General features: G+C 40.2%; 5 protein-coding genes and 1 long non-coding RNA gene across 13 annotated transcripts; 4 read left to right on the top strand and 2 right to left on the bottom strand.

Annotated features, from left to right (window-relative positions):
* The first annotated feature begins 93,073 nt into the window (after positions 1 to 93,073).
* Positions 93,074 to 404,001, top strand: Frmd4b (FERM domain containing 4B). 5 transcript variants are annotated; one of them, XM_074044207.1, is made up of 24 exons: positions 93,074 to 93,475; positions 179,971 to 180,098; positions 282,123 to 282,188; positions 283,987 to 284,081; positions 290,024 to 290,116; positions 305,224 to 305,308; positions 343,718 to 343,774; positions 344,592 to 344,614; positions 361,457 to 361,540; positions 362,978 to 363,043; positions 364,746 to 364,803; positions 366,209 to 366,295; positions 380,314 to 380,390; positions 381,671 to 381,809; positions 382,721 to 382,862; positions 383,749 to 383,882; positions 383,974 to 384,093; positions 385,356 to 385,584; positions 388,642 to 388,698; positions 389,979 to 390,126; positions 393,360 to 393,479; positions 394,285 to 395,096; positions 398,270 to 398,402; positions 402,300 to 404,001. In XM_074044207.1, the coding sequence occupies exons 3-24, from the start codon at positions 282,123 to 282,125 to the stop codon at positions 402,418 to 402,420; spliced, it is 2,946 nt and encodes a 981-aa protein (XP_073900308.1). In that variant the 5' UTR covers positions 93,074 to 93,475; positions 179,971 to 180,098; the 3' UTR covers positions 402,421 to 404,001. The 5 variants fall into 5 exon arrangements, with proteins under 5 accessions (XP_073900308.1, XP_020026909.2, XP_020026911.2 ...); XM_020171320.2 differs by lacking the exons at positions 93,074 to 93,475; positions 179,971 to 180,098 and adding an exon at positions 231,006 to 231,330; XM_020171322.2 differs by lacking the exons at positions 93,074 to 93,475; positions 179,971 to 180,098 and adding an exon at positions 257,646 to 257,871.
* Positions 243,903 to 255,419, bottom strand: LOC141411527 (uncharacterized). The gene is made up of 3 exons (XR_012436347.1): positions 255,050 to 255,419; positions 246,051 to 246,216; positions 243,903 to 244,604 (listed from the first exon to the last, which is right to left on the bottom strand). It is a non-coding gene; the product is annotated as an uncharacterized lncRNA (long non-coding RNA).
* A 37,369-nt stretch (positions 404,002 to 441,370) lies between the features above and the next one.
* Positions 441,371 to 457,174, top strand: Lmod3 (leiomodin 3). Of its 3 annotated transcripts, none has more exons than XM_020171317.2 (4): positions 441,371 to 441,520; positions 441,997 to 442,308; positions 444,630 to 446,027; positions 455,043 to 457,174. In XM_020171317.2, the coding sequence occupies exons 2-4, from the start codon at positions 442,015 to 442,017 to the stop codon at positions 455,067 to 455,069; spliced, it is 1,719 nt and encodes a 572-aa protein (XP_020026906.2). In that variant the 5' UTR covers positions 441,371 to 441,520; positions 441,997 to 442,014; the 3' UTR covers positions 455,070 to 457,174. The 3 variants fall into 3 exon arrangements, with proteins under 3 accessions (XP_020026906.2, XP_020026905.2, XP_073900306.1); XM_020171316.2 differs by having other exon boundaries at positions 441,375 to 441,520; positions 441,960 to 442,308; XM_074044205.1 differs by lacking the exon at positions 441,371 to 441,520 and having other exon boundaries at positions 441,756 to 442,308.
* Positions 457,175 to 458,406: 1,232 nt separating this feature from the next.
* Arl6ip5 (ARF like GTPase 6 interacting protein 5) lies at positions 458,407 to 479,442 on the bottom strand. The gene is made up of 3 exons (XM_020171315.2): positions 479,047 to 479,442; positions 461,327 to 461,544; positions 458,407 to 459,253 (listed from the first exon to the last, which is right to left on the bottom strand). The coding sequence occupies exons 1-3, from the start codon at positions 479,220 to 479,222 to the stop codon at positions 459,081 to 459,083; spliced, it is 567 nt and encodes a 188-aa protein (XP_020026904.1). The 5' UTR covers positions 479,223 to 479,442; the 3' UTR covers positions 458,407 to 459,080.
* Positions 479,443 to 486,174: 6,732 nt separating this feature from the next.
* Uba3 (ubiquitin like modifier activating enzyme 3) lies at positions 486,175 to 508,453 on the top strand. 2 transcript variants are annotated; one of them, XM_020171313.2, is made up of 18 exons: positions 486,175 to 486,281; positions 486,468 to 486,509; positions 488,257 to 488,377; positions 489,684 to 489,764; positions 492,128 to 492,210; positions 494,059 to 494,139; positions 498,840 to 498,883; positions 499,521 to 499,585; positions 499,867 to 500,022; positions 501,583 to 501,685; positions 501,824 to 501,937; positions 505,380 to 505,433; positions 505,873 to 505,909; positions 505,991 to 506,072; positions 506,419 to 506,519; positions 506,632 to 506,695; positions 506,790 to 506,844; positions 507,129 to 508,453. In XM_020171313.2, exons 1-18 carry the CDS (start codon positions 486,262 to 486,264, stop codon positions 507,215 to 507,217), a joined length of 1,392 nt encoding a protein of 463 aa, XP_020026902.1. In that variant the 5' UTR covers positions 486,175 to 486,261; the 3' UTR covers positions 507,218 to 508,453. The 2 variants fall into 2 exon arrangements, with proteins under 2 accessions (XP_020026902.1, XP_020026903.1); XM_020171314.2 differs by lacking the exon at positions 486,468 to 486,509 and having other exon boundaries at positions 486,215 to 486,281.
* A 2,496-nt stretch (positions 508,454 to 510,949) lies between these two features.
* Positions 510,950 to 542,290, top strand: Tmf1 (TATA element modulatory factor 1). Its single transcript, XM_020171311.2, has 17 exons — positions 510,950 to 511,751; positions 513,865 to 515,069; positions 517,175 to 517,278; positions 518,353 to 518,479; positions 519,743 to 519,848; positions 522,788 to 522,930; positions 523,546 to 523,712; positions 523,992 to 524,148; positions 527,949 to 528,041; positions 529,053 to 529,209; positions 532,362 to 532,554; positions 533,347 to 533,416; positions 533,640 to 533,732; positions 534,813 to 534,914; positions 535,269 to 535,421; positions 537,353 to 537,478; positions 538,485 to 542,290. The coding sequence occupies exons 1-17, from the start codon at positions 511,610 to 511,612 to the stop codon at positions 538,626 to 538,628; spliced, it is 3,282 nt and encodes a 1,093-aa protein (XP_020026900.1). The 5' UTR covers positions 510,950 to 511,609; the 3' UTR covers positions 538,629 to 542,290.
* Positions 542,291 to 544,052: the final 1,762 nt, after the last annotated feature.

The raw sequence follows: 544,052 nt of genomic DNA, 5'->3' as shown, positions 1-544,052 counted from the left end.
CTGTGTTCTGACTTCTGAAACACATATTGAACAAACCCTAAAGCTCTATGTAAAACTTGTGGGAGGGAAGGTAATTCTATCATAACCAGTTTAAAACCCTACCTTGGAAAATTTCTAAGTAAAAGAGGCATTCTTCACAAACATCACAGAATTATCTTAAGCCACAGTGTGAAAAAGAAAGCTGGTTGTATCAGTCAACGTGGGAGAGACATTTTCATCAGTATGTATATAATCGGTTTCATATTTCTAAGGAATTACTTTGAGAATATCTGATCAGTTTCAACAGAAATAAACCTGATATGCCCAAGAGGACAAATAAAACAAAGGCTAACTGATTTTGTCAATTAAGAGGTTCTTTGATAGAAAAGAGTTTGAAAATATTTAGTATTTTAAATACTAACATATATTTACTGTAGATATAAAAATCTATTGTAAAATTAGCACAATGTTAGTAAATCCCTACGAAATGCATTTTTCCTGAAATGTTGATCTAAAGGTCATTCTTTTTTTCATGAAGTTTTCTCTCATCTCACTGGAACCCAGAACCTTCTGGTACAGTTGTGTAGACTGAGTACTGTACATCTTCAGGGGAGCCATGATTCATATAGTAAATGGTCTCAAATGTAAACGCCTCCCCCCGCCCCAAGAGATTCACTGAGCTCAGTCTACACAGTCGTACAAAATGACCATGACATTGGTCATTATTCTTGCCTTTCAAGGCCTTTAATACTTGTTAAGCATGTCTTACCTGCGTGCCTGTGCGTGCGTGCGTGCACACGTGTGTGCGGGTGGGTTCTCATGAACCCTTCCTTCACCTTTCCTTTCCATGACAACTTCCCAGAGGACTCTGCCCAAAGTAGTAACTTACCCCCACATCCCACGTCTTATAGCTTTACTGCCCAATCTGCCATAAATAATTACCTTCTATTTGTACATCATTTTAAATCTATGTGGGTGGTGATCCCAGCTTAGACCAGTGCTGTGATTTGGGTGTGTCTGGCCCAAGTTTGGTCCTAACAGAAACCTGTTGACACGAGGACTGAGAAACCCGCCAGAAATGTTACCTTAAGTGGAAGAAGAATAAGTTACAGAGTTCTCAAGGGGAAGTTTTGGCCTTGCTTTGAAATGAACTGTCCATATCACAGTCACTTTTTCTTCCTACGAAATGAAGAATTTGGATCTGATTATTTGAGGTTATTTTATAGCTCTGATAAGTTTTTAAAAATACTTTTTATAATGTAAAATAACATATGCTTATTAATATATTCTGAAAACACAAAAATGTAACAAATACATATTCAAGGAAGCCTATCACCCAGAGACAGTCACTGATAACATTTTGGCACATCGGAATCCAGACTATTCTATTTGTATGTATATACTTTTGGATGTCATGGTATAAATGGAATAATCACAAATGCATCACACTATGCACAGGTAGTTGTGTTTAAACAAAAACATTTTGTTTATTTTTCCTAATTAATACATACATACATACATATATATATATGTAGATATTCCACATAATAACTTGTACCTGCTTTGTTGCATTTCCTTGTGTAGGTGGTCCTTAATTTAATTCAATTCCAATTGATGAACTTTACATTTTTTAATATTGTAAATAACAAATGAGACAGGCATCATTATGTATAACATGTGAACATGTCATTATATATTTAGTATAAAAATTGTGTTTAATATAGAATATTATGATAATATATAGTATATTGTATATAGTGAAATGTATTTTTTTATCAGTGAAAAATTTTGAGACCTTACATGGCTGTATAATGTGTAACTATAACACCTATTATTTACTTCTGCTCTTAAGTTCTTCTTTACTAGGACCAGGAGGTAGGATTGCTGCATCCATACCCCTACATTCTCTGCTCTCCTGGACTTTCAACAAATGTCTTCTGAGGATGAAAGGCCACAATAGTGGGCTTTCCAAGGAGCAGTGCTGTCCCATTGTGAACCTGACCTCCAAATCACTTTGGAGAATTCAGAAGCATTGTGTTGAGTATCAAGTTTGTAACATGGAAATCTATGAAAGATAAATTTCTAAAAGAAAAAAAAGCAAACAAAAATTTAAAATAAAGGATAACTAGTGATTTTATTTAAATGTATCCGTTTTATAGAATTAGTGATCTTCCTGTGTGCTGAAGAGAGAAGTAAACTGTCCTTAGAATCCAATCTTAAACTTGAATCCCAGGTCTATCTCACACTGTGGAAAAAGTTCTGTGCGTGAACTCCAATCTCCTATTTTGTTGAAAAAAAGACATAAAAATGCCTCATTTTCAGGATAGGTGAAAGGGTCAGAGAAGGTTGTCCATTTATGCATCTATAACAAAACACCACAAACTGGATAAGGCATAAAGAACTGAAATGTAGTTCTTATAGTTCTGGAAGCTGGGAAGTCCAAGTTCAATGCATGACATTGGTGTCTGGTGAGAGCTACTCTCTGCTTCTCAGATGGCACCTGGAGGTGCGTCCTCACATGGCAGGAGGCAGAAAGGCAGAAAAGAAGTACTTTCTCTGAAGTCTCTCATATATGCACTAATTCACTCATGAGGACTTAATCATTTCCCCTGGGGGCCCCACCTCTTACTACCAATGCAATGAGAATTAAGTTAACACAAATTTTGGAGAACAGCACATTCAAACCATAGCAGAGGCAACCATCAATAGTTATTTAACAAGTGATCTTGCTCTTATCACGGCAGTTCTTCTAATGTTTCATGTCATGCCAACTTCTAAGGTAGAATTAGAATCCAAAGCCCAACAACATTCTAGGGAAAGCCAGAGTGGCACAATTCTTGTCTTTTACTGTATAAGGTCAAAATGCTTAACTGAACTTAGGCAGAGGCTCCCTTACTCCTTACAAATGACTCACCCCACTCCTTAGGCCTCCAAAACAAGCTGTTATCAGCACGTAAAGAAAGATTGCAAAAGGCCAGACCTCAGCCTTTAGATCAACTTGGATTTACTGAGCTCTCTACAAACCTTTCATCTCTAAGCATACTTCTTTCCTTTGGGGTTCTCCATTCCCCAAATACATACACACACACACATGCACGCACGCACGCACACACACACAAACCATCCTTCTACCAAGCAAAAAGGAAAATCAAAAGGTATTTTCTCCTATGTTTATAGGAGAAAAATAATTTCACACAAGTCTTAAGAAAGGGAAGACCTTGTACGATGGAACCCCACAGCAATCTGTATCCTTCAAGCAACTAACTTTAAAACTGCTTTTTGAAAACTTCACCTGAACGTCTTCTGGAAATGAACATTTCCCCTAGGGATGCTTTGGATGACATTTAGCAAAACATGGGCCTTAGAGTCAACCAGATCTGGACTTAAATATTGCACCAGTAGTGTGTGGGACTTACATAAGTTACTTCATCTCTCAGCCTCAGTTTCCTCACATACAAAATAAGACTAAGAAGGCTGACCTTCAGGAAAACATTGAGACACTTTAAGTGAGAGTTCCCGTGTCTGCATTTCCCACGCAGTGTTCTGCAGGCACAAAGCACTCACTCCATCACAGCTTTCCTTATTCATTATTTCCTTATTTTTGTCCTCTTTACTTTTAGAAGGACCCTTAAAAAACCGTCCAGTGGCATTTTTGGTCTTTTAGAGTGGCCTGGGAATCCCCAGGTGACATTGGTATTAACTATGAGGCTTTAGGGTCACAAACTGGATTTAAGTGCTGCTTCTGACAATTATGAGCCAAGTGGCATGGACAAAGTCACTTCAGTTCTGGGAGTTGTGATTTCTTTAATCATACTGTGTATGCTGAAGGTCAGTGATGCTCAATGCAGCACCTAGTATATTAAGGGTGCAATAAAGAGTCGTGACGATGATGATATTGAGGAAAGGAATGTGACAGGAAAGATGTTTGCATAAAACAGTAGAATTCTATTTTGGGTTATTTCTAGCATGTTCTCTGCGGATAATAAAGGCTTTGAAGGCAGGGAGAATGACTATTTGCCTTCCATTTTATTCATTGCACTTAGCAACAACCTTATAGTAGATACCCAATAAATTTGTTGAATGAATGGATAATTAAATGAATGTTTTGGTGATAGAAAGGAAATTTGCTCACATGTTCACAACTCTGGTTGTGGAGTCAGACAAAAATGGTTTTCCATCTTGAGTCAACCATCTACTATGTGTACCTGGCTAAGGGACTTGATTTTTCTCTGTCTCAGATTCACTATCTGTAAAATGGGAATAATAATAATACCCGTGTTGGGAGTGGACCAAGTTTGTGCCCGAAGAATGACAAGTTCAGACTCAACAGTGAGGAGACATAAAGCAACAGGACTTTATTAAGAAAAAAAAGGGTAAAGACACCACATGGGAGAGGCTGGAGGACAGCAGTCCAGACCACAGCAGGTAGGCTGGCTAAGGGTTATTTATGCTACTTTTGGTGAACTTGAGGGGTTGAAACATCACAGATCTTTCTGACAGGTGAAAGGTTGAAAGGGTCTCCTTGACAGGTGGATTTGAAAGAATCTCTTACATGAGTTTGGGCACGAAAATCTGGAGCTAAGGGCATTGTTTCAAGTCAATTCCCTCCTCCCCCTTCTTTATCCTGCATCTGTTTCTTAGAGATGTGTATGTGATGCCATTCCCACCCTCTTCATCTTCTGTCTGGCCTTTTATCTGTGCTGTTGCTGGCCCTCGCCCTAGCTGTCTATATCCCAAGCTGACTCCTATCAATAATAGAATCTACCCTAGAGGGATGTGAGCCCAAATGGCATATTTATAAAGACTTTAGCACTGTGCCTGACATATAGTTTGTACTCAATAAAAGTTAGTTACTGTCTGGAAAAGAGGGCACTGCACAGGAAGCCACCATTTGACATGAACTAAGGGGAAAAATGCTGATAAAATTTACTCACAGGAACTCATGCCAAGTCTTCCTGAACTCCCAAAATACTCTCCCAAGTTGGGAGCACACAAATGTTTACAAAGCCTATCCAGCTTCTATCTCCTATCAAGATGGCAAAAATAAACGTGAGTGCCATTTCCTTCCTAAAGTGCCTATCACCCTGCTCAGTACTTCTCTCAAGGCCCCATGACAACATTACAAGCAGTGGCAGGTCTTTGGAGTCATCATTTCTAGTAAGGACGAGCATTTTCAATCTGCTGCATTTGCATTCATTTAGATAATGATAATGATACCACAAGATCCTTTCCACCCCACTCTGCCATCCATTCACAAAGCTGCCTGGAGGTGCTTTTAGAGTCCACAATGACAGATTAATTCTATCATTACAGAGCTGTAGGAGTCCCGGGGCATGAGATACACATATTAACTTTTGCCAGTGACACTGCACAAACAACCAGATTAGGGAAGCAAATGGCAAATAACTCACCAGTTGAAAATGTAAAGGAAATTTATGAAGACAGAAACAAAGGCAGAAAAATCCACAATAAGTAACAGTATAGTTTAGCTTCTAATTTCTTTTTTTTTTTTCATATTTATAATATTTATTTTGGCTTCCAAGCCTTATAAAAAGCTCAAATAAGTACCTCTGCCTACTTCTAACTCTCTCTCTCTTGTGTTATAGGTCTCTCTCTTTTCTTCTCTCTCTCTCTGCCTCCATCTCTGTCCCTCCCTCTTTACCTCCCTCTCTCCCTCTTTTCCTCTTTCCTTCCCTCTCCCCCTTTCTCAGACTGTATCTGCTATGCATTCATTTAGCCATTTGTTTCTTCATCTATCCTTTTCAGTATACCTTTCATTTTTCTTTGTCTCTGATTTCACAAACCTGTGCATTAGCCTAGTTGTAAATTCCCAAAGCCTCAAAGAACTAGAGGGGATTCTTAAATCTTTTTAACTTGCATGTTATTTGTACATAAGGATAAAAGGCAAAGCATAAGAGGTACTCAGAGAGAAAGATAAGGCAATACCAACTGATGTCTCTCTAATGCAAAACTTACTGAGCTTTTTTTTCTTTCCTTTCTTTTTTAACTAGGATATATTAGTTGTACAGAATGGTCTCATCATGATATTTCCAAACATACCATATACACGTACTAAATCCATCTCCTCTATCATTCCTCCTTATTCCTTCTTCCCCTTCTTAAAACAATTTCAACAGGTTTCCTTCAAAACATACTGTTTTTAAAAGGCATTACAGAAATGCTATTTATTATTAGTCCATTTTAAAGGCATCAGTTATTCTAATGCCTTTATTCAAAAAGATATACTACAAAGATTATTAATAGTGAGAATAAAATTATTTTTGTTTTTTGTCTTGTTAGCTTCTAATTTCAAATAACAAGTTATCCACAAACTCAGGTCACTTCCCCTGGTACTCTGAATATCATAAGACATTGTTTGGGGAATGACTCAACAGGAAGACAGAAGAATCTACCTCACTTGTCACCACCCACATCCCCCCTGTTGCTTGATAATTTCACATCCTGAGTTAAACTACTCAGGCCCAACTCCTTCCAAGCACGGACACTTCTGCATCATCTACCCACAGGACTGCAGACTTCATTCTTCAGACTCTTATATACTCTTACTCCTTTCAAAAGCCCCCAATCTCTTTGTTTTTGTCTTTTGTTTGTGTCATGCAGCAGCGAAAAAGTAGGGTTTAGCCTTAGCCTTTGGGAAGACTGAATGATATAAAAAATTTGTAGGCATGTTATTACATCATGAATTCCTTTGAGAAATGGGGGATGCCAGGACCAGCTACCCATATCAATGAATGCCCAAATATCCACACACAGGTTTACTCCTAAGTTCATGTCCATTGTAGAGAAAATTCACTGAAGTCTTGTTTATCTCTGGATTCCTGATTCCTGGTCAGAGAAACTTAAATGAATCCATTGCTAAAATTGGGTCTCTGATTGCCATGCATTCTGTTACTCATTCTACAATCACAGAACTACAGTGTCCAAGCATCATCCTAAGTATTGAAATTACAAAGGTAAATAAGGTATTACCTCAGCATTGGGGGCATTTGAATGATTAAAGGTGCTGTTTTATTCATAATCGCCTCAATAGATATATAAAAGTTTACTGGGGATATGTAAGGGACGATGTGGCTAAATCTGACTCAGGAAGTCAGGGATGGCATAACAGAGGAAGTGGTATTTGAGTATGGCATTCACGATGTATAAATCTATGGGTGGGGGGCTTGTGGGAGAAATAGCAGCACTTCTGACAGAGAGAACAGCAAGTTGCAAAAGCTTGGAATTGTGAAAAAGCCTGGCATGAGAAATACAGTCATCTCTCAGTATTCAAGATGATTGGTTCCAGGACCCTTCTGGGATATTAAAATCTTAACGGTATATCGTCTGCAGATAGCCCGTCTACATCCTTCCGTACACTTTACATCATCTCTGGGTTACTTAAAATACCTAATACAATGCAAATGTTACATAAATAGTTGTTCTATTGTATTATTTAGGGAATAATGAGAAGAAAAATATCTGTAAGTGTTCAGTACAGACAGGAGATCTTTAAAACAATATTTATGATCCAAGGTTGGTTGAATCTGTGATGCAGAAACCAAATATACAGAGGGCTGACTGTACCCAGAGTTTGTTGTGACTAGAACACCAAGTATAAAAGAGAGGAGAACATAAAGTTTTTAAGTCAGGCTGCCATAAAGTTTGGACATCATCTTGTGGGTGATAGGGCACTTCTGAAGGTTTTTTAGCATGGAAGAGTAACAAAAATCAGATTTTTGCTTTTACAAATATGTTAAGATTCTCTGCAGGAAAAACAAACCCAAGCCATCCTGATGACAATGAAACTATCATCACACCAGCCTTTTCCATTGTTACTGACACACACACATAAATGCACACACACAAACGTGCAGTAAATTAAATCAGTTTTCAGACTACCCAAAAAGCCCAATGGGAAAGGAAGTATATTTTTAGAGTGATTCCCTGGTGGGGATGGACACACAGTATTAACAAATGATGATGTGAGCTTCACAAATTAAAAACCAAAAAAAGAAAAACAGCTGCTACCTTGAACTATTTGTGGATAATATTTAATGCTGGCAGAGAGCACTTTGTGGATACGAGGGCCATCACTAAAAAGTTTTGAAAGTAATTCTTCATAATTACACTGCAGTTTCAACTTAAAATGGTGGTGATGATGGTGGTGGAGAGGCAGTGGAAGGAGGGAAGATGTTGCCTAAAGCAAAAAGTGGGTATAGCCAAAATCACCTGTGGCAATTCTTAAATTAATCACAAAGTACAGTCCACATATGCAGCATAGGTATGCCTTATGTATAAGTGTAATGTATATACAGTGGGGTTTCTGAAAGGGTGCACATTGAGATGAATTTTGTGAAGTCCATTATTTTGCAATATGTTTTGAATTGCAAAAGTGAAATACATGTATATTGTGAACACTACCATAACATTTCAAATAGTAAAACTCACAAATAAGTATATTTTGAAAACCTAAATTAGAAGAGTTTCCAGGTTGTCCTTACTCTAATATAGCTGTTCTTTGTCCTAATATGTTGCCTTGAGTAGGAAAACAGCCAGCACCAACAGCTTAAGAAATGCCCTAAATCTCACATGGCTCGTACTCCACAGCCTGCTCTGTGCATCATACTCTAATGTGTACTTGATGCAACTTACTCTAGTGTTAGTCATTATTATGAGGACCACAGGTGATTGCAGGTCTTTACTTTCCCTCAAAACACTTTGGCTTTCATTCCAAATTTGGGTAAATTCATTAAAAAAGGGTGCATTGTATTTGAATTTCATTTGTCACATTGCTGAAAGTGATTGATGATCAGAGCTTAATCAAATGATTTTCAAAATGCCAGGGAGAGTAACTAGGAAACTGTACAGTTAATGCCAGGGTCCCAGATAACACTAGGTTCTCATGGATGTCTCCATTTAACTGCCCTTGCAGTCACAGAGAGGTCACTCTCTCTAGCCACTCCTTTCCTAAGCCTTCCAGCTGCGGAAGCTGACAGGTGGCTGAGGTCTACCCACTACCCAGTGGGGGCTGCCAGATCTCTGCTGATGAGCTGTGGGGGAGGCCCCTGCTGCCAGGCCTGACCATGGACAGGTCACTCCAACATCCAGGAGGAAAATCTGTTTCTAAAACTTCAGAGGTTGACTTCAAAGGCTTGTTTTTTATGTACTCTTGGGTTCATCAGTGATCAGAAACTGACTTCAAAAGATCATAATGAAGAGGCTTTACCTCTTACTATAATTGCTACTATGGCAAATGGCAGAGGAGAACACAACACTAAGAGGTCTGTCACCCCCAGGAAGACTGAAAACTACATCATCTTCTTGCCCTCAAATCTTTTTCTCCTCCTCCTTCCTTGGGCAGGCTTTTTTTTTCTTCCACACACACTCACACCCAAGCAGTCAAAACTCACTCACTGTCTTGGATTTGGACACACCTGGACTCTAATCTCAGCTGGATCTTGAACAAGTTATTTACAATTCCACCTCCTAGGGTTGTTCTGGGGAATAAACAAGAAAATATATACAATATGCTCAACACATTGCCTGTCACAAGGGAAACAATAAATAACATTGTATATTTTTTCTATTACTATTTTTTATTGTACTTAGACATTGCCTTATATTCTGCTATTTTTAATTACAATATATGCCACAAACATTTTCTCATACAGAGAATATTCTTCCAGCCAGGCATGATGATACATGTCTATAATGCCAGCACTCACCCAGGAGGCTGAGATAGAAAGATCACAAGCTTAAGGCCAGCCTGGGCCTCATAGCAATTTTAAGGACAGCCTGAGCTGCAAAGGAAGAACCTTTCCCAAATAATGAAGGCCCAGAGATATAGCTCATTGGTAGGGGGCTTGCCTAGCACGTGCAAAGCCCTGGGTTCTATTCCCAGCACTGCTTCTCCCCCAACTTATACATACATATATATATATTCTCTTAAAATATATGGTTGAATGTTAACAAAGAACTTCATTTTATAGATAAATGTTAATAATATGATTTGAAGCCTCTGTCATCCTATTTCTTTTTCTTAGTAAACAAGAAGAAATATTACTCAGGTTGTTATATGCTTAGCTATATGGACCTAATATAAGGATTTGTTTTCATTAATTTCAATTAGAGAAGCAAGTTACTTTTTGCTAGATTACTTTTCCCTATCTATTAGTACAGACTCACTACAAAAGATACGTTTTTCGGCATTCTCAAAATGTTTTAATATCTGTCTCTCTGTTTTCTACTGAGTACCACAGACTGGGTAATTTATAAATGGATGTTTATTTGACTACTGGTTCAGAAGACTGGGAAATCCAAAAGCATGACTGGTGAGGCCTCTAGAGCTATGTCATCCCATGAAAGAAGGAAGAAGGGCAACAGAGAGGACCAAACTCACTTTTATAACAACTCCACACTCATGCTAGCTAAACCACTCCAACGACAACATTAATCCATTCATGACCACTCACTACCTGTCGGGCCCTGAACAACACATGAACATTGGAGGACACGAACAAACCACAGCAACAATATCCTACTTGTTAAACAAAACCTTTGCTAGCCAGCTGTGAGAGCTCACACCTGCAAACCTAGCTACTTGGGAAGTGGAAATAGGGAGGATCATAATTTGAGGCCAGCCCAGGCAAAAAGTTCTGGAGATTCCATCTCAGCCAATGGCTGAGTGTGGTGTGTGTGTCTATCATCCCAGCTATGCAGGGAAGCACAAATAGGAGAATGGTGGTCCAGGCTGGCTGGGCATAAATCAAGACCCTATCTGAAAAATACCTAAAGCAAAAAGGGCTGGAGGTGTGGCTCAAAGAGTAGAGTGCCTGCCTAGCAAGTGTGAGGCCCTGAATTTAACACCCAGAACTGCCCCCCCCCACAAAAAAAAAACTTTTACTAAATTCTTTTACTTCTGCAGTGGTACTGCCACAGAGCTCTCAGCTTTGCATTAAAGAGCGGGCACAGCTTTGTCCAGTTGAAAGAGAATTTCAACTGGATGACGAAATGATAATCAGAGCTCACAGAGGGCAGGGTGTCAGGGAGAGTGACTGGAAATTGTGCACAGTTAATGCTGGGGTATTAGATAACACGAGGGCCTCATGAATGTCTTCGTTTAACTGAAACTAATCTGCTTAACAATGACAGTGATATCAATGATAGCAGATATGATTACAGACTCATTACCTACCAAGCACCGTTTTATGCATGTACGTACATTCATTTATTTATATTTCGGAAGAGCTGAGATGACCGTATTTATTCACATTTAACAGATAAGGAAAGGAGATACTGTTTCCTCATGTATGACAAAGAGAAGTTACTGTCGCCTCGTGACCATCAAGGGACATAGTGGAAGTGACATGTGCTGACAGCATAAGTGCCATAGAACTTGGGGTAGTACAAATGTCTCTGGTACGCATTACATGAGGATTACAGCTTTGCTTGAAGATGAGAACACAGACATGTCTTTGCAACCACAGGGACAAAGTTTCAGCTTATGCTCAAGTCTGACTCCCAAGTCCTAGGGGTTTTCTGCTTTGTTTTGTTTTTGTTTTTGTTTTTGATCCCACACACTCTGTCAAGTTTCATAGATTTTTGTCCTTCCCAAGTCTTTGTCTAACCAACTGGAAGAATTCTGCTTCATTTTAGCAAACAATTAAAAAAAAGAGAGTTTTGCAGAGAGAAATATTTTTCTGAATAGGATTTTCAAAATGCCACATGATCTTTATAAAGTGCTTAATAAAACAACTAAATATAAAGAAGAAAATAAAAATTGCTTCCCTGTAACCCAGAGAGGCACTGATGGATTTGGTGACTAACCTGTCTTTTCAACAGTTATAGATGCCAAAATACACCCCTAGCTTGCCTGGCATTCTAAAGTTTTGTAGCATGTTTTTCCCTCAACAATATTACTTTATTAATATTTATCTTAACTAATAAATCAAAGTACAAATTAATTTGCATCATTATATTTCATATCTGGATATTACAGCTAAGCACAATTTATTTAATCAATTCCCTGTTAATGAATGTTGTGCTGTTTTTCTTTTTTTAGTTGAGTATTATACAAAATTTGGTAAGCTTTGACACAACCCTGGTGTAGTCATCTGATTGCCTCCTTAGGGTAAACTCTAATAAGTGGAATTGCTAAATTAAAGAATGTACATGTTTTACATATTGATTTATAACTAGGTTCTTAAGGCCTGGATAATTGATCTTTCCAACAAGAGTATGGGAGTTTCCGGTACTTCCTGCATTCTGGTGGACTGCTGAGAGTTAATAAAGCCGTGAAGCAATTTTCCTAGGTAACCAAGGTCAGAGAGCACAGCCCAGACCCCTGAGGACTTCTCTCTTTGTCCTGTGTTCTCCCAGTTCATTTCTCCCAAGGGAATAAGAGTTTGCATTTGGATGAACTTAATAACCTGACTTAAAGTACTGTTCCTAGTTCTTGCAGAGGCTCAAACTGGGGCCTCAGATAATATAACCAATGCATCCTACTGCAAGCCAGGAACTATATCCTTGCTGACTGATGACACCTTAAAAAAAATCTTCCCATGTTGCCGCTGTGACATGACTTATGTATTTGCATTGTAATCTTTGTTTCTAGAAGACAAAGTTACGCTCAGACTGTTTACTGTGACATCTGGGACAGAAAGACATTCTCCATGGAGCTCTTTAAAAATCTGGGTGTTCAAATTGTGTTTTGTAGTGGCTGTTCTGTGCTGGAGGGGAAGAGCAGTAAGGTCTCTCTGCCACAGCTTGTATAAAGCACACTGTTGGCAAATCTCCCAGAGGTAAAGCACTCAGGAAGCAATGAGCTACAAAGGTTGTTCCCAAGAGAGCACCCTCTACTGAAGGGGTCAAGAAATCTCATGTTACACACGTGTACTCAGGTACTCCATGAAATTAGGCATTATCAGAAGTCCACTGAACTTCTGATTCACAAACATCCCCTCCAGTGTCTGGTACAAGAAATTGCTCAGGACTTCAGAACAGGCCTGCACTCCAGACAGCATGTGCCCTACAGGTGGTGAGGCCTGTCTGGTTAGCCTATTTGAAGACACCAACCTATGTACTATCACGCCAAATGTCCAACCATTATTCCAAAAGACATCCAGCTAGCATGCTAGCTCCACATAGGTGGAGAACATGTTTAAGAATCTACTAAGAGCCAAGCACTAGTGGCTTATGCCTATGGGAGACTGCAATCAGGAGGGTTGAGGTTTGAGGGAAATAGCTCTCAAGACCCCATCTCTAGAATAATCAGAGCAAAATGGACTACATGTGTGGCTCAAGTGGTAGTGTGCCTGCTTTGCAAGTGGAAAGCCCTGAGTGCAAACCCCAGTTCCACCAAAAAAAAAAAAAAAAAAAAGAATCCACTATGATAGGGGGACTTGAGGCACGGGTTAAGAGGTAGAACACCTGCCAAGCATGAAGGCCTGAGTTCCGGCAAAATAAAAACATAAAAATAATAAAATAAAGAATCCACTATGATGGGAAACATTGCTTTCTTAAAAAAGAAAAGATTATTTTCTTCCTGTTTTCCATAATTCTGAATATTAGATTATTTTTTCTCTGGGATCAGAAAGTACCTAAGTATATGATTGTGGGTGGAAAAATAGGGGACAGAAATTGGGTACTGGCAGTTTTTCCATTTTCATTTGTGTGTGAATCTGTAATATGAATGTGAGGAGGCAAAGCATTATTGCAAGTCAAAGTGTTCTGGTGAGCAGGTTTCAGCAGCTCAGCTTGTAACAATTGTAAATAAACCTGGTAAACTGTTCTGCACAATGCCAACATTTAGATTTCCTTAAATCCAAATCTTCTATTGACAGAAACTAGTGTTTGTAGCATTTTTATCCTACAGTAAATCCCATCCATTTTCTATCCTGTATGTGTGTGTCTGTGTGTCTGTGTGTGTCTGTGTGTATGTGTGTGTTGCTGGGTATCAAACCCAGGGCCTTGTTAGGTATTCCCTATACTTTTCTAACTGGGTTGTCCCATATGCAAGTACATGGTTTTTTGTTTGTTTGTTTTGCTTTTGGTGGTACTGGGATTTGAACTCAGCCTCCTCGGGTTTGCTAGGCAGGTGCCTACCACTTAAGCAGCAGCTCCAGTTCTTTTTGCTCTGGGTATTTTTGAGATAGGGTCTCGCTTTTTTCCCAGGTCAACCTGGGAAGAAACCTCTTAATTTATGCTTCCTGCCCAGTGGGATGACAGGCATGTGCTACCACATGCAGCTATAGGTTGAGATAAGGTCTCCTGAACTACTTGCCTGAGCTGGCTTCAAACCTTGATCCTCTTGATCTCACCCTCTCAAGTACTTAGGATTATAGGCATGAGCCACCAGCACCCAGCCAAGTACATATTTTTAATGTTGTCTGCCTTTATACTGTTCCTAATAGTTTGCTATTAAAATATGTTAAATTATACATTTTTTAAATATGGGTTTTCATGTGTACAGATAAGCTGTATTGCCCTATTATAAAAAGAGAAGAAACACTACATCTTATATCTTAGTGATATCTTAAATTTTAGAATAAATCAACTATTGCTGGGAGGTCTTCCTTGCTTTATTAATTCACAATCACTGAAATTTTCAATGATCCCGCAGTCTGGGACGCCACATAGCACAGTACTAGAGACATACAGGTAAAAAACATTTTTTATTTGACACACACTGTCTCATTGCATTTTCATTACATCTACCCTTTTGGTGTCTAGGTGTGAGTAGAATATCAATGGCATTTTTAATGTTAAAAAAGCTAAAGAGCAGAAAAATTTTCATCTCCAAATCATGTGTTTTCCTAAGTGATGAATTCAGTGGTTTGACATCCCATAACAAACTAGTAAATTTTGACGTTGAAAAATTTCTATAATATTTTATCAGAAATACAAGTGTAACATATGGATGGTTTATACATTTTCACTTCTGGCGATGTTTTGGGTGGTAGATATTATCCTTCCTTGGAATTCCATCAGGATAAACACAATAGGCTTCTATAAAATTGCAAATGATGACCACACAGTGAGTGAAAAGAATAAAGGTGAATAAAATGCGAATTCTGGGAATATTGGGAAGCAATAAGCAAACTGACTCTCACAATTTTACTGGAGAAATGTACTTTTCCTTCCACTACCAATTCCAATACTTCTGAGTTCACAGACAGCCACAGAAAATGTTTACAGAAAAGAGTGAACACATCCTTTCCCTGCTTCCTCCCAGGTGACACTGCAATGGAAACTAATGACACTCTGCATTTGCAGAGCACTTTACAATTTTTAAAGTGCATTCAACTTATCTTTTTTGGCCTCACATGGGGAGGGGGCGCTTAGGAAGTTATTAATAGTTCAGTTTTGTCAAAGAAGAAAAATTAGGTTCAGAAATACTTACCCAAGGTAATATGATTGAGATAATGCCTGCTACATACTAAGCCTTCGATCGATGGTTTATTATCATTATTGCTATTACCCATGACCTTAACAAAACCAAAACCAACGATTGGCTACAAAATATTCCTAATCTTTTCTGCACGCATCCTTTCAATGACAGTGTTGTTTAGTATCGCTCAGAAAGATACTGAAAATCAATAGGACTTGCTAGTACATCAGTTATCCTGATTTGTAAGTGATGGCCAAGGCTTGGTATAAATGAGACAGGATGGGATTATTGTCCCATGATAAGCCATAGTCCCAATGAAGCTTAATTTTATGTATCAACTTGACTGTACCGTAGGGTACCCAAATATTTCATGAATCATTATTCTGGAGTTCCAGCAAAATGGCTGACTAGAGGCACCAGACATACTTCTCTCCCACAAAGAAATATCAAAGACAGAAAACAGTTGCTATTTAGTTAAAATATTGGAGAAGAGGGTTGGAGTGCAAATGAAATGGAGAAATTGGAACATGAAGACTCCAGCTGGCCTGTGAAGGGAATGAAAACCTTTCAATAACTGCCCCATTGCTTCAGTTTCAATTCAAGAAAGCCCTCTCATGATGGGGAAAGGATAAATGGGAGGTCCCAACAGCTCTACTGACACCGTGGATACCTGAAGCTTTTGCAGCTGGAGAGTTCCACAGCCTTTATTGGCCCCAAGTCCACAGGGATTAGACACCATTGCACTGGTACAGGGAGGGAGGACACAGTTCGCACTGTACCTTCCCCCACCAGGCTGCTCTACACAGTGTCATTTTGAGACCAAATCTAACTGTGCCTCACTCCAACTGCTGTGCACAATACACCCTTGTGAGCTACTAAGAGGGTCTACCTCTTTGCCACTCAAAGAGACTGACAGTGACACACCACAAGGGCTCACTGTCTCTGCTGCTGTAGAAGCTGTGCTGCACCATCTGGGCACTGGAATGATCTGACCCTGTGCAGCTCCCATTGGCTGATACTGGTACCCAGCACCACAACTTGCAGAGATAGATGGGCCCCCTGCTCCCACTGCCACAAGGACCATACACAAAATCTTCAAGTGCAGCAAAAGAGCTATATGAAGACTACAGCAGCAGACAGGAATCAAAATCAATGTAGCATACCAAACCAACATCCTAAGACATATCTTCAGGAGAAAGTCTCTTACTACAGAAGGTGCCCCATATAATTTGGAAAGATTCACTAATACCAGTGTACAGATTTGAGAAGTCTGAAAAGGCTGGGGAGCACATCACCTCCAAAAGAATACAGTAACTCCCAAGCAACAAATCCTAAAGAACAGGAAATTGATAATACACCTGAAAAAGAATTCAACAGAATGATTTTAAGGAAATTCATTCAGGTATAAGAAAATACAGATAGACATTTCAATGAAATTAAGAAAATCATTCATGATACAAGTAAGGAATTCAATAAAGAGAGAGCGATTGATTTTTGGCAGTACTGGGGTTTGAATGCAGGCCTTCACATGTTCTACTGCTTGTGCCATGCCTCTATCCCTTTTTGCTATGGTTATTTGAAGATAAGATCTTGCTTTTTGCCCAGGCCAGCCTGGACCATGGTCCTCCTATTTTAAGCTTCCCACCATCACTGGGATGACAGGTACACATCTTCATGCTCAGCATTTTTTCATTGAGATGCAGTCTCACAAACTGTTTTGCACAGGCTGTCCTGGAATTGCAATTTTCCCAATGTCAGCCTCCCATGGAGTTTGGGATGACCAGTGCATACCACTGTGCCCAGCTATTGCTTGAGATGAGGTCTTACTTTTTGCCTGGGTTTGCCTCAAACCTCTCCTGATTTTGGTCTCTCAAGAAGCTAGGTTTGCAGACCTGAGCCATTGATGGCTAGCTGAGATAGAAATATTTTTAAAAGCCAAACAGAAGTCTTAGAGTTGAAGAACTCAATAAATCAAATTCACAAATACAGTCGAGAGCCTCAACAACAGATTAGATGAAGCAGAAGAAAAATTCTGAACTTGAAGACAGGTATTTTGAAGCAGCTCAGTCAGATTTGAAAAAGAAGGAAAAGGGAAGAAGGGGAAGAAGAAGAAGGAGAAGAATAAACAGGAGGAGGAAGAAGAAGAAGAAAAGAAAAATTCTTTTAATGGGGTAAGCCTCCAAGACTTATGGGACATTGCTAAATGACCAACTATTTGAATTATGGGTATTCCCAAAGAAGAAGAGAAAAGACACAGGCAATGTACTTGGGAAAATAATAGTTGAAAACTTTTTAAATCTTAGAAGAGATAAAGATATCCAGGTCCAGGATGCTCAAATACATTTTTCATAAAATGTTCCTCTCCATGGCTTATTATAATCAAACTGTCTAAAGTTCAAAACAAAGAGAATTCTAAAAACAGCAAGAGAAAAGTACCAAGTCATATTTAAGGAAACTTCCATAAAGATAACAACAGATTTCCCAGTAGAAATCTTGCAGGCCAGAAGGGAACTGATGGATACATTCAAAGTTCAGAAAGAAAAATGCTGCCAACCAAGAATTCTTTTCCCAGTAGAGCTATCCTTCAGACATGAAGGAGTAATACTTTCCAAGACAAGTAAAAAGTAGGGGAGTTCATCACCAGCAGAGCAGCCTTGCAAATAATCTTAAGGGAATCCTACATCTGGAAGCAAAAGAAAGATAACCATCATCATGACAACTTGAGAAAGGACACATCTACAGATATACAAAAGAGAAAAAGAATCAAATTATCAATATACAGAAAGCCACTAAACCACAAAGATAAATAAATAAGAAGGAAGAAAGGATATACAAAACAATGGAGGAAAATAAACAAAATGACACATGCCTTTACTTATCAACAATAACTTTTAATATAAACAGATTAAATTTTTCAGTTAAGATTTAGACTGGCTCAAGAATGGTTATGGGGTAAATTCAAGTATGATATATTTGATATCTTCTAAGAACTTTTGTAAGTGCCACAATATACCCCCACCAAGCAGAACAATTAAAAAAAAGGTTTAGACTCACTGAATAGTTTTAAGACAAACAAATAAGACCCAATAATATTAGCGATGAACCAATTGGGGTTGTAATACACTTGTGTATGGAAGCAATGCTAGGAATCTCTCTGTATAGCTACCTTTATCTCAACTAGAAAAAACACTTTATCTTTCTTAAAAGAAAAAAAAAAAGACCCAATAATATGCTGCCTATAAGAAACTCATTTCACTGATGAAGATGCAAACTGAAACTAAAGGGATAGAAAAAGATATTCTGCACAAAAGAAAACCAAAAGCAACAAGAAGTAGATATACTTGTATGAAATAAAATAGACTTTAAGTAAAATACTATAAAAGTAAACAAAGAAGGTCATTATATGTTGATTAAAGCAGCAAGTCAACAAGAGGATAAAACCATTATAAATATATACACAACCAGTGCTGGGTACCTGATTTTCCAAAGCAAACATTATTAGGTCTAACAGGCGAGACAGGCTCTATTACAATGACAGTTGTAAATTTCAACACCCTACTTTCATCACTGGATTGATCATACAGACAAAAATAAATAATTAAACAAAGATATATCAGAGTTAAACTACACTATGGGCCAAATGGACTCAATAGACATCTACATATAATTTCACCCAACACCTGCAGAATATAGCATTTAGAACATTCTCCAGGGTAGATCATGTTAGTACATAGGTCTCAAAATTTTCAAAATAACCAAAATCCTATCATGTATCTTCCCTGATCACGAAGGAATATAACTAGAAATCAACAAGAAGAACTTCAGGAATTGTACAAATGCATGGAAACTAAACAATATACACTTGAAGGAACAATGGGTCATCAGAGAAATCCAAAGAAATTTAAAATTTTCTCCAAACAAATGAAAACAAAAATACAATCTGCCAAAACCTATGAGATATGGCAAAAGCTATAGCAAGAGGGAAGTTTATAACAATATGAACCTACATTTAAAAAGGATAGACAAAGTTTTCAAATAAACAACCTGATGATACAACTCAAGCAACTAGAAAAGAAAGAATAAATCAAACCCAAAAAATAGTAGAAGGAAAGAAGTAACAAAGGTCAGAGTGAAGCAGGCTAAAATGGGAAAAGTTCAGGACTCTTAGAACATATATGACTTGATATTGTAAATCATGACTATTTGTAACTTTCCCGTAACATTTAATAAACCCCATTACCTCCCTTACTTCATCCATGTGTCCTGCCTGGATGCTTCCATGTGGGACACAAAGAATTTTGGAATCTTGTGATCAGAGACTACACGAGCCTACAAGAGGAGAAATAAGTGAAACAGACACAAAAAAATACAAAAGATTAACAAAATCAACAGTTGATTTTTTTAGAATGACAAACAAAATTGTAAGAATTTTAGCTCAACTCAATCAAGAGAAAAAAGAGAAGGCCCAAATAAATAATACAAAAGATGAAAAAGGAGACATTACAACTGATACCACAGAAATACAAAGGTTAATAATTAATTATGTTAACCTATATGGAAACAAATTGAATAAATTTCTGGACATATACAATCAACCAAAATTGAACCATGAAGACACAGGAAACCTAAATTGACCAACGAGTAACTAGATTGAATGAGTATTAAAAAAAATCTCCCAAACAAAGAAAAGTCCAGGACTAGATGGTCTCACAACTGAATTCTGCCCAACTTTCAAAACATTTGAGTTGGTGAACTGAGTAAAGTAGATTGTCTACCCCACTGTGAGTAGGCTTCATCCAGTGCATTCAAGGCCTGAGTAAGACAAAAGACCTGAATAAGACAAAAAAAATAAGAGTAGGGAGAATTCACTCTTGCTGCCTATGTCTCTTCAAGGTCTTCTGCCTTCAGACTTGGACTCAGATTAGAGTTTACACTTTTTTTTCTGTCACTTCTCAGGCCTCCCTGCTTGGACTGGAAATACACCATCCTCTCGTGGGTCTCTTAGCTTGCCAGCCTCAGTATACATACTTATGTGAGTTGATTCCTAATAGTAACCTTTGTCTCTTTCTCTCTAAATATAAACACATGCACCCATGGGCACATGCATGCCAGCATACATACACAAACACACACCCACAAACCCTATTGGCTCTGTTTCTCTGGAGAACTCTGACTAATACAATCACAATTTAATTCATGCTGTTTTAAAGGAAAGAGAGTGGATTATGGTCTCCCTTGAGTGCTATGCAAGAATTAAGATAAAAATATTTAATGGTTTAAAATACCTTTGCTTGAAATGTACACTATGGATCTGGTGCTAGGGTTTCTGCATGAAACCCATAGCTGGTATCTGGGTACACAACACCACTTCAACCATCACTGTCAAGGCCACCATGAGAAGACTGAAAGAAGGGAAAACCAATAGAAGTACCACCATTTGAGACATCTCTAGCTATATCAAATGGGTTTGTTTATGTAACCAGAGTAACTATACATATGTACATACATTAAATATATCCTATAGTGTCAGAGCATTTCCCATGGCTTTAAGTTGCACATTTATTTTTGAAAAGTAATACTATAGTAGTTTCATTTCATTCTATTGTACATTTATTTCCAAAAATTTTAATAGTAATATGTAGAAATTTGGAAGTAACATGTTGAAAATAGGAGATAACATTTTCCCACTTTTTCACAGGCTTATGAATTTCAAAGAGGATATTTAGAAAAGTGCTTTGAAAAGCCAAAATTGAACCCTAAAAATAGATGCTAGGTAATTAATACCTTTAAGAGGTGCTAATTACCCAATAATAGGTAATGATAATAATTATCCTTATAATGGTTAAAATGATGATAATAGATATCAGTGAAGTACCTGTATCAAACAATATATGTTTAAGTGTTATCTTACATACTTCATATACAATTCTTTGAAATAAAATTAGGATCCTATCTTTGCAAATGAGAAGGTCAAAGTTCAGAGAACTGTTAGAACTTGTTAAGCAAAATCACTGCTTTTCCCCCAAAATTTATTATTAATTTTCAAACATTCACAAAAGTAGAAAAAAGTATCCAAACAAATACTCATTTACTCATTGCATAGACTTAATTTCTAACATCCTTGTCATAATTTCGCTTACTTTCTTCTCCTTCCCCCCTCCTTTCTTTCCTTTCTAGCTGGATTCTCAAAGTGAACTATAGCAGACACAAGTTATTCACAAACACTTTAGCCTGTGGGGACTTCCTAAGAATAAGCACATTCTCCTGCACAAATGCAATACCCTTGCCAAACCTAAGATGACTAGCAATAATGTCCAACTGTTATCTAATACCCAGTTTACATGAATATAAATTCCCTGAATTCTTCCCCCAATGTCTTTTATGACAATGTGTTCCAAATACAAATCAAAGCACATACTTCACATTGGGTCATTACATCTTTTTATTCTAGGTCCATTTCTTCTACCACTTTTAAAAAAATTATACTGATTCTTTGAAGAGGCTGAGTAGTTTTGTTGAAGGTCCTATATTCTGTATTTATGAGATTATTTTACTGTAGTTTCTTTCCAGTGGAGCAAATTTTGCTGTTAAATGTGAAATTCTTAACTAAAAAAGCGCAGACTAAATTAAAAAAAAAAATAGCAAAGCAACCCAGATTCTTAATTCTATTGTTAACTATGATGATGGAAAAGTTATTAAGGGTTCAAAATGGAAAGTTGAAGACATCTCACACTTAGAATCCCTTTGGTGTAAAAAGCTTACATCTGATGCTTTCAGATTTGGCTACAATTTTATTCACATGCACAAATTCTGGGAAAATTTAAGCACTTGTTTTTTGGGAGAAATGTAGCCAAAGACACTTAAAAATCCTATGTCTTCTCTTAGATTGGGCAAATCTGACTAGATAACAGAACGTTTTCTCTGCTATGTAGACGAAATTCAGGGAAACTTTGGAGTTTATCCCTACTCAAAAAGTCTCATAAGCATCCATGATGTGTTCTCCACTACTAATCTACTAATTTTCCTTTTTTACAAAACTAAGTTTCTATCCGTACTTTTTTCTATTAACAACATTTAATTAACATCCATATTAGAGCTTTACTGAATCTAGAAATCTCATGAAACAATATAAGACCTAACACCAACTCATGCTGTAAATATTGCAAAACTAAATAACTGCATCAAAGTCTGAGACTAAGGAAGCATTACACAATGATAAGAAAGCCCAGAAAGTTGATATTTTGTAAGACTCAAGCCATATGGTAGCTGCTGAATAGTGCATACTTGGAAAACAGTAAGATTCATACTTTTTTATCCACTCAGTGTTTTTTTTTTATTGCTTCAATTGCACAAAACATCCAGACGTTGTGCAAGATACATTATAAGTAAGCCAGAGTCTATATCCTTGAGAAATTTGTCATCTGGTAGGGGAGAAAGTCACATAACAAAATAGTGTGCATGGGAGCACAGATGGGGGACACTTAAGCCAGCCCATCAGGTACAGAAAGCTTCACGGGCAAGAGGACGTTTGCTCTAGGTCTTGAGCTTACACAAAGACAAGAACTCAGAGAGGTAGAAGAAAGAAGTCTCAGGGTAACGTCCAGGACCTGAGACAAGCTTGAAGACTGAGTACCTGACACACATTTCCCACCTGTGAGACTAAGATGCATCTGATGATAAGATAAGCAGGATCTTGACCAGAAGAGTGAGGGTTGTTCATGGTGGCAACTACAAATGGTAGAAGGGGAAAGACAGACAGACAGACACACACACGCACACACACACACAGAGGGAGAGAAAAAGAGAAAGAGAGAGAGAGCGAGATCTTTCATTTAAGATATGTCTTAAATACAAAATTCCAAGACACAAGAAGACAGGGCACTAGCAGCAGCCAATGAGATCAACATTTGGGAGAATTCTTTCCATGAAAATTAAAATAATGAAGAAAAATGTAAACTAAACTAACTCTGTTTACTATTCTCGAATGAAATAGCATCCAAAAACAGGCAAGAATGGAACAATGAAAGGAGGATTTGAAAAATGAGAAATCTTGCATACAAGTAACATAATCACTGAAACAAAAATAACCTCAGGGACTCAACCTCAATGACAACACTTGTACACTGACAGATAAATGGAAGATTTCACAGAAAATGCTGTCTAGACACATCAAGAGACAGATGCCACTGACAGAGAAGTTGATACCTAGAGATTAGATGGACAAGGTCCATTGTATAGCTAATAAAAATTTCAAAAGAAGAAAACAAAGAACATGAAGAAGAAGCACTATTTTAAAAGATAGTGGCTGAGAATTTTCACAACTGAGTCCTCCAAGTAAAAGCAGACTATGAGAAAAAGTAAACAAATACAAATAAATCCATACCAGCAGCACCACCAAAATACATTAGTAAAACTAGAGTACAGCAATAAAGTGAAAAAATCTTAAAAGTGGCAAAAAGAACAGGTAGATTTTTTTAGGAAGGAATTCTAATCAGGATGAGTAGTTTATTGTCAACAGCAGATGTCAGAAGCCCATGGGGGAAGCAAGGTACTTCAAAGACACTTTCTCCCAAGTTCTATATGAAATCTTTCTATTGAGAATAAGTTTCCTTACCAAAAGACTTACTAAAGAAAGACATTAAATCCAGAGAAAATAGTGAGCTACATAAAACTGGGAAAACACAGAAATTGTACAAAGATGCTGGTAAATTTAGTGAAGTATTGACTTTAAAAGCCATTTTTTTCCTATTAAAATGGATAAATCAGAAAGAATGAGGTGTCCCTATGTGTTGCAGGGAGACAGAGATGCTAGATAACTTTCTGGTTTCTTGGAAATTTTATATCTTGATTTATATGTGTAAAATTATAAGTAATCACTAAAAAAAAAGAAATATTTTCTATAGCTTGCCAGCTAACACAGGGTTAAAAAGATAGAATAAAGAAATGCGTATCATGAACCCAGGTGGGAAGGAAAAGTTGTGATAGAAAATAGATGGTGACTTCAGATTTGTGGACAATGTCCTACTTCTTGACAGGTGTTAGTTACAAAGATAGCCACTTCCTAACTCCAGGTGAAGTTGTACATTTAAGCGGTGTGCATAATTTTTGGAGTGTATGCTACATTTCATTTTTAAAGTTTTTAAAAGTAAGATATATTTCAAAAAAAGAAGGCATAGAATAAAAAAATAAAGAAGAAAAGAAAACATCTCCCCCTGTATGGGAGAAAGTATTTCTTACCTCTTCCTTCTGGTGGCCACTGGCATTCTTAGACTTGTGGCCACATCAACTCATCTCTGCCTCCATGGTCATGTTGCCTTCTTTTCTTGTGCATAATTTCTCTATCTTTCTCTCTTGTAAGGACACTGATGAGCCCTGCTGGACAATCCAAGATAATCTTTTCATCTTTAGATCTGTAAAGTTTGTTTTTCAAATAAGGTAACATTTCCAGGTTCCAGGGATCAGGATGTACATATTTTGGAGGGCACTATTTTTTCACTCTACCATAGCGACTAAAATTTATCTTGGATTCAGCACTAAAAGTCTTGCATTTCAGGAAAAGCCTCCTTCAATTCCAAACAAACTTGGATTTGTTTGCTTCTTCCTTAAACTTCTCTGCTAGAAACAACAGAAGGGTGACCAGCCATCTCAGTTGACCCATACTGGCTGAGTTTCAGGATTAGAAAGTTCTCTACCCTGACAGCATCTCAATTCCAGGCCAACAGTCTTTCTGTCAGTTTTAAAGCACCAGCCTGGGAAGAGCTGTCTTCTTCAAACTCTTTACCAGAGCAAAAAATACTACCAAATATCTAGAAGGCAGCCCTGGGGCAAAAGAGCAACTAATCAAGTAGATTGCAATAGTCAAACATGAAAGCAAGGTTAATTTTCCAAGAAAGACAAAGGCAAAAGATTTAGCAAGTCGATTTTTAATGAATGGTAATGGGCTTGAAATGCCCCTAAGATGAAAGTGGGCTGGGGCAAGTTTATTGCTTTGCTTCTCCATGTGTAGGTACCTGCCCACCAGGACCAGAATCACCAGTACTTATTAGAAATGCTGGTTCCTGGGCCTCATAGACTTCATGACTCAGAATCTCTGGAACTGAGGTCCAGAAATCTGAATTTTAAACAATCATTATGAATATATTTCAAGCACATCTGTATGGAATGAACCTATATGCCTTGTGGCATCATCACCTTTGTATAATCCTCTCCCCTTGAGTTTGGGAAGAACCAGTGGTTTGCTTCCATCAATAGAATAGGGCAGAGGGGACAGACAGGACATCACCACCATGACTACACCACACTATAAACAACTGCTTTAGTAGACAGAAGGAAGGGACTCTCCAGGGAGGGACCACATGAGAGGCTTCATAGTAAGGAACCATGTGTGGTCTCTAGGTAGATGCATGGTAAGTACCATATGGGGTGGCTGTGAGTTATTATAACTTATTTTTGTTATAATCTGTTAATTCATGTTGACTCTCCAAGGTAGTGCTTTTCCCTCACATGGTACCTACTATAGAGCCAGAATAGAAAAGTTTATCTTGGTTATCTAGTCATTTACTCATTTTTCGTAGAAAATAAAAACTTCTGACACTTTTACACTTATATGTCAAAGAACACTTTGTGCAAAGATTTGTTATGAATCTATGCCTAATATTTACAAATATACATAAAATATACATAAACTACATGATGGAATAATTGAAAATGGGGATAAAAGGAAGAAAAAACAAGGAAATGTCACAAGGTGACAACCCTATCTAAGTCAGTTTTCTGGGTTTGTTTTAGGGCATAGAGTTCCATCAGAAATACAAATTTATTTGCATGATTTTTTTTAAATGCTTGACTTAACTATTCCAAAAGTGTCAGGAAACATTTTTTAAAGAACCCTGTATCTCAGGCAGCCTTTAACACATAGATACTTGAATTGTTATTGAAAGAATGAATGCAGCAGTGAAACCAAGAGAAAGGATGTCATCATGAACAGACACGTTTTTAAGCATAGCATGAAAGATTGAGACCACATTTCCTGCCTACCAATCAATAAAACAAATTTAGGTTAATAGCATAAAATATGCTTAATAGTGGGACCATCCCATTACTGAGTGCAAATGAATCTACCTGAGTGATATGCACAAGGAGGACCAACTTCACAAAGCAGCAGCCTCCCAAACATAAATACACACAGATGTGTTTCATTACGTCATTATTTCTGAGGGTTTTCCCACCATTGGCCTCCTGGAGAAAGATTGTCAGCAACAGCAGGTAACCAGGTGTCTGCTGTTCTGACTGCAAAGTCAGTTTTAGGATATCTGGAAGAAAAAAACCTTCCCTGAAAACTACCTAGGGCCATGACTCTCAGCCAGATCATCACCCCGCAACTGTGTGTCAAAGAACATGCACAGATCCTCTGTGAATCTGTGCCCAATATCAAGAATTTATATCACGCGCTGTTGTGGTAATTGAAATTGACCTGTGTGGATCACAAGACCCTGTGACCTATTGACCTCAAGACCAGACAAAAGAAGTCAGCAGATACCAGAGCCAGCTGATATTTGTCCCTGTTTTTAAGTTCATGTTCAGTGACTTCATAAAATCAGCCTTGCTGGGATATTTATGCTTTGGATGTCAGCAAGTATGATAAATAAGGGTTTCGTTTTTCTCCCAAAGAGCTGATGTACCAGGACTGTCCCAGATGTCACCCAAAACACAGCCTAGGCTGAGTAAAGCCTGAGTAAGAAAGGTGTTTCTTGAAGATGTGAGGGCACAAAGTCCTCTTTTACAGGACTGATGACAGTTCTCTGTAAACTACAGAACAGTGCAGGCACACCAAGGTGAGTTGTGTGCTGATTGGACACCCCTCTATAAGACGAGGTTGTTCATGGGGCTGACAGTGTTATAATTGCTCCTGACATGTTTAGTGCCATTTTGAATCTTCTAATTCCCTTTAAGGAAGCTGCCAAAATTTTTATGCCAGCAGAGTCTCATAGCTACACTGGACTAGGGAAAGAAGAGAGAGAGAGAATGGTTTAAAAACAAAGAACAGTTCACTAAATGGGTGTGCGTGCCACAATAACACGCCTGAAGTGTCAGACACCAATCTGTGTCCCTCGATTCATTTCACTTCTCTCGTAGCCCTCAGAAAATGAGAAAAAAATCTTGTCCTGAGGTGTGATTCTGGTGTGTTGAATCAAACAACATGGCCCGTCATTGCAAGCCAACTACTTCAGCTGGTGTCAACCACAGAACCAGCCATCTGTTCCAGAGCTGGAAGAAAAACTGACTTGGCCCTAATGATGGGTAGAAAAACACAGTGCCTTATGGCTAATGTAACAGAGTTTTCAAGGGGATTTTGATGTTACCCAATTTTTCTTAATCCCTCTGTAAGATGTAATTCATCGTAGCAGAACCCAGACCCAGAAAGGTCTGCTTTCAAATGAATTGTTGACTGCTGGCCTAGAACACAGCTGTTGTATTTCTGGGTGAATTCAGATGACTCAGGTCCCCCACTGAATGGGCTAGTATTCTTTCAGCATATTCTTGTGAACGTTGAGGAATCCGTAGAAGTGTGTTGGAATGGAAGGCAATCCCACTACCTCCAGAGGCGAGCAGAAGGAATGATCCTCTCAGATAATCAACACTGAAGTGGTTACGGAGCTGGGTACTGCCTGGATCATCACCAAAACACCAGCCTTTCATTATGTAGCTGTCAATGGAAATGTCAAAACACCTTTTCTGACGCAGCAAGGGCAATTTCTTTTAATTTGGCTCCCTGATTGCTTTCCACACAAAGATGCCATAGGCTGACATTATCCTGACAGCATTCTACACGTCTTATACACGAATTACGCTGGTCTAAATAGAACTTCAAAATATAGTCATCCAATAGCCACATGCACAAGATAGGAGACAAAAAAGTGCCTTTTGGATCTAGGGAATAGTGGATAGCAGGACTTGGACAATTATTTATGTTCTAGTTTTATTTGCCTTTCACATCTTCTATCTTTTCTGCTTGGTTGGCACAATTTAACAGAGAGCAACTGAGCAAAATCATGTGTCCGAAATGGCCCTTCACCACCTATCAATTACAACATTGATTTTAATGACTCCTCAGAGTGTGGACAACTGGGTATAAATTTTAGTTACAGAGCTCCCTGACTGATTAACACTTTTAAGCCACTAGAGGCTTTGGGAGGGAAAACAGCAACCTGAAAACTTCAATTTAAAAGTCCAAATCCCCAGCTAATACATGGTCTTTGTAAGGCAGAGTTACCCTGCCTGGCTCATGGCTGTAGATTTGCCTGAGCTTGTTGGAGAATAGTCATTCAGTACAAAGGAATCTCTTGGCCTCACCCAGTGACAGGATCCCCTCTCTCTAAGAGGGGAAAAAACAGGGTTAAGAGATCATCTGAACACCCCTGACAGAGCTAAGAGAATGCCACCACCTCTGTTCCAGTCCTCTTTAAAGACTAGAGCACTAACCAGTGGGGAGTGGAACAAAAGTAACCTCAGTATAAACAAGATTTGCTGATTAATTCCATTTATAAATAGCAATAAGAACATCTAATATTTATTGCAGTGGCTTTCAAGCTTTTTGAGCATGATTCATAATGAGAAATACATTTGGCATTGTAACTCAGGATGTACAAAAGTAAATATGATTACATATGAAACAAATCTAAGCTTCATGAAATAATACTCTGATACTTTCTGGTCTGTTTTCAAAGTGTGGGCTCATCAACCAAGTTCATCACTCACTGATGAATTATGACCCACGGTCTCAAAAACACTGACTTGGATTGCACATGTGATATGCAGGGTAGTGACGACCAAGGTAGTGGCACCATGGTTGAAAGTGCTCTGGAGTCAAACTGTCAATATTTAAGTCCTGACTCCTGTACATTTTGCTTACCTAAAAAGTAGAATTAATAATACCTGAGGGGATTTTTGTGAGGAATATTGATACACACTTGTTCCTCAGTATCCATAGGAAATTACGTCTAGGATCCCCACTGGATGCCAAGATCTGCTATTACTCAAGCCTCTTATATGTTGGTGTAGTACTTGTATGGGACCAGGGCACATCATCGCATGTATTTTAAATCATCTCTAAACTTCATATAATAACATTTAATGCAATGTAAATGCTATGTAAATAGTTACTATACTGCACTGTTCACAAAATAACGATAAGAAAAAGTCCGCACATGTTCAATACAGACTTTTTATGATTTTATTAGCATATAATAGTCATATAGGGGGATACATTGGGATATTTACATATGTGTTTAAAATATATCTTAGCTGGATTTATCCCCTCCATCATTCTCCCTCTTTCTCCCTCCCCACCTTCTTAGAACAATTGCAACAGGTTTCATTCTTCTGTTTTCATATATGAATACAAAACACATCCACCATATACACCTTCATTCCCCCTTTCTTTGAGCCCTCCCCACCCTCACTGGTACCCACTCCCAAAAAAAGATTAATTTGTTTCCTCTTGCCCTTTATTCTTAAAAATTAAGTGCATATTGATAGACTTCACCTTGGTACTTCAGGTCTATATATATCATGCTTTTATAAAACCTCCTTCCCTCCATTACTTACTCATTGTCTATCACCATGCTCCCCTCATATTCAACAGCTTGCAGTACATTATATTCATATGTAGATGGATTGTTTCAATATTTTTCATTCTCTAACATTTTCTTTCTCTCTTCCACCTCCCATAGACCCCTCAAACAGACTCACTAATACAATTTTGTTCTCTCTGTCACTATATATATATATATATATATATATATATATACACACAGACACATATATATATATATATATGATCATATATGTTTCTATATATACATTTAACTTATAGGTCCAGCTTCCACATATGAGAGAAAACATGTGACCTTTGATTTTTTGCGCTTGGCTTACTTTGCTTAACATGAAGTTCTCCAGTTCCATTCATTTACCTGTAAACAACATAATTTAATTCTTCTTTATGGCTGAATAAAATGCCATTGTGTATATATACCACATTTTCTTAATCATTTCATCAGATGTGAGGCATCTGGGCTGCTTCCAAAGCTGAGCTATTGTAAAAAGTGCTGCAATAAACATGGCTGTGCAACTGGCTCTATCATATCCTATAGTACATTCTTTCAGATATATACCTAGGAGTGGTATCGCTGGATCGTAAGGTAGGTCTATTTTTAGTTTTTTGAGGAACATCCATACTGCTTTCCATAGTGGTTGCACTACATTACATTCCCACCAACGGTGTAGAAGTGTTCATTTTCCCCTACATCCTCGCCAGTATTTGTTGTTGTTTGTGATAGTGATGATAGCCATTCTGATTGGAGTGAGGTGGAATCTCAATGTCATTTTGGTTTGCATTTCTTCCCATGGCCAAGGATGTTGGACATTTCTTCATATGTTTATTAGCCATTTGGACTTCTCTTGAGAATTGTCTGTTCAGTTCATTGCCCATTTATTCAGTGGGTTGTTGATTCATTGAGGGTTGAGTTTTTGAGCTCCCTGTATGCTGTGGTTATTAATCCCTTGTCAGATGTATAGCTGTCACAGATTTTTTTCCCATTCTGTAGGCTCTCTTCAGTCTGGTGACTGTTTCCTTTGCTGTGCAGAAGCTTTTTAATTTCAAGCAGTACCATTTGCCAATACTTTCTCTTAACTGCTGAGCTGTTGGAATTCCATTCATAAAGTTATGATTGCCTATGCCTATGTGGTCCAGTGTGTTCCCCATTTTTTCCTGGATTAATTTCACTGTTTCAGATCTTACATTAAGATCTATAATCTATTTTGAATTAATACTAGTACAAGGTGAGAGAATGGGATCAGTCTTCTGCAGGTACAAATCAAGTATTTTCAGCACCATTTGTTGAAGAGACTGTCTTTTCTCCAGTGCATACTTTGAGCACCTTTGTCAAAAATCAGATGGCTGTAATTGTGTGGGTTGGTGTTAGGGTCTTCTATTCTATTCCATTGATCTTCATATCTGTTTTTATGCCAGTACCATGCTGTTTTTATTTCTATGGCTCTGTAGTCTAATTTGAAGTCCAGTATTGTGATACCTCCAGTGTCAAAACAAACTTTTGAAAACATTTCACATCTGCAGCTGGTTGAATCCATGGACACAGAACCCATGGACACAGAAGTGTGACTATAATACATGTAAGCTTCTAGAGAAATTGCCAGCAGGTGGTAAGGAGTCCCTAAATGTTAGCCCTTTCATCAGTTATCCATGGCCACAATAGTGCTATATAAATCACTTCAAAACTCTAAGGCAAATATCAATAAACACTTATTTACCACATGTGTCTGTGGGATTCCCATGAGTGTTGGCTGATCAGCTCTGCTCATCTTCCAGCAGATTAGCCAGGCACCGGCTTCTCATGATGGTAGAAGACAAGAAGACCCAGAACAAGTCTTAGCATCTGGTTAGCATCAGGTCTGCTAACATCCCATTAGCCAAAGCAATGGCAAGTCAGAGTCGGAGGTCAGTACAGAGTTAAATGAATACAGAGAGGTATGTCAGGTCATTTTGTCACAGACCAGAGCTATGATAATAATCCTGGAGCTTCTCGCCCTGCTAGATGCTTTGCATAAATCAAGCTAAATCTTGACAATGACCCAGTACTGTGATAATAAGAATTCTTGATTGCAAATGACAGAGGGCCACATAATTTCTAGCAAAAAAAAATTGTTTCATGCAAAAGGCTTGTTTTACGTGTCTGAATTATGTCATAGAGACCCTAAAGTGATTTTTGATGGTCTGTCTCTCTTCATCTCTTTACTTTGTTGTCCTCGGTATGTTGGATCCATTCTAGAGAAAACTTTTCCCTTGAAGCCCTTGTAACAATTCCAGGCTTAAATCATCCTCACAGCTTGCAATTATGTGACCCATCATTCTGGTGTACTTAATGTTGAGAGGTTTCCAAGGATGTGGGATGTTCAGTGCTAAAAACAAGAAAACACCAGGCAACTGTGAACAAGTTGGTCATTCCACTTGTGACACAAGAAGAGAAAGAAGAACATTTTCCCAGACTTTAACTGGTCTGACCTGGATCATATGTCTATTACCTAACTAATGACAATGTCCAGGAAGGCAAAGCCTCTGGCTAAGATCAGGTCAGTTTCCAACCCATAGTGGGGTTTATTCTTCCTGAATCCATGAAAAGTGGGCAAAATAGATGCCCATAGGAAATTATCCTGGACATAAAAGTGATACAAATCACTAAATTTTTTATAGATGAAGAAATAAAATCTCTGAGAACTAAAATGATTTGCCAAGTCAACATATAACAAAATAGCCAAGAGCCTAAGTTTGAACCATAATCTTTCTGACTTTAAAATCTGTATGCTTCTATTGCCCAGGGCCACTCGCCTGGGCAATAATAACAAATTTTCTGAAAGCCAATACAGCACATAAAACCCAAAGCTATATTTATTAAAATTTGAGAAATTATAAATTCTCTGCTTTTCAATTCACTGAGAGGCAACATAGAAATAAAGGCCACTGTAGGAAATTTCTCTGGACGAATATAAAATATAATCAACTAATTTTGCAAATTAACAATTCTTCTTGCTCAAACGTGAGCAACTGATTTGACTACTTAATGTGCTTTAGAATGTTTTCCTATTTGTGCAAGGGACCAGGAAAATGTTACCCTGTTTGCTCACTTCCAGACCCACAGAAAGAGACCAAGAGGGATTGCCATTGGATATGTTTGAACTATCCTAATGTTCCCATTGGTTCCTGAGATATTTTGGAAACTGCTCCCTTTCTTCCTGTTTCTCAGAGTAGCCACTGACCACATTCATGCACAATCAATCTCCTTGAGTCATTTGATTATTTGGACCCTATCCTATTTGGGAAGCACAAAGTTCTGTTGCACAGACTAAGAAGAGACCTGGATTCTTGAAAACAAATGGATACCTCCAGTGTCTTCACCTTAAATGACTCCTTCTGCTCTTTGGAGAGATAGGCAGCAGGCAGAGCTGACAACTGTATGTGACATGTGCTCCACAGAGACTGGTGAGCCTGTAGAAATACCACATGGCCCATCCCCAAAATGCTGTGTTTTGCCAGAGTAAAAATAGTCTCAGCAATGTGGGAAAACTGGAAGAAAAGAATGAATGGTCTTTATTTCTTCTCTGGGTTCTAAAAACATGCAATGACTTACAAACAGTAGCTGGAGTCAGTGCCCAAAAGACAGATCAGTCCTGAACTGGATAGAAGGAGGAGGTCATTGCTCTTTATAGTCTCAGTTACACACAGAACAAGTCACCCCACCAGACACAAATGTGAGAGACAAACAGCTATTGCTGAGTGCTTAGCTGCATAAAAGAGCAGAGAATGGCAAGAGAGGAAAAATCACTATCATGGATAGCTTGTTAAAAATAATAAGAGTAGACTGCTTAACCATTCCACTTCAGTGTTTTACCCTAAATTGGTAGAAAAATCAACTAATCTTTAGTTATTTAAGGCACTTTAAAAAACAACAAAGAGCTGGCAAACCAACAAAATGTCCTTAATGTGGAAGCTCTATGAAATGAAACAGATCCAGCTCTATGAAATGAAATAAATCCAAGAGGCAGGAGGGAAAAGTCTGTTCAGGAGCCACGTAATGTCAAGCACATAACATCTAGAGCTTAACTGAACCTCTCAACAACCCTGTAAGGTGAGCGGTATATTGCGGTTTTACACACGAGGAGCTAGGCTTATGTGCGTTAAGACTCCTATGTAAGAGCATACGCCTAGTAAATGGGGAACTAGTCTTTGAGTCCGCATCTACCTGACTGCAAAGCCATGATCTGATCTGTCCTCTCACCATGCAGTCTCCCAGACACAAAAGCCATTGGGGAAATTTTAATGGAAAACACAGCTACAGAGGTAAGGTGTTTTGTTATTCCAGTGGGTTGTTATCTTTCCTACTGCTTATTTATATACCTGTCTTTGTGATAGGTAAACAGTGGCACACAGATAAACACAGCTGGCTCAATTGAGAACATTCCAGAAACATTGTATTGTGTTTGTTCAGTATTTTGCAATGAGTTTCTGCAAGAGGTGAGATAACATGCCACAGAACAACCATAATGAGGGAGGTAAAGACTTCGTCATGACCTGTGTCACCTGGATTGACTGGGGAACAAGTATTCTCTTACTACATAATTAGGCTGACCAGTCAAAATTGTAACTGTCAGATATGGGTTACTGTGTTTTATTTTGCCACATAAATGAATGAGGATCCAAAATATTAATTACAGCACGGAAGCCACCTGCCTGCCACATACGGCACAAGTGGTGTGAAGACTACCACGGGTATTTCTTCTGTGTGTAATGTGCAGCCATGAGACCTGTCAAAACAGAGGCAGAGATGCTGTCAATGACTAAGAGCTAATATTAATCCATCTAGCTACATGTCTGCTCCACAGCAGACAAGTAAACAGAAGTTATATTCTCATTAGAGTAAGCAGCAAAAGATAATTTGTTACTACAAAGGCAGTTGACTATGTACATACAATTTCCTTCAGAGCCTGGGCCAAAAATGTGTGATGTCTCAGAATAGAAAGCTATCGTGGGGACTAAAATGTTGCTTGTGGCTTAGCCGATGCCATACTGTCAATTCTATTGGGACAACTTCATTGCTCAGCAGTAACATTGTGTAACACAACCTTCAAAATGTGCCCAAGATCAGGGTTCTCCCCTTTTTATTTTTTTGTTGGTACTGGGATTTGAACTCAGGGTCTCAGGCTTGCTAGATTAGCATCTACCACTTGAGCCACTCCACCAGTGTCCAGGACTCTCCTTTTTATAGAAAGTCTTAGTCTTTTCAATCTGACTATATGGTGTCAGGGTACATGAAACAAATTTTTACAAATTTTGGCTTATACGAGACCTGGCATAGTACATAGCTAAGGTAGACTTCTAATACGTGTTTGTTGAATGAAAGAATGAGTTATTTGTGACCATTTGGTGTGAGTTTATAAAGTTAGTTCAACAGTACTACATATTTCTGTTTGTGTTATCAAATTATTTTTGTTTGGTTCTCTTTGTGTGACTCATAAAATCCTTGTACCTCTTCTAATGCTGCTCATACACCTATAAAAGTGTCTGGTTTTTCAGCTGGATCCTGAAGGCAGAAGCCATCTAAATTATGATTGGAACACTTTGTCTTCCCTCCTCTGTGTCTAGGCAGACATCTCCAATCAACACAGAGTCGTTTTGGGCATCAAGACTCTCCTCAGTTCTGCAATCCTGGCAGCTATTACCAAATGGCTGGATTTCACCCAAAAGATGAACCTATTTATTCATCCTCTTCAAGCTAGAATTTCCTTTCAAAATAGATACGTTAAGATTAGCTTAATGCACAAATGAAATTAATTGGTGAATTAGGATTCTCTACACAAAATGTAATTCTATTAGTAGTACAGTTCTGTCACAATACAGATCTTTTTTTAGCTTTACCTTTTCTCCTATATGAACATAGTAAGGTTAGAAGAAGTCCACTTTGTGCAGTCTCCTACTTTAGCCTGCCTCCAAGTGGCCTCCAAGTGCCTTTGTCCCTGCTCCTTGTGAGTTGGGCAGTTCATGTGACATGATAAATAAAAATACTGTTATACCTCAACTCCTCCTACTTCCAAATGTGAAGTCTATTCTGATTCAATCAGGAGATAATGAATGGCACAAGAATAATGTTAGGATTTTGGAGCTGGAAGAGGCCATAAGATGACCTAGTTCAATAATTCCTCATCACCCTGGCATCATGAACCTTTGTAAGTAGCAACATATAATCCATGCCAGGCCAGTGAGAACCTCCAAAGGGCCTGCTGAGCTAGTTCACTGAAAAGATGCCCTGTCTTCCTCCGGGATTGCAAACTGTATCATGTGAACCTGGAACCACTGGGAGGCACCTCCCTTGGCTTCAGAGAAAATGTCATTTGCAGAATGAATCCAATAGATATACAAAATCAAAGCTGAGGGGTAAAGCATCAGAGCCTGCCATCAACATATGGATCAATTATTTGGATGATATTGGGACACAGGTTCTTCAGGATCTTCTAAATATTGGACATTTCATTAACAACAAATCACACATACACAATATTACAGTGAGTCTCATAAGAAAAAACCTCAATGCCAAGCTCATGGTATCCAACTGACAACAATGCTTATAAACATTTCCAACACTATAATTTTCTCCGCTAGCTTGAGTTTTATCATTAATGATAAATAATGCCAATCATTTTCCTTATAGTCACAGCTTCACTTCATTAATTTCCAGGATGTCTGACAAATGTCCATGTCTGAATCACCACGGCTTGTTCATAGCTTTTTTCATACGGATTGTGTTCCATGAAAAAAAGCAGTTAGTTTAGCTCACTTTAACTCACAATACTTTCTCTCAAGAAAACTATAAGATTTCAAAAGGTAGCAAAAATGTGTACTTTCCATTTGGCCATCCAGAATAGTGAAAGTTAAATTATTAATTTAATAACATTAATAATTTTATGCATCTAGGGTATGCTTTAGTGAAACTGGTATTTATTACTTTTTTATTGCTATCTGTATCTGGGAATGCCTGGCTATGAAGAATAAAATAACCACTAGGACAGGTTATGCCACTCCCTTGAATCACACCAAGGTTTTGCCAGACTTTCAAAAAAGAAAATGAAAGGAAATGATAGGAAATGATAAAAGGACACCTGGTTTAAATTTGATAGATATTAAACTATTTCTTCACATCCCAAAACAGTCTTCTGCAACCTAACTGCAGTGACTGGCCCAAAGAGCAGTCTTGGGAGATGTTCTCATGTTCACAAACCTTCCTTCTCCATCAAAGCAACTTGAATTTTCTTGTAGGTGAAGTTATCATTTCCTCTGCAAGACTGAACTAGAGAATACCATGGAGGGCATTTATTTTCCTATGCACAGAAATATGAAGACCTTAACATAGAGTCTGGAGGACTGTCGCAGTCCAATCAACATGCACTCTGGCTTGCTCTGGTATTCAGGAGACTGGCTTGGTGGTCTCTCTGACTTTGCTTGTTGCTGAGTGGGCTGTGAGATCAGAGCCACAGGTGTCCATTAATGCTGGAAGGAAGGGTCAAACGTGTTGCCAACCAACTTGCTACTTCTGGTTCCTCTTTCTGCTGAAAGAGGAAAGGCCTATAACAGACATCCTTGAAGTTATGTAAGCCGATGATACTCAGGAGAAAAATCCCAAGAAAATCTCTTCTTCTCCTTGTACAAATATATCCAGGTATTTAGGCCACCAGTAAGTCATGATAATTGAGCTATGGAAATAAATATATTGCATTTCTTGTGTCATTAAGTAGATTCAATTAGTGGTATGCAGGAAAAAGTTTTGCAACAAGTTCTCCAAATAAAAATTTAAAAATATGTGTTGCCTAAAGATTTCTGAGTGTAAATACTCTCATGATGTCAATTTTCAACTGCCAACCCAAAACAGAGTGAGGAAGAGAATTGCACCATTGGATTTCATGAGCTAGGGCAGGCAGACTCTGGCACACAGTGCATGCAGTCATTCCTTCTACCAGGTATTTAGTGTACGCCTGCTCTGTGCCACGAATTACACGAGGTTTTAGGGATACAATGGTGGGCAAAATGGAAATGTTCTCACTCTCACATCTCTTTTAGATTTGTAATCTAGTGAGGAAGCAGAGAGTAGGAGCCCTGTCTTGGGCTTGGGAAATAATTTTTCTGAGTATGATTGAAGTGTGCTCCAATGTAGGCTGCTGGTTTCAAGTCAGAGGGAAAAGTAACTTCTGATGCATAGGTCTCTATGTCCCTTCTTTCTTGGTAACTAATACCTGTATCCAATCCCTTTGAAATACCTAGGGTGGCTTCTGATGTACTAAGAAAATGGCTTTGAATTGAAATCACTGAGAGTTTAGTTTGGATTTCTCCCATCTTTATATAGTGGGGCTCAGAAGCTAAATAGATTTGAATTCCAATGTAGTAAGTGTTCTAAGCCAACATGAATTTATATTTGTACCAACAGATAGCTCTTGAAATTTCCAATCTTGGGCACTTGAAAATGTGCAATTGGTAAATATGTGTTGAATTAATATAATGCTTTAATCTCAATTCTTACTCTATCTTCTTTCCCACTAAAAACCTACACTCCATTGTCACAAAATGACCTCAAACTCCTTGTTTCATGCCAATAAATTTCTACAAGCTGTTGCACATGATTAGAATGTGTTTTTTTTTTCTCTCTCTCTCTCTCTTTCTTTTCCTCTTTCTCTTTCATCTGATGGAGCTATTTTCATTCTTCCATATTCAATTTGAGTATTATCTCCTTTATAAAACCACCCCTCACCCTAGGATTGGGTGAGCTGTAGTTTACTTCTCTATATTGTGAGTGGTTTTATAATGGGTTGTTAAAAGCAAAAATTCTATAAACAAACTTACCGCTGTTTACTAATGAAAAATTTATATAACATAAAGCTTACCTTGAAGCTTACCACTTCAAGGTGTTAATTCAGTGTATCCACTACATTCACAATGTACAACCATCACCTCTCTCTAGTTCCAAAGAATGCCGTAAAAGGAAACCCTGTATCCACTAAGCAGCACTGTAGTTTGGATCTTAATATTCCCCAAAGGACCACGTACTAAAGATTTGGTCCTCAGCTTAGCACTAAGAGATGGTGGAAACATGAAGAGGTGAGGTGTAGTGACAGGTCTTGAGGTCATTGGGATTTCGCTCCATATGGGAATTTTAGGATCCTAGCTCTTCCTCTTTCTCTTTTTCACTGCCATGAGGTAAGCAGTTTTGCTCTACCGTGTGCTTCTGTCATGATGTGTGCCTCATCACAAGCCCAAAAACAATGAAGTCAACCAATCTTGGGTAGAAACCTCCAAATCTCTGAGCCAAAATAAACCTTTCCTCTATAGAAGTTGATCAGTCAGTTTTAGTGACCCAAAGCAGACTAACACAGAATGTCACTTTCTCACCTCATTCTCAGGCAACCGTTGAACGGCTTTTGGTCTCTATGAATTAACCTCTTCTGGATATTTCACATAAATGGAGTTATATCCACATGTGACTGTCTTTGGTGTGTGGCTTCTTTCACTTGTTGTGTTTTTAAGGGTCACCAAGGGACATGTGTCCATGTCTTGTTTTATGGCTGATACTACATTTCGTTTGTGGAGTCATCAACTGAGAGACATTTGGGTGGTTTACACTGTTAGTTAATGTGAATAGCGCTGTTAGGATCCTACATGTACAAGTACTGTTCAAAAGCTATTTTCAATTCTTTTGGGTGTATACATGGGAATGGAATTGCTGGAATTGTGATTCTATGTTTAACTTTCTTTTGGGCAGTACTGGGGTTTAAACTCAGGGCTTCCCTCATGCTTGCTCAGCAGGCATTCTACAACTTGAGCCACTCTGCCATCCTTATTTTGTATAGGGTATTTTTGAGATGGAAATAGGATCACAGGTGTGAGCCACTGCCTCGATGTTTAACTTTTTGTGGAAAGTTTAAACTGTTTTCCTTCATGGTTGCACCGTTTTACATTCTCATCAGCAAAATAAGAGTCCTAATTTCTAAAAGCAAAGTTCTAATTTCTAAAAATGCCCACTTTTGAATCTGGGCTCTGCTGCTTTGTAATTGTGCATCCTTGAACAAGTTTTTCTCTGTGCTCAATTTCCATGGTAAATAAAGAAGACCTGCCTGGTAAGTGCAAGACCCTGGGAGAGAAGGAGGAAGGAAGCCAAATAGAGTGACACTGTTTAGGTTTTTTGAGAATTAAATATGTTAATATATGTAAAATACTTAAGTACTTTGCATTTAAGTGTAAAACTAGGTCCATCAGAATAACTAAATATTAGCTAATTTAGTTATTCACTGCTGTTGTGACACATATATTTCTACATGAAAATCCAAAAGCTATCTGTCTTTAATATTTTTATCTCCATTTCTTAGCACAATATTTGGCAAAAACAAAAAAAAAACCCAGTAAGTGTTTTGAGGGAGAATTAAATGGACAATAAGAGTTTAGAATGTCTCAAAAATAAATGGGAGAACAATATAAGCCATATTAAATATTAAGACATGTAGCAACAATTGTTTAAACTATGGAGTACTCACATAATAGACACATAGTTCAATGAAACAAGTAGCTCAGCCATAACAGACCCTACAATATAGACATCTTGGTTTATGATGAGCATAGAAAAATCAAGGAAGAACACAGGTTCATGAAAAAGGTTTTGCAAAATTGTCAACACGCAATTTGCAATATACATTGAAGAATGTTCATACTTGACACAAATAACCAAAGTAAATTCATTAATGTGAAGTTTTATATAAAAAATAAGTTATGAAAAGAAAAATTAAGGAAATATTTCAGTATCTTAGCCAGTGTCGATTTAAGCATGAAATAAATCTCAAAGGCAGAGAACAACAAATTCAACTATTGTATCAAAGAGGCACCTGCACATCCATGTTTATTGCGGCACTATTCACAATAGCCAAGTTATGGAAACAGCCAAGATGCCCCAGCACTGACGAATGGATTAAGAAAATGTGGTATCTATACACAATGGAATTTTATGCAGCCATGAAGAAGAACGAAATGTTATCATTCGCTGGTAAATGGATGGAATTGGAGAACATCATTCTGAGTGAGGTTAGCCTGGCTCAAAAGACCAAAAATCGTATGTTCTCCCTCATATGTGGACATTAGATCAAGGGCAAACACAACAAGGGGATTGGACTATGAGCACATGATAAAAGCGAGAGCACACAAGGGAGGGGTGAGGATAGGTAAGACACCTAAAAAACTAGCTAGCATTTGTTGCCCTTAATGCAGAGAAACTAAAGCAGATACCTTAAAGCAACTGAGGCCAATAGGAAAAGGGGACCAGGAACTAGAGAAAAGGTGAGATCAAAAAGAATTAACCTAGAAGGTAACACCCACGCACAGGAAATCAATGTGAGTCAATGCCCTGTATAGCTATCCTTATCTCAACCAGCAAAACCCCTTGTTCCTTCCTATTATTGCTGATACTCTCTCTACAACAAAATTAGAGATAAGGGCAAAATAGTTTCTGCTGGGTATTGAGGGGTGGGAGCGGGAGGGGGTGGAGTGGGTGGTAAGGGAGGGGGTGGGGGCAGGGGGGAGAAATGAACCAAGCCTTGTATGCACATATGAATAATAAAAGAAAAATGAAAAAAAAAAAAAGGTTCTGCTCTTCAAGATATGAATAAAATAAAAGGCAAGCAAACAGAGAAAAAACACGCTTGCCACAAATATGGCAAAATGTTTGTATCCTTAGCTACAAAGAACTCATACATCAATAAGGAAAAAAGACATGACAGTAATTGAAAAATAGAAAAAATATTTGAACAGTAATTTCTAAGACAAAAGGAAATGAAAACAAAAACAAACACTTCATAAAAATGAAAAAGTCTCAAGTTTGCAGAGTAGAAGAAATACAATTCAAAACAAAACCATTTTACCTATCAAACTAATAGGTTTTAGAAACTGACATTTCTAGTGATGCTGTGGTTACACTTTCAAACATTGCTGATGACTGTGCAGAGTGTTACGAATTTTCTGAAAATTCTAGAACCTCTTTTACTGGACTCATACAGTATATTGTCTTTCATGGCTGGCTTCTTTTGTTCTGTGTTGTCATGTATATCAGTCCTCCTTTATTTACCAAAATATTGGCAATTGTTGACACTGTATGAATATGCTACAAATTGTTAATCTGAGTGAGAATATTTTATGAATGGTGCTGTGTTCTTCATATTTCATCACATATGGGTACGTAATGTTTGGTTGTTCTGTGCATAGTGGGCTAACAGTGACTCAAGTAACAAAAGCCTGCCCTACCTAAACTTTTATCTAATTGGTTCATCTACTGATGATCTTTGACAGAATCATTTGTGGGATTACAAAGTGGCAATTTTGAAAAATTCTGTAATTCTTTCCACATTTTTAACCAGCATTTCCCTATAAATAGCTTTCACATGCTAAGTCTATTTAGTTACCCTGAAATAAAACATATAGAAAATAGGATAAGTCTTTAAATTTTTCCTTAAATTGACAATTTTCAGAACAAGGAATTTTTTTTGTACAATAAAATTTTATTTCATAAGTAATTCTATCTGAAAAGTATCTTTCTACATTAGCTTTATTAGACTGTATGAGCTTCCTACTTCTTTTTTTTTTTCTTTTTTTTGAGGTACTCGGTTTGAACTCAGCTTCATGCTTGCTAGGCAGGCGCTTTATCACTTGAGCTGCTCTGCCAACCCTTTTTTTGTATTGGGTATTTATTTTTTATTTTTTATTTTACTTATTATTCATATGTGCATAATGCTTGGGTCATTTCTCCCCCCTGCCCCCACCCCCTCCCTTACCACCCACTCCTCCCCCTCCCTCTGTCCCCCACCCCCTCGATACCTGGCAAAATCTATTTTGCCCTTATCTCTAATTTTGTTGAAGAGAGAGTATAAGCAATAATAGGAAGGAACAAGGGTTTTTGCTACTTGAGATAAGGATAGCTATACAGCGAGTTGACTCACATTGATTTCCTGTGCATGTGTGTTACCTTCTAGGTTAATTCTTTTTGATCTAACCTTTTCTCTAGTTCCTGGTCCCCTTCTCCTATTGGCCTCAGTTGCTTTTAAGGTATCTGCTTTAGTTTCTCTGCATTGAGGGCAACAAATGCTAGCTAATTTTTTAGGTGTTTTACCTATCCTCATATCTCCCTAGAACAAGGAATTGATGCCCCAGTTACTTTCATTAGATTTTGAGGCATGTCCTAATCAAAAAGAAAAAATGTTTAAGTCTAATGTCCAGTGAGCAAAGCAGTGCAATGATAGTTATCTCTGCTTTGTGGAAATAAAGTTTTTACATAAACTCTACAATATTTCCCAATTTTCTCCCAAGCGAATGCAATGTTTGCAAAACTGATGCAAAAAATTACCATAAGTTTGCTGATCCAACTAATAGATTGCTCAGTATAATAGTTATTTTTGGCTGTCTATAGTACGTATTATAAAGGGCAGGTACGAGCTATTAGGGAGATGGCAGAGTTTCAACTGGGCCAACTCTTGTGAGTCTCTCAGACCTAACACAGTTTCTCTCGTTCGGCTCTCATCTTTTAAGTGAAACAGAATGTGCCAGACTATAAATAAAACTGTTGGCAAGAAGAAACTGTTAGTGGTTGCTACCATAAAATCCTAAAATAAACTTGAAAAGAAAAATGCATCAGGTAAAAGGTCTCACACTCTTTTTTTTACTTGTAGATAAATAATTATACTTAAAGACATCATATCCACTCTGATGTCTCTATAAGTTTGTAACTCATGTTGATAGTCAGGTACTGTGATGTGTCAAAATAATGCTACTCACTGGTGTACTTTTTTATGGGTTCAAAGGTTACCAACCAAATGAACATCACTTTATAGGAAACTCAGCTGGGAATGTTTTTGGAAGGAAAATATGGCCTCCCTTGATCCAGAAACCCAGGTCTTCCCTAGAGGCATAGCTTATTGCTAGAAGTTGAACACGTACTGTTTTTATCTTCATCACTTTGTTGTCTTGATCTCAGCTGCCCATACAGAACATCTGAACTTCCATTTCCCCCTGCCAGGTTACTTGTCTTTTTTTAGGGCAGCTTTTCTTTGCCTTTAGAGCCATTCTCTTTGGCCATTTTGGCACTATGAGACTACAAATGCCTCAAAGCATAAAATGATGTTTATTGAGATTGACATCTCTGGGAGTCAGGCTTGCATGTGGGTTGTATTGAGTCAGAAATATACTCGTGACTGTCATCCCCACAATTATATGGTCAGGGGCATTTCATGCTGTTCACCAATGAAAGGATCCCAAGGCTGAGTACCGTGAAGGAATTTCTCAAATTAGAGGAAAAAGGTATCTATATTTCTGCATAGTTATAATCTGCTTGACTCTACATACAATTGTGACCTATATATGGTTTCTTCCAACATCTATCTATGCCTTCTACCATCAAAATCATCCACATTTTCTTTAGGGACATCAATATTCCATATTTCCATATTTGCAGTCTGGGTAGGAGTGACTTTACCCTTAGGTTTGGGGAAGGACTCCAGTTGCCTTTGGATAAGGGTATTTGTCTCTTAGTCAGCAGTGATTGATTTAGGAGTAGACATGTGAATTAAACACATGGACCCAGATCCTGGGAGAAGAAACTGCCCCCTTCTTCCACGAAAGGCACTAGAAAGAAAAATCTTCCATTATCCAAAGTGCATGTTACGAGGATGGTAGCTCAGGAACTCAGCAGCTATTGGAGGGTGAGTGAGCCAAAGCCAACACTCAACGAAGGGCCAAAACATAGAGCTACATCTCTCCCGGTCTGCAGACTCTGGATCAAATGGTATCTGGAGCTAAAACTCCCATAGTCTCCTTTAGAAAAGTGAGCCATCTCTTCAGCTAAATTGGGTTGGGTTTGCTGTTTACAATGCAAAGAATCATAGCTGATCTACTGCCTATGATTTCCCTCACCATAGCTGCTGGGGTCAGCACTGTTGTACCCATTTTATAGCTGATGACAACTCTCAGATAGAGAATCCCAGCTGTGGTACAGCTGAGAGGTGGATTTGAGTTGTTGAAAGCCCATATTACTGACCTGTGTGCCAGCATTCTTCACAAGAACCTCTGAGGGGAAAATCCCATAACTCTGGGAATCTAAAAGGTCAAAACTCTTCTCAGTGTAAATACTGAAGCATTATTTACCTCTTCTGCTCTCATTCTCTTATGGACTACAATGGAGTTTTCATGAATGACAGTGATGATATTTCTTGTCTGTCTAATGGAATATGTGCTAGTGATTGCTAGAGTTTTCTAAGGCAAACACTTTAGAGTTCTGAATATTAGAATGGCAAGGGTTCCTAAGACCCAAAGGTTTGAGAACCACTGCTTAAAGCTATAAGGTATAATTAAAAACCCTCACAGTACTAACAAGTAACTTTTATAAATATTTTACATAAATCATCTATCATCTCATTACCATGTCATGAATGAGAATGAGTGTTCTATAAGGTTCTAGTGAGAATTCATTCTTTTACTTTTTGTTAAATTATATATTTTTACTGTGTAATTTCAGAAATTTTGAATTTTAGAAATTAGCCTTTTCTGAACTTCTCTTCAGACTTTAAATTTTGAACTACTCTCATGGCTGAAATAAAAATTTCCCAAATGAGTACATTTAGTCTGGTTATAGGCTGTAAAATGTGCATTTTCTATACAGAATTTTAAAATGATAGTAAAAACAACCAAAGGCTGTCTTTATTACCACCATTCTCTAACAATTCTAAAACAATGTTAATGATAAAATATTTCTCTCGCCACTAATTCAAAATAAAGAATACTTGGATCTGAATTTGCATCTAAGAGTTTGAAATGATATCAAAAGTCTTGAATTGAGTCCTAGCACGATCCTCTGACTGGGATCAGAAATCACTTTCTTCTTCCCTTAGGCACCTTACAACCATGGACACAATAGTCCACCTGTGACTATCTTCTTTGTCTCTCTTTTACCAGATCTATGTCGATAGACATAGGGTTGGTGACTTCAGGACACTCTTGATATTCTGACTCTTATAACCAAAAATCCAGTGGGAACACCAGACCACAGACATTCAAGATTGAAATCAGTGTCAAGTTTTCAGATATAAACTACAGAGCCCTTTAGCAGATTGCCTTCCTCCATTCTCAATTTCGTGCCATGCCCTCTTCTCCACAACTCAATACAGAGAAGGTGCATGGGCCTCCTCTTGGTTTCCCGTGGGTGGTGTTCCTCTACCACTTGCCTCTACCCATACTCTTTTTTAGTTCCAATTGCTCTTCCCTCACCTGCCTGGCTATCCCTTCTCATCTTCCAGTCCTCCACTTCAATATGGCTTCCTCAAAGGCCCACCCCCAGCAATCCACTTGAAATACAGTCCTGTTATGCTCTTTCACCATCCTCTTGGCTTTTATGGCACTTGACACATTGGTGCATTTGCTTAGATTTTTGTCTAAGGCTCTCCCGTTGGACTATAGACCTGTGATGTTTGTCTCTCTGTTCATTCTATTTCTTATCCTCCCAGTGCTTTGCTTGGCACATTGTAGATGCTTACATTTCATGAATAAATGATTAAATGAGTAAATGAATTTTCCTTCCTCCAAGAGGACAAAACTCCTCCCAAAATGCTAAGAGGAAAAATCATCATTATTTTCAAGACTTAGATTACTATTGGATCTCTGAAAAACTCACAGAAACTAGCAATATGACCCAATTCAGACAAAGAACAATTGAGTAAAAAGAAATAAGCCTTATCTCTGGCTCTTATGGCAAGGTACACATGAGTTTGTAGTGTAGACTGCATGTATAAATAGTTAGGAAAGAGGAAAACTAATAATTAATGAATGTGGTAAAGGGTGGGTTACATCTTGGAGAGAGGGAACCTTCTGGGTGGCTGGAAATGCTTATATCATAGTGACATGAGTGTGTATACATATTTAAATATTCAGTCTGGTGTACATTTAGAAGCTGGGATCTGGTGGCACACACTTGTCCTCTCAGCTACTCAAGCAGTAGAAGCAGGAGAATTGTGAGTTCAAGGACAGCCCCTACAAAATGGTAGTGAGACCCTTTCTCAAAAACAAAAGGGACTCAAGTGTTAAAAAAAAAATGTATGAGGCCCTGGGTTCAATCCTCTGTACTGTAAAGAAAAGAAAAAAAAAACTTTACACTTAGAATTTGCTCATACTGAAGTATATATGCTATAACTCAATTAAAAAAAAAAACTTCCTTTTGCTTTATTGAGAAAAGATTTAACCAAGGCTACAGAATGGCTTGTGTGATAGAGTGCCTCCTTAGCAAGCATGAGGCTGTAAGTTCAAATCCCAGTACTGCCAAAACCAAAAAAAGATTTGATCAAAAAAGTTACAAGGCAAAACTGATGTAGCTTTCAAAAAATACCAGGAAGCAAATTGCTTAATGACACTTCAACTGAAAACCATGTCATTTGTTGCCTTCCTGGTATGAGGGTTTCCATGTACTCCATCATATAATCTCTTTCTCTCTCTCTCTCTCTCTCTCTCTCTCTCTCTCTCTCTCTATATATATATATATATATATATATATATAGATAGATATAGATAGATAGATAGATAGATAGATAGATAGATATCTATATATATATAACTTTTTAGGAAATAAAGCATTAAACCTGTATATAGTGACCAAGGAGAGTTCTGCTTTCAGAGAAATAATTTAGTGATCACTCTTGAAATCATTTTCTTTTCTTTGTCAGAGAGCAAGAATGGATGTTCTAACTCTGAGCTTGTATTGTTTCCAAAAGAAAGAGACACTGCCATCATCATTGTTTCCAAAGGAGCTGCCTCTGATAGACAGGTGGCTCATAAATTGATCTTTTTACATGGTAATTATATTGCACTTAATTTTTCTCAGGACCAAAGTGATAAATAGAAAACAGGTCATTGTATCATGACAATAAATTATTATTATTTATGCACATTAAAGATGAGAGAGTGGCTTGCCTTCATAAATTACCTTTTCTTCATGATTCATTGAATACCTCCTGACCCGTGAAGAATGAGTTCCTTCTTCTCCTACAAAGAGTTGGGGAAATGAAGACAAAGCAAGAGTAGGAGGAGCTTAGAGAAAAATTATTGAATTAAGAATTTACAATTTTTACATAGCAGGTTTATGAAGAATGTCCCTTGGTGTCTACACTAAATCAGTGCTGTGTAATTTGAAAAATAGCAGCTTGGTACCTCTTTATTCCCCTTGAATAAATGCCCGTATTGTAACAATGTCACTGAGTACTTTTTTGAGACTGCTTGTTAAATACAAAAGAGCCACCTTTAGGAAACTCATATGTCAATAGCATGTGCAACTCAGTCATTTCTACATAAAAAATGGACCAGAAAAAGTCCATTTTTCCTGCCACAAGCCCAGTTTATTCTCCTGACTTTAAAATAAGCATTTAAGAATGGTACTTCTATTAAAAGCATGAAAGGTGCAAATGAAACTGGACTCTAATTTTGTGAAGCACAGCATTCAACAATAGAAAAGGACATTCTGTAATTAAGAATAGCCTGAGCTTATTCTATGATTTCATGGGGAGAAGAAAGAAATGTTGAACCTTTTTCTTAAAATATGTACCTGTAAATTGGTTAAAATGTGAAACAAACACTCCACTAGAGAATCAGAAATCTGGAAGATAAGCATTTGTAGCAGGGAAATGAGTCACACTATTAAAAAATAATCTCATCACATTTATAGTGTCAATAAATTCTCAGTGTCATGGTCATTTCTAATTTATAGAAGAGCTGCTGTATAACAGGCAAGGCAAAAATGAGGTTTCCTGCACTTCAGAAGCACTGTCGGATCCATTATAGACTGAATTTTATTTTTTTCTTTAACAAAGGGAAAACAATAAACATGGTGAAATTGAGACCCTGTTTAATTAAAAAAAAGATCATTTTTCTGCTTTCATACAATAGGATCTCTATCTTTCAGACTCCACTAACTTGACATTCATCTTCACTGGGGGAAGCGCTCAATTACAGTTTTCCCGTAATGTTTCTGATTTAGGACAGCATCTGATTAGTAGCCCCCAATTCACTCTCACCACTTCCCATTAAAATGCACATGAAGGCATGATACAGAGTCAAAAATTAGAGCACTAGCCTAAACTAAGGCTCTCGTCAGTCTAAAACCTGTATGTTGCAGGAGTTTCTACTTACAGCAATGGCATTTAACAGGAAGCAGAAGACCCTTTATCTGTCAGACCCCTCTGAAATACCACATAAATTTACCAGCAAGCTTCTGAAGCTCCACAGGTGTTTCCTCTTGGAGCTATCATATCGATTGCACTCTCCTTTCACCCTCAGTCCCTTTCTAGCTCAGCAAGATTTAACAAGAGACCACAGCTCCCAGATGTCAAATGGACAGGAAACTGAGGGGAATGACAAGAAATGACACAGGAAATGCCGCTGGTACTAACTGGGAATTGTAGTTTTTCTGATATTTTATGAAATACTAGGTAGTCACAATAGGAAAAGATCACATCAGTCCAAAAGAACTGCACCGACGAATTCATGCAAGACACTGAGAATGAAGCTACATACATAAACTCATCTTCTAAGGTTACATCTGTCCTTTCTCAAGTCTGCTTTGTGCACAAAAACAGCCTCCTTTAAGATACTCACATCATGTGCAACCATGAAGACAAAATATGGAGTCATTGGCAGCTGTTACACACCAATGATTATCAATAAAGTCAGAAGAAGGAAAACAATAGCAAAACCACAACAAGAATCTCTGAAGAACTACAACAGACAAAGGGGAAAATATTGCCCTTCAGATTCAGAAGAACTAGCTCCTGAAAATAATTTCAAAGGTTGGGGGAGGTAGAAATAGAAGACTATTGGTTGTATTATTTGAATGCAGGAAGATAGAACTTCCATGTGGCCAGAGAAGTCTGTCACATGGAAATCAAAATGAAATGAAATTAAGATGGAATTCAATGAACATGAGAGTGGTGGCTTTAGGAGGGAAAATAGGAAAATCAAGATTGGAATGCAAGAATTAAAATCTTCCTATACAATAAAAAAGAGACAATATTCACTGTTGAAAATTAAATCACTGATGTGGAAGATGGAGGTAAGATGTACTTTCAGTCACAGAGGTAAAGGACAAAGACAGCAAACAATCCAGTGGGTCTGAAATAGAGGTTTTATGTAGTCATTCATAGATAGTCCTGAAGAAAGAGCCAAAATATTTGAGCAGAAGCAACACTGGAAAAGATAATGGAGTAAAACTTCTATAGTTGAGACAAAACAAACGCTGTGAAACCCTGCATGTCCAACTCTGAAAGGATCATCACTGTTCCAGTTACTCAGTAAAAAGCTTAATGATCCTGGAAGACTTTAAGAGTTACAGAAATAAATATATAAATCCAAAAAAAAAAAAAAACAGCCTGGTAGGAGGGTGGAAGGGATTGATAGCCAAGAAAGGTTAAGTACAAAGTAGCAAAAACTGAATTCTGCATCTGAGTTCTGTCCAGTAGAGCAGTAAGCATACATGTCTCAACATCTGTGGGGAAAGGACTGTGATGCAAAACTGGTACCCAAAGAAAAATGTACATCCTTTCTTACCATTCCTTCAAACCATCTTTGTGATGCTAGGAATACTTACGTGAAATGCATTTCAGAGAATTTTTGTTTAACCTTCCCCAGAAGGAAAAAGATGGGGGATGGGGGTTGGAGACTTTCTCCTTTTTGAAGAGAATGGACCCTATTTTATTAACCATTCCCAAGGCCCATTTAGTGTACAAGTGGGAGAAGATGCTTCTTACTTTTGCATTATACAACCCCCAAAGCTTGATTTTTGCTGCAATGACCTAAAGCTTGGCGTACTTCTACTCTGAACTCAGGCCATTGACCTAGTCTCAGCCAATCAACTGCTTCCTCTTTGACTTTTGACTTGGGAGCCAGTAATGTGATAGTTCATATTGATTCTGATGAGAGCAAAATGGAATCCAAGAAGTTGTGGAGCTAGGCCAGTTTGAACATTAGCAGTGGTACAACAGCAGGCTAATCAAATCGATCCTCTGGTCTAATTTTGATTGTGGTTCAGGCCACACCGTTTCCTGGCTTTCTGAGTCAATTTCCTAAATCTGAGATGCCTAATTAATTCAGTGACCTACCTATCTCTCCAATTAATGTCCTTGGCATTCCAGATCTGGCTTCTCTTGCTTACAGCTAAGAGAACTATCAATAGACACAGGACTTCATCAAGCTGAGCTGAGCTAGTGCAGGTACCATGCTGCACTCTAATATTAAGCCAACCTTGCATTCATGGTGGTAAATTCCACTTAATCATGGTATGTAATTATTTTTATATGTTGCTTAGTAATTTTCATATTCAATACATTGCTATAAATTATAGTCACCACACTGTACATTGCACAAAACTTTCTGAACATATTCTTCCTGTCCAACTGAAATTTTGTATTCTTTAATCAACATCTCCCAAATTACAGACTCTGCCTTACTCCCATCCTCTGATAACCATCATTTTACTCTCTGCTTTTATGAGTTTGACTTATTCATATTCCACATATAGGTGAAGTCATGTGATACTCATGTTTGTTTGCCTGGCTTATTTCACTTAACATGATGTTCTCTATGTTCACCCATGTCATCACAAATGACAGGATTTCCTTCTTTTAAAGGTTAAATAGTATTTCCTTTTGCATGTATGCCACATTTTCTTTATTCATTCATCTATTGATGGACACCTGGGTTGATTCTGAGTCTTGGCTCTTATGACTAATGCTTCAATGACCATGGAGTGCCAATGTCTCTTTGGTACACTGAGTTCATTTCTTTGTACATATACCTAGAAGTGGAACTGCTGGGTCATATGCTAGCTATATTTTTTTGGTTATTCCTTCTATCTTTTTTCTGTATATCCTTTTTATTGAATCAGTCCTATTGCTCTATCTTCAAGTTCACTGACAATTTTCTTCTGCCATTTCAGTTCAACCGTTGAATCAATCTTAATCCAATTAGTATGCTTTTTCTTTTTCTTTTGTTCTTTTTCATCTTCTTTATCTTTTTGAGATGGGGTCTCACCATGTAGCCCAGGCTGGTCTGGAACTCACTGTGTAGCCCTGGCTGATCTCAAATTCACAACCATCCTGCTTCAGCCTCCCAGGTGCTGGCATTACAGTTGAGTACCACCACACTCAGATTTAATTATTACATTTTTTCAATTTTAGAATGTTTATTTCATTTTTTAAAACAGACCATATTTCTTTAATCTTATTCCCTACTTGTTGAATCTTGTCATCAGGGTTTTTTTGTTGTCATTGTTCTTCCTTAAATGTGATTTCGTTCATATTTGTAATAGGTTATTTGAAGTCTTGTCTGTCAAATCTAACATCTGAACTAATACAAATGTAATTTCAATTGATTTTATTTTTTGTTGTTGTTATTGTTCTTTACTATGGCTCACCCTCTCCTGTATTTCCAACTTTTACTGTTTGTTTTTTTATGAAAACTGCATAATTTAAATGATATATTGTGGCAATGCTGGCTTCTGTTTTTTCTCATTGGTTTTTGTGTTGCTAGTTTTGTTTAGTTGTTGCTGTCTTGAGTAATTTACCAGTACTTAATTGCAGAATCAGAAACTGTGCATCGCCGATGCCTCTGCCCAGCTTTTCTTTATGTTTATTGTTTTGTCTGTGTTTGAACAGCCCACAGTCAGCAGTGATTGGTGAGTGCTTGTGCTCAAACGCTTCGAGCCACCACCCTTCACTAGTGGATCAGTGTTTGGCTTAAGAAAAGCACTCAAATTTTAGGCTGTTTTCAAACTGCCCTAGTATTTGCTTTCCAGAAAGATCTCTCAGTTCTCCATTGTGTGCTGGACAGCCGGGGATTTGTGGGATGCTTATAAAGCTTTCGTTGGCTAACTCATTTCTCAATTAAGTTCTTGAAAATCTTTCAGTCTGCTATTCAAATAAAACAGGACCACAACCACAGGCTTTGATTGTATACAGGCTTTTTTCCCCCCTCACCACCAGGCACAGATTTCCACTCTGCTGAACATCAACTGAACCTCCTCCTGCAACAGAGCTACCAGTTTCATAGTCTGTCCTATGTGATGACTCAAATCATTGTGCTGACCAACTTAGAGTAGGGTGTGGGGGCAGCCACAGAGAGTCATAGACCCCTGCTGTTCCTGCCTAAAGTTGAGAATTTTATCATGTATAGATAATTCTCAATTTGTGGTTTGCTTTGGATTGATTTGTAGAATCTGAAAGAATTGCTCTTGACAATTTTGTTCAGTTTCCTAGGCATTTTGTGGAAAGGGGAATTATCAACCTCCATAGTCCTTTTCAGTCAGAATCCATGCCATATCTGTGTCCATTATATTTTTTGGTTTTTGCTTCTAGGTTCCTCAAATCCTGGCACTGTCAGAACAAGACCCAGGATACCAATGACTTTTTCTATTATAGATACTTACTTGAAAACATGTTATTATTTCTTTTTTCCCTAGTGATTAATTTTATAACTCGTCTGAGAGCTGCAATTTGTCAATTCTTTCAGTCTGTACTTCCCTGTTTCCCCTGCACAAATAAATGTCCCAACCAGGAAAGACTAATGGAACATTTATAGATACTTTTTCAGGAAGGTCTATGAGAAAGAATTTTCTTTAAGTTACATACCTTTTCTTTAGTCATGTACCATTCAACAAATACATATATGTACATATCCATAATAAACCATGGTTTGTTATTTTTTAGCTTTATTTAGGTAAAATTAACAAAATTGTGCATATTCAAGGTGTATAACATGATGTTTTGATATACGCTGTGAAATGATTGCCATAATAAAACTAAGTTACATATCCATCACCTCACACGATTCCTTTTTTGTGGTGAGAATGCTTAAGATCTACTCAGCAAATTCAAGGGCAAAATGCATTCCTATTAAATATAGTCACCATGCTGTACATCATATCTCCAGAACCTACTCATCTCATACCTGTGTAAGTTTGTACCTTTGGCCAATATCTCTCTATTTCCCCCACTCTTGGTAACCATTGGTTATTCCTAAACTCATCAAATTCCTGCTTTGCTTGGGCAGCATTCTGCCTTCACCTTTTCTCCAGTTAGGTCTCAGCTCTATACTGTCCTCCTTAAGATTCTCTCTACCCATTACCACACATGCCCCAGATCCAAATTCTTCCTTCCCTTTATTATGTATTATAGCTTCCTTTTCCCTTGGGAAAACTGCCCTCAAACCTTAAACCATAAAGCTTGCAACTAATTTAGTCAAATCATACTCTAAACAATGCCAGATCTCTATAGAGATTTTGTTACCATAAGTTGAGATAAAAAATGTCTTCACCTTTAAGCACATTTTATAATCACAGTCTACCACCTTACATTTGGCAGTCAATCCACCTTTTTGCTTTGTTAGAAGCTTGAGTCTGTCCTACCTGAGCCCCTCATCTCCTGTCTGTGATGGACACCTTTCCCTTATGCTTACCTTTGGTCCCATAGAAGGCAGTGTGCATCTTACATCAACATTTAGAGCCAGTACTTATGTTCCAGTTAAAGTTCTTCCTATTGCATTTAATCTCCTGTGGTTTTGGCTAGTTTAGATAAAGGTATATTTATCCAAAAGAATTAAAGAAAAAGACTTTGGCACAGTGGTGCGCTTCTTTCCTTTGAGTTGATAACACAAAATCACAAAGCCAGACTCTGCCAATTCTAGATCTCTGCTCAAGTTTCAAATTGTCAAGAGAAATCATCTGATTGGCTACAAGAAGTTCAAGGCCCTCCCTCCATAGACCGATCACTGTGGTGCAGGGGTTGGAGAGCTCCTCACTGAAAGGAAGGGTGGGGAAGGTGCGAGATAGGTAAGTGTGCCACGGCAATGAGGCTGACACCTCTTCCTTTCTGGCTAACATTCCATTGTCTCCCTTCCTCTGTAATTGATGCTTTCCTCGTGTCTTCAGACAAGCACAGATATCCACCAATTTCTTTCCTCGTGTCTTCAGACAAGCACAGATATCCACCAATTTCTTCTTTCCTCGTGTCTTCAGACAAGCACAGATATCCACCAATTTCTTCTTTCCTCGTGTCTTCAGACAAGCACAGATATCCACCAATTTCTTTCCTCGTGTCTTCAGACAAGCACAGATATCCACCAATTTATTTCTTCTTTCCTCGTGTCTTCAGACAAGCACAGATATCCACCAATTTCTTCTTTCCTCGTGTCTTCAGACAAGCACAGATATCCACCAATTTGAAAGATAATTCTTTGAACTTTGTAATCTTCTCCTCTTACTTTTTTCTTCTTTCTGTCAAAATGGTCTAGTAAACCTCTACTCAGGTTCCCAGACAGCTAACGTATTCCTTAAAGAGAACAAGCAGATGTTACTCATTTTCTCTGCTATGTCCAGCTCTACCTTTACCACAATGCCTCTTTTTGCACCTGCTTCCTCTCTACTTCCCCATACCCAAATCTTCTAAAAGGCGATTTGGTTTCAACAAAACACATTATTGAATATACTAAATGTGTGCTTGAATTTATTGATCTTGTAGCTTGAATTTAATTTCTTTATTTGCTTTTGTTTTATAGCTACCTAAGAACAATGAAGAATTTAAACAGGCCTTTTATGTTTGTTCATTTTTAAATAGCATTATGATAAAAATAATACAAATCAATCTTGGAAGTCTAAGCAAACACCCTTCTTTAAATGAGATCTAATTTTTTAGAAATACAGGTCTATGACGTCCATTTATTACTTAATCACGGATTTCCTGTTAGAGTGTTTAACCTCACTTAGTGATGTTTGCCAGAAAGTGATATAATTTCTTCAAAGGCAGGGACAATGACATGCGTATTTCTTTATGTGTTTACCTCAAATAGCTAGTAGTGTCTCAAAACTTTGAAGTATGATATATTTGATACATTGTTAGAACCTTTGTAAATGCCACAATGTACCCCCGCCCAGCCCAACACTAGAGGAAAAAACTTTACATTATTGAGCAAGCACTTGGAAGCTTTATGTCTGAAAAGTTGTTGTGAAATTCTTTTATATGTAACTATTTTGTTGAGTAATGAATTTTGTTAGGTGCCAGTAGTAATTCGAAGTATTTTAGACAGAGTATCTCAACTAATCTTCAAAATAAGCTTATAGAGTGTGATATAATTAATAGATCCATTTACAAATGAGAAAACTGAGGCTCAGAGAGCTTAAATAAATTGTCCAACATCATATACCCAGTAAACCCTCAAGCTGTGATTCCACAGAAAAAAATATTATTAGAGAACTAAAGCCAAGACGCTTCTAGTATAATTTGCATAATTAAAACCCTCTTTGTTTTGTAGCATATCTGTATTTAATTCAATCTTCATTCTGTAAAAACACTGATAGCTATATTTATTTTGTTTGCTACACACTTGCCAAAATAATATAAAGTTACTTAGTATTTATTTAATCATGAGTAGCAGTTCCCTTTGATTTTGTACTTCTGTCTGTACCATTATTACCAGCACTGAGAAATTTAAACTCATTGGCGGTAATTTAGTAGACTAATTTTTTAAAATGTAACTTTGCACTTGATAAGAGGATATATTAATATTCCAAGATGTGTTTCGTAATGTAGGAAATGCCATACCAACACATCATTAAGAACACATTTCTGCCCCTGACTTTCCATCCAGAACAAAGAAATCTGTGTTGTGGTGGTTGCTGGACACAGAGAATCAATGTTGGTGGTGTTTTGACCAGTGAGTAGCTATATAGAACTCACCAAGAACAAAATCTTCTCAGAAATTGAATGGGCATGTCTCAGCTCAACATCTGCCTCATAATTGCTGCATTTATTAATTTGAAGACAATTATACATTATAAAAAATAATCCCAGGACCTTTACCCTTAATGACTTCATCTCACTTATAGATTAACTAATCGGGGAAGAGACAGCTTTTGACTATAGGGTGTTAGCAAGGAGTTTGGTCATGGCTAGGTTTTCCCATCTCTATGGATATAGTCAAACATGTGCTCAAAACCACTGTGTCCCAGCAACTATGTCACCCTAGCTAAGTTTTGAAGAAAAAGTGTAAGTGTTAAAGTAGGCCTCATTCTAAAGAATAAATACTAAAAAAGAATAGATCACAGAAAAAGATTTTTAGGTCACAGGAAAAGATTCAAAAGTTTCTAGTTGCTGGAGACCCCACTGCATCCAGTCTGGATAGCACCATTTATCACTCTTTGAAAACCAGTGTAAAGGATGCTGCTTTCTGTGCCATTCTCCTGCCTGCTACCCTGTCATCCTTCCTTATCCTTAGGTTCCAGTTTAAGTGTAACTCTTCAGAGAAACCATCCTCAGCTAAGTCAACACAGACTTAATTCTTAAAGCATTCCTACTTTATCTCCTCTGTTTCGAAATTAGCCATTTTTTCTGTTTTCATGAAATTATACATACATAAAATATGAAAGTAAGTATACATGTATATATAAAACACATTTAGTATGCTTGAAACTAATATAAACCAAAGAAAGATCTTTTATTTTTGGAAACTGCTAAGATGGCTCACGGAAGTTAAAGTTAGCTGCTAAAACAAACATGAAGCTCTCAAAGACCTGACAAGGCAAGGGTTTGCATCTCACTCATTTCACAGACCACCTGGTATACTTACTTTCATATTTTATGTATGTATAAATTCTGTGTTGATCCTTCTAATCAATCTAGACTGATCAGCATCGGATTTATAGGACAGTAAAACTGTAGCCTGTATCCAACTTTGGTGGATTTCATCTTGACTTCAACTCTCTCAGTGTAGACGGTAGGAATCTTTTCTGTTCTGGGTGCATTCCCTCTCATACCTCCTCCCAAACAGAACCTGTGAAACATGGTCTCAGCTTGCAAACCACGCCCTTCACTCTGTGTGTGTGTGTGTGTGTGTGTGTGTGTGTGTGTGCACATCTGTCTGTCTCTGTGTGTGAGAGCTCTGTGTGTAAGTGTATATGTCTTTGTGTCTCTGTGTGTGTCCATGTATGTGTGCCTGTGTGTGTGTCTGTGTGTGAATGTGTGTCTGTGTGTGATTCTATGTTTATGTCTGTGTGTGCCTGTGTGTGTGACTGTGTGTCTATGTATAATATGGCTTTGTGTGTGACTGTGTGTCTATGTATAATATGGATCTGTGTGTGACTGTGTATATGCCTGGTTCCTGTGGGAGGTGACCCCAGGAGGCAGCAGGAGTGAGACAGAAGGGCAGGTGAACGAGGCATGGCCTGCCGCCCGCGGGTGGGGTTGCCCTCCGCTGCTGCCGGTGAGACTAGGAGACCAGCTCTTCCCAGGAGTCTATGAGCTGCTTCTCTGCACCGCGTCTGCCGGGGAACAAAGGGGCACCCACTCCTCCCATGACGCCCATCGCTCATTGTGTCTCCTGCACTTTGGGATTTGCTTCTTAATGGTCTGGAGGCAAAGCTGTCTGGTTGCACAGATGTTAATTACTCACGACTTCTCTTAATTAGTTGTGTGAGTTATTCATTCTGGAAGCATGACAGAAGCCTCAGCTGGTGTGGTCCCTGGAGACATCACCCAGAGGGCTTTTCTGGAGCTGGGTGTGTGATCCCTTCCCAGCGTCTCGCTTCCTTCTTGAACCTGAACATTTCAGTTTTCAGGCTCCCAGAGGCCACTCCCCACGGGACCGTTACAGTTAAATGCCTAGGATGTAGATAATTTTTAAGGCTCCTTTGCCCATGCAAGCTCAAAGCTGCAGTGTGACTGCCCTGTGAAAGTATCCAGCTGGAAATCAAGCCGTTGTGCAGGACCTGGAAGGCTTCCGCCCTGCTCTGACCATTCATTTTCCTTTGACTTGTAATTTCCCCTGTTCTGGTGATGTGCACATTTCCCTGTGTAGTATATTAAGCACATCGACTGCCTTCAAGATCATCTAAATAATTAAAGCTTTATTGTAGAGGTTAGTGCATTAAACACAAATCTGCTTATTCATTTCATTCTTCTACAGACTCAAAACTGGGGGAGAGGAGCCCCACCCAACTCATATGCAATACCTGCTGTTATATTAATACTCATATTGATGAATGTGATTGTATAGGTGGTCATTTGAAAACCTTTGCTGGAAGTCACTGCTGATCTAGCCATCTGGGAACTTTACTCTTTTTTCCTTGAAGAGAATAACTGGTAGCCAAAAAGCTTCCTTCACACTGAAGACCAGCTCCAGGCAGAATAAATGAAGCTCTCCAGGTAATAAAACATATGCATGAGAAAAATGATGTCCGCTAGCTATATAATAGGAGAGGAGACAGTCTAATGTTCCTGTTCAAGAATTTCAGACCCACACAAGAGGCCACGAATAGCCAAAGCAATACTCAGTCAAAAGAACAATGCTGGAGGTATCACAATACCTGACTTCAAACTATATTACAAAGCAATAACAATAAAAACAGCATGGTACTGGCACAAAAACAGACATGAAGACCAGTGGAACAGAATAGAGGACCCAGATATGAAGCCACACAACTATAACCAACTTGTCTTTGACAAAGGAACTAAAAATATACAATGGAGAAAAAGCAGCCTCTTCAACAAAAACTGCTGGGAAAACTGGTTAGCAGTCTGCAAAAAACTGAAACTAGATCCACATATATCACCCTATACCAATATTAACTCAAAATGGATCAAGGACCTTAATATCAGACCCCAGACTCTAAAGTTGATACAGGAAAGAGTAGGAACTACTCTGGAGTTAGTAGGTATACGTAAGAACTTTCTCAACGAAACCCCAGCAGCTCAGCAACTAAGAGATAGCATAGATAAATGGGACCTCATAAGACTAAAAAGCTTCTGTTCATCAAAAGAAATGGTCTCTAAACTGAAGAGAACACCCACAGAGTGGGAGAAAATATTTGCCAGCTACACATCAGACAAAGGACTGATAACCAGAATATATAAGGAACTTAAGAAACTAAATTCTCCCAAAACTAATGAACAAATAGAGAAATGGGCAAGTGAACTAAACAGAACTTTCTCAAAAGAAAAAATTCAAATGGCCAAAAAACACATGAAAAAATGCTCACCATCTCTAGCAATAAAGGAAACGCAAATTAAAACCACACTAAGATTCCACCTCACCCCGGTTAGAATAGCCATCATTAGCAACACCACCAACAACAGGTGTTGGCGAGGATGCGGGGAAAAAGGAACCCTCTTACACTGTTGGTGGGAATGTAAACTAGTACAACCACTCTGGAAAAAAATTTGGAGTCTACTTAAAAAGCTAGACATTGATCTACCATTTGATCCAGCAATACCACTCTTGGGGATATACCCAAAAGACTGTGACACAGGTTACTCCAGAGGCACCTGCACACCCATGTTTATCGCGGCACTATTCACAATAGCCAAGTTATGGAAACAGCCAAGATGCCCCACCACTGACGAATGGATTAAGAAAATGTGGTGTCTATACACAATGGAATTTTATGCTGCCATGAAGAAGAACGAAATTTTATCATTCGCTGGTAAATAGATGGAATTGGAGAACATCATTCTGAGTGAGGTTAGCCTGGCCCAAAAGACCAAAAATCCTATGTTCTCCCTCATATGCGGACATTAGATCAAGGACAAACACAACAAGGGGATTGGACTTTGGGCACAAGATAAAAATGAGAGCACACAGGGAGGTGTGAGAATAGGTAAGACACCTAAAAAATTAGTTAGCATTTGTTGCCCTCAACGCAGAAAAACTAAAGCAGATACCTTAAAAGCAACTGAGGCCAACAGGAGAAGGGGACCAGGAACTAGAGAAAAGGTGAGATCAAGAAGAATTAACCTAGAAGGTAACACACACGCACAGGAAATTAATGTGAGTCAACTCCCTGTATAGCTGTCCTTATCTCAACTAGCAAAAACCCTTGTTCCTTGCTATTATTGCTTATACTCTCTCTTCAACAAAATTAGAGATAAGGGCAAAATAGTTTCTGCCGGGTATCGAGGGGGTGGGGGGAAGAAGAATGGGGTGGGGTGGATGGTAAGGGAGGGGGTGGGGGCAGGGGGGAGAAATGACCCAAGCATTGTATGCACATATGAATAATAAAAAAAATTTTTTAAATAAATAAATCATTAGGAATGCAGTCATTAAAAAAAAAAAAAAGAATTTCAGGGTCTGAATTCTTTTTATGAGTCTGGTGTGAGCACTTGTCAGGTAGGGGGAAAAGGAGACTATGATGTCTTCTAATAGCAATTTAAACTCCACTTTACAAAATATACTGAATAGGTAGGGAGAATGAGGGAATTGTGTGTGTATACGTGTGTGTATGTGTATATACATACACATACACACACATTGCCATAGAAAGATATCCATGATAAGACAAAAAATAAGCAAGGACAATTGGCACCATATAATCCCATTTGTGTGAAATTAAATTGTTGAAAACTTTATATGGAATGTACATGCATTTATAAATAAAAGGGTGACATTCCGAGCTATTTTGACATTTCTTCTGGGAAAGCAATTAATTTAGAGGAAGGGACAGAAACTTTTATTTGTTATATTACATCAAGATGTAAAACTGAAATTTGAGATGAATTAATTTTCTTAAATTAGCTGAAGAATTGTTATTTCTTTCTCAGTTGAGCCAGAGTCCTCAAATAGTTTTCAGGAAAGAAAGGAGTTATGTAGAAAAGTGACTTGGGTTTCATAATTTTGAAAAAGTCTTAGGCTTAGTAAGACTGAGTGTATAACCCTAAGTCCATAAATAAGAAGCAGTGCAGGCAGAATTTGAGTCTAGCTCTCTTTGGTTCCAAACCTCATGATGTCTTCCTTTTCAATTATTTCATTGCTTTTGATATATAGGGAATCTTCCTGAGAGAGGTAGAACAAATAAATAGGATTTTTGTAAAAAAAAAAAAAATCCTAACAAAAAGAACCCAATCAAGCAAACCTTCCTTCAAGTCTATAGTTAAACACTTTGATAACCAAATAGCTTGAGTGGGGCACAGTGGTTCAAGCCTGTAATCCAAGCTACTAGGAGGTGAAGATCAGAAAGATCACAGTTCAAGGCCAGCCTAGGCAAAAAGTTCTCAAAGCCCATTTCAACCAATGGCATGTGGCATGGTCCTGTCATCCTAGCTACTCAGAGAAGCACAAACAGGACTATGGTCCAGGCTGACCCGTACGTAAAGTAAGATCCTATCTAAAACATAACAAACTAAGAAAGGGCTGGCAGAGTGGCTCAAGTGGTAGAGTACCTGCCTGGAAAATTCAAGGTCCTGAGTTCAAACATCACTACCACAAAAAAATGTACAGTTGACTATGATATAGAACCAAGACAGTAGCCACTAGCCACATGTGCTCATTTAAATTTAAGTTAAATTAAAAATTCAGTTCCTCCATCTCACTAACACACTTCAAGTGCCTGACAGCCACAGATGGCTAGTGGCTAAGGCGTTGCATTTATGTCATTGCAGGAAGTGCTTTGGGATAGAACCACACAGAGAATTGTAATTGGCACAACAGAGCAAGGACTGTGTGCAATGAGAAAGGCACTGCTATGAGTGAGACTCCAGTTTCCAGTGGCAACACCACCCCTTTGTGACATGCAACAGATCTTTGAGCTTGTTCAGGACTTGTTTTCACACCTGTCAAATAAGAGCATGGTAATTGTAATGAAGTAAGACCCCCCCAGGCAGCCCCCAAACACTACTCCCATAATTAGCACCTGCTGCCACTTGTACTGGGTCAATTCCTAGATCACAGGGTGATGTAGTGATGAGGAAGGGGAGAGGGACTGGGTTTCCATGTACAGATGAACCCTGGAGGACTGTAATCTGTTAGGACCCCTTTCTCTTAAGGCAGCTACCTTCTTGTCCCATTCCCCAGCAGAGCTGAATTCAATTATTTCAACTTTGCATGATGGAATTTCCAGTCATGGTTCAGTATAGACCAGGCTTACTGCTGAGCAGACCTAATCCAAAAATCCGAATTCATAGTCCAAAACTTTTTTTTTTTGGTGGTACTGGTGTTTGAACTCAGAACCTCAGGCTTGCTCGGCAGACACTCTACCAGTGTCTGCTCCCAGCCCTTCATTGTTTTATTTTTCCAGATAGGTCTCATGTTTTTGCCCAGGGCAGTCCTCAGACCATAATTCACCCACCTATGCCTTCCACACAGCTGGGATTACAGACACACCGCCATGCCCAGTTTATTTGTTGAGGTGGAACATTGATGAGCTTTTGCTTGGGCTGGCCTTGAACCATGATCCTCTGGATTTCTGCCCCCCAAAAGCTGGGATTTCAGGCATGACCCACGGCACCCCGCCCAAAATCCAAAATATTTTGTGCACAGATGTGATGTTGCAGGTGGAAGATTCCAAACCATGAAACTTTGTTTCGTGCAAAAAATTATTAAAAATATTGTATACAATTACCTTCAGACATTTATCTCAGGTATACATGAAATATGGATAAATTTTGTCTTTAGAACCGAATAACCATCCCAGCATATTTTATTAGGTATACACAAATATTCCAAAAAAAAAAAAACCAACCCCTCAAATCTCTGAAACATCTCTGGTCTTAAGCATTTTGGATAAGAGCTCTTCAACACGTGCTATAATGAGATCGTGCAGTTATCTTGGTGCACAGTGACTTCTGGTTCACCCCTTTTGTCAAAGCTAGGGGTATGCGGTTTCTGCTTCTGCTTCTTCTTGCTAATTCACCTGGTACTCTGTGCTAGGTAAAGGCCTTCTCTGCCACATCCACTCATTCTAGCCCTAGAGCTCCCATTTCCTTTTCTTCATTGACTACCAGTTAGCGAGAAGGTTTCCAGATAAAAATAAGAGCCAATTCTACCCTACTACTCACCCTGAACCCATTTACTTCTCACCCCCTACACTGCCACCTAAAGCCACTATCACCTCTCCCTGGGTCAACTACCAGATTCCCTCATTATTACTAAGTTAAATGAAGGCCTTAACAAGTGTTTATATCTATAAAAGAGCCATGCTCTTACCCTTTTTTTAAAAAATTATCTCTTAACACTGCATTCCAGCCACTTGGTTGAATCCACGCCCCATAGCAAATGTTCTTTCACTCAGCTGCCAAAATGGTTCTTATGAAATGAACAAAGCACAGAGTGCCTCTCTGGCTTCCAGACCTTCCTATAGCTTCCTGTTCCCCTTAAAATAAAATCAAAAGTCACTATGCAGGTCCAGAGGCATTACAGGATTTGGGTGCTGACTATTATAGACTGTTTCCTATTAGCCTCTTTAATCAGACTGGGGAAAATCTGTGCTTCAGTGGAAAACTATGCATGACCTAGACCTTAGAAGACAGCCCTCTGGGATCTCCTTCTGGTTCTATAGAAGCTGTTTCATAATAACTGTAATTTGGCTCTCAACGTGTAAATATGTCCTGTCCTATAGAAGTTCAGTGGACTTCCCTTCCTACCTATGGAGAAAGCTAGCTTTTCCTCCACTGATTTCCGTATTTATCTATTCCACATAAATTCATGCTTCATGACTTCTCTTTCCCTCCCAGGTTCTCTCATTGAATGATAAACTAAATAAAACTCTTAAAAAGTGCTTATTTTATACCTGTATAAAAGCCCTGCTTTTTGTTGTTATTGCTGTTGGAGTTCCTGGGGTTTGAACTGTGGGCCTCACACTTTCTAGGCAGATTATCATTTGAGCCAGTCTGCCAACCCTCTTTTATGTTGGTTGCTTTTGAGATAGGTTCCTCACTTTATGCCAGAACTGGCCTTGGCCGCCATTCTCCTATTTGTGCTTCCCCTCATAGATGGAATGACAGGTGCATGCCACCATGCCTGAGATGGGGGTCTCACAAAATTTTAGCTTAGACTGGCCTCTAACCAAGATCCTCCCCCAGTAGCTAGGATTACAGGTTTAAGCCTCCCTGCTTTTGGGGTTGTTTTTAAAATTATCTTTTAACAATAATGCCAGTCACTTAGTTCTCCTTCCCCCCACCAAATATTCTGGTTTCCACCATGGAATTTCTAAGAACATTGTTGCATGTGTATGAAATTCCCTGGTTGAAGAGCTTCCCACAGCTGACTTCTTTTTATTCAGTTCATCCCAAATGCCACCTCTTAGAAACCTTCCCTGCCCACCCCTCCTTCAACCTCTAGCATCTCTCTTTTGTTAGCATCACAGCACTCACTCATCTCAAGTTTTTCTCCTTCATGTAGTTTTCAATTATTTCTTGAACAATTGGTTCCCTTCTTTCTCTACACCAAGACAGTAAGTTCATGAAAGGTGGGACTCTATGTTGTCTTCATTATTGTCATTTGCCAATATCTGGCACATAGAAGACACTCAATAAACAAGTTTGTTTGAAAGAATGGATGAATGACAATGAGTAGGAGCCTTAACTTTGTTCAAAATTATTTGATCTTTCCAGACTCTTATTTGTGTGTTTATTTATTTATTTATTGGAGGTATACTGGGATTTGAACTCAGCCTCATGCTTGCTAGCTGGCACTTTCCAGCCAGAGAAAACAGCACCAGCAAATCCATGGACACAGGAGAACACTCGACACATGGGTGGAACTGAAAGAATGTGACATGAGACCAACAAGGGACTCTGGGCAGAGACAACAAGGGAAGGAAAGTCTGAGAAGAGTGGGTACTCAGCGAGAGGGAGCAAAGTTAGAGTTGGAAGGGAGGGGCCATTTAGGATGTATCTTTTTGTCCAAAGTGTGTTTCAGAACCTTCTCCTCCTACCCAGGTTAGGCAATTACTTCCCACTCTCCCAGTTTCTTTTGGTCTAAAGTCCCCACCTACTCTGTCATTTGTCAGAGTCATTTGTCATTTGCTCTTCCTGGTAGTCTTGCCAGGAACATAGCCACTTTCATGGACTCTTTCCTAGAAAGGCATGTTGCTTGGTATTTACCAGCACAGGCGGGCAATGTTTTAGTCTCCCTGACTCTCAGTCTCTTTATATGAAAGATGATGCTAACTGCATTAACTCTAGGGTTTTTACGAGGATCCAAATGAGATAATGCATTTGAATTTAACCAGTGAGTAGCGTACAGTAAACGCTCAATAAATAAGGATTGTTGTTTATCTTAGCTTGATTCTTCAAGGCTTTGCTCAGGTTTCAGCTGCTCTTGGACCCCCTTACTTGGAGGTTTCCATTAGATATCATGGAAGTAAGACTTCTAAACTTGACATTTCAGAGTTGTTGTGATCTGGAGTGGATAACTCCTATTCTACCTTCCTAGAAGACAGTGATGAAGGTAGCTGGACATTCCTCTCTCTCCATGAGGTCTCTGTAGGACAGTAGGCCCGTCACTGTCATCCTTGGTAATTATCCAAAGCCCTTCTATTCCTAAGCCTAATCTCTGAGTTCACAGGTGTTTGAGAACTAAGACAGTGTTACTGTGGGAAGTCTTTGTGTTGTAGCACAGAAAGGAGTTTATTTTTATGTTAGTTCAATAGGAAACATTTGTGAAGATGAAAGAACATTGACAGGTGAGGTAGGAGAGGTTTGAGGAAATACAGAGGAGTTTAGCATGTTGGAAAACAGCCAGTTGGGTGGGTGAAACTGACATCAATGTTCATTTCAAAGTAAAGGATAGAACTTAATATGTTGTAAAGCCCATCTTTTGCTCTCCAACAAGGATATTGAATAGGAATGGTTGTGTTTCTGGAAAGGGAAGCATATGGTCACTGGTTTCTGGTTTCCACTCAGAAAAAAACCCGATGGCCACAACAAATATATGTGAACATTTTGTCTGCTAACTATGCACAAAGGCTGCTATTTTTGATTTTTTCTTTAATGCTTATGATTCTCAAATCAAATGTAAATGCTACAATACTGCAGTTTGACTCACAAATGCTCCAACCCAAGTGAACTTTATCTTGTTCATGCCATCATTTTTCTGTCTTTGAAGAGGTTTTGCAAAAAAAATAAAATAAAATAGTAAAATACTTATCTGAGTTTCATTCACTGGTAAGATATGGTTACATCCAAATACTAACAAGCTGTGTTGGATGAGGTATCTCTGTTCCCATAGATAAGTAGAATAAATGAAGTAATATGTTTACATGCATGTTGATATTTTTATAATGGGGGGGTGCAGGGAGAGGTGGAGCTTTCTTGCTGGTTTTCTTCCAGAAGCAGAGGGAAGGGAGGATAGGAGATGCCATTGAACCTGCCCTGACCACCTTCTGTGGTTAGAGATATAAATTGTACACACTTGGGACTGATAATGCCAAAAAGGACAGAAGGTCACCACCTCAGTGGCTTCCTTTCTCTCCCTGAGTCAGCATGGCCCTGAATTTCATTTCTTGGAAAGGATCCTGCACTAATTGCAGTGGAGTTCTGGTTCTGGTGGTGGCCCTGGGATAAATCACAAACTTTCTCTCCCTCAGTTTTCTCCTCTGAAAAAACAAAGGGAGGATTGAAATGGCCTCATTTATTGGGCCCTAATTCTAATTTTATGCACCAATTTTTGCTTGCTTAAGTCTAAAAAGAAATAAATTTGACTAGCATTTGAGCCAGAATTACATTGTCACATTCTTTTACTTCACATTTCATGAATATTTCCAACAACTGAGCGATGATGATGCAACTCAGGATATAGCCATCTAATGTGCTATTAAATAATAATTAAAACTAACACTTATAAAAAGCTTGGGGACCCTAGAAGAATGTGAAATAGGGAAAAAATCTTGAAACTAATTCTGTTCTGCATGAACAGAATTGAAACATGGGGAAAATATCAGAAAAAAATATCAATGTCCACATTTTATCAGTGGTTGCCCTCTGGGCTTAAAATTATGACTGAATTTTTTTTCTGTTGATTTTTTTCTATGCTATTCTATATAGCAAATATTCCTCTTTATGTGCTGTCCATTTCCTATGAGGAGCATGTTCTATTTTCTCATCAGAATTGTGTGCTTTTAACACTTTTTCCCTAGCCATGGGTAATGGATTTCAGTGTCTGAAGTCTACAGCTCCCTGTGACAAATTGCAGAAATCTGAAATATAGCCAGCTGGGTTGGAGATATAGCCTGTGGTCACTGGACAGAGCAAAGCACTCTCAACTCAATAGCTATTGAATCGCTGGCCTTGGTATTATTAGAGCCGTGTACCACCAGAAGTAACTAGCCATTCATAAATGACTTTCAAACTATTGAAATGGAAAGACCTCTCTCAGCTAGAAGTAGGCCCTTGACCTTGTAGGTGGCTAAGAAGGGAACATGGGTATCTCAAAGAACTTATTTATGACTACTAATGAAGAATAGATGGTGCCTTAATTAAGTGCCAGTTGGCATTTATTAAATGTGTGTTTGGAGCCAAGCCCTGTGCTAATCACTGAGGATATAGGGTGAATAGAATCTAGCTTTGCTAACTAAGGAACTCATAGGCTGGTGCATAGAAAAAGACAGTCATCCTACCATGTAGGGCAAAGGATGATGGGAAGAAACACAGGCTATGGGAGCTCAGAAGGCAACTCCTGCATGACCAAGAGATGCAGGAGAGCATGCAGATTCTTCCAAGAGGAAAAGTCCTTGAGCTGAGCAGCAAGAAATGAGTAGGAATTGTTTTGCTAGAGGAGTTAGGGAAAAAGGAAATACACAAGCAGAGGAAGCAAAACAAGCCAAGGTGCAAAGCAGGAACAACATGGAATATCACCCTGCAAGCCATGCACTTTGCTGTTGCATAAAGCAGGGGCTAGAGAGAGGTAAGAAATGAGAATAGAGAGGGGTCAGGCCATGCAGGAACACATGTAACCTAGCTAGTTGAATACATGTACAACTAGGGCCTGCAGACCAAATCTGGCCCCCATTGCTTTTTGTAAATGAGTGAAACATAGTTTTATCATTTTAAATAGCTATCTTTTAAATGTTTATATAAGAAACTACATAATATCTTCATTTTTGGTTCTTGACTAACAAATACTAAAATAGTTACAATTTGGCACATTAAGAAAGAGATTTGTCCACCCTGGACTAAAAAAATGCCTTGAAGGTGATTGGAGCTATAGAGGGACATGAACTTAGGCGTGATCTTGGGACACACGACTGTATCCAGGGAGACAGCTAGGGGAGCTGCTGAGGTAAGAGAAAAGTATCTGCATTAAGGTGATGGTAGAGAGAAAGGAAATGGAATTCTGGGGATGATCCTGAGTTTGGTTTTAGATATGTACCCTAGGAATGTGTGAGGATATGCGTGTGAAGAAGTCCACCAGCTATTGTACCTGGAAATCGGAAGCGCTCTGAAGTGTGGCCAGGTTGATCCCCAATCTTAAGAGGTATCAGCCTCCTTTTAGAGAGGGAGGGTAAAAGAAGGAAGTTAAAAAGGTGAATATGGTTGATATACACTCAATACAAGAATGAAAACAGAATTTTTAAACCTGTTGAAATCACCATAAGACAGGAACTATGATAGAAAGAAGAAAAATAGAGATGAACCAATTCGGGCTATAATGCATATATACATGGAAGTGCCACAAGGAAACTCTGCTGTAGCTATCTTAAACAAGCAAAAATGTCATTTTTTTTTTTTGTAAAATCAGAGAACAGGAGGGCAGAACAGATCTTGCCTGGCACAGGGTGGGGGGAGTGTTACCAGTGGGAAGGGGCAGGAAGTGGGGAAAGTGTGTGGGAAGGTGAATACAGTGCAAATACAGTGTACACATGTATGTAAGTGGAAAAATGATACCTGTTAAAACTATTCCAGGAAGGATGGAGGGGAGATAAAGGAGAATGATGGAGGAGTGAATTAAAGTACAACATATTCGACACATTGTAAGAACTTTTGTAAATGTACAATGTACCCCCACCCAGCCCAACAATAAAGGAAAAAAGAGGCATCAGCCTCTTAACATGGGGACTGGAAATATGCAAATGGATGGATTTTGTGGGAGAGGTGAGGAAGGAAGAAGGCTAAGGGTAGAATCTTGGGGACCACAATATTTAAAGTGCTAGAAACTGGCAAGGAAATCACAAAGAAGACAGGAAATGTACGGGCAGAGAAGTAGGAGAACCAGGCATATTTTAAATAATTTCAAGATAAAAAGGTGGACCAACAAATATTTCCAAAGCAACAAAGATTCCAAAGAGTTAAGGACTGAACAAATATCCCTTGGATTTGACAGTTGTTATGATTTTGCAAAGTTACAGAATTTTCCATGAAGTCTTTGAGAAAAGATTGGATAAATTGTTCCTCTAAAAGTTCTGTCTAGGTTCTTGAAGTTACTTGTTATTCTTGAGGTTTACAGCTGTAGGATTTATTCATTGCCATTTGTAAGAAATGTTCAAAGACTACCATAAAGGGTACTATAGCAATCTAGATTAGTAAAAGAATCAACAGCTCAAATCACTATATTGAGATTAATGCTAAAATTATTGTTCTAATAAATACAAAAGACATCTCATACAAAGATAATATGATTTTCCTGAAGCACAATTTTTGAAAAAAAAATACTACTTTAAAATAAAAGAATCAGACAGTTTCTAAGGTAACTAAGAACCTATGTGCTACCAACAGTAAATTCCTTGAGAAGAACAAGGAAACACCAAAATTAAGAAATGCAATAACGATTAGACTGGAAAAAATTGTTAGACTAGGGCAATCATTGGCGGTTTTATTTGCCATTACAGTAGCTGCCTGATATTGAAGCACCCAGAGGAAAAATGGAGTTGAGAAAGAAAGAGGCACTTTTCTGATGTGTTATTTATGTCATCATATTCAGACATGCTAAGAACAAGTCCTGAATATTTCAACAGCAATAGCCAAAGAAATTTCCCCTTTTCCAGAAAGCTGGTTTGATTTCAAGATTCTTTCATTTGTAATCAAAATAGTCCAGTTTGACAGAGTAAGGTAGGGATGTTTAGGAACGGAATGTAATCCACTCTAAGCGAATCCAAAATTAAAACTCATGTGTACTCCAAAATATGGTCATTCACTTAGTCATGGGTTATTTGGCTTAAAGAGGGGAAAATTAGTTTGCTCAAATAAAAAGAAATTTGTTGTATTAAGTCAAGAGTTACGTGCAGAGCTGTGGTATGGCTCAAGTGGTAAAGCACCTGTCCAGCAAGAGCAAGGCCCTGAGTTCAAGCCCCAAACACACACACACACACACCAAGGAATTGTGTACAGAACCCCAGGGCAGGAATGAAGGCAGCACAATGGAGAATAAGTGGTCTCTGGAAAGTCAGCAAGTCCAAAGAGCTAGTTCTCTGCTTGTTTCTCTTTCAGGGTCCACAGGATCTCTCTATTGTCCCATGAATACCTGTTCCATTATCAGTTTACCTGTCCCCTAAGAAACTGTGATTCCATCCATTACTGACATGGAGTCCTGTATTAGTCCAATGCTTGTGTTAGCTTTCTATTGCTGTAACAAAGTACCTGAGTAAATCAACTTAAAAGAAGAAAGATTCATTTTGATCCTTGGTTTCAAAGGTTTAGGTCCATTGTCAACTAGATACCTTGCTTTGGAGCCTGTGGCAAGGCAGAAGGGTATGGCAGATGAAAGCTGCTCACATCACCACAGCAAGGAGAGACAAAGAGAGAGAGGAAAAGGGAGCAAGGACAAGATATATTCTCCAAAGGCATGCCCCCAGAGACCCACATCCTCAAAGAGACCCCACTTCTTAAAAGCCCTCTTAGTTAGGAACCCATCAATGGATTAACCCATTAATGAGGTTAGTATGCTCATGAGCCAGTCACCTCTCAATAACTCATTAGGCTGGTGACACAGCCTTCAATGCATGAGTTTCTGAAGGACATTTCAGATTCACACCATGGAAATACTTGGAGACAAAACTGACCCAGTCTTTTCAACTGTTAATTCTAAATATATGGCAGGAAAAGGTAGAGAGTAAGAAAGAGAGAGACAGACAGAGAAAGCCAATTTGATTGGCCCAACCTAGAACAGGTGTCCACTCTTATCCAATCAGCTATGGCCACAGAACTGTGGTCCCAACTCTGTTGCTCATTCATCCAGCCAAGAAGTTTTTGTCCCCTAAATTTCTGGATCAAAACGTGACAAAGAAAGAAGGAAGCATAACACTGTATAAAACGCCAGGATTTTTCTCTCTAGTCTAGGCAGAACGATCTGAGTGGTTTTTTGTGGTTCAGTTTCCTTCTCAGAGCCCCAGGACTCAACTCCACCATGCTTATTTATGCTCTCTGTGTGAACAGCATGAGGGAATGAGATCATATGCCTGAGGCACTCTTTATACAAAATTAGTTAATCTTATGAATATAAGTACGTCTAAACCAAAGTTATAGTGAGTCTGCAGTTATAAAAACATAGCTTTGAAGTTGTACAGAGAGACTTCAAATCCCAACATTTCTCCCCAGGTGATGTTTGGTGCACTTTCATATCTTTTCCTCAACATAAAATGAGGAAAAATAATACATAATTTACAAGACTGATGCAGAAGTTAAATATAATGTCAAATATGAGGTACTTAGCTCAGTACCTATGGCACTCCATAAATATTAACCACAATCATTAGTTACTAATATTATTATTTTTGCAAAGGCAAAGCCATCCTTAATCTAAAAATATCTACTATATTAACACTTCAGTGGGAAAAAATCTCTAGAATCCCCTTTAAACACTGGTTCTTAACCAGTAGAAATATCTGGAAGTCTTTTTTTAAAGTACAAACACCTGCGTCCCACTGTAGAACAGCTGAATCAAAATCTTTGAGCCTGGAGCCTTGTCATTTGTATTTTTTTTAACTACACAGTAGAAGATAAAAGGAACTCATTAAATATTTGTAGAATGACTAAATGTGTGAATGAATGAACGGACAAATAAGTGAGAGACTACCACAAGGAATTCAATATTCCTGTGACAATTTGGAGCAAAAATGCTCAATTCCATATTCTGTAATTTATGTTTTAAAGGTAGATTCACAAAAACATAAATAAAATGTTTAAAGCAACAGCACAAAAACAAGGGTTAGGTTGGATGTTTCAGAGTATAGCCACTTTTTTTCTGGTAGCATTTGTGTTTTCTGTAGTTAGTCAGGTGATTGTTGAAGAGTCAAATGTCATTGCACCAGTAATGAGTGGAATGGTGTCAGACTGCCCTGTGAGATGCAAGCATTTGCTTCCAGGATGGAGATGCCTCCTCTTGTTTGCTGCTGTCTTTGCTCTGTTCTTTGTCCTTTGGATCCTCAGGCCTTCTAGCAATGGAGCTGTTGACAGACAGGAATGCCCCAACATTGGTACTGCTTGAGTGTTTCCTCCTTCTTCCTGATCAAGTGCTTGAAGTTCATTTACAATTGGCATGCCAGCCACTTCTTTTTCAAGCCCTTAATCTACCAAGTACCACAAGTCAAAATAAAGACACTTGCAAGGAAAGATTTCAAAAAGAAAGAGCTTTATATAGATGCATTGGCTCCGTTTAACCCATAAAAGGTCAGGGAGAAAAAACAGTCCTCACATAGTCACTAATCAAAAGTCTGAACTGTGAAGTAAAATGGATATGCCCTTGCTGGGTAACTCAAAACTGTAGGCTGGATGAAACTGAATATTTTAAGGCTTAGCAGCATATGAATTTCAGAAATGGAGACCCTAAGGAAATAAGCAATGAATTAAAAGGATTTTCAGATGACATATAACATCGCTATTGTAAGTTCAAAAAGAAAATTGGTTTCATTTTATTTAAAGTAGCTGAGAAGTTTGGTCTACTAGAATGAGCTAGAAAAATAAGGAGGAAAAAAGTAGTAAATTAAACCTGACTCATTAGTCACTGTTTAAAATTGCTGCATGGATGTGGCTGGGTAGCACAAGGCCCTGAGTTCAAACTCTAGTACCACCGAAAAAAATATATTGTGTGGATAAAGGATTGGAGATGTTGCTTAGTGGTAGAATGCTTGCCTAGCATACTCAAGGCCCTGAGTTCAATTCCCAGCACAGAAAAAACAGGATATAGTAAAATTATTGAATAGATGAGTGATCTATTCAAAGGTACTGAAGATACACACAAGAATGTTAGAAGACACTGGAATTAAACAAACCAGACACACCTCATGTCAGGGGGCACAGAGTCAAATGTCTCTGGGGTCTTTCAGGGAAGGGATTTCTGCATAAAGCAGAAAGGAAGGACAGGGACTCAGGCAGACTGAAATGTGCACATCCTCTTTTAAAAAGGTCCACCACTTACGAGCATCATGGAGGATGCCTGTAATACCAGCACTTGGGAGGCTGGGGCAGGAGGTTCATGAGTTTGAGGCCAAATTGATCTACATAGTGACTTCCAGGCCAGCCTGGGATACATGGTGAAACAAAACAACAAAACTACCACTTAGTTTCAGTCAATTCTTGCTTCTTAAGATATAAATGCACTGCCTTTAATATTTTCGAAAGAGGTTGGAAATCCAGACTTTTTCATGTAAAGATCTTCCAGTTTTTAACATTGACAACAAATTCAAATATTTTAAGCACACTCTGAGTCCTAACAAACAAAAACCAGCCATGTCTGTGAACTGTACTGAACCAGAGGCCACCATTTTAAAAGCTCAGGGGTAGGAGATCAAATTTGCCTGGGCTTTGAACTTTTCCAGAACTGATTTTTAATCCCAAATCTACCACAAACCATGTGTAGGGCCGGGGGAAATGAACAAATTAACCTTCTAAAACATTGATTTCCATATCTGTAAGGAGAATACCATCATTTTCCTGAACATGGGCACAGCCTGAGGGCAGCTGGGTTAACCAGGCTGGGAGGGGAAGATGGTTTGCCACCTGCACAGGTTATAATGTGCTTGCCTTCATTGTAAAATCCCATAAATCCAAGTTAAGAAATAGTCTTTAAATTGTTCCCAAAGCATAAAGGAATCTTTAACACAAGAATATATGATATCGGCTATACAGATTAAAATTTTCAATTCAAGATTTACTGTATAATCATTAAAAAAGCTACAAAATTTGTCATGGTGAAAGTAAAATCAATGAAAAGCACCCAAATGCTGGGAGTTGCCATCTCTTTAAACAAGGTTCTTAAACTTTTTTTCTCATTTCTGTCCCCTTGAGGAGCCTTCTTAGACTTTTTTCCCCTATGGACTTACTCCACACTAGCAGATACACTGTGTGTCTGTTAGGTACTCCATGTATATCTGGGCTTTATACACAGCAAGAGTAAGTCTCCCACCCACCATCCTAAGCTAATTTCCATCTCTTTGGCCATGATCTCATTGTTAGTGAGAACCTATATAAAAGGTATCCACAACTATGAATTGTGTTCCAACATTTTTGTCTCTCTTTTTGAATAAAGATAATGTATATAAATCTCATTGTGCTGTGCCTGAGAGTTGACACTCAAGAAATTATAGCTTTATTTTATTTATTTATTTACTTATTTATTTATTGGCAGTACAGAGGTCTGAACTCATGGCCTCACACTTGCTAGGCAGGTGCTCTACCACCTGAGCCATGCCCCCAGCCCTTGTTTGATTTAGTTATTTTTCAGGTAGGGTCTCGAGTTTTTGCCCAGGACTGGCCTCTGACTTCAATCCTCTTATCTATGGCCTCTCATGTAACTCTGATAATAGGTCCATGCCACCACATTCCTGGATTTCTGGTTGAGAAGGGCTCTCGCTAACCTTTTGCCCAGGCTATCTTTGAATTGTGGTCCTTCTCATCTCTGCCTCCCAACTATCTGAGATTACAGGCACGAGTAAACTCTTATAATAATAAATGTTAATAAGATACCTGAAAATTTAACGGGATAATTCTATGAAGAACGAGGTGTCCACAGCATGCTTATTTTCTGTGCTTTTTTTTCTGCTTACAGGTCTTTATGAAGGCAATTTTAGAAGAGATCAGGAATCTTCTGGCAATGTCTCTGGAGATAACACTTTCCAGAAATCCATATTCTCCAGAGAATATTAGCAGCATTGCTCTTCCTCCTTGTAATACTTGGAGTATTTGTAAAAATGTCAGGGGAAAGAGAGAAGAACCATTTCTGCTTATATTTATTTTTAGTCAGTGTCTTAGTCTGTGCAGGCTACTATAACAAAAATACCTAGACTGGGTGATTTATAAATTTATTTCTTAAGTTCTGGTTGCTGGGAAATCCAAGTTCAAAGTGCTTACAAGTCAAGTGAGGCCCTGCTTCCTGGCTCATAGATGGCACATTTTAGCTGTGTCCTTACATGGTAGAAGGGACTGTCCAACTCTCTGGAGTCCTTTTTTAGAAGGTCACTAATCACCTCTCAAAGCCCTCACCTTATCACCTTGGGAGTTAGGATTTTGACATATGAAGTTTGGGCCACGCAATCAGCAGCAAACTCTTACTGTCCTGAAGTCAATCCTTATTTGTTGGCTTACTATAATGTAAGCCCTTCCTAAAGCTTGCAAATGTATGAGAAGGTTTCTGTGCTAGGCTTCGGGCCCTTACAGTAGGTTTGATGGCCCATTCCTTCCAGGCCTGCTCCATTTTGTTGGCCCATCAGCCAGACTCCAAAGAGAAAGGAAAACCATTGTCCTTGTATTTTCACAGTGGTTTGGTGATTGCCTAATGCTTGGCAGTCTCCTCAGTGACAAAAGCTGAACTTGAACTGTGCGAGGATGTTAGGAAATCCTGCCCCAGGAGGAAATCTCTGCAGATGATGTCAGAACAATTAGCTATTAAAAGTTGCAGACTTCGCCATTATTAACGAGCTCAGGAAAACTAATTAAAAAGGGTGAGTAGATGCTGGCTGACTTGCCCAGGGGTATAACTTGCCAATGAAGTTTCTTTACCCAGAGATCTGAGGAGGTAAATGGACATTCCATCTAGTATGATGACTGACAACTTGGATCGATGACAGTATATACATGGAGAAGACACTTGAAGAGTTCTTTTTGTGGGAAGATTTCTGTTACAGCTCGCATTTTGTACTTTATTTATTTAGATCTCAACCAGACTGAAAACTCAAAGTAGTCCGACTGTATTTCATACTTACTTCATGTTCTGGCACACTGCTGCTAGTAAGGGTTTGTTATAATCACTATTATTATTATTAAACAAATAATAAGTCTTTGCCATGATCGTTAAGGGAACAACTATTAATATTCTTTCCAAAGAATGAAAGCTTTTAGACCAGATGGATTGAGTTTGAATCTTGACTTTAACACTATCTTATCACCAAGTGACCTTAATCTGGTCCCACTCTAATTGGCCTTTCTTTTCTTATCTTGGGAACCATCATGGGACCTGGCACTCTAGCTTCCAGAAAGATTAAGTTAACACAGATGAATTTTAATTGTGATGTGTTTAGCTAAGTTCTTGACACAAAAAGACCTTCAATGCTAGCTATTATGACTATAACTATTTTAATAGTTATCAATAAATTTCATCAGATGGGAGATCATCTTCGAAATCTGGGAAGGAAGAGAAAAACATACATTCAACATTTCTCTTGGAAATCCATTAGTTTATATCAACAGAGCTCAAACTTCTGAAAGGTCAAAAACCAAGAATTAACTTTGTTTCTTTTCACAGTTGGCTGTAGCTTCTCTCTTCTCCTAAAGCAGTGGAGTTCAAAGTCTAGTCAATAGTCTAGGAGACAAGCAGAAGGAGTAAATTAAGGATTGTTTTCTTGTGGTACTGGAATCGAACCCAGGTGCTCATGCATGCTAGGCAAACCCTCAACCATGGAGCTACATCCCCAGTCCCGAAGGATGTTTTTCTATTGTCCAAGCTCACATAGTTCTAGTATGTTCCACATCCATACGATGGGATTCCATTGTATTATAGTTCTTGTTCCTTTGAAAGCTAACTTTAAAGCAGGTTGTGGCCACTGCGTAGAGCTAAGGTGGCTCACAGTCATTTCAAAGAATGAAATCTTGGTAAATCAAGCGACATTGCCATGTATGGACCACCTGAGTTTTGTTTTGTTTGCTTGTTTATTTTTACTGTTTCCAATAACTTCAAATAACAATTCTTCTAGCTTTGTGAAGTCAGCAACATAATTAACTGTCTTGATCTCAAGTTCATCCCGACCGCTCTCTGCTATTTGTCTTTTTCACGTTGGTGTAAACAAGAGTGACTTAATACTCTGGCTGCACTGGCATGCTGTCGTAACATGATTTTATTACTTTATTATAGCACTATTACTTCCTCTATAGTAGAGAGCAAAATGAAATGTTCTCTGTACCCATGTCTTTATCCAAATCAGGGAATGAAATGACTACTGATTAAGCACTTAAAAAAATATTTTTATCCATTTCCCTGTATCTGTTTAATATTCAGCTGATACACACTCTTGAGCCTTTCTGGTTTTTGAAATATTGGAATATTCCTATACACATTGGCAAAAAAGTCATTGTTCCTAAATCCACTGAGTCTGCTGTTTCCCATAACTGCTCCAACCCATCTCCTGAGACCCATGACTGAGGGCTGATGACCAGTGCTAGCAAGGGCTTCTAGGACCTTGACCCTGTGCTGGGTGCCCAAGACGTCATTCTTTTGGTAAGTGGAGAGGGGCGGGTTAGGTGAACTATATCTGTCTCCTTTCTGCCTAAGACCTCCCACCTCTGGCAATATTCTACACTGATAATGAAACCCATGACACCCCCTTTCCCTCGCCCCAGCAAGAGCTACTGGTCCTTGAGATGAACCAATTGGAATTTTAATACATATATGCATGGGAACAACACAAGGAATCTGCCTGTATAGCTATCTTTACCTCAAACTAGCAAAAACACCATATTTCTCTAATTATGTTTTTTTTCTTCTACAAAATCGGAGAACAGGAGGGTGGAACAGGTTCTGCCCGGTTAGTGGGGATCGGGGGTTGGCACCAGTAGGAGGGGAAAGGTGTAGGGGACAGGGGTAGAAGGATGAACGTGGTGCAAATAATGTATACACATGTATGTAAATGTAAAAATGGTACCTATTGAAACTGTCCCACGAATTAGGGGGGGGGGATGAAAGAGCTGTGGAGGGGATGAATTCAAGTATGATATATGTGATACATTGTGGGAACCTTTGTAAATACTACAATGTATCCCCACTCAACATAACAATAACAATAATTTTAAAGAAGAGCTACTGGTCCTCATTGACATATATGCTGGGACCAGTTTCAAAAAGAAGATGTCCCCAGGAAATATTGCACTCTGGATGCAAGAGGAAAGAGCCTATGAGTGTTTTGTAAGGATTCATGATATAAACATATGCTAATACTTTGCTTCGTATTCTTTCACTATTTTCAGTTTGAAAGTGCCTTCCAAGGTATCATCCATTTTGGTCTATATGTGTAGGGGAATCTTCTTTGCCTTACTACCCAGCCCTGAACGCTAGCCATGTGTAACAGGCTCTCTTTCTTAGTCTTTACTTCTCAAACACAATGTCACCTTCTGCAGGTGCATTTCCCCCAGGCTAATGAAGTACTCTCTTGCAGCAGGCCTCCATGCCCCAGCACCATGTTGCAGTGGCCTATTTGCTGTACACACTTTGGGAACACCACTTACCTGCAGTTCATAGCACGGATTGTGGCCCATGGTGGAAACTCAATAATTATTTGTTGAATGAATGAAAAAATTGAGTGACTGTTTCACAGTTCTGAAACTGCATGTGTTACTACACTCCAAGGCTATGATGGAGGGCTGGCAGAGTGGATCAAGTGGTAGAGTGCCCGCCTAGCAAGTGTGAGGCCTTGAGTTCAAGCCCCATTACTGCCAAAAAAGAAAAGACTAAGATGCAGTAGAAGTCCCTCCAGATTCTGGCTACTACCAGTGTCTGTCTCTACTGCCAACTCCTCCTGTGTGGGACTGTCTCCAGAGGATGGGTTGTCTTCTGGAGCTAGACCTCCTTACCTCTATGGAAAGCCAAGAGTGAAAGTTTCTACCCATCACCAGGAAAGCCAATGACTGGCTGCTGTGGAAGTATAAAAATCCAGCTCTGTTGTCTCCAGGAGGGTAAATCTAAGTGTGGCTTATACCCCAGAGCTCCCCTGCAGGGTGAAGACAGCTGGGGCCAGACCTGAGATGGCTCCCTTGCCTGGTTTCATTCCCTTTCCTGTCCTACTCACCCTATTTCCTTACCAATTTTTTTCATGGGAAACCCCAATTCTTGACTCAGGATCTATTTCTGGAAGTCTGGGAGGAACCAATCTAAGAAAAAAATGGCTGGTGAGCATTTATGGATACAGTTAGACAACCATTATTGGGGAGCACTGCCAAGCAAGTTGACTTATGCTTCCTTCCCTTTGGCCCACACCTTTAGGAAAGGCACAGCTCGAAGAATATTGGGCCTTTGATGATGCCATCTGAGATAGCATTCAGTTATTTTGACATTTTTAGAATTAAAAATCTTACCACAACTGTGTGTAGCCTGTTTTTAAAGAAGAAAAGACAGTAGGAAATCAATAGCCTTTTCTCTGAAGTCCCAAAGAAGGTTCCAGCTCAGGATTTCCTTGAAGACTGTTCAGTGGAACTTTTGCAAGTTATAATTGTACAGTTTTCCCAGGTACCAAAATAGAGGAGTTATTTTGAAAGGTCAATAATGGAGTCTTGATGTTGGGAGGCTTAATTGAGAATATCATTGATTTCCCCATTAATATTTTAACCTGCTTGAAAGATAAGAAAGTAAAGGCTAATCGTGTTTTTAAAATACTCTACTAAAAACCTTCTGTCAGGCAGGTACATGTTTGATTCAGCTAAGGCTGGTGACAAAAATCATAGATTGTAATTCCTCAACCTTGACATTTTGAGCTGGGTACATTGTTTTTGTGGGACATTTTGAACCATCTCTAGCCTCCACTCACTAAGTGTCAGTGGTACACATGCAAAAGGCCAGCTGTGACAATAAAAATTATCTCCAGGCACTGTCAAATGTCTCACTGGGATAAAATTCCTTCTGGGTGAGAGCCACTGATGGTACCTAGGATGTCCCATGAAAATTGTGGCCAGATATTTGGGGTGCAGGGGTGAGATAGTAAAAATTCTTATTTCTGTTCCTTTAGGTGTAGTTGTAAAAAAATAAAAGATGCCATCTGGATCTGAGAGGTTATAAATAGAACTTTCTAGAAATTAGCCTTGGTCTACCTTGAGACCAGCACTGTATAGTTTTAGCAAGTGTCCTCCTTCACAGAAGAGGTTACCCAGTAAAGAAGAGCATTTAAAAATGTGTGTCATGATTTTTCCTGAATGATCTAAAAAGTTGCCTGGGAACTAGGTAAATCAAACTGCTGATAAAACAAATTTCTCCCTAACACAGGGAGGTCAGCTTTTCTTGACTGAGGAATAAAAGGCAAGTCACAAACATCTGTTTTGAGTCCTTGGAAACTTGAAAAGATTATATCAAAAATAAGAAGAAAATAAACAAGTTTCTCTTACCATCTGTTTCTTAACAGTCTCTCACTTCAAATTATTGCATTTAGGCAGGACAGAAAGTTTAAGTCTTTTGAGTTCCTAGAGGAAGTCAGTAAAAGAGGCCTTTGGGGATAACTTGAGAGGCAGTGAAGCTTAAACTAAATCTTGTTTTTAAATCCAATTCAAAGCATGTATTATAATGTCTTAGTGATGAGTATGTTTGAGTGACACACATTGGCTGAAAATGGTCTATGATATATCTTCCCTGATACCTTTGATAAAATCTCTCAGTTAAAAAGGTAGAATTCAAAAATGAATGAGTGGGGACTGGAGGTATGGCTCCAGCTGTAGAGCACCTGCCTAGCAAGTGCAAAGCCTTGAGTTCAAATCCCAGTACAGGAAAAAAAAAGTCAGTGGCTAGGTTGGATTCTTATTAAATAATCTGAAGGACACATGATCTTTCCTTATTTTGTTTTGATTCATTCAATGGTATAACAAATAAGGTCCTCCCCTTTAGACCCATCACAAATTAAAGAAGTTTGTCTTTTATGACAAGTGTTACAGAGCTATCAGTTCCTCACAGGGCTTCTTTAGAGTAATACATGACCATTCTCTCTATCTTTTTACCCTCATAGGTGGATGTGTACATTTGCACTCCTTCCTCATTGAACTCTATTACTCTCTCAATTGTAGGGGATTCCTAGTTGCGCTATGTATGTATATATATATATATATATATATATCTCCATATATACATCTCCATCCTCGGTCCTTATGGAGTCAACTTTCAATCTGCTTATCTCTACACTGATAACCAAATTCATAGGTATGGCATGCCTTACTTATAAGGCCACTGTGAAATTCTTGTTCCTATGATTGATTATTTTGTATATTAATACTTGATTGCTCTCTGGTGCTTGGCTTTTTGAATTTGAGGATTTGCTTCTTGATTCTATTATTCATTGTTAAATGGTTAAATATCCACTATGCTTTGCTTCTACTAAATAAGACTGATGTTTGATTTGCTTTAGTCTAATTCATTATTAACTCCATCTAGAGCTGAGTGAGCTTCCTGGTGGTCCTAATTGTTGAGTGGCTGGATAAGGTTTCATGGGCTTTCAATGTGAGGTTCTAGTCATTATTTTATAGTCTACTAAGAGGAGACAGACATTTAGCGAAGACTTAAGCAAATGGATGTCAAATTACTGATCTGTTTAGGGCAGGGTTCTTTGACCTCAACACCTTTGTAATTTTTGTCTGGATAATTCTTTATGTTGACTGGCTCTCCTGTACATTATCACATGTGTCAAGCCACTTCTGGCCTCTGCTAGGTGATGGCAGCAACCACAGCACCCTTCCTCCCCAAGTGGGACCTCAAAATGTCTGCAGATATTACCAAATGCAAAAATCTCACTCAATAAGACCCAAGAGGGTACCAAGAAGAGAGAGAGAGAGTGGTATTATGTGAGTGTATAATCAGGGGATCTGACAGATCCTAAGTCATTGGGAAAGATTTCCGTGAGGCTGTGATCTGAGCTGAGGTCCTAACGATGAGTAGGAGTTAACTAAGCCGAGAAGGGACATTTAACTAATTTATTCAATGAGTACTTAGCAAATCCCTACTATGTGCTTATTCTGTTCCAGGCACTGATGTTACAGCAATAGATAAATCAAAAAATCCAAAATTCCTTACTTGGGGAGTTTCCCTAATAGCAGGGAAGACAGTCAAAAAATAAGCAAATAAATGAGGCAAAGAATGTAGAGGGCTATTTTTTTCTAGAGGGGGTGGGAAAGTACTCTCAGAAAAGATCATTTTTCTAGTCACATATTAGAAATTAAAAACAAAACAAACAAACAACAACAAAAAAACAGACAGGCAAGAGCATGGAAAAAAAGAATTCCAAGCCCAGATAATAATGCTAGCATGTCCAAAGGTTCCCTTAGGGGAAGTCTCCTTTCTATCCACTTGGAATCCCAGCTGTAAAATTTAAGAACTAAAAGGTAGAGCAGTTTAATGCCTAAGAAGTTGCTTTAGTGGTACCCATTTCTGGTATCCATTTAGGTACAAATGGATTGGTATCCATGATATTTGATATCACTATCGACACAGCAGAAATGGGGGGTGTATTGTTAGTGCAGCAGGAATTACATTGTTTTTCAAGACAGAGCACACAGATTGAGTGGTCTAGAGACACTTTCATTGACTGTACCTGCTCTGTGGCTAAAAGAAAAAACTCTTAAAATATCATTGACTATAAATCTGGCCCCTTTCCTGAAGATGAAATTTACACAAGAGATAAACGGCCTGCGATTCCCATTAATAGAGTCTACAAGATTGCTTTATAATGAGGAAGGCAATTGGCATGATCATTTAAAAAGAAGCAATGTGGTGAATGCATCCACAGGCTGTGTTTTCTAATAAAAAGGCTGCTTTTGATGACATACAATATTTAGTACAGCACTTTCTCTGTGTTTATTTCCCCCTAAATAGTAGCAGTTTCCAAATGCTGGTTCCTTAAACCCATCACAAGAATTCAGCAAGGACTCAGGTGTCAAGGATATTGTAGAATATTAGGGTAGAATTTTCCAACCACCCTAATACATAAAGAAAGGAACTGAAGCTCAGAAATGTTGAATGGCTTGCCCAAAGTCATGAAATACTTTGTGACATTGCCAAGATGTGAACATCCTTCTCTGGATTTGGTCATGCCTCCATTTTGCACAGATGGCGCATGGGAGGAAACATCTTAGAGACTGAAGTCCATATTTCCTTTGATGTTGTTCGTTACATTAAGCCAGTGGTTATCAACTGGGTAGACTCTGTTCACCGGGGGACATTTGACAGTGTCTGGAGATATTTTTGGCTACTACAACTTATGGGTAGAGGCTATTGCATCTAGCCCGTAGACACCAGGAATGGCTCTACACTTCCCGCAATACACAAACAGTCCTCCTAACATATAATTATGCATTATCAATGTCAGTGGTGTCACACTGGAGGAATTATCCTGGCTTTGAATTACCTTCCTCACTTGGCTTTTGCTTGTTCCCGGCTCTGCTACTGACAACGTGTCCCAGCTGCTGATATACCATGCATTCTCATTACTTAACCATTGAATTTAATTGGAAACCACAATAAAAGATGGCAGCTCCTTCCAAAAGTGGTGATAAGAGACACAACTGCAGAAAGTCAATGATTACTTCCCATAGTAAGTAGGAGACATTGAAAAAGGGTAGTTCTTCACCTTTTTGGGTAACATAGGTAGCTTTAAGGAAACTCACAAGAATGATGGGCCTTCAGAAAAATGTAGTTTAGGACAGATGTTCATACACTGGATCAATGGGCCCCTGCTGTTGTAGAGGGGTCCGGAGTCCTGGACCTGGAAGAAAGGTTAGACTATTCTCTATCTTATCCTCTGGATGGTATAATAAACTACTGGTTTAAAACTGGTTGCCAGCCATGTGATGGTGGTTCTCACCTGTAATTCTTAGCTACTTGGGGAGCTGAGATGGAGAGGATCACAGTTCAAGGCCATCCTGGGCAAATAGTTTATGAGATTCTTATCTCTAGAATAAACCAAGGCAAAACGACCTGAAGGTGTGACTCAAGCAGTAGAGCAATTGCTTTGCAAGCTCAAAGCCCCAAGTTCAAACCTCAGTCTAACCTTCCTCTTCTTTTCAGGAAGGTTAACTCCCCAATTAAATGTTTTAAAATAAAATAGTCCAGATGTTAGGAATGACCCAGTAGCCACCTACCGAAATGAACAAACACAGAGTGGTTAAAGGAAATGAAGTAGGTCCATACCCATCAAAGCTGTTATTAAATGTAACACACAGGTTATATGGCACCTTAGGTATGGTATGATACCAAATACGTAGATTTAAAAACAGACGATAGTACTACTCATGGATACATGTGTTTATATAGAAGTTTTGAAGGAGTCATATAAATTCATGATCCTTGTTTTTTGGAGAGTTGGAAATAGATCGGGAATAGGAGACAAAGGTAACCTCAATCTTTCTGTACTGTTGTGTTTTGTTTGATTAAAAGCAAAGGACAATAGGCAACCCTAAATCATGGCTGGGTGGGCATCTACTATCATACACTTTGAACTATTAAGGTCCTTTTTTCTAAAAAAGGAGAAATAAAAACAAACTCATGTATATAGTGCAGGTTTTCAGTTACTGAAATGTCTAGAAAAATTATTTGTGCTCCCTCTCCAAAGTGTAATGGGTCCTTACAAGTTTACTGTGTGTTTTGTTTGCTTTGGCAAAACAAGAAAACTGCCCTGAAACACTTTGTATGCATGGTTTAGTTTTTATAGTTGCTGGTTCATGAGTGTATTTTTCTTTTTCTGTCTACCTAGTTCTTATTCATGGTGGAACAGTCAACATGGTTCCTCGTAAATATTTTAACTTTTCTCTAAAATTGGCCTGCTTTAGTAATGGAGAGGATGGGTAGGGAAGTAGAGAAGCAGAGAATTTTCTTAGTACATGAGTAGAAGTAGAATTAGACTGGCCTTATAAATTTTAGAACCAATTTAGATTAAGTGATCATGTGATTGAAAGTCATTTATTGTAAATTATGTGCTCCAAAGCCAGTGAATAGTGTCATTATTTTTTTTAAACAATGTACAATGTTTGAAATCAGGTAATTGGGAACATCACTTAAATCTTAGCAAGAAAATAGAAGCAGATGTTTGTGTTGGAAAAGCCCTAGGCTAGAAACCAAGTGGCAAAGATTCAATTTTCCTTATTTTGTGTGATCGGGCAGGTCACCTTCACTCTCTGAGCCTCAGTTTCCTTATCTGTAAAAGGAAGACACTGGAATTGACCAGCTACTCCCAACTGGGGTTCTTTGAATCATATTGGCCTGCTTTTGTTTGGCTAAGTTTTTAAAAATGGTTTCAAGTCAGTGGCTAACATTTAATAATCAAGAGATTTTAATAAAACCATACATTTCTGGCTTCTTTTGAGGAGTAAATCTGGAGTACTCGTCTCAACACTGGGTTGTTACTGAGTAACAGGGGCCATACTTTCTACTTTGTCACAGTCTCCACTATTTCCTGTTGTCATACCACTGACCCACTGCACTCATTTGTGCTCATGCCTGGCCCCTCTAAGCATTTGAGTTTGTAACCCTTACACCCAGAGTCTCTAAAAACCATCCAGGCTTGATCATTTCTTGATGCTAAGAGGAAAAGGTGTGGTAGCAAGTCAACAGAGTACCAGCAGTAAAATAGACCTAAGGAATAATTAAAAAAAAAAAAAAGCCACCAACACACTGGAAGAACACATATCTAGAGTTGCAAGGAAAACTACGTTGACCTAATAGAACTTTCATTTCACTGTTCATTCATTTTTAAAGGGAATCATGATATTTTGATGAAATGGTCCTAGAAATATAAAAAAGGTCAAGTTATTAGAGGGTGATATGTTTGTTGAAAATTAGCACAACTAGAATAGCATTAAAACTTTTCTCTAGACCTGTAAGTCTTTAATGATTAAGCTACCTTTTCATGCTCTTTCATTTACAACAACATGGATGCCCTGGAGGACATGACATAAGTGAAGTCATCCATCCAGGCACAGGACACATGCCACATAATCTCAGTGAGGTGCAGAATCTGAAGAAGTTGAGGTACAGCATTCACCTAGCATGTCCAAGGCCCTAGATTTCATCCCTAGCTTGCAAAAAAAAAAAAAAAAGTGAAGAAGTTGATCTCATAGAATAGAAAGTATAAGAGTAGTTACCAGAGTCTGGGGTGTTGAGGGAAGAGGTTGGTCGTTAGGCACTAAATTAGAGTTCTCTAGGAGGAATAAGTTCTCATTTTCTGTTGCACAAGAGGTTAAATGCTTTAAACAGTTATGTATTGCACATAGCCAGGAGAGAGGCTCTTGAATGTTCTCACCACAAAGAAATAAGAAATGTTTGAGGTGACAGACATGCTAACTACCTGGTTTGATCACTACACCATTGTATATGTATTTAAACATCGCTTTGTGCCCCTGAATATGTACAATTATTTGTCAGTTAAAATGATATTTAAAACCATTTCCTTTTAGGAATAATGGAATAGCATCGAACTCTACAGCCTGAATTTTGGGTCTTTCCTCCAAATACACTGAGGCAACTCTGTGCACAAATCCACAAATTTATGTTAAAATCTCCAAGTTTTAACCACCAGCAAGTTAAAAAACCCCATACAAGCCAGAATGCAGGCTCATTTGCAACCTCTTCAATGAAAAGATGTCCTTCCCGATATGGTTACCAAATTACTCCTTCTAACCAGTTGGGACCTTTGTGATTAGGTAATATGGCTGCAGAATAATTAGAAAACATTGGCTTTATTTCTCGTGGCATGTCCTTACCCTTTGGAAGGAAAGATGATAGTCCGTGACTAGTCTGATTGAAGATTTCACTGGACTCCAGCACTCAGACAGGGGCTGTAATACGGCACTGGCCTCTCTCCAAGGCATTTTAGCCAGTTAAGTGCCAAAGAACATTATTAAAAAAGCATTTTCACATGTAAGATGGGCTTAACAATGAGTCCTCAAAAGACAGTTATGTATGCATTATTGTGAGGCTCACACTCAATTATAATACTTCCATAGTGTGGAAGGAAGTGAAATAGACTCATGGCACAAGTTCATGTTCACAGCTAATTATATAAAATTGTTAATATTTGATCTTTAATTCACAGAAAGATGACCTCCTATGATTCAGCCTACTATCAGCCCTTGTTTAAATGTCATTATTTAAAGCTTTCTTATTCTAACTTCAAGGCTTATACTTAGTGCACTTAAAGCCCTTATTTTATGTGTATTGACATCGTGTGACATATTCAAAGATTGGTGATACTTTCGAGCTACATTTGAGTACAAAACCCAACAGCCTTGGTTAAGTTACTGAAAGGAAAGGGTTAGATTTCATCTCCCTGTGTGTGAAAAGGCCCTGGGCTAAGTGGAAAGGTGAGGCCTCAGCATCACAAACACTCCAAGGGAGGAATGAACTAACAGGTCACCCCTTTGACAGTTATGTTAAGTGTTTTGGGGGTGCACAGTGTGTCTAGAGTTCACATAGAAATGTGTGATGCCATGGTGCTCTTTGGAAGGAACAAAATAACCTGGAGTATGTCAGTGGATGGCCGCTAGTCTCATTGCAGTTCGTAGTTATGTAAAGAGTAACCTGGAAAGAAAACACGGTGACTGAGCTTGAACAACAGGGCAGCTTCAAGAACAGTTTTCGATATGTCAAATATTATTGAGAACCAAGAAATCAGTAAAAGCTACCCAAGTTGTTAAGCTCATAGAAGTGCCAAAAAGACCGGTCTCTGGCCTAGTAGGAGGCACTCCATTCCCTGAGTAAAGACAGACCTAGGATCAAACTATGGCACTTGACTTACTAACTGTATGATTTTGAGCAAGTCATGTCACCACCCTGGGTCTGATCCTTCATGTGTAGGAGGGAGAGGACAAGGGTAATTATTTCCTAGGGTTGCTATTACCAATATTATTATTATTATTTTTATTACTGCAGTAGTGGGGATTGAACTCAGGGCTTCCAGCATGCTCTACCACTTGACCCACACCCCTAACCCCTAGGTTTCCTAATTAAATGAGACCACATATGTAAACTGCTTAGTGAACCTGAGTACAATTATTCTTACTACAAATGAATGAACATTTGCCCACCCATAAGTCTTTAGCTACAAAATATGCAAGCAGTATGTATGCTTTTATCCCAAATTTAAGTAATCAGCAGGAAATCTTTGGAAAGTGCAAACTCACTGAAATGAAGAGAACCATAGCGCCACAGGGATGGTATGACTTTCCTTTAACCTTGGTTTTAAAATTACACATAAAACAAACAAAATAAACAAGAAAAATCAAAGAGGCCTAATTGGAGTAGATGAATACATTATAGTACATCAATACAGTAGATGATGGAAATAGATAAATGTGTGTATTTGTATATACATTTTAAAAAGTCTGCAGTATATATGTTAAAAGTGCTTATTTAGGGCAGTAAACTTGTGGATACATATTCATCTCTATCTTCTGAATTTTTTATATTGTACAAAACATCTCCAATGAGCATGTATTTACCTTTAGCACAAATAATTAAATACATAAAAACTGTTTTAGGCCAGGTATAGTGGCCCATGTCTGCAATTCCAGCTCCTCAGGAGGTGGAGCAGGTAGATCCTAGACTCAGACAGGCCTGGGCAAAAGGGTGAGACCCTATCTGAAAAACAAAGTAAGATCAAAAAGATTGGGAAGAGTGGTGCAAGTGTGATGCCCTGAGTTTAATCCCCAGTACTGCCAAAACAAGTAAGCAACTTTTAATTTGGAAAATAAAATGTTTATATGTTCTTAATTAACATGATAGTTGAATTTTGTGTTCACATACCCAGATACCTTATACTATGCAAAATTGAGATAAGTGCTGTCCAGGGATTTTCTTTTTTTTTTTTTTTTAATTTTATTTTATTCTTATGTGCATACAATGTTTGGGTCATTTCTCCCTCCTTCCCCCCGCCCCCTTGTCCAGGGATTTTCTAACATAATCTTGCATCAGAAACATTCTTTTGTGTGTACAGAGAAGTTGGGGAGGGCTCTGAGAGCTTTCACCCGGCAATTCTATATTTCAGGACAGAATTGTTTTCTTTTGATGCCATTGCTGTCTTTTTTTTCATACATATTTATCTCATATCAACTAAATGATGAGCTTCTGAAGGGTGAGGCTGATTAGTTTTATCTCATTTCTTGCAGTATTTTTGCATGTTGCCCAGCTTGGAGTTAGGCATTTATGAGTCATACAAAAAGGAACTAGAGGACAAACAGCCCGAGTTACTTTTCTCTCTGGGTATGGGTCCTCTAGGCAAGCCTATTACAGAGAATGCAAATGGAAAGTCCAGGAGTGGACTTCAGATAGTTCCCATGGATGGCAGCATTTCAGCGATTCTCAACCTTGACCTTATGTTAACTCAACTTATGGCACTTTAAAAATAAAATCTTGATGCCACAAGCCCCATCCAGAAATTCTAGTATAAATATTGGAGTGTTTTTAAATCTTCCCTAAAAGCCTAGTATGTTTCCAGAGTTGATTATTTGGTACTAGGGTAAAAAATAAAGGAAAATACCTTGTGAGTTTTCTTGTGTGGTGGTTTTAATTTCAGTTTTTGGTGTTCCATAATTATTTGTTTATCAAAAGATTGAAGTTGGAAAGAAAGCCATCTCTATCTTTCAATAATAATACCCAGTGTTTATTAAGAACCTGCCATAAGCCAAGCATTATTCCAAAGGCTTTCTGTGTTGGAACTAATTCAGTTTTTACAACAACCTGCAGGGTAAGTATTACTGTCACCCCTGTTTAAAAGCAGAAGCAAAGAAGGTCTCGACAGGCTGAGTAATTGGAAAGCTGGGCTTCAAATTTAGGACAGTCCAGGATTCCCCATTTATTTTACTTATTGTTTGTTTGGCAGTACTGGGGTTTGAACTTAGGGCGTTGTGCTTGCTAGGCAGGCACTCTTAACCACTTGCACCATACCTCCAACCCCTTTCTGCTTTTACTTATGTTTTGCATAGGATCTCTTGTTTTTGCTCAGGCCAGCTTCCGCTCTCCTATCTATGCCTCCCACCTGGCTGTGACCACAGGTGCATGTCACCATACCCAGCTTGTTTGTTGAGATGGGGCCTTGCTAACCTTTTGCTTGGGTTGCCTTTGGACCTCAATCCTCTGCCTCCTGAGTAACTGGAATTATAGGCAGGAGCCCGCATTTTCCAGCCCTAAAAATCCAGTAAATATCACATTTTAAAGAAAATTCTCCTGTACTATTCTGACTGACCCAGATCAAAGATCCAACTGACTGACCCAGATCAAAGATCCAACTTACTGATATCTCTTACCTTGAATTTTTCATGCTATACTCTGTATCTAGATTTGGGTTTTTTTTTTTTCCCCAGACATATACTAAACACTGCTTGGATGCATAGCCTTGTGCTAAAGCACCTGCATTGCTTCATTTTCCTTACACTCTTTGTACTGTTCTCTTGGGACTGTGTTACATGGACTTGTTTTCTCTCCAAAGAAAGTGTGTGCATTCGTGAGGGCCAAGCAAGGCATTACTGTTTGCACTGCTCCCTTCCCTGGAGTTTTATGCCATTGTACAAATTAACTATCATGCTGCCAGACCTGGTTTTAAAGATAGGCACTCTTCTTTCCAGCCATGTACTCTCAGGCAGTTCAACTGTCCTATCTGAGGCCCATGATCCTCCTTGGGAAAACTGGATCCATTAACTCAACTCACACTGAATGAGCCATGGCTAGGTGCCAGATGCTGAAAAGGGCAAATGTAGACCCTGGCTGCATGGGGCTTCCTTTTCTGCCAGGAGAGATAAATGAAATGACACCAAGTCAAGTGAGTACATACCTCAGGCCTGCTCAGGTGGCTGGGGGGAGGGGATGTAATTAGCACTCAACAAGTGTTAGCTGTTCACTCAATAGTTCCTGTTTAATTGAGAGCAAACAATCCATTCAACACCAGAAGAAAATTAAACCTCACAGCAAACACATATAATAATATACATCATGTCACCTCAAGCCTTCAGCGCCTCAGATCTTGCTTTCTACCTGCTTGTTAAGTGAGTAACAGTTATAACAGAACCAGCAAAATCAAAGTACACCCTCCCCCCAACCTTTTTTGTAGGCAGGTGGTCAGTTAAAAAAAAAAAGGAAAACGTGGGAAGTGGAGGAGGAGAAGAAGGAAGAAGAGAAAGAAGAAGAAGGAAGAGGAGGAAGAAGGGAGAGGGGAAGAAAAAAGAGGAAGAGCCCAAACCAGAATTACAGAAAGGTCTCTTTAAAATATTGGCATTGGATAAACAACTAAATGTTCAACAAAATGCAAAGCTATATATTTGTGTAGTCACAAGATAATTACTCTGTTTTTAATAATGGATTTAGTTTGGAATATGAATTAATTCAGAGTGTGTGAAGAGTGAGATCTGGGAAAGGATACAGGCATTTAAAGTGCTTTGGGACATGCTTCCACCCAGCCCTGTCGCTGTACCTCTGGCGCTCTTCTTGTCAACTGATTTAGAGGGAATTTTTAAACACTTGGAAGGAGATGCTCCATGCATGGTCCTTCTGCCCTTCTTTCACTCATTGACTACATCACGCTCGGCGTCAGATGAAATTGGAATCTGTTGCTTATCAGCTATTTTAACTTAACGCCTCTGAGCCTGCGACTTTCATTTAAAGAAAGCACAATACAATGGTTCACAATTAGAATGAAGAAATAGATACCTGGTATGGGATGGATGGGATAGTCTCAGTCTCTCTCTCTCTCTCTCTCTCTCTCTCTCTCTCTCTCTCTCTCTCAGATGATTTGCGGGAATCTCTGATCAAGTCCAGCCCCACTGGGGTCCCTGGGGACACTGCTCCTCCCTCAGCCTCGGGTGTCTCACTCCCTTTATTCTGTGGTCTTGGGAGGCGGAATCCAGTTCCTCCTGGGGAGGCGCGAGCCTGCGACCCCCTTTTTCTCCTAGTCCCGGGCTGGCAGCGGCCCCTGGGCGCAGCGCCTTTCTCTGCGGGGGAAGCGGAGCCCAGCCGTGGACGCGCGCCGCGGGGGCCTAGGGCGCCCCCTCCCTCCTTCGCTCCCCTCCCTTCCCCCTCCCCTCCTCCCCGCCCGGTACAATGACTGGGCCGGAACAGCGCATCAGCAGAGTCTCATTGGCAGCGGCCGCCCCAGCCCCCGGAGAGGCGGCGGGAGGGGGCAGCTGGGGAGAAAGGAGCGGAGAGCCGGGGCTGACAGCGACAGAAGGCTGGCCGGACACCGAAGGACCGAAGGACGCGAGGAGCGCGGCCCGGGGCACCGCTGGAAGTGCGGATCCCAGAGAGGACGCGCGGCGAGCGCAGCCCCGGGCCAGGGGATGCTGCGGGCGCTGGCCGCCCAGCGATCCGGGGAGTCGGGCAGCGAGGCTCACGTGCTGAGCCCGAGCCGGGGCAGGGAGGACGAGGAAGAGGAGGAGAAGCAGGAGGAGGACGAAGGCAGCCACCCGGGAAAGCGCAGCGCAGAACGGAGTTGCAGGACCCGCGCAGAGCCAGGTCCCTCGGTCCCGCGCGGTGCGCAGCCCAGACAATAAAGTAGCCGCCGACAGCCCCGCGCGCGGAGGGAGGAGGCTGCAGAGCAGGTAGGTGGGCCACTGCCCCGAGTCCCCGGAGCGCACAGCCCGGCTGCGGCCACCAAATGCGGCCACAGCAGGAGCACCCGGCGCGCCCCCGGGCGTCGCGCGCAGGTTTGGAGACCCCCAGCAGAGGTGCGGTTCCCCCAGCTCCAGCCAGCGGGAAGCCCCGCCCCGAGGCTCCAGGGGCTGGCTGCAGCCTCGGCTAGAGTCCCCCGGGCACTTGGCACGGCGCTTTGGTCGCTCTGGTGGTATGGAGACGGGAAGTTTGGTGGTTTCGAGGCGTTGGCGCTGGTGGTGTCTGCAAACGCGCCGCCTGGGACCATGTGCTTTGGTTGCCGCGCGTTCGTGGGAGGTAGGGAGAGGAACTGATGAATCCCAGATCCGCGGCCCAGAGACACTTTCCTAAGGCAGAGGAAAAAAAAGAAAAAAAAAAGGTGGTGGGGTGGGAGATCCCTTGCGTTAGCAGGTTTGACCTGGCTGCCCTTTTAAAATAGGCAAGTCAGGTCCTAGCCACTCCTGGGTGGGAGAGGTTGTGTGCCTGGGGACCGCTCCCTCTCTAACGTTCCGGAGATTTCACTTTTCATTTTCATCTGGGGAGGGGAAAATAAAGGTGACAATTAGCTCCTATTTTGAGAAGTGCCATTTCGTGGGGACGAGAGGACAAACTCTTTTCTTTGGATGTCCTGTGATGTAAAGATACTGCTGAAGAGCGCTAGCTCTTGTTCACAAAAGGGAGAGAGCATGGCTTAAATCTTCCCCGGGCCTGAGGAATCAGCCGCAAGAGGAGGTCTCTCTTCTCTCCTTTGTGTGGCCGCTTCCCTCCAGATGTGAGAGGGTTGGGCTGTGCGCTTCTGGGTGGGGTAAAAATCATCCCGAACATTCTTGTGATCTGCCAGGACTTGTAAACATACCAGAGCCAACTCCTCTGAACTTTTGCGGGACTGACTTGATCTGTTTGGTACCGAGACTGGTTGTGTCTGGAAGGTAGCCCCGTGGGGAAGAAGACTGTCCGTCTGTAGTGCTGACGGCAGCTGTCTCTCAGGAAAACTGGTTGATCCTTCAGGATGAACTCGTGTTTGCCCCAGAAACTTACCAGGCAATTGGGTGGATGCGTTTAAGATTATGGGGTGATCCTGTCCGAACGGGGATGGATCTGTGGAGTTTCCAAATGAAGTGTCTGCAGGGGAAGAAAAACACCTTGGCCTTAGGTAACCTCCTCGAGCTGCGCTTTCATCTGTGGTACACATGAATGTGCATAGAGAACTTACTGTGCGTCAGACATCCTGGTAGACACTTTGGGGGCATCATTAATAAACCAAGCCCTAGAGGGAGGTTCAGGAACTTGCCATAAGTGTCACTAGAAATCCGTGGTTTATATAGGGTCTAATTTCAGATGCCAGCATCTTCACCAGGGCAGCGCCTCTAAAAGGGACATCAGTGATGTGGTGCTATTGTGACGAAATGAAACAGCACTAACTACCTGGTATGTTTTGCATATTTTTAAAAATAATTTTGTGTTTAAGAGAGACTGGAATCAGACATGGCAAGCAATCTATATATTTTTGTCTCTAAACTAAATGTCACAAAATAGGTAGGAGGTGTATTGATGATGGTTTTTCTTTTCTGTATGTCTGAAATTTTTCTAATAAACAATAACGCACACAAGGCTTTGGAATAGTGCACACGTTTCCTAGAGGAGGCAAGAAGGACTCAGGCACTTCTAGGCATTTATTGAACAGGAAAGGTTTGTCATTTCTTTGTGACATTTTGTACATATTAAATACTTTATTTGCTTAAAGCTGTGCAGGTGGGGTTTGTTTGAACAATACAATGAAAGAAGAATGAAGAGATCTACCGAAAACATTATCCTAATAAGATTTGATGTTCATCATGCCTGGGACAGTACTCAGAAGATAACTCTCCTGGGCATGCAAATGCTTGTCTTCACCTTCACTCTTGTTTTCAAATTCATGTTTCCATCTTAGCAGCAGAAAAGCTAATGGGTTTCTCCAGCAGGCAGCTACTTGAGCCAGCAATCTAGAAAAGCATGGGAGGAGTTAACTTCCCGGCCACTCCAGCCTGTGAAAAGAGCTGAAGTGTTCTTAGTCATGTTCACTATCCCATCCCTGTTCCCAGCAAGCCCCAGAACCCCACTTCTCCACTCCATGCCACAGATTTAATGAAAGCTCTGAGAGGACAGAAAGAAAGTTTTGTCTAAATGACAATACAAATATGGTACATGGAATGGTTAAAAATACCCGGACTGTCTTACCCAGCCCGCAATAATTTTCTAGAATTTCAGTTATCTTATACACATAAATAAGGGCTTGGGGCTTTCTGTGGAAATGACTTTTTCTCTCTTTCTGTCTATCTCTTTCTTTTCCTCCCTCCCTCTCTGTCTCTCCACCCCTCCCCCTGTAGATCTGCCTCCGATCTTATCGTAAAGGTACTATTTTTACAGCAGTAGTTCACTGATAGGACTAACTTCAGCCTGTAGATAAATAGTGTAACTTAGGTTATCAACAGGACTTATGTGTGTTCTGTGTGTGTGTTTTTATTTTGCTTTAGAAAGGAGATATCTTTTTTTGTAATGATTTTATTTCTCGGTCATTAAGATTTTTTCTTCTCTTCTGGTTAACATAGGTCCTGGATATCAGAGAGAAGTGGTAGGAAAGCATTTTTCTATTGCTAGGTGTTTGATAAAAACCATCTAGGTAATTTAGGGGCCAAATCTATTTTCCTTAATAACCTGATTTATAGACATTATTGGGTCATTTTTTTTAATCTCATTCTTCCTGGAGAAATCAATTTTTAACCTAATCTCATAGTGTAGTGTTTTTTCAAAATGAAGGTCAGGAAATCCATTTAGTGGGTCACAAATCAATATTAAAAGAATATATAACAAGTCAGAAGATATTGTCATATGTTGGTACAAGCTCTGTACCGTATAGCAATTCTGACTGTATAGCAATTGCTATTTTCTATGATTCCAGGTTCAAGTCCAACAAAAATGAGTAAACTTCCTGCTGTTATTTGGATATGGTTTGAGCATGTCCCCTAGGCTTCCTATCTCCAGTGTGATGGTGTTGAAAGGTGGTGGGACCTTAAGAGAAATGGTCTAGAGTAAGGTGATTAGGTCCTAGGGGCATCACCCTTAGAAGGGATTAAGTAGTGTATAGGATCCTGGTTAGTTCCAGAGAGAGTAAGTTGTTATAAAAAGAGTAAGCCTGGTCCCTGAATCTCTCTAACTTCCTGTCTTGTCGTGTGATCTCTTCCGTATGAGCCACCATCATTGTTATGCCATCACAAAGTGGCTCTAACCAGAGGCCAAGCAGATTGAGTCACCTAATATTGGACATTCAGTCTCCCAAACTGATAATTAGAACTAAATACAGCTCTTTTATTTTTTAAGTATTCTGCCTTAGGTATTTTACTATAGCAACAGAAAATGGTCTAAGACACTCCCCTTCCCCAGTCATTGAATAAAAATTCTCCAAAGAGGGAGAGGGAGTAGCCTGATTTGCTTGACTGGAGGAAAACTGTACTAAGTGGCTTCTGCAGAGGTCAAGGGCTACGGTTCTGGAATAACCACCCAAACCATGTGGACTGAAGACCCCACAGGACGGGACTGTCCCATGAATACAGTTGCTGGGGAAAAGGGGAAAAGCATGCTGAGCAAGTCAGGAATAAACCTTCACTAGAGTGTGCAAGCGCCTCATGAAGACAGTGGGCTCCTGCTCGCTTTGATGTCCCGAACAATGAAAAAGGAGCTGAGTTGTATTCAGACAAATAGTTTATCATTATGATTTCTCGTGTGTGTGAAGAAAACCTTAGCTGTCACTTTTAACAGTCAATATCAAGACTTATGAGATCAAAATGCCAATCAAGTCAAACTGATAGTAGCTGCTTTACTTACCAGTGTTACTGAGGGGAAGAAAGACAGATGTATTGATTAATATCCCTCCCAACAGACTCCAAACATCTGCATTTATGTGCAGATCTTGGAAGGCATTTATTTAAATCAATTCATTGTTCTGGTGTAATAAAAGTAGTCACTTAAGTAGTTTCCTAGGGCAAATTAGTTGAAAAATACACCTGTGAAGGCCAAGGTGAATAAGCACTGTATTCTGCAGGTTTCAGCTATGAGGTGTTTATTTGGGTCTATGTTATTTTACCCTGGGGGCTGGGCCATTTTTGATTGTCCTCTGTCATTTCATGTACAATTAGTCAGTGGGACAGGAGTCCTAATTATATGTGGCTGTGATGATAATACTCAGTCACAGCACAGGTCCCCAAGAAGTGGGGTGATCAGTCTGACTGGTCAGGGTCAATCCTGGTTAATGTCTGAACCTCTAGTTTGGATGATAAATTATATGGTCACCCCACCTATCAAGGCTATTTTAGGGAGCAGTAATTAAGGATCTATTTAATAGGTAAAGAATTCCTTTCATCAAGAAAACCTAAATGATAATGTCGAAGGATGCATGTTTATGTGGCAAAAGTATCAACATATCGAAAGTAACCACAAAATGGTCAGGAGAGTATGGGGCTCTGGACCAGAGGTGATTCTTTCCCCAAGGGACATTTGTTAATGTCCAGAGAAATTGTTGGCTGTCACTGCTTGGGGAAGGATGTGTCTGGAATCTCCTGGGGCGAGGACAGGTGGCTGCAGAATGTCCTTCAGTGCACAGGACAGCCCCAGGCCAGAGAGCTATCCAGCCCCAAATGTCTACAATACTGAGAAGAAGAAGGCCTGAGAGGGCACCGGTCATTTGAAGGACAGGGAGGGAGAGTTTCAGGAGCTTCCAGGGCAACAAAGCAGTGCTACAAGGGTATTCGCTTTGAGCTGTATGTTTATATTCTGCTTGTCTTCTTTATTCATGCTATGCTTAACCATTTTAAAAATACAGATGTGCTCACTGTAACTAAAGAACCAAACTCCTGATGCCTGGGACAGTATTGTGGCGTTATAAAGGCTCAATAAATAACAGAACTTTTAGCACCAGTAGCAGCTCCTGGGCATCAAGTGACTCTGTGATCTCTGTGAGGTACCCTCATTCAACTCCACTTACATTCCTTAAGGTGGAGGCTTTTACTGCCTATAGTAGTCTATTTTCTGTTGCTATAACAAAATCCCCCAGGCTGGATCCTGTGTGAAGAAAAGAAGTTTATTTATCTCACTGTTCTGAAGATTCAAGAGCATGACACAGGCTCTGATGAGGGCCTCAATGCAGATGGCATTGTGGTAGCAGTACACAAGAGAGGGAGAGATTACACAGCCAAGGAGACTGACTGAGGTGGCCATTGCCCCAGATCACATAGTGTTTGTTGAGCTGGGAAAGTCCATGTGTAGAATACCATTCTATGGAGAGGCAAGAGGCGAGATAGATCCTTGTTAGGGACACTGGTTTTAGTTTCACATGACCTTATAGTACCACATGACCTATTCTCAACTCCAGCTATGCCACTTACTAAATGTGTGTTTTGAGCAAGTGACTTAAACTCAACTTCAGCCTCCATGAAGTGGGGGACAAGAGTTCCTACTTTATCAAGTTACTGTAAAGATTAAATAACAAAATGTAAATTGTTTCACACAGAGCTTGTTGCATCTGAAGTCTATAAATGCTAGCTGTTATTATCTGGGCTTCATAGAGACTGGGGAAAGAATCCTAGTTCTATTATTTGTTGAACACCAACTGTGTGCTGGATTGTAATGCAAGCGCTTTTCAGTTGTCATTATCTTACAAGTCCTGTAATGTCTATAATGTCCATTTATTTTTTATTGCTCTGTGTTACAGCTGAGGGAAACTGAGACTTAATGAAATGAATAGGTAATAGAGCCTTAATTTCAACCCTATGTCATTCTGATTCTGGAGCCTCCATTCTCATTTGTCATGTCACATTGTTTGACTTGGAAGGGAGCTAGGGCTGGTGATCAAACCCTAAAATGAGCTCCCAAAACGGATGTGACTTGGCAAGTTAGTAAGGAACAGTGCAGGACATGCCTCCCACTCTGTTTTGAGGACAAATGTGTCCATCCAGAAGGCAACTGCGCTGGTGTGAGGGGAAACAGATTAGGAACACAGGATCAGGGATCGAGGAAAGACTTTGTAATCCAGCTCCAAAATGTCTACAGCTGACTGTACAAAGTGGGATCGGTTCTCTTGAGTTAATTTTAGGTTATAAAGAAACATTTGAATGAGTATTTATTTTAATGTATACCAGAAAATAATTTCACTTAGACCTTCAAACCTTATAAAAGATAATATTCCTTTCTGGCTTGTTGAGAAGACGAGAGACTGGATTATTAATAGACGGGGTATCAGTTTATAGGATGAGACTAAGAAAGAAATAGTGTCAATATAAAGTCAGTCCAGGTGCTGGTGGCTCACACTTGGTGGCTGAGATTGGGAGGGTGGGTGTTGAAGTCCAGCCTAGGCAAAAAGTTCTTGAGACCCCATCTCAACCAACATCTGGGGGATGGGGAGGTGCTACATGAGATCCGAAGGATTACAGTCCCAGGCTAGCCTGGGCAAAAAAGTTAGTGAGACCCCCATCTCAGCAGGAAAAAGCTGGGCAATGGTGGCACATGCCTGTCACCCCAAGTGGGAAGCATAAAATAGAAGGATTGTGATCTAGGCAGGCCTGGACAAGAAGGGAGGACTCTATCTCCCAAATAACCAGAGCAAAGAGGGCTGGAGGCGTGGCTCGAATGGTAGAGTGTCTGCCTAGCAAGTCCTGGGCCCTGAGTTCAAACCCTAGTACTGTCAAAAAAGTATTAAGTAAAACATGGTCTCGATGGTTTTGAAAATATCAAAACCTGTGAAGGGAAGGAATGACCAAAGTCTGGATATACAGGAGGAGAGGAGTATTTTTCTTCACTCTGTGCACATGTATCACCTGAGGATCAGATCCTGACTCAGTAGATCGAGGGGGAAAGCCCGAGATTGCATTTCTAACAAGCTCTAGGTGATGCCAGACAGACTGGGGCCATGCTATTTGTGGCCAGGGATCAAAGGACCTGGGAGATTCTTGGACATGTGCTGGGTGGTGCTGAAGATACAAAGACATGTCAGGCACTTCACTGTCTCCCAGAAGTTTAATCTTCTTTGGAACAAGAAGATGTTATGAAACTGCTAGGTGAACTTCCCCATCCATCCACCAAGCGAGGAAGGGCCATCTTCCTGGGGATGCTGCCCTGGCATGGGAGGAGGAGGGGATGGATGGATGGCATGAGTAGGAGAAAGGACACAGAGATAGAGAAGACTGAAAAAAAAAAAAAAACCTTCAGTGGTCAAAGTGAAGATTCAGCAACCATCTGATCAACATGGGGAATCTGTGTGGAACACCAGATCAGAACAACACCCCTCTTCAAAGAACGAGCCCCATTGTCTGGGGATGACAGCCAGCATTTATTCAGCCCCTGTGAGACCATAAGTGCCAGGAGCTTGCCAAGTGCTTCCCACACACTATTCCATTCATCTGCACAAAGACCCGCAGTAACCCCTACTTCATAGTGGTGGAAACCCAGGCACGGGAGGTTCCTGACTTGTTCACACTCACACAGGTAGTGAGTGACAGACCTGGGGCTCAAACTCAGAGTGCAGTTTCTGAGTTTCCAGTACCAGCCTCAAGAGAGCTTGGCTTTCTCTCCAGAGACCATGGTGTACAGGAGATTCTAAGGACCTACTTTGCTTGAAGTTAGCATGTTGCTTCTACGACAGATCCTAAGCAAACCTGCAAACTTCTTAAGTAGTTTGTCCTTCATCATTTTTTATTTAAAAAAAAAACTATATTCCTTTCTGTTATGCTACAGAAACTATTACATTTCAGCATTGTGACCTAGGTGGGAAGTAAGTACAAAATTGCCTTCCAAATCATCACTAAATGTTTTGTTGCAATGAGACCCTTGGCTTTGGAAATCACCATGTAGCCCAGACAGATAGTTATTGGAAATAATTATGCCTCTGTCACAGCGTGGGGCCTGTCACAGCCCCTCCTGATTCAAAAGGTCTTTCTGGAAATACCAGCATCCATCTTCCAGCTGGTGCTTATAACGGCCGACAGCATCGGTGGGGGAGCCAGCAATGGATGAGGCCCAGGATTGTTTTCGGGCCTCCCTTGTTGCACCTGACTGAGCCCAGCCCATCAATTCAGTCATTGCAAGAGAGCAGAAGGGGCCATATGTGACCTGAATGCTAGGCTTCCACAGGCGCAAAGCCTGCACAGCTAGCTCTGGCCGGCTTCATGCCAGTTGAATGCTGGAGCAGAGTTCTGCCAGGTGAAGAGCTAGGGAGAAGGGGTGGCCTAGGGGGTGTAGCTCAGAGGTTGAGCACTTGCCTAGCATGTACAAGGCCCTGGGTTCAATTCTTAGCAACATACACACACACAATTCCTAGGAGAATCATGATTTCCCATCCTTCTTTGGCTGCAGACTGACAGGAGGCATGTCAATTAGTTCTCTTGATTTGTCAAATGGGAGGTGACTTAGATACTTGACCTCTAAATCTTGGAACCAGCAATGAGCACCCTGCACTTTATCTGCAGCAGGGTACTTTCCTAACTTTAACCTTTTTCCAGATCCCAGATAAAATGCACTAGAAAGGATTTCCTTAACAGTAGTATATCAGTGGAAAGTTTCACTGAAATTATTTGCTGTGCAGTAAAAATGGCATTTGGGATAACTTGTGGCATCAAATAACCTATAAGTATTTAGCTAAAGCTCAAGACAGGAGCATGTGACTTCTTTACATGAGGCCATCACCGATGACTTGATTGCATCCATTTAAATGTGCAAACTGAAAAGCGAGATCCTGATAAACTAATGAAAACCATGTGGCCCTAGACTGGGAACACAGATCCCTGTCCCAATGGAGCTGTAAGGCTTAAATTGAGGACATATCATGGTATTTGCTCCAAGGGTGTAAAATTAATTGAATTTGTATTTAGAAGAAGAGAAAAAGAAGGTGCTGTTTTATCTACCTTCACAGTCCCAGTCTAGCTGTTCTTTCATTGCCTAAAAAAAATGGGACATCAAGTTTACTGCAGGTCAAAAGTTTGATTCAAACAAGCAAAGAGTGAGCGAACATTTTGCAGTGATTCAGCTGCTTTGGACAGTTGAATCATCAGTGTTTCTCATTGCACTTGGTAGCATTGAGCTTAGTCACACTTGGAAAAGCATTCTGAAAACTACCGTTGCTCCTTTTTTAGCTCTCAGAGAAAGAGAAAAGCTGCGAAAATAATGATGATAAAGGATATTTAAAAACCAACAGCTTGTGAGCAAGTGTTCCTGCTAGTCAATGGATGCTTTCACTATGCAATGAGATTGAAATAGCTGTCTTCCTGCAGAACGGACGATGCAAACTTTTCCCCACCCTACATGATTTCATTTCTGTTAAAGAATAAGCAATGAGTTTCACTTAATTGATTTTCCCAAATGATTAAAACTTACCTCTTCAGGCCTACCTTTTTTTTTTTTCTTTTTGCAACTGTCTTTTATGAAAACATGGCAGATGCTTGTTTTTTTAAATTGGAATATATTAATGCGGCTACATTTTTCCTATCATTTTTCATGATAAATATCACATTTTGTTTCTTGCCATAATCCTGCTGTTCTTTGACAGCTGAGTTGTGCGGGGTTGAGGGCCTCTTTGTAAGTAATCACAGATTTGGATTCTTGGCCAAATCTGGGGCCATTATTTCCAGTAACAGAGTAGCTATCGAATTCCAGGCAACATGCCGAGAAGTTCATATGCCTTAGGATCTTGCCTAATTGGCCCAAGAATCCAGAAATTAGCACTTTTATTTCAACTATTTTACAGGTGAGAAAGGTGAGGTTGAAGACATTTGTACCAAGTGCTGGAGCTGGGATTTGAACGCAGGTCTGTCTAACTGCGGGGTACTTCTGCCTCCTCTTATTCTGGCTGTTTTCTCTGCCCCTCTCTGAATATTTCTGTTTCTCCATTCACTTTAAAAACTTTTGCCCTGGTGAGGGCCCAAGATTAAATCTATCTCTTTTTCACAGTAATCTGGTGTCTTTGTCTGTAAGTAGAACTCTGAGGGCATTTTTGCTGATTCCTGGATTCCCAGACATCTGCACAGTTGCAATTTCTGGAAGTCTAGCCTGTGACTTCCTTACTCTATATGCTAAGACTTTGGGAGGGATTATAGGTTCGTCTACATTGTGATGAAGCAGCATATTCAAGAAACCTTCAATCAGGAATTCTTGGCAAATCTGTAATGCATAAGTTGGCAGATCTTTTCTGCAAAGGGCCATATCCTAAATATATTAGACTTTGCAAGGCTATATGGCCAATGTTTCAGCCTTCGTGTGGCAAGAGAACCACAGATAATATAGAAAATAATGACTGTGGCTTTACTCTGATAAACCTTTATTTACCAAAATCAAGATGTTGGTAGGAGTTATAGTCCATGGGGCTGAATTTTGCCTATTCCTGTCTAGTAGAAAGAAGAACCAATCAGGGTATTTTAAAAGTCTGAATAGGTAAGTTATTGAGAGGCAGTGTCTCTAAAGGATTCAGAAGACGGACTGTCTGTGTTTGTCTCCTAGTTCCACCACTAATCACTCTAAGTTAGTGGTTTAACCCCTTTGTAATTAGTTTTCCATCTTTAAGACTAGGAAAACAATAGGCTGGATCTCAATGGGTTGCTTTGACAATAAACAGAATTACAGGTATGTTCTACTTAATGACTGGGATGCAAATTGAGAAATGGGTCATTAGGTAGATTTGTCCTGCAAACATCACAGAGTGCACTTACACAAACCTAAATGGTGCAGGTCAGTCACTCAGTGGCTTGATGCAATCCAGAGATGCAGTGAACACGAATGAAACGAATGAGGCTGCCGTGAACAAACATGGCAGACTATTTCATAGTAAACTTTTTTCAATAAGTACAAGTGTTACCACCCAGCTGGGTGGGGTCCTTTTGCTCTACTCAGAAATTACAAGTAAGTGAGGTGTAGTTCTCGTGTTAGCAGACCTGGGCTCTTGAATGTCAGAAGTTTATGGGCTGTGCTGATAGACTCAGAGGCTTATTCGTAGCTCCAGGTCCTGAGAGGTTCATAGTTTCAGGCCCTAGAGACCAGAAAGTGAGGGCTCTAAGTTCAGGTTGCAGGCTTCCTTCTCTGGGCTTTGATTATAGGGGTCCACCTTTGGATCTGAGCATCAGCTAGTGCCATACTCCCAAGCCCTGCTCTCACAGTGGCATGTCACAGCTTTTGAGCCTTGGGCATCAGGACCCTTCATCCTAGTGTTACATCTCTTGGACTCTGGGTGTTGGGACCCTCAGCTCTCAGGCTTGGCATCCCTGGATGTCCTCCAGCGAGGGGCCCTCGGTCACTTGTCTTCACCTCTTCACAGTCTTGGCTGTGTTGCCACCATCCTTTCTCAGCTTTGCCATTTCTTGCCCAGTGTCTCTGCCCCTGGCTGCTCTCTGCCCTCTTATGGTTACAGTTGCTGCCACTGTGGCCATGTTACTTAAGATACATAGCCTGTGGGCTCAGGCATAGCACAGGAGGTTCGTTACACCAGGACCCTCACAAACGCCTGGGAGTAATGCGTTGCATCATGACGTCACATCATTGGTGACACTAGTCAATAGGAAACTTTCAGCTCAGCCATAATCCACGCTCACACCGGATACGTGGCTGTCACTGACTGAAGCGTCATTTTGTGTTGCTTGTCTACAAAGCAGGTATGCTTCATTTTCTTGTTCTTCACCTCATTTCACTTTACAAAGGCTGCGAGGTTTTTTTGCACATTGAATGTTTATGGCCACCCCGCTTCCAGCAAGACCAGGGGCAACCTTTTTCCAAAAGGGTGTTCTCATCGTGTGGAGTCTCTGCCACATTCTGGTAATTCTTGCAATATTCCAAACCTTATCAATATTAATATGTCTGTGTTGGTGATCTGTGGTCAGTGATCTTTTAGATTACTATTGTAAGTATGTCAGGGTGCCACAAACCGGGCCAGTGTGGCTCAGTGAATTTGCTCCATGAGGTCTGTGTTCTGACTGTTCTACCTGTGGTACCTCCTCTCCTCCTCTCTCTCCCTTTTCTTGGGCCTCCCTATTCTCTGACCTTTAAATTGGGCCAATTATTAACCCTTCTGTGGCCTCTAAAATGTTCCCTTACTTTAAATCAGACACTAGAAATGGTTAAGCTTAATGAAAAAGGTATGTGAAAAACTGAGAGTGCTCCAAAGCTGGGTGTTTTGCACCGAACAGCTAACTGAGTTGTAAAAGCAAAGGGAAAGTTCTGAGGGAAAACTCCAGGGATGATAAGAAAGCAATAGGCTGTTGGCTATTGCTGATATGAAGAAAGTTGGCGAGGTCTGATGGAAGATCAAACCAGCTACCACATTTCTTTAAGCCAAAGCCTAATCCAGGGCAAGACCCTAACTGTCTTTAGTTTCCTCAGAAGGCACACAGAGAGAGAGAGAGAGAGAGAGAGGTGAATAATAAGTGCTGATGGAGAAGCTGTCGCAAGTTATCTGGAAGACCAATAGAGCTAAGGTCTCACCAAACAACAGATCTTCTATTGGAAGAACCATCTAGCAATTTCATAGAGAGGCGACATCAATGCCTGGCTTCAAAGGACAGGCAGACTCTCTTGTTAGTGGCTAATGTGGTTGATGCCATTGTTTGTTTACCATCTGTTTACAAAATGGTGGAGTGAAGATTTTAAGCCCACTGTTGAGACCTATTGCTCAGAAAGAAAGAGTCTTCTCAAAATAATACTGCTTATTATTGACGTTGCACCTGGTCACCCAGGAGCTCTGACAGAGATGTACAATAAGATTAATGCTGGTTTCATGTCTGCTACCACAACATCCATTCTGCAGCCCGTGGATCAGGAAGTAATTTCAACTTTCAAGTCTTATTATTTAAGAAATACATTTCCTAAGGCTCTAGCTGGTGATTCCTCTGATGGACCTGGGCAGAGTCAATTGAAAACCTTGTGGAAAGAAGCCACCATTGCCAATGCTATTAAGGACATTCATGATTCGTGGGAGAAAGTCAAAATGTCAATATGAACAGGAGTTTGGAAGAAGTTGGTTGCTACCTTTGTAGATGACTTTGAGGGTTCAAGACTTCAGGGGAGGAAGTAACGACAGATGGAATGAAAGTAGCAAGAGAGTGAGAATTGGAAGAGGGGCCTGTGACAGTATTGTTGCTATCTCATGATGAAGTTTTAATGGGCCCCCCCATTAAAGGTGAGTGAAGAAAGTGGTTTCTTGAGATGGAGATATTCCTGATGAAAATATTGTGTATATTGAAATGACAGCAGAAGACTTAAAATATTACCTAAATTGAGTTGATAAAACAGCGGCAGGATTTGAGGTGACTGACTCAATTTTAGAAGAAGGTCTACCATGGGTACACAGTATTGTATGCTACAGGGAAAGCTTCCTGAAAGGAAGAGTCCACAGATGCATCAAACTTCATTGATGCTTTTAAGAAATTCTCACAACCACCAGAGGCTTCAGCAACCGCCGTCCTCAGCAGTCAGCAGCCATCCACATTGAGGCCAGACCCTCCACCAGCAAAATAACTGTGACTTTTTAAATGCTCATGTGATTGTTGGCATGGTATAGCAATAAAGTATTTGTGAAATGAGATGCATATGTTTCTTTTCAGGCATCATGTTATTGCATGCTTAATTTTGTTTGGAAACAGTGTCTCACTAGGTAGCCCATACTGACCTTGAACTCATGATCCTCTGCCTCAGCCTCCTGAGGGCTAGGATTACAGGCATGACACACCATGCCCAGCAATATAACTGTTATGTGCTGTGATAATGACTTGATTGCAGTGGTCTACAAGAAAACTAGTGTGTCCAAGGTATACCTGTGTTGGTAAAGCCCTTAGTAGGTTGCCCAGTATAATACAAGTGCTAACTTTGTGTGAACTTAAGCATGGCAATGAATTCAGTCTCTAGCGTGACAAAGTATTGTAGGGCTGGCGTGTAGCTCAGATAGAGTGCTTGCTTAGCATGCATGAGGGCCTGGATTACATCCCCAGCACCACAAAATAAGTGAATAAGCATTGTGATGTTTTGACAGGAAAAAAGAAAAACTTCCTTTGCTCTGACTGAAGCAGAGTGATGATTTTCTCAGTGGTGCTAAGAAAATTACCAGACTTTTTGGAGCCTAATTTTCTTTGCCACAAAGCAGAGCCAATTATACCCACCTTGCAGGACTGCAAAGCAGTAAGTGAAACAATCCCTCCAGTGCTCCTAGCACTGCCCCTAGAATGTAACAGGTGCTCAACAAGAGTTAGCTTCCTTCTTTCCCGTCTCCACTTCACAATGAGGAAATTGAGGCTCCAGAATGCTTGCTGACCAGCACAAGGTGATTACAGGTTTTAGTGAGAATTCTTGAGCTCAAACACAAATAACTTTCCTTTCACATTGTGCTCTGCACACAACACGTGTGGTTCCTGATTTTCAGAGTCCCACATTCAGGTGTCATTTACACCCTGAGCTATTTACACCTTCAGTCCTAGGCATGGCTGTTGCTCTTCTCCACTCAGCTGTGACACACAGTTCTAATTTGAGGGTAACAACTTTCACAAGCTCATCTCTGATTAAGACACATTGTCACTAAAAATAGATGAATCTGCAGTAGAAGGATGATGACAGGTAACCCAGGGTACAATGAATGTACATTTATTTTACCTATGCACACAGGTGAGGAGCCCTTTTCCGTTCACCTTTGAAGGGATGCGCAGACCCTTCCACAGTGGAATACAAACCTGCCAAGTGCCTGCAAGTTCTTGGTGAAAGAATATGGACCCTGAAAGAAAGAGGTACCCAATGTCTCCATATCCACTCTCAAGGAACACTGCTGTTTCCTGAAGCCAGGCCAAGTCTGTCCAGCAGCAATGCAGAGGCACAGACAGACACAAAGGAAAATCAACAGCATTCTGTTAATATTTTTGCAGTTAGGAATCTAGAAAGAAGCAACATGTGTATGCATTGTGTATATGCACACAGACACACAGACACACAGATACACAGACACACACACACACACACTGTTATTATCATACAGCCAGTATTGCTTGAGTTTGATAATTTTTTAAAGAAACTTAAAACCCAGAACCTTTTGCTGGACTCCTAATTCATTCAAATAGTTTAAAAACAGTGTAGGGACCAGTCAAGCGTGTATACAGGTGGAATTCAGCCTGTGAGTAACCAATACGCTTCTGCTAATCTGCTTTAACTCCCTTATTGTATAGTTGAGGAAACCAAGGTTCAGAGGACAGAGGCTGGCCTGAGGACACAAGGCAAGTGAACCTGTCTGGGATCTGCCAAGCCCTGGAGCTTCCCAACCCTCTGGGCTGCCTGCACTAGAACCTCTCTCCCTGACTCTACATCCTTCCATCACTCCAGAGCCACTGTGTTTTTCATGGGGTCAGCCAGCCAGCCTGTTTCTCACCCCACCCTCTCATTGGGGGGTGGATTTTATAGCTTTTTTCACAGTGCTTTCTCACTGGAGTTTGTCCAAAAGCAGATCATGAGAGTCATGATAAGTTGTGTATTTGGGAAGTGCAAGAAACACCCCAGCAAAGTGAGAAATGAGATAAGGAATAGAAGGTAGCTCTCCAAAAAGAATGCTACTTACTACAGATTGATCTGGGTGGGTAACTCTGGGTACCAGCATTGAGCATGTGCCTTGGGATTTTCCCATCTGAGGGGGGATCTGGGGTAATTATACATCAAATCTGGTGAGTCATTTATGGAAGGAGACTTCTGGGAAGTGGATCATTAGTTCCTAAGTGCCTACCTTGTATCCTATGCTTGGCAAAATAAGACTTTGGCAGCATAGGAGAGTCCTCTGCAGGGAACAGCAAGTGCTGGCAGCTGAAAGCAGCCAGCGTGCCCTGCAATGGTGAGGAGAGGGAGTGTGAGAGGCACATCAACACACCTACTGTGATGGTTATAAGAATTAGAGGCGATGTGGAAAGTGGCAGTCTTTGGCCACCATTTGCACAAGGTCTCCTATGATTACACAAATAATTAACAGTGGGAAGACTTTTGAGGGCTTAGCCTGGGCCTTTGGGAACCCTTGCTAAACTCAGAATTGTTTCCAGGGACCGAAATAGAGGCCTAACTGAGGCCACTCTTCCTGGTTTGATCATGAACTTCTGGTAAAGGCCTGCCCAGGCCTCCACTTGTTTCTTGTGGTACTTTTCAACAGTGACTCCGTCTATCTGAGGACTATGAAGACACCTACCATCTTGGGTCTGGGTCCAGAAAGAGGAGCCAAAGTGGGTGTTTATGCACAGATGCAGACACTTTTTCCCCTTGTTTCACAATCCAAACCTACCCACCCTGAGAACTCCAAGGAAGGAGAGTTTGAAAATAAAACTCTGAGCCTCCCTCCTTGGCCAAGAGCTGGAAGGGTAAATGTAGCATGAGTGGTAGAATTAGCAAGAACTTTTGTTTTTTATAACAGGGTAACAGCTCTCTTTCTTTCCAGCTCTGTGGCTTCTTGTTCGTCATTCCTGAGCAGTCTTGGGTCTCCCCCTCTCCATCATTGGAGTTCTCCATTACGTGTGGCCTTGGTAAGGCCATGCTTGCCTCTCCTTCTGAACCAAGGAGACTGGATTGTTCCTCTCTTCACACTAAGCTGGCTGGGAGTATGGCAGAGAATTTTTGTTCCCCAATTCCATTCGACTCCTCCTTTGAGGAGCAACACCCATCCTTTAGATTTTATCTGGACCTGTGGCTCCTGAGGTAGAGCCTATATTTCCCAGCTTTCCTGTGTTTGCTGTGGCCCTGTCACCAAACTCTGCCAAAAGGAATGTGAGAACAAGTGATGTCGTCTGCAATCTCTGAGCTTTCCCATTATGGACCTTTCACTTGTTCTTTCCTCCTTCCATGGAACTAGAACAAGGAAGTGGTGGTGAGGTATATTCAACCGCAAGGATGAAGGCAATAATCCAGAGATGGCAGAGCACCAAGATGGAAGGGCTGTTGGTCTTCTAACTTCATGTCAAATGGAACTAAACCACTTGGACTTGAAACAGAACTAATCTAAATCATTCTTACTGATCTCTGACAAAACTGAGAACCTATGTTCTCACTGATGTAAGGCAACACCAGACCTAGCCTCAGTTGTTAAATGATCGTTGGGTTGGGGGTCAAGAAGATCTGAGTTTAATTCTGGCTCTGCCAGTTACTAACTGGGAGATTGTGAATGACTAACTCTATTACCACATTTAATACTCCCAACTGGGCCTTCTTAACTGACTGTTGGGGTAAAAGCCCCACACAGTGCTTGGCACAGAGTCAACAGTCAATGAGAGTTGGTTGCTGATGTTATTTGTATCCTTATTAATTATTGATCATGCTGAGTTATTGCTGATGAAATCAGTAGCATTAGTATAACCTTCTATCTGCTGGCCCTGATGTCTAGAATTAGTTTTGCTAAATCCTGGAAGGGTTGGGTCACCAATGGTAAATAAGCAGTGTCAGGAACCGTGGTCCTGCAGACATTCACTCACAATGACCATCGGTGTTTACTCACCTTCAGGTAAAGGAAACAGTCCAATTTAGTTGAGGCAAAGGTCATGTCTGATGACTCAGTAGACAGTCTTCTTGGGGAAGTGCCTCTTAATCCCTCCCAGAGGCACACCCTGGGGAGAGTTACGAAGGTGGCACATGTGGTAGGGAATCAAGTGGTCAGGGGGAGGGTAGACTATCTTCATTGTCAGCACTTTTCCTGGCTAACCTGGGAAGCCATGTCTTCAGTGTTTGTGACTGTTTGAGGAATGGAGATGGTTGTATGCTTTCATTTTATTTGAGATGGCAGTATGCTTTGGTAAAAAGCTACATTTCACATCCTCTTATACTATTTAAACTTGTCTTTGTGGCCAAGTTTTGGCCAGTGAGGTGTCAGCAGGACTTCCACAAAGAGTTTTAGTTGGGAGCTGACTCTGATGAGAGGCCTTTCCATCTTCCTTCTTCTGCTGCCTAGAACATAGATATGATAGTTGGAGCTTTAACAACTATTTTGTGGCTTTGAATTCAGAGTCATGGGACCAAGACAGCAAAGTAGAACATAAAGAGACCCTACTTTCTGCTGGAAATGGCTGTACAAATAGTGTACAGCCTGAATGGTGCCCTAAGCTCCTCTCCACCTTCAGTCACAAAGAGGCAAGGGCAGTTGAAGCCAAGGGTGGCCTTGGAGACCATGGTTGAGTGTGCATATTTTATTTCAAGTAAGTGGGATGTCAGTGGAGTATTGGAAGCAGAGAAGTGCCAGGATCTGATTCACACCTTTAAGAAAAGGTCAAAAACGTGGGTTGTTCACAAGGTGGGGACATGTTGAATAAAAGCAACAGGTTAGCTAGGAAGCTCTCATAATTCTTCAGGCAAGTGATGACAGTGTTTTAAAATAGCAAAACCATGCCAGAGAAAGCCATTTAAGAAAAGAGAGCTATAGGCTGAGTTGAGAAGGCAGGACTTCTGGATCCAGAGAGACTAATATAAAGAGGCTGCCAAGAGGCTCACTGAATCACCAAGCCAAATGATGGTCTCCTCAAAGCTGGGAGTCAAAAAGTGTCCCTCAGACCCCAGGAGTGGGTATGCATCTGCTGTGTGTGGGGGTAGAACAGCCCTGACGCACAGGGGACCATAGGCCACCATCTTCTATTTGCCTTGCCTGGATTTTCCTTTTCCTCTTTGGCTGGTTTCCCTGGTATTTCTAGAATCAGAACCCATCATTTAGAAAACAAAGTCATGAAAGCCTGCAAGGTCACCCTCTGTCACCCTTCATGCTTCGGGGAGCTTGTTGGTGTTTTGGCTGCTGCTGTAGAATGTCCCTCAAGATCACATGTCGCTATGCGTTAAAGAGTTGGTCCCAGCATGGTGCTGTGGTCCCAATGTGCCACCACTGCGAGGTGGTAGAACCCTTAGATGTGCTCATTCTTCAGGAGAGGAGTAGCTTCACAGGGAGAGGAAGTGGGCCTTCCTACAGAACCAGCAGCAACTCCATTAAGCTACAGTCAGAGACACTTACATATTGGATCCAGACAGGACTGCAAGTGCTGATTCCCAAGGTATGCCAATTCTCTCTTGACCAAGGTCTTTTGCACAGTTTGTGCTTCTGCCTTTCCCAACCATACACACACCCTCACTCTGCTTGGCTCTTTTCTCTCATTTGTGAAGACACATGTATCACTTTGCCTGATGGCTTGCCTGGACTTAGGGATAGGTGGTCTCAATTAGAGCTTTTTGATTCTGAGCACCACATACCCACTGGAAGAGGTTTGAGTGCTTCTCAGAAAATAATGTATAGACTGCTTCTATCAGGACTTCTGGCTGCCTTTTAGGTGTACCTAGCTCTGCACTGTGCCCCATACTTAATCAGCCAGGCTCTATGGTTGGAGTCTGGCATCAGCACAGAGCACGATGCACATGTGGTGTTTGTGTGTGTGTGTGTGTGTGTGTGTGTGTGTGTGTGAGTGTGTGTAATCACAGCTCTAGGAGACTTTCTCAGTACAATCCATCCAGACCTTAGAGGAACCAACCTTATCCTATGCTGCCCTAGGTCCGTAAAGCTTGGTCTCTTATTTCCTTGCTGTCTCCATAGCTTGCCTTCTTTTGCTTTCCCAGGATTCCTCAGTCCTAAACTCCCCAGCTCCCTACAGCTCACTAAGGTCTTCAAAATCTTCTTTCTAAACACTGTGGGTTGGTTTAACATGGACGGCCCCAAACCAGCTGTGATCTAGGGGGTGGGAGAGTAGGTGACACCAGGTGTCTCTGCGAGGACTGTGGACTGATCTTTAAGAAAAAGAAGAGTGGAAATCACATATTGCCATTTCCAGTGCCAGCTCCTATCAGGCTTTGACTTTGCTATGTTCACCATTGACTATGTACTGTGTAGAGAGCAGTGTACTTCTCAGGATCCACCATCCAGCTTTAGACTCCCAGAGCTTGCCAGAGTGCTTGTCACCAAGAGGGGACCCAATAAATGATTGATCATATTTATCAAATGGATAGGAACCCACCATTCCATTATTTTTAAAAAGTCTTATTTCGATTTTATTTAGGCCTAATGTACATATAATGAAACATTTTCTTCATCTCAAATCGTCACTTGCAAAGGGCCACTTCTTTTTTTTTTTTTTTTTTTTTTTTGCTTAAGAGTAGGGAAGTCCAGAGCTCAAATTCCAGAATGGTTCTGTCCCAGCAACATCCTGATCTCCCCCACACAGGTTAGAAATGCAGATTCTCAGCTCCTCTCCTTAACTACAGAACCAGGACCAGAAGTCTGCATTTTATCACCCTCAATTGATGCTGGTACATTAAAGAACCAAATCATTGCCTTAGGCCACTGGGATTCTTAAACTTGGACAGCTGGAGTGGAGCTGGATGGATGAGGGAGGCAACTTATGTGGATAGGTTGTAGGCAGGCCTTAGCTTAGGAGGATACTTGATGGGTAGACAGTTTTCTTCTCCGTTGGAAGGATTCAGATTACATCTGTGATCCTAATGCTACTTATTTTCCCCTATTAACCTTCATGATGATCATTACAAAAATATTTGCATGACTGTGGTCTTTTTTTGCAAGGGTTCTGGGCTGAACAAATGAGTAGGACCTTAGCTGGATAAGGCACCACAGAGGAGAGTGGAATGAAGGGAGTATATTTGCACACCACATGTTACTGGAAAAGTGAGAAATACACACGTGTGAATCTAGCCTTGGGAATGATTTCAGCTTATACAGAGTTGGTTAGTCAATAGATTTTGAGAGGAGATATAGAAGTATGTGAATATTTTCCAGATAAATATGGCCAAAACAAATGGGTGTTAAGAAAGTTATTTTTAACAGCTAAAAGATGCAGCTAAAAGATTACAGTCTGTCCTTCCATCACTGCTCCATCCATGGGTCATCTAGCTCCTGGGAGCAGGGTAACTCTGTAAGACTCAAGACCAACTCTTGCCTAGAGCCCAGATTTTATAAAGTGAAATGCTAACTGGTAGAAAACTAATAAGCTCCAAATGAGTCTTGTCTGATAGAGATTGTGTTCATTTTCCTATTGCTGCTGTAACAAATTGACCACATATATCATGGCTTAAGAGAACACAGATTTATGATTTTATATTCTGGAGGTCAGCAGTCCCAAATGGGTTTCCCTAGGCTAAAATCAGAGTTACATTCCATCTAAAGGTTCTAGGGGAAAATCTGTGCCTTGTGTTTTCCAACTTCTAGAAGCAGACTAGAGTCCTTGGCTCCAGGCTGTGTTGTCTTCCTTCAAAATCAAGGATCCCTGTATGATTCTGAACCACTTGCCTTTTTCTTTGTCTTAGTAGGACCTTTAGTATTACATGGGACCAGCTGAATAATCCATGGTAATTCCCCATCTCACAACGCCCCCTTTTCTCTGTGAGGTAACGTATCGACAGGGATTAGGATGTGGACATGTTTAGGGGTCATTATTGTGCTCACCATAAAGATACAGATGATTCATTTGTAAGATAACCTCAGAGTTGTGGGAGAAGTGGGTGGTTTTAGTGCACGGAGCAACATTACCCAGTTTTGAGTATAACTTAACCATGTTATTTCAGCATGTTTTCCACTTAAAATATGTACACATTGTTTCTTGTGTTTATTAAATAAATAATTTGATCCCTCTTCTCTATACATTTGTATGGTAATTATGTTTTTTGAGTTTGAAAATTAAATATGACCATAACAATAGTATGTCAAAGACACAGGAGCCAAGTGGAAAATCCCAATAGCTAAAGCTGCAACAATTTAAGCAAAAAAAAATTAAGTAGTACAGGGTTATAGCCAAAATAGAAAATATCCAAGAGCACATGCTGATTAAAAACAAGAAAAGACTGGGTAAGCAAATGAATAGGGGAGAATACACAGATCTCTCATGCAAAAATTTCAAAATATTTGTAATAGATGTTGCTTTCTCAGGAAAGTGGAGCCTGACTTCTCAGTCCTTCAGAAGTCCTGGCTGTGCACAGTGGCTTCCTGCCTTCCACAGAGTACAGTATGGAGATGGAGGAGAGTAATTTTATAGTGGAGCAATCTGGCAGCACTACTTCAACCAGGCGATCAGGGTCAACATCAGTAACAATAAGCCTTGATATGATAAAAAGGTACTCGTACTCTGTGCTCTGCCTATCCAAAACTCATACCATAACAGGGACACTTTTTTTATTCCTAGTGTCTGGCAGAGTAGTTGTTGGTCTTTTGGGGGTCATAAATCCATTGGAAGATCTGGTAAAAGTTGTGCCAGTTCCAAGAAAAGTGCAAACCAGAATAAGTACATAATATCTCACCTGCAGTTGAGGGTCTTCATGGCTTTAGCAAAGCACCAAGTGTAATAGTAGACATTACATAAAATATGTCAAATGACTGACATTTTCATAATTACAGGGGCATCTATACTTTTACAGCACTTTGATATTCATTATAATCCTATTTTGGTTTGTTTGTTTATTGAGACAGGGTCTCACTGTGTAGTCCAGTTTTGCCCTTGAACTCACAGTCCTCGTGCCTCAGGATCCCCAGTGCTGGGATTTCAGGCATGCACTGCCATGCCCGACTTCATTACACCTCTGGATGCTTACGGGCTCTGTGGTTTTAGTTGCTCAGGTACTGGTAACCTCACTTGTGAGAGATTATACTAATTCATCAGATGACTGGTTAGCAAGTTAGTGATGGGACCAAGACGCCCAACTTGGTTTTTTTTTTTATTTTGTTTTGCAGTACTGGGGTTTGAACTCAGGGCCTACACCTTGAACCACTCCACCAACCCTTTTTTGTAATTGATTTTTTTTCAAGACAGGATCTCACAGGACGATTTGCCCGGGCTGGCTTCAAACCGCAATTCTCCTGATCTCTGCCTTGTGAGTAGCTAGATTACAGGCCTGCAATCCCCAACTCTTTATCAAAGCACTGTTTTTATAGAACCATAAACAACCATTGCTTTTCCCCTCCATTCTAGTAGTTTCTCTTGGGGATGATACTTAAGAAGGAGTCTAATAATAATTAATATGGTTAATAATTTTAGGGTGGTTATTATTATCTGTTACCTATTATTATAATGCCCAGTTTTATAAATGAAGTTGAAAAATTGAAGTCCCACAGCTTCCTGGATTTCCTTGGATTGTACTTATCTTACTAAAAAAAAAAAAAGAATTTCAGAGAGTAACCTGCCAAGGTCTCACAACTAAGAGATGGAGTCAGGATTCACCTCTAGCTGCCTGACTCCAGAGCCACTAAGCCTGACTCTTGTCCTGGAATTCATTAAGGCTTTGAACTTCGGGATCGGGGAAACTAGGATTCAAATCCTAGCTTTGTCATTTGAACTGCTGTGTGGTTTTGGTCAAGCTATGTACACATGCTTATTTGCAAGCAGTTACCTGGCTGGAATGTAGTGAGGATAAATTTTGATGATGATGTCAGCAGCACCTTCCTTGGGTGAACCCTTTCCATTGCTCCTAAGAGTTGGTACAAACTCCCTAGCATCCTGAAAGCCCATAACAATGGGTCTCTCTGCAGAAACCTTTCCCAACACGCTCCATCTCCCTCTGAACTCTAGCCATCTGGAAGCATTGCAGGGTCTCCATTTGGCACCTGCACTTTCTTGCTTCTAACTCTTTGCCTAGAATGCCCATACCTGCCTTCACTTGGCAAACACCCATTTTACCCTATGTCATAGTAGACAGCACTTCCAGGAAGTATTTCCTGACCATTCCCCTCTCCCACACCTGGGAGGAGAGATCCTGTCATTTGAGTCTAGAGCCCCTGTATTGCACTTATCAGACTGAATTGTCATTGTGTCCAGAATAGATTGTAAACTCAGTGGGGAAATGAGTCATGTCCCCTGCTGAATCCCAGTGCCTGGCACCATATCTCACTTGGAGTACACACACAAAAAATAAATAAGGAATGAATGAAGTTTCATTGTGCTGCGTTATCCCCTTATATTCATTTATTATTTTAACCTGTTTTTAAAGTGAAGTTTTTTAAACTTTCAATTTTACACACACACACACACACACACACTAGTGCAAATAAGACTGGGGATATCTGGAAAAAATTGGTCAAGAAGTAGTTGAGTAAGATCAGTGTCAATAACCTGGCGATGCTAGGATGTTTATTTCCTCCCGCTGTTAGTTAGCTTTTCTGGTCACTGTGACAAAAACCTGGCATAAATAATTTAAAGGAGGAAAAATTATTTTCGTTTATGGTTTCAGAGGTTTTGTTTCATTGTAGTGGGGAGGGCGTGATGGAACAGAGCTGTTCAACTCATGGAAACGAGGAATCAGAGCAACGACAGGAAGGGGCCAGAGTCATGTCCTCAGTGACCTACTTCCTCTAGCCAAGTCCCACCTCCCATGATGCCCTCACCTCCCAATAGTTTATTCAAAGTTTGAATCCATCAATAGATTATACCATTGATTAAATCAGCGCTTTCATGATTTAATTACCTCTGAAAATTCCTTCTCAGGCACACCCAGAAAAACGCTTAACTAATCTCTTAGATCTCTCTATCCAATCAAGCTGACAATCAAGATTTACCATGATACCCCCTTTTTATAGTGAAGAGCATATAACATTGAAGTTACCATCTTGACCACTTCTGAGTACAGTTCATAGCATTAAGTATATTTATATTTTTGTGCAACCAATCTCCTTGTCATCCTGCAAAACCGAAAGCCTATATCCATTAAACACCAGCACCCTATCCCATAGCCCTTGGCAACTACAATTCTACTTTCTGTGTCTATAAATTTGACTACTTTAGATACCTCATACAAAGTAGAATCCTAAAATGTGTAGCTTTTGTGTCTGTCTTATTTCATTTAAAATAATGTCCTCCGAATCATCCATTTTGTAGCCCATGACAGCATTTTTCCCTTTTCATATATTGTATGTATACCCATCTTATGACTTTTCATTTATCTGTTTATGGACATTTGAGTCATTTCTACCTCTTATCCATTGAGAACAGTGCTGCTAAGAATATGGATGTGGTAATGTCTCTGTCAATGATCGTGGTTATATACCCAGTTAGTTTCTTGTGGAACTGCCATACTGTTTTCCATAGTAGTGGCATCATTTTACAACCTTACCAGTAGCTCAGAAGGGCCTTTTATTTCTTTTTCTTGCCCAGTTGTTTTGGCCACAACTTCCAATACCATGTTGAAGAGAAGCAGCAAGAGCTGACATCCTTGTTTTGTTCCTGATGTTAGAAGAAATGCTTTTTCTTTTACCATTAAGTATGATACTAGCTGTTGGCTTTTCATATATAACATTAGTTATGTTGAGATACTTCCCTTCTATTCATACATTTTTGTAATGAAGGAATGTTGAGTCTTGTCAAGTACTTTTTTTTTTGTCCTTGCCTACCTCTGCAGTTTCTTTCTTATTTTATGTTGTAGGCAAAGTAAGTTTTCTTCTTTCTCTCTTCTTTTCTCTCGAACTGGCCGCATTCTTTCCTTTAACAGAGGGTCTTTGCACATGCCAATTTTTGTATCTGAAATGTTCTTCATTGCTTTCTACATGGACTCATAGCTCTCAGGCTCCTCCAAGAAGCCTTCCCTGACCCCTCAGACTAGGTTTTGCTTCTCTCTTATATGCCATATGGTGTAAGAACAGACTCGAAAAGGAGATCCAGTGTATAAGAGATTTATTAGGAGAAAGAGGAAGAACAAGTATATTAATCAGGGTTCTCTAGAGGAAAGAATATATATATATATATATACACATTTTTTTTCAGAGTTCAGAGACAGGATAGTCCCACAATGGTCATCTGTAGGCTGGAGAGCTAGGAAAACCAGTAACAGCTGTTCAGTCCAATAACTGGAGGCCTCAGAACTAGAGAGACCAATGATGCAGCCTCTGTCTGAGGCTGAAGGTCTGGAAGCTCCCTGTAGTCACTGATGAGAGTCTGCTTTCAAAAGCTGATGAATCTGGAGTGTGCTGTCCACGGCAATGGCAGCAAGAACCACACTTGTGTTTTTTGAAGGATGGAGTGCAGGAAGGCATGTGAGCTTCTCCTTTGGTTCTATCTGGGACCCCAGCTTACTGGATCATGACACTCAAGTTCAGGGTGGATTTACAATCCCACCCCCACACCATCCCCTGCCAAGTTAGTTTACCCACATCATTTGTCTCTAAAAATACCTCACAGCCACACCCAGAAATGTGTTTTAGACAGCTCATAATCCAATCCAGTTATCAAATTGGCAACCAAGATTAACCATCCCAGCAGGGGTGGGAGGAACAAGAAAGAGGCAGAGAGATCACAGTGTAGGTCTGGTCTTTGAGAAAGGAAAAGGGGAAGGAAGGAAGGATAGATGGGAGGAAGCTTAGATTCTGTTCAGCTCTAAGACTGATTCAGTTTTCATGGCCACCACTTGTGCCCTGAGTCTTTTGTCCATGATTGTGTGACAAGGGCTGTATTCTTCCTTCGACTTCCCCTGTAAGCTAAGCATCATGAAGGCAGGGGCTGGATGCATTGTGCATGATGACCTCAGATGTCTAGAACATTTTAAACCAAGGCAACCTGGCCAGGCGCTGGCTCACGTCTATAATCCTAGCTACGCAGGAGGCAGAGATCAGGAGGATCGTGGTTTAGAGCCAGCCCAGGCAAATAGTTTATGAGACCCTATCTCAAAAATACCCATCACAAAAAGGGCTGGCAGAGTGGCTCATGGTGAAGGCCCTGAATTCAAGCCCCAGTACCACAAAAACAAAACACAAAACAAAGGCAACCTGAACATTTAAATTTTTTTATTTTAAATTCTTTTTAAGTTTAAAAAAGATTTGGTTTAATTTTTAAGTTTTTTCTTCTACCTGGTTCAAAAAAAGATATGCCTGGTGGGGGGTAGGGAATGAAGTTCAAAAATAATAGCATCTGTAGTGATGGTTCTATAAATTCTGGGAAGATCTATCACAAACACTGTATTAGATGAAATTTAAAGGAACACATGACTGTGGCAGTTGATCTGGTCAAACTCTGGAAATATCCCAAATAAGTCTTAAATCCAAGAACTCATGTACTTATAAATCTTTATGTACTAAGATATCTTTATGAGTTTAGTAAGTATTGTATTTATAAATGGCCACACATGTAAATAAAGACTCTGTGGGTCTGAAGGGGAAAAAAAAAGGCCAGAGTTATTGGCCAGCTACACAAATGAAGATGAATCTCTCATGCAATCTGCTTTGAAGTTAGGCAAAGCGGAAATGTCAGAATATCCTTAAGTTTGAGAAAAGGGCAGGAAACTGAGCACCATGACTGACCTGTGTGGGAATGCTTGTCTTACCCTGTGTGTTGATTTCTTTGTGGAAGTCTGGGTGGTCTGGAAAGTGCTTTGCTTGCAGAGTAATGTAAGGGAGTGTAGGACCCAAGTGGCTTTGCTAGGTGTGAACCTGCCTGCTGTGGTCATCAACACCTTTTCTTTCCTTCTGCCTCTTTGAGCTCTGTCACCCTAGATGTGTAAATTTTGATCTATAATTATAAGTGCACTTAGGGAGTTGGGCTGGTTTACTGAGAGCTGAATGGGAATCCAACATGTGGAATGTGAATACAGCTTTACCCTTGATTTGAAATTCAGAAACACCTAGACTTCATTAAAGTTTCTTCCCTAAGTGGAAATGGCTTTATTGTTCTATCTGGTAATAAAAATAATAAAAGGCAATTCCATATTAAGAACAATAAAACACCAGCACATCATCCCTCTGAAGATGCTTACTATTTGATATGTCAGCTTCTGGGCTGACTATTTCTGATCTTCATTTAGCTATGGCTTCCAACACTACTATTTGATGTTATGATATTAGCATCTATCTAATTTGTAAGGATTTTTATGTATTTACAAAAATAGCTATTCTTATTATCAATTTGCTAAGTGCTTAATGGAGATTGTACAATTTAATGCCAAAACCACTTCTTTTTCTTATGGTACTGGGGTTTGAACTCAGGACCTCACACTTACTAAGCAGGTGCTTGACCACTTGAGCCACTCCACCAACCCCACACCACCTCTTAAAAGTAATCAAAATTGTTCTGCAGGAATACTAGGAAAGAAGGGAGGCCTCACAAGCTATAAATATTGGCTAACTAGAAAACTGACATTCTCACCTGGCAAGTCTCTCTGAAACGAAAAAATAGCCTTATTTTACATCATCTGATTATATTTTATGGACCATTATGGGCTGTTAGCAAATGCTTCTGGAATAAGGCCCCGGATATATCCAGTACAAACATACATGCTAGAAGAAACCTGGGACTTTGCTTTGTGAATAAATACATAGTCTGCCCTTTTGTGACCCTGGAAGAAACCACATTGTCAGGGAACCACTCCTCCCTATTTACCTGATTTGTAATTGGAGGACTTCATAAAGTGAGGGCTCCGCTGTAATTATCCTGAGCATTCCATTTTGATGGCCATGCTCATTGTCAAAGGCCAATGCCTAGCAGCATCTCTAGCATGTATAGAATGTCTTGTAGCTGCTTAGCTGCTCTCTGAATAGACTGCCACCACTTCATGCCTGGTAAATGCTTCCAGCTACATTTTCGTGTTCTTGGTCTTTCAGTGTGATATCGGTTCTATGTTTTGTGTATGAGTGTTTCCAAGGTGAGGGGTATTTTTGAGCAGCCACCTCTGCACCTTCAGGTTTAAGTGCTCCATTAGGATTCCTGAGTAACTGACCGAGGTCATTATCATGGTCAGAGCTGTACTTGAAGAGCTGCAAACTTAAATTCTACCTTGCAAGCAGCCAGCCACATGCTATCTTTAATACACACTCAAGAACATGAACTTGCACTAACACAGACATGATTTTTAGCTGTATTCCCAGCTTAACATTTAGAAAAGGAGAACTGATAGACAAATAAACCTGTAAATCAATCAAGTTGTGATGGGAAGAGTGAGTAGAGGAAGATTTAATTTTATTACCTTAAGTATTCGAAGGATGAATCCAGGGATACAAACTCAAAATGCTGGTAAGGCTCAACAGAGCAGGTAACATAAATGTATGGTCCAGGCCAAGTGGAGGCAATGGGAAGTGGTGGGGACTGGGGCAAACTGGACAATTATTCCTACCTTAACTGCTTTAAAACATTTTTTTTCTGGCTAAATGAAACACACTGAGAGTGGCACTTAGTCCAAAACTAGCTGCCACATGAAAGCTCTTATTTGCTGGAATGGAAGGTTAGGTACAACATGGGGAAACATTTTAAGGTCTCATAAATTTGATTACTTTATCCAAGTAAATCTCTTTCTTTGATTGTATATACAAACATGCCCTTTATTCTCCTTCACTGAGCTTCAGGTTTCCCTATTTACTTGTTTACTTGTTTATAATCTCTCTCCTGTAAGTTTCATGAAGACAGGAGCTGTATGTATCTTGCTCATGGTTGTAATCACCAACCCTCACCAGGGACAGGAACTTAGTCAGTCCTTATGACAATTGTTGAGTGTATGTAGCAAAGAGTAAGATATGTCTTGTCACCCTGAGGCGTGTCTTACTCATCTTGGTATTCCTAGCTCTTAGTATAACAGTAGTTATACAATGAATATTTGTTGGATGAAATTGTTGATGATCAGGGTCCATCACCAGTGGTTAGTCACAGGGAGGTGGTTTCCATTGGGTGGGGCCAATGGAAGGTCTAAAAATAGAGGGTCTAGAAATAGAAGTGGTCACTAGACTGGAGGGATGCCTGGACATGACACCCAGCTCTGCAAAGTAGTGCAGTAAGACAGAAAATTACAAGTTTTGTGGATGCTAATAAGGCATGACAAGGAATCTAAGCAAGTTTCTGGCATCAGGATGTCTATCATAGTCAAAAAGAGGAATCCAGGAAGGATCAATGCATTTGCTTCAAGTAAGCGATTGATAACAGAATTGAAGCCACAGGAACTGAAGGCTGAGTTTACACTTGTGCTGAGGAGGGCGGTGGGAAGTCGCAACAGAGAAGAAGTTATAATAAAGAAAGGATCTAGATATCAAAAATAGTTTTATATCCTCAAAATTACAGAACTGACTACAAAATGTAGATTTGGCCTCAGCTTCCAGGCAGAACAGTGTCCAGGCTGGAGCCCAGATCAGATGCTGGGCATTGGTGTTGACTAGTATTGAGCTCCCAAATTCCACCCACTATAGGGAGAAGAGTTCCACATCCTGCCTTTGTTCCAGAGTGAGTATGACTCTAGAATACTTAACTTCCAGAACAGGAACCCACCTGTGTGGGTTAATGCTAGCACATGCCTTGGAAATTATAGTAACAGGTCATTCAAACTGCCTTTAGGGAGAAAGAGGAATGTGTTGGATGGAATAAGCACACCATGCCAAGGCAGGTGCACAGTTGGCCTTAGGGCCTCTGGGCTCTCCCCCTGCTCTTTGGCTGTGCCACCCTCCATTGTCAGCTTCACTCTCATCTGTTACAGGTGAGCTTTCCCTGTGGAGAACCAGTGCTGTCTGATGGTGAAGAGTTCATCAGCTTGATCATCCCAAAGGCTATAAAATAGACACAATTAATAACATCTCCCTCTTAGATTGTTACCAGGATTAAATGAGTACGTATACGTAAAACACTTAGAGCAGTGCCTGGCAGGTGGAAAGCTGTAATTAGTAGTAGTAGTAGCAACCAGCAGCTCCAGCTCATAAGGGTAAAGGGAGTGAGTCCCCTGCCAGCTCTGTGACAGACAACATCTAGAGGAAGAATCCTTATTAGCTCAGCTTATGTCACCAGTACCATTCATGGGAGGAGTGGGATCCTGTATCAAAATGGGAAAGATTGAGGGATGGAAGCAGGGATGCTTCTATCCACCAAAATTTATTCTCTCCGTATAGAGTAGTTGCTCATATAAGTGGGACTTTTCCAGCACTCATGTCCCCTGTGTGGGGTAGAGGGCCTGCCTGGACTGCTTCTTCATGTAACGGGCAGAGTAAAAGTGACGTGCAGTCATTCTAACAAAGGCTTTTAGAAAGGGCTGCGCTTTCAACATACTCTTCCCTGGATGGAGGTAATGAGGAGGGTTCTCAATCTTTCTCACACATTGGAATTCCTTAAAAATAGTAACACAATGCATGCCAGACTTGATATTAAATGAGTAATTCTCAACCGGCACGTGATTTTGCACTCCCTCCAGAAGACATTTGGCAAAGTCTGAGGGTATTTTTGGTTTTCTAACTTGGATGAAAGAGCTACTAGTGTCTAATAAGTAGAGAACAGGGAGGCTGCTAAGCATGTCATGGTGCATAGGAAAGACCTCTCCCCCCAAAGAATTAGCTGAAGTTGAGAAAATTTGTCCTCCTGTGTGGATAGAGTCATGGGTTGAGATGCGAGAAGACTGGATAACTAAATCAGTGCATGGAGAGAACCTGGAATACCACCTTGGAGAATCATCAGAATGAAAAATAATACCTTTATTGTTTTAAACTATTTGAATCTGGGACCTGTTTGTTATAGCAGCTGGTATTACCTCAAGCAACAAGGAAAGGTACATGCTGAAGGGACTGTGATCATTTGACTTATAAAATGGACATACAAAATATTTATTGCTGTCTGCCTAGGTTGAAATTATATTTAAATTGTAAACTATTGTTTTACTTAAAACTTACCAGTAATTCACAGCACAGATTTCCCTGATTAAAACCACCACCCAAATCAGTATGCAGTGATATTATGGTGTGGAAATGGACTTTGAGCATTTGGTTTGCATCTGAGTAGGAAATATTTTGAGTCTGACCTAAATAAGTAGGTTACGTTATGTTTCAATAAAAAGTTGCTTCATGCATAGTATTTCTTTGGTTTTAGTTGGTGAATGTTAAGTTAATCTTCCCCATTATCTTACTGACTATTGTTTGTAATGAACACAAGTTGGATTTGTAAAATAAGAGCAGAAAAATTGTTACAGATGGCAGCTTTAGTAAATATTGTAAAAATGCCAAACTCTCAAATCTGTTTGACTATTTATGCAAGTTACGGGGAATGCTTTGAAATCAGTTAATATTGAAGCTCTTCAGGGATTTTGGTTTTTCCAGGAATTATAGAGAAAAGGAGTCAGCACTCTGTGTAGGGAGTTCAGGAGGTCCTGCTTCTGGCTCCAGGTGGGACCAAGGGTTAGCCTGTCAGAGCACTGAACCCTCTAGCTCTACTGATTGAGTAGCAATGGGCTGGTTACCCAAGATTTTCAAACTGACGTCAATTCTGGGACCTGCATAGAATTGAACCGAAGACACATGGCTGTTTTTTGTTGGCTTGAAGTTACAAGTCTAAAATCCAGAGCTTACTTAAGAATGAAAACAGCATAAAGAAGAACAGGAGGGGAGAAAAAGAGAGACAGAGAGAGAGAGAGAGAGGAGAAGAAGGAGGAGGAGGAGGAAAATAAAGGAGGGGTTGGGTTCTCATGACATCACTTGAGTGTGTAAGACAAGCCATACCTGAAGTTTTATGAGTTTCTCATCAACCCAAGCCAATAAAATCCCCCTTTGTGCTTAAGCTGGTATGTGTTATTTTTTCACTTGTAGCTACTTTCAACTAGTATGGGTGAGATATGTTGATTGTGTCTGATCCAAAAGTTTATATCTCTATTAGTGATAGTAGTGATGGAAACAGAAGTAGGCTGAGGTGAGAAATCTTTAGGAGGTAGGTTCAACTGAAATTTGTGAGGAACTGGTGAGAGGGAGGGAAGCGATATCAAGAATGAAACCCTGGAGGTAAGTCTCCATATCTGTCCTCTAGGTCCTCACAAATTCACCATGAAAAATAATCAAATATATGCCTGAGTATAAGCAAAATATGGACTGTATGTGTGACACACATGCTGTGGAAAGGATCAGAATATGAGAATACTTGGGCAAAAGGAGACAAACCTCATGACTGGCATTGCCCACCCTGAGGAAGGCTACTTCTCTAACCCACTCTGACCATGTGACCTGCTTCAATGAACAGGATGGGAGAAGAAATGACTTATGCTGTCTATAAGCAGAAGCTTTGTCAACTGTCACGAGGTTCTGCCATCCTTTCTCTCTCTCTCTGTCTTTCTTCCTTTCTTCCCTCCTTCCTTCCTTTCAATTTCTTTTCTTCCTTTTTCTTCTCTTCCTTCCTTTCTTTCTCCTCTCTCTCATTTTTTTTCTGCCAAGTAAAGTATCCATTGTATCCCAGGGTGAATCCCATAATGGAAAAAATATTTGGAGCAGAGCCTTAGCTGACCTACAGTGGACAAGTAATACAAATAAGAAATAAATTAATTTTGTTGTAAGCCACTGCCATTTTGCTACTGAAGCATGACCTAGCTAAGGCTGACTAATATATTTGCTATCTTTAGAATGTTTGCCAAAGTTTATAATTGAGTATAAACCTAGAGTATCTATAATATTGAGTATGATTTATAGCCTGCAAATTACCAAAAATGATTTGGGATGACTGGTTGCTTCTCAGTTTAGTGTTTAAGACCCTGTTATTTGCAGTGGTGGCCAAAAACCCGGGTTTTATTTCTGTTCTTTAATAACTAATAAGTCACTCAATGTCTGTGAATCTCAATTGTACTCCTCACAATAATATCTTTCTCATAGGTTTTTTTGTACATGAAGAGTTAAACACAGTGAAGGGCACACAGTAAAACTCTCTTGCCATTATAGTAGCACCCTGATGAGCTCTTTGGTAGTCCCAGAAAAGACACCCCTACCGAGTGAGGGTCTCAGCTAAGCCTAAATAATATTGAACCCCTTTTCCCTGACAAATGGCATTCTGGGGAGGTTCTTGAGGCATTTCTCTTAAAATTGCAACTATGCTGTTCCAGGAAACATAGCTGGTAAGAACAGTGGGGGACGTTTGACAGGAGTTAAGGGAATACACAAGGAGTGAGATAGCCCTCCAGCCCCTCCTGCCTTTGCATTCTGAAGCTCAGGAAAAAGGGAGACCTACAGAGTTGGATCTCAAGTTGCAAGCAAGAAGACACCAGAGCCTAGCTAGGTGTGGTTTCTTGTTCTTCCTTTACAAGTATCATTTGGCAAATGTATTTTGTGAAAGGGAAAAGGTTTCATTGACAGAACTTATCATTTAATGTTCTTGGGAGAGGCGGAGAAGGGATTTTTAAGATAGGAATTATTCTTAGGACAAAGTCTCTGAATAATGAAGAGTCTTTTGAATGAATTGAAGCTTTCTCTCTCTCTCTCTCTCTCTCTCTCTCTCTCTCTCTCTCTCTCTGTGTGTGTGTGTGTGTGTGTGTGTGTGTGTGTGTTATAGAAAGGATAGAATAGGAGAGTAGCTGGGCAAAAGAGGCTTTGGGCTTAGAAATATTTTCTGGGCATTATAGCTATTCCTGTAATAAAAGTCTCATTTCTTTGATGAAATACCATGCTAGGAGGTGAGGACATAGAGACTCATTCACTCAGGAAATACTCTCTGAACACCCACGATGTGCCAGCCACTGTGCTAGGCCCTGGGGATACATTAGTGTGAAATGAGACATGTCTGTTTATGCCCAGTACAAGCAGAATTGTGGCAGAAGTTGAACTTCTGAAATGTCTCATCGCCTACCCTTAAGCTGACTTCCTTGACAACGCAGTGTTTCAAGAAGATTTGAGTGTAATGTATTTGCTGCACAGTTTGTGGCCACGGTCCCCCTAGTACACAAAATCCAACCAGATGAGGACATGATTTGAATGTCCACCCCCAGGCCAGTCAACTTGTGTGTGTTCTTACTTTTTCCCCAAGTGCTCTCATGCTCTTATCAGAGCTGCTGGAGAGGCCCAGGGTGTCATGTTACAGCTTGTTCTTCAAGAAATTAGCCTTGCAACTTAAGGGAGAAAAACTTTCATGTCTTCAGCTATACTTGTGTTTACTAGCTCAGTCTGCATTAGAGAAATGGCTGAGTTAAGAGTACACTCATGTAGGTTGTATAGCTAAAACTCAGTAATAGCTAAGAGGAAACACTTAGTGTATACTTATTAGTATTTCTTATAGAGAAGAAAATTGAGGCTATAATATTAATTTGATTATAAATTTGCAGGTATTCATTATTATTCAGTTTAGATTTAGACCTAGGACTCGTTCCTTCAACAAATATTTATTCAGTGTCTACTATGCACCAGGAGTATTTCAAAATTGATAATACAATCTAATAAATTTCCTGCTCTACTTAGGAAGATAACTAAGCCAAAAACCAAATACTATTATTTCATTTAATACCATGAAGACTAGCATATGACAATGAGAGAGCAGGCCTACGGGGCACACTATAAAGGATATGTGATCAGAGAAGTCCTTTGCAAAGAGAAGATATTTGAACTGAGAACAGGATTGATGAGAAGGAAGTGGGCAGCGTTCCAGATGAGGGAATGGCAAGTGCAAAGGCCCTAAAACAGGGCAGCTTGGAAAATTTTACAACAGGAGAAAAAAGGCGGTATGGTTGGAGTTCTCTGAACCCAGAAAAGAGGATATAATTGAGGATCAAGAGATTAGAGACTCTTTTGGGTTATATCCTGTGGGGTTTGGTTTTAAACTAAATACAGTGGGAAGCCACTGGAGGGTTTTTAGGAGGAAAGTCATCTGGTAGGAGGAGAATTTAAGATCATTCTGGTGCCTGTGTGGAGAACAGCCTGGATAGGGATCTGAGTATAAGGGAAGAGGCAGTGGGAGGGAAGGAAAGTTTTGGTAGGAGTGGGGAATTCTAAGAAGTGGGTGATTTGGGGACATCTAGCAGATAAGAGCTGATGGGGTTTGCTGGTAGACTAGGTATGGAGGATAAGTGTAAAAGCAGGAGCAAGGACGGCCTCTAGGCTTCTGATAAAGTAAATCTTAAGCTCTCTGCTGTGGATTTAAGCGAGATCTCCTAATGCTCTGGCAATCTCTCTTGAAAGGCAAGTATCTAGTTGTTTGCTGATGAACTCTCATTGTTGAAGTGAAGCATGGGGGGAGAGAGAAGGAGGGGGGAGAAGAAGAGGAGAAGGAGAGGGGAGAGAGAGATAAAAAAATATTAATAGGTTGCATTTGAATTCAGCTTGCCTGCCCCAGATACCTGCTCCAAGCCTTCTGCCGAGACTGGTGACAGCTGTGGACTAACTGTGGCATTGGCTCTGCCATTCATAGAACCTGTCTTCCTGTCCAGTTCCTTAGATTTAAAGAAGATAGGGAAACTGACAGGATCAGCCCAGCTGCTTCTTCTTGGCCAGTGCTGACCTTAGCCTGCCACCCACCTCCTGGATCCGGCTTCATGACTTGGCTAAGAAAATTTTGTGTTTGCCCTGTCAGTATGTGCTGACAGATTGGGTTCCAGAAGGGGTTGTGGACTGGGGTCAAAGGCATTGGATGGTCCCCAGAGGCTCAAGGATGACAGCCTGGTCCCTTTGGCTCCCTGCCTTCTATACACAGAGCAAGCCAAGCCCCAGAAACGAGGACTGGAGGTGCCGGGTCACCACTGAGGTTTGGACGGGCAGTAGGGTGGGGTGAGTTGACCCCATGCTGCTCCAGAATTGGCTTTGAACAAGAGAATAGGGTCAGGCACATGTGTTTCTGGTGGAACTCTCATGAGGAGTTATGAAAATAGGCTTGAACTGTGCTTGGCAATGATAATCTTTTGATTGAAGACGTATGGAGGGTCTCTAGGATATATTCTCACTGAGGATGAAAAGGGAACTCTACACTGTGTGAGTCATCCTTGCTCCTTGGACCTTCCTAAATGTCTTGCTTGGACATAGAACAGACTACCAACCAGTCAGGATCCCAGCAGGACATAAGATTCACTTCTTTTTTTTTTTCTTTTATTCATGTGTGCATACAATGTTTGGATCATTTCTCCCCCCTTCCCCCCACCCCCTCCCCCCCTCCCCTCCTCACTACCAGGCAGAAACTATTTTGCCCTTATCTCTGATTTTGTTGAAGAGAGAGTATAAGCAATAGTAGGAAGAACCAAGGGTTTTTGCTAGTTGAGATAAGGATAGCTATACAGGGAGTTGACTTGCATTGCTTTCCTGTATATGTGTGTTACCTTCTAAATTAATTCTTCTCGAACTAATCTTTTCTCTAATTCCTGGTCCCCTTCTCCTATTGGCCTCTGTCGCTTTAAAGTATCTGCTTTAGTTTCTCTGCATTGAGGGCAACAAATGCTATCTAGTTTTTTGGATGTCTTACCTATCCTCATACCTGCCTTGTGTGCTCTCGCTTTATCATGTGATCAGAGTCCTGTCCCCTTATTGTGTTTGCCCTTGATCTAAAGTCCACATATGAGAGAGAACATATGAGTTTTGGTCTTTTGGGCCAGGCTAACCTCTCTCAGAATGATGTTCTCCAGTTCTATCCATTTACTTGCGAATGATAGGATTTTATTCTTCTTCATGGCTGCATAAAATGTAATTACCTTCTGATGGTTCAAATAAGAACTAATGAAGAAGCCACTTGTAAAGATGTGGATGGGGCTCAGGGAACTAACACAGAACAGAGAGCCCCCACCACCCCCAGGCCAGCACCAGGGGCAAGCTGTTAGCACCCTGAGGGCAGCAGAGGTTGTCTGAGACAAGTGATTGCTGGAACCACTGAAAGTGCATCCTTGGCAGGGCCAAAGTCACACAGGAAAGTGTTACTGCCAGAGAAGTAGCCTAGCGTGGGAGACAGCAAAGAAGGAACATTCACCCTCTCTCCTGTCAGCTCCCACAGGGAGGAGGGTGGATCAGGCAGGTAGAGGAAGAATCGCCAGCCCAGGAGGGAATGTCATTGTCACCAAGTCATGGGGTCAGCATTACTTTTACACACACACACACACACACACACACACACACCTGCACATGCTTCCTTTTCCAGAAGACCAACCTTTGATGTTTTAATATTATCCTGAAGGTGATGTTGGGAATGTTTAAGACCTATTTATATCTTTGATTATGTGTCCTATCTATGAAAATATTCAGGTGACACACAATTTGCCTGTTTATTTGCTGTCATGTTCTGCATAATGGTGTTGAGGTCAATAGCAGGCCACAAATATAAGGCGGTCCCATGAGATTATATCACCTAGTGAGCTGAGTGACTTCATAGACACTTTAGCTGTGTAAATACTCTCTCTCTGTAATTTTGCTCAATGAAGAAATCACCTGTGTCCCTGTCCTTAAGCCCTGTGTAATATATGCATTACTGTTCTAATATACTTTATTTAGGAGAGCATAATGGGACACTGGGTAACAGCATCGATTCTATTCCTTAGCCTCTCTGTAGGGCTGTTGTGAGACTTACAATACAATCTGCCTGACGTGAAGCGAGCAGGATATATGTGAAAGGCACTCCCACTCAGAAACTTTGTAAGTTTGAGATCAAAATATAGAAGTAGAGTTTGAATGTGTTTCCCCATGTGTAATGCCCACCTCCCTTGGGGTGTACCTCCCACTTTGGAGACCACCAGCTAAGGAGTTAGTATCCACTACTGTCCTTCTCCCCACCTCACTGTCCCCAGCTATAAAAGGACCACAGTGAGCAGTGTCTACCTGATAGGGTAGCTGGCAGGTTTAATGCACTGCATCCAGTAAACACTTAGCATGTACACGCACACACACACACACACACACACACACATGCACACACACATATATTTTTTGATAACTGGGAGTATATCCTACAATCTGTTGTAGACCTTGTTTTTGTTTGAGATGGGGTTTTACTATGTAGCCCAGACTGGCCTTGAACTTAAGGTCCTCCTCCCCTAGCCTCCAGAGTAGCTGGGATTCCAGTCTTGTACCACCATCCTTGAGTCTGTGGACCTCTTTTTAATGACTTAGAAATATATAAAAGGCTCAGAGATAATTTACTCACCCAACCCTATTGTTGGTCATTTATGGTTTTTCTTTTTCCATTTTAAGCAACACTGAGATGAATAATCTTTTTTAACAGCCTTATTCGAGTATAATTTACATCTCATAAAATTCACCCATTTAAAGTGTACAATTCAGTGGTTTTTAGTATACTTGGGGTTGTGCAACCATACCACAATCTAATTTTAGAACATTTTTGTGAATCCCTAAAGAAATTTGTACCTACTATAGTCGTCCCCATGTCCACCCTCCCAGACCCAGGCAACCTCCAATCCACATTCTGTCTATAGATTTGCCTATCCTGGCTATGTGTTGGGATCCCATGCCATGTGGCTTTTTGTGTCTGGTCTCTTTCATTTAACATGAATCTTTGAGGTTCATCCACATTGTGGCTGTGCCACAACCTCATTCCTTTTTATTCCTGAGCATTCCATGGTATAGATACTTCACATTTTATCCACTTATCAGTCAGGAGTAGACATTTGGGCTGTTTCCATGATGAATAATTTCATCTTGCGCACACTTTAATTAGTTCCTTTGAATGCCTTCCTAGACTTGAAAATGCTAGGTTTAAGATGACACACATAATTTCTAGGCGCTTGGGTATCAAAAGCTTCTAATCTAATCTGTCCCTGATTTGAGCTCACTAGCTGCTTCCTTTCTCATTAGAAGGATCACTGCATTCCATCCTATGAACTGCAAAATTTTTGTATTTCTGGAGATATTTGCAAGTTCTAGTCTTCTGAATCACCATCCCTGAGGACTCTGGCCTATTTGGGTGTCAGAGTTCTGATGGACAGTGACACCCCTGGAGGGAACGAGTAGCACTTAGCCATATCTTTCTTTACCATTTTCATCTAGAAGCCTCCCGTGGTCTGGCATTACTAAAAATCAGTGGTGAGTCCTAAGCGGCAGATAGTATTTTCAAATTGTCCCACTTTGTCTTTTTAAGTGGTTAATAGCTAGAAAAATTATTTCTTACATTGGTGGAATTTTGACCCAAGGCTTCACAGCACACAGGAGGCTAACTATCGCGGGGCTCATGGTCTTAGGTATTTAAAATGTGTTACAGATGAGCTGACTTTCCCCTTCTTAAGAATTTGAAGATAAGTGAAAATTTGTTTTCAGCATGCTGTGGTTTTTAATCTAACATAGCTGTTAAACTCTTGGCGGGGGACCTCCTGGGTAAAGTCTACTCATGCTTTTTTTATTATATGCAAGGATCCTGTGGGGAAGGCAGCTGGTGGATAAACACCCCGCTTGAGCCTCAGTCCATGTGAGTCCTGGATGTGTTTACAAACAGAACAGTCTCTGCAGCAACCAGCCAACGAGAGATAAGAGGAGCCTCCTTCACAGCCGCCTCTAGTTTCTCCAAAGCCTGAAAATATTTCGAGCTGGCTTATTGTGTCCCCACTCTCACCCCTCAGACTTCTTCCACTGGCCTTTCTGGTCACAAGCAACAAAGGTGACTAACAGACAGCCGGACCATTCACCGCCCCACTGCCCTTCCAAGGCTCACTAGGGTCCTGGCAGTGCTGATGGGTTTGAGCTGATCGTTACTTTGCTTCCTTTTGGGAAGAAAAACATGTTGAGAAGAAAGTCTGGTGGGGACTAATATGGGTTGCCCTTCTCTTATGTGTCAGTTACAAGATACAGGACGTACAGGAGCTGGGGATGTGACTCAGTGGTAGTGGAAGAGCACTTGCTTAGTATGTGCAAGGTTCTGCATTCATTCCCCAGCACTGAAAAAAATCCAGTTTCAGGCCATACATGAACTTCAAAGCAGATGCTATCACGCCATTTTAAGGATGAGAAAGTTGAGACACAATTGTACTAAAAGTGTAAAAAAAACTCTAATTAAAAACAGACTTCTAGGGCTGGGGACGTAGCTCAGTGACAGACTGCTTCCCTAGAGAGGTGATGCCCAGACCATGGCACAAACCACGAGGTTTGATCCCTTGCACCAATAAATAGATAAGGACTTCTAATGAATGTGCTTGTTACCTGTACATGTTTACATATATTAAATGCATCCTTAGTTTCTCTTAGGAAGTACATTAATTCCTAAGAGTAAATAAAAATAATCTTAACCACTAAATCCTTACCCCTCAATTGGAGACAGCACACACTGTGGTGGGCCAAAGCCTTTAAAATAAATGCTGCAACGTTGTACTTCAAAAGGTGTGGTTTGCAGAGAAAGTATCCCAAACCAATAGAGAGGAGTGGATTTTATGATTAAGAAATTTAGGTCAGGCACAGTTATGCACATCTGTAATCCCAGCACTTGGGATATTGAGGCAAGAGGACTGTGTGTTTGAGTCCAACCTGGGCTACAAAGCCAGACTCTGTTTTAAAAAAACAAACAAACAGAAAAGCCCAGTGCAATGTCTCACACCTATAATCTTAGCTACTTGGGAGGTAGAGATCAAGGGATCATGGTTTGAGGCCAGCAAAGGCAAAAAGTTCTGGAGACCCCAGCTCAGTCAATAAAAAGCTGGACATAGTTGTGTGCATCTGACATCACAGCTAGGCAGGAAGCATAAATAAAAGGCTCACAGTCCAAGCTGGTCCACGCATAAAAGTGATCAGAGCTTTTAAAAAGAGGTGGAGGTGTGGCTCAAGTGGTAGAGTGCCTTCCTAGCAAGCACAAGACTGACAAAAAAAATTGTGTGTATAAACTCTTGGGTTACATTCAGTTACACAGGATTTGGGTTTTTTTTTTTTGGTGGTACTGGGATTTGAATTCAGGGCCTCACACTTGCTAGGCAGGTGCTCTACCACTTGAGGCATGCTTCCATGTCCCCAGCCTGCACAGGATTCTTGAATGAAGACCTTCCTGCTGGAGACTCTAAAGGAGACCTGTGCATTCCCCCAAGATGGGGGAAGCATAAGTGCTATTTTTGTGGAACACTCATTAGCATTTTAAAGAGCTGGGGGTTTTCTCACACACTCAACCAAAGTGAACTTCATGATGGCCGTTCTTTCTTGGCTTGATTTTCTCTGAGAAGTACAAGGTTATTCAACAGAAAATATTTCTCCCTTTAACCTCTGCCTCAGAGAGACAAGTATTGATTGAAATTCTGTGCTAGTGTGTGTGTGTGTGTGTGTGTGTGTGTGTGCATTGCACTTTAGTGTTGTACTCTGTACCTTGTTCTGTACCTCCTTTTCTTAAAGTAGAGAATGCTCCATGTCAGTGCATATAAAGGTGTATCATTTGTTCAGCACCCATGTAGTGTTCTGTGGTGTCAACGTGTCCAATCCATGTGCCCAGAACTGTACTGGTGGGCAGTTAGAATGTTCCTAACTTTGTACTACTATAAACAGTGCTGTACTGGGTGACCTTGTCCACTTCTCTTGGTCACTATGATATTTCTTTTATCAGCCTTTAATTAAAACAAAGACAAGAGCTAGGGTATAATTCAGTGGTAGAGTCCTTGTCTAGAATGAAGGAGGCCCTAGGTTCGGTCCCCAGCACTGCAAAAAAAAAAGTCAAAACTAAAAGAACAGAATGATTGTATAACTCTGTGAAGTCAAGAATGGCCCAAGTTTATAGCCTTCTAATGGGCTGTTTAAGAAGATAGGAAAGTATAAAGTTTTAAAATTCATATTTCTTTTAGGAAATAAAAAAAAGTTTGAGGTTAGTCCAGTGTGGTGACACATGAATGTAATCCCAGTGATGTAATCCTTCCTGCCTCAGAGGCAGAGGCAGGAGGATGGCTTGTTTGAGGCCAACCTAGGCAAAGTTAGCAAGATCCGTATCTCAAAAACAAAATTCAAATGAAAGGGCTGGGGCATGGCTCAAGAGTTAGAGCACTTGCCTAGAGTGCACCAGGCCCTGGGTTCAATCCCCAGTACTGAAAAAAAAGGCTAGTGATTGTGTGCACGTCCCTACTTACATACTTATGGCCAGAAGCCTGTAGGAACCAGGACTTCCCACATGGGTGGCCTTGGATTCTTATTTGGAAACTTGAGGCCGACCACTTCATTCACTTTGGTTGAAAAGCAATGGTTTTGCTTCCTCACTATCTGTATTGTGTTTAATTTCTGCCAAATAGCATTTCACTGGCTCTGAGACTTTAAAAGCTGTTCTTTCTCCAGAACTTAGTTCTCTCTATGTGCGTGTGTGTGTACTGAATGTAAACAAATAATTTAATAAGGGCCACTTTCTATGTAACATAAAATGGAACCTTTCTTTTCTACTAAGATGCTAGTGTCTAGTTGGAATTCACTGATAAAAACTTCATGGAGAGACTCTTTCCATACTTTGTTGAACAGTATTGTGTGTATGTGTGTGTGTGTGTGTGTGTGTGTGTGTGTGTGTGTGTGTGTGTGTTTTACACACGTATGTTTAAAATCAATTTTATCAGTAGGGTTCAATTTCAGAGCAGGATGGGAACATTTGCCTTGATGCCAAATCATCATTGTGATATCAGGTAATGTAAGCATAATTTGCATTTCTGGTCCTCCTTTGTGGTAGGACAGAGCAATCTATTATAGTCACAATCTGTCATAAGATGCCACCAACCTGGGCCAGGCACTTTATATGTAGCATTTCATGTGATCCTCACAGAAACCTATAAAGGTGGATACCAATATCCTCATTTTACAGATAAAGAAATCGAGACAAAGAACAATGGAGTGACTCAAGAATACGTAGCTAGGATTTGAGCCCATTGTTTTAAAGCATCACCCAAATCATAGGTAGCTTTATTCTCTAGACTAAGTTTCAAATTCTTTTTAAAACTATTTATTCTATTATTATTTTTTGTAGTTCTGAGGATTGAGCTCAGGGCCTTGCTCTTGCTAGGTAAGCACTGTACCACTTGAGCCATGCTCCCAGTCCTTTTGTTTGTGGTTTGTTTCTGAGATAGGGTCTCCGCTAACTTTATTCAGGTTGACCTCAGATAGTGATCATCCTACCTTTGCCTCCCAAGTAGCTGGGATTATAGGTGTGTATCACCACACCTGCCTGAAATGTAAAGAACTGTAGAGAGCAGAGGTTTTGTCTCTGCTCTGTCTGGTCATACTAGGTGGCCTGGGGAAAATTCCTAGTGTTTGCAAGCAATCCTGCCTCTGAGCTGACATCACTCTCCAGATAGGAGATGGGGGCCAAGATCAGTGACACAAGGGACTGGGTCAAGGAAGGTTTGGCCCTTTCATTACTTTTCCTTGGACAGAAGTGATTGCCTGCAGCAATGTCAGATCATAGCACTGTGTCCTCATTTGACACCAGTAGAGAGGGCAAGTCCTTTATCATGTTTTCCTAGAGACATTCACCAGTTTTCTTGGGAAATTTTTACCAACATTAGCCATTCCAGGCCTATGTTGTAATCTGTAGACATGGTCTGTTTAGGGATGTACAGAACCCAGTGTGACAAGCTCTCCATTTCCCCTTTTTGTCAAAGGATGGAAGTGAGTCATTTTGTAAATCCTAAGCATTGGGACGTCAAGAGGAATTCCACCAAAGGCGTTCCAGAAACATGGGTCTAATCTGATTGTAGTTCTGTGGGCATCTGGTCATTTGCATTTGTCCTCTGAGGCTATAGTAACTCGTTTACTGCTGGAAAGTCTCTGAAGCCTTATATAAAGGGAAGTGACACTTCCCAAGCAGCTACTGGGTGCCAAGAATTGTTAGCTGTTCGTATCCCTTCAAAGAGGGATTGCTGGCCCCAGTTCACCGTGAGGAACAGACCCTTGGAGCTTCAGTGAGCTGCAAAGCTCGTCCAGGGCATGTGCCAAAACCAACCCTCAATGCAGGTCATGCAAGCTCTCACTCCTGCATGAGGTCGTACCCGCGCTTTGCTACCTCCCCAGCACAGCAGATGCAGAAAACAGAGATGAGAGGCAGTCTTGATTGCCAGGTTCAGCCTCCTGCCAGGGCAGGGTGTAATTGCAGGGCTAGGACTAACTTGCCTTGGCAGGACATTTAGGGACATGTGGGGGGAGGAGGAGGAGGGGAAGTGGGGGCTTAGGTGCAAGCTTCCTTCTGGAGTCTCTGATGTCCTCTTGTTTGAGCATGAGAACAGTTCCTGAATGATGGGCTTGATATTAGTGGTCTCCGAGACAGAACGCTGGTCTCTGCTGTTCATGCTGGCGACATCGTTACACATGAGCTGCTCTGCTGTATGTGACCTGTCTTCCTCTTGCTGGAGCCTTGCATATCAGTAAGTTATTGGACATGGTGTTTCTTGTCATCTGACAGGTAAATTTTGAAGGCCTTTTGATATTTTCTTATGGGCTTCCATTCACCAGTACTGTCTTAGTTTAAAAAGAAACCAAGCATCAGTTGATGACTTTGTATTCATAACTTTAGCTCTCTCTCTCTCTCACTCAATTCCCCTCTGTCTCTCTCCCTCTCCTCTCCTCTCTTCCCTTCCCCTCCCCTCTCTCACCTTCCCTCCCCTCTCCTCTCCTCTTCTTTCTTACCTTTCTTCTTGCAAAGGACAAGTTCAAGAAATAGAACAAAATTCTTTAGTTCCAAATGGAGTCAAACAGGATTCAAAGTTCTTTTGATTATCTCATTAGAAAAAAAAAGACAAAAAAAAAAAAAAAAACAAGGCAACTGATTCTCTCATTAGGCCTTTTATCCAGAAAGATGTTAGGTGAGGAAATACTCTTGTTTTTAGACAGTTTGTTGCATCATTTCTTTCCTTCCTCCCTTCCTGTCTTCCTTCATCCCCTCTCTCTGTGTTTAGTATTGAAGGGCTCCCATGCATGAAGAACGCCATAAATCCAAGGACGGGCTCCACAGTGAGCACGACTCTTCTCTTCTTTGTTTCTCTGAGTGATTCTGGTTTTGTTAGGGGGATTTGTCAGGAGGACCGCTGGCTGGAGCCACTCCATCAAAAGGAGAAACACAGCACAGCACTGCAGGGCTCCACAGCATGCATTTGAGCATTTTGGGACAGGCTTCACTTTTTGAGCATTTTGGGACAGGCTTCACTTATTTGAGCATTTTGGGACAGGTTTCACTTTGATTGTTGCTCACTAAACATCCCAGCTAGCCTTTGTCACTTGCATTTCTCCCTGTCCTCTCATTGATCTTGCTTGCGACTGTAGTTTGACTGAAACAATTTTCATGGAGCCAGAGCTAGACCTTTATTCAAGTGAAGATGAATCTATTTTCCCAAAATCGGTCTCTCGAGGGAAGGTATTCAGCATGTAAGTTATTGCGGAGAAGATTCCTTCTTGGAGTGGGCGGAGGTGAGTACGGGTAGAGTTCCGGAGAGGAATAAAACTTGTTTTTGTGTGTGTGGTCCTGGGGATGGAAGCCAGGACCTAGTCAAGCCCTCTACTACTGAGTCCACACTCCTATCTCACCCTATGATAAGGGAAGAGACAGGCAACCCTGTCTGTGTGCTCCAGTCAACCTAGAAGGCTGTCAGTCAACAACTCGTTACAGGCCTGGTGTGGTGGGGCAGCTGTGCAGAGCTTCTGCCCTCTGGGAGAGTTTGTTCTAGTGAGGAAGACAGACATTAAACAGGAAAGCAGACACACAAATACAAATGGGAGTAAGAAGTAAGCACAGAGGCTACTGTTAGGTGTGCCAGGACACAAGGACAATGAGTGGTAAGTAGTGACTAGAGGCTGCTTAAGTGAAGCAAGCCCAATTCCAAGTTATGTCTTCAACGTCGCCCTCAGTGGTGAGAAGGAGACAGCTTTTGCAATTCTAACAGAGACTCATCAATTAGCAGGTAGTGACCTGGAGCATTAATCATGCAAAGTAATGCTTGTATACTTTGAGAAGAAATTGTAACTATCAACTGTATGATGGGCCAAAATTTCAGTGTTAGCAATGGCTGCTTCTTGTGACTTTTGCAGACCGCAAGAATAAGAAATGGAGTCACATTTTCAGGGAAATTTTGGATCTTGCAAAAATAGATTCCTTTATGTTTTACTGGTCAATGGTGGGGAAATTTGAATCTTGACAATAAAATTTGGATTTGACCTACAGGGGCTTATCACAATTGAGGAATTTGGCCCTCAGGAGTAAAAGATCCAGAATGTTTTCATCATCCTCCAAAGAAACTCCATGGCCATTAGCAGTAATTTCACATCCTAGGCAACCCCTCATCTTCTTTCTGTCTCCACAGATTTGCCTTTTCTGCACACTTTATATATGTGAACTCATATGATTGATTTGTAGCCATTGTTAACCAACTCAGAATTATGTTTCTGAGCCTCTTCTGTATTGTAGCTCTATCAGGACTTTGTGTTAGTCAGTTTTGCGTTACTGTGACAAAATAACCTGGTACAAGCAACTTGAAAGGAGGAAAGGTTTATTTTTTGCCTTCCAGTTTTAGAGAATCCAGTCTACAGCTGCTTGGCCCTGTTGCCTTTGGGCCTGCAGTGAAGCCATACATCATGGTGGGGAGCACATGGTAGAAGAAGTTGCTCACTTCATGGCATCCGAGAAGCAAAGACAGAGAAAGAGGAAGGGGCTGGAATTGCAATATACCCTTATAGGATGTGCTCCCAGTGACCTACTGCTTCCAACTTGGCCCACCTCTTAGAGGTTCCACAACCTCCCAACAGGGCCCCAGGCTGGCAACCAGACCTTCAAAACCATGGCCTTTGGGGGACGTATAAGTCTAAACCATAACATACTTCTTTCCTTTTTATTGCCAAGAATAATCTATTATTCTACAATGCTACATGCACCTATAACATTTTGTTTATTTGCTTATCAGTTGATGGACATTTGAGCAGTTTTCGTTTTGGCTTTTTATGAGTAATGCTTTGTGAATATCTTTGTACCAGTCTTCGTGTGCACATGTTTTCACTCCTCTTTGCACACACCCAGGAGTAGCATTTCTGGGTCATATGGCAACTCTGTTTCATATTTTGAGGAACTACCAAATTTTTCCAAAGTGGTTACATCATTTTACATGCACACCAGCAGTGTGGAAGGTTCTAGTTTATCTCTACCTCCTCACAACACTTGTTATTGTCTGTCTTTAGTTTACTATTTCCACCCCAATGGGTGTAAAGTGGCATCTCTTCATGGTTTTGATTTGCATTTAGTGATTTAGATATTTTATTTGAAGAAATGTCTATTCAAATCACTTGCCAATTTTTAATTGGGTTGTCTTTTTATTGTTAAGTTATAAGAGTTATTTACATATTCTGGATATAAGTTCTTTCTTAGAAATATGATTTGCAAGTATTGTTCCCAATCAGTGGATTATCTTTTCAAATTCTTAATGGTATCCACTGAAGCACAAAATTTAAGAAGAAAAATTTCCTGAAGTCTGATTTGTTCTTCCTTTTTTTTATTGATTGTGCTTTTGGTGGCATATGCAAACTCTAGTGTTTTCTTCAAAGAATTTTATACATTCAACTCTTATTTAATTATTATAGTTAAGTCTAGGATACACTATTTCTTGTTGTATGGAGTGAGATAGGGGTCCAAGCTTATGATTTTTCGTGTGGCTATACAATTATGCTAGTATGATTTATTATAAAGACTGTTCTTTCTCTGTCTTAGCCCTGTGTAGAAAATAAGTTGACTAAAAGTTAGAGTTTATTTCTGGACTTTCGGGTAGTGCATTTTTAATTGGTGTCTTTCTAACACTGTAAGAAGCCTCCAAGCACTGGTTTCATAATAAAGCAGCTGGTATCTGTCATGTGAAGTCTGAATAGAAAGGCATTCATTTTCCCTGGTTGTAAAATGAAGTCTGAGTTAAAGGGTCTGGAAAGAGTCTTATAGTTAGTTACTTACAGGTCTGGAAAGAGTCTTTAGGTAATTCTCAGACTTTTAATAGGGCTGTGTCTTAACCAGCCTGGAGAAGGCAACATCTACTCTAGTGTTCTGTTCTCTTTCTTACTTTTTACTAATAAACCATAACCTGGGCTAAAGAGATGGGATTATAATCATGATACGATGGGTGCATTTGAACTAGTTTGGTACATACAATAATGTAAATAGAATTCAATGTATTTTTTTATTATATTATTGTTATACTGAGGGTACATTGTGACATTTGCAAAAGTTCTTACAAAATATTATAGTTGAATTCATCCCTTCAATGTATTTTTATTTAATCACACAAATTCAAGGGTAATGATTTCTCAATTTATCAATGTTCTTAAAGTAAGCTATAAGAAACAAAGATATCAGCTATTAATTGCCCGAGATTTCTAAATCCTTTCCCTTGGCATGTTTCTTCATGGACCATCCTAATGTAGATAACACTCCAACCTGTGTCAGCATCCCAAGACAGCCTCTGGAATGTAAGAGAGACTTACATAGTAGTAAGTCTATAATAAGATACCTGAGACAGGCTAACTTTATAAAGAAACAGGTTCATTTAGCTCACAGTTCTGGAGGTTCAAGGGCACAGTGCTGACCTTGGCTCAGTTCTGGTGAAGACTTTCTTGACTGTATCACACTATGGCAAGCATATATGTATGAAAGGAAGGTTACATCTCAAAACAGAAAGCATGCCTGTAATCCCAGCTACTCAGGAGATGGAGCTTGGGAGGAGAGCAGTTTGAGGCTAGCTTGGTCCAACAGTTAGCAAGACTTCACTCAACCATCAAGTCTGGTATGGTGGTTCATACCAGTAATCTCAGCTATGTGTAAGGTCTTAGGTAAGAGGATGGCAGCCTAAGGCTGGCCTTGGGCTAAAAACTGAGACCCTATCTGAAAAACAACTAAAGCAAAGAAAGGCTGGGAGCATGGCTCAAGTGGTAGAGTGCCTGCACAAGACTAAGTTCAAAACTCTAGTACTGCCAAAAACAACAACAATTAAACAAAACAAAACTGCAGGAAGCCAGAAGGTCTGGAACACCACTGTCTTTTCTGAGGGCATGGCCCAGTTGACCTAAGGACCTCCCACTAGGCCCCACCTCTTAAAGGTCCCACTCCCTTCCCATACTGACACCCTGTGGAGCAAGCCTCCTGTGAGCCAATGGAGAAATACACTTAACCCAGACCCAAACCAGAGCTGTCTCCTAAACTTAGGTTCCAACTGTCCTCTTGCTGGATGTTTATACTAGGACCCCAGTTAATACCAAAAGCCCTAAGCAGAAGACTTGTCTTAGACTTCTAAGAGGAAACAGTGTGTCAGTCCTCAAGATTTCCCCATTGCCAAGGGTCTCACCTCAAGCACTGGCTTCCCAGCCCTCCTTCCTCCAGCTGCTTCTCCTGAAATAGTGTAGCGGTTGCCTGCCCAGTCTTTTCACCTGCAGTCAACTTTGTCCTCCAGTGGCTGGGCCAGTTTGTTGAAAATCCCTTGAATTAAACCAGTCTCAAAACCTCCAAATCCTTACCACCCATGATATAAAACCAATTTCTCAGCTTAGCATTTAAGATATCTCTCCTTATTCTTCATGTGCTTTATATCTAACTTCCTTCTTGGATGAGTTCTCTAACCAAACTGGGCTGCTCAGTGTTTCCTCATATGTCTTCAGCCTTCCTGCCTCTAGGATTGCTTTACCTTCTCTTTCCCCCAGCAGTGTGTCTGTCACTCTCTCCTTTCTACTTATGCAAATCCCTCCTTCTTCCTAAGCCTCCGTGTAAATCCATTTATTATTGCTTACTCCAGAGTGAAGTTACAGGCTCAAGTTCCAAGCCTTGATGGCTAAGTTACATGGCAAAGCTAGCAAAGGGGTAATACAGGTGCCAAATCCAGCTTACAGATATGCTTTCTTTTGTCTAGATAGTGTTTTAAAACTCTTTTTTTAATTAGTCACTAGCACAGATTTCCAGCCAACTTGCAAGAATTTGAAGCAGACATTGGTGAAAAGTTCCATTTCACCAATGTCTGTACGTTGTTCTCACCACTGTGTGCTGCTACCATCTTAGGCCTCCCTCTTCGTTCGTACAGATTGCCACCAAGCCCTGTAGGAATGTGACGCAGTTAATCCCGTGAAATCTCCCAGCTACCATTCAGCTATTAAATTATCTTCCATTGTACTTCATACTGTGTGTTTGTCATCTGTCACCATTAAAATCAAAATGTTAACTGTGTGCCAGTGACTCACACCTGTAATCCTAGCTACTCAGGAGGCAGTGATCAGGAGGATCTCGGTTCAAAGCCAGCCCTAGGCAAATAGTTCGTGAGACCCTATCTTGAAAAAAAAATCACAAAAAAAGTGTTGGTGGAGTGGCTCAAACAGGTAAGAGTGCCTGTCTAGCAAGTATGAGGCTCTGAGTTCAAACCTTAGTTCTGCAAAAAAAGAGAGAAAGAGAGAGAGGGAGAGAGAGAGAGAAAGAATGAATGAATAAATATGAGTTTTTACTTCCCATTCCTTGCTCAAAATATCTCACCCTTTTCTAAAAAACATTTTGAGATAATACTTTTAAAAGACCTGTTCTCTAAGGAAATAGAAGGAAAGATCAAATAAAGAAAGGAGCAAAAGAACAAGAAGTATGTAATTAGTGTGGTTGTCATGAATTTTTTCATATAAAGGGAAAAGAACACTAAGTTAAATTTTATTTCTAAGAGATCCAGATCTGTAAAAGCCTCTCTAAGCACTGTTCTGGTCTCATTATTTATGTGTTGGGTATAACTTGGCTTTTATTTTTATTAGCATCTATTGTCCAAAATAATGGGTTTCATTATGACATTTTTATGCAGGTTTTTATTTTCAAATGACATTTTCTTTCAAATAAAATAATTCAGAGCTTTCAATAAGGTCATCATAATGGAAAATAAGTCTTCCATTTTATTTCTGTTGATTTTAAAAATAACCGTATGGGCCCACAGTTGGTTAGCATTTCTTCTTATTTTTAGCAGTTGGCAGTGAGATCCGTCATTCTTTTTCCACCAGCAGTTTCCAGGTTTTCTGTGTCTCCTCCTCACGAAGTTTCCCAGCGTGAAATGTAGGGAAATGTCTCCTTGTGACCCTGTCCCAACATGAGTCCGTATTTTTCAGCATTTTATCATTCATGTGAGGGGAGGCAGCTCCACAATCAATTTTAATCTTCCTATTCATCAAATAGGAAACTATGGCATATTTTCCTTCTCTCATAGGCTCCACAATATCTTCTTAGAGTAAAGATTTTAAGAGAAAGACCTCTTTGGGATTGTAGATGGTTATAATCACTGTCGTCCCAATGGAAGCACTTCATAAGGCAAAATCCTATGCCAGACCAAAGGGAAGAAACAGGCCTTCAGACTTCTTTGAAAATATGTGACTGGGCTGGCAGAGTGGCTCAAGTGGTAGGGCGCCTACCTAGCAAGCGTTGGGGCCCTGAGTTTAAGTCCCAGTAATGCAAAAAAAGCCCACAGTCTTCTAATATACATGGAGCTCTTGAAAAGGGTTTAGAATACACAGACTTTCTTCTAACCTACAAGATCTGCTTGTCATGCTTATCCTGACATGAATTGAGAACATAGGGTCTCCTTTTTGACCCAGACCTCATAAGCATACATGCTTAGCCATTAATAATCCTTGCTTCTATTCGCTGGTAAATGGATGGAATTGAAGAACATCATTCTGAGTGAGGTTAGCCTGGCCCAAAAGACCAAAAATCGTATGTTCTCCCTCATATGTGGACATTAGATCAAGGGCAAACACAACAAAGGGATTGGACTATGAGCACATGATAAAAGCGAGAGCACACAAGGGAGGGGTGAGGATAGGTAAGACACCTAAAAAACTAGCTAGCATTTGTTACCCTTAACGCAGAGAAACTAAAGCAGATACCTTAAAAGCAACTGAGGCCAATAGGAGAAGGGGACCAGGAACTAGAGAAAAGGTTAGATCAAAAAGAATTAACCTAGAAGGTAACACACATGCACAGGAAATCAATGTGAGTCAATGCCCTGTATAGCTATCCTTATCTCAAGCAGCAAAACCCCTTGTTCCTTCCTATTATTGCTTATACTCTCTCTACAACAAAATTAGAAATAAGGGCAAAATAGTTTCTGCTGGGTATCGAGGGGGTGGTGGGAAAGGGAGGGGGCGGAGTGAGTGGTAACGGAGGGGGTGGGGGCGGGGGGGGGGAGAAATGACCCAAGCATTGTATGCACATATGAATAATAAATAAATAAATAAATAAAATAATAATCCTTCCTTGTTTGCTGTATCTGGTACCACCACTCTGATTATTTTTCATTAAATTCACTTTTATAAACTAAGTATTTCAAAGGTAACTTTGCATGCCTATTATCAAATTAAGAGTAATATTCCTAGCCTAAAATTGAACATTATTGGGATACTCAAAGCAATAAAAAATATATATATATATATATATATATGTGTGTGTGTGTGTATATATATATGTGTGTATATATATATATATATATATATTTATACTCCCCAAGGCCTTGCTTTCTGTTTGTATACTAGAGGATAAGATTGGTGTTAGAGAGATGTTAAGTATATATTAGCAAAAAGCTGAGACCCTCTGAGGACTCAGTCCTTTGAGTCCCCAGGGACTCAAAGAACCAAAAAGGAATAAATTTTATCCTGGGGCACACTTATTTAGGGGCCCCCTGAGGACCACCTGAGATCATCTCAGGTAGTGGCACAAGCCTCAAACTTTGTACCTCCTGCCCCCTCTCATATATTTCAGGAAATATTGTTGAAAAATCTCATTGTTATGGTCACCAACAGGGTGACAAGTACACTTCTAGTGAAATCTCCACTGTGTGCCATGTTTATATGAAACTTACTTTTCAAAGAAAGTTGTTGCAGCAATATCCCAGGTCAGACAGCCTTATTTTTCCTCCCTCTCTCTCTCCTTTATTTTCCCCATCCTTCCCTTCTTCTTTCTCTCCCTTTCTCTCCTCCTACTCACTCATTAGTCACCTTCCCAGGACAGTACCTGTGGGAGTGTTTTGATCATTAAGTGTGGCAGCAGACACACTCCAGATGTCTCCAGGGCATGGCCCACAATTCCCAGTTTACCCAGTTCTGTGATATTCTTAGAGCAACGATGCTTGTTTAGAGTATTTTTAAATACTACGCCCCACTACCTCCCATCCTCCACTCCCTAAGAAAGCAAATTGAAGTCTAAGAACATTGAACTTGCGTATTCAAGGACAGGTCTATGAAAAAGATTTTGCATGAACAAAACAAATGAATGTATGCTGGGAGATTTCTGAAACCTAGGTGATGTGGCTTTTTCTCCAAAAGACTTTCAGCTTTCAAAAGGCCTTGTTTCATTTATTCAATTATTTGTGACTTTAACATCATTTTAGGGAGGAAGTTTGCATTGAGAAATCTGATCAGCATTTATGGGGTTTTCTGCTATGTTCTACCCATGTCTCCTTCTGTTAGGAATTTCCCAACAAAGTTCTATTCCCCTGGCTATCAGAGGAGCAGCAGCCATTTTATACATGGTACCATGTTCTCTTCTGAGTGTTGGTTTGTTCAGGAGTGAGCACCTGACTCCAACTGGACCAACTAGAATCTTTCCTCGGGATCAGATCCTTGAACTTGGGACTTTAAAGATTGAGATTTTCTCTTTCTGGGAACTGAAGTTGTGAATGGTGACATTTGGCAGTTGTCGTGGCCAGGTTTTCTTCCTACTATAGGAGCACAGTGAGCCAGGAGACTGAGAGAGACATGCAGAGACAGTTAAGAGTTTTGTTTATAGCTGGGTGTGGTGTGGTGGTCCATGTCTATAGTCCCAGTTACTTTGGAAGACTGAGGTGGGAGGATCACTTGAACCCATGAGTTCAAAATCAACATAGAAAACATAGTGAGACTCCCATACCCATCTCAAAAAGAATTGTTTTTATTATATTTGAACTTCTTGGAACCTGGCTTCCTCCCCGTCCTTCTGTGCTGGTCAGTTTTTCATCACAATAACAAAATACCTGAGATAACCAACTTATAAAGAGAAAAGTTTATTTTGGCTCACATTTTTGGAGATTCCAATCCATGATCAGTTGGCTTTGTTGCTTTGAGTCTGTGGCGAGGCAGCACATCATGGCAGGAGCATATGGCAGACCAAACTTTTTACTTTGTGGTCAGGAAACAACAGCGAGCAAGGAGGGGGCACCCCCAATGACCTAATAAGGTCTTCCCACTAGACCCCCACCTCCTAAAGGTTCTTTACCTCCCAATAATGCTCCAGTAGGGACCAAGCCTTCAACACCTGGGCCTTTGGAAGACATTCCAGGTTCAAACTATAGCCCTAACTCTTAGGTAAAATATCAGAATAGCCTCTCCAAATATCTCTTTTTATGTAGTTTTTCATGTGGGGATTTATTCATCTATAAACAAAAAACTAAAAAGCCCTTGTAGGTAAAAATTGGTCATTATACAATTGAGTCTCATTCAATAACCATGGGCCTGGAATTATTCTACAAACATCTCAGGCTCCAGTCCTCATAACAACACTATGGAATAAGGGCTGTCCTTCTCCCATTTTACAGATAAGGAAACTGAGGCAGTGAGAGGTTAAAAATTTCTCAGATTAACCAAGTTGATAAGGAGCAGAACCAGGATTTGAACCAAGGATGACCTGACTTCAAAGCTTCTTTATTTTCCTGAATTTACCTTTGTGACCTCCCAGATGATATTTCTTTGACTTTCTCTTGTTTGTCTTATATGGGTTTTGGCAGAAAGGATGAACTAAATATAACCCACATGGATTAGATTATAGGATTTATAAAGATAGGAGAAATCTTACAGATTTAAGTCCTCCAAACTCTCACTCATTTTACAGATTAAGAACTGTGTCCCTGGGAGGCAAGGACACACACCCAAGGTCACGTAGCTATTATAAGGCAGTCCTATAACTTGAACTTGCTTTTCTCTCAAACACATCCTTTTGGTCTCCACAAAGCCTTTGAACCCCTCAACTACTCGAATTGCTTTTTTTATAGTCTTTGTTATCACCCTCTCCTTGTCCTATTAAATAGTCCCTTTTCCTCACCAGGCTTTGGTGCCTCTGAAGTCATGAGTCTTGTACACTCATATTCCTTTTGTGTACTTGCCTGGGCTATCGTGGAACCACAGTCCTCCCAATCTTAGCCTTCCATGTAGCTGGGATGGCAGGAGTGCATCACTGTGTTCAACATATTCATGGAGATGTAGGGTGAGGCGGTATCTTTCAAACTTTTTGCCCAGTATAGCCTCAAACTGCATCCCTCACAATCTCCAAGTAGCTAGGATTATAGGTGTGAGCCACTGGCTCCCAGCTTGGTCTTCACTGATGCGTAGCAAATGACTTATTCCTTATCCCTGTTGGGGAATGCCCTTTATCTACTACTTTGAATCATAATGGGTGGAATCAGTGAACATCATCCCCAATTTGGAAGTCAGACCCAAATTGCTCTTGCTTCTTTAGAATAATACCTGTGAAGCCACTTAGCCAAAAATACAATTCCCCAACCAAAAGAAAGAACTCACTCTGTACTTGAAAATGCTTGTAGAGTCACAAGTTTTGATAAAGCTTTCAGTCCTTTGGTGCTCTGTACTACCAGTGTGGCAATGCCATGCCCGTTTGCCCATGGCAAGCCCCTCTGAGATGGACTCTTCCAACTGAACTGGTACTTTGAAGTAGAACTTGCAACTGGTGCTTTTCTATATAAGATCTTTTCCCAGGGAAGAGCAGCATTCAAAACAAAAGGCCAAACCAAACATTTTAGTATCTCCTGGCACACTCATCACCAGTGTGCTCTAGAAAGAACTACATTGTACATCCTGGCCAAATGCTAGCTTCCCCCATTAATGCAAATAGGATTTTCATAATGGGCTACACAATGGTGCCTTCTTGATGTAATTGCAAGAAGCCACCTTGGCTGAGCCAAGAAATCATATTTGCTACTATAAATAATAAACTTGTTTTCTCAAAAGTAGCCTCTTTGGGGAATACTAATCAGAAATATTCCCATCATCTTGGAGTCTTTAATGTGTTTTGCAGCTGGGTATCTTGGGGCAACTTTCAACAAGCCTCTGAACTAGAATTTCTGATTCTGTCCCGCAGAGAACTGTGCTGTGCTGCTATTAATCTGTGGCAATCTCCACAATGCAGCGATTTGGCTAAATTATAATTGAAACATGGTACGAGACCCTGAGGGCACCAGGGAGGAAGAGATTTTCTTTGGTGGCTTTTCATGTATCATTTAAAGCCTACTGCTGCTTTATCAAAGTCTTGCCTACACCTTAACTACATGGACTGTTTATGCTCCTGTCCTTTTTCTCTATTTGTCTCTCTCGATTTTTCCATAAATTGGATTACTCTTGTTGATAATAATCTTGCAACATAGGAGCTTGCTATGGGATTCTGGTGATTGTGGAGCAGAATATAATTAAACTGCTGTTATGCTGTTTAATTGAGGAAAAGACATTTGAAGTTAAGGGGATCAGTACACTTCAATCATTCATTTAATATACACGAGGTAGTAAACCAAGCTAACAAGGCATTACCAGTTGTTGGGACCCTTCTGGAATCTACCTTTAAAAAGAAGAAATGAGAGGTTATGTAGTTTTACCTACTTCTAGATAAATAGGTCTGCAGAGTCATTTGGGGGAATGCTTAAGAATGTTTCTTTTAAGTCTTGGTTGTGTTCTATAGTTGTTTTAATTAAAAAGGGTCATTTGAACCAAATCAAATGAACCCTTCATGTTTCTTCTATGGCTGAGACTGCAAGTCTCTCCCCTTTCCTTGCAGTAGTAAAACTGGCATATGGTATCCAGAATAATAACTACATTTCCCAGTCTCCTTGAAGGTGGTTGTTGCTGAGTCACTAAGGTCCAGCCAATGAGGCGAGAAGTATCCAATTTGTAGATATTTTTTACCCTTGAAGAGATTGGACGACTGCTATCTCCTTCTTCTCTCCAGTGTCTGGAGTGTGTATGTGCTGGTAGGAGTCAGCACAGCTGTCAGAAATGAGCAGATGGAGGCTGCATGCTAAGGATGGCTGAGGCAATCCTGCTTGCCCTGGTGATTGTAGAACTGCCTTGGCCTGCCCAGGCCCACCTGTGCAGTCCCTCCATGAGAAAGAAGTCACCTTCTCTCTGGTCTAAGCCACTGTATTTTAGTACATGCTTGTTACAGCATCCAAGTGTGATTCCTTAGGTTTTGAAACCTCTGAACACCTCATAGGTCAAAGCTGGATGCTTTCAGCAGCAAATAACAGATAGCTGGACTCATATATGTTTACAAAGAAGCAGATTTTTAACACTTAGAATAGCACATTCAGAGGTGGGCTGCCTCTGTTTGATCAGATCCTTCCCCATATCACTCTGCTTCCTTCCTTCCCTGTCTTCTGCCGTCCTTGGTATTAGCTTCACCGCCTTTTGGCAACAAACACGACTGCTGTGGTTCTGAGCATCACATCCAGAAAAGACAGCATTCACAGGGAAAAAGAGAAACCACTTTTTCTGTGCTTGCCTCGTAGAAGAACATTTTTGGGCTTTCCAAAGAGGTGATCACAGAAAAAGTGTTCTCCTAAGAAGGGAAAATCTTCCCCTTTCCCAGTAATGCCCCATTCATATTTCAGTGGTCAATATTGAGCAGCATTCCTGACTCTGTTGCTGAAAGGGGGTTTCAGTTACTCCTAGGCTGAGCAAGCCCGCCTCTGGGGTTTGAGTGGGGTTTGTATCTCTGTCTGGTTAAGAAATAAACTACCTGGTACAATAATTGATAGATGTTGGGCAGGCCCCCAACAGAGTCTGCTACACACACACACACACACACACACACACACACACACACACACACACACACAAAACCTTACAAAAGTATCTGAAAGCCTCATGAATGACAAGGTTTGCTTCAAAATAACGTAGCGAAGAGGAAGCAGGTGTGCTATGGACAAAGCCAGATGACCCATGGATAGAAAGATTTTGGTGTTCCTTATACTTTTCTCCTGCTTTTGCTTGTATTTGAAATTATAATTTTTAACCACTTTATATAGAAGTAACTCAACCAAAGCAATAGAAGAAAAAGTAGAAGGAGAAATTTCATCTGTTTCCATGTTAGCGATATCAAATAACAATCACTGAGCACTTGTTCTTTGTCGGAAACAATGAGCTCAGAATGGCTTACTTAGGCCAATAGGAAAATTTTTTGCTGGTGCGGCAGGACTTGGAGGGCAGCTCCAGCCCAGGTGAGTCTTTCCTCCACATTGGTGGTCAGGGTGACTAGGAACAGGCACTGTCCTTTGTAGCATTTGCAACAGTGCTGGGATTCCATTCTCCTAAATTAGTTTCTGTACCCATACCTAAATCACGTGGTCCTTTCACGGGTGAGTCATATTCTTTCTCTAAGCTGATAGACGGGCTCAGACATGGTGGTGGTTGTGGTTATTGTCTTTACTCCTCGTTTAAAACCTGAGACACATCTTTTTATTAACTCATTTTGTAGATTAAGACACAGACTTGCTGAGGTCAAGTGACTTGTCTACCATCACATGGCTGCCAATGGTAAAGCTGGAATTGAAGCATGGAAAGCTTGATTTTGAGGACCACTTGCTTCACTGTCTACACTGAGTGAAATGGCTCTTTTGAGCCCCAGTCTTTGCTAACTGTGGATGTCCAGAACCAATTCACAGATAGTGAGATTTCACTATTGAACAGAGTGTGGCAATGTGGTTACAAGCATGGATTTTGGAGCCAGAGGGATCTGAGTCCAAGTCATGCCATTCACCACTCATGTGCTGGTTTTCTTAACAAGTTACTGAGCGCTTAGGTTGTCTGAGCTTCATTCCAGAGAGAGGAAAAGTTGAACTCAGAGATCCAAAGTGACTTGTCAAATTGCAGAGCCAGGATGCAGCTCAACTTCTCACTGGCCTCAGAGCCCAGGCTCTTCCCATCTCACCAGTGCCTTGGAAATGTACCAGGGACTCCTAGGGAATGAGACAAAGACAAATAAATACGGCCCAGGTCCCTAGCTTCCACTTTGTTCATAGAAGCAGCCATTTTAAACATCTTTAAAGACTGGGATTTTACATAAGGTGTTATTTATTTATTTTGGCAGTACTGAGGTTTGATCTCAGGGCCTCATCCATGCTAGGCAAGTGCTCTACCTCTTGAGCCATTTTGCCAGCCCTTTTTTTGTGTGTGTGTTGGGTATTTTCAAGACAGGGTCTTGCAAACTATTTGCTCAGGCCAGCCTCAAACCACAATCCTCCTGATCTCTGCCTCCTACATCACTAGAATTATAGGCATGAGCCACTGGTACCCCCCCACACCTTTTTTTAGAGTTTTCTGTTTGTTTGTTTGTTTGTTTGTTTAACTTCATATTGTAGAAAATCCAAACACATAACAAAAGGCAAACATTGTGGTGATCATACCTGTGTCCAGCACCCATTCAACAATTAACTCATGACCACTCTCACTATATCAATACCCCCATTTTCCTTCTTATTTTGAATCAAATCTCAGTTATATCAATCATATCATAAATATTTCAGTATGCATCTCTGAAAGACATGACCTTTAAAGATATAGGAATAATTCATGTTAAACTTCAATGTTTCAAAGAATTCATGCATGTGTTTTTTTTCCTGCAGATGTTTAAATCAAAGTCTAAGTAATGCCACCTTGTTGGGATTGGTTGGTATGGCTGTAAAGTCTCTTTTAATCTAGAAGTTTTTGTTCCACCCCTTTTGTTTTTCACCTTGTGGTTTAGATGTTTACTGGTTATTTGCCCTGTACAATTTCTTACAATCTGGATTTTCCTAATTTTATCCTTTGGTGTAATTTGCTGTGTTCTTCTGTCTCTTGGATCTAGGAGTTTGATCTGACTCAGAGTCAACTTTGTTTTTTCAAGACTAACTTCTAGATGGTGTGCTATTCCTTCAGAGGCTCCACTGTGTGGGGCAGTTTCTGTACTATTGGCACAGATGGGTCCATTAATTTATAAAGAGTTGTCAGTTACTGACATTCTTATTCTGTCATTCCTTCTTCCCCTATTAGAAGGGCCACTTCTTTAAAATGTCTCTGTTTCAAACATTTGCAGATTACTGCCTACTGAGTGGTTGCTTGGCTTTTACTTAATCTTCAGTCACAGTTTCATATTTTACAGAAAGAGGAGAATGCCTTTTCCAAGTCTGATCACCTTTGATAATCATACATAGGTAACAGCTTACTTTCTGGCCTCCAGACGTTTGTGGAAGGGCACTGGTATGTCATCCACTTATACTCGGTTGCCAAGCCTGGGGATTTCAAGGTACTCTAAAGTGATTAGTAAATACCTCTGTCTTGTAACCAGAGAACCTCCTGACCAGTGTTCCCTTCCTGTTTCCAGCAAAATAGGGCAAAAACGAGGATATATTTAATTACTATGAGGCACAGTTGAATCCAAACCAATTAATTATTTATTCAAAAAGCCAGCCTTGTTCACTGCTGAAACCTTAGAATCAACAATAGCAGAATCTATTCATAGTAGTCACTCAATAAATACTTTTGAATGAGTGACTGAGTTAAATAAAGAGTACAGCAGGCATTTCCAGATGAATCAAGGTGAGACTTTATCTATTCAGAGCGCTCCCTCTTGCTTCTTGGATAGTGTTCTAGAAACCTGGCCACGGGGAATAAGTGTTCAATGGCCTCCTGCAATAGTTAGGAATTTTTCCACTGCATGGACTCTAGTAGACAGCCTTCCAAAGTCAAGGCAGTCAGACGTTTTGAAGAGAGAGCCCTTCTTGGACATGTTTCTATCCTATTAACTTTCTGCTTTCTTCATGAGTCAGTGTTTGCTTTCAGGCTTCCTCGGAATCATGGTTACTAGATTAGTTGGGGAATTTAGGTTCAGATAAATGAAAAAGTATTTTGTTCAAGAGTCTAAGCCTGGGGTGAAATGCATGTGTTTCACATCCTAGCCCTGCCTCTTTTAGGTTGTGGTCAAGTCACCACTTAATCTAAATGGAGCCTTAGCTTTCTTATTTATAAGCCAAAGATAATATTTATCCCAAAGGCTTACTATGAAGATAAATAACAGACTTGGGTCATTGTCTTAATGTCACATTTATTTTTTTTGATTTATCATTTTTCCCTTTTTATTGTCAAATTATTGTTGGGGGGTACATTGTGACATTGACAGAAGTTCTTAACTATATCATAATTGAATTCACCACCTTCATCATTGTCCTTTACCCCTCCTTTCCCCATTCCTGGAATAGTTTCAGCAGGTCTCATTTTTCTATTTTGCATACATGAGTACGTAATATTTCCACCACATTCACCTCCTAATTTACCTTTCCTTATAATCTCCCGCTCCCACGGGTACTAATCCCCCAGACAGGACCTCTTTTGCCTTCCTGCTCTCTGTGTAAGTAAAAAAACTTTGATGATGAACTTTAAATACCAATATTTTTAATTCTTTCAGCTCCCACCTTCCCTACAGAGGTTGTCTGTGTACTTCAGTGGATCAGAAGTATGAGAAAGATTCAAAACATATCAAGTAAAGGCAAGAGCTCGTATGTTAGACTATAATTCCATTTTTATCATGTTCTAGAAGAAATCAGAATGTCAGTTGCCTTGGGTGTGAGAAGAGTGGATTGACTGAGGAGGGAGTCAGGGAAACTTTCTGGGTGGATGCCCTTGTTCTAGAACTTGATCAGGTGTAGGTTACTTAGGTGTCAGCATTCATCAAAATTTACTGCCTATAAATTCCGCTCCATTACAAAATAAAAGTGTGGATACTAACACTGAATTGGGGAATACAATCCTAGGGAAATGGGAATGAGAGTGAATAAAAAACAGTGAGGCAGAGAGAGCTAAAAGGCAAATACAAGGAGGTGTGCTCTATATAGGGAAGCTGACCATTACTTTGTGACAAACTGACTGCTGGTTTCACAGGATTGTCTTTGGAAAGAGCTATATGAAATCACCTTTGTCTCTGAATAGTACTAGAGGAGAGAAGAATCAAAGTTCATGTGTCATTTCCCTCAGAAGTCTGGAGGAATCACCTACCAAGGAGCCCTCAGTCATTAAGTGGGGCAGAGGCCATGGCAGCCTGGCTGTACAACCATAGGAACTCTGAAAGCCATCACTAAGACCTTTCAGGCCAGAAAGCAAGACCTGTGCCCAGCTGGGCACCAGTGGTTCACACCTGTGATCCTAGCTACTCAGGAGGCAGAGATCAGGAATATTTCAGTATGAAGCCACTCAGGCAAATAGTTCACAAGACCCTATCTTGAAAAACTCATCACAAAAAAGGACTGGTGGAGTGGCTCAAGGTGTAGCTGTAGTTCAAACCCCAGTATTGCAAAAAAAAAAAAAAAAGACCAGTGTCAAGACCCTGAGTGGGGAGAGTGGGGAAGTCTGTGCTATGGTTAAAGGTAAGCTCTGCAAAGCCAAAATGCATACGTCAATATCCTGTCTCCACCACTCACCAATTATGCAGCTTTGGGCAAGTGACTTAACCTGTCTAAGCCTCTGTCTCCCTGTGGTTGATTGTAGCTGCCCCTGGGCCAGGCCTCCAGGTTGTCTGCAGACAGTTCTTATGCATGCACACTCACAAGGTTTTTGTGCCTCTGCTTGAATGCATTGTCTACCCCCAGGAGTGAACTCCTGACCTGAGACAGGCCAGGCAACCGAGGAAGGGTGACCAGCTCGGGAGTGACCCTCACCAGTGAGATTGGAGCTATGGGGTGGACTGCAGCTTCCTTGCATCTCTGAGTATTGAGAGGACTACTCAGAATAATATTGATTAGGCTGTAGGAGCAGCAAGTACTCACCAAGTGAAACAAACATCTGGCTTTTCCATCAAGATCATTATAAAAAGGATGTCATGTTATTTATTATGCAAGTAGGACACTTTGAGAATGTAGAGGGATACTGGTTAATTACTCAGAGACAACAGGTGAAAATTAGGGATTTTTTTTTTTTAATTAGGATGTATTATCATCCAAAGTCATGGTTTTCAGTAATACAGGGGTTCCTTATACAAAGGAAGTTCCAGCCCAAACATACAAACATCCCTCAACTCATTTCATAATTTCCTGTTTTTATGTATTCTCTTTTCTTAAAGTAGAAAAACTCACTTGTATTGTGTCACTTTAGTGCCTGAAAGAGAAAACACAAAACTTGGCTTGCCCAGTGTTATAAGTGGCTCACTTTTTACCCCTCATCTTCCTACCACATCTTTCCCTGTCTCTTTAATGCCCCTGGCTTCTGTGAAATCAGCCTGCTCACTTGACCACTGTGGAGTTCAGTCAACAGCAGACAGAAGTCAGTTTGCTGGCCAACAACATTTGACAATGAATAGCACAGCAAGCTGGCTTGTCGTCTGGCATTGTAACTGTTGTGCATGCCAGAATGTCTTCCTTTTGTCATGGCACCATCTGCACCTAAAGCCATGTGGAATTTCCAACAAATGACATTTGATGGACATGTGTGACGGAAACTTCTATAGTGAGAAGTTTACGGGGAGTGAGTGGATCCACGCATCCTAACCTAAGATCATTTATTTGTTCATTCAGCAGACATTTGTGGGTGCCTTACTCTAAGCCAAATACAAGGCCGAGCACCAAGCATGTAGACCCGGTCTTCATGGATCATATAATTTGATGAAGGGGCAAAGCAGGAAAGGAAGGAAGGAAAGAAGGAAAGAAGGAAGGAAGGAAGGTATTGAATGAATAAATAGATGAGTAGATATGGGACAGACAGTTGCCTTTGCTTTGAATTGGTAATAGACAAGCACAAAACAATAGTAACAAAAAGAAGCAATAATACCAAGTGCCCGTTACATCCCAGGTGATCTTTTACCTGTTTTGTTTGCACTGACTCGTGTAATGTCCACAACAGTCCTCGGAAGGCAGGTGCTATTTTAACCTCCATTTTACTAGTGGAGAAACTGATGTACAAATTGCTTAAATTGGCCTTCCCAGGATCACAGGACTAAGAAATGATGAAACCAGTGTTTAAAGATATAGTGAGTGGTCCATATGCATGGGTTCAGCATCCATGAATTCAGCTAACCACAGACTAAAAATATCTTTTTAAAAAATCCCATCTGTGTTAAACACGTATAGACTTTTCATTCTTGTCATTATTTCCTAAATAATACACTGTAACAACTGTTTGCATAACATTTCTGTTGTATTAACTACTATAAGCAATCTAGGGATGACTTAAGTATATGGGAGGATAAAGTCAGGTGCAGAGGCCTGTGTCTATAGTCCCAGCTACTCGGGAGGCTGAGGTAAGGGATCACTTGAGCCCAGACGTTCGAGGCCAGTCTGGGAAATACAGCAAGACTCAGTCTCAAAAAATAAGTAAAAATAAACCATATGAGAGGGTGTAGACTCCATGAAAATCCTATACTATTTTATATAAGGGACTTCAGCATCTGTAAGTTTCAGTGTCTAAGGAGTGTCATGGTAGCAATCCCATGGATTCTGAGGGACAACTGCACAGACTGTCACAAGAGTCATTAGCCACCATGTTTTATGTCCCAGTCGAGGGCCGCTGTCCTCAGAAGTCACTGTTTAAGTTCTCCTGCTGCCTCTCCCAATGCCTGGCAAATGCAAGCATTTTGTAAATATGCAGTGAATTATGAATGAGTGAATTAATTAAGATATATACACATCTACATCCATATCTTCTTTTTTTTTTCTTTTATTATTCATATGTGCATACAAGGCTTGGTTCATTTCTCCCCCCTGCCCCCACCCCCTCCCTTACCACCCACTCCACCCCCTCCCGCTCCCCCCACCTCAATACCCAGCAGAAACTATTTTGCCCTTATCTCTAATTTTGTTGTAGAGAGAGTATAAGCAATAATAGGAAGGAACAAGGGGTTTTGCTGGTTGAGATAAGGATAGCTATACAGGGCATTGACTCACATTGATTTCCTGTGCGTGGGTGTTACCTTCTAGCTTAATTCTTTTTGATCTCACCTTTTCTCTAGTTCCTGGTCCCCTTTTCTTATTGGCCTCAGTTGCTTTAAGGTATCTGCTTTAGTTTCTCTGCATTAAGGGCAACAAATGCTAGCTAGTTTTTTAGGTGTCTTACCTATCCTTACCCCTCCCTTGTGTGCTCTCGCTTTTATCATGTGCTCATAGTCCAATCCCCTTGTTGTGTTTGCCCTTGATCTAATGTCCACATATGAGGGAGAACATACGATTTTTGGTCTTTTGAGCCAGGCTAACCTCACTCAGAATGATGTTCTCCAATTCCATCCATTTACCAGCGAATGATAACATTTCGTTCTTCTTCATGGCTGCATAAAATTCCATTGTGTATAGATACCACATTTTCTTAATCCATTCGTCAGTGGTGGGGCATCTTGGCTGTTTCCATAACTTGGCTATTGTGAATAGTGCCGCAATAAACATGGGTGTGCAGGTGCCTCTGGAGTAACAGTCTTTTGGGTATATCCCCAAGAGTGGTATTGCTGGATCAAATGGTAGATCGATGTCCAGCTTTTTAAGTAGCGTCCAAATTTTTTTCCAGAGTGGTTGTACTAGTCTACATTCCCACCAACAGTGTAAGAGGGTTCCTTTTTCCCCCGCATCCTCGCCAACACCTGTTGTTGGTGGTGTTGCTGATGATGGCTATTCTAACAGGGGTGAGGTGGAATCTTAGTGTGGTTTTAATTTGCATTTCCTTTATTGCTAGAGATGGTGAGCATTTTTTCATGTGTTTTCTGGCCATTTGAATTTCTTCTTTTGAGAAAGTTCTGTTTAGTTCACTTGCCCATTTCTTTATTGGTTCATTAGTTTTGGGAGAATTTAGTTTTTTAAGTTCCCTGTATATTCTGGTTATCAGTCTTTTGTCTGATGTATAGTTGGCAAATATTTTCTCCCACTCTGTGGGTGTTCTCTTCAGTTTAGAGACCATTTCTTTTGATGAACAGAAGCTTTTTAGTTTTATGAGGTCCCATTTATCTATGCTATCTCTTAGTTGCTGTGCTGCTGGGGTTTCATTGAGAAAGTTCTTACGTATACCTACTAACTCCAGAGTATTTCCTACTCTTTCCTGTATCAACTTAAGAGTTTGGGGTCTGATATTAAGATCCTTGATCCATTTTGAGTTAACATTGGTATAGGGTGATATACATGGATCTAGTTTCAGTTTTTTGCAGACTGCTAACCAGTTTTCCTAGCAGTTTTTGTTGAAGAGGCTGCTATTTCTCCATCGTATATTTTTAGCTCCTTTGTCGAAGATAAGTTGCTCATAGTTGTGTGGCTTCATATCTGGATCCTCTATTCTGTTCCACTGGTCGTCATGTCTGTTTTTGTGCCAGTACCATGCTGTTTTTATTGTTATTGCTTTGTAATATAGTTTGAAGTCAGGTATTGTGATACCTCCTGCATTGTTCTTTTGACTGAGTATTGCCTTGGCTATTCGTGGCCTCTTGTGTTTCCATATAAATTTCACAGTAGATTTTTCAATCTCTTTAATGAATGTCAGTGGAATTTTGATGGGAATTGCATTAAACATGTAGATTACTTTGGGGAGTATCGACATTTTTACTATGTTGATTCTACCAATCCATGAGCATGGGAGATCTCTCCACTTTCTATAGTCTTCCTCAATCTCTGTCTTCAGAAGTGTATAGTTTTCCTTGTAGAGGTCTTTCACATCTTTTGTTAGGTTTACACCTAGGTATTTGATTTTGTTTGAGGCTATTGTAAATGGAATTGTTTTCATACATTCTTTTTCTGTTTGCTCATTGTTAGTGTATAGAAATGCTAATGATTTTTCTATGTTGATTTTATATCCTGCTACCTTGCTATAGCTATTGATGATGTCTAGAAGCTTCTGAGTAGAGTTTTTTGGGTCTTTAAGGTATAGGATCATGTCGTCTGCAAATAGGGATATTTTGACAGTTTCTTTACCTATTTGTATTCCTTTTATTCCTTCTTCTTGCCTAATTGCTGTGGCTAGGAATTCCAGTACTATGTTGAATAGGAGTGGAGATAGTGGGCATCCTTGTCTGGTTCCTGATTTTAGAGGGAATGGTTTTAATTTTTCTCCGTTAAGTATAATGCTGGCTGTAGGTTTGTCATATATAGCTTTTATAATGTTGAGGAACTTTCCTTCTATTCCTAGTTTTCTTAGAGCTTTTATCATGAAATGATGTTGGATCTTATCAAAGGCTTTTTCTGCATCTATTGAGATGATCAAGTGGTTTTTGTCTTTGCTTCTGTTAATGTGGTTTATTACATTTATTGATTTTTGTATGTTGAATCACCCCTGCATCCCTGGGGTGAAGCCTACCTGTTCGTGGTGAATAATCTTTTTGATGTGTTGCTGAATTCGTTTTGCCATTATTTTGTTGAGGATTTTTGCATCAATGTTCATTAAGGAGATTGGCCTATAGTTCTCCTTTTTGGAGGTATCTTTGCCTGGTTTTGGGATAAGTGTAATACTGGCTTCATAAAATGTGTTTGGCAGTTTTCCTTCCCTTTCTATTTCATGGAACAGTTTAAGGAGGGTTGGTATCAGTTCTTCTTTAAAGGTCTGATAGAATTCAGCAGAGAATCCATCAGGTCCTGGACTTTTCTTTTTGGGGAGACTCTTGATTGCTGCTTCAATTTCATTTTGTGTTATAGGTCTATTCAGGTAATTAATTTCCTCTTGGTTCAGTTTTGGATGATCATATGTATCTAGAAATCTGTCCATTTCTTTTAGATTTTCAAATTTATTTGAATATAGGTTCTCAAAGTAGTCTCTGATGATTTCCTGGACTTCCATGGTGTTTGTTGTTATCTCCCCTTTTGCATTCCTAATTCTACTAATTTGGGTTTTTTCTCTCCTCATTTTAGTCAGGTTTGCCAGGGGTCTATTGATCTTGTTTATTTTTTCAAAGAACCAACTTTTTGTTTCATTAATTCTTTGTATGGTTTTTTTGGTTTCTATTTCGTTGATTTCAGCTCTTATTTTTATTATTTCTCTCCTTCTATTTGTTTTGGGATTTGCTTGTTCTTGTTTTTCTAGGAGTTTGAGATGTATCATTAGGTCATTGATTTGGGATCTTTCAATCTTTTTAATATATGCACTCATGGCTATAAACTTTCCTCTCAAGACTGCCTTAGCTGTGTCCCATAGGTTCCGGTAGGTTGTGTTTTCATTTTCATTGACTTCTAGGAACTTTTTAATTTCCTCTTTTATTGCATCGATGATCCATTCTTCATTAAGTAATGAGTTATTTAGTTTCCAGCTGTTTGCATGTTTTTTGTCTTTACTTTTGTTGTTGAGTTCTACTTTTACTGCATTGTGGTCAGATAGTATGCATGGTATTATTTCTATTTTCTTATATTTGCTGAGGCTTGCTTTGTGCCCTAGGATATGATCTATTTTGGAGAAGGTTCCATGGGCTGCTGAGAAGAATGTATATTGTGTAGAGGTTGGATGAAATGTTCTGTAGATATCTACTAGGTCCACTTGATTTATTGCATATTTTAGATCTTGGATTTCTTTATTGAGTTTTTGTTTGGATGACCTATCTATTGATGATAATGGAGTGTTAAAGTCTCCCACAACCACTGTGTTGGCGTTTATATATGCTTTTAGGTCTTTCAGGGTATGTTTGATGAAATTGGGTGCATTGACATTGGGTGCGTACAGATTGATGATTATTATTTCCTTTTGGTCTATTTCCCCTTTTATTAGTATGGAATGTCCTTCTTTATCTCGTTTGATCAATGTAGGTTTGAAGTCTACTTTGTCAGAGATAAGTATTGCTACTCCTGCTTGTTTTCGGGGGCCATTGGCTTGGTAAATCTTCTTCCAGCCTTTCATCCATATCTTCTTAAGAATTACACCTGTAGAAACGAACTGCTCTGGGCCCTCCGTTTCACAATCAGTATTTTTTCTTTCTGTGTGTTTGAGCTGCCAGCTCTTACAGCCCCAACACTGCCACCCTCTAACATGAAAGGTGAAATGCAGTAATTAGACAGAGCTCATTAAGTCAGCTAAATGATTTTGAAGTAGGAAGCAGAGAACCATAATTTACTAAAATGTTTGAAGAATTAGTATGCAGTGAGAATGATAAAAATGTGAAGCAAAACTCTTTACAAGATTGCTGCAAGGAAAAAGGCAATCAATCATAAACATAGAACCACCAAAGATGTATTTATGGCATTTTCTTAACACAGGAAACACTGTGCAAAAGTACCCATGTTTAGGAAGAAGTCTAGCTCAGTTAAGCTGATTCAAAGTCCCAGGCAGTGTATGTGCCTTAAAGGTTTGAAAGGATCAGATTCTTCTGTGGCTACTTCAGGGGCAATTGGTTGGTGACTGCTCTTTGAACCAATTTTAAGTGACATTTTTGTGAACCTGAAGCTGTGGGGGTTTGAAACAAGTTAGAGTGGATTTCTTTGTCACCTTGTAGAGCCACACTCTGTCCAGTTAGCAAAAGTAGAAACCACTGCCAAGTGCCAGAAACTCATGGCTGTAATCCTAGCTATTCAGGAGGCAGAGATCAGGAATATCACGGTTCAAAGCCAGCCCTGGGCAAATAGTTTGTGAGACCCTATCTCACAAAACCCATCACAAAAAAAAACGGCTGGCAGAGTAGATCAAGTGGTAAGAGCACCTGCCTAGCATGTGTGAGGTCCTGAGTTCAAACCCCAGTGCCGCAAGAAAAAAAAAAAGTAGGAAAAGAGTAGAATCCACCAACTACTGTTCCTCTGATTGCAAGGATATTTCTCTAGACCATGTTTAAATCTTAATGGCAACTTTGGTCCTCTCAGTAATTAATACCCTGAACATACCCAAGCATTTGCAAAGCTTTTGGGATATTTGATGCATGTGAAATGAAAGGGAAGAATGTTTGCCCGGTATGTATTTTTTGCAACCCTCAACCCCTTCAAGTGGTTTATCAGCCCACCAAATAGCCACCTTTCTTATTCAACTGTTGTTTGTGCAAGAAATATCAAAGTGCTTCCCTACACTTTGTCTGACTCCTACTTTAGGACCCAGGTTAAGTGTTGTCTTCTCACAAAAGTCAAGGTGAATCTCAGGTGAGATAAGTTTTTCCTGTATTTTCCCATGTTTCTTGTGCACCCAGTAACTTGTACAATAGTTACTTATCATCTTGTGCTCTATGTGCAAAGCCTCTTCCTAGTTCAATGCTGCATACCCACTGTGTGGCCCAGTGTAGATATCTGATAAATAGTGGTACAGTGAATGATGTATCCTAGAAACTCATGAGCTCTGTTTGACACCATCTGTAAGAGCTTCTGGGGTTTTATGGTGTAATTCTTGTTATTGGTTTGGTATTTCTTATGAAGTTTGAGTTCCTTCAAACTAAGGGTGCAGGAAGATCATTTGGAAGGAGAGTCCCTGGCAGAGAAGAGAGGGCTGGAGAGAGTGAGCAAGGGAAGGGGAAAAGCCAAGAAGGATGACTTCTCAGAGTGCCTTCCAGGTGCTTCTCTCTGACAGGACCCTGAGGCCCAGAGGCTCAGGTATTTATCTACTGCTCTCCTATTGTTGAGGGGTGCCCCAGGATGTTACTTTTTCTTACCCATACAGTAGCAGAAAACTGAGAGACACATGGTAGAAGTCCACTTTGGCTAAGACTGAAGCTGGGGAAATGTGAGCTATCATAACAAATAACTGAGATATGCCAACTTACAGAGAGAAAAGGTCTATTTGGCTTACAGTTCTTGAAGTTTCAGTCCATGATTGGCTGCTTTGGACTTACAGCAGCACACCACCGGAGGGCATGGCAGAGCAAAGTCGTTCACCTCGTGGCCAAGAGGCAAAAGGAGGAAGAGGAAGGGGCTCGGGTACAAAGGAAATATCTTTTGAGGGTATACCCCCAATAACTGGAAGCCCTTCCACTGGGCCCCACCTCTTACAGGTTCCATTACCTCCCAATAGTGCCAAGCTGGGGACCATGCCCTTAAGATATGGGCCATTGGGGACACTCTAGATCTAAACTGAGCAGGAAGGCACAGCATGCATTGGCTACTAAGGCAAAAGACGTCTTTTCTACTCCAGGTAGAAATGGTAAGCTGTGCCTTGGAAAAAATTAAGCTGTTCTTTTGGAAGTATTATTTAATTTTTGTCTCACTGTTCAGGCTAGCCTTAAACTCAAGATCCTTCTGCCTCAGCTTCCTGAGTGCTGAGATTATGGGTATGCACCATAAGGATTGGCATAATTTTTTGAATATAAGAAAAATGCATCTATACCAGGATGAGGGCCACATAAATGCTTTAGGGGAAAAACGTGGCTTCTCTATTTGGCCAGGTGACAGTTTTAATGAAATGGCCAAAGGAACACACTCCTAGCATTCTAAGGAACTGTTCCATGCTTACAGGTCAAAGGCTTACAGAAACATTGCTGCTATTTATGTAGATTGATTGTTTCTTCTGTATTTATCTTCAATATCATCTATTTTCTCTTTATTGTTATTACAAAGGTAAATGTTTCTGGAATGATTATTCCAGGAAATTTAGAAAATACAACTAAGATTTAAAAAAAAAAAACAAACCAGAATAGTTCCCTTATATAAACACAACAATGAAAGTTTTTGTATGTTTGTCTGTTCAGTTCTTTATCTAGATGTTACAAAAATATAGCCACTTTATTCATACATTCTTAAATTTTTCATTGATTATAGACATTTTTATATTGGTAAACATGAATTAATAAATCCCTTCCTTTCTTCCTTTATTCTTTGCTTTCTTTTATAAAAATAACTTTCTCTGGTTAAAAATAGTATATACTCCTTCTAATATATATCCATGTATTTATGTATATGTATATACACATGTATAAGGTACATGCTTGCATGTGCCTGTGTATCTGTGTGAATAGATTATTCAGAAAGAATTTCTATTATCCAGAACAGCAGTTAACAAATTTTTCCTCTAAAAGGCTAAGCACTGAGTATTTTCAGCTTTGTGACCCATACAGTCTCTGATGCAGTAACTCAGCTCTGCCAATTTGATGGGAAAGCAACCACAGACCATGTGCAAAACAATAAATGTGGCTGTGTTCCAATAAAACTTTATTTTGCCAGCCCAGGGACTGTAGTTTTCTGACCCCTGCTCTAGGAAATAGCATGCTTCCAAAAATACATGTATTTTTTTCAACAACAAAAAAAATAGTATCACACTACATAAGCTGTCTTGCATATTTAAATATTTATTGGCATCTGATGTGTCAGATCTTATACCATGGTGCAGATAATGGTGAAGAAGACAGACAGGAACCCTGCTCTTAAGGAGTTTATGGCAGGAGAAGCAATTAACGTAATAAGTGCTCTGAAAGTAATGGGCAGCTGTGATGGAGAAAAATCAGTATTCCATTATAGCATAACTTTTGCAACCAATCCTCTATTTATGAGCATTTAATGTCTTTAATTGTTTCTATTACAGGCTACACTGTCATAAACATTTGTAGGACTAAATCTTTATGAAAAAAAAATCATTTTTCCTTCTGTTAAATTCCCTGAAGTAGAATAGCTGAGTCAAAAAGCATGCAACTTGTTCCAATCATTTCCTGGGCACTGACAAACTGCTTTCTAGAAAACTTATACCAACTTACACTCCCACCTAGGTTGCTCTTTTTCCTCCCTTTTACTCCCTTTGAGCAAATACTTTGAGTTTCATGAATTGACAAATTAAAATCAAAGTGTCACTCATTTAAGCCATGAAACAGAAATGGAGGAGGTAGGGGATCATTTGTGGAGGAGGTAGGGAATCATTTGTGGGAGAGAGCTCTGTTTCAGATGTTTTGTCTCTGGGGGCATCCTGTGATTCTATCCCTGTGTAATAGTTGGAAGTGAATCTCAGAAGTTCTTTGCAGTTAGCTGACACCAGTTATTAACTGCCTTTATCGTGTGCCAGAAACTATGCTAAATCCTTCGTGTGTATAATCTGAGTTAAGCCTCAAAGGAAAATGCAGCTGATGTCAAATGACTGTGATTTAAGCCTCTAAACAAAATGGAACCAAGAAGCTACAGATAGCAAGATGGTGGGGGAGCAGGACGCCAACTGTATCTTCTTGAATCTAGAATAGAAGCTGCCAGTTGGCAGTCTTGTTCCAGCACAACATTTAACATTAATTACTTAACATTATTGACATATTTAAAGACATTTAAGAATTGGAAGATGTTATCTAAAATCCATACTTAAAACCTTGGGAAGATCAAAAGATAATGGAGACCCACTCCCATTTGCTGGCAGTGGAGGGGATCAGAGAGTGGCTCCTTCCATACAGGACATACTTCTTGTGATGATGGTAAGGAACCAAGATTAGAGACCACCAGAAATTCTCCTCCTTCATTGGGATTGGGCCTGGGATTGTTGGTGATGGAGCAGGGAGTTGTGGGGAGGACGTGATTACTTGTGCAATCCACTTCCCTTCTTTATTTGCTTGCCTGAGTTTGTGGCTCTGCTGTGAACCCCTGGGCAATGGAATGGGACAACACTGAGGAGGAGGCAGACAAGTGGGTCCATTCACCACTATGGTCTGGCATAAGTCCTATTGCAGATGGGTCATTTCAATGCTTGCCTAGGGAAGGTATACCAAGCTGTGGTATGCTGGTTTCCAGGCCTCTGACCCTCCCCTGGTAAATCCATCTTTCTTAACCATCCTTTATTCATCATCTACATTTCTTTTTTACATCTGCCACTACATACTTCTTTGCCCTGGGTCTCCTACTTCATCCTGCCCTCAAAGGATCCATCCCTCATCTCCTCCTTTGCCTAGTTCATTGCTGACAAATGCCATGCCCCAGGGCCAGGCCACGAGCTTGTCTGTCCAGTGCCAGGAGACTGTGCTCAGCATTCTGACCTCTGTTTAACTCAGAACTATCTCTCTATGCTGGTGGGAAAAACTCTGACAGCTCAGTAAAAACTTGGCCACCTCAAGTCTTTACTTTGTGGTTTTTTTTTTATTTAGAGCTTTATTATGCAAATAAGAAATCTACTATTATACATATGTGCTTCCCACGTGCAAGGGACTGTGCACAGTGCCAAGTTAGAGTGCTCTAGGAAGAAAAGGACAGTCTGAGAATTTGACAGTACCATCAGAGAGCAAGAACCAAGCCCAAGAGTATAGCCCTTGCACAAGCAGGAGTACATTCAGAGTCCCTAAGGCAGACCTAACCACATGAGCAAGACAGCTCCAAGATTCTGCAGAATGAGACTCAGTGCCTGGGGAGTTGTAAAAAAACACGGAATCAGCCTTGGATTGTTGAGGCCACTTAAGCCCACCTCCTTCCTCATACTCCTGCCTGACTGTATCTTCAGCAAACTCTCCCATCTCCAAACTTCAGGAACTGTGTTGTCTAACACAGAAGCCATTAGCTCCATGTGCTACAGGGTGTGTGAAATATGGCCAGCCCAAAGTGGAATGTGATGCAATTGTAAAATATACACTAGATTTTGGAGGCTTACTACACAAAATGCAATGCAAAATAGTGCATTAGTAAAACTTACATTGGTTATATGTTAAAATGGTAATATTTTGGCTCTTAAGAGTTAAATACATTGTTAAAGTTATTCTAGGGCTGGGTGTAGTGGTGTACACCGATTATTCCAACTACTTGGGAAGCGGAGGTAGGAGGTCAAGGGCTTAGACAACATGGGCAAAAGCATGAGACCCTATGTGCAAAATAAACTAAAGTAAAAAAGGCTGGGGGAGTAGCTTAAGTGATAGAACTCTCATGTAGCAGGTAAGAGACTGAGTTCAAACCCTAATATTGCCAAAAAGAAAAGCAAAAAAGTTATTCTTCATGAGTTTTTCTTTTTTGCTTTTATTAATCTGCCTATTGGGAGTTTGCAAGCTACCCCTGTGCCTCTTATCTGTGGCTCACATTGTATTTCTCTCCAACAGTTCTGCTGTAGAACACTGACCCAGCCACGTGTAGTGGGCTTCTTCATGACTTTGCTATCTTGTTTGCTATATATTCTCAGCCTCTAACTAGGTACATGACAGGACCAATGGCTCGTTACCCTCTACTCCACCTTTTCTATTAGAGATCCAATGTGTGTTTGATAATGATTCTTTCATTCATTTGACAAATGTATGATGAACCCATACTTGGTGGCAGGCTTCCCTGGGAACTTAATAAACTTTAACTCAAAATTTGGCATCATCCCAACAGGGTAGAAATTATTAGCTTTGTCTCACAGATAAGGAAATTGAGGTAGAAAGTTTAAGTGACTTGCTCAAGGTCATTCACTAAGTAAGTAGCAGGAGACAGAATTTCAGCACTCTTGTCTGGCTCCAAATCCTATGCCTTTCTATTTAAGTGTGCAGATCTTATGGAGGACCCTTCACTCCTGCCCAGTTGCTCTCTTATTTGTATTTCAATGCTTAGTAGTCCATCTTTTCCAGTAGACTTCATGTGAGGACAGAAACTCTTTCCCTTGTGATCACTGTTGCATCTCTGGAGAGTTGCACATGCCTGGCCCTAGTAAGCAGGTAGTAATATCTCTTGATCATATGAAGAAATAAATGATGGTGCTTCCCATCCTCCACCATTATGGAGATTCATGCTGAATTCTGTTTTCCTGCAGAGGATCAGAATAAATTACAGCAAAACTCTATAACCATTTCTCAACAACTGTAATAGGATAAACATTCATTTTGTGTTTTATTCATTTAGAGCTCCATTATGCAAAGAAGAAATCCACTTATAGAAGAGTCTGGGGAAGAAATCTTTCCTTCCCTGCTTGGTTCTCTTCTGCGTATTGTGGTTTCTCAGACCAACAGGACACCACCAGCCACCTGCCTTTTGTCAAAATGGAATATGTGTTCTCCTAACAGCTGTATGCTAGCTGTTGCCAGAGCTTTGGTGCAAAGCTGGAAGTTGGGGTTTTTTTTAATTATCTTGGCATAATTTATTCATTACAGAAGTGAGCTGAGTGGACTGTAGCATGCCAGGACCACCTAATGGTTATAAGACCAGAAGCCAGCTAGCCCACCAGAGAAGAAAGGCAGCCAGGCACACAGAGAGGAATGCTGAGCAACAAGCCATAAGGAATGGTTACTCATTTCAACTTTGCCACGTACTGTCTCTGCAGTGTTGGATAAGCCATGATAGATCATTGCTGTGTACCTCAGTTTTCATATCTCTGAAGTGAGGACATTAAAATAGACCATGGAGCACAGCCAAGTGGTATGGGTACCACTTTGCTGTTGTCATCTTCTGTCACAGGCATTACTAATTGATCACCATATACTTTCCCACTGATCCAGGGCGTAGCCTCATAAACCTTATCTCAGCACTTCCTACAGCTGTCACCCATCAGTGACCATTGCTAGGTCAGCGATTCTTTCTGGAGTTTCACAAATATGCATAGCAGTGATCTGTCTTGTCTGTTTGTGTCACTGTGAGGTAGGAAGAAAAGAGATCACAGTAGCATAGCTTTTGTTCGCAAATATCTTCCCTGCTCCATCTGGAAATCACCCTCTTGGCCATGATGACATCGCTGTGAGATGACAGTAAGGTCACTGGGTCTTTCTGGTTCCTGTCATCACTGAGGTGGCAGAAACTCTGGTTAGAAGTCTTTCTGTAGCTCTGCTGGGGAGTCATAGTCAGGTCAGGGAGCAGGCTATAGCCTGGTTTCTTAGGATACAGATTTCTTGTTAGTAGTCAAAACCCTGGTAATGGCTATCCAGGTTTCTACTTATATTTAGACTTTTCTGGGCTACTTTCATTCAGTGGAAAGACCACTGGATGGCTTTTTATGGTAGATATTTCACTATCAGGTGAAAAAAGGCCACAGAACTTGTTTTCTCTCTGTCCTCTCCCCTGTCTCTCTCTTTCATTTTATGCGCTGGTAGTAGAAATAAGAGCCTCTCACATACTAGCCAAGCAGTCTACCACTGAGCTATGCCCCTAATCCTACTTTCCTTTTTTTGAATAAATAAAGCCAGGTACACTTAGATATATTTCCAGAAGGATACAAGCATGATGGTTTGTATTGGTGAGCACCACATACCAGGCACTGTGTGAAGTGGTTTGTAATTTCCATGCTAACCTATTCACACAACAACCTTAGATAAGTGTACTTATTCTCCCCACTGCTGAAAAGGGACCTGAGGTGGCAGGAGATTGTATAACTTCCATTATACAATGGAAGCTTGTCCAGCTCAGGAAGCAGGGTATGAAACAAATATATGACCCCTGCAGACGGATTCTTCCTTTCATGTCATACTGTCTCCTGCAAGCTTAAGCAAGCTTATCACAGAGGTGGAGTAAGAAGTGATTCAACAATTGTTTCTCTTTGTACTTGTCTAGTTTTGTAAAGTTTCTACACTGAACCCTATGACTAATGAAAAAAGGAGGAAAAACTATTAAAGGAAAATAATCACATGACTGAAAAATCCATAGTTGAACAGAAGACCTAGATTTAATAGGCAGCTCCTTCTCACTGGTTATCTGACTTCAGGCTGGTAATTTCATGGGGGCAGGGGGGGGCTTAGTTTTCCTTTCTATAAAATATGATTATTAGACTAAAGAATTTATAAATTGCCTTATGTGAGGAATTGCACACATTTACTTTGGTGAGTCATATCTAAATACATCATATTTTTTCCTTCTGGGAAATGATGATAACTTGAGTAAGAATTCTTTGAGTTATATGGAATAAAAATTTGTAGTGGTTCTTATTTGAGTACTCTAGAAGTAAAAATAAGCTATTTTTTATTAGAGCCATGAGTTTCTGAAAACAAATGAATTAGAACACAATCTTGGTTGGCATGGTGTGAGCCTTCCTTCATGCAGTGTGGCCTTCTGTGTACCACCCATTTCTGTCAGCACTGTCTGGATGTCTAGTTTAAATTTGGTGATTTTGTTGTGCAGAGGCCGTGGAAGTAATGTTAGAGTTAAATTACTTGGTGTCTTGTTGAGTTGGTTACGTTTATAGATCTTGAGAGGCCTGGGGGTGATAAAAATCTGAGTTATACATTGCATTAAGCAGAGTTATATAAAGCCTGTTGAATATTAATTTTGTAATGATTCACCTTACAGTTTTATGAGGTTGGATATAAAAAGATTCTGTGAATAATTGAGCCCATGGTCTATAAAACGAAGTCAAGGGAAGAGAGAGTAATTGGAAGTGAAGAGAGCAAAGTCCTTTCCTCCTTTGCAGAGCAAGCTGATTCAGTCTTGGCCCCTTCCTGCAAATTCAGCCTCCCTCCTTTCTTAGCATTGCATGAATGTATATAGTTGTCCCTTGGTATTCACAGGAGATTGTTTCCAGTACCTTCTATGGTTATGCAAATCTACACGTGCACAAATTCCTTATGTTGAAATGGCAGAGTATCTACACCTCCTTTCGTGCACTTTAAATCATCTCTGGATCACTTATAATACCTAATGTACTGCCAGGAAGCAAGAGGGGGTGGGGGTGAGGTGGGGAAGTGGGGAGAAGTGGCCCAAACAATGAATAAATGTAAAAACAAATAAGAAATACCTAATGCAATATAAATGCTAGGTAAGCAGTTGTTTGAGCAATAATAACAAGAACAAAAGAGCCTGTATATGTTCAGTATGGATGCAATTAAAAAATATTTTAGGCATGTAGCTGGTTGAATCCATGAATGAAGAAATTATATATATGCAGGCTCATAGTACTACAGTGTACAAAGACTATAAAGTAAAGAAAAAATGAAATGTTTGGATACAAGGTCTCCCTATGTAGTGCCGACTGGCCTCCAACTCATGAACCTCCTGTGTCAGCAACCGCCCAAACTACTGGGATTATAGGCATCACCACCCTTAGCTGTAATATGGATGTTTTCTACCATACTATTATCTTCATTGTTTAGCCTTTAGTGTATTTGATGTGTACAGTCTGAATATTTCATAAATCCTTTCCCAGGTTACAGTTTTCAAAATTTTCCTGACATAAAGCAAGTTCTTACACAAGAGGCAGAAAGTTACTTGTATTTCTTACCTCTCAAATTGCCCTTCACAGAAGTTATTACAAATGGGTAATAAACTAATAAAATGATTCTCAGCCTTATTAGCCATCAAGGAAATGCAGGCTCGAATTGCAGTGACATCCCATTTCATACCTGTTAAGATGACTGAAATTTAAAGACTGAGCACGCCATGTATTGGTGAGAATATGGAGCAACTGGAACTTTCACACACTGCTGTTGGAAATATAAAATGGAAAACCATTTTGGAACGTGGTTTTCAGTTTTCTGTAAAATTAAAAATCCTTATCATGAAACCTAGCAGTTTCACTAGATGGTACTTACTGCAGAGCTGTGAAAATACCTGTTCTTACAAATATTTGTACTGGAATATTCATGGCAGCTTCACTCATGATAACTCCAAATTGGAACCGATCCAAATGTCCACAGCAAGTGAATGGATACATGAATTATATTGAAGCCATACTATAGAATACTATAAAATGAAACAACAAAAAACAGTGGACTGGATGTGTAGTTCAGTGGTAGAGCACTTTCCTAGCTTATTCAGGGCTCTGGCTTTGATCTTTAGCAGAAAACAAACAAAAGCCCTCCAAACTCCTGAGGCATTGCTTTACCATGGAAAACATCGCAAATACATTACGATGACCAATAGGATAACTGTAGCTATAATAATTTATTATACATTTCAAAATATATAGGGGAGAAGAATTTAAAGTTCCCAACACATAGAAATGACAATGTGGTAGGGGATGGAGATGTTACCAGCCTGACTTAATCTTTATACCTTGTATCCATGTATTAAATGATCATACTGTGCTCTATAAATAAGTATAAATATTATTTGCCAATTACAAAAGAAGTGATTTTGTACTGAGCAAAAGGAGCCAGACACACAAAAATTCAGACTGTATGTTTCCATTCATGTGAAATTCTAGAAAAACGACATTAATATATATTGACACTGATTGCCTGGGGCAGGGATAAGAGGTGTGGGGGAAAAGACATGAAGGAACTTTTCAGGATATAGAAATGTTCTGAATCTTCATTGTAGTGGTGGGTGCAGGCATGAGTATATTTTTCAAAATCTGTTGAACTTTATGCTTAAAAGTGGGAGTATTTTATTCCATATATGTTACACTTCCATAAAGTTGATTTTTCAAATACCTTTTGCAATGACTATTCTTGGGTCATTACCATCTTTAGAAGTTGATCTTCTAAGATTTTGACTCTATATCAAGGTCCTGCTATTAACTCATTATGAGATCTTGAGTCTCATACTGACTTAAATAAAACAGGTATAATGCTACATTTGCCAGCCTCAGGGCATTACCCTTAAGAAGTGAGGAATGTATAAAAGAGATTTATGTATTACGGTACTGGGGAGAAAACTGCCTGCCACTATCCCTTGTTAGTCCACTGCACATCAGAGTGAAATTACCTTGATTTGAGACCCATTTAAAACTTCGGTTAGTTGAGTCTCTTACTTGAGCTCCAAATGAACTCTCCTGTTCTTAGAGAACAGATGTCATAGCAAATTTCCTTAGCCCTTTACAAATACTCACCTCCATCAGCCCAAATGACATATTGATCAACCCATTCAGCTCTTAAGTCCTCCACTTCCAGAAGTGACAACCTACCCATCATTCCCCCAAGTCAAGCAACACTGGAAGAGTCACCTTAGCTTGTCCATGAGGTTCAAATTTCATTTGACTGCTGTCTTCCAAGCATCTTATGTTTTCAGAAGAATGAGCTCCATGTTAGAGACTTTGACCTAGCTGTGGGTGACAGTGAAGTTATTTATACAGAAAGATGTATCTCTTCTGCAAATTAACAACTTGTTTTCCAGGCAGGAAATTGAGTTTTGATTCTGAATGGAAGAAGGAATATTGAAACATTGGGTCTGGATTTTATCTAAAACAACACCTGCATTCATTTTACAAATAGTCACTAGGTATCCACTTTGTGTGTTATCCCAGGCAATGGGGATTCAGCAGTGAATAGGACAAAGCAAGGTCTTTCTCCTTGTGGAGCTGATTTTTTATTGGAAGGTGGAAACAAGCAAGTAAGTAAACTGTGTAATTTCAAGACCACACAGAAAATAGACAGGGGACAGCAGAAATGCAGATTGATAAGATTTAGGACATAGTAGCCAGGGAAGATTTTGTGAATTGAGTTGGAATAATGAGATGGAGTGAGCCATGTAAAGATCTGGAGAAATAGTGATCCAAGCAGGGAGGCCAGCAAGTGCAAAGGCCCTGCAGTGAGAATGGGCTTGGCAAAGTGAGGTAGGAGTGGGAGGCCAATGTGGGGGGTAGAAAGAGAGAAGGGAAGATCTGCATGAACTGAGATGTGAGAGGTAGGCAGGAGCCCTGAATTTAAGTCTTAGTCTTTGTAAAAATCAGAAGTCACTGAGAGTTTTACATGAAAGAAATTATCTGATGTATCAATACGGCTACCATGTGATTTAGGGTTTGTCTCGGGGGTCATGTAAGGAAGTTTATAAGAAGGCTGCTGAAGTAGTATGTGCTATGGTGCTGACATTGAAGATAGGAAAATAGAAACATATGAAGGGATGTGTTGTAGAGGGAGGCTGCTAGGCTTTGATGGGTGGAGAGTTGAAGAAGAGACTGGATTCCTCTGAAGACTGGAATAGCAGTATTCCTAAAACCCTGTGAAAGGAATTCTGCTTGTAAAGACTCACCATTCCCCTCCCGTGATTCTCCAGACATGCTAATAAGTGGGTGCTGGAGATGTCGTGATCTTCTCAGCACAACTGTCTTCCTACAGACGTTTTCAGCAGACAGCAGTTCAGGGCAGGCTCCAACCCCTTTCGCTTGTTGTTTATTGCACGTGTGTCACTTGTCTGCCTCCTGCTGGCTACGGAGGGAAGTACTTTTAGCTTCTAGAGACTTTTTGGAAGATTGCCTATTTTTGCTAATTATGGCTAAGGAATTACTTTGTCAATAATTTTGGAGCCTGGGAGTCTAAAAAGTTACAGTGTATTATTAAATATTTAACAACTGCTTAATTTCTCCATGTGGTATGAGATTTTACCTGCAATTGGATCCGTGCGCTGTTTACTGTCTTGTTTAGAGTCACAAATCCAATTTTGCCTACTGAACCAAATTTTAAAACAGTCTGCTGGGTGAACAAGTATGGAGATTTTGTTGTTTCTAAATGTTCGTGGAGAGTCGTGCTCTCAGCACCGTAACAGAAACATTTCAGCTGGTGGAGACGGTGCTGTGTTAACCACAAACTCCTGAGAGCAAAGGAACTTTGAAATAAACATGCTATTGAGCTGTTCCACATGCTAGCCAGAACAGGACCAGGTCTTGGTACAGGTTCCATTATGACCAGCATCAGGGCTAGATACCAGTTGGAAATATGTCTGTTAAACCTAGAGTAATAGGGTTTTTGAATGACAGTGAAAACTGGGGGAAAGGAAAGTATTAATTGATTACATTGGGCCAGCCCTGGCAGTGATGATGGTAGGATCCTATGAAGCAGAAAAAGTTTTGGGATGGATGGATGAGTGGATGGATGGATGGATGGATGGACAGCCCATAAGGAGAAGTACTTGTTGCCTCAGGATTAGGTGAGGTATAAGCAGAATGCTGTGAGATTCACTGAGCAAGGTTTTAGCATACATCCAGGAACCTACAACATTGACTTGGCCTATAACTGTTAACTCATTTGTCCCCTGACCTCTCTTCTGCTCTATCTTCCAGCTCTTATAATTAAATTGAGGGCAAATCAAAAATTTTTTCTTACCAATAACAATGAGAAGTATTCTCTTTTCAGATATTTTGGCAGTTTTCTTTTTTATTATGAAAACGATAATATGAAAATTTTATGTCTTACAACTTTGGGAAGAAAAAGTGGCTATACTGATGACGATATGGTGTGGTAGGCGCTCCTGTGGCATCGTTTCCAAAGGATTTTTCAGTGTTAATTTTAACTGTACTCAGTTTTCACTTTACTTGACATTAGAAATTACTGCCCTTGTGAGATGCAGTTTTACTTTATCTCCTCTCCTTGAAGACTGAAAATGTATAGCTTCACGACCCTGAGTTGTCGTACAGCAGAGAAACCTGGCTAATATAGTTTGAACCAGGAGTGGGGCACTTTTGCTGTAAAGGGTAAGATGGTAGACATTTTTTGACCTGATAGGCCAGATAGTCTCTGTCACAACTATTCAGCTCTGCAGTTGTGGCTCCTCAATGGTCATAAACAAAATGTAAATAAATGGGGCTAATCTGTGTGCCAATAAAATTTTATTTACACAAGTTGGAAGCAAGTTGGCTTTGACCATCAGATGGTAGTTTTCTGCCCCCCCACCCCAGTTTGGACCATCATGACCCAAGTTTACTGAGTCATGACACGCCCCTTCCTTTTTTTTTTAAGCTAAAACCTGTGGTGAACCCTTAGGTCCCTGAGTTAGAGAGCTTCGACTTTTCACAAGTGGAGTTGAGGGCTGATGTTTTGTGGCAGATTGTTACTTTTCTAGTGCCTGGATTTTCATTACTTTGGTACTAGAACTAATCACTTAGTGCATGTCATTGACTGCCTTGTGCCCCACAAAATTCATACAATGAAGCCCTAATGCTTAGTATCTCACATGTAACTACATTTTTTTAAAAAAGCCTTTAAACTGGTGATTAGGCTCTTAGCACAAGTCCTAATATCATCTGACTGATGTCCTTAGAAGAAGAGGAAATGTAGACACAGAAAGAAGACATGAGGGATGATTGATGAGTATGAGGAAGGCAGCCATCTGCAAGCTAAGATGAGAAGGCCCAGAAGAAACCAACCCTGCTGACACCTTGAGCTTGAATTTCTAGTTTCCAGAACGATGAGAAAATTAATTTCTGTCGCTTGTCATCCAGTCTGCAGTATTTTGTCGTGGCAAGCCTAGCAAATACAGTGGGTGATCCAAAGTTGTCCACCCTAAGTCCTTGAATTTTTTTGACCTAATGTCATAATATCTTTTCCTGGATTTTAGGGGTGAAGTTCTATGCTCTAATTGCATTTGCATATTTGATATGTTCTACCTCACAATAGGATCATTATAGAATAGATTCCTATAGCCCTCTTAATTCATTCTTCTTCTGCTTGGTTTGCTTCTAAGTACTGTCCACTCTGTTTCTGTTTCTGGTTTTCAGATAGAGGCATATTTCCTTGGTTTATTGTATTCCTTGTTGCTGACAGTAAGGTGGTATACATGGGGTCATAGAATCAAAGAACTCACCAGCTTTATGTAACCTCAGATAAAGTATCTTATTTCCCTGACTTAATTTCCTTATCTTCATGGTGTAATAATGTCTCTGTTATTTTCAGAGTTCCTGGAAGCATTAGTAGCTATGAAAGTGCACACTTTCGTAACCATATTGTATGGTTTATGACTGGCTCAATAAATGGTAGTTATTCTAGGAGCTCAGGATGTATGGTTTATTTCTTTTTTTCTGACTTAACATAAGCTGTGTAGGTTTTGTTAAAGAAGTAAGGGATTTAAATAATTTCTTACACATGATGCTAGATATTTCTTAATATATCAATGTTCCCAGGGCTTAACCCCTCAACGAGTTTTGTCACCTGAGAGATACATGAAAGATGTGGCGTGATAGTGTGGTGAGGCAGAAAATGCACAGAGTTGTCCCAGGGCCAGTTCTGTCCTATATTACCTTTTATAAGTAACTTTTTCTCTCTGGGCCTCACTTTTCTGTTAAGTTGGGCTTAGACTATAACACACCTCTACCTGTTTCTTTCCAAGTTCACTGTTTTACCCAGAAATCATGAGGACCAAAAAAGTGAATGAGATTTCTTCATCTGATTTTAGTTCTACCTAAACCATTACTTTCTCCCTGTAACTACCCTCTGTGAATGCCAGCTCTCACTATTTAAATCTAATTTTGTTGCCACTTTTTATGTTAATTAAAAACACATAACCTAAAATTAGCCTCTGTTAGCCTTGAGAAATTCAAGGTAAACCAAATATTTTGTTTCCTAAACCATTTTAAATATTTTGTTTTCCTCTGAAAAGGATACTGAAAAATACTAAAATACTACCTGCAAGAAACTCCCAGCCTCCACCATGCTTTCCTTGTAGCTGAGCCCCTTGCATGTTGAGTTCCTGTTAGAGAAGATGGACTTGTCCTGTGGCTTCAGTAAGGAGAACATGATAAAGGTGCTGGTGAGGGAATTGTGTGAGTTCCTCCTGCACCATCTTGCACCTCATGCTTGGTCCAGTCCAGGGCTTGTAGAGGCCAGATGGGGTGGGACACTGCCACAGGGATTGTGTGTGCGACAGGTGTTCCATTCAGCCACTTAGGGGAACAACATCGCACATCTGCTGCTTCAGCCCTCCTTGTCCAGTTTTTACACTGGAAGCAGTGTGACCTTGCAGTTGCAAGGGACAAGTGTGCTTATGGACTGAAGGACAGCTTCCTAAGCAAATCATTTCATTTTCTTTTATAGGGAGAATGACAAATACATATAAATGAGATATCTATAGCACGAGCACAATATGTACACTAAATTTCATCAGTATTCATGACCTGTTTCATTCTCGGCACAACTGACATCTGTTACAAAGCAGACTCAAGGGTGCCATGCTGGTTTCAGTAATCCCGAGACACACACGAGTCTGAGGCCATGTATTCCTGAGTTCTCACCCCCACTGACAGCCTTGACTGTAGGTAACTTAAAGTGCTTCAGAGCCTTCTGCCACAGAGACAGTGGATGTCTGACACCAGCTATTCAATGACATGCGTCATCAAAGCAGCTAAATCCGTATCACATCTTTAGTTGTTAATTCTCCTCTAATTAGGTGAATTTCTAAAGCTGTGATTAAACTGTAGCCAGCCAGGGGAAAATTTGAAATAAATTGGAATTGTCATTGACTTGAGATTTATAGCCCTTCCCTCATGCCTACTGAAATGAAGGAGCTGCCCTGCTCTGTGTTCCAGGCTTTGGTGAGGAATATAGAAGAAAACATGTGGGAAAGAAAAAGATGACATCTGTGTGGAGCCCACAGAACCTGAGGATCATTACACGGAAGACAAAAGGAAGGCGAGAGAACACTCACTAGTCAAAGGTAAGTGCAGTTCTGCAAATGTCAAAGCCTTTGCTGTGTTTATGCGTGTTTGTGTGTGAGTCCACGTTGACTGGCCATGTGGGGGTGGCCATCAAAGCAATCGGGTTACCAGCAGTGAGGAAGAAAATTAGTAAATATACTTAGTCCCCTATGCTCAAATAAAAGCTAAACACTGAAAAATTGAATGATGGACTTCCATTTTGTAGAGGTTCTCTTCCTAGAACCAAACAAGCAAAAAAATAAATAAACAAGTAAACAATGTACTAACTGTACTGTGCCTTAGACCAATTTCTACAATATACAACATAATGCCAATACTTTTATGCACATTTGTTAAATTATTTTCTTTCTATTCACAATGAAACATTTAACCAGCTTATTAAGTCAGATGAGCAAAGCTAGTGGTTGATTATTTTTATACATACACGGTTTTCATCCTTGGCTTAACTATAACAAAGATTTGCTTTGTATCCTTAATATCAATGTTTGGTTTTTTTCTCTATTTTCCACTACTTTTTGGATATGATATGAAGAGAAATTAAATATTTGAATGGTTTTGAGTTGTTGTGACCATGCTGTATAAACGCAGCTGCTTGGCACGTGGGGATTGTTACCATGTGATAACTCATGTTTCTTTGTGAGCCGACCTCAAAAGTTTGTATTTGACAGGCAAAGGTCAAATACTTGGAGGGTATCGGTGGAGAACATGTCACCATGTGAGTTGGGCATAAGTAATAGTTAAGGATGGTGTTGACGTAGTCATCACAAAATGCTTCCTTGCGTGAAATCAACGGTACGCTTGAATTTTTGCTTGCTGGCCTTGCTGGGGCGCAGTGTCGAGTGGCCTCAAGGAGGAGGACTCAGGAGACTTTTGCTCTACCATTTACCACTTGTTTGTAACCAAAATGATTGAGCTTTATTTGTCTCTGTTTCCTCTTCTGTAAAAAGTGGGCAGCACTAGAAACAACCCTGTAGGGCTGTTGTGTAGATGAAGTGAGTTAATTCAGGCACTGTAGTTGGAAGAATGCCAAGCACATAAAAAGTGTGCAATAGTTACCAGCCCAATTTATCACTGATTAAAGTGAGGTGTTATTTCAGAGATGGAAAATTCGGTTGTTTGCTTTAAAGGCAAGGAAAAGCATAAAAGATGTTGGCGGTATAGACAGGTATATGGCCTTAACTCTGGCTGTATTTGCATTGTCCCCTTGGCCATCACAGGAGCTGAGGGACACCATGCAGAGATAAAAGGAAACTGCAAGGGGAAAAAAAAAGCTGCAGAGGACTCAGTGCGTTTCTAAACTCTTACTGATGATCTCTTGAATTCAAGTACTTTGGGAAGTAGTGGAGTATATAGATTTAAATTATGTGAGTTTGTCTTTAATTACAAATAAGACCATCTCAACTCTTTAGTACGTGATCTGGCCTCAGCCCTTTTCTCCCCATTCATTCCCCAGCTCCCTGTGCTCACTCTGGCCTCCCTTCAGGCTCTCGGAAGCCCACAGCTGTTATCCATTGGAGCCTTTGTGCAACTGCAGGCATAGCTGAGTTCTCTCCCTTCCTTCCCCAACTCCTCTCCCTTCCCTTTAAGTCTCTACTGGAGCCCCTCCCTGAAGTTAGCTTCTAGAACCATTGCTCCTGCTGGCCTCCTCATCACCAGCAACATGAGGGCCAGTTTGCTCACGTCCTTGCAACAAGGAGTGTTGGAAATTGTTTCATCTTTGTTCATCTATAGCAGGTGAGTTTTATTATTTAAAGTTGCCAGAAAGGAAGACACATAGATAGGAAAGAAGGACAGGAATGAACTCACTCATTAACTCATCTTCAGAACCTTGTCACTTTCCTTTATGACACTCACTACTATTGGAATTACTTTCTTTATTTACCTCTTCAGCTATCTTTCACCTGAATCCCTTGTGGTGTACAAGTTCCATAAGGTCTAGGAGAGCATTTACCCACTTCACAGCAAGATTCTGGGGTCCTGGTCTGACGATTGACATAATGGGCTCCATAACCATTTTGGAGAGTGAAAAGATGAATGAGAATGACAGGGGCCCTGCCTTCAGGGCACAAGGTTCATAACCAAAGCATTTATTAGATGGTTGCTGTGCAGTGATTGAGGTTCTAAAATAGAGGAAGGAAAGAACCAATGAGTCCCACAAAAAATTAAACTCAGGTAGGCAGGAATACTCAAAAACAACCAGCCAGCACAGGAAGAATGCGCCTGACCATAGGTATTTACTGCAGGGCTGGGCAGAGCCCCGGGGCATTTTAGGGGATTTAACCCTTGAGTGGCTGGTTTGTGGGGTGCTAGGAGTGGGGCTTGAATGTGGGGCTCAGGTCAGTTGCCAATGAATGTAGAGAACTTGTCAATATTTTAATGTCAAATCCAGCCTCCCATATGACTTCATTTCTCCTAAATATCAGCCCTGCCAATAATTCCAGGCTGGGCCCCTCTGGTGCCCTGTGTACTGGGATCCTGCTCTCTGCCCTGGATCTGGAAGGGGACTCATCTAGATGGGATCGGAGGCAGGCTCTGACAGCCTGAGCACCCTTTGCCCTCTCTGCGTACCTGCAAGTTCTCCTCATGCCTACTTTAAACAGCCAACCTCATCACCTATGAAAGTGGCAAGGAGGAAAAAAATTGTAAATATTCCTTTTTGGGAGGATGGAGACAAAAATGCTCTTAATTCAATGTTGATGAGAACACCCATGGGGTAATATTCTTGGCAGCTAACTTGGCAGTACTTACCCAAGTTCTCCAAGTATATTCCTGCAGAGCAGGTAGTACAACTTTTAGTAATTTATCTTCAGGATAAAACGATACAAATACCAAACAATGTATGCACAGGTATATTCATAATAGCACCACTTTAACAGCAGAAATATAGCAGGTGATTATACATCTGTTAGTAGGAGATTATGAAATAAATGATATTTCCATCCAACTATGAGGTCTTTAAAAGTGTTAGGATAGATCTCATAGATGATTTAAATGAAAAGGTTAAAAGCTGCCAAAATTGCGTGCATGTGAGTTCCTGTTTGTCAAAAGCACATGAACGACTGGAGTGTCTATCAGCAGATGAATAAGCCAAATGTGGTATGCTGCTGAATATTATTCAGCCATAAAAAAGCAAACAAATAAGTTGTGAGGTGTGCGGTAACATGGCTGAGCCTGGAAAGCACTATGCTCGGTGACATGAAAGGGCAAATCCTGTATGACTCTATTTGTATCAAATATCTAAAATAGGCAAATTCATAGAACTAGAACGTAGACCAGAGATTGCCAGGGGTTGGGACAAGGGTTGTGCAACATTGGAAATCATTAATATCACTTAATGATTTACCCTTAACATACACCAAAAATGGTTAAGGTGGCAGAATTGATGTCATGTGTATCTTACCATGAGTTTAATAAAATTTAAAGCAAAAGTAAATATGCAGTAAATAAAAACAGGAAAACACACACCACAGACATATACCATTAGTCTAGAAAAATCCTCTCATACTGCTGAGGGTATTTATGTCTGACTGGTGGAATTGGGGCAGAGGAGAGAAGAAAATGTCCTGTGTACTTGTGGGGTTTTCTTTTCCCTTTTAAAAAATTTGTTTCCAATTGATGATTTTTTTTAAGTCTACTTGACCTATGCTAAAACTTTGGGGTTGGTACAGTTTTCTAGTGTGTGCATGCAGACAGTCCTGGAAAAATCTGTTCATAGTTGTCCTTGTTCAGAATTAGTCCAACGGTCACTAATTGGTCCAATGGTCACTAAATTAATCCAGCAGTCACTAAGTGTCCACTGAGGTGGACACTTTTAGAGTTTAACACACAAAACAGTTTTCCCTGTAACAGATTAAACTGCAGCTATGAAGCTCGGGCTGTGTCTGATGAGGTCATCACCCTCAGCACAGCCTGCCCCCATCCTGTGCACACCTGCTCTTCCTCTTCTCTGTGAAATAGGTGAGGCCTGCTGGTTATACAAGATGAACCACGATGCCAGACACCTCAAAGTTTTATGCATGAGAAAAGATTTTTTTAAACCCTCAGAAAGTTGCAGAAAACCCCCATTTTAATGGGTCATGCATTTTTTTTTTTAGTTTGCATATAATGTGATTCCAATTGTGTGTAAGTAGAGAGGAAGGGAGTGGGACACACACTCACTCAGTGTGTCCACCTGGGTCACTCAGGAGCCGCCCTGCTGGCAAAGGGGGTTCCTTTTTCTTTACGTCCATGTATTATTGAATTGTTAAATTGTTACATTTATGTTACTATACTACTAACAGCTTCTGAAGTAGAATTGTCCTATAATAACTACACATATTTAAAGTGTGTAATTCCCAAACTTTTGACATATACATATCCATGTGTGAAACCATCACCATAATGAAGATAATGAAAATATCCATCATTCCCCAAAGTGTCCACATGACCCTTTAAGACCCCCTCCCTCCTGCCTTGCCCAGCTCCTCTCCTGCCACAAAAGATGGCTCTTATTTTTAAATTTTTCTTATTAAAAATTTGAATTTTATTTCAAAATTAGCACCAGGTAAGTGCTCTACCACTTGATCCTCATCCCAGTCCTTTTGTTGTTAGTTTGTTTTTCAGATAGGGTCTTCTGCATTTGCCAGGCTGACATTAGACCACAATCTTCCCGTCAACCTCCGCCTCCCCAGTAGCTGGGATTACAGGCGTGAACCGCCACACCTGGCTTCTAGTGCAGGATTTTTGTAAAATTATTCAAGCAATAAAAGTATTTTGTGCTGTTGATAAGTAAAAGCTCTTATCATCCTTTCAAGTTGACTGTTGAACATTTTTCTTTGATTACAATATGTAGACAGCAGATAAGCGTGCCAAAGTAAGGAACACCTTTGCAATTACCACAGATGTGTATGAACACAGGAAAGCCTACGTGTCAGATGAGGGCTGGGATTAACGTGTGCTCTTCCCATGGAAGCCAGCTTGAAAGGCAGTAAGATGTTAAATTCTCACCACTCATCACCAGAGACGTGGAAAGCTACAGCACAGGGAGGTACCACTCGGCGTCCATCAGAACGGCTGAGGATGGAGAAATGCGTTCCACACCCTGCTGGTGGGAACGTAGTGTGCAGTGTCACCTCTCCAAGAAGTAAATGTGGAATTTCCATAGGATCCAGCCATTCCTCCTCTGGGTCTGTTCCCAGGAGAACTGAAGGCAGGACAGGTATTTGTACACCAATGGTTATAGCATACTTTTTTGTTTGTTTTTTGAAATGGAGTCTAGCTTTGTAGCCCAAGCTGGCTTCAAACTCACAATCCTCCTACCACAGCCTCCCAGTGCTGGGGTTACAGCCATGAACCACCATGCCCAGCTTTGTAGCATTCTTGGTAGAGTACCAAAGGCAGAAGCAATCCATACGCCCACCGTCAGATGAGTGGATAACTAGAATGTGGGCTGTACATGCAAGGGAATATTATTCAGCCTTTAAAAAGAGTGAAGTTCTTTCACATGCTGACATGGATAAAGTGTGACCACACAGTGCCAATGAGCTACTTACAGGAGGCCGCCTAAAGTGGTAATTTTTGTTATATAAATTTACTGCAGCTGTTTAAATATTAAGAAAGGAAAAATTTCTCATATGTGTATACAATGTTTGAAAAAAAAAGGAAAAATTCCTAATTTTTTCCAAAGAAAACATGTTAATAGTTTAAAAATGTTACCTGAATACATTTTTAGTGATAGCCAAAATTGCTTAATAATTTCATGGTCTAAAACAAAAGTACAATATTTTTTAAAGAAAAAAAATCTATTGTTTTCCTTTTTTGTGTCGTTTAAAAGAAGCAACAAATTACTAGCCAACTGCCAAGGTCTCTTTTAAGCACTTCACAGGTATTAACTCATTTCAACCTTAGCAGAACTAAGAAATATTGCTATTTCCATTTCTTAGAAGAGGACATTGAGAACAGAGAGGTTTTTTACCATGCCCAAGGTCACACAGCTAGTAGGCGGCAGAGCTGGTTACCCGACAGGGGAAGAACAGTCCAGAGCCACTGTGTGTCACCACCTCCCGTCCTGAAGAAGTTTATTTTTTTATTTTTATTTTTATTATTCATATGTGCATACAAGGCTTGGGTCATTTCTCCCCACTGCCCCCACCCCCCCTCCCTTACCACCCACTCCACACCCTCCCTCCCCCCCTACTATTTTGCCCTTATCTCTAATTTTGTTGTAGAGAGAGTATAAGCAATAATAGGAAGGAACAAGGGTTTTTGCTGGTTGAGATAAGGATAGCTATACAGGGAGTTGACTCACATTGATTTCCTGTGCGTGGGTGTTACCTTCTAGGTTAATTCTTTTTGATCTAACCTTTTCTCTAGTTCCTGGTCCCCTTTTCCTATTCGCCTCAGTTGCTTTTAAGGTATCTGCTTTAGTTTCTCTGCTTTAAGGGCAACAAATGCTAGCTAATTTTTTAGGTGTCTTACCTATCCTCACCCCTCTCTTGTGTGCTCTCGCTTTTATCATGTGCTCAAAGTCCAATCCCCTTGTTGTGTTTGCCCTTGATCTAATGTCCACATAAAAGGGAGAACATACGATTTTTGGTCTTTTGGGCCAGGCTAACCTCACTCAGAATGATGTTCTCCAATTCCATCCATTTACCAGCAAATGATAACATTTCGTTTTTCTTCATGGCTGCATAAAATTCCATTGTGTATAGATACCACATTTTCTTAATCCATTCGTCAGTGGTGGGGCATCTTGGCTGTTTCCATAACTTGGCTATTGTGAATAGTGCCGCAATAAACATGGGTGTGCAGGTGCCTCTGGAGTAACCTGTGTCACATTCTTTTGGGTATATCCCCAAGAGTGGTATTGCTGGATCAAATGGTAGATCAATGTTTAGCTTTTTAAGTAGCCTCCAAATTTTTTTCCAGAGTGGTTGTACTAGTTTACATTCCCACCAACAGTGTAAGAGGGTTCCTTTTTCCCGCATCCTCACCAACACCTGTTGTTGGTAGTGTTGCTGATGATGGCTATTCTAACAGGGATGAGGTGGAAACTTAGCGTCGTTTTAATTTGCGTTTCCTTTATTGCTAGAGATGGTGAGCATTTTTTCATGTGTTTTTTGGCCATTTGAATTTCTTCTTTTGAGAAAGTTCTGTTTAGTTCACGTGCCCATTTCTTTATTGGTTCATTAGTTTTGGGAGAATTTAGTTTTTTAAGTTCCCTATATATTCTGGTTATCAGTCCTTTGTCTGATGTGTACCTGGCAACTATTTTCTCCCACTCTGTGGGTGTTCTCTTCAGTTTAGAGACCATTTCTTTTGATGAACAGAAGCTTTTTAGTTTTATGAGGTCCCATTTATCTATGCTATCTCTTAGTTGCTGTGCTGCTGGGGTTTTGTTGAGAAAGTTCTTACCTATACCTACTAACTCCAGAGTATTTCCTACTCTTTCCTGTATCAACTTTAGAGTTTGTGGTCTATATTTAGATCCTTGATCCATTTTGAGTTAACATTGGTATAGGGTGATATACATGGATCTAGTTTCAGTGTTTTGCAGACTGCTAACCAGTTTTCCCAGCAGTTTTTGTTGAAGAGGCTGCTATTTCTCTATCGTATATTTTTAGCTCCTTTGTCAAAGACAAGTTGGTTATAGTTGTGTGGCTTCATATCTGGGTCCTCTATTCTGTTCCACTGGTCTTCATGTCTGTTTTTGTGCCAGTACCATGCTGTTTTTATTGTTATTGCTTTGTAATATAGTTTGAAGTCAGGTATCGTGATACCTCCTGCATTGTTCTTTTGACTGAGTATTGCCTTGGCTATTTGTGGCCTCTTGTGTTTCCATATAAATTTAACGGTAGATTTTTCAATGTCTTTAATGAATGTCATTGGAATTTTGATGGGAACTGCATTAAACATGTAGATTACTTTTGGGAGTATCAACATTTTTACTATGTTGATCCTACCAATGCATGAGCATGGGAGATCTCTCCACTTTCTATAGTCTTCCTCAATCTCTTTCTTCAGAAGTGTATAGTTTTCCTTGTAGAGGTCTTTCACATCTTTTGTTAGGTTTACACCTAGGTATTTGATTTTTTTTGAGGCTATTGTAAATGGAATTGTTTTCATACATTCTTTTTCCGTTTGCTCATTGTTAGTGTATAGAAATGCTAATGATTTTTCTATGTTGATTTTATATCCTGCTACCTTGCTATAGCTATTGATGATGTCTAGAAGCTTCTGAGTAGAGTTTTTTGGGTCTTTAAGGTATAGGATCATGTCGTCTGCAAATAGGGATATTTTGACAGTTTCTTTACCTATTTGTATTCCTTTCATTCCTTCTTCTTGCCTAATTGCTCTGGCTAGGAATTCCAGTACTATGTTGAATAGGAGTGGAGATAGTGGGCATCCTTGTCTGGTTCCTGATTTTAGAGGGAATGGTTTCAGTTTTTCTCCATTAAGTATAATGCTGGCTGTAGGTTTGTCATATATAGCTTTTATAATGTTGAGGTACTTTCCTTCTATTCCTAGTTTTCTTAGAGCTTTTATCATGAAATGGTGTTGGATCTTATCAAAGGCTTTTTCTGCATCTGTTGAGATGATCAAGTGGTTTTTGTTTTTGCTTCTGTTAATGTGGTTTATTATGTTTATTGATTTTCATATGTTGAACCACCCCTGTATCCCTGGGATGAAGCCTACTTGGTCGTGGTGAATAATCTTTTTGATGTGTTGTTGAATTGGGTTTGCCATTATTTTGTTGAGGATTTTTGCGTCAATGTTCATTAAGGAGATTGGCCTATAGTTCTCATTTTTGGAGGTGTCTTTGCCTGGTTTGGGGATAAGTGTAATACTGGCTTCATAAAATGTGTTTGGCAGTTTTCCTTCCCTTTCTATTTCATGGAACAGTTTAAGGAGGGTTGGTATCAGTTCTTCTTTAAAGGTCTGATAGAATTCAGCAGAAAATCCATCAGGTCCTGGACTTTTCTTTTTGGGGAAACTCTTGATTGCTGCTTTAATTTCATTTTGTGTTATAGGTCTATTCAGGTGATTAATTTCCTCTTGGTTCAGTTTTGGATGGTCATATGTATCTAGAAATCTGTCCATTTCTTTAAGATTTTTGGATTTATTTGAATATAGGTTCTCAAAGTAGTCTCTGATGATTTCCTGGACTTCCATGGTGTTTGTTGTTATCTGCCCTTTTGCATTCCTAATTCTACTAATTTGGGTTTTTTCTCTCCTCATTTTAGTCAGGTTTGCCAGGGGTCTATTGATCTTGTTTATTTTTTCAAAGAACCAACTTTTTGTTTCATTAATTCTTTGTATGGTTTTTTTGGTTTCTATTTTGTTGATTTCAGCTCTTATTTTTATTATTTCTCTCCTTCTATTTGTTTTGGGATTTGCTTGTTCTTGTTTTTCTAGGAGTTTGAGATTTATCATTAGGTCATTGATTTGGGATCTTTCAGTCTTTTTAATATATGCACTCATGGCTATAAACTTTCCTCTCAGGACTGCCTTAGCTGTGTCCCATAGGTTCTGGTACATTGTGTTTTCATTTTCATTGACTTCCAGGAACTTTTTAATTTCCTCTTTTATTTCATCGATGATCCATTCTTCATTAAGTAATGAGTTATTTAGTTTCCAGCTGTTTGCATGTTTTTTGTCTTTACTTTTGTTGTTGAGTTCTACTTTTACTGCATTGTGATCAGATAGTATGCACGGTATTATTTCTATTTTCTTATATTTGCTGAGGCTTGCTTTGTGCCCTAGGATATGATCTATTTTGGAGAAGGTTCCATGGGCTGCTGAGAAGAATGTATATTGTGTAGAATTTGGATGAAATGTTCTGTAGACATCAACTAGGTCCATATGATCTATTGCATATTTTAGATCTTGGATTTCTTTATTGATTTTTTGTTTGGATGACCTATCTATTGATGATAATAGGGTGTTAAAGTCTCCCACAACCACTGTGTTGTAGTTAATACGTGCTTTTAGGTCCTTCAGGTTATGTTTGATGAAATTGGGTGCGTTGACATTGGGTGCATAAAGGTTGATAATTATTATTTCCTTTTGGTCTATTTCCCCTTTTATTAGTATGGAATGTCCTTCTTTATCTCATTTGATCAATGTAGGTTTGAAGTCTACTTTGTCAGAGATAAGTATTTCTACTCCTGCCTGTTTTGGGGGGCCATTGGCTCGGTAAATCTTCCAGCCTTTCATCCTTAGCCTATGCTTATTTCTGTCGGTGAGATGGGTCTCCTGTAAGCACCAAATTGTTGGATCTTCCTTTTTAATCCATTTCCTCAAGTGGTGCCTTTTGATGGGTGAATTAAGTCCGTTAACATTAAGCGTTAGTACTGATAGGTATGTGATGATTCCTGTCATTTAGTTGTCTTAGTTGTTTGAAGGTTTGATTGTGTGTACCTAAGTTGAGGTTACTCTCTACTGTCTTGCTTTTTCTTTTCCTGTGGTTTGGTGCTGCCTGTCTTTTCATGGTTAAGTTGGGTTTCACTTTCTGTGTGCAGAATCCCTTGAAGAATCCTTTGTAGTGGTGGCTTTGTGGTCACATATTGTTTTAGTTTCTGCTTATCATGGAAGACTTTTATTGCTCAATCTATTTTGAATGATAGTTTTGCTGGGTAGAGTATCCTGGGGTTGAAGTTATTTTCATTCAGTGCCCAGAAGATCTCACCCCATGCTCTTCTTGCTTTTAATGTTTCTGTTGAGAAGTCTGCTGTGATTTTGATGGGTTTACCTTTGTATGTTACTTGTTTTTTCTCTCTTACAGCCTTCAATATTCTTTCCTTAGTTTCTGAACTTGTTGTTTTAATGATGATGTGTCGTGGGGTAGTTCTATTTTGATCTGGTCTGTTTGGTGTCCTGGAGGCCTCTTGCATCTGTATGGGAATATCTTTCTCTAGATTTGGGAAATTTTCCGTTATTATTTTGTTGAATATATTACGCATTCCCTTCGCTTGTACCTCTTCTCCTTCTTCGATGCCCATGATTCTCAAGTTTGATCTTTTGATGGAGTCAGTGAATTCTTACATTTTCTTTTCACAGATCTTGAGTTGTTTAATTAATAGTTCTTCAATTTTTCCTTTTTTTTTAAATTTTTTTTCTTTTTCTTTTATTATTCATATGTGCATACAAGGCTTGGTTCATTTCTCCCCCCTGCCCCCACCCCCTCCCTTACCACCCACTCTGCCCCCTCCCTCTTCCCCCCACCCCCTCGATACCCGGCAGAAACTATTTTGCCCTTACTTCTAATTTTGTTATAGAGAGAATATAAGCAATAACAGGAAGGAACAAGGGTTTTTGCTGGTTGGGATAAGGATAGCCAATTTTTCCTTTAATTACCATTTCATCTTCAAGTTCTGAGATTCTGTCTTCTGTTTGTTCTATTCTGCTGGATTGGCCTTCCGTTTTGTTTTGCAGTTCTGTTTCATTCTTTTTTCTGAGGTTTTCCATATCCTGGGTGGTTTCCTCTTTAATGTTGTCTATTTTTGTCCTGAGTTCATTTATCTGTTTATTCATCGTGTTCTCTGTTTCACTTTGGTGTTTATACAGTGCTTCTACGGTTTCCTTTATTTCTTCTTTTGCTTTTTCAAATTCTCTATTTTTGTTGTCTTGGAATTTCTTGAGTGTCTCCTGTACATTTTGGTTGACTCTATCCAGTATCATCTCCATAAAATTCTCATTGAGTGCTTGTAGTATGTCTTCTTTTAAATTATTCTTGTGGGCTTCATTGGGTCCTTTGGCATAGTTTATCTTCATTTTGTTGGAGTCTGGATCTGAGTACCTGTTTTCTTCATTCCCCTCTGGTTCCTGTACTAATTTTTTGCTGTGGGGAAACTGGTTTCCCTGTTTTTTCTGTCTTCCTGTCATTGTCTTTGGTGTTGTTACTGTCCCTGTACTGTGTGCAATTAAGTATTTTCTAGCTTGTAATAATAAGGTAATATTTAGAATGGAAGGGTGAGCTGAGATGGAAAGAAGAAGTTAAAGAAATGGGAAAAACAAATACACAGACTGGAAGGAGAAAACAGAACAAGGTATCAGACAAGAGAGTTTCAAAGGTATAAACAGGGAGCTTTAGTGTACTAATCGACAGTCAGCTGAACAGACATTAGAGAGACAGAGAGAGGATTGAAAATCAAAAATAAAAAAAAAGATAAGAATAAAAATTAAAAATAAGTAAATGAAAGAAAAATCTATATATAAAAATGTATTATAATAAAATGAAAAAATAGAAAATTTTAAGAAACCAAAAAACCTCCAAGTTCAAATGCAGTGAAGTTTCAATCTTAATAATTTGGGTGTCCGTCTCAGTCTCCAATCCTGGAGATGGTGCCTCAGATGTTGTTCTGTAGTTGTCTCATCAAAGGGGACGCATGAAGTAGAACAAAACTACACACACACACACACACAAAAAACCCCACCTAGTGTCCCAAGTTCAAATGCAATACAGTTTCAGTAAGTTTTTCCGCTTGCAGGTGTAATTCGGTTGTTCTCTCATCAAAGGTAGGGAGAAAAAGAAAAAAGAGTCTGGAGACAGTTCTGAGAATGGTATCTGCAACTGTGGCTTGCCTGCCCGCTGCTGTCAGCCTGCTGTTGCTGGAGGTGTTATTTATGCAGATCTCTGGGGTGAGCTTAGCACTCACCTGGCCCCGCAGGCTTTATTTGTTCAGAGTTCTCCTGTGCAGGAGCCTCTGCTACAAGCTTTCCCATTTCCAAACACTGGGAAAGGTGACACTGCCCCCGCATTGTCAGGCCTGCATGTTTATTTACAGTTCATGTGGGAGGTGGGTCTTCCCCCCCTCTCCTGTGCAGTTTTCCTCCCACCGCCACTTTCACAAGCTTTCCTGCTCCTGATTACTGGGCAGTGCTGCTGCTCCTGCCAGCCACCATGTTTGTTTACAGCTCACGTGGGAAGTGGGTCTTCCCTCCTCTCCTGTGGAGTTTTCCTCCCTCCACCACTCTCACAAGCTTTCCCGCTCCTGGTTGCTGGGCGCGCACCCCCGCTCCCACCACAGGCTCTCCGGCCAGGCCGGCTTGTTTATTTACAGTCCTGGGAAGGATTCCCTTCCCCCAATCTTCAGTGCTCAGGGCGCCCCACCCTCTTTCCCGAGTGTGTGTATTGCTCTTATTGCTTATTACTCAGTTTCTCTTTTTTTCCTGGGTGGAGGTCAGTCTGTCCAGGGGGCTATGCTGCTCTGGCCCAGGCTTGTCTGTGGGGGTACCGTGGTACCGCGAAGCTCACCTGGTCCGCGTCTTCCCAGGCCATCTGGGCGCCGGCCACTGGCGGCCCCAGGGGCCCTCCTGGTTTCTCCGTTTAACGTGAAGTGGAGATTCTCTGCGCCGGCTGGAGATGTGGAGGAGTCAAAGTTATGCCTTTTCTTGGTGATTATGCCTGCAAAGTGTGTCTCCAGCGTCTCTCCAAGATTTCGCTATAGGAGGCTCACTTTCTGCTTCCTCCCTCTAGCTGCCATCTTGGACTCCCTGAAGAAGTTTAAACACAGGAGAGCTGGCCTTGTACAGTGTCTCACACTACTGTGACCCCAGCTACTCAGATGGCAGAGGTTGGGAAGACTGCAGTTTGAGGTCAACCTAAGCAAGAGAACTAGTGAAACCCCATCTCAACCCTAAACCAGGTATGGCGGTATACTCTGCCTGTCATCCCAGCTATACCAGGGAGGTGTAAATACCAGGATTGCTGTCCAGGCTGACACTGGGAAAACACAAGACCTAATTTGAAAAATAACTGAAGCAGAAAGGGCTGGAGACATGGCTCAAGTGGTAGAGGACCTGCCTGATGAGCATGAGGCCTCAAGTTCAAACCTCAGTACTTAAAAAAAAAAAGGAAAAAGAGAAATGTTAGGAATACAGTCACAAGCTTTTGCCCAGGACCATGATTTTCCTATCTCCACCTCTCACTTACCTTGGATTATAGGCATGCACCGCCATGCTTGGCCCCAGTTTTGACATTTCTATTGCACAGTTATAGCTGAATAGTTTGAGTGAGTTGATAAAGCAATTCATTTTTCTTCAGTACAAGCCTGTGGCCTGAGGTGTGTAAATTATTTGCTTATAGTTGGGGAAATATTCTTTCACATTTCCCCAGCTTTTTACTGAATACAGTTAGGAAGGAGAACAAAGGAACAATACTTACCAAGATGCAAATTTTCCAAGGTTTTACTGCGAAAGAGCTCTGCAAAGGAAACCTCCATGCTGAAGGGAAAAAAAATCACTCCTATTCTTTCCTTCTTTCTCAGATTCATGTCTCCAAAATGTTAGCTTAATTACAAAAAAAAAAAAACCCAAACTTCATGTCTATGTTGAAACAAATTTAAGAGATGTTGAATTAAAGGGAGGTAAAGGTTTGTTTATTGCAGAAATTCTCAGAGACTGTGAATTGCTGGAAAGGGCAATTGTGTAATACGTAATGATATACACTATGTAACGTGCCATTTTTCCCAGCGATAGTTTACTTTTCCCCAGAGTTCTTCTCCCGTAGAAAATCTCAAGGGGTTAATGCTTCCTGGTGCTAGCTAACCAGAAGTTCAGGAAATCTTTGAATTAGGAATTTTCCAAATGCACCACCAGGTGTCAGTTTCCTTTATCCTCTGGCTAAGCATTGATCAAAACTTTATTTCCCCTCAGCACCCCTGAGACAGGCTGACATTTTCGAGCAGATTTTAAAAACTTGGATGGGATGAGTGGAAGTAAACAAAAAATGAGAAGCCCTAGTAATAGTCACATTCTCAAGCCTGTGACCTGAGCTGGAGTACAGCAAACCTTCCCAGCTTTCTTGGCCAGATGGAGTACAAACTGTCAGCCCCATTTCTGCTGTCCCCCCCTCCCACCACCACCTGTCCCTCAGTAAGTGGCCTTTCTGTCACCTCAGCATCAGTGGGGGCACCTTGCTACATCCGAGGAGAGATGCCATAGACCCTCGTGTTTCCACAGCTCAGGGCTTTCTGGTTTGAATCTCCCAGGTCTGTGCTGTTCACATGAGCGCTCTGGTCCTGACTGCAGCAAGAGTGCGGTAAATGCGCTCCCTCACCTCCCACGGGCAGACATCAGTAATCAGCACAGCACCCTTCTTTGCAGAACTCAGATCTGGACCCCTGATCCTTCCTGACACAGGGCTCATGCAGGCATTCGCAGTAGATTGCTGTTAAGGTGATGGGAAAACTCATTCCTCTAAGCCACATTTGTAAATTCCTTCCGCTTCTGAGACCTTCTCTAGTGACTCTCTTAGAGGACTGGAATCTTCCTAATCTTCTACCCAGCACACACACTTTAAAAATTCTATTTCAGCCAGGTGTGGTGGTACCTACCTGTAATCCCAGCACTAGGGAGGCTGAGGGAGGAGGACCACAAATTCAAGACCAGCCTGGGCTACATAAGAAAATCTTGTCTCAAAATAAAATGAAAAAGTGTATTTCAGCCCCTGAAGAATTTGCAAGTGTCTACATTACAGTATAGACACAGCAAATCCCTGTCCACACCTTGTCCACAGCATACCCAGTTGGAAGAAGAAGGTAGTCCCATCCCAGTCTGGGCCATCTGGTGCTTAGCCTCTGATTCCTGTTCAGGTCAGATGCCATATGTCCCTCATCAATTGCCAGGCAGGTCCTTGGGCTGCCTTTGTGTGAGTGGCTCAAGCTGTTTCCTGAAGAATTTCAGCAGTCTTCGGGTATAAAAAATTGTCACTTAGGATGGTAGACTTTGAACCTATTAGCATTTGACAGGTTTGTGTCTTTCTAATACCAAAATTTGTTTTCCCATTACATAATGAGGGGGCCGTGCAGAATAGTGAGGTCATTTAAACCTTCAACTCTCGGCTCCCCCACTTACTTACCCTGGGATCTGTGGTGAGTTACTACTTAACTCTTCAGAGCTATCTGAAAATAAAGATAAAAACTGTCCCTTTCCCATCGTGGCTTATTTACAATAGCATGGGCCACTTTGTACTGGAAACACCATTGCGCGGACTGAATTTGGAATCAGGCATTTAGTTCACTTGACACTGAAATGATAGGATAATTACCAGACTTTTACAGGACGCCTCTGTTTGGTCCTGAAAGGTGGGGCAAAAGAAAGCTCCATGTGTTCTTCAATTCCAAATCCAGCAGAGATGAGATTCAGGTGGTGGGCCCCGGGGTCGATATTTTTCAAGTGTGCTTTGGAAGTGTAGTTTCCTCCCACAGCCAGTGGGGTGCACTGTGTGACCAGAATACTAAAGCCTGGCTCAGGTGACAGTGAGCTCTTGACCTCAGAGGAGTGTGAAAATAAGGAGGATGGTCAACTTTGCTTTCCTGTGATATTTCTCTCTGTCCATATTGTTAGGGCAGCAGAATTTATTAGCATTGGCCTTCTCTCTGCCAATATGCTTTGAAATGACAAAAGACGTGCTTGAAGAGGTGATGTGCAAGGCGGAGGGACAATGATGCACTGGATATTGTGAAGAGAGGATTATGGAACTATGGAGAAATTAAGTGCCAAGGAGACAGAGCCACACTGAAAACTGTGAAAGAGGATGCAGTCTTTTAAAGCGACACACGTCTTCCAAATTCCCATCTGGCCACAGGGTATAGGGAGAGAGAGATGGGATAAAAGGCCTGTGGAAACAGAGGACAAGGGGTTGGTAGAAATAAAAGGCTACTACAGTCCAAGTCCTGATTGCAGAAAGGTAAAGTTGTGATTTAGAATGTTACATTCATTCTTCAGCCTTGCCTTGTGACATTGGTGTCAGAAAGTAATGCAGCAAATTTTAAATTCATCTCTTTATTCTTTTTTTTTTAACCATCTCTTTATTCTTAAAGCTTTTATTTCAGTTAGGAATTTCTATATTGGGATTTAAGGTAGTCAGCATATGTGTGTCTTCTACAGATTATTTAGCCTCTGATAACAGAAAAATGTGTATGTCACTTGCTCAATGTTCATTTTTGATGATCTGTGAAGTCAGGGATTCTTTCTTATTTTTATTGGCCACGTGTATTTCCTTTGGAAATTCCTTGTTCTCATCCCTGCGTGTTAATACATTATTAAGGAGAAAATTTATTTGGAGGTGAGAGACTGAGAGACAAGCAGTGGGTCTCATCATACAGGTTGTGGATCCCTTATCTGAAATGCCTGGGGTTATAAGTGATCCAAATCACTTTTTGGGTTTTTTTAGACTTGGAATAGTTTTATATATGTGTGTATATATATATATATGACATATTATATATTTTTATATAATATATAATGAGATGTCTTAGAGATTAGACCCAAGTCTAAATATAAAATTCATTTATGTTTCTTTCAGATGCCTTCCTATACACATAGCTTGATGGTAATTTTACACGATAGTTTCATGATGTCACTGGGCACTGGTAGCTCACACTGTAATCCTAGCTACTCAAGAAGCAGAGATCAGGAGGATCAAAGCTAGCCCTGGGAAATAGTTTTCAAGACCCTATCTCAAAAAAACCCTTCACAAAAAAAGGGCTGTTGGAGTGGCTCAAAGTATAGGCCCTGAGTTCAAGCCCCAGTACCACGCACACAAAAAAGTTTCATGGTGTGGAATTTTCCACTTGTGGCTTCATGCTGGTGCTCAAAAAGTTAGATATTTGGTGCATTTGAATTTCTTATTTTTCAGCTTAGGAATGTCAAACTATAATTCCAAATAATTGGAGAACACAAACGCCCAGTTTCTGCCTCATGGGTATAGCCGGTGTTGTGACTGAGGGTGATTTTATTCTCAAAGACTCACTCACTCTTGGTGTCAGTCTTAACTCCCCAATGGCTCTGTGGGTTGCTAAGGGCTGCGAAGAGCTGCTTTGTCGTCTGAGCAGATCGCTGTCCGGGCAGCAGGTGGTGCTGTTGAGCAATCCCTGAGGCACTAGAGGCATGGGCACTGCACAGCTCCCACAAATGGATCTTACTCATTTCTCTATCTTTCACTCAGCAGAAATGTTGCCTTGATGAATTGCAAAAGTGTTTCTGCATGTTTGCATGTTTTGTTTCTTTGTTGCCTGGCATGATGGAGGACTTTGCCTAAATATGAGTTCTCTTAGGGCATATTCAGGAAAGCTGGCCCCCTCAGTCAGCTGACAAGCTTATGGATCACTTCTCAGGGAGTTTTAAAACTTTTAAAGTTAAGCTTAAATTCTATTGAGATACAGTTACTAGAATGCTAAACATATTTGTGATATAAAAACAAAAATGCTGGAATTGGGGTATGGCTTAAGTGGTAAAACCCAAGCGTGAGGCCCTGGATTCAAAACCCAGTACTACAAAACAGATGAACAAATAAAAGCGCATATTTGTTAATGCAGTAAAATACAAGTTCAGGCAGTGGGTCTCGTGACCATTGTAATGTCAGAAGTATAAATGATACTTTGTAGTACAGACATCACAGTAATATGATATAAAATATCTGTGCTTTCCATTGATTATCAAGTCACAGGTACTGTCGATACGTCTGTGGTTTGTTACATACATTCATAGTTAAAGGAGTGCTAAGTTTCACCTAGACATTATTTAAAAGTGTAATTTCTTCTTATAATCCAAATTCTATTCTATTCGATGATCCTTTGGGAACCCTGGTGCCCTGGCTAAAATCCCATGGTCCCTGAGCTTGGAGGGGAACCAGGGTTGGCTACAAAGGGGCATGGAGGAATTTTTCAAGGTGCCAAAACTGTTGCATCTTAATTATGGTGATGGGTACATGAGTGTATACATTTCTCAAAACTTATAGACAGAAAGCAGAGGGTGTGGCTCAAGTGGTAGAGCAACTGCCTAGCAAGTGTCAGGCCCTGAATTCAGACCCCAACACTAAAAAAAAAAAAAAAAACCTACAGAAAAGGTAAATTATATTCATGAGGCCTTAATAAAAGGAGAGAGGAATGAAGGGAGAATGAAAGGAAGGGTGAGTTGAATGTTGCTAGTTGAAACAGCACTGTAAAAAATCCCTAGTATGTTAGAGCTGAGTTTCTTGCACAGTTGTTTAGTGTTTGAAAGTTCTTGTAGCAATAGGGGTCAAATGAAAAGACTCTAAAACAAGTCTCCCTGAGTTCAATTTCTGACTCTGCTGCTTATTTACTGTGTGACCCAGAGCAAGTTACATGACATTTCTGTGCCTTATAATCTTCATCTATAAAATGAAAGTGTGCATAACTGTATTTGTTTTGGAAGACTATTTGAAGATTAAATAGCTATGTATATTTAAAGTGCTTACAATAATGCAAAAACAAATAGTGCCCAGCACATAAGAAGCAGTATAATACATACTACTCAGAAATGCCTGGGGAAGGGGCCAAGGCCGTGGTACAAGGCTCATCACTATCACAGAAAAACGGTGAAGGTCAAGAGAAGTTAGTAGCTAGCAAAAACCATGACCAAAGGCATATCAGCTTACTTGCTAATATTTTGCCCGATGCATTTGAAACATTTTGAGAATTTTGTTGGTTTTGGTTTTGGTTTTGTGTGGAGTTGGGGTGGGGGTGCTGGCTCTGGCTGAACCTCAGCTCTCAGATGTGTCAGCTCCCCAGAATCCTCTTCTACCTCCAAATCATGTCCCCTCCCCCACCACCCCACAGGATGCATTTCCAAAAGACAAAGGCCGTGCATTTGATGCAGTTGTGCAGACGAAAGTCACAGCCAAGGACGTAATAAAGGTGACAGGTCTCCTATAAAACTTAGCTTGACAAATGCAATGAATACTTAGTGTTTGATTGATGTGTGGTGCCATTTGGATGGTTCACAAAACTGTGTTGAGTATTTACAGCAGGGCAAATGCTCATCTGTCACATTTTCAGCAGTCTTTTGATCTTTTAGGCCTGAATTGTTTCACTCTTTGGAGCTCAGTTTATGAACAGGTAAATAAATTACTGATAATTGAAGAATATTTGGGGAAATAGCTTTTTATTCAGATACCAGATGACAGCCCACTTATGTAGGAAACCAGAACCAGGAAATTATGGAACTCTAATGTCATGAAATAACCCAGAAACTTCATTTAAAATACTTTCGACCTTTTTCACTAAGCCTCAAGTGCCACTTACACAGTAGAAGTAGGAAACAGATAACCTATCACAGTGAGTTGTTTTTGTTTGTTTGTTTTGTTTTGTTTTTCTGGTTTTTGTTATTTGAGGTAAGGTCTCTCTAGCTCAGGGTGGCCTCGAACTCACTCTGTATCCTGGGCTGGCCCAATACCAACTCTCTAGTGCTAGAAGTACAGGTGCGTGTCACCATGCTCAGCCATGAATTCTTAATGTCATTAAAAATATGTATAGTCAATTCTCATTATTTGAGGTATTATAGTCTATAAAACCACTACCCCCACTGAGTTAGCAAATCCTGAACCCTCGCTCCTGATGAAATACAGGTTATGGTCCTTTAGGTCTGTGGTCACAACCTTCTCATTAGCCAGTCAATACATAACCTTGGTTTTCAGTGTGTTTCTGGTTAAACACCTTCTTAAATATGCATTGTTAATTCACTGACCTTGAACTCATTTCTGAATGAGGTGGTACACATGTTTTCTCTGCAAGCACACCTTCTACTTAGGAAGTGACTTAGTATGTCCAGGCCACATTAAAGCAAATACCCTAACCCTGAGGACTTATGAACAACAGAAATTTATTTCTCACAGTTCTGGAGCTGAGAAGCCCAAGATCAAGGCACCAGCTGATTTGGTGCCTGGTCTGGCGAGCATCTACATCTATAAATGACACCCTCTACCTGGTCTTCACTCTGCAGGAAATGCAGCTTTCGGGAGCCTCTCTTATAAGGATACCAGTCACATTCATGAGGTCTCTGTCCTCGAGAGCCACAAAAGAACCTCCAGTATTGATTTGGGAGTTACAAATGAATTTCACTGAATAGGCAAATTTGTAAAATACAGAATCTGTGAATAATTAGGATTGACTCTATCAATAAATTCATCACACGTAAATGGGCCTGTGTGCTCCTTCCCTCCAGTCCTAAGCAACACTGGCTAAGTACAGAGCTTCCATTGGACAAATGCCCAGGGAATCTTATACCCGTGCCAGGACTCAGCCTCCACAGAGAATTTCCAGGGCGTTGTCAGGGGTCAGCCATCAACTTCCTGTGGGCCAGATCTGCACCTGTTTTGGTGCAGTGCTCAGCTAAGAATGGTTCTTTGATTTTTAAATGATGCTGGGGGAGGCTGGGAAGGGAGGGGGCGAGGGAGAAGGGGGGAGAAATGACCCAAACATTGTATGCATGTATAAATAAAAGGAAGAAAATAAAAATAAAAAATAAATGATGCTGGGGAAAAATCAAATAGCTGCTTGTTTGACATACGAAAATCATCTGAAATTCCAGTTTTGGTGCCCATGATAAAGTGTTATTGGAGTACAACCCTACCCATATGCTTTCCTATTGTCAGTGGTTTTTTTCATGCAGACAGTGGGGTTGGATTAGATTAAGACAAGTAGTTGCAACAAGATACCTTAGAGTCCACAGAGCTGAACATTTGTGTTTGACCTTTATAGAAAAGGTTGGTGACTGCCAGTCTAAAACATCACACTGAAGGGATTTGCATGCAATAAAAATCTGTGTGGAAGTGACAGCTCACCTGGCAAGGGATGGTGGGTAAATTCTAGGCAACATAAATTAAGGCTTCTCTACTCCCTCCTTTAATGTAAGTTTAGATTTCAAATCCTCATGAATTAAAACTAGAATATACTTTGTCCATTGAAACAGATTACAAAGTATCTGACTGTTTCTGTTAACAAATCTGTGAAAACCAATTTAGGTGCACCCAGAAAGAGCTCCTGAAAGTGGAGAGAAAACCTTGACACCACTCTGCTTGTGTTGAGGTTGTCAGTGATATTCTAGTAGCTTGATTTCATACTAACCCAGAAGGTAAAGTTTATTTCATTTTGTCTCAATTTTGAATTTTATCTTAGAGTTCATTTAGACCAGGGCTATCCAAGAGAATTTTCCAAGAAGTTGGGCATATTCCAGATATGCCTATCCAATATGGCAGCCACTAATATGTGTGGCCATCCAATGCTTGAGATGTGTGGGTGCAACTGAGGAACTGAGTTTCTTATTTTTGTTTAATTTTAACTAAATTGAAATACTCACATGTGGTTAATAGAGTACTACCCTTTGGGAGAGGACACAGACTCAAAGTTAATTTGATTTGCCCACATTTAAAGACTGGAATATTTTATAGAAAGGTCTGACTTGTGAAAAACTAGAATATTTGGAGGCAAGTGGGATGTCATGACTGGACAAGACATGTGACCTCTTGTCTTTGATGCTCCTTATTGTCATACTTAGTTGCTGTATCATTTTCATTACCTGCCTGGTATCCATTAATGTGGGTATCTGCAACCCTTCATCTCATTCAACCTCATACTTTTCATATGGGAACCTGAAGTGCAGACACATTAAGTGCCTTACTCAAAGTCATCCAGGATTTAACATTTGGACTGGAACCAGAATCCAAATCCTTGATTATACCCACTCTCCCTGGGCTTCTGACCGAAATCTCTGCTGTATGGAGGATGGGGTGGGGATGAAGGGTGACACACTGAACCTGGGTGTGTGGAGGTGGGGAGAGGTACCATGCAGTCCTGGGTGTGTCTAAGCTGTGCTTCTGAGTCTCATTCTTCCCTGCTTCCTGGTGGGTTGGACGTGGGGTGGGTGAGGTCTCTGTTTTCTTCCCCTCTGGGCTGACTCAGTGAGAGCCACAATGGGATTGAGGGCATGAGAGGGAGAGCCCTGAACTCTGTTTCCCTCTGTGACTTCCTCTGTCATTGTTTACCTCTGACATTGCCCTGTTCTCATCAGAGCATCTAATGGCCTACTGCTGGCTGCCTAACACCCTGGAATCTCTGCTTCATGTGGCTCCTTTGCTCATTAGGATTTACCTTCATTTTTCCACAAGGCTTTTGACTTTCTTCTGAAGTCCTAGTCAATGAAATGTTGGCCCAAAATAAAAGGAGGTCACTTACTTAAATCCACAAAGGAAGCTTTGAAATAGTTCTCCCAGTAGGGAAGTAAATTTATTGGACATTTTGCCATTATCATGTCCCTGTTCAGGTCATGGCTATTTCAGAAAGAGGAAGTTTAGCTCGAAGGACACATTCACATGGTTTTGAGTCCTTGCCCTGCCAGTTGCTGGGTAACCTCAGGAAAATCACTTAGCCTCCTGAGCCCAGATCTCCTCAAATGTCAAAACACCTGCTGTGTAGGGCTGTTGGTGAGGAATAAATATAATGGTGAGTGTAAGATAAATGCCATGGAACTTAGGGCATAATGACTGCTCCATAGATGGAAAGGATGTTGCATCTTTTTAGGTGTCCCTTCCCATGAATCTTACAGGCTATTGCTAGAAAGGGATTCTGCCATTTTAATTAGGCCATGCCCTTTCAGGAAAGCCTTCCCAAGATCACCTTATTTATCAACTCCAGCAGATCAACCACCTTGACCCATCTGAACCCCAGACATCCAATCTGCCAATTCCATTCTGTGTATTCTGCATAGGAGATTCCATTTGCCACTTAATTCTTAGGTTCTTGACATGAGACACCTCTTCCATCCTTTTTGCAAGTGTGAAGCTAGCACGCATATACTGCTGCCAGGTTATGAACTAGGTAATGGGCACTTGAGATTTTTGCCAGCCCAGCATCCAGGTAAGAGAATCTCAACTCTCCTTTGGGCATAGGTGGGACTGGCCCCTACCCCTGGTATCAAGGTTGAATGTGTGAGTCAGGTTTGGCCAGTCAGAGCCAATGAAGGGTAGACAAGGGACTCCTTCTGGAATTATTGGGAAAGAGACTCTCTTCAAGCTAGCTGTCAGCCTGGACTCGGAATGCCCACCTGGGTCCATTAGAAGGATCTTCCTGAGAGTGAGCTCAACAGTGAGGAAAGAATAAGAGACAGAGAGTTGGCCAGGGGAACTCTCCAATCAGAAAGCTGTCCATATTTACTTTCATTGGATTTGTTTATTGGTGCTTGCTTTGGCCTGTTTGAGTTGGACTTCTATCCCTATGACTGAAATTGTTGGCTAAAACTCTCCCTTTTCTGTTTCTAAATTTCCAACAAATGTCTCTCAATGTATTTTCCAGCTAATGTAAATTCATTTGTTGGCCCTGAAGCATTTCACTTATGCAACATACATTTTCTTCCCAGTGTGCTTGGTTTGACTCTTTTGTTGCAGTAGACACTTCATTTAGCACACTTGACCCTTCATTTGGGCACTCTGCCCTTATACATTCTCTATGTCCGATGTGTATAACAAACACTTTGCAAACTTGAGTGTATTCGTTTCCTGTCACTGCATACAAATTTCCACAAATTTAATTCTTTAAACAGCACACACACACACACACACACACACACACACACACACACACACACACATAATCTCACTGTCGCTGTGAATCCAGAATCTGGGAAGGGCTTAATTGGGGTCACTTCTCAGGGTCTTTCCAGCTTGAAATTAAGGTGTCAGCTGGTACTCTGATCTTGTCTGAGGTTTAGGGTCCTCTTCCAAGCTCAGTGGTCACTGGCAGAATCCAATTCACTATGGTCATAGGACTGAGGCCCTTTGGCTCCTGGAAAATACCTGCATTTCCTTTGTGTGTGACCCCTCACTCCCCAGCATGGCTGTTTGCTTCTTCAAAGACAGCAGGAGAGCATCTTTCTCTCCAGAGTGCTATGATGGAGTAATCGTGAAGGTGAGAGTGCCTTACCCTTGAAATATAACATGAGTTAAGTTTGGTCATGGCATCCTGTCATTTTTGCTATCTTCTCTTGGTTCATAGCTATAAGCCCCAATTGCACAAAGGGAGTGTGTGTGTTAGATGGATAACTGTATTAAGTTGAATCAGGTATCCGGTCCTAATCTCTGGATTCTAAGATATAGCAAAAATATGGCAGGTGTGCTTAAGTATGATTTTGAGATTACCCCCAAATTATCTTGGTTGGTCATATATGCCAGAGAGAGAGAGAGAGTGAGCAAGAAGAAGGAGAAGAGGAGGGGGAAGAGGAAGAGAAGCAGGGGGAAGAGGAGATATAAAGACAGAGACTGAACTTGGAGTGATGTGGCCACAAGTCAAGTAATTCCAGCAGCCAACAGAAGCGAGAAGATGCAAGGATTGGATTCTCCTCTAAAGCCTCCAGATAGATTGTGGCTCTGCTGACACCACGATTTCAGCCCAGGGAAACTGATTTGAGGCTTTTCACTTTCACAACTATGAGAAAATAAATTCCTGCCATTTTAAACCACCCATTTTGTGGTAATTTGTTATAGCAACTGTAGAAACTGAAACAGTGACCATAAATGATTTAGAATCAGGCTTGTATTTGAGGTTTTTGATCCCAAAAACAGCGTGATCAGCCAGATTTCAATAGGTTTCAAATAATATTTCTTCCAGCAAATTCTTTGGAGCACCTGCTCTGCATCTTTAAGGAGGCTTGTTTGGAAATGCACTGCTCAGAAACACCTGTAAAAGCCAATTGGCATGTCCTGATGAAAGCTAAAAGTGATCTCCCCATATAAAGGTTTTCAATTTTATTATTTTTAACTGGAAGGATAAGGTACTTTATTTACCATGGTTGTGTAGTTTTCTTTTTGTATAAGTGATTAATCCCACAGGGAAAATTAAGATGATGAATGCTACCCAGTAGTGCTTTGTCTTGTGTGTATGTGTGTGTGGTTCTGTGGATCAAACCCAGGGTTTCATCCATGCTAGACAAATGCTCTATCACTGAGCTACCCCCACAGTCAGTCCATGTACTGCTATCTTTTATTTACTTCCTGCTATTTCAAAAGCTACTTTGAGTATTTCTCCCTTCTCTAATCACGCCTTAATCCCTGACAGTGTGTCATGAAGGATGGAGATTTGATACAGACCCAAAACAGACAATATTTCCTGCTCTCAAAAAACCTCACAGCTCCATAGAAAAGACAGAAGTTAAATAGTCATATGAATAAACATGTAATTGCATACTAAGGTGAGTCTGAAGACAAAAAACATGGTTCTAGCAGGCTATTTGGCAAAAGAACCTGGCCTTAGCTGAATTGTGAAGGCTTTCTCCAAGACATGACTTTTCAGCTGAGAGCTGATGATTGAGTAGAACTCAACTTAGAGGTGGGAAAAGAGGCTGAGCAACCCATAGGAAGGCAATAGCATGTACAGAAGCCAGAGATCACGTGGTATCTGTTGGAGGACTGAGAGGGAAGTGGGGGAGTAGGGCAGGACATGACCATGACACAGAAGACTCTTGAAGTTCCAAGCACATATGGTCAAATGAAAGAATGGCCTGGAACATGGATCTGCTGGGCAATTCACCTTATCAGGTGACCTGGCTTCCCATTGTGAATGGTCGCATGGCCTCAAGAAGCTGTTACAGGGTTTTCTCAACCTCCGTTTGAATGATTCACTCATATTTTTACATGGTCACGAAATACAGACGTCAAATACTCCTTTCTTCTCACAGTGCAGTGGACAGTGCCTTAAGAGGCTTATGACTTGTGGATTGCAGCAGAAGCAGAAGTCAAGGTTAGAAACAGCTGTCCCTGGAGGAGAGTTCAGCTGCCTGAGCCCAATTCCTGGGCACACGCTGTACCTCATGCAGCATCATGACAGTGTGAAAACATAGTCCCTTGAAATGTGCCTCCCGTCAAAGCTAGCTTAATGGTACTGTTCACTTGCAGCAATAAATGGTGCCTATTGATTCAACCTGCTGGAGATCTACAATTACCATTGACTTTGCCTGACCATGCACCTTTGGGCTTTCATTGAAGGAACACCTTCTAATTAAAAGGAAGCATTATTTTCCCTGCCTGAAGGGAAAAACCATCTATTTTCTAAGATGCATGGTTCCTTGCCACAGAACACAAATTCATTAAGGGGAGAGGGACATTTTAACTGAGAACTGTGTTGCGTTCCACCCCACCTCCCAAGTCTGGTTTGTCCAGTCCATCTGTTTGATGAGCAGTCTTGTTTTACTGTGGTTGTCTTTGTGGTTAAAACACTGAAGTATCTGAGGAAATACTGCATGTCTTGTACCCGATCTTATGGGGTTTTTACATAGGCATCTCTTGCCTGTGACCACTTTTCTCCTCTGAAAGCTCACCCTATGTATAAATAAAATGCAGTCCTGAGATACTTTATAGTCTCCCTCTAGAGATGGAAGCATATGCATACCTCTCTCCCAGGACAATTTCCTCTTATTGAAAAGAAACCACGTTCAATATAATGAAAATCCCAAAAAAGCCCAGAATTGAAAAATTCCAAAAGGTTTCACATCCCCAAGACAGTGCAATAGCATTACTGTAAACAGAAGAAATGAGACACGTTGAAATTTCTCTCCATTTCTTTTCCAAGCAATTTTCACCGTTTTCTTCTTATTCTTTCATCGGTAATTCGTGGCATAGGAGATGCAGGGTTTTAATGTCTTCATTCTGCTGCTGCTCTGAATACTGCTCATCTTTTGAATGCATGGTGAATTCATCAAGATCCCTTGAGATTGATTAAGCAATCAAGTCAAACTCTCAAGCTAGGAAGGTGGGAATTTTTGCTGTTCCAGCATATTGTATTTCTGTTTCTGTCTTCAAACTACCACTAGGATTTGATGACATCTGGAGAAGCCTGGCTATGTAGTGGGGCCACAGTGATTTGTGACTGGGTGGCAGAGGATTTGAGAAGAATGAGTGAGAATGCGTGCCTGATGGCCTTCAGGCAGGACAATAAAACAAAGGGTGAGAAAGTGTGAGGTCAGGAGATGAGACTCTAACATCAGATTGCCTGGGTTAACTCTGGGCTTACCTTGAGTAACTTTCTTCACTTCTCTGGGCCTCAGTTTCCTTAACTGTAAAATGGAGATAACCAAAATAATGTCTAAGTAGATACATTAGGAATTAAATGAAATTATAATGCATGCTCACTAGTCTTCAGTAAACTTTAACAATTGCTTTTATCAATATTATTGACTAATGTCACATTGATCTAGTTGGGTGTCATTAATCCAGCCATTTAACAAATGACTTTTGTACCCAGTGTATACCAGGTACTGTGTGAGATGCAATGAACCATTTTCCTGGACCATGGAAGTTACTATAATAGAGATGGGCATAGAGTACACAGTGGGGCCAAGGAGGGTGCCATGATAACTCTGAGTCCCATCATTGATACAGCTGACCACAGAGAAGGCTTTGGTGCCTGGTGGTATGAATCTTCCCATTGAACTTGGAGAGTCTGGGAAGGATGTGAGCTGGTCCTGGGTACTCTCTCAGACCTGCTCTGATTGCCCTTAATCCAACCCAGGGGTTCAACTTCGGCATTCAACAGGAGTTAAGCCTTTCCTACAGTAAAATTCAAATGATGGAAAGGACTAACAGCAAGTTTTGAATCTCAGATAACCTGAGATTAAGCCAGCAGAAGGTGTGAATGCATGATAAGCTTACATCGCATTACATTACAGCAATTTGCGTTTTAAATGGAAACATAGCCAAATGAATTTGTCTTTGGTTTACAGAGGGAAGAACGTCGAACCATCCAATTTCTGTTATTTACTTGGGGCATCCATGTTCCACCTATATCTCTTCCCGCCCCCTCACTTCTACTTACTTTTTCTTCCCTAGGCTTACACATTAGTTTTGAAGTTATCAAAAGAATAAGAATCTGAGCTAGATGTGGTGGCTCAAGGCTATAATCCTAGCTACTCAGATGGTGGAGACTATAGGACCTCAGTTCAAGGCCAGCCTGGGCAAAAAAGTTCACGAGACCACATTTCAACCAATGGTTGGGCACAGTAGTACACACCTGTCACCCCAGCTATTCAGAGAAGCACATACAGGTGGATCACGTTCTAGGCAGGCCTGGGCATAAAAAGACTCTCTCTCAATAACCAACACAAAAAGAGCAAGTAGCATGTCTCAAGTGGTAGAACCTGCCTAGTAAGCACAAGGGCCTGAGTTCAACTCCCAGTACCCCCCCAAAACCAAAAAGAATAGGAATCTGTAAAATAAAGTTAGCCTCCTGAAAGTTGGCTAATTGTGTTTTCTAACTCCAATGGCACCTTCTTCCAACTTCCCCTTTTCTGTGGTGCTGAGTATTCTCAGTTTACCTTTCTAATAAACTGATTCAAAAGGTTGTTTGAATCTGCATTGCCATCCAGTGAGGCAGTTAGCATGGGCTGTAGGGCTAGAATGCCTGGCTTTGAAACTTGGCACATACATGTACCCAACTGAAAAACCTTGTGTGATTTTCTTCATCTCTCTCTGCCTCACCTAAAGAGTGGAAATAATCATGATACTCCCCTCGTATGGCTGGTGAGCACAGTAATAACTTAATAGATGAAAAAAATTAAAACTAACGCGATGAAAAACACTGAAAGCAGTTCTTGACACCTAGGAAGCCCTCCCTCCGTAATGTTCCCTGTTTCTGCCATCTAGAGAGAAGTGAAAAGTGCCACGTCTAGCTAGACCTGCAGGAGAGCAATGCTTCTGTTGTAATCCTGAACACTTGGTCTCTCATTTTTGCAACTCGGTTAAAAACAATGGCATTTTAAAATCACTCAGTCAGGGGTTTGTCCCAATTTGATGTAGATAACTATTCAAAAGCCTGCACTTGGGAATCTTCCACTTAAGAAATGTATGAGGAAACTCCATTTGAGGTTGGTCTGTCATTAACTGGGATTCTACTGTGAGTTATATTACAACCATGTCCCCAAATGGCTTTCCAGGATATTGTAAATTGTTCACACTTTTATTCAATGGACTTTTTTTAAGTTCCCCCTAGGAAGGAGTACAGGGTCAGCTTTGGAACTGGAGACTTTGTTCAGCAGTCAAATATTTTTTATGAAGTCACAGGACAGACGATTTCTGCTTCCTTATGCATCTGACAAAGAGATTTGCCCTGCTGAGGGATTAGGTCTGGGATGATTCATATCCTGTGGGATGAAAAATATAGTTCAGAAACCCGATGCTGTCAGCTCCTCCTTCTCTACTGTTGCTTAGACTTGTTTATAATTATCCAGGTGCCCAGTGCTTCAGACAGAGTTGAGGGTGGCCAGTTGTACTTTTCGTAAGTTGTGTCAGACTTGTAGAACTCTCAGCCAATGAGAATTTGGAGGAGCTCTATGTTGAACTTTCTATCAACAAAGAAGAAATAGAGAATTTATAGCACAGGTTGCACACTGGTGACTTACAATTTAAATAGCATGTGAATGAGTAGCCACCATAAGGAAAATTATCAGGACTGTTAATATATAAGTCTGGATAACTTGTTCCCTTGGGCTTTGTTTATAAATTGGAATTCCAGCAACACTGGGCTGTCATTGCCACGTGGCAACACTCAGAGCTGAAGGGCAGTGCCCTTGCCTCAGTCAGGAATGCTACCAGTTTGTCACAGGAGAACACAGTCCATAGGACTCATGAATTTCAACCGGATGACTCCTTAGGGTTTCAGTTCCTTTTCTATAGGCCAAATACAGATTTCCAAACATTTGCTTAGTGCTTTCCATGATAATATTGTTCCTTCATTTCCTTTTTCCATAACCTTTCAGGCTTTACTTTTTATTCCCATATACTTAGGTTGTATTTGTTAATGCTACAGAGCTCTTGCACTGCCAAATCATGCCTGAGACTCCAAAGAAAGAAATGGTATGATGAACAGCCTCCATCCACCTTGATTCATGTGTATTTTGATAATTCCACAATCTTTAAAAAAAATTATACCAAGAATTGGAATTTAAATCTGCTACAGGTCTTCTGATTTCTAGCTTTACTCTTATTGAAAGAGGATGCTGTGCCTGGTGGGTAAAACGCCAACCTGTTTTCCTTCTTGGTGGCCATTTCTAGGTCCTACATACTTCCTGTCTTCAGAGAGTTTGGCGGTCTGCCCCTAGGGGGAGCACTTTTCCAGAAATAGCTTATTCACTTCTTAAACTCACACATTTGTCCACACTCCTGTGCCCCCACACACATTCCCACTCTCTTAGGCACTCCCTGCTCACACTCACAACCCATGGACATTCATACACTGGCTTATGGGCTCACATTCAAGCTCACACAGTCACTCACTCTTCCTCATACAAATGTCAAAAGTGGCACAGGAATTACCAGAATTTTAAAGCAGGTACCTGACCTGGTTTTTGAACTTGAAGTTAGTTAGACTTAGTTGATGGCAAGTTGTTTCCAAAGCCGTGTCAGGGCAGAGCAGAATGGACAGGAGGAAGGGGTTGACTCAGAGAGGAAGGTGGGAAGTGAGCAGTGTAGCTTTTCCCGTTTGTCCTTTTGCTACACTGCCTGAGGTCAGCAAGCCAGGGTCTGTTCTGTGTTCTAGGAAGTTGCACTTGTTGTCAGGAAATGTGATCCTTTTGAGGAAAGGGTGGAGTTCTTGCTGGCATTGCAGGGGGTTCTGGGGATCTTGAAAGTAGAAGGGCCTATGTGAACAATAGAAACCCTAATTCAAATTGGGTTTAACAATAAGGAGTATGAATTTGCTCATGGAACTGAGCAATCCAAAGGGTTTCAGGTGAGGTTTGATCAAGAAGCTGACACTGTTCTCTGAATTTTCTCTACTGTAACCCCACCACACATGTAGGCATTGTGGTTAAGCTGTCTTCCTTTATAATAGCAAGAATGGCTGTAGCAGATTAATGCTCACTTCAGCACAGAAGGATACCAGAGAAGAAAGGGTACTCTTATCCCAGAATTCCAAGCAATGCACTTGAGATTCTCTCTACTAGGCTGGCTAATGTCCCTGGTCCACTGACATGCTAACTGGTTTATGCCAGTAAGGTTTCCTCTTGAAGTGGAGATAAGGGTCAACATATGACTGTGTGAGGGAGGGGGATGAATAATGTATAAACCTCTGGATTTTCCCACCAAGAAGGGAACTGGATGCCCATGGCCGCAAGGCCACCTGGTCATCCCTTTGACTTCTTAAAGAGGACTAGGCAGCAGCTCATCGTGTTCCTGGTGTTATGTTAGGACGATTGATAGCATGCTGGTACCCCTGCTCCTGAATTATCACTGCCTTTCTGTGGTAGACACAGAGATATGGGCTGTGTTTCATAATCTGCCTGCAGGTATTGGTTTCCATGGTTGTGAATTCTTGTTTGAAATTTCTCCATCAATGGATTTGCCTGTCCCACTTAAGTGAAGATCAGACATCTAGCTCCAAGGTAAATATCAAGCCAGAATTTGCCAGTGACCTCTTCCCTCTTCCTTCTGTGGCCTCTGCTTCAGGTAGAAGTGGTAAGCTGGGTAAAAGTTAGTTTCCTGCTTAGAAACCGGAGTGATCCCAGGCACCTGCACCGAAACCATGCCCCAAGAGCTTTCCCTTGAGACACTGCCAATGTATTCTTCATGAACAGCCTTAAGGAAGAGGTGTTTGCAGCTAGTAAGCCTTAACCCTCCATAAATAACTCCTCCAGGTCATAAGGAAGGTAAGGACTGGGGTGAGAGTGTGCCCCAGGTAGAGTAGAATCTGTCTTTGAACCCGAACTTCTCACTGGTGTCTTTCTGCATCAACACAACCCACACAGTGATCTTCAGGTAAAACTGGGGGTGAGCCTTCAGTCTTCTGCCTTCCCTACTTGAAATTCTCCATGCTCAAGGGCACCCCTGCACCAAGACTGACTCTGTCCTTCTGCCAAAAACCTCTGCCATATCTCCAAATGATGCTGGCTCCATCCCAGGACATCTGTCCAGCCAGTGCAATAAGCTGTGACTCTTGCAGGATTTCCTTTTTTATTTTACAGTATTTTCCATTGCAAACGTACACATCCCATGTCCTATTCCTTCACAGCCCTGCCCTCTGTTGACGGTCAGCCTCCCCAAGTGCCGGTGGTTTGCCATATTAAGTGTAATCCATGGAGACAGGTTTACTTTTCAGTGTGGGCCTCCTGGAAAGAGCATCTTGCTCAATATGGGGAAATTTCACACTAGCAAGGCACTTGGCTCTTGAAGTAGACTTAGTAGGCAGTCTTTTGGTTGCATGTGGGGGAGTCCAGGATTGCATTTCTTTTGACTGTTAGTTAAAAGGAATATTTCAGGTTCCATAACTGCAGGGTTCTATGTCACTTCAAAAGGAACTTTCCAGGTTTGCTTCTGAGTTCCTTTACAGACAGAAAATTTCTCCTGAAGTCACCTTATTTTATCCACATGTTATGTCCTGCCCGTATCTCTCATAATCTAGATTGGCATGCACCATGGCCTGTTTTTGTAAATAGAGTTTTACAAAATAGAGATGGGCACTCAGCCATGCCCATCTGTGCACTTATTGTCTCTGGCTACTTTCCCATCATCCCAACATCAGAGTTGAGTAGTTATAGCTAAGCCCATATGTCCTGCAAAGTCCAAAATATTTGCTGCCTGGCCCTTTACAGAAAAAGTGGGCTTCTCCCTGATCTAGATCAGTAGCCCCATAGCTGCTCCTCTGTGAGCTGCTAACTCCTTCCCCCCTGCCATGGGCAGGAGTAAAATCCTGATGTTTTGAAAGGAAAAGTGCCCTCTGTTCACTTGCAAGGAAAACATGCAGGTGACACTTCTGCATTCACTCCTGGCCTACGGCACACCTCTCAGAGTAGCTGTCGAATGCCTTCCCACTAAACCTTCAAATCCTTCTTCAAAGCAATGTCCAGGACACTGTTACTCAGTAACTAACCTTGGCACTCAAGTAGAGACCTTCTTTCCCTCTCTGGCCAATGGATACCTGATGATCAGAACATCCCATAAGATAAGAATCATGTTTAACACAACTCAGGCACATCCTCTGGGTCATCACGAAACCTAATTCACTGTTTCTGCTTCTTTGATTAAGCACTACATAAGGTAGCTGCTTTGGGATTTAGATCCATGTTATATGAGAAATGCCTCCCCTTAAAAAATAGACTCATTGCTATGCAAAGCTCGTATCATGAGTGATATCTAGGAACTAAGTCCCACTGAGAATATTCTATTATCCCAACTAGTGCTCACCATTATTAACTGGCCTCATAGCTGGAGTCACTGACAGTATTTACACTCTTCTTCCCTTTTATAGCCAGACACCTATTGTTAAATTCCTATCAGGTAAAAGCACATGTATGGTGTGGCTGGGGATATCTGTGTCACCACTATCCTTCATAAGCCAAGTCATACTCACCTTGTGTTCTGGTTTATGCAAATTTCAGGGAGACCCCAAAGGACACCCTTTGCAGATACTTCTCCAAAACATAACATTAATACTGATAGATAGGAACTGTCTACACACAGGCACATACTGACAGCCATGGAGACCTGCCACAAAAGCCATATTTGTTGCCACAAAGATGACTGGATGGGCTTCCTCTGAGGAGGAGGTGATAGGGAAGTTGTAAATGAGGAGGCGGCATCACTTGGCAGTTTCTGGCTCCTTTTTTCCTGCAGAAGTGAGTCTATTACTAAGGAAATGTGACAAAGCTATGTAAAGGTAGAAGAAAGATGTGCTTTCTTCCCGCCATAGTTGCTCCTTGCCTGCAGGAATTATAACTACCAACTGGGAGGAGCTGGCTGTGCAGGGAACTCTGGTTTGAACCTTGCACAGTTGGCGTCTTGACAGCCAAGTTGTAAGCTGGCGGTGTCGGCTGGAATCCAGCGTGGGGTTTTCCTAGAACCATTGTTCCTCGAACCTGGAGCTCTAGAAACTGAGCCAGTGAGTGTGTGAGTGTGCTATTGGCCATTTTCACAATATCTAGCCAGCCTTGGCAAAAGACATTGGCACCGTATGTCTTTTTGTGTTGGATTTATGAAAAAGAAATAAGAAGTGCCCTCCCAGATGACAAGGGTGAGGACCTTTCTAATAACGTTCTAAGCTTTTAGATTCATGGGATCTCAATAAAATTAATAAGGTGGTATTATTGATGTCATTGGGCAAAAAAAGGCAATGCATTCCTTTGCCTTGAAACAGATGAAAGAATTTAATGAGTCTTATACCCAAGGTGCCACATAGCCAAGTTATTGAAAATGCAAAAAGAATTATCTGAAGTCATATTAATAAAAGGGCTATTCCTATTAATATTAGTGCATGGCCTGTGACACTGTTTCACTAGGAGGGACCAGGTTAAGTGTAAGTTTCGTTTGGATGGGCTGCCAAGGAATTAAAAGGCCTTTTCTGCAGGCTAAAAATATATCACCATGCATTATTTAATTGCTCGTGTGAATGAAGGAAGGACAGGAAACATGGTATCAGAGTGAGACAGACTGTGTGAGCAAGGGTATCATGTCTTGGCAGTGGTTCCTGTCTTTGCTTGAATATCTGTTTACTTCAAAGGCAAGAACCTTTGTAGAAAACATTGATTGTTCCTGCTCCCTAGCCTCCCTTTACCCACTTTTCCTGGAAATAGGAGCTTCTTTTATTGGGGGAAATATTTCTTCCATATTACTTACCAAGTTGTCCTGCAGGAAGCTAATTATTACACTCCACACTTCTGGACCCCAGGGTGGCTCCTGCATCTAGATGAGCCAGCCACCACACACACACACACACACACACACACACATTGTCACCTGACCATGGTGCTTAGGATAATCAGTCAGCATCCTTTCCCACGACTCAACTACCAGAACTGGTAGGGAGGTGCTCTCTTTCCTTTCTGATTCTGAGTCCGTAAGGACATGCACTTGGGGGTGCTTTTAGTCATGATTTGTACTCTGTTGTGATCACACACTTCAGTGAATGTTTGAAACTCGCAAAGGATCACACTCAGGAGAGTAAATGTGCCATGTTTAAAAACGCAAAAGGAAAACATGGTATTCACAAAGCCAGCTAGACCTTCCCTGTTCCTTCATTTGCTCATATAAACCAACGAATTCCAGTTTTCTTAGATTAGTTATATTTCCGTCATTTGCAGTCAACAGGCTCTGTCAAGGATATTACAGGTTTTGTATAGCTGGCACCCCACATTTCTCAGCTCCTTTGTTCCTTGCCTGCCTCATCAAGCTTTCATGGAGAGCTTATTATGTGCCAACACTGTGATAAGTCCTGAGGATATGACTGTGACAGCCGTGGTTGTGCTTATGGTCATGGTTCTTGCCCTGTTGGTAGACACACCCAAGTATAAGACCTCTTGCATCCTCTTTCTGGTTGTGTGGAGTTTGGGGCTCTGAACCACCTGACTCACCTTTCCCCAGGCCTTCTCTGTTATTGGTGCCTTCATTTCAGACTGCTCACATGAGTTTCACTTTTTTTTTTTTCTTGACCCCAGCTTCACATAGTACCGAGCACTAAACTCACTGCTCTACCTGGATCGTTTGTCTCTGAGTACTTCAGTATCTAGCTCACTGCAGGGCTAGGCCCAACCCCTCACTCCTGTGAGCTCTTGCTAAGTCTAAGTTTTCCATCTGTAAAATACAGGTAATAATAACAATACCTACTTTATAGGTCATGGTGAAGATTAAGTGATCAATGGCTACTTCATAAAAGCAAATCATCATGTACTAGCTGAAGTTATTTCTGATGCTTCTGACACTAATAGATCTCGAATGATGGAGTTCCATTTTTTATCTTTAATATTAAAGAATATAATGTTATGAGAAGAAGCTTTTAGATCAGAAAACCTGTATATTTTTAACTTTTAATTTTTCCAGAATTTTATTATTAGGCAAAAATTGCAAGGAAAAAATACACATTTGCACTGGATTTCCTAGTTGGACTTTTTTTCAAGAAAATATTCTTAGGGGTAGACTTGCCTTTGATTCTTGTTAGAATAAACAGTGCAAAGGGAGACCTGTGTGTGTGTGTATGTGTGTGCGTACACATGCATGCATTTGCACGCATATGCATGCACCCTGGTACATATGTTTGGAATAGAGAAAGAGAATAGTCCACTGTACATCACAAAATAAGCTTAAGTTCAAATGTTCTTACACCACTTTTATTTTCAAGGTGATTGCATTAGGCACCTATTTAAGGTTTCTACACTTGCAAACCCGTCCAGCCTGTTTCTCCTCTCTGTGAAGGATTCTGTAACTGTTTGAATAATGCACAGCATTTCACAGTCTCAGGAATAAGCAGCAATGGTGGGAAGAGGATTTGCTTCTCTACTCATCTGGTGAGGAAGGGTTTCCTCTTACTGAAATTTTCCTACCATCAAACCCTTTTACTTTGTTGGCAAAGAGTTTTGCTAGCTGTTTTACCTGGCCTCCCATTTGTTTGCCATTAATTGAATTCCTTGGTTCATAGAAGTAACTGCCCAATTAAGCCAGTTTTTACATGGGGATGGTGATAATACTTCTGAGCTGTTGAGGACAGTCGAATGGGTTGGTGTTGTGATACCTCCTTTGTCAATACTGGATACATAGCTGGACCTTCCTTCCTTCCTTCCTTCCTTCCTTTCTCCCTCCTTCCCTCCCTCCCTCCCTTCTTCCTTATCTTTCTTTTTTCTTTCTATATTTTTTTGTCTCTCTTTTTTTCCCTATATTTAGCCCAGGATAGACTTGAACTCATGATTTTCCTTCTTCAGCTTTCCAAGTGCTGGGATTACAGGCTACCTACCTTATTTTCTATGGTACATCAAGAAGGAACAAATCTTTTCTGAGGAATATCTGGGTGCCTATTTGTGGCCCCTGAATCCATGCTGTTTCAAAGCACATCCATGGTCTAGGCAGGTCCTACAAATGAAGTAGGTAGTGGACATTGCATAGCCTCTGTGTTTTTAGTGTGCACACAGTGTCATCAGTATCCCATACATTCAGCCACTATCACATGCCCATGGAAGGTTCCACACATACACAGCATTGCCCCTCCCCTCTCCTGTATTCTGTGTTTGAATGATCATTACATGATCCAGAAATTTGGTCTTTTTTTCAATCACTCTTCAATTTGGATCTCATTTGTTTCTTTTCCTTTGATTAGTGCTCATCATAGGTAATATTAATAATATATTGAGGTCAGCTGAAGTACTAACTCCTGACACCAACAATCCTTACCTACCTTCATGCCATAGTATCTATATCTAGTCTGCTCAGGTAGATGCTGGGTATCCAGGAGGCCTAGAGGTGACTGGGAAATTCATGTCATACATATTAAGTTTCCATTTGATTCAGTTCACTTATGCATATATGAATTAGGTACTTACCATGTATGAAATGTTGTGTTAGGTTTTGGGACACAGTGATAAATAAAATATTTTACCCTTCACAAAGCTTTTAGTCTAATGGGAAGTGTGAAAACCCACACATTAATTAGCTTAATTAATAAGCAAATATATCATTTCACATTTCACAAGGAAATATATTATCTCAGCATATCCCGAGATAGAGCAATTCACACACAGTACTTGAAGTCTCTGGTTTTCCTTCCTGGAGATTGGCTTGTTTAAGTTGACCTTCTGTATTGACTTGATCCTCAAGCTGGCAGTGAGATGTCACCACCAGATTCAAGCCCAGGTGCCTGATTGGTAGATTTCCCCTTAGGTCTTACGGCCAAGACTAGGTCACATGCCTTTTCCTCAGCCAATCACATGACAAGGGGAATGGGATTACCTTTACCTGGCCTAGGCTCATCTTTTTGGGTAGAGTGCATGCTAGGTAGTCACCAATGAGGTCACAGAGGTTGACAGATATGAGAAGTGAGTCTCACTGCAGTGTGGTATGTGCTAAAATGTGAGATTGCAGAAGGATTGTCTATGAACAAGCTGCCATATTTCATCATTTATTGGAAAGACATGCTTTTTTAAAAACTAACTTTGAAGCTTTGCTGAAGTCAGTACAGACTATGGCGATAGGTCTCCTGTTGTCTACTACTGTATTTCTCTCATCAGGGTGTTGAGAGGTACCCCAGAAATCATAAGGAACCAGACATAAACATGGCTGTCTTCCTAAATCCACAATTCTAATCACATGTTCTAAAAACAAAAATCAGGGATATATTATGAAGAAAGATACAGAAATCTGCAGGAATGTTTAGGATAAAGTTTACTCACAAAATGACATTCTGCAGTAAAACTGCCTTGGGACATCCACCTGGCCCCCGGTGGTACACAGGCCCTCGCCTTCACGGTGTGAGTCACTTGGATGGAACAGTTGAATTGAAAAGCCTGGTCTGTGTGTATTTTCAAAGCTATAAAAAAAAATATCACTCTACTCGCCATGTAACCCAATCTTAATGATTGTTAGGTGATTTTTTTGTTTTGCACTACTGGACATTGAACCCAGAACCTTGTCCTTACAACCTCTCATAGAGAGCCACATGCCCAGATCTTTGGTTTGCCTTTTGTTTTTGATATAGGGTCTTACTAACTTTGCCTGTGCTGGTTTCCAGATCCCCCTGCCTCAGCCTCCCAAATAGCCGAGATTACAAGCATGAACCACCACACCCAACTCTGTGAACTTTTGAAAATTCTTCTCTAGCGTAAACATAATCTGATGTTGTATAGGTGTGCTTTAGCATGTAAATACATTTGCATGTTATATACCTCTATGCTGCATATCTTAAATTGTTTTTAAATTATTTATCATATCTAAAACCATATAGCAGTGTGTATGGAAAACAACATTCAAAATGGAAGTGAAAAATGCCAGTACCCATCCTCCACACTCCTATAGTTAATCACTTAATTGGTTTAAGTCTTCTATTTTAGGAATAAAAACAAGGAACAAAGCCAGAAGGCAAATAAGTTCACATCTAATCCTACTCCTAGGATAACTTAACAGAACTGACGTCTGCATGTCCCAAAGCTCTCTGGGAAGGTGCTTTGGAGAAGTAAGCCACTTAGGAGGGACAAATATGTCTCAGCTAATCCTGGCTGCTACTGTCAAACTGACTGAATCAGAACAAATTAAGATTAACATGGTTTAGTCCTAGAGATCTGGTCCACCATCTTTCTTTGCACCTTGTGTCGGTAGCTTATTAAAAATATCTCACAGCTAAGCCATCACCAATCACTTTTCTGGGTTTTCAGTCACTTTATCCCAGTGGTGATTTTCTTTACTTGTTTTCATCCAATAGTTATTCCTAATCCCACACCAGCGTCAGGTTTCTCTAGCCTTCTTCCTTGGAAGATGCTTCCAGACATAAGAAGTAGGTACCAAGCTTTGTTTTTCTTGACCTTCTAGCAATTCTAAGCAATCTCTTTAATTGCACTCAATTTTGGGGTAGGGCCACAGGTAGCTTTTACATTTTCATTTACTTGATTCACAGGTTTATTGAATATTTAGCAGGATCCAGGTGTTGTACCAATGACAATGCAATAATGACAGGCAAGCATAGTCCCTGTGCTCATGGAGCTTATGGTTTGGTGTCAAAATCAGGCGTTACACAGGCAATGTGGGTATGAGGAGAAGGAAGGTTCAAGCTGCTGAGATGGGGTGCTCCACCTGCCTTGGGGATCAAAATTAAAGCTAAGCCTTGAAAGATAGATGGAAGTTAGTTGGACGAAATCTTTGGAGGAGAGCCTGGGGCAAAAGGGTTGACACCCAAAAGAAGAGCAGTGTGGCCTTCTAAAATGAGGCGAAACAGGCAATAAACATAGACAATAAGCTTAAAAAGTTATTTGGAGAGGCAGTCATCCTTTTCATCTACTCTCGACATTTGACCTATTTCCTGATTAAACCATCATTTTCCATGCACAAGTCAACATGTCAAGGGTACAAATCAGTAGAGTGCACTAGGAGTGCCTATTGTAAGAATTCTCTCTGTTTTGAAGGACATGACAGTGAATGAAATGGAAGGGCCAGCTTCGTGTGGTTGAGCATTCTCGGGTTTCTAGGTAGATTAAAATCCTAACATGAAATCTGGACCACAAATACGCCACCACACTCTTCTGAGTTGGGGGGCATGTGGTGAATGAGTATCAATACACTGGCAATGGAGATAGCCAATTTCATTGCTGTTAAAACAACTTTCGTGGATTGGGGATTGCTAAGGTAGAAAATAACCTGACAACCATTGCACTTAGGAGTCTTCTCTTAGGATTTACTTGTTCCAAAATTTTTTTTCTTCCTTTCAATCCAGTTTTACCAGACTGCCTTACATAAGTTCTCAAGAAACGCTTGAGTTCTGATTGTTGTGTTGCTTTTTGCTGCCATTATATTGCCATTTCTTTACTCTTTTCAAATAACATTTTTTATACATACACTGAGGAATATGTTTTCGTAATCTGGTCTATGTCTGGGAGGATATTCCACGAACTAGGAGCAGTGGTACTTTGGGGAGGGGAAAAGGGCAGGACTGCCACTTGGTTACATAGTACTTTTGTGTCATTTAAATGAAAAGGAATCCTTTCTCATGAGTTATGGCTTAGCCGGCAGAGCCCTGGCTAGGTGACAGCCTCCACTCACTGCCTCAGCCACGGGCTGTGGAACAGTGCACAGCTTGAAGATTCTTACCTGGGCAGCCTTGGAAATGAGGAGCTGGAGGTCAAGGATGTGCCTGAAGTTTATATTGCATTCACAGACAAGTGTTTTGTCTGATTGTGCGTGCATTCCAAAATTGGAAACTAAAAACTAGTATGTGCTGATGGATAAAATTGGGGGTAAAGCCCCTTCACCAAAATAAATACTGTTGCCATGAGCTTTTGCATGTAAATTTTTTAAACACCTGTATCACATGTTTGGGGAATATACCTAGGATGGAATTGCTGGAGCAAATGGAATTTTTTGAGGGATCCCAGTCTCCTTTACAGTGCCTGTATCGCTTGACATTCCCACCAGCAACATAGAATGTTCCTAGTTTCTCCGAATCTTTGCCAACATTTGTTATTATCCATATTTTTATAGTATCCATTCTAGTGGGCGTGGAGTGGTAGAGTGTACATTTGATTTACATTTCCTAATGACTGATGATACTGCATCTCTTTTCATGTGCTGACAGGTTCTTGTGCTTTTCCGTCTCTTCAAAGAGGGATGTCTTTTCCAGAACTCTTTAGGAAGCTTCACTTTATATCTGATGCCCCGAGTAGCATGTCGTGCCTTCCTCTCAATCAACCATAGTTCATGGCAATGGCAGAAAAAAAATGGCCACCCACAAAATCAGATTCTCTGGGAAAGGAGGAAATGGCTGATGGATGAACACCCAACCCTTATCTGCGAAAATACATAAGCATACAAGGAATAACCCAAAATGATGTGTACACCCACCAAACTGAGAAAATAATGGTGCCTTCTTAGGGCGAGGAAGCCTACGTTAAATTTCTTTGCTGCTGACTCCTTCAGAAGTGAAATCCCTCTTTTCTTTCGCTGTTATTGACTCAAAACCAGATCATGTGGTTCCTGTCCTCTATGCTCTCAAAGACTGCCCACAGCTCCCCACATGCAGGGGCTGAAGGACTCAACTATTTTCTCCACTCTATGAACTATCCACAGACCTTGAGGCTTATTGGCGTGCTGTTTTCTTGTAGGCAAACTATTTCCTGCTTAAGAGCAGTAGGTCGCTGCCATTAGCTCTAAAGTTAATTTTAGGAAGCAAAATGCAAGAAATATTTTTTTGTCCCTCTTTTTGGGATTTGATTTTCTTTTGGTATTACTGCTAAGAGCCAAATAGTTGAAATTCCTAGCAGTAATCTTACCAAATTATTCTGTATTTTAGTGATAATGGGAAAATGGTCTGTTTTTATAACCTATTGCCCACATTTGTTTGAAGGCCAGGATACACTTGACTTTGAGAGTTTTGTTTTTTTATAACACTTTGTAAACCTTTAATATTGGTTCTTTCTGTTTTTTATTTTCCTATAACTATCTGTACCTAGATAGTGTGGCTGGTATTTGAAGAGTCAAGATTTTGCATCTAAATTTGTTTTTCTTCTACCATTTATTGTACAGGAGCAAAGAACCATTGGATTTCAAACAACTGCTCTTGTATCTCCCATAAAAAATTCTGTTAATTTTCATTGTAGATTTTGCTTTTCTTTTCACCATTGTCCTTAAGTTGGGTGAACCTGAACAGTACACTTTTTGTTACACTCAGTTCCTACAGTAATAAAATATGTCCTAAATGCATCCATACCTGCTATGGACTGAATGTTTGTGTTTCCCAGAATTCATATTTGAAGTGCTAATCCCCAATGCCGTGGTATGTGGAGGCAGAGCCTTTCGGAGGAAATTGGATTCGGGTGAGGTCATGGGTATGGGATCCTCATGATAGGACTGATGCCTTCAGGGGGTAAAGAGACTGGCGCTCTCTCTAACGTAGTGAGAATATAGCGGTCTGCAAAGCAAGAAAAGGACCCTCACAAGAAGCCACATTGGCTGACACCTTCATCTTGGACTTCCAGCTCCAAAACTATAAGAAATAAGGTTATTGTTTAAGCCATCCAGTCTCTGAGACTTATGTTATAGCAGTCCAAACTGACTAAGTCCTTAGGTCATAAATTTTAATAGGAGGCCAAAGTTAATTATGATTCACAAATACTAACAAAAATTGTCCTTTTGTCTCTCAAAGTAGGACTGAAAACTTAGTGGCTATATTATATTAAAACACCTTTATAAATGGTTTTTCCATGGATCTTTGGCAAAGTTTCTTTATTCATGAAAATAATTTTCTCTATTTGACCCTGGGAAAATATTTTGAAAATCAACTGGTGATATATAAAATGTAGCCACCTTTATTTATTTAGAAAAAGGGTGCTATATAGACCAATTTCTTTCAATTTTATTTTTGTCATTGTTGATGTGCATGTAAATTAGGTGTAAGCACAAGGTGACACCATTATGGGGGTGGGAGTCAGTCACAAGATTGATACTGTTTCTTCTTTAAGAAGGTCAGCCTTTTCTGTCCAATCTACACTGACTTCCTTAGGACCAGCACTCACTTCAAATGCCTTTCCATCTACACTAATGACTTCTAAAGTTGAACCTGGCAAGAATTTGCACTATCTGCTCAATGTATTAACAAGTGAAAATGGGTACAAAAAAAAGCCTGATACCACATCGCCCCCTTTTTTGTGCTTCTTCACACAGTAAAGATAGCATCCCTTCTGTTTCTTTTGACCAAGGAGAAATTGGTTTGATGAAATAACGATGAAGATTCTGAGAAGCATGAGGAAGTTTTGCTTTCGTTTCTTGTCCTTTGGCTTAGAGTTGTAGAATGACTTTGTCAAGTATGAGAAGCTGAATAGCTGTCTTCATGCTGCATAGTATTGAGTTTACAATGTTTTTAGCCTTTTGTGATGCCAAAAGCTGTCCCCAGTCTGAGAACAGCTGCAGAAGTGAACCAGCCCACCAGCCAGCCTCAGCCTTGAGACAGTGGCTGGTTTCCTTAACCTCCTTCCTTTCCTGTCCTGTTTGAGGCCAAAACAGGAATGCTCCAAAGGGGACACAGGAGAAAAAAACGGGAAGGAGCAGGACCACCTAGCCTTTGGTTCCAGGGGGATTGAAACAGAGTTTATTGCCTGCCAAGCCTCCTCCTAGGGTAGGAGGTAGAATAAGAGGGGCACACAGAGGCCACCCTCCCGGAGCCCTGGGGGATGTCTGCTTTGCAGCTGCACCTTCACCCACCAACCTCTTCCTCTACTTGCAGGTTAAGTCCCCATGGTGGAAACAGGTGGACTCTTCACCTTAGTCCTGGAGATATTGTCATGACCCACCTCAAGCCCTTTCTTTACAGCCCTGGAACTCTGCACCTCCCTTCCTGGCCCTGCCCCTAACATCCCCCACTCCCCTTCTCCCTAAAGTTCCATAAACATGGCATCCTTGCCACAGAACCTTAGTCCTGCCAGCTTCCTGTGCTCTGAGCTGCTATGGTATCTTCGCCTCACCTGTCACTAGGAAGGGGAGACCCTACCCAGCTGTCAGGTCTCAGCTTCCTGACCCCATCCTCCATCACGTGACTGTTACCATCCTGTAGCACTGTCTGCTCCTTTATGTTCATTGTCCCAACGTCTGACTTCCCCACTGTCCTTTAAGGCCTGAGTAGACAGAGATGGACTTGGTTTTGTCACAGTATGTTCTCAGTGCTTTGTTCCCTGCATCATGGGTAGTGTAAAACCAATACATAATTTTTAATGAACGAGAGCATGTATTTTGAGAATTGATGAAGTACTTTCTGTGTTCACCACTGAGACAACAGTCATTCATGATTCAATCAATGAACAGTGATTAATTGCCTACTATGTACCAGCCATAGACAAATATGAATAAGACCCTTCCCCAACTTCCACCAGTGGTCCTGAATAGGGCTTGCTGCCTCCCCAACCAGGCAGACGTGGGAGGGAGCTTCTGTTGCCTCCATCATGACTGGGGACAGTGCTGTCATTTAGTGGGCAGAGCACCTTCCAGTACATGTGGTTCTCCTGACAGGGGAGCCATCTCCCCTCCACTCTGTCACAGAGCTTCTGCAGAGAGCTCGCCTGTAGGCGAGGAAAGGGAACCGTAAGGGTCACAGGCCTGTGAATTGTCAGCAGTTTTTCTAGCAGTGCGTAACCCAGAGGAGGCATTAGTAATCCACTGTTGGGTTGGTGTAGGGGGATTTGTGTTTTAATCATGTCAGAGAGCTGGGCGTGGTGGTACATGCCTGTAGTCACAGCACTCAAGAAGTGGAGTCAAGAGGATCCTGCTTTCAAGGCCAGCCTGTGCTACATAGTGGGACCCTATCTGGGAGAGGGAGAGGAGGAGGAGGGGGGAGAAGGAGAAAAGCAGCGAGCAAGGAAGGAGGAGGAGGAGGAAGAGGAAAAAAATATAAAACAAAAAAGGTCTTTTCCCTAAGGGTAAATGACGAAACTAAAAAATAAGCACAAAACTGTAAATAGCTTATGATGAAAATTATTATATCTTTTTATGACAAATTATTAAGAAAAAAGAATGAGTGAGTGTAATGGGACGTGACCTTCCATTTCTTTCTCAAAAGGCTCTGAGTTCAGTTTGCTTTGTGTGGGTGAGAACTGATGTGGTGCTATGAAGTTTGCCTTTGGGGGAGAAAATACTGAGAGGGAAGACCCTTCTTACCCAAAGTACATCAGCATGAGGAAAAAGCAGGGGTGTCATGTTTAACTAGACTGGGTTTCTCAACCTCTGTCCCAGCGACATTTTGGGCAGAAGGGTCCTTTGCTGGGGGACCATTGTGTACACTGCAATATCCACACCTCTATCTGCTTAGAGGCCAGTAACACCCTCCACCCTTCAGTCGTGACAGCCAAAAATGTCTCCCGACACTGCTGAAAGGCCCAGGGTGGGGAGTGGGTGACAAGTTGCTCCTGGTTGGCAATCATCAAGTTTAGTTACCTTGGTTCTTTTTCCCCAAAGACTTGTGTGATATTTGTGGTCTATCAGAATTTAATACACTAGTTTTCATGTATATAGAGTGCAAGTGAAAAGTAGCCACAGATATCTTTTTTTTTTGCTTATTTATTTGTTTTTGGTTTTTCTTGTTACTGTTTTGTTTTGTTTTTTGAGACAAGGTCTCACTATGTAACCTAGGCTAGCCTTGAACTCAAGATCCTCCTGCCTCAGCCTCCAAAGTAGCTGAGATTCTAGGAATGTACCACTGCACTTGGCTGAGGGAGAGGGACTCTTTTTGACAGGGGAAGGGAACCATGGGAAGCTGCTATGTTACCAGTGAGCCCCTCGTTCTTTCTAGAAGCAGGGTTGGCAGTTTGTGCTGTCTTCTTGGCACTGTGCTCTCCTGCCTGCTGATTGCTCAAAGGAGAACCTACAGGAGCCTCAGGGACAATGACAATTGCTCTTTGACATCCACAGCAGAACTCCCAGGTGTGTGAGTAAGCTGTCATCTGAAGCATCTCTCTAAGCCTCGGGAGAAAGCTGTAGGAAATTACAGTGTATTGCAGTGAACTCTTAGGCTGGCATGAAAGAAAATCCTCTTCTTAAATTAAACTGAAAAGCAAGATGATTTTGAAACTGGCTTGCTTTAGCTCTTTCCACAGAAAATTTTATATCTGCTTCAAGGGGCATGTCTGTCTGGGATGGGGTTCACCCCTGGCTAGCCCACTTTAAGGAGAACACACAACTTGTCCTTCTTTTCCCACACTATACATCTGCATTCCAACTGCCAGTCCCTGGACTGGAGGAATTTGTACTTCCTTCCCTCTAAACACCCCTTGTCTTCCATCTTCAAGCTTCTGCTTGTGCAGGGGAGGAGAGCCATTTGGTAAGTAGCGACCAACTGTGCATTGGTGGGGACAAGATGTTGCCTGTCTTGCACCCAGCTTTAGCATACCCTACTTTCCTAGGTCCCCAAGAAAGGTTGGCTCTGGTGGAAAAGGTGGAGCTTCTAGAAGCATTTAGGGAACTTGAAAGAACAGCAGAACTGCTCCCCCAATTTTATCCCCAACAAACAGGAAAGCAGATCTAGATAATTGGTTGAATTTTTAAAGCATATTTTGCTTATACTGTTTTATCTGAGTTCCAAAAATGGAAACCATTCCATATATATATATATATATATATATATATATATATATGGAACTGAAATAATACTTTATTTATTTACTTTAATTTTTTATTATTAATTTATTCACATATGCGTACATTGTTTGGGTCATTTCTCCCCATGTCCCCCACCCCCATCCTCTCCCCCCGCTTCCCCCCCTTTACTTCTAGGCAGAACCTCTTCTGCCCATATCTCTAATTTTGTTGAAGAGAAGACATAAGCACAATAAGGAAGGCAAAGCATTTTTGCTAGTTGAGTTAAGGATTGGAAACCTGATGGTGATGGTGATATGGCTGGCTCTCCTAGGGTGCTTGCCTTTGCTAACAACCATGCTAAAACTTTCATACAGAGTATTTTATAGACTCTTTCCCCAAGTAGTCTCCTCATTTTATTCCTGAAGACACTCAGACTTTGCTGGTTGAAGAAACATATTCAAAGGCCAGGCGTGGTGGAGCACGGCTGTAATCTCAGCTACTCAGTAGGTAAAAGTAGAATTACAGTCTAAGATTGGCCCAAGCAAAAGCATGAGGCCCTATCTGAAAAACAAACTAAAAAGCAAAAGGACTGGGGGTGTTATTCAAGTGGTAGTGCACTTGCCTAGCAAGCACGAGCCCCCACAGTACTGCAAAGAAGAAAGAGAAGAAAAGTAGAAGAAGAGTATCAAAGGAAGAAAAAGAAAGAGAAGGAAGAGAAGAAGGAAGAAGAAGCGTATTCAAGGATGAAAAGAAAAATAGAATGAGTGCTAATGGAATACATCATATCTGTGTAGGAACAAGCAAAACAAAACACTGAAAACCATTCAAGGTAAGGGGAAGGGGTGAGGAAGAGTAGTGGAGGGGGCTTCACTGATTTGCACAATATATTTACAGATAAAATACCAAGGCAAAATCTCCACTGAACAACAAACACGCTTAAACAATGAAGGACAGGAATGTAAAACAGGTCGTGTTAAGGGGGAGGGTTCTAGTGGGAGAGGGAGGGTAAAGGAAGGTGAACATGGCTGATGTACTTTCTATACACGTATGTCTATGCAACATTGAAACCTGCTGAAGTTATTTTAAGAAAGGAGTGGAAGGGAGGGAGAATAATGGAGGACTAATCAAACCTGGGTATGATACATGCACGTATGGAAACGTCACAACCAAACTTCCTGTATAGCTATCATATCCTAACGAAAACATTCCTTGGATCCTGAGCAGCAGGGATCTGAAATCACGTGTCTCTCGGGGAGATTTAGTTCCTACCTGCCTAGCTCTCCAATTTAGTGCAACTTGGAATCCCCCAGAGTCTCCATGAAAAACTCAGGTCGTTAACCTCACCCCCCCCCCACACACACACACAGTTTCTCCTTCTGGAGTGGCTGGAGAGCTCGAAGCCCTTGCAAGCTCTCAGAGAGAGCTGCTCTACTGGTCCAGGAACCACACACTCCGGGAACCCCTATTACACCAGGGCTCATTTTCTGGAAACCTCATGACAGGTTGGACTGGACCATTGATATTCCACCTGTGCACAGGTGAGTTTCCTGCCAAGGTGTTTCTTGAGCATGTCTTCTCAGAGGAGTGTGTCAGGAGGCACAGGTAATTGACCTGTTGGAGTGTTATTCTGGTATTCCCTTGGCTGCCTGAAAGCAGCTTTCCGAGAAAGCACTGCATCATTAAAAAGATATAGGCACCACCACCATCCACGCTTCCCTACAGGCCATTGTTGAAATTCAGTAGTTTTCCATCAGTGTGATGACATTTCTTTTTCAGACTATACTCAGTTCATCTTCTCTTGATTCAGTTAAAAACTCATATATTCAGATACCATGTAAACATCCTAATGATAATCTTGAAACATACCAGCCGAATGCTAACACGAATGTGCACACAGATTTACTGCAAAGAAAAATCAGCAAATCTTGAATCAGGTCTTGTGTCCAAATAAATAATACAACAAGAATGCTTAGGCAATATTTTTTTACTTGTAAAAGAAACATCATTTAAAAGTGTTCTGATTATAGTCATTTTGAAACAATGGGCTCTTTGAGGACAGATTTTGTGTTCATCTTTTAACAGGTTGGGTTTCACCTGAATTAAGATTCTAAAGGCACATTTGACACCTGAAATAAAGCTGATTTACTTGCTGATATTCTGTTCTGAGGCTTCCTGAGCTGGTTAGGAACAATGGCTTTGGCACCTTACCTTTCTACCACTTAATAGCAAAGATAACAACCCAGGTGTGAAACCTCCAATAAAATCCAGACCATTGTCTTCAGATGGAGTCAGGAAGAGCTCCATCTGGAAGAAATTCCCTATGTTGCTTTTCCTATGAGAAGTGGTATGGAATTAATGGGACCAGTCGTACAGAATCCAAGGGAAAATAGAGACTGGTGGTATGTGGAATTTTCAGGCCCTCCCTTTTCCAAATACTTAGAGAACATCAGTTTCTGAGGGCGGGCTTAAAAAAGCATGAATTAGCTAGTGAGTTCTTGAGGGATGGACCAGCTTTTTGTTTTGTTTTGTTTTGAGTGGAGAATAAGCTACCCAATGGAGGTTTGTGATGGCAGATAAACCTAGGCATATCCAAAGACTGAATTTTCTAGAAACAATCTAAGGATCCTATTCTTGGTTTCTGTTTTCCAGCAAATAATAACTGGAAGCTGTTTGCTGATGATCAAAAACTTCTTGTTAGCCTGGCACTAGTGGCTCACGCCTATAATCTTACCTACTTGAGAGGCTGAGATATGGAGGATGGAGGTTCCAGACCAAGCAGGGAAAATAGTTCTTGAGACTCCATCTTCAAAATCCTCAGAACATAGTAGAGTGGAGGCATGGTACAAGTGGTAGAACACCTGCTTTACAAGCTTGAAGTCCTGAGTTCAAACCCCAGTCCTGCCAAGACCTTGTTTTGCTCCTGAACTGACTGCTGCCTTGGAACTGGAGGCATGAAGGTGGAGGAATTTATCCTCCAGCTGGCAGCAACAGCAGGTTGTCATTTTCTGGGGGACCCTCAAGTGAGGAGTCAAGGTAGGGTCCGGAGGCCTGTGCACCCTTTTGCTTTGCACCTGGTGTCTTCATCTCCTGGCTCCAGCAGAACCAAGGAAACATGCAGGGCTGTTCCCTTGGGAGTGAGGTCCATAGGGATGCGTGGAGGATTGTTTTTTTTTTTTTTTTCCTGTTGCATCTGTGGTATCCCCAGAGGTGTTTATTGGTGTGGACGGAGCAAGATGCCAGGCAAAGATCCTGTAGTGTACAATAAGGGGCTCCCCAAGTAGTTAAAGGAGACTGCTGGGACGTGTGTGGGGGGGGGGGTGTGTGAGTGTGTGTGTGTACAGGACGTGCACGCGAAGTGCACCGAAATGCAGCTCCTGTCTTTGCCTGCGAAGAGTTGCTGGCCTTTGCAGCGCGCCCCGCGCCCTCGGGGAGCGCCAGGGGGAGTCCTCGCTGGCCTGGGCTTCCCGGGCCCCGGGAGCACCCAGGGCTCGCCTGGCGGAGCTTAGCGCAGCTGGCTCGGGACTGGGGCTGGGGCTGGGCGGGCGGGGGTGGACACTGGGCTTCTGTGTGCCAGCCGCAGCCGTTGGCTGGCGGGCGCCCAATCCCGGGGCATGCCGCCTGAGCCTGGCCAGCACGCACGGTGATCGGCGACTTTGGTGGCAAGGCTTGGCTCCCGGCTGCCCGCAGAAGCCCGGCTTTGGGAGGGGATCGGGGCGGAAGGGGCTGCAGCTGCGGGAGCCAGGGCCCCCCCAGGCGGGGAGGGAGGGACGCGAGCGAGCGAGCGAGAGAGTGGCATGGCTTCGGTGTTCATGTGCGGTGTGGAGGACCTGCTGTTCAGCGGCAGCCGCTTCGTGTGGAACTTGACCGTGTCCACGCTGCGGAGATGGTACACGGAGAGGCTGCGGGCTTGCCACCAGGTGCTGCGGACTTGGTGCGGACTGCGGGACGTGTACCAGGTGAGCCCGGAGCGCGTGGGCCGGGGCCGCGCAGGATGTGTGGCGCTCGCACGAGGCCGGTTCCACCTGTATGATTCCATAGTCTCTCTCTCTCTCTCTCTCTCTCTCTCTCTCTCTCTCTCTCTCTCTCTCTCTCTCTCTCTCTCTCTCCCCCCTCTCTCCTCTCTCCTCTCTCCTCTCTTCCTCCCTCCCCTGTCTCTCTCCTCTCTTCTCTCTCTTCTTTCTCCTCTCTAGACAGATAGATAGACAGATAGATAGATTATATGTATGTGTGTATATTTCACACCGTCTCTCCCTCTGGCCCTCTCTGTCCCCTCCCAAGCACACACACACACACACACACACACCCCTCTTCTGCAACTCCTAGTGGGGGCTTGGCCCCTGGGTCAAATCCCTAGGTGACTGTCGTCTAGCAAAGCTTGTGAATTTTTCCAGTTGGGCAGGGGGTGGGAAGCTGGGAGCACTTGCTAGTGACTCCTAGCATTTGCAGATGTCTGTTCCTGGAGTGACAAGAAGGCTGTAGCTATGCAGCAGAGGGGCTGTAGGAATGACTTTGACATTCGGGTGATTTCTTCTTTCTCATTTCATTCGAGTGGGGGTGTCATTTCAGAAGCAAGGGTTTCACACCCGCTGACTGTCAGAGCACATCTTAGTGGATTTGCTGTCTTCCTTTTGATTTTATTTCAGTTTTCCATCAGGCAGCCCCAACTTGCAAGGCAGAGCCAGGAAAAGCTGATTCTGTGTCTGCTGGCGTTTTGGAAGGAAGGACAGCAAATGGCAAACACTTTGCAGGAGGCTGACAGGCCCGGGAAGGGAGGGTGGCTTGGCTGAGCACTGGAGGGCTTAGGTTGGGATTTACTCCCTGTCACAAAGCACAGTCTCTTTATTTCTTTGTTGAGTCCGATCCTACAGGCTTTCAAAAATGCAGCAACTTTGTCAACTAGGAGACCATTCATCCTCTCTGAATGTTTTTTTGAAACAGTAATTTATGGATTTTAAAGTCCTGTGCTTTGGCTGTTAACATCTTTGAGGTTTCTTTTTCTTCTTTTAACTGCATTGTTAAATTAGGAGGACTGTACCTGGGTTTATGGAAATGTAGTGTCACATTTTCTTTCCTGTGAAATGGAATAGTTTGGATGTAGTGCTTAGATTCTCCCCACCCACCCTAACCCCATTTCTAATATGACTGGAATTTGATGTCATTATGTTGTGTCCCATATGTGATCAAGCACTTGGTTTTGACAAGCCACCGCCTTCCATCAATCAGGCAAAATGAAAAGGCTAGCACTTAAGGTTAGACTATCAGAAGTCTGAAGAATCAAGGTCCCTTGTCATCCCTGTTATAATGTAACGTTTTAACTTGGGCTTCCATACAGTTCCTGCTTTGTATAACACATCATGCATTTTTTTAGATGAAACCCAAAAGGCGCGTTGAGAGCCAGGCAGGATGTGGTGGGGGGGGGTCGAGAGTATTAGGTAGATGTTGACATATCCCATCTGGCCACATGAGACATTTCCCATGGCTTTTAGGAGTCAGAGGTGCGGCTGTCTTTCAGGCTTTTTCTCTTTTGGGAAGTCTCTGCTCAGTTTGGTTTATAGAATAGGTACCTGTGAACTTTTGCTTTTTTTTTTTTTCTTAATGTTTGAGAAACTTTCAAAAAGAAATTCAACCAGATGGGCTCTGTGTCTTGTTCCCCAGGATTCAGGGGATTTATGGCTTAACTCTAATGCTGTTACTGACCAATTCAAAAATGAAAATCCAGAAGCCTGAGACCCTGGGAGTTCTTTATAAGTTTGATGAACATTTTTAAGCACAGCAGCAATTTGAAAGAGTAAGCTTGTAAAATATTTTTTCTCTTCTGTAAAATGGATGATGACTGAACCAATGCCCTCTCATCATAGTATAAAATCATGATGGCTTTTATGAGTACAGTCATTAGCCGAAGAAAATGATCTCTAAGTTTAAGTTCGGAGAGGTAAATTTTTTAAATATTTTCAGTCTTAGGAGAACCATAGTTAGTATTCGTTTTTTTCATCCCTGTACTGGATTTTGAGCTCTGGGCCTTGTAGTTGCCAGGCAGGTGCTTTACCACCTAAGCCATGCCCCCAGTCCTTTTTGGTTTTATTTTTCAAATAGGGTCTCACCTTATGCCAGGCTGGCCTGCAACTCCAGCCTCCCATTTACAGTTCCTACCTAGCTAGGATGACAAGCATACCCAGCTTTTTATTGGTTGAGATGGGGTCTCTTTGTTGTTGGACTGGCCTCAAACATCCCAATATCCACTTTCCGAGTGGCTAGGGGCCACTGCACCTGACAATGGTATTCTTAATTGTGCAACATACTTAATTGTTTGCAAAGAAAGTTTTTATTGTTGAGCTAATCCTCTGTCTAGAAAGACCATCTTTAAGAAGCGCTTTTCAAATACTGAGTAAGAAAGTAGTGACTTGAATTGAAGAGAACTGAAGGACAGTAAAAGGAAATGCTGTATACCGTTGTGCCCAAGTTAATTAGACAAGTGAGTGAATCCAGTCCCTTCCTCCTTGTGGCCGTGGGAATTAACCTTACTATGCATCGGTGTCACCATTCAGAAAGTGGGGATGTAATAGCACCAGTCCCAGGGGTGGATAAGAAAATGAATTGACATGTGAAATATTTAGCATGCTTCAGAAGCATTTCAGTACGTGTTATCCCAGCTTGTCAGCAAGGATGTTTTCTAGTTGTGCTGGGAACCCAATGCAAGCTAAGCTGCAGAGGAAAGACGTGACTTTGAAAGTCTAGTAGTTAGCCAGTCATGGTGATGCATGCCTATAATTCCCACAGAGAGAGGAGGATCTGAATCCAAAGTCAACCCCAGACAAAAACTGTAAACCCTATCTGGAAAATAAATAAAGCCAAAAAGGATTGTCTCAAGTAGTAGAGAGTCTGCCTACCAAGCAGTAGGACCTGAGTTCAAACCCCAGCACTGCCAGAAAAAAAAAAAACTCTAGTCATAGAATGAACTTCAAGCATGGTTTGATTAGAATAGAACGTTTATTCTGTATACTTGCTTTAGCCCTGGTCTTGTTCATTTGTTGGCTTTATCCTTTCTTTTTTGGTTTCTTTTTCTTTCCTTCTTTTTTTTTTTTTTTTGGAGGGACTAGGTTTTGAACTCAGAGCTTTGAGCTTAAAAAGCAGGCACTCTACCACTTGAGCCATACAACACCAGTCCATTTTGCTCTGGTTATTTTTAGAGATAGGGTCTTGTAACTATTTGCCCAGACTGGTCTCAAACTTCAATCCTCCCAATCTCAGCCTCTTAAGTAGCTAAGATTACAGGGTCAGCCACCAGCTCCCTGCTCTTTGCTGGTTTCTTCCTTCATGATAGCAGTACTTCTAGGATTTAGACCCACAAATCAACATATCCAAAAAGAAAGAGAATTTCTTATATTCATCAACTATCAAAAATGTCCCTCTTTATACTCTGAGAGTACAATTTATGGTCTGTGCCCACCCCAGGCACTGAATGGCACAAGCAATGGGATTCCATTTTAAGCATTCTCAATAGGAGTGATTATGGCCCAAGAAGAGCAAAATTGGGGCAAGGGGTGGCCAAAAAACAAAATGCGTCCTCCTTTATAGCGAACAGACCTATTTCTGAAACTGAATGAGGTTGGGCCCCCCCAGATCACACATATCCACCTAACAATGGGAAAGGGTGCAGTGCACGGGTATAAAATTCCTCCAGCAACATCAGAATCTCAAATCTAGTGCTCTCTAAATAGAAATCATTGTGTTTCAAGGTGAGGGCAACAGATAAATGCACAAACACCTTTGTAAGTATTTTGCCACAGTAATTTGAGTGAAAGGTGTGGGGACTCAGCATTAGAACAACTGTCTTGCTATCCCATGATTCTCCATTCTAAACCATGGAGACTATGCCAGTCAATGCTCTCTGCTTTCTGGCATGTGAACTGGAAACACAGACCACAAAGTTCCATATTTTACTGAGCCTAATTTTTTATCATCTTGTTGATAAAATTTTTAGAAGGTATCATTTTTCTTGCTTCTGGTCTGAATAGTCTTGTTTGTAAGGCAACCTGAAGCTCCGCCACTCTAGAGAGAAATCAGGGTGGGGCAGAAGATATCCATTTCATGCAATACCTGGCAGTCTCCGGGTGTTTTGTTTATTCATATACTATAAGTGAAAGAAGATCTCCCACCTATTCATAAGGTATTTGGCAGTGACAACATTGCCTGGCTAGCAAAGCTGGGGAGACATAATTTCTTTGGAATTGAACACTTCCTCCCCTTCTAGCTGCTGGAACAGCAAGTGACTTAATTTGCCAAGAAGTCATGAATAATTAAGATACTTGCAATAAGGTATTTCTGTAGTAATGTGACTGAACAAAATACAGACTGAGGCTGGACTGAGGCTGCTTTTATGAACAAAGACTTTCTTTATAAGTGAAGGCTTGAATTCGGTTCAAGTAGCAGACATGAGAACTCACCTTTAATTTAAGGTAAATTCTAAAAGCTGGTTTGTCAGCACTAGGCTTGTCCAGATATATCTTTCTAGAGCAATTAATTAGGTTTAGCAAACAAAAGAGGTGGGAAGGACGGGAGAATGGTGTTGAATTAGGATTTTGCTTTTTATTGTCACATGTTCTAACAAAGCGCTCAGTTTATTACTTGGGATTAGATTTTTCTCCTTCTCCCCGGTGCCCCAAAGGTAGAATTTCTTGCAAAGCCTGAATGGAGTCATTGCCTCCAGGAGGAGGCAACTTGAATGGAATCTGGGATATTTAAGTGACCATAAGAGACTGGGTCAGCTCCCCTGAGGCAGGCAGTTGGCGCCAAGGGTAAGGCGTACATTGCAGGTCAGGGAGAGTCTGCAGCCTCAGGTGAAACAAACTTGACCTTGAGCAAATCACTTTCTCTCTCTGAGCCTCATTTCCTTCTGGGTACAAGGAGAGAACAGTAACAGATGCATTATGGGACAGGGTGAGAAATTAATGAGATAACATACATAATGCTTGGCACCTTGTGGGCACATCAAATGCTCAATAAATGTTAGCTCCTGGTTATGCAAAGTCTGTGACATTGAGCTCAGAGCAGGTATATGATAACGTAGTGAAGGATATCGGTACTGTTTTTATAAGTGAGGCTAGTTCTCTGGAAAGTAATGTTGGTTACGAGACAAGGTGGGATTTCCCATGGCAGCGAGTGTGGGGTAGATTTTGGGTATTTGGACTATATGCCCCTCAATAGATCTATATTCTCTTATACATGAATATATCAGACATTCAGCAATAAGAGACTGGGTGTGTGAAATCAGACATTTCACACTCTGATTTCTGGGGAGATAATCTCTCTGCGATGGTCTCCAAACTGATCTAGAACCTCAGATCTCACCACATTGATTGGCAAAGACCAAGTCCCCAAATACAGTTCCCCCTGAGCATTCAGAGATCTATATGTGTTTCAAATCGTGTACGTTTTGCTTGCTCCCACCCTTCACTCTGCACCGTTGAAATCTAGCCTGTCTCTAGTTTGTGTAAATAAAGTTTTATTGGCACAGAGCCACATTCACGCATGTCTATGGCTGCTTTCACACTAACATGCAGACGCAGAATACCATAGTTGTGCCTCGGCTACTTAAGAGTTGAATAGTTGATACAAACACAAAATTTTTGATTATCCAGCCTTTTTAAAGAAAATGTTTGCCAATCCCTGGTCGAAGAAGAAGAAGAAGAAGGAGGAGGAGGAGGAGGAGGGGGAGGGGGAGGGGGAGGAGGAGGAGGAGGAGGAGGAGGAGGAGGAAGAGGAGGAAGGAGAAAGGAGAAGAAGAAAAAGAAGAAGTAGAAAAAAGCCCACAGTTCTAGCCTAGACAAGCAGAACTTGAAAGAAATGGAAGAATCTCTCATTAAAAGCCTGGTCAGTAGGAAGTTGAGAAACCAGTATTCAAGATCAGTGCTCAGCCTTCGATGAACACAAGGATTTGAATTGTAAGCCAATGCATTCACTTACTCATTCACTCACACCTGAAACAGTTTTCACCTTCTCACCATGTCCCAGTTATTGTGCCAAGGTGTTAGCAAAGCAAAGTAAAAAACAGAATTTTTCTGTGCCCTCGACTAATACATTGTCAAGTAGAGGAGACAGTTAAGGAAACCCAGCCCAAGGAAGGGACTGACATTGAAGCTAACTGTGCATGGAAAATATACACCAGACAGAAGTAAAGCAAAAGGAAACGAGAGCCAGGAAGACTTCCTGGAGGAGGTGATTCTTTTGCTGGTCTTTGAAGAAATGTAGGAGTTAAGCAGATGAAGAAAAGCAAAGGGCATGCCAGCCATAGAACAACATGACTTTCGTGAAGTTTTCTTTTTTAAGCTTGATGGATAGAGACAGAAATGAACAGGAAGTTTGATCGAGAATAACACCTGAACTTGAATGATCTTGTACGTTAGAGTATTGGTGCTTTTCTTCAGACTTTTGGAGACAGAGGAGAGGCTGATTCCGAACCATCACTAGCAATAGTGAAGCTGACAGATTTGTGAGAGGGTCACATAGTGCCGACTGGAAGGGAAAGGAAGTTTGGAGGCTGTGGCAGTGATGTTGACCCATTGGTCAGGATAGGCTCTGGCACTGACAAGTTCTTGGCCTCTAAGGGTCTTGTGTCACCTGCCCAGTGTGGAACAGCATATCTGGTTCCTTAGGAAGCTGACTGAAATGGGCACGAGCAAGCTCTATGAGGATGACTGCTGTACAAGTGAAGACAAAGAGAAGTAGGCAAAGCAGAGAGAGAAGTGGTGCCACAATTCTGGCTCTACATGAAGGCCACAACTGGCCTCACAGGTAGGTGAGAAGTAGGAGGGGCTGTCCCAAGTTGGAAGGAGAGAGCTGGGCCTCCCCTTCTTCATCTGGAGTTGGACTGCCCTTGAAGACAAGGCTGGCCTTAGAGAAGGCAGCTCTTTTTAAGACAGGGCAATTCTTAGACGGGGCTGAGAGCTGTCAGCTCACACCTTTCCCAACAGCTGAGGGAATTAGGCTGGACAACACATCACAGCATCTTCCACAAATGCCTCCTAGCAGGATCCGGACCAAAGCCGGAACTAAATCAGGACCAGCCAGAAGGAATGGAGGGTGAGGCTGCATTGACGGGAAGATGGAGAATTCAGCTGGAAGGATTGGCGCAACCCACAGAGCTGTCACCTGGCTGGATCCTACACTCTCTTGAGGAGATTGGCCCTGTGAAATCAACTCTAGTTAATAGTGAGCAACACATCACAGAGGGGAAAAGACAACTAATAAAAGAAGGAAGAGTCCACTGAGAAAAATCATCTACTTTTTCTGTTAACAGAGACTGGGATGTCACGGTGCTCAGGTACCCAGCTCAAAAAGCAAAGTCACCTTAATTTTGTAGCCCATTACTCAACATAAATACACTTCTCAAAGAACCACATCATTTAAGTCAACAAGATTAGTCTCAGGGTCTTCGAAAAGCATTTTTGAACTTTTGTTTGGCAACTTGAGAAACAATAGGTTAAGAGCAGAGTTTCCTGCTGTTTCAAATGAGTGTTTGTTTTGCTCATTCCATCTCTTCTTGGTGGCACTGCGGCATGAAATAGCGTCCTCATTCATCCCTTAGGTTTATTCTGGATGTTATATTTTGGTGTCCTGTTTGGTTATTGTGGAAAAGTTTAAATGACCCAAACGAGGAATAAGATCTGTAGTTTTAAATGTTATAAACAAAACCATATGACTTACAGAAAGGAAAGAAGGCAAAAATTAAGCCCTGATGGAAAAATTAAATTAGCACCCGAATGTAGCTACATATGCATTGTGTGTGTATGTACACAAGTAACATACTGTCATCCTTGAAATAAACTTGGCTAGCAAAAATGGTAAATTAAGTGGTCCTTCCTCCTGGTGCCCTATTCGTTATAAGTCTCTTAAATTTTGTGTTTGGGTAAAGTGTGTTGCTTAAATAGCTGTTATCCCTTTCACTGGTGGTTTTATAGAGCCTACCGTCTGAACTTGACTAATACTACTAATTATTAAGCAGTTGCTATGTGGTAGGACTTACACTTGGCACTTTGCATGAACAGTGTTAGCTTTAAGAAAAAAAAACTTTGGGGCCAGGCGTGGTGATACATACCTGTGGTCTCTGCCACTCAGGAGGTACGGATAGGAGGATGACAGTTTAAGGTGGATTCTGGCAAAAGTTGGTGAGACCCTATCTGAGAAACAAACTGAACACAAAAGGATTGGGGTGGGGCTCAAGTGATAGAGTCCTTGTAGCTTTTAGGACTTCCATCAATGTTCAAACATACAAAAGATAGCAGAGATTAAAACCATGTTCCCACCTCAGTTTTAAGGCATCTTGTTAATAGTTTGCCATGTTTGCTTCAAATACCTTTTGTAGTATAATAAATATAATAATATAAAAATAAATATAATAAAATTGTATAGAGTCAGATGAAACCTCCTTGTACCACTCCCTCTTCCTAGAAACAATCCAAACCAGGAATTTTTCATTCTTAGGTAGGTGTTTATAGTTTTGCCACATCTGTTTGTGTCTATAAATAGTACATGCTATTTGTGCATTTGGAAAATGTGTATCATTCTGTTGCATTATTATTTTTCTCAACAGGTTTTTGAGATTCATCTCTTAATTTGCTTTCCTCTGTACCCCACCATAAGAATAAACCCATCTTTCAAAGGACATTCAGGTTGTTTCCAAATTTCCAGTGTCCCAAAGAGCTCTATAGAATTTTGTGTATTTGTATCCTGTGCAAGAGTTTCTCTGTGGCATGTATTGAAAAGGAGAATTGCTAGATTTTTCTGCTTTCTTAGGTGACGTGCCTTATCTTTGTCCTCTGGCTACCAACTTGCTGCTTTATCTGTTCAGTTATCTGCTTATTCATTCACTTAAAAGATACTGGGGGACAGCCTCATGCTTAAAAATGAATTAGGTGGGCACCTTCTCTTGGGACCCCTCCCAGCTCTAGGAGTTCTACTCTTTGCTATGCTTCTATCTTAAAAACTCTCCCACTTTACTCAAAAAAAAAAAAAAAGGATTTGAGAGCTGAGAGAGCTGAAGTTTAGCTTTTGAAAGCAATATGAGTTCTCTGAAGCTCATTGTTTTCTGCTGTAATGTGAGCAATTGTAGTTCCTACCTCAGAGTTATTTTCCTGAGATTCTTATAAAAATTAAATGTATTGGTATTTGAAAACAGTGTTAGATGGATGGATTGGTGGCAGGTGCTGATGAATGGATGGATGGGTAGATGGATGGTAGGTTGGTAGACGGATGGATGGATGATAGGTGTATGGATGGGTAGATGGAGAGACGGGTGCACGCATGTTAAGTAATTATCTTCACATATGCACTGCTCTCAATTTCTTGTGCATCTGAATAACCTTTAGAGCTTCTAAAATCTGCAAGAGCCTTGACTGCCCCCCCACTCTCCCACCATCCCAGATTAAGAATTATGGTTGTGTGGCCAGAGGAAAGGGCCTCACTGGCCACTGAGTAGAGTCAAGGAGCAGGGCCTGCATGGTTTTAGGGCTGAGCTTTTGTTAGGGAGCTCTGGCATGTCAGTGCTGCTATTGTCCTGGTTTATTCTATGAAAACCAAAGGGCTGGCAACTATCTCGTTGTTTTATTTCTGGAGGTTATTAAACTTTTCTTCTTTCCAGCCCTGAACCCCACATTCTCATTCATGGCAGTTCACATTACTGCTGTCTTTCTCACGTGGGCGGCTGCCCTGTGGTGACCCTCAGGTTTGCAACTGCTAGGAGACCCAGTTATTACGAGTGCTGGCTCCACTGCCCACGGGGAGAAATTGGTTTTTTTACAGAAATTGGTTTGTCTCATTAAAACGTGATTAGGTGCTTATTATGGAAGAGAGAAAAGGCCCTTAATAAAACAGGGGAATAGAATGGGCAGTCAGCTGGGTGAAATGCAAACCTCTGACACTTGCCAGCTATGTGACCTCCAGCTAAACTGCGTCTCTCCAAGCCTGGTTGGTTGGTTGGTTGGTTGGTTAGTTGTTTTGTTTTGTTTTGTTTAACTGTACAAAAAATAATGTCTATATTTTATTTTTGGCATAAATATTAAAAATAACATTGAGCGATAGTAGTTTCTCAAATATAAAAATTTGGACCTCTTATACCGAGTTGATCCTAAACCAAAAGTTAACCATGCCAAAGTGCAAACTCTGACCAGTACTTAAGCCCAAACATCTCAATAGCTATGTGGCAACTTTCTGGACGTCTCTGTGCCTCACACGTATGAAAAGGGGACATCATAGTATCCACTCCTAGGAATGCTGAAGGGACAAAGTGAGATCTGTAAATGAAGATGTCAAGGTGCAGGGCTCATGGAAATCGTTGTAAAATCCTAGCTCTAGTCGTTTTTATTTAATGAACATTTTTCTATAGGTCTGCCAGACACAGTGCTAACACTTTGTATTTGTCGCGCTGTTTATCCTCCTAACAATGATGTGAATTATGCATGAGCAAAGCCATTTGGGAGATACAGAAATTGTTTATGGCTTTAAAGTAACTTGTCCATGAGCCCAGGTTGGAGCTCAGATGTGTGTGAATCCAGACCTCATCACTCGAGCCACTGAACGAAGTGGACCTCGTTTTCTTTTTACTTTTGTTTCTTATTTATGTTTGTACCTACCTATTTTATTTATTTGTTTATTTATTGCAGTACTGGGAAGATGGAAGCCAGGGCCACGCACATGTTAGAGAAGCACCTCTCTACCACTTATGCCACGCCCCCACCCCTTTTGTTTGTAATTTGTCTTGGAGACCCAAACTGGCCTGGAACTCTCAATCCTCCTGCCTCTGCCTTCTAAGTAGCTGGGATTACAGGTGTGTACCACACATCCAGCTTGAGCACTTTTAAAAAGCAATATTTTTACTTTGCGTGCACTCCTCCAGTATATAACACTCCTTCTTGGTATATAACAACATGACAGACCTAGGAAGACTGTCCTCCGGGAGCTCCGAGTCCACTCGGGATGATGGATTTCACTGTGTTGCCCAGACTGACCCCAAACTCCTGGGTTCAAGTCACCCTTCAGCCTCAGCCTCTTGAGTAGCTGGGACTACAGACATGAGCCATGACACTCAGTTTGGAAGATGTTGAGACCCAAAAGATGAGGGGCTCCTCTTGTGCTGATAAGGAATAGCGTTCCACATGAAAGTGATGTCAGGTACAAAGGCACTGAGGCAGGAAAAGCGCTTGAGTGTTGGAGGAGTGCAGAGCAGAGCAGAGTGGCTGAAGTGTTCAGGAAAGGTAGAGAGCACCAGAGCAGGTTTGGCAAGATAGCAGGGATGACTCACACAGCACCCTGGTGTTCTGGAGTTTGCTCCCAAAGGAGAAGCCATTGAAGGTGTTTAAGTGTTGAAATAACCTTTTCATTCATTCAACAAATACTTACCAAGAGCCTATTATACCCTACATCTGTGTAGACAGTGGAAATGCAGCAGTGAACTAAACACAAGGCCCTATCCTGGTGGAACGTCTTTCTGTAAGCTTCTCTCTCCAGTTTGGTCCTTTCTAATAAAATCCCAACCTATGTATCTTGCTGCCCCATTGCTTGACTGACCCATTGCAGCTCAAACTTGCTGTCTCTGAATTTGAACTCATCGTCTTCTCTCCACAACCTGATCCCTTCTCAGCAGATTACACCTCCATCCTGCCACCTGGCCACATGAGAACCTGGCCTTGTCCTTCCCTCTCCCTGACCACATCTAGTCCCCCAGCACAGCCTCAGCTCCACCTTTGCATTACATCCACTGCTCACTGTTTCAGCACCACCATGCAGAGCCCAGATCCCTCACTGCTTAGCCAGATCAGTGCAGTAGCCTCCTACCTGGTCTCTCTGCTGACACCATCTTCCCCTGCAGTCTGTTCTCAACCTCACCTTCAGAACCATTTGTGCCAAGTAGGTCAGGTCAGGTGTGTCCTGTTCAGAGCCCTCCAGCAACTTCCAGACTCTGAGAAAGAGCCGTGTTTAGCATCCTTGCATGGCCCTGTGTGCCTCTGTTACCAGCACCCCCTCTCTGGGCTCCTTCCAACCCCAGCCAACACACTCAACTCTGGCTTCAACTCCCAGCGCTGTCCCACTCTGTTCTCCAGTTACACGACCTCCTCACTGTCCCCCAAACCTTCCCAGCCAAGTCAAGTCCAATTTTTGCCCTTTGCCCTTGGAGTGTCCTCTGCCTGGAGCCTCCATCACCCAGAAGTACATGAGGCGGTCGCTGCCTTCCTTCCTGCAGGTGTCACCTAACCAGAGAGGAGACTCATGACCATTCTCTTAGTCTGCTGTAATTTTCTCTGTAGCCCTACCACCTGCTGACTTTATGAATATATTTGAATATATTTATTGATATGCTTATTTGTACCTCCCAGGCCACAGTGTCAGTGGGGGGGAGGGGGGAGGGCAGAGACTGCTGTGGTGTCCTCAGAATCTGACTCAATGCCTGCAACATACTGTGAGCTCAGAGGTAATTGTGGCCTCCATGGACAAATGAGTCTGCTTGCCTTGCACTGTAAGATGTGCTCTAGTCAGTCTAGGGTGGGTGGCATGGGAGGGCCAAGAGCAGTTAGGAGGTCATTTCTGATGACCAGGTGAGAGACACCAGGACTGGAAGTGGACAGTGACACCCCAGGGTACAGGAGGACACTGAGTATGTGCAGGAGGAAGAAGTGACATTAGTGGGACTCTGTTCCAAGGAAACACTTGGATTCTGAAACATGTTGGAAACTGTATCACACAGGAAGAAGGTCATGCATACTGAAATACATTTCAATATGTGTTGATTCTTTTCCATTATTGAAAATAGCCCCACGCCCACGCAAGGTGCTGGAGTGGAGAGTACCTTGGCTTAGCTTCTCCAATGATGGCTTCATGGAGGAAGCACCATGTTAGGTAGCAGTCCGGCCCCCATGGGGGACCTCACCCAGGACCCCAACTTTTGCATACACCCAACTGCAAGAACCCACCCACCCTGCTGGCCCAGGGCAGGGCACTTGGCGGGTTCTGCAGCTCTTGTGAGCTCTGAATGTCAAGTGATTGCTATTTCCTGCCCCGGTCCTGTGGTTAGGCTCAGAAGGTGCATTGTGTTTCCTGACCAGTGCTGACAGACATTGAAGACCTTCACTTTCATTTCTTGGCATTTTCTGGGCACTTGGTGGACGTCTCAAGTCTTTCATTCCCATCCTCTAATGTTCAAGAGTAGAAGGAAGGAGTCTTTATTTGATTTGCTTACATTCTTAGGAGAGAAAAAAAACAGAAACAAAAACAGAACTTCTTCTACTGGTGTTTATTAGTGTTTAATTGAAAGCTTGCTTTACACAACCCTTGGCTCACCCAAGCCTTTTAAAATTCTGCAAGCACACACGATATAAGGAGAGTCTGACCCTTGACATTACTGTGTTTAATTACCAGCCTCAAATAATGACAGATGCATACTCTCTAGAACAAAACATACTAGGTGTTTCCCAAATATTTTCTCAAGAGAAAATACATTTACTTTTGATAAATAAGCTATCACAAATTTTAACTTGCATTAAAGAATTTGCTTAGGACATAAAGAACTAACTGCCAAGGCTAGTGGAGTGGCTCAAGTGGTAAAGTGCCTGCCCAGCAACTGTGAGGCCCTGAGTTCAAACCCCAGTATTCACTGTTAGCTCGTACTTGCATACACAAGACACTTTCTTCCCGAAGATTTTATCTATTAAACTTTCTAGGTATTGATGCCAGATCTAGTTCCAGTTGAGCTCATAGGATTTTGCTGGGAAATTCTCTTTCTGGAAATGAATTTTTTAGTTACTGTGTTTTTCCTTTAATAAACTTCAGAAGCTAATTCCATTTTTAAAGGGGTTTTTTTGAGAGGTAAGTGCTAGAGTCTGAAGAAAGGTCTTCATTCATTTCCCACTTGCATCACTTCATTTTTTCCAAGCTCATACACACTATTAGGTCACAAGAAAAGCAAAAGTTTGCCACACCTTGATCTGTATAAAGTGTTTTAAGTAAATCATGCTTAGTTGTAGTTTGTCTTCCCTTTTTCTGTTCTCCTGGAATCGTGTGTGTGTGTTTTCTATCTAAATAGGCCAGGTTTAAATGTATAAATGTGTATGTAACATGCATATAGATGAAATGTGTATCAATATACGTGTATGTATGTACATATATAATTGTGTATCTGAGTTTTTCTAGAAGGGAAAACCATGAGCCAAATAAACTTTTTGCTTTCTTCCCCCCTCCTTAGTGGTACATGCCTGTAATCCCACCTACCAGAAAGTTATGGAGACCCCCCCTTTCAAAACACAAGCCAGGTGTGGTTACATACACACCTGTAATCCCAGCTGCTTGGGAGGTGAGGCTGGAGGATGACAGTCCCAAGGTCAGCCCAGGCAAAAGCCCAAGACCCTATGTGAGAAACAAACTAAAGCAAAAAGGGACTGGTGGTGTAGCTCAAGTGGTGCATGCCTAGCAAGCTGAAGCTCTGAGTTAACCACCCCTCAAAAAGTCATTTCTAGGTTTACCATATATGACTTTGAAATAGTTTACCAATAATAGGAGGTATATTCTTTAGAGACTTGCTATCCGTTTTGATAAAGTTCAGCAAAGAACTTCGCCTATTTCCATTTAACCAATGGAAAAGAGAATAGAAAACCAATGAAAACAGAAAAGCAGAGAAATGGCAGGTGCTCACCTTCTGCAGTCCTCGACCTGGTCGGCCCACTGATCTTTGAACTCAGATCCCAGGGGACTGAGTGGAGAATAGAAGCCCAAGAGCCAGTCACTCAAATGTGGTGATACCCATTCTCCTTTAGCAGACCCCGTCCAAGGGCAAGGTCACCAGCCACGGCTGCAGGGACCTGCGGGGAGAAAGCCAGAGGAAGCAGCCCAGGACACTGCACGGTGGCTGTCCTCAGCCACGGCAGCTTCGTTCATCATTCAGACAGCAAACGGCACCTGTCTGTTTCAACGCACCTTGTCATGAGGTAAACAGCCGTTCTGCTTCCTTTAAGTAATTTGCACAGCCTGTGGAGCTCAGGATACTGAAGTCAGACCATGTGGATTCCAGCCCCAAGACTCATCCCTCACTGACTGTGTGACACAGTGTGTGGCCCAGCTGCTTTGAACCTCAGTTTCCTCTTCTGCCAAGTAGCAGCATATTATTGCAAAATACTATTGTCTGGCCGGGCGTGGTGACATATGACTGTAATCCCTGCACTCAGGAGGTTGAGACAGGAGATCAAGCCAGCCTGGGCTACAGAGTGCAATCCTTACTGGGGGTGTAGCTCAGTGGTAGTGCGCTTACTTACAACGCACAGACCCTGGGTTCTGTCCCCAGTGCATATATATATAGATAGATAGATAGATAGATATAGATATATATCATATACCTGATAACCTTATATATCAGGTTAGAGACTTCTTAGAGAAATGCCTAGAACATGACAAGAGCTCAATAAGTTACAGTTTAAGAGAAAGGTACTAGCTACTAAAATAGGCATGAAAAAAATGGAAAAGCATTCTAGAAGTGTGATTTTCTCTTCTCTCATGTAGATGAAGTTACCTAAAATAGGAATGAAAGGAGCTGGCACTGGTGGCTCATGCCTATAATCCTAGCTAGCCAGGAGGCAGAGCTCAAGAGGATCATGGTTCAAAGCCAGCCCAGGCAAATAGTTCATGAGACCCTATCTCGAAAAACCCTTCACAAAAATAGGGCTGGTGGAGTGGCTCAAGGCGAAGGCCCTGAGTTCAAACCTAAGTACTGCAAAAAAATAAACAATGAGAGGAGTTTTTTTCCTTCATTTTTATTAGGATATAGTCATTGTACAGGGGGGTTCATTGTGACAATTCCAAATAGGATCACATTGTGCATTGGTTAGATCACCCCCACCATCTCCCCCCCTCCGTCCCCTCCCCACCCCACTTAAAGCAATTGCAATAGTTTCATTCTCCTAGTTCACATATGTTCAGAGAAGAGGTATTTTGAAGCAGAAAATAATTACATCACAGCTGCTCTGGTGCATTCTTCCAATGGCAAGTGAGTGTCTCTTGGACCAGGCACCACTCAGGAAGGGTTCTCATCCTGTCCTTACTTGAAATGTCGAGTGGTGATGATGAGTGACAGGCCAGTTAAGTCATGGCCCCCATGTCCCATGGAATTCTATGCAATCATCAGGAAGAATGAAGTAGAGCTTTATATAGTCCTGGCCTAGAAAATTGTCCGTGATATGTTTTTGAGTGAAAACACAAAGTACCCAGCAATATATTGGCTGTGTGTGGGGGCAGGGGATACATATATGTGCGTGCATGGTTATGTACATAGCTATAAATAAATGCAAGAACTGTGTGTGTCCACGTAGATGAGTGCATGGGGTAAGAAATACATGCACCAAATAAATAATTGTTAATGCCTGGGACGTATAAGTGGATGGGGGAGAGATTTTTACTTTTACTTTCATAATTGCTCGTGTAAAATTTTATATCAAGAGTATCTGTAATTTTTGTAATCTTGTAAAACTTTCTGTTCAAAACACTTGAGGCAGACTCTTGTGGAGACTGTTTCTGGAATGCAGTAGCCTCAGTTCACCTTGCACCTTGGACACCTCCAAGTGTTTGCCGAGTGTTTCCACTTATTAATACTCTTTACTTAGGGGTGCTGTGACTGCTTCTGGACAAAAGGTAATGTTTGGGTGCCTTTGAGCTCCATAGTTTTGGTTTTGTTTGGTTTTGTTTTTGAAACAGGGTCCCAGATAGCCTTAAACTCATAATCCTCCTTCCAAAGACTCTTGAGTGCTGGGATTACAGGTGTGCACCACCACACCTGGCTTTGAAAATCATAGTTGTTTATTATTAAAGAAACAGATATCCATAAATTTATTTGTAATAGACAGGCATGACCAAAAGAGTAAAAGTTCTTTCATGGCTGTTAACAGGGGTCTCCGTTCACCAGATATTTTCTAAACGTGTGGTGACCACATACATTATTATAATACGGGTCTTTACAGAGTTGAGCTCTGTACTTATTAGTTAATGTACTTACTACTTACCACATCTTATACACCGACTTCTCTCATTATTTTTCGTAACCTTATATGCTCAATGGTATGAATACACCATAGTTAACTTTGTCAGTCCCCTTTCAATGGATACTTAAGCTGTTTCAAATTTTTATCAAGACAGTGCTGTTTAATAACCATCCTTATGCATAAACCATTTGTGGGAGAATTTCTGTATGATAAATGCCTTAAATGGATATTGCTGGAATTTGGAAGATTTTTGGCTTTCCAGAAAGTTTGTACTAATTTATACTGAGCCAGCATCCTTCTTTTTTATACTCTCACCAGCAACTTTTGATTCATACCTGCCTACTAGCCAGACGGTGTCTTTCAGATCTGTTTTCATTTTACTTCACTTGTGGGTATTGTACAATTTCCATGACTTTCCTAAGGTCCGTGATGCTTGCAACCCTGGAACTGCTCTTGCCTGACAGCATCCGGGGAAGCAGGCTCTGTATTTCATCATGGTGGGCACTGGCTTGTGTGCCTTTTCAGAGGCAGCCTGGAGAACGAGTTTCAGTCTCTTTTACAATGTTTGTCATGCCCAGGTGATACGGACTTCCTTGCACAGCTAACACGGGCTGGTGTGAGGCGCTGGTCCACACCCAACTGTCGGGGTGATGCGTAGCTTTTCTGTCCTGCAGTAAAATCTGACTCTTTCCAGTGAGTTTAGAATAGTGGTCCTTCCTCTTTGCTGTGGGCTCCGTGCCAGTCTCCCCAGTTACTATTCAGTGGATTTCAGCAGTTGTGTTGTATCCTTTCCACCAATGCACTAAACCTCAGTCAGGTACACTGGAAAGGCATCACCCAGGCCTTTATTTATTTGCTTCTTCAAGCAAGGGAGCAGCCTCAGGGCAAGAAAACACACACCTTGGACTTTCTCTTTTTCTTCCTAATGCCTGAGGCCTTTGAGCTTATTTGGCTTCAAATTCACAATTATTAGCTTAAATATGATTCAGCCAGAGCTGAATTGTTCCGATGAGATTTCCTAGCCACCAAGACCATGGCACCATCATTTGTCTGGTTTGGGGAGGCAGCAGGACTGATCACTTGATGGGGGGGTGGACGGTGACTGAAGCTGCTGGGCTCCTCTTGCCATCGTCATGGCATAGCCAGGGTCCTGTGGGGAGGACGACTGGCCGCACATTTGTTTGCCTGTAGACTTTCATCAGGGCCAGACTACTTCAAGTCACCTGGAATTGTAGCAGAAAGTCCCCCAGAGAGGGGTTTGTCCTGGTTCCTTGCCCAGCTCTAGCTGTCAGTATCCTGTTAGTACCTGGCCTTTCTTCTAGGGTTGTCCACCATGCAAATGGTGGAAAGGCAGGTGTCAGTGAGCTGCCACCCCAGCTGCCAGGGGGCCACTCGCCCTCTATCTGTCCCTCTTTCAGCCTGGCCTGCCTCAGGTTTGCGCGCTCCTGACCCTGAGCCCGAGCTAGAAGGGGGGATGTCTGCAGTCAGTCAGCAAGGCAGCTGCTGAGGAGGGCGGGATGGGACAGTGTGTGGCCTGGTGTTGGTTGTGTCTGCTCCCTGGACACTTCTCTCATTTCCTGTTCATTTTCCTGCTGCTTCCAGAAGCCATTTTTTCCTTTGTCCACCCCCAGTTGCCTGTTTGGTTCAGAGAGCAGAAGCACCTCTCAGGTTATTTGGAGAAATCCTGGTTGGTCTCTAAGCCAGGGCTTCTCAACTGCTCCCCACCCTCCATGTCTTTGAAAACACAGAAAATGATTGCTCTTGGATAGGACCGGGGCAAATGGACAAGGTTGTTCACTGCTGGAGCTGAGCTGTCTTCAGGGCTCAAAGAACCAATAGCTCAGGTCACCTACATCCCACTGTATCCACTCAGTGGTTGTAAAGCTATGACTGAAGCCAGTTGTGATGACCTTATTCCTCTGCCAATTATGGATTTAGGGGAAACATATGGCCCACTGTAGCCAATAGGGGCAGTTCAAAAAAGACCTAGTAAAACAAAGGGTTCTTTTATTAGAGTGGAGATGTGTTGCCTGGAAAAGTGGCAACCACATTGTGACCATGAGAGAACATTAGCTTGAAGAAAACATGTTGAATAGAAAAAGAGAAGAAGCCAGGCACTTAGAGGCTCACACCTGTAATCCTACTTAGGAGGCTGAGATCAGGAGGATTGTGATTTGAGGCCAACCCAGGAAAATAGTTCAAGAGACCTCATCTCCAAAATAACCAGATCATCACAATGGACTGAAGAGGTGGCTCAAGTAGTAGAGCACCTGCTTTGCAAGTGCGAGTTCAAACCCCAGTCTCACCAAAACAAAAATGAACTCAGGAACCAGCTTGAAAAGGCTCCGACCAGCCAAGATGGAACTATTTGGACATAACAAAGACAATAACATTAATTAATTGAAACTCGTAAAATATATTAGGAATGCACATTAAAAAAAACTTTGGCCACCATTGAATTTAACAACTCACGCCAGGTGTGGTGGTACACACCTGTAATCCCAGCACTCAGAAGGCTAAGACAGGAGGATCATGTATTCTAAGCTAGCCTGAGCTACACAGCAAGACCCTGTCTCCAAAAAAAAAAAAAAAAAGCCAACTCATTATTTTGAGAACTATTAAATATAGGTAAAGAATCCAGCAACTTCTCTGCCTTTCCTGAATGGATTGTACCACTGGATGATCACCTGGAGGTGAGGGGAGCTTTCCCAGGAGGGAATATTCTAGCTGACAAGGGGTGGTAGGATAGAAGGTCAGCACAAGGTCAACCTTGATTGTGTAGGTGATGTCATCACAGACAGAAACATCCTCCTGATGAAGGACACGGGTTACAGGTGGTACCTACGAAATGGTCTCCCCAGAACAGATCTACCCAGGCCTCCGGGGACTGTAGTGGACAGAAGAACATGGGAATGATACCAGAAAATGCACTCAGCAAAACCCACAGGGTAGCTGGTAGGAGAATTTACAGGGTAGACAACCTGATCTCTGCCACAAATAAATTGCAATGAGAGAGGAGAGTGAGAGAGAGAGAGGGAGAGAGGAAGAGACAGCGCGGGGCGGGGATCTATAGATTAGCAAAAACTGAAACAGATATGCACCAATTTCAAAACGTGGGCCATTTTGGATCTTAGTTCCACCAAATTTGAAAAAAAGTGGCTGGGTGTGGTGGTACATTTCTGTAATCCCAGCTAATCAGGAGGCAGAGACAAGAGGATCACAAGTTCAAGGCCAGCCTGGGCTAATAGCAAGACCCTGTCTCAAAAATACATACATACATACATACATTACTTAAACAATTGAAAGTCTGAGCTTTAGCTATCTGAAGCTACAAAGAAACTTTGTTTTTTTTCTTTTAGGGATTGGGGTTATGTTTTTTAAGAGTCCTTATCTTTTATATTATTTATTTGTTTATTTTTGTTGTACTGGGGGTGCATGTGACATTTACAAAAGTTCTTACAATGTAGCATAGTTGAATTCACCCCCTCCATCATTTTCCTTTATCCCCCTCTTCCCCTGTTCCTGAAATAGTTTCAGCAGGTCTCATTTTTCCATTTTCATGCATGAGTACATAATATTCCCACCATATTCGCCCTCCTACACCCTTTCCTTGTGTCTGGTCTTTTATATTGAAACATTTACAAATCGACTTACTCAAAGTCTTGGGTTTGCTTCAAAACAGCACATGTAGGAGGACGGAAAGTGGGTTGAACTACAGAAGAAACCAGATTGGCGTGCAAAGGTGACTGTTGAAATGGGTGGATATGTAGGTTTCCTACACCGGTCTGTCACTTTTTGTGTGCTTGAAACTTCCCATCATAAAAAGTTTTGTTTTGTTTTTAAAGGGATGTAAAGGGAAAGAGAAAGGGAGAAACAGAACAAAATGAAAAGCCAGGTTCTGCAGAAAGACAGGAAGGAAATCTGACAGAGTGCCCGAGTGTTAACCCCTGGATGCATTTTACATTGTCCCCAACACCAAATGCAAAGACCCTGCCTAAGGACATGGTGGGCTCTGGATTCAAATCCTATTCTTTTACCCTAAATGGGAGGATTTGGGGTTCAGTGTTCTCGGAGCCTCAGTGTCTCATCTGTAAAATGGCCTTCAAAAGTGAACTTCAGAGTCTTTTTTTTTTGTCCAAACACAGGAAAGAGATTAGATTGTACAAAGTTTCTGTCCACCACCCAAGAAGCTGAGGATGGTAAAACCAATCAAAAGTTAGGGCCTCATCCTTGAAACTGACAGAAAGGCCTCTCCCCCAGGGGACGTCTCACCTCTGTTTTTCCATTTGTGGTTAAGAAAGCGAGCGAATCCACCCTGCCCAAGAAACTTCCTTCTTTTTCTGCCTGGAGGGAGCATGAGTAACGGACTTTTCCATGGGGCTGTTTTTCCTGGACACAGTGTCCCCTCCAACTGCTGAAGCAGCCATCGCCAGGAGACCTTAAGTCAACTTGGAGAGCTCCTTATCGGTCAGCCCATTTCTAGTAAGTTCTGAATTAATTTTCTGCATCTGGTGATTTTTTTTCCTTTTTAAACAGAACTTCTATTCATCCAAATAGTAGTGAGGAGCTTTCCAGTGGGTACCCTGAATGAGGCAAAAATGGCCCTGAGCTCAGCCCCCCGCTGTCCATGTAGATTTTGCTCAAAAAGATGTCAGCCCAGCATCTCACCCACACACTTGGGCCCTTTGCTTTGCAGGTTAACCCTCATCTGAAATTATCTCTAGTGTCACTTCATTTTTTATTTCTTGCCCTCCTCTGGATCTCTCTCCTGCTCATCACTGGGTCCCCACCAACAAGCACAACACCAAGGAAGTCCAGATGCATGATTTACAGAGCCCAACACAAAATGAAAGCATGGGGCTCCTTGCTCAAAAAGGTGAAGAAGTGGAATAAGAGATCAGAGAATTTAGCCAGGTATGAAGCCTTTCCGAGCCTGGGATCACACACCATCGTGATGGTGCAGCTGACAGTGAGGTGTCAGATGAAGTGATGTCTGCTCTCCTTGAGGGATGCCAGGTCCAGGCTGTAAATCGGTTGTGAGTTGGAACACAAGCTCTACACCTTTGACTTCCCAGAGGGGTCTCTAAGTGTATTTGGAACTCGCAGAATATTCAGACTGAACCAAAGTCGTTCAACTTACAGAAGGATGAGGAGGTGTGAAGGAATTATGCCATTCTTCAGTGCAAAGCTCCCTGAATTTAGGTGAAGATAAGTCAGTCTTATACTCTCCCCTCTTAGTTGCAGAGAAATGATTTGGTGCTAAGTTGAGCCATTGATTTTGGAAAACCACAATGCATTACCCCAGGTTGGGGTTTTTTATGGTGTGTCCTGCATTTGTTCGGCAGGTGAAGTGTCCTAAGATGAAAGTGATAGCTTGTGATAAACACGAAGCTTGTCGTAATGGCTTCTCCGACTCTGTGCCGTTGTAAAGTGGGACCACGCAGTCACATATTTCCCCTAAATTGGTATGCATATTTCTCTTATCTCCCTTCCAGGGGCAATGGAAGCCCCCAGAAAGTCACCAGTACCCTTGGCTAAGCTGGGTGATCACCCACTGTCACAGTGTGAATTTTAGAGTCAGTGTCATATGTGCTCATCTTTCAGGTGGACCTATTCCAGGAGGTCATTTCCTTTTCAGGGAGACTGTGATGGTTTAAATGTTTATGCCTGAGAACTTATGTGTTGGAAACATTCTCCAGTTATGTTAATAAAATGCTATTTACATATGATATGTAAATTATTACATGTTCATGGTATTTGGATGAGGCAATTAGGATTAAATCAGGTCATGAGTGTAGCACTCCCATGATGGCATTGGTGGCTTTCTAAAAAGAAGAAGAGAGACCCAGGTTGGCGTATTTGCTCTGTCTGACATGTGACGTGCTCTGTTGTGTTATGGGGCAGCAAGGAGACCCTCACAACATGTCCATGCCATTCTCTTGGACTTCCCAATCTCCAGAATCATAAGATAAATAAACCTCTATTCTTTATAAATTACCCCATCTCAGGTATTTTGTCATAGCAACAGAAAATGGACTAAGACAGATTTCTTTAAGCATGACTCCTGAAGTCCATACTCCTGGATTCCAGGTTAAGCTCTTCCCTGGGTCTGATGCTTGTCAGGGGCTGTTTGGGAGAGTAGTGGGTTCAAGATGGATAGAGTGGGCTTTGCTGCTGTTCCTGTTCTGGCCTTTGAATCCCAGTATCTAGAACCACTCCCTAGGGAATTCACTGGTCTCAGCACTCCTGCCGGACACCCTAGTATTACAGGAATGATCCTTTCCCCAGGATTGTATCCCTGGCCCCTGGGCCTCCCCCTCTTCACACCTAAAGCCTCACCAAGCTCCCTGCTCCTGTGTTTTAAGCACCCGAAGTCTTGAACCATGCGGTCAGCTGGCTGAGGATGGCTGATTACAACTGTACTTTCTAACAGATTAGAAAGGATCTCTTCATTTGGAAGGAAGGAAGGAGGGAGGGAGGGAAGGAAGGAGAGACAGAGGGAGGGAGGAGGAAAGAAGGAAGGAAGGAAGAAAGAAGAAAAGAAAGAAGAAAGGAAGAAAGGAAGAAAAAGTCAGTCAGAACTAGTTTAAGCAGAACTGGAAATTACAGACTTAACAGAAAAGCTCAGGGACCAGCTTTGGGTTTGGTGACAGCCTGTAATTCTTACCATGTCACTGGAGGCTTTCTGTCTCCAACCCTTCCTGCTAGCCCAGACTCCATCCAGCAGCTTTGTCTCAGAACAAACAAAAACAAAGATACTTCTTTCCTGATCCCGATGGCTGGGGGAGGGGTAGAGTATGTTCATTGGTCAATCTTGAATCACGTGCTCATACCCATGCTAAGTGGACATGGAGTCAGTCCTGCCGTAATCATTTGGATGGTGTCCACCTAGAAAAGCAGAGGTCTGTGATTAGGAAAAGATGAAGCAGACCCTAGACAGACAAACACCAAAACACCGACTCAGACCAGTCTCCTGGTCTTAATCTTCCTGTGACTCTCACCCCTGTGTATTTCTGCAGCCAGTGCTTGCCCTTGCCCTCCACCTAATTTGATCTGTCAGTCATGTCCTGTCCTCTCGCTTTAACTCTACCTAGTCTGGCCTATCCTATTGTCCTCATTTTGAAATTAGTTATTAAGACTCTCCAACACTAAAAAAAACTTTTCATTATAGAATAAAAATGTCCCACTCTTTCTCTCAGGAAACTGTCCAACCAAGTAAGAAAAGTTACCATGTACTGAGTTTTTTCTGCTGTATAAACATAGATAGAAAGTTCTCCCAAAAAGAAAGTAATTCCTCATTTTCCCAAGAAGATTCAAAACAAATATTTTGGGTCAAGCTGAGTACTATTTATTTATTTATTTTTTTAACGGTACTGGGCTTGCGCTAGGGGCCTTCACTTTGAGCCACTGCACCATCCCTATTTTTTGGGAAGGGTTTTTCAAGATAGGGTCTCGTGGAACTATTTGCCTGGGCTGCCTTTGAACCACAATCTTCTGATTTCTGCCTCCTGAGTAGCTGAGATTACAGGCATGAGCCACCGGTGCCTGGCTTCACAATTTTTTAAGTACAAATGAAATAACAGAGTACCTCTGATATACTAAGAAAAAGCAGATGAAATATTAGTCTAATACTTAATATTTAAGATCATTCGTTTTATAATTAATAATCTGAGAGCTATTTACTGCACCCTCTCTCTTTTTTGGTGGCATTGGGGTTTGAACTCAGGACCTCACACTTGCTGGGCAGACACTGTCACCACTTAAACCACTCCATCAGCAACTGCCGTCCCCTTTTTTGTGAGTGCATCAGGCTGGAATGGAACCCGGGGCCCTGTGCATACCGGGCTGGGCTGTACCTCTGAGCAACATCCATGCCCTCTTCTCTTTGAGGTAATTGCATTCCACCGTTTCCCAGGCATCGTGTGTTAGCACTGAAACAGAAGAGGCTTTTGCATCACTGGTGAAGCTCTCAAACACAGCATCTTCCCTTCTGCCTATGTTGCTGACCCACACACTGTTTGAACGTCCACATATGCTGCTTTACTGAGACTATATTACATGGCATTGTGTACTTCCCCCCATCCTGTGAGTATATGTGCGTGCTCTCCCCCACACAGCCCTCCACTGTGTGGCCTGCAGAGGGGCTGCAGAGCTGTGTTTATTCTAACATCCAGCCACTTGGTTGTGAGGACACGTGCATCACGTAATTGCGAAGTATGGATTAAATTCCTTGACACCTTTTGTACTGATTTCATCACATACCTCTATCTGCAAACTTGACGTTGACTGTGTCTTCCCCAAACAGTATGTCGTGGTTTAGTATAACTAAAGTCTTTGAAAGGACTTGAAGATAAAGTCACTCCTCATTTCTGAGGGATAAATTTGGGGAGAAGGAAGAAGGCACCTCACTCTATAATATTTAGACACTTGATACTTTCATGCTAGCAAATGGTTTGTGTTTGCATTCATTATCTCCTTTAATTCCTCCCATACCCTTCATGAGATAGGGATTTTTATCTCCATTTTACATAGGAGGCAACAAATTCTAGAAAAATCAAGTTTCTTTCCCAAGGACATACAGCTAAAATATACCGGCTTCTTCTTACTCTAAGACTCATGCTTTTACCCATGACACCTTCTTGCACAAAATTCCAGGAGGTTCTTTTTATCAGAACCATGATACCATGTCACAAACTTGCTCTTAACCATTCTTATAAAAACAAAAACCAAGTGAATTCAGTGTCTTTTTCTTTCTGCTTTACCTTAGAAGTATAACATGCTTGATTATTTCCTATCCATTGAGTAATTCCAATAATGAATGACTTTGTGAAATGCAAATGATGAAATAAATCCTTTCCAAGTTCACAGCCATCCTGCTGAGATGTCTTTTTTGTGGCTGGCATCTCCAACAACGATTGGTATTACTAAGGTTGCCCTATGGAATTCTGAGTTTAATTCTGAGTGAGAAAAGCTGTTGACATGAAATGTCTATGAGGAGCAAAGTTAACTTAAATATTGTTTTTATTTCCACGCATTAAATTCCCAGCCTCGTGCAGAATATGCACAGAACGAACAGCCAAAAATGAAGTTTGAAGTAGTACACAGCATATCCCATCTCTGAATAATTACTCAGTTATTCCAGCTTTATCAATGAAGTAGAGAAAACAGTAAACATTTTATCATGTGTTTTAAATGTGCAATGAAGAGAGACTTTGGGTGGCCGAAAGAAAAGGCAGGCATTTTTTAGTTGCTTTTCTTCCCCCGTTGGTCCCCTGACTCATGTTGAAAGGCTTTTGTTTCTAATCAAAGCAACAAACAGTAAGGTCATTTCCTTGAGATTCTATGGCAGCGGAAGGCGTCCGGGGGTTTTTAGGTCCCTACTTCCACCAGCTTGGAGCTAGAGAACACACGCACACCGCCTGCCTTTCCATGTGTCCTCCTGCACATTCTTTCCAGTCCCTTTAAATGAGCCGCGATCATGGTGTGGAGGTAAGAATAATTTCTCTGTCACCATCTTCCTACTATAGATGGTGTTGGGGAGCTTCTGGAACTTTCACCAGCATTTCTTACCAAAATCTTGGGCAGATTTTAAAATTCTACACTAAATGAAGTTTAGTATTATGGATTTCATTTAGGACTAAACGAAGGTTAATATTTCAGAAACCAACGTTTAAGAGAGGAAATTATTGTCACTTTTCAAAGAATTATTCTTTCTAAAACTGAGTTGGATAAGCTCCAGATAGATACCAAAGTGCAGATGGTTCTTAACGCTCATCTTCTGGAAGGTTTTCCTGTTATTGTTTTAAATGCTACCTTTGCTCTTTAAAGAGGTCTTTAAAAGGCTAGTTTGTTGATTTACTTTAGAACTTTGGTAACCTCACCATCCTCCCCCCACCTTTTTTCTATTCTTTCTTTATTCTTAATTGGTTTTTAATTTTAAAACTCCTTTACCAATGTGGAAAGGACAGCGAGCAGCAAAAAAAGAAAAATGCTGTTAGATTTTATTTGTTAATCATCTAATCAGCAAGATGGGGGGAGGAGGCGCCTTCATTTTTGTGGCTGCTTGGCAGCAAAGATGCTGGTGTTCTAGAACTCATTAGTGGCCCCTCTGAAAGGACCCTTTGATGTGTGCCCATTTTGTCTTGAGAAAGCAGAGAGATAACATTCTGTCTTCCAGTCTGGTGAAGGTTCTGTGTAATCAGAATTCAGTAGCTCAAGGTAGAGACTTAGGAAATGCCATTTTTGGGGATAGCTACCAATTAATTAATAAAACTTTTATGATTTGTCAGAGGAAGTCCTACATCCTTATTAAAGGGAAGCTTTTTGTTCTTTCCTCCCTTGTAATGTGGTTATGGTAAACTCGTTAAGTTCAGCGCCATGTATTCATTTTTCTTTGCTGATAGGTAGAGGTTGGGGATGAGGGAGGGGAGGGATCTACATACACTGCAGAAAGCAAAGGAAATTATCTCATGCAGTGGACTGCAGAACTCTTGGGGATAGAAGGAAGCCTGTGGAGGAAGTAGGTAGGATTGGGTAGAGAAAAGAAATGTCAAGAAAATAAATATGTCACAATGGAAACTGAGAAAGGACCCAGTGCTATAATACAGCACAAAACATGGCCTTAGAAATGAGTCACTTGTTTCTAAATCTGTCCTGCTAAAGGTATGTCAGGTCTGGAGGCTGGAAAGGAATAGAATCTTTTCCACAATGCAGTCCTCTCACTGGATTCTCAAGAGTGTCATTATTGTCACCCAGGGATTTAGGAACAATCCAGACCACAGAACCTCCTTAGATTAGAAGTAAGACCATCTTGGTATGCAGCTCTTTTGGGGCTCAGAAACTACAGCTCTTGTAGAAGGTCTAAGATACTCTCAGACATGGCAGTTTCCACCCCAGCTCATGCCGAGTGTCCCAACACTCAGTTTACCTGGTCCTCCAACTGCAGTATGGGGGAATGTGTTACTGCTGGTGTGGAGGACCTGCATTCAGGTTCTGTGTCTCTCTGGGGGATGGAATGTTCAGTAAGTAACTGCTGGGAGTAGGGTGAGGTACACAAAGACCATTGGTGGAATAGAATTGTTAAATGTATCTATACCGTGGCGCATATACGCTTGTAAGTCACTTTATCCAGTCTTAGCATTCTTTTCAAGGGGATTACAATCCAGAGAAGAGGAAGAATTTTCCTAAGGCTTTGTATCCCATTAGGGGCAGAGCACAGCCTAGAGTCCAGGTCTCCTGAGACTCAGTGGTGTGCACCATCCATACTTAGCTATTTCTAGGCCAGCCATTCATTCTCCCTAACTTTCACCATGTCTGAATGTCATACAGCAAGAGTGTCTTCTTATAGGGGCATCATCTCAGAAGACAAATGTAGGAACTATGTTCTGAATGCTTCCCTTAACCATTGCATACAAATGCTAGCAGAAAGCAGTGGACAGGCACACAAAAGACCCCAAGAATAAAAGCTCCCTGCCCCCGCCACCCCCATCCTAGTCATGAGTTGTGCTAAGACACTTTCTCTTTGCCTTGAGTTTGTCGTGGGAACCTGGAAATGTTATTGCGCTATCAACAGAGGCCTGCCTCAGGATCATAATTCAAGTATGAGGCTTTTATTTGTCCCTGAGATAGTGTTCTGTGAAGCTTGCTTAGTGCTGGAAAACTGCAAGATTATTTAAGTGAACTAGTTCTCTGAACTGGAAAAGTAAAGCTGAGTTATAGATAAAGTATACATTAATGTATGATGATATAATCCTGGCACAGTTAGGCAAACAGTTTCTCAGTCCAATAACAGCAGTATAAGAACAGGAGGGAACTAGACAGATTTCCCTGTTAATTTCAGATGTCTTTATTTTGCCTTTAAAGGAAGACCATGTAGATGGGGCTGCAAAAGTCTGTCCACTTCTGTTCTCCAGCATTCATGTTCTCTTTTGACTATCTTTTCTTCTTTGCTTGTGTGTTAAAACGAGTAAGTCAGCAAAGTCTATACTTGTTCTGTCAAGACTGTGTTTTTTTAAGTATCCTTTCTATTGGAATGAGTTTGAGTGAGTTCTCCAAACTACAATGGTTTGAGTGAGTTCTCCAAACTACAATGGTTTGAGTGAGTTCTCCAAAAGCTCATTTGTGGGTGTTTCTTTCCTTTTTCAGTTACCCAGTCTCAGGGTGTGCTGTTACAGCAACAGAAACACACTAAAACTAATGTTTTCCAATGGTGAGTGGGAGCAGTCCAGAAGCTGGCCTTCCATCGTGGAGATGTTTGTCCTACAGAACAGTGAGGCATAGCTGAGAAGCACAGCTGACAAGAGAGAGAGAGAGAGAACTGAATTGTGGGTGTAGCTCACACCCAGGCTGTGTGGCCTTGGGGAGCTTATTTTTCCTATCCAGGCTCAGAATCCTTGTTGACAAGTAAGAGGTTAGACAAATGCCGGGGCTCCTTTTCAGTGTAAAGTGCTTTCTCTAACTCTCCCCTTGCTACCATGATAAATTATAACTACATCTGTCTCTCTGTTTTCTTCCATCTCTCTCCCTCCCTTTTCCCCTTCTCACCTTTCTTTCTTCCTTTCCGCAGATTTTTGTTTTCACCTAGAAAAGAAATTAGGACATGGATTATCATGACTCAGATGCCTGAGGTTTAATGACAGAGCAGTATGTGGCAGGAACAAAGTCAGTCAGGCAACATTGGGAATGGAGAAACTGCTGTGACTGCTCACTGGAACCACCATGCTCTCTAGAAAGCAATCAGCATCTGTGGGTGGTGGATATAACTCCCCTACTGAAATTAGACACTGTTCCTTAGATTCCAAATACTTTACAAGTCAGCATAGGGCAGGTATGGTGGCACGTGCTGATAGCCCCAGCTACTTGGGAGGCTGAGGTAGGAAAATCACTTGAGCCCAGAAGTCCAGAGCCTGTCTGAGCAACATAGCAAGACTGTCTCCCCCCACAAAAAAGTACCCACAAAATGGGATGTTCTGCACCAGCAGAGTGTCAGGCTTGGGCTCACAAAGGTGGATGCAATGCAGAAAGAGGCTACCACTCAGTGGGCACAAATGGCCACCCTCCAGCTGTTTTCTGCAGCTCTTACAAGTTTTTCTTAGTGCATTTGTCACTTTGCTCTTGGGAAGGATAAAAGCTGCTGCCATGACATAGGTGTGTGTAGTAGAGTTTAATTAATACAAATATTTTGCGGTCAAAGGATTAAGCTGACTTTTGCAATAACCCACTATATTTGAGTTGGAAGAGTTAAATCTATCTAGGTAAAAATCAAATAACGTCCACTCAGACAAAGAGTGACACTGATGCATTCAGGAGTCTGCTGGCAATGGTTTTTATTGTGATGGGCCCTCTCCACAGGAAACAGAGAGAGAGGAAGTGCTGAGAGCGTGGTGTTAGCAACGCCTTTGTGTGTAAATCCTGCTTTGCAACTTTATTGAGAGAACCCTGTAAGCTTCTGATGGGAGTAATTAAAAGCTCCTTGTGAATGTTGTTGAGCGGGGGAGAGCTACCATCTGGCGCTAAAGATGTACCTCATCAACGGCAGTTAATATCATTTAATAATAAGACTATACATCTACGCCAAATAGAGCAAGTAAGGACAACGGTGTCATGAAAATATTCAGATACCACAGAAGATCAAGGATATGATAAGTGGGTAGTTGTTTTTGAGACATGTAATGTTCATGGTAACATAAATAAGAGCCAGCAATTCCTTTGGATTACAGGTAGATGTCCCTGCTGTGGCATCAACGGGACATCCACCAGCCCTCTGCTGTTGGGACACAAGACCACTTGACCTTGCTGACATTTGTCTGGATTCACTGAGCAGAAGTTCACAATAGGTGATGGTAGTTTGTCCTTTGCAGACTTCCGTCCTGGCTTGAGGTCAGGTATTCATGTCTTAAGGACCTGTTACTCAGCCATTTTAAGGACATGAACCTAATACAGATTTAATGAAAGTCAGAGAAAGTCTTCGTGGAAAGACGCTCACGAACACATTTTGCTTATTCTTGAGGGAGAAAGGGGTGTTGCAAACTCTTCTGACCTCATTAATCGATCTTTGAGAGGTCCCAGCCTAACAACTATCGTTTTGAGTAAACTGTGAATGTCTTCCAGAGAAGCTACTTGACTTCTGTGTGTGTGCAGCCTGTCTCAGTGCTTTTGTGCTGCTACAACACCACACCTGAAACTGGGTAATTTATAAAGAACAGGAGTCATTTCTTACAATCCTGGAGCTGGGAGGTTCAAGATCAGGGTGCTGGTGTTTGATCTGGTGAGGACCTTCTCACATGCCAGAAGGCAGGAGGGCATCCATGAAGGAGGGGCCAGACCTCGTGGTCTAGTCACCTCTTCAAGGCCCTGCCTCTTACTTCTACCACATTGGCAACACCTGGATATTGGGGGGACACATTCAAACCATAGCAGTACCCCCAGAAATGGTTTCTTAATTTTTTTTCTGGAGTGCTAGTACCTACCCCTATTTGACTGTGCTAGAAGTGTGTTCTCCAGGCATTGAACTGGGCTCTGTAGAAGTTTAGAATCTCAGAGCAAGCCCTGCCACCTCCTTTCCAGAATCTCAGGCCATGCACTTCCTTCTGTAGCTATTTTTACTGCTCCTCTGGGATTTGGAATCATTCCTTTAGCAACAACCAGGAACAGAGGAGGTGGCAAGTGCCCTCTGGGTACTTGGCCTTGTGTTGAGTTGAGAGTAATGTCACTCTAGTGGGACCTGAAAGTAATTGCTCTGTTCACCATTACAGCAGCCATCTGCTTTAGGGGATTTGTCTACAAATCTGCAGAGATCTCCAGGTAAACATTTGCATTTGTATTTGAGTTGGAATAAGAGGTTGCTAACTACACATCTGTAAGTGTCCCCTTCAAGGTGTAAGCACCATTTTTGTTTGTTTAATTTGCTTTTTTGGAGTACTGGGGATTGAACCCAGGGCCTCAAGCTTGCTAGGCAGGCTCTCTACCACTTGAACCATACCTTTATCTGGTTTTGGGTTTTGTTTTTGAAATAGAGTCTTCCTAACTTTGCCGCAGCTGGCTAAAACTCTCCATTCTCCTGCTTCTACCTCCCAAGTAGCTGAGGTTATAGGAGTGTGAGACCATGCCCAGCTAAGTATTCCTCCTTTATATACAAGTCCTAAAGTCTAACTTGCTACTTCTCTTGCTTTCTATTGCTCTTTTTTCCTTCTTTTTAAATTACTTGCTGGGCACGGTAAGTGACGCCTATAGTCCTAGCTACTTGGGAGGCTGAGATTGGAAGGATTGAGGTTGAAGGCTGGTCTGGGCAAATAGTTTGAGAGACCCCCCCCATCTCCAAAATAACCAGAGCAAAATGAACTGGAGATGTGGCTCAAGCAGTAGAGCACCTGCTTTGCAAGTGCAAAAACCTAAGTTCAAACCTCAGACCAACAAGAAAAAAAAATTACTCATCAACTTCATGATACTTTTAAATATTTTGTATGATATAAGAATACTGCGTTTCTTTCTCGATTTTTATAAAATTGATAGGCAACTGCATTTCACAGATGTTTACTGAGTAGCCTGTTTTGCAAACTGCATGCTACAATATGGGGGTACAGTGGTTAAGAAGACTGATCTAGTCCTTGGAAGCAGAATTAAAGTACATTGTTATTTTATTGCAGTTGAGAAGTGTTGCAAAAGAGACAGCTGAAAGAACAAATAATACTCTTAATGGGAGTTATGGAGCCCAAATCTTTGTGTATCAGCTCACTTAAACTTTCTAGCATGACCTGGTCTTATTTCTATCAAGCAGATCAGGAAAATCAGAAACAAAGAGATGAGGTCACTTGCCCATAGTGGTGATACTAACTGAACATCTAAGCCAGGGTTTGAACCTGGGTGGTCAGACACCAGTCATTACCCATAAGCAGTCTGCAATGGCACCTATGAGAAAATGACTTTTAACCTATGTGTTCAAGGGTAAATTGGTTAAGCCGGGCGCCTTCCCAGCCTTCATGCCTTGCAGTAGGAAGGAGATGGGACAGAGAGAAACCAGAGGAAGACGATTGTGGCCAGAGCCCAAGAGAATAAGTACAAGACGAGGGGGAAGTCAGGACCCAGCGATCCAGTACTTGGTAGGCCATGTCGGAAAAGGTGGGAGCTGTTTTCTGATAAAATGAGGTCAGCTTTGAAGCTAATGATGCCTTTGTCAAGAAGACCCTCTCAGGGACTCATATGTCTATGATAGGAAGACATTGAGTGGTGTTCTCCTGGGCTGGCTGGATTATTTCAGATCGATTTACTCTTGTGTTTGCAGAGAGCAGGGGACTGAGGATGTTTTACCTGTTAACATCTTCCTGTCCCATAGATGTCTCCTCTCCCAAGCCAAAGTGTTCCCTTTTTTGGAAGCCTGCAGAACAGTATTTCTGGTAGCTACCTGTCCTGTGGTAAATTGAGTCATCAGTGATCATAATGGCTAGTACTGAGTGCCAGGCACTGTTGCTGGATGCTACCCACATTCTGCCACGGCAGCCTCAGCTCCAGGAACAGATACCGTCATTATTCATGTGTATCAGATAAAGAAACAGATTGAAATGGATTAAGTGATTTGCCTAAGGCCCCACCTGCTCATGTCAGAGCCAGGTCTGATATGCAGGTGTGCCTGAGCCAAGGTCCCTGCTCACTCCATGCCATGGGGCCTCCCTGTACAGGACTCTTCTCAGCTTACAGACATAATGTCTCCCAATTAATGATGAACTGACTCTAAAACTTGAATTTTGCATTACATCTCATTTTCCAGGTTCTATTTTCTTGGCTAATACTTAAATCTCTCAGGGGGAAAAAAAAAAGAAGAAGAAAATGAAAGGACACTGAGTAGAACACAAGGACCTTCACCCTGACCTAAAGCCGCTTAGTAAGCATGTTACAGATTGTCCAACCCACCCACAGAATTGGTCACTTTGACACAACTAGAACTAAACAGAAAGTAAGGGACATGTATTTAGCTACAACTCCAAAGGGAGTTTGGAAGAGAAAATGAAGGGCCAAAACAGACTAGTGTTTGTATTTACTGGGTACTTAATTCTGATATGCAAGTGGATATTAATCACAAACTAAGTTCCATATATGCACTCACTTTCTTAGTTCTCACAGCAACCTGATGAAGTTGTATATATATGTATGTATACAAATGTACATATGTGTGTGTATATATATATATTTACACTTGAAGCCATTTGTTCATTGAAACAACTTTATTAAGATACAATTCGCAGATCTTAAGATTCACCCAGTCAGAGTGTACAATCTGATAGCATTTAGCACATTCACACATTTTTATCAGCATTTTTTGGATGAGGACCAGTGCAAAACCTCCCAGGTTATTTCTTTTTCTTCCTTCTCTGCCACACCCCCTCCAGTCTCATCTCACAGTAACCTGTCATCCTTTGCTAATGTCCCCCTTGCCTCTGAGCCCCCACTGGTCTTGCCCCACTCTCCTTACATGGCCCCAGTGCCATGAATGCCCAGCCCAGTGGTTTCAGATTCTAGCACACATTAGAGTGACCTGGAAGGCTTGAGAAGACACACATTCCAGGGTGTCACTTTGAGCTTCTCAAAAGCTACATTGATGATGATGCTGGCAGTCCAGGGCCCCCCTTTGGGAACCACTGATGAGTACACCATTGATTCTCTGACATGTCTCCTCTATTCTCCCTCTGGGTGACCAAGTTCTAGCTGTATTTGTTTAAACTATGCATACACACGGGTGACTTGCAAGAGGAGTGAAAATTGGTTCTTGAGAGGGAAAGAAAAATCTGAGACATTACAATAGTTTGTGGTTCCCCAAAGTTTAGTTCTACCTAAACTCCCCCATGGAAGAGGAAAGTATTAGGTCAGAAAATGCCTAGAAAGTTCCTTAGGAAGCCTTGACTCTGGGCCTTTGTACTTACTGGTCCTCTGTCCGGAATGTTCTCTCAGATCTTCCCAAAGCTGGCTCCTAATCATCGTCATTGAAGATTGTCACTTCTTCAAACAGCCCCTTCCTGACTTCTCTGTCTAAAGTAATAACTGTCCCTCTCTTATTCTTTTTCCTTGTTTTCATGGTACTGGTATGGTCTGAACTCATCCTGTGGATTGCTTTGCTGGTTTGTTGACTGTCTCCTTCACAAGTGAGTCCAAGAGAGAAGCACTGTGACTGGTGTGTCACTCTTGTATCCTCAGAGTCTATTACAAAGTCTGGAATGCTAGAAGAGCCAATTAAATATTTGTGTATACATGAGTAGATGTTAATCACACAACTGATAAAGCGGTGGAGCTGGGTGCAGGTACCCGCCAGGAGAATGGTTCACAAGTTACTTAAGTTGCAGATGACGGTGCTCCACCTGAGTCATCTAACAGGCAAAGCAAAGGAGCAAAATACGAATCTTCCTGGAAAGTTTCCTAGTCTTGGTCCTACTACTGTTTTCTCCCATGATTATCACAAGCAGGAATAAGGGGGAGGAAGCCGGAAGCCCAGTGGTTTGAGGTGAGGAGTTCCATCCCATGGATTACATACAGTAGCATCCTCCCATTTTACAAATGAGGAAACCTGGGCTCAAAAAGCTTAATTAAACACCCAAGGTCACATAGCCACAATGAAAAAGAATGTGAAACCAGCCCGTTCTTGTCTCTCTCCTCTCCTGGTTGTAGTTTCATTTTCTTTAGATCATCAGTCATATCCAACAACCAACCCATTCTAGAACATTTCCACCATCTCAGAGAGATTTGTTTGATGTGGATACAAAAAGTTTGCTCTTTTTTTTTAACTTGTGCCTGTCCTAGCTTAGGAAAGTGGGGAGGTTACTCAAAATGGTCTACATATCTCAAGATTCATAAATAAAAATAATTCCTGGCCCTTTCATCTAAGGCATGATAGTCAGTTGTCTGGCGCTCTCCTTCACCAACACAAGGGTACAGTCGTTCTCTTATCTCCATGAACCTGGTACAAAGTTAGATGCTCGCAAAATATTCACTCACGAGAAAGCAAGCAAAACAAAATGACGAATAAGGCCTGCAGAACGGATCACGTACACAATCTGATGGAAACTGGGTATTTCATAATTAGAAGAAGGAAATGATAAAACAGAGTGATATCCAGTTACAAAGGAAAAATTTAAATGCTGGTTGTTCTGGATGCTGTTTTAGTTAATAAGTTACTATTGAACTTGTAGAGTGAGAGATACATATTCATTTCCAAAGCACAACTTATATTGGCTGGAACACAAAAAGAAAGATGTTGCAATGGAACAAAATGAAAAGTTCTACAAAGATCTCTAATTCTTCACCATAATATTCATGGAAATGTGGGGACAACAGGGTCCCAGCTTATCTCTTCAATTTCCACCATCAGTCCTGGCTGCACAATGGTGACCACTTTTCTTGTTCAAACAAGTCACATAACCCTCTAGGATTCTGGAGAAGTGGCAGGAGTTAGAATAATAGTTCCCAAGCCAGAAAAACTAGGACTTTTTTTTCTCCAGGACTGTTGTAAAATTCTGTAGTTTCTTAAAATGTACATTTTTTTTCATGGACTTCAGTGTCATAAAAGTCTTGGGGTACTGGCAGGCTGAGCCATTGAGGCAGCCGGAAGCATCGTGATGGAGCATTGTAGATTCCCAGAAACTCCTGGGTTTGACTCTCCAAACCGCCCTTCCCTCCTTCCTTCCCTCCCTTCAATCCTCTCTCCCTTCCTCCCTCCTTGGTGCTGAGATTACAGCCCTGTGCCACCACACTGGATGTGTATTTAGCTTATACTTCGAATTTCTCATCATGGAAGCCTTCCTACTGTAAGAGGCACAAGATGAAGCCCAGCGTACTGCAGCTGGCTTCCACTTTAGTTTGTTTTGCTGTAACTTTGGTTTTTGGTGAATAATCTAGAAAGGGCCAGGAGAGTGGGACTACAGAAAGAAGGGGCTCTCCCTGGAGTCTTGGCTGTGTCTAGCTGTGTGACCATAGAGAAGTCACATCTTGCATACGGACCTCAGTTGGCCTCACCTATAAATTGGAAGTGTGACCTGTTGTAGAGTTCAAAAGAAGAAATAGAGTCAAAAGAGCCTTTGAATGTTAAGGAACCCAGACAGGCAAGGTGATGATGGAGCCCCTCCTTCAGACCCAATTTAAATGTGACCAAAACCACCTGCTTCTTTCAGTGGTAGAATCACTTATCAGCACTTGAACGTGGCCTTTGAATGCATCCATCCTGAAGGAGTCTGCAGCAATTGTTTAGTTTTAACTTAGCAAAAAATATATTATTAATAATGATTACCAAGGCTCACATGAAGTGAGGAAATGCATTCAAGGTAGTGCAGAACAGAGCTGGGGTTTACAGCCAAGCCTGTGCCCTTGACCTCCATGCTCCTTAAACAACATACTACACTTAAAGATATAAAAATTGCTGCTTCTTAGGAAATGCTTATAATGTATTAAGCAAAGGTATGCCTATTTTACCAGCAGTCGCTCAGAGAGGGAACATGGCTTGCCTAAACTCATCAGCTACTTTGAGACAGATCCAAGGTCAGACTTCATACCTGTCTGACTCCTGAGAGGTTGTTTCCAACCACAGCCCTGACCTGAAGGGCTGAGCATCCAGTCCTACCCTGTGTGATCCCCCTGCCTAAAGGAGGATCAAATCTCCAACTTTTGGAATTTAGGGACTTTGCATAAACTGCTGTCCAGACCACTCTTATCAGAAGCACCAATGCTTTTTTCAGCCACTGAGTCCCACCCTCTCCTTCCTTCAGAAATGCTGCTGTTAAAGAACAAGTGTAAGGAACAAAGCTGAGGCCAGGCCTCAGGGGGAAATATTTGGTTCCCTGGTTACAACCCCAAGTGTTGGGTGAGATTTCCTCTCACAAGGCGCGTCCCTTCGGAGGGAGGCAGAACGGAACTGAGAATAGAGCAGAGCAGAGCAGAAGTGGGGAGAAACTTGCCAACAGAGCAGAACAGCACGTGCTCAGTTCTGCTTGTGAAAGAAAAAGCTGGAAATATCTTCCACAGTCTTCCACGGTTTCTCCGAGGTCAGTGTGGCCTCAGTTAGCTGGGGAAAATATTCCTGAAGGATAGAAGCACAGCTGGAGGAGCCTGACGATTCAGAGGGAAGGAATCAAAGCATTGTGCTGTACTCCTTGAAAATAAAAAAAATTTTAATGCAAGCTAAAAGAGGCACTGATTGGATAAAGGGACTTGAACCATAGAAATGGGTAGAAAATTCCAAAGTGAAGCAGGAGTTGGAAATGAAGGGAAATTCATTCATTCATTCATTCAGCAAATATTTACCAGCACCCAGGGCTAGTGACTAGGAGTAATCCAGTAAATCAGATGTATCCTTGTCCTCATGGACCTTACATTTCCAGTGGCAGAAGAACCAAAATGGTAAATGACACAGCCTTGGATAGGAGAGTTGGAGTCCCAGGTCAGGAGACCCTCAGCCATGAGCTTACCCATGATGTCAGTCCATTTTTATAATGGCCTCTGTTTGCAGAGGTTTGTGTGTGGCATGCATGAGCACAACCCTGTGAGTAGGTTTTATCCTGATTTAAAAGATGTTAAAAAAAATAAGCCCTATAAAAATTAAGTAAACTGGGACTTGCATACACAGTTCCTTCTAAATCTGAGGCCTCTGATTGTCTTTAGCACATGGTCTTCAGCATCCTGAAAGACATTACAAATGTCGTAGTGTCCCCAGCTTACTCCCATTGTACTTCTCCAGTGATGTGTGGGCAGGTGTTTTACAATAGCTCTCTGGGACCAAGGCACTGACCTGTGACATTTGCCAATTATTGTAATAGAAATCCTCTCACCTCCACCAATTACTGATAGGGAAGAGATGAGCGGTAGCAGCCATTGCTCAGTTTTGTGCTGCTCACAGATTCAGCAGACATAAACACCCTCAACAGCCCAGGTAGTGGTCATGTCATAGACTGATTGGAAAGTGAAGGGTTCTGAGCTCCATTGCCTTTGTTTTTAAGGCAGTGTGTTTCATGGTAAGTTCATATATGTACTTTAATTTTTAAGATTGGTTGAGCCTCACAACCACTGTTAAAGATGGGACATTGGGTTCATGTGTGCTGCTGTGAGGCGATCCCTCTATAGCAATCTCTCTCTCTCTCAGTGGATTTGTGCTTCCTGCTGCAAGAAATTGACTGGGGGGGGGCAGGTGTTTTGTTTTTTTTAGTCCTTTTCTCATATTTCTCTCTTCTCCCTGACCTGTGGACTAGGTTTGGTTTGGTTTGGTTTTACTCTTTGAATCCCAGTTAACTTCCAAGAGTCTGAATCTCATTTGCAAAGACAAGGAAGTTTCATGACTAAAAATGAGAAGTATCCACGTTGAGAGAGTGTCTCATCTGTGACAAGTCCTGAACGTTAAGCTTAGGAATTTTCTAGGCTAGGGGTGTAGTTCAGTGGCAGAGCATTTACCTAGCATGTACAAGACCCAAGGAGTCAATCCTTACCACTTAAAAAAACAAAAAAAGAATTTTTGTACACCCCAAATGAGTTTGGCAATTTTTTTTTCACTATTTGGTGTTGCTTTTCTAACCCTGCTCCCTAAATACAACAGACATTTCTAGCAACCAATTAAAGACAGGCTAGGACTCTGGACCTAATTTAACCCATACTTATTAATTATAAACTTCCTGAGGACTTTTCTAGCCTCTATTTACGTAGAGATCACAAAGAAAAGCAGAGACTGTGAAGAGTGTGAACTAGAGATGCTGCAAATGGGTAATGAGGAATGACGGAGACTGACAATGTATGTGCACTGCAAAGTCAGTTGCAAAGTCAGATTTTCTACTTTAGATCTGTTCATTTCTAGGTTCCCTGGGCCATAAACATATGTGGTCTGTTTGCTCTGTGGCGGCATATGCTCAGAATTTCTGAATGTGTCATACAGCTATTAACCAGTGTCCAGAATGTCTCTGAATCACAACTAGTATGATTTATTTTAAAAATCTCTTCCTCCAATCAGCTCAGGTCTTTACTCTTAAGTTTTTGAAAGGCACAGAACTTCTGCTCCTTCCTATAGGCTGCTTTTCTCAGGAACAGAGAATACTGACAGCTGGCAAAGCAGAAAGTTTCCAAACCACAGGGCGTCTGCTACTTGCATAATCACTACAGCCAAAATTTCCATTTTCTCCAAGTCAACTGGAAAATTTCATCTCTGGTTAACCTGTGCTGCAGACAAAAGTGAAAATCCTCCCCAACCCACAGCCGAGGTCTGTTTTCCACAGTTATACTTTTAGGACTTTTCCTGTTGTCAGTATTTATGCTCTCCCTTTTTTTTTTTTCCCTTTGGACTCATCAATACTATACTACCATGATGTCTAAAAATACAGCCTAACAACTGGTTTTCAGAAAAGAGGATGTTTCTTTCTGGAGAGGAAAAGCAGACATACCCTGCATGGTTTTGTGAAAATAAACATTTCACAGCCTCTCCTTAGGGCTTGCCATGAGTTGCTAACTGGAAAAAGTACAGAGTATTTTACAAAGAACCTTGGTTTATACTGCAATTTCTTCTGGAAAGTTATGCACCCAGGGGTTTCTGTTTGTTTGTTTGTTTTTTGCCTTTTGTGTCATCTGGTAAGCCCCTTGTTGAGTTGGTCTCACTATCTATGGGATTTCCAGTGAGTTGTTACCAACTAATTGAAGGTTCTACTTCTTCCGTATAAAACGAAACTGTCTGTCTCATAAGGGTGGTCATGAGATCCCTGTGGATAAAGCACATGGTTTGGACAAAGCCATGTGCGTGGATTAATAATTCATTTCTTGTTGGTGAGAATAAAAGTAGACTGGCCCCAGACATGATCGGGTCACAATCAGATAAGAAACAAGAGTTTGACAGGTTGACATTTACCTTCCCAGACATCAGGCATTTAGGTCACTATAAATATTGGCTCTGAGTTAATCACTGAGAAATCAGAACAGAATTAACCCTCAGCTATTGAGTTGCTGTCTTCTCCAGGGTTTAACTGGTACCTTTATTTTCAACTTAAAGATGACAGCTTGGCCTCTTAATAAACCAGGGGAAACTTTTTTGAGGGGAAAGAAAAATATTGAATCAGATTAATCATTTGGGGTTAACAGAATCGCTCCACAGCTTACAAAACAGAACTCATGCATTAGTGTGAGGGTGAGTGAATGATAACATCAAGCACTTCGCTCGGGGCCTAACACCTGAGCTGTGCAAAGTAAATACGTTTCTTACCAGGGATATGATTATCTGTGCCGTTGGGGTAGATTTTAGGTTCAACTTGCTTTAGTAAAAGAGGAAAAAGCTAAGTGAGAGGGGCCAAAAGTATAGCTCAGTGGTATCCTGCATGCTGAAGGCCCTGGGTTCAATTCCCACCACCAAACAAAACAACAAAAAGCTGCATGAGATTCTTTATCATTCCCATTTTCCAGGGGCAGAAACAGACTGAGAGAGATACCATGATGGTCAGACTGTACTTTTAGATAACACAAACCCAAGCCTTTTGACTCTAAATCCTGGGCACATTTCATTGACAGTGAGCTGGCATCTCCTGACAGCCTTCAGCTCCAGAGGTAATAAGTTGTTTTGTTTCTTTCTTCCTTTGAAACCTGGCTTTTGTTTTCATCAGTCTTATGAGATCAGGCTATCATCTGATAAGGAACTGTCTTTTTATGAGAACACCCTCCCCAGGGAGTGTCTGCCAGAAGCTAGCGGGAATTGCTTGCCTGGTTGATGCTGGAGCCGCAGAAGTGGCCATCCACTGCCTGGCCAGATTTTGTCGTGTTCCTTCCCAACCCTCTGCCAGGCAGAAAGGAGCTGGTACTTGAATACTAATATCCAGAAAACCTGGTGAGCCCTCCATTCTCTGCTGGTAACTATTTGCAAGAGCAGTGGACCACTGAAAGTTCTCTGCATTAATATCCTCATTTCTCATGCTTCTTGTGAGATTTGAATATGCTCAGAACTCAGTTCCATGGCCAGTTTTATTTCATATCACTTACTGTTAAATGAACATGTCTTTTGTTTGTTTTGTTTGAATCAGGGACTCACTGTGTAGCTTAGGCTGGCTAGAACTTATAATTCTTCTGTCTCTCCACCTCCTAAATGCTGGGATTACAGGTGCAAAACACCATACCAAGCTGAAAATATTGCACTTGTTCAATTGTTCAAAATTTCTCTTCTCTTTACCTAAAGAGCAGGTGTTCTTAAAAGGGGTGATTCTGTCCCTCAGGAGACTTTTGGCAATAGCTGGAGATGTTTTTGGTGTCACAGTACAGGGAGACATCTGGTAGATAGTGGTCAGGAACACTCCTTAGCACTTTACACAGGACAGAATAGCACAGAGTTATCCATTCATAAGTGTTGGTTGTGGTGAGGCGGAGAACTCCAGGATGAGCTTGTCTGGAGTCTGTTATTAGTAAAGAACAGTGCTGTACTTATGAAGTGCTTTTATTAGAATATTGTTGAGTGAATGAATGAACACCTGTTGTAGAGCCTTTCCACACAGAAAGAATGACATTGTATATTAGGCAACATCTCAAGCCCTGGTTAACATGGACTCAGGCCCGGGAGGCCCATAACTGAGAATTCATATGTTCATGTTAGTGTGGCAGAGCCAGAGAAGCAGCCCAACCAATGGGGATTAATTCCATACTGAGTGACCAAAGAAAACCACTAGTAGACCCAGGCACCAATTTTAGGAGCATTTCTTCAGGGTGGGACCAAGAGATAGCCAAGGGAAGGTGATTACAAAAACTGTGTTCCTCTTCTGGTCTTGCTTCCAGATCGTGGCCTGCACCAGCCCAATGTGGGTTGGTGAGTCTAGATTAGCTTTTCCAGAAGAGAGCTATACTTCAATCAAGATGCTATGTTAGATGCCTAAGCTAGGTGGGATTTAGCACACAGGATGTTGTAGATGGGACATATTTTGTAACACACATCATGTTTTGCAGCAGATAAGAGCACAGATTCTGGACCTGGGTTTGCATCATAGTCTGCCTCTTCCTAGCTTGATGACCTTGCAGGGGAGGTCGACCAGTTACCTTTTCTGAGCCTCAGTTTTCTCACCCATAAAATGAAGCTAGAAATGGAACCCATCCCACAAGGCTGTTATGAGAATTCATTTCAATGAATTATGTAAATAAAAGAAAGAACAGGCACACAGTGGGCCACCATTGCTTTTTGTGTCATTTGTCTTAAGGTCAACAACTCATGGCTCAATTTTATCTGAATTCTCACCTTTTTTTCTCATTCCTCCTTCCTTCCACCCTCCTACCCATTTTTCTTTCTTTCTTTGTTGCTTCTGTGCTCCCCACCTGCCTTTCTCTCTCCCTGCCTCTTTTTTTTCTTCCCTACCCCCAGCAAACTCACCAGGGTGCAGGAGAACCCTGCCTTGTACAACTGATGCAATGTGAGAGTCTGCCTCACTTTACAGCAGTATGACCAGAGGTGACCTAATGTCTCTGCACTGAAGCTTTGTCATCTGTAAAATCTAAATAGCAATGCTTTCCACCTGGGGTGGGGGAGGCGGGGAGGCAGTGGGGTTGTTGTGCAGAAAGAACTGCACCTATGAAGTGCATAGTTCTCAAATGACATGAAGCGGGTCCATAAGGGAAGCTGCCATTTCAGGCACCACCTTGAGACAATGGGAGGGGAAATCACAGCTGACTCGTCTGGAGACATCTGTGTCAGTCTAGGCCATCCTCTGGACAGGAACGTGAATAGCTCATACTCAGTCACCACCCAGAGATGATAGAAAAGGGCCCTATTCATCTGGGACTGGCATCATGTGAGTGAAATATAAAACTCCATCCACTCAATAGATCCCAAAGTAAGACAGGCCTAGATCCATCCTTCTCCCTCTCTCCAGTTCCTCCAGAAGATCTCATCTGATGAGGAGTTTGACAGCTCACCTTGTTCTCTGGGTGGCGAGTTTATTTTCTTCTGCATTCATTTTTCTAGGTCATGGCTTTGGGACAGCCTTTCTTTGGATTACAGTCAGTCGATGTCAATCATTTGTGATTGTGTGTCAATGCTAACTGTGACTAGATTCTGAACAGCAAAGGCATTCCTTCACTCAGAAGATGTTTGCAGACTCTGTTCTTAACACAAAGCCTTGGGGATATAGTGGACAATAAAACCCTCAAAGCAGCATGCCATGATAGGGTGCCAAGCTCTACCTGAGATGAGGACAGGAAAGGCATTCGTGAGGTGGTGACATGATTTCATATCTGAAGGAGTTAAAAGAAGCCAGCCATGCAGCCATTTGGAGGCAGAGCATTCCAGACAGAGGAAACAGTGTTTGTAAAGCCCCAAAGTAGGAACAAGGTTTTATTTTGAGGAAGAACAGGAGGGTCGATGTGGCTGCTGTATCAGAAGCAAGGCAAGAAGTAAAGATGGAAGTAAACTTGGAGAGGTCATGTGGATTGGCAGCCTATGAGAGTGAGGAGTTGGGTTCTCCGCTATGTGGCAAGAGAAGCAACTGGATGATTCCAGAAGGAAAGAGAAGAGATTTGATTTGTGTTTGGAAGGTATCACTCCACATGGCCACGAGGGGAAGAGACCAATGTGGCGCTCTATGGGAAGTGTGGACCTGTGTAGAGAGCTGGCTTAGCACAGCCACATGGCAGGATAGCCCCAGGATGGGTCGCACCACAGAGTGCCTTGAGGAGTCACTCTTAGGAGGCAGGCCTTCTTGTGCTGTTTTTGGGAAAGGTCAAAAGGACGAGGGAGGGGCCGGAAAGCTTTCTGCTTCCTTATCAAACTTTCATATTTCTGTGTTCCCGGGAAACACTAAAGCAAAACCAAAGTCAGCTAGGGTTTGGGTCTTTTTGGATATTTGTTCTTTCCTGTTGATTTTTAATCTGATCCTGGCTGTTATAAATGGTCCCGTGCCACCCTGAAGTTGCCTTTGGGTTTCTTACTAACCTGTTGCCCCCTTGCATCTCCTAAGTCTGGTAGTGGGATTGGGGCCAGGGCCGAGTTATGGGGTGCAGACTTGAACCCCGCCATGGGCTGCCACATCTGGGTGCTGTGGGGACCAAGGTCAAGCCTTGAGCCAAGTCTCACTTCCCTGAAGATCTTCCTCATTTGACAGCTGACAAGCTGGACAAAGTCTGTCCAGCAGTCATTGGCACTGGCACTGGCACTCTGGGGACCCGCCCTGATCATCTGGGGAGCAAACAGGGCAGCCACAGACCGAGGTGGGAGTCTAATGCAGCATGTGCCATTCTGACATCCGAATACCTGGGATCAGATAGGGAGGAGGTGAGAGAAGGTGGGTCAAGTCTGGGTGGTGCACAAAATTAAGCTTTCCAAACAGATTTCTTGTTTTTCATTGATTAATTAATTTTGCAGTACTGGGGTTTGAATTTAGAGTTTCACACTTGCTAGCAAGGTGCTCTACCACTTGAACCACACCTCCAGCCCCCAAAAGATCATTTCTAAAATATGTATATTATTTTATTTCATGTGAGGCGCCACTGCTGTTAGTGGCCACAGGGCAGGGGTCAACACTGAAACTATGCCCATGGTCTTTGTACAACTCCAAAGTAATTCTGTATTTTGAGATTTAATCATGGCATGATCCCTGTTGTGGAAAATAGAAGAATAAGCATTGATGAGAGTTATGTTTTAAAATAAATTAAAAATGCCTAGCCTGGGGTTTATTTTTGTTGTTATAGTACTTTTTAATAATTTTAAATTGACCTGTTGAGAAAATGTTCATTTGAATTAGGTGATATTTATTATCTCAGTAACCTTGTATTCATGATTTATGCTCTGGCCTGGGAGATGGAGTTTCAATCCTAGGTCTGGGATTAACTAGTTGTATGGCTTTGGGTACATCTGTTCCTTAGTTTTCCGAGATCTCAAATAAGTGGTCATAAATAGAAGCCTTCTACAATTCTTTCTGTTTATAATATCTATAATTCTATTTCTAGTGAAATTATTTTTGTTCAAAAATTTTACTTTTTTTTTAATTTTAATTTTTTTTTGGTGGGACTGGGCTTTGAACTCAGGACCTCATGCTTGGTAGGCAGGTATTCCAGCACTTGAGCCATATCCCACCTGAAATGAGTTTTCATGCCCACCTTATGGTACTGTTTTCCCTTTCCCATCCACCCATGTAAGCCATTGCAAACAGGCAGCCTGGGAGGACTTTCCCACAACCTATCACTCTGGTACGTGCAGTGCCATTTGTCCCACTGTGTGGTTAAGAGCTGGGTTTAGGTCCAGTTCTCCATCTATGAATTTTGTTGTTTATAGCGCCTCTCACTTTGGTCTTACCATAAAACTGCAGCAATGAGAATACCCAAGACTGGGGAGCATCATAAGGGTGAAATATGTGAAGAGCTAAGCACAGTCCTGCATTACAGAGGGTGCCTGTGAGTGGTGTTGCTGAGTTATTATAGTGTCCAGACCGGTGCCAGACACACAGAAAGCACACAGGACCCAGCAGCCCTTCTCTTTATTTATTTCTTCTCTATCAGCTCTGGAGAATTTTTCTTCCATGTGCTTGTTAACTAGCCTGCCATTTATCCTTTTTAAAATGAGTTAGTAATATTTGTCACATTAAAGAACTTTTTTTCTTTTAAATAGGAACATGTACAGATTATACAAAATTTATCTGTCTGCCAGCTTTCAAACTGGTATTTATTAGCTGGGTAGCCTTGAGTATATTACGTATGCTCTGCCTGTAAGAGAAGCTGTAATCACTATGTACCTCAAGAGTGGTTCATCTCTCTCTAGAGTATCAGGTTGAAAGCTATTAAGGTATTTCTTGAGTCTCAGAAAGGTTAAGTAACTTCTCCAAGGTAACACAGGTAGTAAGAAATAAAATATGGTCTATGGCCATACCTCCCTGAACACACCCAATCTCATCTCATCTCGGAAGCTAAGCAAGGTTGGGCCTGATTAGTACTTGGATGGGAGAAATAAAGCAAGATGTTAAGCCAGTTAATTTGGCTTAGAACTCCTGTGCAAGTTACATCACTTCTCAAGTCTCGTGTGTCTGGTGCTTGCAACAAGGGTGCCCCCTCCGAAGGCTCACTTATGAGTTGAGCTCTATATGTTAACGAGTATTGAATGTCAAGCCCTTTGCCTGCTGCCCAGCAGGGCCTCTGTTGGTGATAGCTGTGTCTCTTCCATGGTATCACATGTACTTTCTAGGCCAGGGTTTGCTCACTCAGATGACAGGACTCCTGGGTCCTGGCAGGTCATATACTCATGGGATCCAGAGGCCACAAACTCCATCTTAAGAGGGACCTGCGCTGCCCTGCCCTCACCAAGTATTGCCACAGAGGAAATGAAGCCCAGGGTTCCAGGTCCTATTTATCACAAAGCTCTCCACCTGAATTGTTATTATGTGATATCTCCTCATTTCCAATATTATCAACTACAATATATTCATCAACATTGTTTGACCAAACAAAATATACCCACCACTTTCTACCCTCTGGTTTAAATATGTGACAAGGGTAGGCCTTTCCATTGCTAGTGACAATCAAAGAAGGCCCCTGACCTCCCAGCAGAATGATCCTCCTGAGGAGGAGAGGGTTCAGGGAATACTGAACAGGGCATGTGCCTCTGTGTGCACATCAGCTCAGCTGGTCCTGTGTGCCTCTCAGCACACCACACAGTGGGCTGTGCATTTACTGCCCTCTCCGGACGTCAGCCTCTCTTGGTTGCTGTACTGTTACCCGTGGAAGCATCTGTGTTTGTGAGTGGTCAACTTTACAACATTAATGACATCATTTAGAGAATCTGTCCTTGGAAAACTTTTACTTAGGTCTAGGTATAGAAACCTGTGGTATCTTACAAGATGCTCTTCCTTGAAAGAAGTTAAATCCAACTCAAGTAAGCTAAAGAGAGGAAGAAACATGGATTGTTCTAGGAATCCAGGTTGTCTCATGGAACTCAATGAAAAGAATTCACCCAGACCAGTAGAAAGGAAGAGGGGTGACCAGAAAGGCGTTAGGAATCCTGAAAACAACTCTTTTAAGCTTTTCCTCTCTGGCCACTTGATTTCTCCTGCCTCCTTCTAGCTACTTGTTTCCCTTACTCTTTCAGTATAATTTTCTCCACAGACAACACACAATGGCTCTCCCACAGCCACCAAGTTTTTATCCTCTCAGTCTTAATTCCATATTCCTGACACTGAAATTCTGATTGGCCCAGCTTGAGTCAGGTGTCTATTTCTGATTCAATCACCAAGACCAAAAGGAATGGATACCAAGTTGCAAAAGCATCACCACCACCACCATGTTGGTTATGAGATGGTTAGCTACATCAAAAAGGCATTTGTTAATAGTCTAGAATACAATTATGTGTTGACAAAAGGATTATTGATTAGTTGAAGGAAGCTCCAAAACAAAGTGGGAAAAAAATGGTGCTTTTTCCTGGAGCAGAGTTCAAGAAGTAAATTTATTTGGATTATGGGACATCAGAGTAGCTTGAAATATTTTGAGTTATGACATTTTCCTTAATAGATTCTTACTATGTGATCTTTTGAGCATTATTTTATCATACCTTTCTTAGGGCATGCACTTGGTGTTAGTTTTGTAGGTTGTTCTATAGGAGAAATAAAATGATTTAAACTGACACATCAGTTTGTTTATTTATTCTTATAGTATATAAAACTAAAAAAAACCAGGATGACTCTTTTCTTTTCTTTCTTTTTAAAATTTTCTTTGATAAGGATAAAACCCAGGGCCTTGAACGTGCCAGTTAAATTCTGTACCACCGAGCACCACCTCTAGTCCCCTAATTAGAATTTTGCCTTGGCTGTTTTCTTGCCCAGGTAACTTTGAATAAATTATCCTAAAACCAATGCCTTGATTTATAGGTTGGTAAAATGGTGGGGGCATTTCCCTGTCACTGATTTTTCTGGTGCTTCAATGAAATAGTGTAAATAGTTGTACAGATCAGTGCCTAGACACAAAAAAAAATTCCTTCTCTCTCCCTGTGACATCAAATGCATGCACTTGGCCTTGGCCTTGCAGAATTAAGGAACATGGCCGTGAAACACAATAGAGCTTGCAGGCTTTCCTCCTAGCACTATCTCAGCAGTTCCTATGGCCCTCATCTCAATGATACCACCAGCCAGCCAGTTCATTAAGAAATGTAAGTGCAAACAATTTTTCCCATTGAAAACCTATTGCTTTTGTCCACTGTGAGCGTCTACTTCCTGATCTGGTAAGTGGGGCTAACTGAAAGAGATAATACTCAAAAGACACCTAGAGCAATGGTAAGTGGACAGGAGTTTCTCAGCAATAGAAAAGGTTTACTTTTTCTTTTTCTGAGACAAGGGCTTACTATGTTTTCCATGCTAGTCTCAAACTCCTATGCTCAAATGATCCTCCTACCTCAGCCTTCCAAGTGGCTGGGACTCTCCCACCCTGCTTGTATTTTTAAATTGGGCTTATAACTGAGTTGTGTATAATACCTAAGGGACAAACTGTTGCCCATGCTTTTCCAACATGGAAATTTCACATCCATGGACAAAACTACCTGTGCAAGGTTCATTGTGACATTGCTCAGAGCAGCAAAACACTGGAGCAGCTGAGGAGTTTGTCACCAGGAGACTCCTCAGGTTATTATGTAGTCACATGATGGCTCGGTCGTGGAGGAGCTTCAAAAGCAATGAGGTCCAGATGCACTGACATTCAGAAGATCTTCAAGAAATGCTGAAATAAAAATGCCAGAGGCAAAACAGTGACTATAGCATTGACCACTTGAATTGAAAAAGAAATTTTATAGATAATATATATGCATATATGTATGGATGTATATATATATATATTATGCACACAGGGATACATAGATGCACACATATATATGTATCAATTCTGGATGGTCACATAAATAAAAAATGTTGACTACTTCATTTGCACACCATTATGTCTAATATATTATTAAAGGAGAATATTTAATTTGGAAATGCATTTTTAAATCTGTAAACACGTATATCTGAAAATATATATAAAAATGGTCCGTGAGGATTCTTCTCAACCAACAGGACACTATTCCCACAGATATAAATGGCTTGGAGTATGAGTTTATCAAGGGCGCATTCTTTGCATTCTGGTGGGGGCGGGGCATTGTTGTTGCTTTTGGTGGTACTGGAGTTTGAACTCAGGGCCTTTCACTTGCTAGGCAGGAGCTCTTCCTGAGCCACTCTGCCAGCCTGTGTTCTATGTTTTGTTTAAATATTTTACAAAGAATATTTTCTAGTAATACAGTTTTAAGTGATAAAATTTACATGCTATTGGAAATTTATATATCAAATTGTTCTTTCTTTTGTATCTTAACTGTTCTTAACTGAGATCACATACTAAAAGGAAGAAAATTTTTAAAACATGAAGACTTTCCATTTTAACTTTAGTTCATACACTTTTCTTCTTGTGACAGTGCATGTATTGTATTTATTAAACACAGCCATCATTAAAGGCATTTTCACCTGAAAAATCAAAGGAACAATATGGTACTTACTTCTGGAAGGAGACCTACTTTTCCTAGCATATCTTGTGTGCATTGTTTGAACTTGGCAGACCATGTATTGGCATTATTTTTTTCAATATATTGAATTACCTTTTTTTTTCTTTTCTTCTTTTACATCCAGATGAATACCCTATAATTGTCTGTTTCTGGCCAAGCCTACTAAGAAAGCCATTTCAGGCTGAGCACATACATGTCACATGAATGATAAAGTGAGTCCCATGGTGTGCTGGTCAGTCCTGGCCTTGACACTGCTCTTGCTGTCTTGTCCCCACAGATGACAGAAGGCAGGCACTGCCTGGTGCACCTCCCGGATGACAGAAGACTGGAACTGCTGGTTCAGGTAGGTGCCACCCCTGAGGAGAGACCCCTTTCTGGCTCCCTCTCAGAGCCTCAAGTTGTGCATTCAGCCTGCTTTCTTAACTGTGCCCCAAAGCCAAAGGCTCAGAAGTGAGTGAAGGGAAAAGGCAGCCTTAAAGCCAGCAAGCTTGATCTGTATGTAAGTCTTTGTAGTCTGATGATATAGATTCAAAGACACTTGATTCCAGCCTCCGCTTTGGCTTTTAGTAGCTGTGTGACCTTGGAAAAATGACTTCACTTCTCTGAATCTTTTTGGTAAATTTGGAGACCATAATACTTCCCTGGAGAGTTATTGTCAGGTTAGTATCTACCCGCTGCCTCTTTCCAGCTACAAGGCCTGGTGCAGGTTAAACACAGTTTCACCAGCTATGAACTGGGATTAAGGCTGCCTTGTCTTCCTCACAATTGTGGTTAAAATCAAGCTGGATGATATATGTAAGAGAAGTCTCTTTATAAAATACACAACACTAGATGAGTGACAGTGTTTTAGTTATTGTTACTTTACTTTCTATTTGTCCAATACCCTGGACCAACAGGCTTCAGAAATGGCAGAAGTCCCTACAGATAAGGCACACCTAAGCTAGGCTAGACTTCTCTCTTCCACCAAACCTGCAATCTTTTCCCTCTGACACTTGTCCCTTGCCCACTATGCTTAGGTTTCAGTTAGAATGAAAATAGTACAGATGACAGTAGTTTCGCCAGAGTACAACTTTTAGTCCAGAGTTCTGCCTGCTGCTTTTCTTTTCTTTCTCTTCTCTTTTCTTTTCTTTCTCTTCTCTTTTCTTTTCTCATTTCTTTCTTTTCTTTCTTCCTCCTTCCTTTCTTCCCTTTTCTTTCTTTCTTTAAATCACGTACATTTTTTCCTTTTAAGAAGCAAATATCCAACCTTCAGCTCATCTTACTGTTAGGTTCACAGTTCAAAGGAATCCATACGTGGTCTCCTTTACCTTCCCTAGTCCCTGCAAATCTAGTGTCATTCTCTGAATTTTCTGGTAAATTACAAACCATGCTTCCTCACACCAGACCCAGAGTTTCCCCAAAGCTCAAAGATTAAATAGACCCTTCTTCATACTGCTGGTGGTGCTGTGTCAGATGGGTATAGTTACTCCATCCTTAAAGTGAAATGGAAAGCACAGGATTGGGAAGGAGACAAAATAGGTCAAATCATCACCCGTCTGAACAGTGAAACATCACGCAAGGCCTTGACGCCCACCGTGGTTGGCTTATCTTAAGATGGAAATGAAAGTCCCACCTCAAGGACATATTATAAGGATTAGATGAGATAATGGATATGAATTCAGCGCAATAAATGTTAAGGGTCATTGTTGTCATCGTTGTTAGACTTATCTGTAGCCACCCCCAGCCTTGGGTCTTGAAACTCTTCAACTGGCCACCATCGATGAAAATTATTCCCATTATCTTTTATTGTTTGTAGATAACTGGGCAATGAAGTGGCTAATATGCTTTGTCTTGTTAGCTAGCACCATGGTCTATGTAAAAAAGTATTTTCCCCCAGAGTACTCACATACTAGTAAGTAATCTGTTACCTTAAAGAGAAAAAGTAAGGGAAATTGTAGATATATGAAAGTGAAAATATCTCCTATTCCTGTTCCTATTGCCTTTTATTCCCATGTTCTTAGGGGATGTCTGTAGTAGATCAGCCAATCGGCCAATGGGACACAGTAAGCAAAAGCTGCCTTAGACTGTTCAGAGCAAAAGAAGGTGGTGGCAGTGAGACAGAGGCATCCACATCACAGTTAATCAGGTTTTTATTTTGACAGCCCAAACTTTTATCAAGAGAGTTGCTGGACCTGGTAGCTTCGCATTTCAACCTGAAAGAAAAGGAGTACTTTGGGATAACATTTATAGATGACACGTAAGTTTTAATAGTTCTCGTTCCTTTACTTTTCTGCCTGAACTACCTACTTGTTGCCGTTCACATTTGACAAAAAAAGCAAAAATGTACTCTTAAGTATGTTAGTGTGTCCTGCATAGTTAAAGGTTTCTCAATACAGGGACTTTTTTTTCCTATGACTATGACAAAGGGAAAGGAATATTGACCATTTTAAGGACTCAAAATATTGTTCTGAGTGTTCTAGAAATCTGGGGTAATTAGTTTATTTCTCTTGGCTGTAGTCTGTCATTATGTCTTTGAATGTGGTAATGATTGCTACTTTAGCTCATGTGTCAATGATAGAAACACCAGTTTTTGTTCTGTCACATCTTAAAACTAAGTTGATGTTTTGGTATTGGTGGCAAGAAAGTTTAAATGCAAATTTGTGGCCCACATAAAATATATGTCATTTAACATGAAATGAACTTTTGCACTACAATTGGGTCCATTTTAAAATGTCTTTAGTTTCTCATTTTCTTCTTCTTTTACTTCCATATTTTATGCTAAGTTGTTGGATTGTGTGTGTGTGTGTGCGTCGACAATTTAAATTCTTTCTGAAATAAGGCAGGTACAATCTATTCTCAAGAATAAATTCATAGAGAATTTCAAACTATGTACATGAATGTGTTTGGAATTACTAGTTCTTTTCTGTGTATGTGTGTTGTGTCCATCTATCTCTGTCTGTTTTCTGTCAGCCTAATTTATCTACTCATATGCAGTCTGCTACTTAATCAGAGAAATCATTTCCCTTTCTGGAGAGAATTTCCAATAGGATCCTTAAATATTAAAACTCAAAGAAAATATGTTCCAGACACAAAATATATTGGCTAACCACCCAGCATTCTCCCCATAACTCTCCCAATTTAAGTGTTTCTTTAATTCTTCAGTTCAACCAGGTGGAAAGTAATTTCAAGAAAGAGTTAATTTGGTTTTAACACCTTGTGGCTTCTAATGACTTCTAGTCTGGGTGGGCCATTGGCCTAGGACCTCCAAGAAGGCTACATAAAACCCTCAAGACTTCTGCAGCTGAGCTATTAGAAGATGTAGAGCAACCTTAAAACAATTATTCTTGATTCAGGATACCTCCTCAATGGGGTTCAACAGACCAGAAATCAATACATGGGCCATCACCCATCTCACTCTCAATCATGTAAGGCTCTGTTCACTCAACAGCTGTTTGAAGGACTCTGTGGTCTGCCCTCTGCTGCATCAGATAGGAAATGCAGGTATCCATTAGCCACAAGCTCTAGCCAGAAAGCCACATCCAGTTCCTGTGAATCGGTGATTAAGCAGGCATGCGCACACACACACATGTTGAATCTGGATGTGGATGAAAGAATAGAAAACAGTATATGGCATAAAACCATGAATACATAATGGCTAAGTTATATGGTATAAACTATAATTTCTGTCTACACCATAATTTAGGAGGTCACATAGAGCTGAGGCTGAAAGCATAAATACTGGAGTAATTCATTTGTCCAACAAATATTTCCTGAATGCCTACTAAATGCCAGGTGTTATTGTAGGTCCCAGAGATTCGACTTCAAGCAACACACACAAGGTCCCTACTCTCCTGGATTTATATTAAAGTAGTGAGGTCTAGCGTAACAAGCAAATAGATAAATGGGAAATACCAGAAATAATAAGTGCACTGAAGAGCATAAACAAGCGACCATATGAAGAAAACCTAGTGGCAGGGAGGGGACGTGAAGGGGGAGAGTTTTAGACAAGGTGAGATGGGGTTGTTTCTTGGAGGTAACATGCGATGAAAAGCAACAACCAGCTCTGCAAAAGTTTGGAGAAGCAATCCTAAGAAAAGCCAGTGCCAAGGTCCTGTGGTAAAACTGAGCTTGACTTTGGCTACTTATTTTATTGTTTGGTTTTTTTCAAAAGCCAATGTGGCTAGAGCAGGGAAAGTGGTACAAGATAAAGGTTGAGAGGGAGGCTCACAGAATCTTGGGAGCTGTATGATTTTAGAGCAGTTATTTGACATCTCTGACACTCAAATTCTGTCCCCTGTACCATGGACATAGTAATAATGCCTCTGTAGTAAGGACCAGGCATCTAGAATAGGAGTGCCACCATTATTATACCACCAGCACATCAAGTAAGACATGCAGAGACCTTAGTGCAGGCACTCACCGGTAGCAGTCCTAACTATAAAAGCCTGTGCAGGAGACTAGAGCGACCTTCTTCCAGGAGGACCACTAAAATTGGGCCTGGCAGGTAGACTTTACACCCAGGGAAGAGGAGATGGCATTCCAGGCAAGAGTCATTTGAGGGCAAATGCACAGACACTCATAATGAACATGGTACATTTGCTCAATGTGAGGACAGTGTCCTCATCAAGAAGTAAAGAGTCGAGCACAGGAGGAGGAGACAGGTGAACCCTGGGAGGCACTCCAGGCCACTGTAACATGTCACACTGAGGAGGAACAGGACTTAGAACAGCAGTGTCTGAGGTTCTTCAGGCTATGAGGCTTACGGCAGGCTGGAAGGGAGTCTCCTGGGCCCATGGAGGGTTTCTGGGAAAATGCTAAGCTCTGCTGAACATCAGCCAGACGGTGTGTAAGTCAGGCACTGTGAACGCTTTCTTCAGAAGAAAGGGAGCAAGATGAATGGCTTCCTTTAAGAGTGCGGGTCACCCTCCTCCTCGTCTACCCTGGGATTTCTTTCTAAAACCACTCTGGAAGAAGAATGGCTCACTCAAGCTCTTCTCCGGGTATCTGCCTGGCCTATAGCAGTCAAAACTCACAGTCTTCCCAAGCACCCTGGCTCCAGCATGTCCCCTCGTGCTCCCCTGCAGGTGACAGCTCTGCTCGTTTTTGAGTTATGACCAGTTGGAGAAGGTGTCTTCCAGCTCTAGCTGCATTTATTTTCAGAAAAATCTATGAGTTGGCCTTTTTTGGGCGTTGAGAGGAGGAATTGGCTGTTTCCACCTTTCCGGAGAACAGGCCTGGAAAATTGCTTATGTCTAAGGGTGTCTCCTTGGAATGTCTTGGTCACAAGTCTAGTTCTTTTCTTTGTCTGGGAAGTATTTTTGGAAAGTGTCTTCTTTCAGCACATCCCTCCCCTGGCCCCCATGAAACCACTGAGTGGAATCTCTCCCAGGATGCTGGCTGAGTTGCAGCCCACATGCCACATCAGCTCTGTACCTTGGGTGAACTTCTGTAAATAGAAAGGGACATTTTGTCAATGGAACTAGCTGCTGTCTGTACTCCAGTCCCCAGAGCAAGAAGAGAAATGGCAAAATAGCCTGCAGCTACAGAATGAAAGTAGTGCTATCAGTCCAGGAAAAAGAATGGTAGGGTGAGGGGTGGAGCTCCTGAGGTTCCACCTGTGCCTTCGGAAGCTCTGTGTGCAGGGTGCGTCTAACACGCCTAGAGGGCAGTCTCGGCCCTCCTGAGGCAGTGGCCTTTCGGTTCTTCTACAATGGTTTCCCTGCCTTCCCCCATTTCGTTTCTCTCCTATATTTTGAAAGACCTTGCTGAGTAAGCCTTGTTGATGAAGAAACAGGGAACAGACTTCACAACACAACTGTGACTTCTGATGGGCCTGAGAAGATGAACCTTCCATGGATAGGATTGGTTTATAGTTGGTCAGCCTGTCTTTTAAGCTGATTAAAAACTATTCTATTTGCTGATAAAAATACTTGAAAAAAAATCAGGTTATGAGCAATAAGTAACCTTGGTGACACAGCAGTGGTAGAATTATGGGTAATTTTCATTTTTTTTTTCTTTTTTTCTTCAGGATTTCTTCCTGTTGAAGAGCTTACAAATAGACTTTTAAAATCTACTTTTTAATACATTACTTTAAGACAAATATTTTAGGTTGGGTGTGGTGACGGACATCTGTAATCCCAGCACTTGGGAGGTGAAGGCAGGAGGATCAAGAATCTGAAGCCAGCCTGGGCTATATAGTGAGATCCATCTCAAAAAACTTTTTAAAATGTGTTTTATGTTACATACACATAAATATCCATATGGAAAATGAATATCATGTGGAGGCCAGTCTCTTTTGCTTACCTCCCCACTCCAATTGTAGTTTCTTCTGTAGACATAACCAATACAAACAACTTGCTCTGTACCTCTCCAGAACTGACCCTAAAACATGTCGTCCATATTTAATGGTGTTTTGACTGTGCTTGTGTGGCCAACCTAATTGGTATTGCTGCATGTATTGTTGTACAACTTGCTTCATTCATTCTTACACAACGTCCCGTGCAAGTTCACATAAATATGCTTTATGGGTTTTAGTTGATGCTACATCTTTTCTGTAATAGAAGAATAAAGGACAATTCAAAGTTAGTTTCATTTGCCAGAGGAGAATCTTAAAGACTGGTACTGTACAACAGTTCATGTATTTTAACACATATATTTGAACAGCTCTGAAATCGGGATGTCTTTAAATCAGTGATATTGTCGAGTTGATGAAATATAGTGCAAGAATCCCTTAACCTCTTCTTTTTAACTTTTTACACAAAAGCCATAGTTCCAAGAAGTTCCCCTTCTGTTCTGTGTACCAGCTTACTGATCTGTATAATGATCCTCCAAAGAATCTACAACATTATCAGTAACCTTCTCTCGTAATGACAGAAACAAAGACATACAGTTTTCAGACACTGAGCCCAAAATTATTATAAAAGCTGACCAACACGCTAATTTTATTTTCTCCTATATTGAAAGTCCTCAGTTCAAATCCCGGCTCTGCCACTTTCCTTGCAGACTTACTGTGAAATACTGCTTTAATAGATAGAAGGTTCCAGCTTGGTTAGCAAAGAGTGGTTGCTCAATAAAGAGTAGCTCTCATTATTATTTGGGGTTTTTTTTTAACATATTTTTCTTATCTACTTGTAGTGAATGCAGCTTAGAATTATCTGCTTTTGTTTTTTAAATTATTTACTCAAGAACCAAAATAGTTTGGAAAATTTCTTCCAGTACATTATAGATTTTGTTGCATTTTGACCCACCACTCCACCATCAGCATGCTCTTAAGTTGGATTTTATGTAAGCAAGTTAAAATGGTTTCTAAAATGGACAGACTAGTCTGACAATCTTAGAAAAGTCACATAAACAACCCAAATGTTGCCAACACTTTTGACCCCTCAGAGGTCAAAATCTAGAGAGAACTGTTCATACCTGTGAGCTTGGTGAGGCTCTAGGGCAAATACTAGTATTTGTAAGTCTGTAACATGAGCCCAGAAATAACAGAGAGAGCATTTGGCCCTGGACATTTTTAAAAGCTGTAGTGAATTTCATTTCATCAAACCAGATGTTTCCGCTTCTTGACTAAAATATTTCATACTTTATAGAATTTAAAATTAATATTAAGCTGCCCAACTTTATAACCTCCCAAAGCAACCAGTATTATCAGTTCCCTCTTTGTTCTCTCAGAGATTTTTGACATATGCATACAAATATATATATGTCAATTCTTCCATTAATAAAAAATGAAATATCCTGCACTTACTATTCTGTATCTTGCTTTTCTGTTTTATATTGTATCTTGCAGATGGCTCAATGTAAGTTTGTAAACAGGCTTTCTCGCATTTTTATGACTGCACTGTATTTCTCCGTATAGTTTTACATAATTATTTTAACAATAACCTACCCACAGTATGACCACAGCAAGCAGTGGTCTCTAATCTTTATTCTACTATAAAGTAACAGTGAGAAATTTTTTTATATAGGTCATTTTTCAAGTGGGCAGATTTATCTTGATAAATTCATGGCGATGGGAATGCTTGTTCAGAGATGTAACAGAGATGTTTACAGTTCTGATAGAACTTATTGGATTGGCCTCATTATGCTTTAGCTGGTTACACTCCTGCCATTAATGTATGAGAGTAACTTTTCCCTGCAGCTTTGCCAGCACTATGTGTTATTGAACTTTCTGTTTGACCCTTTCTTTTGCTTTCACAGAGGCCAGCAGAACTGGCTGCAGTTAGATCACCGAGTTCTTGACCATGATTTGCCCAAGAAGCCAGGTCCTGCCATTTTATACTTCGCCGTCAGGTATGTAATGGATGCATCCAGAATTCCCCTCCTTTTTAGTTTTTTTTTTTTTTTTTAATGTGTGTGTATGACATTTTCTTCTTAACATTTCCAATGATCAGAAATAGATAATAAAAAGAGAAGAGACCTGTCAAAACATTATCACGTGAAAGAGATTCTTTACCGTCTTGGTCTGAGGACCACCTTACCATAGATACTGCGGTGGAGCGATTTTCTTGGAAGATAAAGGATGGTATCACCTTCCTCTGTTCCTCATCACCTCTTAGAATGACTTAAGGCTGAAAAACATGAGTGATACTTTTTAATATAAGCCTGTTTCTTATTCAATATGCTTTTAGGATTTTAGTATTTGAAATTTGGCAAACATTAGTTTTGCATTTCTTGTGATAATAATGCTTTCTATAGACTTAAAAATAATTGAGTTTTATATAATTTCATGCCTTACTTGGAATAAAAGATAAAGTGCAAACAAATGCTTACAGAAAGTATTATCTTAACAGCTCAGTGATCTGAACTCTGCTTGCATGCAGAGACGGTTGCACACAATACACAGAGTCCTTGGCTTTCTCTCTGAGCTCCGCTTGGGTGAGCTCCTTAACTATATCCTGGAGTGGGAGCATTTAACGAAGTCAGTGATTTCCCAAAGCCATCCCATCATGGGCATTTTTTAGCATTCATTTTTAACAACCTAAGACAAATAGATTGTTATGAAAAGTAACACCCATGTTCTTCTATTTAGCTTAAGATACAAAACATTACCAATTGAGCTGAAAGCCTCTTCTTATGTGGTGTCCCCCTCCCTCTGTCTAAAGCCAAATATGATTTCAAAAGAAAGATGTATTTATTTTCACAAAACTAGGTCAACCTGAAGAATGGTCCTAGGTTCTGAGATCAATTTTTGGGTGATTGATGTTATGTTGAGAGAAGCTTCATGTTTTTCTTCTTTTTCTTGCTATAATGACCTGACAAAGCAATGTTTTGTCATTTGTCATATTTGTCACTTTTACAAATATCTTTTTTTCTTTAATTCACATTACTCCATGAAATACAACAGTGTGAGGACAGTACGTCCTACCCTTTTTTGTTTGTTTGTTGTTGTTTATTTTGGTTTGAACTCAGGACTTCACATTTGCTAGGTAGGCCTTTTGAGCCATACCTCCAGCTCATGTCCTACCCTTTTTAAACCTATGTTTTTTGTATTCATTGATTGTGAGCTTCCACTCCTTATTCAGCAAGTAAAGTATTGGCCATCCCCTCTTTGGTATTTTACTTTTTATTCTGAAATCTGAGTTGGAAATTTTTTTTTCTTGCCCTAAATCCTATTTTGCTTTGGCTTGTTTGTTTAATTGTTTTTGTGGTGCTGTGGATGGAACCAGAGCTTCCCACATGCTAGGCAAGTGCTCTACCACTGATCTGCACACACACACACACCCCCCAACTCCTCAAAGGTTATATTTTTAAAACCCAGGAAGGGACTAGAGTTGTGGCTCAAGCAGTAGAGTGCCTACTTTGCAAGCACGAAGTGCTGAGTTCAAACACCAGTCAGTCCTACCAAAAATAAAAAATAAAAAAAAAAAATAACCATCTTGCTGGGCGCCATGGCTCACATCTATAATCCTAGCTGCAGGAAGATTGAGGTTCAAAGCCAGCCTGAGCAAATAGTTCGAGAGTCCCTATCTCAAAAAAAAAACCAACACAAAAAGGGGCTGGTGGAGTGGCTCAAGGTATAGGCACTGAGTTCAAACCCCAGTACAGCAAAAAAATAAATAAATAAAACCAAGGAAGGAGGTAGCATAGGGGTGATTTGTCTAGGAGCAAATCATCATTAGGAAAAAGTGCCCAGAAATCCTAAAGGCAGAGCTTCCAAGAAAGAGTGTGACATGAATGCTTGTGTCCATGGAAATGAAGAAAAAGAAAAACATTACCAAGTGAGTAAGAGGGAAAATTGCATTTGAGTAATTAAGTCAGAGAATAGCAACCTTTCAGTCTTGTTATGTAGGGAAAATGGCTCACCATAAATAAGATACACTCACTTATAAGGAATTATGGCTCTAAACATTTTAAATGAAAGAAATCACTCTCCACCAGCCTTTGCCCTTCCCCTCCCTCTCTAGTTTGCCCCATCTTAGAGGAAAATATAAATGTTGTTTAGCAACTTACTTGTTCCCTTGGATCTACAAACATCTGTTTCTTTGCTCTTATACAAGTCAGCTATCCAGTCCCCTATTAAGCACTTGAACTATTTCTGATTATTTATATTAAAATTTAAGTTCCAGGGCCAGGGATGTGCCTGTAATTCCAGCACTCAGGAGATGGAGGAAGGAGGCTCCAGAGTCTGAGGCCAGTCCAGGCTACATAGTGAGATCTTGTCCCTTTCATCTTTGTGCACATGTGTGGTGTCTGTCATGTAATGACTCAGTGAAAGCTTTGTCCTTGGAGAATCGAACAAGTCTCATTTATTTAGTAACCAGATTTGTGTACAAGTTCTTTGACAGCTGCTATCTGGTCTCTCTTGGGTCTGAAAATACCACAGGAGAAACCCTATCTTCCCTTCTCCACAGTCATTCATTCCCAAGACCTTGCTATCTTTCTAGCAGGTTCCTAGAATTCCAAAGTGACCTGCTGCTTGTTCATGAGTTCAGCACCTCCTTAGGGTGTTATCTCAAGAGCTTCTTGTAATCACTTGGCATTACTTTCCCTTAGCTACTTGCATGTTTGAAACCCTTATCAACTTTTTAATTATTCATTTAATTCCTCCTCCCAAAAGGATAGTGAGGTCATTATAGAGTTTATTATTTCAATTAAGTAGTTGTTACTCTAATTAAATTAAAGAAAGGATAAAGCAAAGCATACGCCAAAGAACCAGGTGAACTGCCCAAGGTCATAGAGTGGATTGCTGTTCTGGGAGTAGGAGGGATGGGGGGAGGGTTGTGCCTAATGAGTGGGGTTGTCACACACCCTAGAGAAGCCAGTTGCCTCTGGGGGACTCACACCTCTGACTGGGGGAAACAGAACAGTTGGAGATACTTCCATACTAGGGGCATCACCTTCCACTGCCTGTGTTGACTGAAGAAGAGAAACAAAGGTATCATTGGGTGGTTTTTGTTTGGTTATTGTAAGAGCCTCTGAGTATGCAAGGATCTGCATTGAGCTGGGGTCATCACCCCAACTTGCATCAGCACAGTAGAGCTGTGTACACTGGAACACGTCCACCTCATTTGTGGACACTGAGGTGTGCCATCACTCACTGCACAATGATAAGGGATTCCAGCAGTGGTCACACGTGGCAAGGATATGCATCACTGCTATTTGCCATGCAAACAGTTAAAAATATCCAAATGTCAACAATGAAGATAGCGTTGTAAGCTATAGCATTCTTATAGTGAGCAGTGAATAATTTTAGCAAAAGAAATTAGATGAAAAAGTGCATTGCATTTCAACTTTTCTCCAGAGAGTGGGGCAGGGCTTATCACAGTCATCATGGGAAATTTTTCAATCTATACAGTTCCTCTCCCCTTCAGTCCCAAACCCTCCAGCTCCCCACATTCCTGGCCCAGATTCTGATTCAGTGTGTCCTGATGGCGGGCTGTGTTGCTGAAACCCTCTCTCCACCCCTCCCCTTATAAATCACTACTTTAATAAGTCACTGTTATCAGAGGTTCTGTCATATATCATATATGTTGGGTAATAAGACAACTCATACCTAAAAAAAGATAGAGAACTAATATACATTTATAGAATAGACTAATACTTATACCAGGGAAAGAAGTTCAAACTATCATATTAGGGGTTTTTTTTTAGTTGGTGTGCTTTATAAATATATATAAATCTATAAAAGCTGAGGAAAATGTCTGGAAGGAAAAATCATTTCTTCCTTTTTTTTTTTTTTTTGTGATAGTGGGGGTTGAGCTCAGGGCTTCGTGCTTGTTAGGCAGTCACTCTACCACTTAAGCCACTCCACCAGCCCACTTTTGAGATAGGGTCTTACCTGGACCACAATCCTCCTGTTTTTGTTTCCAGGCATAGTTAGAATGCCACTGCACCTGGTCATTGTTTGAGAAGGGATCTTATAAATGTTTTCCCCAGGCTGTCCTCAAACCATGATCCTCCTGATCTTTGCCTTCCAAGTAGCTGGGATTATAGATTTGAGCCATTGCACCTGGCTTCTCCCTCCCTTCTTTTATTCACACCTCAGCTGGAACAGTGAACAAGGCAAATGTCTGTGTCATTACAGTCTGCAAATGAGCAAATGTATTGCTTGTGCTCCTCCAGTTTGTTCCCTCATCTGATCAATAGTCACTGAGTTGCTATCATGTGTCTGCCCCATGCTAGATGCTGGGGAGACAACAATGGCAAAAGAGCATGATGAAATCCCACCCTCAATACAGCCTGTTAAGATGAGATCTACATGAAATGATGTAAATATGTAAGGAATCCTATGTCAGGAATCCTAAGAAAAAAATACTTTAGGAGAGGAGAATACAGAGTGTTTGTTAGCAGAGTTGGGGCTGCCATTTTCAATAGAGTGGACCCAGAAGTCTTGTCCAAGAAGTTGGCATTAAGCAAAGACATGAAGGAAATGAGGTAGAGATCCGTGCAGGATTCTGGGGAGGTTTCTTCCAGGCTGAGGAACCAGCAGCTGTATATGTTGTGCTATAGGACCACGCCTGGTATGGATCAGTCTCTGGAAAGAAGATGTGTGTATATTCATCTAATTTCCATTTTAAACAGATTTACGCTGGGTGCAGTGTTGAAGACAGTATGGAACAGGCAGTGACAGACAACTGTGAGACTAGTTAGGAAGCTGCAATGGTCCAGACAAAAAAATTAGTGGAGGCCAGGTGTGGTGATTCATGCCTATAATCCCAGCACCCAGATGGCTGAGACAGGAGGATAGAATTTGAGGCCATCTCCAGCTACATAGCAACTTCCAGGCCAACCTGAACTACAAAGTGAGACCCTGTCTCAAAAAAACAACAGTCAAGACAAGCAGGCACCAGGGGCTCATGCCTGTAAACCTGCTACTTGGGAGGCTGAAATCGGGAAGATCAAGGTTCAAGGCCAACCTGGTCAGGGAGTTCATGAGATCCCATCTCCAAAATAACCAGAGCAAAACGTACTGGAGGTTTGGCTCAAGTGGCAGAACACCTGCTTTGCAAGTGTGAAGCCCTGAGTTCAAATCCCAGTCCCACCAAAAAGGAAGAGAAAGTTTCTTACATTATACGAATGTAAGAAAAAAAATTAATTGTAAAGTTTACACAAAATAAATATACCATACAGTTTGCTCTCAAGAAGTGTCCTATTGCAATGTAGCATAAAACGTGTGGCGGGCACTGGGCCAAGTATTCCATGTGTGTTGTCACATTTACTCCTGAGCCAACCACTCAGCTCCTACAATGGTAAGTCTCTGATTTCTGTCCCCACGATGCAGGAAACAGCTCTAAAACACAGGCTCCTTCTACAGCGGGAACAGAAAACGCCGAATGTGAAGCATGTTGATTCCCTTTCTAACTTAGCATACGTCCTTTGCCTTTCTCCAGCTACAAAATCCCCAAGAAATATGCTAAATATGTCTGTGACCTATGTGCAGAGAGGCACCAGAATTTATTTATGTACCTTAACTCATTTAACCAGTTCTCTATAGCTATGGGAGTGCAAACTCCCCCGGTTTTCTAGGGACTTCTCTGGGCTGGGGTTTGTTATCTCACAGCTGTAAATTATCTTGGCAAACACATGGGCCTCTTTGGTAATGCAGCCCAGATGTGAGCATTTGAAAAGCTTGATAGTGAGCCAGCAAGCAGGCATTTAAGTAGAAGTGCAGGGATTTGACCTGACCACACTGGAACTGCTCCCTTTCCCTTGGGGAAGGCGACCAGGAGCGTCTCAGGCTGGTACCACCCATTTTCATCCACAAGATGCTGCTGTCTTTCATCCTCCTCGCTCTGCTCTTCTAAATACCTCGGGTCCCCTTCTACCCCCACTTTTCTTTTTGGTCTCCCTTCTCTCTTTCTTTCCCCCAACTCTTTCCAGATCACATGGCTATGTTCCAGGACAGTGAATGTCCTCTCAGTGGTGCCCCGAAACATTGTCTGTGGTACTCAGATCTGAGACCTCTCCACCTTGGTGGAGGATTCCAGTAGGAAATAGAGGGAAGACTTCTGACTCTTTTGTTAGGGTTGCTGAAAATAAGGAGCCTTTGAAAGCTTGCTGAATGTCTTTTCATAATCCCCTGGCTGGTTAGAACATTGGAACTTTACAGTGAGTTTAACTTGGTCCAGCCATGGTGGTGCACCTCTGTTATCCTAGAACTCTGCAGTGAGGCAGGAGGATTGTGAGTTCGAGGTAGTCTGGGCTACATAGCAAGACCCTGTCTCAAAAACAAAGAAAAGAAAAAAAGAATGTGTTTAACTCAAAGAAACATCATGACTACAACTAATGGGGTCTGATCATTTCACCAGATTTTTTTTTTTTTGAAGAGACCCAAATACAGGCAATGTGTAAAGACTGTGGTGAAGGGAGACATGTGTTGATGTGGAAAGACACTCCTGACATAATTCCAGGTGACAGAAGACCACTCAGTACATGTTGCACAACAGCACTTTTGGAAAATATTTGTGCACATAGAAAAAATGTATAAAATGTTAGCAAGACTATCTGTAAGTAGAATAATTATAGAAATGGTTTTCCTTCTTTTTGCTTGTCTTTATTCCCCCCCCCCCCCCGCAATGAACATATTACTTGAGTACATTTTTTTTAATGCAAGTTTGAAGAGCAATGAAAAGGAGAAGTGATAACATGCCTGTGGCTAGACAGCATGAGTTATTTAAAAGCCATCAGAGAGTAGCTGATTTACAATAACAAAAGGACAGGGAAGTACATCCTTTCAGGGAGGAATGTGATTTAAAAGCCCAGAGAAAGAACAGATTCCTCCTACCCAGCTCCGCAGAGGCTGCTAGACAGGCTGTGTGAGTCAAGCAGAGTGCTCTGCCCTCCCACCAGTCTCCCATCTGGATTCACAATGTCCCAGAAACTGAGGCTGCCATGTTGGTTGCCTTAATGTCAACCATGACCTCATCAGTGGCCCAACCCATTTCGAACTTCTAGGTGGCTGGTAGGTGCCTCCATCTGTGATGACCCATCATCCAAACTCATGAGAGTTCAAGAAGAGATACAGGATCTTCTGAAATTCACCCCCATCCCGATTCCACTTTCTTACAGGATTCTATTTCTCACACACAGTGCTCCTTGATCAAATACCAGAAATAGTAGGAGGAAAAAAAAAAAAGAAATTGTAATACTGTGCTCACTCTCCTCTATAAACTTTCAGTCTTCTTTGAGTAGATGTGCCTAGTATTTCCACAGTTTTAAGAAACATGTCATGAATACTTGCAGGACGTGTGTGTCTGTCTGTGGGGAAGGAAGCCTCAGGGTGGCATAAAAGAATTAGCATGATGAAGGGTAAAAGCAGCAAAAGGTTAAAAGTGTGGCCTTCTGTGCAGGGTTTTTCGGTATCAGTACTGCTGACGTTTAGGACTGGGTCATTCTCGCTCTGTGGTAGAGAGCTATGCTGGAGTGTGTTGGTAACTCTCCCCCCGGTCATGACAATCCAAACAGCTTCAGCATTGCTAAATCCCCCACCCAACCAGGGAGAGCGGGGCTTTGGCATCCTTCTTGGTTCACATTCCAGTTCTGCATCTTAGCAGACTTTGGCAGCCACTCACCTGGAAAAATGGAACTGGTGGCAGTACCTATCCACTTGGGCTGCTGGAGGATCACATGTTAACATTTAATGGAGATTCTCAGTCCATGTCAGCTACTTGTGTGTTATAAATAACCGCTGTCTCAACCACATGCTTGGTGAGTGAACACCCAACATGTGCTGTCTGGCATTTGAATAAAAGGTTTGGGACTGTCTGGCATGGGCCTGACCGACTCACCTCTGCCCTGGGTAGAGGATGTCATGGTTTGTCTTCATTATTTACCATGTCCAGCTGTTCCCTCCCTATGGGACATTCCTCCCTGCCTCCCCTCCCCACTCCAAGCATCAGTGCCTGCTCTCCTCAGCAAAGACAGGAACAAGTCACTTTGAAGAGTGGCATTTGGAACTCACATGACCCTGACACTTCACCTGGCCTGGGATCACTCCCTCCCAATCCTTGCAGATCACAGCAAGGCCGTCTTGCTCCTGGGCCTCCAGCCCCTCTAGAGACAGTCTCTGTGGGGCAGGTTCGTGTGGGCTCCCCCAGATGCCCTCTTTCACTGTCGTAACCTTGTCTGGAAACCTAGAAAGGAGGAAAAGCATTCCTGGCAGGAGAGCACATAGTAGAAGCAAATAGTGTTTGTCTTGGGAATTCTCCAAGACTGCTTCCCCTCCCAGAGATGAAAGGGAATGAAAGGACTCCCATATGCACCACGTAATATGTGGGGAAAGTAAATTGCATTCCAGTCTTCAGCACACATTCAAAAGCAAGACTGTGACTCCATTACAGGGTCATTATGAGCAATAAACAGTGATCTCCCCTCTCGGAACGTACAGTGGGACCTGTTAGGAATCTCCTTAGGCACGTGGTGGCAGTGACTTCCTGAAATCACCCATGGTGGCTACATGACACTGAGCATTTTGATTTAGTCTCTACTTTGTGATCAGGCACAAACCCAGCATTGCTCAGAATGCAAAATAATTGAGCAATTCTTGCCCAGTTCACCTTTTTTGAAGACTAAAACTCAGGCATAGCAAAGGTCCTGGAAAACAAAGAAAATGTGCTCAGTTGGGGATAAGAGAAAAACAATCATAACTGGTCAGAAGAGCATTTGTTCCTCGCCTTTGTCCCATTCTGTGTTAAAAGATTCTTGGGGAGCCAGACATGGTGGTACACATCTGTAATCCCTGCACTTAAGCAGCTGAGACAGGCCAGCCTGGGCTACATAGCAAGACAACCCTGTCTCCAAACAATTGAATAATAAATTATAACAATAATACACTAATAATAATAACCATTGCCATTCAGCTGAGTGGCGTTTCTCCTGTATGTTGGCCAGAGAGGTAAGAGAGGCACTGTGAGCTGAACCCCTGGCAAAAATTCCCTAGTCAGATCCATGTTGGAGCTGGGATTCAAACCACTCCCAGCTTTGACCATGATGCATAAATGCCATGAGATAAAAATGTTGGCTGCTTAAATATAAGTGACTATTCAAAGGACTGCCCACCCAAAAATTCCAGTGTTCTCCTTTTTGGCACCCCTGTCTTGTCATCTTGCTGACAGGCCTGTCCCCTTCCAAGCCTATAGGCTGACTGTCGTGTCATTGGGGTATATATAATATTCTAGCATCACTCATGAGTGGTTATGAGTCATGAGAAAAGGGAACCCATGCTAATGGAAGAGGCAGAGAAAGTAGACTCAGAACCTCTCCAAGCAATTTCTCTTTCTGAGAAATTATCCTTCCTTAAATTGTTTGGGGTTTATCTCCAAAACGTGTGCCTATTCAAAAAGCCTGGAATCACCTGGAAGTGGTGGTGCACACCTGTAATCCCAGCTACTGGGGAGGGAGACACAGAAGAATTAAAAGTTTGAGGCCAACCTGGCCAAAGAATTAAGGAGACACTATCTCAAAAACAAAACATAGAAACAAAAGGGATTGGGGGCATGACAGAGTGCTAACATTCCCAAAGCCCTGGGTTCAATGCCCAGTACCTTAAAAAAAAAAAAAAAAAGCCTGCAAATTTAACCTTGGGCATCAACTTAACAGAAACTCAGTGAGATCCCTCATACTAAGAATGCAGAAAAGGAAATTGTGTCTTCTTCAGAAAGGGCTGAAACAAAAGGTCTTAATTTTGTGTCTGGGATTCTGGGTTTTGTTTCCAGTTTGCAGTGCTTGTTGACAGGTGTGCCTGGACAAAAACTGTCCCCAAGGACCATATGTATTTTTCATCCACTCTATAAACGTGAAGTCCATCCAGTGACTTTCTTGAGGCAGAGATGGGATGGTGCTTTCAGAGAGCTGGGAATTGGATCCTTGGCAGAAGCAGCTCCAGGGCGATCACCAGAGGATAGTAGGAAATAAGACAGGGATGTGTCTGCTGGAACTAGGGTGTAGTCAGAGGCCTGGGCTTCAGAAACAAGACAAACCTGGTACCTGGTACAGAGATGTCTGTTCAGAGTTGGATGAGTCACAAATGGATTTGATACTGGGTCACCCAGCAACCTGTATGTGGTGTCTTGGAGTCTCAAAGAGTAGCAAGAGACCTGTTCTGCCTGACATGCCCTCTGCCTGGAATGTCCTTCCTACCTTTGTCACCTGGTGAACTCATGAATTCTTTAAGACTCAGCTCAGCTGTCCCCTCTCCTTTGGTGCTTAGTCGGATGGATGAATTTCATTTTGGCATCACTCTCCCTCTTGAGGCATAAGCTGAGTTCACTGCATCCTTCTCGTGGATGCCCGTGGCATGGGGTCCATATTCCAATTCATTGTGATTGTTACCACAGGAAAGCATTGTATCAGATTGATTTATGGTGTGAACTTAGAAGTCTCATAGATCTCAGTTTGAGTCTTGGGTCTATCACTTCCTAGCTGTGTGGTCTGTCAAAGATAACTTTACATCTTTGTATCTCAGCTGTCTCATCTGTACAATGGGTTCTTGATTTACTTCCTACTGCATCTGGTTTTACTGAAGATTAAAAGATATAATGTCTATAGCACACTTTGTATTGCCCCTAGCACATAGGACTTACTCTGTCCTTTTTGTTTCTTGGTTGCCAGCAACAGAAACTGGTTTTGGCCTACATAAATTCATCTGAAAGAAACCGAATAGGGCCTCAGAAGAGACAGGAGTCAGGACTTCTGCAGGGATCCAGAGCAGACACCAGGGGACATTTTCATTAGGGCACTGCTGGCTGAACACATAAAGCCATCTTCATCGTTAGGTCATTCTAATCGTAGGACCAGGAATACAAATGCCTGGTTTAGCGTGGGTCACAGGCCCACATTGTGGAGAAGGCATTCTGGAAGGAACATGCTGTGCTGTCCCCCACACCAGCACCTGTGGTCAGCCTCTCACTCACACCCACACAGTGGTGTCTGGCTTTTACATGGGTGCCTTCTACTGAAGAGAAATGCAGCTTTACTGATTCGATCACATAATCACAGAATTTAAAAAGAAAGTTCTGGAGACAAGGGGAAAAACTGAATGAGAACTAGATTTTAAATAATATAAAGGAATTATAAACTTTGTTACTGTGAAAATGAATCGCGCTTAAGGTTTGAACACAATCTTCTGTTAGAAATACTTATTAAAATAATTGCTGGGGGCACAGCTGGAGGGGTAGAGCTCTACCTAACCAGTGCAAGGCCCTGAGTTCAAACCCAGTACTGAAAAAAAAATGCATATTGAAATAATTAAAAGTGAAGTTACCCCTGTATTATAGCAATTAATACATTACATTACAGCAGTTTATGTCTGCATCTCCTCTACAGCCAAGATCTTAGAAGGAAAGCCTGTCTTGTGTGTCTTTGTATGAGAACTGTATGATGTAGCTGAACAGCTTTCAAGCCAAGCAGATCATAGTGCAGTTGCCTACTCTGAACATCTGTATCAGACACTTTAATTTCTTCAAGTGTCTGAAAAGTGGGGATAAAACAAGTCGGAGAATTCTGACACAGTGCCTGGCTCACAGAAGGCTCTCACTAAATGGTAACTGCTGTTATAACCAGTATCATCATTATTATTTATTAGCCAGGACCCTTCTCAGTACCTGGTACCCTTTAGGTATTTGGTGTTTGATGAATGAATAATTTATAGTTCATGACATATATATATAGATATAGATATAGATATAGTCATATGTATATATGATTAGTTTAGTTGACTGGTCTGTTGACATTGACTCTTATTTATTAGTGTACTCCCAACAATTTCCAAAATGATTCTTTTCAAGTAGTGGATATTTATTAAATATTGAGGTGGGGGAAGGTAAAGGAAAATAAGCACAAAATCCTGTAGTAGAAAGCAGACCTGGAAACCAGTCATGGTGGTGCATGCCTGTAATCATAGCTACTTGGGAGCCTAAGGCAGGAGGATCACAAGTTCAAGGCCAGGAAGCAAAGTGAGACCACACATCGGAAAAAAAGAAGGGAAGAAGGATGAGAGGGAGGAGAGGAGGAGGAGAAAGAGGAGGTAAAGAAAGAGAGAGAAAAGAAAAAAGAAAGAGGGAACAAAGGAAGCAAAGAAGGAAAGAAGGAAGGAAGGAGGGAGGGAGGGAGGGAGGGAGGAAGGTTAGAAGGAAGGAAGGAAGGAAGAAAGGATGGAAGGTTGGAAAGATTTGGAGTTCTACTAATCTCACTGCGGACTCTGACAGGGCAGGGAGACCACCCCTCTGGGAGCTCCTTTCACTTCTAAGACCACTCCAAATGTATGGGTTAACCCACAATCCTTCAGCCCTAGCTTTTGTCTAGAGCTACTTCTTTTGCCTTTTGAAGCAACAGAAAACATGCTTCCATGGATGTTACCATGTACTGAAGGACACACTGGTCTTGCTTCTTGTCCTATTTATTAACATGGCTGAGGTGCTGACTATAATTAAGGGCTTGACTTCCCTGCACAAGTGCTGGCTGAGCACACAGGCGGGATTGCCTGAAGGAGGCTCTGGCTAAGAGCATTCTCCCCAGAGTTAAGGTGACTCAAATCAAGACCTAGCCCTGTCATGCAGGCAGATTCCTAAAACTGTGACTGACTGCATCTATGAAGTGGGGATGATGACAGACAGGGAGGGCCTGAGGTTGTTGTGATAGTTAAAAGCACAGAAGAACAAGACCAGTAAATGTTAGCCAGGCTCCTACTGGGGCCCTTTTTGGCTCTAACTATCACCTGCTCCTCCTACCTTCGATAGGAATAAAAAAAAAAAAAAAAAAAAAGCTGAAGCAGGAAAGTGAAAAACCCTAAACACCCACTACCCCTCAGGTGAACTGGAAGGTTCTACCAGATGCAAGAAAGCTGAGTAGAGCAGCTTGTGTCTGCACTACTGCAGCAGTCAGCCTCTGGTCCTCCTGGCTTTGGTGCTCACCATCACAGTGGCTTGGCCACTCTCTGCTTCTGTTCCATTAGCTCCTGCTGTTCTCTCTTGTCCCTCCTTCTCTGCTTCTTCCTGGTTTCTGATTAGTGCCTCTTCCTACTTCTTCCCTTTTGGCCATTCATCATCCAGTATGAGAAGCCTCTTCTGGGCAGCACCCTCTCTCCCTTCTGGGCCATCTCAACAGCTTATTGATTGGCTGACTTTGAGTCAGGTGACAATCATTGGTCTAGTAGTCCTGGTCAGGGTAGAACAAACTAAACAAATTCTCTCTTGGTGAAAGCCAGATTATAAATGGTTATCACAATGTCCAGAAAAGACACTGTTTATCTGCAATATTTGTACCACCTGGATTTCTTTTTATTCAGCAGAATCCTGTGCCCTCCTGGCTTTCAGATATAGTTCAAATGCCACCATGTCCTTTAAGCCTTTTTAACAAAATGTAGGGTTTGCTGAGCCTCAATGGTTAGAACTTACTGAATTCCTACCATGTGCTGCCCATTATACTGGGCACTTTATACGTCAGATAATCCATTGCATAAGAGCCATCCTCGGTAAGTGTCGTTATCCCATTTTGTAAACAAGGGACCTTAGACTCAGAAAGAGTAACATTTCCCATGCCACACAGTTTCAAAAAGGGGGATTTTATAGACAATTGTTAATATTTTGAGCATTTTATATTTAGTATTCAAGTTAATCCTTCCAAAATCCTATGAGTATGTACAGTCGAGACACTCATCTTAGAAAAAATACAAAGAAGCTGTGTACCTTGCCCAAAGCCTCACAGCTAGTCAATGACCTATCATTATTACTATCCATATTCTAGATTTTTCTGATCAAAAGCCTGTTTTCACCCAACTCCTCATTTCCTTCCCTGCCTTCAGACTTCTCAAAACCTAGCACTTCTCCAATCTTAGCAGTGAGATGAACCCTTGTAAGTAAAAACATAAAGGATTGATTCTCCTGGAACTTCCCGTGATGATTCAACATTGGGTGGAATTTTTCAAATGATTTTGCCATCTCAGTGATAAAATCTTTCTTAGCTTTCTCAGCTGTATTTATGTATCAAACGTTTCATTACTAAGAAAAGGAAAAAGAAAGGACGTCCAAGCACTTATCATAGGTTGTATCCTGACTCTCACTGCTTTAAGAGTAAGTTGGAGCTGTGAGCTGTCTTATAAGTTATCTTGCAGCATTATGTCTCTTCATGTATTATTCATCAAGGAGGCTGTAGAACTTAGGGAAAAGCTCTGAGCCTCGGCTTGCCCGCTCTCTAGCCATTATGCTCTGATTAAAACAAAAGTTCTTACAGACTCAGCCTCCCCTTCTCACCCTGGAGCTGTCAGAGCCCTGCTAAGAGAGACTTGCAGCTGTGGACTCACACACTGCACAAGCAAAATCCTGGAAAGAGGATAGAGGAGGGAGTCATCAAATGCCCTGATTTGCATGAGAAAAGACCAAGATGGCCTGCTACTAAGAGCTTGGCTTCCAGCCAAGGGAAACCCCAGTGAATGGAAGGAGGACAGAGAAGGAGGGAGGTCATAACTGAAACTCCCCAAGGGATGGGGGCAAGGTGGTGTAAGGCCCTAGACTCACCCTAAGTCTGAAAGCCACTGGGCCACCAGGGTGCCTCAAGGTTCAATTTTGCCCCGATTGCTCAGCAGAACCAAACTTTCAGCTCTCAGAGGGCACCTGGGCTCTCTGCTGAAGTCACTGAAAGTATTATGAGCCCCCAGAAAATAAGCAACACAAATACATTTGTGTTTGGAGTTGGACCTGTTTTGAGTGTCCATCTAACTAACCTTCCAACACACAAAAACATTCTGTGCAAAATTTTATGTGCAGAATGTACATAAAATGTACAAATAGACTTACACAAACATACAAAATGCACAGGTGGGAAAGAAGGCACCACTATTGATTATCACCCAGTTCCTCAAAAGTCTGTTTCACTTGTGGACCACACCAAAAGAAGAAATGAAATCATGCATGCTAAGAGAAGGAAATAAATCTGAAAAAGCAAACTCCTATACTGTTTTTCAGGTTTTACATCGAGAGCATATGCTTTTTAAAGGATAAGACCACTGTGGAGCTGTTTTTCCTGAATGCAAAAGCCTGTGTGCACAAGGTAAGGCAATCTTTCTTTGTGCTCATTGAATGCACTGGAATTGCAGTGAGAAATGGTCGTGCTTATGTCTTCATGTTAATGGCGCTGGGGCAGTCTGTGATCAGGAGATCCTGGTTTTTGTGCTACAATTGGAAAAATCCAAGCAGAGCACATGGATGGGGTGAGGTAGGATAGCTTTATTGAGAAAAGGAGAGTCATCCATTCTGCCAGGTGAGGAAAGGGAAGAAGAAGGGCTGGTATGTCATTTTTATACCACCTTGAACTTGGAGGTGGGGAGATATTATGTCATCACCTGGCTCCTCTCACCTATGGGCTAGGGGGAGAAGCCCTTGAGTCAAGAGGGGGAGCAGTCCCAGACTATCCCTGACCTAACCTGCCTCAAACTCCCTCTGAGGGACAAGATGCCAAAAATTCATTTTGGGGGTTGCTGAGGAAGGGAGAGGTCCATCTTCAGTAGCTGCTTTGAGCTGACAAGGGACTGTAGACCCTGCCTATTAGGAATATTGCCCCTTTCCTATCACTGTCCCTGGGGACTTGAACAGTGACATTTGATGTCTGAATCTTTGTACAGCACAATCAAGATTGTTTATGGGTGTCCTGTCCTCCTCCAGAAGTTGACAGCCCTGTCATGTTGTGATTTGGCCCCTAAAGGCTTTAATTCTGGAAGAGGTAAATCTGATTTAGAAGGCATGACCTGAACATTTAACACTGATAAGCACATCAGAAGGGGCCCTGCCAGGTGTGGCAGGAAGGACAAAGTAATTCTGAAAAGTGACAGGGAGTCTTATGGTTATTTTACCTATAGGTGTTTATACCTGTAGCTATTTTTAACCCTTGGATGGCCCTCTATTTGGACTGGAGTTAAAGGCTGACTACATTAGGGGCCAGGTGTACCGGGGGTTGATGTTTCTCCACTTAGAGAGGAAACATCAATGAGTCAGTCCTGTTCAGAAAGGAGGCTCATGGTGTCCCTAAGCAGAAGTTAGACACCATTGAAAGTGATATTGCCTTTGTTTAAATAGAAGGCTTTGGCCAAAGACATGAGTTTGCCTTTTGCCAGAAGCCTAGAAAGGCTTAAATATTAAAGTACATGTGTAAGAGCCCCCCTTTTTAAAATCTCTCAGCTTTGGTTACTATTAGAGTTCTGGCGTAATTGACTCCATCTGCATCTGGAGTAGTCCCCTCATTTGTTCAGTCCTTTTGAACTGTCTTGGGTGGCTGAACGCCACTTGTTCCCCTGAGAAGTTGGGAGACACTGACTACTCAGGGGTCATGTCCTCTTAAACTATTTCTCTGAAAAGTCATCTCTGAAGATTTTGCCAGTTTAGCAGTTCTGTTCCCTCGGGGTGGGAGTGCTCCCCTGGAAAGTCCAGAAAGTCAGATTCTATCCAACGGAAGAGGAAGAGTTGAACAGATCAGAAGTCAGTGCCAATGCAACCTTTTTGGCCAATTAAGCAAAAAAGAGATTTATAAAAGTGGTTGTTAGCCTGGGCTTAATTAATCTAATTGCTTGTCCCACAGGGGATGTACTGACACCTTCAAATTGCTGTAAAGTGTTAGTAGGTAATGTTATAAAGTTTTAGAAGGAAAATACAAAATGATTCCAATACTTAAGAATGTCTGTCCTGGTTGATAGATAAGCGCTTGTCAGAGTCATTTTTCATAGACTTGCCTGAGAATGTTTTTGAAGGATCAGAAGTGTAATGACAAAACTTAAAGTAATCATGGTTAATTATATTCTAAACCTTGACTTTTGGTCAGGTCTAAATGATAGAACTTTTAGCATTTGTCATAAAGAGCAGAAATGTCAAAGACCTTATTAGAAGGTATCTTAGCTAAAAAGATTATAGCCACTTGCATTTATATACTTTTAACTCTATAAATGATTTTATGACATTTAGATACACATATAAGGCTCTAGGAGTATTAAAACCATTTAAAGGAATTTCTCCTTAGTTTTAAAATTTAGTTTCTTTAGTGTTATTGGAAAAATACCTTAGATTTTTGTGTCTGGCATGAGACTAATTTGAGCAGGATATAAAGAACAGTAAATAATCTTAAAAGGGCTATGAAGAGAACTACTCATCTTATTTTGGTTAGCAGGATCAAAGCATCTCCCATACACTTAAGTATACAGCCAAATGAATATGTTGGCTTTCCCTATGCTGGCTGGTGGAAAGAGGGAGAGGGAAAGGGGAGGGAGAGAATCCACTCACCCCTCCACCCCTGCACGACAGTTCCTGAATGGAATTCCCTATGCTGGCTGGTGGAGTATGAGAGAGAGGAAAGGGGAGGTAGATAGTTGCCCTTTTGGAGAGAGAAAAACGAGAACTTTCTAGATTCTCAAAGTATCCTTCTTGAACCTTCTGAAAGCCTCAACACAGGTCCCTGTGACCTGTTTCCATCACATGCCTCTGGAGCAAGCGAGTGAGTGGCAGGGGACCCTGGCTTCTAAGTAAACCATTCCCCTAAGGGCCAGTCTCAGCCACCCAGCATGAGGGGTTTTGTTTTTTATGGGATGTTGATCCTGAATGTTGACCCAGTTATTAAAACATCAGAGCTATTATGACCAGTACAGAATCCAAATTGTACCAAAGTAAGCTTGGCTGATAGAAACCCATCACTTGCGGTTAGTTTTTATATCAGGCCATGGGATTGTAGTCAGCTTGAAAACTGAGAAACATGGGAGAACATGTATAATTTTTAGTAATAAGGCAATTAAGATTAATGCTTTAAATAATTAGATACAGAAACAAAGATAAGGGGTTAAGTATATTACTCTGGAGGGTGGGCTTTTGTTTGATTTTGGTAAATTTTGTATTAGCCTACAGCACCAAAAGATCTTGATAGTTATTTTGATAAAACAGAAACCCATTTTTAAGTACATATTGGTACCTTAAATTTTAACCTTAGAAAACTTTTAGGCAAATGTTAAATTAAAAACTTACAAGCTTAGAGACCTAAGTTTGTATATTGAAATAACCTTTGTAAAAACCTCAATTTAGATAACACTGTTTTAAATAAAACTTTTAGTAACCTTATACCTTAAAAGATTTAGGAAGCAAATTAAATTAAACCATCTTTTAATAACAGCACTCTATGAGAACACATTGATCAATAAACCTAATTTTAAAAGAGTTAAATGTAAATTACACTCATGGTAGAATAAAACAGATTGAGATTATTGTTTATAAAATTTTCTTTAGTTGTAAGGCAGAGAATAATTAGGCCTGATTGGGATTAGAACTTTAGATAACCTTTGAGACAGTTGTGCACATTAACTTTATAAAAGTAGCTTAAGAACCATCCTAAAGACATCTAAACACACACACACACAGGCACATATATGTTATGACCAAGGCATGCCAATGAATATAAGCATGTACAATGAGCTCAAAAAAGTAAAAATTAAGTAGCCACAATTGATAGGAAATAAAGACATGTACAGACAACACACACAATGAACGCAAAACAATTACATTAATTTAGAGTGTACTCTTAAGCCATTTCTTTGTCATTATCTCTAGAAGATTAGCCAAATTCCTAAGTAGTTCACAACAGATCTTTAACATAAATACCCTTGGCTTAATCCTTAACAGATTAATGCAGTAAAAACAACATGTATAGAAATTATAATAATCTAGAGAATTTTAACCACTAGTTAGTTACAATCTTCCTAGAGTAAAGCAAGTTAACATCACCTATTCCTAGGGAGGGCAAGATGGCTCTGGACACATGGCGGCTCCTTTATGGTGGCATTTCCTTTGACCACAAAGAGTCTCTCAAATGGAACATAAAGACATGCTACATGCAACATACAGGCTCAAAATAGCAGTGTGTTATAGGAATAAAAGAGATCTCCCCCTGGGATACAGATGCCTATGAGTTAGGCATGCTAATGAAAAGACCAAATTGAAGCAAGCTAAGGTGGGATTTAAAAGGTTTTGTTAGTGACCAGGTTACTCCTAATGTTTATAATTAGATCCTGGATTTTCTTATAAATGGGCTTTGTCATTACCTAAAAAGCCAAGAATCTAAACTCTGTAGAACCCAGCCATTTACAGATCTACAGCTTAGAAAGGACCTTAAACAAGTTTAGAATTTGACATACTACTTTGAGCTGTGGAGAACAAAATTTTGTTAATTTAAAAAAAAAATTAATTGTTAAGAATCAAATCTCTCATTAAATTGTCTATTTTAAATGTCCATATATAAAAACCCATTTTCTTTAACCTCTTGGCTGTAAGCCTAATTTTATCAGCAGAGAACAGTTAAGGTTAGAATGTTTTTAAAGGTTTGTTGTATATCACATTCTAGAATAATAATTATGATGGGCAGCATTAATTAGCATTATATTTGGTGTACAAATATGACATTGTACTAATAAATTTTCCCTTTTAATTTTGCCTTTAGAGTAAATGAATTTTAAATAAGTTACAACACTTTTTTACCATAGATATACTTTATGGGTGACCAATGTTAAATCCTTAAACGGCACTGTTTTTAATTTGGGGAAACATGCTTTAGAGAATTTAAATGCACTTAACATTTAAGGACAGCAGCAATTAACACCACAGCTACACAGATGTAGCCTGTATGTTAATTTAGATGTTACCTTTGAATGGAATTCAGAATCTCTGGCTAAGATAGGTAGACAAGTTCTTCCTACCTGGGATGAGGGATTGTGACCTCGGTGTGAGCATCTCTGAGACCCTTCTAGGCTATGGGGGTAAGGGGAGCATGGGTGAGAATTTGGATAAGATGGCTAGGATGCACAGGCATGGCAGGTTGGTGGGTAAGAGTGGGTCAGAGAAAAAAGACAGGGTTGCAGATAGGAAGAAAGAAATTTGGTTAGGCACAGAACCTTGATCATCAGCGATGTCACCACCCCCCTTTTTATTTCCTGAAACAGGGGCTGTAGTCCCAAGTCTTAGAGGCATGTAGCCCCCTTCCTGTCACCACCATTGCCATGAAGTTGGGGGGCTGCACAAGGCACAGGTGGGGGGAGCACACATGAACCCAGCAGGCTGCCTGGCCATTACCTGCTCTGTCTCGGGTCGCCAGCTTCCCTGGCCTTTTCACTGGCGGTGGAACTGCCATGCCTTTGCACTTCCCCTCTCGACCAGCTCAGGCATTGGGATCCTTATAGCTGGAGGCTGCTGGGCAGCTCCCCGAGCATGCACACGTGTGCACACCGGTGCTACAGCCCCTTTCGCATGCTGCAGCCAAGGCTGTACCTATTGCAGCACATTAGCTGCCACCACTGTTGTCCCCGAGGTCACGGTTGCTGCGCTTTACCCGCCACATGCGTCAGTGTCCTGAGAAGCAGGCCGGGGCCTGTGCCGCAAGTAGGCTTGAGGGGAGGGACTGTAGGATTGTCCCAAGGCCTGGAGGCCCTGGCATGGAGCATGGGGGTGGGGGGGAGGCCCACGCCAGCAGTGGACTGCGGGGCAGGCCTGGAGGCCTTATCTTCATTAACCCATTGTTATTTAGAAGAATATAGTTTGGTTTCCAAATATTTGGGGATTTTTAGAGCTCTTTCTGTTATTTCTAATAACTGCATTGCAACCAGAGAACACACTCGTATGAATTGAATCCGTTTACATTTACTTACTGAGGGATGCTTTACAGCCCAGACTATGCTCCAGCTTGGGAAATGGCCCATGTGCACTTCTGAAGGATGCGTGCTCTGCTGTCCTTGGGTGGAAGGTTCTGGAGATGTCAATAAGGTCCTCCAGCGATTATAGTGGTTCAAGTCCCCTCCCTTGCTGATTGTCGGCTTCTTGTGTCAGTTACTGAGAGAGGGGTTTTATAACCTCCAGTTCTTATTGCGGAGTTTTTATTTCTGTTTAAAGTTCTCTGTTTTCGCCTCATTTCAAGCTCTGATATTAAGCCATAAATATGTGGAGTCGCTATGTCTTCCATTTTATTATTATTTCAAATGATTTGTTATCCTGGTAATATTCCTTGTTCTGAAATATTTTCTTATATTAACATAGCACTTCAGGTGTTTCTTCATTAGTGTTAGATTGCTATATTTTTTTCTATCCTTTTAATTTTAACTTATTTGTGTCTATATATTTAAAGTACCTTTTTTTCTAGGTTGGTAGCATATAGTTGCCTTTTGATTTTTTTGATGCAGCTTGACAATCTCTGCCTTGTAAATGGGTGCCTACGCTATTTACATGTAATATGGTTATTGACCTGATTAGGTTTAAGTCAATTACCTTACTATTTTGTTTCTATTTGTCCCAGCTGTTGTTTTCCTTTTCACTTTTTTTTCCTAAATTTATTGATTATTTTATGATTTTGGATTTATTGAGTATTTTATGATTTCATTTTACCTCCTTTGTTAGACTATTAACTATGACTCTTTGTTTTGTTATTTCCATGGTTGCTTTAGGGTTTGTAATATACAACTTTAACTTATCAAATCTACCTCCAAGTGATGTTACAGACTTCACATGTAGGACAAGAATCTTGCAATTGTATATTTCTGTTTCTCACTTCATGCTATTTATGTCATACGTTCCACATTTGATAGACCATTACAGATATATGTATGTACATATACATACTTATCTACATATTTTTGCAATACTGAGCTCAAACCCACACCTCAGCATGTTAGACAAGCACTTTTCCAGTGAGCCATGTCCTCTGTACTTACATTTCACCTTGGAGGTTGTTACAGCGCTCGTGACTTTATGATTTCTGTGTAAACTTTCAGTTATCTTTAAAAATATTTAAGCCAGTAGTAATGGCATAGTCCTGTCATTGTAGTACCTGGGATGGGGAGCAGGAAGATCGTGAGTTTGAAGCCAACCTGGGCTAGATAGGAAGATACTGTTGACAGAGAGAGGAGAGGTTGAAATTGAGTATTCCTAAAAACATATATTTACTCATGTGGTTACCATTTATATTCATTTTCATTCTTTTGTGTAGAGCTGTATTTGTTTTAATTTTCCTTCTTTCCAAAGGACTTTTGTTGGTATTTCTTAGAGTGAGTTTGCTGTAAATCATTCTTTCAACTTGTGTCTGAAAGCGTCTCTATTTGCCTTCAATTTTGAAAGATATGTTGCAGGATACAGAATTGTGTATTAGCCATTTTTCAGTTCTTCCCAGATGTGGATTCACTATCTTCTTGCTTATTTTATTTCTGGCACAAAGTTGGCAGTCATCCTGGTCTTTGTGAGTCTCTGTGTAATGTGCCTTTTTCTCTGGCTACTTTTTACATGTTTTCTTTATCACTATTCAGAGCAATTTGCTTATGAGGTGCCTAGGTACAGCTTTCTTTGTGTTTCTTGCGGTTGTCATTTGTTCATTGCCTTGGACTTTCAGTTTTATTCTTTGCATCACATTTGGAAATTTTTCACCCAGTCTTTCTTTAAATATTTTTTCTACCCACTCATGCCTCCTTTCAAAGTCTAACCACACATCTACTAGGCCACTTAATCTATTCTACAGGTTCAATGATGCTTTTTTTTTTTCATTTTTTCTTTTATTATTCATATGTGCATACAAGGCTTGGTTCATTTCTCCCCCCTGCCCCCACCCCCTCCCTTACCACCCACTCCACCCCCTCCCGCTCCCCCCCCTCAATACCCAGCAGAAACTATTTTGCCCTTATTTCTAATTTTGTTGTAGAGAGAGTATAAGCAATAATAGGAAGGAACAAGGGGTTTTGCTGGTTGAGATAAGGATAGCTATACAGGGCATTGACTCACATTGATTTCCTGTGCGTGGGTGTTACCTTCTAGGTTAATTCTTTTTGATCTCACCTTTTCTCTAGTACCTGTTCCCCTTTTCCTATTGGCCTCAGTTGCTTTAAGGTATCTACTTTAGTTTCTCTGCGTTAAGGGCAACAAATGCTAGCTAGTTTTTTAGGTGTCTTACCTATCCTCACCCCTCTCTTGTGTGCTCTCGCTTTTATCATGTGCTCATAGTCCAGTCCCCTTGTTGTGTTTGCCCTTGATCTAATGTCCACATAAAAGGGAGAACATACGATTTTTGGTCTTTTGGGCCAGGCTAACCTCACTCAGAATGATGTTCTCCAGTTCCATCCATTTACCAGCGAATGATAACATTTCGTTCTTCTTCATGGCTGCCTAAAATTCCATTGTGTATAGATACCACATTTTCTTAATCCATTCGTCAGTGCTGGGGCATCTTGGCTGTTTCCATAACTTGGCTATTGTGAATAGTGCCGCAATAAACATGGATGTGCAGGTGCCTCTGGAGTAACAGTCTTTTGGGTATATCCCCAAGAGTGGTATTGCTGGATCAAATGGTAGATCAATGTTTAGCTTTTTAAGTAGCCTCCAAATTTTTTTCCAGAGTGGTTGTACTAGTCTACATTCCCACCAACAGTGTAAGAGGGTTCCTTTTTCCCCGCATCCTCGCCAACACCTGTTGTTGGTGGTGTTGCTGATGATGGCTATTCTAACAGGGGTGAGGTGGAATCTTAGTGTGGTTTTAATTTGCATTTCCTTTATTGCTAGAGATGGTGAGCATTTTTTCATGTGTTTTCTGGCCATTTGAATTTCTTCTTTTGAGAAAGTTCTGTTTAGTTCACGTGCCCATTTCTTTATTGGTTCCTTAGTTTTGGGAGAATTTAGTTTTTTAAGTTCCCTGTATATTCTGGTTATCAGTCCTTTGATGTATAGTTGGCAAATATTTTCTCCCACTCTGTGGGTGTTCTCTTCAGTTTAGAGACCATTTCTTTTGATGAACAGAAGCTTTTTAGTTTTATGAGGTCCCATTTATCTATGCTATCTCTTAGTTGCTGTGCTGCTGGAGTTTCATTGAGAAAGTTCTTACCTATACCTACTAACTCCAGAGTATTTCCTACTCTTTCTTGTATCAACTTAAGAGTTTGGGGTCTGATATTAAGATCCTTGATCCATTTTGAGTTAATCTTGGTATAGGGTGATATACATGGATCTAGTTTCAGTTTTTTGCAGACTGCTAACCAGTTTTCCCAGCAGTTTTTGTTGACGAGGCTGCTATTTCTCCATCGTATATTTTTAGCTCCTTTGTCAAAGATAAGTTGCTTATAGTTGTGTGGCTTCATATCTGAATCCTCTATTCTGTTCCACTGGTCTTCATGTCTGTTTTTGTGCCAGTACCATACTGTTTTTATTGTTAATGCTTTGTAATATAGTTTGAAGTCAGGTATTGTGATGCCTCCAGCATTGTTCTTTTGACTGAGTATTGCCTTGGCTATTCGTAGCCTCTTGTGTTTCCATATAAATTTCACAGTAGATTTTTCAATCTCTTTGATGAATATCATTGGAATTTTGATGGGAATTGCATTAAACATGTAGATTATTTTTGGGAGTATCGACATTTTTACTATGTTGATTCTACCAATCCATGAGCATGGGAGATCTCTCCACTTTCTATAGTCTTCCTCAATCTCTTTCTTCAGAAGTGTATAGTTTTCCTTGTAGAGGTCTTTCACATCTTTTGTTAGGTTTACACCAATGATGCTTTTTTTCTCTTTACTTGGTTGTTTTTTTGGTTGGGTGTTTTTGTTTTATTTCTTGTTTGCTTTTGGTTTTGTGTGTGTGTGTGTGTGTTATATTGTTTTCTTTCTTTTTCAATCATCTTTTACAGTCTAATTTGCATTGTTCCATTTGATATACTGGACTTTTTGTATTTAGATATTTTATTTGAATATTTTTTATACCTTACCCATGCTTTCTCAACTTTTGTACAACTTTTGAAATGTTGTTGTAATTGTTTAATATCTCTGTCTGCTTTTCAAATGTCTGTGTCAGTGGTTTAGATTGATTTTACTTTATTATGGGTTATGCTTTCCAGCCTATTTGCATGCTCAATAATATTTGATTGGATGGAAGATGTAACTAATTTTTTCTTTTGTGTGCTATATAATTTTATACTCCTTTAAATTTTCTTAATACTTGTTTAGGGATGTGGTTTAGTTACTTGGATACATTTGATTATTTTCAGATCTTATTTTTATGATTTATTAGGCTGGCCCAAAGCAGTGTTCATTCTTTTTTTTTTTTTTTCATTTCTTTTTTTTTAACATTTTAATCATTTTTGTTAGCATATGAAGCATTCTATCTACCTATACCCCATACTGAGGCAAGACATTCCTGAATACTCCACTCAATGCCTCATGAATTACAAGTTTTTCTGTCCAGCTAGTGGAACAGGCACACTCTCCAGCCCTGTGTGACAACCAGGCACTTGTCACTCCCATCCATTATTGGTTCCCAACACTGGGTAGTCGTCTTCTACCCATGAAACAATCATTACTGTGCCAAGTACTCAAAGGAAACTTTCTGAAGCTGCTTGGGGTTCTCGCTGCACAGCTCTCTTTTCTCTACTACTCTGTTCTGTAAACTCTATTCATTTTGTTCTCCTCAGTCTTTCAGCTCCACCTCCTCAACTCAGAGTCCACTGGGTTCCATTGTGTTTCCCCTTCACAGAATGGAGCCCTCTGTGACAGTAAGTGGGGGCAATCATAGGACTCGCCTTGTTCAAGGTTCACTGTTCTATATGACTGGATGTTCAGTGTTTTAAAAACTGTTGTATATATTTTGTCTGGTTTCTTCATTTTTTGTTTTCTTCAGATGAGAGTGTACATTTAGTCCTTCCATCTTGGCCTCAAGCAGAAGTATTCAAAGCAGAATTTTCAGCTTATTTGTATGAGGAAAGTAAATATCCCAGCACCAAAACCATCACTAAACCCCTTTTTTTGAGAATTGGGTTTCCCTAAGAACTCCAAGGGTTGACTGATGAGTAAGCACCAATACAGCAAATGCAGCATTTACTGAGTAAATGACAGTTGGTCATCCTCTTACCTGGAGGAATACAATTACTCCTTGTGATATTTTTCACTGTGTAGCTGGCCCAGGTCCAATAAAATAGTCTTCTTGATTGCTTGTTTGCTCTGTTGCTAATGCAAAGAAAGTTGGCAGACAAAATTTTAACTCATGATATTCCTCTTATAGCTCTGTATGCTAAACTCTGTCCAGAGGAAGTAATGAAAAGCAAGACTTTTAAATTCTATTTTGTCTTTTGAATCTCAATTGCTGTGAGCGTCTTTCTAAATAGAACTTTTACAAAACATGATCTTGTAGGATGCAATGACTGTCATTGAGATAAATTTTTAAAATTCAATTTTAGGAATTTAGATTTGGATTTTTCTGTCTATTTAATATGCAGATGTCAGGTGACAATCCAAAGAGATATCACAGAATCAGGTAAGTGATAACAGAATCAGAAGTTGTTCAGCAGTGCAACTTTTAAATAATTTCTTAGGATGTGTGGTTACTTAAAAACACTACATAAGGAATATTATCTGAACCATCACCATAGAAGTAAATAAGTTGGGGCTAGAGATGTGGTTCAAGCAGTAGAGTGCCTGCTTTGCAAGCACGAAGTCCTGAGTTCAAACCTTAGTCCTACAAAAAAAAAAAAACAGAAGGAGGAGGAGGAGGAGAAGAATAAAATAAGTTTTATGAGAACACAGCCTCAGCTGTAAAACATAGGTAGGTGAATTTATTGATTGGTAAAAAGTGAGTCACTGATGGTGGTAGCTGCTGTTATTTCTAGGCTCACTGAGAGTGAATGGGTTCCCCTCCACACTCGGCAGCAGGCTTTTCTATTACTATAAACAGGTTCAACACTTCTTCTTCCCTACCAGACAGCTTTCCCCTACTTCTCATTCTTTTCTTCCTCTGAGGACAGAAATATACAAGCAGGAGAAGAGGGCTCTTATTTGCAAAGACTGACAAAGCCACAGTGTCTTTTTATGTACTTCATTAGTAAGAAATATGACTTGTGATAAGGCTTATTACAGTTGCTGAAACTCTACATAGCTAAGTAAAAATGGATTTGTGTTCACCAAATTCAGCCTCTTCAATATGTCGTTTGAAACACTGGGTGGTTCCCAATGCTTTTGTCAGTATTGATGCCCAAAATGTGTAGAGACCCACTGGTGACCCTTAAATGTGTTGGGAAAAAAATTCTGCCTCATTTCTGAGTGTGGGTATCCAGAATAGTTGAGAAGGGAATGAAGACTTTTCACTTATTTCCCTCCACATCAAACCACTATATAACACAGCTTGACACAAGTTGGGCATTCAATGAACTGTTGTTAGCTATCTCAACAGATGAATGCATAGTATAGATGATCAATCCTTGTTTCTCAGAAAGTCAAGAAATGAACCAAACTGTATAATTTGACCAAGGGAAAGGCATATAACAGTATCATCATTTCCATTTCCTATAATAGTAAAAAAAATCGATTTTGTAGTGCTACTAAATAGCACTTAGCAGTGCTGTGGTCAATATTAATTACAGTCTTCATCAAAAGATGAGTGAGCTGGGCGCCAGTGGTTCATGCCTGTTATCCTAGCAACTTATTAGAGTGGGAGAATTATGGTTTGAGGCCAACCCCAGCAAAACACCCCATCTCTACCAACAGCTGGACACAGTGGCATGCACCTGTCATCCGAAGCTATGTGGGAAGCTGAGATCTGGAGGATTGAGTCCAGGCTGGCATGAGCCAAAAAGTTTGCAAGACCACGGATCAGCAGAAAAAAGATGGTTTCAGGGGTGTGTGTCTGTCATCCCAGCAATAGCAGGAAGCATAACATAGGGCGATTGTGGTCCAGGTCAGCCTGGATAAAAAGCAAGACCTTTTCTCCAAAATAACCAAAACAAAAAGGACTGGAGGTATGGTTCAAGATGTAGTCTCCTGCCTAGGAAGTATGAAGCTCTGAGTTTAAATCCCAGTACCACCAAAAAAAAAAAAAAAAAAGAGTGAGAATGATTCCGTAAAGTAGAAAGTTTCATGTCCAGTCTAACATTTTTTGAAAAATAAAATGGCTTTTGGATTTTTTTCCAGTCTTTCAGATGTCAGTTAAGGGTCAATTGTTACCTTATAGAAAAACACCTTTAGACTTCAGTTATAAAGCAGTGGTGTGTGAGCCAAATTCGGTTATGGCTTGGATGCCTGCTATGTGTTATTATGGTTTAAAGCTGTTTATAACTAATTAATTTCTTCTGGTGTTTTGTAATTTTTTGGGGAGGTGTGTTCTGGGGTTCGAACTCAGGGCCTCATGCTTGCTAGGCAGGCATTCAACCACTTGAGCCACTCTTCTGGTATTTTAAATCCCAACTGAAACATCAATGAAAATGAAATTTGGTCTCCAAAAAAAAAAAAAGAAACTACCTTAGTAATAGTTTTGATAAAGCCCAGGTCGATGTATGACTGTCATCCTTGACATGCTCTAATTTGCTATATGAGCAAATATATTACAAATCATAATATGTTTGGATCTTGACAGGGAAACATAATTCTAAGGAGAAGTCACAGAGCTGGGCTACCTTGAGGCTGTACTAGCTGTGTGATTTGAGGGAAGGTTCTTAGCCTCTCTGAGTCTCTGTCTCCTATTTTAGAATTAGATAGGGAGCTTAGTACTGCATTTCTCGTCATACAACCTATGATTACTTTTATCAGAATTACAACAAATGCTCATCTTTAAAGAGCAAGTTCCTGCCTTTCTACTCCTCTCTAGGCCATAGACTCAGAACTGTGGAAAATGTGAAAATCAGCCCTCGTAAACAAGTCTTCGGGAGGTTCTTCTGCACCATTAATTTGAAGAACCACCAGGCTTTTGGTATGTTAAACCTGCAGAATGTCTAATACAGGTTAAAACTCTCTTTGGGAATTATAAATCAAGGTCCTGAGACCTTTGAAAGAAACCTTTTCTGTCTCTTTCTCATTTTTACTAGCAGTTAAAATTAAAAGGAAGCCGAGCGCTGGTGGCTCACACCTGTAATCCTAATTACTCAGGAGGCAGAGATCAGGAGGATCACAGTTCAAAGCCAGCCCAGGCACTATCACAGGCTGGTGAGACCCTATCTCAAAATACCTGTCACAAAAACAGCTGCCGTTGTGGCTCGAGTGGTAGAGCACCTGCCTAGCAAGTGTGAGGCCTTGAGTTCAAACCCTAGTACTGCCCAATAAATAAATAAAATAAAATAAAATAAGGGGGGAAAGAAAAACATTTCAGATTAAGAAGGTATGAAATCCATTTCCAGCTCTGAGACCAACAGAAAGGAAAAAAATGTCCAAAAACCCTTTGTATCCATTTGCTGTGTGCTGACATTATGGCGAGTGGCACACATTTCGTTGAATTTGACCTGCACGGTAGCCCTCGAAGAAGGAAGCCTAGGATCCCGTCTTACAAATGAAAGCACTAGGACACAGAGTGGTCAAGCCATTTGCTTAATGTCACTAGTATGTAGAAGACTCCTTGGCCAGTTTTCCCCTTAGGACACCCTGGACTTGAAAAGCATCGCTCCTTTGCCTCAGCTTCCTTTTAGTCATTGCTCTTGGGAAATAAAAAGAACCTCAGTAACTTAGAACTCGGGGGCTACTGTTCCCACAGCTGACAGAGTGGGGCAAGCTGCAGCACCCATTAAGTACTGGACATGTATGATTTGCTAGACACTTCCTGTAAGTTTTCATTCGTTTCTCACTCTAACCCTATTGGGTAAGCTCTATCTTTGTTCCCATTTTACATATGGAGATACTGAGGCACACAGGTACTATAACATAGGCACTGTCACACAGCTAATGAGTTGGAGAGCCATTGTTCCTCCAATTTTGATTCCAGAGTCCACAGGTTTAGCCACTACATATCCTCCTCTTGTCCTTTCCTGCCTAATGGAGACAACACATGGCATCTGAAGTTTGTGCTCCCTCTTTGCCTTCATTCCAAATATTCTACATGCTCTTAGTCTGTGGCAGTTAATAAGGTACATCTGTACATTAGGGTCAGATGGCTTCTACGATCTGGGCTGGGGAACAAAGCTTCCTGTCATTTCACAAGTGCAGTGTTAAACCAGAGCCTACAAGAAAACAAAAGACTGCTTCTACTGTCAAGCATTCTGAGGAGAACCAGGTTCTTGTCTGAGTTGTCATTCAAGTGAGAGCCCTTGAACCTGTTTGTCTTCCCTGGTGAGAGTGCAAAGGGGCACACCTTGCCTTTGAAAACAACCTCCGGTGCCAGGTGGTGATGATGTACAAATGCCGAAACTGACTCTGAGGAGCCCTGGAAGCACTCACCAAGCAGGCTGTGGTCCACATGGAACAAACTGCTGCCTGCTAGGAAAAGTCTAACTGCATGAAACAGGCCTGCAAGGCCTGCCTGGGGGTACGGCTCTTGCAGGCCTGCTCCAGCATGTGACAATCTTTGATTGTATCTGTGACTTTAGGCCTCACTCAAAGTGTACCACCACCACCCTTTGTAAAAATCAGTGATCTGGCCAGGTGCCTGTAATCCTAGCTACTCCAGAGGCAGAGATCAGGAGGATCATGGTTCAAAGCCACCCCAGGCAAATAGTGCACAAGACCTTAATCTTGAAAAACCTATCACATTAAAAGGACTGGTGCAGTGGCTCAAGGTGTGGCCCTAAATTCAAGCCCCAGTATCCAAGGTGGGGGGGAGAAAAAAATCAATGATCTGAATACAGGTATGGCAAATTATAATAGCTTTGACCACCATTATAAAATTATCATAATGGTGAAAACAAGAAAAAGAAAATGGGGACAGGCTAGTGGGGTGCATGAGTTGTTCTGTGATAGTGACCAGGCACTGGTCCTTTCTCTGCAGACGTGGGGAGGAGGAGGAGGACGGCAGTTTGCTGTAGTTTAGATCTTGAATGTCCTCCAAAGGCCTATATGTGAAAGGCTTGGTTGACAGTGTGGTGCTGTTGGGAGGGAACAGAGACTTTAAGATGTGGGGTCTAGTGAGAGGTCCTTGGGTTCTTTGGTGAAGAGGATTGAGATCCCAGCCCCTACTCTCTCTCTCTGCTTCCTGGCCATGACATGAGTGCTTTTGCTGCCTCAGACTTCTTCCATGATGTGCTGCCTCACCACAGGCCCAACCAGTCATGGACTGGAACCTCCAAGACTGTGAGCCAAAGTAAAGCTTTTTCTTTATAATTTGATTTTCTCAGATATCTTGTGATAGTGGTGAAAAGCTGACTAACATATAGCTCTGTTCTACTGAGAGCTCACCAAGTAGCAGGCCTTAGCTTAGCAGATTTAATTCTCACAACAACAACCGATACTGTTATTTATTACTACTTTAACAAATGAGGAAACAGGTAAAAGTAAGCTAAAGAGCTCAAGGTTAAACAGGTCATTAGTGGAGTCAGCAGACAGGCAATCTGGCTCCAGAAACTGTCTTCATTCATTCGTTCATTTATTCAATTAAAACTGTTGCATTCCTATTAAGCTCCAGGACCTCAGATGAGTACTGTCTTAACACTGTCATTTTTAGCACTCATACCTTCCTATAGCCTAAAAATCCTGACTCTAGGATTGTTTTTCTAGAGGCATGTTTGTATGTAGTAAGTGTCATATTTACTTTAAAGTCAATATGTCTATGATACTTTCTGTTAGAATGAAAGAGGCATAGAATAGAATGGATAGTGGGAGATGGCTCAAATATCAATGGAAGGGGTCCACAGCAAGAGAGCTAGAGCCCACCGCTGCTTACAGACTGGCGGTAGATAGAGGAGGTGGGTGGAGAAGTCCCAGGAAGGTCACTGAGTGGGGAAATCCTCAATGGTCCTCAGATACATCTGAGATAACGGCTTAAGGGTGGGTCATCTCTAGGGTTGGTGGGGAGTTTCTAGTAAATGATTAAAGGTGGATGTTTTATTTTTCTTTAGGGCCAGGTAGAGAGTTTCCAATAAGCCACCTTCAAGAGGGAGGGGCGTCCAGCTCTCACATGGCTGCCCTTTCGTGTTCACCCTAACACTTTCTAAAACATAGTATTTCTGAAAGGGACCTTGGAGACACTGAATATGTCTGGAATTTCTTGATGTTACTTGTTACTTTTCCTGAAATAAAAATCAGTTTAGGACATTTTCCTAACTCTGAAATATGAGAAATCTCAACAAAGAATTAGGATATTATAATAAAGTACAGACACACAAACACACTGGAGTGCTGTACTTCAGATATACAGCTCAAGAATCTAGCTTGTGATCACAAGATATTATCATGTCAAAAAGTTAATATTTAAAACACCAAATGGAAAAAAAGACACCAAACTTTATACTACTTTCATGCAAATTCATTACATGCTTTGATATACTCAAACTTCAAGTTCCACGATAAGCAAAACTGTTTGATTTTGCTTAACCTGACATTTACCAAACTTATCTGTATAGTAAATTCTTTTAAGCAACTTTTATTAATGGTGACTAACCACCTTTTTGAAAATGCTATTGTAGACATAGGCCATACCATTAAGTAATAAAGCAGAAAAAGACAAGTGAAAGCCTCCTGAAAATTGCCCCCATGCAATACAGCCTCCACATAAAACGTAGGTCTATTCTGATTCTTTAAATAAAATATCTTTGGAGTCAGCTGAGAGATGTCAACCTGGGTTCCAAGCCAGCGAGGACCTCCTCTCCCAGGCTCACTTAGTAAGACAACCCAGGCCTCAGAGAATCACTGCACACCCTTTTCTTTTCTAGTAACTACTCATCTCTTTGTACTTAGAATCAGTGTGGAAATGCAAGTGAAACACACATTAGTAATCTTACTAAGAACCAGAGTTATTGCAAGACTAAGCAATTGTGTTTCGTTTTATCCTCTCTTACCCCATTTCTTGACCAGGACCTTATTAGGTGTGCCCGAGAGAGACTCAGACTATCATCCCAAAACATGCTCTCACCACACTGAAAGCGATAGGCACATTGCATAATGTCCTCAGAATCATAGTGCCATTTGCCTTTAAGTGTGTGAATCTGGAGGTATCAAAGCTCTTCTAAAAGCCCATGTGGTTTTGGAGGGCAATTTAGCCATTTTCGTTCAAATTAAGAGTCATGTTTTCACTCAGCACTCTACTGTAAGAATCTATTCCCTGGAAGGTTTTTATTGAAATAAGAAAAAGATCGCACACACGCACACACACGTAAATTCCTCACAAAAAGAAACAAATTTTTAAAAAAGAAAAAAATCTTTCATGTTTTTGTTTCCGACAGTAGGAAACTGGAAACTGCCTAAATACATTTCAGTACGAATTAAACAAATTACACATCATTCATATGGTATCGTATTGTTCAGCTACTATAAAGAGTATAACAGGGAAACATTTCTCAATTATGGTGTTAAATTTAAAACTAATCGATTTACAGAACAGTATGGTGGGGTATTTACTTCTGTATACAAAATGCATACACAGGAAAAAATAACAAAGTACATAGTTTATTACAAATTTTTATTATCTCTGAGAGTGAGATTTGAAAGAGCTTTTGCTTTTTAAATAATGCTTTTCCAATTTGTGTTGGGAGGGGTGGTGTTTGAGCTGCTGGAGATTAAACCTAGAGATCTACGCAAGCACTCTACCACTAAGCTACACCCCCAGCCTACTGTTCTAATTTTTAAACAGGACATTTGAGTTATTTCTTAATCAGAAAGAATAAATACAAAAATGATCAGGATATTCATTAAACTTACCTCTTCAAAGGTGTATTAAGAGAGTAAAAACATTTTGCTGGTTGTTTTCTCCCAAAAAAAAAAAAAATTTAGTCATCTCTATCACTAGACAAAGCTCAGTGGAAAATGGAAATTTCTGTTTGCTTTATCTAGAAAAGCAAAAGATCCACTACTAAAAGACAACTGGCACACAGTTTTATTCCTTTTTTTTTTTTTTGATGGGACTGGGGTTTGAACTCAGGTCTTAAAGCTTGCAAAGCAGGCGCTCTACTGCTTGAGTCACTCCTTCAGTTCTGTTATTCCTATCAGAATATTACAACTTGTTGGGATTTTTATCTTCTACATCCTGAGGTGGTTGCTTTGGGTCCTGCATCAGGAGATTCTCTTCAAGTTAGCTTCAGTTCACCTCGTTGTTGCCATGACTCAGTTCGGGTGCAGTACAGCAAACCCCTTCAGGAGTACTGTAGTCTCACTTAGTTTCAAGACAACCTTACATAGCTGGGCACTGATGGCTCACATCTGTAATTCTCGCTACTCAGGAGATAGAGATCAGGAGGATCCAGGTTTGAAGCCAGCCCAGGCAAATAGTTTGTGAGACCCTATCTCAAAAAAAAAAAAAAAAAAAATCACAAAAAAGGGCTGGTGGAAGACTCAAGGTGTAGGCCCTGAGTTTAACCCCAGAACCACAAAAAAAAAAAAAAAAGACAACCTTACAGCACTGACAGAGATCAATATTTGCTTGCTTGATGAGTGTTTCTGGCGTTTGGATGTCCTGTACCAATATGTGGCAGGATATTTAAACATTTTTGTACCCAATGGCTGTGGCAATGAATCGTGGGTTTTAAAAGAGGAGATTATTGTTACTTCACTAACATTTATCTAAAACAAAAAGGCAAGGATGGCTGCCTGTCTCCAGCACTGTTGAGCAAGCTGAATCTTTGTCACAGCTTATTTATCCATCCAAGGCAGTCCAAAGGATTGGACTGCTACCTAAGCCACTTCAAATGTGTGTAGTTGTGTCTCTATATCATCCTGCTTACATACTGTCCTTCTTTCTCCATCAAGATTGATGAAGTCAAGGACATTCCTAACATTAGATCATTGCCCCTCCTATGTCTCATCTTTTCTTCAGTGGGAAATGGAAGTGTGTTACATAACTGCAGCTGCCTGAGAGCTGAAAAACAGCCTAGGCTAGCAACCTTCTGAAGATGGAAAAGCTCTTATTGATACCATCTGTTTTTATTAATCTGCAATGTTAATAAAATAGACATTTCTCTCATGACTCCTTTTGAGAAAAGTTTTTTTAATTATACTAGAATCAAATTCAAAAAATAAATACTTTTTCTTCTAAAAATCAATATTACCTGAGCTAAAGTTCAGCTCAGTGGTAGAGTCCATGCTTATGCCTAAGACGCTAGGCTTGGTCCCCAGCAACAGCACACATACACACTCACGCACATATGCACACACACACTCTTACTTGTTAATTGTAGAAAAGTACAACAAATCCAAAAAAGGATCCATAATCGGACCAGAAATTGTTTTGCTATAACATATGCTTTCATGCATATTTTTTCTTGGTTGACATCAGTTTAACTTTTTGTGCATTTCAACTACTTTGGTCTCATCTTGTCCACTTTTCTCCCTAGGCCCTAGATGTTCTTGTTCTTGTGTTTTCAGAATGAGCACGGGATGCCTTCAAAAGTCTCATTTCTATGTCTTTAAATATAAAAACAGCACATTGAGGATAGGGATCAGGTTTTGTGTATGTTGGAATCTCTAGGACCTAGATGTTAGGTAAAAGGTTGTTGAATGAGTGAATAAGTGAAGGAATAAAGAATGGACAAATTAATGGCAGACTTGAGGCATTTTAGAATGTAAAATCACAATATACCCCCACCCAGAACAACAATTAAAAAAAAAAGTAAAATCAGCAAAACTGGTGCTGGGAGACAGGTATTGGAGAGGGGGCAGGGCTCAATTGTAGAGCACTTCCCTAGCATACATGAGGCTGTGGGTTCAATTCCCAGCACCAGGAAGAAAAGAAAGAAGGAAAGAAGGAAGGAAGGAAGGAAGGAAGGAAGGAAGGAAGGGGGGGAGGGAGGGAAAAGAAAGAAGGAAAAAATTAAACAAGCAAAACGTAATACCTCCACCTCCCCTTGTGTATCATTGAGCTCAGGACTCAGGCAGCCTGGGTTCAACAACTTGGCCTTGACACTGACCTGTGCTGGACAAAGGGATAACTCATGTCCCAGGCAAGATAGGGCAGGACTGTAAGAATGCATTATGCAATCTTGCATAATTTAAAACTGATGAGTTATTTCTGGAATTTTCCATTTAAGATTTTCAGACTATGACAGGTGCCAGTGGCTCACACCTGTAATCCTAGCTACTCAGGAGATAGAGATCAGGAGGATAGTAGTTTGAAGACAGCCCAGTTCATGAGACTTTATCTCCAAAAAAATCACAAAAAGGGGCTGGGGGAGTGGCTCAAGCAGTGAGAGTGCCTTCCTATCATGCATGAACCCCTGAGTTCAAACCCTAGTACCGCCAAAAAATTCAGACTGTAATTGATCATGGGTACCCAAAACCATAGAAAGTGAACTCTTAGATAAGAGGGGACTCCTGTACTACTGTTCCATATATTAAGCCCCTTTGCAGAATGTGCAAGCCCTGGCTTATCCTCTGCCACCCCCACCCTGAAGTCATACTGAAATAGCTGCTCATCCCCCAAAAACACAGCTGAGACTTGCTCCCTGCTTTCTTACATGCTGCTCTGATGAATGTCCTGCTCACTTTTCTATATTTGTTCTTCTGCTGAATACCTTCCCGCACCTTCATTTCTCTCTCACATATTTTCGCTCATCCTTCAGAACTCAGCTCTAGAGTCCTGCCCCGGAAGTAATTCTGTCCTTGCCTTGTCTACTACCACCATTTCCTACAAGGGTTCCAGTTCCTCAAACTTCCAGAACATCCTCTAAATACTTCTGACTCCTCCTACTGTGTTGACTGATGCCTTTATACTTCTATCACTCCCCCAGTTGCACTAACTTTTGTTTTGTCTTGTTGTTAATGTTTAATTGGCACGTGTTAATTGCACCTATTTATGGGGTACAGTAAGACATTTCAGTACATATATGCCATATGCATGATCAGATCAGGGTAAGTGCCTTGCCTGTCACGTCCAATATTTATCCTTTATTCTGGAAACATTCAAAGTCCTCTCTAACTGAGGATTTTCAATTAATATTCAAAGAATTGTTCTCAGCCACAGTCATCCTACTGTGGGTGTTCTTCTTATCCAACTCTACCCCTGTACCCAGAACCCATCCTTTCTCCAGGCCTAGTAATAAAATGGTACAATTGTGAAATATGCGTGATAAAAAGCCATATGAATGCAGTGTGTGTGTCCTTCTCTCTCAATCTGATAACTGAAACAGCTACTAAGCGACCAGTGACTGCAGGGGTCACTCTTCTATCTCTGCTTCTTGATTAACTTTTGAGACCAGAGTTCATCTTTATCTCCCCCTTGCCGGCATAGAGACTGACATACTTGGGAAATATTTGAAAAGTAAGCACAATAAATGCAGTTTACACTAGCAACTATATTGATCGAATTTTGCAAAATGGGCTTTTGAAAAGATCAAACCAAACTGAAAATCAATTCTGAGTGGCAATCATAAAATTAGTCATTTTCAGCTTTCAACTTTGCTTTGTTTTCACAACCTAAAATTGAGCTACTATCCCTAAATTCAATTTTCCAGAGTTGGCATTTTACTTGTAACCTTGAAATTTCATACACTGAACCTATCGGAATACAATTTCTGCGTTGCATGATTGGATTGTAAGGTGCAGGAGTCTCAACCTATCTGTCATACCCTTTGCTGATGGACTCTCTCTGTGTATCTTCCTTCAGAGACATTTAGGAGAATTGCTATGAAATCAGCTGTACAAATAGGTTAACACACTTCTCTGCTCTTAAATTCAAACAATTTTTTCTTAGAGTGCCAAGGAAATAAGTCATCAGTTTTTGATTGGCTTCAGGACACAGGGCCATTAAACATATGCACAAAACTATTTCTAGTTAATCCTGAAACCTCCTTTTAGTCAAGTCTTGTGAAATATTCTCCCACTCGGACCATTCTGCCCAGCTGCCCTGTCTGCAATTGACTTTCCTAGGCAGCAGCAAAGCAGTGATTAGGGGCAGATTAGGGGCAAGCTCCTGAATACTCAAAATGTGATTGTGTTTGGGCAGGGGGAAAAAAAATAGATGGATAATTTCGTACAGTTCCAGCTACCTGTTCATGGCACAAAGACTTTTTAAAAGCACACATTCATGCAAAGACCAGTTACTATCCATATTTACAGTACATTAAGAAGGAGGACTCACATGTGAATAAATGAATAAGAAGAAAAAAAAAAAAAAGAGGACTTAGGCCGGGTGCTGGTGGCTCACACCTCTAATCATAGTGACTCAGGAGGCAGAGATCAGAAGGATCGAAGTTCAAAGCCAGCCCTGGACAAATAGTTCTTGAGACCCTATCTCAAAGAAACCCATCACAAAAAAAGGACTGGAGGAGTGGTTCAAGCAATAAGAGTGCCTTCCTAGCAAGCATGAGCCCCTAAGTTCAAACCCCAGTACTGCCAAAAAAGAAAGAGGACTTGACCTCCACTCAATTTAACCAGACAGAGCATGAGGCATATTCCTCTGTAACCAACTCATGACTGTCAGCAGCACATTTGTGAGTCTTAACCTGGAATTATTCCCCATAGCTCAACACCAACAATTTGAGTAGTTCCCAAGAGCTAAAATATATTCATCATGTCTGCTAATCTGACTGAGTTTTAGCATTTGAGACTTGAGTGAGTTTGCAAATATGAATTTATGTGTGGGCATGCATGTGTGTGTATGTATTGTAGTCCTCAACTCATTTAAAGACTCAGAATTAATTTAAAGGATCAGTAACAGAAATTGAATTTGGCAGGCTGTAAGTTTGGTCTACAGATTGGTGAACGTACCTTCTCATATTAACTAGTCATCTGAAGACCAACATTTATCAAGTGAAGTCACTAAACTAAACATCAGAACTGGTTTGAAGACTAGCCAGTCCACGAGGAACAAAGAAATCTAATACCGTATTTTAAAGGGCTGTTGAAAGTTTTGTAATAAATATCTCACCTTTCACTGTTTCATGTGGTTTTCCCTTTATGTTTTCCTAACGTTGAAACTGTGTCTTAAACAATGAGCATTCAGATATACACAACCTTGTGTACTTGTGGGAATCAAGGTTTTCCTAATAACAGTTTATGACACAGGCAATCCTTAACCCCATCTCCTCAGGGCCTTATCTTCTGTGCTGTGCCATTTGCCTGCTCCACCTCCCTGAGCAGGGTGAAAGGAAACAGAATTGTCCCTTCTTTTCATAGATTAAAAACCCAAAGCCCAACAATGTAAAAGGACATGCTCAGAAAGCAGAAGACATGGGAATTGCCCTCCAGCTGTCACTAGCCAGGGTAAATTTACAAAGGCTGAATTATTTGTTCACTGGTATATCGCCAGCAGAAGAAGGCGCTCAAATATTTGTTGACTGCGTAGAGAAGAGTTTCTAAAAATTCAATTGGAAGGCCTGTATTTCATAGTAGTATGATATAATATGGGTTATTCTGAAACATTTAAACCCAGCACTTACATTTTGGGGACACCATCATTTCAGAAATAGGCTGTAAGAGTTGAGTTACAGCTAAATCATGGCTCAGATATAAAGTCATATAAAAATACTGTGATAAATATATGAGAGAGAAGGAGAAGAATGGTTTATTCAGCTGAAAACACAAAATCTTTAAATCTATGAATTTAAACAGCAATGGATATAGCAATGGACTATAAGGTATTTCTTACTATTTAATAAATTAAATTCCTTTGTACACCTCCTGCTTTTGAAATTACTAAATTGGCATCCTAAGAACACATTTTGTATGTGGTAACCAGTAACACTACCAACTCTTTTCTCCAGATCCATATCCATCTGTGTAGCTGTCCACCTATCATCTCTGTCAGATTGTTGGTTTATTCATTTGTTTGTTTTTTGAAAGGTCTCACTATGTATCTCAGTCTGGCCTCGGATTCACAATCCTCCTGCCTCCATCTCCCAAGTGATAGGATTACAGGCAAGGGCCATCATGCCTGGTTCTGTCATCTGTTTTTTTTTTTAACCCGTACTAGAAGGAAATGGCATTTGCCTTTCTGTATCCTTCACATGATTAACAGCCCTAAGGACAAAGTTGGAAGGGCTGACAGTCTATTGTTCAGAAAGAGAAAATTGAATCAAAGACTTCCATTTCATAATTAAGTAACCCTAAAGTGAATGCTATTTGGGGATACCTTTTCAATGTGGATTCAGTAAGAAATAAACTAAGGTATTCATGACATTTATGAATTTCATTTCATGATTTTCATGAATATGATATTCATGATTATCCTATCGAATTGGCTACAAATAGTACAATTTTAAATTTAAGCAGAACATGTGTAATACATACCTTAGAAAAGTACAGTTTACTCTTGACTAAAAATGAAGTCTGTAGACACCAACCAAGATTGTTTTTTCAGTCCTTGGAGAGACAGACTATAGCTTGGTTTGAGTCATGACACAAAGGAAGCAGTCCAGTGAGGGGTTCAGAGTGTCTAATTTTGAACCCCTGCTACACTACTAACAGTGGGGTGACTTTAAGCAGCAACCCACTTTCTTGTCCTAGGCTTGTGTATGAAGGGGAGTGAGAACCTTACCTCCTCACTATGGAGTCAGTGAATGCAAATGTATGAAAAACTCTGGGAACAGGTAATAAGCACTGAAGAAATGTTTCTTATTTCTGTTGTTAATGACAACATTTTTCCAAAATTCCCAAGAGGACACAGTTATAAAATGTCCTCATCACTTAGAAGTCCTGAAGCATTCATAACCACAATTATGACATGAAAGGAGGATACTGGTGAAAATAATTTAGTATGGTGTACACTATTTGGGAAAAAAAAGTCAATAAATGGGAGGCCCAGTAGTCCTGAAAACAAAAGTATCCTCACCTGGTCACTCATGTAAAGTATTCAGATACCGTACCTACTGTACCAGGACTTACCTTTACTCAAAGGCTTCATTTTAATGTCGTGGCCCCAACTTTCTTTCTCCTGATTCATCCTTTTCTCCCTCTAATCATCCCTGATTATCTTGTAAGCTCCTCGCACTTTTTCTTTTTTTTTTTAAATGACTAGTTTTCCATCAGAACATTCTGCTGCTACAAATTCAAATTGTTGTCGTAAATTGGTGCCGGGATGTGTTTAAGCAATTAAAATGCTGTAATTAAAGTCTGCTGTGTGTGTAATCTTCTAATATAGGGGTGAGTACAGAGCTGAGAGCTTGGCAATGAGTGTTTAATAGTGGTTATCCGTCTGCTCTGCACTTGTCTCCTGCCTGGGTATCAGATGTGGGTGCCTTGGACCCGCCATGCTTATTAGCAGAGCCTGACCTATTTAGGCTCCCCACCCTTCTTGAATCTCATAACAATTTGGTTGTAGATTGCCACGCCTCTAACTTCCAGGGCAGGCTGTAAACATTCACTCCCTTGCTTTGAAAATGTGTTGGTGAGAGTTTCCAAAGATGTTTCAGGTACTGGCAGAATGGTGGAGCCAGTCTCTGACATTTGACCTTGTGACCGTTTTCTCTTCCTGGGAATAGAGTGAAGCCTCAAGACCTTGGAATGGGGAGGAAGTAAGATGAGAATTGGGGAGCAGATGACTTGAGGGCCTGCTTGGCGGGGGGAGGAGGGGTTATTGCATCATCTGACAGGACCTTTTCATCAAAAGGTCTAGGGTTTTTTTTATGTAAGTATAGATCAATTCATTTTCAAATACTCGTTTCTTGAATGTCTCTTAGGTGCTAGGCATTTCACAGGTGCTGGATCTACAGTGGTGAGTTAAGCAAACATCTCTTACATCTGCAGCTCAGTGTTTTATGAGACTAATACTATAATTCACAACCTGTGTATCTACTATCTGACAGTCCTTATTCAAATCTCTCCGAGACCACTTTTTTTTTTCCCTTTCCCTTTCTGACCCAGGATTCAATCCAAGATCCCACGTTGTATTTCATTGTCATGACTTTCTAATCTCCTTCGTAATCAGGTACAGGGTCCAGTCTTCTGGCTTTTATTACACTGGTCTATGTGAAGGGAATGAGCCAATTGCCTTGCAAAATGTCTGTCAATTTGCAAATTCCTGGTTTGTCTAATTCTAGGGTTCTAAACGCATACCACATTGGCCATGTCTCAGATCATCTGGGAACCTGGCAAAAATAGTGGCCCACATCCTGTCCTTTGTCACCATGAGCCTAGCCTCCGTGACTTTTTTTTAGTTCTCCAGGTACTTCTGCTTCATATCAAAGTTTGAGAACCACTAGCCTAATAATGTCCTCGTTTTGGGGATTGTGTCCACTCACTGTCTCAGGAGAGGGCTTATGGTGACAGTGTGTCTGACATCCACCAGCTTTCTCTATTGTAAAACCACTTTGTCCCTTTGTAATTAACAAGTTGTCTGGAGCTGATCCTTTGAGGTTGTTTGACCACTCTCTTTCCACACAGTGTTTGGTCCAATCATCTTCGTTTCCAGTGGTGATCTTGCCTGTGAAGTAATTGTGAAAGTTGACTTTCCAATTCTGTCACCTTCAACATTTTTTGGCACTTATCTGAAACAAATAATTTCCCTTTCTTCTCCATCCCCACACTTTTTCCAGTGATCAACATCAACTCATGGATTCCTTTTTATTCACTCTCTTGTCATCTCTTCCTGTCATTCACTTTGGTACTCAAATTGCTTCTACCTTGGCCAACGGAACCCCTTTTGTATTGGATTCTGTGTCCCTTGGGCTTGTCCCCATCACTTCTGAAAACAATTTTTTTTTTGCAGTACTGGGGTTTGAACTCAGAGCCCACACCTTGAGCCACTGCACCAACCCTTTTTCATGAAGGGTTTTTTCAAGATAGGGTCTTGAGAACTATTTGCCTGGACTGGCTTCAACTGTGATCCTCTCTGATCTCTGCCTCCTGAGTAGCAGGATAACAGGTGTGAGCCACAGTGCCCAGCTACACTTCTTTATTTTATGACACAAAAGGACAAATCCAGGATCTCTTTGTACTTTTGTTGCCACACTTTTGACATCAGCCATTTTTCTTTTTGGTGAATAGTCGCTAGAAACTAAGATCTGTTTATTGGGGTTTTTTTGGTTTTTTTACAATAGTTGGAAGTGCATCCCCAAAACAAAACTCCATGCTTTCTATCTGCCTAAAAATAAAAATACATTGCACAAGCCATGCCAGGGCTGAATCTGGGCAGAGCATGGTCTGGCTGGTTTTCCCTTCTCTTTCATTCCCATATCCATATATCCATCTGTATTATTCATCCACAGCCAAGCACTAATCCAAATGGGACCAACTCTCTCCCTCCTCTCTCTCTTTCCTTCTTTTCCTGTCTTCATTATGATCAAGTTTCTGAGAAGCAGTCTGCCCAGATATGTTGGTCATATTGCTTATGTCTTTGAAACTGTGGGTACACACCCACAAAATTACTTGTACCTGTTGGCTTCCCTTGTAATGCTTTTCAAATGCCAGTAGTTCTGGGGTTTGAACTCAGGACCTTGCACTTGCTAATCCTTGGACTGTGATCCTTCTACCTATGCCTCCCACATAGCTGGGATAATAAGCATAAACTACCATGCTCATCCACTTTTCATTTTTCCAAAGCATCTTTATGTCTGTCTCCTTTCATTTTTTTTGTCCTCAAAAGTTCATGAAGTATGAAGGACAGATTTTATTATGTTCCTGTTACATATGTAGCAAGTGAAGCCAGAAGAGTGAATGACTTTTGGCATCTAATACTTCCTTATGTATAGGGTTTCCAATTTGCAGCACTAGAATTGCTGTTCAGGTACTAAGCTTATGTTCTCATAGATGGTAAAGCCTATATCCTCATAGTTCAAAAAACTGGAATATCAGAGGTGTAGCTCAAGAGGTAGAGCTCCTGCTTTGCAAGTGTGAAACCCTGAGTTTAAACCCCAATCCCACTGAAAAAAAAAAAAAAAAAAGGCAATTTCTGCAGGATCAGGCTATCTATTGCCAGATGTGAGGAAGATCACAGTCTGAGGGCAGCCCAGGCAAATAGTTCACAACAAGAACTTGTCTCAAAAAAAAAAAAAAAAAAAAACCCATCCCAAAAAAGGGCTGGTAGAGTGGTTCAAGGTGTAGGCCCTGAGTTTAAACCTCAGTACCGCAAAGAAAAAAAAAAACTGAAATATCTTATTCTGAGTTGAAAATCAAGGCAAATTATCAATCTAGTGAAACAGGAAGCATTCTTTTTTAAAAGAAAGATATAAATACCCTCTCATATTACTGGGTACCCTTCATATGTCAGGCAATATTGTAGGTCCAGAAGACTCAGTAGTGGCCCAAAAAGCTACAAATCCATGCCCTTAAAGATCTTACCAGGTAGACAGGGGTGACAGCAGGTGGGACAGCTGACAATAAAGAAAAAATACATAGGGTAGATAATGTATTAAAAGATGTAAATAGAGCCACCAAATTCAGTTGTGCAGGTTGCTCACTGCCCAGCTCTATGCCTGGTAGTTGCCATTAAGAAAGATGGAAAAAGGCTTTGGGAAGATTAGGAGTTATATTTTTTTCATAACTTTATATTGGAGTATTATATACATATAGAACTTAAACGTGCACTTGGTGATCCTTCAAAATGGGACTCATCAAAGTAGCCAACATCAATGTCAAGGTAAAAGAATATTCCTGGCATCTGATGAGCACCTTGAGTTCTAGTCCTGTCATGGACCCCTACTGTCATGACTTTTAACAGCAGTTATTAGTCTTACCTGAGTATATCCTTTACACAATGGCATCATACAGAATGTACTCTTCAATGTCTGGCTACTGGATCAACCTATGTTCCTGAGATTCACCCCTAGCATGTGTGTGGGTGCTGCTAGCTTACCCACTTCAACTGCTGAATAGCAATCCACAGTTTGAATATGCCACAGTTCTTTTACCATCGGTGGGCAGTTGGGCAGCTTGTACAAATTAACTTTTATAAATAGCCCTTCCATGAAGGTCCTTGTGCCTGTCTTTTAGCGGGCATATGCACACATCTGTTAGGTGTACACCTGGGAGCAGAATTGCTGCCAGTGTATACGGTGTATGTTAAGTTTTAGTAAATGCTGCCAAAAAGTTGGCCCAAAACTGAGCTCTAGCCCACTAGCAATTTAAGAGAGGAATGGAGTTAGTGTGTTAAGTAAAATGTCTACTTCATACAGCACAAATAGGTATGCCCTGTGGTGTACAAAGAGCTTGCCAAAATATTATTTAGAGATAATTTTACTGTGTGTCTGGAAAATGAAAATAAGTTGGCTAAGATTTATTATCATTTTTATCTTTGGTGAAGAATTAAATGTAATTTAATACACACAATTAATAATAGTTCTACATAATGATAACAAGCAAATAATAAAGAAGAGGCCTATTTGTAAATGAAAATATAAAATAGTGGACATTAATCCTAACACAGGTTTTGTGTGATCTTTATAGATTGATCACAGAAATCTGTTTGTGATCACTATTAAGCAATCTCAATAGATATGTGCTGTGGTTCCAGAGAGGAAGAAAATTATGATATCCTTCTTAAAAACTTGACAAGATAGTTTTAAAATTTCTTTGAAAATAAGTGGGAAAGAATATCAAAGATTAATATGGGAAATTAAGGCACTTATTCTATTAGATATTAAGACATAGTATAATGAACATTGATTAAATGTTATGGAACTACATAGAATTTGAACAATGTCCCAGAACAAAGTAGATCTTCAATAATAGATACGATTATAAGTGAGAATATAAGATGTGACACTGTAAGCATTAGTGCAGAGAATAACATTTAGAGTAACTGGGTGCTAGGCTTTTTATTTTGAGATACTGGAGTTTGAACTCAGGGCCTTACACCTTGCTAGACAGGTGCTCTACCCCTGGAAGGATGCCCGTAGCCCTTTTTGTTTTATGTTTCAAATAAGGTTTCCTATTTATGCCCCAGACATCCTGGACTACCATTCTCCTTTTTATACTTCCTACATAACTGGGATGATAGATAAGTGTCACAGAACCGGAACTCAAAAGCATTTTACCTGGTTGGGCCTCGAACCACAATCTTCCTGATCTCATCCTCCTGACTAGCTGTGATTATATGTATGAGCCACAACACCCAGGGGAGGCTTTTTGAGTATGCTTTGTATTGTACTTCACTTGATGATCTAAACAACTATGTAAGGTTAATATTATGACCTCCTATTTTATAGATGAGGAATTGAGTTTTAGTAAAAAGAAGTCACCTAAGGCTTAACAGGTTCTTTCAGAGGGAACAGTAGGCCCAATCTAACTTTACAGGACAGAAGAAGGATATGTCAAAGGAGATGAAATTGAAGGACATAATTTGTACCCAGTAATTAAGATAGAGGATTAATATTGGTAGATAGAGGATTAATATGGGTACATAACTCAAATCAAATGTAGGTTCTCAAATAGGTAAGTGAAACAAAGGATCAGATCCACATGTGCATAAAAGCAGATATGCATTTGCAAAAGAATTGCTCAAATTGACTGGAAATTACATTGAAATGATTTTGCAGTGTTATTTATACTTTTCTAATTAGTGGGCTAGGGGTGTAGCGTGGTGGTAGAATGCCTGCCTAGCATACATAAGGTCCTGGGTTCAATCCCAGCACACACACACATGCACACACACACACAAAATGATTGATAAGCAAAATAATTTTACTAATTTGATGTGGCTTATAAAAACACATACATTTCCTTAAGAAGAAAAGATTGGTGAGGAGCCAAGTGCTGGTTAGTCCACACCTGTAATCCTAGCTATTCAAGAGGCAGAGATCAGGAGAATTGAGGTTCGAAGCCAGCCTGGGCAAACAGTTCACAGCAAATAGTTTTCTCAAGACCCTATCTTCAAAATACCCAACACAAAAGACGGCTGGTGGAGTGGCTCAAATAATACAGCGCCTGCCTAGGAAACATGCCCTGAGTTCAAACCCCAGTACCACCAAAAAAAATTTTTTAGTGAGGATGTTTGATATCTGATCTGATCTGGGTGATCATTACTTAACTGACACATATGTCAGCTATACACTGAGATCTGCTCATTTTACTATCCTACCTCATTTTTTTCTACACTGGGGATTGAACTCAGGGTCTCACTCTTGCTAGGCAGGTGCTCTACCACTAAGAAAAAAAAAATTTTAACCCACAAATAGCCAGGCACAGTGTCTCACTTTTGTAATCCCAGCTGTTCAGGAGCTAGAGATGGGAGGATCTAGTTTGAAAGGCCACCTGGGCGAAAAAGTTAGTGAGAGACCACCTCAATAGACAAGGTTAGTCTGACTGCACATTCCTGTCATCCCAGCTATGCAGTAGACATAGGTAGGAGGATCACCATCTGAGGCCAGCCCCAGGCAAAATCACAAGACCTTATCTGAAAAATAACTAAGGCAAAAAAGGATTGGGGGTGTGGCTCAAGTGGTAGAGCACCTACCTAGCAAGCTTGAGGCCCTAAGTACAAAATCCAATACCACCACTAATGTAGTAAAATACAGTATATGGCAAAATCAGGGTTGTTTTTTAAGTAAGAAAATAAAGTTGAAACAATTACACATGGCAAGATTAAGGGTGGTATAAAACCTTTAGCATGGTTAGTAGAGAGCATTCAGCTCACAAATTTGAAGTTCAACTTCTCTTTAAAGTCAAAGCAAAGAGTTCTGACCACTTACACAACTCACAGTGGTTATTAAGGTAAAAACAAAGTAGTGCTCAGAAACAACACAGTCGACACTGATGCTACAACCAGAAACTTCTCCTGTGGTCTTCACAAAGAGCTGTCACATGATGTAATGAACAATGTCCTCAGTAACTCACCTAGCATTATTAAAATAATGACTTCTGATGGTTGTCACTTACATTATTTCTCAATATTAACTAGTGGAGCAATACTGAAACACAGTTCCAAAAAAGCTGTTACCTGGGGCATAATTTATGGTTTAATTTATGTAGGTTTTTGATGATTCCAGCTTATTCCAAGAACACAACTTAGAACCACCACAGAGCAGTGGTTCTTAAGTTAGGACAGTTTTGTCCCCAGGGACATTGAGCAATCATCTAGAAACATATTTGGTTATCACACAGGGAGGGACTGCTATTGTCCTCTTTTTTGAGGGGGATGGGGCAGCACTGGGGCTTGAACTCAGGGCCTCAAGACTGCTAGGCAGGCACTCTACCACTTGAGCCACTCCACCAGCACTGCTTTGTGATAGATTTTTTTCAAAATAGAGTCTCCTGAACTATTTGCCTGCGGCTGGCTTCCAACCATGATCCTCCTGATCCTCTGCCTCCTGAGTAGCTAGGATTCCACATGTGAGCCCCCCCCTCCCCCCAAGCCCAGCGACTATTGGCATCTTAGAAGTAGACCTGCATCCTATAATGCACAGGACAGTCCCACATAGCAAAGAATGATCTAAATCAAAATGTTTATTATTCTAAGGTTGCAAAAGCCTGATCTGGAGAGTGAATGGGTGATACATCATTGAGATCCCTCCCCTCACCCATAAATATTACTTCTGACAGGTAACTAGGCCAAAAGGAAAAACGTACTGGCTCATGCATATATCCACAGGATATGGGCAGATGTGGTAGCTATGACTTGACCTTCTAGCGAGGCATAGCAATCCCTAAAAGCAAGAAGCAACACAGGAAAGATTGTTTAAACTGCATAGGAAGAATTGCCCTACAAGATAATAGGTAGGTTTTAAGCAGTGGTGTGCTCCTCCCCTAGCCTAATAGTATAAAACTATTAGAAGTATTGTTCTTCTCTGACCTGGCAGATCCCACCCTCCACTGGGTACATGTGTCCTCAGGAAGAACTTGGGATTCTCTAGGGAGCTGTGTCCACTCATTCATTTGTGTCCTTACCACATCTGTTCATTGCACTGTTCACTGGCTTAGTGGTAAATCAAAATGAAGGCATCCCAAACACCATCCCAATTTTTAAATTTTAACCAGATTTTGAAATCTCATCTCACCCAGCAGTAAATACAATTGACTACCAATGTCTAGAAGGTTCTTTCTGTCTGTGGCCATTGATCCCCTCTGGGTCACATCTTTCTAGCTTTGTACCCAAAAATAGAGTTTTCTTCCCTTATTTGTACTTTAGAAAATTCCTGAGAATATCTTTGAACCAGCTTCCATCACTTGTCCAAAATACAATGATTGTGTTTGCAGTAGAGCCAACAGAGAAAGAAACAATTCTCCAAAAGAACTGTTGTCAGGCAAGACGGCTCTATATTAATAGGTCCATTGCTTTAAACAAACTTTTTATTTAGAGACAATTTCAAACTTGAAGAATAACTGTAAGAATAGCTTTAAAATGCCAGTACATGTCCATCACACCAAACTTCTCAGTTTTTAACATTTCATCACATCTCTACCTTCTCCCTATACATGTGCCATTTTTTCTGAACCACTGAGAATAAGTTAGAGAAATCATACCAGTTTATCCCTAAGAATCTCACTGTACATTTCCTAACATCAAGGAAATCCCTATGTAGCCATATTACTATGGTCCTATTCAGAAAATTTAACATTGAACCCATACTATTGCCTAATACACAGTCCACCTGGCTGCCCACCCCACCTCCTTCACATTCCCCCTTGACCCAGGATGACACGCTGCATTCAGGTGCTATGACCTTTCAGTCTCCTTGACTTTGGAATTTGTCACAGTGACATTTTTGAAGAATATGGGCCAGATGTTTCATAGAAAATCCCTCAGTGTGGGTTTGGCTCATGAGTAGATATTAGTGATTTATTATTGACAGGAATTCTGCACAGCAGTGTGCTAGAGACAGGTTGTACCAGCTCACGACAGCCAATTCTCACATCTTATCAGCCACAATGAGAGTAGTTTACACCTGGAAATCAATAAATGCTGGATATCACTACCCCTGATTTCCAGGTATGAAATATTTACATTTACCTGCATAGCTCATTATATAGGTGAGTGTGTCTTTCTCATACCATCAGAAAGCATTCAGCATTGATGGTGTCTGTCAGGTGAAAAATTACCATTTTTTCCTATATGATGAATAGCATTTTATGAAAAGATACATTGTGATTACATAAATATTCTGCTGTGTTTCAGATTTTCACTCAATGATTTTATTTATTGATGATTACTGCACAGGACTGGGAAAGTGGGTAGCTCAGTGGTAGAGCACTTGCCTAGCATGCATAAGGCTCTGGATTTGATCCCCAACATCATAAAAACAACAATGACAATAATTTAAAAAAGAAAAAGAGTATTGCCTAAAACTGTTAGTACTATGATAGTTGTAAATAGTAATTTTATTTTTCATTTCTTCTGTTTGTTGGTATCTACAAGTTAATTTCTAACCAACTTAATTCTGAACTAGTAATAGATCTGAAAGGAAACTCCCAACAGTTTTTCAAGTAGCTCTCAGTACTAAGTGTCTGTAGCAGGTTGTTGAATTCATTGCTATGGTGTAGATTAAGTCCATAGCGTGTGGCATCATTATAGAATGAACAGAATGAGTCTTCAGAAATAATTTTCCTGTGTTTATTGGTGACATATAGTCCCACCAACAGTGGAGGTGGCATTGTGAGTCTTTTTTTTTTACAATCTTGTATGATCCCACTTTCTACCAAAAGTATGCCTTTAGAAGATTCCTGGAGAGAGATTTGCACTGGTGTCATGGAAGGCTATCTAACTGTGGTAGAGTAGAAAGGACAGTGGACTGGAAGTCCAAGGTTACCACACACAAAGAGATCAGATGGTAAACTTCATCTCCCTGGACCTCAATGACCTTCATCTATAAAGCAATAGGGTGATATTCTCACGAAGTTCCCTTTTAGATCCTAGAACCTTCTTTTATTTGGTTCTTTTACTTGGGAATCAAAACCTAGAATTCACTTCACTAGCATGGTGTCTCCATGCACTGAACCAATAAACCAAGGACAGAAATGATGCAGTCAAGGTGGAGCCCACACCCAGTGACCTGGTGACTGGATAATAATGCAGATAAGTTAGACATAGGGTGTAGCATTGGGACCTGACACTGTTTCATATTCCCTTTGTGCATCATCTGACTCATTTCTCTGGTTCTCTTTGTTTATCCCTGACAGTCATGGAAACCCACTGAAGGATCTTATTACTATTCTCTTTGAGGAGATCCCTCTCTCAAGTGTTAGCTTGCCCAGTACTTATAAGGTTACCTCTGTTGCCATGGTTGGAAGTAAAAGAAATCCTCTGTCCTGGGCAGTCTTCAGGTTCAAAAGAACTTTTACATTTCAAGCATGAATTTCTAGAATTCTTTATAAGTCTTAATTAAATTTCACCAAATGAACTTGCTGAGAACTAGACAAATAGTGTTATTCTTGATAGATGCATTGTTTAGCAAATTCCATGAGCAAATCAAGTAAAACTAGCAATTAGGACTCAAAATATGTTACCTTGGATTTCTTGAACAGTAGTTGTTATTTGGAGGGTGAGGTAGGGGCTGAGGGTTATAAAAGAATGTGGGGGCTTTGCCAAACTGTGTATTCTCTTCCTGGAACAAGATTTTGAGAGACCCCACGCCCTCACCCTCCTCCACAAGAGCTGAGTTTGAGCTACTTGAGTGGATTCAGAAGTCCATAGGCGAGCTGGGGATTTGTGCCCCACACACTTGGAGCTATCTGAGCCTGGTACTTTCACCATTTTTAATATTTAATGACTCTTCCAAGGCAGAGAATTATTTGGCAGCTTGCTAAAGAGTATCTACTTTAGGTCATTTATCTGTCTTCCGAACTTCCATTTACTAAATTGAAAAGTTGGTGTCAAGAATATTTTTTAAATGACTCATGTAGGGTTCTGATGAGGCAAGGGGGGTCACTGAGTATCCATGGGTTTGGCAGTAATTTCTAGTTTATTTGGTTCATCTTAAATTTTTTTAATAGCCCAGAAATGCACTTTTTCCCTTCTCCAACACATTAATACAAATTTGACTTTAACTTTGTGTTTCAGTCTGTTTTCAAACTCATAGATGTTTTCAAGTTCTCCTCTTACCCAGGCTCCTGCTCTGTGAGTTTCCTTTTGTTTGAATTTAAGCAATGTAACTTTTTTAAAAGTTCACCTAATCAACACTCACCTCACCTATTGGATTAACCACTTCATCTTCTATCACCAGACTCTTGCTTGAAAGATAGAGGGCCATTGATTCTCTTTGATTTCATAATAATCTGTTTCCAGAGATTACAGGCAAGTTTTGAATTCCAAGGCGTGGGGGTCTATCAGCTTTTGAAACAAAAACACTTTGATACAGATCCTCTGCCTCAGGTTTCAGAAGGGAGTCCTATATGTTGGAGGATGGAGTTTTCATTTTGTAATAGAAGAGAAACAGGAATAATCATCACTGGTACAATAATACCATGGTGATTTGTGTTTCATTTTATGACTTTTATAAGAATTATTATTAGGTTGTGTTTTGGAGAACTCTACTCAAATCACTTGGAACCCTGAGAGACAGGCATAATCCTTTCAAAAATTCTCACTGATTATAACCACCTCTGTAAACTACCTCCTGCACATTTATTTTAAACTATGTAATTACTCCCCAGTGATTCACCTGGGATAACTAGGAAGCGATCCAGCTCAGATTCAACAGGTAGAAGGGAGGAAGAAAGTGCAGGGAAATTTGCAGGCCCATGAGTTTCAGTTCTTGCACTTTCAAGTACTAATTATGCTGCAGTTAGGCGAGGAGGGGCTTAGGCAGCATTGTTTCTGCATGTGTTAATGCTTCCAAGAGCTCCTCCAATCGAAAACAGTTTAAAAAAAAAAAATCCATCTACACCAGCTCACTGTTGTACTGTTACATGGAGCAGTAACAGCATTTACCTATGTGACCACATTTAGAGATGCAAAGATACATGTGTTATGGATAGAGAAAATTCCTTTCCATACCCATTTTTGCATCCCTACCAGGCTATGAGGGGGGAAAAACAAAGGTCTTGTAAACCAGGGACCAGAGCTTGAATTTTTCATTGGGATCTTGGAGAATGAAACAATAAAATGATAGAAAAATGATAAATTACAGTTCATCAAACTCTAATTATTTTAATCACATCAAATGTAAAGCAAAATAATTTTTTTTTGTCAGTACTGGGTTTGAACACAGGGCCTTGCTCTTGCTAAACAGGTAACAGACTTTTAGTCTTCTAAGCATTTGCTGTGACTGATTTTGAAGGCTTCCCACTTTATCTAAAATGAAACAAATGGTAATAATGTGTCATTGACGCAGAAGTGAATTTACATTTTAATAATATTTGCATTTTGTGTGTACTAAAATAACGATGCTATGACACCGAAGGGAAAAGAAATTATCTCAGGAAAACCCACAGCAAACAAATCTAAGAAAATCTGCAGAGCTTAAAAAATGAATTTCCAGAGATAAAAATTATTCATTTAGAAGTTGTATCCGTTTTTGGACTCAAAGTCATTCATGGTTTTTCCCCCAAATATTGCTTTCTAAACAAAATTCCCCACAGATAATTAAACGCATACACAAGATTTCCCCTTGTCTGTCCAGTGTGTCTCTGCACACACACACCCCTCCCCCTGCAAATGGTATGATCTGCATTTGATCGTAAACTGGAGGTGCCAAGCTGTGACAGCTTCCCCAACTTCTCGGCCATTTGGTACAATCTAGGGCAGCCCAGCTTTCAGTGATGTTTTTTTCCTTTTTCACCAACAGGGACAAATCGAAGTAGACAGCGAGACCATCTTCAAGTTAGCTGCACTCATTTTACAGGTAAGAATTCATGAAGTGCCTCTAACCAGCTCCCTCCTCTTTTGTTTCATGGTTTTTGCTAACTGCCTGCAATTCTGAAACTTTTGCATAAGTCAGGGTCTAATGGATTTTTAAGCCTATTAGTTGCTTACAATGAAAACCAGGAGCCCTTGAATTCTGTTTTGGAATAATTTGCATGAGCTATATCCTGTGATATTCTACATCTCAAAGTAAAAAAAATGTAATTTAGACTGCTCTGAGGAAAGAGTTCAGACCATACTCCTGGAAAAGAACTCTGAGTTACTTGGGCTTGGGAAGCTGCAATTGTTAGAACAGCTGTAATTTTCATTTAAATTTAGTAACTTTTTTTGTATACATTTTCTTGAGGTTGTAGAAAGAGCTCTTTAATTCTTAGAGGTATTAGTAGCTGAAAAACAAAGTCTGTTTCAATACTGGCTTAGAAAGTAAAGGGGAAACAAATAGTATATGTTGATTTATCTGTATTATGGTTTAAAAGGTCTGTATCCAGTCTCAAAAGGGTGTCACTCTTTTATCATGTGATCCTAGAAAAATAAAGAGAGAGAATTGTCTGTGCTTTTTCACGTGTATTCATTTGTCTCTTCTGTAAAAGATAAGAAATATTTGTGTTTCTTACCAATGCCACTTTCTTGTAGACAGCCACAGGGAAAGTGTTCCTTATGTAATTTTCAACATAAAACCGGGGATTTAGGAGAGGAAATTGCCAAGAGTAAATAATTCATTTAGCTCAGCATAGATACATAGTGAAAAAATAAATACATCGTGATCATCTGTCTTTTTTTTTTTTTTTTAATTTCAGGAAACCAAGGGAGATTATACCAGGTAATGATTCCTTTTTATGATATTACAATACCAACTCACCCTCTCTGAATCGTTATATGTGTTATTTTAAATAACAATGGACCCCAAGGCAGGGGACTCAGATCTCCTCCCTCTTCAAATAGACACCTATTCTTTTTGTGAATGAATCTGAAAATAAAACCCGCCTTACAGCTTCTCAGGCCAGAATGACAGAGAATTGTAAACAGAAGCCCTCCAAAGTGTATTAGTGAGGTGAGGAAATCTATTAAAACTTTGCTAGCTTGTGCTGATTAAAAAAAAAAGAAGAACAATGCTCCTGTGTCTAAAGAGTTATAACGTACACGAGGGAAGATTAAATCCATCAGCGGCTTAGTTAAGGGATTAATAGGGGGGCTTTCTTTTGCAGCTGCCCCAAGGGGCCTCACCCTTCCTACACTTGACCTAACAGTTGCGTTGTAGCTGTCCAGACACATTGGTTCTCACTGCCTAACTGGCCATCTCATCAGAGAGTGTTTCTGTTTGAATTTATCTTCTACTATTCTGTCCCTTTCGTGCACTAGTTGTAGGAGGAGAAGGTGAAATGGCTAACGGTTGGAGAGAGAGGCCGCTGGTTAGAAACAGCACATTGGCCAAAGACCCACTGAAGGCCTGGCCCCCACCACGTTAATGTTCCACTCCTGTAAACTTTAACCTGAGATTATTTACACATCACCTCATACTCTTCCCAGCCAGGTCTTTGAATAACGTGCTTCTTAATGGAATGATAAAATAATGCTTTCCAAGCTTGACAGCTTCCAGCCCCAGAATAATACTGCACTTAAGAGACACCAGACACTCCTCTTCTGCCTGTTAAGCATGGTAGAGCCGGCAGGATTTCCACTTCACACACCATAATTTTCTCACCATGCTCTCTCATGTGTGTATACACATATATTGTTTTAATTTTTTAAGTTAAGAAATGCTTTGAAGGAATCATGAGAATCAACAAACGCCAAAGGTTTTTTTTGAGTGTGTTTATTTTTTTGCGGTACTGGGGTTTGAACTCAGGGTCTACACCTTGAGCCGCTCCACCAGCCCTTTTTTGTGAAGGACTTTTTTTTTGAAATAGGGTCTCACGAGCTATTTGCCTAGGCTGGTTTGAACTGAACCAGGATCCTACTGATCTCTGTCTCCTGAGTAGCTAGGATTGTAGGGGGTGAGTCACTAGGTTTTTTTGTTGTTATTGTTGTTTTTATTGAAATAAAATGGGAATACTTATTCTATTTAATGGGAAAATGTTGACTGATTCTAGAATTCAAAATAAACCCAATTAAGATCTTTAAAAGACAAAAATAAATTGAAAGAAAATGGCAGGAGATGAAAGCTAAAGATAGATCATGAATGACCTCCAGAGCTGTCATGGCCCCACTGTCATTTGCTGGAGTTGCCACATCTCCGAGGAATATCAGATGTATGAGGAATGTCATCACATAAGGGGCGATTCTGAAGTGAGTTCTTCAGGTCTGAAAGGTCACTCTCTATTTGTGGATTGCTACCCCTCCCTTCCCTACTTTGTCAGGGTCAAGCAGGTGACAGACAGGCACCCTAAGCCTCAGTTTCCTCAGCAGTAAATGGCACCTACCCCATAGGACTGTTTTGAGAATTAAATGTCTGAACATTGCCCAGGACAGTATCTGGCATGTTAAGCACTGATTATACCCCAGCCATTATCATTAATTTAGCGTCATTACTTTCCTCATCATTATCAGAATTCTGTCTGGTCGCTTGGCTCCCTCCGAAAAGAGTATGAGACTAAGGTGGATCAGAAGAAGCTGTAATAACAGCATGTTAGGGGAAAGACCAGAAAGAGAAAGGTGAATTTCACCACCCTTCCTTAGGGACAATCTCTTGCCTGAGGCAGGAGGCTTCCAGGTACCCCCTTGAGTGATCCAGGGTTTTTAGCCCTAGGATTTCAAGCTTGGTTAGTTCACTCCAGCTGAGCCCGGTAGAGTTTTTTGTCCCTTGCCAGGCTCAGGTGGCTTATGCCTATAATCCTAACTACTCAGGAAGCAGAGATCAGGAGGATCACAGTTCGAAGTCAGCCCAGGCAAATAGTTCATAAGACCCTATCTCGAAAAAAAAACCATCACAAAAAAGGACTGGTGGAGTGGCTCAAGGTGCAGGCCCTGAGTTCAAGCCTCAGTATTGAAAAATAAGAGTTTGTGCCTGAACTTAGCTGGCTCTGAGTAGTTCCCTGGGGAATCACCAGACTGAAAAAGTGTTATACGCTGTGTCAAAATTGTCCAGCTGGTGGCTCACGCCTATAATCCTAGCTACTCAGGACACAGAAATCAAGAGGATCATGGTTTGAAGACAGCCCCAGGCAAATAGTTCAGGAGACCCTATCTCAAAAATACCCAACACAAGAAAGGGCTGGCAAAGTAGTTCAAGTGGTAGAGCAACTGCCTAGTAAGTGTCAGGCCCTAAGTTCAAAACCCCAGTACCACCAAAAAAAAGAAAAGATTTGCCCATCTACACTGAGTAGGAGAAAGAACATACAATCAGGCCTTGCACAAACCAGTAGCATCTCCTGATGAGCCATGAGCCTTTCTGAACTTCGATCAAAACAACAACTTTGCAGGCTGGTGGAGTGGCGCAAGTGGTCAAGTGGTAGAGTGCCTGCCTAGCAAGTGTGAGACCCTGAGTTCAAACCCTAGTATCACACAGAGACACACACACACCAAAAAAAAAAAAAAAAAAGCAACTTTGTAGTATGATTTTGAGGAAGTGAATGATGTGAAAAAACTATAAATTATTTCACAAGCACTAGTTACTGCTAATAAGGATGAAAGAAATAATCTAAATGCGAACGGAATTTTGGTTCCTTGCTACCCCTCCATGGGATCTCGTCCTCCCCTAAATGAAATGGATACATTTTTCCTCCAAAATTTTGTTATACAACTAATTTAATACAATCAGGTAAAATAAAATAAGATTGTTATTGTTATAGTGTTGAGACGAGAGATGTGGAAGCAGATAGCCTCATTCAGATCCCAGGATAGATGACCTCACCTCTCTGTGCCTCAGTTTGCGTATATTAAAATAGGACTTATAATAATATACAAACTCTCTAGGATTCATATTTGCAAAGTGCCTAGGACAGGTCCTGTAATCGTCCCTTTAACATCCCATCAAATTGATGGGCATGATCTCCCACTCCCCTGATATGACAAATACAAGTTGTTACCCACTTCTTGCTAATGTAAATTTTTTGTGGTGAACGTCTTTGTGCATTTGGGACTGATATTACTTATGATTATTTTCTTAAGTGAAGTTACTCAGGTGGGAACAAACAAAGGGAAATTCCTTAAATGAGACAAAGTGGTGAAATGGAATGTGTGTTTTTGATAAGGCTAAATTTAAATTATAGACAAGTCATAGCTTCATCTAATAAGCATCTACTAAAGCCTAAATGACGCCAGGACCTGCCTAGGTACCGAGGGCACAAAGACACGTACTATATACCAGCAGGGACTTTCCTTTAGGAAAGGATTCCCAACTTCTTCAGTGGCAATTCCCAATTGCACTTTGTAGTTGGTTTGCATGTTGGTGGCTGCTGCTCTTGGCTTGAGCTGCCTTAGAACTTAACTTAATCTTCTCATGGAAGTGTAAACATTATCAAAATATATCCCAGCCACCTGAGACCAGGGCTTTTTCAAACAGTGATTGAACACCTAATTCTTATGGCAGCCCTGGTTCACCCCTGGTAAATAGCCCCGCTTTCTATTGCTCTCAATGTCTCTCTCTTCTTTCTCTCTCTCTCCTTTTCTCACTGTATAGCCCAGACTGGCCTTGAATTCTTGAATTCTGCCTGAGCCTCCCCAAGTGCTAGGAGCGCTGGGATTATAGGTGCGAGGCACCCAGTTTCCCCTCTTTCTCAAATTTAGCATTTCTGAAGCTGAACTCAGTCACCAACATCCCAGCCTCCAGGCCAACCCCTTCTGCTGCCTTCCCTTGAACCAGGAACCCTATCCCTTCCCTCCCTTTTTTCCATCTGTCAGAAAGCTCCCTGCTCGCCTTCTCCTCCCTAGTCCCCATTCTTCTCTCAACCTGACTAGGACAGTATGCATGTGCATCTTGTTTGAGCTAACAACTGAGGGCATCCCATGGCATTATTTAGAACATCTTGCCTGATCCCATCCAACCCCAGCACAATAGTGATCCTCCCCATTTAGCTAAGGTCAGCCCATAGATGTTAGGCCCATGGCCCTGAGTCCCCAAGCTGTTCTGACTCCACAGAGTACTCCCACCTGCCCCTAACCTCCAGCCCCTCCTGAGACACTGATCTGATCATTGTTGTTTACTTCTGAAATCTCCTAATTTGTCACTGCACAGAGACACCTGCCCTTTCACACCCCAACCTGGCATTCAAGGGTACTTCATCCGTGTGACACATTTCCCGTGCACACTCTGTGTTCCTGATCCACTCTTTCTGTGCTCTGTTAAGCGTCATGGCTTTGCCCAAACTCTTCTTCCTAGAATGCCTTTAAAACCACAACTGTCCCCTTCTTATTTTGCTTCCCACCATGTTTCCTTCAGAGTATTTTAAGTTAACATTATCATAGCGGGTAGGAAGCCCTGCTCTCTGAAAGTTAATTAGAATAGTGGAGTGGGAACTTCCATTTTCTTTAAATAGCTGACAGTCTGAATTTCCAAGTGAGCCCTTACACTGCAGAGATAACAAGCCACTCTGGTAACACAACACTGGCAGTAGCAGAGAATTCCTGAAAGCTGACCCAGCAAGGAGGCCTGGCCTTATCACTGAGCTGCCAGCCACAAGTGGGTTTGTAAAAGCAAAGGGGCTTTGTTTTGTTTTGTTTTTAAGATCCTAAAAGCTGGAAGTTACCAAGTAAGTATGTGATTAGGGTGCTTCTGTTTATCACAAAAAAAGTGAGTGACTACAATTTTCACTTCACTGCTGACTGGGAATGACACTATGTTAATACCCACCTTCAAATGGGAAAGAAATAGTCCCAATTTACAGCTGTGCTATAAAAATGCAGCTGTTTCCCATGGGAAAAGGAACTTGTTTGGATACCCAGAGAGTAGTTAATGAAGACAGGAGGAAAAAACTCAAAGACTTGCAAGAAATCTGCCTCTTAGTTCTTATACCTTGGGAATACCTCACAGCTCTAAAATGTAATTCAATTTCCAGGGCCTTTAAAGTCCGTTATTGTAAGTAAAGTGGCAGCTCCACTGGGCGCCGGTGGCTCACACCTGTAATCCCAGCTACTCAGGAGGCAGAGATCAGGAGGATTGCGATTCAAAGCCCGCCTAGGCAAACAGTTCGAGAGACCCTATCTCGAAAAAACCCACCACAAAAAAAGGTTGGTGAAATGCCTCAAGGAGTAGGCTCTGAGTTCAAACCCCAGTAGAGGAAAAAAAAAAAAAAATGGCAGCTCAAGGCAGGCGCAGTACTGAGTATGAGTGCTTCCATCAACCAGGAAGCAATAGTGGGGAGAGGAGCTTTAGAATTCAACTACTTGGGTTCAGATCCAGGCCCAACCACTTGATGGATAACTGGGTAACTTACCCACCCTCTCTGGAACTCATTTTGTCTCAATCAACGTTACATTATTAAGAGTAGCATTGTCGTTGTAGTTATCAATATCTTTACCTCCACAGAATTATTGTACCCATTTTACAGGTAGGAAAACTGAATTTTGGAGCCCTCAAATAGCCAACTGCCTCCGTCACATAGCTGGAGAGTGGCCCCTTGGGACTTCTAACTTCATGTACTTGACCACTGCTAATACTTTCCTTATGTCTAAAAAGAAACACAAACTTGGAAGAATCATAACCTTCCTTACTTGAAAAATAAAGAAGGAAGCTGACTTGAGAGAAATTGAACATTTATGTCTCATTTCAGGCCAGGATTTTAATGAATCAAGAAAACAAAAGAACCCAGTTGGGAAGATGACTTCTCTCTAATACTTGGTTAAAATTTTGACAGAATTCACCAAGTTTTCTTCTCTAAGCTTTCCATCTGCTTAGGTGTACTATGAATTTTACAGAAGGTGACACATTGGCAGCATTTTCCTCACTTGTTTGTCCCTAAGCACCTTGGACCTTTTTTTTCCCAGCCTTGCTAGGAATCAAGACCTTACATTCCACAGCTTAAGTACTTTGCATTTCAAAATTGTTTGCATATCTGTCGCAGCAGAAATTCTAGATGCAACTAAATGCAAACAGAAACCCCAAGTGTATCACTCCTGTGCAGTGGGCAGGTCTCTTGACCTGTTTGGGTTCTCAGTTTCCCTCTCCACTAGAGTTGGACACTCATGACAGCTGGAATGGAACACAACCCACTTGTCCTTTTCCCATAAGTGAGTGGCTCAGACACTCGTATATGCAGCATTCTGTGTGAATAGAAAGTCACAGGACATGAGCTCCTCACATTCCTGAGAGTACAAGCCACCCAGGGTCACTGGCGCTAAGGCGAGCAAGTCTATATTCCCTTGCTGACAAGTGTGCTTCTGGAAACACTGAGTGGTAGTGCTGGGATGCAGTTAGCCCAGGTTTTATATGACGAGGAAGGACACGTTGAGTCATATGTGCAGGAAAAAGGGATAAAGCCTTGAGACTTCAAGTTGACTATAAATCATTTTTACTTGTCTAGTAGGACGTTTTCCAGGGTCAGGTTTCTTTGACTTTCTGTTCTTTGGCAGGAAAATACTGCCTGTGTTGATTCTTTCTCTCTCATGGACCCACTTTCTACTAACTCTGGATTTGAACGAGATATAAATTATTTATTTTTATTTATTTATTTATTTTGCAGAACTGGGGCTTGAACTCAGGGCCTACACCTTGAGCCACTCCATCAGCCTTTTTTTGTGGTGGGTTTTTTTTCAAGATGGGGTTTCAAGATCTATTTGCCCGGATGACTTTGAACTTCGATCCTCCTGATCTCTGCCCCTGAGTAGCTAGGAGCTGGTGCCCAGCTGTTTGTTTATTTATTTATTGGGGGGACTGGGGTTTGAACTCAGAGCTTTGCACTTGCAAAGCATACACTCTACCACTTGAGCCACACCACCAGTCCATTTGCTCTGGTTTTTTGTTTTGTTTTGTTTTGCTGTACTGGGGTTTGAACTCAGGGGCTACACCTCGAGCCACTACACCAGCCCTTTTTTGTGATGGATTTTTTTTGAGATAGGGTCTCATGAACTATTTGCCTAGGCTGGCTTTGAACCTCAATCCTCCCAATCTCACCCTCCCAAGTAGCTAGGATTACAGGTATAAGCGAGCAAGGCCTAAAATTTTTAAAATTTACCATCTCCACCATTTTTAAGAATACAGGTTGATAATGTTAAGTATATTCACAGTGCTGTGCAACCAACCTCCAAACCTCTTTCATTTTGCAAAATTGAAACTCCATACGCTATACCGTTAAACAGCTCTCTGCTTCTCCTTCCTCGGATCCCTGGCAAACATCATTCTACTTTGTGTCCCTATTGATTTGATAAGAAATAAAATACTTTTACTTTTTAAATTAATTAATTTATTTTTGTGGTACTGACATTTGAAATTAGAGCTTCACATTTGCTAGGCAGGCCCTCTACCCACTTGAGCCATTCCACCAGCCCCAAATATTTTTAAATATTTATACATTTTCATGTTAACCTGCCCCTCCGCCTAAATCATTCTTGTAGACTTTCTTCTACCAGGTATTAAGAGAGTTGGAGGTTCAGAAGAGAAATGATCAGAGTCTTCAGCAAGCTGGCTAATGCTTAGAAAAATCTCTCATCACATTTTCATTCTTATTCAAAATTCTTTAGACTTAAAAAAAATAACTTGACAGTTGATCCCCATCAAGCATGCAGATGGGCAGAGTAATTTTATCCACATTACAAATCTGACCATCGACAGAAATGTAAGGGCAGAGGAATTCCAGCTGAGAGGACACCACAGGTTCCAGTACTTTCCTGAGGTAGAGGGCTGGGAGAGGAAGGGTCTGACGTGAACTACATGGATTGATCAGAATGTTGGAAGAGGCGGTTTCCAGGCTAACTTCCACCAGTTACCATAGACTCTAAGAGTCTGTCAAACCAATCCTGAAAGTGCTCACAACATGAAACTTGGCAAATTGCTTCCAGCGTTCTTTTCCTCTGTGGTTTATTACAAACCTTTAGGGTTGCAAGATTTAACAAATAAAAATATAAGATGCTGAGTTAAATGTGAATTTCAGATAAATAACATATTTTTAAAAATATGAGTATGTCTAAATATTTATTCTGACAACTCAGGGAATTTGGGATTAACTCCATTCTTATTCCCAAACCTTATTACTGCAAATCACAGTTCTGGGGCTGCTTGGTTACTTTTTGATTTGTTCACAGAGTGTCCTGGTCAGTCATCCATGCACCAGCTCTGGTAGGATAGTGGACCTGTAAGCAGCTCTTTCTTTTCCTTCCTTCCTTCCTTCCTTCCTTCCTTCTTTCCTTCTATTTTTTTTCTCTTGGGATAGATCTCACTATTATCTCAGCCTCCCAAGTGCTGGTATTACAGGTATGTGCCACCACACCCAGCAGAGAGAGCTTTTTAGATCTCAGTTTCCTTATCTGCAAGTTAGAAATAGCACTTACATCTTGACTGGTATGAGGACAAGGTGAGTTCATATACGTACAATGCTGAGCACCTGTACACAGCAAGTGCCCAGGATGGTCCCCTTTGAAGCCAAAAGAATGATTTCAACTTTCCTATGAAGGAGTTACTGAGAGGTCCTAGGGAGCTAGGGATAAGAGGCAGCCTAGGAATGCATGCTCACACCTGAAGCCTTGTGAAGGGGTCTTACTGTCAAATGAAAGGGGAGCCCCGCCTTTCTAAGAAGTAGTTGGGGGGCAAGAATGGCTTATGTAATTCTTTCAGTTCTCGATTTGCACTCTGTAAATAGCTACAACCTGATTTGATCAAGAAATGTTGAAATGGGGTGGGGAGGAAATTCCAATAATGGAAAGACCTGTGGTTTGGGAGGGGAGGAGGGGCCAGGTGTGACTCCAACTGTTGGGTTTTTCCTGGCCCCTCCCTTCTTCTCTTCTCCTCCCAGAATTCTGTCCTCTTCTTTTTCCTCTTCCCACCCTGGTGCCTGAGCCCAGAGTCATCCCCAGATCAAACTTCTGATCTTTTGGACCTATTACCAGCTACTACAGGGGCTTGGTAAGTCTTCAAACACCACTGGTCCTTGTTTCCTCCATCTGTGAACTCAGATGTTGTCAGACCCAATGAATTCACCTTACTTACCTACTTGGTTCGGGCTGCTCTTTTAAAATTTTGGTCTGGAGAAGCACACAATGTGGTGAGGACAGCACATTATTTTAGCTGTTGTGAAATTAGTTCCATCTACAAGCTTCGTTTCTAAACTATTTGCAGTAATTGGGAGTGGCATTAGATGTTCAATGAACTTGAGCCCCAGGCTTTCTGCTTTTGAGTAGGATTAACTGCAAATGAAAGTGTCAGTTTACTTCCTACTCTCTCCATCCCATCCCGGGTCTTGGTAACCCTGAGCAGTAAGAGATACGTAGCTCAGATGTGAAGAGATCTTACCATGAGGGGTTTGTTTGCTTGTTTCTTACCGTGAGTCTTTGGCACCTGTAGAAAAAGTTAGGCATCAGGAATCACTTTTGTAGTTTGAGAAATCTTTTTTTGTTTTTTGGTTTTTGGGGGTTTTTTTTGTAGTTTGAGAAATCTTTAGGAAGGTATTGGGCTTCTCACTGGAAGGAGTTTGGACTCCCTGTTTGAAGATATTACTGAAAATAATGGGTGTAGTTTTGTAACTCATTTAAAAACATTGAAAAAAAATCCACTAAATTTGATGTGTTTGTTTGTGCTTCTAGAAGACAATAAACTGTAGCTTTTGTTTGGTTTGGTTTGGTTCAAGAACTACTGAGTGATAGGCCTGATGGAATGGCTCAAGTGGTAGAGCATCTGCCTAGTAAGTGTGAAGCCAGGAGTTCAAACCCTAGTACTGCCAAAAAGAAAAGAACCCAGGCACTGGTGACACATGCTTGTGATCCTAACTACTCAGGAGGCAGAGATCAGGAAGATCAAAGTTCAAAGCCAGCCTGGGCAAATAATTCATGAGACCCTATCTCGAAAAAACCCATCACCAAAAAGGGCTGGTTGAATGGCTCAAGGTGTAAGCCCTGAGTTCAAACCCCAGTACAGCAAAAAAAAAAAAAAAAAAAAAATACTGAGTGATAAGATAACATATTAAGTCTTGTTATCTGTATTCAGATCTCTTATGCACATTTTTATCTTGCATCAGTTATGTTAATTTGGTTTTCAACAAATTAAATTTTTGGTTTTCAGTGAATTAAATTTTATGTAAAATTTCATATTTTAAAAATTATCATCTTTTAAAATCTTCACCTTATCTATAAAATATGTAGCAACAGCACTTTCTGAATGTGTTCATTATTAATTTGTGACCTCATTTATTTAGGTCTTGGTCATTCTTATTCAATGCATATCAAACATGTGTGCCTTTCAAAGGAAAAAAAGGATCCTTTATGCAATCAATCAATCCAGGTTAGGTTAATCCAGTTTAAAGTAAAAGTCACCACCCAAGAACCACACTTTCTAATGGAATTAATCAGAGGCCCCAGAAGTAGGAATTCTGAAGTCTCCCGTGAAGGTGGCCTATCTTCCCCTAGCACTCCCTGTGTCTTCCTTATTTTCTGTCCCCTCTTTGTGGAACCCTGGAGTACTGAGACAAAAGGGTTAACTCGGAATGAGGTTTTCTGCTTCCTCCTGGGAGTTTAAATTCTTTAATCTCTTAAACCTCAGTTTTCACATCTGTGAATTAGGGATGTCAGTGATGATAAACATAACATGTCTATAGAGAAAGGCTTTGTCCCAGTCTCTGCCACCTCTAATAGCCGAGGAGGGTGAGCTGTTGTCCTGTACAGACACTTCTCATGGGGGATTAAATGACAGCATCGTGTTGCATCACTGTTAGGTCACCTAGAGTCTCCTGAAACTGACCTTTTCTACCATCCACCCAAAAGGTTTAGGCCAGCCTCCCGGCCTATCACTCCCATTTTCCATCTCTATGTTGAAAGTCTGTGTTTCTGTTGCAGTGGCTCTTGAACCATTAAGTGAGGATTGCTGGGCCCTGCCCTCTGCCTTTCTGGTTCAGTTGGTCTGGAGTAGAACCTGAGGTTTTTTTTCTTTTGGTGGTAGTACTGGGGCTCGAATTTATGTCTTTGCATTTGTTAGGCAGGCATCTACCACTTGAGCCATACCACCAGCCCCTTTTGCTCTGATTATTTTGGAGATAGGGTTTTGCTTTTTGTCCAGGCCAGCCTCAGCTGCAATCCTCCTCTGTTAAGTTTCCCACAAGAACTGGGATGACAGGCACACACCACCATGTCCCGTTCTTTCCCCTTGAGATGAGTCTCACAAACTTTTTTGCCCAGAGCTGTCCTCAAACCTCGATCCTTCCGATTTCAGCTTCCCATATGCCCTGGGATGACAGACACACCACTGTGCCCAGCTTTTTTCTTTTGAGATGGGATCTCAAGAACTTTTTTTTTTTTTGCCCAACTGGCCTCAAACCAAGATCCTCCTGATTTCAGCCTCCTAAATAGCTAAGACCCTCCTAATGTCAGCCTCCTAAGTAGTTAAGATTACAGAAGTGAGCCACTGGTGGCCAGTGAGCCTGCATTTCTAACAAGTTCTCACCTATCGCTGCTGGTGGTAGTCAGGGTACGAAGAGAGATGCCCCTTGACTGAGGATAGGGTAATATCTTTATAAGTAATTGTAAGTTAAAAGTAATGTATCGAATATGCCTAACCTACCAAATGTTCTAGCTTTGTTTTCTATGTTGATGACATGGCCAGCTAGGAGCTGTGACTCACGGCTACTACCCAGTGTCACAAGAGAGGCTCTGACCACATATTGCTAGCCCTGGAAAAAGTTAAAACTCAAAATTTTGGAATACGGTTTCTACTGAATGTAAATCACTTGCACACCATGCCAAGTTGGAAAATTATAAATCAGGCCATCATAAGTTGAGCCATTGTAAGTCAAGGACTGTCTATGACCTTGTATTTGGCACCTACAATACTTTTTGTTTTATTTTGTTTTTGAAACAGGATCTTGCTATGTAGCTCAGGCTGGTCTTGAACTCATGATCTGCCTGCCTCAGGCTCCTGAGTGCTGGCATTCGAAGAGTGTACCACCACATTTGGTTACTTTCAGTATCATTTTACCTAGGAATTAGCAAAGAGAAGCTCACTGTTAGAAATTCCTAATTAAGTCAAGCAGATAATAAGCTAGATGGCTAAACTTGAATGGCTTGACCACTGAAGGTCAAGTTCCATGAATTACTGAGGGGAACATTTTTTTTTTTTTTTAACATAGGGTAACTTGAAGGCAATCTGACCAGTAAAAAAAACTGCTCTAAGCAAACAGGTAGACGCTACCTTCAATTGCACATGGGTGTTGATCAATATCTGTAGGCTAGTCAATGAAATTAGTGTTTACAAATAAGAATGACGATCCTTTTAATAATTCCATGTTTAGGTGAGCCGTCTTCCTTAAACACTGGATCCAGGTCAGATGGCTTAGTAGTCTAGTTGTCACCTGTGACATCCATTTGCCAGACATTCGGTACACTTTTCTAACTGCTACGATCACTAGCCCTCTCCCATTCCTTCATTACAGTTGAACTTGGAGGGTACCACCCGTTTCTAGTACAGGTTTCAGACATCTGAGGCTGTCTAACTGTTCAAACAGGCCCTTCACTAATGCTGTTTTGCATCCACATATATGTTTTTCTGAAGTAGGGGTTTTGAATTATTTCTGTGTAGATGAAAAAAGAACTCCAGTCCCAAGGAAACTTTTGTGGGGGGGGCGGGGCGGGGAGGAGCTTTACTGGAGTTTGAACTCAGGGCCTCATGCTTGCAGGCAGGCGCCCTACCACTTGAGCCACTCCGTCAGGGTCTTGCAAAATATTTGCACAGACATATTCATGTGGTTTATTTTTAACATACTCTCTTTATGAACCTGTGCTTTGGGTTTCAGAGAAGGAAGAACTTTGGCACTGATAAGACAACTGAAGTTTAAAGGCTGCTTTTTTGTTTGGCTGCCCTAGAAACCTAGGGATGCCCCACACCAAGCTTGGATAGCAATGGTCTGGCTTTCTGCTGACAAGTGCAGTTAGCTAATTGCCCGACACTCCCTTCCACTCCAGCCTCCGAATGGCAGGTGGCTGATTGTTGCTGTGAGCAAGCTTGCAATTAGCCACAAGCAGGTGCACACATTTGCTGGGGGTGGCTTTTTCCACACAAGTGCTCCAGCACACAAGCGTGGCTTTGGTTTTGCCAACCATGTGGCCTTCTCAAAAATGAGGGTGGATGGCAGATTCCTACAGGGCTTTTGAGAGGTGAGTGAAGAAAAACTCAGCCTGTGGAAGGGGGCTGTGAACACCCAAAGGAACCATCGCCTAAAAAAACAGTTGTAGCGGCTAAATGGAGGGTCAGGGCAACTTCTGGAAAACTATGGAAATAAGAATCTGGAATGCCTGAGAGCAGCCCTCAGCCTAGAGAATCAGACAAAATGCAGGCAAGTTCATGGTGACATCTGAACCTGCTGCAATGATAGAGAAAAGCAATGGCTGGTTTGGTCACTAAGAGGTAACAAGTGATGGAGATTTATGGGCATTCCCTCCAGCTGGGACCTGAAGAAACCAGTCCTCCATTACAGTTCTGGTCAAATGCATCTTTAAAATAACATACTCATTGCCATTAGGGTCAGGAGTGTCTAGACGGAGGAGTGCATTTATTGCCAGTGAAAGGCAGAGATGTTCTGATGGAGGCCCACTCCCATCCCCAGCCACTTTCAGGCTGTCACCCTCGACTCTGAGGTTGAGCTTGGTTCATCTAAATGGTGCTGCCTGTCCAGCCAGCTGGAGGACTGCTAAGGGGGAGTCTGTGCTGAAACCAGACCTGGCTTCCCCTACAAGTTCCATGGATCTACTCAAACCAGACCTGGCTTCCCCTACAAGTTCCATGGATCTATTCAGGCTCAGACTCCAGACAAATTCCCCGGGAGAGTGAGCAGATAATCACTCAGCTACTGGCTATCTGCTCAAACGTGAAATCCTGTTTGGTCCAAACTCTGCAAATGATGGGAATCAACCCTCTGGAATAATGTGCCAGTGTTTCTAACACTCTGTGCACTCAGTCTGTGGTCAGTAAGTTCTAACCTCTTGGCTCAGCACTGAGGCACCTCCATTCTGAACAGCTGTTGGAGGGTTGGTGGAGTAGCTCAAGTGGTAGAATGCCTGCCTAGCAAGCATGAGGCCCTCAGTTCAAAAGAAAGTACCCCAGTACCGAAAGATGGAAAAAAAAAAAGAAGCCAGTATGTGTTGAGTACGGATTCAGCCCTTCGTATTTCCAATCTGCAGTTAATTGAATCCATGGATGTAGAACCTACAGCTGAGCAAGGCCAATCAATTGTTTACTTTTCTTCTCTTTCTTTTTGTTTTTCAGAGGTAGTGAGGCTTGAACTCAGGGCTATATACTTGCTAGGCAGGTGCTCTTACTGCCATGCCACAGCCCTTGTTTTGTGATGGGTATTTTCATATATGGTCTCCCAAATTATTTGCCTGGGGCTAGTTTTGAACCTCAATCCTCTGATCTCTTGCTTCCTGAGTAGAATTACAGGCATGAGCCACTGAGGCCTGTCTTGTTTACTTCTTTAAACTAGTTTAAACTCTCCCTCAAATGATCCCTACCACTTTCCTGTTTATGCAGATTTTAGTTGTTTCTTGGTGATTGATTAGTGCAAATAAGAGCTTAATAAATGAGTATCATTGTTATTTAGGATGCTAGCTCATGATTAGCTTCTGGTAATTTATTGATTTATTCAGCTAGCATTTCTAGACAAATTACACCACATCTTACAGCAGGGGTAGGTGATACAAATATCACTTTTTTTTTTTTTCTTTTGTGCCACTGGAGTTTGAACTCAGGGTCTCACGTTTGCAAGGCAGGCACTCTTACTGCTTGAGTCACTCTACCAGTGCATACATAACTGGAGTAAGTTCTAATTGTCTAGAGTGAAAATTATTCTTGAAAATTCTTGGCAATGTGACATGATGAAGAATAAGGTTTTCTTCAAAACTCGCAACACAGGCAGTATTTTTCTCCATTTGAAATGCATAGCCATTTCTCTGTTTGGACTCCAAATAGAGAATTTGCTTGTGTCTGGCAGTTACCCATGAAATGTTTGAATGCTAGAAAAATCTGTGTTGTGAGATGCTTGTGCTTTGTGGGACACAGGACCAAAACCATCTTAAAAGGCAAAAGCTTCAAGTATTCTCATCCTATCTGCTCTCAACTATAAGTTTATTGAAGAGAATGATGGATAAATTTCTCACTCACTTTCCCCCATTCCTGTCTTTCGTCTGACTGCATTTGTGTAAGTTAAAAGTAACTCCATCATATGACACTCAGTTCTACAATTTTGGCATGGGAGATATACTCATTTGTTAAATGAATAAGGACATTTGCTATAAATAGCAACTTCTCACCTACTGAGGTCTTGACTTCCAAAGAAATTAATTATAATACAAAGCCCTAAGTGCACACTAGACTGGATTCACCAGGATCCAAAGTACAACAACATACATGTGGTCGTGATGATGATTGAACAGCAAAAATTGTTGTCCTCGACAGATGTGGCAGTACGTACCAGCACTTGGGAGATGGAGGCAGAAGGATCTTGAACTCAAGACTAACCTGGGCTACAGAATAAGTTTAAGACCAGTCTGGTTATATAGAGATACTGTCTCAAAAACAAACAAACAAACCACCACCACCAAAAACCCAAAAAACACTAAAGGCTGGAGATGTAGCTCAGTTAGTAGAGTACTTACTAGCATGCCTGAAGCTCTGGGTTCAATCCTAGTACTGCCAAAAAAAAAAAAAGGCTTTGAAGGGCAGAGCATAAAATAAATTATTAAGAAAAATAAATATTAATCCTGGGAGTTGACAGTTGACCTTTAATGTGAATAAGGTGGATTGTAGTATATTTTGATTTTCCGGAAGTCCAAACCAGTTTCCCAAGATTGTCAGCATGATTAAGCCTTACTGCTCAGATTTCAAATGAATAGAGAGATTTATTCTTATATAAGAACATGAGCCAAGTGACTTTTTATTTCCTGTAGTAATTCAGAAAGCTAAATCTTTTACCTTTAGGAAGGGCCACAACCCTGGTTTTGAGATGTACCATTGACAGCTACAAATCACAGTGTCTCCAAGCTAGGTGACACTCTCATTGCCTATTCTTATGAAAAGACAGTGAGGTTATGTGTAGTCTGCTCAGTGGGTTCACTTTTTGGTCTGCAGCATGGTTAGGAAACTTGGTGATAGAACCAGAAAGCAGACCTACCCAAGGTACTGAAGGAGAAGCATTTAAACTGACAAAGAAACAGGATTGAGCAACTTCTAAAACAACATAGCAGAACGTGGTCCAAACAAAACCTATCTGGAGGCCATGTTTGGATCCCCAGTTAGATCTGAATGTAGGGCTTATTTGATCAATGAGGCTGAGTGAATGCTTTGGGAGCTAACTCATCCTGGGTCCAATGTTTGGTTCATCTTCTTTGGTATCATGATTCACATCGGGGCAAACCCTAGGGAAATGAGTATAAAAATGCATAAGTGATGAATTTCAAAACTTGTCAGTGCTTTCATTTGTAGCTGGGGGTGGAAGCAAAAGGGATGAGAATGCAGTCAAGAGTGTTCATGTCAGTGTTCTCAGCCTCTGCTCTGGGAGTCTGCAAATCATGTAATAAAACATATTGTGTTTCATTTTAGTGATGAAAATGCCAGGAAAGATTTGAAGACACTGCCTGTCTTTCCAACCAAAACCCTGCAGGAGCATCCGTCACTTGCTTACTGGTAAGTCAAGAGAACACCTGGCCTGTAGTCATGGTCTCCATTGAGTACTGTGCACTTATCAGGAAATTAAAAGCAATACAAGTAAAGAAAACAACAAACCATCCATTGCTTGTATCAGAGCAACCACAGGGAGACCCTGATTCTTTCAGTGAATGGATCAAGATCAAAGTTCACTGGAGAGCACTACACCAAGACACATCTTGAGGTCAATTGTAAAGAGCAGCTGTGTGCCCTACCTTTTTTTTTTTTTTTGCTATACTGTGGATTGAACTTCAGGCATGCTAGGCAAACACTCAGCCACTGAGCTAGCTCTCCAGCCCATGCCCTTTCCTTGAAATGTGCAAAATGTCTGTAGCATGTGCTTATAGGGTGAGCATATGATCAACCTGTGTGTGTGATGCAGCCTTAATCCAGCAGAACATTAATGTCATAAAGTACAGATCCCCTAGATCAGAGGTTTTCTTAATGACCAAAGATTTTCTCTATATCCAGGTATCAGTGTACATTTTGAGTTGTTTTACTTGTTTGTTTGATTGGTTGGTTGGTTTTGGGCAGTATTGGGGTTTGAACTAGGGCCTCATCCTTGCTAGGCAGCCACTGTACCACCTGAACCTTGATGCCCCAGCTAGTTGTTTGTATTTTAATGAATCCAGAGTACTAGTTTTCCACTCCACATTTTTTTTTGCTGGAAAATTCCTGTTTTCTTTTGAATTTTTGTATTCCCTTTAAACATAGTCTCCATGAATTCAGTCCCCACGTCATTCCTTTCCACTGAAAGTTACAAAATAAAAATTGTAAAATATTCAACTTTGATCGCTTTAATATGACAATTGGAATATATTTCTCAAATGTACAGTGAAATTGAGTCAGAGGCTTCATTGCATCCTGAGTCTAGAATCTTCTAAATAAATCATTGTTAAATGATAGTTTCTTTTTTTTTCTTTTAGAAAGGCTGATTACTAGTCATATAGAGATAGAAATATTTAGTCTTTTAGGTTACATTGAGATATGACCAGAGAAGCGGACTGTTAAAAGTACGGTGAGGCAGTGGACTGAGATCAAAGGCTGCTGAACTTCAGTTTAAGTGTCCACTTACTGGACAGTAATGAAGGGTTTTCTCCTAATACCGTGTATCCACAAGTGGTAATACAACAGTATTTCAGATTGCACACTGGCTCCAAGCAGTTTGAATACTTTTAAATCTTTCTGAGTAATTCAAGGTGAAAGTCTTTAGTATTAATGCTTGCTGACCTCCCTTTTTAACCAAAGCCAGGACGGTAGGCCTTAAAGGAACAACACTTGATCCCACTCTGTTGCCCAACCAACCTGGTGAGGGCTGTCCCTCTAAGTTTCCTGTAGCTTCTGGAGAAGCCGGAAATGGAGTCCGAATCTCAGAAAACCATATGTCACCACTCTTCTTATTGCCCCATTTTACAGTGAGGACAGAGTCATTGAGCATTATTTGAAAATCAAAGGTCTGACTCGGGGCCAAGCTGTGGTTCAGTAAGTATCTTAATTTCCTTTTTCTTAGATACAATTTTAGTTTCTATTTAAAGAAATCATTAGAAATTATTTTTGTTGAGTAGTTTTGGGGTATTGTTTTCTTCTACTTATAAATATCTTACCATGAAATAGAAAATGTCTTGGGTCATTCTATAGGTTGCTGTCACCAGCTCAGATGCCGATCAGTGTTAGGCAGGTAACAAAAAAGGGGAAATGTAGTCCAGACATAGGGCAATAGGGAGCGGACGAGGACTTCAGTGAAGTAGAGTTTTCACCCTGGGCAGGGACAAGGGAACTTAACTTCAGAGTTCAGATTCAAGATCCTCTGATACTTTGAAAGAAAAGCTGGAAATTCAATGTGGAATTCTACTTTGGGTGGAGCAGACAATGTGTCAGTGTTAGATAACCTGTTTCTTACCTGTTTGGTACCTGTTCTAGGTACCAAAACAACCCAGAATGATGTATTTCTTGGGGAAAGGAGAGTTGGTTTTGTTTTGGGTTTTCCCTTTGTTTTGAGACAGGATCTCACTGTAGAGCACAGGCTGGCCTGGAACTTACCATGTTGCCTGGGCTGGCTTTGAACTCTTAAGTTCTCCTGCTTCTGCTTCCCAATGCTGATTATAGGAGTACATCTGTATGTTTTGACTTGTAGAGTTACCACTAAATTATCAAGAACTGTTCACTTAATACATTAAGCTTCTAAAAATTTAAAAGCAGTTTTAAGTGCATTATTGCTATTGTAAGTTGAAATAAAACAAAATTGCTGGGTATAACATAGGACATATAAGGACTAGGAGTTTAGTTAGGTTACTGAGTAGATTACAAAGCATCCTTGCTTAAGTGCAGTCTTTTACCTGTCTTGATCATTGTGATATGGCCCCTAATAAGAAACTGTTCAACTTCATTGTTAAAACTGGTCTGTGAAGTCCAAGTCACTTTGTTGGAATCCTGGTTTAATTGCTGATGACCTTGGCACTTTTACTTAACCTCTTAAATTCATTTACATGTAGGACATTTACTTTAACAATTATCAAGTTATTGATTACAGTGTTCAGAGAAATTGATCATCAGAATGTCATTAAAAAGCCCACCCAAATTAAATAGGAGCCTCAGTTCCTTGGGGCAGAGGGAAATCTTACACAGTTCAGTCCATTCCAAAGCCTTAAAGGTGTACAATAAATACTTCTTGAACTAAACTAGCAAATGGTGGCATCATTCTCATATTTTTTTTGGGGGGGTGTGCCTTTTAAAGTACATATTTCTAAGAATTGTGACAAATGTTTACATATTTGCAAGCTCGATCACAATCAAAACATAGAAAAATGCTTTTTTAAATTTACTTATTGTAAATATGACCCAAAAGTTGATTACTATTGCTTGTATCATTATGCACTTACTTTAAAAATGTTTGCAGTTTAAATTTTTCCTACAGTGTCTTTCTGAGTCATAGATATCTTCAGGGGCAGAAAGTAACCTTTCCTGTGACTTTTTGAACTTGAACTTCTGTTAGAAACATTGTAACGTTTGGATGAGGTATAAACTCATTACTACCTGTAAAAGTTTATTCTATTTGTACTTGAGTGAAAGACATTCGTCACAGTTTGAGGAAAGTAGAGACACGATGTATTTCCTTAAGTCACTTTTCCCAACAGGGCCCTTTACCCGTTGTAATGAGGTTATAATGTTTGTCTATTTTCTGTAGGTATATGAAAATAGTAGAAGCTCTGCCAACTTATGGAGTCCATTATTATGCGGTGAAGGTAAATAGTTTTAACATTACAAAGCTTTCCTAATGCCCATGATACTTTCTGAGAGTTACTGAATAATACCGAGTTTCTGAAGTCACATACAGCAATATGCGAACATATGTAAACTCTGTCTAGCAATGGCAGCATTTTGCATAGGATTGAAAATCTTCGAATTTTAAACCCGGATTTTATCTTGTCATTTTTAACAGATAAAAAGCATGTTACTTTTTCAGAATATTTAATACATTCAGATGTTTTCCTAAGGCCTCTCTTGGTCTTAAGATATTGGGGTCATTATTTCTTATTTCTTTTTTTTTCTTTGTTCTGGGATCGAACCCAGGGTCTCAAGCTAATCATGTGCTAGCTAGCTATACCCCAAGCCTAGAACGTCTCCTTGGAACACCCACCTTTGCTGATCGTTGCTTTCTACTTGTTCATTTCTTTGGTGCCACTAGGTCTTCATTTGATAGTTCTATATGAGAATCATGCAGTGTGTGTGATATTTGCATAGGATTTTCACTTTGTTCATAAGCAGGAAGAAGTTGACTAAAATATATATGGTAAAATGTAACAGATAAAGCGTTAAGAAGGGAGTCTTGTTTGAAAGAGGAAAAATTTTATAATTAATCCATTCTTGAGTGACTTTTGGTGTTATGACATTGACGTCTTTATCATTGAAGATATGGGGAAATATGCATGCTTGCATGGTGAGAACACCCTTATTAAAAATACGCACCAATGTAATTTTAGTTTCTACTAATTCTGATTTGCGTGTAGGTAACGTCTAAGCATAAATTTTCCTTTACTATGTCAAGGTCCTTTCCTTTGGCAAGACTGAAAACATAAATTTATGAAAAAATATATTTGTCCTCTCCTCAAAATGATTATTCACACATCCTGGTATTGAGTTATACTGTTCTGCACAAGGGTTTTGTTTTGTTTTTTGGATGTTCCCATGTTCATTGTTAATTGTATTATAAACATTAGGATTTGGAACTACTTTTCTCATGGTTATAATTCTTTGGAAACTTCCCTCCCCTTTATATCTGGTTACTAATTGAGAGAACAAAGAGTTTTCATTCTTTTTTTTTTTTTTAATGGATAACTAACTTTGTACTGGATTCATTCCTGGTTGAATTGCTTAGATTTTATTTGTTCTGTCTAAATATTTAATCAAAGCAATAATGCTTCTTTTTGATGGTGTTAAAAGTATTGGTCTCTTTTGACTTATATAACTTATTTGAAGAAACATAAGATAACATTTTAACAAGTTAAGTTTCTAAGTAGAGTTTTGTTTACCAAGACAACTTTGCTTTGACCTGTTGATACTTGTTCAGAAAGGAAATTGGTAAATACTGCTTCACCTCTAGAAGACTTAACAATTAGGTCTTGGTTCTCATGGTTTTCCATCTTCTAGGATAAACAAGGACTTCCTTGGTGGCTTGGAATCAGCTATAAAGGAATCGGCCAGTATGATTTACAAGATAAGGTGAAGCCTCGGAAAGTAAGTGCAACCCATTTCAGGTACTTGTGAGGACCTGGAACTGTTCTAGAGCTGGCAACATCTTCTTTGTTTCAGAGTTATCTTCAGTAAACATGTCTGCTTTGGATAAAAAGAAATCAGTAATGCACTGCTTATTAAAGGATTATAGTCTATCAGATTTGAGTGTTCTAGACTTAAATATGGTACACTATTTTTCATTTAAGATTTTATTTTGAAGCTGGTTGTCTTGACTGAAGCGTAAGCATTCAGTACGTTTTTGCTTGTACATGAACTGATGAATCCACACAGATCACTGTCCAGGTGCTGTTGGCCTCCTTAGTATTACAGTGACAAGAAAGAGTGACTCATGCTGCCCTGGTTGGTTTTGCTGCCATCCCTGTGCTCTGCTGCCGTTCCTGGCAACTGCAGAAGTAAAGCAATGGCCTCTAATAAAAGACCATGGTCAGCCTACCTGCATTATGTCAGCCCGACATCACAGCCATAAATAATAATTGCTATCACGCCCATCTGTCTCTTGCTCTGTCCTTCATAAAGTAGCCCTGAATCATTCCACACCACTCTGCATCTTCTGAATGTCTTTCTAATGTCAGTCAATGCTCACAGTCTTCCTTATTATCACTTATGTCTGTCTCCCTTCTTGTCACATTTTTATGGTTGCAATGTTAACACACATAACACAAGGATGGCCTTGGGCCTTGGGCAGATCATGGCCCATTTTCCAATGTTGATCCAACTCTCTTGGGCCACACTAGTTGGCACTGAGGCGTCTTATCAGAAATTATCAATGAAAATAAGAAGGCTTCATTCAACAATCAGTATCAACCTGTACAAGGGACAAAAGAGACATGTGTGGGGCTGGGAAGTGGCTCAAGTGGTAGAGCACCTGCCTAACAAGCACAGGGCCCTGAGAGAGTGCGAGAGCACATATGAAGTCATGCAATTAGCATTTTATTTCCATATGCAAAATCAATTTATGTGAGAAATACATACTTAATTTCCAGGAGAAATATGAGTAATGTTATTTCTGCTTATATTTGACAATTTATTCTTAATACCAAATTTTCTAATTTAACAGTAGAAATGAAGGACACCCAATTTTTAAAAATATTTTTCTAGTCATTTTCATTTATAATTACCTATTTTTTAACCAACGGTAATACATATTCATCGTAAAACACCAAAAGCAAACACTAGAAATGTCTGTTAGGGCAGAAGTCTTTTTTGTTTTGTTTTATTATTCATATGTGCATACAATGTTTGGGTCATTTCTCCTCCCTTCCCCCATCCCCTCCCTAACCCTATAAGGGTTGTTTTTTGGGTTTTGTTTTGTTTTGTTTTGTGGTACTGGGGTTTGAACTCAGGGCCTCACGCTTGCTAGGCAGGTGCTCTACCGCTTGAGCGACTCTACCAGTCCCAAGGGCAGAAGTCTTTCTTCAGTCTCCCTCTGCCCTGTGGGAACCACTGTCAAGAGACTGACCCTGGTTCATTTAGACTTTACAAAGAGAGAAATCTTACAACACACTGTTCCATACCATGCTGTATTTGTCCAGTGCACTTGTAAACCAATTTCTTTTCATTATCTAGTGAAAGCTAGTGGACACACATAATTTATTTAACCAATTCTCTTTTCATGGACATTACGGTTTTTATGGGGAGGGCACAGAATGGGGGGAGGGGTTGCAGAGCATAATAAAGAATCCTAGCCAAGGCAATCCAATCCTAACTTAAGTATATCCACTTCATAGACTATTGCCTATCATGTATTTTTAAGATAGACTTCACCTATATTAATATATATATATATATAATTTTTTTTTTTTTGCTAATTTAATTCCCTCCTGAATCTTCTAGAAATAACATTCAGGAGTCTTGCTGGGCTCTTCTGAATCTTGCATATAAAATATAACTTAAATCATCTTGTAAGTAATTTCTCACCTCACATGGCTTGATAAGATTGCAATTCCCTCAGAAAGTAAATGCACCCCAAAGAAAGCAATCAGATTTTCTCCCAAAATAGCAGTGAGTCAGAATCCACACAGTAAATATTACACTAATTTCCTCTCCTAGGCTTGTGACTCACAAGCCTTTCTTTACATTCACAGCTTCATAAAAATCGGTATATACTGCTTGACACTGATCACAGTCAGGTGGCGCATTCACTCCAACCCTTGACAAAGGTCAGAAGCCACTTCCTTTTTTCCACTTGCAGAGTTTTCCTCTTTCATGTTCAAGACATGCCACTCTTTTTTTTGCTGTCTCTTTTTCCATTATTTTAGGAGGTGTCCACTCTGTTCCATTGTTTGCTTCCTGCTTTCTTTGACAATGGATTTTGCTTCCATATCCTTATTACTTTCTGTGCCCTAAAAACTTGAGCTTACTGGAGAGCAGCTCCCATTTCCTAGACCTTTCCTAGCCCAGTTTAACCAATTTAAGAATAACTTAAAGGGCTGGGAGTACTGACATGATAGAAGGATCAGACTTCAGCTGCTTGTATGGGCCTGGGCATGCAGCAAGTTAATCAGTGGTCAGGCAGGAATCAAGGTCCTATTGCCAACTCCAGTGGAACAAATGCCCAGCCTCTGTAGCCACATGCCTATCTTATTATAGTGTGGTTTAGAAGCAGGCCAGGAGGAAGATTTACTAAGAATCATACGGACAGATCCAAAAGGCTGTTTTAAAAAGGGATGTTCCAAGATCCACCAACAGAGGCCTGCCAGCCTTTTTAGACAGTGTGTTGATTACTGCCTGTGTATACAGGGCACTGTGATTGTTTTACTTACCAGAGCGCCCAGGTAGTGCCCTTCATCTTAGCTGTAGAGATTTCTTGTCTGTCCAGGAGGCCAAAAATTTGTTTCCATCAGTGTATACAATAAATAATGCAGGGTGAGAGTTTGGGAGGACATCCCAGACCCTGTCCCTGATGTCTGTTTGCCCTTGGGCAGGTTATTTGGTTTTTCTTTAAATTTGCTTTCCTAATCTACACAATGGTCACACCGCTACCTGTATAGGGTGGCTGTAAGAACTAAGTTGGATTATATTTAGTACCACACCTGATACACAGTCATCACTAGGAACTGGGAGTGAAGGAGGCAGTCAATTGAAGAGTGTATGGGAACTACCTTTGGATCACTGTTTAGGTAGAGAGGACCCAAAATTCACAGTCCTGGTGAAATAAGAAGTCCTTATTCTCAGAGATTTTTAAACCCTTCTCCTAATCCCTTAACCCTAATGCCCAAAGGTGTGATGCATATGAAGAGAAAAAAGTTAAATCCTGAGTTACAAACCACAAATATTCAGAGAATTAAAATTTAGATCATAAGCAATTTTACTTTTGAATCCTCCCTTTATGCATGAAATGTGTATTGCAAACTCTTATGGAAGGTGAAAACATGCCAAAACTCAGATCCAAATGGCAGGGCATTTGGACTTTAAAAGTAAAACTTTTAAAGTTTTACTTTGTTTACTTTTAAAGTTTTACTTTAGAAAAAAACAACTTTTGCTCTTGCAGGCTTTCATTGTTCTTTTAGAGTTTCCAGAAAAAATATCTGTTCTTTGTAAAGAAGTAGACAGTACGCCCACTGGCTAAGTATATTTGTGACTGACTGGTATCCCTCAGGCAAAAATTTCACCTGGGAAAACAAGGGCCTGTCAGGTGACAGAGGTGGTGAATGAAATGGCGTGCTAGTCAAGGTCCTAACTAGACCATCCTGGGAGGAAGTGCCTTTGATGATTAACATCTTTTTGCACTGTAACATGCTAAGAAAGTCTTGTGAAGAACTCTGTCACCCCAGGACCTTTGAAGCTGGGAGAAGGTTCTTGGCCTTCAATTAACAGATTTTTTTTTTTTTTAAACTGGTGGAATTCCCTAATACCTAGAGCCAGATGAATTAGGTAACAACCACAAAAGCCTTCTTGTTCCCTTGTCATAAAACTACAGGGTTTCTTTTATTTAAAGGCAGTGACTTGCTTATTTTAACCATGGCCCTTAGCCATCTTGGCCTTGATCTTTCTACCACCAACTTCTTATCCTGGACCTCGATCAGAAGGTGCTTCTAATACTGCTTCAGTTCTAGCTGAGGTTAACCGGGGAGGGGGGCGGGGAGAGGAGAACGTATGTATCTAATCACATTTTCTACATTAATACAAATAAAGTATGGTGTGAAAGAGAAAGATTGGATTACAAAATGTCCTCTGGAGACCTGTCCATCCTGTTTGTAAAGTGTGTAATTAAGCTTCAGTCACACCAATAATCAATCTGATTATTAAACCTGCAGAGCCAATGGGTGGAAAACTCTAGTCCTACAGCATGGATTTGAAATAGGAACCAGTTCTGCATTCCCACTGACCAGCTATCTGACCTAGAAGTGGCACTTAACCCTTCTGGTCCTTCATTTTCTCATGTATCATATTCAAATAACTCTGTTTATTCTGTATCTCACAGAGTTCTATGAGTTAGGGAATTTTTTTCACTGAGTAGATATGTTTCCCTACACTGTAATTCATAGCAAGCATACTAGAGCCTATGGAATTTCTTTCCCCTTCCTATAGATAATCACAGAACAGTTCTAACATGAGGAATGTTCCAAAATTTGCCTGGGTATTGCTGAAGAAGGTGGAAAGAGTCCCAGAGCAAGCCCCTTGATCATTCGTGAAGTCACCATGTCTCATTTCAAGGGAGACTTAGAAGTATTGTCTCTAGGTGGGTGGCCATGGCCAAAGACCCAACTGAAGATGTTCTGCTGCCAAAAGGAAGTACAAAAATAGGCCTGAGAGAGATAAGTCATTTCTGTCACACTGTATTTATTTCTTTTAAAGTCTTTTAGAGGTCGGTGAAAAACAAGCAAGCCAAGAAATGAAGACATAATTATTAATTTTGAATTGCCTCTGGTGGAAACACACAAAATGAAAGGACAGTAATGGAATGGGAGAGGGGCATTGGTGTCTTCAGGGAAGTCCTCGCTAAGAAAGGTGACATTTAAGCTCAGACCTGAAGAGCAAGATGCTTATAAATACCAGTGGCTTGTTCTAGTTAGAGTCTAGAGTGTACTGACGGAAAGGCAGTAGGCTTGTTGTAAATGAGAGGAGACTATAGTTAGAGCTAGAGCTTCAAGACAGAGAATGTCCTGTAGTCTGGCAGATGCTCTGAGCAGAGAAAGAAATAAATGGCTGTGCATTGACAGAATGCTCTGAGGTACTGGTCATCGTCTGTTCCTTGATGTATCTAGGTATTTAATAAGTGACTGGATTGTTTGTTAACGTGAAGAAAAATGAAAGGTAAGTTTTGAATAGAATTGACTACCCTGAATGCAGAGAACAGCAATTAGCAATGATGACAGCTCATTCTATGAAGAGTCATAAACAGTTATGATTTCTTTATTCACTCGTAACCAGTGATCAACAGGTTTGGGACATCTATTTTTTTTTTTGGTAGCAAGGTTTTAGTCATAAGCTAAAGACATCAAATTCACCCTTCCTTACACATTTCTGACAATAGCGTGTAATATGCTTGATTATATGTTTTCCCAGGAAAAACATTTGTTGAACACTTTCTTTTTTGTTTTTTGATGGGACTGGCATTTGAACTCAGGATTTCACACTTGCAAAGCAGGTGCTCTACTGCTTGAGCCATACCTCCAAGCCCATTACAAGGGCCCTGAAGCTAGCACCTAATTTTCTTTAGCTCACTTTAGGGAAAAGCTACAGTCCTTGCTGTTAAGCACCCAGCAGTCCATCTGGAAAGAAAGTTAGGTCTTTTCTTAAAAGGATTTAATAAACAGACAAGATACCAACCCATAAGAAGAAAGTATGCAGCACCTAAGAGCAGCAGGCCAGCCCTGGTTGTGCTGCACAAATGCAGTGAGTAGTGTCCTGCAAGCCTAACAGGAAATCATTAGCTTAGCACTGGGAGGTGCTTGGGTGAGATGATATCCTTTAGACATCAAAAAAAACCATTTTTTTTATTACACATTGCCTAGCACCCAGCACGTTTTTATCTAAACTTTTTGCAAATACCCAACATGTTTTATTCCTTGCATTTAAGATGCATTGCTTTATGTGAATGAGGCTATGTTATCATGTCAGAAGAAAATAATTCCTGCAATGTGTACCACGTGGCTGTGTTCAGACCTGATAGTTAATCAAAGCTGATACTGTTAGCAGGGCCCCTTCTAACATGATTCCTGTGCAGTAACATTTGTACTTAGGAACCAATCTGAGCAATCATTTGTCCCTAAAGGCATTATCTCATTGAAAGAAATAGAATTCCAAAATTCATTATCTTTTTTTTTTTTCTGCACTGGGGTTTAAACTCAGACTCAGAGTCTCACGCTTGCTAGACAGGCTTGCTTACCACTTGAGCCACCCCACCAACCCATGGTTTTTTTGTGTGTGATAGGTTTTTTCAAGATAGGGTCTCATGAACTATTTGCCCAGGCTGGTTTTGAACTGTAATCCTCCTGATCTCTGCCCCTGTGTAGCTAGGATTACAGGCATGAGCCACTAGCACCCAGCTAAAATTCATTATTTTACATCAGTTTTCTTTTTTTTTTTTTTCCATCCTCATCAATGCATTCCATCTACTGAAGACTGGGTATACCACATATTGTCCTCTAAGTCAGAGTTTCTCAGTCTCGGCAGTATTGACCTTTTCTCTGTGGGGCTGTCCCTTTGTCCTTAGGGTGTCCAGCAGTCATGTCAGCACCCTCACTTCCAGGGTGATAACCAGAACTCTCCTGGGGTTGAGGGGGTAGGGTATAAAAACATCATTATGGGCACCCTCTCTTGGGGCCCCCCTCCCCAACTCTACTCTCCCATTTTACACTTTTCTCTCTCAATAAACTCTCCCACTTTACACTTTAAAAAAAAAACTGCCAGGTGCTGGTGGCTCACGCCTGTAATCCTAGCTACTCAGGAGGATCTTGGTTCGAAGCCAGCCTGGGCAAATAGTTCAAGAGACCCTATCTCAAAAAAAACCCTTCACAAAAATAGGGCTAGTGGAGTGGCTTAAGGTGAAGGCCCTGAGTTCGAGCCACAGTACCGCCAAAAAAAAGTATCTTGAGTTGAGAATCACTGGTCCAAATAAAATTGAAGAGATTCAAAATCCTATCCCACAATGGTTGCTGTAATTACTTTCCTTTTTAATTTAGGGTATAACTATTATTCCTCTTTTTTCCTTCCTCCTTTCTTTCTTTTTTTCTTTTCTTCTTTTGTTAAAAATATTTTAAAATGCAGCTGGGCGTGGTGGTGCACATCTGTAATCCTAGCTACATGAGAGGTTCTAAGCCAGCCCAGGCAAAAAGTTAGCAAGACCCTATCTCAAAAACAAGCCAGGTGTGGTGGCTCACGCCTATGACCCCAGCTACTTGAGAGGCAGAAGTAGAGGGATTGCAGTTTGACCCCTGCTCAGGTGAAAAGCATGAGACTCTTATCTAAAAAACAAAAGGTAAAGAACTGGGGGCATTGTACAGAGCTTGCCTAGCAAGCATGAGGCCCTGAGTTCAATTCTCAGTACCTTCTCCCTCCAAAAAAAAGCAATTAACAAATACCCAGAGCATTCTCCCCAACGAAGGAAGGCAGGTGCTATGATGGTAGCCTTGGGGTTTTTAGAGCCTGGCTGTGGCTCTGTTTGAATCCCAGATCTGATTCTGTTTAGCTATGTGACTTTGTCAATGTACTTAACTCTGTGAGCCTCGGTTTTCTCTTTTTCAGAATGAGACTGAACTAGTAGCCCTGCATGTGGGTTGCTGGGAAAACCCAGTGCAAAGTGCAGATGAGTATACTCATCAAATGTAACCTTTTAACATGAAAAAAAAAAAAAAAAGAAAAGCATAGATCAGTACTTCTGATTTTGTTTTGCCTCAGGTAGCAGGGGATCACCCTAGGTGAGTCATTGTTTGATGTACTTTGGCTGTGACTATCCAGAATTTAGTCATTTCCAGGTGAGTTCTAAATGATTAACCTATAACACAAGTGCAATAAAAAGTCAAGCTCTGTGAAGTTGTTCCTATTCTTGCTTAGCTTTTTTATTGTTATTATTATATCATTGTTGTGTTACGGGGTACAGTGTGACACTTACAAAAGTTCTTACAATATATCACAGTTGAATTTACCCCCTTGCTTAGTGTTAAACCTGGATGACATCTACTTTCAGTTTGTCAGATTTAAAAAACAGTTGGATCCTTTTCTGTCAAAGGCTCTCCCTGGGTCTTTCATGACCCCCAAGGGGGTCCCCTACCAGGGGCAGGTGCACACTCCTCAACATTTTTGTACATTCTGGGGCTCTTTCTTTCTTTCTTTCTTTTCTTTCTTTTCTTTCCTTTCTTGTATGGGGCTCTGAACTCGGCACAGAGCTTGCTAGGCAAGAGCTCTACCACTTGAGCTCCTAGACAGGAGGGAGCTGGCTACCATGCATCTGCCTTTGGGGTGTGCCCCCTCTCCCTCTCCTCATCTGTGACCTCCAAGGTATGGGACAGTGAACAGATTTCCTACCTACAGGGTGTATCAGGAAATCACCTATGAAATTGACAGATACAGCACTAGGATTTTACAAAGCCTGAAACTCACAGAATTTGAGACATGAGTGACACAGCTATGTCAACAGAATAACCCAGCTGTTTCCTCTCACTGCAAAGACAGATGTGGGTTCCAGATAGCTGTTTCTAGGTCTGTTTCTGCTCGTAAGTGGCTGTTGTCTGTTTGATAAAATTAGAGAAATGGACAGAGTCCTTTGAAACAAACAAAATCGAGCTTTACTACTTAGCAAATGTGTATTCTGAGCCAGGCTCTGGGCTAAGCACAACACGTAATCTCACTAAAGGTTTCAGATGCAGGCATTGTATATTTTACAGAACAGGAAACTGAGGCTCAGGGAAGTTAAGCAACTTGCCAAACAGCACAAGAGGGAGTGGAACCAGATCCTAGCCGAGGCAGTCGGGCGTCATTCACTTGGCTCCTGTGGGCTCCACTAGAGAGAGGACCTCTTCATGATTCTGCAACAAAAACAGAATCGTACTTAGAGAAGGTGCTCAAAAAATACCTGTTGATTGAAAATAAATGATTCCAAAAGTTCCTGGTCTACATGTGACTCTTTTTTTTTTTTTTAAGTCCCTCTGCTTTTCCTCATAGTCTTTTTTCCTTTGTTTGATGATAGCCTCAGATATTTACAAACCATTGTAGTTGGGGGAGAGTAGATTTCTTCTACTTCTAGATCAACCACATATTGATTGTTGATTTCAACAAAATGGCTTAAATATTCAGCACATCCATTTAATAAAGTATAATATGTGGCAAATTATTCTAAAGCCATCAACTTCCTTTACATCTAAAGATTTTGAAAGGAAGTTTTTTCTGATTACAGTATTTTACACAAGTTCACTTTCGAAATAGGATTTGATGGCAGCATGGTTTTCTGTTAGTTTTTAAATTTTTGACACATCATTGTTTTAAGATAAGATGATTAATGACCTTAAGGTATGTTCTCTTCCTGAGGTTTTTTTCTTGATTATCTCTTTAGTATTATTTATGTTGTTCTTCCTACTTTTTCTGTCTCTTTATTTACTTTTGCAATATCAAAGTAATCCAAGTTTGTTATCTACATCCTTCTTTTCATCCCAAAGGGCGCAGCTAACTACTCTAGATGAGTATAAAATAGAAACAAATCTGGAAGACCTAATTAATAGTCTTAGTTTCATCTCACAGCTGTTTCCCTTTTGTCATTAGCAGCACATACTCTAAGAACAACTGATTGTAGTTGGGACCTGATGGCTCGCGCCTGTCATCCTAGGCTGAGCAGGAATGCAGACCTATAACTCTTTCTCAGGATGCAGGAATGATAGTGCTGACCATGGGGGATGGGATACTCACTCAACTGCCTTTGTAAGGAAGTTGGGCATGGTGGCGTGCCACTTTCATTCCAGCAATGACAGAAACATAAAATAGGAGGATCACAGTCCAAGCTGATTTGGGCAAGAACTGAGAGACTTTATCTCCAAAATAACCAGAGGAAAAGAAAAGGGCTGGAGGTGTGGCTCAAGCAATACAGCACCTACATAGCAAGTGTGCAAAGGCCTGACTTCAAATCCTAGTACTACAAAAAAAAAAAAAAGAAAAGAAAAGAAACAAGCTCTCTCAAATTTCATAGCTTCTAATGAGTGCCATATTAAAAAATAAATACTAAAATGATAAAAAAAATACTAATTAATGATGGCTATTAAGCTTATATATGATCATTTTTATGAGTGTTTTGGTTTCATACTCTTAGCCCTTTTTTGGGTTTTTTTTGGGGGTTTGCTTTTTTTTTCTTTTTAGCAGTCCTGGGGTTTGAACTCAGGTCCTCAGGCTCCCCAGCCAGGTGCTCTACCACTTGAACCACTCCACTAGCCCTTATACTCTTAACTCTTGTGTTGCAAAGCAAATAATTCTCATTTACTTTCTTCTTTTTTTAATCTTCAAGAATGGAAATTTGGGATTGGGCAAAATATATTTTTTTCTTTTGGTGGAACTGGAGTTTGAACTCAGGACCTCACACTTCCAAAACAGAGGATATACTACTTGAGCCATACCTCCCGTTCATTAACTCTCATTGTTCTGGAGGGGGGCCAGGGTTCGGTAACTATTCGTCTGGGCTAGCCTTAAACCCTGATCTTCTGAATTCTCAGCTTCGCAATTAGCCATTGGTGCCTGACTTTTCTTTTTTATTCCTGTTTTAATAGGAAAATTGCAAGTGTCTTTGTGTATGCATAGACATTCATATGTAATTGTCCTAACCTACTGTTAGGCTGTGCATTACTTTTCTCCAAATGAAAATGTGAAGCAGACTTTGTTTCCTTCTGCCTTCCTTTGCATTGCGATCTCTTTCCTTACTTGCAACATGTTATTCTACAACCTCCTTCATCTTTCAGGTGACTTAGCATCTTCGTTACTGTGTGTATGACAAGCTAGTTGTCTAATGCAGAGTTCCCAATAAGTCAGGTGGCTGGGTGGCTATTTCCTTAGCCAGTTTCTACTTTTCTCTCCATTGGTCTGAAGTCCCTACCTCATTCTGCGCAGAGGGATCTCTGTTGATCCTTTCAGTTAAGGATTTGCTAAGGGCAAAGGACATACCTTGGTCAGTGGCCTGAAGAGGTTCACCAGGGTCTTCCAAGAGATGAATTCTCTCACCTGCCATGGTCACCACTTGAGAGCTTCACCCTATCCCTCTGAAGTTAGACCACAAAAGTACTTAAAAAGCACAATGGAAGAATGATTGCAGACATTTCAAGAAAAAATAAAAACCATCTTCCTATCCAGCTGCCAGCCAGATCAAGTGCTGCCATAATTAGAAATATTTATGTAGCAACTGCAAACATTGATAGAATCACAATAACCAGTGAACTTTATAAAGGGGGACCCCCTATCAGTTTGGAAGTGGAATCTCACTTTTGTATAGAATAGACTGACTTATGTTCATTCCATATAAACTTTTTTTATTATTATTTTTGGTAGTACTGGTTTTTGAACTCTGGGCCTCACACTTGCTATGCAGGTGCTCTACCACTTGAGTCACCCCACCAGCCCCTTTTTGTGTTGGGTATTTTCAAGATAGTCAACTGTGATCCTCCTGATCTCTGCCTGCTGAGTTGTTAGGATTACAGGCGTGGGCCACCAGCACCCAGTTTATAATCTTCTAATATTTTCATTTTGAGATAGAGATACAGAAAAGTCCTAAGAATTATGACAATACCCTCAAAACCACTTAGAATCAACAATTATTAATATTTGGTGTTTACTTCACCTTGCTTTTATTAATGAAAGAAAATACACAGGTAGTGCTGAAGTTTTCTGCCGTACCTTCTCCTTACACATCATACCTGAGGGTCACCACTGTTAGGAACTCAGTTTGAGTCTTTCTAGTCCACAGATCTGAAATCCCATTTTACATAAACTTTTGAAATTTCTGGTGGGGAAACAAATGGCCATCTGGTTCCCATAGCAAGCCTAGTAGTCATCTAATTATTTCAAATTCTCTAAGTTGAAGCCCTTCACTGTTTAAATAGGGTTTTTGCTTCTAGAAAGCCTATTTGCTCTCCACGTGGGGTGGCCTGCTGAATGGAGTCAAAGCACTAGTATTTCCCATTTGTAAGTGATAAGAGGGGGAGGTGGAGGCTTTCAGAGATCAGGTTTCAAGTGGAGCCTGGTTTTATGTGTGTGGGAATGGCCGCAAAGGAAAACACAGCTGAGCTGCCTTCTCACTCGTCCTGTAGAACCTGTTCATGTGCGGGCTGAGTAGACCAGGGCAGAAAGGTTTTCCTAAAACAGCCTCTGGGGAAATTTGTACTTGGATTCAAAGCAACTTATTTCCCAGGAAGGATCATCCCAGTCTAAGCTGCCCCATTTCAGAAAAGTATCTTCTTGGGAAAGGACAGCCAGGGAGAACTTGGCTGTCCTCTCCCTAATGGGAGGAAGTAGTTGTCTGGGGAGGTGTCACCTGGTGGAGTGTTGCTGATGTCAGTGGCGGATCAGAAGTGGGAGGCTCAGTTTGTGAAATTAAGTTACACCTAAGTAAGTGTCTTATGAAACTCAGTTCAGAAGGCACCAGCGCCGCCGTCAGTAGGGGGGAAGGTAGAGACAACAGTGGGGCTTTCGCTCACGTTTTGGACCCGTTTTTGGAACTCCTGGATTGAAAGAAATGACAGTGTCAAGTCTGCAGACGTTGTAGGACGTGGGTACGTAGCTTTATGCTTTTACTAATTTCTCTTTGAATCCAGATGAGTGTTGTAGTGATTGCCAGCTGCGGATCGGGATCGTAAAGGGCTGTGTCCTCGGTGTGTGCAGATTGATTTTACTGGTTGGGGTCGAGGAACCAGTCCAAGTATTTGTCTCCCATGGCCGCACTTGAACAGAAACCTTAAGTTTCTTGTGTCCCTTTCTGTCAGGGTTACATGTTTGTGAAAAGTCTCAGTTCCTGTCCTTCAGGAAATGGTTTTGTGCTGTATGGTTTGGCTGATAGCATGTTGCAGAGAAGTGAGACAATTTTTAAAGTTCATTAAAAATCTTTGAACATTATTTAACATGCAGCCAGAATGTAATGATGGAATGAAATCACTGTGTTATTATTTCCCTCATTTTCAAGGCTGGGGACAGAGAAGGCTGTGAAGTCCAAGTTGAGAGCTTGCTAAAGTTTAGGCTAGTACAAGGTCTAGTTAATACAAGGGGTTGGGAATAGACATCAAGGCAGACTCAGTTCTGTGAATGCGCTGCTTCTTACCAAATTATGTGGTTGTCAAATGTATGTTTCTGATAAAGTTTGTTTTTGACAAGCTGGCAAGTCACACTGAATCTAGCACAAATATCAGAGGTTGGAACAAAGAGGTTGGGGTCTCTTTCCATAAACTGGGGGCTGAGGCTCAGAAACCAGAGGGGGGCTGAGGCTCAGAAACCAGAGGGTGGCTGAGCGCTCATCCCCACCCCACCTCACCCCCCCCCCCCCCCCCCCCCCCCCCCGATCCCCAGTTCTGCTGCTCTGCTTCTGTGGCGTTTAGGGGAACTCTGCTAGGTGAGAAATGCCAGCACAGTCACCTCTGCTTGGGGGCTCTCTTTTACTTTCACTTTGCATTTGTTTGAAATGTAATCTCTGGTCTTATTGAAACGCCCCCTTTGAGTATCTGTCCAATTACATAGAAATCTACCTCCTTGAGCAGAAGGCTTTTATGCTTACTGGAATCTGTGCAGGTTTCCTATTGTGTGGTTGAGTCAGGGGAAAAATAGTATGCGTGTTCCTGGGCAAACTTGGTTTTATTGTTCGAGGAAGATTTGTTGGGGAGGTGAAGTCTAATAGGTAAAGATTACTGTCAGAGGAAGGAATGAAATGGTTTCGAGTTGTAATTGATTAGTAAAAAGTCAGTGAGTCATGTATTTGTGCTTACCTATCAGTGTACTTTCCTGGGAATGTAAAATCACTTGGTTATTAAGCTGATTTATGGGCTTAGTAAAAATAAGAGTAATTAAAACTCTGCGGTTTTCCTGTTCTCTTAATTTTTTAGTTATTTCAATGGAAGCAGCTGGAGAACTTATATTTCCGTGAGAAAAAATTTGCTGTTGAGGTTCACGATCCACGAAGGTAAGGATGAGAGATTTTTGTATGGTCCCAGTCACTCTATGAATGATGCTGCTTTGAATACCTGTGTGCAGGCTTTTGAATAAATGCAAGCTTTCTTCTCTTGGGATTGTACCTAGGAGTGGAACAGTGGGGCCCAATGGTATCGATCTTTAACCTTTAGGGGAAATGTCAGATTTTTTAAAGCATTGGGCCGTTTTACAATCCCACCAGCAGTGGGTATGGTTCCAATGTCTGTACATCCTCACTAGTGCTTGTTAATTTGTGTGTGTGTATGTGTATGTGTGTGTGTGTGTGTGTGTGTGTGTGTGTGTGTGTGTACATGCTTTAAAACCATCCTGGTGGTGTGAAGTGGTTATCTCTTGTTTTCTTAATCTGGATCTACATTTCCCTCAGGACTTGTGATGGTCAGAGCCTCTGTTTATGGGTTTACAGGCCATTTGTGTAACTTCTTAAGAGACACACTATTCAGATACATTACTCATTTTTAATTTGAGTGTTCCTGGTCCTTAAAAAGAAAAAAGTTGTCAAGTTATCAAGGGCAGAACATGGATTCTCTAAGCTCTTAAGTGGTTGCTTCTCAGTCCCTAGATAACGTTTGTGGATGTTTGGAGGTCAGAGGAATGGGAGGAAACAGATGTGACAAAAGATGACCAAGGAGATAAGCCAGATTCCTACAGAGAACATTAGTACCCTCCCCCACCACCACCACACAGCCTCTCTGCCTCCATCCCATCCTTCTCCCTCTCTCCCTTGCTCTTTCCTTCTCCTGCTCTTCCACTGTTCCCTCCCACCTTCTTCCCCTTTTCATCTGGTGCACAAGCAGCATGTTTTAGCAATACCATTATGTTCAACTCCTGCTAATGGCAGAGCAGACCAAACCTACTTAGATCTGACACACTTGTCCTCACCCTGTGACAGGCGCTGAGCCCATGGGTCACAGTTGCTGTATCTTTAAAATATCACCTTTATCCTCTACTGCATGTGTTGGCCTATGTCTTTCTGGTTTCTAGAGGAAGGTTTTTGTAGAGTCTCTCTTGTGGCTCATTCCTTATCCACTTTTGAGGTGTGTGAACATGATTTTTTAAGATATGCTTAGAGTGCCTAAGTCTGATTAGTTTTGTCACAAAAGGAGAAAATCAGAAACTCAGCCCCCTCACCCTAATCACGTGCATCAGAAACAATGGAGAGGAAGGTATTTCTGACAACATTGTTCCCTGGGTACATGTTGTAGGGTGCTGACCCAGTAGCAAACAATTCAAGGACTTTCCTTAATCTTTCAGAATTTCAGTGTCTAGGAGAGCCTTTGGGCAAAGTGGCCTGTTTGTGCAAACCTGGTATGCAAACTCTTCCCTCATCAAGTCCATCTGGGTAATGGCCATTAGCCAGCATCAGTTCTACCTGGACCGGAAGCAAAGCAAGGTAAGTCAGGAGAGGCCTTTCGTAGGGATGAACGCTCATCCTTTTGCTTTCTGCTCAGAAAATGAACTATCTCAGAAAACATGCAAACACATGCATTTTTGGTTTTTAAAGTTTTTCTTTCTCTTTTTTGCTGCACTACCAACTGCTTTAGTTTTTCATTTAAAAGATGGGCACTATCTGTAGCTAATTTAAAAGTTGTGAGACTGGCGTGTGTGTGTGTGTACACCAGTGAGGTTGTTGGTGACATTTGAAAGCTAGTGACTGAATCATGTCATGACAGAATCATTTATAGTTACTGAAATATTTTAGATGCAAAATTTGTCTTACATATTTCTCTCTCTCTCTTTTTTTTTTTTTTTGGGGGGGGGTTTGAACCCAAGGCCTTGATCTTGCTAGGAAGTTATTGTATCACTTGAGCCATGTCACCAGCCCTATTTTTTTCTGAAATTTCACTTTAATATATAAAAATTCTAAATTGTCCTCTGTGTTGACATTTTTGTTGTACAGTGACTTAATCATTATGTTAGTGTAAAATTACATTTCTTTCTTTTTTTTTTTTTTTTACAGTACTGGGGCTTGTACTCAGGGCCTATACTTTGAGCTACTCCACCAGTCGTTTTTTGGTGGTGGGTTTTTTTCAAGATAGGGTCTCTCACACTATTTGCCTGGGCTGACTTCAAACCACAATCCTCATGATCTCTGCCTCCTAAGTAACTAGGATTATAGGCATGAGCCACTGGCACCTGGCAAACCAATTTTAATTTTTTGAGGGGAGGGAGGAGATGGTACTAGAGTTTGAAATCAGGGCTTCATGCTTGCTAGGCAAGCACTATAACACCTGAGCCACAGCCCCAGTCCTGTAAAATACATTTCATCATGCTAATTCCATTTCAATGTTGTTTACTTCATAGGCAAAAATTCCTTCAGCCAAAAGTTTAGACGATATTGCAATGGATTTGACAGAGACAGGAGCACAAAGGGTCTCTAAACTGGTAACACTGGAGGCAAAAAGTCAGTTCATCATGGCGAGCAATGGCAGCTTAGTATCATCAGGTAACATCTTGAAATCAGAGAAAGTGCAAGTCATCTGTCTTTTCTTTTTCAATTCTTTCTTGTCCAAAACCATTTTCAAATGCATCTTTTGACCCATTATTCTAGGGGGAAAAAGAATATCAAAACTTACAGCATGCAACAGCTTTGAATACAATTTAAAACTAACATGAAAGAGAATAAAGTTAAATTATAAATGATCGGGCTGTGTAAGTGACATAAGATCAGAGATAGGGAGTGCCTGAGGGTGTTTTAAAAGGACATTTTCTCCCCATAAATTCCATTCCAGTATTCAGTTTTTGTTTGGTCTTATTCTCAATATTTAGTTTTGGATACAAATGATTAGTTTTTCATATAATATAAAATGCTGCAGGAACACATCCCCTCAATCCCCTGCAGTACCAGGCCTTGACCTCAGTGGAATCTCCTATCACTTACGCATGCGTAACTTCACTAAAATGACTTGTCCTGTCCCTATTCCCTTGTAGATCTGAAGTGGCATGATGTTCCTTCACACAGAGCATACCTTTGCCTTGCTTGCTTACCTTTCAAAGGAATATTCAAAATAGCTAGCTCAGGGAACATCTTACAGTTGCTCCTTCTTACAAAAAAATGAAAATTTTCCTGGGTGTCTGAAACGTAAGGCTTTTTTACCATTGCTTCTAACAATGACTGAGCCAAAATATATAAAAGGCACACTTTCTTACCACGTTCTGTTTCATGCCTAGAAGCTTGAGAAAATGTTGTCTGGTTTCCTTTTATTATATTCAGAAACAAGGACAAAAGAAATAAACTAGCATTTAATAGCAGGGTTGGCTTGACAGTCTTTGTCCTTCAGCAAGGAAGGAAACAGCCTGGTGTAAACCTCCCTGCCCCTCCTCCACCCCAGGTTCTCAAGACTCAGAAGCCAGTGAGGAGCAAAAGCGCGAGAAGATCCTGGAACTCAAGAAGAAGGAGAAGCTATTGCAAGAAAAACTCCTGAGGAAAGTTGAAGAGCTAAAGAAGATCTGTTTGCGTGAGGCTGTGAGTGTCCTCTGTTTGGGGATCTCCACATTGTGCTGTCCAGCTGTGTTCTAGGTCGGTTATTCATTCTTGACCCTGTCCTGTGTTACAGGAGCTCACGGGCAGAATGCCAAAGGAGTACCCACTGAACATAGGCGAGAAGCCCCCTCAAGTCAGGAGGCGAGTGGGGACCGCGTTCAAATTAGATGACAACTTACTGCCAAGTGAAGAGGTACGAGTGCCCGCTGAGCAGGAGACAGAGAAGCTGTCTGTTAAGTGTCCTCAGCCTGGGTCTTGGGTGTTTGAGTCATCACTGTGAACTTTCACCTTAAACAATAGAAATGGAGAATATACATACATAACATACACACCAGGATAAAACTGAGTTTATTTCTCACTATTTTATTCCTCAAATCATAGAAAATATTAACTGAGTTGCAAATATTTATCAATTGAGAATGAGTACTATAAAAATTAAGAAAGTCATTATGAGATTCTCTCACTTAAAAGTAAGTACCCCTGGGCATGATGGCTCACGTGTATAATCTGAGCACTTGGGAGACTGAGGCAGGAGGAATGCAAGTTCAAGGACAGCTTGGCCTACATAGTGAGCAGGCTAAGCTATACAGGGAGACCCCAGCTCACAAAAACGAAAGCAAAAACAAACAAAAATCCCTAAGTAGCCTTTGGCAAATAGTTTAATCTCTTTAAAGTTTCGTTTTCTGATCTCAGTTTCTTCACCTGTGTAATGGAAATGATGATGGAAATTCCCTCTGAGGGATGCAGTGAGTGTCAAATAAGATAATATTTGTACAACATCCAGTGTCATTGTTAGCCAAGGTAACCCATTTCCATGTCCTCAGACAGTATGACCCTTTCCATGTTTCCTGTAGAAGCCTAACCATCTTATCTTTAGAAAATGATAGCTGTTCCCATCAATAAAAGAGTAAACCTTGCTCTTTATAGAGTGCTTACCTGCATAGTGAGCTCTGAGCTATGCAACACGCATTATTTCATTTAACCTTCAGCTCACTTTTATAAGGTAGCTACTATCTTCCTTTTACAAATGAGGAAAACTGAAACACTAAAAAAATTAACTAGTATATTCAGAATCATGCAACCAGGAACCACCAGAAAGAGGACTCAAACCTAAATTTTGTGTCTGTAAACCTCCACATTTGAATATAACATACTGATCATAGATCAGAATGTCTTTTTGAACACTGATCTACACCCAACCAAGTGAATGAATGAAAGGTCATTTACTTCCTTGAAAAGGGATGAGGTTGGACTAATGAGAAGTTCAAGTTAAATGGCTGAGGATGTGTTACTTTCTCGGAAAGTACTGAAAATGTCTATTGTATTAAAATTTGGAAGATTTTATTCTCAAACAGCATCTCATTCAAAGATGCACAAAAAGTTTTATTTTTTAGTCGAAGCATGAGAGACTGTATGTGTCCATAAAAATAACAGAGTACCATTGCCTAAATGCAGGATCCAACTTTACAAGACCTGGAGAGCAATTTTCTAATACAGCAAAAGCTGGTTGAAGCTGCAAAGAAACTTGCCAATGAGCCAGACCTTTGTAAAACCGTGAAGAAAAAAAGAAAGCAAGATTACACAGATGCAGTGAAGAAGCTCCAGGAGATTGAAAATGCCATAAACGAATACCGAATTCGATGTGGGAAGAAACCCAGCCAGAAAGCAACAGTTACTTTACCAGGTAAGTACAATGTAAGGTTATTTGAGTCTCATAGTGAATACTCTCAGTGATGGTTTAGTATTCCTAAACCTGCACATTTGGTGAGATGTTTACAAGAAAAAACAGTATGAAAATAGGTTTCTTAGAGTAAAAATGGTTTGAAAAATTTCAGTCTTACAAACATGGAAGCTTGGTTTTCAGTGATTTTCACTGATATTAATATCCTTTAATTAATTTCCAGGATAAAAGATCTTTCTCAGAATTGGAGGTATGGCTTAAGCGGTAGAGTGCCTGCTTTGCAAGTATAAAGTCCTAAGTTCAAATCCCAATCCCATAAGAAAAAAAGAGCTTTCTCAGAAATACTGGTCCATAATAAGACAGAATCACCTTTAACTGGACTGATGTCACTGCCAGGAATACTTTTGACAACACAGGGTACTAAGAGCTCTGGATCTTACCTGGTAGTTTCTGAGTGACTTTTTAATGTTGCAGACCCTGCATTTTCTTAAGGAACTATCTCTATATATGTGTGGATAGAGAAGAGGTCTTATAATTACTATTATTTATACAGGCTGTTTAAAGATAGGCAAATGGTCATAAAACATGGAATACAGAAAGGTGAGATACCAAATTGTAACCACAATGTGATCCCAACTTTACATAAACATGCATACACAAAGACTGATTGGAAAGATTTCAAAACACTAATGAAATTTTAAGTAACTTAATTTTCCTTCTGTGTTTCCCAGATTTATAACATCATGTTTGTATGAGTTTCATAGTCAGGAAAAAAGTAAACTGAGAAATCTCATTTAGGTAGATTTCAAGTCTAATTAGTCTTATGCATACATTGGCATGTTTTTTAAATGTGGTCACTAATTGAAATGTGATTGTATTTCTCTTAATCCGAGACTTATTTTTTTCCTTCACATGCTAACATCTGTGAATTGAGATAGCTCTTACACTGGGCAGTACATTACAGTCATAGTTGGTGATGCTTTTCTTTTTTTACTGGGACATAAAATAATTACGCATCTTAGATTTGATGAAATATTATAGTAACTGGGTTTAGAGCAGACTCAGGTTTGGGGCATATGATTTATGAAGTGGAGACATAGCTTTTGGAAAGTGAATGTGTAGACATCTCTGCACAAATGTCAGTCAACTCCAGCTGAAGAATTTTGGGTGGCTTTGCCTCTAAATGTGCCATCCAGTTGGCTTGGCACTTGCTCCATTCTGGACCTACAGAGATGAGTGATTAATGTGCACTTAACTTCCATAGCCATTTGTTGTAGCCTATTCACCCCCGCCATGTACAGGATTCAAGTGTTCTGCTGAACAGTGACTGACATGTGGGAACAGATGGTGTCAGTGGCTGAGGATATATTGGATAGATTTTTTAAAGTGTGCCTGACAGCTGACTATACTGGCACCTCACTGTCAGGCTCTGAGTGTCTAATTAAGAGATAGTCTGGCTGTGATAAAGACTAACATTTGAGATTAGAGGGAGTGATTCCCTTCTTAATAGCTTTGAAGCTACATTGAGATATTGTATTTGTCTAGAGCCTTTGACCAAAGCACTGGACACTGAGTATGGTACGATTTGCAAAAGTGTATCAGCACATTTGAGATGTCATTTGTTTACTAAACACATTATGTCTCACTTGATAGGCACCAGTAATACTCAGAACATTACGGTTGTCACTTGTAACCAGAAGGCTAAGTATGGGTAACGAGAGTAAGAAGTGTAGCTAGTATTTATTGAGCATTTGTCACGTGCTAGGAGCTGGGTTGAGACCTTTACCTCATCACTGCATTCAGTGGCTTATCTCCGCACCCTGTGATAGGTCCTATTGTTATACTCATTTTAGTGTTGGGCCAAGTGAGGCTCAGATGACATAATTGTCCAAGGTCTCACAGCTGATAAGTGGCAAAACCAAGAGTTAAACCCAGGGTTTCCTACTCAGTGCTTCTCAACTCAGGGAAATTTTGTCCCCTGAATATTTGACAGTGTTTGCAGACATTTTGATTGTCAAGATTGAGGTTTTGGGGCTGAGGGTGTAGCTCAAGTAGAGCATTTACCTAGGCCAGTGAGTGGGTTTGAAATCCTACAATGCAAAGATACCGCCCCAGAACAAAGAATTATCCAGTCCAAAAGGTCAATAATGCCAGCTTTGAGAAATCCTGGTCTAATTGAACTGTCTATATTCTATTAAGAAAAGGCCCTTTACTTTAGAGAGAGGTCAAAAAAATAAGTTGTACTATTAGTAGATTCTCAAATGACAGTTCAAATTTATTGTCTCATAGCATCTAGCATTTGTGACAAAAATGGCATGATTTTTTTTCCAGGTTATTGGTTGTAAGCACTAAATGTAAAATAAAATAAATGCGGAAGGTAAAGTTTTCTTTCAATGTAGAGATAACACTGAAAACTAATTTAAAGTCAAAACTCTCTGGATCTCTGTTTTTAAGAAATACATTTAGTCCCTTTCTTATCCTCAAGTTTCACTTCTGCAGATTCAACCAATCTCAACTCACTATTTAAAAAAAAAAACTTATCTCTGTATTAAGCATATACAGCCTTTATTTTTCTTGTCATTATTCCCTAAATAATACATAATAATGAGTATTTGCATAGCTCTTACATTGTATTAAGTATTATAAGCAATCTAGGATGTTTTAAAATATTCAAGAGCAAGCACCTGCTTTGCAAGTACAAAGCCCTGAGTTCAAACCCCAGTCCCACCAAAAAAAAAAGTAAAACATACAAGAACATATGCCATTCATATAAGGCACTTGAGCATCCTTAGCTTTTGGTGTCCTTGAATGACCCTGGAACCATCTCCCACATATATTTAGGAATGACTGTAATCCATTGTGATGTCTGCAATACCCAAGGTGTTTTTATCTTCTGTAGTAAATGAGTCCATTCCTATAACAGTTAATTATCAGTGCACTGTAATTAGTTATATTTATCTAAATGAAAATCAGATACACTCCATTGAAAATTGCTTCATTGAGCTCACTCTAATGGTAGAAATGTGCAGTTATACTAAAGGCAGTTATTTTTATTCACAGAAGACATAATCCCATCAGAAAGTAGTTCCTTATCTGACACCACCACCTATGATGATCGTAAGTGCTTCTTCTTTTTTGGTTTAAAAACATTAAATATTCTGAAAGATTAAGATAATGTTTAAATTTAAGTAAGGTTTACTTGGTTTTTGGTGGGGGGCAGGGAGTAGAATAATATTTATGCAAAATGGTTGGGAAAGGATGTATATGATTACCATCTACTCAGGTTAACTTAGCATTAAAAATAGGATCACCCAGCTTGATGGAGTGGCTCAAGTGGTAGAGCACCTGCCTAGCAAGTGTGAGGCCCTGAGTTCAAACCCCAGTACCGCCAAAAAAAAAAAATGGAAGCATCCAAATCATATGACTTCATAGAATCAAAAACCATAAGTAAGTCTCTCAGTAAGGATTTTAAGGCCTTGCTGAATTTTTAAAAATTCCTATTTTAAAGTAGTTAAAGACTCTAATCAAATCGTGTAAACCATTCAGAGAGTCCTTCACCTAGCTTTTTCCCAGTGGTGACATTTTATATATCTAGAGTCCAATATCAAAACCAGGAAACTATAGTGTACATTTTGATTATCACTGTTGTACAGAGAAATGGGAGTTTATTTTGTTTTCCTTAAGTAGAAAGGCATGTTTCATACATTGGATTACATGTCATTTTGTCACTTCATACAGCTAGAGCTGTTACAGTGACCTGTGTTAGTCTAGTACATTACCTGATGGAATGGGTTAGTATTTCCTTATAATCCTTTATACTTAGTTGGTTGGCTCTCTGTGTAATTTGAAGAGTTCCAGGAGCCACTGCCCCTCCACTCACCCTCCCCCCACTGCTTTATCTTCCCCTAAAATTTATGGTGCATAATACTCACCAGTCCTCCTTGAAAATGCAAATATCACTGGTAGACATAACAAGTCTCTAAGGTACAGAATAAATCACTTTCCTCCCTTTCAATGATAACATGAGCCTCTGGCCAAAGAAGCCTAAGAACTTTAAAGGCAAGCATAAGGATTCAGTCTATTTCCTTGGCCTTTTGCACATGGGAGATTTTTTTTTTAATAAAACTTCTTTAAAGGTGTAGTATTCCACTTGAGTGATTTCCTTACTCAGAGTGGCACCTGTTGAACTGGCAAAAGTTGGCTTAGGCCCCAGAAGGATATTCGGTAATTTTTTTCTAGTGTATACAATATAAAAATTAATTCCTTAAAAATTATTTATGTCTAAAAACATCATCATTGTTCATCGGATCTTCTGGTTTATCTTTTAAGGGGTTAGCAAGGTGTTACATTGACTTATTTACTTCATCTTTATTCATTCATTCATTTGCCTACTTTAGCCAATGACTCCTTTACCCTTGCTGGACAACGACCAAGTTCGGTACCTCACTCTCCAAGAATTCTTCCTCCCAAGTCTCTTGGTATTGAGCGAATCCATTTCAGAAAGTCATCCATCAATGAACAATTTGTGGACACCAGGCAATCCAGGTGAGAGGTTATCATAGTAAAGTTAGCATCTCAGAGTAAGGTTATTTCCTCTTTAGAGGAAAGATTTCTTTCCTCCAAAATGATGACACATTTTTGCTTGTTTTTCCTTGCCTTTCATGAAAGAGTTCTCTTATGCGACTGAGGCAGAGAAACCAACCAAGAGATTTGTTGTTGACAGCCAAGGGAAGGGTTTTTAAGAGGTCTTTAAAAGCTGTATTTGGCTCTTCCCTTGATATTGAAGCCTATTTGTTTTATATTAAGTTATAAGATCATTAATCATTATCTAGATCCAGGTATTGTGTTAGCTCTCCATCACCATCATAAAATACCTGAAGGAAACAACTTACAAGGAGGAAAGGATCATTTTGGCTCATGGTTTCAGAGCCTGCAGCTCATGGTCACTTGGGGCCTGTGGTGGGGCAGGATATCATGGCAGGAGCACACGAAGGAGAAAAGCTTCTCACCTCCTGGTGACTGAGAAGCAAAGGGGCTGGGTCCCAGGATCCCCTTAGGGCACGCCCCTACTGACATAACTTCCTCCTACTAGGCCCTATCTCCTAAAGATCTGTCGGCTTCCCACAGTACCACAGTTGGTGACCATGGCCTTTGGGGACTCTCAAGTCCAAACTGTGGCAGCGATAGTGTGCAAAGTTCGGTTTCATAACCATGCTCTAAGAAAACTCTCATTAACTACCAGTGTGCTAAACCAAGGGATAGGACCGACTTCTGATTCCTGAATTCACTTTTAAATGTGTAAAATCGAGGATATATTTTTTGTTTTCTCAATTGTCTCAGGTAATAGCATCAGGACAGTGAGACCAGGGTTTAAGTAGGTGACAGACCAGTGTGGTTCCCAGAATTTAGCTGAATGGATTTAAAGACTTTTTTTTTTTAATAAAAAATTAGGACCTAAGATGGGATGACCACTAATTTACATTGCCTAACGAATGTTCAAACCAACAGCACCATGAATCCACTATCAAAATGACATTTAAATATCAATAATAAATCAGGTATGGTAGTACATACCTATAATTCCAGCACTCGAGAGGCTGAGGCAGGAGGATCAAGAGTTTGAGACCAGCTTGGGCTGCATAGCAAGACTCTGTCTGAAAAAAAAAAAAAATGCACCTCCCTGCATTATTGTCATAGAAACAATAAAATTGAGATGAAATTAGTAGTTATTGAACACTTACTAAGTACCAGTTGCCATTTGAAGTGTTTTTGACCATATTAATGAATTTAATCCTCACTACAACCCAGATACTCCTTCTATCAGTGTACAGATAAATACATGAACACCAGAAGCCAGGAATAATTTCTTTGGGTTCACCAACTAGTGAATGTGGGAGTCAGAATTCGAATCTAGGTACATCTAACACGCTTGATGTGGTTTCTTTCAGCATGCTATACGTCATGTCATCAAGGGTAGAAATAAATCTTAAAATTAAGGAGCATTATTCAGATTAAATGAATTTTGATTTATGAAAATATAGCCTATACTTTGTTCAGTTTTTTTTTTTTTTTACTTGTAAAAGACTCATGAAACCTGTCACACTGGCCCCAGTTTGTAGGTTAACATTCAGAAACTTTTCCCTGAAGTAGTAGAGACCCAAGGGGAGAGTGCTGTGCTGTCCTATTTAATTATAAGTAAATACAAGTTAAAATTCAGTTCCTCAGTTGTGCTAGGCACATGCCAAGTGCCCAGTAGCCCCATGTGACTGGGCACTGTCACATTGGACAGCACAGACACAGAACATTTCAGTCATTAGAGAAGCACCAGACAAATGCTTCTTCAGTTGGGAAAAACAAAGCTATTTCAACAAAAGGAAGAATTAAAGCTAGAAGTCATTATCTTAAATCTACATCCCCAGTATCTGCAGATGGATTTACTCTTTGATCCAGCAATTTCACTTGTAGGAATCTTTACCATTGATTTAGTTAACTAGAGGATGTTTACCACGGCGTTCTTTATACAAGCAACAAATTGAAAACAGCCTAAATACTCAACTAATGCTTAAATAAATCATGGCAGAACCACTCAGTGTAATGCTACACAGTCATTTAAATCATATTGTAGACAAATAATAAGCAATGTGAAATGTCAACTATAATTAAATTTTTTAAAGATGTAAATATTGAGAAATGATAGCTAGATAGATAGATAGATAAGAGTGTGATCCCATTTTTCATTGATATAAAGTATAGATGCTTGTATATGCTTAGGAAAAATCTATGAAAACATTTCGTGTTGTATCTGAGGCTGCATCTTAAAATATCAGATTGTGGACATCTAAATTTTATTTTTATTTTTAAATTAAATTTTAATTTTATTAAATTTTATTTTTATTTTTCTTCCTTATTTTATCATTATTATTATTCTTTTTTGAGATGTGGTTTCGCTATGTGATCTCCAACTGATGATTTTCCTGCCTCAGCTTTCTGAGGGCTGAGATTAGAGATGTGTGCCACCATGCCTGGCTGCATTTTTTAACCTTTGTAAAATGAATTTTTTTTGGTGGTAAGGGTTGGTGCTGGCATTTAAAGCCAAGGGTCTTATATATGCTAAGCATGTGCTCTAAACTGAGCTGTACCCCAGCCCCTTAGAAAGTTATTTTTAATTTAAAAAGATTAGCCTCAACTTGTGTCCTCACTGTCCTGGAAGTGAGCAAAGTGATCTAAGTGATCTAAGTTCTCTTGTCCAGAAACCAGCAAACAACAGCCCAGAAACCACATCACCCCGCTCCCTGTTTTTGTGTGGCCTGTGAACTAAGACTGTTTTTTTGTGACATGAAATTGTCATTTCGGTGTCCATAAATAAAGTTTTATTGGCACACAGCCATGCCCATTCACTTACAGATTGTCTGTGGTTGCTTTTACGTTACAAGGGCTGAGTCAGTAGTCTATACAGAGACCAAAACCAAAACTATTTACTGTTAAGCCATTCATAGAAAAAGGGTTTGCCATCCCCTACTCTGGTTGTTTTCAGTCTGTTTTAGTGAATGCACTCTTTTAAAAAAAGTTTTTTCTCTTCTTGTTTATGACCCAGAGATCAGACCACATGTGCTTCCCCTAAACCTCACCTAGAACCCACCAGGATGCTAACCAGAGCCCTTCCCATCATTGTCCCTGTGCTCACTTTCCATCCGCTTATGACATACCTGCAAGACGTGTTGAAAGGCTCAACATTACTTGACTTCTTTCTTTTTTCTTTTTTTTTCTAATCATAACAGAGAAATGCTGTCAACACACAGCAGCCCTTACAAAACTCTGGAGAGGAGGCCCCAGAGAGGACGGAGCATGCCCACCACGCCGGTCCTTACCCGCAATGCCTACAGCAGCACCCACTTGGAGTAAGAGCTTCATTTCATTGCTTTGACTCTGTGGATTTGGGGTTTGAGTGTTTGTCTTACTTCATTGTGTTTTGTAAATCATTTTAAGTGCCATTCTGCAATAAGGCCCTGTTTCATTCTTCCACATTTTCTGCTAACTTAGAGCTTCAAATATGTCACCAAAAAAAGTGAGCTTGATTTGTCCAGGTAATATTGGATTTTTAGTAACTTAATTTCCCCAACCAGATATGACCATTAATTATTGAATGGCGAGGGTGAAGATAACAAAGGCGATGTATTTACTGAGTGTTGTGCTAGATGTTTTATATGTACTATATTATTTAGTCCCTGCGACAAACCTTTTGTACAATGGATATCAGATACTGTTTTCATCCACTATTACAAAGACAGATGCAAGATTCAGAGAGGTTAAACATCTGGTCCAAGTTCATCCGACTGGGAAACACAGTGCCATAACTTGGGGCCAATGTCTTTGACTTCAGGCCCAGGCTCCACTCCCTCATGCAAGGCTCCTTCCTTTCTAATCTAACCTATGCTTATACGCTGTTGGAGAGGACCCTCCAAAGACATACCACAGGTGCTTTCAGGCTTTAGACAGGCTGTGTATCATCACTTACATCTTTCTTACCCTCAAGCAAGGATTTGGGCTTTATAACTGGCAGAATCTAATCAACCTTGGGGACCTTAAAAGTATTGTCGCAATTCAAGAACTATGAAATCATTCAACACGGTGTACTTTTACCTTCTTTGAACCCTCCTTTCCTTTCCTTCTTTCATGTGCACCTCTATCCTTCTCCTCTTTCAGACCTGAATCTGCATCTCAGCACTGCCGTCAGCGGAGTGGAAGCCTTGAGTCCCAGTCCCACCTGCTCTCTGAGATGGACAATGATAAGCCATTTTTCTCCCTTTCCAAATCCCAAAGAAGCAGCAGCACCGAGATCCTCGATGATGGGTCTTCCTACACCAGCCAGTCAAGCACGGAGTATTACTGTGTGACACCTGCTGCTGGCCCGTACTACACCACCCAGACTCTGGACACCCGCACCAGGGGGAGAAGAAGGTCAAAGAAGCAGAATGTTTCTACTTCAAATTCAGGAAGCATGCCCAATCTAGCACAAAAGGATAGTTTGAGGAATGGTGTCTATGCAAAGAGTCAGGAGCCGCCTTCTTCTAGCTACTACATTGCAGGATACACGCCATATGCAGAGTGTGACCTTTATTACAGTGGTGGCTACATCTATGAGAATGACACTGAGGGACAGTACAGTGTCAATCCTTCCTACCGATCCTCAGGCCACTATGGATATGACCACCAAAGGGACTATAGCCGATCCTTTCATGAAGACGAGGTGGACCGTGTGCCCCATAACCCGTATGCAACTCTCCGGCTGCCAAGGAAGGCTTCTGTGAAATCTGAACACATCACCAAAAACATCCACAAGGCCTTAGTTGCTGAGCACCTGCGTGGCTGGTACCAGCGGGCCTCTGGGCAGAAGGAACAAGGACCCAGCCCACAGACTAGCTTTGACTCAGACAGGGGATCACAGAGATGCCTGGGGTTTGCTGGGCTGCAGGTGCCCTGTTCTCCAAGCAGCAGAGCATCCTCCTACTCTTCAGGTGAGAAGCATATGATACCTAAGGTCAATGTACATCCTATTCCCCAGAATCATGAACTCAGTCCCCAAGGTCATTAACGTGGTGGCCATTTAGGGGAACCACAATAAGAATTGCCAACCTGAAAAGTTCTCTGCAGTTTTCCAGAGAACACAAAACAGCAAGTTATAGATTCAAGTTCAACTCTGAATTTGTGGAGCACCTGGTCTATACGCTGCTTTGTGTCCTTAAATGTTAATAACCACGTCTCTTATGGGTTCAGGTCATTGGGGTTTGGTATTTTGAAAGAATAAAGTAAACCCATCAGGTAAACAGCAAAACATTAGGATTGCATGTCCATTTGCGTGGACCATCAGGACTTGATCAATCTAAAAGTTGTTTTTTAATGTTCAAGTACCCACATTAGGCTTCAGTAATTCTGATAGGACCTGCTATTCATTAAGTAAGCACTTTTCTAAGTACTTTAATTTAGTATTCATTCTACTTTTCTTGAGGTTGATTTTAAGGAATTGGGGTCCTAGGGGAGTAACTCAGTGGTAGAGCATTTGCCAACCACGTTTGAGGTCCTGAACTAGATTCCCACCATCAAAAAAAAAAGAAGGAATTTTCAGAAATAATTTTGATTAGAGAAGATATTCCCTTTATAATCTTTCTGTTGAGTTTGGCCACCTCTGCTAACATTTTGGAAGAACCCAGTACATACACCATAAGTTCTTAAGTAGAGAAGTGAGGACTGGGGAAGAGTCGCAAGTAGGGTTTCATGATTTCAGGAAAGGAGCAGGCAAGCCCGAGATAAAAAACCAAGTGCCAAAGCGGGTCCTGGCCTCCATGTGCTCAGATTGTAGTCAATAGCCCGAGGGATGAAGGAAGATTCAGCAACTTCAAACTCTAAGAAAAGAAAGAGTTCTCAAACTGCATGAAAACCTGAGGTAGCAAGTCCAGCCTCCTCCCTTAATCATGACACCTGAGTGAGACCGAGTATGGGGATTCCTGAGTCATGGTGGAACAGTCAGCTGAACTGTACCTTTAAAAGTTTCAGAAGTTTTGTTGACAAGAGGCATTTCCATGGAGATTTATGTTTGGGTTCAAGTTCTCTCCTGTTTGTATAGGACTTTGTACTTCTGCTAGGGCTGTTCCATCTGTGACCACATCTCACACATGAAAAGTCTCCTGTCGTTAGTGCTTGTTATTTATGGGTCTGATCTAGAGAATGCCTTGCTTCCCCTTAAAGTTCTGGGCATTGCTTGAACAACTTTCACAGACCAGACCTGGGCAGTATACTATAAGGATAAAAGCAAACAAGGAGGGTAGAGATGCCTGTAGACTGTCCTTGTGGCACAGGGTTGGGGAATGCCCCAGGGAGAAGCAGGTACAGTTCACCGCCTTAGCATTGCTGGCTGTTGGCTGAGTATCTGGGGCAAATGAGAAGATTGAGTCAACACATACTGGTTCGTACCTGGTGTGCACCCTGCTGACTCCAGCAGGATTTGGCCCACAGATCAAGAGCATCACTTTTTTCAGGAGTTAGGTGGAGGAAATTAGTGCTCCCAGAAATCCCTCCTAGAATGTTCCTCATCCCTGTCTCCATTTTGTAGCCAGAGAAATGTATTACAGCAGACATTCATGACTCTTGTGAAGAGCTACATTTCCAGTTATTGCTCATTTAGTCAGGACTTCTAGAGTCCCTCCCAGCCACCTGAAGATTCACTTTGTGACTCAGTTTTAGCAGTAAGGACAACTACTGTTTGTTGGCAGCTTGCTGTGCTTCATGGTATCTTCAGCACTTAATATGCTCTCCTATTTAATGTATGCAGCAGTTCTGTGGCATAAATGCTATTGTTAGGTTTATTATTATTTCTCCTTATTTTGCAGCCCAGGCTTAGAGTTTAAATGACTCTGCCCAAACCCCAAAGCTAGTAAGTGGTGGAGTGGGGAGTCTGCCTCAGCTCTGACTCTGTAACCACCAAGCCTCAGAGCCTCTACAGGGCTCAGAGAGGATCTTGGAAGCTCAGTGAACATCCTACATCTGTTGTTGAAAACTGTGTGGCATCCAGGACCACGGATGAGTTTTGAAGTGTATTTATCCCACAGGGATCATGGGTACTTTTTGGGTGTGAGAGAAAAAGGAATAGGTCAATGGCCAGGAACAGGAAGTGGAGCAGAGCAGGAGGGATGGGGAGCAGCACGAGTTCTATGAGTCTTGGACAATGAGCATGACATTGTGGCCACCTGTACATCCTAGGCATGGGGCAGGACTGGTTCTACAAAGAGGATCACAAATGCCCAGTGACAGTTTTTCAGTAGGCTTTGCTTCCAAATTATGGCCTTGTCCTCCCCAGTTCCACCCCCTCTATAAAATTGTTTTCTTCTTGAGTTGCTTCCTGTGCCAGTTTTTCTCCCTGCCACACCCATCGTTTCTTTTTAAGACAAATATGTACATATATGTGTATGTATATATATATACACACACACTGATCTTGCTGGTGGTCAGTGTTGACTTTGGCTGGGCAATAGTCAAGTCTCAACAAGTCACTTTATGGAACAAAGGCCTCCAGCACACTTATTATCTGAGCTGATTTCTAAAGCCTTGAGTGGTCAACCACCAGAGCCTGGGAGGGAAGATTCTCTTGATGTGTGAGAATTGTTTTCCTTGTCTTTGGGTTATTTATTTAAAAAAAAAGTTTTTAATGGCAAATTTGTCTTTCATTTAACCTTCTTCCCTGATTTTCTTTAATAGTAATAGTTATCATTTTGTGTTTACTCTGTGCCAGGCACAGTGCTACAAATGTTCATAATTATCTCATTTAGTTTTAGTAGCATACCTGTACAGAATGCATTTATATTATTATCCTCTCTCTACAGATGAGGAAACTGAAGCTTACAAAGAGTAAGCTATTTGCCCAAGGACACTGAGCCATTAAGTCACCAAATTGAAATAGGAACTCTCTGGATTCTAAATCCTGGCTCAGCTAGGGGTATAACTCAGTGGTAGAGGGTGTGCTAAACATGGGTGAGGCCTGGTTCCATCCCCAGCACCAGCACACACAAAAAAAGAACCTGGACTCGTAATCCCTGCTCTGTACACAGCTGATGACAGTGCCCATCTAAATGACTGAAACAGTTTTCACTTTGAATTTTTCAACTAATTTTACTTCTCTTTCCATTTTTATTTCTAGTGTCTTCTACAAATGCTTCTGGGAGCTGGAGGACCCAGTTAACCATAGGGCTATCTGAATACGAGACTCCAGTACATTCTCCTTACCCCAGCTGCTACAGCAGTGTGTACAATGCTTTGACCTCTCCAAGCAGGTGAGAAAACAGTGCTCAGGTTCTAGGAGCCTGGTCCCGTTCAAAAGAATTCAGGGAGGCCGGGCACCAGTGGCTCATGCCTGTGATCCTAGCTACTCAGGAGGCAGAGATCAGGAGGATCACTATTTGAAGCCAGTCCTAGACAAATAGTTTGTGAGACCCCTATCTTGAAAAAAACCCATCACAATAAAGGGCTGGTGGAGTGGCTCAAGATGTAGGTCCTGAGTTCAAGCTCCAGTATACCTCACCCACCTCCAAAAAAAAATAATTTAGGGATCCAACCCTACTTTGTGAATGTTAAATCATCTAGCCCAGGGGTTGACAAACTGGCCTTTAAGCCAAACTGCTGCCACCTAGTTTGATAAATAGAATTTCATTGGAAAATAGCCATGTTCATTCATCTGTGTGTTAGCTACAACTGTTTTTGCTCTGTGAGGACAAAGCTGACAGTTGTGACAGACAGCAAATGGTCAGCAAAACCAAAAATACAGCTGCTTCATGAAAATGTTTGATGACCTTTAATCTAGCTCATTCAAATTACACTCTGTTCTTAAAGTCTGAGTCTAAACAGATTTTTTTCTTTTTTTAAAGGCAGTATTTCAAACTGCATTATTGATAATGAATGTCCATTTAGGTCTTTTCTGGAACCTTGCATGAAAAATTACTCCAGAAAGGCTGTTCATACCAAGGTCCCTCCTAGACAGTTGGTCGGCTTGATTTCAACCATGTGCTGCTTTTTTTGTGTCTGACCCTGTGTTCACTAAAAAGCAACAGACACTGCCAGCTGTCCTATTTATGCTAAAAAGTAGTTCTTTGTAACTATTAGAGGAAAAACACAAGAACAGTGTATTATAATGGAGTTTTTAGACATTATAAACTATGCATCACATTTTTCTTCTTCTGCAAAGGAAGAATTAAGTTTGATACAGTCGTTTCTCACAAAACACAATCCACAGCCCTAGAAGTAGAGCATTTTCTATTTTATTCATTTATTTATTTTTAGAAAATTGAACTTTGACTTCTTTAAGTCAGATTGCTGCTTCAGGTAGAGGAGACTTACGGAGACTGTTAACTCACGAAGGTGTCTGCACTGATGAACTAGAAAGGTTAGCCCTTCCTGATTAAGACACTTAGGGTTATAAGCAAATTAGGGGGAGTCATTCACAAAAGCCTTCTTTTTCTTCTCCACATTCAGCAGGAATTTTTCTTGGCTTGAAATATTAAACCAATTGTCTCAACTCAACAAAGGGTGTGCTCAAAATAGACTTTTAGTGAAAACCTACTTCAGAGGATGTCACATGGTTTGGACTTATGTAAATAATGCTTGAAAATGAACCAAAATGACTGGCCCCAAACTGGGCCTTTACAATTCAGTTCTAATCACTTTGTATAGTTCATTTGAAAATGATTTTCCTGTTTGTACAATTTTACTTTCCTTTTTGTTGACTCCAGGCATAAGACAAATCTAATATCCTTAACTCTACTTTCATTGAACTTGGGAAGTGCTCAAAGTTTTTAGAGAAAAATCTATTTTTAGCAAGTCTGCCTATGTATTTCAGGCAGCCCAAGATGGCTTAATAGGGAGACAGATGTCGGAGGGGACATAATGTACAGGAAATTAGAAACTATTTACAGATCCCTATTGTGTGTGCATTCATTTATGACCTCATTGTGGAAAATAATAAAGGAGTAAAGAAGAAAATAATGTAGCCCTAACTCTACCATCCACAGATAGCAGCTAGTAACATTCATCATTTCTCCTTTTTCCCTGTATTCATTGTTAACATGATCATAATGATATTGTAGATATAATTTTATATGTTATGTTGTAAATGAAATTTTATGTCCCATTTTTAAAATTTAAGAGCATAGCAAAAATAGGTTCCTTTTTTTTCTTTTAACTCTTTAAGCCTTACTTTGTGTGACCAATTAACAAATATACCATACTTTATTGAACAATTGATGGTTTTTAGGTCTTTGCTTTTTATTTTGTCAGTAATGCTGCAAATTAACATTTTTGTGCAAAATATTTGTCTGAATTCTAGATGATTTCCAAAAGTAGGGTTAATGAGTTAAATTGAAAAGTGTATTTTTTTTCGTTTATTCATATGTGCACACAATGTTTGGGTCATTTCTTCCCCCTACCTCCCCGCCCCTTCCCCCTAAAAAAGTGTATTTTTTTAAGCTCTTACTTTCCAGAAAGATTTGTCCCCACAGCCTCAGAGATTAAAGGTAGGCTTTTAATTATGATACAATCTGATCATTTTAACTTAATTTATTAACAAGACAAGCATAAGAACAGTCATCAATTAAGCATTAGAAATTTGCTCTAAAATTACATGAATTATCTTTATGAAAACATGAGTTTTAAGGTAAGGGACAAAATAGGTTTCAAGAGACAGATAAAAATCTTATCCTCAAGCTAAAGTTTTAAAATGCTTAGCAATGCATCAGTGTTTCTTTTTTTTAATAAGTGTATATTATTGAGAGACTCTCTTCCTCATGGTACCTAGCTCTTAATACTATCGAAAGCTAAAAATTTATAACAACATAAATTTTTCCCCAGTGTCATTTAGTAAGCTTTGTCATTGACATAAACATCCAAAGTAGAAATGTTGAAATCTCTTATGCCACTGAGTATGTCATTACAGTCAGATTCTTGGCTCTACTGCTGCAAAGTGTGTTTTCAAATAACTTTTTTTTCTTTCACTTCCTGTTTTCCTTTTCCTTTCCTCTTCCCCATCTAACTCTACCTGTTACTAGGCAAAGCCAAGGGCTTCTGTCCCGGAGCATGGCTGTGTCTCCAGAAATGAGATCAGTTTTAAATTCTCTTTTGCTAAGTGTAGCCAGCTGTAGTAAGTACAGTCCTCAAATTTGTGTGTTGCTTCTTGCATAGCAGGAGTTTTGCTTGCTCTGACTGATAAGTGAAGTTATGAAATCTGACTTTGCTTTTATGTTCCATGAAAATACTAAAAACCCTGGAGTTACATAGTATTTGTTTCCAAAGCTTTTAATCATGTCTACTAAAAGCCTTTGAAGTTTAAAATAGAAAAATCTACTAACTATCTAACCTACTTTAATCTGTAGTTGTAATAATAAAGTTTTGCTTATCAGATTGGTTTGCATAATAGGGTGTGCTCATTTGACTATACCATCCAAATAGGCTTACATTTTTAAAATGTGATGCCATTTTTCTGGGCCACTGCCAGTTTATACTTGACCCATAAACCATGGGATGTGACACATGTCTCAAGATACCTGTGCTGCCTTTAAATATTTTCCGTTGTCTCTAAGAAAACTGTATAGTGTATTCCCTTAATTTGAAGAAGATTTAAGAAGTAGTCAAAATATACTTTTTTTGAAAGTTAAAATATGACTTAAATAAATTAAAAATAAGCATGTGTTGAAGATGTAGTACATTTATTAAAAACAGAACCAATAGATTGGTAATGGTGGTTCAAAGAGAATTCAAGACAATGAAATAGAGAATGCTAGAATAAGATTGCTAACTTAAATACCAAGTCAGTTAATGTCCTACAGGGCAATCAGATTATAACCTGTAATCTTTTTCTAAGACACAGAAGTTATTTGTTTTTGTTCTAGACAAAGACCTCCTAGTTAACTTGTAACTTAATACAATCTGGGCCCTTATCAATGGTAAATGTAAATTAAACAAAGGTATAGCTCCCTAGAGAATCAAACAATCCCTTTATGGATGTGTTAGACAATGGTCCAGTGTGATGTGGAAAAAGACTTGAGTCATCTTTTGCCTCATCTGTAGGTTTTGGAAAGTTTTTCTTAACAGTGCTTCCTTCTAACTTCTTTGAATGTAGTAGTCTTTGTACTGCAGGAGCAAAAATGATCACAAGTAGTAACTTTTCTGGTTCCCTTTAATAGACAATACACAGAGACCAGTCAACTGGACAGTACAGATGGAAACCAGTTGGAAGACAGCCTGGAGAGTAGTGAGCAGAGGCTCTTTTGGCATGAAGATTCAAAGCCTGGAACATTAGTCTGAATGCAGTTGGACCTCTTGACCAAGCACTGCGTTCTCACACTGGTGTGCCTTGCAAAATATATTATGTCTTCCCAGAAGGCTGTTGACTTTAGAAACCTAAAGGTATCAAACAGTGAAGAGACTTAGGTGGCCCTGGAAGTGAATCACACACAAAGCCCTACAAAGGCCCTGAATGAGGACCTACCTTTCACACTTCACGCACCTACCTAACCCCGAGGTCTGACCCTACGTGGACCATTGCCAAGAGAGGACTCAGTGTGAAGCCTGTATCCAGAGCAAGCACTTTTGAAGGGATTCGAAGTTGCTGAAAGCAAGCATCAAAACTGTGAACGTGCATTCAGGGAGTTTGTCCCACTGGAAAGGAAGACCAGGAGATTTCAGAGCACAATTTAAAATGCTGCGAGAAGGAAAATGAGAAGCTCCTGCATTGTGGCTCACCATCACAAGGTCTGGATTTGTGAGCTGATGAAGACTGACTTGCTGTTTCTACATGGACAATTTAGACAGTATTGGAAAATTACTTGAAGAGAAGTTGGATTTTCATGAAGTTCTGAATGAGTGTAAATGTTTTTAGAATATTATAAAGAGTGATGTTTTTCATAAGCACCAAGATATGGGTTCTAGATAGACTTATTGCTGTAGCATCCTGTAATATAACTTTATGGTAGCAGATTGGGAAAAACGAAGCACCCCACTGAATAATTGACAAACTCTGCTTGGAGAACCTACTATGGTACAATGTCACTGAGCTCCTATTTTCTTTCTCTACCATGTTCATGGTGATAAACTGTCCAGGCTGGTAACTCTACACCTTGCCTGTCATTTAATATGGTAGGCTTGATGTGCAAAGTTCTTATAATCATGAGTTTGAAAATGTTTTGAAGTAAGACAGAAAGGACCCCAAACACCACCACCAACAACCACAAAAAGCCACATCATTGTAGATACATTGCGTGCCTTAAAATGGTGAATATTAGAAAATTAAACATATTGCTTGGTTTCAACAAGTAGTTCTGAGTCACCAAGTGACAAACACAAAATTGGCATTAAAAAAAAAATTATTCCAAGTTGCAGTAGATTGAATTATGAGGCTAAAACTACCTCATACTTTCCTTGGAAGAATAATTAGCTATGGTTTATTATAGGGTTTTGTTTGTTTTTTTAGAACAAATGATTTCTTTATTCCAGATTGATCTTTGTCATCTTTATTCTGCTTCAAAATTCCATAAAAGGTGCTCCTTTCTCTTCCCCTTTTATACAAGGTTCTTGTTCATATTGTGAATAGGGAAGTTTCTGAACAAGTTTTTTGGAACATTTTCTATCTGTATTCCAAAGCATGTAATATATACATAAAAATGATTTGTTAAACTGGTCCTTAGTCATTTGTAACATTAAAAATGAAGTTTTGGGAAAAATTTGGAAAAAAACCGAAGCAAAAACAAATAACTTATTCCTTTTTTTGCATATTTGTATAGCCTTCTGGAATCAAATGCCCTTTTGCATATTCTTTTACTGTTCTGACTTTTAAAGACCTATTATTTTTTTACGTAGGTCAATAAACTAAAGGTGTGCTATTGGAAATGTTTATGTCTCCTTTCATTTATGTTTAGAGTTCATGCAAAGTAGTTTGAAGTGCTCTACATCAAGTAATATGTTGGGTAAGATGTCACATTGTTACAGTATTACCGTATTTCATCAATTCTAAGATGCATATTTTTTCATGTGTACTTCTGAAAATAGGGTTCATCGTTTAATTGGTGTCATGTTAGTTGAACTGGCAGTGTTTTTTGTTTTTCTTTCTTAGTGATAAGTGAAATAATGCAGTGCCTTACAATAAAGCTGTCTTAGAACTGTTGAAATACGGTAGTCTGTTGCTTCACTGAGAATGACTGATGAGAATTTTTTAGGTTTCCTGATCTTGGGAATGTTGTTTATTTGTAACAAGTAATTGATCCTTGTTTTGTAGACTGGCAAACAGGCCATCAAAATTCAAGAAAACATTTTATTTGACATCTTCTTATCCTGCTAGTGAAAAGAATGGGGTGGAAGATGAAGCATAAGGAAAATGTAAATGAATATTTCTGTATGTGTATGTGTGTCTTAAATGAAAATAACCTTTCCCTCTTCAAAACATGATGTGCTCAGAATTGCAAATATATGAAACGTGGCTCCCAGTAGGAAGAGATGGTACAGGAATGGAAGTACAGCAGAGCTGTGGAATTACTTCTCATCTTTTTTTAAAAACAAAAAGTGACAAAGGCAAATTTCAACATGTAATCTTTATTATAAAATATTCTATACTCAAGGTAAACATTTTAAATGCAAACATGAAGCAGATATAACATAAGAAGGTAGTCATGCCAGCGCCAGTGGCTCATGTCTGTAATTCTATCTACTCAGGAGGATCTCAGTTTGAAGTCAGCCCAGGAAAATAGTTCATGAGACCTATCTGGAAAATACCCAACACAAAAGGGACTGCCGGAGTGGCTCAAAGTAAAGGCCCTGACTTCAAGCACCAGTACTGAAAAAAAAAAAAAGTAGTCATGCCCTGTAAGACTTATACTCCCAGATAAAAGAGTTGTTAATTTATTCATATTAGTCTGGGTATTTTTCTATGCACATAGTAATTTTTTAAAATCATATTAAAAGTAGTCATATTAAAAGTAATTTTCAAGTCTTTTTTTGTTTTGATTTGTTTTTGCCTAAAATATTTTGGGCCTCACTTTGTATCAATACATCTTATCTGCCTCATACAGTTGTATATTTTACAAGGTAGAATTTAAAAATGGCCTCACCTTCTTTCATGTTTACCTATTTTTTCTATACTTGAAAGAAATCCTGCAAAATTCTCCCTTATTTATAAAAGCTTAAATGTTCTAAGCAATAAAGATTCTAGAATTGTTTTAAACTATGAGTTTGGCCTGATCTTTGGAACAAATGTTTAGGCTGATGACTTTCTTTAATGGGTAATACTTCTCAAACTATCTGGCAAAGAGCAGTTTTTAAAATTTCCAATCTGTTATGAAAGAATAGGTTCATAAAGTAAAATATACTGAATCATTAGGGGAAAATTCAGAAAAGAGCAAATTACTAGATAATTACTAGAGATATGAAAATACACATTCCTCCTTGTTAGATTCCATGGTCATAAAACTACTCCATTGCCTGGTGTAGTGGTACACACCTGCAGTCCCAGCCACCTGGGAGACTGAGGCAGAAAGAGCACATGAGCCCAGGAGTTTGAGGTCAGCATGGACAACATAGCAAGACCCAGCGTCAAAAACAAAACAAAACACCCTATCTACACTGTTAAGAAGTTTCCAAACACTGACTTGGTCTCTCCTCTTACTTTGCCCTGAGTTCCAGTACCTAAGTTCTCAGACAACCTTTTGGCAGCATTGACCTGGAAAATCCCCAGGAGGGGCTTCGCCCACGTTTGCTAATAAACTGAGTTGTTAGTTGTCCTTTGTAATCTCATGGGACATGGAGATGCACCATTTCTTACAGACAGAAAAACCCTTTCCACACTGACACACAGTCCCAAGGATAATGTAATACTTGACTCATCTTTCAGCTCAATGCTTGGCACCCCTTGTCTCCTACTTTTCCCCTATTATTCCCTCTTCTGGATCCCCCTAGATCTTTTCTCCTCCTCTGCTCCCCTTTCTCCCCCATTCTTCTAGGGGAGAACAAAAGAGCATGTCCTGCTGTAAAGATGAGCTGGCATTTGTTCAGGTCTAGTTGGATGTGTGCCAGGCCATTCTGCATAAGTGCTTTTGTGTATTTACTCATTGAATTCTCACAACAGGCCAGTGGAGTGCAGCATGCTATGTGTAATCTCCAGTTTACAGATCAAGAATCAGAATTGGCAGGGCCATGTCCTATCACTATTAAGAAAAAAGCAAGAAATAAATCCTAACTTGTCAAACTTCAAATCCTAAACAACTCCAAGTGGAGCATCAAATGTGAGAATCCATAACGACCCAAATCTGATCCCAACCCTGATGATGCCTTAAGTGAAAAACTCCAAACCATGGAGCTTTATTGCATGCACAAATATTATACAAAATTACCTTCAGGCTATATATTTAAAGTATGTATGAAATGTAAATTAATATCATGTTTAGATTTGGGTCCTCTCCCAATGACACCTCATTGCATATATACAACTTTTGCAAAATCAAGAAAGGGAAGTGTGAGACATTTCTGGCCCCAAGCATTTTGGATAAGGGATATTGAGCCTGTGAAACCTCATTGAGAGAATGCTTTCTATGAATAACTTCTCTATAAGTGGCAAACAATTTTTTAATAGATTAGTGAAAATTGAATGAATATACGCTATATATCTTTCCTTGCTCATTATCACTTAACAATAATTTTCTTTCATTTCCCAGTGACAAAAGGGCCAAAGTCAGGCCTATGTGTAAGCACAGGTCACCATAACACCTGCGTTGGATTCTACCCACCTTCAGGCAAGTGCCCACTAGGCTGAATTATTTATATCTGGATGACCTCATCAGTGGATCAAATATATTTCTTAAATATAGAAAACTTTTTTAGTTCATAAAATGTCTTACACCAGTGAACATACTTGTTACAATCACAGGTTAACTAAGTATTGATAAGTAGCACTGACACTATTGATCCATCTCCAGTTTTGAGTTTTCAGGGCAGGATGATGCTATGAAATATGACATGCTCTTCTACAGAAGCCTCCTGTGCACTCAGCTCTTTGATGCCTGTGTGTATGGGCTTTGAAAGATCCACTCTGAGATTAGTCTCCCTGCAGAATTGGAGGCCACCACCAGAATGTCCTTCAAACACTCCATGTGCTTCTGCCTTTGGGGACTGAGGAAAAGAAGTCTTATGTCTCTGGCAGGAGAAAATAGGAACTACTCAGGACATTTGTTTTAGTGGCAGTTATCTGATTGCTGTTCTTAACATGAAGACACTCAAAAAAACATTCTCTCCATATCCTTTGCCTTCAAAAATTGGCAGCCTTGACAAGAATGGTGGATTGGGACTGGGAGGAGGAAGGGAATGGACCCAACTTCTAAATTTCAGGTCATGTTCTTTAATGCTGCCATTCATGCAGCACCCAAGGTTTAATAAGTCTATAATTTTTGAATCCCACTGTGGGGTTGCTCGGGATGTATGGGTGTGTTTCAGATTCTTCTAGTGATTAGGAGGTGCATCTGACATGTATGGTGCCAAAACATTAAGGATACTGCTATGTATGGGAAGATCCCACACAACAAAGTTGTCCCACCCAAAGTGACCCTGTTGAGTCCTGAGGGACGTGTCTAGGAATAAATGGTACACCTCCCTCTCTGGGTCCTGTGTTCCAAAGACTAAGACAGATTTTCAGTTTTAGAGGGAGAAAGAAGGGAAGGGAATGATTGTTGTTGTAGGTCAGGCAAAATTGTGTGTGATTTTTAAAAGTGTGCAACCAAATATCAGGATACCAAGTATGTTAAGGAGTTGCTACCATTCCAGGTAGTGGAGATAGAGCTAACTGTATCCTCAATCTTATGGTTGAATGAGGGAGAAGCAAAAGATTTGAATAACTTAACATGATTATTAATCCTATAAAAAGCCAAGGGAGGTGAGAGAGGATAGAGGGAGTGTGAATGATATGGAAGGTTGGTGGATGCAATTTATGCAATTTGCCCTCTTTGGGGAGGTGACACATAACCTGGACTGTGGAATTGGTATGAAAAGATCCAACAAAGCAAAAGGAATAGAAACAAGGAAAATGGGTAAGAGAATGGCCTATATCATTCAGCAAGACTATGAAGCCAGGAGAAGCTTGGCCAGTTTAGAATCTAAAAGAATGTGAGGACAGATTATGCTGGTATTAATACAAAGAAAGCTGCCACGTGTGAGCTCTTATCATAGTCTCAACAATGGGTTCCAAGCAATCATACATTACCTCATTTAGCCCACTCTACAACTGAGTAAGAAAGAAGGTCTTATCCCTGATATGGATATAAAGACAAAAGCCAAGAAAGGTCACCATGCCTTTGTTGGATGATCACACAGTAGTAAAGCTGAAATGCGAACTGTGTTGTTTGACTCCACAGCTTATCCCTTATTAATCATGACATTATATAAACAGCAGTTGCTTACAGGGCAGTCTCTTAAATGGAATCCAATGAAAATGAACAGGGAAGGGAAGGAGCAAACAGAAGAGAAGGCCTGGGGAGAGAGGGAGGAGAGGGCAGGAAGTCAGGTGCACAGAATGAAAACAACCAGGGAGAAAAGGGCAGTCCAGGACAGCCTGCAGCAAATGGTTCTCAAGATGTGACATTCAGCCTTTTCTGATCAGGGTGTGGCTTGGAGATATTCCTGATGATGAACCAGTCAGCCGGAATGGAATTATCTTTGCCAGTTGGGTGGAGGAAAAGGAGCCATGGGGTTTACAGAATGAGCTTTGTGGCATCCCACCCTTCCTCCCTCCCAACACACACAAAACCTTAGCCAGGAAACCATTCTCTATGCTGCCCTCTCATTTGCAGAAGAAAATGGCTTCACAAGAAGATCAAAAGCTGGGAGCTGTAGTGAGAAAGATCTCATCAGGAATACTGGCAGCTCAAGGCTTGGAAGGGCGTCTCCAGGAGTCTTTCAATTACCACAGAGGAAGCCTTTCAGGGATTTGATAGTGGGTGTTTGTAGACACACTGTCTTTATAAAGTATTGGTTAAAGGTATGAGCTTTGAAGTCAGGCTGACCTGGAGACAGGCTGCCAGATTTGAATCCATCCCAGCCTCACTTCTTACTAGTTACATAAACTAGGATAAGTTTCCTGACCCTCCTGGGCCTCAGTTTCCTCCTTAGTACACATCTTACAGTGGTGCTATGTGGGTTACACAAGATGAAATACACATTCAGCACAACACAACACAATTATCTCGTTCCTAACAGGTATTTCATAATATAAACTACTTCCAGGGGGAGGAGAGGAAAAGGCAGTAAGTGATGTTAAGTACTAAACACGATCTGGAAAGTTGAGGTGGGGAGGATTTTCACAGTATTAGTGTAGCCACTGAAATGACAGTGCTGAAATAAAGTGTCATCACCAAGGGCTGACTCATGTCTCAGGCACTGTTACAGGCTCACAGAATATTATTTTTCTTACTTAATCCTCATTATTAATCCCAAACAAAGGCTTGGGAAGTTTAAATCATTTGCCCAAGTTTATAGCTGGAGGGTACCAACCAGAGTCCTGGATTCTGATTCACATGTGTAAAACTGTTAAGACAGAGACTTTATGAGGTGTGAATTCCTGCCACTCTGGAGTGGAGGGAAGTGGCATGCAGGAGTCAAGGAGATAAAGGCATTTTCCTGACCCTTCAGCAAGCCTAGGACGATTGTACTTGGGAGCGCTTCTGAGTGAGCACCACCTTAAATCAGGTACCCTGGGTCCCTCCCTTGCTTGTCCTGGGCTTGGCCCTGCTACTGGCTTAAAGACAAGTTCCTGCCTTTCCTATGTGTGTAAGAATGCAAACAAGCCAGTCAGTTGGGTGGCCAGATTAAGCAAAAGTAAATACAAGATGTTAGTTACACTTGAAAAATAGCTCTATCAAATTCTTATAATTTATTTTTTTAGGAGCTGAATACAGGCCACTTAAGGCATCCTGAAAACAGGACACAGAACACAACCAGTAAATATAGGACTCTGCCAGGGGCAGGTGAGACAGTAACACATGATTGAGAGGCCCTTAGAGGTCCATGGTGCACGGCCAAGATGGCACCCTACCTTTCCTATCTTTGGAGAAGATGTCCCTGCTCAAACCCAGAACTTTCTGCGTAAGAGTATCTTTAGGTCAGGCCAGGTTTGGTGTGTTTGCATGCATGGAACAAGTGGGAGTTCTTCTGGAAGAGGATGCCAGAAAAAAATCATTCCTAAAACAGTTTTCTCTGGCCTAGAGTTCCCAAGCTTACAAACTTGGATACTGGGGACACCTAAAGGCCTTTGTGGGTTATTGCAGGAAGGAGCTTTTGACCAGCTGGCTGCCCCAGCCTGAACTCATATTCAATGTTAAATCAATAAACAGGTTTCAGGAGCCCTGAAGAAGAAAGGAGGAGGAGGGGAAAGAAGGAGAAAGACAAGGAGGAGAGGGAGGGGGAGGAGGAGGAGGAGGAAGAAGAAGATAAAAAAGAAACAACTCCATTTGCTAGCTATCTTCTTGGGGAATTGGTTTACATTTTTTAAAATATCACTTTTTATAGGATAGAAATAATTGCAACAATCCCATAAAATTGTAAGGACTCAATAGGGCCTATGACAAAGTAAGCCCTTAAAAATGTTTGCTGTCGTTACTATTTCCAAGGTGACACTGCAAGAGGGCTAATAAGAATATTCAACAGTACCAAATGTAAACATTAAGAGTACTTAAATATTAATAATATATCCTAGCTACTCAGGGAGTGGAGAAAGGAGGATTGCAGTCCAAGGCTAGGTGTGTGTGGGAGGGAGAGTTCTCGAAACCCTCTCTTGAAAACAAAAAGGAGTGACTCAAGTGGTAGAGCACTTGCCAAGCATGACACCCTCAGTCCAATCACCAGTACCACCATAAATAAAAAAATATTATTAATATTTAATAGTCATTGAATGCCAAGGCAAAGATTGGCAGAAAGTGAGTGAGGTACTTTCTCAGATGTGCAATGTAAGGGTGCACCAGAAAATCCAGCTGACAAAATAAGTAATAATGTAGTCTTTTAGAAAATCAAAGTTTATCAGAAAAAAAAAAAAACAAAAAACCATGAGCCAGGAATTGAATCCAAGGCCTCATGCACACTAGGCAAGAGCTCTACCTCTAAGCTACACCTCCCCCACACACACCCCCACCCTAAAGGTCATACCTTCCCCCTTTTCTCTTATTCATACTTCTCCTTAGTAAAGTGATTTGAGCTGTTTTTCTATCCTGGGATATTTTACTGGTATTGTGTTACAATTTACTGGTATCATGTTTAGCAAATAAAAATAAAGAATACCCAGTTAAGCTTGAATTTGAAATAAACAAAGGACTTTTAGTGCGCATGTGTCCATGTATGTCCTTTATCTTAATGGACAGTGTCCTCCTCCTCTGTCCCATCACCCAGGCAACCTGACATTTGAATAAATAGTGCTCACAACTTCAAAACAGTCAGGATCTGCTGGTTTAGGCCTGCCATTTCTGCACTAAGGACAGATCAGCAATAAATGGCTTTAATAGAGTAACAAGAGCCAAAAAATATCAAAAACGGGCTTAGCATCTTAGGCTTAAAGGCAAAGGTGCAGGCCGAGTCTCAGCTGGCTTTACCAAAGCCCTTTTGTGGCCCTTGATGTGACAAACCAGAGTTGGAAAAAAGTAAAGTGCTTTGGGTGTTCTGCACTGCCTGTCTCCTGCAAATGTTATTTGTTGTTTTGAAATCTCCAGCTTTGGCAACATAAATTATTTCCCTGGCAGAACAATATTCTGAACTCCGAGGATTTGCTTCTGCTCACAGTGCAATGAAAGTGATTGAGAACACGTAAAACTTGGTCTTTAAGAATACTGGTAATCACGTTGTTCCCTGGAGCTAAAACATTAGCAAGTTTCAATTCCTTGGAGCCCAGTAAATTGAATATATTGTCAGCAATTATTTCTTCTAATAAGGCTGCCGCATGCAGATGGAGAGGGAGAAAATATTTCAAGGCTGGTCTGAATGTTAGCTATCATTTCAGAAAAATGTGAACAACTGTTTTTTTGGGTTTTTTAATAATAGAAGAGTGAAAAACTTGTTCAACAGATTTTTTTTTTTAGGAAATTATATGAATTAAACTACCACCTCATACTCTGCCTACCTAGTGAAATTTTGTGGGTCATTCCCAAATAAACAGATCCTTTCCTGAACACTACCACTTCACACAAAATACCAACTTTAAGATTACTGGGGTGTGTGGGTGTGGGTGTGATTTCCACCCCTCACGAGACTCCTCCTCTGTGGGCTGTTAGTAATCAGACACCACATTTTATGTAAACCTGTGTTCCACTTAAAGTCTAAAACTCACTCCCTGTGCATCGGGTGCTGCGGAATTTACAATGTACACACACTGTATTAGTTTGCTAGGAGCAGTGAATAAGGAACCAACCATAGATGAGTGACTCAAGCAACAGAACTGTATTGCCTTGCAGTTTTGGGGTGTGACGTCAAGGTACTGACAAGATTGGTTCCTTCTGAAGGCTGTGAGAGAGAAGCTGTTCACGCCTCTTTCTCTGGCTTCTGGTGGTTTGCTGGTAATCTTCGGTGTACTTAGCTTGTACAAGCACCACCCTAGTTTCTGTCATCATCTTCTCGTGGCATTCTCTCTGTACCCAAATTTCCCCTTTTTATAAAAGGCACAGTCAGATGGTTCAGGACCCACCCTAATGACTTCATTTTAATGTGATTGCATCTGTGGAGACCTAATTACCAAATAAGGTCACATTCTGGGGCTTTTGGGGATTAGGACTCCAACAGAACCTTTAGGTGAGACTCCTTCCCCAAACCCATAGGACACCAGAGTCTCCAGGCACTAAGACTCCTGGGACTCTGCCTTTCTGAAGGTATCTGGGGGGTTCTATTGCTTGCTGAAAAACCCCTGCCCTAGCTCTTTGCTGCCCCCCTGAGGTTTGAAGCCCAGTTGCAAGGATGCTCTATGGAAGCTACCCAGGAAAGCTTGGGCCCAGACTCACCACCTGCTCACAATCTGCGTGTATGAGGGCCTACGCTGCCGCTCACGCATGTTAAAGTCTGAGCAGGTCTGCTCTGAGAATGTTCCCTCGTGTCACCCTGAAATGCAAAGCCAACTAGGAAGGCACACTCATTCCCCACTCCATGTGTTTCCATGGAGTCACTGCAGTGGGACCAGTGTATACTGGATCTACCTAGGAAGCATTTTAACCTCTTGGTATAGATGCACCATGGGCTGACTAAAGCAGAACAGCTGAGGGTGAATCCTAGCACCGTCCTTACTCAAGTGACACTAATATGCTGTGTGAGGCCTGAGGACCAATGAGCTAGGCCTGGACCTCCTCCCTCTTCTCCTCATGGCGAATCCCTTTCCTCCCGCTTCCATTCTCTGACTGCAGAAGGGCGCATTTGGTGAGCTCCCAGCCCTAGGGGGTGAACTTGGCACGGTGGCTTCTGTAAGGGAAAACAAAAAGAGGTCCCTGCTGTTGTCCAGAGCTGCTGTGGACTTCCAGGTAGTGTTGGCAAAGGCAAACCCTCTGTGTGTCCTGGTGACCTTGTCAGTATGCAGGTTCTGATCCACGGCTCAAGAGTCTGCTTTTCCAGTGAACTCTCAGGGCATACTAGCGAGGAGCTAACTTCTAAACAGTCCCCTCTGACTCAGCTTTTGTCTGCTCGCTCTCCTTGTGTTTTCCCTGTGGACTTCTATATGATACCTGTGTCCTTGTTCTGAAGAACGGATGTTATTTATTGGTAACCCAAACCCTGTGACCAAATCCACTCATTTCTATAGTGATTGACAAATAGTAACACAGCATTTACACTGCAGTCACTCTCCTAGGGCCACTGTCAAGTGACAGGGATTCTTCCTCCTCTGGAAACTGGTTCCCAAGAAGCCCAAAGCATACCCTCTTCCCCAGCCAAATCTTGGCCTTGGTAGAGCACAATAGCTCTGGAGGCAGGAACTGGGGTTCAAAGCCAGCTCTGACAGCCACTAGCCACATGACCTTGGGAAAGTTGCCCAGTTTCTCTAAGCCTCGGTTTTCTCCCTTCTCTTCAAACTGTTGATGTGAGATAATATGTATCAAATGCACAGCACAGCAAGGATGTAAACCATGGCATGATGGTAGTAGTGGCACTTTGGCTGTTTTATGACCTGACCTCCCTGTGTAGATGAATGCAGGGTGGACACCTGACCCAAGCTAGAGCCATCACATCTCCTTTTAGGATTTGGACATGGTATGTAAAAACCTCTCAAACTGAGAGGTGTCCAAGCAGAAGTCTTTGAATCTTGCTACTCACATTGCTGACAGAGGAGCAGTATCCGAGCATCCGTGTCACCTGGTAGCTTGGTACACAGTACACAATCTGAGGCTCCACCCAGACCTACAGAATAAAAGATATGCATTTGTGTCAAGGCCTCTGGGTGACTCATGCACCTTGCAGCTTGAGGTGCACAAAGAGGAGAGTATCACCTTCCAGGAAGTCTCTACTGTTACCTTCATGTACAGAAACAGCTTTTTTATCAAATGTCCTCATCAAATCCCTTACTTTTTAAAGCTTGTTCGAGCTTATTTGCAATCCTAAAGTCTCTAGAATCAGAAGAGGGGTAGATTCTAAAGTCAGCTTATAAGTTGAAAACTGTCTCTGTGCAAAATTATGCCAGAAAATCTATCAAAGCCAGTTGCTGGCTGGGCACTGGCTCACACCTGTAATCATAGCTACTCAGGAGGCAGAGATCAGGAGGATGGCAATTTGAAGCCAGACAGAGCAAATAGTTCCACCAGACCCTATCTTGAAAAACCCATCACAAAAAAAGGGCTGGTGGAGTGGCTCAAGGTGTAGACCCTGAGTTGAAGCCCCAGTAACACACACACACACACACAAAATAACCAGTGCTAGTGGCTCACACTTGTAATCTCAACTACTTGCTACTTGGGAGGCTGAGATCAAGAGGATGGTGGCTCAAGTCCAGCCCAAGTTCACAAGACATCCCATCTCAACTGATAGTTGAGTGCAATGGTGCCTGCCTGCCATCCCAGGCTACACTGGCAGCTGAAATCAGAAGCATCATGGTTCTAGTCCAGCCCCAGCAAAAAGTTTTGTGAGACCCCCATCTCAACAGAAAAAAGCTGGGTGTGGTGGTACACAACTGTCATCCAAGTGATAGCAGGAAGCTTAAAATAGAATTGTGGTCTAGGCTGGTCAGGACAAAAAGTGAGAACCTATCTCCAAAATAACCAGAGCAAAAAGAGCTGGAGGCATGGCTCAAGCAGTAGAGTGCCTGCCTGGCAAGCATGAAGCTGTTAGCTCAAATCCCAGTACCACAAAAAATGTATTGGTATATGCTTCACTGAACAGAATCAGTCAACACAGCTGACTTTGGAATGCCTGATACTTCTCCCTTGAGCCCCAGATGAAATGGTATCTTCTCTTTCATAACCATGTTGCTTGAAAACCTCCCTCAATCCTAGACTTGTATTCTTGTGCGATAAGACCACCACACAATCGAAACTAAGAAAACAAGGGAGATTTCTCAGGTTATAGCAATTCTGGGGCATAGGCTCATGGAGTGACATAGCGGTCAGAATTACTTGCACAACTTAAATTTATTTTCCTTTTCTTTTCCCCTCTGTCTCCCTCTGTCTCACATACAGAGTTGACTCCATGTATTAAGTGTGAGATTGCTGAGGCTAGGTGTTCTCTCAAAAAAAAATTTTTTTTTTTGGTGGTACTAGGGTTTGAACTCAGGGCTTCATGCCTGGTAGGCAGGTGCTCTACCACTTGAGCTACTCCACCAGTCCTTTTTTTGTGTTGTGTATTTTCAAGATAGGGTCTTGAGAACTATTTGCCTAGGGCTGGCATCAAACTTTGATCTTCCTGATCTCTGCCTTCCAAGTTGCTAGAATTATAGGTGTGAGCCTCTGGTACCCTGCTCAGATTCTTTTTCTTTTCCTTTCCTTTTCTTTTTTTTTCTTTTAGTGGGATGGTCTTTTAAAAAAAATTATATTCACATGTGCATACAATGTTTGGGTCATTTCTCCCCTTTTTTCTCCTTCTCCCCGTCCCTTCCTTTACTCCCGCCCCGCTCCCTCCCTTACCCCTCCCAACCCCTCGCTACCAGGCAGAAACTATTTGCCCTTATCTCTAGTTTTGTTAAAGAGAGAGTATAAGCAATAATAGGAAAGACCAAGGGTTTTTGCTGGTTGAGATAAGGATAGCTATACAGGGAGTTGACTCACATTGATTTCCTGTGTGTGTATGTTACCTTCTAGGTTAATTCTTCTTGATCTAACCTTTTCTCTAGTTCCCGGTCCCCTTCTCCTATTGGCCTCAGTTGCTTTAAAGTATCTGCTTTAGTTTCTCTGCATTGAGGGCAACAAATGCTATCTAGTTTTTTGAGTGTTTTACCTATCCTCACCCCTCCCTTGTGTGCTCTCGCTTTATCATGTGATCAAAGTCCAATCCCCTTGTTGTGTTTGCCCTTGATCTAATGTCCGCATGTGAGGGAGAACATATGATTTTTGGTCTTTTGGGCCAGGCTAACCTCACTCAGAATGATGTTCTCCAATTCCATCCATTTACCAGCAAATGATAACATTTCGTTCTTCTTCATGGCTGCATAAAATTCCATTGTGTATAGATACCACATTTTCTTAATCCATTCGTCAGTGGTGGGGCATCTTGGCTGTTTCCATAACTTGGCTATTGTGAATAGTGCCTCAATAAACATGGGTGTGCAGGTGCCTCTGGAGTAACCTGTGTCACAGTCTTTTGGGTATATCCCCAAGAGTGGTATTGCTGGATCAAATGGTAGATCAATGTTTAGCTTTTTAAGTAGCCTCCAAATTTTTTTCCAGGTGGTTGTACTAGTTTACATTCCCACCAACAGTGAAAGAGGGTTCCTTTTTCCCCCGAATCCTCGCCAACACCTGTTGTTGGTGGTGTTGCTGATGATGGCTTTTCTAATAGGGGTGAGGTGGAATCTTAGTGTGGTTTTAATTTGCATTTCCTTTATTGCTAGGGATGGTGAGCATATTTTCATGTGTTTTTTGGCCATTTGAATTTCTTCTTTTGAGAAAGTTCTGTTTAGTTCACTTGCCCATTTCTTTATTGGTTCATTAGTTTTGGGAGAATTTAGTTTTTTAAGTTCCCTATATATTCTGGTTATCAGTCCTTTGTCTGATGTGTAGCTGGCAAATATTTTCTCCCACTCTGAAGTGAATGGTCTCTTCACTTTAGAGACCATTTCTTTTGTTGAGCAGAAGCTTTTTAGTTTTATGAGGTTCCATTTATCTATGCTATCTCTTAGTTGCCGAGCTGCTGGGGTTCCATTGAGAAAGTTCTTGCCTATACCTATTAATTGCAAGGTATTTCCTACTCTTTCCTGTACCAACTTTAGAGTTTGGGGTCTGATATTAAGATCCTTGATCCATTTTGAGTTAATATTGGTATAGGGTGATAAACATGGATCTAGTTTCAGTTTTTTGCAGACTGCTAACCAGTTTTCCCAGCAGTTTTTGTTGAAGAGGCTGTCTCTTCTCCATCATATATTTTTCCTGCTCAGATTCTTTAAGTTGCTCTCTGATCTAGCATCTCTGGCAGCCAGTAGAAAATATTAAAGCCATTGTGCAATGATAGTCAACAAGCCAACAGGGCTGAGGATGTAGTTCAGTTATTCAGCCCTTACCTAGCATGTGCAGGGACTTGGGTTCCAACTCCAGCACTGGAAAAATAAACACCCAGCAATAATTATCACATGACCACATGGCAGAATAGTGAGGGTCACCTCTGAAAGCATCCCCAGTTGTTCCAGCACTCCAAGATGTTGGAAGACATTCACTCGTCTTCCAACTTCACAATCACCGATGTTCATATCTTCTCCTTCCTCCCAATCATTGAAGCCCATGTTTTGCCATGTCCTTACAAGGATCACCATCTGGCAGATTTCACTATAAATCATGTGTTCCCTCAGTCTCAGCAAATATAAATTCTACATTTTTTAAAATTCGGTGATACACTGTGAAATTTTAGATTTCAAAATGTAGGCCCTGAGTACTGAAACAACAACAACAACAACCAGTGCTGGTGGCTCACATCTGTAATCTCAACTACTTGGGAAGCTGAGATCGGGAGGGTGGTGGTTCAAGGCCAACCCAAGTAAAAAGTTCACAAGACATCCTATCTCAACTGATAGCTGAGTGCAGTGGTGCATGCCTGCCATCCTAGGCTACACTGGAAGCTGAGATCAAAAGGAACCTGGTTCCAGTCCAGCCCCAGCAAAAAAAAATTTTTTTAATCCTGGGAAGTATTAAAAGCTCAATAATAAACAGGTCAGCAAAGAACTGAAACAATTGGATTGAGTTACTCCAAACCTCACCAATATGCACTGTTTTTTTCTAAAATATTGCTGTTTCCAGGTCACTCTCTCAAAAATGGTTCTATTGCTACAATGTGGATGGATCTTGAGACGTTATGCCAGATGAAACAAGTGAGACACAGAAAAACAAATGTATACTATATGATTCCACTTATCTATGTAGAGTTGGAAAATTCAGAGACAGAAGTAATTGAGGGGTCCCCAAGGTCTGGGGAGAGGAGGAGAAGGGGAGAATTAGGTCTTAGTGATTACTAAATTTCTGTCTTAGGTGCTAAAAAATTTTGGGAATAGAAGTGATGGTTGCAATACATCGTGAATGTATTAATTAATTAATTAATGCCTCTAAATTGTGTTCTTAAAATGGCAAATTTTATGTAATACATATTTTACTGTAATTTAGGGAAAAATTGGAAGAAAATGGTTCGCTCCTGTCTGGGTCACCAGGTTTGAATGCTTAGGTCTCCATGTTATCTGTTTAATCTCTATGGGCCTTGGTCACCTCCTCATGCTCTCTTCATTCTCTCTCATGCAACCACAGAAGTGAGTTCAAACACACCATGTGTTCATTCTTATTCATTGACTTGTCCCATGCTCTTGATTTACTTATTAAATGTTCATTGATTATCTATAATGTGTGAGGCATTGGGGATACCAGTTTCTGACTCAGTCTCCACTCCCTTGGAGTTTGCAGTCTACAAAGAAAAGTGTTATGATCAGGGTCATAATAAGAACTGGGTGTGATAACCACCCCAACTACAGGACAAGGTGGAGTCAGGACAGGCTTCCTGAAGGAAGTGACTTCTGACTGTGTATGTGTGTATGTACAATCAAGATTGCTGTTACCTTGTTATGCTTTTTAAAGATGTATTACATCATTTTAAAGATGTATTACATCATTTTCCTTCATCATCAAGTATTAGGCATTTCTGGGTGGCAACTGTCCAAGAGCTGAGTCAGAAGAGAGCAGTTCAGTGTAGGCTACCAGCCAGAGGGGTTCCTTCCTACCTTATAGCTACAGGACCATCCTTCCTCTAAAAGATCCATTTTCTTGCTGTAATCCTAGCACACTAGACTAAAATAATTTTTCTTCAAAGTGGAAGAGAAGGATACCTTAAGACAAGGAAGCAGCAAGCCCAAATTGTTTGGTCTGTGAACTCTTGTTTTTCTTATTCTGGGAGGACTGGAGAAAGAGGTTTCTAGAAATTAATAAGTTAACTTTGGGAAATTTAAGCAAAGTTTCATCTAAGTTATATCTAAGAGTGCATGCAACTAACTGAAAAAAATTGGGGCTGCTGTTATTTGCAGGTCACATGCTATAGTGAAAAGAGCAATGGCTTTGTGGTCCCTTTCTCAACACTATGGCCTTATTAGAAATAATGACAGTAAGACCTCATAGTAGTTAAACCCTTGTCATATGTGGGGTTCCTCATGTGTTACTCCACTTAATCCTCACAACACACTCACAAGGTAGGCTTTTTTATTACTCCCGTTTTGTAGATAAATTGATGCTTTATTTAAGAGAGGAGGTAATCTATGCTCGCTGGTTGCTCTCTCTGGGATTAGTGCCACTGGGCCACTTTAGAAATGAACCCTGTCTCTAATGATCCCCTTACGTAACGAATATCCTTTGGCTGAAGTCCCATTTGGAAAAGCCCCATGCAATTTGTGTCTTTAATAAATTTAAAATTCTGGTTTCAACTAACATAAGCACTTTGATAATCAAATGGTAATTTACAGATTAGATGCATAAACAATGCTAGAGTAGCAATAAAGATCCAAAGTACTTCTCAGAAGCTGTTGCCTTGACACTGATTTACTGTAGGTCTGGCACAGTCTGAACAGAGGAGTAAGGTTTGGGCTCATTGGGTAGATACCAAAAATCTCAAGGGAAATAGACGACTTTAGCCCAGTGTCTGTTTTGGTGCAGTATCAAGAGTTACCGTGGCAGAGACTCGCAAGGTAATCGGATAGACTCTACAGGAGAAAGAAAATAGTTCTGAACTTGGAGTCCCTAGATTCTGATCAACAATATATTTTTAACAAGTAGAACCATGGCTCAACTCTAGCTCTCTGCCCTTAGTCATTCATTAGTAATTTATTCATCAATAATGCAACAGAAGCCCTTCTTTTAACATAATCTGTGAAAAAGGCTATAAATGTATATATCAATTTAAGTGGGCCAGTCTTTAACTGGGTGCCAGTGCCTGGAGTCTGTAATCTTAACTACTTGGAAGACTGAGATCAGGAGAATCAAGGCTCAAGGCCAGCCCAGGCAAATAGCTCACGAGACACCTCCCCCATCTTCAAAAAATAACCAGAGAAAAATGGACTGAAGTCATGGCTCAAGTAGTAGAACGCCAGCTTTGCAAGTGCCTCACTCTGAGTTCAAATCCCAGTTCCACAAAAAATAGACCAATCTTTGAACATTTGTCGATAATTATTTTCTGGCATATACTGTTTATAAATAAAACAAAGCCCATCTGGGAAAAACCAAATTTGTGTGCACCCTGATCTTCTAAAGGTATGCCTAACTATAGAATCTCTGTTTGGTTTTATAACTATGACTTTAAGCAGCATGTACACTTATACTTAGCTTTAGTAAAGAAGTGAATGACGTTACGTTTCTTGGGTATATACTCCTGCTTGTTTTCAACAAATAGTTCCTAATGGCACTTATAACTGTTCTCATAATTATAAATTCTAAAGCCCCATGCGAGGGCCCTGTCTCTCTGGCTATAGAACAACTCCTTCCATATTCCCTCACTTTCACCCTGTGCTATAGGAAAAGTTAAATGTATGAATTTAAGAATAAATAGCAGATGATTCAATTTACGCTAAGATACAGATGTTAGGGAAATCCTCTTGCTCACCCGTTTCTGTCCGAGCTCCCTCTTTGGATTTGGGTATGCACTGGGGGGAAATCTCCACCCTTCTCTACTCTTTATTTCTCTAGAAGCTCAATGCTGTTGTCATAGTGAATGAGGCATTTCTTTGCTGGGGTGGAGATTGAGTCTTACACTGTAGACTATTTATCTCCATTCCTGCACTCAAACTTTGGATGCCAGTAGAAACTGAAAATGTCTCTAGTCATTGCCAAATGTCCCCTGAAGAAGTAAAATCTCCCCCACCTCCCTTCTCATCCTAAAGAGAGAGCCACTCATCTTAAAGAAGGAGTTGGTAACCTGATTGGAGACAATCAGCCTTCATGGTGACAGACTGGCCTCCACTAGACCACATTTCATTTGTGGGTTGATCACTCCTAACTTGACCTCTTTTGCCCTGAAACCTCTTATGTCACAGAGGCCATTAATATAATGACTGAAAGACATGGGGCCTTACTGGCCTTACTGGAATCTAATCCCAGTTTATCACTTGCTTACCTGGGTTAAATTCCTCCCTTTCTCTAAACCTTTGCTTCTGAATCTGTAAAATGGGAATAATTACAGCACTCACCTGTTGTAGTCTGCCCCATCCTCAGTATTGTATCTCCCTTCTTCTGGACTAAAACTCTCAATTTTATCTGAATGGCAATACATTCAGGTTAGAATTGCCAGTGTTGGCACATAAAGATATAGGATGCTCAGTTAAGTTTATTTTAAATAAATGATGAATAATTTCTAAAAGTATACCTCATTTACTAAAACTTTGTTATCGGAAACTCAAATTTATCAGGCCGCCCTGACCCCAGTTCAGTTAAAAATGCTTCCTTCCTCATTCCCTTCGTCATTAAAGAAGGGCCCAAGGCTGAAGTCTAGCCAGTGAGCTGTAAACATGTCCTGGGAACATGGATGTTTTCCTGATTAAGAAGGGATCGATAGACTCAGGTGGAATTTGGCATTTGCTCTCTGCTCTTCCTTCTTCCTGCCTGGGGAGTGAGGGTGCTACTCTGGGTTGGAGGAGCCATCTTTCCACAGTGAATGAAGAACTAGCAGGCGACTAGCTGCCTGTGACTTCTGCGCCAGCAGTTTGTAACTTTTCATTGGAAACCTAAATGGTGAAGTTGTTGCTTTGGGGCTTTCTGCCACCTGCCTGTGCTGAGTGCTTGCAGATTCAGCTCTATCTAATGTCTGGGTGCTAAGTCCCCTGTCCTGGGAGGAGTCTGCCTTTTACAGACCACATCAAAGGGCCAGTACCCTGTGGCTTCCACAGTTTCAGTCCATGGGAAGCACTAGCAGGAAATGGGAGAGAAGGAGGGAAGTAAGAGGTTGGAGGTTGGAGGTGTTTCTCCCTACCTGCCCCCTGTCTGGTTAACCCCCTTCCTTCCAGGTGTGGGGCACAGGTGCATTCACTTACCACAAGCCACACCTCCTGCCAGATGGGCCTCTCCTGGGGCCACAGCTCCTTTCCTGGGCTTCTCAGGTCCCCCTCCTCATGCCCCTCAGGTCTAGAGGGGTAGGAACCTGTCCATGCCCCACCACCTGTCTTCTGGGCAGTTCTCCTTATTCCCCTACCTCTGCCTTGAGGGCACCACCTGTTTCCTAGGACATTCTGATTTGTTGGTCACCCTCATAATTTTTAAGTAATAAACTTTCTCCAAGGAGTTTTGAGATTATCAAAGTTGATGATAGCCTGCTCCCTGCCAGGCAGTAAGCACAGAAGTATGCTATTTTGTAAGATGTGGTAAAACCACTAAGCTAACTCAGGGCTCCTCTTAGCCCCTGACCTGCCCTGGTCATTCTTGCCCTCTTCTCCTTCCAGCACTTCCTTCTCTCTCTTTCCTCCACCCCTAGGTCAAAGATGTACATTCTGTAGGATGGAGTAAAAGAAGGACTTCCATTTTGTATTCCACTCTGAATCAGGTGTGATGCTCTTACCTAGCAGTAAATAAACTTGTGCTTTTCTTTTCTTTTTTTGCTCTTCATTCCAGTATATAAACTTCAAGGATTAGAACCTTAAAAGAGAAAAGCAGAAAATGGTGTCCCAAAGTCCTAATAATAGTTGTAAGGTATAAAACCTAGTTTCTTGATAATTTTTTTTCAGTATTGGGGTTTGAACTCAGTACTTCGTGCTTGCTAGGTAGGTGTTCTACCACTTGAACCACTCCACCAACCCTTTATTTGTGCTGGATTTTTTTCAAGATAGGGTTTCACAAACTATTTGCCCAGGAATGGCTTCAAACTGCAATCTTCCTGATCTTTGCCTCTTGAGTAGCTAGGATTACAGGTGTGAATCATGGGCACCTGACTGATCAATGGTTTTAATTGTGGCTGAATATAGGTTTCAATCTCAGATATCAGTTTGATTGATAATAGCTGGCTTTTTTTTTTTTTTTTTGAGGTTCTGTAAAGGATTCTGAGGTGGCTCAGCATAGAGAGAGTGTCAGGATCAATTAGAAATGTCTGCCACAGACATGACATAGGTGTTACAAGCCAGCTGACTGTGGTCCTGCTTATCTACCCAGACAGAAATGGTGGGTAGGCAAGAAGTTCCTCCAGTTATTCTGGGCCCTGGGCAGGTATTTTCAGGCAGCAGCAGTTGACCCTGGGCCTTTGACAGGTAGGACAGCAGCATTGGGTTCCAGACCTTGGGCTTCGGACCAAGGCCCTTGACAGCTAGGGTGGTGGCACAGGCTTTCAGGCCTGGGGTGTCGGGCAGACTGTTCAGCTCTTTTGTGCTTTGGGAGAAACCCATGGTGGAAAGCATTTCTATGCACACTGAACCCAACCAGCTGCTATCATTTTTACTTTTGCTGCCTCTGCTGCAGTTTTGCTCTTCTGTGACTACTTGCCCCAGCTATTCCTGTCAGTTTCACCCCAGCCAATTAGCTGCAATCTGCCCAAAGCTGCTCCTACCTTGGCTGTTTTGGTACTTTTTTTGGCCTGCTTGCCAAATTAGCTGTGATGGATAATAGGCTGCACCAGCCAGGGGCCAGTCTGCAGCCTCTTTCTTACTGCAGGCCAATCAACCACCACTGGCCAATGCTGCTCCTGCAGGAGGCCACTCTACTTTTATAGCTTCTGACACTGTGGGGACCAGTTGCCCTCTTCATTATTGCTTTGTTGCCCTGGGGCAGCCCCAAGCTGCCCATCCTGCTGCTTCTGCCACCTCTTCTTTTTCATTGTGTTACCAGGTTAGCAAAGGTAGGTAAGACCACTTAAAAGTCTTTATTGAGACCTTATGTTGCAACACTGGGGACAGTACAGAAGAGTGTCTCCCAGCTGCTCACAAAGTGAGTTGAGCAGCCTGCTTCTATAGTCAGGAAAGGGAGTGGGTGACAAGAGTGTCTGCACCAATCATGGACCTTGTATGGAGAGTAACCAGAAGTCTTTGACTGGAAGTGTTCTCCCTTGGGCCTGGGTGGAAGTGACTGTTGTGGTGGCAAAAGTCCTGTGCAAGATGCTCCAGTGCCTTCTGGAGCCAGAGTTGTGCTCTGAGTATTGGCCTGAGATCAGTCTGGCATTGGCGAAGGGTCTAGCAGCTGTCAAGGAGTTAAGTCACCCCAGCCCCAACATCTGAGCACATTTAAAGGAAAAATACACTTTTTCAGAAGGGTGCTTACAACAAAGGCTTATCAATAAAGGTACCCTAAAAGTATGGAACAGTGATCTAACAATGCTTAGTTCAGTCCCAGTGCTCCAGGAAGAGGTGGATCCCTACCATCTGTTTCATAGGGGAGTGGCAATGTATTTGTCATATACATATATACTTATATACATATATAAGTGTCTTATATTTGTCATCTCTGTTCTGTAATATAAGCCTTAGTTACTAGTAGTAGTTGTAATTTTCTGCTGGGTTATGCCCTGACATGGCCTTGGTCAACTGTTCAGATACTTTGGTAGTACATGGATAGTTCTGTTGTTTATATCTCTTACCTAATGTACAAGAACTAATTTTACACTAATAAAAATATATCTTAACCGATGAATGAGCAGATTATATACATGTATTTGAGCTCTTAAAAAGAGTTTAAGCTTTTTGCATATATTCTGGTGCCAAGAGAGATGGGAAATCTATTAGGATAAATTCAAGAGATCAATTTACATTAAATCAGAATGCGCTAGCCGTTATTTTGTTTTTCCATGAATCTTTGTCGTGCCATTTCTCATCCTTCCTGAAACATCAGGTCATCACTGTTGAGATTATAGTATGACCCATGTAAAAGCCTCAAAATTATTTTAATAAAAACTGCAAAAGAATAATTTGTCTCCTCGAATCATTACCTACACCAATGTGGCAATACTGTGTTCTCTTAGCCTGTCTTTTGACCACAACCTCCGGCGTATATTCCTCTGGCTGCTGGGTGGTTGTTATTAGAATGACACCATCTGACTCTCTATAATCCCCAGATTACATTTCAGCGGATTGCAGCTGGGCAGAGATAAATTTTCTTTTTCAATTTTAGAAGCCACCATCATACCGACAAGTATGTTTTTTTTGAAGTGATCCTAGTTTGTGTTACATGGAAACATTTGCTGAGCAAACGCAGGAAATGTCTGGCAACCAAAAGACAGTAAGCAATGGTCAAATCAGCCACTAGTGATGGTTTTTAGTGTGGGGAAATTTGTTTTTGAAGCATTTAGCATATGATACTCTCATTTGCTTAAAAATAGAACCCAGGAAATATGGGAAGTACTTGGGAATGACATTAATCATAGGATTAGGGAGATGGTGACTTAAAAAAACATAGTAGTTTATTTTAGTGGTTTAAATTAGTCTCTAGTTTTGCATCTTCTAATAGTTTCTGTGGTTGTTTCTCCTGTTTGTTTGGGTGAAATGTTAAGAACTCTTGGAAAAAGAAAACGTGTTTCCAAGTACAAAATTCTGAAGACAGTAGAAGCTATTGTTAAGAAGTGCTCCTGGCTCAATAAAATGGCTTATGGGAAATGTAACAGGAAACGGTGAAACTGAGAAGCTCTGAAACAACCCTGTGTATTGGCTATGCCTTCAGAACCAGTGGAAAAATGACTTTGACTCCCTTCTAAATATCTGTGGATTTTCTCCCCTCTATCTAGGATAGCAAGCACACACAAGGTGAATCGATTGTGACTTTTGCAGCCTGGACACCACTGTAGTATGGCTGGTATTTTGGATGATGAATGGTTATTTTTGGTTCAAGTTCTTTAAAAGATGTCCCACAACCTCGCTGTGTAAGCTGACACTTTGGTTGCTCACCAAGCTGCGTACAATTGCAAGGTGATGATATCTGTGTCCTGATGGAGTAGGAGGTGAAATCCCTCTGTGCGTTCTCAGTTGCACTGTACACTCTGATGAGAGGGACTGATTCCAAATTTCAAGACAGAGGCAGACACGTGAGTGGTAGCATTCCTAGTGTCCCTACTGATCTTACAAATTTATCAAATGATTTTTACCTTTCCCCAACCGCTTAAGTGGTTCATTCACTCAACCACAATATTTGATTACTTTTTGTGCATTCTGAGCCGGGCAAATGTATAAAGAACACAGTGAGCCACTGTTCTGTTAAAGCTTTCTGATCCTTGAGACACTGGCAAATCTTTGGCTATAAAGAATGCAAGAAACAACCAAGTAAACTTTAGGTCATTTTGCTAACAGTTATCTTTGTCTAGTAGAATGTCATTTTCTTCCCTCTTACACAGTGAGAAAAGGGAGAGGGAATATGTTAACTGAAGATACTACCATTCAGAAAATAACCATGGCATAACCTGTCCTGTGGCACACCTGCACCTAACTAACAATCACTGCAGTAGGAAAGCAGTTACCAGTTACAACAGACAGTTCATCTCGAATGCAAAGATGAGGGAACACAAAAATCAGGGAACAGCTGATAAAAGTAACATTAAGGGAGAAGATAACAAAATCATGAAAAAGAACTAACACCAAATAAAGTAAGAGTTAAAAAAAGGAGTCCTTGCACCCATGAAGTAATAGAGGCAACAATGCCAAAGAGAGAACACCTAACACACAGTGGAAGAATAGGTAAGGCTTCATGGAGGGGGTGGTATTTAAGCCGCTTCTGAAATTTAGATCTGAATTACAGGTGAAAATAAGATGATGATACAATCTATAGGAAATGAACAAAGTAGGGCAAGACCGGTAACTTTCTAGGAAATAGAGTGAGATCAGGATTCCTAATGCTGAAATCATACCTTATATGTTAATAGTCGTACCTTGTATTTGGATAGTTCTTCACAATTTTCCTTTATTTTTTTCTGGTACCAGAGCAGAGTTCGAACTCAGGACTTCATGCTTTCCAGGCAGGTGCTCTACCACTTGAGCCACACTTTCAACCATTTTTACTCTGATTATTTTTGGAGATAGGATCATGATTTTTGCCCAGGTCAGCCTGGACCATGATCCCACTATTGCTAGGATGACAGACACATGCCACCACACACGAACTTACGAACTATTTGAACTGAGATCCTCCCAATCTCAGCCTCCTAAGTAGCTAGGATTACAGGCATAAGCTACCATGCCTAGCTGATCTTACACATCTTATAGGTGAATTGAGAATGTCTGACAGAATCCACCCTCATCTAAACACAGCTCTCAAAGTGATGTTGCACAGATGCTCTGATGAATGGCAGCCACACTGGAGAAAGTGAGTATCTAAAGAGGACAGAGCCAACAGACTGATTTGGACTTGTACAATCTGATACAGGCATTGAAAAATCATATTTCACAATGATTCAGAGTCATGCTTCACACACAAGTCTAGGGAACACTGTTTTTATATTTGTAAGAGGAAATTCCAGGGACAAACACTTCCCTCAAAATTATAGAACACGTGCGAAGTCATACAAGGCAAAATATAAAAATACACAAATTTCTCTTCGATAACAATCCATCTTTAGAAAAAGAGAAAGTGATGAAAGCGTTGTAAGATCACAGCACGGACCATGGATTTCTACAAAACGAGGAGGAACCGCATGACTAAAGACACTAGAAACAAACTCAAAGAAAAAAATTATAGCAAGAGCCTGGAAGAAAACCTGACAGGTTGAAAATGATTATCTGTTAACTCGTGAGTTCCATTATTTCCTTTTGGCTTGTCTATACTTTCTCTCTTTGATAATGAGCACATATGACCTATACTTAAAACCAAGCTATTTTAAACACTAAATAACTTGCTAGTGACCATATTTTTCAGCCATACCTTTGGAAAGGGACTAAAGCAGAGGCTTGTGTGTACCTTAGTAAGATTTGACAAAATTCTGAGATACCGCACACAGTTACAGGTGACTCTTCTCAGGTTCCTTAAAGCTCTGCCTTTTCTCCAATATCCTGAATGCTTCTTGAGTAACAAAATTGCATGATCTAAATTTCTTCTTGTGTTTCAACCTTTGCCTCGTGTCCTCAGGAGTTTGGTGCCATCAACTTTGAGATTCTTTTATTCCACTGGTCAATAGCCTGCTCTTGTTTTCTAGCTGTATATTTTACTTAAAATTCTGTTTATACATCAAGATAAAACTTGCACTAAGTGAAACATCAAGCAATGCCTTAGGTTTCAACAACTGTATTTACTTGAGCAACCAACACCCCAATGGAGATAGAGCCGTCACCCCAGAACGTTCTGATGCCACCTCCATAGGCAAGGACTCTTGATTTCCATCTCCAGGGTTTCACTTTGCCTGCGCCTGATCTTCATATAAATGGAATCTTACCACATGTCCTCTTCCCTGTCTGGCTTCCTTCATTCAATGTGATGCTCTTGAAATTCAGTCATGCTGTGTATATCAATAGTAGTTTGTAATTGCTAAGAAGTTTTTCTTTGAACTCCCATAGTTCAATTTGTTTATTCTTCTGTTGGTGGACTTCATCCTATCAAATGTTTTTAAAATATGACTTTTCATTTTGTGAGATAATCTAGAAAAAAATAGAATTATATATAACTACTAGTAGAGAGATCATTATATAAAAGCTTTGTCAATCTATTTGCTCCCTATCATTTTTATTCAACATCTTTTTCTAATATGTTTAGATTATAAAAACACGTAATATAAAATTTAGCATCTTAACATTTTTAAGCATACAGGTTGTTAGAATTAAGTGCATTCACATTGTTATGTCATGGTTTTCCAGAACTTTCACATCTATAGAGCTGACACTCTGTACCCCCAACTTCCCATCCCTCTCCCCCTAGTCCTGCCATGCATGATGATACTTTCTGTCTCTATGAATTTGACATGTTCTAGGTACCTCATCTAAGTGGAATTGCACAGCATTTGTCTTTTGTGACTGTGTTGTTTCACTTAACGTCCTCAAGGTTCATCCATATTGTAGCATGTGGCAGGATTTCCTTTTCAAGATTAAATAATTAATATTCCATCATATGTGCATAGCATTTTTTACTGTTGGTAGACATTTGGGTCTCTGCCACCTCTTGATTTTCTATGAGTAATCTTGCTATGAACATAGGTATGCATGTTTGAGACCCTGCTCTCAATTCTTTTGAATATATACTCAGTGGGATTGTTAGATCACATGGTAATTATATTTATTTATTTTTGGTAGATCTGGGGTTTGGATTCAGGGCTTCACATTTGCAAAGCAAGCTCTCTACCACTTGAGCCACACCTGTGGTTCTTTTTTTTTTTTTTTTTTTTGGCGGGACTGGGGCTTGAACTCAGGGCTTCAGGCTTGCAAAGCAGGCACTGTACTGCTTGAGCCAAACCTCCAGTCTACACCTGTGGTTCTTAATTTTATTTTTTTGCAGAATCACCACACTGTTTTCCATAGCAACTGCACCATTGATGTTCCCACCAACAGAGCTCAAATTTTTTCAAAGGAGTCAAGTATTACAGTTAAGAGTTAAGGCTGCAGGCTGCCTTTTCCTGTCGTTCTCTCTCTCTCTCTCTGACGTGGTAGCACCACTGTCCTGAACTCACAGCTTCTCTCTTGACTTTCTGTATTCTTCTACTGACTCTTTGCATCTATTATTGTGGATGAGACAGTGGCTAACACTCACATTTTTCTTATTCTGCAGAAACTGTCTTTTCTCTCTGGTGGTTTCTTTGGAATTCTAAAGTTTTACCTCAAGTTGTCTAAGTATAGCCCGATGTAGAGGTTTTAAAATTGCAAATGATTTAAAATGCTTGAAATATTATTTTGCTCTGTATTCAGGTAATGTGTTTACTGGGAAGGCCTGGATCTTTCTTCAGTCCTGAAAAATTAGCAATAATTACTCCTCCGATATTGCTTCTTGGGCTGCTGGAGTTTTTCATGTAATACAGCACCTGCCTAGCAAGCATGAAGCCCTGAGTTCAAATCCCAGTACTGCAAAAAAATTATATATATATATATATATATATATATATACATATTGATAGATAAATAGATATCTTCTTCACCATCCCCTCTGCTCCCTTATTCTGGAATTTCTATGTAGGAGCCTCAGAATCACTCTCATACCTCAGTTGTTCTTGCTCTTTCACCCTTTTGGCTTCCACTATATTGCGAACATCTCAGTTCTGTGTTTCAACTCAAAAATGCACTTTGAGCCAAGCACGGTAATCCTAACTCTTGGAAAGCTGAGATCAGGAGGATCCTGGTTCAAGGCCGACCTGGGCAATTAGTTCATGAGATTCCCCCTAGTTCCAAAATAGCCAGAGCTAGACATGAGCTGAAGCGGTAGAGCACCTGTTTTGAAAGTGTGAATCCCTGAGTTCAAACCCCGGTTTCACCAAAAAAAAAAAAAAAGTACTTTGTATCCAACTACAGTTGCACATTTATTCCATTCATCAAATAGTTTATTTCAGTAATGATATTGTTTCTTTCCACAATTTTAAAGTTATTTTTCACATTTACTTAATATTTAATTATTCATAATTATTTCCTAAATACAAATTATATCTTATTTCTCTGAGTATCTTTAAATGGTTAAAGTTCAACCAAATCGGTAAATCAGTTTCTTCTGGAGTAAACAGGGTCCAAAAATACTGATTTTGTTGGTTATGTTTTTTTAAGGAAAACACCTAATTTGACCCCCTAACCCTCTTATTGTTTTCTTCTTAAAAAAAAGCTTTGTCTCCAGTTGAAGTTTTCATTTAAAGATAGCAGGGGCTGGCAGAGTGGTTTAAGTGGTAGAGCATCTGCCTAGCAAGCACAAGTCCCTGAGTTCAAATCCCAGGACCACCAATAAATAAATAAATAAAGATACTAAACCAGAGCAGGGTGTGGTGGGGCATGCCTGTAATCCCAGCACTCAGGAGGCTAAGAAGGGAAGATCATGAGTTCAAGGCCACCTACAGAGTGAGATCCTTTCTCTAAGTAAGTAGATAAACAAACAAATAGATGATTGGCAAACCAGAGGAGCTTGCTATCCCAATCCATAAAAATGCCAGCATGGACCACATTTTAGTCATATAAAATGATTCCTGTGAAGATATCACCTATGTAACACACACATTTAAAATGCAGTTTAAAGCTTTCTTACCATAAAACCATGTCTGCATTAGAAAAATATTCAAATAACTTGGAACTGTGTAAGAAGAAAACAAAGATCACAGTTTCATATTAACATATTCAGCCATATAGGCATAGCTTTTACTGTGCTTATATACAACCCAAATATATAGATAGATAGATAGATAGACGATGTTTATTTTTGTGACAAAATACTCTATTTGATAACAGACATTTTTCACTTAATAAATTGTAAAATCATTTCAATAAATATAGTTTAATATCAATTTTTATCTCTGCTTTTGTTTTGAGACAAGGTCTTGCTATGTAGCTCAGGCGGCCTTGAATTGTTAGTGCTCCTGCCTCAGCCTCTTGAGTGCTGGGATTACAGGTGTGATCCACCATGCCTGGTTCAGTATTAATTTTTAAAAGAGGTTTTATGGATCTGACGTTGTGTTGAAGATGAAGTGTTCTAACTGCATCTCAGTCTTCTTTGTAATAGGAGTTACTCCAAACATAGGGTTAACTGGTGGTTGCCTTTAGAACATCAAGAGAGAGCATTTATGTGCAGTGCTTTTAAACAGGCCATTTGTGGGATACGGAGTGAGGAAGAAGTCATAGGACTAACAGCTTGCTGAGCTTGTAGGATTTGTTTCCATTCAATTTCTGAAGCTCTGGGGTGCAAATCTGAGCCCTACAGGGGCTAATCCTGGTGGCTAGGTCACGGTCACATCACAGCTGTGAGAAGTTTTTGTGTTGTTACGAATCAGCTTGCTCCAGTTCCGTTTAGCAAGACTTAATGTTCACTGTGATCAAGTCTCCTTGTCTTTATGTGGCTTTGTTGAAGTCTTTTAAAGGGGAAACCGTGTGGAAAAGAGTAACTTGATGCTGTATTTTATCTTGACTGAACTGGTAATTGAAGATTTTTTTCATTGATAAGGTTTGAAGGATTTAACAACACATTGGGAAAACTCCCAAGCTTGTTAAGTATTTATTTTCATATTGTTTTTTATGACTATGAAATTGCTAAAATGATTTAAGGAAAGTTGTAACAACTTTGTAACAAGTTAAATTGTTGTGGTATTTTTTGGCAGTACTAGGGTTTGAACTCCAGGCCTCACACTGCCAAGCAAGTGCTCTACCACTTTAGCCACTCCACCAGCCCTTACAGTGTTGTGTGAATTAATAGTGAGGATTTACACAAGTACTGTGGTTATGTATTTTGATGACCATTGACACATGACTGCTTTGGACTAATTGTCAATTTTTAAAATATTGGATTTTGCTTTTATATTGAGAATTTGATTTTTTAAAAAAATACAGGTTTTATGGTATTAGGATGAAGAAATAGAGTGTAGTTTATTTAATCAGTCTATCATTGTTGAGCATGAAGTCTATCATTGCTGTAAACAATTCTGTTTTAGATGTCTAAAGTCGGAAAATAAAATAAATGTCTAAAGTTGCAAGGATCATTCAAAATTAAGTATGCCACTAAATGTATTTTATTCTCCTTGCTTATTTTTAATATAGTGGAATAGTTGTAACACAAAACTGACCAGATTACTTTTAAGTGTACAGCTCAGTGTCACTAATACTCACATAGTTGTGCAGCCACTCCTGCTTTAATTAAATTGAATTCCCATTAATTTCACGGCTTGGTTGAAGAAATAAATTTGTGGGGAAATGTTAGGGACCACTCAGGAAACCAGAGGCTTGCTAAACATTTAAAACGAAGTTTTAAATATTTTAGTATCTCTCCCTCTGAAAAAGCGAATTTTTGTCAAGTAATTGGAAAATCCTTGTTTGTTATGTCCTGAAAGTATTCAAAAAGGAAGATTGGACATCTACCTGCATATTGACAGATATTATAGAAAAATATTATGGGTTGTTTATAAAGATGCTGGAGATAGGAGTGAAGGTGTGTCTCAAGTGGTAGAGTGCTTGCTTAGTGAGTGCAAGGCCCTGAATTCAGATCCTAATATCCCCCAAAACTAAATTAAAATTTAAAAAGATGCTGGAGATTTAGGATTATGGTATTTTGTTTTGTAAATACAATCAGATCTGCACTTATTTTCTACCTATTTTATTAGGATGTTTGAGCCCAAATTAGTAGGAAAATTAAGGCAATTATTCTGAAGTTGATTCAAAGATTATTTAGGGTTATTTTCTGTGTTAAAAAATGGAAGAAACATTTAATTGTTTTTCTAAAAATGTGAAGAAAATTCTGTATTAAAAAATAAAATGAAAGGAAATAAAAATTATTGATAACTCCTCCATCTAGAGTTTAACATTTTAGAATATTTCCTTCTAGTCATCTTTTGCTTTTTTTCTTCTTCTTTTTCCTTCTTATTTATTTCATTATTTATTTACTTACACGTACCGTACTAAGGTTTGAACTTAGGGCCTTACATTTGCTAGCAAGTGCTCTACCACTTGAGCCATGCCTCCAGCCCTTTTTTGCTTCAGTTATTTTTTGTTTGTTTGTTTTGTTTTTGTCTGGGGACAGCTTCAGACCATAATCTTCATACCTATGGCTCCTGCAAGCTGAAATTACAGATGTGCATCACTACACCTGGCTTGTTTGTTGAAATGGATCTTACCTTTCTGCCCAGGCTGGCCTCAAACCTTGATCTTTCCAATCTTTACCTCCTGAGTAGTTGGAATTACATGCGTGTACCATCACTCCTGACCTTATAGTCTTTGGTTTTATATGAGTACATAGCATAGATTATTTATTTTATTTGACTTTCTTAGATGGCTATTCACAAAATATTTTCTAAAGACTATTAGTTTTATAATGGGTTCTGTGGGGAAAAAAAAAAAACTTTTGGTGCCCATCAGTCCATAAAAGACTATTTCCTTAATTCAGAAATATGCAATTCTCATTGGGATATTCAAGATATTGGGGGCAAGAAATCTCTCTACCTTTGTTTAACTCAACATTCTCCATATTTATTTGATCCAAGATTTTTTTTTTTGCTTCCAATGGTCTTGACATTCTCAGCCAGCATTTGATGACAACAGTATGCTGATGATTGTGTTACTCAAATTCTGCCTGCCTGGAAGAGGTTTTCTTTGTACCAATTAGCAGAATAATCACTTTTGGTGCTTTGTGATTCCAACTTTTTACATATAGGAAATGACACATCTGCTGGACAGGTGACAAAAGGCAATAGAAGATACTAAAGAGAGCCTTGATTTGTGGCATATGCCTGTAATCCCTGCTGTTGGGAGGCTGAGGCAGTAGGATTGAAAATTTGAGGCCACTTTGGGACTATATGACAAGTTCAAGGCCAGCCTTGACCTCATAGTGAGACCCTGTCTCAAACAAAACAAAGCAAAGCAAAATAAAGCAACAAAAAAACAGCCCTGGCACCAGTAGCTCATGCCTGTAATCCTAGCTACTTGGGATGCTGAGATTGGGAGGGTAGAAGTTTTGCTAGCCTGGGCAAAAGTTTGTGATCCCATCACAATCAATAGGTGACAAGGTGGCACATGCCTGTCATCCCAGTGACAATGAGAATCATAAAATAGGAAGACCATGGTCCAGGCCAGCCTGGGCAAAAATGCAAGACCCTTTCTCCAAAATAACCAGAGGAAAAAAAGCTGGAGGCGTGGGTCAAACAGTAGAACTTCTTCTGCCTCACCAGCATGAAGTCCTGAGTTCAATCCCCCGTACTATAAAAAAAAAAAAAAAGAAGAAAAGCACCAAATAACAAGCAGCAAAAACCTCAAATACCTACAGCTAAGTTTTAATATCTATAAAAAGAGGTTAACAAAATGCATCTTTCAAGGTTGTGTGAAGTTGTCATGTATAAAGCACTTACAACATGCTTAGCAGTATTAAGTGCTCAATAAATGTCAGCAGGAGAGCTACAAAATTAATAGCAGTAGTGGCAGCAGCAGGCCCAGTAGAAGCAACAGTAGTGACAATATTGCAACACTAACAACAATAGCAGTACTGGTAGCGGTCATGGTAGCGGTTGTCTTGTTGCAGTCTTTGTGATATAGAAGCAGCAGTATTTACTTCAGTCACTGTCTTAGTAACACTGCAGCAACACCCTTACACCCATCACAAGTATATGAAATTAATTTCTCTTGAAATTCAACCAAAATAAAATCAATTTAATAAGATTTTTGAGATGACTTATAAAACAGTTAAGGTAAAATAATGACTTTTTATAGCTCAAGCTACTCTGGAATCTGGTGAGAGCAAGGCAGGCTGGGTATTTTGGCTTTGGAGAAGCACTTGTCTCATAAATTTAAGAGTCTATCATGAGGCATTGCAACCATGGCTCAGGGAAATTTGAGGAGAGAGCCAGGCATTTACATAGCAGTCATGAAATCTTCAGGCAATTTGCAGCCAGTGGGCAGAGCCTTGGTGATCCAAATGGAATTGCATAAGCAAATAGCATGCCATAACCAGGACAGAACAGATTTGTTTATGACCATTTGGAAATCAGTCTAGAAGTTGTGTCCATTTATAGCCTGTGAATACAGCTGAAGAAAGAGATGGAATGACTGTCTCCAGTCTTCACATCCTGGATCAATGTGAGATGGAAAAATAAATGGATCCAGGGCAAGTGCGAGGCCCTAAATTTGATCTTCAGTATTGCAAAAATAAACAAACAAACAAAATAAATTGATCCAAGAAAGTAATGCTTCCTCTTGCCATCAGGACGTTTCATAAATTATTAGGTTTCAAGCATTTTTGTACAGTCTTATATGTGCTGCTTTAGAAATAGTAAAATACAAAAGCTATTCCTTTTCAGTTTTGAATGAATATTTGTTAGCTCTCAGGCACTTCCTAGGCAAAAGAAAATAACACAACTTATCTATGAAAGCATAAGAATAGCTAATATTCATTAAGAGTTTACATATGGCTTATGCTTGCCAAACATCCTATCAAGTAATCATGGTTATTATCTCATGTTTACTGATTAGTAATTGAAGAAAGAGAAGTTGACTTATCCCAAATGACACAGGACAGAATTGGTATTTAAAGGGGACATGCTGAAACCTCAGCCTCTGAGTCTAACCACTGAATAAAACTGCTTTTCCCTTACTCACTGGAGTAAACAAGGCAGGGAGGGAACATAGAACTTCATAGTCAATGCACGGCCTGGATTATATCCAGATTGTCTGACTCCCAAGTCTTGTCTTTGAACAAGTCTTGCTTTAGTGACTTCAAGTTTTTAAGGATGAAGGCCAAATGAAGCAGATTTCAGATGTTTTGAAATACCTTCCATTTTGTGAAACAATTTAGATATTTCAATAGTTAAAAAAAGTTAGAGATTAGCAGGCAAAAAATTCTGGCTCTGAGCCCAGTGTGAGGTCCCACTGATAACAATGATAAATAAGGCCATCCTTGCTCTTACAATGTTACAGTCCTTAAAGGGAAGACTGGCCAGTGAACAGACAATGACCATACCCTGGGAAAGGTGTCCAGTTCTCACCTAGCACAGAAGAACACAAAGCCTGGTGTTCAAGATCGAGAGGGCTTCCTAGAGGAGGAGACTTCAGAGCCATTTGAAAGATGAGTTGAAAGTAGAAGAGACAGACAGAGCTTCACCCGAGACTCCTCAAGTTGACTGTAGTTGGAATAGAAAGATGGAGGAGAAACACATCTGGAAAAAGAAGCAAGCACAAGTCCTGAATACCAGGTCAGGAAGGCTGGACTTACCCTGGGACCAAAGGAAGTCACAGATGGGACTTGAGTAGGAGAGGGAATTGAGACTTTTTCAGGCAGCAAGTCACATACGCACAAAACAAAAACAAAACACAATTAGTTCACATTGATCAAAAAGGAGGAAATCTATAGGCTCACATCATAGAAAAATTGTCATCATTTTTTCAAAATACCAGACTACTCAGTGCGGTGTTGGTGGTATAGGGGTGAGCATAGCTACCTTCCGAAGAGCTGTTCTGTGGAAGAGTTTCTCAAATCTGTCCTACACCACCTTCCCCTCACTCCCTGTGATCAGTCTCCATTTCTGCTGTATCTTTCCCAAACTACTTAATGCATTTGTTAATTTCCCAAACTACTTAATGTATATGTGTTATCTTTCTATACAATATATGTAACTCATATTAGTTAATTAATATTCCTCTCTTACCAGGGATGAATCACCATCCATGTAACCTTTTTGCAGTTTATTTGAAAATATTTATTAGAATTTCTCAGTTGTAGAGATTAACTAGAAATTATTTTTCTTTGGCATGGGGCTTCTGTCTCTCCTCATCTTCCTCCTTTCCTCTCCCCCTTTCTCTCCATTTCCCTCTCTATATTTTTAAAGTTTGGTGTACTTCTTTCTGGCGGGATGAGAGATGGGTGTGTGTGTGGCAAAATTCTGCAATCATTAAAGATTAGAGCTCTAGAAAAAAACATTACAGATTTGCCAACTTTTTTTTAAGCTTTATTTGTGACTGACACAGCAAAGTGCCTGGGGACCACTGATATTATCCAATCACTGAACTGCCCTAATTATTGAGAGCTGTCAAAAATACTAGAGTCTTTACTTATCTCTTTTTTTCTCTTTTGGCCATGCTGGCGTTTGAACTCGGGGCCTCATGCTTGCTAGGTAGGCACTCTTACCACTTGAGCCACTCTGTCAACCCATCTTGTGTGTTGGATTTTTTCAAGATAGGGTCTTGCAAACTCTTTGCCCAGGGCTGTCTTCAAACCACGATCCTCCTGATCTCTGCCTCCTCAGTAGCTAGGATTACAGGCATGAGCCACTAGTGCTCAGCATCTCCTAATTTTATTCTTGCCTGATCCCTAGCTCTTATAATCTGTTTTCCATCCAGCAGCCAAAGTGACCTTCCAGGAGTATAAATCATGTCATGCTCTGCTTAAAATCCTCCACTGATTCCCAGTGAGACTTAGAATGAAATCCAACTTACCCAAGGCATAAAGGCCTGGTCTGGCCCCTGCCTACCTCCCTGCCTCAACGTCCTCCTTGCACAGTCATGGGAATCTCAGGCCAAATCCCCACAACATTGGAAGACATTGCCTGCCTGTAAGACATGGCACTTGCTGTTCCTTCTCTGCTTTTCACCTGGTTGAGCTCAACTGACAAAGGGCCCTCCCTGACTTTCCTTTCAATGTGTAGTTCTCCCTGTTATTCTCTAACATGCACTATTCATTTTCTTAGCATTTAATGCAACCAGCAATTATTTACCAGGCATTCAGTAAATACTGTCAAATGAAGGATCACAAAGTTTCTTAAGCTAACTGAGCCACAGCTGTAAAAGGAATTGTTTGCAGTAGCTCTGAGATTTCTATAGTGATTCACACATCAGGATCACCTGGAGAACACTCAAAAAAAAAATACAGATTTCTGGAACCAAATTTGAGTAGCTTCTGGGTGGGGTTCAGGGAGTCAATCCACTTTATAACTTCTTGTAGAGACTCTCTAAAAGCCAGATGACCTGTGACCCCAGTTTGGTGTCTCAGTCATGCTACTGGTGATCCTACAGCCAGCTACTTGCTTTTGTTGTCAGTGTTGGATTCTGATGTGAGAAGCTGCTGGGCCAGCAGCAGCAGAGTGTTGTTAGGAGAAAACACAGCTAAATCATCTCTGTGTCAAATGAGGTAATTCCACCAGCCAAGCCCTCCCTGTCAGCATATGGTGAGGACGCACAGGGGAGGCAGCTGAGCAAGATTCATCCACTTCCTGCCCTCCCTCAGCAAGACGCCAGTCAGATGGAGCACCACTCCTGGTGCAAATGCCTATCTCAGCTCGATCAGCAAAAGCACTGGGTCACATGAAAACAAGTGGAACTCACCAGAAGAGAGTTGGAATCAGAAAGCTTGCAAGCAAAAGTTTAGATCATTTTCTTGGGAGAGTTTCTATTTACATGCAAATGGTGCTTTTCTATTTTCTTTATATATGATTTCATCTGAAAGGCTCAGATGCTTTCTGTAAAAGCAAAAAGATTTTCAAAGCTTCTTTTGTTTATTGCCATAAGTGTGAATGGTTTCTATTGTGGAAATTTTTTTTCAGTGTACTATATTTTGCAGTTGCCTTTCTTTTTCTTTAAATGTTTCTATGGTTATCCCTGAGATGCAAGAAGAAGTGTGTATAACGTTTATTGAGGAATTACTCTGCACCCTGCACTTTCCTACTTAATTTATGTACATGTATGTTGCGTCATTTAATTCCCTCAATAACTGCATACTGTGATATTATGTTTAGATATGGGCCAGCAAATTGCTTACTGCCCTCCCTCAGCAAGTAGCTGACTCTGTAGATGCAGAACCCTGGAACATGGAAGGCCACCTACATAAAATAATGGAATAGTAGCATGTATATAACTTATAAAAACAATGTCATATACTTATACTGGGGATGGATTACAATATATTAAGGGATCCAGTTAGCCATATGTATAAAAAGCATTTACTGTCATCATATTCTTTCATCTAGCAATTTCCCTTCTTAGCCAACTTACCCTAAAGAAAGCAGCTTACTTCCAGGAGCAGTGGCTCATGCCTATAATCCTAGCTACTTGAAGGGCTGAGATCTGGAGGAACATGGCTCAAGGCCAGCCCAGGCATATAGTTTGCAAAATCTGATCTCCAAAATAACCAGAGCAAAATGGATTAGAGATGTAGCTCAAGAGATAGAGCAGTTGCTTTGTAAGTGTGAAGTTCTGAGTTCAAACACAGTCCCAACAATAAGAAAAGAAATGAGCTTGCAAGGCAGACAAATATTCATCTACAAGGATGTTTATTGAAGAACTGTTTGTGCTTGAGAGAAATGGAAGCAGTATAAATGTCCAATAAGTAAGGGTTAGTTACATAAATGATATAGTTTCTGAGCTATAGTTCCTAATAGAGAGCTCTTAAAATTATCTAGCAGTGGAATTATAATTGCTTAGAAAAATTTCTACTTTGCCAGTATAAAAAACACAAATGGCAGGCCTGGGACTGATGTAATTCAGTGGTAAAGTGCTTAAATATGTATAAATGCACAAGGCCCTGGGTTTGAGCCCCAACACTGCCAAAACAAAACCAGGTAGCAAAAATTACAAAGTTCATATGCTTAATAGAAATGACTGGAATGATAAACCAAAGTATTAATAATGGTAGCTCTTAGCAATGAGATATGGAAAAATTTTAGTTTTCTCAGTACCTCCTTATGTTATTATGACTTATTAATGTATATTTCTTATTAAATATGTTCACAAAATTCAAAGTTTGAAAATAATAAAAGATTTCCAGTATCTAAGTCTTTATCCCACGTCTGACTTTTAGACAAACAATTCCTATATTCCTAAATAGTGCTATCTTATCCCTGGAGGTTATAAAATAATCTTTTAGTTTCTTTTAATACTTTTATGGTTTGAGTCTTTACACATTACATTTTAGACCCATTTAAATTTACGCAGGTTTAATGGAGACTTAATGAAAAAAACAAATCATTTAAAATATTGAACTCCTCACTCCTGGCGGAAATTCAAATGCTGGTTGTCCCCATCTGGTAGATCACAGAATCTGGATGCAGATAAAGACATCTTGCCCGGGTTCATCTTACACAGGGATGGATAGCACAGCAAGCACTCCGCCCTGCTCTTCACAGGTCTCCTGATTTCCAGAGCCACAGAAAAACCCTGACAGCTTGAGTTGCACCTGCAAGACAGTTTTTCACTCCAAAAGTACTGAGGTTGCTGGCTGGAATTCCCTTCTGACAGGACGTAAGTTGTTTTCATTGTTTGAATGAACAGAGGTGGGCTCCCTGGGGAACTGAGGCATGGAGGCGTGAGCTGCATGGAGCCATACGTGGCAATGTAAGGAAGAGAATGAATTTTGTCCCTGTAGAGATTCCTTAAAGCTGTTACTCACTGGCAAACACAAGCAGCTGTACTGAAATGTCAGACGGATTTGCACAGCTGACTCAAGTTGCCAAAAAGAGAACCACATAGTAGCTCCATAAATTGACCCTGGCCAGTCAAGGCCTGCTTAATATAGATCCGGCTTGAGCTTAGCTGTAGTCTCTCCTAGCTTCTCAACAAACACCACTGAGATTCTTGGGGGGAAAAAATATCTCAAGGGTGGGCTGACTTGGAACACTTGTTAACTAAACAATCTTCTTAAGATTTTTGTCTTCCTCTTCTTTTTTTTTTTTTTTTAAAGATCCTCTTTGGTTATTTCTTCTTTTGGGGTGAAATAGAAACATAGAGGAAAGAAAATGTCGGAGCACAGCAGGAATTCAGATCGAGAAGATCTGCTTGGTGAGGAGGTTGATGAAGATGAAATCTTGGCTAACTTGTCCCCTGAAGAGCTGAAGGAACTGCAGTCAGAAATGGAGGTCATGGCCCCTGACCCCCACCTTCCTGTGGGAATGATTCAGAAAGATCAAACCGACAAGCCACCGACAGGAAACTTCGACCATAAATCTCTCGTTGATTATATGTATTGGCAAAAGGCATCCAGGCGTATGCTGGAAGACGAACGCGTTCCTGTCACCTTTGTACAATCTGAGGTAACCAGGGATCTGCGTACCACACAGCAATGGCTGGGGACTGGGCTGTCAGATGTCTATATTGCAATTGTGATTTCTCAAGTCTCCATTGTTTTGATCTGTTTTTGTTTTTGTTTTGCCACATCTAGATTATATCATATTTAATCCTACTCCAAACTGGGACTCACGGTATAGTTGTGAGGGAAAAGTTAGTATTTTCTTGCAATGTCTGCATGTAAACCCTGCAGACATTGTGCAGGAACACATGTGGTCTATAGCCAAGACACTTCATGACTTAACGTATAGCCTTAACGTATAATTTTTTTTTTCCTTTTGGCTCACAGGCACCTTTGAGAAGCCCACAAAAGCTCTGTACCCCTCTCCCCGAAACATCTATATGCATTAAATATTTCACATACAATATCAAAGATTCCACCATTCCAAGGGAGTCGAGGCACATCAAGTAACCACAAGTGTGTAATACTGTCACAGTGCACTGTCAGTGATGACATTTAGAATTGATAGCTAGTGAAGTCTTTGAAAGATAGTTCTTTCTTGAAAAAAAATTGTTTTTTGTGCTAGTGGGGTTTGAACTCAGGACTTCATGCTTGCTAGGCAGATGGCTCTACCACTTGAGCCACTCCACTAGCCCTTGAAAAAATTTTAATCTAAAAACTGGAAAGGTCACTGACCCTACAAATTTATTGAATATCAGCACAGTTTTTTAATGCTCCATTTAATATAACTTATCAAGAAGAGATGTCCCCCCAGGTAAAGTCCCTTCCAGTGATGCCTGCTGATATAGATGTATCTTGACAAATTGCCATCATGCTGGGTGTAATTAAGACAAGTGATAAACTGGTTTCATGGTGGGGAGATTTAAACATGAACTGAGCTCCAGAAAACAAGTTGCCAACTTGATCAGGTTAGAGTTTAGGATACCTTTGTAGACCTTTTAAAATTGAATGTCAATGGGTCCAAAGCCAATTCTATAGAAGGGAAAAAATGAGTACTTTTAGTGTTTCTTCCTCTGGTATATTTCCAACAGGTTGATGGTTGGCTCCTCCTGCTGGTACAGATGAGAAATGCAGTGGTGAAGGCATTAGGTGGTTAAGGACTCTTGTCAACTGCCAATTCCATCCTGTATCATGGGCATTAAGATTAAGTCCTTACTCAGATGAACCTGTATCTCAGACTGCTACACTAGCTTTTGAAATGATATCCAGAAGGTATACATACTGTGTAGAAAAAGTATAATAATTATTGCACAAGAATCTACATTGATGAAAGACTGCCATTTTCCTTCCCAGACAAAGCAATAATTTCTAAATCTCTGCCTAACTTTATTCCATTTTATAGCTGGTTCTTCCTTCTAGTCACTTTTCTTCAAAAAACATGAGGCTAGTGATCCTGGCTCTGGAGTAGCCAGGTAGTTTTCACAGAGCTGAGGAGATCTCCAGATCAAGGTTTTTAAAACACATCTTCCAAACTATCAAACTGCTCTCATTTTCCCGAAATCATGTTACATCCTCAGGAGAATTTGCGATTAGCAGACACTTTAGTAATATAAGTTTTATTTAGGGCAATAAGGAAATTACTGTGTAACACAGGGCTGTTGAGCACATACATACTCATTCAGCTATATATGAAAGGAAGATGTCAATATATTGATGAAATAAATGTATAAGGTTTCAAAACAAATATATTTTGCAGTACTGGGATTTGAACTCAGGACCTTGTACTTGCTTAGCAGGTGCTCTGCCACCTGAGCCACTATTCTAGCCCTCAAAACAAGTATTTTTAACAGCTTCTAGAATTGAACGAGACTTTAAAAATATAGAATCTGAAAATAAAGTTAACTAGGTTTTATTTTAGTGCAGTTGGCTTTCTGTATCCCCAGGGTTTGCATAATTGTATTCTACCAACTGTGGATTGAAAGTATTTTTTTAAATTTTTGTATCTATAATGAACATGTAAAGATTTTTCTTATAATTATTCCATAAATAATATAGTATAACAAGTATTTACATGCATTTATATTTTATTAGGATTATATATATGTGTGTCTATAAAAATTTACCTTCATTTTGATCATATTTGTTTATATAGGTATACTTTGTTTAAAAAGACTCAAGCCAGGAGCCAGTGGCTCATGCCTGTAATCCTAGCTACTCAGGAGGCAGAGATCAGGGAGATCTCAGTGTGCTTTGAAGTGAAAAAACGTTTTAAATATTTAAGTGAAATGTTTTGCACTTAAAAATATTTTTATCTCCAATAGCCATTGCTTTGTTTTATATTTACTCACTACTGTGTATTCTAACCTTCATAAACCTACCTTTTAGGAAAACACCCAAGAGCTGCATGAAGACAGAGACAGAGGTATTAAAAATGTGGCCCAGTTTTTAAAAGAAAGGCTCAATAATGAAATAGCTGCAAGTAAAAGGGAGTCAAAAAGTGGCAACAGCATACAAGACACAGATGATCATTATGATGAGGAGGAGGAAGAAGAGGAAGATGATGAAGATGGTGAAGAAGATGAAGAGGAAGATGATGAAGATGATGGAGAAGATGATGGTGATGTGACTGATGAAACAACCAAAACAGAAGAAGAAAACCAAGCAAAGGAACAAAGCAGAAATGGCAAGAACAACAGCCAACAAGTCAGTACTAAAACATTGGAAGAACAGAGAGACAGGCCAGAGGCCCGAGAAAAAAGTGAGAAAAAAATAGCAAAACTAGATCCTAAGAAATTGGCTTTAGATACCAGTTTTCTTAAGATAAGTGCAAGGCCCTCAGGGAACCAAACAGACTTGGATGGGAGCTTGAGACGAGTGAGACAAAATGACCCTGACATGAAGGAGCTCAACCTGAACAACATTGAAAACATCCCCAAAGAAATGTTACTGGACTTTGTCAATGCCATGAAGAAAAACAAACACATCAAAACATTCAGTTTAGCAAATGTGGGTGCAGATGAGAGCGTAGCGTTTGCCTTGGCCAACATGCTACGTGAAAACAGGAGCATCACCACACTCAACGTTGAGTCCAACTTCATCACGGGTAAGGGCATTGTGGCCATTCTGAGGTGTCTCCAGTTTAATGAGACCCTAACCGAACTTCGGTTTCACAATCAGAGGCACATGCTGGGCCACCATGCCGAAATGGAAATAGCCAGGCTTTTAAAGGCCAACAACACCCTGCTGAAAATGGGTTACCATTTTGAACTTCCGGGTCCCAGAATGGTGGTCACTAATCTGCTCACCAGAAATCAGGATAAACAAAGGCAGAAAAGACAAGAAGAACAAAAACAACAGCAACTAAAAGAGCAGAGAAAGTTAATAGCCATGTTGGAGAATGGGCTGGGGCTGCCCCCTGGGATGTGGGAGAGGTTGGGAGGCCCCATGCCAGACTCCAGAATGCAGGAGGTCCTCCAGCCACCTCCAGGGCCCAACCCCCAAGCAGTCCCCTCCAGCCGAAGAAATGAAATGACAAAAAAGCCATCTCAACCTCCACAGTACAAGACGGACCCTGACTCCTTCAGGGTGGTGAAGCTGAAGAGAATTCAACGCAAATCTCGCATGCCAGAAGCCAGGGAAGCACCCGAGAAAACCAACCTCAAAGATGTGATCAAAACGCTTAAACCAGTGCCCAGGAATAGGCCCCCCCCACTGGTGGAAATCACTCCCAGAGATCAGCTCTTAAATGACATTCGTCACAGCAACGTCGCCTATCTGAAACCTGTAAGTAGCAGGGGGGAGAAATGGTGAGCGAACACCCAAGAAATATGTCCCAATCCTGTCCCCTGTTCATTTTAACACAAGGAGATACTGATGGTGACTCCTTGGGGGAGCCAGGGAGCATGGCTAGTCAGTCTGAATTACTGGTTATCCTTAAGGACATGCGCTTGTATTGCATCTGTGATAAGTAGTAAACATTTATCAAATATAGAGCATTTATTAAGCCAGAGTCATGTGAATTGACTCATGTAATCATCTTACCTTATCTATCTATAAGGTAGATGCACCTCTCCCTGTTTTGTAAAGAGGAGACTGAGGCTTAGAGAAGTTGATAATATGTTGAGGACATAAAGCTAAGAAGTGGTAGAGCTGCAGTTGAAACTCAGTTCTGAGTTCAGGGTCATGGCCACTGTTCTGAATCCTCAAAGTACATACACAAAATAACACCATTCTAGCCAAAATAACATCTCTAGCCTCGAGAACCAGAGACAGCCAGGAATCTACCTGGAGCCTAATTAAGGCAGGTTCATAGGCAACTGGAAAAAATGCTCAAGCAATTGGTTCTCTTTCAGTAGATGAAGATAGACTACCTTCAATTACATTCTTCACTTTGTAGGCAGGTAGACAAATGGTAGACTTCAGGTGAGTGTGTCCATGAATCAATGGAGTTGTAATACTATGATTTCCTATTCCCGCTAAGTGAAAAAGTTCTATTCCTTGCAACTTAGGCTGCAGAAATGACTTTTTTTTAGTCACTTAAGTTATTATGGCATTCATGGAGGCTGAGGAAGTGTTGTCCATAAGCCATATTGAGTGCAATTTAGCTGTATTATTTTTAAATCTTGAGTGTAATTTAGCCACAAGATTACATTGACTTTAAAGTCAATATATTATCTCATCATAGAGATTTTCAGTTTTTTCGAGATGTATTAAACACATTCCACGCAAGCCTGTACTTTTTTTTTCAAGAGTTTTATATTCTAAAATGAGCTAATTGTTACTTATTCACATATGTGAGACGTGTTTGTCTCACATGCCTGTCTCCTGCAAAACTGAAGGTATCCATATTCCATTTTCTAAATCAGAGGTAACTTTCATCTATGAGGAGTCTGATTGTCCTGAGGTAGAACACTAGAGTCACATGAGGTCAGACAGAGGTCCTTTGCCTGCCCTTGGGCACTGCGTCACAACTGTCTGCACCTGCTCTTCTCTGGCAGTGAGATCTTCACTGCTGTACGTGAGGGTGCTGTTTGAGAAATCTAGCTCAATCACTGGTTCTATTCATAACCAGTCCTTGGCAAAGAGTATTCAAGCTGCCTGGGTGGCTGCTATATGGTCAGAAAATAACAGTCTGAAAAGAAAGAGGAGTCTTTGTTACTGGGCTTCGCACTCAGGGCTTTGTGCTTGCTTAGGTAAGCACTCTACTACACTTGACTCGTGTTTTTGGTCTGGTTATTTTGGAGACAGGGTTTCATTTTTTGCCTAGTCTAACCTGAACCTCAATCCTCCTATTTTACACTTCTCGCTTTAACTGGGATAACAGTATGTACCACCACACCCAGCTTTTTCCTGTTGAGATGGGGGTCTCTTGAAATGTTTTTTCCCAGACTGGTCTTGAACCACGATCCTCCCAATTTCAGCCTCCTGTATAAATTGGGATTACAGGTGTGTGATAACATGTCCAGCTGTTGGTTGAGATGGCATCTCCAGAACTATTTGCTAGTGCTGGCCTCAAATAGCAATCCTCCTGAGCTCAGCCTCCCAAGTAGCTAGGATTATAGGTGTGAGCCACCAGCACCCAGCTAGGAGAAGTCCTTGTTAAAATCTACACTAAGGTGACATGTGATTCAGAGTAGAAGAGGGAGTGAAGTTCAATCATCTGAACTAACACCCTGAGTTCAGAGGAAATGGTCTACTGGGCCAATCTTCTTTCCCCAAGTCTGTTCTGTTCCATCCATTCATTTACTCATAATCCAACAAATGTTCATGCCAGGTACTCTGAGAAAGGCAGGCATACCACAGTAAATCAGGTACAGACTCACCTTCTGGAGTTTACAATATAGGTTTTATACTTTTAGAATGCAGAATCTTTGTCTTTTACTCACCTGAGACCACTTCAGCTTTGGGTCTACATGCAAGCACAAAAGACATTAAAACACTCTCATGCAATAATTGCAAGAATGCAACACCTTACTAAGTACTAATTTTTTCATATTCCATCAACTCTAAAATGTTATAAGTTTTAAGTGTGCTTGCTTGTATTTTTGTTAAAACTAAACTAAGAAAAACATGCTGTAAAGTAAACCATGACATGTTTTTTGAATGAAAGTCTTGCATATCAGCCTCTGCTTGGAAATGACCTTTAACTATTCTGAAGAATTGGCAATTTCTCCACTTTTGGTTGCCTTGTTTGGCCTGCAGTGACCACTTTTTTTCTTTTTTGCATGTTTCTCAGTTATAAAATGTCACACAACCTCATCAATTGAGATCTATAAGACACACTGTGAAAAAAATGTGCAAATGTGTCATTCTGCTGAATAACTTGCTTCACTAACATCTGTTTGCTCCCTGCTGTTCTGTTTTGTGACTTTCTGCCTCACAATAAATATGATTTTAAGCCAAATCATAGTGTAATCTTTCAGAGGACATTTTCATTTTTTTATCTTTTATCTTGAAATCATTTTAGATTTATGGAAGTTCAAAAATGGTTCAAAGAATTTTTATGGACCTATCACATTTCTGCACTTTCTTTATCATTCTTTAACAGATATCTTAAGTTGTGACACACCTACACGTATGTAGTCCCCACAGGACACATGACTCAGGGACAGCGATGATAGTTTCAAGAGCTTTGATGTACTCACCCTTGCATCGGTGGCCACCTGTTGTAAAATGTCATTGATGTTAAGATGCCTCCTGATTTCAGAGCAAGAGGAGCATCAAAAACATGCAACTTAGACTCAGTGACATTCTGTGAGTGCTAAGGAGTGCTGATATCACAAAACTCCAGCAGAAAGGGATATTTCTGATCAATCAAATGACATGACAGTGGTCACTTTATAAGAGGTCAAATGAAAGTTTTTATGGGCTTGGGACACAGATGGTCTCTAAACACCTGAATTTTTCAAGAAGGTTAAAATTAATGCACAATTTTGAAATTTTATGTTTTTAATTGATGTTCGTAATATTGTTCCTATTAGTGCTGCTGGAACAGTGACTGGTCAAAAATACACCTGAAAATAATTTATTTTTAGAAAGCTTTTAAAGAGCCAGGCAGCAGAGGCTTCTGCCTGTAATCTTAGCTACTCAGGAGGCAGAGTTCAGGAGGATTGTGGTTCAAAACCAGCCCCAAGCAAATAGTTCCGAGATCCTATTTTGAAAAAGCCCATCACAAAAAGAGGGCTACAAAAGACCAAAAATCGTATGTTCTCCCTCATATGTGGACATTAGATCAAGGGCAAACACAACAAGGGGATTGGACTTTGAGCACATGATAAAAGCGAGAGCACACAAGGGAGGGGTGAGGATAGGTAAGACACCTAAAAAATTAGCTAGCATTTGTTGCCCTCAATGCAGAGAAACTAAAGCAGATACCTTAAAGCAACTGAGGCCAATAGGAAAAGGGGAACAGGTACTAGAGAAAAGGTTAGTTCAAGAAGAATTAACCTAGAAGGTAACACACACACACAGGAAATCAATGTGAGTCAATGCCCTGTATAGCTATCCTTATCTCAACCAGCAAAAACCCTTGTTCCTTCCTATTATTGCTTATACTCTCTCTTCAACAAAATTAGAAATAAGGGCAAAATAGTTTCTGCTGGGTATTGGGGGGGGGGAGAGGGAGGGGGCGGAGTGGGTGGTAAGGGAGGGGGTGGGGGCAGGGGGGAGAAATGAACCAAGCCTTGTATGCACATATGAATAATAAAAGAAAAAGGAAAAAAAAACAAAACAAAAAGAGGGCTAGTGGTGCTGTTAAAGTGATAGAGTGCCTGCCTAGCAAGGATGAAGTCCTGAGTTCAAACCCCAGTGCTGCCAAAAAATAAAAATAAAAAACAAAGCTTTTAAAAAATAGTTGTTTTCCTTTCATAGGCTTAGAAATGTTAGTTTTGTGTATTCTTGAGCATATCCCAATAATCAGTTTGCATTTTTTAAAATTGAGGTCTTTTTTCATTTTAATCCTTATTATCTCCTTGTCTCATGCTTCTGGCCTGGGTTTCCTGAAATGAAGCTGCCAGAAAATAATAAAGGAAAATCACATTTGTTTTGCTCAAATGCTACATCCTGCAAGTCACAACCCACTTGATTCAGATTAAGGAAAGTGTAGAAAATGTCTGCTTTATTTGGCTTAGTATTATTTTGTAACTTTTAAATGTCACATAAAAAAAATCCAAATATCTGACACTACTTAAAATCTCAAATCTGACCACATCAAGTTTGCATTTGAATGGCACAAGTCAGCCACATTATTTGCTTGTTTGTTTTGGTGGTGAGGGAAATCGAACTCAGGGCCTCACATAAAGCAGGCAAAGCCTTTGAAGTCAGCTACTACTTTTTGCTTGTGGTGGTACTGGGGTTTGAACTCAGGGCCTCTTGTTCAGTAAGCAAGTGCTCTATCATTTGAGCCATGTCCCCAGCTACTTCTGTATATTGGCTTCTCCCTTGAGCTAGGCAATGGCCTGTCCAAATTTTTTCCTTTGCCCTACTGCCCTACACCAGCCTGGCTTCCCTCATTTACATATTTGGCTCTTGTAGAATTTTTTCAGTTTGCTCTTGTTTTTAATATCTTTCTTGTCTAACAAAGTGAATTTATTAGATAACTGATATTTTTCTTTGAGTTAATAAGTCTCAATTACTGAGACACAAACACAAAGTGGACATTCAACTTGTACAAGTTTCTCCCTCCCTGACAAATTACAATTTTCTTTCATCTTCAAATATTTTGTGATTCACTCACTGCCTGCCAACCCAGAGGAGTGTTTGTAGTTTTTACAGAGACAAAATTCCATTTGTAGCAAGTGTTTAATTCACTGGGGTCAGCAGCATTTGTAGCAAACCTGGGCTTTAGTACAAAATGAGGTGACTATTTCAAAATTCACCCCACTTCCCTTTGGGCTCCCTTACATACATCTAGACTGCTCCCAGCCATTGGCTAATGAATTGCTAAATCTCTCCTCGGAAAGACTTCAGTATAAAAGTAGTATGTGCATTCTTTGTTCCCAAGAGACTCTGATGCACTCTGATTGAAGAATTTAAGATTATGGAGTCAGTATTTGTCTTTGTCTATGGCCACTTCTTTTTTTGCTTCATTTGTAGGATTTTTCTCTTTAACCAGGTTCTCTAGATTCTATGCTTTTGCAATTTTTTTTCTCATTTTCTCTTTTTGTGTCAGCATCACATAATCTAGGACAATCTCCCAATTTCTCCTTCCCTTTGTATCATCCAGAGTTTTCTTAGTATCTTCATTCAATCTGTCTCCATGCCCAGTTTTTCTGTGTTAGGTCTGGTTGTTGTTTCTGGCATCCAGTTTTCTCTGGTATGTTTTTTTTTTTTTTCGTGCATTCAGTTCTTTAGATTAAGATGACCTGAAAGTCATCTTAATCTTCTTTTTACTTGCTGCTTTTTCATGCTGTCAAAATAATGGAATCAGGAGAACAAACAGGAGCCAAAGCCAAGTGTAAACCACAACTTTGGAAATGCTGTAATTTTTTTTTTTAAAATAAAGGGAGACTCTATGGCATAAAGCAATGTAGCAGCTCAAGCTCATGTCAAAAGAGCATAGATAATCCAAGAATAATGTAACCAGAAATGACCTTCTAGTATGTAGTGGAAAAGGTTTTTGATATACAACTTGTATAAAGTCATGTGTAGTAAATCTTAAAATTTGAGACAGATTGCTATCTTAGAAATTGGATAGATTTCAACAGATAGAAGAAAAGACAATCTAAGACAGAGGTTGCTACAACAATAGCACCCCCTTGAAAGCAAGGCCCTTCAAGGATAATACCAGGCAACGTGGCTTGCCATACTTGTCATAAGGTCACGGTTGTCCAAATGTGGTCCCTGAAAAAGCAGCATCAGCATCATCACCAGAAATGCACGTTCTCAGGCCCCACCTAAAACCTTCTGAGTCAGAGTCTATCCAATTTCTAAGACTTGTCTCAAAAACTGCTTTTTTACACAAAAAATCAAAACGTCAGTAGTCCCCTCCTTGTGTATTTCCATTTACCTGTACCTCTTTTACAGCACCTCTCACTTTTTGCTTCAGGTTGAGAGTATCCATCTCCTACTGGATTCTGAGTTCCCCAAGGCAGGCCTTCCCCATTTCTATTCTGGACACCCACCAAGGTGCTCCAGTGTTAAGTAATCCCTGCTGAAATGGGCCTTCCCTTCCTACCTCCCCTCACCGCCCTGCTCCATGAGTGAATGTGTGTGTACTGTGTAAAAACTGCACATACGTGAGCATACCACACACACTTAAGAAACTAATTTTAACTAAAAGTGGGGAGGAGAGGGACTCCCTAAATCATAACACAGTTGATTGTCTCCTGTTTGTGCAGTATTTTATAACATCAAATCTGGCTATCTTTTTTATTTTCTAAAATCTGGCTCTTTTCCTTTATGATTGCTGTTTCATTGTTTCGCTTGGAAATGGCTTCTCTGAAGACTATTAAAATGTGTTCTATTCTTTTCTTACATAGTTTCTGACTTTTAAAATGTTTGTTATTACAGATGAACTAAATGGTTATATTTTATAAATAAAAGACAAAATGTCTACTTTACTATTTTTTTAAACAGTTGACCAGTGATTTTTTTGGTGACTCATTCCTCCTTACCCTAATGATACGAACTTTGATTCTTTACTTTTTTGGTGGGCCTAGAGTTTGAACTCAGGGTTTTGCACTTGCAAAGCAGGTGCTCTACTGCTTTAGCCACGCCTCCTCTCCATTTTGCTCTGGTTATCTGGCGATGGGGTGTCTTGAACTCTGCCCAGGCTGGTCTCAAATCATTATCCTCCTGACCTCAGTCTTTCACATAGCTAGAATTACAGGTATGAGCAAGCAGTGCCTGGGTGCCATCTTGATCATATCTGAAGCATATTGTTATCTGTCTTGGTTTACTGTACTGGCTCAATATCACATTTTTCTTTTAAAAAAAACCTTTTTTTCTATTTTTGTGGTATTGGGGTTTGAACTCAGGACCTACACCTACAGCCACTCCACCATCACTTTTTTTGTGTGCTTTTTTTTTTTTTTTTTTTTCCAAATAGGGTCTTACAAACTATTTGCCTTGGCTGGCTTCAAACTGCGATCCTCCTGATCTTTGCCTCCTGAGTAGGATTACAGGCATGAGCTACCGGCTTTAAACTATATTTTTTGAAACCATTCGGGGTATATATAAACATAGGCAAAGATCATACTGTTTGAGCTATTTGTTGCAACTTTGAAGTACCTGGTATACTTCTGGCTCATCGTAATTAATTATTGGTGTTTTCCATGGGTGAGCCCTACCAAGGTATGGTCACATCATCCCTTCTCAAAGACTAGCATGAGAGACAGAGACATTCAGAAGCACATCAAGGGCCACTCGACTTGAAGGGGACATCAAATGTACCCTCTGGAGGGCAGGATGCCAAAGGGTGTGGACAGAGAATTGACTGCAAGAGGAGTCATAGCAATGGCCAGAATGGTTCCTCAGACTGGCAGGTGTACCTGGGAGAAACTGTATAGTTGCTGCTAAACAGATTGAGTGTCCTCTTAAGTTCTTCACCATCTTCAGGAAGGTACACGACGGGTCAGTCACCCTCCTAAGATAGAACACCACATGCAACCCTTTAAGAACTTGCCTTACTTTTATGCTGTTCCTATGAAAAGGAAGTAGGAAGTGGACTTGCAGAGTTGAACTTAGGTCATTCTTTTGTCATTTTTTGTTTGGCCCTTGGAAGATTCACCAAATAATATATTTAAAAAATTTTTTTTTACTGAATATCAAATTAGGAATGTGCTTCGAAGAGGAAAGACCTGTGTGTAAAAGAACATATGCCTTTTATTCTAAGGGTGGCTTTTCTACAGGCAGTATGTAGATAATCGGTACTAAAGTCAGGTATATCTGGCCCAAGTCCTATTCTACCACTTCCTAGCTATGTGACCCTTCCTGTCATCTCTGAGCCATTTCCTTCTTACAAGGTGTGTTCATCATGCTTCCATTGCTGTGACAGGATGTCTAAGAGAACAACTTAAAAGGAGGAATTATTAATCGTAGTTCATGGCTTCAGAGGTCTTAGCTCATCATGGAGGGGAGTGTGTAGCAGATCAGAGCAGTTCACATCATGGCTGCCAGGAAGCAGAGGGGAGAAGGCCTGCACAGGCACTGGCTGGATTTCTCCTTTTCCCTCTTTATTCCCTTTATGCCCCCACTGATGGGATGGTACTGCCTACATTCAAGGTGGGTCTTCTCCCCTCAGTTAGCCCTTTTTGGAAAATCCTTCACAGACACAGCTAGAGGTGTGCTTCACTGATCTCCCGGGAGCTTCTCAATGCAATCAAGTTGACAATCAAGATGAACCACAGGCTATTATTATAGGATGCAATGAGGTAATGGTTTTTATAGTAAGTGTCCACACTGATTACTCATTTATATTATGTAACTTGATCTTTATTCTTGTGAAGCAGATACTGTTATTGTCATTTTATAGCTGAGACAGTGATGCTCATCATAAATCATCTACTAAATGCTGGTGCTAGGCTTTGAACGCAGGCGGGTTCCAGCACCTGCCCTCTTGTTTCTGTGAAGTGCTTCACCGTGTGCTCTAAGACTTTGGAACAGTCCTTTGCATTAGCAAATGCACAATGATGGTGGTCATGGTTGTTTTCACTTTATCATGATTTTGGAGGGCTCTCTGGCCTGAATTTCTAATCCATTCTACATCCATTGAGGCATGTAGAGTTTGTAACTTTTGCTGTAAAGCTCTTGAATTTCCAGGACTAATTTTCCCTTTATCTCCAAATACTTAAATCACAGGTGCAACTGCCAAAAGAACTGGCCTAAGAGGCAACAGAATCATCTAGAAGAACAAGGGGGTGAAACAGTGACTCTTGGACTGGGCATGGAAGCTATTTCAGCAGCAGCAACACTTCTGGATACAGGAGGTGGACTGGCAACAGGGCTAACATGTGAAACATGGAATTCTTATGCCATGACAAAATACAAACAGAAGAGGAAGGGGGAGGAGATAAAAAATTAATATTCATAGGCAACATTTTTCTACTTCTAATCAATTTGCGTAATTGGGTGAAATTTAGCTGTGCTTCCAGAAGCAAAAGTTGAGATTTATTTTGTAAACATTTACTTTCCTATTGCTTTCTTCTGGTAAATGACAATAAATATGACGGCAGTGTAAAGTACTCATTATATTCCTATTTCTTTCTCTTCCCACTCCTCTGGTGTAATTCACTGCACAGTATTTTAAAGGGAATAAAGCATGTTTCAGCCTAAGGAAATATGGAGAGTGAATTGAACTCCTAGTCCTGCCAAAGCTTCAAAGTAAAGGATGGTTTGTTAGCTCTTCTCTGAAGAGTGAGTGGAGATTTCTCCCTTGATGTTTTAGGGTGTTCTTCTGATAGGAGTATCTGGGAGAAACAGAACACTTTAGCTATAGGACATGGAAAAAACAATGTTGCCAGAAAAAGTGGTGAGAAAAGTAAATCCTTCATATACATGGAAACTTCTGGACAGTGTTTCTATATATAGGGACAATGGATGATAACATGCTGTTTTATAAGGGAAAAAATGGCAGAATAAATAATATGATTATTGACAAATTTGGGGGTTTATCTAAATAGATGTGTGTTTGTACATACAGATGCACACACAAATATTTATATATATTTTTAGCTTAATCCGTGAGTCTAATTTGATCTTGTTCTCAGAAGCCCTGTGAAGGAAGCTTGTCTGGATTAAACTCCTTATCCTATTCTTCAGGGTACGCCATTGCCTGGCCCCAATGTACTAATCCAGTGTTAGCCCTTGCAAATCCTTCACTCCTCTTGATAAAACACTGTCCTGCATACCCTATGCTCCTGCTCTCTCTGACCTTTCCACAGAACCCGCCAACAGACTCCCTCCTGCCCTCTGTGAAGGCCTGGTCCAATCTCAACAAAACCGTTCTGACACTCTAACCCACATTCTTTTTCCCTTCCAAGGGCCCAGAGCCCTCAGTTATGTTCTAGAATTTGAGGTTTTGTAATAAAAATCTCACAAAATAAAAGCCATCACTTTTTGAAGTGATATGAACCTAGGATTTAGGAAATCAAGGTGTAGAGCCTTTTCCCTTCTTTACATGCATGAATAATTGGCCTTCTTTTTCCTTTTATAGAATCATAGGTGATACAACAGGCAGAGCAGGCTGGGAGAGAATTCTCTAATGGGGACAAACGTAAAGCAACATATTTCTTGGAAGAACAAGCCACGAGAAATACTGTTTCTGTTTTTCAAAGATAATTTAGTGTGTATAAAAGTAGCCAAATTTAAATATTTACATTCTCCACCAAGTTAGTAATTTAAAAATAACCAACAACTGATGGCTTTGTCTTTTCCTACTGTGATATTTCTAGAAAACATTCTTGCATGCAAGCAGGATAGTTAAGAACGGGTTACAATACATAAAACTTTTAAGTGTCTAGCACCATTCTGAATCTAAGAGATCAAACTCTGACAAGAAAATGCACTCTGATCATATTCAAAAACTTCATGTATATTAGTAGTTGAAGTTCTAGAAAGCCCTAGGTGTTTGTTCAGCCACAGTATCAATAAAGGCAGGAATTTCAAAAAGTATCAGTAGTCCTGAAAGAGAATTTGAACCCTGTACTCAAAAAAAAAAAAAAACCCAAAAAATCCATTCAATTTCATGGCTTACTGTCACAGATTTAGCCAAGAGAGGGGAAGTGTCTCACATCATGGTTTTTCTGTCCACTGCTCACACCAAAGATCTTAGGAGAAGATTTGCAATTGTTTTTAAAATGTAATATTAAGAGCTGGAGGCGTGGCTAAAGTGGTAGAGCTCCTGCCTAGCAAGCTCTGAATTTCAATCCCGGTACCAAAAAAAAAAAAAAAAAATCTATCATCTATCTATCTATCTATCTCTGTATCATCTATCATCTGTCTATCTTTCTATCATCTATCTATCACCTATTATCTATCTATATTAACCTATTAACCAGCAATGTTTACATGTCATGTTTTTCTCTTATCCTTCCAGACTTGACTACTGACCATTAGAAATCATGAGTGTCTTTTAAAATTCAAGCTGTCACTTTCTCCAAATTTGTGTCATTTAGCCAGAAATATACCATGTAGAAAATGGAAGGGGTTAAAATGAGATAAGAGTATTTGCTGTGTAGTACATATTCGTGGTTTGTAGGGTTGTCACTGAGTTTCTCAGATATGGGTCTGCATTAAATAAAATCTCACCAAAAATACCCTTAATAATTTGTTTTTTTCATATTTGGGTAAAGGTACAGATTCTAGACAGGGTGCGGAGCTGTGGCGGTGTCACTGCTAAAGAGGAAGGATGCAGGCTGGCTAAGAAATGAAAGGGTAAGAAAACAGGAGCAGCAAACACTGTTGCTCCTTGTCTTATTCTCGGACACAGAGTTTCTGCAGTAATGACCACTCCACTTGTCTTCACAATTCGAAGCTAGGAAAACCTAAATGCTTTCTACTTCACTGATGAAATAACCCCAGTGGCACACACACATTTTTAATCTGTTTCTAAATACACAGGAAACAAAGGGCTGAAGATCACGAAATACATAAACTCAGGCTCTCCTAACTCCACTGTTAGCTATGAAAGATCTATAAAAGCAATTGTTATAATCACTATCTAAAATTTTCATGTATTGTAGAAAAGCAGGTAACCACCACCCCCTTCCTCCCTTTTTTAAGCACTGATTGAAGCCTGAAGTCAGGATCTTCCCTGACCTTGTACTTTTGTTTTTCAGATAGGGATTCATACTTTTGTCTGGGCCCGCCTTGGACTGTAATCCTACTACGTCCACTTCCCAAGTAGCTGGGATTACAGTCACATACCACCACACCCAACTTGTTAAGACAGGGTCACACTAACTTTTTTGCCCAGGCTGGCTTCAACATGATCTTCCTGTCTCCATCAGGAAGTCTTTGGGTTGGTCATGTAGGGGATGTTTTTAAAATTACAAAAGCTCAGCTATTATTGTGCTCTTTGTGCCTCTAAGGAATTAATAAAATGCACATTCATTTCTTTCCTTCTAAATGCTCCAGTTAAAATCCAAACAATGAAAAACATACGTGAAACATTATCTTGGACAACCTTTTTTTCATTATAGCAACAAAAAATGTGCAGTGTACACAGAATTCAAGTTTGGTTTTATTTTTTGTTTGTTCTTTAACAAGTCAAGAATAATACAGGCTACACGGCAAAGGAAGATGACATTAAGTTTGCAACAAACACCTGCTGGCAAAAACACATTACTAGCATTTTAAAAATTTACAAAAATTTAACAAAATCGTCTAGACAGCTATCTTCGTATTGGTAAACAAAGTATAAACAACTGGTTTATCCAGTCTCCACTGCACATCAGTCAAGCGCATGATAGAGATCCTCTTTGATTTTAAAAGAACAGAAACTAAACTAATCTATCTACTCCCCCACCCCTGCATTACAGTCCCAGGGAACTTGGGAGGGGACTGGAGGGGGTTATAAACAGGCCGACACCTGACACCGTGTACTTCAGCAGACTTCTCATTGACTCCTACTGCCTTGATACTTTTTGATTACTTCTTCCCTATGAGATAACAGTATTGTCATTCTGTCATGCTCTGTCATAAACACAGACACAAGAGGAGGGTGCTTTTCCTTTACTTTCTGTGGCCTTCCCTCGATAGCAACAGATGATAAAGGTTGGGCCTATACACGCATGCTGCCTTAGGTGTCTGAGTGGTAAAACGTGCACCTCCTACTTCAAAAAACACAAATAAAAAGTAGGTCTGGCCAAGGGCAGACTGCAGCCAGGAACACCATGTTTAATCCTTCACTTTGCTGATATAGTCAGTGAATTTGCTCATGTTTTCTTCCTGCTGTTCTAGGGCGTCCAGGACAATGCCCATGGGTGTCTTCTTCAAGCCGATCCCCTCAATTTTATTCTCCAGCTTGTTCTTCAGGTTCCGAAGTCTCAGCGATGCATGGATGAACATCACTACAAGAAAGTGGCCCACAGTTAGTGCCAAAGCAAGAATCCTCTTTGCCACACCGACAATGCACTCCTCCCCTTTTCCACACTCTTGGTAAATTGCCTCAGCCAACTGCTATGCAATCTGCCTGTCTCACTGATCCAAGCCTCTACGTGGCTACCTGGACTTTCCACAAAGCTGTTCATGGGGTCACACACAGAGTTCTTTGTGTGTGTGGGGGGGGAGTGCACGGTGCTCAGCCGGAAGCCCCGTAAGCTGGCAGCCACATTCTTTCCTTCACACACTGGCACTGTCACCTTGCAGATGCCCTTAAATGCCATGGCATTCAGGGTGAGTCAATGTGATTCCAACCCAAATAGAAATCCACTTACTCAAGGTTTTCCCCAAAGGAACTCTTACTCAATTTGGGGATTATCTTCATTTTGTTCTCTGCAGAAGACATAGGGGTAAAGCCCACTTTTAAGGTGCCTCCAAAGAGGCAGTTTTCCAAAGTGCTGGTGATCATTATGAACAACTGAGTTTACCATGACACAGATTCCTTGGCCCCTCTCCTGGACCCCCTGACCTAAAAATGGAATGGGAATCTGTATTTTAAACAGATTCCCTATGTGACCTATACCAGTGTTGTTTTTTTTCAACTTCCATGTAACATCCAAAGTTTCCAGAGAGCCTATTAAATAGGAAATTCCCAGTTTCTACCACCCCAAATTTAGACTAAGACAGAGATGGGCCTGCAGGTGGATCTTGGACCCTCATTTTGAAAAACACTCATGTGGTGGAGGCTCCCACCCTAACACTGGCCATCAGAAACACAAGGAACTTTTTAAACATGCATGTTCTTTGGGCGCTACTGTGGGCCCACAGAATCCAGATCTCCAAAGGTTATATGGCTTCAAAATTTGTATTTCACAAAAGCATTTTGGATGATTATCACAGTTATCAAAGTTTGAGTATCACTGCTCTTGTCTATGATCTCTTATTTTGTAGATGAGTGAACTCAGCTTCTTTAGGATGACTAGTCCAAACTTGCTGGTTTTGAGCAGATCTAGGAAAAGAAGTTACAATTCTTACCTGTCTATCTACATATTTTACTACTCTGGCTTGTCTCAGGCTCTTATGTAGAAAGGTACTAAGATCAACAAGTGCTGTGTTTAAACAGAATCATTGAAACACCAGCCTCTAGCATATAAGAAAAATTTCAAAAAGTCTGAATTTACCAACTCCAATATTTTATGTGAAAAGGTGTAGGATTTGTTCACAAATATCCTGGGCTTAATCTAACAAAATGTCAAATAGCAAAAGATTTTATTTAATGGAATAAATGCATAGGTGAAATTGTATTTTAAGCTAAAGTGATATTCCTGTCAATTAATGCAACAGAATTTCAATCAGATTTCTGTTGATGAGATTGCAATCTTTTCTCTGTTTTAGGCTTCAAGTGTTTGGGGTCTTAGTAAATAACACTTTTGCAGTTTAGAAACACCTGGTTCACTGGATTTTGACTATCTACACATTGGGTCAGTTATTCTTATAAATTTAACCATCTTTGGGCACTAGTTATGATCTTCTGAGGTAAGTAGAGAAAATGATTTACTTCTAAATGACAAATACACTCATTCCTGGATCAGGGTAATATGAATGGTATTTCAAGATTACAGTCTAAGGCAGGCTGTACCAGTTCCTGCTGTATGACTTGGGATTTGTATCTGTCTTGTTTATTCCTGGGTCTCCATAAGAGTGTCTGACACACAGTAAGTGTCCATCCATATTTATGGAATTCATGAACTATTAGGCCTTAATCTGCTGTTTTTAGAAAATTCTGACACTATAGCAGACATGTCAACACACAGAAGAAACAAGTTATGCAATTCCCATTGGACAACTGTGGCTATATATATATATATATATATATATATATATATATATATATATATATTTTTTTTTTTTTTAATGGCAGCACTGGGGTTTGAACTCATGACCTCAAGCTTGCTAGGCAGGTGCTCTACCATTTGAGGCACTCCCAGTTGTGGCTACCTTTTTCTATGATGTAAGGAAAAAGAAAACTCAGGATCACTTACACAACAAAGGAAAAGTGATGCCAAACACGAAGACCATGACGCCTCCAAACATGGATATGAGGAAGTAGCTAGCCAGCATGACCACCATCACGAACGTCGTGGGGTACTGCTTCTTCAGCCGGCGGAGGACATCTTTATTGTGGGCTGCCCACACAAACCCCGTGAACACCAGCACTACCACAGTTCCGCCAAGTATCATGTTGAAGGGGCTTAGGAACCTGGAATATGAAAAGAACAGGAAGACCTGCTCAGCAGGTGTAGCAAGAGGAGGGAGAAGTGGGAATGTAGACTAGTACAACCACTCTGGAAAAAAATTTGGAGGCTACTTAAAAAGCTAGACATCGATCTACCATTTGATCCAGCAATACCACTCTTGGGGATATACCCAAAAGACTGTGACACAGGTTACTCCAGAGGCACCTGCACACCCATGTTTATTGAGGCACTATTCACAATAGCCAAGTTATGGAAACAGCCAAGATGCCCCAGCACTGACGAATGGATTAAGAAAATGTGGTATCTATACACAATGGAATTTTATGCAGCCATGAAGAAGAACGAAATGTTATCATTCGCTGGTAAATGGATGGAATTGGAGAACATCATTCTGAGTGAGGTTAGCCTGGCCCAAAAGACCAAAAATCGTATGTTCTCCCTCATATGTGGACATTAGATCAAGGGCAAACACAACAAGGGGATTGGACTATGAGCACATGATAAAAGCGAGAGCACACAAGGGAGGGGTGAGGATAGGTAAGACACCTAAAAAATTAGCTAGCACTTGTTGCCCTTAACGCAGAGAAACTAAAGCAGATACCTTAAAGCAACTGAGGCTAATAGGAAAAGGGGAACAGGTACTAGAGAAAAGGTTAGATCAAAAAGAATTAACCTAGAAGGTAACACCCACGCACAGGAAATCAATGTGAGTCAATGCCCTGTATAGCTATCCTTATCTCAACCAGCAAAACCCCTTGTTCCTTCCTATTATTGCTTCTACTCTCTCTACAACAAAATTAGAAATAAGGGCAAAATAGTTTCTGCTGGGTATTGGGTGGGGGAGAGGGAGGGGGCGGAATGGGTGGTAAGGGAGGGGGTGGGGGCAGGGGGGAGAAATGAACCAAGCCTTGTATGCACATATGAATAATAAAAGAAAAATGGAAAAAAAAAAGAGGAGGGAGAAGAAAAAGAAGAGTAGAAACAGTCATTGAATACACTAAGCCCTTTATCTACATTGGAACATTAAATCCTTGTAACCTTATGAAGTATATGTGATACATGCATTTCTCAAATGAAGAAACTTAGGTTTAGAGGTTCAAAAAGGGTGGAGATAAGATCACACCCAGGTAGTCTATCTGACTCTTACAAAACTGGTCACTCCATCTTACCAGAAGCCCACAATTTTGAAGACTAAAATTTCTTTGGGCGGTGGTGTATTTATCTTTCATACAGCCTGGGCTCTAGCACACAGTAGGTTTCATTTTCTTAGCTATACATGTGTATTTCAATCCTTATAGAAGTTGTCATCATGGATGAATGCAGTATCTCTACACACAATGGCCTCTGTGGGCCAGATCCAGTCTGCAGTCACATTTTTGTTTAACCTATAAAGTGTTTTTTGTTTTTTTTTTTTAAACTTTTACTTGAATCCCCAGTGTGTAAACAGTCCATAAAACCTAGGATATTGCAGGGTGCCAGTGGCTTATGCCTGTAATCCTAGCTACTCAGGAGGCAAAGATCAGGAGGATCAAAGTTCGAAGCCAGTCCAGGCAAATAGTTCATGAGACCCTATCTCGAAAAACCCTATCACAAGAAATTGGACTCGTGGAGTGGCTCAAGGTGAAGGCCCTGAGTTCAAGCCCCAGTACTGCCAAAAAAAAACAAAACAAAACAAAAAAAAACAACCTGAGATATCTTGCTTCTCCATGAACAAGGAAATCTAAACAAGAGTGCCTTCTCATTCAGACACAATAAACACTCGTCATTTAGTCCCAGGCTCCACCACTCTCTACTGTGTTCTAGCTGCAAAGGCCCAAAGTGAACTGCCATTCATCACTGTTTTTCTAATAACTGAATCACTTTCTTACATAATCTACCTGCCCTATGGAGGCATTTGAGTTTATGACTCCTGATATAGAGTCCATTACTAATGTCTTCAGAGACCCAAAGCATCAAAGGTGTGTTGTCAACTGAGATTTCCAAGTACATAGCCTCTGGGTTCACTGTTACAGGAGCGAAAGGTCTTCATTATAGGATAGTGCTCACACTACTCTTGATAATGTGGGAAACTCTTTATGATGAAGAAATTTAGACCAAGTATTTCATAAATGAAAATGGCTAGGCACTGTAGTCCCTCACCCCAACCCACTGTGCATGCAAAGTCCTTAACAAGATCTTTGGGGTGGGTAACTACAATGAGTTATTAACTTTTTTTTTCTTTTGGTAGGGCTGGGGTTTGAACACAGGGCTTTGTGCTCACAAAGCAAGCACTCTACTGCTTGGGCCACTCCAGTCCATTTTGCTCTCATTATTTTGGAGATGGGGGTCTCTCAAACTACTTGCCTATTTGACTGTATTGGCCTTGAACCATGGACCTTTCTGATCTCAGATTCCCAAGTAGTGAGGATTACAGGTGTGAACCTCAACTTTTTATCCTACAGGCTGACAAGGATTTTCCTTGGGAAGGACAAGGAGGGTCTGTGTGTTTTCCTTGTGCTTTGAATAGCAACATAATTGATTTACAAATGAGGGGAGGTGGTGCTCAAAGCCCACTTTCTGTGATATGAAAGATTCCTACTCATATTTGGATACATATTTAGGATAATCATGATTCTTTTTTTTTAAGTTCCTTTAAATTTTAGCTTTTATTCTGCCTGCTGAAACATATAAGCTACATTTACAGTTTTGAATGAGGAAAGATAGTTTCTCCCACTTTACTGGATGAAATCAAGAGATATAATCGATGTGAAACCACTTATAAAAAGTTAAAAAACTGTTAGAAAAGCATGGAGTGGTAGAACATAATTTAAAACAAACACTGTAATAACAAGTTGCTTATTTCAATAGAAATCCTTGCAAACACTTACACCCTTAGTCAATAAGTCCCTCAGAATCTAAGGAGATTAATAAAATTGCAAAGATTGAGATATAACAGTGTTCATATCTGTGGTATTTATGACTAGAAACTTCTAGAAACAACCTATATGGCCAACAGGTTACTAGACAGGGGTATATACAGTTATTTTTAAACAGATGAACTACACTTTTTTAAAAAGTTGAACAACATGGGAAGACAATAATATATTGAGTTGGTGAAAACAACTATAATACATTCTCTCTGTCAGGTGAATTTATCATATGTGAGATATAGCCTAGAAGTAAAAATTTCTAAAATTAGTATGTTATTGTATAAACCAAAAAAGTGAACACATAAAAAAAGAAAATACAAAAATGCAAAAAGCAGTTGTTCTTCAACCTACCACCCAAGCCTGACACAGGCATCAGTCCAGTAGCACTAATGGGATTTCAGTTCATACACCACTGCACCACTGGTCCTTCTCCCACTCGGCCTTGGCTCCCTGCTCTTTCTGCAGGTCCTCTCATGGCCAGTTGGCACCACTTGGCCTCCTCCAAGCTCTTACGTAGTAGCCTGCCCTCCTTCCTGTCAGTTCTGTATTACCTGGGTCCGTTTAGCCTCTCTGCTTTTTAAATTTTATTATTTTGTTTTATTTGGGTTAAACCTCGTCTCCTGAAATAACCCTGTAATCTAGGAAAGACAAACTGATCTAGGAAAAGGAAGAAAGGGCAGAATGAGCTCCTCTGCAACAGGTAAGAGGGAGATAGAGTAAACAGGGCTCAGAAACTCTCAAAGATTAATAAATATAATTTCTAGCACTAAAAAGGATTCTGAGAGAAATTAAACTGAAAGACTGTAGCAGCTGAACTGGGTAGGGGCATCATAGATAGTTTATTCCTATTTGTGTATTTCTATTTTCATATTTCTCAATGGCTATGTGTTACTTGAATAATTTAAAACAGCCAATATTTAAAAAAAACAAATGAAGTGGGGAAAGGTACCTGAAAGAAAGATGCCCTTTTACAAAGCCTTGCCTTTCACCTGGAATCTACCCAAATGTTCTGAGCTATAAGGAAAAGCATGGACTAAAACTAACACAAAGGACTGGACAGGAGGCTAAAGTTTAAGAAAACCCCTTCATACAAACTGCCTTTAGGAGATGGTCAGTTGGCAGCAAAGCATCAGAGCATCAGTTCTTTCTAGATATTCATTAAAACAGTAATTCATGAAGCATATGATAAAGTTCGTATCAAGCCTTTCTATTTTCCTCTGGACAAGTAAGGTGGACATCTAGATTGAATATCTAAATAAAGCCAAGCACACAGAACAATGAAAACTCCAGGCCTGACTCGAGCAATTCCAGATTTGCTTTTCACCTGTTCCTGCTGCTCATGTTCAAGGGAAAAGAACAGCGAGGACTCCTATAGAACTGGTTTTAGATTTCAACACGCCCAGCCACAAGTTATAATTAGAAAGTAACCAAGTTTCCACTCTGGAAACATCTCACAAAGTTATTGGGAGGAGAAATGATTTTTTTCTGTATTCTGATTACATGCAATTCTATTCTGAGAAGTAGTAAAATGCATGCAATACCAATGCACTTAGAGCAAAATCTCTCTCTCTCTCTCTCTCTCTCTCTCTCTCTCACACACACACACACACACACACACACACACACACACACACAGGATCAATTTGAGAACCAGTTCTTATCTAAGATGCTTTTAGCCAACAGTTGGACTATTAGTCATCCCAATCGAGACAAGAACACCTTAGGATAAAAGTTTCCATAAATAAGACACTCATCTTCCATGTGGACAACTGTTAGTGGGCTCTATTGGGTGGAGTGTCATTTACTGGTAGAAAATGACACTTTCCATGAAGGAAAGAGGGAGGAAGAGACAGAGAAAGAGTCAGAAAACAGAAGGAAGAGTGAAGGAAAGAGAGGGAAAGAAGAAACAGGACACTTGATTTTATGTTCTTAGTGGATACAGGACCTAGTTATGTAAATTGAAAACACTAAATGTGTTTTCTATTTTCAGAGAAATTAGTATACACATAAATTACCTCATTCCAATTAATAATTCATAAATCCTTTCCTGTAATAGTTAAGAATTGTAGTGGAGTCATTCATGGTTGCAAAAATGTTTAGAATTTCACGGCAAACTTTTGTAGTAGTCTTAAAGGATGGATCAGTATGGTCCTATTATAAAAAACTGGGGCCCAAGGAAGTGAAGAGACAGTCAAAGGGAGCCAAAGGATAAAAAAGACAAAAAAAAATTGCCAATTGTGACAGCGATTCATCATATAGGCTATTCTGTATGTTAACCAGCTTCAGGGATTTCCCCCACCATTCCAAGTTACCCTATTTTTCCAGTTGGAGTAACCACTGAAGATCACCATGGCATCTTTCCTCTCAGCAAGTTCACATCTCTTAATGGAAAGTGGCAGAGGCTGACGGTGTTGCTCAGTGGTAGAGTGCTCTGCTAGCACATGACAGTCCCTGTATTCCATCCCCAGCACCACAAGAAAGGAGTATAAGTATCAAGGCAGGTGGCTATAAGTGGGTGTGGACACGTGTCCCAAACTTGCCAACACAATTCAACTAGCCAGATCTACAGTTTCAGCACAAATTGCTGAAGGTAGACCATCTTGGCCAATCAGAGTTTTAGAGCCAGAAGGAACCTTGAAAACCTACCTCATTTTATGTATCAGCAAGCTAAGCAATCAACAAGTAAGTATGTCCAATAAATATGACCAAGGTTGGCAGTAAAATTCATCAAACAGAGGTCCTCAGATCAAATCAAGTGTATGTTTGGTCACTACTACCATAACAACAAGAACCCAAGAGGCAGGGAAATGTTTCCTAAGCAGAATCAACTTTGCATTGAGTTCCAGTTTTCTAACCCCAAAAGCTATTTTTGAAGTGTGGTTCCTGAGGAGACCTGACTCACCAAGAAAAGAGGTGGCGGGGTTGGGGGTAGAGACAATTTACTCCCAGTGTGCTTCTCTAAATGGGTGAGGTTTTTCTGCAGTCCTTCAATAGCCAGACGGCTCACAGCAATTATGAATGCACACCCATCCACTTTCTTGCTTCTAGAATAAAAGCACAATTCTTTACACATCCTGTAAGGCCTGCCTGCCTCTGTAGCCAGAACCACTGTATCCAGTTGAGAAGATGAGGGAGCCTGGGTGAGGGTAAGTGAGTCCTGAAATCCAGCCCATACTTAGCTGCATCCACTAAGGGCACCTTTGGTAAGTAGCATGAGGGACCTCCAAAGGCAGCAGCAGTCCTCCCTGACAGCCGTCTCATGCCACCTCCTGATTCTGCACTCACATCCTTGCGGATACTGTCTCTCCCCAGAGCTCACCTTGCCTCCTGGCTACGGACAGGCTGTGCACTGTCTTTCTGCTTGATTCACTCTGACCTCCTTCACATCTGAGTTCTGCCAGCCTCTCTGAATAGGGCTCAGCACCATATGCCTCTTCTGTATAGCACATAGCACAGTGGCAGCTTTACATCTATTTGCTTGAGAGTTGAATGAATCTCTCTGATCCCCACTAGACACTAATGCTCCGGACAACTACAGGGACCAGGACATTTTAACCCCAGCACCTACCATAGGGCCTGATGCAATGTGATGAGAGAAAGAAAGGTAAGAAACTAGCAGATTTTTGTGGTATTTAAATAAGCTCAGCATATTCCTGTGGCCATGAGTTAAGGGACATGAGTTTTATCTTGGACAAGCCACTGGATATTCCTTGTATACTAAATAGGACTAGGGAAATAGTCCCTATCTTTGTTCCTTCCCAGAGCTTGTGAATGGGGCGGGGGGGGGGGGTAACAAATGAAAAACCAAAACTGGGAAAAATAGTCTAAACTCCCATGCACAATAATTGTAAGGGACAATTACTGTGAAATGATTGGCTGAGGCCAGAAGGGCATGTTGGCTTGCTGGAGGGAGGAACTTTTGCAAGCTGTCACTAGCACGGGCTGGCACAGTGCGGGTGGGAGGGAGAGAGATTCACACCCTGCAGAGCTGTCCTTGCTGGGTTCTCTTTAATTTCTCTGATAACTGCAATGTCTTCTGTCCTGGCAAGAACTATTTCTGACTATGTGGGCTCTGATGTGACCATTGTCTCCTGGGCCTAAGGGTCATGAGATAAAGAAGGCTTCAGAGAAAGTGGAACAGGGCCTGTCTCTTTCCTCACAGAAAGGTCAATGTAACCTAACCTTGTGATTTCCCTAACCTGTTGGATGAGCCCATAGGATTTACTGCAAGCTCACCGTGTATTAAATATGTACTGCATCCAGGTACTTTGCACCATCAAACTAAGCCCTCACACGCAAGCGATCCATCATCTTTGAAGTAGGGTGGCATCAAAATGCATTCATAGCAAGACCTCAGATTTGTTTTGTATTTATCAAGCTATTTGATTGCTTATTTTATATAATTTTTTGGGGGGGGTGTGTTTTGAGATAGGGTCTTACTAGGTAACCTTGGCTCCTCCTTCCTCTTCCTCCCGAGTGCCTTATAGGTATGCATCACCACACCTGGCTTGCTGGTTTTATTTCTAGTAAACAACTGGCTGGAACTGGGTTAGAAGTCATAAATATGATGGTTCCCACAGCAACGGAACTTCAAATAACAGAACAAGACTGATTAAGCTGTAACAAATTTTTTTTTAAGTTTTTTTAATTTTGGAAAAATCTCTAACATTTACCAAGGTAGAATATGAGCCCTAACATACTTGTCACTGCTTTGGTCATTATTACAACCAGGAATTTTTTTGAAAAGAATGAAGTAAGATATGTATTAGTTTTTCCTGAATGCAGTTGATAAATGTTATTTTTTTATATAATGTTTTGTTGTTATTTATTTATTTATTTTGGCAGTACTGGAGTTTGAACTCAGGGCCCTGTGCTTGCTAGGCAGGTACTCTACTTCTTGAATCACACCTCCAGCCCAGGAAATTTTAAGAAGGAAAGGTACTGAAAATTATTGTCACATGGCAAGTTCTTACAGAGCACGGAGGAAAGACAGACATTGGAAAAATGCTAATGAGCTTGGTGGCACAGGAACTAGCTCCTTCCCCATGGGAGCTTTTACCTCGAACCAACCACCCAATTTCTGCATTCTCTTTTCTCCCTCTAAGACAAGAAGAATCTATAACAATGGGTTATGAAGTAGATGAGCAGAAGTAGGAACTTTAAATGGGCTGTCTGCCAACAAATACTTAGAGAAGGGGCCAGAAAATCTTATCTATTTACAGTAAATGCTTGTAGACTAGGAGCAAGACTACAGGTTTCATCTAAAATTAAAAGCATTCCCTGAAACAGAAACCAAAACACATTGCAAGAGATGGAGGGAAGGCATCAAGGATAAGCATTGTAAAAATGAGCGATAAAGGGCAGATTTCATTTATCCCAAAGGAAAATAACAAGAAAGTTCAAATACTGATGTTCAATTTGGTATTATGTAGATAGGTCAAGAACTGGAACTTAACCTTTCCCTTTTTTTTTTTTTTTTTGCAGTACTGGGGTTTGAACTCAGGGCCTCACACTTTGCTAGGCAGGCGTTCTACCACTTGAGCCACTCTGCCAGCCTTGGTTCTTAACCTCTTAGAACTAGATTTCCTATACAGAGTTCTGAACCTCTAAATTGATTGCCAGCTTATGCCTTCTAAGAGAATAAGCCAGGAGTCCAGACTATACTCATTTATTTGTACAATTTTGTAGAAAAATTGTAAATACTTTCCTAAGAAAAGGAAACAGGAACTATCAGCCAGTTGACAGTGTCAAGGAACATTAAAAAAAAAATCTGTAGTACTGAGATTTGAACTCAGGGCTTTGTGCTTGCAAAGCAGGTGCTTTACTGCATGAGCTACCCCTCCACTTCATTTTGCTCTGGTTATTTTGGGGATGAGGTCTTGCAAACTATTTGCCAGGCTGGCCTTGAACCTTGATCCTCCTGAGCTCAGCCTCTCAAGTAGTTAGGATTACAGTCATGAGTCACTGGTGCCTGGCTAAAAAAAATTTTTTTTTTAAGTTGGGGCTGGGGGTGGGAAGAAGTCAAGAAGACTTCTGGAGGTGTGGCTCAAGCAGTAGAGCACCTGCCTAGCAATGGTGAAGCCCTGAGTTCAAACCAAAAAAAAAAAGTCAGGTAACACAAGACCCATTCCAGGTATTGCAAAAAAAAAAAAGGAAGTCAATGAGAACAAGGTTATAGAAGTAATGTCAGTTGATTTGATTTAATAAAAGTCAATTCTTATGAAGAATTTTTATTTTTATTTATTTATTTATTTAAATAATAAAATCCTATTTTTTTATTCATTTATTCACATGTGCATACATTGTTTGGGTCATTTCTCCCCCCTGCCCCCATCCTCTCCCTCCCACCTCCCCTTGCTTCCAGGAAAAACCTGTTCTGCCCTTATCTCTAATGTTTTGGGTCTTTTTTGCAAACTATTTTTTTTTCTTTTCTTCATATGTGCATGCAATGTTTGGGTCATTTCTCCCCCCTTCCCCCCCGCCCCCTCCCTTACCCCCCCACCCCTTCGCTACCAGGCAGACCTTATCTCTAACTTTGTTGAAGAGAAGACATAAGCATAAAAAGAAAGACAAAGTGTTTTTGTTAGTTAAGGATAGCTATACAGAGAGATTCCTAGCATTGCTTTCATGTACAAATGTGACAACCCAAGTTGATTCATCTCTAACTGATCTTTACACTGGTTGCTGATCCCCTTCTCATGTTGACCTCTGTCGCTTTCTGTATTAGTTCCTCTGGAGTGGGGACATCAAACGCTTTCATGTTTTGGGTTTACTACCTATCCCCATACCTCCCCTATGTGTTCTCCCCTTGACATGTGACCCAAGTCCAATAACACTGCTGTATGTGAAGAATTTTTAGTTTAAACATTTGAGTGTTGACAGACCTCTTCAATATCTGTATTCCTGTCTATATTCAGAAGAAATGCATGACCCATCAGAAGAAGACATAGGCCAGCATTCTACTTGCCCTGTATCAAGAGCAATCAAAGGGATTTGGCAGAGCAGAGGAGGTTAATTCTATTCTGGGAGGACTGGGGAGAGGAAGGATGTCCTCAGGGCCTTGACAGTATTTAGCACAGATAGGAACTCAGTAAATATTTGTTGCACTGAGAGAAGGCTTCTGAGCTGTGAGTGAGAATAAGCAAAATTTAATAACCTTTTCCCCTGTCCCCATAATTCCCCAATTGGAAGTTGGAATCATACAGGAGAGTTCAGGTACAGCAAGTAGAAAAAGGTGTGCATTTGTGTACATGTGTATCTCTGAAAACTTGCTATACTTGTACACAAATTAATTCTTATATATTAATTCTAGACTCTCAACTTGAGGGTGGGGGGCATCACAGTTGTTTTATTCTCTGCTGTATCTCCTACTAGTGTCCTAGCAGTTGTCAAGGCTTCCTACACTTTGGTGAGTGAATGAAATTCAGTAATATTGTAAAACTGGGCCTGGAGCTGACTGATACCCAAAACATTTCTCTAGTGTCAACACAAACACACCACAATTCATTGGAACTGCAAATGCTCTTGTTGAAAAAGGAAAAACCAGTAGCTTCCATTTTTTGTTTATTGTTTAACATTACTTTATATTGGTGGTACAAAAGTAGTTTTAAAACTGTCAGAAATTAATGCATAAGCAAGCAAACCAATCTGTCAACATAAACTTTTTTAACTCTTAACTTTTTATTAATCATTTGCCATTAAAATATGTATTCAAATTACATCCATTTGAAGTGGTTTGACCACAGCTGAAGAGAACAGGTTGCCCTGTAACAAATCTATTTACAAAACCCATCAAAAAGCCTTTTTGGGTTTTTTTTTCTTCCATTATATTACATATTTTATTTTTTAAGCTAGCATATAACACAAGCTAAACTGATTAGTAGTGTGCTTACTCTTCCAATCTTCGGAGAAATACTTTGTTTTTACAAAATTTTATACCTTGTAGGCAAAAAAATTCTCACACCTTGACCACTGCCACTGACTTACTCTACTCTACAAGGTGCCTTCCTTCAATCCCTCCTCATACATAAACATTGTCAAGCACAGAGTTTTTACTTCCTTTTTCCTGAAAGCTAAAGCTTTAAGTACTGCAATTCTATGTACAGGTCTACAAGTTTGACAAAAATGAAAACAAGAATCACAACAAAAACCAAACAAGCTAACATTCTTAGAAAACTGCAAACCAGCTAGAAAATATTCCAGCAATATTTTCAAATTAATGGCTACATTTTTATACTTTCATTTTTGGAAGGATAAAACTTACTTGCTTAAGTGTTCATATTTTTTTTTAAGTCTTACTTTCTTGACAGACATATTATCTAAAGCTATCCACAAAAGCCAACAAAACATAGTCATAAACTCGAAGTTGTGTCACCTTCAGTTCTTTTGAAACTGGAAAACCATGTGTCAAAGACGAAGAACTCATTATCTGTCAACCCAAGCCATGTTCCTTTAGAGGAGGGGCAAGTGTTACTCCACACACCGGCTTCTTACTGCCAACATACACTGAAACACAAACAGGGCCAATATGCAGGCACCAGGTAAAAGAGGGATGGGGCTTGTGGGTGGTTCAACAGTGACTAGATAGCTATCGTAAGAAAACAATTCATTCCCTGGGACAACTTTCTCAATATTAAAAAACAAAAACCTGTGACCTTGCTCACCTAACTAAAACCAGGGAAATACTCTTTGGTAAGCTGCTGGGGGTCTAGGCATCAAACACTTACCTCCTGCAAGTATCATAACACATTCCCATCCCGAACATCTTAGAAGAACATCACTTTCTTCTTCCAACTAGAAAGCTAGTTCTTCATCCTAACAGCACTGAAAAGTACAAACAGTATGGACATTTCCTAACACCACATGCAGACAGCCACAGGCTGTCATGCTCCTTTTCAAAAGAATTATAGTAATGCCTTTTTTCAAACCTAGACTACTTACTTTACAAAAGCCTTTCACCATTTTGAATAACTGAATGCGTACAGTGTCAGCTTATAAGCCCACCCTCCTGCAGGTAACATCTTCAGCAGGCCAAACTATCAGGCCACATGGTAATTTCTTTTGCCAAGAAAACCGGGGCTCATTTATTCAGCAGCTACATTGCTCTGTGCTAAGGAAGAGGCATCAACGGATACATGGCAGAATAAATGTGCCTTTGGGCTGGAGAAGCAGCAGAGACATTTATAGGATGCAAATTCTATGTGTGGTTGGTGAGTCTAAGGCCACACGCGAAAATGTAAGTTCTGAAGGCAAGAAGGAATTTTTGAGACTAAGATAAGCATAATAGTACGAATGTTCAGGTATTTAGTTAAATTTGGTTCATTAGGAGCTTTAGAAAACTTACAATGTGGCTTAATTGGAAAATTATTTCACTTTCTAGAAATAAACTGAGCTACTCTTAGCAGTGTTGTTTCCAATTAGCTACATGATCTCAAGCCTTTCTATTTCTGAAAGTAAGGGGCCTTAATAAGATCAATAGTTTTCAACTTCAACTTGGGAATATAGATCAGAATCACTTTGGGATTTAGGGTGGCAGGGGTGGGGGACAACAGATTTCTGGACCTAGTCAAAAACTATACATTTAGAATTTCCAAAGGCAACATCTGGCCATATAAATAAATTTATTTAAATTTTGTCAAGGTTTATTTTCAGCCAGACCAGACAAGTTCTTCTCAAATTTTAACATGCCTATGAATCATCTGAGACTCTTGCTAAAATGTACACCCAGTAGGTGTGAAATGGGTCCAGAGATTCTTCATGTCTGATAAACTACCTGTACAAGATGCTGCTGGTCCATGGCCCACCCTTTGAATAGATACCTCCAGCTCAAATCTTCTAGTTCTACCGAGCACACGGAAATTCCCATCCACAACTCCATTGTGTCACAGGCTTAGTACTTAAATTGCAAGGCCTTGCCTTTGTTTTTCACTTTTGGAAAAGAGGCAGAGACTTCCACTGCTGTGTGTGATATGAAAAGAGTATCTCAATGCCAAGGTGGCTCATGTCAAGGAAGGAGAAGATAAGTTATGACCTCTTCTATCTTAGCCATCTTTCCTTTATTTATTTCAAGAAATGAAAGCCATTTTCAGCAAAGCACACATCCTACAGTTGTTATTCGTGCTATTTCTTTTAAGCCATTCATTCTCTTCTGGAGTGATACCTTAGTCTCAAAAGAAAACTCATGTCTTCAAGGGCATGGAAATTCTCTAAGAAACACAATTTGCAATTGTGACAACACCACTAAAGTATATCCATCATCTAATACTCCAACCTAAGAGGATACACAAGTTGTGAGCATTTTAAACATGTCTATAATCTAGGATTTAATATAAGAGCAATGGATGTCTGAGTGTTATTTGCTAGGATTCTTTGATTCCTGTTTTATACCAGTGTTACTCCATAGCAAGTGAACTTCCGAGTAGAAAGCTAATAAAAGCAAATGCCAGAATTCTGTCAAAAAATACTTAAAATGTCCAGGCGGACTAATAAAAGGATGCTAGCATAACAAATCTAATAATCTGAGAATTATAATCAAAGCTGTGTAAAGCTTAAATCCACTCCATTCTCATGTTTGAAAAGTCAGGTACCAGAAGCTGCTTTGCTATGCAATTGCCAAAAAACTCTGTCTTTGTAAATTGTGCAGAAGAACCTTGTATTAAATGAGCGGAATTGGTCATACAGCAGTGGTTCTCAACCCTTGGAAATGTCTAGAGACACTTTCAATGGTCATGACAGGAGGGCGTATGGTGGACAGAAGTCAGGACATTGCTAAATGTCCAAATGCACACAGCTAAAATGTCAATATAGGGCTGAGCTGAGAAATCTTTCAGTAGAGGATTTCACCAGTGTGTTACAAAGTCAAAGTGAATTCCCTGGAATAAAAATCTTTTTAACTTTAATCTTTACACAGCCATAGTAATGCTAACCAGTACATAGCACAATACCTTCAGCAATGCCCCAGTGACAATTGCTCTGGTTGTATGTCACTGCCATGTGTTGCCATGCTCCTATGCACTCCAAATATTATACAGTAGTACCCCTGTGATCACACCGAGACCTTATGTTCCTTTACATAGTTTGTACTCACCAACTTAGTATCTGCTATATGGTAATACAGAAAAGAAAAATAACAATAATGACCAAAAAAAAAAAGAAGCAAGGAAAAAATAATCACAATCAAAACCTATAGTCTGTGGCCTCAAAGGTCTACAGTCCAGAGTGGAGATAAGAGAGCAATTTAAAGCCTTTGGTAACCCAAACAGCTGTGAGGACAGGTGTGGGATCCAAATGACACAGGAAGTAAGTTATGTTTGCTCAAAGAGATGACACTAAAGCTGAGTGTTACAGGAGTGGGAAAAAAGATAGGGAACTGGACTTTGGGTGGATGGAATCTCCAGTGTAAAAGCAATAACACTAATAGTGATTAGAAAAAATAGTATCATTTCGTGCAGCAAAAACCAGGAGGCTGGTACTATTGTGAAAGCCTTGAGGGTGAACTCAGTTCGCCCTCACCTTTGCCTGTGAGGTAGGAATGACTGTCTCACTTTAGAGATGACAAAGCTAAGGCTCAGAGTAACCCATGTGACTTGCGCAAGGTCACACAGACTGGCAGCTGGGATTCAAATGCTTAATCTGACTCCTAGCCACTGCCTTATACTACTTGAAGAGCCAGAAGATGTGAAAACTGTCTTCAAGAAGGACTACATATGAGCCAAGAGATTTAGCCAGAATTAATCTGAGATGCACAGTACACTTATTGCATGGACGCCATGTAACTGGTACACCATGCTTTTAGGATGAAGACCAAACTTCTAACTATGGGTATTCGAGCCCTGCCTGATCAGAATCCCATATACAGATTTATCTCCATCCTAATCCCTCTTAATCTCCATCTTGAGACAGGCAAACCTTTCCAGTGTTTCTGGATCTAGATTAAATCCACCAATGGTGTTTTCCTCTCCTTTCCTGCAAACTAAGAGTCAGCCCTGTCCTTCCTCACCTAAGCCAGTTTTCAATGTCAGAGGGAAGAGGTTATAGTCCCCCAATGCACTTGAGGGGCCTCCTTACCCACAGGGGATAGAACCAGTCAAGAGTACCCTTTGAACACATTCCTTAGACTCCATAACACCCAGTCCACATTTTTACATGAGTCATAAGGAACTATCATTGGCTGAGATTCCAAATAGCCTCTAGCAGTGCTTGGACCCACCCATCCCTTACAGCACCAAAAGAGGAGAGTTCTCTTCAGTACAGAACTATTCCAGAATCACCTGAGCTCCCTGACCTTGAAGGTATTTGGTTTCTTCCAGCTTTAAGAAAGGGACTATAATTCCAAACTTCCTGACTCCTAGGAAGATGTCTTAGTAGTTAGGAGCACAAGCCTAAGTCTATGACTTTAAGCAAGTCATTTAACTCTCTGAGCCTCAGGTGTAATAATAATAGCAGTTTATATTTATGGGGTTTATGACATAATGCAAGCAAAATACTTAGCAAAGTACTCAATAAATGTCTGTTTTTATTATCATTTGTGGGGGAAAAAACTATAGGCTGTGCTTGTAGATGCACTGAATCAGGGCTGATGGAGTAGCTCAAGTGGTAGAGCACCTCCCTTGCAAGTATGAGGCCCTGAGTTCAAACCCCAGTGCTGCTAAGAAAAACAAGAGAGATGCACTGAATCAGCTAAACTTTTACTGGAGTATGAAGAAAATTTTGCATTTTGACACACATAATTTTCAAAACAACTTTTACTACTTTAACTTTGGTAAGATTCGTTTTAACAAAAATATGTGGATAGGTACTTCTCACTTTTTTCTTTAACAATATCACTGGCAATCGACATCTATTTGAAAGGAGAATAAGAAGGGCTAACACCCCCAGATTGCCTGAATTAGGAGCCTACAGTGCCATATGACAGATATATTTAGTCAAGGGGCTGGCCCCTGGCCTTCAAGGTGAACAATGAATTCCACCAAGGAGGCAGGGCTGCCTGAACTGGTGCCAGCCTGCTTCTGGGGGGGAGGGGGAATGGAGCTGCTTCAAGAAAATACCCCATAACTAGATCACCAGATAAGATGCCTGCCTGCTTCTTGACAAAGAGAAAGGAAAAGAAAGTATAACCACAGATGCAAACCTACTTGCCACTTTTTTAAAGAAATTTCTTCATGTTCCAGGTCATAGCACAGACCCAGCTAGGGGAAGGTTCAGAGGGACCGCCTCAGGCCGGCCCTTCCCTGACTAATTGTTCCTTGGTGGCCACTCCAAACAGAGTCCATCACAGCCTGTGCCCTCTACACATTAGGCCTCTCCCAGAGCGAGTGGCACTCCTTCAGCAACACAGTGAGGATTCCTCTGACCATCTAGAGTCCCCAACTTGGTCTTCCACTTCTGCATGGGATGACCACTGGGAGCCACACCCGGAAAGTGTAAATTATCCCCTCTCCTCTCTGCTGTGTATTTGCTCTTTTAGCTTCTCAGAAAATGCCATGTGTCCCTGGGCCAGAATTCAAGTCTGATTCATCTTAGTGTGCTCCGCTCTAGGCATGGGGCCTGGCACACAGGGGTAGCTCAGTAAATAAGCCAACTAACACTGGGCTAACCTAAGACAACACCCTAGTCACCCACCCTTCCCCCTCCAAGTTTGACATTCTCTTTGCTTTTCTGTTTCTCTCTGTGTTTGCTCTGGAATAAAAATGTCAGAAACATCTTTTGGGGCCAGTGAGTGGTTTACAAAATCTGAGGGTGTTTGTTTGTTTGTTTGTTTTTGATTACTTTAAATAAATGCAGGATACAATCAGCATGGTGAAGAATATTGTCACCATTCCGCAAAAATGGGAGAAGCATTTTGAAAGGGTGAACTGCAAGGGAAGGTGGTTTCTAAGGAAGTAGGTGTGTGTCTGTGTCTGTGTGTCTGTGTGCGTCTGTGTGTACAATCTTAATTAACGCGGGCCACTTTTAAAGTACCGAATATTGAAAAGGCCTTCGGATGCAGTAAGACCCCAGGCTAGAGGGGGGAAGCTTAGAGAAAGTGACCAGTTCTGACAACTTCTGGAAGAAAATGCCAGACGGCCCTGTTCCCAAGAGTCACCCCACACTGGGAGATGCGCCATCAGGAGACTCCCACCCCCTCCTGCCCAAGCTCAGCTTTCTTGTACAGTGAGGCAGACATTAGGCAGAGAACCAGCCACCTAGATGAGATGCCCTTTTAGGACAACGCCCAGAGTCCACACCATGTCTCCCAGGCTTCTCTGGGCAGCCCCACGACAAGGTTGCTGCACTTTCCGTTTATTTGTAAAAAGACCGAAGGCGCTACAAATTATCTCCCCAGCAAGAGCCTGATCCCGGCGCAGGGGAAAAAAAAAACAATAGTCCTCCCCTCCCCCCCAGGTCCCTAGAGCCCCCCTCAAGTCTCACCCCCGGCACAGAAAAAGAAAGGGGACCCCCAGATAGTTAGGGCCTCGCCCTGAGAACACGTTTCCCCTAGCTTGGCCGCTTGCAGAATTGCTAGGCAGGAGCTGAGCTTTGGGCAGACGGCGTCTGTCCATCCAGTGGTCCAGTCCCCCTTCCCCGGTCCCCTCCATGCTGGGAGACCCCACTTACCCCACGACGGAAATCATCATGGCAGCCACCACCAAGTAGTTGGTCTGGTAGTAGAGCAGATTGCTCACTACACGGTTGTTCCATTTGGAAATGTCCCTGAAGTCCGGCCGGGCAAAGCGGTCAGAGCCCGGGAAGAAATCGTCCCAGGCGCGGAGGGGGGCGATGGTCACGTCCATGTTTCTCAGCCCCGCGGTCTTCACCTCCGGAATCCGCCGGCGGCGGCGGCGGCAACCGAGCTGGGGGGACGACGACAGTGGCTCTGCGGTTGGTGCGCAGCAGAGCTACGAAAATTGGGAGCGGGCGGGCGAGTTTGCTCTTCCTTACTTCTTGATTGGCTGGAAGTGGGTGGTTACCTGAACGCGAGGGCCCCACGACACAGCCAGGGACCAAATGCAAAACCGAAATGAAATGACAGAAAGCAAACAGCGGAAATCCCCCGTCTAAGGGAAGTGACAACACCTTCCCTGGAAGTTCTTATTACCAGCCCTTTCCCTTTTAAATCCTCCTTGTGGATGTCTAACCTAGGACTGTGTTTGTTCTCTGCCTCTAAAAAAAAAAAAAAAAATTGACAGCTGTTCTGATGCCCATCTAAGTGGAATGGAATGGAAGACGTCCATAGTGTTAGTGGAGGATGAGCTGGACTTGAAAATTAAGTGTCACTAACCTTTGTCCATCTGAGTGCAATTCTCAGGATTTCCTTGTTCCAATGAGTCACTCTGCATGAAATCAGACCGGCAAAATGAGGAAGAATGTGTAAAAGGGAAGGGTTGGTTTCTCTTTGAACTTGTGGTTGTTGTCGTTCTCCATCTATGCTCTCTCGTGGCAGAATTATTGAACCGCTGTGCCATTTTAATAAAGTGATCAAGTAGACACCCTGGTCTCTTCAGGCCTCAGTTAAGTAGGCTGTTCATACACGAAGACAAACAATTGCCTGCAGTGAACCAGTTGTTCTGCACTGAGTATTCTCTGGACAGAAACATGGATTCCACTCCAAAAAGCTTTCTTGGCTTTACTCCAGTATTTGGCCACAACTTTAAGGGAGCGTGGTATCTTAAAAAAGATAAGATGATGTTTTGTATCCCACCCCCAAAGAACCAGCAAGTTGTAAATTCTCTTCTCAGGCTCCAAAGGGTTATTTTTTTCAGGTAAGGTACTGATTGGTACAATAAGCTTTTTATATCAAATACACAAGAAAAAAGTACGATTGTCTCTTGTTATCTGTGTGAGTATTAGTTCGAGGACATTCCCCCATATCAAAATCTGTAGAGGCCTTGTTTAAAATGATGTAGTATTTATACATACTCCCTTTCTCTTCATCTCTACACCACTTATAATATCTACTATGGCATAAATATTGTTATACTAAAAATAGTTGTTGTGCTGTATTGTTTAGGGAATAATGACAAGAAACATGTCTGCACATGTTCGTAACAGACAGCATAAAAAGGAAACTGGTTTCCATTGTGGCTGTGGGTGATGAGGACTGTGTTTGGGCTCATTTCGTAGTGTGGAAGGTAGATTCTGAGACATGTTTAACAACCGAGTTCAGTCTACTCAGACGACCATGCTTCCGAAAACTAGAAAGCAATAAAATATGCTTAATGAAAGTCCAGAAAATGTAATTTAAATTTTCTTGTTGATTCTAAAAGCAATTAAGGAAACTACAGTGACTCAAAGAAATTACTACTGCTACTGGGTTTTAGGGAAGTTTGGTAATTGAATTGGATCAGTGCTGGTTAAGATAGATTCTTCATGATGCTTTTTGGATAGAGTATTAAATGTAAAAAAATGTTCCTGAGTTCTCACATTTTCTTGATTCTGGAAACACTGGAGGGTTTAAAGTCAGAAAAAAAGCAAAACTGAGTCTCTCCTCTCTCTGGCAGGTGACTTTGGGGAAATTACTTAGTTTCCCCAAGGCTCAGTTTCTTCCTATGTAAACTAGAGACAATAGAAAATCTGCCACAGAGATGAGGATAAATGAAAGAATGTTTGGGAAATGCTTAGTATATAATAAGTGCTCGTAGTTAGATTGTTACTGTTCTTAACAGTAACAATGCACCTGCATGATACTTGTAGTGCTTTAACCTGATTTGTCTTCTATGCTTTTAAAATAAGTACCCACAAAGTTTTCTCCATCATGTTACCACTTTATCATTGTGGTTGTATCTGAGCAGATAGGACAGGGGACAAATGTGAGAATAGTCAGTAAAATGCCAACAAATATTCTGAGTTCTTCCAAAGCTCTGTGAAAGTGTTAAGGGGAATAAAGAAAAGGTGAAGAGTGCAGCTCTACTCCTTCTACCTTCAGGGATCCTGTGATGCAGGAAGTGTTACTTAAATATGAGACAGTGAAAGGAGTCTAAATAGAGATGTGCCAGGCCTGGCGCTCAGTAACAGGAAGTCCCAGGGTGTAGAGAAATTCTCTTGAAATTAAGAATTTCAAGATGCAGCAGTGTGGGCAAGCTGAGTAAATGATCTTGGTGAAGACCAGGGTGAGAGCCCCAATAGGGCCCCACACCTGTTGGTATTAGAAGCTGTGACCTAGAGTTTTCACCTTCCAACTGCTTAGAATTCAATGGTCAAAAACTGCCAAGTGTGTATTTGTGACAATATGGTTACTTACTGATCACGGGTGACTGTTAATCGTAAACATTTCTTGGTGTACTTTAACTTATATGCTTAAACCTCCTAACAGATTAAAAAAAAAAAAAACTAAAAAAAGAAACCTAAAGCTGTCTATAGCAGTTTTGCCTTCTCTCTCTCTGAAAATGTTAACCACGTTTCTTTGCTCTATGGTTGGATTACGGGAGGTTTTTGGGTTTTTTAGAAATTATTTTAATTCCCCACACATTTGTACTTTTGTTAGACAATAATTATTTTCTTAATTGTTTTGGTGGTACTGGGGATTGAACTCAGGGCCTCAGGCTTGCCTAGCACTTGAGCTCTGCCCCCAGTCCCATTTAAAATAAAAACGAACACGTATAGAGCCTTTTTTTGAGCCACTGTTTGAAAGCCTTCAGTAGAGGCACTTTATCACTGTTCTTTGGGGTAGAGGAAGCAGGAGGAGATTGTTTTACTCTAGAGGTCCCCTAGGCCTTTTATGTGGGGACCTGAGCATCTACTTAGGACTATCGTGAATATTTTCTATCTATTTATAAACCATAGTAGATAGTTGACTAGTTTGTGATATGTTCCACTTAAAATGAAACAAATCGGTTGCTTTTGCTGGCAGGCCAGTTGCCACTGTCCACGGCAGTAATGGCCATTTCTAATTAGTGAGTCTGAGTCAATGAGTGCCTCGTGTTATCTTTCAAAATACCACCACAGTGAGTCAGTCCCAAGGCTCGAAGATGCAGGACCCAGATGCCTTTGCCGATTTCTTCATTGACTTACTTTGTTCTGTCACTAGGACTCAGTTTCTTCCTCTGTGCAATGGGTAGAGAAGAACCTCAGGATTCCCTGAGGTATCTGCTACATCACTGAGGGGTCTGTGATGCTCACTGCCACTAATCAAAAAATTGTTGGGGACCTACCCCACAGAAGCCCACTCTGACAAGCAAGGCTCTCTCAGTGGTTTCCTTCGGTGATGTTGTCTGTTTCCTGAGTTGATATTGAGACATGTGACCCAGAAAGAAGCTGGTGTCTCCTGGTATGGACTATGAACTCTATTCCTGCACTCACTGCCTGGCTTTGACTGATGCAGCTCAATGAAGGCTATTGATTAACCTAACTGGGTGGTCAGAAAGGACAAGCCTTGAAGGCTCAATAGAGAACAGTACAAAGCGGAGATTAATTATCAGAAATTAGTAACAGCAGTTGCATTTACTGAGTAACAGTCAGGTTTCATTTACTTCATTTCAATGGTTTTTTGAACTTCACGTCGATGGAAACACCCTGGGCGTTACAGAAGTTTGGAGTGAGACCTGAAAATTTGCATTTGTAACAAATTTCCGACTTGTCAGGGAGTGTATTTGAGAAACACTGTGGATTTCATTTAATTCGCCACCTTACAAGGTGAATATTATTATCCATGTTATCAGTCAGCTGGCGGGGGTTCTTTTGCTCTATTCAGATAGGAATTGTGAGTGGGCTAGGAGAAGTTCTTCCAGTGCGGCAGTCCTGGGCCCTTCCATGCTCAAGGTCTAGGGACTGCACTGATGGACACAGAGGCTTGCAGCTATAAGCCCAGAGAGCTAGGCAACTACTCCTATAGGCTTTACAAGCAAGCTGCTTATAGCTCTAGGCAGTCAGGCTGGAGGCTTGTTGCTCAGGCTTTCACCACCAACAGCCTTGGCTCTTGGTAGCTTTTGTAATCCTCAGCTTCCAGCAGGCGAGAGCTGAGCAGTTGCAGCAGCAGCTGCAGACAGCAGATAGCAAGTGGCAGCTTCTGTTGTTACAGCTCTCATACAGGCCATTGGTACCAGGACCCTCAGTCCTAGAGCAGCTTGTGTTACAGCTTTCAGGTCTAGGGTACTGGGATCCCCAGCCTTGACAATGGCTAGGGTTACATCTCTCAGGCTATGGTGTCTGAGATCCTTGGGCCTTTTGCAATGCCCTGGAACTCTTCCAGCAACAAAGACCAGCAGGATCTTGTCTCAGCTGTTTATAGCCTTCCTTATCTTCACCGACTTTGCTCAGCATTGTTTGTGTGTTGCTGCTCTTGGGAATTCTTTATATGTCCTCTTGTTGCTACTGCCATGGTCACTACTGCCACCATCAAAGCTGTGAATGCTGGTACCTTCCCTTCTTTGTGTTACCAGCTCAGCCTGCTCTATTAATGGCAAAGATTAGAGTAGGCAAGAAAAGACCACACACAGGTCGTTCACACCTGTAATCCTAGCTACTCAGGAGGCAGAGATCAGGAGGATCATGGGTTGAAGCCAGCCCCAGGCTATTAGTTCTAGAGATCCTATCTAAAAAAAAATTACAAAAAAGGGGTGGTGGAGTGGCTCAAACGGTAAGAGTGCCTATCTAGCAAGCGTGAAGCTCTGAGTTCAAACCAGTGCCACCAAAAAAGAAAAAAGAAAAAGATGGAGAAGCCTTTTATTGGGCCTAATGTTGCAACACCAGGGGTTAGCACAAGAAGATGCCTCTTGGCTGACTCACAAAGTGAGCAAACAGCTTGCTTGTAGATGTAGAAAGGGGGTGTGGCAAATGTTTCTGCACCAATCATAACAGTCCTTTATGCAAATGCAGGATTGTGTTTGCAGCAGTCATGGCACAGTCCCTTATGGCAATGAAGGACTGTGTTTGCAGCAATCACATGCCTTCTGCTGGGTCACCAGGGGAAGTGCTTCCCCACTGGCCTGGGTGGAAATGGCAGCAAGGTCACCTAGAGTTCACTGATACTTCTGATGGGGGAAAAGTCTGGCAAAAGCTGTTTGAAACAGTTGTGGCTGAGAAGGTACCTAGCCACTGTGGTTGCTGTGTAGCTTCCTTGGTGTATCTGTGGTGTTCAAAGTAGCTGATCAGTGTCCTGAGGGCAGTCTGGCTGATTGTTGATAGTCCTTTTTTCAAAGCAGCCAGGGCACTAGAGGAGGGTCTAACAGTTGTCAATTAAGGAATCAACTTACTCTGCCCTCAACATCTTAGGTGATTGAAAGGGAAAATAAAAATTAAAAGGGATACTTATAGAGAAGTCTTATTAACATCAGCAGTGATTTAATAGCATTTCTTTCTTTTTTTCTTTGTTGGTGTTGTGGGTTGAACTCAGGACTCTACACTTGGTAGCTAGGTATGCTACCACTTGACCCACTCTGCAGCCCCTTTTGTGTTGGTTACTTTGGAGATAAGGTCTCAGATCATGCCCAGGCCAGCCTGGACTTCCCTACCTAGTGGAGGATGACAGGCACATACCCAGCTGTTGGTTGAGATGGGGTCTCACAAACTATTTGCCCACTCTGGACTCAAACCTCCATCCTCCTGATCTCTGCCTCCAAAGTAGCTAGGATTACAGGCTTGAACCACCATGCCTGGTGATTTAACAGTGCTTTAACAATGCTTAACTCCTGCCCCAGTTAAGAAGGGTGGGTTCTTCTAAACTGTCTCATCCTTACTTTATTTGGTGGTACTGAGGTTTGAATTCAGGGCCTCACACTTGCTAGGCAGGTGCTCTACCACTTGCACCACTCCACCAGCCCTTTTTTGTTGGCTATTTTCAAGATAGGGTTTTGCAATCTATTTGTTCAGGCTGGCTTTGAACTGTGATCCTCCTGATTGCTGCCTCCTGAAGAAGTTAGGATGTCAGGCATAAGCCACCAGCTCCTGGCTCATCTCACTTTACAAATGAAGAAACAGAAGTACCCAGGTCTCATATTTAATAGCTGGGAGTGAGGATTTAAATTCAATTCTTTCTGACTTCAGATTTCATTCTTTTCCCACTCCAAAAAAGGAGTGTGCGTGTGTGTGTTTGTGTCTCTGTGGATTTGAAACATATGAAAAGAATTATTTTTCTCTATCTGGCCATCCAGATTCACTTATATGCACATAGAATTTGATTCTGGAAGAAAATAGTTGAGAATTTTATTACCATTTATGATTATGCTTAGGTGATAGGATTTGTGCGTGTTCTTATTTTTTAATTTTTGTGCTTTTTCTTTATATTTTCATCTATCTAAATATATACACCTATCCCAGAAAAATGTTATGACACTAAAATGTTAATTTCACGAAGAAAATACTCTCTCCATTCTACCTCTATTAGCTGTTTTAAAGTGCATATCTAGGCAGATTTTGAAACCCTCCTGAAAAATAGAAAGAGAAGATCCCCTCACCATTTTGCCCGTTTGTATTGGGGTGGTTCTTCTCAGAGGTTTTCCATAGACTATACCAATATTTTATATTACTATTTATGAACAATATAATTTAAAAATACAAAATTGTATTAAACTTAACTTTTGTTGCAGCGTAACAACAGTATAGACGGCGCAACAGTTGTTTAATCAGGTGTAGTTAATCAAGATTATAATTACAGTCCAATGTTTTAAAGCCCAAGGGAGTTTTGGCAAACCGGCTCCTCCCCTGTATTGCTGGCCCCGCCCCTCCCTCCCCTGGCACCGCCCCTCCCTCCCCTGGCACCGCCCCTCCATCCCCTGGCACCGCCCCTCGCTCCCAGCCCCGCCCCTCCCTCCCCTGACACCGCCCCTCGCTTCCAGCCCCGCCCCTCCCCGCCAGCCCTCCCTTCGCAAGGGCACCTGGGAAGAGGCGGAGAACAATATGGCGGATGGCGAGGAGCCGTAAGTACCGGGGCTCTGCCGGTGCGCCGGGTTGGGCCGGGTTGTGAGAGAGCGCGGCGGTGGGCGGCCGCCGCCACCAGCCGGGGTCCCCCAACCCCCCGCCCCGTCCCCTCGCCCCCCCATACCCTCGCGGCGCCCAGTGTGTAGCGTGATGCTGACCCTTCTTTTATTCTCTCTTTCTTTTAGGGAGAAGAAAAGAAGGAGAATAGAGGAGCTGCTGGCTGAGAAGTTAGTGCTGCCGGGAGGCCGGGGTCCTCTCCGGGGACCCCCGCCTCCCCCCAACCCCAGGCCTAGGGGACCAGCCGCAGCGGGCCCGGGGGGCTGGGAGGGGGGCACCCGGAGCGCAGGCCGCGCGGCATCGTCCCGCACCCCGTCCGGCCATGTCGGGATCGGGGTGAACCGCGCCAGGTCCTGCAAAGGACACCCTTGTGCCCCCCCTTCCTCCAACCCAAATTGTTAGAACGTGACCTTGTGACAATTCAAACACGAGTTGGACCCAAGGCCTTTTGGGGGGCCTTTGGTAAACACTGAGACAATAGTGCTAATTGCAAACTTTTAATGAGCATTCTATACATCAGGTATTGGACTAAGCACTTAAGTCAGTTTTGCAAAAATTACTGGGTCTTAAAGGAGGTGTTGACCCCCCAACGGCTTATTCCCTCATTTGCAGCATACCCTGCATTTGATCAGATGGTTAGTTTTGTGCCACAGATTTAAAACGGTAGTTTCAAACCTGACCAACCCTACACAGTTTTTCCCTCCCTCCTTGGGAGGAGAAAAAATACTTTTGCAGTGGGTGTGGTGAGTTCCCAATTTCTGTGCGGGTTCTCAATAAGTGCTGTGGTCTTTATCTTCCTCAGATGGTTGGATGTCATCTGCAGAAGGACTAGAACAACAAGCACAATTTCACATTCCTTCCCACCTCTTAATTTCCTAATAGTTTTGCATAAAGTGACAAAGTTTGAATGCTTATATATATGCCAAGTACTGTACTAAGTCCTCTGTGATTATCTCTTTTATCTTTATTCTAAGAAGTAGCTGCAAACAGTTTTATGGTGGTTAAGTAATCTGCTCAAGGTTGCAGTGCTATTGGTTATGGAAACAAAGCCAACTCTGCACTAAAACCTATGGTCCTTATTGCTTGGCAATACTTATGGTCCCTTCTGGAAAAGTTGGAAATCACCAATGTATTTTAAGGTAGAAATTGTGAACTTTTAGGAAATTAGGAAATAAAAGGTAGTTAAAACCAAACATGAATCTTGCACCGATTAGAAAATACATGTGTTTTGTTGGAGGAGTCCCATCATTTTTAGTTGGGTATTCTGAAATGTTTCTAGATGATAATACTTATCTGTGGTGTAATTGTAACCAGAGACACTTTTTGGTGTGTTTAGTGACAACAAAAACCACCTCACAGTATTAAGATTCTTTTTTGAAAATTGGGACCTTTCTTTCAGAGAAAAATGCATGAAAGTTGCTCATCAAAACTGATCTTTAAATTACACATCTCAAACTTGGAAAGGACACATACATAGTATTAAGATTTGAAGCATCACAGCTCTAAAAGTATGGCACCCCTGCGCCTTTTATACCCCTCCACGTGTGTTTAAGGGACAGATTATGGAAGTTTGCAGTGACCTTTTATGAATAAAAATGTAGGGAAGTCCATGTCTTGCTGATAAATCAGTATTCCAAGTTCGATCTTTGGTTGCTTCAGGAGCCCAGAAAAACATAGATGGATTTATTTCATCAAGTGGATGAAATAAAAATAGAAACAAATGCACCGTTCTTAATTTTAAGGGACTGTATCATAGGCAAGAAAAAATTGGAAAGCTTAAAAATAACCACAATTCACTCTCCCTTTTTATTTGAGCAGGTCTGGTGTGGTTACCTTTTCATTTGGGGAAACCTAATAGTTGTAGTTGTGGCTTTTTCCTACTGATCTTTGCAGCTGAATTTACTGTGTTCTGTGCAGAATGGCTGTTGATGGTGGGTGTGGGGACACTGGAGACTGGGAAGGTCGCTGGAACCATGTAAAGAAGTTCCTCGAGCGATCTGGACCCTTCACACACCCTGATTTCGAACCGAGCACTGAAGTGAGAAACATTTATTTTTAAATAACTGCTCTAATAGTTTTACATTTCAAAAATAATAAGATGCTTCCTTTTTAATTTGCTGTTATAATGCAAATACTAATAAAATTGTTTTGTGAGACTAAGTTATCTTGAAGTATTAAATTTAATATAACTGATTTTATTTGAATGACTGAGTCATTTTCACATTTTTCATGTAATGTAAGTTGAAATTTTTCAATAGAAAAGTAACTTCATATCGTCATTTTTAAATTCTGTTACGGCTAAAATTCCAATTAAAAATGATTTGTTAGACACATTCCTTTTTGTAGCCCTGCTATGAGAAATTACTTCAATAGGAATATAGATATGCTTATTTAAATTTTGAAATTTAGTTGTAATGAGCATTTTTACTTACCAATGAATATCAGCTAATTGCATGTTAAAGATGTGTGTACTATATAATCTCCATGTTTATGAAGAGATACTATTTTGAAATAAGTATTGTGCTACTCTTAAAAAATAAGTTACAAACTCTTGAATTTGGCCTAGTAGCTCATACAAATAACTTTCCTCTTTTAATGTTAGATAGAATTGGCAATATTAATTCTTTCTTTGTATAATACACTGGATTTGCCTTGTACTTATTAAAGTTTTTTTGCATGATAATTTAAGATTATCACTTTTGCTAAATGATTATTCCAAATTGTATTTCTGCTAAGGAATTTTCTAAGAGTTTCATCTATTTTTTCTTCGTATTATCTAATGTTTTGTAAGTTCTTCTTGCTGTATTCAAAACCAGCTGTTACTGCTTTTATTTTTTTAGACCTTTAAGTATTTATGTAATGCTTGATCTTCTGTTTTCAAGATTTTAAAACTTTTCTATTTTTAGGAAGCCAGTTAAGTAACTGAATTTGGTGCTTTCTCTGTCCTTTCAAACATTAAGGAAAAGAAAGCATAAAGAAAGTGAGAAGGAAGATCAAGAATACTATTTTAAGGTTGTTACATTACAAATGAAATGATAAAGTAATGCTTAAAAAATGAAAAAGTAACTAGGGTTAGCTTTTCTTGTTAGAAAATAGCCTTTTAATTTCATACAATAAAATTGAATTTTAAAACTTTAAAATTGAAACTCTGAAAGCATTATGATTTTAGAACTTTTGGTTCTAACTCATAAATTTGAAATAATTGATTCCATGCAAAAGTACATTCTTTCCCTTTAATTTGTATTTTTCGTAGATACATCAGAAACTATCTTATGACTCATTGCTTTATTAATGGTACTTGCAGTAATCACCTAGATTTTAATATGCTTTTCTATTCTTTGCAGTCGCTCCAGTTTTTGTTAGATACATGTAAAGTTCTAGTCATTGGAGCTGGTGGCTTAGGATGTGAGCTCCTGAAAAATCTGGTAATATATATGTATCTATATACATAAAATGGTGTTCTCTTTTGTGATAAGTCTTTTTGCTTTTCTGTTGTACTAGGCAATATCTTTATTGTGACTTTTAACATAACTCTCTCTTGAGCTTTGTCAAATAAGTTTAGCATATCAAATTCTAGACAGTAGTTAAAATAATGATGTAACTTTGGAGCTTTTAAACTCTAAAGTTCTTAACTCTAAAGTCATTGATAGAATATCTTTCATTTTCTTTTCTGCTCTTTTTTTTTTTTTTTCTTTTTTGTGGTTCTGTGGATCAAACTCAGGGCCTGTGCACAATAGGCAAGCACTCTACCACTGAGCTACCCCAGCCCTCATTTCTCTCTTTTTTTGGGGGGAATGGTGTAGGTCTAGGGTTAGAACTCAGGGCTTTGCACTTGCAAAGCAGGTGCTGTACAGCTTGAGCCATACCTCCAGTCCATTTTGTTCTGGTTATTTTGGAGATGGGGTCTCAGGAACTATTTGCCTTGTCTGGCCTTGAAATCTTTCTGATCTCATCTCCCCAAGTAGCTAGGATTACAGACCTGAGCCACCACGCCTGGCTTCTTCTCTGTCCTCTACCAAACAAACTTTGGTAGTTTTCTTGAAAAGTGCTAATGTTATTTCAGTGAAGTAAATAACAAAACAGGTAGTTCATATTTTAATGTGAGATCTCAAGTAGTTTATTATTTCTTTTGCTTTCCAAATAACTAGGTGAGTGGGGGATTGTATTATTTTATGTAGAGGGAAACACTGAGAAAAATTAAGTTTTCCTGAGTTAGTAGTGATGTGCCTGGCATTTAATCTGGGCCATCAATTCTCAGTCAAGTGTTCTTTGCACAGAAGCATTAGGGCATGTGATGACCTAATACGATGCAGTTTTTGATGATCCTATGGTGGTAGATCTGCTAAACCTTTAGTAAAGCTATTTCCATATACTGGAAATACTGTGATATAATTAATTGGTTTCATGGACTCCTTGTAACTACACAGTAGCTTTTCATAAGTCTGTCAGTTTAATAAAAATGAGTAGGGAGAGACCTGAGTTAAAGCTGTTGTATACCAAACTTCTCATTGCTGTGTACAAGAGTGGAAATGCTCTTTAGAAGATGAAGTAAAGTTGCAGAAATTTAAATATATTTCATAGTACTTAAGGCTATGCTAGGTTTTATGGGAATTGTAGGTCACTGTGGCCTCTGTCTGCAGTGAATTTAAAAGTTTTATTGGGGAGACAGGTCTCACGAAATAAGTAGCAGAATGTACGATATACTCAGTAGTAGGGTGCCAAAATGACTGCACCTTATCAGGCTTACTCTAGTAGTGTAAAAACCAAAGACTTCTAGAAGAGAAGGGTTTTAGAGCTTAGGCAATGATTTTTGTCAGGCACTGTATCTGTACAAGTCCCCTAAAGCTTAACTTTTTCCATTTTGAAGTCATTATTTGAAGTCATAATTTTATTTTGTTTGTTTTTTTGAAATAAAGTGTTTCTGTGCAGCCCAGGCTGACCTCAAATTCGTAATCCTCCTGCCCTAGCACTCCTGAGTGCACCACCACACCCAGCAATATTAATTGCAATGCGAAGTACTTAAAGATTAGGTCTGAGGATTAGGCATCAAGCAACTTTAAGGAATGACCTCTTATGGCAAAGGGCTTTCAACTTTATAACTTGTTACTTTGCTTATTTAAGACATAGCATATAAAGAGATGCAAGGTTTTTTTTTTTTTTTTCTTTTTAGTAACTTAAACCCCCTAAAGACTCATTCAAAAAAAAAAAGAGCATGGCATTAATGTCATATATGCCAAGCAAATATTTATGGAGACTTTCCCATATGCTGACCACCAGTAGATGCTAAAGATACAAAATTTAGCAATGCAGACAGATGTTTATATTTGTGGGACTCACATTTCTGTTGAAGGAAAAAGACAAAATAATGTAATATGTCAGATGGTAATAAATGCTATGAAGAAAGGGAGGATGGAAGATAGGCAGCCTGGTGGTAAGAGAAGGTTTATAAAAAGGTGCTATTTGAGTAAGGAGGTGAGCAGTGTGCTGCAAAGTTACCTGGAAGAAAAACATTCTAGTCAACGTGAGCAGCAGGTGCAAAAGTCATAGGAATATTTGAGTTGTTCTCCATTGTTTATAGACTTATTTAAAACTGATTGGTTGCACATTTTCAACTTTTACAAGAATCCTGGATTTTATATACCTTGTAGAAGTCTTTTTAGCCATGAAATACAATATGCAAAATTTATTACTTAGAATTTGTGGATTTAGGACTACATTGAAAACAAGTCTCAAGTTATCAAAAATGTGAGGAAACTTCAGCTTAATGGAATTGTTTTTATTTCCACAGGCATTGTCTGGTTTTAGACAGATTCACGTTATAGACATGGATACTATAGATGTTTCTAATCTAAATAGGCAGTTTTTATTTAGGTAAGTTTTAATATCTTAGTTTTTTTAAAACTCTGATAAACATTTAAACTTGAATGTTGCACTTTAATAAATATTGAGAGTATAAGACTTTATTTAAAAAAAACAACTCAGTTTTAGGGAAAATTTTGAAGGAAAATTTTGGATGTTTTGGTTAAAGTAGTTTTATAAGCAAATGTGTGTGTGTTTGCCCTTTCCAGTTTCACACATTTTTACTGTATTAAGATTCTGAAAAGACCACCAAAATGATTGGTTACTTACATGAGGCTGTGCCTTTTAATTTGTGGCTAAAATGGTTGAAGATAGTAATGACAGTAAAACATTTATTGAGTGTTTCTGATGTACTAAGTACTTTATAAACTCTGTGTGTGTGTGTGTGTGTGTGTGTGTGTGTGTGTGTACACACATTAAATAATTTCAGAGTAATCCTCAGGGTATATACTTGCTTTTAAAGATTAGTAATTTGTGTGTGATGTCCAGAAAGGATGGTATGTGTAAAAGGTCATTTGATATAAATCACAATCTTGGGGATGGCGTTCAGATCCCTTGTTTCTGGAATGGCAACTAGCCAACAATTTCCACAGAAACCATGTAGGAGATTTTTTTGATTAAGATCTACTGTGAAAGCACATAAAATACATGATCTAGAAGAATCTGGGATGTCAACTATTTCCTCTTTACATACATAAAGAAGTCTCTAATTTATGACAGTCTTTTCTATGCAAGTAAGAAAAGGGAGAATAAAACATCAAATTCTTGTTCAAAAAGAATACTGCTTTATTGGAGAAGAGAAATATTGACCCATTTAAAGTATTTTTCTTTGAAATTCCAATCTCAAAATATGATTTCTAATAACCACATTTGATTTATATTTATTTTTTGAAATACTCAGTGCTAGATATGAAGGATTAGAAAAATAGGAATAATTAGTTTATTCCAGGGTTCAGTAGTCTCTTGGGTATGATAGGCATATATGTAATAAAATACATATTATCAGAAGAGTAATAATGAGGCACTTACTGTGTATACATGAAGAAGTAGTGATTTATTTCTGTGAGGAGACTGAGGAAATACTAGAAAATAAAATATCATTTGTATATTTGGAAGAGAATTTGTTCTTTCCTATTTTATAGCTGTGATTATTACTAAGGAGTGACTTTTGAGGCTTTGCATTTTTAGATTCTTGAAAATGTTGATAGTATTTATAGTTTTAGGTAATTCTTTTTGAATTATTCCTTTAAAAATAATTAAATGACTAAAAAAGCTGGTTGTGGTGGTACATACCTGTAATTCCAGCACTTGGAGGCTGAGAATCATGATTTCAAGGCCAGCCTGGGCTACATGGTAAGACCCTCTCTCAAAAATATAAAAACAACAAACAATAAAGGTTTAGGGACACAAAATTTACTACTAAAGCAGAATACATAGGAAGAAAGTAATAACTAAAGGTTCTCGGATCTGTAGACTGAATCTTACGTATGTTTCAGCCAAGGCCTGTATGGTAATTAACACATGGGGATTCTGGTGTTCAAGTTGGGTACTTGGAAGGCTTTGGGCCCGGTGTAATTTTTTGTACTGAGAAATGTTATGGTGGGAAACGGCCAGGAAAAAAAGCACTATTCATATTTTCACTTAAGAAATACATACTTAGACTTATGTTAATTTGGAACCATTAGCAAGGGTTGGTATAGTTAAACTCATTATTCATCTAAAGTTATGAGTGACATGAGAATACTTAGGTGAAATGGTTTTTTCTAAGTGCACTATGGGTCCATTTTTATGTATAGAAGTAAAGTATATAGATCATCTAAATTTATATTATGAATGATTATTTAAATATTTTTTCTATAGGCCTAAAGATGTTGGAAGACCTAAGGCTGAAGTCGCTGCAGAATTTCTAAATGACAGAGTTCCTAATTGCAGTGTAGTTCCGTATCCTTTTGACAGAAAAACTGCTTAATTCTTTAAAGCTTTTTCTTTTCCTTATTATAAAAGAGATGTTTAACAGAGAATACATATGAGAAGGAAAAAAATAGCAGCAGTAAACACTATTGAGATAATTGCTGATAACATTTTGCTTTATATTCTTATCTTCTGTTTTTGATTATATAAATATTTTTGCCCTGATTGTTAAATTAATTTATATAGCCTATGTCATCCTCTACTTCTGTTTTGCATTTCAGTAGTAATTGCACATCTTCTGTGCTAGACTCTTAAGTTCCTAGACAGGATCCCATTAATATTTGTGTCTCCTTATAGAAGCAGAAAGAGTAGACAATCTATATTATTAGGCATATAGAATGCATATCTGGAAATACTTATTTTTACAAGAAGTACCTATACACACATATTTTCCGGTGGTACTAGGGTTTGAACTTAAGACCTTGGGCTTGCTAGGCATGTGCTCTTCTACTTGAATCACAACCCCGGCCCACAAGAACAATATTTTTTAAAAGGAGTATTCACCCTCTTGTGTGAATTTGGATGTGGAGAACTTATTTGTAAAATCAGGAGATGGGATTTATATGTAAAATACAAATTATCAGAATATAAAAATCAGTTCTATTTCTATACACTAGTAGTAAATAGGTGGAAATTAAAAATTGAAACATAGTGCTTTCTATAACCACAAAAAATACTTAGGTATAAATCTTATAAAGTAAGTACAAGACTTGTATACTGAAACCTGCAAAATGCTAATGACAAAAATCAAAGATCTAAGTAAATGGGGAGGTATTTCAGAGATTCAGAATAGTGAAGATGTCACCTTCCTAAATTTGTATACACATGTAGCATAGTTTCTGTCAAAACCCCAGCAATTTTTTTTGTTGATACAAACAAGAATATTCTGAAAACTCCTTTCTGAAAGGAAAAGGAATATCTAAAGCAATTACGGAAGAAAAAGTGGCAGCCCCATTTGATGCTGAGAGAGGGTTCTGGTGTTTCAGCCTCCTAGCTCTGTGCCTGCCAAAGACTCAGGGGCTTAGGAGGGATGCCAGGACACACTGGAAGCCAGGAAATGAACCCCTGTGGCCTTAAGCAGTGGGCTGCCACCCAGACAGCTGGACTGCCCTCATGCCAACACCCACAGTCCAACTGTAGCTACTGAAGGTCTTGTCCTACCACACTACTTGTCAGCGGACTTGGGCTGAACAGAATATCAACTACCACTTCTATCCCAGCCAGAAATGGGACACTTAGTCCCAACAGAAGACTTGTGATTGGTGCAAACATAATCCTACATTTGCATAATGGGCTGTACCATGATTGGGGCAGATATGAGGGAATTGTCCTGAGTAGTGCAGACACCCTTGTCTCCGCCCCCTTCTTACTATATAAGCAGGCTACTCAACTCACTTTGGACTGCAGGGAGACCCCCTCGCTGTCTATCTTGTCACAGCATCAGGTTATAAAAGACTTTGAAGTGGCAAAAAAAAAAAGAGGAATCACTTTAAAACTTCTAGACTTCTTATAAAGCTATAATAATGAAAACTGTATGGTATTTTCAGAGGGATATACACTGATCAGTAGAACAGAGAAGTCATAAAATAGCTCAATGCAAGTACAACCAGTTGATTTTTGACAAAGGCATAAAAATGAATTCAGTGGAAGAAAGTCTTTTTTGTAAACTGCCGGAGCAATTGGATGTCCATAGGCAAAAGATAAATTTTGACCTAAGCTTTGCATCTTAAAACGATGTTATACTTACACTTATTATACGTAAGCTATGCAATGTATATATGTTACACGTGTAAGTATTATACGTAAAGGAATACAACCAGAAGATAACATAGAAGATCTTTGGGGGCTAGGGCTTGGTGAAGAGTCCTTCTTAAGATGACATCAAAAGCATGACCCTAAAACAAGAGTCGGAAAACTGGACTTCATCAAAAGTAAAAACTTCTACATGTAAGTAAATGAATCTAAAAAAAAAAAATTAAAAACTTTTGTCCTGAAAGACTATTAAGGAGATGAAAAGACAGACTTAAAGGAAATACTTACAAATAGCTGACAAGGGACTCTTCTGGAATATAGTCCCTTGGTATCTATAGGAGATTAATTCCAGGAGCTCCCAGAATACCACAATGTACTGATGCCCAAGTCTTTTATATAAAATAGTGTAGAGGTGGCTCACTATTTTATATAAAATAGTGTAGAGGTGTAGAACAGTTGCCTAATGTGTGAGTCCCTAGGTTTAATCCCCAGCATTGCAAAATAAGTAAATTTAGTATTTCCATATGACTTACGGACAACTTCCTGTATACTTTAACTCTTATTTGTAATAGTACAATCTAAATGATATGAAAATAGTTACTGTATTTTGCTGTTTAGGAAATCAAAACAAGAAAAAGTACATGCTCACTACAGGTGCAAGTTTTTTTTTTCCCCCCTTCTCATATATTTTCAGTCTAAAGTTAGTTCAATTCATGCTTGGAGTATCTTCCCAAGGGAGGGCTGATTATGAAGAATTCTCAAAACTCAGCTGTGAAAAAACAATCCCGTTAAAAAATGGAAAAAAGATACAATGAGTTGGTGCACTGAAACGACGGTAAAAAGCTCATAAAAGACATTCGGCATCAAGTTAAGACTACAACAAGATGCTACACACCTATTAGACTAGCTGAAAAAAAAAGTGGCAAAAACAACAGAAAAGCTAGATCACTTATTACTGAAAGAAATGTAAAATGGTATAACCATCTAGAAAAAGCCATTTCTTAAAAATCTAAGTATACACTTAACCTTAACATCCATTTATTTCACTTCTGAGTATTTATCCCGGAGACACACGGGCTTGGATTTGCATTAAAACCCATACACCAGTGTTTATAGCAGCTTTATTTGTAGGAGCCTCAAACTCTAGAAGCAACCAAAACTTCTGAAAATAGGTGAATTGTTAAACTAGTACTTCCACACCATAAGTACTACGGAGCAGGAAGGAAGAATAACTCATGAAACATGACATAACTAGGATGGATCTCAAAGACATCATGCTGAAAGAAAAATGCCCATGTTCTGTATGAGTCCATCTATATAAAAAAATTTTGTTTTTTGGTTTGGTCCATGTTAGGGTTTGAACTTGGGGCTTCACGCTTGCAAGGCAGGTGCTCTTATCACTGTGTCTTCAGCCTTTTTGTAACATTCATGAAATTACAGTTACAGAGATGGAGATTTTAAGTGATTGCCAGGGAATAGGCACAGTGTTGATTACTGTTGTGATTTATAAAGTAATATTGAAAGATCTTTGTGGTAATAGAATAGTTGTGTATCTTATCTTGGTTTGGGTGATGATGGTGATGGTTACACAAATCAACGTTTTTAAGTGACAGAACTGTACACACATAGATCATGGTTTTGATCTGGTTCTTTGGTACTGTGAGAGGTAACCATCAAAGGTACCTCGACCTCTTTGATTACTTTGCAACCTTCTATGAATCTATATCTCAAAGTAAAAAGTTTCAGAGTAAAAATACAGGTCTCTGTAGGGAAAAGGAAAAAAAAGTGAGTACTTCTAGTCTGTCTGTCCCCATTATTTAGATTTGGGAAACTTTGGATTATAGAAATGCAGGAGATGGGATTTTCTGGGCTGTCTTCTGTTTCTCCTGTTGCCATTTCTCCAGTGCTTTCTTTCTTTTTTGACTTAGTTCTGGCTGTAGCTTAGGTTCCTGCTTGTCTAGTGTTCAAAGGGAATAAAGGTCGGATGGGTGAGGGTTAAGATTCAATTTATTTTTCATAGCTTTGTTTATAAACAAAAATTAAAAGTAAACATATATCTCATTTCTGAGTTGCTTTTGAAATACAATGGACTATTTATTTCAGAGAAGCAGTATTATTTGTATTGAACAAAGTTGCCCCATTAGAAAAACTAGAACAGTATTTTTGCATACAGGTGTGAAGTGCTGTGACTGACTTGCTGCCACAGCTGATTTTAATGGTGTTCCCTTTGCATTCTCCAAGCATGGGAACTGATAGGATAAAAAGAGAGTCTTGAGAACTGAGTTAAATGAGAGAGGTAAGGAAAAAAATCCACAATAGTCTATGCCTCCTTGAAAAAAATAGCAATTTGAAAGGTATTAAAAGTTTCTGTTTTTTAAAATTTAGGTTTTCTATAACTCTTAATGTCCCAAAATAAATTAAACCTGTAATGTGTTTGTTCCATTTGCTAGACAAACACTGTGTGTCTTCTTGGTGCTGATGCTGAGGATACACATTCTACTTTGCTAGGACTTAAGGCTTTGTCTAAGAACTGAAGCAAAGTAGAAATTGGCCTCTGAACAAGGACACAGTGATAAGGGTTCAGGGATGAGAAAAACTACATAGTTAAGAAGAATGACAAAAGAATATCAATAAGTAGGGTTGTACTCATTTTGTCAGATTCCTTGAATTCCATGCTTTGAACATTGATCATTTATTTCTTGTTTTAAGCATACAATTTTTAATTTAATTTCATTTATTTTTTTGGGTGGGAGTGGGCTTTGAACTCAGGGCTTCACGCTTGCTGGCGAAGCAGGCGCTGCTACTTCATGAGCCACATATGTGGCCCCGAAATATACATTTATAGTTTTGTTTCTTAAATTCATTTCGGAAATTAAAAACTTACAACAGCACAAATTCCTTTACAATTTTGTATTCAGACATTTCAACAAGATTCAAGATTTTAATGATACTTTCTATCGACGTAAGTTGTTCATTTGAAATTAAGTTCTCGCTAAATTCTTACAGTTTTATTTTTTTGTTCCTGGTTATTTCAAGGCTGTTTCTTCAACTGATTTACTCTCTCATTGTTGGCTTTTTAGTAAGCTTGCTGACTAAATTATGAGCCATTGTTTTAATTCTTAATTAACACAACTTGCTGGATTTTTGTCTGCTCACTTGGAATAGAAATTATTCAAGGATTAAGAGCTTTGAGAGAGAGGGAGAGAGATTATAGTAAAATCAGTTTTTTATTGTTCTTTACTTAGAGAAATTGTGAGTTATTTTTTGTAACTGCCTTTATTAAAGTCACTAAATTTTATTATTCAGAGGAGTTTAAGTTCACTGCAAAATTGAACGTAGAGACCTCTTACAGAATTCCGTCCCCTCCCACAAGCAACCTTCCTTACTGTCAGCATCCCATACCATAGAGCTCACTTGTTACAGTTGATGAGCCCATATTCCAGGTTTAAAAACTGAATTTAGGTGTCTTTGTGCATTCCTGCAATCCCAGTACTCAAGAGGCTGAGGCAAGAGGACAGAGAGCTTGAGATCAGCTTGGGCTGTATAGCTAGATGCCACCTCAAGAAACAAAAACTAAACTTGGATTTTTTTTCTTGTAGAATTTCATATTATTGTATGTGGACTGGACTCTATCATAGCCAGAAGATGGATAAATGGAATGCTGGTAAAGACTCCCCTGTACTATTTCTTCTATTGCTCTTGATGTACCAAAAATTAGAATTGCATATCATAATTTTGAGAAATGAGCGTTTATGTAATTTTAAATTAAGTAAATGTACTTCCCTGTTTATTGCCAGTCACTGGTTTTCAGATGAGGACTCATGGTTAATATTATAACCCATTGATTTGATATATTAGTACATAGTAGCACAAGCAACTCAGAATGTTGGAAGCTTTTTTCATTTCTTACCCCTCTCCTTTCAAACCCTTCAAACCTTTTCCTAGATATCTCTTTTAAATTATGAAGATGGTGTGCTAGATACAAGCTCCATTGTCCCTTTGATAGACGGGGGGACAGAAGGCTTTAAAGGAAATGCTCGGGTGATTTTGCCTGGGATGACTGCTTGTATTGAATGTACACTGGAACTTTATCCACCACAGGTAATCAGAAAGTACCTGCGTTTCTTTCACTGTATCTTGGGTTGGAATTACACTTGAGTTATTACATCTAATCATTATTTAGGATTTTTAATTAGGGGTAAGCATATTTAGAATTATGGTAAGGACCAAGGGGTGGGGGTGGATGTAGCTCACTGGTAGAACTCATGATTAGCATGCATGTGATCTTAGGTTTAATCACCAGTTCCACAAAAACATTAAAAAAATTAAGTTATGCTGTGAAGAAATGTAATAAAGGTGTGGTCGCAAACATCTGTAATCCCAGCATTCTGGAGGCAGAAGGATCAAAAGTTTGAGGCAGGCCTGGGCTACAGAGTAAAACCCTATCTCAAACCCTGTCCATTTGTATTGTTTATTTAGTAGGGATTAAAGGAAACTACAAAGCTGTATGTTGTGATTAGAGTTATAATCTGTTTAGTTTTGCTTTCCATTGGTTACCTTTGGTTTGAAAATATTAAATGGAAAATTCCAGAAATAAATAATTCATGAGTTTGAATTTCATAAGTGTGAGAAATCTCGTATCATTCTGGTTTGTTACACCTACACAATATGTGTACCCATCCATGCTTTCTGTGCTGCCCACCCATTACTCAGTAGCCATCTCAGTTGTCAGTTCCACTGTTGAGGGTATTGCAAGTGCTTGTGTTCATGGAACCCTTGCTTTACTGAATGGCCCCAGAGTACAGGAGTAGTGATGTTTGGATATATCATAGAGAAACTATAAGGTACTTCCTTTAAATTCTTGACTGAATAGGGAAGGAAAAAAATGGTTTGCTGAGATTGTTAAGAATTATTCTTTTTTATTTTTGTTAATCTCTTACTATGCCTAATTTATGAATTATACTTTTTCTTAGGATAAGGTATGTATGTACAGAAAAACCTCCCACCATGTGTAGGGTTTGGTCCTATCTTCTCTTTTAGCCATCTGCTGAGGGACAGAGGAGAGACTACTGGATTTATTTCAGGGAAATAAAAATACTAGGGATGAGGATGATCTTCCCAAAGATGGGGTTCTTTAATGTACATGTTCACTTTAAAGGACAGTTGAAATTTCAATTTACAAATATAAACAATTTTATATGACTGTTTACTTATAGTTGATTTAACTCTGTGCTTTTTGTGGGAGGGCAGTACTGGGGTTTGCACTCAGGGCTTCACACTTGCTAGACAGGCACTGTACTGCTTGAGGCACACCTCCCACCTGTTATGTTTTATACCTTCATATTTAAATATCAGTTAAACATAATATTCACCTGTGAGAATCTATCCAACACTTTTCTTCTCATGGTTTAACAGAGCTTAAATCTGTGTACCTTAAAAGTATATGGCAAGCTTGTCTATATCCAGGCCAACCTAAAGTGACTCAGATGCCCCCTGTTAGTTTTAGGAGCATTGTTAGCAGTATGCGGTGTTTTGTTTATGTATGTAAAGGGCTGAGATGAGTTATAAGAAACTGTTACAAACTAAATCATCACTGGAAGTTGAATTTTAAAATAATTCATCATTTAAAAGTCACTGAAAGAAGACAAACTCTGGTTTTAGGTTAATTTCCCCATGTGCACCATTGCATCTATGCCCAGGCTACCAGAACACTGTGTTGAGTATGTGAGGATGTTGCAGTGGCCTAAGGAGCAGCCTTTTGGAGGTAATAAACCTAATTTAATAATCCACATTGTATAAAACATGCATTCTTACGCATTTATTCACTTCGATATTTCCATTAGAAAGCAGACTACTTTGTGATTATATGTATCTTCCTCTCTCGTTTCTTTCTTCCTGACAGATGGGGTTCCATTAGATGGAGATGATCCGGAACATATTCAATGGATTTTCCAAAAATCTCTAGAGAGAGCATCACAGTATAATATTAGGGGCGTTACTTACAGACTCACTCAAGGTAAGTTAGTGAATCGCCATGAATTATCTTGGAATCGTCCCTTTTTTTTATATCTTGGGGATGCTTTGCAGGGAATAATTGATAAGTGATTTTAGACAATGCTGTCCATTTGAGGTTCAGTAAAGGTAGTATGGAAGTAGTAGTTTCTAGGTTACCCCAAGGTTGGGGGAGCCAAGTTCAGCAGAATCAATGCTTCTTTTCAGCTATGGAGGATTTACTTAGGATTGAAAGAGGCCTTATGTCATTCAAGTAAAACTTCCCACTTTATCCTGTACTGAGCAGAAGTCTCTAACTCTGGTCTGATGTGAGTTTGTCTTACTTCCATTCATAATCTAACTCCCTTTCGAGTAATAGCTTTTAACATACTCAGCACAGCGATCACATTCTCTTTACATTTTTATTGCTGCCTCAATACATCCTAGTTCCTTTAACCCTTTGATACATTGCATGACTTAAAATCCTCATCATCTTATTTGCTCTGACCATATTCTCTGTTTTTTAATTTATTTTTTGGTGGTACTGATGTTTGAACTCAGAGCCTCATGCTTGCTAGACAGGTGCTCTATCACTTGGGGCACACTCCCCAGCCTTTTTTTGCTTTAGTTGTTTTTCAGGAGAGATTTCATGTTTTTGTCTGGGATGGGCCCACTTATGGCCTCTCAGCACTGCTAGGACCAATGCACGAAGCACCATGCTGAGCTTATTGACTGAAATGGTATCTCACTAACTTTTGCTCCAGCTCCCCTAAAACTGCAATCCTCCCAGATACCCATACTTCTGTTAATCTTCTAGACCACAATGCAACATTCTAGGATTGATCTTATTTTAGACTGGACTTGATACACACTTGAAGGAGACCAGGGTTTTTTGTTTCTGCTTGTTGTTTGCCTTGATGGTAGACTGCTAGACTTCTCATTCTTCAGTGTTACTGTCCATTAAAACCTGGATCTTTTTTCCACCTCTGCAATTGCTAAGCCACATCTCCCTATTATTAGACTTGGCAGGTTGGGTTTTTTTTTTTTTTTTTTTTTTTTAATATATCCTTATATAGGTTCTTACAAAAAACCGTTTTTTTTCCCTCAGTTCTAGGGACCTAACCTAACCCAGGACTTCAGCCTGGGACTAAAGAAATACTTCTTATTTCTTTATCTTATTTACTAGGATGTCATGAAAAGCATAGATACACTATCTTCCACATTGCCCTAGTTGCTGAGGTAGTCACAGTAAACAAATGAGGCGAGTCCAACAAGACTTGGCAAATCTGCCATTGCTTTTCTGTGCTTATTTCCTTAGTATTTACTAGTATTCTAGTAATGTCACTTTGTTTCCATTTATAACCCTCCCCCCACTTAAGCACAAGGCTCATTCACATCACAGCTTTAATAATCCCTGGTCCTTATGCCTGAATATGCTTTCCTTGCATCCCCTCAAGGCTGGCTCCTTACCTCTTAGTTCTTAACTAGTTTTCCTCACCGTTCAAACCTAAAATGATATTTAAGACTTTCATTGTTTTATCTTTTATAATTCCTCAGCACTAATTAATGGCACACTTGTTTTTCTATGTAAAGAATTATTTTGTACCTACACTATCCTATATCCATGTTCAGGGAGTTTGGCCATTGCTGTTTACAGAAATGCTCTTTTTCTAGGTTAATGCCTGGCTGGGTCCTTCTCATGATGTATCATCTTCTGTAGGAGTGAACCTATGTAATGGATCGCCCCCACCATTGTCCCTTTAACCATATATTTTATTTCAGTTTCTTCATAGAACTCTGCAATATCTGAAATTGTCTGATGTATTCATTTTTGTGTTTTTTCCCCCATCAAAATGAACGCTCTGTAAGAACAGGTGTTTTTCTCTGCTGCTACTGTGCACAGCACCTAAAAAACAGTGTCTGACTTATAGCACATATTTGGTAATTGTTAGAATTAACAAATGAATTCAGTTTGTCTTGATCAAGAACTACAAACTTATTTCCATATGTTGTGTCATTCTGTTTCCCACACCTTCAGCTGGGGCTTGGTTGTATACTTTTCAGTTTGATGACTGAGTGCCTTGACAGGGAGTGCAGAAGCAAAGCAAGAAGTGCCGTAGCACCAGCAATGGTTCTGTCTATTCTGTAATTATTTCCCTTGATCTCCTTTCTGCCCACTCCAATCCTTTTTGTGAGGGGCAGGGAGTAAAAGGGGGGAGGGGAGTCTGTCATTTTGGCTGTGCTCTTATTGGGCACTGTTTTTTCTTGAATTCCTATTTGTGCCTGCCTATTCCTCCTTCCATTACATCTTACTATATTGTGCTTCAATGGAGATCTTCAGTTTGACTGTCATGAAGCTCTTCTCTTTGTCCCCTTCTCTAATACCTTAATGTACTCAGAATCAACCTTCTCAAAATTCTAACCTTCTTAACTGTCTGCCTTTGTGTGAAGCTTTTGACACTGGCCTGAAGTTTGGGAACACATCTTGCACTGCTCCCTTACACTTCAAGATATGGTTATTTAGTTCTAAAATGGACATTTCAAATATAGTTACAAAATGGAGTATTTGTTTCGTTCTTTAGAAAAATAGGTTCGGATTGGGCTTTGTTCAGTCTGTAAAGGTGAATATTGAAGTGAAAAATGTGAGGTTAAAATAGAGGACCATATTTAATATTTTTTATGGCTGAAGTTGTAGAATAAAAGATGCTTTATAAAGGACAGTTTTTCTTTTTTGAAATTTTTTCAAAATTTTGATTTTTGAGAGTTGAGTGCCTAGAACTACTATATGAGGAATGATTAACTTATTCTTCATACTTTACTCAAACCTTTCTGAATATAGTATGATATGTCAATTTAAGGCTATGTACTTTGGAGTGTATGTGGGTTCATATACCACCCCAACCACTTACTAGGTGTAGAGTTGTGGATATTTAATTTCTCTCGGCCTTGTTTTCTTTATTTTAAAATTTAGAATAGTATAAGTAGCATAAGGGTATTATGAAAGTTACATATTACTTATTTAGTAACACTATCTGGAATACAATAAATACTATTACTATGTTATTCTCATGTACTGTTAGTAAAACATATTGAGAGTTTTCTTTGCTATTATAGCTTAAGATTCTGAGTACATGACAGAATGTTGGCAATGTGAAAGAAGATTGGTTTTGGGTTTGGTTTGGTTTGGTTGGCTTGATTTTTTTGAGATAGGATTTTACTATGTATTCAGACTGGTCTCAAACTCATTATATAGCTCAGGCTGGTCTTGAAATTGTGATGATTTTGCCTTAGCCTCTGAGTGCTGGAATTATAGGTGTGCACTGCCATGTCTGGCTAAACTACTTTATTTCTTGACTTGAATGCCTGACAAATTAAGTTTCAGAAAATAGCATTTAGTAATCATACTATTTATGGTAACTTTTTTTTGTAAAGAAATTACCGTATTTTAATTGGTAAATTTTTTTCAGGGGTAGTAAAACGAATTATTCCTGCAGTAGCTTCCACAAATGCAGTCATTGCAGGTAAGGAAAAAGGCCACCTCTGTGTTGTACTTTTTTCCTTTGGTTTCTGACACAGTATCTAAACTCACTTTTCTGCAGTTACTTGCGTTCTGTGAATTTGCTGTCTGGGTGAGTTATGTAATCCAACTTTGAATACTTTTGTATTACACTATGTCTTAGGTAAGGTGCTCTTCAGCAAAGGGACATTTTAGTACCCTGTCTTTGTAATCAGTACAACAAACTGTTCTTGATTTGATAAAGAGTAAGGAAAACATGTATTGCTTTCAGTATGCAAAACAAGTATAAAATTTGTTACTTTCTCAATTTTAAAAACTGAGTATATATATTAAAATCTATTTTTAAGCAATAGCCGTTGTGTATTTATCTGTTCTGATAACTGATTTTTTTAAGTGTCTAATTTTCCTTGAGTTAAAGCATCTTTATTTCCTCCCCATTTCAGCTGTGTGTGCCACTGAGGTGTTTAAAATAGCCACAAGGTAATAGGTTTCATTTTGAATGTATTTGTCAATCCACGCTTTGGTCTGGCTCAGCTTCGTAAACATGGTTTATTATTGTAGTGCGTACGCTCCCCTTAATAACTACCTGGTGTTCAATGACGTTGACGGGCTCTACACGTACACATTTGAAGCGGAGAGAAAGGTTAGTCATATGAAATGAATGAAAAGGCTTTTGATTTGTGTACTTTGCCTTTTAAATATTGATTATTGGATAGATATTCTAACAGAATTACCCACATTCTAAGTATTTTATTTTCTAACTACCCAAACCTACTCTTTACTTATCTTTTGTTAAGTAACCTTAAATAAATACTGTATAGCAAAATAATTTAGAAGAAATGATCTATTATGAAAACAGGTTTTAAAGGATGAACATTTTTTCTTCGGAAATATGCATGATTATAAAACAACATGATTTCCAATTCTTTGTTATAAAGAGACTAATATCAGTTCATGTTCAACTGTAATTTGTTGTGTTTTACCTGTAGGAAAACTGCCCAGCTTGTAGCCAGCTTCCTCAAAACATTCAGTTTTCTCCATCAGCTAAATTACAGGAGGTTTTGGATTACCTAACCAATAGTGCTTCTCTGTAAGTGCTTTGGATTTTTGTTTTATTTGGATTTTTACTTAAAAACTTTAAATATAAGAATTATTTTTAAATAAAATGATGCTTGATGCATTTTTCTCATGATTATACTTAGGCAGATGAAATCTCCAGCTATCACAGCCACATTAGAGGGGAAAAATAGAACACTTTACTTACAGGTGATTAATGTTCATTTTTAATTTTTCAGATAATCATTAGCAGTTTAACTTCACTTTAGTGTGCTTTATATTTTAAAATAATTTTGTTTTCTAGTCAGTAACCTCTATTGAAGAACGAACAAGGCCAAATCTTTCCAAGACATTGAAAGGTATTTTAAGTAAATAAATATAGTTTTTCATTTCTTTTTTTGGTAAAACTAGTAAATGCTAGCCCTAGATTTCCTGTTAATAGATGATCAAATCATAACTATAACTACTTAAATCTGTAGAAATAATAGAATTGCTGTTTTAGTAGAATAATAGGAAGTCTCCAAGAAGTCATTACCTTGCTTAAAGAGAACCGGATCTGGATTTTGATGCTTCTTTGTGTATATATGTATTAACCTTTTTATTGAGTTGTTTTGCTTGGTTAATTATGCTTTTTCTATTTTAGAATTAGGACTCGTTGATGGACAAGAACTGGCAGTTGCTGATATCACCACACCACAGACTGTACTATTCAAACTTCACTTTACTTCTTGAGGAAAATAAATCTGCACATAATAGAAAACTCACAGAAATAATACACTTCATGGATGCTAAGAAATTTAATTGAAGGGTGGGGAAGGTGGGGTGGAGGGGACCCCCCAAAAAATGTAATCAATGTCATTTTTAGCATTGGCATTGCTGGAATTTAACATATATCTGTATGTGTATACAAAATATACATACATATATATAAATATAATGAGCTGCTCTTTTTTAACTTTATAACTTTCCCCTAAAGACAGGATTTTGGGGTTGGAGACTATAAGAATTTTCATGAATGACATGGGAAATGATGCCTGCAGAGATTTTGAGCAAATGTATTGCTTCTTTTAGAGGAGGAGGCAAACACGCTCATCTCTATGACTTTTGTTATTATGGTCAAAGAACACATTTCTCAGCTTTCATTTGAGCACCCACATGACAAGAGATATCCTTTAATGGAAATAAGGAATTAAGTTTCAAATTATACTAAAATTACAATCTAACATCTAGAGTATATGGAACATAGGCTATTTCTTGATTGAATATTCGTTTAATTGTGGTTGTCCAAATGTAAATGAATTATTACAGAGTTTATCTTGTCCATCATAATTTGTAAACAGTGTTATAGCTGAATACCTGTCGTGAAAATAGGAAATATTTTCATGTGTTTATTTGCAGTGCCATAGAGGCCAACATGCACAAATTTAAGCCAAGACGTGGCTGTTTAAAAATTTTAATGTTTAAACAGTTATCACTGATGCTTTTGCACTATTTATTAATAAAATCATACATTGTCTACTTTTTTTTTTACTCAAAGTTTTTGAAGTATATTAAGGATAACAAGTAGTCTGTAATAAAGTAAGAATAATTTTTAAATGTTTGACAGTTACTATCACAAACTTTCTATTGTACCTGAATTAATACTTTTGCTACAGTGATCTCTACAGGCAAGATCTACTGGTTTAATTTAATTTGCTATTACATAATAATGTAAGGAAATGGAAAAATTATTTTTATGTTAAGCTTTCTCAACATATCTTTGTTTCTTCAAAAAGACTAAAACCAAAATTAAGCACAAATGCTAAAAAAAAACCTGAGTTGTAGTATTTTAATATGGGAACATGTAGTACATGTTTCATTCTTTGTTTTTGACTTAGATGGTGGTTTTCTGTTTTGTTTTGTGTTTTTTAAATTTTTTCTTTAAAAAATTTTTGTTTAATGGCATTCTATTAAAAAACTTTGTGGTTATGTTGGTTTATTTTTGGTGCTGGGGGTCAAACCCAAGGCCTCCTGCATGCTAGATAAGTGCTCTGCCACCAAGCTGTACCCCCAGACCCATTTATTATTCTATCTCCATGTTGACAAATTAAGTTCCATTATAAACCCACACAGGGTAAATTTATATGCTTTACCTGCAAGGCTACAGACTCAGCCTACATTTCTTTTTGTGTGTGGGAGGTGCTTAGGATTGAGCCCAGGCCCTTGCACATTGTTAGGTCAGTGTCCTATCATTGAGCTATATTCTCAGCCCAGATTAAATTTTATTTTATTTTAGACAGGGTCTCATTGTGTGACCTAGCCTGGAACTTAGGATATTCCTCCCTCTGCCTCCTGAAATCTGGGATTATAGGCCTATACTATCATGCCTGGCAAAGCCTAAACTTTTGAAAGTGAAGAAACTTAACATTTACCACCTCCTTTGTATAGACTTTATCTCCATTTGAGAGCTGAGAAAATAGTTTTAGAAGGTTGATGTCATTTACCTAAAACTGTATAGTTAGAAGTCTTGGGACAGGGATTTTAGCCGTAATCTGTCCCAGATCTCCTCCTTAGACATTTAGCTAAGTTATTTGAAAGTACTAGCATCATTTAATATTACTTTATATAAACTACTAAATTGTAACAATTTTAACATGCAAAATCACTTTCCCATAGGTCTGCAAACTGTTTTGATACTTTAAAAAAATTTTTTTAGTGTTATTTTACAATGTATTTGGGCTAAAACTCTCTACTGAAAGACAACACTGGTTGGATCAAAAGGCCACTGGTAAGCACACCTAAAGCAAAGTATCAGCTTATGGTTAAAACACAAGGCCCAGCAACTATCTACCAGCAGTGTTCTCAGAGAAATCAGAATCCATGGCCAAAAGCATAAGGTATGGGACTTGTATAAGCCCCGTTGGCCCTTAATTCTGCCCCTCCTTCTTATCACACCCAGTGGGTCCCTTGGGGTGAACACATCCTGTGTATCTTTACATCCAGTGAAAACCATTTTCTGTTTTTCCCTAGCAGGTCCTGAGCTCTTGAACCATTTGTACGTTCATCATCTCCTAACTACTCAAATGCCTTTTCTTTGGTCCTCCTGAGTCCTTTCATCTATCTCCGACCTTTTCTTCTGGCTTGCCCTCATCTTGAGTCGTTCCTGCCCTTCTGTTTTTCCTTCATCTTCCATTTGTCCCTCATCACCTGGCCATCCCTCATCCTTTAGCATTCTTGTATGCAGCTTCCCTTCCACCTTCGGGTTTCCTTCCTTGCCTGACTTTCCTTCATCTTCAAGCTCTGCTTTGTCTTCTGGCTTTCCACTTTCCCATCATTTTCACTGTAGCGATTTCCACATCAAGATATCCTTTCTTCTTGTCCTGTAAGGATTCCAGGCAGATTCTTCTTTTCAGACCTTGAAGAATGCTAGGAACAGACACACAGATCTGTGAGGAACTGGGACAGGCCTGTGGTGCTCCAGGCTCAGAAGCCCACTTGCTGCTGGCCTGCTGTAAATTTTTCCTTTAGTTAGACAAAATTATTGGAAGATCACTGGTCAGGGTTTCTATCTTTTATTTTAAAGAAAAGTAATTCCTTTATGGCATAATTCCTTGCAGTGGGGTAAATACTCAGATATGAGGGGCAGACAGGCAAGACATTAACCACAACAGGAAGAATGCAGGCAGTAAAATGAGTGGTGAGGTATATGAAAAAGAGGAGTGAAACTTATCAAAAGGGCTTACCAGTGCAGAGGACTGTACTCATACCTTTCAAAAGCTGCTGAAACTGCATTTTTGGATGAAATCTGACTTTTAAGTGTTAATAAAATTTCTTATTTTTGTAGGACTGGGGTTTGAACTTGGGGCCTCATACTTGGAAAGCAGGCACTCTCTGCTTATTTTGGAGATTGGGTTTTGTGAACTATTTGCCTAGGCTGGCCTCTCTAGTAGTTAGGATTATAGGTGTGGGATTATAGGTGTCACCACTGGTGCTCTGCTAAATTTCATCTTTAGCATTATGTGGGTCAGACCAATCATAGATATTGGCTGGATTAGGAAGGCCATCAATTAAAACTTCCTATGGCCAGGTGTTGAGTGCCTGCAGAAAATGTGTTTTAAGTTATAAGTGCAATACATACATAAGTAGTTTTAGTACTTCTTAGGTGTCTTAGTCACTTTGAACTGCTACAACAAATTGCCATAGACTGGGTGGCTTATAAACATTTAGTTTTTACAGTTCTAGAGGCTGGGACGTTCAAGCACCAGCAGTTTCTGTGTCTGGTGTGGTCTGATGGTATCCTATGCTGGAAAGGGCAAAAGGCACTCTTTGACCTAAAGGGACTAATCTCCTTCATGAGGGCTTCACCTCTTGAAGTATAACCTAACTGCTTCGTCTGTTGGGATTTGGTTTTAACATGAGTTTGGGGGCCGGGTTGGGGTAGGGGAGTGGATGTTGGACGCTGTACTAGGTTTGTTTTGATTTGGGCAAATAGTGTGCTGTTGGCTTTCCGAACAGGTTTCAGGGTTTGGGCAGAAGGTCCATATCCAAGGTTAGACAAGCATGGACAGTATTTCTCCTTACGGCCTAGTTAACTGGTTAAATGTTTGAGATGGAATACTAAGAAATGTGAGGCCCAAACCTCCCTTTTTTACAATTGCTGCAGGTACGGCGGTAGCTTTTCGCAAATGAAGTAATTTCCGGGAAAGAGTCCTTCCTGAGGCTTGGGGCTCTGCGGGCAGCCTTGGTCTCCCATGGGCGAAGAACGCCCGCTGTAGACCAGGAACCTTGTCCATAGAAGCTGAATCAGCGTTGCTCGGTAACTAAGGGCAACTCTGCCTCCCGGATGTGACGTCACGTCCCAGCGCCTGTCCTTCCGTCTCCACGGAACTCTGGGCTCCCGGATCTGGTGGTTGTGTACGTGGAAGAAGCCAGCGCATGCGCTCGCGGGTCAGCTCGTCGCCTCAGCGGTGCGGGAAGGGCTGAGGGTCCCATCTCCGCTCGGGGGAGACTCCGGGTCATGGCCCCCCGCTGACAGGGCCCGCCGAGCGGAGAAGCGGGGCGAGGCAGCCTCGCTGCGCGTCCCCCGGGCCTGAGGCCCTCGGCCTTCCCGCCGCCGCCGCCGCCGCCGCCGGCCGAGGAGCGGCAATGAGTTGGTTCAACGCCTCCCAGCTCTCCAGCTTCGCCAAACAGGCCCTGTCCCAAGCCCAGAAGTCCATCGACAGGGTCCTGGACATCCAGGAGGAGGAGCCGGGCGCCTGGGCCGACACCATTCCGTACGGAGAGCCGGGTAAGGAGGGGCTCCCGGCTGCGCCCCAGGCTGGGCACGGACGGCGGACAGGTCCTCCTCGCCCTGAGGGTCGTTGCTCGTGTCTTAACGGGACGCCCAGCCCGAACCCCCGAGTCCCCGAGCTCGGCTGCAGGTGACACGGGCTCCACTTGCGGGTCTGTCTCCATCCTTCCACAGTCCCAGGCACAGCTGCGCGCCCTTGGGCATTGTGGGGATCTTAGGGCTCCGGCATGTAAATTAACAGGGACAAAAAGAACAGCTAACTTTTAATGAGCACTTCGTGCCTGGAAGCACAGAAGCTTTCTCTCTCTCTTTTTTAAAATAGCTTCAAAACAACTTGATCTAGGTTCCTTTATTTCCGTGTTTTGCAGAAGAGGAAAAAGGAGGACCAGAATGGCTAAGTAATTTGCTGTAGGTCACACAGCGGGAGGATAGGCTATGCTGGAGATATATGTTACAAGTGCAAGGTGTGGCCCTAGGAGTTTGAATTGTGTCAAGTTTTATTTCAGCAGAGCCAAGGCTGTCCAGTACTACCAAAATTAGTATTACTACCAAGAGCAGTAAGATCAGGACTATTTTTTTTACAAGAAGTTAGATGACCTTGCTTGAGTAGCTTGCCTTTTTTTTCATTTGCACGCCACATTTTGAATTATTAAACTTGAAATCGAGTATAAGCTTCAAATATAAAAATACTCGTTTTCTGAAATCTGGGGCATGAATCATGCTTAGAGTTTATTTTTAAAAGTAGGTTATCCAGAATGGACTGAGGATTTAGTGAAATGCCATGCTCATTGATAAGGTTACAAAGAGGACCCTAGTCTTCAGAATGAAGTAGTTTAAGTGGATGTCAGATAACTCCGTAATTATATAAAGTATGTTCCAAGAGGCAAATTTAATTCCTGCCCTCCGTTAAGATGATGATAGACTCATCAGCAGCCCTAATCTTGCTACTTCATTTGCATCTTTAATTTTGGTTTCCTGCTTTTCGTTGTTTTCACATGCTGGATAAATGAATGTAAAACTGTGTCTCCAAACTGAAGTTCCTGTATGCTTTCATCCCTGTTAGCTTTGAAGTGGTACTACAGGGTAGACTGTACTGTAGGGCTTAGTAGTTTCTAGGGAACTGTAATTTATTTGTCCTCTCTCCACCAACCTCTAATCATGCAGGATTTGCGATCATTCCGCCTAGCCACTTTTTAATTTAGAAAAAAGATTTTTAAAAAGAAATACCTAAAATTTTAGCTAACATTCCATTTTCTTAGTCATCAGGTTCTCCTAATGACCATTCCATTTTTTTAATCATTAGGTCTTTTTTTTTTTAGGTAGTTGCTGTTTCTGTAACTGCTATGTTAATTACTCTTTGTTTTTTTTCCCCGAGATGATAGTTATTTTCACTGTATTTTTTTTTTTTAATCCTACCATTAGCAAAAAGAAGTAGTTCTAACAAGGCACATTTCTGAAACTCATAATGACTTTCTACTTGATGATATAATTTGGAATTTGGGAACAAATTTTAAGAGAACAAAACTTTCTCAGAGTGGGTTTGGCGATCCGGCCTGTCACTAAGTAGATGCAAATGAATTTGTTCACTAGAATTTAATGTTCCCCCGAGTTTAACTTGATCATCAGAAAATAACATTTGTTTCTTGGATCTTGGGTTCAGGTTTTGAGCATTACCCTCTATTTATCTTATAATTATGTTTTATTTTATGTTACATAAAATAACTGACTGAATAGGTCATTTTTCTGTGGCTGCCCATGACTTGTTAGTAACTATGTTGCCTGTTTTTTTGTGAGATGAATCACATGTATATTGAACTCAGCATGGGTTATAAAACACATGGCTTGCTTTGTTAATTTGTTGTGTAAGAGAATAACATATTTGCTTCTGCTGGTCCAGGCCAAGTTCAGCCTTTTACATGTGGTCCTAGCTCCTCTGAGGCAGGTGCATACTTATTTTACTATTTAATTAATAATGCAGTAAGCAAGGAGTTTAGCAAACACAGAATATAGGTTGTTTCCAATAGGTTTTCTGTTTTCTAAGTTTAATGTTGATTGATGAAGATGGTTGAAATATTAATGTAATATTTTTAATACTTATTTTTTGTCAAAGGATTAAGTCCCCCTGTCAGTGGAGGATGGGAAACTTCAACCTGGGGGTTGAAATCGAACGCCGAACCTCAGAGTCCACCAACAGCCTCTCCTAAAGCAATTACAAAGCCAGTTCGAAGGACTGTAGTAGATGAATCTGAAAATTTCTTCAGTGCCTTTCTCTCTCCAACGGATGTCCCGAGCATTCAGAAGAGTCCAGTGGTATCAAAACCTCCAGCTAAATCACAACGACCAGAGGAGGAAGTGAAAAGCACATTACATGAATCCTTGCCTATTGGACAGGCAAGAATCACTGAAACAGCTGAGCCAGAATTGGGAGACTCTGTTTGTGTGTCAGGGGAAACGCTGGCAGTGGATGCTCCATCATCTAAAACTGAAGGCAAGCATGAAGAAATTGTTCATGAAGAATCCGAGATGAAGGTGCCAGCTGTACACTTGAAAGTGTCCACAAGCGTGATTAGTGCAAAAACAACTGCAGAGTGTGTATCTAACACACCTACGCAGTCTCACCCAGCAGAAACAAAGGACATTGCTTTGGAACCTAAGGAACAAAAACATGAAGACAGACAGAGTAATACACCTTCTCCTCCTGTTAGTACCTTCTCTTCAGGTACTTCTACCACCAGTGATATTGAAGTCTTAGATCATGAAAGTGTAATAAGTGAGAGCTCAGCAAGTTCAAGACAAGAGACTACAGATGCAAAATCAAGCCTTCACCTGATGCAGACGTCTTTTCAGCTTCTCTCTGCATCTGCTTGTCCTGAATATAACCGTTTAGATGATTTTCAAAAGCTCAATGAGAGTTGCTGCTCATCTGATGCTTTTGAGAGAATAGACTCTTTTAGCGTACAGTCATTAGATAGCCGGAGTGTCAGCGAAATCAATTCAGATGACGAGTTGTCAGGCAAGGGATATGCTTTAGTGCCTATTATAGTTAATCCTTCAACTCCAAAGACTAAAACAGTTGACTCTGTTGAAGGAAAAACTGAAGAAGAAGCAAATGAAACATTAGTTGTACCTACTGAGGAAACAGAAATGGAGGAAAGTGGACGAAGTGCAACTCCTGTTAACTGTGAACAGCCAGATATGCTGGTTTCTTCTGTGCCAATGAATGAAGGATACACTGGCTTAGACAAGGTGGCTGAGCAATGTGAAGCTGCTGAGAGTCAGCCAGAAGCTGTTTCTCAGAAGGAAGATGTTTGCAAGGTACTGTGCAAAGTAATACAGGATTTTTGGATGGGTGTGTTAGAGATAAAATAATTTGTTTTAAAAGTGATTTTATTAAAAAAAAGTGATTTTATTGATGTGTAGTGATTTGTACTTATTTAAAAAGATAAAGCATTAAGGACCTTAAAATTGAATAACTATTTTAAACCACTTGAAATTTCTCCAAGCCAACAATAGTAGAATAAGTTGATATTTCAATATAACTAACCATAAAAGTAGCCATCTTATTATATCTTTATTCTTCAGTCCTATCACTTTAAAATTCTCTTATGTGCATTGGTATGTCAGTTTACAAAAACTCCTTCCTTCCTCCTCCCTCCCTCCCTCTCTTTCTCCCTCCTTCCCTTTCTCCCTCCCTCCCTTCTTTCTTTATCTCTCCCTCCCCTCCCCTCCCTTGGCCTCCCCTCCCCTCCCCTTTCTTCCTCTCCCCTTCCCTCCTTCTTTCCTTGTACTGAGGATTGAACCAAGAGCATAGTTCATGCTCTGCAGCTGCTCTACCACTTGAGCCATACCTACAACCTTTTGTTTTGTATTTTACTTTTGAGATCTTTGCCAGAGCTGACCTAGAACTGGCGGTCCTCCTGCCTTTGCCTCCTGAGTACCTGGAGTTTTATAGGCATAAGCCATCATGCCTGGCTACAAAAGACAATTTTCTTATGTTAACATGTACTTCACCCCGTTTCCAGATAGAAGTATTAAACTTAAATATTACTGTTTTTCTTATATCAGAATATTTTTTGCATGTTCATATTATTTATGGCAAGTTTTAAATTTAGCTTTTTATTTAGACTCCAATCATTAATGCTTTTCTTTTATTAATATCTAGTACTAATATTTTCATTGATGTATAAAAGAATATGCTCTTCATAATGTTTTGGTTTGCTTTCTTTTCCTGTTAATTTTTGATATTTCCTATTGATAGCTATCTTACATGAATAAGAAAAGGAAAAATGTTCAAGGAATAAGACATTACTTAGCATTGTCAAATCACTTCTTCACATACAGAAGAAAAGTGATGTAAATGTTAGTTAGGTAACAGCTTTGGTTTCATCTGTGATTCTTAGGAATTGAGTTGGAGCTGGTATCTTTTACAGACTCCTGAGATACGGGATGTCTTGAAGAAATGTCAGGGAGGACTATTAGTTAACATTTTTAAAAGGGCCAGATTTTATTACCTATGTTTAATATTATTCACAAACAAAATGTCATGCAATATTACTCCAGTTAGTAATAGCAATATACTATAAAATAAATACATAGTAATATTTTGAGTTCCTCAAAACCAACATTAGTTACTGTCAGTATTTTCAGTGTACTTGAGAAGGTAAGTGATTTCTCATGCTTATCTCAGTTAAGACTTTATTTTTTGGATTTCAAAAAGCATTCTTTTTCTCCTCTTATAGACAAGTTTGTCATTGCTTCAGTAGGACGTAAGAAATAAGATTCTAAAATTAATACTTGTTTAGCTTTATACTGATATATTTTGGAAATTTTAAAATTACATGACTATAGGTTTTCTAAAGCTACTTTTATTTTTTAAATGCAGTATATCATGCTAAATAAAATTTACACGTTTGTGTTAAAGAATAATATGGAATATAGACATGTGTATCTCTACTGCTCATATACTAAGCTAAGATACATAACATTATCTCAGTCTTTGACCTTTTTTAATTGCATCTATCTTCCTGCTCCTTTTGGTGAATATGAAGACCACTCCAGAGTTTTGTTGTTACAAATAGACTGCTGTGAATGTTATAAAACTTACATGTCACTTAGTGCATTTATCAAAAGTTTTCTTCTTTAAGATATACCTATAAGTGGAATTTTCTACATCAAAGGACATGTAGATATTCAATTAGAAATTTCCTGATTGTTTGCAAAGTGGTGCATTACAATTCTATAGCTGTTCTGATTCGTACTCTCCTACTTACTATGTAAGAATTCTTGTTCTTCAACCACTGTGTTCCCAATAGTTTTTGATTTTTCTTATAGGAAAATTTTTCTTATAGGAAAATGTTTTATTCCTTCATGTTCAAATGGTCTTTTTAAAAGTTAAATATTTTGACTTTTATGTCTTCCAGACAGTTGAATTTCTGAATGAGAAACTGGAGAAAAGGGAGGCTCAATTATTATCTCTTAGTAAAGAAAAAGCATTTCTAGAAGAAGCTTACGATAACCTGAAAGAGTAAGTAGTCTGCAATGTGAATAATTTTATACATAATGTGGAGGCCTGTGTAATTTGCTCTTTTAAAGAATGTTTTGAAATTAAAATGCTTGTAATTTAACTTGTTTATAATAACTGAAAATTCAGTAGCATTTGAGTTACAATTTTATCTAAAAATTACCCATCTTCTCAAATTATTTTTACCATATTACCTTTTGCATTGAAGAGAGATGTTTTGCAAAAACAGAAAACAAAATTCTTTCACCCTATTACTATTAATCTGTTAATACTAGAGATTTTAAGTGTATTTAAAGAAAACTGTAGTATTCCAGTTAAAAACATAGTGTTTTCTTTAAGGAGAAGATTAGGGAAGTATGACAGGTAACAGAAGATTCAGAATTGAAATTTTTTTTTTTTGGCATATCAAATATTGGCCACACTTGCACTTTCTAATGGGTTTCATTTGAGGTTTTTTTAAAATAAATTTAGTAGGGCTGGGGATGTAACCAGTGATAGAGGATTTGTCTTGCATGTACAAGCCCTCAGTTCAATCCCAAGCACTGAATGAACGAATGAATGAATGACTTAAATAAAAATAAATTTAGCAAGTAATTTTCTGTTAAAAGTTAATAGGCTAGCTGGGCCTTGGTGGCTCATGTGTATAATCAGGAGGCAGAGACCAGGAGGATTGCAGTTCGAAGCGGGCTTGGGCAAATAGTTTGTAAGACCCGATCTTGACAATACCCATCATACACACAAAAAAGGGGCTGGTGGAGTGGCCAAGGTGTAGACCCTGAGTTCAAACCCCAGTACCACAAAAAAAAAAAAAAGAAGTTAATAGGCTGCCTGGGAATGGTGATTCATACCTGCAGTCCTAGCACATGGAAGGCAGAGCCAGAAGGATCATGAATCCGAGGCCCCCCACACTGTCTCAAAACAAACAAGCAAAAAACAAAAACTTTAGTAGTCCTAAAACTGATCTATTTTAATATGTAGTTAGGGAGAAAATGTTTTCTTCATTTTGAGAATCAAACTCACTTTGTTATCCTTGGAATATATAAACAGTATCTTCTTTCTCATGTAATTTCAATTTAGTGAAATGTTCAGAGTCAAAGAAGAAAGCAGTAGCATTTCTTCCTTGAGAAATGAGTTTACTCAAAGAATTGCAGAAGCAGAAAAGAAAGCCCAACTAGCTTGCAAAGAGAGAGATGCTGCTAAAAAGGTAATAGAAATTTAAAATAATATTAATTAAGGTACAGACACATAGTTTACAAATGTATCCTTTATTTTTTGGTATTAAAAAGAGAGTAAGATTAAAAAGATTCGTGGGGTATATTATTGAGTATATTGTAGACTTTTGATATATTTAAATTTTGGTACTTTCAAAATCTGACAGATGTTTGTGTAATTTATAAATGATTCTTGCAAGGTATATAGCAAAGACCATTAGAATAACTTTTATAAATGATAATTCTTTTAAAATAAGTAATATTTAAAAAGCCTAAATGGTGACTATATATATTTTAAAAAAATTGTCATTACTCATTATTTTCCTACAACTTCAAAATACATATTTCTTTAAGTTAAGTGAATTTTAAAGTTTGAATTTCTAATAATTAATAATTCCCTTTTTGGAGGCATGATACTGGCTTTTAATGTAAAGTTTCTCATGCTCAATGCTGTTGACATTTTGCAATGGATAATTCTGTGTTGTGGGGAGCTGTGTTTGTATCATAGAGTGTTTAGCAATGTCGCTGGCCCCTACCTATGGCATTCCAGTAGTCCCCTCCCTTGCCTGAGTTGCCAGATATTACAAAATGTCCCCTTGGGAGTAAAGTCACCCCTAGTTGGGAACCATTGTTTTAATGCTTTTAATTTGGAATTATTATCTATTTTAGAAGTTGATAATAACTAGAGTTACTAATTATTACTTGAGTCTCAACTGTTACTAATAACTTTGTCTCTGCATTTGGCCTTTCTTGATTAGGTTGCTTTCCCATTTCTTGACCATTATTTACAGTAATTTATAATTTTCCTGTGTGTACTCCTATAGAAATGAAGTAAGTCATATGATTTCATCTACTTGGTTGCTTTAATTGGCTAAATCATTTCTGACATTAACAGTAACTGCAGACTACCTAACCAGCAAGCTTCTTCCTGTCCCTACTGTATTATGTTGTTCTAAAAGTAATGCTTAACCCATGGAATATATATGAACAGACAGTGAAGAAGGGTATTGAAAGTTAACTGATTTTCATTTATATTCCATATTAAAACCTGCTTATACATCTGAATTTAGGTTTTGAGTGCTATTTAAGGCTGTTTTGTGGGGTCTCAATAACCAAGACAGTCAGTTAATTGAGTAAAACTTACAGATTTATTATGGACATGTGATTATAGATGGCTTCTTCAGTTAGATGAGAAAACTGGAAAGCTAGTGAAAGTAATTCTTTATGATATTCACAGATTTTATTATTTTTTTTAGGAAGTCAAAAATATAAAAGAAGAACTTGCCACTAGATTAAACAGTAGTGAAACTGCAGACCTTTTGAAAGAGAAAGATGAACAGATTAAAGGATTAATGGAAGAAGGTGTGTATTCTCTTGATCATGAAAAATATTGTAAGAACAGGAGAAATACTTGCCACATGACAGGCAGATGCTCTCTAATTAAAAAATACTGAACTGAGAACAGTAGTCCACACCTGAAGTCCTAGCTACTTGGGAGGCTGAGACTGGAGAATCTCTTGAACCTATGAGTTTGAGATCAGCCTGCACAACACAGCAAATCTCTTATCTCAAAACAACAACAAATTGTTTTAAAAAGGAGGGGAAGGGAGGGCAAAGAAAGTAATAGAGCAAGTCGATTTGATCAAAGTACATTGTATGCAATTATGGAAATATTACAGTGAAATTCTTTTATACAATTAAAATACACTTAATTAAAAAAAATTAAAAGCAAAGAAGGTTTGGATTTAACCCACAGAAATGGTTCATGACAGTTTATGGAAGAATGGTGAGTAAGATGTATTAAGACAGATACATGGTATGTAACTTTTGTTTCTAGGGAGGTTAAAAAATAGGTAGAAATTTATGCTGTCTTAAGAAAGGTTGTAGCAAGTCTTGAAAGAGCCCATCTTTTTAACAGATATTTGAAGGTTATAATTCTGAGTTTTGTATGGTTTCTGAATTCATAGTTTAAGTGCAATATGGGGTGACTTTTTCATTGTATTCATGTTTTGATTTTTAAATTGTTGAGCTCTTTTTTTTCAGAAAATATTTATAGTTAACAGCATTATAAAAATTAAAGATCCATTATGAGATAAATCATTCCAAATAGATAATTTCTTTATAAAATATTCTGAGAGTGAGGAGGGTTTTGGATAAAGTGGTCAAGTGAATTGTGAATATCTCTTTTTGTTTGTTTTATGGGATTTTTTTTGTTTTTTTGGCAGTACTGGGGCTTGAACTCAGGGAATCATGCTTGCCAGGCAGGTGCTTTGCCACTTGAGCCTCTTCACCAGCCCTCTTTCTTTTTCTAATTTAAATTTTTCTACGTTTAAGAATAATATTTGATAATTACATTAAACTTTGAAGTTACAGGAAAGTACATGAAGAAAGAAAGAAACAGGTTATAATCCAAGATTGTAAGAACCTATTAATCTCTTCAAGTCTTTTTTCATTGCATCTTTTTCACTACGTTTTTAAACACAGTTAAGATCATAGCCTCAGTGTGGACTTTTTCTTCAATTATGTCACTATGCCAATAAATGCTTTCTTCACCATTATTAATGGCTGAATTAAAGTCCATTATATGGATATACTATAATAATTTTACTGTTTTGCTAGTGTTGGTCATTTTATTTCTAAAATGTTCATGTTACAAATGTGAGATGAACATTTCTGTGCTTAAATCATTGAACCTAGAAGAATTTGTAGAGAATGTGTATAGTTAGAGAACAATTGGAAGCATTAACTTCATTTGAAAAAAAGTTAGCTTTACCCAACATTTACTTTTCATTTATTAAACTAATATTTCTTGAACAGTTAGTATGTCAGATACTGTTTGAAACAATACTAGATATGACATGCTTCCTGTCTTTTAGGAGCTTATTTTTAATGAGAGAGAAACATAGTTACATAGATAATTATAAAACAATTTCAAGCACTAAAACCAATGAATCAAAGAAAAGTTGATGAACCACATCAGTATTTCAAGATATTTTGCAATCATTGATTGTGTTTGTTATAATTAGAGGCTGAGGGGAAGGCTAATGCATGGTTTTGTAATTTAAAGAAATTACTTAAAATGTTAATATCAAATGTTGCTATTTTAGAATTTAATAATTTAGTCTGGTGGTAGGCTAATGTTTTCTTTTGCTTAATGATACCCTTATAGAATGATTTCACATAACATTATTTATCTATTGCATCCATATTCCCCAAAGGTATTTTTCAGATTTACACTTGACAAACTAAAAAACACAAAGCTGAGAGTACACTACGAAGAATACCTAGTTACATCAGAATCTGAATTAATCAAGTGTTAACATCTTGTCACACTTTTTCTATATCTTTCTGTACATAATTAGCACTACTGTTTTGTGAAAACATTTGTAAGTAGGCTATTGATACCTAAACATTGTATTTTTAACTGCTTTAGTCTGCATCTTCCAAGAGCAAGTAGATTTTCCTTCACAAGTATAACACATAACTAACCATACCTAAGAAAATGTGCATTAATTTGGAAGTGTATAGTTCACTGTTTATTTCATCATTTATCTCCGTTGTCTCTGAGATCTCTTTTTGTTTTGGTTTTTGAGATAGGGTCGCACTGTGTAGGCCAGGTTGGCCTCAAACTCTATCCTCCAGAGTGCTGGGATTACTGGCTTGTACCACCATGCCCAGTTTAAAATGTCTTTTATAGTCGATCATTTGTTCTGCCTCAGGACCCAGTTAAAGATTGCTCATTGTGTTTGGCTGTTTTATCCTTTTAGTCTTCTACCAATCTGGTATATAGCTCTTCTCCATGGCATTGAAAACTTACTTTGTACAGTTCAGGGTAATTGTCCTACAAAATGTCCCATATTGAGAAATTTATCACTTTTCTTTATGATTACATTCAGACCAAATTTCTAGTAAGAAATAAATCATAATTCATATTGTATATCCTCCACTATGTCATATCAGTAGACATATGTCAGGTGGTACCACAATTGGTGCTAAAATTGCATGTTTAGTTAAATCAGTGACAGCCAGATTTCATTGTAAATGAAATACATATTCCCCTTTGTACTTAATAAGTGATATATGGGAGTTATTCTTTAAGACTATGTTACTATCTTGTCCCCAACATCTTTTCATCTAATAATGTTAGCATTCATTGATAATTCCTGTCTAAATTAGTATTATCTTTGGAGTTTATAAAATTGTGATTTTTAAAAATTCTCATTTTATGCCACTGGTTAGATAAAACATTCTATTCAGGAAATCATTATCATTTGGACTTAACGCATTTTTATCATTACCAGGAGAAAAACTTTCAAAGCAGCAGCTACATAATTCTAATATCATTAAGAAATTAAGAACTAAAGACAAAGACAATGAAAATATTATTACAAAGCTGAACAAAAAAGCTAAAGAGCTAGAAGAGGAGTTGCAGCATTTAAAACAGGTGTGTGTGTGTGTGTATGTGTGTATGTTTGTATTTAATTCCTATGTGAACAGTTTGCCATGGTTTATGAACCCATTCAAATAGTTCAATGTAATGTGTCATGCAAGAACAATTTTTCATAGTTTAATAGATGAATATTAAGATTCCTTTTTTGGGGAGGGTGGTGCTGGGAGTTGAACTTAGGGCCTTGTGCTTACTAGGCATGCGCTCCACCACTTGAATCATGCTCCGAGTCCTTTTTGCATTAGCTGTTTTTCTTATAGGGTCTTTCTTTATGCTCTGGCTGGCCTGGACCACCATCCTCTTTTTATGTTTCCTGTATAGCTGGGATGACAGGCATGCGCCACCACACCCAGCTTTTTAAAATGAGATCTCATTAACTTTTTGCCTGGGCTGACCTCCAGCCAGGATCTTCCTGATCTCCACCTCCTGAGTAGCTAGGCTTACAGGCTTGAGTCATTGTGCTTGACCAAGGTTTTTCTTTTTAAAAAAAAAAAAAAAAAAAAAAAGGTTTTTCTTTATTTTCACAATACTTGAGATTCATGGAATAAAATTATGAATTGTAATTTTACGTATTGTATTGTAAAAATACTTTTGACTGGTTTTAAAATACAGGTCCTTGATGGCAAAGAAGAGGTTGAGAAACAGCACAGAGAAAATATTAAAAAACTGAATTCTGTAGTTGAACGCCAAGAGAAAGATCTTGGCCGATTTCAGGTAGACATGGATGAACTTGAAGAAAATAACCGAAGTATTCAGTCTGCCCTGGATAATGCATACAAGTAAGAAAATAAAGAAATATGCAACCCATTTAGAATCATTCATCAGACCAGGATGTAGACAAAATGCCTTTTCTACTATCTGATCACTAAACTTCTCTGTGTATGAGCTTGTTACTAGTCAAAGCAAGTTCAACAGAGTACTTACTGTAGCCAGTGTTTATTACTTGGTGAACTCACCCTCCTTCTGTAGATTTCTATGGTCACGCAAGTTTTGTTAACTTGGGTATGTAACCAACTCTGTATTGCTTTAAATAAAAGTTGTCATTCTGATTTTTTAAGAGAACTTACTGATCTTCACAAAGCCAATGCTGCAAAGGATAGTGAGGCACAGGAAGCTGCTCTGAGTCGTGAAATGAAAGCTAAAGAAGAACTTTCCACAGCACTAGAGAAGGCCCAAGAAGAAGCCCGTCAGCAACAAGAAACATTAGCAATTCAAGTAAGTAATTTCGTCTTTTACACATTTGTTTATGTTTCTACAAATTAAACAGTTGGTTAAGTAGTACATCGATCCTTACATAATGATCTGTTATAATCTTGCTGGGTGTTTTTCAAAGAGTACTGGATTATGCAAAACTTAGTTATGTGCATGTGTGTGTTTTAAAAGTGTTGTTAAAGTGATGTACACTGCAGTATTGCTTGATACGTGTGTGTATGTGGGAGAGAGAGTTTCATCCTTATTTAAGAATGCTGTGGGTGATGGGGATGTAGCTCAATGGTGGACCTTTGCCTGTCATCCTAGAGGCCCTGTGTTCAATTTTCAGCCCTACTTCCCCCAAAAAGTATCATGAAAACTGGGCATTCTATTTCCAGAGAAATGCTCATATGCACATAATTATTACATGTACTTGTAAGAGAATTTTAAAATTTTTTTGGTGGAACTAGCGTTTGAATTCAGGGCTTTGTCTTTGCAAAGCAGGAGCTCTACTGCTTGAGTCAGGCCTCTAGTCTCCAAGAGCATACTTTTAACTCCTGAACTCATACATAGCATCTGTGGCAGTCCATGGACCCCAGATGAAGAAGGGAAAACAACATTTGACAAGCTTTGATTTATAAAATCATCAGTTGTTGATCAGAAGTGACATTTGAGTCACTTCTGCTTTTTGGCTGTTATGAATGTAGCTGCTATAATCACATACACATTTTTATGTGAGCATCATGTGCTGTTTTTAAATTGTCTTGGATGTGTACACTTTGTCCATAAGGTAATGCCAAATTTTACTTTTTGAGAAGTTGCTATATTTTCCATAGTGACTGCATCACTTTATATTCCCACCAGCAAAAAATGAGTGTTTCAGGTTTTCTGAATTCATGTCAGTATTTGGTAGTGTCCCTTTCACACTCTTTCTTTTTTTTTGTAGGGCTAGGGGTTGCTCTGAAACTCTGTGTTATTCTCTTTGTTATTATTATTATTGTTGTGAATTACTACAGCCCCTTCAGTGGGAATGAAGTTGTATCTGGGTGTGAGTGTGCATTGGCTAGCACTTAATGATTAGTGGTGTTGAGCATTTTTCATGTGCTTGTTGGCCATTTATGTGTATTCTTTGGAGAAGCTTATTTAAATATTCAAATCCTTTGCCCATTTTTAATTGGGCTGTTTCTCTTTTTGTTGTTGCTTTATTAGAGTTCATTATTTAGTCTGCATGTTAGACCCTTACCAGACATAGCATTTCTAAGTCTGCTGTGAGTAGTCTTTCATGTTCTTGATAGTGTTGTTTGATGCATAAAAGTGTGAAGTCCAGCTTATCTTTTTTTTTTTCTTTTGTTCCTTGTGCTTTGGTCATTACACTTAAGAAACCATTCCTTAATTCAAGGTCATGTGGATATTCACCATTTTATTTCTAAGAATTTTATGGTCTTAGGTCTGCCATTAGATCTTTCATGGCATTTTTTTGGTTGTTTCTTTGTTTTTGCAGTACTGGAGATGGAAACCAGGGCCTTCTGCATGCTAGGCAAGCACGCTACCACTAATGTACACCCCAGCCCACATTAGGATGTGTGTGTGGATATCCAGTGTTCCCAGCAACATTTGTTGGGATTCTTTCCTCATTGACCTCAATATACTTTTGATTTAATTTTGCATTTTGGGTACATACAATATTTATGTGAGTCTAAAATGCTCTATAACAAAGGATATTCAGACAGCATTTACTTCTAATTTATCCCCTCTTTTCCTTTTGTTTGTCTGTACATAACAATTTTACTAGTATTTGGTTTATCATTTCAGTGTTTCTATTTTTAAATGCAAGAAAATAAGTATATCTATAGGTTATATTATTTGTGTATATATATATATTTACTTACATGTTTATTTGTATCCTCATCCTTCTTACATAAAAGTTTACTGTTTATACTATTTTATAATTTGTTTTATTTGCATAGTAAAATAACATGATGATCCTGTAGTAGTAGAACATAGAGCTTTTCAAAGTTTTTTCTGTATTACACTGCTACATTGTGTGAAGTATTTTCAGCTATGGTTTGGATTATTTTCAGTATTTTACTATTATAAATCATGCCACAGTTCATAGTTCCCTGTGTTTCTGCCACCCGATTGTAGAATGTATAAAAAACTAATGTTTTAGATTAGAAATACATTAGAACAATAATAAAGAAAAATTGAGGGAATGAGGGACAGAGTGTATGGGGTTAGCATCCATAAAACCACGTTTTACAAATGCTATTAATTTTATATGTTACCATCCTATCCTTATCTACATGTAGATGTTTTGTATAATCAGTAACCATGGGTGTTACTTTATGCTTTTTCCATGTAAGATTAAATCATAAATACTTCATTTTTTTCGGTGGTACTCAGGGCCTTGTACTTACCAGGCAGGTGCTGTATCACTTGAGCTACACTGCCAGCCCTTTTTGCTTTGGTTATTTTTGTGATAGGGTCTTACTTTGTGCCCTGGCCAGCTTTGACCATGATTCTCCTATTTATGCTCTCCACATAGCTGGGATCACAGATGCACACCATGATGTCTAGCCTTTGGTTGAGATGAAGTCTTTTTGAACTCTTTTTTACCCAGGCTGTCCTTGAATTGTGATCCTCGCAATCTCTGCCTCTTGAATAGCTAGGAATACAGGCTTGAGCCACTGCACCTGGCCCTTCCATTTTGTGTATTCATACTTTTGTTCTTGTTTTTTTGAGACAGGGTCTCGCTACATAACCCAGACTGACCTTGAACTCACTATGTAGGCCAGGCTGGCCTCAGTTGCATGATCTTCCTGCCTCAGGCTGGATTCCCGGTGCTGGAATTACAGTTATGTGCCACCACACCCAGCTCTCATCATAATTTTTTATGTTGTGTTCATGTTGTATCAATGTTTGTAAATACAGATTACTACTGATGGATATTTGGAACATTTCCAGTTTTTTTTGTTTTTGGAAGCCCATCTAACACCGTAGGACATCTCTGTATATTTATGTACCTGCTTCTATGGAGTAGGTTCCTAATACTGGGATTACCAGATAAAAGGATGGGAGACATTTAATGATTCTTCAGTATGTTGCCATAGTGTTTTTAGAAAGCTATGGCAGTTTATACTGTGTTAAGCTATGTATGACTATAATGCCTACCTAGTTTGGGGCTTCTTTTTTTTTTTTTTTTCCAGTGCTGGGAATTGAACTCAGGACCTTGTATGTGCTGGGCAAGCACTCTACCATTTGAACTATGTCCGCAGCCCTTTTATTTTTGAGTAAGGGTCTTGCCACTACCTTTGCCCAGACTGGTCTCAAACTCAAAATCCTCCTACCCCACTACCTGAGTAGCTGAGATTACAGGCAGAAACCACCACACCCAGCTTGTTTTTGAGATCCTATGGTTGCACTTCATTGCTCAGGCTGACTTCAAACTCATGGGTGCAAGCAATCCTGACTCCTGTTCCAGCCTCCTGAGTAGCTGTTAGCATCTAGTTTTTGTAGCTTGTCCAATTCCTATAATATCCTGCTTTACATGACAAACATTTGTGGATGCATTATCTCTCCAATTAAAAGCAAAATGTGTATGTCAGAGCTGTGCCTTGTCCATATTCATATGGTTTTCCTTCACTAACAGATTGCTTTCCTAAGCACATACTACTTGATGAATGGGATGTGTGTTAGTCACACATAAAAGCTCATTGGGTAGCATAAAGTAGTCTACATAAACAGTAAGTCAACACGACTGAAATTCTCTAGTTTCAGTTATAGATAATGCTTTGACATTGTGTGTAATGTTTCTTCTCTTAAAGGTGGGGGACCTTCGGCTGGCACTGCAGCGTGCAGAACAAACAGCTGCCAGGAAAGAGGATTATTTGCGCCATGAGATCAGTGAGCTTCAGCAGGTGTGGTCGAAGCTCTCTGAAACAGTTTAGAATTCCACTTTCCTACATATAAAAAAGTGACTCATCTGGGATGATATTCACGGAATTGAAAGGATTATTATTATACTTAGCTGTTGCTGTGTTTTTGTGGCTTATATGAACCACAGTGGACACCTGAAAAATATATTCAGGAAAATTCCTCATTTTGTTTTAAAGGAAATTTATTATGATAGATTTGTTGTATATTTGTTCTTTTGGGATTTTTTTTGTCGTTGTTTTGTTTTTGTGGTGCCGGGAATGAACTCAGGACCTTGTGCACGATAGGTATGCATTCTACCACTGAGCTGTATCCTCTGCCCTTTAGTATGGTTTTTTGATTTGTAATAGCAATAGCTGGTTTATTAATCTTTATCCATCTTTGATTACTATGGGCCAGATAATTATTTCCTGGTTTCTTTACCAGTACTTTATTAATTTTTAATCATTGACCATGCATAGGAAAAGGGAGAAGAAATAGAGCTTTCATTGATCTTTGTGTTTTTATAAATACTTAAAAATACTTGGGTGAGGGGGCAACTACTGAGACATTCTTTCTTTTTGACAGTCCTGGGGTTTCAACTTAGGTTTTTTGCACTTGCTGGACGGGCTCTCTATTTCTTGAGCCAAGTTTCCAGCCCAGTACTGAGAAATTTTGAACTTTCTTTTTTTAATATTTAGATAACCAAAGTGTATATTAGAAATACTTTGTAAGGAAGCATTTATTTTATTTTATTTTTTTTTGAGACAGCGTCTTACTAGTAGCCTAGGCTGACCTGGAATTTGTGATCTTCCTGCCTGAATTCTGGGATACTTGGCTCAATGCAACTTTCCTCACTGAAGGATGGAACAGAAAAATAATTTAATATAAAATCAAATAATTTTGCCTCAGAAAAATAATTTTTTCTAGAAATGTTGAATAATGTTTAGTTTTACTAGTATTTTTAATATTTTTATTGCTGTCAGTGGTAATAGCTTGATAATTTCTTGATTCAGAGACTCCAGGAAGCAGAGAATCGAAACCAAGAACTGAGTCAAAGTGTTTCATCAACAACCAGACCCTTGCTTCGACAAATAGAAAATTTGCAAGCAACGCTAGGGTCCCAGACGTCATCATGGGAGAAGTTAGAGAAGAATCTTTCTGATAGGCTTGGTAACTGCTTTGGTATTTTTTGATTGATGTAGATACCTTTCCATCTTGTTTATAGGATTAGGGTGATGGTATGAAATTGAAATTCACTTGAATTCATGGTTACATTTTATGTCTAACGTGTAGACTTTTACCTCTTCCTCCTTTTCATGTTTATTTTTAATATCTTAATTGTAACTCTTCCAAACCACTTTTTCCCCTTACATAATGTAGTATACCAGATACTGACTAAAATATTTCCTGTCCTTCTTTCGTTTATATTTATAGACTGCTGTACTTCAGTTTTTTCTTGTCCATTGCTCCATGTGATCCCTGCCTAGATTGTTTGCAGTGGCTTATTCCTAATCAGCTGTGATTCTAGTCAGTGGTGGAATTCCAAGAGCAGAGGCAGGTCTAAGGAGGATCAAGATCAAATTCTATGAGTCTTAAGATTCCATATTCTACTTCTTTATGTACATACCACAGGTTGCCTTTGTGGGGACTTAATAAAAAGAAAATTATTCTTCCAAGATTTTTCTCTTTAATCACAGATAGGTAGTGTGTATGTATGTGTGTATACATATATATGTGTGCATGTGTATACATATATACATACACACATATTATATACATTATCTGTATATATTAAATATCTCAAAAGCTAGCAAATTCATGAAAAGTTCATGGATGCCTTCTACTTCTTAAACTACCTATACCTTGAGAACTAGCATGTGACAAGAGCAGACCTGAACTGGGGTCTGGAGATGTAGACTTGGTATTGTGTTTTGTTTTGAAGTAAATCACTTACTTTACTCCAGACTCTTTCTCTGTAAGTCAGGAGGGGTGAACTAGATTTGTGGCTTTTAAATGGCATTTAGTAGATAATTTGATATCTTTGGGGCTGCTGTTATTGTTAGAGGGAAGCTCAATAAATAGGATGCTGGGTTTCTCCGTGCTGCTGTAATGGTAGGACTTCCTTTGTGTATGTTTTTTGTTTGGAATTCCTTGTATGATTTAGCCTGGAAAGGATTCATCTGCTTAGAAAAAAAAAATCACTGAACTAGATCTTCATATGGTTTTAAATATAGGTATAAAGTTTAGGGTTATCACTTATCTATACAGTTTTTTTTAGATCAATGTGGAATGAGATATATCTGAAATTGACACCTTTTTTCTTTTTTTGGTAACCCAGGTGTCATACATATTAGGTAAGTGCTCTACCACTGAGCTGCACCCCCAGCCACTGAAATTGACAACTTTTGAAGTGAATATTTATTTAGCAATAAATAAAAGTTAGAAGTTGATCCGTTTGTCTTCTTTATGTTGGAATTTGCATGCTGCTTAGAAATTGTGCTAGAAAATAGGCAAGGCACAAATAAATATAATGAAATGTCATTAAAAGGAGCATAGATAGATAGTGTGAAGAGGAATATAAAATGTGAAATAAAGGTATTATTAGGTCTCTTTTGGGTTGGGGAAAATTAGGAGAATTTATGTTGCCTTGATTAAATCTCAGAACCTTATCCACTGCTCTTTTGTTTTTATTGATATCTTGTTTGGAGATTAAAGATTCAAATTCAGCTATAAGAAATAATACAAAGCCAGGCACCCATGGCTCATGCCTGTAATTTTAGCTACTCAGGAGGCAGAGATCAGGAGGATTGTGGTTTAAGGGCAGTTTGGGCAAAATGAAAGTGAAACCATATCTCAAAAATGCCTAACACAAAAAAAGGACTTGGCAGAGTGACTGGAGTGGTAGAGCACCTGCTTGGCAAGCATGAGACCCTGAGTGTAATCCCCAGTACTGCCCCCTAAAAAGAAAATAATGATAATAATAAAACACAGGGCTGAGGTGTGGCTCCAGTCACAACCCGTTTAGCAAGCATGAGGGCCTGAGTTCAACACTCAGTACTGCCAAAAAAACAAAACAAAATAAAAAGAACAATACAGATCGATCCCTTGCATACTTTATCCAATTGCCAAATTAATGTATCATGTGATTGACATTGGTACAGTCTGCCTGTTTCATTCAGATTTCCCTTGTTTTGTGGGTACTCCTGTGTGTGCACATGTGCATATTCTGTGCAATTTTACTATTTGTGTAGATCTGTAAATCCCCTGTAGTCAGCATGCTGAACAGCTCCAGTATCACAAGGCCTATTTCCTTCTCAACCCTATCTTCCCTGCCCCACGTTTCTGGAAACTACTTATCTGCCTTTGATTTCTAAAACTTTGTCATTTCAAAAATGTTATGTTAATAACATTTTATAATATATGACATTTTGAAATTGGCTTTGTTCACTCAGCATAATTTTCTGGAGGTTCATATAAGTAACAGCATTTCATTAGTTTGGTCCTTTCATTGCTGAGTGTTAATCTGTGGAATGTATGTACCACAGTTTAACCTTTTACTTGATGAGGGACATCTGGGCTGGGTCTAAGTTTTGGTTATTGCAGATAAAACTGCTGTGAACATGCCTATGCATGTTTTAGTGTGGATATGTCTTCATGTCTCTGGAGAGACCCCCAAGTGTGCAGTTTTGGCCTGTATGGTAGTTGCAAGCTTAGTTTTTATAGAAAATGCCAAATTGTCCACAGTGGATCTATGTATGAGAGAAATACAGTTCCTTCCCATCCTTGTTAGCATTTGATGATGTCCTTGGTTTTTCTTTAAGTCATTTAAGTATGTAGTCATATCTGACTATGATTTTAATTTGTATTTCCTTGATTCATGGTTTTAGTGTCAGATCTAAGTACCCTTTGCCAAGCTCTAGATGTTGATTTTCTCCTAATTTTTTTTCTAAAATATTTATGGTTTTATGTTTTACATTTAAGTCTATGAACCATTTAGAGCTAATTTTCATATATGATGTTTAATTTGACATTTGTTTTCTTGTCTATGCATGTCCAATTGCTCCAGGACCATTTGTTGATCTGTTATTCTTTTATTACATGACTGTATTAAATGTAAAATACTTTGGGGAAATAATAATAAAACAGGCATAAATTAAGACTGGTTCATTTATCTTAGTACACAGTCCTACTTTAAGCAAAAAGTTAGTTAAGTGTGGGTATTTGCCTCATTAAAAATTTAAAGCCTGAATCAACTTGGTATCCTGGGGTCTCTTTGGTATATGTATGTATGTGTGTGTTTTTTATTCCTCTCCTACCATCAGCTGAGTCCCAGACCTTGTTGGCAGCCGCAGTTGAAAGAGAGCGTGCTGCTTCAGAAGAACTCCTTGCCAATAAAATGCAAATGTCTTCAGTAGAATCACAGAATGCGCTCCTAAGGCAAGACAACAGTAGATTTCAGGCCCAGCTAGAATCAGAGAAAAGTAGGCTAAGAAAATTGGAGGATGAAAATAATCGGTGAGTATATTTTCAGTGGTATTCTTTGTTGTTAATGATATTTTAAAGCACTTTAAAAAGTGTTTTATTGGCTTGTAGTTTCATTGCACTGAGAAGTAAAAGTGAATGCTTTCATTGTTTAAAATCAGGGTCATTAGTGACAAGACAACAAGATAGTGCTAGGATCCATTGAGTCTCATGTAGGAGCTTGAAATCATGTGATATGTTTTTCCAGTGAAAGGATTCATACCTTTAATGCCAATTTTAAAGGGAGTCTCTCTGTAACACCACAAAATGGTTTGGAGACCACGCATGGGAATTATTTTTATATCACAGGGGTTATAGCACCATTCCAATCTTTCTAAATGAATATTTGGGTTCTTCAGAAAGCAGAAACTGTAAAATCTATTGATCTAAAATTATATTAGGTTGTGACTGGTGTACTTTTACTCCTGAGTTCTGAGGAAATTTTACTTATAAAAAAAGTATCTGAACTTTTATAAACATTTTCATAGAACCCTGCTTTTGCAAAATTTGAGCATATTATATAAAAAATTACTTTTTTTAAAGTCTCTTTTCAAATGAAGTCTTAGATCACTGATAAATAAAATGCATTGAAGTGGATTTTTTCACTTGTAGTGCAGCTTCTGAGTAGAGCCCAAGTGATCTTGGAAAGTCAAGTTGGAAAATCACTGATGTTGAGCTGGTAGTAAAAATGACTACTAAATATGTAACTGGAAATTAAAAGTAGTGAGTTTTAATAGTCTGTACTATCATCCTTTTTGTTTTGTTTAATTCCCTCTGGTTTACTAGGTACCAGGTTGAATTAGAAAACCTAAAAGATGAATATGTAAGAACACTTGAAGAGGCAAGGAAAGAAAAGGTATTTCTCTTAGTGTTCGCTCCCCTCTTAGGGCTGCTTTAGACATTGGATTGGGGATGGTAGCGAACTAATGAGATGACAAGATGGAATGGGTGATGCCACTGCTTTTGGAACTTGGTCTTTGGTAATAAAACAAATAAGAACTTTATGCTTCAAACTTTGATATATTTTGATTTCATGAATAAGCACCACAGAAGTTACCTAACATGTCTCTGTCCACTAGACACTGTTGAATAGTCAGTTAGAAATGGAAAAAATGAAAGTTGAACAAGAAAGGAAGAAAGCCATTTTCACTCAAGAAGCATTAAAGGAAAAGGTATTGAATCTTGTTGATTTTTGTTTTGTTTTGGGTGTAGCCATTTAGGAGCTGTTGTGATTAATCATTGTTTTTATAATTTTAGCTATAAAATTATATATAACAATTTATGTCTAAAAATCAACTTAGTGATGAATTTTAGTACTGTTATCAGTGTCCTGTTCAGAGTAATTTGATCCAGAGTAACATGAGTATATCCAAAGAGATCTGTGATTTCAGAGTTTTGAGTTATGGAACATCTTGTTCTTTTTGAATGAATTTGTGATTTCTCACTGGAGCTAATGCAGATTGGCCCATAGGCCCCTTAGGAGTAGAACTGGCTTTTTTACTTTCTTTGTGGTTAATGAAAGGTAGTTTTCACAAAGTGAGATTCCTATATTTAAAGGATTATAGTATACTTAGAGTTGGTATAATATTACTGAAAATAAGCTGGGCACCAGTGGCTCATGCCTGTAATCCTAGTTAGTTGGGAGGCTGAGATCTGGAGGATCGCAGTTCCAGGCCAGCATAGGCAAAGAAAATCATGAGACCCCCATCTCCAAATAATCAGAGCAAAAATGGACCGCAGATGTGGCTTAAATGGTAGAACATCAGCTTTGCAAGTGTAAAGCCCCAAGTTCAAACCTCAGTACCACTGCCACCAAAAAAACAGTATGTAAATGGAAATTGCCTTTTGAATTTACTTAGAATTTTTTAATACGATGAAATTTTAAAATGGATAAGCCAGAAAATTTATGATTTGTAAAATTCATTGGTTATTTTAATGAAATAGGTTTAATTGGTGGTATGTTATATAATATGAAGCAGTTTCTACAGTTGTTTCAACAAAACCATTCTCATTCCATTAAAACATAAGCCCCACAAATTGTGTTTTAATATAAAAGGGTTCCTGTATACTTTTTATTACTAAATAATTTTTACACTTCTAAGATTTCTGACTTTGATCAGAAATCATATATGTAACATTTTATGAGGAAATTAGAACTAGTCTTTGTTTTCATTATTCCTAGAAAGTCTGTGTTTTTTTTTTAATTTAACTGTTTGCTCTTCCATCTGACACAATTTTCATTTCCCTCCAAGGAACACAAGCCATTTTCTGTTTCTAGTACTCCCACCATGTCTCGCTCAAGTTCAGTAAGTGGAGTTGAAATGGCAGGGCTACAAACATCTTTTCTGTCTCAGGTAGTGTTTTGTTACTTACATGTATGTAGTTTTTAAACTGAATTACTACAATGGGAATATGCAGTTGGCAGACCGACTGACACCGTGACCTTGTCATTCCTTGAGAAGTTCATCTGAATATTTGTGAATGTGCTAATTACATTCATAGACATGTCAAAGCAAAAATGGACAGTATCAGACTGGGGGTGTGGATCAAATTTAGAACATTTGACTGGCAAACTAGGGACCAGAGTTCAATTCCCAGTACTGCAAAAAAAAAAAAAAATTTTGACAGGATCATTTAGTTTGATCCTGATAATAGAACATAATGTTTGATAACTGTATAACTGGATATGCTTTCTTTAATTAAAATAGGATGAATCTCATGACCACTCATTTGGACCAATGTCTTTGTCAACAAATGGAAGCAATCTCTATGATGCTGTAAGGATGGGAGCAGGATCAAGCATTATTGAAAATCTACAGTCTCAGCTGAAGCTAAGGGAAGGAGAAATTACTCATCTGCAGGTATTGGAAACATTAAGTGATGCTATATAAGTGAAGGAAATACTGGAATCGAATAAGTAATACCCTTCATTTCCACCTGAACTCTGAGCAAATTCTGAAAGATAAGATGAAATGGAGGCATATGGAGGCCCAAAGTATGTCACATACTTCAGTGACCAAAGCTAGAGCCAATTAAGCCTCCTAACTAATTGCCAGAATTAGGCAGATTTATCCCCTTTGTCACAACAAATGCTGGACTGGAGCAGCCTCCCAGTGGAGTGTTGTGGCCTGCTGAGGTGGGACTTAGAAGCATCTAGGAGCAGAGGATGCATGCTCCTTTCAGGCAGCTCTTTCTCAACTGGAAAAAGAGAAGTGCTGAGTGAACATTGCCCATTTTATACCATCTAGATAATTTGCTGTAATTACATCAGCAAGGAATGAGCAAAGATGAAAGAGGTTAGAACTATAATACCCTGCACATGGATGGAAACAATGAATGGAAACAACAGGAATGAGGAGGGAGTGTCTTCCTATCTGTTTTGTTGTTGTTGTTTTGCATTTTAAAAACTTTATGCAGTGAAGAATGTTAAAATACTTGACATGTTTTTAGTGTTAAACTTGCTACTCTGAGATAAAACTCCCTTCTAGTCCCATTATATGCTTTTAGTTCTATGGAAATATTAGTCCTATCAAAGAAGAACAACTAGATCAAGTATGCTGTGTTTAGGAGCCCTAATTAATTTTTTTTTTTAAAAATTTATTATATTATTGTTATACTGGGGGTACATTGCAACCTCTACAAACGTTCTTACAGTATATCTTACATTCATTCTTCCATCATTCTCCTTTATCCCCCCTCATTCATAGAAAAGTTTTAACAGGTCTCATTTTTCCATTTCATACATGGATACATAATATTTACACCGTATTTACCTTTCTACATCTTTGCCATATATCCTCCCCACTCCCATTGATACCAACTCCCAGACAGGACCTGTTTTACCTTCCTGTCTTCTATTTTTGTAAAAAGGACAGCTATCTTTCATTATGACATTTCATGTATATGAAATGGTAGTCCTCTATCCTGAATTGGTAGTCCTCTTCTTATGGTAGTTTCAACAGGTGTAAAAATTCTGTATTCATTCTTGTATAGAAAGTACATCACCCATATTCACCTTCTTACTTCCTTCTTTTACCCTCCCCTTCCATTGGTGCCCGTCCCTTAGCATGACCTGTTTTTCATTCTTGGCCTTCATTGTTCAAGTGTCTGATTGTTCAGTGGGATTTTTGCCTTGGTATTATATGTGTACATGCATTGTGCTTAAGTCAATATAACCTCCCCCTCCACTGCATTTCCTCACCTGCATTTTTTCCCCTATCCTGTGGTGTTTTAACAGTTTTCAGCATGTTTCCTTGTGTCTTCTTGTTCCTATATAGATGTGATGTAGTTCATTATTATGCATTATTTTTCTTTTCTTCTTTTCTTCTTCATGGTCTCCTCTCCCATTCCCACTTTTGGATACATGATCTGTATATATTTCTATGTATATATAATAAGAGCCCCAATTAATTTCTTTGGTAGTGGGATAGCTTCCATTGATAGGACACAGTTGGGAGGGACATTAAGTATTTTTTTATTCCTCTGTGTTCTTATAGGAATTTAGAATAATGGAAATGTATGTCATTTCCTTAGATTAGAGGAAAATGCATAGTTACATTTTTCGAACAAATGATTAGATTTTCTTAGTTCTTGCTTTCTCTTGCATAGTAAATTCTATGCATAACGTACACTTAAGGAGCTAGCCCAGAGTTATATGTCTATTTATTCAAAAATAGACATGTTTATTGAATAAACATGTCTATTTATTAAAAAATAACATGTTAAGTATTTTATATTAGAGTATTATACAAGATATGTTTTGGCTTAAACTATTTTATAATAATGTTCCCAGCTAGAAATTGGCAATCTAGAAAAGACTCGATCGATAATGGCTGAGGAGCTAGTTAAATTAACAAATCAAAATGATGAGCTTGAGGAGAAAGTGAAGGAGATACCCAAACTTCGAATTCAGCTAAGAGTAAGTATTCTTCACTTAAGGATGGGTATAAGTTTTTTTTTTTTCTTTTTTTGTGTTACTGGAGTTTAAACTTAGGGGTTCATACTTGCTAGTTAGGTGCTGTACCTCTTGAGCCATGCCACTAGTCCTTTTTGCTCTGGTTATTCTGAAGATAGGGTCATTTTTTGCCTAGACTGGCCTGGACCACAATCCTCATTTCATACTTCCTGCCATTCTATTGGTTGAAATGGTGTCTCACTAGCTTTTTGCTCAGGCTAGCCTTAAATCAGGATCCTCCTGATCTTAGCCTCCCAAATAGCTAGGATTACAGGTGTTAGCTACCAGCACCTGGCTGAGTCCTTAAGGTAGCTTACTCCAGTTGTAAAATCTCACATTTTTAGTTTACATAAAATGCATGTGTTTGCTTTAGTGATTTCTTTGAATATTAGAGTATTAATACTTGAGTGAAGAACTTTAAAGATGAATCTGTCTCACTTGCGTCATTATGCATTTGAAGTGTTTTCACAAAAATGTTTAGTTCTAATGTAGGAAAAGAAGTAGATTTTACTTGGCTAAGGGTGCTTGTATTTTCCATGCCCTTTGTAGTATTTTGTTCATCCATATTGTGTTTCATCACAGTTATCATATTTGAATGTTAGGAGGTACTGCTGAGCCATACATGAGAATGTATTTTCTTTTGACTTGTCCTGTGGACTAAATGTCAGGTAATAGTTAAACCACAGTGAATCACAAAGGTGTAAGATGTCATCAAGTGTGGTTAGATTAATGGGAAAGAAGAGAGATTAAGTCATATATGGGAGAATTATAAATTTAGTGGAGAGGTAAGGTTTAAGATTTATAAAAAATGTTTCCTTTTTTTGCTCTTTATTTCAACATAGACTGAAGTGTGAGTTTACTTTTTAAAGGAGATGAACATATACTCTTCATATTGTGATGTAGTTACTGTTGACTTATTTGTAAACTAATAACTGTGCCATTATTTTTAAAATGATAAATATATTTTTAGGATTTGGATCAGCGATACAACACTGTTCTGCAGATGTATGGAGAAAAAGCAGAAGAAGCAGAAGAACTCCGATTAGATCTTGAAGATGTAAAAAACATGTATAAAACCCAAATAGATGAGCTTTTAAGACAAAGGCTCAGTTAACTGCTAAAAATTGAATTTCCATCAAACTGAATGTAAACATATAATATGTAAATGCAGACTTCCAATAAATTGTTTTATAGAATTAGACAATGGGATTTACTGTAGAGTGCAAAAACTTTTTAAAAAATTGTTTTACAGTATGTAGTAATATTTGCAGTTAAATTATTTTGTGCAATATTTGAATTTTATTTTTAAAACTATTCTTTAAAGATTTATTTTTCAAAGCATCCAATTTTTTTTGTCTTGTATAGCAGAGATTTATTATTTTATCCACCTATCAATATGGCTAGGGAAGGAGGGTGGTGTTCATATATTATTGTAGATATATAATTAATTGTATCTATAATTTATATCTCTGTATATATTAAGAATGTTTAAAGAGTAATATTAACATATTTAAACTTTGAAATCTTTCACACTTAAACCTTCAACAAATCTGAAGAAAATGATTTTTTAGTGTTCAAGTAAAAAAGTTATTGAACTTACGATTAGTAAACTTTAGACCAGTTTTTTCCTTTAAAAGTAGAAGTCACTGTCTGAAACTTCAAGAGTAATTTAAACTTAAAAAAAAAATTAAGACTTGAAAATTTGCTTTATCCAGCTTCCACAATTAAGTGTGAACAAATTTTGCTACATTATGGTACCTATCCAAAGAAAGCTATACATATTCAAAATTTTCTAGGTATAATTTGGTAGTGGAGTTTTACTTAAAATTATTTGTGATGGCATTAGTAACATTTAATTTTGAAGAGCTATTATTTACTCATTATGAAATGAGCTGAAAGTAATAAAATTATTAACATTCTGTAAAAATTGTTCACTTTTTGTAAAGACATTTTTGGCATATTAAAAATGAATGTTTTGCTATATGTTTTCATAACAAAATGGAAACATAGGAGTTAACTTAAATTTGGGATTTTACAATTTACTGTAATTTGTCATGTTTTGTCTTGAAGCTTCAAACTAACAAAAAAAAGTATAGAATAGCTTTAGAAAATATCTGTGCCCTCTTCCAGATGTTACTTTGTTCAAAAGTTAATGGGGTTGTTTTATACTCATAAAATATTTGGATATATTTCATTCCTAAAAGTTAGCAATGCCTTTACAGTAGTCCCGTGTTATCTGTGGTTTTGTTTTCTGTGGTATCAGTTACCCAGAGGTAGCCAAAATCTAAAAGTAACATATGGAAAATTCCAGAAATAGTTTGTAAGTTTAAACTATGCTGTTCTGAGTAGCATAGTGGAATCCCTTTATTCTGCTCCATCATGCCTGGGACAAGAATCATCCCTTCCTCCAGCACATTCATGTCCTCCCATTAGTCACTTTGTAGCCATCTCCGTTGTCAGGTTGATTGTCACAGTTTGCAGTGCTTGTGTTCCAGTGACCCCTACTTTATTTAATGGCCCCAAAGCAAAGATGGCAGAGAGAAGCCATAAAGTGCTTTCTTTCAGTGAAAGGTGAAAATTATTGTTGATACATAAGAGTTGGGTACTATCCATGATTTCAGGCATCCACTGAGGGTCTTCAAACATGTCCCCCATTGGTAAAGGGAATTACTGTATTTTCAAACAGGAACTTTGATTTTTAGCTGAGTTTTAAACATTTGTACTTCAGAATCTAGTTATAAGTAAGCCATTTTGAAGAACTTGGAGAGTTTTTCAGGATAATTCAGGTGACCTTGTTTTTATTCTTTTTGAATTCCAGACAATATTTCTGTCATTGGATATCTGATTTGTAGAATTAGTAAATATCAGTGAAAGTCAGATTCATAAAGTTAGTTTTCTATATTTTAGTGCTAAAAAACAATCTAATAGCTTTTTGTCAGCCTTGTTTTTCTTTTTAATATTCAGGGGCAGGATGGCAAGACTGATAGCAATAAGAAATGTACAGAGTTAGGAAATCCAGGAAACTAAGGTTTAAATTTGTGACCAAACATTTGAAACTAGGTGCTTAAGAATTATAAAATAGTTCTTTTAAAGAATCTAGTAAAGATTTTGAAATTAAATTCTTTGTTATACCTTTTAACTTTATAATATTAAACATCTCTAATCCTTATTCACACTAATAAAATCATTTCACCTAAAATTTTAAGTGTTTTCAACATATTTAATTAGAAAATGACAAGCAGCTATTTAAGTCTCTGGATATGTACTCACATATATTATGCTTTGTCTACTAATTATAGCTGATAACTCATACCAGTCTTATTTTGATTAGTATTCATTTAAGTCTGTCAGTACGTTTGTAAGTTGAGAAGAGATACTGAATCAATTTCCTGAAAAACCCCAATAAGTGACAACACCTATTAAATACTGGTTGCAGTGTTTTGTATTTGTCATTAAAACTTCTCTGTCCATTTTCTAGTAAAAGAGGATTCATATTTTAGTGGATAAAAATTGTTTGCTGTTAGCTATTTCCATTATTGAAAGAAAACAGATAATTGTGAAAATATTTTTAAGAGCATATCTTTAAGAGGCATGAACATTGTCTGGCTATAGACATGCACACGCTGAAGGTACCCTTCTGACTTTCCGGGAATCGACACTACCATCTTACCTTTCCTTTGCCTCGTTTTTGAGAACTTCTAGTTGTACAGTGTTTAGCATGTAGAATGTACTAAATATATCTATATTGTGATTTATGATACTCTAAATACGGATAATTCCTGACCTAGGGAAACATGAGTTTTTGTAACTAAGTAAATGAAAAGAATGTTCAGAAAAGTTTTTCTCATGAGCCCTCAGTGAGCATTTGATTTATTTGAATGCTAGCTATTAATAAGCATATAACTAATAGTATTTAGAAAATAGCCACCAAAGGAGAAAAATGACTAAATGTTTTATCTTATTTTCCTACTGTGTTTATTATTGTATATGTTTATGTTCGAATGTATCATTTCTCATTTTCATTTAGAAAAGTTGATTTAATTCTCTATTATAGGTCAGTTTTAAACTATAAAAACTTCAATCACATATTTTGTAAAGGGCTAAAGGTATGATTTAAATCACAGATTGATATTTTAATTCTAAACAAAAGCTAATGTAAATAAGCATGAATCTGATTTGAATAAAGATTTTAAAATAGTAATTATGTATTTCATTTTTAACACAATTCAGAATGGTGTTTACCAGTGATTTAAGATAATATTATTATATAAAAATTACATAACTTATATAACTTTGGAAATGATAATTTAAGAAAATGAGAATAAGACCAAATTTTTTATAGGTTATAGTGAAGATAGTGTATCTTTTTTAAAAAAACTAATCCTAAGAATTTACTTATTTTACTGGTCAATTTTAGATGGATCATTTGTGTCTTTTACTTTGTTTTTGGCGGTATTGGGATTTGAACTCAGGTCTATGAGTCCCATCTCCATCTTAAAAAATACTGAGACATCTTTCTCAAAGTCTTCTATTATGTTATATTTAAAGAATAACAACATATATATTACCTTTTATTCCTGAGTTCAAATTGCTTATATTATTAAGCTCTGTAATTTCGATCCTTTAAAGTACATTTATGCTATTGTCTTTCTACATATGCATTATGCCTTTAAGAAAATCAAGATCTTTTTTACAAAATATAATAAAATTGTCTTTTTTCTAATGCTTTACTTTTCTTCAAAACAAACAAAAACATTAAAATGTTTCAGTAATCCACATTTGTGATACAGAGAATTTATTTGTACAGATGTCTGGGATTTCCCATACCTCTCTGGTGTTAAGTATGCTAAATTTAATATTTAAAGCTCAAATAATATGAGGTAATGAAAGGTTTTTCTATTTCTTTAATATCCAAGGTTCTTGCTTTTCCTGGTGGTGATGGTGGCACAATAGAGGTATTCCTTTCAGTTCTATGTGATGCCATCCCATTTGTCTCTTTCAAAATTGCAATTTAATTTTTAAAAATACATAATGTTTAGAAGTCTATGGTCATATTGAAAATACAAAGTCTTATTTTGTCCCAAGCACTGTCTGGAGAATTAATCCTTAATGATGTTTCTGAAATCCGTAGTTTTTACATTTGCTGGCAGTTCTACTTTGGTTGTAAAGCCTGACCTGCACAGACTTGGACTGTTCATAGTCTTTCATATACTCAGTGTGAATACTCATGCATTTGGCTGCAGAAATACTGTGCGAGATTATGGGGTAGTGACACAGGCAGGACTTGGGGCGGTGGGTAGGTAACAAATGTATATACGGATTCTTTAAAAAAAAAAATCAGTGTGTGGGGATGTAGCTTAATGATAGAGCACTTGCATAAGGCCCTGGGTTCCACTCCCAGCCCTGAAAAATAAATAAATCAGGAACTCGTAAGATCCCAAGGATTTTGAAAAAGGAATTGTATATCTGCACTTGGTCTTCAAATCAACATTTGAAAGTTGATGTCTTTGTCATGCCTGTTTTTAAGTGAAAAAAATTTAATCAAGGTCATATGGCAAGTAAGTTGCAAAGCTAGAATTGTAATTTGTACAGTTTGGTTTAGAGTATGTGGTTTGGCCCATTAACTGTATGGTGCTACTTTTAGTACTTTTCTGTAAGATTGTAAGCATACATACCAACTCTAACATAGGTCAACTTTAGCCAAAATTTGTTCATTTAAAACTTCAATAACTTTTAGTTATGATTTAAACATGTATCAGAGAATAAGTAAACTGTATTCTACTGATAAAAAAATTCAGTTTAAATGACTACAGTAATTTACTTTGAATTACAGGAAAGCTACATTTCCTGTAGTGACAAAAATAGAATGGTGGCAAATAAGCTGAGAAAGCATTTTTAAAATCACTGTTCTGGGCTGGGGGTGGGCCTCAGTGGAAGCCAGACAAGGCCCTGGGTTCAGTCCTCAGCCCCCAACAAAACTAAACAAAATGACCTGGGGAAAGTATAATAGAGCAGTAGAAGCAATCTCTTTTACATAAAGAATAAATCCAATACTGTAAAATGCGTTATACTAATGCCTAGCATATGTTAACTACATATACTTTTGCTATTGGAACAAAGTTCCATGTAATACTAATCGAGTGAGTTCCTAAATAGAACTTAACAGTTACAAGAACATCTTAAAAATTACACAGCATACAAGGCTTTGGGAACAAACTTGAGTTAATAGTAGTGATTGTATACGACTGGACATGTTTATTTTGATGGCATCAGCTTTCATTTAATCAATATAAATTGAATCAGCATTTAATGGTCAACTCTACCAGGCTCTACGCAGCATCCAAGAGCATGCAAAGTGCAGAGACTGCAAGGTCTCAAGAAGAGTTGGGAGATGGGCATTCAAATAATTGATATAAATAAGCAATTATAATCGAAATGATTATAAAATTTAAAATCCATTTTAAAAAACCCACTTTGGAGTAGCATTTGAATTTGGCGAGTTTATGAACAGGTAAACTATACTGCTTTTTAAAACAAT

Source organism: Castor canadensis, chromosome 10 (assembly GCF_047511655.1).
Source record: "Castor canadensis chromosome 10, mCasCan1.hap1v2, whole genome shotgun sequence".
NCBI classification, from domain to species: domain Eukaryota; kingdom Metazoa; phylum Chordata; class Mammalia; order Rodentia; family Castoridae; genus Castor; species Castor canadensis.
This window is presented reverse-complemented; position numbering and strand designations above follow the sequence as displayed.

Coding starts and splice junctions, on each gene's coding strand:
- Lmod3 (XM_020171317.2), top strand. CDS start 442,015: ATGTCGGAGCACAGCAGGAATTCAGATCGAGAAGATCTGCTTGGTGAG. Junction 442,309..444,629: donor TCACCTTTGTACAATCTGAG/GTAACCAGGGAT, acceptor CCTACCTTTTAG/GAAAACACCCAAGAGCTGCA. Junction 446,028..455,042: donor ACGTCGCCTATCTGAAACCT/GTAAGTAGCAGG, acceptor CTTAAATCACAG/GTGCAACTGCCAAAAGAACT.
- Uba3 (XM_020171313.2), top strand. CDS start 486,262: ATGGCGGATGGCGAGGAGCC. Junction 492,211..494,058: donor AATAGGCAGTTTTTATTTAG/GTAAGTTTTAAT, acceptor TTTTTTCTATAG/GCCTAAAGATGTTGGAAGAC. Junction 506,520..506,631: donor CTAACCAATAGTGCTTCTCT/GTAAGTGCTTTG, acceptor GATTATACTTAG/GCAGATGAAATCTCCAGCTA.
- Frmd4b (XM_020171320.2), top strand. CDS start 231,169: ATGGCTTCGGTGTTCATGTGCGGTGTGGAGGACCTGCTGTTCAGCGGC. Junction 231,331..282,122: donor GACTGCGGGACGTGTACCAG/GTGAGCCCGGAG, acceptor TTGTCCCCACAG/ATGACAGAAGGCAGGCACTG. Junction 388,699..389,978: donor CACCACCACCTATGATGATC/GTAAGTGCTTCT, acceptor TGCCTACTTTAG/CCAATGACTCCTTTACCCTT.
- Arl6ip5 (XM_020171315.2), bottom strand. CDS start 479,222: ATGGACGTGACCATCGCCCCCCTCCGCGCCTGGGACGATTTCTTCCCG. Junction 461,545..479,046: donor ATGATGATTTCCGTCGTGGG/GTAAGTGGGGTC, acceptor TTCATATTCCAG/GTTCCTAAGCCCCTTCAACA. Junction 459,254..461,326: donor CATCACTTTTCCTTTGTTGT/GTAAGTGATCCT, acceptor ACTTTCTTGTAG/TGATGTTCATCCATGCATCG.
- Tmf1 (XM_020171311.2), top strand. CDS start 511,610: ATGAGTTGGTTCAACGCCTCCCAGCTCTCCAGCTTCGCCAAACAGGCC. Junction 511,752..513,864: donor CATTCCGTACGGAGAGCCGG/GTAAGGAGGGGC, acceptor TTTTTGTCAAAG/GATTAAGTCCCCCTGTCAGT. Junction 528,042..529,052: donor AGATCAGTGAGCTTCAGCAG/GTGTGGTCGAAG, acceptor TTCTTGATTCAG/AGACTCCAGGAAGCAGAGAA.